General features: G+C 40.7%; 12 protein-coding genes and 3 long non-coding RNA genes across 29 annotated transcripts; 8 read left to right on the forward strand and 7 right to left on the reverse strand.

The window, feature by feature from the left end:
• Positions 1 to 3831: 3831 nt before the first annotated feature.
• On the reverse strand, positions 3832 to 11234 carry asb1 (ankyrin repeat and SOCS box containing 1). 2 transcript variants are annotated; one of them, XM_071490155.1, is made up of 5 exons: positions 10989 to 11234; positions 10012 to 10150; positions 8966 to 9268; positions 7917 to 8299; positions 3832 to 6755 (listed from the first exon to the last, which is right to left on the reverse strand). In XM_071490155.1, exons 1-5 carry the CDS (start codon positions 11089 to 11091, stop codon positions 6625 to 6627), a joined length of 1059 nt encoding a protein of 352 aa, XP_071346256.1. In that variant the 5' UTR covers positions 11092 to 11234; the 3' UTR covers positions 3832 to 6624. The 2 variants fall into 2 exon arrangements, with proteins under 2 accessions (XP_071346256.1, XP_071346331.1); XM_071490230.1 differs by having other exon boundaries at positions 6483 to 6755; positions 10857 to 10989.
• A 2092-nt stretch (positions 11235 to 13326) lies between these two features.
• traf3ip1 (TNF receptor-associated factor 3 interacting protein 1) lies at positions 13327 to 33206 on the reverse strand. Of its 5 annotated transcripts, XM_071489704.1 has the most exons (17): positions 32944 to 33206; positions 31461 to 31529; positions 28864 to 29025; positions 28142 to 28270; positions 27512 to 27955; positions 27349 to 27423; positions 27068 to 27088; positions 26836 to 26859; positions 25681 to 25756; positions 25184 to 25204; positions 24224 to 24311; positions 22507 to 22599; positions 22072 to 22207; positions 21948 to 21984; positions 21738 to 21814; positions 16198 to 16415; positions 15582 to 15982 (listed from the first exon to the last, which is right to left on the reverse strand). In XM_071489704.1, the coding sequence occupies exons 1-17, from the start codon at positions 33064 to 33066 to the stop codon at positions 15817 to 15819; spliced, it is 1959 nt and encodes a 652-aa protein (XP_071345805.1). In that variant the 5' UTR covers positions 33067 to 33206; the 3' UTR covers positions 15582 to 15816. The 5 variants fall into 5 exon arrangements, with proteins under 5 accessions (XP_071345889.1, XP_071346138.1, XP_071345805.1 ...); XM_071489788.1 differs by lacking the exon at positions 27068 to 27088 and having other exon boundaries at positions 13327 to 15982; XM_071489880.1 differs by lacking the exon at positions 25184 to 25204.
• A 2252-nt stretch (positions 33207 to 35458) lies between these two features.
• agr1 (anterior gradient 1) lies at positions 35459 to 39928 on the forward strand. 2 transcript variants are annotated; one of them, XM_071465040.1, is made up of 8 exons: positions 35459 to 35500; positions 36086 to 36193; positions 36410 to 36473; positions 37081 to 37133; positions 37718 to 37794; positions 38147 to 38210; positions 38816 to 38899; positions 39757 to 39928. In XM_071465040.1, exons 1-8 carry the CDS (start codon positions 35476 to 35478, stop codon positions 39804 to 39806), a joined length of 525 nt encoding a protein of 174 aa, XP_071321141.1. In that variant the 5' UTR covers positions 35459 to 35475; the 3' UTR covers positions 39807 to 39928. The 2 variants fall into 2 exon arrangements, with proteins under 2 accessions (XP_071321141.1, XP_071328614.1); XM_071472513.1 differs by having other exon boundaries at positions 35465 to 35500; positions 36091 to 36193.
• Positions 39929 to 49600: 9672 nt separating this feature from the next.
• Positions 49601 to 158083, reverse strand: adarb1b (adenosine deaminase RNA specific B1b). Of its 5 annotated transcripts, XM_071490626.1 has the most exons (12): positions 157762 to 158083; positions 121589 to 121655; positions 91554 to 91589; positions 68972 to 69046; positions 64938 to 65863; positions 62858 to 62972; positions 61649 to 61817; positions 61252 to 61403; positions 59971 to 60139; positions 56102 to 56283; positions 54065 to 54243; positions 49601 to 53059 (listed from the first exon to the last, which is right to left on the reverse strand). In XM_071490626.1, the coding sequence occupies exons 4-12, from the start codon at positions 68997 to 68999 to the stop codon at positions 52883 to 52885; spliced, it is 2097 nt and encodes a 698-aa protein (XP_071346727.1). In that variant the 5' UTR covers positions 69000 to 69046; positions 91554 to 91589; positions 121589 to 121655; positions 157762 to 158083; the 3' UTR covers positions 49601 to 52882. The 5 variants fall into 5 exon arrangements, with proteins under 5 accessions (XP_071346727.1, XP_071346634.1, XP_071346547.1 ...); XM_071490533.1 differs by lacking the exon at positions 157762 to 158083 and having other exon boundaries at positions 64938 to 66679; positions 121589 to 121606; XM_071490446.1 differs by lacking the exons at positions 121589 to 121655; positions 157762 to 158083 and adding an exon at positions 95098 to 95246.
• Positions 121074 to 123100, forward strand: LOC139628758 (uncharacterized). The gene is made up of 3 exons (XR_011692857.1): positions 121074 to 121183; positions 121935 to 122395; positions 122585 to 123100. It is a non-coding gene; the product is annotated as an uncharacterized lncRNA (long non-coding RNA).
• A 9514-nt stretch (positions 158084 to 167597) lies between the features above and the next one.
• Positions 167598 to 175323, reverse strand: LOC139628937 (platelet binding protein GspB-like). Its single transcript, XM_071491199.1, has 5 exons — positions 175186 to 175323; positions 171845 to 174721; positions 169545 to 171073; positions 168661 to 169435; positions 167598 to 168300 (listed from the first exon to the last, which is right to left on the reverse strand). The coding sequence occupies exons 2-5, from the start codon at positions 171860 to 171862 to the stop codon at positions 168211 to 168213; spliced, it is 2412 nt and encodes an 803-aa protein (XP_071347300.1). The 5' UTR covers positions 171863 to 174721; positions 175186 to 175323; the 3' UTR covers positions 167598 to 168210.
• On the forward strand, positions 175258 to 228605 carry slc4a3 (solute carrier family 4 member 3). Of its 3 annotated transcripts, XM_071490987.1 has the most exons (24): positions 175258 to 175391; positions 181706 to 181984; positions 182981 to 183394; positions 191517 to 191691; positions 193944 to 194194; positions 194345 to 194535; positions 196516 to 196742; positions 205976 to 206121; positions 207499 to 207679; positions 207966 to 208101; positions 213684 to 213867; positions 214653 to 214758; positions 215227 to 215411; positions 215696 to 215915; positions 216515 to 216730; positions 216818 to 216966; positions 217074 to 217268; positions 217438 to 217629; positions 217891 to 217980; positions 218078 to 218244; positions 218335 to 218588; positions 220158 to 220327; positions 221409 to 221582; positions 222803 to 228605. In XM_071490987.1, exons 3-24 carry the CDS (start codon positions 183341 to 183343, stop codon positions 222878 to 222880), a joined length of 3741 nt encoding a protein of 1246 aa, XP_071347088.1. In that variant the 5' UTR covers positions 175258 to 175391; positions 181706 to 181984; positions 182981 to 183340; the 3' UTR covers positions 222881 to 228605. The 3 variants fall into 3 exon arrangements, with proteins under 3 accessions (XP_071347088.1, XP_071347011.1, XP_071347171.1); XM_071490910.1 differs by lacking the exon at positions 181706 to 181984 and having other exon boundaries at positions 175277 to 175391; XM_071491070.1 differs by lacking the exons at positions 175258 to 175391; positions 181706 to 181984; positions 182981 to 183394; ... (2 more) ...; positions 194345 to 194535; positions 196516 to 196742 and adding an exon at positions 201363 to 201756.
• Positions 228566 to 232324, reverse strand: LOC139628990 (uncharacterized). The gene is made up of 4 exons (XR_011692892.1): positions 232121 to 232324; positions 230998 to 231043; positions 230341 to 230479; positions 228566 to 229373 (listed from the first exon to the last, which is right to left on the reverse strand). It is a non-coding gene; the product is annotated as an uncharacterized lncRNA (long non-coding RNA).
• Positions 232325 to 243921: 11597 nt separating this feature from the next.
• igfbp2b (insulin-like growth factor binding protein 2b) lies at positions 243922 to 324022 on the forward strand. 2 transcript variants are annotated; one of them, XM_071491491.1, is made up of 4 exons: positions 243922 to 244332; positions 251730 to 251881; positions 255815 to 255955; positions 323993 to 324022. In XM_071491491.1, exons 1-4 carry the CDS (start codon positions 243975 to 243977, stop codon positions 324005 to 324007), a joined length of 666 nt encoding a protein of 221 aa, XP_071347592.1. In that variant the 5' UTR covers positions 243922 to 243974; the 3' UTR covers positions 324008 to 324022. The 2 variants fall into 2 exon arrangements, with proteins under 2 accessions (XP_071347592.1, XP_071347508.1); XM_071491407.1 differs by lacking the exon at positions 323993 to 324022 and adding an exon at positions 260354 to 260806 and having other exon boundaries at positions 243925 to 244332.
• igfbp5b (insulin-like growth factor binding protein 5b) lies at positions 267835 to 282212 on the reverse strand. Its single transcript, XM_071491615.1, has 4 exons — positions 281467 to 282212; positions 272333 to 272547; positions 272028 to 272147; positions 267835 to 271252 (listed from the first exon to the last, which is right to left on the reverse strand). Exons 1-4 carry the CDS (start codon positions 281798 to 281800, stop codon positions 271121 to 271123), a joined length of 801 nt encoding a protein of 266 aa, XP_071347716.1. The 5' UTR covers positions 281801 to 282212; the 3' UTR covers positions 267835 to 271120.
• Positions 324023 to 399296: 75274 nt separating the features above from the next.
• LOC139629207 (uncharacterized) lies at positions 399297 to 413044 on the forward strand. Of its 2 annotated transcripts, XR_011692928.1 has the most exons (5): positions 399297 to 400694; positions 407759 to 407835; positions 408121 to 408232; positions 409905 to 409975; positions 410420 to 413044. It is a non-coding gene; the product is annotated as an uncharacterized lncRNA (long non-coding RNA). The 2 variants fall into 2 exon arrangements; XR_011692934.1 differs by lacking the exon at positions 409905 to 409975.
• Positions 413045 to 514473: 101429 nt separating this feature from the next.
• On the forward strand, positions 514474 to 520784 carry umps (uridine monophosphate synthetase). The gene is made up of 10 exons (XM_071491855.1): positions 514474 to 514821; positions 515292 to 515445; positions 515952 to 516076; positions 516209 to 516396; positions 516510 to 516595; positions 516744 to 516904; positions 516988 to 517105; positions 517220 to 517395; positions 518059 to 518173; positions 519172 to 520784. The coding sequence occupies exons 1-10, from the start codon at positions 514681 to 514683 to the stop codon at positions 519348 to 519350; spliced, it is 1443 nt and encodes a 480-aa protein (XP_071347956.1). The 5' UTR covers positions 514474 to 514680; the 3' UTR covers positions 519351 to 520784.
• Positions 520785 to 532309: 11525 nt separating this feature from the next.
• LOC139629360 (beta-crystallin A2-like) lies at positions 532310 to 535615 on the forward strand. Its single transcript, XM_071491962.1, has 5 exons — positions 532310 to 532448; positions 533383 to 533570; positions 534663 to 534804; positions 534945 to 535087; positions 535248 to 535615. Exons 2-5 carry the CDS (start codon positions 533413 to 533415, stop codon positions 535393 to 535395), a joined length of 591 nt encoding a protein of 196 aa, XP_071348063.1. The 5' UTR covers positions 532310 to 532448; positions 533383 to 533412; the 3' UTR covers positions 535396 to 535615.
• Positions 535616 to 539892: 4277 nt separating this feature from the next.
• fev (FEV transcription factor, ETS family member) lies at positions 539893 to 544010 on the forward strand. Its single transcript, XM_071492073.1, has 3 exons — positions 539893 to 540350; positions 541044 to 541115; positions 542408 to 544010. The coding sequence occupies exons 1-3, from the start codon at positions 540302 to 540304 to the stop codon at positions 542941 to 542943; spliced, it is 657 nt and encodes a 218-aa protein (XP_071348174.1). The 5' UTR covers positions 539893 to 540301; the 3' UTR covers positions 542944 to 544010.
• A 6760-nt stretch (positions 544011 to 550770) lies between these two features.
• Positions 550771 to 553982, reverse strand: cdk5r2b (cyclin dependent kinase 5, regulatory subunit 2b (p39)). Its single transcript, XM_071492187.1, has one exon. The coding sequence runs from the start codon at positions 553581 to 553583 to the stop codon at positions 552696 to 552698; it is 888 nt and encodes a 295-aa protein (XP_071348288.1). The 5' UTR covers positions 553584 to 553982; the 3' UTR covers positions 550771 to 552695.
• Positions 553983 to 576716: the final 22734 nt, after the last annotated feature.

Below are 576716 nucleotides of genomic sequence, written 5' to 3' on the forward strand. Positions count from 1 at the left end.
AGCACCAACTACTGGGGCTGTAAAATGACATGAAAGTGCCAAAACCTAAAATGGTTATTTTAACTCCAAAATCAAGTGGATCCCCACAGGTTCCCACATTAAAATGCTCAAATTTACAGCAAAAACAGACAGATGTTACAGCCACAAAAAACTATTTTGGTCTCGATAGCTAATTTCCCCAACTGTACTGGGAATAAGCTTGTATACCTCTCCTGTTAATTTGTTTTAGCTTCATAATTGAATGCACGGCCTCTTTGAGTGGCAGGTAGGTGCCGTCACAGTAGCTGCTTGGTGTCTAGTTGCCAGCTGTCTGCTAGGCTTCGCCTCAGCTAGTTCAAGTCACTAAACGTGACCTCTCAACCGTGTGTGTTGTGTTGCTGCTGCCTTTTAGAGGATGTTTCTGAGACCAGTAATATGGCTTGTTGTGCAGTTAATTGACTAACAATGTGAGGAAATCTGTGCTTCAGTATTTTGAGTTGAGTCACATTCTAGATTTTTTTATTGTATTTATATTCTAGCACTAATTATATTTTAGCATTAATTAGTAGGTATCGGCGTCTGCACTCACCACACCTGGCTTGTTAGCTTAGCTTGTAAACACGCTAATTAGCCAGCAAATGAATTAGCTGTGGTTTACCTTTCGAGCAAAGATGCCCAGAGGCCAAGCTGTGCTACCAATGAGCGTATGTTTGCCACAGAACTGGCAAACACACCTCACACCTCATCTTAGCACTTTTTTGGATTATCCTAGAGTCGGTCACTGCCAGGATGGCGACGGTGGCGCAGCCTCCTCTGAGCTTATGGGTGATGTCAAGCAGGCTACACCCATCTTTATGTGTGGTGCGGATCAAACTTCCATGGCAATCCAGCCAATAGTTGTCAATATGGACCAAAGCCAATCGCTGATATTAACATGCCCCTATCACGGCTAAAGCAACTTTTTTCAAATATGAAATATCTCAGCGTCATGTTGCATGTACAGCTGCTTGATTAAGTGTTGAACTAGCACATTTTTCATCATGCTCTGAACATAGCTCTGCTCATAATGAGCTGATGATGCTTCATAAAGTCTAATTAGCAGAACCTGAAGTAAAGTACTCTAACAGAGAGGAGCAAGAACAGAACCAGCCATTCATAATGGGTCTGTTTTCCACACCAGCCCACTGCTCGTTTCCGATCATCACTGCTAATGAGTGAATATGGATAATATTTGTCCCTTTAAAAATCACACTGACTGCAGACTTTTCCTCTCAGTTTCTACAGCCACATTGTTCTTGAAAGGCGGACAAGCTGTAGTACACACGTAATAACTAAACCTCACACAAATGAGAGGGAACTAATTAAGTATAAGAGCCAAGTTACAGACTGTGACAGCAATTACAGAAGCAATCACTTCACATCCTTCCTGCCCTCGCCACATTTCATGACTACCGGCTCCTTTGGAAAACAGTCAAATTAAGACTCATTAAGCCCCTCTGAGGCTTTTAATTAAAACGCACTTTTATAAGTAAAGATTTGTTCAATATTTCCAACCATATACTCCTTAATTATATCAATAAAGCTAAAGGAATTCCCTGTGAGTGTTGCACCAGAGCACTGATTGAGTAGTTTATAGAGTAAGACGGCCTTATTAGAGGAAAAGTGCTTCCGGACGTGCAGTTGAGATCCACGTGTGTTAGGTTAAAGTATGACACGAAAATGAAAAATGATCAATATTTAGAGGCTCAGTCGTCCACACCCAAGCTTTCCTGTTCTGTTGATCTGTCACGGGTTCAGATGGAAAATGCTGCTTTTCTTGGACCGCTACCCGACAAACTCAGTTTCATGTCATCTCTGTGAGTCACGATAAACTGCTTCAGGTTTGAACTCATTCTAATATGAAGCTTGCTGTGTGGCAGCAATGAGGGCTTGAACCTGATCAAGCTCCAATTACACTGGGTCAGAGCCAGAATACCTGTGTGTGTGTGTGTGTGTGTGTGTGTGGCAGTGGTAAACACAATGTGATGTAGTCATTGGAGGAAACTAAGAGTTCCGGAAAGCCTCAGGAATGAGATCATTCAAATTATAGCGCGTGGCAATTACCAACAGGCTACTCGCCAGTGCAAGTGCAGGGGAGCAGGCAGCCTGATAAAGAGGCAGACACAAAGTGATTGTGGTGGAACTACTTAACAACTTACAGGTGAGTTTTCATCCAAACAAACACAAATTTGACCCTCTCTTTTACTGAAACTGGGTTCATTTATGCTAAACAAACACCACTAACACATTCATGACGCTAATATGCACGCACACACGCACACGTACACCAAGAGAAGTTATGTGAAAACACCAGATCCATGGAAACGTCTTTAATCCTAGCTGTGGTCGCATCATAAGCAAGCTGCACAGCATTTAACATCCCCTTTGCATGCTGGTCCCCAGTTGAGGCGGAACACTGTGGTGATATTAGCAGAGGTTGTTGAGACTTTGATTGCAGTTTGTGGTGCAAATAAACTTAGGAATGAACAACACCATTCAGCTTTTCCAGGCTCTTCCGAGGAAACAAACCATTTACCATCTCTGTTTCTCTTTTGTTGCAAACGCAAGACCAAAGGAAATCGCTTTGGTGTTTAAATACTGTTAATGCTCATCATGTTTTTGAAGTTTTCAAGACAAAAGCATTCACCAATAAAATATAATTTCCTGATGTTTAGCATTTAGCCTTCAAAAGAGGACTGAGTCTGTGAAAGTGAACCTTATGCACTTTAAAAAGTGAAACATGTCTCGATCTTGTGCTATCAATTCTGTTGTTTTATCTTCCGCAGTGATATTTTACTTGGGAATAAAACTTTCTGTGAAATCTCTGTAATAAATTTATAATGAATGTATACACAACAAACACAGCAGGGAGCCTTTCTAAATAAACTATAACATAAAATAAGTTTGACTTGAAAGAGAGGCCTCTTGCAGTGGAAACTCCCCACAGGAAGATAGTGGTTTACCAAACTGTCCGATCCCTGCTTCACTCCGCACTGATGCGAAAGGGTTCATTCAGTGTTTCTGTGTGTGTTCTGTTAATGAAAGAGTTGCTTTAATGAGATCTGAAGGGATGAGGCAGTTGAGGATACACGCCGAGGTCCACAGCTGGATCCTCTGTACCAAACGGACGGGGGATAGAAAGATGGAAAGAAAGAAAGAAAAGAAAGAAAGACGGACAAAGGCAGAGATGGGAAAGAAAGACAGAAATGAAAGAGAGAGTGAGGGAAGGAGAGACACTGGAAGACAGCGAGATGTCTGCCATGCTTGAAAGGAAGACAGTGCCATCTAGAGCCCTCATGTGACAGGCATGCACACAAACATTTTACTTTCATCCACATAGGACAACAGTGTAACGCACGTCTTTACCCTGTACAGGCTCAAGATAGAGATTGCGGTTAGATGTTTTTATTTAATCAATATTTAAGTCTCAGTCAGTTGTAGGTTTTAATTCAAATAACAGCCTAAATGCTGTTTCAGAAGCTTTTCAACTTTGAAAAGAAAATCATTTTAAAACACAGCAGCAGCAGAAAATCTGTAATTCCTCCAAGGCTTTTTCTGAAAGCGTCCCAGTTCATCTTCTCAGGTCTTTGCCAGAACTTTTTTGGAGTGAGAGTCCTCATCTCCCCCTTGCTGACGTGCCCCCTGCTGCTTCCACTTGGGGTTCCCAGGCTCTGCAGCTTCCACGGGGCCCGGTTGGGTTTTCACCAAAATGTGGTTTTCTCAACCATCATGACATCTTGGCTCATTTATCAGCTTCACAGCAATAACAAATGTCCTCATCTAGAGCTTCAACACAATCCTATTTTTTATTACTTCCTCTGGAGAAAGTAAAAAAAAAAAAAAAAAAAAAATCACAAGTTCTGGGACAATAGGGAGAATCAGACAACAGCAAGGCAGCAGGCATGAGAGAGGAAGTAGGTATTTTGCCCTATCAATCAATTTAGTTATCGATTTAGTGAGCAAAGAATTATGAGGGCTTGGCAAGCAGCCATATCAGCTGGGTTACAAGATGACTGTGAAGCTACAGCTGTGCTAGTGGCTCTGTAAGGCACAGCAGTGCAACTAACAATAACATGCTAACATGCCCACAATGACAATGTTAATATGCTGATGTTCACCATGTTAATTTCGTGTGCTAGCATGCTAACATTTGCTAATTAACGCTAATCACAAAGTACAGTTGGGGCTAATGGGGCGGGGGTATCTGTATTACATGGCAAACTATCTAATCAATGCTGAGACATGCCACTATAAACCCTAAATATCAACCCTTGTGCTGTCAATGATTTTATAAAATTTTATAGACATCCATCCAGAAATTGTGGAAATATTTCAGTCTGGATTAAAGCGGTGAACCAGCTACCAACTGACCGACGTTGATGTCCCTGGAGCCAAAAACACATGAACAGAAACGTAGCTGTCACTTTGGACAGGAACTCTGGACTAGTATATAGAGTGTTTCATTCCTTCCTGTTTTTTCCCAGTTGAATGATATTGCTAAATTATGGAAATGATTATTCACATTTTATTTAATTCCTTATATTATAACTCCCTTCTCCCGAGTCTAACTGATACATCCTTGGGTCATTTACAATTAGCCCAGAATGCTTTTTGCGCGTGGGGCCACGTGACTCTGATCAGGTCAGATCAGGTTGTTGGTTGTTCCTCATTTCAGGCTTAGAACTAAAGGAGGTCTGGCTTTTAAAAAGATCTTATACCATCTTTTATGACTTGCTTTTGTCACTTGGTGATGTGGCTCTGACATAAGACATAATGTGCTCATGTTCGCTCCAGGAGATGACTGACAGAACAGGAAGCAAGGACAGTGACCTTGCTTTTGAAGAAACTTTCTGGTTTGGGAGATTTCAATTGATTAAAAAACAACCAGGGGAGAATGTTAAAGTATTAACATTTACTGTAAGGAAATAAGGTCATTTCAACATGTTGAACAGTAAAAATATATAAGAAAAAAAGCAGCTGTGCAACAGATTTGCACAATAGACAATAGGTGCAACAGACAGGGCAGCTTTCAGACTAATAAATACAAACTTGGTCTTTTCATCTTAAATTGATTTCATTCACTTTTTAACAGATTGTCATTGTTACAGAGAAAGTTTCCTTAAATGTGCTTTAACAATGTACGTTTTCTACAAAGTCTCCGTCGTAGTGTTTGATGGTAACACATACATTAACAGTTAGACCCAAAATGTAAACTTGCTACTTTTGTTTTAGTCAGGATCCAGGACTTTAAAGGTGGGGTAAGCAGAAACCCAGAGAAAAAAAAAACAAAAAAACACACTCACAACACAAGCAAGACAGCTGCAGCCATGAGCCTTTGGCTATGGTTAGCAGCAGGCTAAACTATTAGCAACATTTGACAAAGCCACCCATCGGCTGTTTACATGACAAATCTACCAGCACAACCAACCACTACAACACATTTGGACATTACAGGTAAATAAAGATGACAGCCTGCCCAGAAGTACAGCAAGTTTCCTCCATCTCTGAGATACTTCACCAATATTGACACGTCTATCTGAAGGGACGTGCACACGTGTCTGCATTTGTAGAAAAGCCAATAGGAACGCTCTCTCTCTCTGAAAAGACCTGTGATTGGCCAAAGTCCTTCGTCACAGTTTAGATTTTTCTTAAAAGGAGCTGCAGACATCTGGTTTGCCCTCAGACCTCTTGAATTACAATATGCTGAAAGGTGATTATGGAATTTTTGCCCATTGACGCCAAAAAATTACTGCCAACCCCAGTTTTAAATAAGTCCTCTAAGGCTTTATAAATAAATCTAAATTTCACATTTCATCATTTGGGTTTATCATTAGTAGTCCTGGCTGGATCAATCTTGTGGCCATTTTTTACCAAACTCAATGTTAAGGCATACGGCTAAAAAAAGATCACTACCCAACATTTGATGTAAACACAGGACGACAGTTTGCCGGTCCAGCCCTTACATTGCCAGCCTCATGTATGTGGTTAATGCATCAAAAGAAGCAGAATTAAAACACCAATAAATGATCTGCGGTGTAAACTTAAGAATTCTGGGTTGAACATTTTGCCATCCACTCTGACTGAGAGATGGTAAAAGGCTTAAAATCCAGGTTTACATAACACTGATAAATGAGCAATCCAAGGGAGCTGTGTCTGAATAATGTTCCTCTGCCTCTGAATGAGATACTTATCACATGGGGGTTTTTTTTTTAATAGCAAACTAAAATGACATTCTCACTGTGACTGTTAAGCTGAAACGTTCGACTAGACATAGGAACAGGACATAATCCTGGTGATTTGGGAATTTACAAGGCAATCAGTTAGAATATACACATAGTTTCCACAAGTCAGGACACATTAAGGGTTCTCTGATAAGTTAAGAAGCATTTCAATAAATTATTACAGTTTGACAGGAAGAGTCAGGAGGAGTCTTATATAACTGTTGACTTTAAAACGCTTGAAAAATAATATCAATAAATGTTTATTATTAGAAAATAATAAGTGGAATCACTCACTACGTTCTATCGTGGGGCTTCAGTGAGATTGAGTGAGGTTTTTTGGATTGGGTCGGATGAGCTCCGTAGAAGACGAGAAGGTGGATGGTTGTCAGTTTTGGTGAAGCAGGAAGTTCTTGATGGGTTCTGGTAGAGGTAATGAGGGTATGTGGTTTAGACGAGTTTTGCCCATCGCTCTGCGGATCCGGATGCGACACAAGTGTGTCAGCCTACGAGGGCATCCTGACAAGACAGAAAAGCAAAGGGAGGATCTCCTTAGCAGCTGCAACACAGGAACCACACAACGGGTTGGGGAAAAGTTTATTTTTCATAGTATCCCCTGGTTAACCCCGTTTGAAATTTTCCTTTGTCAGCCGTGTTGTTAGGAGTGTCAGATCCTCAGCTTTTATGGTCTCAGCTGTCAGCGAAGGGTGAGAAGTGATGACGGTGTAATTCTAACGTGCATTAAGAGGCAACGCATTAAGTTACAACTTGAGGAAACTGAGTTACTATGAAAATGTATGGATTGAAATCCTAGAACAGAATGGCAGTGCATTTGGAAAAGTCTTTGAACAGCTACTGACGATGTGGCATGAGGCCTTTTCACAGCAGACACGTCTCCCAGTCAGTCACATCAGAGTGACAGTCAGCCAGTGTTCACAAGAGCAGCTCTCTGTCCAAAATAACATGCCATCATTCACTGCCTTTTCTTTTTTAGCTTTTCAGAGTAGTTTACTCTACGATGGGCAGAATTATTCAGTGCAATCAACTGTACGGTACTTTTCACCTCTATGACAAACATTGCGTCGTTAGCAGAATCTAGGAGCTCTCGTTCCCTTTCTTTTGAATTTCTCCTGAAATTAACAAACAGACACTAAAATAAAATGATGGTAACCATTGTGCACAATACTGTATAATAAATAGGGAGTAAGTTTGGACACAGCCCATTAACCTGAAACTGAAGCAGCTACAAGCTTGTCAAAATTTCCTGAGGAAAAACAAACGTAGATGGCAGTCATTCAGTGGATAGAAGACTGTGGACGGAGCGTTTCTAGGTGTGAATGTTAAGTAGGGCGTCACTCAGACAAATTGTTTCCTCCGTGCAGTGGCAGAGGGAGACTCACTATCATCCCATCAAGGCAACTGACCCCTATGCTCATAAATTCTACTTTTATTAATTTATTTTTACAAAAAAGCTTATATATTTACTACAGTGCTTTACTGTATGGTGAAACTTTTTGTCTTATAACAGAGGAGAAGTGATGGGGTGCTTAAGAAGCAACTAACAACTACACCCTGTATTGTATTGACAATTCAAAATCTTACAGTATCTATCCTCACTGACTACTGATCTACCCTGCATATGCCCAGATTTTTTTCCCCCTATAAATTATTTTTACTCACTCTTCGCCTCTAGGAAGACCTTGAGCGCCTCGGGATCCACCTTCCTTCGGTTAGGAGCCTCCAGCTCTGACTCATCCCAGGGAACAAGAGCCGGGTTGGCCCCATGGTCCAGCAGCAGGTGGATGAAGGCCGCCTCACATCCGTGACGCAGCACCGCATCCAGCAGGCAGGAGGCCAGGCCGCGGGTCAGGGCCTCGTGGCAGACAGGCCCCGTGTAGTTGAAGTCAGGCTGCGCGCCGGCCTGGAGCAGCAGCTGGAAACAGTGGAGGTGGTGGTAGGCAGCGCTGATGTAGAGAGGACACACCACCAACGTGTTAAGGGTGCGTGCGCTTAACAGGAGCCGGGGGCCCAGCTGGTGGTCCATGTCTACATCAGCATTGAACCTGGACAGAGAGAGAGAGTCATGGATAAAGGTTTATAAATCCTTGATGGCCCCAAACATCGGTTGATGGTAGAGAAAATTTTTATTTTTACTATAAATATGTCGGCCAGATTAGAGCCAGTGTAATGTGCAAATTCTGTATGTGTCTAAATAAAAACAAGTAGGGGAAAATTGACAGTGTATGTCTTCTCAGTGTGTTCACAAAGTCACAAAGATTTTTCATGTCAAATACTCAACATCAATGTGCGCTGCTGATGTTGACTAATGGGACACTGTGACTGAAAATATTTGATACTGTGCGTTCTGGGAAAGATGAAAGAAGCATCTTTTTTAAGTCGGGAAATGACATAACTTCTCCCCGGAGCGGTGGAAAACCTTACATCACACAGCCAGCAGCAGATCAAATGCTGACCTTTACGCAATCCACTGCATACACAAAAAAATAAAAAATAAAAAATAAACAAATAAGTGAAAGGTTAAAGATGGACTGGATGGCACCACCTTTCTCAGTAAGAACTGTCACCAGTTTTTTCAGTAGCCGGACAGAAGATAAAACTAATGTGATAGAAATGAATGACATTTTATTCAGTTTGTGTTTCCATTTGTGTGTGCATGTATTGAACACAGCCACAGATCAGTCGGCCGGCACAGCCTGGTCCAGCCTCACCTGATGAGCTCCTGCAGTATGTCCAGCCTTCCCACCCGTGCAGCGTGGTACAGGGGGGTGCTGCGGTGGTGTCGGCTCCCATTGGGATCTGCCCCGGCTTCAAGGAGGATCCGGACACACTCCAGGTGCCCGTTGACCACGGCTACGTAGAGGGCTGTTTGGCCTTTGACATCAACTAGGTCCACCTCAGCTCCCTGGCCGATCAGATAGGCCACGCAGGCGGCGTGTCCTGCTGTGGCTGCGATCCGCAGGGGGGTGCAGGGCAGACAGCCACAGCACCACACAGACTTCTCATTGATACGCCTGGCACCAAGGGAGCAAAGGGAGCGGTTAATAGTTGTAACAACAGAGCCAACATATTGGCTTTGTCGCACTTGCACTTGTGAAGTTTTCTATGTATTTTAATTGAATCAAAAGAGGCTAAAATCTTTAAAATATAGCTGCTGCACGGTCAGCACAAATAAAATATTTACTAAAACTGCCTGCTAAAATAAACTGCCTTCAGCACTGCAGCTTCAGCCACATTGGAAAGGGCAGGATCAGGGCAAATCCAGTGAGAAAAAGCTATTTTACTGGAATAACAGCGCGCTGTAAACCACATAGAAGAGAGATGAACTAGTCTAACCCAGTGGTAATGGGCCGGCTGGATGTGGAGATACGGACCAAGTATAACTGCTGCATACACCGTGGCGCTGGGGTGAAATGTGTGTCGCACTGGGCTGATCCAGGCTCTGACTCCGCATCGCAGGTCCCAGTACCTCTGTGTGGATGGCAGGATGCCCGCTGACAGTGTGAGGCGCTGATACGACCTGTGTTAAGCACGTGTCTTAGGACTGTTTTGTGGTGATGGGATGTGTGAGGACATACTCCGTACAGCATGTGCGTCTCTCAAGCTGTCACTCAGCAAACAAACTGAATGAAACCTACACAGCACAGAAACCACCAACCAGGAAAAGTTGCCACTTCTGCAGTGACATGGATCACACAGTGAGGCCCCAGACGGACAAATACTTCATGGGACACTCTTCTGTGCGACCCTGCCTCACCGTCTGAAGCTGTCTTCCTGCAGCAGGTTCCTCAGCGTGTCCAAATCTCCGACGTAGGCTGCATTGTGGAGCCGCATGTCGTCCTGCTCCAGAGGTTTGTCGCAGAACTGCTCCTGAAGCCATTCCTTCAGGTTACGGCCTGGTGAGGACACAGATTTATCATCACTGTTAATGGTATTCATGACACCTGTGCTTTTTTTTTTTTTTGACAAGTCAAACGTTTGAGAAACATACTGGTGCAGAGAGGAATATTTTATCTTTAAAGAAGCTTTTCTATGTTACATTATTAATGCTTTTTTATTTAATGCCTCCAGACTGAGACTCAGCTGCCTCAGCAGAGATCCCCTAAGTGTTTTCAAGTTACAGTGTGCATAAACAAAATCGCATTAGGCCCGGATGCTGGTCGAGGATCCTGCATTTGAGTCCTATTCTCACTGCATATCGTTTTGTTATGTAACTGTGTGAGTGTCCCTGCTGGATGTGGGAAGAAACTAATTGTGGAGTGAATTTATTTCTCATGTTTCTGCTGAGCTCCTGGACCCGTCTCATGGACCACTGACAGTCCCTGGGCTACTACTGGGACCCAGAAATAGACAAGAGCTGAACACAGTAACCAAGCAGCTTCTCGTGTAGTTATTGCAAGGCTTTAGTGCTCCACTGAATTATATTTTGCAAGTGTTCTTATGATTGTGTCCAACCTTTGAAAGCCATGCATATGAACTCCTTGGTCAAATCATTCAGTTGTAACAATATAATCTGAAGAAAAATACAGATGAGGTGCAGGAGACACTGTAACCACATCGCACCTCTGGAGCTTGCATGTTAACTGGATGTACAGGCCACACCTTATTACACAGGAGCCACCACCTCTAGCTCTGGATTCCTATCTGCCGTCCTTGCACCTGGAGGAAACAAGCTCCCCCGTTGTGAGGACCGATGACTCATCGCTGGTGACAGTTCACTCACACACGGTTTACCTGCGGCAGTGGCGCTGGGCAGGTCGGAAACTGTGATGAGCGGCGGCAAATTGATACTGGGCGGGTCGTCACCGTCAGCCTGCGCCTCCGGACCGTCGGCCATGCTCCCGAAATGTCACACCGGCAACCTGAAGCTGGTGATTCGGGGAAAACCCAGCGATCCCGATCAGACGGGATGCATCAAAATAAACAAGCGTGACTGTGTTGACGGCGGCGGCCGCTCCGCTCTCCGCTACTTCCGGACTGCGCTCAGCTGCACGGATTTAAAGGGGAAGCGCCGCTTTAAGAGGCATGAGCTGAGGCATGAGCTGAGGCATTCACGGTCCTGTGGCTCCTAACGCTAATGCTAATATGACTAAATACATTAAAAAAGCATTTTCAGAAATGTATTCTTCATTAAAAGTCATATGTCATATTTTGATTAAATATTATGTTTATGACATGACTTCAGAAATACTGAGGTCATGAGTCCAAGTCCAGTATCTAAAAGGTGTTTATTATAAGTGTTCACTCTTATTTTCTGTTAGTCTGCTTTTATTTTGATGTGTCACAGTCTTGTGAATACAATTGTAATGGAGAAATACTGTAAATATATTATTTCATTATTTATTTTGTTGCCCAAAAGAAAGTCAAACAAATGCTGGTTTTTTTCTTCACTGTAGAATGGAAGTATTCCCAGGATACTACAGGATACTACAACCCTCAAAAAAAAAAACAAATAAAAACAAAGATTACCCGACTCAGTTTTCTCAATTCTAATCTTAATAGTAATAATATATAGGTGGTAAATTCTGGTAGAAAAAAACATGGAATATTGCATAATTTAGAGAAAGTTGCCGTCTAACTATCCAAAATATCAATTTTAACTCTGTGGACAATATGATAAATGTGTTTATATGTGATACTTAAATCAAGCCCATCTCCTGGGAGCTCATTTGAGACGTCTGAGTACCAAAGTGGCTCATGACTCAGAGGAAGAAGTTTGGACTCAGCTCCTACACACTGTGTTTCTGTCAAGATGCTGGTTGCATGTAGGCGGTGTGTGTGGCTGCAGAGTGTATATCTATAATGTAGTGTCCACCGTCTTTTAGCTGTTAATCTGTGGGGAGTCATTTTTTGCAGGGGGGGTAACATACACCAGAGAGGCATGCAGCCATGGCTCTGTGCGGCCTGATGACAGATGAACCACAGACACTGAGGCCCTGGTGGTGCTCTAAAAATAAAGGGACAGGTCAACATTGCCACGTGTTCCCCTTACAGACCGGCTCAGTAAACACAAGATTGTTTCATTGTGGAGCAGGAAATACACACAATACACTCCGTCTTCAATGTAGAGATCCAAGCTTAGCGAGCAGGGATTTGCGTGTGTAATTGTTAGAGGCAAAGTATTACTCATTGTAAATTTGCAGCCAGATAAAGACCTGAGAATATAATACACAGCTCAGCCCACTGACTGCAACACTCAGAACAATGACCATTTATTTAATAACAATTTAATTAAAGCCAGATTGGAGAGGTCACTCCTAACTCTGATGCGTTTTATCCACACAGCAGTAATTCATTTTCAGGATTCAAGTCACACACACACACACACACGTGTTTGGACCTGTCAGTTTGGCCTAGCATGAGGATTAGTGGTTTACTGCAGACCACAAAGGTGAAAGTCAAAGGTGGAGTCATTCATTAGCTGCATGAACTACTGTGACATTCAAAGGCCAAAAGCTACTGAGCTTTTTTAAAAGCAGAGAGGCAGTCAGGAGTGAAGTCACTTCTTCTTTGTGGAACCCCACAGTTCGAAGGTAAATGCAGATGAATAATTGGGGACTGTGCTGAAGTCCTTTTTTAATCCACCTGTTGAGACTGGGGCCAGCGTCTTTGCTGAAAGCAGGTGTCCATGCACTTCTGCAAGCTAAATCTCCAGCTTGCATCACAAATGCTCGGTCCAAATCTGGCTTAATAGCTGTTTAAAGGGGACTCCTAATACGTTTTGTGTGTGTGTTGCAGCTGTTTCGTGGCTTGCCAGAGAAACGCTGCTGCTAATGTTACTTGAGGGCCTTAAAGAAGAAATTTAAATGTTTTACTTCAGTCGTGTGGGACTGGGCTTCAAAAGAAACAAGCCTCCTTCAGAGTGTGACTTGGCCGCAGCAAAGAGCACAAGGATATTACATGAAGTTGTCAGAATCACAAACCAGGGTGATTTATCGTTCTGCTCATAACGTAACTCAAGCAATCCAGACCTCTCATTAAGTTTCCATTATGGGGCTGACCTGACTTTGAGTCTGTAACTCTCAGAGAGTCACTACTTCCAGCTGACTCTTAAAAATAAGAAGAAAAAAAAAACAAATATGTAATTTTAATGTAACCATTTATTTCACTCCACTACAAAATTATATAATTATTTGAACTATGATACAGTCTCCACATATACATAATGTACAGTTTAAAGAGAAAGTGAGGATATGATACAAGTAGTGTACAGTGAAAATAGTCCTTTCATATAACATATGAACACATAGGTTCTCACTTTTCCAGGAGTTTTGCTTTAAGGATTTTAAAATTAGATATTTTCAAAAGGTAAATGTTCTCATTTTTATTTAGTGGACTATATATAATACTGATATGAAAATGGAGTAAAATCAGACAAAAGTACATATGGACTGTTGAATGCTAATAGTGAATAGGTCATAAATGAATAAGAAAATAAATCCAGACTGTCCCTCTTTAAAGATACTAGTGTAAGCTTTTTCTGGTAACCACTAATGCCACAGATGTTGTGTCATCTATTCAATTGGTAATCCATTGATCTGATGAGGCAATGGAAGTGGAAACCCCGGTCTTAGCAGAAAATGAATATTTTGGTGGTCTATGAGAGAGAGTAGTCACAACACATTATGTATGATCACCACTTCACATCCAAAAACATGTACCTAGCTTTCATAGTTGCAATCTCTGGTAAAAAAAATATTACATTCATCACTCCAACCTAGATGTCACAGGAAGTGTTTTTTAATCTTTTTCTATAAACACTGGCAGTCTGTTTCCTTTGAGAGGTACTGTAATTCTGCAGTAGAACTAACAGAGGTAGCAACTGCATGTGTACAAGTATTATCAACAATGTAAAACGACATGTGTACGGTTACTTAAATATGGTTACTGCATTTTCATTAAGTGTGAGATAGGCCACTATGGAACGTTTGTATAACAGCATTTGTATTTGTGTTTCATTCTTTCATTCACACAACAATGAGATGTTTCCATTTTTGGAGTATTGAGGAAAACTGGGACAGTGGTTACTTTTAGTCTCACGTCTCTACAACTGCAATTATCACCCTTATATTGCTTCATATTTTCATATTTGCTACATGTGTAAAGCACATTTTCAAAGCCACAAAAGCAACTAGCAACATAATATCTTATAATTATTTTCAATTTATAAACATTTGTAAGTTCACACAAAAAGTTGCCATCAAACCAAACATTGTGTCCATCTCAAAAAGGATGTGTTTGGCAAATTCTACAATACAAATAAAGAGAGGGGACCACCACAATGGTGACTATCCTGCACGCCCACTACAGAGAGAATGGATCTATGATTTTTTGTCCCTGAAAGTAAATTCGGTTAGTGTGCCTATGGAATGTTTTATAAGACAGGTATAACAGAGAGAAGAAAGAAATCTAACACTGCTTTGCTGCCAAAAAGCTTTTTCCAGGAAATTCAAGGGTTCCTCCTCTAATCTCATCTATCTTATCAAAGTGCCACGGTGCTTCAAAAATGGAAGAGTGAATGAAATAACATGTAGGTCGACTGTGAGTGTTTGTTTTTACAAGATTGGATAAAGTTGTTGCAGGCAAAGGAAAAGGTTGCTGAAAACGAAATCTCCCTTTGTTAGGGAGGGTAGCTTGAGGGAAGTAGCTTGAAAGAAAGGTTTGGAAGAAAGAGAACAGATCATTATGACAAGTAAAAGGTCCCTGGACAAATTCAGACCAAGACACCACAGTCATGAAACGACCATATCAGTCCATTAGGCCACTTAGGAGCCTCCACCTAAATCACACCTAACTTCTCCAGGAAAGACACAGATCATTAGTTTTACCGTTTCCCCTTTTGCAACCAATTGAATGTGCAACAATTATATTTAACTATTGTTGTGTAGCTAATCCAATAGCACTACAGCGGATGCATTAAACATTATAGAAAAGAGCAAATGAACCAGAACAGAGGTCTGCTTATTATACAAACTGCCCGTCCTGTGTACAACAGTAACAAAGATTTAGTCCTCACAACTGGGAAAAATTGTGTTAGATGTACTTCACTCTTTAATTTGTAGGTAATTAAAAGAACGAGGAAACACATTTTAAATTTGGTCTAATGATTGCTGAGTGTGTGGTTAAATCAAGCATTAAACACAACTATCTAGTCAGGCTATCATGAGCTGTGCACTGGCTCATTCCACAAAGGCACCATTACTGAACAGGGGCAAGGATGGGGTTAGGTTAGAGTGCAGAGAAGGAAGATCAATATATATTATTAACTTCACCACCCACCTTTTCCATTTTATCATCCAATTATGGTAGAATAGAATCAGACCTCCAAACCATCACATTGTGCTTTTATTTAGCAACATCTGACAGATGATGTTTATTTCTCACCCTATGTCTGGGTCCATCTCCTGTTCTGAAGGGAAAACCTAAAAGTGCAGTGTTTGGTCCCAATACACATAATCTCCAAGAAAAAATGGTCTTGCCATTATTCTGATGGAGAAGCTGTTCATACCTAAGTCTTCAGTGCATTTTTAGAAGTGTTTCTCTGTGAACCTTGTTTCTCACTTCAGGTTCTGGAAGAGAAGTTGATTCCTGTCACCATCTTCTGGATCTTCTCTTCATTCTTCAGTATGTTGGACCTTACAGCACAAATCTTGTCCTGCTGGTCCTTGATCAGCTGCTCCAGCTCAGCTAGTTCTGATTTAAGAGGCTCCACTGCCCGGTCTGTCGCTCTGCATGCACACACAAAAACAAAGAAGGGATCATTACATGACCTACCTGAAAATGAGTTCAGAGACTGCCCACAGTGGCCAACAAATACAACGACAGAATGTGATATAAAGTTACTACCCTTGTATGTGAGTCATATATGCACCAACGCTGGAAATAAAATGGTCCATATTCAACAACACGTAACTAAAAGCATGTTGTGTAAGCGCCGACCCACCTCTGCTCTTGCAGCAAGGCCTGTGCGTGCTCCTTGTTCTCCCGTCGCCAGGTGTGCAGTTCAGCCTGCATGGCGTCCATGTCCTCCTGGATGTAGTCCATGATCTTACCCAGAGGCAAGGAGCTGCGGCACACTGTCTGGATGGATGAGCGCAGCCGCTCAATCTCCCTCGTCACCATGTCCTGCTCTTTCTTCCGCGCTGCTTCAGAGACCAAGTTCTGGAAGTGAAGGTGGTATGATGGCTCAGATGTTGGGGTTGAAAACAATGGTGCTGTCAACTTACAAAGCATATAACCATCAAATATAATTCTGGGAGTGGAACTCCACATTAATTTCATGACCACGCTGCGGTACAGCGGTAAGTCTTACTGGGTAAAGAAAGAAGCTAAAATGTTTTTATATAATTGTCTGACTTATCACTCAGCACTGCACAGAACAGCTGTAAGAATACACACAAACACACACAAAATCACTTGTGTGTCCCTAGAGCAAACATAATAAACCCTCTTTAGGAGTTCTACCTTTGCCAGAAACTGGAGCAGGGCTGCATTTAGTGGTTTTGGATTTCAAGGCTAAAAATGTTAGGCAGGAATTCTACCAACCTAGCTGTATATATAGAGATCAAACGTGTGGGTGAATTGTGTCGGCCAAAGTGGGGGGACTGGCTGACTGACTGGTGAAGGCTTCCAGTGTATGGTGTGCGGTTGAGGAGGGGTTTGCTGTATCCTAATTACACTCACTCTCTTGATGGAGAAAAGGAGGGGAAGGTATCAGGGAAGGACCTCCCTTGGCAGGGAGCAAACCCAAGGATGTTTGCTCAGCTGGGCTTCGCAAGGCCTCTGAGAGAGTGTGTGTGTGTCTAATGCAAAAGCACTCAGTACTGCAACCCCAAAGCCACACACACAAACACCAAGCAGAGGATCAGGCGAAGCATACAGTGGACACACACAGCCCCCACCCACACTCCTGGTCTTAAAGTCTTGTTTATTTTAGTAACAGGCTGTGGCAGTGGGGTTATTTTACTACAGTATTGAGTAACAACTACTACACTTATTCATCCTTTCAAGTTCAATTCTTGGCCCAATTTATGCCATTTGGCTCCACAGATGGGAGCACCTGCCTTCGTGAGGCAGCAGAAATCATAATTGCGACAGTGTAAACTAAGTGACAGCTTCCTCTTCAAAACACACAATCTGTCATGCAGCCCGCTCCGGTAGGTACATATAGCATTTTCCTTATCAAGCCATCTCTTAAAACAAACAGAACCGCTCAGTAATTACATTTTTAAAAGACAGCTTGACTAGACCGGACCACACTGCAGAAATGACATCAAACACCATTGTTTGCCATCATTTCTTTTCAGGAAGCAAGTACAACTTTCTGACAACCTCTCTCTTTGTTACCCGTTTGTGGTGGCTCTCAAGTGTGAGGGTTGAAATGCCTTGGCTCAGCGGTCGCCCCACAAGGTGGGTGGCTTTCCACTGGGTGCCGTGAACCCTGCAGCTAGACAAACACTCTACGGCTCATTCGGCCTGCTTGCCTGCGGTTTGCTCTACATAAGCCAGACAGGACCCATGGCTTCATTCTGTTTGCCGTCCTCTTGCTACCTTAGCCCCCCCCCCCCCGTTGGAAAATAAAAAACTTGCCGTGAAAACATGACCTCTGGTTCGTGTGCAGTCCGTCCGGATAGATATAAATCATTGCTTTATGGAGGTGTCTGTCGGGGTCTAGAAGACCTATGTGCTCCTAGTTTTCTTTTTTCTCACCCAGATCACAGAACAATATTTAGACGTGGTGACCACAGAGGAGTAGGAGGTGAGCGAGGAGGAGGGGGGGCAGGTTTTCCTATTATCTGTGACATGATGGAAGCTCCAGGCAATGGAGAAGACAGAGCCTCTGGCTGATGCTAGAAAGGGCAGGTGGACTAGTAGGTGGTTAAGGCTGGTGTTTCATACCGACACTATAATCTTGTGATATCTCTATTTTGTAAAAGCACATGAATTTATATTTTAGTCTTGTTTTCATCAGCATTGGAAGATAAAATGTTTGTTCAGTTGAATCTTTTCAATTCAACCATAAACTCAGTGCTCTTCTTCAAAAGGGGGGACAACAGAACGAGATTCTCATGGACATACTGTAGCACTGCAGGGTACACTACAATGTAAACTTCACCCAGTCAACACATGTCTAATCAGCTTAATTAGGAAATACGTGCAAAAATGTGCTTTGTGGATTATTTACATGGATTTTCTGGGGCAAGAGGAAAACACTCTTCAAAGCATCCTCTGAAATGCAAACATAGGACCTGTCAGTGGTGGAGGAACCTCTAGGGTATCATTAACTAGAAAAACAAAAGCGTGCATACTAGTTTTACAGTCGATAATGAGAAACCAGCTTCCATTAGAAGGCAACAAGCCTCACTCAGTACTGTTCATTTAGAAGCTTCTGGTTGAAACAAGAGGATGAGAGACAACTGCAACATGAAAACCTGTCATTAAAGCTGCTTCACACACAATCAAGATGAATCAATTTAAGATCAAGTTAAAGCTGCGATGGCTGAAATGTCATATGCTTACAACCACCAATCTCATATCATCACCAACTCAAATGTGAAATATAGGCTTTATCAAAGTATGTTCTATGTGGTCGTCAGTGATCTATAAGGATTGCAGAGCTCTCTGAACACTTCCCCTGGCAACTGGTGCCCATTTGGACACTGACACTCACTCAGATGGTTTTTACAGTGTGTTCCTCTGGCAGATCTGAGAGGTGAGCCAGGGAGCGAAGCTTAGGAGGAGAATTGGTTCTGGACGTTGTTTATGGGCTTCCTAGTCATTTTTCATAGACGGCCATTTAAAAGCTAGCTAGATCATAAAAATAGCTTGGAGTCAGTGAGGTGAGGAGAAAAGCTTACAGCCAATGAGGTTACAGGATGTTGTAGCAAGGTCACTGTAGCCCCTTGGGGAGACAACTGAGCTCACCATCCTGGGCTACGGGGTGAACTGACAGGAAACTTCCTAAGGGACCAATGGCTATAGTAACTAACAATCGAGAGCTATATTTAAATAAGGCGGTTTGCCATTCAAACATTCTCAGCAAGAGAAAAGGTGACTTTAAAAGGTTTAAAAGGGCTTCTGATGATAAATAAAACATTAAGGTTGTCAAGGTTGAGCTCTATAACAGATTGTGGCAGCTTCAGGTAGGTGTTCCTCATAAGCCTGCCCAAATTCCTAACAAGTCAATATGACAAATCTACAAAAGTAATATGACTAATGGAATGCCACAGGGTCATTTCCTTATGTTTCCACAAAAAACGCTGGATGTTTATGAAGACACAGAGGTCTGCAGAGAGGAGTATTTATTTTCTTGACAATTCTGCAGAGGGAATTCTGGCCCTTCTCCTCCGTGCCTCTCACTCAACAGCCCTCCATTTGTACGCCACAGGGTTTATTTATACATTACAAACCTTCATCAAGGCTAATTTGATGGGGGTAAAGAAAAGGGGGAAAAGAGTACACAAAAATTCTTATGAAAACGCAGCTGCTGCAAGGGGCAGATTCTGTCTAAATAAAAAGAGAAGTATCTTGGAATAATATACAATGCTGCCGAGGAGTCACAAGGAAGGTCATCCCCATAAATATACAGCAAAGGCTTTAGTCACACACACAGTGGCGGGACATGGCAAAATACAATCATTTGATTGTTTATGTATTCCTTTTATTTATATCAGTACAGGAATGGAGCAGTGGCATTAACAAAAGCAAAATTAATTTAGGACAAAACACAGAAATTACAATGGAAATATCATAAAGGCTGGATTTCCTGAAAACATACTGAATGAACATGATCTTGAATAATATCCTAAGCGAGTTTTTGACTTATTTAGAAACTGTGTTTTGATAAACATCAGCGGTTTGAAAAGTGAATTGCAGCAGCTGAAATTTCAAACCTGTCATACCCCATAGAATGAGGAAGCTCAATATTTACATTTTTGTCCCAGCGTGTTTTACCGTGATTACAAGAAAAAAAACGACTCCATTAAGCTGACCTCTCCACCCTTTCATGTCAGGAAGGAAGTCATTATAGTTCTTTATACAGCTGACGAGGCAAGGCCAATAATGATGGAGGGGTGGACTGAACTCGTGCTATGTGCAGACATACCTGCTCTGGGCTGCCCCTGTAGACCATACAGGATACCCTGAAATGAAGGTTTGGAACCCCTGAAAACGGAGGCGGCTGCATTAAGAAAATTAGGATAAACTCTACAAGGCTATGCTCATGTTACACAAAGAGCTCTGCTATTCTGAATGGTTTGCCTGTGTGTGTCGGTGTGTATGTTTGGCTGGACTTGCATTATCTTTTAAGGTAAATTCTTTTTAAGAGAAATGTTGAGGTGGGTAGAAATATGTAAAAACTATATTTAACACATGCATTTAAAAGGTGGATAAACGCCAGGCCTTTAAATTTCTGTCAAGCTATTTCACTTTACTGGTGGAGCAGCTACAACGTCAGGTGTGAGTTATGGGGGATGATGTCTGAGACCGCAGTTGGGAGGGGAGAGATGAGGGGCCTTTGTGCATGAGTGACACTCCAAAACAGTGCATCCATTAGAGTCAGGGTGGTCAGCTAAGAAGGGATGCAGGGAGAGAGTATGCCTCAGTGGGGAGGACCACCCAAAGCAGACAGTGTACACCACCTCACACCATAGAGTACAGACAAAACTATGAGCTTCACACCGATTCACACTCCAAATAATGATGAAAGAGCACTGCTCTCTCTGGCTAATAAATAATCTGACAGAAGGGAATGCATGAGCAATGGCAGTAATGCGTCACCTTGACAAAGCTGGTCTATCATGTCAAATATTAAGTCTGACTCAAAGAGGAGATGAGGAGGAGGGTCTTACCAGAACATATAAGCCTGTGCAATGAAGTTTTTAATGAAAGATTCAAAACACAGCAAGACTGAAAATGACTGAATGCCTGGAAAAACTGGTTGTGCAGTGGCTGTTTTCTGCAATAACTTGAGGCTACATGTAGGGAAAGTGTGTAAACAGTCTACAAGATCCCTCTAAAAGTCCATTCCCAAGATGGCAGATATTCTGAAACACAGCAGAGAGCTCTGGAATAAAAACAACATTAAGCATACCTAAAGCATTGAGCAACCCCAGAAAACACGCTCATTTTGCTCCAGACATCTTGATGTGTGTATTAGTTGTGTGTGGTCTGTTAGAGCCCATACTTGCATGTCTGGTTATCAGCCCTTCAGCTTCATTGAAGGGGAACATTTTTGTGGTTTCAAGGCAGTGCAATTACACCTCTCCACTCCATTTGTTTATATCTTGCTTTTGATAATAACCAGTGTTGCACTGGGCATGATCAAAATGCTCAGCCTGAGAAGCTAAATTTCCAGAAAGAATGGCTGGTAGAACTGATGAGGAGGTTTAACATGGACTCTTGGGTTAGTGAGCTGGAGAGAACTAGGCTGATAGCGCCCTCTAGTGGAGACGGAAGTGAAGAACTACTACTATAACTACATACCTGCTCTTTAGATTTGGGGGAGGATGGTGACAATTCATAGTCTTTCTTGGTCTCTAGGATCTTTTTCACAAGGCCACCTAAAGTGAAAGAAACAGTTAGAGGAAAAGTGAAAGATCTGTTTACTCAAACCACCTGGTGGGAGAGAAATCAGAAGGCATTATAGCAACTTTCAAAAGTTAGAGGGAACTAAGATGAAATATGACTGTGTACCGTGTTTCTCTTCACTGTCTAGTTCTTGTGGACTATCCTGTAATAGAAAAAAAAAAAGTTGATTACTATCCCTGATTAATGTTTCCCCATGGTATTTAAACAAAACACTGTTCAAGTCACTCACCACCTCCATCTCAGGAGCATCTGAGGGTGGAGGGACAGCCTCCTCCACGAGAAATTGCTCATCTTCATCTTCCTCGTCTTCAGATAGCTTCTTCCCATCCATGATGACAGGTGCTGAGGGCTTGGCACTTGACAGTCTGGAAGAAAGTCAAAGAGCTTAGAGTTATATGGTTTCTACTGTGTGGGAAACATATGTCATCTTGTGGGCACTGTTCAGATCAGATATAAGTGCTGGTTGACTGGTTAGATTTGCTCCAGTTTCTCCATTATTAGACAATTACAAACAGTGTGTCCATTTGGTTTTATGATCAATCTGTCCCACTGGCAGGAACAAGACTTGTGTTCAGACTAAGAATGTATTCACAAGGAGGAGGCGTTCATCCCTGCCAGTATATATTAGACATATGATATTAGTGAATATGTGTGGTGAAGTCACCTCTCAGCTGAGTTCACATCGGTGTAACTCTCCTGTCTCTTGACTCGTGGAGGTGCTGGGCGAGCACTGCCGGGCCGTGCTATTCGTCTGTTGCTGTTGGATGAAAGAATTGTACATATAATACTGGAAAAAAGCTGTTAAACTAACAATTTTAAAACTACATATGTTCATATTTATACAAGTCATTTTTGTTTAGCTTGACTTACTATGTTATTTCTCTTACAAGACTAATTCTCTGTTAACAGCTCTATAAAATTTTCCAAATGTCTACTTTGCGACAGCTAGGCTGAGTCATTCAGATTTTGGGATAAGAACCGCTGCTTGGAACAATAAACTTTCACAGTATTAATAAAACTGCTTTAACACAGTTGCCTGACCAATTTTAGTCAATTAGTCAGTTAAATAACAGAACAGTCCCAATTATCCAAATTAAGGCAGTTATTCAACTGTGTAATCTACTGGAATAGATCCTGAATTGGTTTCAGAAGCAAAACTACAACAATTTTAATAAATAAATAGAACTAAATGCAATGCAATAACACTCAAATTAGATCCTCTAATATTGCTTGATTGCTATAATTAGTCAAATCAAGATCGCTCTGACAGAGTCTCATCAAATGTGACTACAGTTAAAGTGTGGTGTTTTGTAAGTGAAGGATCAAAAGTAAAAAGGTAAAAGGTAACAAAACAACAAAATAGATTTTCTTGAAAATAAAAACAAAAACAAAAAAAAACAGGGTTGAAATGTTGAAATAATAATAAATAAATAAATAAATAATAAAACATGAAAGGAGAAAGTTTCCTGGAATGGATGCTTTTGACTTGTTTTTTTTATATATATTTCTTAAGTAGAGAAAATTAATTTTAGTGCAGTTCACAATGAGAGGAGAAGTATTTATTATCTATAGTATTTTGTTATGATGATCATATTCTTAAATAGAAAATCAATTATGCTTGTTCTGTAAGATGAATCCAAACTGGATACATTTAAGAGAGAAGAAATCTGTATTTCTGGATTTGAAGTTTTGAATCGTGTCACACACATAAAATATGTGTATATCAGTTGTTTCTATATTTACATGGGTCTGCCAAAATAGTGCTTTGCTTTAAATGTCACTGCAGCAAATCTGGGATGAAATTATCTCCTTTCCTTTTGTTAAGGACGGTTCAGTGTATCCTATGCTAAAGCAGATAAGAAAGGAAGCACTGAAGCTCCTTTCCTCAGCACTTAGACAACTCGACCAGCTCTGATTATGGCTGCCACTCGGATACTTCCAAGTCATTAAGCAAAAAAGCCTTTTCAACTGCAGGCCCGTCTCCTGCTACTTCTCCATCTGGCCACCAGATGCCCTCAGAGTTTCCTCCCTGTCACTTGTCTCCTATTCTCTATCACCAGACCTTTCCTGCCCACCTACACACCTCTTCCCAGTTCCCCCATTAGCTCCCCTACATATACACCAGCCATTTTCCCTAGTCATGTTCTTTGTGGACTGCTGTCTAGCCATCCTGCCAGTTATCTGTTCTGTGTTTCTGTTACCTGAAACCAGCCTGCAAGCTTTTGTTATCACCGTATGGTCTAATAAAATCACTTCACTGCACCTGCCTCTGGGTCTGCATTTGGGTCCTCCCTACCTCTCCTCTGTGCCCCAATTATGACAAACTGAACAATTGCTACTGAACTATTTGTTAAGTGAGTGACTGTGTTGACTGTACAGACCTGGGAGCCATGTCAGATGGCACTGAGGAGCCTGCAGCGTCTCCATTTTCCTGAGGGACAGGTCTCTGGGCTAAATGCGTATCTCCTTCTGTGAAAGAACAACAATGACTTATAGATAGCATTTTAGCCTGTTGTAATACAGCTCCCTGTTATGCTGTGTGCCTTAAGTATGACTCTGGTCTGCTCTTGTTTCCTGTTTTGTGCCTTGTTGTGAACCTGCTGGCTCTCTTGCTTTCATCAAGAGGGCAAACTTTGCTCTCTTTTCTCCTGGCTTTAGAATGATGTAAAGACTGACAATTGGACCCATATGTAGATTTCATAGTTCTAGACTTAACATTGAACTTTTCTGGAATTTCTATAAAACATTACAACTTTCTGAGCATTTCTGCAAATTTCCCACACAGAGCTCCTATTCTGTGGCACACCCCGCAGAGTTTGGGCTTGGTCATGAACTGTTGCAACTGTAGGCCTGTTAAGCCCACTCAGGCACTGTATCTGATATTAGCCTTTACAAATAAACTTGACTGACTTGCTCAGAATATCATTGCCTTTAATCACTGGGTGAGTCACTCACTCACTGAGTGACTGTGCTCACTTTCTGACTCAGTATGGAGCCTGAACCCAAAAGAGCATTCTGATGTTCTTTGCTGCTTTAGTCACATCAATTAATTTCATGCGTTCTGATTGCAGTACAGAGGAAGTTAACAGAGCTGTTTTAAGTTAAAAGTCATCACCAAATGTATGCGTGATTTGGTTTATTTATGAGGGCGATCAGTGTCAATTCTCTCCTTAGTTACTGCAGCTTACCACTGTAATCATCAAAATGCATATTTGATCAAGTCCATCAAGTTCACTTTCATGTTGACCCCATTTCCACAGAAAAAATCTTTTGTGAATGTTAAAAACCTTTATATGCTCTTCCTTGTGTGCAGCTGCATAAGAGAGACAGAGGACACTTACCTCCCTCACTGTCAGATTCATCTGTTGAGAGTAAAAGAGACAGGGAATTGTTGGTGTCCTTTCTAGTACATCCACCAAAATGACAGTGCTCTGTACTTATTTTCATGTGACATGCTAAGTGTAGAATATGAAAAACAGATGAATGAAGAGGCCGTGTATCTTTGTAAGATTTTAAGGAAAATTATTTTGTGGAAAACTTTTTCTCAATGTCATTTCTATGACGCTGTTATTGTCTCTGCCAAATGTTATCCTGATGAATCACTCCTACCTCCCACAAGGAACCTATTCAGTGATTTTATGAGACAAGTGGAGAGCAAACAGAAAGCAGTCGACTGTAAAATCAATTTGGATGCATTTAAAAGCCCTTCTGTTAATGACTCAAGTCGTCAGTAACATTATATGAGACATCTGTATTAACTATGTGAGATGTGTCCCATTGGTATAGGTGATTAAAATAGGTTGTTGGGGGAGAATGGGTTTCTGGGGTGGGGGGTTACCTTGACCTCCAATTTTGGGTCTCCGCCTTTGCCCTTTGGCAGATGAAGGCCGAGGTATTCTAGCTGGACTGTCCGACTGTGAGAGGAGGAGAAAAGCAGGAAAAAGACACAACTTTAGGATAATAAGCACTGAGGGACAGCACATCACTCACTAATGGTTAGGATAGTAGGAGAAGCTATGTTTGGTTCTTTATTATGCTAGCCTTCACTATTCATCATTTTCTTTAAGTTTGAGGTACACTGAGGTATGCTATAGTGCTATTAAGCACAATAAACATGCCAAATTATCTTTTAAACCCTGCTTACAAACAAAATATTCCATATGATTTCGTATGTAGAAACATTTTAGTACAATAAACAAGCAAGAGCAGTTTCCTTCTGAAAAACAAAGTGACAGAAAGCAAAGTGGCTGTTGTGCGGGACAGAATAAAGATTGGAATATTCAACATCAGAAATTTCATAAAATATGTGTAGAAGCATCATGCTAAAAAAATATGCAGTAATGGAGTTCAATGAGAGTTAGATTAGTAACATTTTGCGGCAGAACAACAAAAATTTTGTAGTATAAAATAATGCGACCCCCTTCAAAGCAGCAATAAAACACAGCTGGAATGGAGCTGTATTTTGTAATATCACTGTGCCACGTAACCAACTCCTTTCCATGGTTGAAACAGACCCGTTTTATGCTTAACTGAACACTCAAGGCTCGCTAAACACTGCCAAACGTTTCATCTTTGAAATGGCTATCCAATATCTGAACAAGTAAGTTCGTGAACTCAATTGTTTTACAGCTGACTTATGGAGCTAAAACATACAGTGTGGCCCATGTCATTAATAAGTCTGACAGCACATTGGCTAGACTTCGGTTTAGCATTGCAGAAGTGATCCAGAGTAAACAGCTACATTGCTTACACACAGGGATTTCCTTTGTGGCAGCAGGAGAGCTGTTGAATGCAAAGTGCGTATCACTTTACAGAATAAAGCCAGAAGCATGCGAGTTGCACATGAACGGCAACAGCTTCAAAGACATTCAAAACTGATAAATAAATATTGGATTGTAATTACAGTGACAGATACTCGATGCATCATTTTCTGAAATGAAAAAGTGTTATTGAACTGTTTCTGCTATGAAAACAGTGCATAGTAACTTCTTACCTGGTTTTCAACTGCTTCTGCAGGCTGCACACAGTAAAGAACAATGCATTACGCCATGTCACATTTATCAATCACACAGTTAATAAGAGCGAACAAGACCTCATGTGTTTTATACACAACAGTCCATATTAACACTAAACCAAGCAGCCAGCCACCCCAAGGCATTCTAACACTAACATGTCTGCAATACGCATGTCTAATGCTCTACTGATTGTTCTGCAGGGTTGAATACCTCTTCAGTTGAGTTTGGTTCCTTGGAAGAATAAGAGGCACAAAATTAGAAAATAAATTTGATTTTTTTAAAAACCTGTATAAAATGTCAAGTTTATTTTTTTCAAATATGTAAACACATAAAATCAGTGACTAGCTATAAAAGTCTTAATTGGCTGATTTCACATACAGGAAACTACACCATGCTGTAACTGCAGATGAGACTATCAAATGAACTTAATATAACTATAATATTAAGTGTAAATGTGAATGTAAAAAGTGTGTATAGAGGAAAGAACTTACAGCTGGCACAGGTTTGGCTGTTCTGCTGGGTTCTTCAGGGCTGGCTTTTTGCTGTGATTCCTCTGATACTCTGGCCTAAGCACAAACATACACATTAAATGTAAATATTGGCATTTGTTGCCCATGTGTATGCGTGAGATGTGTGTGGGCTTAAGAGGTATACCTTGCTATTGCCATTCTCTGCACTTCTGTTCCTCTCTTCCCCCCCTTTGTGTCGCTCTCTCTCCTTCTCTCGCTCTTTATCTCTGTCTCGTCGTTTTTCCTTGTCTCTTTCCGAGTCTCTGTGAGAATCCCTCTCTCTTGTCTTTTCTCGCTCCTTGTCCCTCTCCTTGTCTTTTTCCCTTTCTCGATCTCTCTCTCTGTCCTTCACCTTGTCCCTGTCTTTAACTCGTCCTTTGTCTCTATCCTTGTCTCGCTCCCGGTCTCTGCTCTTGTCCTTGTCACGGTCTTTGCCGTGATCCTGTTCACTGCGGTGATGCTTGTCAGAACGTTCTCTGTCCCGGTGGTGCTCTTTCTCCCCATCTCTACGTCGACTCTCCTGCTCTTTGGGCTGGTCTGGGTCTTTCTGGTCCCGGCTCCCACTGCGCTCTGTAATCCTTTTCTTGTCCTGGAATAGTTAATATCAAAACTCAGGGTGAGGACTTAATGCTAACCACAGCCACATGCATCATCTGAACATATTAGTTTTTTTAAATCAAGACTGTAGCTTGCACGGCTAATGTGGAAAATACATTTCATATCATATGTGGGACACATTTAAAATTCCACACTGAGTGAGGCTGAGGACTCTTACCTCTTTATCCGGGAGACGTTCACGTCCTTCCCTGTTCTCCTTGTCCTGGGACCTGGAGGTGCTAGCCTTGGTCTTGAGGTCCACCTTTTCTCCTGCAAGTACTCGCTTCACTGCATCATCACTGGACAGCTAGAGTTCATTTGCAGGAGAGCCATTGATTTTAATACAGCGATAAGATTACTGATGAACATTTACTGTTGTTACACTGAGTGTTTAACAAGAACTATAGCGAAACACTAAAACTGACCCAGGGAAGAAGAAAACAAAAGGGTTCAACAGTGCATCACAATCTTGACACTGCAGCATGAATTCAACAGTTGGTCAGTTCTTACACATTACGATACTATGTCTATTACAATTATAACCAGGTGGCTTCAAAACAGCAAAGTCATGTTGCATAAAATCTGAGAGGAATTCATTTAAACTGCTAACAACTGTCTGCATGACATGATATCAAAATACAGATATCCCCCAGGCACCAGCTCATCTGTTTACGCTCTATCTCCAGGGTGCAATTAAAATATTTCAGAGTTCCCCCTGGGGTGGCTAGACAGTTTTACCACAAGTACAATGTTTAAATGTGAAAACCAATACACAGAGAATCTTCCTTTTTATGCAGTGCCGTATTTGTGTGTCATTTGCATAACAGAGACAGCAATGTCAATGGATTTGAGAAACTGGAGGAACTGAATGTGAATGTTTAATCTTCCCTGAAGACAGACCTTGTTGAGGCAGCACTTGGCGATGGCCTGCAGCAGCTCGTTGGTTTTCTCAGGCTCATGGCCAGCCACAATGCGTGCTGGCTTTGCTGCCAGGGGCTCGCCACTCACCAGCATCACCACATCTATGGCTTTTTGGAGGAAGGTTATCTTAGAGTCCTTATCCTGGAAAGACAAAAGATGCAGCGATAACCAGGAGAGTGCACTATAGAGACACAAGACGGGATATGTTTGTAAAGGAACTCCAATGGGAGTTTACTTTCCAACACAATTTAGAATGATTAGACCCTTGAGATACTTATATCCTTGCAGAGTTCAACACAAGTTACTCCTAACATGCTGCAGTTCTACATAGCATGCAAAGTTGTACATAGTTGCTGAGTAACAAACTCAGTCCAATCTGTCCTCACACCCAATTTTTGACTATGATTGACCCACAATTTGTGTGCACGCTTTAACTCTGATTCCTTTCCCTTCCTGTAGGTGTAAATCTTAAAAATAATAATCTACAAATAATAATTGTCACTAAACTGTTAGAAGTGTAATGGTTAAATTTCTGAAAATGACATCCTCATCCTGAATCTTCAAGGGCCAATAAGTAACATGTTGGTTTTTGTGCAGCAGCAGAAAAGAGGGAACAGAATAACTGGCTCTATAACAAGGACTGCCTGCTGCCTGCTTACAGCTGCGCATTTAATTTAATCCTTGCATTAGGTGTGTTTTGTATATGTATTCAAAATGGGCAAGCTTCATTCGGTATTGTCAGCTACCCTGTACTGTACTGATTTTAACGCTATGTTGTGAGGCTAAAGATAGGTTCCTAACATTAATATTAAGATGAAGAACAGTCTAGTAGGCATATAATAGAACAGACACTGTTCCAGACAAATGACCCAGCAGCTAAGCAGTGCTTCTAGTCTATCAGCCTGCTGGATCTGAGAATCCTGCCAACTGTGTAACCTAAGGACTTGTAACTGGTACAACCACCTGGTCTGTAACATCTGATAATTGCCAAGCCTTTGCAGTGTTCCCTACATGAAATTTCTATTCTGTAACATGCTCCTGCACAGGGGCTTACAAGACATTTAATAAAATACATTATTGACATGAAATATTAGAGGGAATGAGTGGGAGGTAATAAATTGAAAATTTTCAGAAATTTTCAGATAATAGATAAAAACCATTGTATTATTGTAGAGGCACAACAGTGGGACCTCTAAAAATATGATGTATGTGACTGCATCTTGTGAAATCACATTAAAAAAGTAATGTATTAACAGTTTTATCCTGGTTCACCATGCTAATCCAGTTTGTAACTGAACTATTACAAGTTCTAAGAAAGAGAAATTGTACACAGAATTTAATTTTCTAGGATTCAACCCAGTTAACAGACACAAAACTTTAGTACTTTTAGTAACTTTGATTCAGGACCTATTTGGAAAATGTCACAAAAGCTGCTCTTTATCATCAGAGAAATATAACCAAAGTGGGACCACTTCTGTCTCTCAGCAACACATAGAGGCTAATGTGCGTTCCACTTCCTGCAGGCTATTGTGGTGGTCCTGTCAGATTTACCCAAAAATAATACAGCTAACTTTGATTGCCAGTTTTAATATAGAAAAAATTATTTCCTTCTTCATAAAGCGCTGCATGGTCTTGCACCAAAACACACATCAGACATATTAGCAAAAGCCTTTTTGAAGTGCATGGCAAAAACCTTTGGTGAGGCACCTTTTAGCTCTTGTGATCCAAACCACTGAAGCAATGTGCTCAAGGATCTGAAAGAGGCTTAAGTAGAGTATGTCTACATTCAGCAAATTAAATTTGTCTTTCAACATAAACTTACAACCTATCCGACTATTATCTATAACCATTTCTGCAATTGAGAATAATGTCAGTTAAGAACAATGGTTTGTGTCCAGGGCAGTAGTTTCAGTAAGAAAGTCACTTACAGAATAAAACCACATTTTTACATCTGTTAACTGTCCTATAATATCATTTTCTATAAGTATCGACAATCACTATGTTTAAGACGTCATATGATTCATACAGATTTTGGGGATGTCTCTATTCAATATATGCTCTCACTCATCAATCAACTTGTTGCACCTCCAAGAAAAGTCCTTGGATAAAGAAACTATTTCAAATAGTAAATACAGCAATAACAAATGAACTTAATTGAATTACAATTAATTGCCCTTATGTTGTAACGCCTCTGTTTTGAAAACCTTTTCTCCTCCTAGCCTATCACTTTCCAATCAAGTATTGAACTGGAGTCAGATCTCAAAGAGCAGACTTGAGTTCTCACACCTTGACAGACCTCTTAGTCATGTCCTGCCAGATCCTCTCACTCAGAGTGTTACACTGGCAGCGTTTAATATTACCTCCACACACAGACAACCTCATGCATGTCCCATGCATGGCACAGGTGATCTCCTACACAAGTAAGGCTGCTGCTTAGAACATTAATATTATTATATGCACAAGAAACCATATAAACAGAGACAAATTAATGTGGGAAGAAGACTATTAACTAAAGAATATTGATTGAGTTTTGTGTAGCAGGAGGTTAGAAAAGCAAAGAGCCAAGAAAAACTTACCTTAACATTATCTGACTTCATTTCATTCTCTCCATACAGGCCTTTCATAAAACCAGTAGTCCTAATGACCTGAAAGTGATAAGAAATAAATGTCCCATGCTTAATTATTAGATCATTTGCAATATCAACCATTCCATATACCAAATATAACACTCTGACTTTAATAATAAAGATCTGCAATATATTCTTCTATATCTGCAGTGATAATTCAATTTTTGGACAACCCAACCCTGAAGTCAAACACATTGCCAATCGGAGGAAAGGCGTCACACGTGTCGACACGCTTCCCTTTATCAAATATAAATGATCCCACAGAGAAATTTAAGACTGCCCAGTGGGTGGAGAGTGAGGATAAGATCTCACCTCTGTTTAGAAAAGTGAAACAGATTTATTCTGCTTGACATCTAATATCAAAAGATTCTGTTGTGTGAAACAGTTATAAAAAAGAAAGAAAATACGCTTGACAAAGATCAGTGTTGTGTGTAAAGCACTGGTTCCTGTGCTATTTCAATAGATACCAGTTTATATCAGAAGCACACACTATTTGTTTTCCACATATTATCAGATGAGTATATATTGGAATTATCAAATACAATACCAAAAATATTTGTTTCAGTCTTCTTTGGGAAGCAGTTGGCTATATAAACCATCTGACCCATCCAGTCACAAAGTCTAAACTGTTCCCAACATCCTAGGAATCAGAAATGTTGTAATGTATTCATCACTAAGATTAAGATCACTATATGTATCTGTAACTTTCTCATGTACATATATGCATCTTAACTTATTCTGCAAGGAGCTTTGAACACAGTCAGAATCCAGAACGGTAAACAGTAAGTAAGTTAATCAAAGCATAACGTTGCTGACCCTTATTTTACTCTCTTATCAAGCAGCCCAACTGAGATAAGCTGCTCAGGATCCGTGATCTCAATGTGACGGGTTCGAAGAGGCAGACAAATTTAGCCAACTTAGCAGTCACAATCGTTTCATCATGGTTAGCTAACCACTGTGGACAAAAATTGGTTTGTTGATCCCCGTGTGGGTTCAAGTCGTGCCTAGCAACTGGAGGACGCCGTTGACATGGCTAACTAACTAGCTAACCCACACATTAACTTAATACACAACCTAACATTGCATTGCTGATGAACGTTAGCAATTCTTTGTTAGGTTGACGATTGACCTTAATGGTTTAACTGCCTAGCCAGCCTTATCCATGCCACGACAGACAATTTGATGCCTTTTGAAAAACTGCGAGAGTAGTAACGTTTCGGCGAAGTTAATGTCAGTTCACTCTCTTGATTAGCTTAGTTCATGCTAACGTTGGTGTACTAGCTAGCTAACTGGTTCGCCTATCTGCTTTTAAAACGACAGACGCCCTGTTGGAGTTAGCTTATATTACAAATATAGGCAAAATAGACTCCCGGTGATTGTTAAACAAGCGTCAGCTTGCTAACCCAACGTAACATTAGTAGATAAGTCTCACCTCACTGAAGATGTCGTGGAGGTACCGAAACGGGGGCTTGCTTAGCAGTTTCTCCGTTAGAGGCGGTTTCTTAATCACTTTGCCCAGCGTGTCCTGGGTCTTTTTTACCACTGCCGCATTCATGACAGCAGTCGAAAGAAAAGCTAAGTTATCTAAGCACAGAAGCGACAGCAAAAACTAATCCGGAGTGAAAAAACTTGGTTGGCTCTGTCGCCTGGTTGCTATGTCAATATTCTGCAATCCCAGAGTGCATCATTACTGAACACTGCGCCTGCGCTGAGGGTTTACGGTTGCTAAGCGCTGCCTGTGTCCATAGTAACAGCTAACAATCTTCAGTGATCTGCAACAAAGCTGTGGAAGAAGATAGATAGATAGATAGATAGATAGATAGATAGATAGATAGATAGATAGATAGATAGATAGATAGATAGATAGATAGACAGATAGATAGATAGACAGACAGATAGATAGATAGATAGATAGATAGATAGATAGATAGATAGATAGATAGATAGATAGATAGATAGATAGATAGACAGATAGATAGATAGATAGATAGATAGATAGATAGACAGATAGATAGATAGATAGATAGATAGATAGATAGATAGATAGATAGACAGATAGATAGATAGATAGATAGATAGATAGATAGATAGACAGATAGATAGATAGATAGATAGATAGATAGATAGATAGACAGATAGATAGATAGATAGATAGATAGATAGATAGATAGATAGATAGATAGACAGATAGATAGATAGATAGATAGATAGATAGACAGATAGATAGATAGACAGATAGATAGACAGATAGATAGATAGATAGATAGATAGATAGATAGATAGATAGATAGACAGATAGATAGATAGATAGATAGATAGATAGATAGATAGATAGATAGACAGATAGATAGATAGATAGATAGACAGATAGATAGATAGACAGATAGATAGACAGATAGATAGATAGATAGACAGACAGATAGATAGACAGATAGATAGATAGATAGATAGATAGATAGATAGATAGACAGATAGATAGATAGACAGATAGATAGATAGATAGATAGAGAGATAGATAGATAGATAGATAGATAGACAGATAGATAGACAGATAGACAGATAGATAGACAGATAGATAGATAGATAGACAGATAGATAGATAGATAGATAGATAGATAGATAGATAGATAGACAGATAGATAGATAGATAGATAGATAGATAGATAGATAGATAGAGAGATAGATAGATAGATAGATAGATAGATAGATAGATAGATAGACAGATAGATAGATAGACAGATAGATAGATAGATAGATAGATAGACAGATAGATAGACAGATAGATAGATAGATAGATAGACAGATAGATAGACAGATAGACAGATAGATAGATAGATAGATAGATAGATAGATAGATAGATAGAGAGATAGATAGATAGACAGATAGATAGACAGATAGATAGATAGATAGATAGACAGATAGATAGACAGATAGACAGATAGATAGATAGATAGATAGATAGATAGATAGATAGATAGAGAGATAGATAGATAGATAGATAGATAGACAGATAGATAGACAGATAGATAGATAGATAGATAGACAGATAGACAGATAGATAGATAGATAGATAGATAGATAGACAGATAGACAGATAGATAGATAGATAGATAGATAGATAGATAGATAGATAGATAGACAGATAGACAGATAGATAGATAGATAGATAGATAGATAGATAGATAGACAGATAGATAGATAGATAGATAGATAGATAGACAGATAGATAGATAGATAGATAGACAGATAGACAGATAGACAGATAGATAGACAGATAGATAGATAGATAGATAGATAGATAGATAGATAGATAGATAGATAGATAGATAGATAGATAGACAGATAGATAGATAGACAGATAGATAGATAGATAGATAGAGTCATTTGACACATATCGGCTTTATATTATTTTGATGTGGCTCTCCCACAGGCAGAGTTTCTGGCACAACTATGTGCAAACTGCATGGTGAAAATAAAGCTGCTAGGTGAAAGGGTTAAAACTGAATGCCAGAGAGAAAGTGACCCCAGCAGATGGTCAGGCCTCCGCAGAGCTCTGATCTCAACATCATGGAGTCAATCTGGGATTACACGAGGAGACAGAAGACACTGTGACAGCCTAAATCCAGATTGAAGTTTTCCTGTTTACTGCACTTGGCATGAAGTTAAAATATAAATAAAAACTCCTCAAAAAGTATCCCCACTTTCATTTTAGCGCTCACAACTTCCTCCCAGTGCTGCATATTCTTCTGAACTGTGTGACCCCTTGTAGCTTTTAGCATCCGTCAGTGTGTATCACTCTATGTCTGTTGTTGTAGAGATTCCACTTTGTGTGTGTGTGTGTGTGTGTGTGTGTCTGTATTTCAGTGAGTGTTTAGCCCTCTTTATTTATAGTACACTACTTTGATATACCTGTTTGGCGAGTTCAGCTGACAAAAGAGAGGGCATACAGAAGGGTGAGTGCAGATGCTTGTTGGTTCTTGCTGTCAAGGTAAGACATCTCTTCTGCACAACATCAAGAGAAATACATGACTAATGAAATACCTTTTGTGTAAAAAACATTGTTTTAATAGCTAGTGCCTGTTTTTTATAAACTTATTTCTTCACACTGATGGATTTTAAAGTTATAGTAATGCTACACTGATTTATTTTATCAATTGTTAATAATACAATACAAAAAAAAAGAGGAGTAAAAGCTTTGCATTTTTATTTTCATGCCTAAAACACATGATTCACATGTGTGGGATGACAGCTCATAAAAATGAATATTATAACATGGTAGCAGCTGGAGCTCTTAATAATGTGCAGACTTTATATGAGGATGATGTTTCTTTCTTAACTGTGTCTTTGACATTGTTGCTGTATATATAGTCATTTGAATCCCAGCCTTGTCAAGCTTGTTCGGTGAGTCCGCATTACACAGGACCATATGAATATGAGGTATCTGTAAAGTGTGCTGTTAGCCCGCCGGGTGATCGTTGCTGTGGGTCAAAAGTCAAAAACGTCCTGCAAATGAACACCTCGCTGAATTTCAATTCTAATCTACCTGCAAACTGTCACCGCCGTTCTCTCTAAGGACAGGAAGTGATGCTTCGCTGGGTCTTGCTTGCTTTGTTCTTTGGTATCTGTGCTAGTGCCGGAGACCAGAAAAGAAAGAAAGTGAAGCCTGAGTCCCTGTCAAGAGGTGGGTGATGCTCCTGTATTCAAGCATGCACGACTGTAGTTTCCTTCTCAGGAGTCATTAGCAAACAAAATTCATGGCTGTCAGTTTGATTTTGTGTCACAACACAAACAAATAAAGTCTTGAATTTGAATTTTTCTTGAGAAGGGGACTCGGCTAATATAGTGAAACCATATAATCTGCCATATTGTTGCTGACTTCACTGTTTGTTTCCTGCAGGATGGGGAGATGGCATTAGTTGGGTCAAAAGTTATGAGGAAGGCCTGTCAAAGATGGTCAGTAGGTAAGACTGCGCTTTGACAACAGCCTTGAATATTTCTCTATCCTGTCTGGATATGAGTTTTGGCTGTGAGAACAGAAGCTAAAGTTCACTTCCTTTAATTCTTTGCTATAGCTGCACCTTGATAGCTGGAGTCTAACAGAGCAGATGACATGCATATGAATTACTATCACCCTGCACAAAGCAGAGAATTAGCACTTACAGCTACTGAAAATACTGATTTCTATAATTACTTTGATGAGATGCCTTTTATATATACTGTATGTTTATTTTGTTGTATACAATTGCAATTAGCATATATTTATATGCATTCTGTGCACTGGGATGCTGGGATATATTTTCACCCTAATTGTCCTAATTAGGCTTTAAATTTATTAAGGTAGTTTGGTGGCTCACTGGTTCAGTGAGCTCCTCTGTTGGAACATAGCTCCATTTCTGTCCCATGAAAGCAAATTATTAGTATTTTTTCAATCATTACTCTTTTAGAATCTGGCATGGCAACTTCAGTTTCTCAGGGATTATGTTATGCTGGACTGCATTCACACCCAACATTGTGCTTATTGTTCTGAGGAATGTGTTGACTTGTCTCTCTGTGGTTTTGTTCTCACAGTCAGAAGCCTTTGATGGTCATCCATCATCGAGACGACTGCCCGCACAGTCAAGGTGCTGCAGTAACTCTGATTCATTACATTTTTTTAATGGTAGAATATAAGGTTGCACATCCTGCGTTGCCCCTATGACCCAGGCTTGGGTTTGGTTTCACGGGGAACAAAACAGGTACATTCTGTAATACCTGCCAAGCAGGATATGAAATAGCTAAGAATTATATTCATAAATCACTCAGCTGGCTTCGTGGAAGTAAGCCCAATGGAAGCCTCCACCAGGATTTCTTCACACATAAACAAAAAACAAAAACTTTGACTAAAAAAGCTGAAAATCTTTCACACCCTGCATTTGAATGCCACAACATACCGATTCTTAGTCAGTTTGGTTCACAACTCAGCCAAAGTATCTGGGAAGAATTTAAATCATTTAGCTTATTATATTAACTGACAAGAAAACCAGACATGAATAGTAGGTCCCATTTATAAAACTTGCTCCTAACTCAGCCAACATCCTCTCTAATGTCAAAAAGTAAAAATCTGTAGTGCATGGTTCTGAAGTTTTCTTTAAAGGCCAGTTTTAATTCTTTCTTTTCTGTCTAATATGAAGTGTTATAATGAAACTAAACAGAATTATCTCAGCAGCACTGAAGAAGGCGTTTGTGGCTGAAAAGTCCATCCAGAAAATGGCCAAAGAAGATTTCATCATGCTCAACTTGGTGGTAATTAAAGATCTGTTATATGAAGAACCACTTTTTCACTGCAATACAATATTCAGATATAGAAATGACAGCAATCAGGGACAGAATATCAAAATCCTGACTGAGTGAATGACATCAAGGATCAATGTGATAGAACAGGTTAACTGTGCATTGTCGTATTTTTATTTATTATCTTAATTAAATGTCTTTTCTATATAAATTGATATGCGTGTTTAATTAGTTAGATTTCTTAAGGTGAATCGTGGACAATATCTGGTATAATTAAAGCCTGGAAATAATTAACCATCTGCTAAATATACACACTCTATTTGTTCTAGTAATGGAAAAACTGTTTATGTTTGTTTTTTTACAGGAAGACACTACAGACCAGCATCAGGCTCCGGATGGCTACTATGTTCCTAGAATACTCTTTGTTGGTAAATATTTACATAATAAATCATATTCTGAGCTTTTTAGTCAGTTGAAAATATTTATTATCTCTACAATCCTTTCATTTTCAACCAGACTTAAAATGGCAACTGTTACTTCCTGCTGTGTCCACTGACTGTTTTCGTTTCCTGGCACCGTTGCAGCTACTTTTTGGCTCAGGACTGGTTTGTGTATTTCTTTGGGTTGCTCAACAGTCTCACAGTCTTTTTAGCAGAAGAGGGATTCGAGCTGATGAGAGGGGAAGGAATGCGGACGACCAGACTCAGCTGTTCACTATTCGTATTGATGGCATGGGCGGTGTTAGGAAAACTAGGACTAAGATATTCTCTTTTAACTCAGTCCTGAGTAGCCACTCATTCAGCTGTAAGACGTCACCACATGATTTTTCACTGTCTTTGACACCTTTCGTCTGTTTGTCTTTCCTTTTACATTTTCTCACTTTCTCTCTTCCACTGTTTGCTCCACCACTTTGCCAGTTTCATGGTTTCACACAAGCTGTTAACGAAAGGAAGAGCTGCAACAGCAGAACAGCTCTGACAGTCAAATAATCGCTGTCCTCAGCAATCTGCGTGTGTGACATGTCTTCCTACAGATCCGACCATGACTGTGCGCGCAGACATTGCTGGAAAGTACAGCAACTACCTCTACACTTACACGCCTGGTGACATGGCACATTGTGAGTGACCATCCATTTTAATGACAGTTTTGGAGGGGATGGAGGAGGAAGGGCTGCTGCACCTGTGTGAGGACAGACTGAACACACACCGTCCTCAGTATTTTGACAGAAATGACAAACTCTGTTTATGACACGGGTCTGATGGAGAGGAGGTTAGCTAGGGACTTTTACAGGTTTGAGGTTTCAGCAGGGGGAGGTGGGTTGACAGAGCCAGAGCTGTAACCACTTTCAGAAATACTATGTATTTTTCAACATATCCATGCGTCCAATTTGAGTTTAGTTCAAGTTACAAAAAAGGAAGCAGGTGCTTTTAAGGTAAAGATGATATTAATTCACAATATAGTCACAAAATCACTGATAACAACATTGATCTGGCAACAAAGTGCCCATCTGTAATATTTATGAGCCATAAAGTCACATATGTTTGATGTTGAGTTGAAAAATCAGCCTTTTGTGTGAAAATTCAGCACTTTTTAATATTATTACAATCAGTACTGGTGTAAACAAACCTGTAACTGGAGCAGAAAACAGTATGAGCTTAGCTGTAGTTGTTGTTTTGTGTCAGTATATTCAAAGATTTTAAATTTTATTTTTATTTCAATTAAAAGATTTTTGGGCTTCAGGACAACTGCAGCTGTACTTCCAAGATATATTTGTAAAACAGCAGTCACCATTCAGTTTGGGCCAAAACCAAACAAAAAAACATCTATTCATACAATGAACATTAAGAGTATGTACAGTACGTGGAAATCTGATTTCCTGCACCTTGTGTAGCCTTCGTTTGTAAGCTTCTCAATGAAGGAAAATGGAACTGAACTGTGCTATTTATTCATATTTGTCCTTCCCTTTATCAACAGTGGCTGAAAACATGAAGAGAGCCAAAGTGCGGCTGCACGGTGAACTCTAGCATCACTCTGACATCTGATGTCTCTGCATCCTCCAGTCATGATGTGCGGCCTGCTCAGTGTCAGCACTCAAATGTTTACATGCTGTTCACAGATCAATAAAACCAAAATAAATGATCAGAAAGTGAAGCTCAGATTATCCATGATAACAGGGAAAGAATTGAATCTCGTTGGGTAATAACTGGAGAAAAGAATGAATGTTTCTGACACTAGGTGGCAGTATAATATAAATACCCAAGTTCTTATTCGTTCTATGACTTTTTCTACTGAATCCTGAAATTTGCTAAACATTATGCATGTGAAGTGGGAGATTCTTTGTGTTTAATTTTATCAATTATAAAAACTTTATCATATTTAGGGCATGAGCACAGGTAATAAATACTATGTAATTATGTACCTCACACATCCACTCCACACTATAATCTCACTTGCATTATTAAGCCTCTACAACATCTGTAGATGTATATATTACTGTATATTCCACTGTGTGTTCATCCAACACCTGTTAAGATGAGCAGCATCTCTGTTCCCCTTGTTAAATGGTCCTCGCTGACATCTGCAAAAATACCTTTTAGTAAACAACTCAGGCTGAGACAGAAGGGAACCGTGCTGCATCGCCACAAACAGCACAGATGCAGTTTTCGTCTGTCAAAGCTATGGATTAATAAGCGTGTTTTTAATTGTTACGGCTCCACTGTGAGCTTTCTTGTGCCTTCCCCCGTTTTGAAAGAAAAAGATGTGGAAAGATACATACATCAGCAGAAGTCCATGTTTTGCAAGCTTGCAACAGTTTCAACACACACTCAAAACCACCTAAGATGCATCCTGAAAACCCATTTATTTATTTTGCTTTTCTTTGAATTCAGAGAAAATCGGAAAACAGAGAAACATTTTAAATGGGTCAGTAAGTTTCATTCCTCAACATGATTTTTCCCTAACATCTACTGGAGGAACTGATCACTGAGAAATGATTAAATTATTCACATTCTGGTTGCATTTTTTCTCCTCTCGTACAGTCAGCCCTGACATCTGAGGCAATTGTGTGTCTGCTTTTCTCTCATGTTTTTTTAGTTATCTGTCTGTCAGATGGACCCGAGATGATTCTCCAGAAACTCCTGAGAGTTTCCAACTATTCCAACTATTTCCCCCCACTTTTTTATCTCAAGAAATGGGTTTCATAGGCTTACACTCCTGGGTTTATAACAAATGTGTCTTCGACTCAGAGTTTCCTATATCCTGGGCCTGACAATTCCCTATCTGGCTCACTGTGGTGTTTAAGTGCTCTGTGACAGAAATTCTGCTTCCAAAATCCTTTCCACATTTTATGCCTCCAAAACACTGTCATATGGCTTTAGGAATATGAAATATCTCATGCATTACATGACAAAAAAATAAATTATTTAACACTGGTGGAAAACTGGGGAAAAATGTATTTATAGACGGATACCAAGATAGCCTTCCTAAATAAGAGATATAACTGGTTGCTATAACGGTATATCTGCACACACATTCTCCATGGACATGCACATGTAAAACACTGCAAAAAAAATTGGGTAAAAGCAAAAATCGACACACACATTTAAACTGTGTATTTCATAAACTTGCACATTTGTTTCTCGAATACAAGGTTGCACCACACTTATGACAAATGACTTAAGAACGTCAGCATCAAACTTCAGACAGTGTTTCTTTAGAGACACACAAGGACAGTGTGACAGGAAGAGGCACTGCCTCACAAGGTCTGATGAATACAGGTTTTAGGAAAATCTCAGTGGTGATACTGACTGACATGTGGTCATTTAGAATAGTAACCCCGTTCTTCTGATTATTATTAAATCCTTTATTTAAACAGGAGGCCTCATTAAGGTTGAGATCTCATTTTCAAGAGAGACCTGTCTACAAAAATAAACATATACAGTTTATAAAGAAATATAAGTTCATGAACATTAAAAAAGACACATAATTCACAAACATACATTATACATTTTCACATTTAAGAAAAGCATGTGCAAATGTGACTGTAAATACATAAGTGTATAATATTCTTATAAAATATTCCAGTGAAATAAGAGAATGTAATTTTATTTTTTTCCATATGTATGCAGTATAGTATTCGAAACCAGTTTTTCCAAGTTCAGTGTGAACAAGAGCTACAGCTAAAGTTAAAATGTCCTGTCACCTGACTTTGCAAATATTGTATTTAAATGTAACTAGAGAGCAAAGGTAACAGGGCAGTTTTTGCATTAGAGCCTTATAAATATAACAACATACAATACCGGACCCTTCTATTTGTTAAGGTGGACTATCCCACCTTTTCAAGTGGGATGCGATGGTGAGTGTCACCTGTGATGAAGCACAATTCACTGTGACACATGGAGTTAAGAGGTTTTAAGGTGGAGGGAGAATCGTGCATATATACAATGTCACCATAATCAAGAGCAGATAGAAATGCAGATTTCACAACGCTCTTTAGAGTAGCACATGAGAAACATGATTTGCTTCTTTAGAGAAATCCAATTTTTTCTTCAGCTTGCTGGATCGGTGTTCCACATCTGGTATCCAACCACAGCCCTAAGTATTTATAACATTCAACTGTTTCAATTTCATGACCATGAAGGGTTTGGATATGGGCAGTAGGCTGGTTACTCTAAGCATACATTTAGTTTTACCAGAATTTAAAACAAGCTTAGGTTTGATGAGAGAGACCTGAAATGTGTTAAAAGCAGACTGTAGATTTGCAATGGCCAGATTATAAAAAGAGCAAGTGGCATATAAAATAGTGTCATCTGCATAAAGGTGTACATTACAGTTTGGGGGGGCAGGGATGATATTGTTTCACAGACACAACTATTATATTGAAAGCCTAGTTTGACATTTTGGGAAATTAGCTTATTTGCTTTCTCGCTGAGAGATGAGAAGATTGACAGCTCTTTCATATATGTAGATTGAGTAGAATGCAGTATACATAAGTAAATAATCTCAGAATATTTCAGCCCCCTTCACTGCGCATAGTTTTCACTATGAGGTTTTGCAACATTGTACAACATTATTCGTGTCATAGTTTTGTTGGTCTTTATCATACTGTGCCATGAGAAAGAATTCGGCCTACTGTTTTTTTGTTTGTCATAATAAAAGTAGTAAATTAGTAAATCTGCACCTGAATCTAACTTTCAAAAGTGGTCATTTAATTACCTTATAAATGGAAGTCGCACCAAAATAGACGTTATAAAAACAAAGAAGGAAGCCTTGAATCTACTGAGAAACTGCCACTGAACATGCTCTCAAACACACAAACACACACACTCAGGTTCAGAGATCTTCAGTTTGACTTTGGCAGTGGGGCCGTCTGTGACAAGGGCACTGGGCTATTAGTCCTCGTTTGCACACTGCTTGGACAATTTATCTATTCAAATAGAGCCCGCTTACTGGGAAACAGCTCCTTAATGAAGAGATGGCCAAGTAATGTGCCATAAATCTATTCTTTTATTCTTTCCCACACACTCATAAATACACACTGCCTGTATGCATACAGAGCCATTATGTACACCTACTTATAAGGGCATACTTAAACACACGGTTTTACACACACACACACACACACGCTCCTCACACACAAGGGCAGAATGATATTATAATGCGCGCTGGAGGGAAGTGAGAGCAATTTTGGCCACGTAAATCAAAAAAGGTCAAAATGCAAATGTCAGCGTTTCCTCCTTCCTTTTTAATTATTCTGTCATGTTCAAAGAGTCGTCGTCAGAAAGGAGCCGTTCTGACAAAAGGAAGGCCTGAACTCGCAGATAAGCTCAATCAGCGTCTCCTCTTGACACTTTCTTCTCCATACTTAGCCTATCTACACTCCTCTCACACACACAGCAACACTTAGCATTACCTCAAAGTAAATTACAATGTCTCCCCACGATCCTGGTGCCAAAGAGATGGTTCGGCAATTACCAGTCAACTGTGGATGTTGAGTCAATTAATTTTCAGTGTGGAGTGTCATCTTGTTAGCTGGTTTTGAAAAAAACTCAGACAGTACAAGATTAAAGTCTATTGGCTGTGATCATATATAGACGTCAGTAACTGCCGACAACTAAAAGCAACACTCGAATACATCTGTAGAGAAAGATTTAATTAAAATTAAATTAGAAACAAATAGAAAGAAAAGAAAGAAAGAACTTCCACTAACAATTAAAAAATTATTTTTGCAACATGCGATATACACTTCACATTAAACCGCTGGGACTCTTATTGCTAGTTTTCCTTCAGCCAGTAATTCCTGGGGTTAAAACATTTCTTTTACTTGTGATTATAAAATGTTTCAAAATCACAATTGATTAAAGTTTAACTGCATTTGTACTAAAGGAAAAGACGACGTATTTTCAACTGCTGAAGAATGTTTTATGTTGATATGATTGCAGGGTCCTGAGGCCTGAGGGTGTTGCAGTCTGTCCCACTGCAGCTCATTATGTCTCTCTCTCTCTCTCGCTCTCTTTCCCTTTGTGACAGGCTACATTATTTGGCATTCATTTTCCATCCATTTTTCTATTTTATTGAATCGAGAAATCTTTTATTGCCCCACTTTCAGACAAGAGCTCACACTTGCAGAGCCACTGGCCGCAACTTTCTGAGAAGTTTTCCATGACTGTACCTGTCAGGGGTGTTTCTGTGAGCAGGTCTGCAGCTCGGGTCACGTCCATGTGAACACGGGTCAGGAGATTAGGATGAGGACGTCGTGTTGCTGTTGAATTGTTCGCCATCTTCATCCAGATGAACTGCACTGATGTAGTTTGTCAATTAGACGATGTTAAAGTTCTCGCAGACTTTATGTCTCCATGTTGCCCCTCAGTGGACACACTGATCCACCTCCACCTAAAGACTCCCTCACTGGTTCGTCTTGGATTCACTGACGGTGGGTTTTATGCTATTACTAGATAAACACTCATGCACTCACACACACACACTCTCTCTCTCTCACCTACACACAAAGACTATCTCTCTCTTTCTCTCTGTCTGTCTCTCTCTCTCTCACACACACTCTCTCTTACTCTCTCTCTCACACAAACACACACAGACACACACTCTCACCGTCTCTCTCTCCCTTACACACACTCTGTCTCTCCGTCTCTCTCTCACACACACACACACACACACAGACACAGACACAAGGTCACAGAGGTACTCTAGCCAGTGAATAACAGGAGGCTGGAGCCGGCCGAGGTGGAGACTGGTCTTGCCATGTGATTCGCCACATACATCAACTCTGTTGAGCAGAAAATTGAAATGGAAATGTGGGCCTTGAAAGAGTGTGGCTTCCATTTACCCCTGGACCAAAGCTAATGATTTGTCATTTCTCTCAGGGGCACAAGCTGCTGCCCTCACACTCCCACTGCACTGGAGGGCTCAGCAGCATCTCCGTCCTCTACTGTATGTGTACACCTTTCACTCGAGTTCTCTTTCCAAGAACTGTATGTTGTTCCTGTTTAACTCGGGCTGAGTCTAGACTGATGCCCTGGTTTTGTGAATACTTCATATATTAATAAAATATGTTCAAACCGGTCTCTTAACTTTCATGAAGTGCATCACAGGGATGGACTAAATCTTATTTTGAGTACCGAGCAGCAGCAGCATTGTTGCCACATTAGATCACTTTCTGTCCTAAGTCTGATCCATTCTTCCATCACTGTGTGTTCCTTGTGTGGACTTTTGCTAATTACTATCTCACCTGACTTCCTAAAGCATTTCTGGTAGAAAACACTCACTGATACAAATGCATTTGGAGCCAAAAGAAGGAACAGGACATGAATGTTACATTACTTGCAAACAAACATGTACCTTTTGCTTAGAGTGCATGGAGAAATAAGAAATTACCTAGAAGGAAACATGAATGCTTTCAGTCCTCTCTATAAACTGGGGAAGTGGTTAGAAAAACAAACAACCAAATAATCCAGACAATTTTTTTCTACCTGTTTTTAAAAGATTTAAAAAAAAACTAAGAAAAATAAGCCTGGTAAAAAAAAATAAAAAATAATAAAAAATAGAAGAAATAATGCTGGCAGGAAAAAAAAATCACTTGCCTCTCAGGGGCTGTTTTCACAGATGTAATTTTCCTGTTAAAAACAAATAATTCCCTTTGCCTTTCAGGGCTTCCATACAGAGCTGCTGAATTAAACCAAGATTAAAAGTTACAAAACTTAAAAGTAAAGATAAGCACAGCTGGTGAAAATGTGAAAAGGGCATCGAACCGGCATTAAATAAAATAAGTAATATGGGATAAAGGCCAAGCTAATCTTAAAGATAAAGTGTGTGCTTTACCTGGGTTTAACCAGTGCAGGTAGCTGAACAGTGACCTTTAAAATCTGAATTAAAGAAAAATCAGGTTATTTAACTTCAGTTCCTGCTGACGTTTATCAGAGTAGAGCAAAGCTTTTCTTTTTTTATTTAAGAACCCCCCCCCCCCCCCCCACTCCTTATAGACTCAGGAGTGCAAGTCTCTCCTGACTGACAGAGGCAGCCAAATTTTACTCTATCTAAAGAGTGAAGTGTGGAGAATAATGTCAACACCCTCATCCATTACATTCAAAACTGCAGTGAAGTGACTGCAGTATTTGAGCGACAGATCATCATCTCATCAGAAACCGGCGCATCTGTAGGATGTCACCTGCTCAGCTTGGGTACTTGAGTCTCAGATTCTCTCTTTTTGGAGATAATGTTTCTCACATTTCAAAAGATGACTTTTAAATATTTTCCTCAGTTTTCTGAATTCACTGTCAGACCAAACCACCTGACAAAGCTGAAACAAGCTATTGAAATATTTGACACTAATACTTTACACAAAGCATATTTGATGTGCAGTATATGGCAGCTGGCTCCTAGCGGGGGAACTGTGTTCAGGACTGAAGTGCAGTGCTTGTATTCTAAAAGATGTGATAATATTAATGTGTGTGTAAACATGTACGGCTGTTAAGACTCAGCAGATGGGCTCTGAATTATTGAAGACCACAGAGTTTCTCACATGTTTTGCTCTGTTGCTGCGTTCGCCGGTCATGACAGTTTGAGTCTGCCTTTGCATGAGCTTTCATCATGTCAGCGGCTTAGTGTTTAAAGCAAAGCTTGATGTGTGATTTATTATTGATCTGATGGCAGGATCTGCTGGGATACTAAACAGACACAGACACAAACACACTTTCACTGCATTTGGAAAATATTCTCTATCGACTGGAAGCCCTCCATGGTTTCTACATCTCCTGCTCTAAACTCCAGACTTTTCTCTGAACTTAATTTATTGACTGAATTTGAAGATTTCTGAAAGGTCGGCTCTCAGTTTTCCTTACCATGATAGCTGGCTCTGTTATGATTAAAACATTAGATCATATTTAACCTTACAGATTTTCTCTCTTTTTCTGAATTGCCAAAACACTAAATTCCATTCTCTGAACCAAACGCTCAGTGGCCTGAACCCATTTATTGAATCAATTACTTTTTTGGCAAAACCATAAATAATTTTCACCTTGTTAGACACAAGTTGCATGTCTCATTTACTGTTTTTGCCAATCTCTCAACACATTTCATTCACTAAAACCTGCTGTGCACTCATGATGCATAATGGTGACCACAGGGGGCAGAGGTTAAACACAATTACAGCAGAGGTCAGAGGTCACAGCTTACACACAACTCAAAACAGGCTTGTTGCTAATGATGTGATGAAACCAATATTAACCAGTACAGAGTGAACAGGTTGTTGAAACAATGGAGGAAAATAATCTGAGTGCTAGAGGTGGAGGAGTGCATGTAAGAGGAGGAAGAGGAGGACCAAGACCAGGGACCAAGACCATGACCATGACCATGACCATGACCAAGAAGATTGTCAAACTACATTTGGTGAATGTAGTTTGTGTTTACAGTTTGAGAAAAGCATGGAAGGTTTCAAGACGTGTGTTTTAGCAATTGTGAAAAACTCTGATGAACAACTAGCGATCTTTGTATCATGAAACTGTTGGTGATCATGTCATGAGTTTTTCCTCCTTAAAGTGTGAAACAAAGTCAACTTAAAGTGATCCTTACAGGCTCTGTAAACACACACGTACACACACTCACAAAACTTGACGCCATGACTTTTCTCCTGGTGTGAGCTCAAGATTAAAACCGACAGTAAAACGCATGAGACGCTTCTGTCTGAGTAATCCAGCCTCACCTTGAGTCTGATTGACACCAAACACACTTGCAATTTGTGTCTGCTAAAATTTTCCTCTCAGCAAGCAAAGAGCTCTACTGAACACAGAGTATGACAGTTACTAGATATATATATATATATATATATATATACTCCAAACTATTGCAGGATGATCACTTGTAAATTGAATAAAAAACAAATGTTTCACCTTCAGTTACCATGACATCCATGCTGACCAGCTGAAAGCACGGCTGGTGTATGCTTGAAACTTTCAGGTATGTATAACATGAAGAGAGGAGGCCTCTGTGCAACATGCATGATTACCACATTACCTTTATGTACATCCCACACTGGCTGTGTTGTTGCTTGTTGTCTGACACCACAGGTGTTCATTGCCCCTTTAGGTTCATTCTGTTCTGTGGGTATAGCTGCATAAGGACGTCCAGAGGTGGAAAGTCAAGCACTTGAGTATTTTCATTTTATGCCACTTTACACTTATACTCTACTATGTTTTAGGGAGTATTGTACTTGTTACTGCACTACATTTCTTATAGCTTTAGTCATACTTATACATACATAGTATAGTCAGACTAAAACTTTACATACAAAACTACAATCACTGCCTCATGGTTGTACACCTCCACCCACCAGCCAAGTTACAAGAAGTCACAGTCTCCCTTTCCTCAATTACAGCGTTGAATAATGACCAGAAGCGTTTTTACAGAACATTATGATGTCACAGTGACGTTGACCTTTGACCACCAAAATCTAATCAGTTCTAAGTCCAAGAAGTCATTAACACCAAGTTTGAAGAGTTTCCCTTGAGGAGATATACATATTGTGTCCTTAAGGCCAAAGGTGAGGTCACTGTGACCTTTGTCCTTTGACCACCAAAATCAAATCAGTTTATCCTTGAGTCCAAGTGAGTGTTTGTGCCAAATTTGAAGAAATTCCTTTGAGATATTGTGTTCAGACGTATGGACAACATGAAAACATAATGCCTGTGGCTCTGGCTGTGCCCAGGGCGGAGCCATAAAAACCCTTGTCAAGTGAAATAACTGTTTTCAGGTCTAGAAATCAGATGTAATCAGAAACACAGTCTGTGAGTTCCAGACTGACAGAAACAGAATAAGTACTTTTACTATGAAGTCAAATTTTAAATGCAGGACCTTCGCCTGTAATGAAGTATTTTGATGTCATTATTTGCGCTTTTTCCACCACTGAGGAAGTCTGACCCTCCATATTGTCATAGCAACAGCTTGTTCAGAAAGGTAATGTGACTGGAGGAAGACGCGCTCATCGTGTCCCGATGGTTCTCATAAATGATTATGGTGAAAAATTCTTGTGGCCTGAAAGCATCAAGACAATGACGCAGGTCATTTCCTTTTTCCTTTATATTGGATTTAAGAAAACTTGACCACATTTTGTCCTGTGATTGGCCAGAAGTGAGCAGACACCCAGTGCATTCTTCATTCTGTGCACACAAAATGAATAAATACTTGTGGACAAAAGAGACCCAGTTGTCCCTGATTCTTTGTCCCTCTACATTCATTCCTTATATTTCAGACAGACAGAGACAGAAACACTCAGACCTTGGTAAGAAAGAATCCCAGCCATGTGCAAAAGTAAACTAAGAACTCTTTTATTCTTTTTTGTTCATTTTATATATATCTATCTTTAGCTGTTTTATTTTTTGTCTACACGAGTCCTTTAAAAGTTTGTCATCATGCTAGGTGCAGCTTCAGTGTTCGAAGTACATGCAAGGTTGTGGTTTTTGTCGGTGTAGGTTTTCACACATCGGACAACTGGAGAGAGGGAGAACAGGGGGGCGGTGGACCCAGAGCGGACACACACTGAGCGCCGCTGGAGTCATCCCAACAAAACAACAAAACAAAAAATAATAAACCCACCACAGACGCAGCTGCAGGGGGGTTAGGGTTTGGGTGGGGGAGGGAGGGGGTGGGGCACTGACCATCATTGAGGATTCACAAAGGGTTAAGCAGAAGCAGTTCAGTTCTTGCTGTGATAGTTGCCATCCGATCCATAAACGGGGACGGTTTTTCATAATGACATCATCAGTTGACATCTTTAGTGCAGGTCAAAAGAAAAACAAAACTCAAGAAGCAGGCAGTCTTTAGGGGGAAATATGTATATATATATTTATATATATATATATATATATATAATCTATATATATCTATATAAAAACCTCAGACAGCTTTGTGGAGAGAGAAGATAACAGGAGACGAGCAAAGACTGGAGGAGCAAAGGGGGAGGGAAACTTAATCAGACTCCTGTTTGTGATGGGGCGACATTAAAGGAGACATCAGAAATATTGCTTGTGACTTTGGTCTGGGTCTATTTGTCAGGGGGCGCTGGATCCCACTGTTTTACCTTCAAGTCAACTCTGGGAGATTCCCCTTTTCTTCTTCTCTAATACTGACTCATAAAACAACCGAATTTAAATGAAAAAGGTACAGATAAGACATCACACGTGTCAGCTAGTGGATGCCACTTTTAGCTCAGGCACCTTACAATGCATATTTTTTTTTTTTGTTTTTAAAACACGGGTGGCTACAACTGGGATGAAGCCTGTAATAACCCCGGCAGTGTTAGTGCCATGCTTTATGGTGCCCAGTGAGTCACACAGAACCACTAATACCTACATAGGAACATGAACATCTTCACTATCCCAACAACAGGGAAAGAGCTAAAACAGTTCTCAAGAGAATGGGATGAATTGATTGTACAGGAACAGAATTTCCCATTTTTGTTGTTCCTTATATGCACAAAACTACTATATTGCAGCAGTAATGATCGCAGGTCACACAATACACACGTGGCCACTGACAGTAACAGATGCACTAAAGAAGCCTGACAATTCAATTTCCCCCCATATTGGATTGAATACAGTTTTTGTACAAATCAAAAAGTACATTGGTCAGTGGATACTGTGTACAAAAACAAATAAATGTTGATCCCAAAAAAAAACAGTAAGATATTAAAAAAAAAAAAAAAAAAAAAAAATTGTAAGGAAATCACTGGGACAAAAACACACATGGACATCATCATCTTTGGTGAAGATTCAACAGAGTATGCTTTAAGATGCCTGAGCACACAGACTGCACGCACAAACACACACACAGACACACACACACTTTCCTACAACTCAGAATAGGAATCAACTGCAGTTACTCGGAAATTTCACTTCATTCACACGTTTAAAACATGAGGACATTTACGCGCTCAGGGTGTCGAACCAAAACACAGAGGTCTTCTGGAGCTACGCAGCTAAGGTGTTTCTGAAGTAGAAGAGAGGAGGACAAAAATGACATCACGCTGTGAGACATTTGGTTGTAACCTACTGGCAGAGTTGATCAGATACTGTGTTAGCATACAAGGTTGAGTCTGTTCACACAGGGACTGCATGGTACCTCACTGCTCCTCCAGAGAGAGAGAGAGACACGTGGAGGGATTACAACATGTTTGCATCTCAAACAATCACTACAGACTGGCATAATGTGGTGTCTAGTGAGTGTAACTTCATATACAGTACTGCATGTGGCACTACAGTACATGCCTCCTATGGATAGTTCAACTGACGGCTATCATGGATCCCTTCCACAAAGTGACATAGTTACAAGATCTGAGAGGTCTGTTTATACTATCATTATTTTCACTGCAGTATTACCCCCGCCCTCAAATGCCCAGTCTTAAGAAAAAAAAAAAAACTGTCCCTGTCCCTCCCCCCCAAAACAAACAAACAATAAGTCACAAGAAATCTAGAAAACAGAGACACAGATTCAAAGCTGCCTGTGGAGGAAGATGCTGGCATTCATTCAAAATCATTCACTGATGGATGCACGGGGCTCTCCACCACATGTTTTCTGCTCTGCAGGCCTCCCAGTTCAGTTCCCATGCAAAGCCATGGCTTAGATCAAGAAAAAAAATACAACGTGCAGCACCTCCCAAAGCTTGTCCCAAGACCCAGGCGAGGGAAGGAGTCACCGTGACCCCCCAGTGTTCAAGTATGAATAAATGAGAGTGGCGTAAAATAACTTACACAACATATGAATGAATGAATGAATGAATAAGACATGAAAACAAACAAAAGTTCACTAAGCTGCAGTGTCACCTGGCCTGTACTGTATATTCTTTCCAGTCAGTGAATCAAACAGGGCGACAATATTTTGTAACATTTTCATCTTTAATACAGGGGCTAACAACATGTAGTCTCATCTAAGCAACGGACCAAATAACACACATTTAATGTTATAACTATTTTATGTTCTCTTTCTTTTCAGTACTAGATTTACATCCCGAAGATTTTGTGCATCTTTAAATTAAAGTTTGTCATAGTTGTTAATTTTAGCAAGTATATATATATATATATATGTATATATATATATGTATATAATTTTTTTTTGTTAGGTCCATACACATTGGATTTACTTAACAAAGATCCTGTGTTTCTAGGCTACATTTCACCCTAAACTGGCTACAATCACTGATCAAGAAGATAGACAAAACTGTATGATTTCAACTTGCACATGTAAAACATGATTTCTCTGGGAAACATAAACAACTGAGTGGTGTAAAAAACATGGATTCCAGTTTTAAAACAGAAAACAAGTAGATGAAAACCACCATCCATTAAAAATCAAAATAAAAAGGAGAAGACATGGTGAGGCTGAGGTCCTCTGAGGAATGAGAATGACGAGCTATGGATGGTTTGTGAAACTACGCACGTTTATTTCCACAAGTACAAAGTGCACGTGCGTGCCGACACATGGGACAGAGGTAAGTGTCTGTGTGGGCGGGCTGTTAATAAGGGGCTCTCTTGCTTTCAGGCCTGGGTCAGGGGGGAAGGAGTGGGGGGTATAGGAATGCCTTGGTCCCTTGACTCCCTCAGGAGCTGAGGGTGAACTGGTCTTGCTCAATGGGCTTTTTGACCCACGCCCCCAGACCGGCCTTGTGGAAGGCCTTGATGAGCGCCTGCTTAGCAGAGTGGTACTCTGAGGCTGCCTGCTTGGCTTCATGGTAAGAGCTGGGCTTGAGCACCTTGATCCGCAAGATGGATGACAGCTGAAAGGGAAAGAGACAAAACGTAAGTAATGTCATCAAAACGATAAAGGCTGGTTAAAGGCAGGTTAAGCTCTGGATGGAGTAAATGTACAGTGGGATCTGTTGTTACCCACATTTCTATGATTCTTCTCTGAAAAATACAAAAACAGCCAGAGGGTGCTGAACTCCTGGGCTTATTCTCCTAGTTTTTGCTAAGCGATCACACATTATCTTTTATGTTCTCTTGTTGTGTTCCTTTTGTTTGACTTCTTGATTTTTATAGCGGTTCGGATATAATGTTGTGGTGCATTACTGCCACCAACTGAAGTGGAGCACAGATCGGGAAATGTGCAGGTGTGGAATACAAGACCAGCATGGACCCTCAGTTAAATAGGAAAGGAAATATGTGCACATCCACACGACCTGAGAAAAGTCTGCAGCTGTGCCTGGACGTAGATGCAGGAAGTATGTCCGTGCCTTAAAGTGATCGTACGGGGTATTTGATGTGGGGTTGTGTGAGGTAGTCATGCATAGTCCAAACAAAGTGAAATTTCGCTTCCTGATTCACTCAGCTGACCTGTGGAGAAGTGCACGCAGTAGGTGTGCTTGTGCGTAGGAATACGGTAGTTCAGTGGGTTGAGAAAAATGTAGTACCAAAGGAGTGTACCAGGTGTTGTTTTGACAGGAAGATAAATTACTGAAAATATTCTAAATGAAACGTACATTTCAACTGATTCTTTGATTGAAACTGTTTCGGTCAGTGTCTTTTCAAAGTGTCCAAAACAGGTTTTTCCTGCTGACCCCTTCCACAGCAGCACATCGCTCTGCTTCTGTGTCGATGCTCCAAGCTGCTTCTCTAAACCAGTGGCTTGCTGATCTGAATCTACTGCAGGTAATACACTGACTATGCATGACTACCTCACACAACCCCACTTCAAATAACCTCAACTATCACTTTAAATCTGGGTAAACTACTTTTCTGTACCGACTGAAATGCTTGATAACAACCGAGCACGATGTACTTACCTTGGAGTGCAGGCGCACCCAGCGACTGTAGAGGGCGTGCTTGCAAAGACGTGAAGCGCGGCCCATGTCATCCTTTCCTGTTGTTGCATTGATCACCTCTAGGGCCTGGTCGCCCACTGTCCAGTTCACACTGAAGTTTGGCGCCTTGCCTGGCTGCCTGGCCTCCGCATTACTTATACCTGAGATCAGAAACAGGCAGGGTCAAGGTCTGAGCAGTAAAAAAACTAAACGAAAATTACTGTATTACATGCTTTTCCTTTATCAGCACTGTTTAAGTTGCAAGAGTCTTTTCCTTAACATTATGTCAAGAGACTTAAGACACTGAAAGAAAAGAGATTGTTTAGTGATGAGATGATTATCTTCTCCTCCTTTCCTCCAGAGTTACTGTGGGAGGCCCACAGTAACTAAAGCTACTGCTCCCCCACTGCATGGACGTATTAAACAATGGATGAGGTATCCAAACATGGAGGCCTATTCCTTCACATGACAGCTACTCCCACTAGTCCAGTATATTGAAACAGCACTTTGTTTCTTTTTGCCATTTATTTTGTGTTGCTCAGTGGAGACAGTACCATCCTCCCAGGAGGACACAGCTTGCTCTCTTCCAGCACATTATGGGACACGGGCCTCTACTGTATCTCAAGCATAAATGGGAGATATATGGATGCCATAAATCCCAGTGTCTTGCTCTGTGTGTGTGTCTGTGTGCGTGTGTGTGTGTGTGTGCCTATTAAGCTCCTTGGTTCCATTTGACAGCACTTGTGGCAGAAGATGATTTAAAGGGGATGAAATCCTCAGTGCTCTAACACCACAGCCCTTCACCGCTAAAAACTTTCTAAAGCGGAAAAGGTTAATAACCCCCTACTATTATCTCCTTTACCCCTGCCACTTAGAGAGCGAGCAGAGAGGAGGAGCAGGGGGAGCTGCACATACAACCAGCCTCATGTCATCACCTCCGATCTAAACTGGATGCTCTCAGAGTTCAGGCTATCGTTAGCAGCTGTGTCCTGCTCTTAATTGTCTTTGAGGAACACAAGCTAACAGTAGTGTTACATATCAGTGAGGATCAGCTTTAGCTCCAGTCGTTTACAATACTGTGAATGGAGCCATTAAGTGTGTATTTAAACCCATTTTACAAGATTTTCCTTTTAAAACAAGGAAGTTGGAAACATTAAAAGCTACCTGTAATAGAGTTTTCAATCAACTTACTTAATCAGCTCATTAGCTTAATCAGCTCGCTAACTAGAGCTGATAAAATTCTCCAGTGCCAGCTGCCACTTCAGGAGACAAAATCAACGGTCGCTGGCTAAAAGTGAAAACCTTGCTTTCGTCTACTTCTGTCTGAAATCAAGCAGCCATTGATTCAAGTACTAAAACAAGCAAGAGTCGGGTGAATACTACTTGGAGTAAGAGTGGTGCAGAAAGAGAACTGGAATAGGGCTGACATTTTTTTCTTGAAATAATTGGAAATAAGGTGGACAAATAAGATGACTGAGGGGTTAAGATTTAAGAGTCAAAACCAAATGTGATTGGTGCAAAAGGATTTGACCAAGGTAACATTTCTTGTAACGAAATTCTAAGCAACTAGAAGAAAAACTGAATGCTATATTTAAAAATGGAAAGTCAGAAAAAAAAAAAACTGGAGCCCTGATCTATATGGCCTTTTAAAAGGTCAAGCCAATGCTGAAAATTTACACAAAATGATAAAGCTATTCAAATTCTTCAGGAACAAGGTAAATGTCAGCTCACATCAAACATGAAAAGAGCAATGACTGTCTTCCTGCTGCAGACTGACATGTGAGGAGGATAAACATGTTTACTGCCTGGGATTACTGTCCTCCTTTTTGCTATTTAGATATCTGGAGATTGATTATCAGATAATTACAAAGTGATCCCCTCAGAGCATGAAAATGTGAACACGATGATGCTTTTGCTTCAACTTCTCTTGTTCAGTTAAAGATTCAGCACCGTGCAGCAGAAAACTTCTCTTCTTTCTTCCTTGTTTCCTATCTGCTCTAGATCAAAGCGGCTTCTTACCACTGAGTAAAGGCCTGTTGAGAGTGAACTGCTGGGGCAGGTCCTCGATATCTGCGATGCGCTGGTACATGGCCCGGGAGAGGTGGTCAGCGTGGTAAAGGCTGCCGAGGATGATGCTGGAGAAGTAGATCGGCTCTGTGAAGTAGCTCATCAAAGAGCCCTGGATGCCCACCACGTTCCACCTGCAGAGGGAAAAACCACAGACTTTAGAGAAGCTTAAAAAGATTCTGTTTTAACTGGAATTCTTTGTTGATTATTCAAGATTTTTTAAATACTTTTACCCAATGAATGAACTTACATTTGGAATAAGTCTAACCTCACTCATCAAGGACACAGGCTAAGTTATTCAGAAGCTCATCAACTAGTCACCAGTCACCAAAAAAAATGTATTTGTCATGTACGTACATAGTACGACATGCAGTGAAATGCTTTGTGCAATCCTCTGACAAGTAGAATAAAAATAGAATAAAATAATTAAGAATAAAACAGAATACAATAGAATCATCAGGCAACACTAATCAAAAAGAGAAAGTCTGGTCGGAGCAGTTGTCACGGCAGCTGTCGCTCGCCGTCATCTTTACAATTTCTTTCATTTCTGATTCGTACAAGTTGAAGTAAAACCAGTATGTGGAACAATATAAAAACATGTAGGCTACTTTTGATAATAAAGTATTTTTAAAAGCAAGTACTCCAGTACTTTAACTAAAGAAAAAATTTGAACAACTTTCACTTGTACTGCAGTAATATTTGACCAGGAGCATCTACACTTTGTGTACTTTGTGTGTACTTTTCCACCTTTGATAGTCACTTAAGACCAAACCAAATACCTTGGCTCACCTCCCAGCACTTAATTCACATTCATAAACTTCAGAAAAACATCAATTACATTCAAATGAGTTACACGACGTACACCTTGATTCCATAGCAACCGCAATCAGTGAAACGCTTCATTTTCATTCGAGTTGTTATTAGAATCTGTCGACTCAAACTGGGGTTCAGAGTAAACACTGATCTGTACGGCCACATTTCTTTGCATTGGAAAGTTCAGAGACCGAATACACAAAGGAATCTGATCATGTGTTTTGTGCGTACAGGAAGAGGTCACACAAACAGCACAAGCAACATGCATGTATATGAGTATATAACCAGCTACTGCAATCTACCACACACAAACCTACAGTTGTGTACACACCAAGGTATCCACTTTCATTTTCTACACACTCCCGTGTATTTCTGTGCTGTGCCATTAGCCACCTCTCCCCAGTCATTTTCCCATTGACATGCTCTGTGAAGCATCGCCTGCCCACCTCAGTGAGGGAGGGAGAGAGAGGGAGAGGCAAGTTGCAGAATGGAGAAAGAGTAATTGAAGAAAATAAGAAAAATCAGAAGTTAAAGAGAGATGAATGACTTAAAGGATATGGTTGGTGTTATATATTATTTGCCCCTCAGTACCCTCCCCTGCCCTATATGAGGTGTTCAGCCTCAAGCCCATTAAATTGCTAAATGTAAATCTTTAAAGGATCAGTGTGTAGGATTTAGAAGGATCTATTGGCAGAGATGGAAGATAATATTCATAATTATGTTTTTATTAGTATATAATCACCTGAAACTATGAATCATTGTGTTTTAATTAGCTTAGCTTGGTGTATTAGTACATAATTACAACAACAAGATGAGATGTGGAAGAAATGACAGTGCCAGTGTTGATGGTACTGAAGGGACATGTCATCCAGTTTCCTGATGTGTTTTTAACCGCTTTTAGACAACAACAGCACACAGGAATAAATATGTGAGGCTTTGGCTCACGACTAGTAGTTAGTTGAATAGATTCACTACTGGTTTTGGTTTTTTTGTTGGATTTTGTTGATATGAAGAAAAATATTGATCATAGCTAACCTTTACCCTTTAGGGTAGGGAACAAAATCGACAAAAACAAGACACTGACAGTGATGATGAGCTCCTCTCACTCCCCCTTTCACTTCAGGCAGACTGACAGAGAGTGTGAAATTACCAAAAATGGACCCACAACAATGAGGAATATGCACGCATACTATAAGTCCCCAGGCCACACAGAGGGTCTATTGTTTCCATATGCAATATTCCGTGTGTGTGTGTGTGTGTTTGAGCAAGTGTGTGATATTGTTTGTCAAGCTGGGGGAGGGCAAAATGAAATCTGAATTCATAGCTGCGAGCAGTAAGGCACACGCTGAGCACAGTCAAACAGCTTCATAATATTTTGGGCCATGCACAAACTGCAGTAACACACAAACGCACACCTGCACATTTTTTCATCACACCAGGGCTACACATATATATCTGAAAGGACTCCGAAGGACGCACACGGTGTGTAAAAGAACCAGAGACGAACAAGCGCACACATTTTGAGTTATGTTTTCAGAGGCATTCAATTTCATTCCCGTCAAACATCTCTGTATTTCTTTGTTCTTATTTTATTCAATATCATGCACTGTGCATCTACACACATATACAGCGCACACACACGCGCTCGCAAATGTGAGAACAAGGTCACAACAATTCAGGAGTCCCACATGATCAGCTGTTAGAGGGAAAAACGACGAGAGAAAACAGGACAAACAAAGAGAAATAACCCATGTCTGTTTGCTCAATCAAACAGCTGGGAACGACGGACACGGGGCGGAGAACTGCTTGTTCTTGCTGAAGATGCGGCTGAGCATGTAATCAAAGGAAAATGAGAGGAGAGAAAACAACGTGCGAGGAGAGGACCCTGAGGGTGTGGTCAAAGTGTCCCAGTCAGTGGTGCTACAGAGCAGCCTGCAATCAGTGACACGGGAACAGAAGCAGATCAGCAACAGGTTCCTGACCTGGCTGATGGCTGTGTCATAAGAAGTCGTGAGTGAGTGAGTGAGTGAGTGAGTGAGTGAGTGAGTGCGAAGCCTTGCATAATGGTTTCTCACAGTAGAGCAGAGATGCTGCTGCTGCAGCTGCAAGAAACCTGATTCAGATTCTGAGATGCTTCACTGTAAAGGGTTAATTCTCTGATGCTCTGTATCAACTCTGAACTATAAAATGTGTCAACTTTAAAATATTTGATGTTTGAAGGTGTTGTCTGGTAAAGCCTGGCCAGAAGCCCCCCCCCCCACGACTACATGCACGTTTCTCCAACCTATTTTGCCCTCTACTGACTTGGATCCTTCCACTTGGGACAACCACACAAAATTTGAATCACTAGTAGCAGCACTGACACGCTGAAAGTGCAAAACCTCTCGCACAGTGCAAACAGCACCCACTACACAGAAGACATCTCCCTCATCAAATACACACTCAGCATTCAATCACTCTGTGCGTTCAGGCAAGGTATTGCCATCGAGAGGGAAGAAGAGAAGGAGAGGGGAAAGGGCTCGTGAGAAGAGTTATGGAGAAGTTTTATCGTTCATCACGAGGGAGGCTCAGTGTTGCCTTGAACATGGACAGAGACTAAAGACGCTATGATCTGCCTGCAAAAATGGCCCCAGGGACAGAGGATCCATCAATTCAGCTGTCCCTGACACTCCCTGAAGGAAATAGACTTGAAATGACAAAGCAAAGAAATAATGCAATTCATTGCACAATGAGTAAATAAACACATGAAAGAAGTAACATGGCTAATAATGGTTTAAGCAGGAAGTTCAGGCTTTCTGCAGTGTTCATTAAAATTATATTTAAGACTTTTTAAGACCTTTCGAATACCACAAATAATGTAATTTAATATTACATAATAACATTATATAAAAAATTTTCAAGGTCGTAGCAGTTTAAGAATGACACAAAAACAGTTCGCAATATCATTATAATATAATATAATAATAAAATATTATAAATTAGATGGAGATATTTTAGAACCTAATTACCTTGCGATCTTGTCACTGCAGGACATTGTGAGTAACCTCTCTCCTTGCAGCACCCCGTCCCAGGTCTGGATGGTGTTGCTGGACCTCACAGGGATGGTGCCTTCCCCTGACTCAATTTTGGTCCTTAGCTGGCCCCGTGCTTTCCGGTTAGGATGTCTGTCTCCTTGGTCTGAGTGAGACAGGACGGGAACAGACATAAGAGAGAGATACACATAAAAACACAAAACTTTAGTGGAGATCACTGACTGACTCCGTGTGATAAGCCAAACATGTCAGACTAACGCTGGGGGCGCACAGGATGGGATGCGTGGCGTGTGTGTCTCAGCTGCTGTCACTGATCTGCTGTGGAAAAACATGTGTGTCTGTGGCATCGCTGCTACTGCCAGCTCTATCTGTGCACATGGAGTTTGAAGGATACTTGAATGTTGGATTTCTCATCATTTTTAAGTAATTTCTGATTTATTTTTGGCAGAAAATGTAATTAAATTGCCACTATCTCCACATGCAGCCGCTAAAATGGTTAAAAAAATATATCTATATTTTTTTATGCCTGTGTCATATTCAGATCTATTTTTGCTGCAAGATGCATCACACCTGAAAAATAGGCGAGACGCCAAACTTCTAGATCATGCGACGAAGTCACTAAGCGAGAGACGTACATCTTCCACAGGCAGCGCAACCAGTGTGCCAGAGCCCTAATGGTTGGTTTATAAAACCAGTCATTAGGCAATTTATAAAACTAACACCTCCTTCTCAAAATGCTAATATTTACAAAAATCTCAACATTAGAAAACACATTACAAGAAAACAAAAAAACAGCTTCCACACAAGCATAACTTGTTATTTTTATTATGTTATCAATGTTTTCTGCTGTTTCACCAGCAGGCGCCATCTATTCAGTGACTAATTGAATGTGGCTGTTTTCTATTCAGTCTGCCATGTGTAACGGAAAACACTCTGACAAGAGTAAGAGGGAGGTTAATCAGTCAGACAGTGTGGGTGGGCTGGGCTGGTGAATGACTGATAGAGACAGAGAGAGAATGACAAAAAGCTCTAATTACCAGAGCCTTGTTTAAATGTGTCTGTTATGTGTATTTGGACATTGGAATACAATTCTAATTAAATGAAATCAAGCATAAGAGGAAAACCTACAAATTTAATTAAATAACATAAACTTGCTGAAGCTGAACCCTGAACTAAGACGAGACCACGTTAATAACATGTTGGCCAAGCAGAGGAGGAGGGATGACGCTGGTGTGAGGCTGTGCGATCGGTGCGAACCTTCCACTCCGGCCTCGTGTGGGGAGAAGATCCTGGCGTCTCCACAGGGCGAGGTGCTGATGTAGAGGTGGAACTGAACGTTGTCCTTTAACCTGTAGCCCCCCTTTTCACAGTGCATGAATATCGACTTCTGGTACTCCTCCTTGGTGTTGCTATGACGACAGACAAATGGCAATTTCAATACGTGGCTGCCAAACAGAGCTGAATGTCTATTTACTTTTTTTTTTTTTTTCCACTGTAGCTCATTTAACTGGACATAAAATTAATTAAATTAGACACAGCAGAGAGCAGTGTAAATAGATATGATTAGATTATCAATACAAGCAACACAACATAACACTACAGGCAAAACACTGTGCTGTGCTTATAGAAAAGAACTTTTACACCGTCTACTGACCTGAGGAAGAACTCCAGCTGAGTGTAGAGGTACCTGATGAGCGAGCGACGGGCGATTATCTCAGCGTGGCAGTCATTGAGCGCCAGGCCACGGTCACTCATGTACTCACCGTTGATGCATTTGGTTCCCGTGGAGACACAAATGACCTGTGCTTCCTTAACATCTGTCCCTGTTGGGTGGAAAGAGAACAAAGACGTATTAGTCAGTGGATTCAAAAACCCTCAAAGTACATGCTGTACATGTGCCTTGAGAGGTCAATCTGCAATGATTTGCAACCTGGTTGGAAAGTTGTTCCTGTAGCAAAAACACGATGACCTTAAAGTTGACAAAAGGATTGAAATATCTGACTCAGCTAGTCGCTAACTTTGTATGTCTGCTGTTTGGAGCTGAGCAGGTAGTGCACAGTGGGTTTTAGAGCCTTTTCACTGAGAACTGCTGCCTGCTGCAGCCGACAACAATGCAGGAGCCCTGAGAATGAACCCAAACAGTAAAGTTATCAGTTGAACAGCTCAACAATGAGCCGCCACTCGCTACAAAGCTCTAAAACTGAGGGGAGCTGAAGATTCGGGTTATAATTCTCAGTAGGTTCATCACTACAAATGACCCATTTTACATTGTCACACTGCTTTCTCATCAACAATTGATAGGTTGTTATAAAATTATCCTTTGCAGTCATTTTAAATAAAAGTAGAAATGCTTCACTTTAAAGATACTCATTTACAAATAAAAGCCCTGCATTAAAATGTTTCTGGACAAACAGTGCACAAGTATGAACAGCAAAATGCATTTAAAGTAAAAAAGATCTAAATACAGAACAATGGCCCCTGTTACATATTTTATTATTATATTATTTACAAAGACGCATTAATGGCTAAGTTGCATTTTAATGTCTGGTTAGTCAAGGTGAAGCTATTCTTATCTATTTTATATACTGACTACTTTTTTTAAGTGCATCTAAAATTTGCATGCAAAATTGTAAAATGTTTAATTAGTGGCATAGAAGGCTAAAGGGGTAAATTTATAAAGCATATAGAAATTTACACATCATTTGAGTAAATGCACTGGAAGGAAAACTTGCACACTGGTGCTCAGTCATGAATATTGTCATTTGCTTTCAGGGCTCGAAACCTGGAACACTCAAAAATTTACTGGCACTGCTGTATTTTCTAAGCATAAAAGCACCAGCCATCTCTTTCCCTTAAAATCTACCTGTTGTCATGACGACCCCTGCTAGGACTTTCCGTCGTGCATGGGGGGAGGTGAAGTTGTCTGTCAGCTCACTGAACTTATCCACCACCAGGCGTGAGACAGCATCAGCCAGAACCTGGAATCACATTCACACAGACAGACGAGTGCAGACACACACACACAAACGCAGCCACACAAACATGAGCCTGTGTCAGATATGTCAGCTTACAAAGCACATCTGATGTTATCCTCCCTTAGAGCCCCATGTACCTGTCACTGTGTTCACGTTCAGCTCCAAACAAGAGTCAGAGCGTTGAAACTGCAACAAGTGAAACTGGGTTGACCCCCTGAGGTATACCTAACCGTCTTTCAAGCAACGCTGTTTGAGTTTGGCATGACAGTTATAATTTACCATGTCGCTCCTGGCGGTGAATCACAAAAAGCAAAAACCAAACAAGTAAACCTAAGCAACAGCTGTGAACAAATACAAGTGTTTGTCCAAACTCTTGAGGAACCTTAACTGAACTTATCACATCTTTTCTTCTTGGACAGTCAGCTCCTCTCATTGGCTCTTTATCCATTGCTAATGTGATAGAAAATGACGACAACCAAGAGGAGAGATGACGGCTGGATGACCACTAATTAAAGAGATTAGTCCAATATTACTTCCCTGCTACTTCGGAGTCAACCACTCGTAGCCAGATCATTTGACTTTTGAATGCCAAGGTCGTCTATGGTGTAGAAATCAATGTAAATCTCTAGAGGTGCAAAAAAGAGTGACAGTAGAGATCACTTTTGCACAAAAAAACATTTAAGTCTGAATAATGTTCCTTTCAGGAATGGATAAAAGAATTTGTTTTCCTCATTGCATGCCTCTTGCATGCTCCACAAGCATTTTAAAGGATTTTCTGTTAGAACATTAATTAAAAAAAAACATCTTAAACTATAAAGCAAAAAACTAAAGTTAACACATTATTTGCAACTGCACTGGAATCTAACCATTTTTCCCCATTAGTGCCTTTCCAGATGGAAACGGGCTGTAGAAATTAAACACCAGGCGACAGCAATTAGTGGGGTCGCTATCGTTAAAATGGTATGCTTGCCGAATAAATCAGCTGACAAGTAGAAAAAAAAAAAAAAGGCTTTGAGGAGGGGACTGTGGACAGTGTGTCGTGCTGATTAGCTTTGCTGACTGTGTTATCTCTCCTCACACACCGACATGGCGCTGACAGTCACCACTACAGTGGCATCTAAAGTGACCACCAGCCTTTAGTCCTTGCGAACCTGATTTGAATGAGATGTTAATGAAAAATCTACTTGAACAGCAGAGTTTGACAGGTAGAGCAGTTTGGAGCGGACCTCCTTGCAACTCAAAGGACAGGTCTTGTTTGCATTTCCTGTTTAGCTCCATCAGAGCTTCAATGACATAAAAACAGCCATTCGATCACTTTGGAAGTGGTACTCATTAGGGAGAAGGGTGTAGTTCATCTGATAGAAGTAAGACATGGACCAGGTGCTGGTATCATGATTATCTGGAACCAATTTGTAGTGTCTTAAAATGTTATCTTCAAAGCTTCACCCACTTGCAAAACCTGTCTCAGTCTTTGTGATTTAATCTTCTGTCCCTCTTGACTCTTTTAATTTTAATTAGTGTTTCAAGTCTAGTAAATGTTCCATTGGCAGCTTTTATGAAGAAATTGATGACGGGCAATGATGTGCTTGATATGGCTCTGGATTCTTCTCAAAAGCAACAAGATAAAGACAGTGAGTAGATCTGGGATCTGCTGTTACACTTCCAGACACAAAAATCTTTGACTCTTACTCGTAGAGATAGACACAGAAGTGGCCAGAAACTGAGGTTATCTTAATGTGTCCTTTAATGACCCCTGAAATATCTTCAATAAGGGTTGCATTGTAATAACAAATTGATTAACCAAAGCATATTTAAAAATGACATTATTATTTAATACATAGCCAATAGAAATATTGCTTTGTATATTCTTAGTGTGTGTATTATAGAACAGTCCCATTTAAATAGCCTTCAAGATACCGATAGGTGTACCCCACGGACCTAAAATGTTTATGAATGGTAGTATCTTACCTGGGGTAGGTGAAGCTGCAATCCCTCTCTTGGAATGGGTTGCCGGGATGGTGTCTGGTCTAGCTGCATGTTGAAGAGAGCTGAGAGGGCGGCTTGCGCTGCCCGGGCTTTAGCCAGCTTCTTGTTGCGCCCTGAGCCTTCAAACGTCTGTGCGTCCACCGTTACTGACATCACAAAATTCTTGGCATGACTCTCCCCGCTCTCTGAGACAAAGTCATATTTGAGGCCTGGCCTCAGCTCATTGAGGATCATGACCGGGTTTTTGCCACTGGAGGGCGAATTGAATGCCGATGGAGGGGGCAATGGGGCCTGGACAAGGTTGCTGCCAGGTGGTGTGGGCAGTGGGTACTCCCCTAGTGAGTTTAAGGAGCTGCTACCATTGGAGCCAAGATAGAAGGATTCTTCAGGTGCGGCTGGTGTCTCAAAGCCGTTGAAGAGCATATCGGGAAAGTCAGCTTGGTCAGATGTGAAGTCTGTGTTCACTGTCAGTGTTCGACCCATGGCCAGGTGTGCCTCAGAGGCATTGGGGAACTGAACGAAAGAACGCAGAGCTTTCTCAGCTGCATTCAGTTTAGCCTTCTTCTTTGTTGGGCCCATGCCCTCAAACATCTGTCCATTGACCTCCACTGTCATGACAAAAACTGGTGCATGGACTGGTCCTGTCTGAGACAGCAGTTTGTACTGTAGACCCGGTTTGATTTCATTCAGCTGCATCAGCGCATTCTTGGGCAGGACTGGCCCTGGTGTTTTCTTGCGCTTCTTGGCCCGGAACTTGGAGTGTGTGTGACCATTGTTTCCCTCCTCTAGGGGGCGCTTTCGACTGCCCAGGCCGCTTCCATTGGGGAGCTGTTCAGCCACTCCCAGCCCATCTTTGCAGGACACGTTGTCCAGGTTTCGGTTTTCCTTAACGTCGGTGCTGCTCGAACCTGCGGTGCCCAGAAAGAGTAACTTACAACGCCTTCGTTGCAGGATCTTGTAAATGTAAAATTTATAGATTCCTTTATCACTCTTTGGAACTGAACCAATGATTTGTGTTCCTTTATCACAGCAAGAGAAATTGGCTTTTAATTTCATTTAACATCTTGACCTATAGTCTACTTATGTTACTGCAAATAATAGAATGTATTTATTGTTCTTAAAGAGATGGTTACGCTCTCAGAAGTGTACCTTGTCCAACATTCAAAGCACTGTCGAGATTTTTTGGTAAAATGGTTTTTAATTTTGAAATTAAACCTTTAATATATCTTCATAATTAAAGTTGTAATTATGTAAGCCTATTATTCTAATGGTCAGGAAAAAGTGGGAGAAATATATTTTCAAGTAAAACAACTACTGTACACTTTTCAGGTTGCATGGTGTTATGGGTCTCAAACACAAATGCACACAAATACGAGCACACATATCAACACTCAACAAAGACACACACACGCACACAGAGCTTTTCCTCATCCACTCTATCAATTTTTAATCTCTTGAGTGCCTACAGAGAAATTAGGTACATTTCAAGTGTTCAGTTTTAAACTGCAGGTTCTGAAATATACTGTACAAGGGGAACACATATCACTGAATCCAGTTAGCAAAGTGGATGGAATATTGGCAAAAATTTTCATTTATAACATCCTTCAGCAAAGGCTTGATAGGTTACTCCTTGCGGTACTCAGGAGAAAGAGAGGCCGCAGTGTGCATAAGTGGGATTGTAGGTTGGGTTGAGGGAGTGCAGGGGAGGAGTGCAGGGGGAGGAGCTGAGGACCAGGCAAACAGGAGAACACATCAAAGAGGCAGGAGGAGAAGACTCCACCTACTGCAGGATCCTAAAGGCTTGACTGGTGACACGCTGGGAGGTTAAAATGCTGTTTAGCCATTTTTGAAAAGAATGAGTGTCATATCTAAAATGAGGAAAATTGGAATTCAAGAACTGTTTCTAATGAGGTGCCATTCATAAGACCCTGTGCCTCTGAGATTCCCCCCATGGAGCTTGTCAGAGAACACAGTGTTTTAAGTTGCAATATGTACTGGCATGCTGTTACCATCTGCATTCTACAATCTCAAGGCAAAACACAAAAAAAGCTCTTCTTCCTATGATCAAGAACACAAAAAGCATATTGTTCAGTTTGTGAGCTCTGAAAACATGCATGTCTTTGGTGTGTGCATGCAAATTCTCTGCAAACTGGTATGGAGTCCTGCAAATAAAGGTAATGACAAGGGAAAAGGGGGGACAGTGTTACTGTGCACAACAGTAGCCAAGAAGAATTTTCTCCTATCAGAATGGTGAAATCTGTGGATTGAACACCGGATGACCTTTAGCCACCACAGATACCACAGCAATAGCTGAGTAATTTCAAAAGGGTCTTGGTCAAAAGTTAAAAAAATTGTAATTGAATTATTTTAAATTTACAGCATGTAGTACTGTAGCTCATTTTGTTTCTCTCCAACGGATATAATGAAGAGAACATTTAGCTACTGTAAATTTGAGGATTTCCATTAAATTTAATGCATGACATACTTAAATACAAAGGATTCACTCGTGATCATTACCTCTCCTTAAACAGTCATTTGTAGGGCATAGAGACCAATTAGTCAATCAGGAAAACATAAACACATAATGAAAACTCCAGCATGCTGCATAGGCAAATACAGTGAATATAATGGAACACGGGAAAATAACTGGAGCTCCCTTTCTCTGTTTCAAATCCATTTATCATGATGATATTCATCTTATAATTACTTTTTTCAGAATGATTGATATCCAGTAATACTCCGGAGCCTAAGACCAGATCTGAGGACAAAAGCCCTAGAGCAACAGCCATGACACCATGCACTGTATTATAGCAAACACATGCAGTTGTGGTCATTATCGTGACAGCAATTGTGTAATCAGCATCCATCAGTTATGCAAAGAAAAAATAAATCCCATATGTCTGAATCTTTCAGTGTTGACATTCTCTGTGGGGGTTGCATGAACCAAATAAAACAGACAAAACAACTTTATTTTTTATGTAATTTGTTTGTTGGGCTTTTGATTTGGGGTGATTCATGTGATTAAAGAGTTTCAAGAGCTGCTAAGGTTGTCACATAAAAGTTAAAAATTCTTTAATGTATTCCTCTGGTGTTCCCTTGGTATTAAAGAAACAGGCCTTGCGTGAGCTTGGACTGTGTTTTATCTTCAAATATATCTTTTGACTGCCAGTAAAAATGTGAGGAAAAGGCCGCCTGTGAAACACAACAAAGACTCTTTTGCAACTCTGGTTATCTGACTTAACACATAACAACAAGCCTCTCCTCTGAGTCAAAACACAGACTATGACACTACAATAAGAACTGTTCATTTGGATCGCGGGTTAGGGCGCTGGTGGGATGACAGCTACCTTTGAATGCGAGTTCAAAATTGTTAAGGTGAAAAGAAGCACATTCAATCATGTCTTTCTGAACCTTTTGAGGCTCACATACTGAGTTCAAACCCAAATGTCTAATTAAAGTTCAATATGCTGGAGTGGAGAGGATTTTCTAAGGAATGAAATGGAGATAGAAGGAATCTGTGATATGACCTGAAGCGTCTCAGATGTAATGATTAGTTCTTCCCTAAAAACTTTTGGTAAAATCAGCGGTGTGTATTCGTGTGTGTGTATGCACCACTTTGTGTCTTGGTTCAGGTAAGGACAAATGATAGCTTACAGCACGCTCATGGAGGGGAAACTGTATCAGAATACATTTAGCAACACAACAAACATAAACAGTATTTTTTGTCATTTTTGTATGAAGAATTAGATTTTGATTTATTTTTGTGTTGTATGACATGTTTTTATTATTATTTTTAAAAAATTGTGGGCTAGGCACTAAACTAATGCTTACAGAGTGTGGGCAAAATGTGTTCACACTGATTACACATCAGAGAAGGGCAGAGCATACGAGGAAAGACATGCGGGCAGACAAAAAGGAGGGAAACAAAAATACAGGCAGACATTTAGAAGTAGAGATCAGATATTGCGCAAACAGGAAGACAGACAGACAAATCAGTAAAATCAGAGTCGACTCACTCATATTCTCCTCCTCATCCACATCCATGGCGACGGGTTTGTTTTGACCTGAGAGCGGCCTGGCCCCCACTGCACCTGGGGATCAGAGGACACAAAGGTGTGTAAGTGATACACATGCAGACAAACACATTCCAAGACCTTGAGTTGGCTACAGTGATGATAAATTTCTTGCTTGATGCTCTGGCGCACATTCACGCCACGAAACACGCACGCATTGCACTTTGTGAGTAGCCTGTGATGTGGGCATATAAATATTCAGCGACTGAGAGATATCAAGGTGAGAGAGGAGGCCTGGGATGACAGGCCTTAATAGCAGGAGCAGTCTATTGTGACTTTAATATCCCTCCGATTAGACCTCATTTCCCACTGCCTACTGAGAGATATACAGCTAGTGACATGGCCAAGTCACTCCACTGCTGCACACACCTACACACATGACTTATCCCAAGGTGGATAGTGCGATTAAAGCTCCATTAAGCAATATTTCTCACACCAACATTGAATGAAATTATTTCCTGCAATCTGAAATGTTCGCTAACGCAGCCAATTACGCTGACAGTGAACAACCAGCTCTCAGGTTATATATGATTTTCTCTGCAACTATCAGCTGGCTCTGTTTTGCCATTTTATATGGCTGAATCCAAAGCAGCGAATGAGTGGATCACTAACTAAGCCAAATATCCAGCAGGGCATTTCTCTCCATCCTTCTTGAAACTTTGGTCAGTGGAAAGGTATAAGCCAACAATGACTGGAGGATAGTAATGTCAACTTGGTTGTCACTCTCCTGGAATGCAAGGAGATCAACAGCTTACCAGCACTGAGTTTAAAGCATGGATTTATACAGCTGTGGAAACAGTTTCTACAAACAGCTGACGTGGGGCAGCTGTGGCTCAGGAGGTAGAGTGGATCATCCACTAATTGGAAAGTCAGCAGTTCAATTCCTGGCTCTTCCAGTCCGCATGTCGAAGTGTCGAAGACACTGAACACCACTTTACCGCTGATGTAACATATGTGTGTGAATGTACGCAAGTGGTTGAAAAGTGCTGGATGTGTAGAAAAAAGCACAGTGTGGATGAGGTTTGTAGTGTAAAGAGTAGTCAATAATACCAGACTACATTCGCAATGAGAGTGAACCAAAACAATGAGCTGAAAGATGCTAAAATGCTGCATAGAGCTGAAGGGAATTGCAGATTTTGATGATAGTTCTCTGGGAGAGCTGATATGAAGTCATTTAAACTACTAGTGCAGCTATAACTTGTTTCTTATCCCTTTTTTTAAATTTGCAATCTAAAAAACTTAATCAAAAGAGTATTGCACTCCACTAACATAGTCGGACTGACAAAAACACCAGGTAACTACATTACATTACCTATAATGTAACTCGGCCGCCAACTGTACAGTTGGAGACTCTGGTCTGTTATGGTGTTAGCAGATAATGTAGCCTCTGGTTTAAGCAGGGATGAGGAGCGAGCTACAGAGGTCGAGCAAACTCGCTTGTCTCTAACTCCACACGCCCACAGTTTCTTTCAGTTTTAAACTTTTAGTCTTCAGACCCAGCTGACGCTGACTCAAGTCAGTGGAGGAGTTTCTTGCAGCTTGCAGCGAGGAAAACCGCAGCTTCTTCTGGAGCGACAAAAGGCTTTAAACATCTTCTTACACATGCAGTAGTTCACATATGCAGTATCCTTTGAGAAAAGGGCTGTACTTGGAAAAGTTACACCACTGGCTCATAGCATACTGCTAACTGCTGAATTAATAGTTCTAAGAAAGTTTCAACTGCATGACTCCCCACCAACCACTTGAGAAGTCGTAGCATGACAAAAAATATTGCTAAGAGCAGCGCAGATGAGTGCATACTGATGAAACAGACTAAGAGAGTAAGTTAGACGGGAGAGAGAGAGAGAGAGAGAGAAAGAGAGAGAGAGAGGGCAGAGAGGCAGACCACACAAAGAGAGAGAGAGGAGCAGGAGAAAGATGGCATTATGATATAGAACAGATTGTGCTGATTCTTCTCTCTCTCTACCCGCCTTCCATCAGTGCCCCCATTCCTCAGCCAGACACTTTCTTAAGCTAAACTAAATGGGCTAATTAATCTGGGCTAATGGTGGGTGACAGCAAATATGCTAGCACAATTATCACCCTATTAAAGATTCATATCCCAACCCATAATTGAAAATGAAAAGGTGGGGTGAGGGGAGGATGGGTGGGAGTAGGTCCAACAGAGTGGAAGATGAGAGTCATTTTTCTCAGGTAGCAGGATCCAGGTGCCCCCGGCCCCCACACACTCACCCAGCAACTCAGAACCACATCCACACGCAAGACTAGTTACTTATGAGCTGTTACTTCTGCAGCGCATGATTTTATGTTTCCAGACTTTAAATCATTGGGATTGGTCAACTGTAGATAACTGAATTCAAATCAATATATCTAAATATAAAACCAATCATAACCAGAACCACAAAAAACATGGCTGTGGTTCTGTTCACATACTTTTTCTATGTCTAAGTGCTTCAACACACTGAAGTTTAGCTCAGGTGAAATCAGTTGAGACCCACAGAGAAATAATGAAGTCGGTGTGTGTGTGTCCATGCTTGTGGATGTGTGTGTTTAGAGAAATCTAGGAATAAATGCCTATTCCGTCCTAAAGGGCACTGCATAGGCAAAAAAACATAGCCACTGCATTCTGCTACATAAAATGAAAGACTATACTTTTGTGTAGAGTGAGATTCAGGATCCGTATTAAAAACCATTCTATAATGTCAATGAGAGTCAATGAGGAAAAAAAAGTGTAGTCCCATTCTCCCTAACCTATGTTATAATGACCCGTGATTATTAGGACAGATCAGTGTGTTGGTTGTCGTATATGTGTGTGTTAACTATTTGTGTACCTCTTCTTTTTGACAAGGTAAGTCCAGATCAAGTTCAGATTTAGAGTAAATTAAATCCAGACGAAAACAACACAACAACAGTTGTTTGATAGGTAATAAAAGAAAATAAATTACAAGTTGCCTAAGGAAAAAACTATTGAGCCTAAAAGGCAGCAACTTTTCTTTAATGTGGACCTGATTCCCCCCAGGTATTATTTTAACATTTTCAATACGGCCATCAAAAATATTCTCATGTGTAGAAGCTGCATTATTAAAATGACTAAAATGGTAAATGATTGTGTGTATGCTACTTCTGTTGTTACAGATTAATCACTTCAACTTCTACAAGAGATTTTTTGTATATCCGTTGGTGGTAGCAAATTTGAATATGAAGGACTGACAGAAAATACTTTCTACTACTGATGTGTGACCTCAAAATATATTGTACCGTAAAACAAATCTGATTTAGAGACATCTCATGGTCTGCAGTTGGTAATAAGAAGATATATAAAATATTTAGACCATGATCCAATACCATGATCATGATCCTTTAAAGATCAGACATTTTTGGACATTAAAGCCGGTTCAGCTAACCTGGATATTTGCATGGATGAAAGACACTGGTAAAAGCAAGGCCAGATCCTTGATAGAATTTGGTATTGACCATTTTGGAACACACAAACCTGATGCAGAGGATTTAAAGTGAGTCAAAAGAATAAACAGTGAGGGCTGCGACTATCTCCCTCCACATGCATAAACGATACTGCGTCATCAAGTTGTGAGACGGCTTGGTTCCAGGTAATTTTGAGTGGACGCCAAGGGAGGCAGGGAAAAGAGAAAGATGAGAAATAAGATGAAAAACCTCAAATTCAATCTGGCATGGTGAGAGGGACTGAGGGGAAATAAGGTGGTTTTGATTTGTCTCTCATCCCTCGCTTGCGCTGTGACGGAGCGATAGAGCATCGCCACCGTGGAGGGAGCACCAGCAGAGGCCGACTGACGAGAGGAGGTGGGATGGTGGGGTGGAGCGAGGGATGGAAAGGTAAAGGTGAGGGAAGAATAGAGGATGAGAGAGATAGAAAATGCAATCCTATTTCAAGTAAAAGAGAATCATTATCTCCTCTAAAACAGAAGGCGATGGAGAGGGCTGCCCTTGGCAGGCTGTGGGGTTCAAACTGTCCAAAACAAACCTGCCTATTGAGGCTGGCGAAGGAACTCAGATTTGCCATAAAAACAATTTCAGACCACCTTCAAGCCTTAAAACCAGATACATAATTAATTAAATAAATAACCTTGCTTGCATGAAGGGCTAACCTTTAACAATTAAAAAAAAATGAAAATGTAAAAAACCTATTATGGTATGTACCACATTCGTAGCACCCTCTGCCACTGGAACCACTATGAGTTCTAAGCAAACTTTAGCAGAAAAACATTGAGCTGAAAGGTCCATTGGTACAAAGACGCAAATGCATTAGCATACTGGCCAGCATCTTCCTTTGAACTGCATCTTTTCTAAGTGCTCCTGTTTCATTCAGCCCGTCTCCAGCAAATGGTCCATGTAAACAACAACAACATGAAGATCTTTAATCACATTTTCTAAAAAAAAAAATTCTGGTGATTAATAGATTCACCATAAAGAGCTGTCCAGGGCTGATGTGAAATGGCAACTTGTTTTTTTGTTTTTTAACCTCTTCTGATACCGTGTGCCACATTAGGCAGAGGTGGCTCTTGTTTCCCGTGGGGGATATCATTCCCTGTTACCTCACGGCCAATTCACCCACAAACCCTGCGTAATCTTAGTGTTCTGTCTCTGTGGCAGAATGGGATTATTTAGGATGCTCACTGTGCTTTACTCTCGCTGTAATATCTGCTTTTTCTGGTCTCTGTGGTACCTTATCTACCTGACCTTTCACTGCAAATTGTAAGGGACAGCTTTTAAAATGCCTGGGACATGGATCTGCCTTTACCAGGAGGGCAGCTTTTACAGAGCTTACCTGAACTCTGAATAACTGAGTGTCTCTCTTCAGTCTCCTGCATTTCTTTAGACAGTGGTCTCCGCACTTAGCCTTTTTATTTGGTGGCCAGTCAGCCTGAATTTTTGAGATCAGTTCCCTCCTTGCGATGTTGGTGCATTGCCTCCTGCTACTGTCACTGGTAGAGTTTTGGCTTTCATAACATTAAATATCTTTAAGCTGTCTCTGTACAATTCAATTTTTTTTTTTACCTTTTTGTATGTTTTAATGTATAAAATGTGCTGGTAAGTGACTTGTTTCTAAACTGTGTGAAACTGTTTTTCTAGTGTCATTGTCCTCTGTGTATCTTTCTCCATGTAAATAAGTTATGACCCCTGATGTTTGCTGTAGTATTGGTGCTGGGTTAGACGTCTGTTCACTCTTTGTCCTTGACTGTGGCACATGTCCTTGACTAACATGCTTAGTGCTACTATTTTTTCCTGACTGTGGCTTTTTCCACTTTTGTTCCTGTTGTTTCTGTGAGCAGCTTCTTATTGTTTCCCACAGTTCTGACATACAATGGCTTTAAAATGACCATTGTACATTAAATTAGCAGTGGTTTATAGACTTGCATCTTCATTTCTGTTGCACCTGAGCGACATATTATACTTTGTCCACACCTTGTTTTTCCCTCCATTTTCCTTAGCTCTTGCATTGTCTGCCATTTCAAACAATTACCACTGACAAGCCTGATTTTATTTCTTGTGTACCCAGCTGATGGAACAAGTGTGAAGGGTATCACTGAGTCCTGCAACTGATTCCCAATGGGAACTGTATTATTTTCTGCATGGCTGTAAACTGCATCACCATCTTGCGTTTGGCACAAGTGGTGAAAACAAAGCTGTTTTTCTTAACAACACAACTCAGGTTTGAACTTGTCTTTAATTCCTGTATGCACAAGCTCAATGACTCAGACCACTCTGCAGTGCAAATATGTATAAAACACAACATATTTCTGTTACAGCAGGGAATACCTCCAAAAGGAACAGATGGCAACACAATTGGTATTCGTATGAATGATGACAAGGCAATTGGGCCACTGATGGAGTTCATACTGGTCCCTCAACAGGATGATAGATTCTGACTGGCCAGACTCTAAACTCAAGTTTAACTCAAGTTATACAGACACATGGGAAGGCACTTTAGCTTTGAAAGCACTTATCTCCTTCAATTTTACTCCAGTCTTTAACCTTTCACTCCTGCTATGCAGGGTCCACTGTAACTGAAAACCAGCTAGTTTTAAGAAAAGGCTGAAAGTACACTGCATGTCGGCACTGACTGATATCATTTGACAGTATCAAAAGGTACAGTTTCAAGAATGTTTGATTTGATTAAAAAGTCACAGCTTTTAAATGGAGGGAGAGACATTTAACTCAACTCATAAGTTGAACAAACTTGCATTTCTCCTTTTTTAATGGATGAAATTCATTCAGCATCTCTTACTTCCCATAATTTTTCAGTTCGCAGAAGGCATCAGTGGCATCCCCTAATGCTTAGGCCAAGTGAGGGAATCTACAACTGTCACCCAAACTGCTTTAAAGGAATATTAATAGACAAAAGCCCCCCCTCCACCCTTCAAACACAGCAGCCTGACATGCTGCTGTGTTGACAGGACCAAGACACGCGCTAAAAACTGTCCCCGCTTAGCTGCTGTCAGCAGCAGATAGAGGAAAAACATGCATCAGTGCACAGATACAGCCATGTACATACTTATCTCTGTGATATAAATGTTGCCCTCCCTGCTGCTGAAGGAAGCACAGATGAAAAGATTCCTCAATCCCAACAATCGTATTGTACCTGGAGTAATTCTTGACCGTAATGATTTTCTTACCCCTTTTTTTACCTTTATTTTTCATGGGTTCACAATTATTTTATGCACGTGTGCCAGAATATGTTATTTAATGAAATGCCTCCCCCTTATTTCAGTGAGATATGGCTGAATGTTGTATCGCCTGAATGCACAGTAATTGATGTGTCCAAGTTTAGTTAGTTTTCTCTGAAAAAGTGAAGATAAATGTGCTGCTTGCACAGGTTTTTATCATTGTCATAATGATATCTGTTACAGCGCTGCTATAATAAAAGACAAAACCTAAATGCATTAATTATTTTTTCACAGTTTCACAGTCAAACCTGAGGAAAAGAAATTTGAAAATTGTATTCACATCTTTTAAAATTCAGCATGTTATCTGGTCCTTCTGCGGTAGTTGTAGTAAAAAGTGAGCTTGCTAAATTATGCTCTCAACTTTTAGAGTTTTGGGTTGACCAAACTTTCCAATAATCCACCCACAGCTTTGCCAATTAACTTCAGCAAAGTCGAACAAAGTGAAAAGCACAGAGATTTTCTTTGAAAAATAAATGATTTTCATAATCATAATCAATAATCATTGCAGAATGAGGCCTTGTGAATGAATGACTAATGAAGATTTGAAGGAAAATCCTCTCAAAGAAAACATATTAGATACGATACAAAGCGAAATAGGGCTTTTTAAAAAATATATTTATAGTTAGACAAACAGCTAATTCTGATGTGGCACTGACCTTTACAAACCATACTTTGAATAGCAACTATGACAGAAAATACCTATGAATTACAGTGCATTCAGAAAGTGCTCAGACCCCCGCACTTCTTTCACATTTTGTTATGTTTCAGCCTCATGCTAAAATCATTTCTATTAATTGTATTTCCCTCATCAGTACTCTACACTCTACACTCAATACTCCACAATGACAAAATGAAAACAGAAGTTTAGAAACGTTTGCTAATTTATTAAAAAAGGAAAAACTGAAATATTATCTTGAAGCAAGTATTCAGACCCTTTGCTATGACACTCGATATTTACCTCAGGTTCCTCCTGTTTCTCTTGATCATCTTTGAGATGTTTCCCCAACTTCATTAGATTCACACACCTGTCTATACTGTATAAGGTCTCTGCAGCTGACAATGCACATCAGAGCAAAAACCAAGCCATGAGGAGGAAGGAACTACCTGCATAGCTCAGAGTGTCCTTGAGTGGAGCCACTAACATGCATTCTTGTCATTTTTTTTTTGTTTTTGCTGGTTTCTATTTTGTGATGAGTGGTAAACAGGAAACATGTGGAGAGAGATACAACACAGGACCCCAGATGATTCTGATCAGGCGACATGGTGTTATGGTTTTGTGGTACATGTTTCAGACCAGTGTCCCATGTTGTTTTGGTTACTGGTTGACGATGTTTGCTGTTGTTTGACAGAAGTAATTTTTATCACAAGGAAAACTGTTTAATCGTGTCAGTCCACTTCACACTATGTATGTATAACATGAGGTTGTATGAATTCTCTTGTAGAATAATTGACAACTTATTGATTACAGCTGAAAAAACCTATTAACTAGAGTTCCTGCACTGAATAAATCTACCACAACTTTTTAAGTGTACAGATTTATGTTAAAACTCTTAAAAAAGTTGAAAAAGCTACTGTATACAGTAACTTTCTCAAGTTTCTATTCGATCAATATTTAATCTCTCAAAAATAAAAGTTAACTCTTGAATTAGAAGATGCCAAGTTTCAGTCATCATCAGCATCAAATCATCCTCGGTCATTTGGAGCAGACGACTTGCATGACCACCAGTCCATTTAACCAAGCGTTGTGGTCTGACAAGCTCTCGGGGGTGGTTTTGTGGTTTGCAGTACAATGCCAGACTTGCTGGGTAATGGACCAATACAGAGGCTCTGCTGGGAGATAAAGAGGGAAAAATGGGCACAGCCCCCACACACCCACTGTCTCAAGAGTCTCTACAGCACAGCTAATTCAGAGGTCCTTGAATTCAGCTTTGGTCTGTCTAATTTATATTAGAATAAATGTCATACAATGAGAAGAAAGTGAGGTAAGTACAGAATTATTTATATATAGCACCTTTTAAAACAAAATAACTTCGTAATGGAAAGCATCAAACATGACAATAACAACACGTTCCCCAAAAAGGGATGTTAAAAAGAAGTTTCTTAAAAATGTCAACCGAGCTATATGATCTAGATTAGGTGAAGCAAAACAGTCTGCCTTCATTTTAAATTGGATATCTTTACAGTACCAATTAGCCAACTTGAGACTCAACAACAGTTCAGAGGTATACTAAGGGGTTTCACCATGTAGAACCTGATAGATAATAAATACGATTTTAATCCTAGAGAAGCCAACATTGGAGTAATGTGCTCAAAGAACCATCTGCAGAGGAGCTGCAGCTCTTTGACTCAGGCAAAGAATTACAATAATCAAGATGCGAGGACACAAATGTAATGAATTAGTTTTTCAGCACATTAAAAAAAGATAGAAAATGTCTGATCTCAAAGATATTTCTTCACTGTAAAAAGCATAAATGCACAAGACACCCAGCAGCTTGAAAAATAACTTTTTTGATGGATGATCAAAACAGCTGCTGATTAATCTTCTGTTGTTTGACCAACTGGTTAAAAAACAAATTGTTTAAACTCTAACAGAGTTACAGAATGGATGTTTAACATGAAGCCTGTTAGGTTTACAAGCTTATTCGTCTCACTATGGATAAGAAGCTTGGCTGAGTGTATGCTATGCAAAGTAAATGGACTTTCCCCAAAATTTGTCAAAACTGGGGGAAACGAACTGCAGATGCGGTGCAGTGAGGAAAGAAGAGAGAATCTGTCTTTTATTGTGTTCCAGCCTTTAATATCTGACAGCCGGTTGTTTATCATCATGGACCGCTGATGGTGAAAGAAGGGAAAGGTGGAGAAAGCAGAGGCAGAGAGTATCAATATGAATTTTTTATTTGATGGGTTTTATGGGAGATTGCATTTCAGAAGGCTGGCAGAGTCAAGGTTCATGGTGGAGTGAGAGGAGAGAGAGTGAGAGGCCAAGTCATAAAGGCGAGAGACAACGGTGAGAAGAACACACACCAACACTTTTGTTCGCATCATACAACACACTATCCTCTCAATGTGCAAAAAAACCCATATACTCAAATCCCAAATCTCCTCATCTATTTTCAGTCTCTCTTTTTTTTTTTTTTTTTTTTTTTTTTTTTTTTAAACCTTTTCACTATCAAATCCTTATTTTTCCCTCTCACACATTTACACTACCGACTCTTTCCTATTTGGCTTTTTCATTTTTTCTCCCTCTAACAATTTCACACAAATGCACACACACACACACACACACGTGCGCAAAACATCTTAGGCTGGCTTCAGGTGTGGTCATAAATCATAAGAGTGAGTGGCTATGATCCCCCCCCTCCCCCAGCACCAGCAGAGCCAGGCGGAGAGAGGGAGGGGTGTTGAGGGGGCTCATACCGGGGCTGGTGGGCCGGAGAGGAGGCTGCAGCTAAACGACTGCCCTCACTTCCTGCGTTCATCAAGGCCAGAACAAGCCACTGCTCAGCCTCTGGGCGCAACACATGGCAGACAGCCGACACCAGAGACATTAACACTTTAGGATGGACAGAAACTCAGACACTCAATAACACACACAAACACATAAGATACAAAATACACAGGGAGCTTAACACAAAATGCAAAAAGGTACAAATTTGTTCTTTAAATTTTACCCTCAGATTTAAGGTGGTGTTAAAGTCTGTTTGATTATTTGATGATTATGAAACAATACATGCTTCTATATAATGCAATTTTATTCTTATTTTATTATCTTATGGTTTTATTTCATGTTGATGCAGTGTAGTGTCTGATCTGTGGTGACTCACACAGTCACAGTAAACGTCCTCACCCTGTTTAAGGTTGTGACAGTTCATGGCACCTACATGGTGATCAGCAGTCACAGCTTTGTGAGTATTTGATCATTTAATTAAGGACAATTAAGCTGACTAAAATTTTAAAAAATGGAGGAGCCATTTTTCAGGGGTAGTTTTTGCTTCCTTATTATGTATTTATTTATTCATATATTTATTTTACCGGTTATCGTCTTTAAAAACTTTCAAGGGTACGTCTGCCCATCACCCACATCCATGCTCACACATATTTAAACTTACACAAACAGGCGCACACAAACACAAACAAACCTTCTGACCTCACGGCCCCATACAATACAATTTTTTGAAGACAAAGTTTTCTATTCATAATCCACTTCATTCATTCTGAGTACAAACATTCGTCTCTCACACCTCTAACGTCATGTGTACACCACATGTGTTGAGGTGAAAGATGAGGCCGTTACGAACACCGTCCACCTCCAAGGAAACCAGAGGTAAACATCTGCGTGTAATGGCTTTATATGGTCTGTTTTAAGCTGTGCAGTTTTGACACATGGTAAAATAAATGCCAGAAAGATTAGATAACTGTGTTGATGTCTGGCGTAAGCCTATCACAAGCTGGCTGGGTAAATCATCATTAACAACATATTTGACATCATGTGAGGTGTCCTGTTGCTCTCAGATCTCCTCATACTGTTTGGCATTCAAACCACAATGGAAAAAAGAGCTATGAATTATTTTGCAATGTATTTTTTTTTTTTTTTTTTTGAAAAAAAAACCCTGAACCCTGACATTTTTCATTTTCTGATACTGGAGTCACATTTCAGGTAGCACAAAGTATCTAACAAAACTGGTTTACACAGAGGAGGGTTTACTCTGGACTTACTCTTTTGGTCATGTAAGGATATTGATATTGAGCTGAGCTCGTTGTTTGATGTATTTCTGTATTGACTAGAGAGATTCTGTGTTAAATATGCACCTCAGGGAATTATTTATACATCTATAAAGGGTAATAAAACAAAACAGACACCAAGAAACCCATACATTTTAATAAATTAAACTGGTGTTCAATTTTCTGTGTTTTTCTTATATGGAACATGGATGGAACAACAAAAAACTGAGGGTGTGGAGTTAGATTGAGATACAGTTACTGTAAGTTGCATTGTGGGTAATGTAGGTCAATTTTTGACAAAAAATAACTTAAGAAAAAACAAAACAAACAAAAAAAAACCTATCCATTGTAAATCTGTGCAAAGCTAAGTGGGTGGATGTGGCTAACTAGCTACACTGATGGAAAACTGTGACCAAAAATAGCTGAAAACTGGCGACAAGTATGGATGAGATTGACATAACTGTATTGGTTGTTGTAAGTCGACTTATAGAAGTAATAACCTCTGTAAAATATACTTGATATTTCTCTGGTTTAAAGCTAACTGTAGTCTCGCCAGCCGCCAGCTGGATGGATCCATCGCTCGCCACTGATTGGTTAGGACAAAACAAAAGAAAAAAATCTGCAAACGTGAATGTCAGGCTGAATTAATGAAGAGAAATAAAATGGTCAATGGTCATTCTGATTATCAGGCTAACATAATGAAACAGGTACAGCCAAAGCCTGCAGTAACGTAATGTGGACAGAGATTCTTAACTGAATGATCACCGTTGAAGGCATTTTACAAAACTAATGTCACTACTTTCCAATGCCAGATGAAAAACGTGTTCTCCAAGAAGAAAAGTTGGAAAAAAGGGAAAAACCGAAGAGTTATGGTGGAGGCAAAAACCAAAACCCAGAGTTAAGAGAGAAGAAACAGATCGAACAAGATTGAGAGTCCAAAATGAGGAATCGAAGATGAGGAGGAGGAGGAGATGAAAGGGAAAAAAGAGGGGGCAAGAAAAGGGAAGGAAAGTGGACAGAGACAAATGGCCATGGGAAATGGTCGGTGCAGGAGAGCCCGCCTATGAGACAGCCCTCTCAGCAGCTCTAACACAGACTGATAGGCCCACCAGGCAGAGCGACCACTCCAATCCACTCCATCCCTGTCTGATTTTTACCTTGTTCTGAAAAAATATCACATTTCCAGCCACATCAAGCCTACCTACCAGAATGTGTATTAAACAATGTAAAGAAATCTGCCATCTTATTTGTAGTTAAATGTTTCATCTCGGTACTATTACGAATTGAGTTTCTCAGGGACTCAGTTTAAGGAATTAGAAAATCAATTACACATCTTTTTGCCCTTTGTGTTTGTTGATAGTGTTTAGGACAGAATTAAAGTACTAAACAGGTTTTTAGTTTTACTTTTTTGTTCCGTTCTGTGGCCTTCAACAACAGGAGTACAGGAAACAAACATCACTTTGTACTCTCTATTTACTCCGTCAGCTTGTCTTTACTCTGCTGACTCCACTCACTCATAATTTTGAATTATTCCTCAGGTTGTACTTTTATCCAACATGGCATCTGTTTGTATTGGCTGGAAAAGCTTGGCTTGAAATATCTGAGCTGCTAAAACTATTACATTTATGACTCCTTCTTAAAGGTGTGCATTTGATAATCCTGCATGTGACAAGAAGCTCCAGATAATATCAGTTGTTAACCATCTGTATGATCTACAGTCCTGTACAGTCAAAGCAGGATGGTAAAAAGCTCCAAAGGTGCAGGGGTTTCCCGTTAAAAGACAAACACTGAATAGATGGGTAAAGATCACAGAGGCAGCGACTAGACTTTAAAGCAAATCAGGTTTAGGACGAGCAGAAAATAAAGACAGAGGGGGATACACGGAGGAATGTGCAGATCTTTGTTAGCTGTCCATGTACACGGTTAGATAAGTGAGTGCTACTGTCGCCACCCCACAATCCCATTACTTTCCCCAATAAAGGGTTGGCAGCCCAGTGATTACCTCAAGAAAGTGAGAAAGAGGAAGAATCTTAATAGAAATGGGCTCTCTTTTTTTTTTTTTTCTTTATAAAGCCAGAACTTTCCCCATCTCTTTCCCTCTCTTTCTTTCTGTTGCCTCCTCAGGTGATGTCTCCAGGCACTGACCAGGTAATGCAGTGTAATGGAGTACACGTGTGGGCACCGGTGTCCTAATGGAGAGAGGTCGTGGCGGAAAGGGGGGAGCCTGTCGTGCTGCCTGATTGAAACTGATGGACCAAGGTAAAGGGGGGCACAGAGTACAGCCACCCAACATGGCACTCCCTGTCTCATCAGACATACACACTCTCTCTCCCACACACACACATTCACTCACTCTTTCTCTTCTACACACACTTACCTCAGAGTCCATTATTTAATTCGGCCCTTCTAATGACCAGTGAATTAGGCTGCCAGAAGCGATTTGCCTTCTGAGCCCTACTGCTAGACGTACATGCTTTTCTCCACTCTGCATATTAAGAGGCAGCCATTCAGACACTGACATCCAATGAGCCTCCTCCAATCAGGGAACTTAACCAGATGAGCTTGGACTAGAAAGGCATCTGAGAAAATGAACACTTAATAAAAATGGGATACATGTTGTAAGTTTTAGAAGTATGTTTCATCTCCCTTAGGTTCTACAAAGGACAAATATTTCACTTGATTTTTAGATAACAAACAGCCATTTAATAGATGTGCAACACAAATATGTCTATACAAATATGGTGCCTTTCAACATGCAGTAAAATTTGCACTGGCTTCACAATATAAAACGGCACTGAAATAAATGGTCCTCAGCTGGGAAATGTTTTAGACCATTGATGAAACAAATCTATAAATCTGCTGGGTATTTATGTTTGCTATAGACAATAAAAAAACGTGGGTCTAGTGTCTCAGATCGAGCAAACAAGTCCCCAGTCAGGTCTTTCTATAAGGCTTCCTATCGAAGTGTCTTGGTAACAGAATAATAACCTTCACAACATCCACAAACACCACTATTTCCCCCAGTTTGATACTAAAACGACACATAAATTTGATGCAACGAAGCAATATGCTCCTATACGGGGTCAATTCAATACGATTTGATTCAGTTGCAATGAGAATTTCATAACTGAACTTTTTTAAATAATAAAAATGCGACTGAAAGAAATCATTTATTTCCTCAATCTCTGTCTCAAATATTCAATCAGATATACCCCAAGAAAATAAAGTCCTCTGTCACAGCCATAGTGGGCAGTGAAACGCTGGAGTTTTTTCACTCAAATTCTTCTCACTAGTTCTTGTTTACCCCAGCTCCTGTTTCAGTATCACCTTTCTGAATTTAGTATTTTCAGTAACACAGTATGCAGTCGTTCATGCAAGTGCAACGGCTCCTGGTTTCAGTAACAGTTTTGCCTTTAACTGACAGAAACCAGGAACCAGCTGGAAGTAGCATTAGCTGCTAGCAGTAACTTATGCTAGCTCATCTTATGTCGATTGCTCCTCTGGGTATTGTTATTGTCAGGCACACCTTTCTATATGACTAGCAATGTGTGTAGTAGTGTCAAGCATGTTTTATGATACCACTGCATATTTTCCAGACTGACAGTGCAATGTGAAGACCTCGTGCAAATGGTAGTCCAACATTTCTTCCAGGGTGGGAACGTTGTGGACGTCTCCACACAGGTATGCAATTGTGGAATGCAATGAGCCAGGAGGAGTCGAGCAGCATACGCACAAACACATGCAGGCTGCAGGAGTAGGGGTGCACAGAGAGAGGGCCTGAGAGAACTTAGAGAGACAGATTCCAACAGCCAGATGGATTTTTTTTTTTTTTTTTTTTTTTTGTGGTTCTGATCGATCAAGCCAAATCTCTTGCATCAGTTTTCGGGATGTGTAATCTTTACACCCAGTCCTGCCTGCCAGTGTTTCTTATCATGAAAATGCACAAATTGGTGCAGGAGTGGAGACTCAAATAATGAACCTGTAAACTGAGTCTGAATCCAAGTTGCTTCATGTCACTCGGAGAGGATGCATGGCACTTCAGGGCATCTGGAAGCTAGTGATGCATCTGGTTGCCAATGAATTGGCACCTGTCAAAAGTGCAGTTGCAGCCTTGCTGATGCCAAGTGACATTAAGAAAGACTGGCCTCAGCACCAGCCTGTTTTCCACCCCATGGTACATGCATGGAAAGAAATGATTCTCCATTTGCCTCATTTTTGTGCACACTGCGCTCCACCCTGTGTCACATCTGGACAGCAACTACACAGCAACATTTTTTAGATGTCTGTTGAATCTTAAGTGTGAAAATAATGAATAAATAAACAATATAACGCAAAATAAATTAGCTTTGGGCTTGTATAAAAGGGCCGATGCAGATGGAGCGGTCAGTGCTGTTACAGTACACATCACACTGACCCCACCAAGAAACTTTCAGTTTGTGTCTCATATACACTCCAGCACTGTGCGGTGAAGACTGCCCCATCATTCTTCATAGATTCTTAGGACCAGGTATCAGGTTTAATAATAATAAAACTCCTCTGCTTTTGCTTTCTTCCATCTTTTCAAGGTTGTTGGGTGGCTGCCTCTCCTCTTTTCACTGGGAGCTGTAAAATCTATTTGACAGCTCTGATTTATGACACAGCATAGGCACTGAGCGCCTGTGGGGAAAAGAGTGTATGTTTGAGTGTGTTTGGACGTGTGTGAATGTGTGGGTGTGCGCGAGCATGGCCGGCTCACAGAGGACCACCGCTGCTGTGCTCAATGTTCAAGCATCTAACAGGGCACACTGGTAGGAAACTCAGATGTGCACACAAATATCCACGTTGCATGCACTTTACACCTGCAGCTGCGTGTGGACACACACCAGCATCAACAGAAGTAGCATTCAGGCACAATCGAGCCAAACCAGCCTAAAAACATTTAATTTCACACGCTGTTAAAGATTTTTGATTTATTTAAATTTGACAGTGCCCTAAAAACTGTGGTTCTTCCAAGTTTGGCGTAATTTTCCCAAAGGGTTAAACAGTGTTGTTTGATTTAAAACCATCTAATGCAATCAGTGTCTTAAAGGAAGCAGCTGCCTTAAGTGTGTGTATGCATGTCGTCTTTTCACTTTTGAAATTTGTCACTCTCACATTCCTCTGCTCTGTCCCCCTGTTCTCCCGCCTAGATGCTCACAGCTAACACCGTTTGTCACATTCAAGGCCAGGTTAGATGCACAAGGATCCTGCACCTCAAGGAGAGGGACGTGTGCATATGCTCTAATGTGCTCGTGTGTATGTAGTGATGGGGAGGTGGGGGGAGTTGCTGGGGTCTCAAAATAAATGCCGGAGCAAGGACATGAATGCATCCATGTAGATTTGTGTGTGCGCCAGCGGCTGTCACAATGTCAGCTGGGAGTTGAATTTCACACCTTGTGCCTTTGCCGTTGTCAGGCAGAGAGGCAGTGCTGGTGGGCAGCACAGGATGGGGAGAGGACAGGATGAGAAGCCTCCGAAAAGATGAAGAAGGTCATGACGGCTGACATAGGGAGGGAGAAAGTCTTCATACGCCCTGAGAGGCGTAATGTCAGGGGTGGGAGGTGGGGCGAGGACAGATGTACAGTCCGCGTGCTGCACTGCATGACAAAAAAGCAATAAGAGCTGTGATTGAGCTCTTTCTGTGGTGAAATAAAAAACTCTCGGGTTAAAATCAGGCGTTCCTCTGTTTTGCTGGCGAGGGCTTTCACGTAACACATTTGTTTGGGAAAATCTAATTTTCATCACCATGTCCTGTTCCATTACCTGGAAAGAAATTCTTCTCCACATATGACATGAAAGCAGCAGAATAACCAGCTGCAAGAGCAAAACATTTCCATATCCATTTGAATCTACACTGACACTGAATCAGCGCTAATGAAGTTCATTGCTGTTGTGATGAAGTGGGCCGACACAAATCCCTGCATACATCTGTAGGGCTGTGAAGTGTCTCTCCGCCAGCTAAACACACCTCAGTGGTTTGTGCAGCCTCGGTACAATGCACCCCCCCCCGCCCCACCCCCCACCCGTCAGTCTGTTTCAGTCATTAGCAGCATGCTAATCAAGGCTAATTACATTGAGACAGGCAGACACAACTCATTTCTTATCATGACAGAGTGCTGCTGTGTTTGTGGTGCCTGAAAATGTTGTGGCACCAAATGAGGCACAGCTCATAATTAACAGTTTTTTTGTTGTAAGGTAAATTATGGTGATTGCGTATTCTATTTGATTTCCATTGTTACTACTGTCAAATGGTAATCGGTTTGTCTCAGACTTTCTCACAGGCTGTAAGTCTGTTTTTTTGTGCCCACATATAGGAGCTCAGATTCTTCGAAAGGGAGGGAAAACAGCAAAACCATTAAGACAATGTATTTAGTATTATGTTATAGATATTTTCAAGTGGTAATGATCTTTTCTAAATCATTTTAAGACTAGTGTATGAATGTATTAAAAAGTGAATAGTCGAAAGAATAAATGAAGGAGAGAAAAGTGGGATAAGAGAAGGAGGGTTAGGAAGAAAGGAAGAGAAGGAGGAAAGAACGATGATGTGGGAAAGAAGGGAGGAAGGACAAAGTTATCAGAGAAGGGAAAATGTGAAAACAGAGTCTTGTTGTAGTCAAAGTCGCTTTCACTGCGATGGATTGTAGGCAGTGCAGACTCCCCCCCCTCTCTCTCCCTCTCTCTGCCCCCCTATTCAAGTTGCAAAAGCTCATTTTGGAGATTTTGCTGGCATGGCAGAAAGAGCCTCTGTTCCCCATTTTCCATATTTCATATACGGCCCATTGGAAAGCATCGTCTGCAAGTGTCATGGCTTGGCACTTTTATGAGAGATGCATTGTAGAACTTATCACTTGGAAGATATGCTTAAGTTAAGCATTTTGAAAGTTACTGTGCACTGTACGGTAATTCAAAGCAAAGCTAAATTATTATCATCTACATGGTAACTGGTTATGCCACCACTCCTACAGTATATACAGCTGAGAGTTTGCATCACAGAGTTGCAGGTTATCTGAAGCAACAATAATTCAAGTGAATACAGCGATAAAAGGAGATAAAATAGTTCAGTTGAACGTTAATATGAGATGTAAAGAGCAACAATGGCTCTATTCAGTGGCTCTGACAGTGTGACAGTGAGTCATCAAGAACAGAAAGTGAAGGAGCTAAATGAATTAAACCATCATGAATTTGATTATTTACATCTGTCACATGTGACACAGGCATCACCAGTGGAGGAACGTTACTAAGTACCTTTTCATTAATTATAATTTTAAGGTACTTGTATGTATTAAGGTACAATATTATGCTACTTTAAATTTCTATTCCAAATCCTGTGTTTTTTTGCCAGCTGTGGTTACTAGTTATTTTGCTGAATTTAGATCAGTTTACAGAATATGACTCAATACTTAACAGCATATAAAGTGGTCTTATAGTAGCTTCACCTCAGCCATTCACTACAAATCAAAACTGCTTACACTCATATCAGCCATTCCACATCAAAGTCCATTTTGCAGCCTTTTATATCTTTAATACTTAATTTGAATGTATGTGAAAAAAGAATATATAAGTATTTAAATAGTTTTACATAATTTTTTACCAGTATCTCTTTTTTTTTTACCTCCTCAGCACTCGCGGCAGAGAATACCTGCTCAGATGGTGATGATGTCCCGGGATGTTTTAGCCATTTAACTAATAGTGGTAATTGGTTTTAATGTAGGTTAAGTGGTTAATTATGAACAACGCTAGTTAAACCATTTGTCTGCTGTGAAAAAGTCTTACAAAGGAAAAGATCTTTAAACACAGACATGTTTAGATATATATGTAGAGATGGCTAAAGTCAGATCTAGGTAGCCGTGCATGTTGGAGAAATCACTGGGACGACCATGTTTGGATTTGACGTACAGCTCATCTTACAATCCATACTGCGCACACACCTTCAGGGGGAAAATCCCCTCATTCTCATTCTCCAAATAAGTTGCTTTGACATTTATTTAAAAGTCCCTTTGAGGCAATAAAACAAGGTCAAAAGTTTAGATAAATATAAATTCTGTTTAAGGCTGCAGTGTGGATTAGTGGTTATAGAGCTCCTCAAACAGGTGACCCTGGTCAACCCTATATTGACATGTTGAGTGTCCTTGTGGAAGACACTAATCTACACTTAATGGACTGTCCAGTCCAGTGGTGCGGCACTGACTCTGCCCTGGAGGGAGCGGAGCGAAGAGATTTCCTTGAGTCAGTGTCACATTATTCTGCCGATGATTGTATTAAGAAAGTATGTGACCTCATCTTCTCAGCTAGCATTAGCCGCTAACCTACCCGGCACTGTGAGGAGCTAAAGTACTAAGCAACTTATCAGGCGGCTTCCAGCGCAGGGCATTAAAGCTGACTGAGAGGGAACATTTGCCCTGCTTAGTCATCGATTCTCTCAGTATGGTGAAGAAGGGCCACTTTCATTCCCATGGTGATAAGGGAGAGTGAAAAGGCGGGAAACAGACCTGTGTAATGCTGATGGACGTAGTCAGTCTCTGACTGAGCACGGCTGGAGTGTGCGAATCGGGGGCTAGAAATGCAGCATCAGCAATGGTTGGATTTACTTGGATGAATGGACTCGCCGCGATGAGGGGAGTGGGGAGAGTTTGGTGGGTGTTGGGTGTCAAAGCAAGTGGCTGAGACATGGCTAATACTGCCAGTGAGCTGTGGCCACCTAAGTAATTACTACCTTTGCTGTTAGGCTAATCCCCAGAGCACAGCAGCAAACTCAGAGGAGAAGAGCTTAGAGCCTCTGTGGGGCACCCATCACTCGACTTCAATTACAGAGAGACACAGACTCAGAGAGAGAGAGTGTCTTATGTGAAAACCAAGTTATGACAGTCTCCACTTTATAGATAAATAATTCTGATTTATTGAATTACTGTTATATCTTAGAGTAGGGCTAAGTGGGATGCACAAATATACAATAATGTATGTTCAATCACAGTAGAGTGGGAATATCTCAGACTTCAGATCTGCACTTTTTTTTAGACATTAAGTTTCAATACTTTCATTTAGATTGAGCACTGACTGCATAATTGAGATATATGGCAAAAATATAAACAAGAGGACTGTCCATTCATATTCTCTTAATATACAACCACAAGACTCAAGTTATTTCTGTTCTCTGATGGTGTGTCCCAGTATCCTACTGGTTGAGTTCAGTAACTGTGATGTTTGATTCTGTGCAGGGACCTTTGTGAAATGTCGTCTGCATCTTTCCCTCCATGTTTCCTGTTTATCTCTACTCTCACTAACAGCTAACAGGCTGAAAAACAGAAGTTAAAAATGTTTTCTGATGGTTTTTGTGGTTTGTTTATGTCAGACTGTTTGTAAACAAAGGACTAAAACAGGTTGATACTTTCATGTATAGTTATATAATAGTCAATTTTAATCTTTTAGCTGCATTTCTTAAATTATAGGAGTGAATCCTTAAAATTAATAATTTTAATTTTAATTTTAAGAATTTTTGATAAGGAAAATAGAAAAGACTGATGACTGAAGTTAATTTCTTGTCAGATAAACTTTAAAATCAATGTTTTTTCTCTATATACTGTATAAGTCACAAAAAACCATATGAGGAAACTGCAGCTAATTTAAATTATATACTTACTAAGCACAAAATCAACCTGTTAAGAATTAAACGCATTTTAAGAATAAAGCACCAGAGAGACATCAACAGATTTCACAGCTGATCCTATTAACAACTTAAAAATAGTTTATAGCACCGAGTGCACAGCCCTCCTCCCTTACCTGTTACTAAATATTACAACGTGTACAACGAGCGAGCTCAGCATCACCCTCTGTGTATGAAGTGCTGCTGTCAAGGGTTACCTTTGCGTTCGGAGCGTTTCTTGCGCCTCCTCTTGAACCTGCGTCGGATCAGGCAGTAATAGGAGCCCAGATTCTGCACGCCGTTGGTAAGAAGGGCCATGCCTTGGTCAGCACTTGCGTTGTTGTAAAATGAACTAAACACCTCTGTGGCAGCTCTAAACTAAGCCAGACCAAATGAAACTTCAGCTGCTGGGGTCTCACTGAGAACACATGGTCTACCTGTCCCTCCCCTCTCTCTCTCACTTGTCCAGGTTGAATGCCCAACTCCACACACCTGCAGCGTTTCTTTGTTTCCACTTTAGCCCTTCCCTCATATCCAAACTCTAATTCCCTCCCTCCCTTTCCTCCTCCTCTCGCCGTCTCTCTCCTCTGTTGACTCCATGTCTGCCCTATCGATAGGCAGAGAGGGGATGCGATGGAGTAGAGTGAGAAAAAGAAGGAGGGGACTAGCAGAGGAGAGAGACTCGTGTTTTCAGATGGTTGTGTATTAACACAGAGAGCAGAATCAGGCTCTTTACCTGCCTGACAACCCCCCTCCCCCAAAGTCACTGACATCTCCAACAAGCAAAAACAACTTCACCCCCCCGCGACTTCCTCTGTCTGCTTTTCACTTCATCAGACCTTTCTGTGACTGCGACTGTGGTGAGGACATTTTTGCAGCAAAAACACATGTGTGTACACTAAACACATTTCCAAAATGCTCACTCACACGCACGCACACACGCACGCACACACACACGCACACACACACACACACACACACACACACACACGTAGACAGTATATAAAGACACATCTTAAAACCTGTTAGTATAAAAAAGTTTTACCCTGCAATGTTGCAATTTCCCAATTACCCCTCTTATTGTATGTGGAAGATTTATATCTATTCTGCTTTATTGTATCTCCCCTGTAACTAAAGTGTAAGGATGAGAAGGAACTGAGAAAGAAATACTCTGCCTCCCTCTAGTGGCTGTTGTCTATATCTACACCTGTGATGGTACCAAACCACATCTTCCACGCAGCAAATTTAAGGACACTAATGCCTGAAATGGTGCTGGTTGTTGTTGGTTTATGATATTATGATCAACTGCAACCGATGTTAGCTGTGCTGACAAACACTCTAAGAAAATTAAGCCATTATCAAGAAACTTAAATGTGGATGAAGAAAGACAGAAGAAATAATTTGAACAACAGAAGCGGAAAAAGAGAGAAAAAACACTGACCTTTGGCTCCGCTGTGACGTCTGTGATCGGAAAAACCTGAGGGAGAGAAGGACAAAATGTTCCGAGTGAGTAAAAAGCTTTTGGCTGACTGCAGGGTTACTGTCAAACAGTGACAGTTAGAGAAAATGTTTAAAAGGATGCTGTGTTTATGCTTCCAAATTATTAGCGGCAGATACAGAGGGCAAAGAAAGATACAGGTAATAGTGATTATTCAGCCGTGTTTCAACATGAGCCGGTCTTTCCCAGCCACACACTGAATGAATTCTTGCTTGCCACAGTTATTGTTTGAAGCAACAGAACGCAAATTTTTCAAGTTTAAGCGATTAAATCTGTTCATTTAGCTGGAAAATGTTTCTTATGAACTCCCTGCAATACAGCCTACTTGCTTTTTTTAAAAGGCTTTCTTGTAAGCATGGCGATTGGCAGACACACGGCCCTTGTGAAGAAATGTGTTGTGGTGTTTTATGTATGTGGGCAGTTGTTACAGAGAACATTGATATCAATCTGAACAACTTCCAAAGAATAAACAGAAGAAGAAATAAACATATTACTAAAAAGTGTTTCTTGAACATAAACAGGCCAGAGGTCGGCAAAAGTTCTAGACTTCAGTATAACCCAGACGACCCAGCTCTCCCTGAACACATAAACCAAAGTGCATTTATCTCAGATCGCTGTTCATTAACCTGACAACTTAACAACCAGTGTTTCAGGCTGCAGAGCAGAAAACCTGACCTCTAAGTCCTACAGCGTTTCCTGTTTCACCAGCCAACTTGAATTTTAGAGTATATAAATATTTACATCAAGGTTAGATTAATGGCACGCCACATGGATGCACATGTGACAGCGAGCGTTAACGGATGATGATAGAAAATATGTAGTGTTCTGTGAGTCTGCTGTATATCTCGCACATTCCCGCGCTGAGGAGCACACACAAGGTATTTTGACGGTAACTTGTTCTCCTTGTTTCTGGTGTATATGCCCATACTGATGAACAGTGTTTACACATAGTCCTTCAGTCCTTCAGTTGTAGGACAATGCATTTTAACAGGACAGTGATTCTAAACATGCAGACAACACAACCAAAGAGTTATTAATGGACCACCCAGTGTTCTTGTTGTTCTTGACAGGTCAAATCAGTCACTGGCTTAAGAACTCTGGCTACTGCAAACTCTTCTGACTTTCTACATGATTAAAAAAGGCCCAGCTTCGGATTCCATTCACTTACAACTGACCTGGGTAACAGTGTTGCAGCAGAGCCAGGATAGTATAAGGACTGATCCATTTGCATGAGTGTTCTTTGTCATTTACTAGAATAACGATTCAACTGACTTTAGAGGCACCAGTGACCTTGAACAAATGCTTTGTGCAGAGAGGGATTAAGAGGCTGCAACCTGCTGTAACACACATCGTAGTGCAAAATCTATTTTCCCCATGTAATGCCAGTATGTAATTACTGTTTGCATGTAAGTAAGATAGATACCTTCTTTTAGCAGTGTAACAAAGATGAACTTATAAATATATATATATATATATATATATATATATATATATATATATATATATATATATATATATATATATATATATATATATATGACTTTAGAGTCATATTTACTGATTCTGGCAAGTGAACCCTGCAAAATGCAAGAAGTGGCCTGAGAAATATTACTGGAAGTCCACAGAATGCCAGCTAAAAATAATAGTAAATCTACAGGCGAGTGTGAGAAAAAAATGCCTTAGAGCTCCATAGCCTCGCTGGTAGATAGAGCAGCTGGGGACAGAGATGATAGTAATGGAATAAGAGACAAGGAGGGAGGGGGTAGAAATAGAGACATAAAAGCTTGAGGAGAGTAAAGGAAATAAGAGGGGAGGATATAGAGAAAAATCCTGGAGTGGGAACTGTAAGATAAAGAATATGAGGCAAACCAGGACGGAGATGTGGAAATGAAGAGAGGGAGATAAAGTTGGATGATGTGAGGAAAAGGTAATGTCAGGTGAAGAAAAATGATCCCCAAGTAGAATCTCTAACCTCGTAGGGGTCGTTTAAGGTCAGTGAGGCTGTCTTCACTGCTGTCCAACTCCCCCACAGCTCACACTCCCACTGCTCGATATAAAATGTTGTTAAAAACCGAATTAGAGGTTTTTGGGTGGAGGTTTGCCAATTAAGCACATGAAGTTAAACTGAGCAGAAAGAGAGAGGGAGGGAGAAAGAACGCGAGACAGCAACTGTGAAATGGTCCAACGGAGAGAAAATGTTAAGAAAAAAGGCAGATGGTTAGAACAAGAAGAAGAAAAAAAAGACTCAGACAACAGATTCGAGAAATTGAAGGACACAGAAGTCAGCACAGAGATGGTGAGCCCAAATATACTCCAGATGCAAATTCATTCATGCTTCTGTTTACAAGCCAACCATAACTATGGCTGGACTGGTCTCACCACAACCGCCTTGGCTGGGTGACTGTTTTTTTGTTTTGTCTTGTTTTATGAAAGGGAGAGCAGCCACTCCACTTCCCTCAGCATTTTAATTTATAGAGACTGTGCAAAGGCTGCAGACATGGGAGAACAGAGTCGGTGCATGCTCCGCAGAGGCACATGTTGTTCCGCTGGCAGGAATCTTACCCACTACTCTCTCTCTTGGCATTTCGAACACATACTGAATGGACAAGAGGAAAGCGGCTGCGGTCATGCAGCCAATACTGTGTGGTTACCCGGACTGAATTTAAAGGCATTCCAGACTCAAATAACAACTAAACTCCTGGTGGCCTTTGCAGTGGTTTGACAGAGAAACACAACCATTGACAAAAACAACCTCTTTAACAGCTTCGCAGGGAAGAAATCCAGGCTACTGTGGCGAGCCCATCTGCCAGTTCATACATGTACTCACAGTCAACTAAAAAGCACAAAGCTCTAAAAATAGACTTAGTAGGAACAGTTTTTGAATTTTTTTTTTCAAGCCTTTTTAAAAGCCGACATCAGAATTTAAGAGCTAGTTCAAGGGATGTAGAAATTTAAGAGCTCAGTGTTACTATAGCTGATGGACTATGATTAAATCATGGTTCAGTGATAGTGGCTTTGGCAGTTTTATTGTCTTAACTTGTGAAATACACAGGAATATATTGGGACACAGTAGGGGGGGGACATGTCAAAATGGGGTCAAATCCTGCAGCATCATTAAACTGACATGGGGACAGTCTTACGTCTACACCAAGAACCTTCATCTACACCATGCTCATTAGCATTTATAAGCTCTCCTGATCAAAAATCAGGGACTACTCACGAAAAAGCCATCGAGCTAACAAGCTGGTCTGAAGCAAAGGAAAAACAAATTAACAAGCAACAAACATGTGGGGAATAAAATAAAAAAACAAACCTCAGTGTGCTCTCTTAGTTGCTGATAAAAGACATTCTTTCTTCCTGAAAGACAAAAATGTACCAGTGTTTTTTAGCTGCATGCTGAAGCAGTTATCCCCCAGTCGATGTAGAGACCCTACTAAAAAACAACCCAGACGTGTAGGTATACGCGTGTCCTGCGGTGCCTGAATACCTGAATATGAAGACAGATGAAAAATGTCCAGGCAGGAGTGGAGTTTCATTGCCTTGTGAGGAAGTCACGTTCCTAAAGCAACACTCACTGAACCTCATCTTGTGCACAGAGTTTGGCAAGAGTGTGAGAGGGAGAGGGAGAGATTGTGTGTGAGAGATTAGTAGAGACAGGAGGGGAGAGCCTTTAAGAGCTTTTGGAGCTGAGAGGCAGCGTGTATGCGTGTCTGAGTTGTGGTCATATTAGGGCTCTAATAGGTGCTCTCTGAAGACCGGGGTGGAGGGCAGTGGGTGGATGGAAAATGATACAGGAGCTTCGATTAACTTTGATAGTGGGGATTAGAAAAAGACAGCAGAGGAGTAAACAGCCATTAGAGACCGGGCTGGACCAAAAAAAAAAAAAAGAACACACTAAGTCAGAGGTTGATTATGAAAGAGAGGGATTATGAAAGAGGGAGAGAAAGCCAGTCAACTGCGCTTGATAAGAGGAGTGCGTGACTATAAACCTCGACTCCCGGTCTTCAGCCAAAATTAGGCCAATGGCTTGTAACCACTGGCCACACACACACAAACACACACAAACACAGGCTAGCCAGGGTCCTGATAAGCCATTAAACGCCACCCCTCCCTCTGACCTAGCTTTTTTTTTTACACATTTATACACACACAGGGACACACTTTTAATTAATACATCGCTTCATTAAATGTGTGTGGTTGCATAGTGACCGATTGTGTGTGCATGTGTGTGTCTATAATAAAAATTCAAGGGCAGTAGAGGCTGGATCACCATGTACCGTTTTTCTCCATCATCAACGTCTGGCAATGTTTTTGTTTTACTGACACTTATCCAGCAGAGGGCAGTAATGCTACAGGATAATTAGCACTGTGCAGCATGAACACATGGAATAGAGGATGTTTTTATCTGTTTGCACATTCAAATCAGATTTTCATTGTACAGCTGCAACGCTGAGCACGTGGTGCTGCTCTATCCTTGAACCTACAGAGGTCAAATCTCTACATGGATGGGATGTACTTTGCCTTTTCCGACACTGACAGTTGTGGTAATTTGTGTTGCACTCTCCAGTTCCCAGATGTCAACATGAAGAAGTATAAAAATAATTGAGTTTAATAGGCATAAGCCTGAGCGGAAGGTGCTCAATGTGAGAACACATCAGATCGAGCGCTCTCATGCACACAAAGATGAAAACAGGGTTTTTTAAGGACGGCTGCCAGTGCGCTAAAAAACTGTCACACTGTTCTGGCAGTTTTCTCTTTCGAATTAAGAAGCCAACAACCAGCCCACAGGCTCAAAGAAATCAACTTGTCCAGGGACATTTTTAATATTTTCTGTAAGTCTGTGCTATTTGACTGAAAAAAGATGTTTTATAGAGGGTTTTCAGCAAGGATTTTAATTAAAAGTGATATCTACTGTGGGGTTTCAGAGGCATTTGGCTGTATTTCCTGCGTGGCTTCGTGGTTTCAGACTCACATTCTGTATTTCTGACATTTCAATGAGAAGATTCAGCGATGTTGAATTGAAAAACTCTTGTTAGTCAGTGTAAGACTGCATATTTCAGGTCCTGGGTAGAATTCACAATGCAAGAGACGTCAATCCAAGCTATACATTTTGACTCCCATTTCTTAAAGTGCAGGGCTGAAAGGATTTTGTGTTGGCAACACTACTTTGGTTGCATGAGTTGCAAGGGTGGTTCAGTTTCTAGTAGTTGTGTTACTTCATTAATGCTTAAAATGATACATTTCTGCGTTTAGTATTACAGGGAGCGGTGTTCAGTCTGGGACAGAGATGCTACCAGCTTGGCTGAGCTCTCCATCAAACACAGGTGCTAGGCGTGGAAAGCCAGTGAGGAATTGTCCTTGATACTGCACTCCTGACAGCTATTGGTTGGCTAGCGCTCTGTGAAAGTGGGTGGAATCTGCAGGGGACAGTGTGAACTTTCACGTTTGTTAGAGCCTCCTGATGAAGCTCCGCTGTGGCAGGTGAGGAAGCAGCTGGTGGCTCCACATGTATCACAGGAACCACCTGGACTTGACACCCTCACCAGCAGTGAGAGTAAGCAGCGACAAAACCTGCACTGCATGGGAAATGGCCAATCAGAAAACATGAAGAAAATAAAGGAAAATATCAAAAAATGAATAAGCAAAAAGTTTCCATTAAACTATTAGCAAAGACTATCAACGGGCCATTTGCCAGACAGAGCCAAGCTTTAACGTGTTCTATGTGGCATCATAGAGCTTACACATATACATGGATATTGACATTTATATTGTGAGGGAATACACAGAAAGAAAAAAAGAAAGAATTTTCTATAAACACACCAGACCACTAAAATAATCTGGTAATTTCTAGTACCTTCCAAAACTTTATTTAAGAAACCTCACTGCTTATTTTACATCGTTTAACTGTTGCTATATTTTACTGTTTGCCGCTCTAAACAGAAGCCTGAAGCTTCTGTTCTAAATAAGTGGGCCTGTAAATAGGAATGACTTAATTCTTCCTATGGGAGTTCCCTCTGGTTCCCAAGCCTACCATCAGCTCCCACTGCTGGGTGTGGTTCCCTCCATAACCAGCCCTCCAGCTCTGCGCCTGCGACACATCCACTCCACTACTTGGGGCTTTGGGTTTTTGGCTGGTGCTTGACCAGAGGTGGTGTGTGTCTGTGTGTACGTACGGTATATGTTTGTGTGCATGTGTGCTCGACACAGGCAGGGGGAGAACAATAGGCGGCTTTGTGTTCGTCCCTCTGGCAAGATATATACCTGAGGGGCAAAGCCAAGAAGCTGTGAGAGAGGAAGGGTGGGAGAAGGGCAGCAGACTTCAAGCCACTGTAGGATTTTGTGACTGTTTATGAAGTGTTTTACTTTATTTTGCAGGGTTTAACCAACATTTCATACCAATATAAACCAAGAGCCTTACATATATGTCAAGAGTACCATAACAAAATGAATCACATCCCCACTCCAACTCCAATATTGCTCCAGTTCCCTTTGAGATCTCATTAACAACCTGAGGTGCTCCACTCAACACCAATCAAACTGAGCTATTTTGATTATGTTCCACAGTTTTCATTTTGTTCCTCGTGTCAACTCTGGCTCAGCTGAGCGGCTGCAAGCAACATTTTTACAACAATCTCGGGGAAACCCAAAAAAAAAAAAAAAAAAAAAAAAAAAAAATTTGCATGTTGTCATGGCAACACTGACAAGTCGGTTGCTCAGGTTCCAGTTGCAGGTAGGCTGCGAGGCACTAGATGTAATTTTGGAACATTCAGATCAATTTACTGAAAAAAAAGTTCTCCGTTTTCGCAGTGTGTTCAGGTGAAAAAGATGACTGGTGCTTTCAAGTAAAGTGTGATTATGACACAAAGTTGGGTCAGAAAACATTAACACAATGAAACTGTAATGCAGAACAATTCATAATGGGAAGCGTTTCCCTCCAGGGAAGCTTGCAGACATTTTAATAGTAAATTGATGCGATGAAAAACTGTGTGGCTGAGAGTATCCACACACACGTTAGTTTCTCATAATCGACAACAGAATTTTTATCCTGCCACCCGTCGTGCTGAACCATTGTACATTTCTCCTCACTTTTAATAGTCCTCACTGTCTTATTATCTGTTACAACAGAGACGTCAGCGTTTTCTCTTATGACGAATGAGCCTCTTTTCTCAACCAATTTATCTTTCTGCTCTGCTGTGCGCCCTTGTTGACGGCACAACCTACCATTTCCTGCTTTAGAGAGAACAGGGGGAGAACTTGAGGTCACAGGGAAAGAAATGAAAAGGACAAAAAAAAAAGGGGGGGGGGGGGTGTTAATTACAAAGCAAGGGCAGATGTAATGAAGAGGAGTGAGATGGGCAGTGAAACAGACTCAAAGGCCATTAAAAGACCAAAATTACAATAAGTGGAAATGCTAAAATATTTTAACTGAATAATAAACTCAATTTGAATTTCAGTCCCAACATCAGAGAGTGAAGTATCAGCCTAAGGAAGCCTGCCCTGAAACTGCTGGATCGAATATAACACACACACACACACACACGCACACTAACACACAGTTACTACAAGGTTTTACTGCACTGCAATGCGGTGTGACATTGAGGATAATGACTGCACTCACGCACACACACCCACACACCCACACACACACACACACACACACACACACATATGTGACTGCAGAAAGACACCTCTGAATACACAACCCCCCCCCTTTAAAACTGAGATCCCGCTACATTGCCGTGAAGAAGACCCCTCATTATGCCGACTCTGATTTCAGACAGAAAACAGGCGTCCCAGAATTGGAAACACAACACACAGTAACACAACAGTGTCTGCTTCTGTCCCGCCAAGCTGGGTCTGTCTTCTACACAGCGGTCGATCCACTGCCGGCTCAAAGGTGGAACAACAAGGCTCCAACAATGTTAAAAAGCTTTTCTAGGTCATTTCTCATTGGACTACGTGGAGGAACCATAGGGACGCTGTGACAGGTGAGTGTTAGGGACTGCAGCAGTTTATGGCTGGCACTTAATAATGACTATGAGTTAGCAATAACACTGTTACAACATCCCCTCCTACCTAAAGGCAACAGAAGTTATTTGACACTCTTTAAAAATAACCCATATGACCATTCACAAAACAACTTCTATGTAGTTTTTTCTGATTTGCTGAAATCTCTTATTTACACCTCCAGTAGACAGGGAGACACCTAATGAATATTCACTCTCATTTTAGCTCTGTTTTGGTCTCCACCACTTCTTGAGTTAAATGTTATGCTCTGTAGTTGCTAAATGCATCACTGTGTTCACCAGCTGGTCACTAACTTTATTTATCTGTCATTTTGTGCTGGGCAAGTGGCATATAAACATTTTTACTTAAAACAACGAGGTTGATAAAGTGGAGTTGTGGGCTAAAGACATCATGCGTTTAAGATGCTAAATTTGCTCCCTGGAGCTGAGACAAACTGCACAGTCAGGTAATTTTCTATGGCTACATCACTATAGGCCGGAGGCCACTGATGGGTGCACCACGGTCAGGATCCGGACCCAGAGGCCGTCCTATTCAGACCCGGACATGTAACCTATGAATTATTTAGAATTATTAAATTTTGAAGACGTGTTTCTATTTTAACTGGCACAGCTTTTCTAGTCTTTATGCCACTGGTCACATGACGCCACTCAGCCAGTTATTGCAACTCGAGTCAGTTGGTGAGAAACACACACACACACACACAGTGAGACAATGTCGGAGAAATAAAGGAGGAAAGTGGGATGGATTTTTGTCTAACTGGACCATCTTGAATTTTAATTGAACAGCCCTGCTGTAGGAAATCCCTTTTATATTACACTTACTGACAGTTGCTGAAAAAAACTCAGCATTCCCAATTACTGCTGTGTGGTACACCTTTCAACAACAAACAACCACATTGTCATAAAACTTTGCTGCACCAGGAAAGTTCGAGGTCAAGCCGAAAATAAGCCATAAAAACTCTCCCCCTCCTCCTTCACCTGCTCCAGTGGGACTACGCAAACAGCTCCGTGCAAAGGGTGCCCATGCAGGTGTACATCTCACTGTGTGTGTGTGTGTGTGTGTGTGTGTGTGTGTGTGTGTGTGTGTGTGTGTGTGTGTGTATCAAAGAGAGTGAAAGTGTGTGTTCCTCTCTATCTGGGTCAACCATCTGGGGAGCTGCCAAGGCCTTGGTAAAGTGGGCAGCTGGCCATCACAGCTGGCTTGCAATCACAAACACACTCACACTCTCTCACACACACACACACACACACACACACACACACACACACACACACACACACACACACACACACACAGTGGAAAGCATAGAGCCACCAGGTAACATCTGCATTGCCACCGCCCAGAGCGACCATCCAGCGCTGCCACCGGAGCTCTCATTACGTTGGAAGCCGAGAAGTGAAAGACAGGACTTTGTGTGTTAGCTTGTCTGCGTGAGGACAAAATGCGTGAGAGTTAGTCTGACTGTAATTATGGTGGAATGTGTGAATGTGTGTTTATGTATGTTTGCATACGCAGACATGTTCCTCTGACTCTGGGTTCATTCTCATTGGATAGGAATGTGGAGTTCTAGCTAATTAACCACTTCCAAGATGGAGACTAAATCCAGCGTGCACTGCTTCTCCAACCTCTCTTTTCTTCCAGCCTTCCCGTCATACAATGGCGGTTCAGGCTTTCCCACGCACTCGCCTATTCAGTGGTTACAGATAGAATTACAACGGAGGTAGAGGAGAAGTAGGCCACAACATGTTGTGCTCGCATTTGTTTGTGTGTGTGTGTGTGTGTGTGTGTGTCTGACATCCTGAGTGTTTGAGATGACTCAACATAAAAAACCAGGGTCCAGTAAAGCAGGCTGAACCTTATACCTGGTAAAATGAGAACCTTTTGTAGGGAAGCCTTTATCAGTGTGACCTGTTCCTGGAGGACCAGCAGATGCAAACGCACACTCTTGAGGGAACACGTGCTCCATTCAATTTCCGAAGGCAATGAATGGTGTTATGACTTTCTAGCCTCTTTCACGGGCCTCACCTTGTAATATAACATATGTTAGGTTGTCCTTAAAATCAATTATGAGGACAAGTGCAGCGTTTCAATGTGAGACTGGAGCAACTGACTGGAAAAGCCCGTGGCTGTAGCGCAGCCAGGTGCAGGATAAAAGCTGACCCGAATCTCAAATGGAAAAATGTATTCAAACACTCACAAGATAATCTTTTATTACAATTGTGGGCTTTATCTGGTAATCCCTGACAAGCTGGCTCTGGGAAATTTATAGTAGCTCCAAACAACTGGGAGCTGGAGTCCAGTGAAAAAATATCTTTTTTCCATCAGGTGCTGTATTTAACCACCTGCTGGACTTCATGGAAAGACTGGGTTTCATGAGAGCTGTGCCCCCCCTCCCCCTCCCCCCTCCGCCTCTCCCCCTTCCCCCCCTCCCCCTTCATTAATATTAATAAAGCCAGTAGGTTTCCAATCTACACTCTTGGGACTAAATCAAGCGAGATCTGTGTGTGCCAAAGTTACCATACAGTTTGAGTTGTGCGGTCAATTCACCAACAGGAACAGTCTCCCTCTCCGGATTATAACCACTGAGATGTCACAGAGGACGGCCTCTTTAACCCCAAACTGCTCCGATACGTCTGCTCCGTGCTGCTTAGTGGGTTATCTGATGGCTCAGTCGTGTTAATGTGAAACAGAACAAGAAAACAAACAAAAAATTCAAAGAAGTCAAGCTGAAGTTTCCCCTTTTTGCACGAGAAGCAATTAACATTCACACTCCTGGAAAAAATGATCTTGGGAAAGCAACAATACCAGAACTGTAAATAAAACAAAGTGACAGCTTCCTGATGCGTTGTTGCCGGTGTCAATGTGCCAGGCCAGAGACCGCAGAGCGGGGAAGTGAGGCATGGGCAGATGTGCCTGTGGCGCCCAAGCCTCAATCCCTCTGCCAGCCCTCCCTTCCCCCCACCCACTCACCCCACTCCCTTGCTTTCCACTCTTTGTTTTTTTTCCCCCCCTCTTTCTCCCAATCCCCTTCTCGCTGCCTGACACACGCCAACACAAACATGGTTGTTTCCTTTTAGTGCAGCGTGTGTAAGTCTTAAATGATTGAAGGCTTTGCTCCCAGCGGCCGGCAGCAGAGGACTGCAGTTGCACCGGGCACCTCTCAGGTGTGAGTGTGTGCACAGTGAAGTGCTCCGCTGATAAATGCACGTTAGAAGAAAGACAAGACTATCTACAAAGAAGATGAAGTACGCAGCCCCCTTAAAACACACATGAGCTGTAGGCAGTGAGTCAGTATCAATAAGATAGGATAGTGGAACATCTTTCTGGGATTGCCATCTGGCCACGGCTGCCTCAGGCCGGCTCTAATATGGACCAGTGAACAAAGCTGGTCTGATTTGCTCACTGGCTGCTTTTTATCTGTCTACATGTCTGTGGAAATTTCTCTTTGCTGTCTGTGTGATCGCCTGTTGCCTTGGCAATCCCAAAAATGGTGCTGTTGACAGCTGCAGTTTCCAAAAACACGGGAGGCTGCAGGGTTTCTTTTCGAGGTAAAAGCACCTTCAAACAAGGACTTCTGCAGAATCAGGGACAAAATTCACGAAGCACTAATGAATCACTGTCAGAACTTTCAGGGAGAAAAAATTTACAATATGATTTCAGTGCTGTGCCATCCTCATCTAACTATCCACATTACATCAGTAAATCAGTTGGTGGAATAATAAAACCTAATGTAACACCACTTCAACATGTCATAGTTAGTCTCTCTTCATCTAGGAGGAATATTTTTCATGAACAAAAAAGACCATTACAGGCAAAAAATAAATAAATAAAAGGTCCTTTTGCTCTCACTTTCTGTTCTCCGTTTGTTTAGTCTTTGCTCTCTGAGAAAGATTTAAAGCCATTATACTGCAGCACTGCATTTGACATCTCCTTTCACCAGGCAAAGGCCATGGTTACATAAGGGTTACTATTTTAGATTTCGGGCAGTACTGCATCCCTAATAGCCACTTTTCAAGTGCACTTTAAAAAAAAAAAACAGCTGAGAGAAAATATTCAAGTTTTATTGTCCAAATACTTTCTTTTTTTAAAAATATTTATCCCTGTTTATTTGGCCAATCAAATTTCTGTATTAACAATATCATTATATTATTATTTCTGTTATACTTTAGTCAGCATGATGTACTTCTGGCTCATGGAAACTGCCTTGCTTTTTAATTAATAACTGTTAGACATCGTCATCTGGTTTTATGTAGAGCTGCACAGTGGGCTGACGGACTAATGATTCAATGTGGTACAAACTTGCTGACTTAGGAGGGTTTCAATGTCATTTGCCCATTTGGTTGTTCAAGGTAAAACAGAGACAGAAATAGACAGAATGAGGGGGCAGATAAACAGCGGAGACAACGAGGAAGGCAGAGAGCTTATGATAGAGTGGAAATGGCACTAGGAGCAAATGTAAATGTGAAAATGAGTGCTTTCAGGATGCGGGGAGAGAGGAAGGTGAACCAGCTGAAAAACAATTCACTGCCATCGGTGCCTTTTGAATCCTTTGCTTGTTTGTTCGCAATGAAAGAAGGTAGAGGCTCATTATCACTGAACACTTAAAATCCTGACCTACAGCATCTACTGCTGTCGAGTTCAACTACCACACAAAGTGGTAATTGATATAAAAGACCCACAAAAAAAAAGGAGGGGGGAGTGAAGGCTTAAACCAGTAGAGTATTCTTGTCTGCAAACAAAGTTATGTTTACATTGATAGTTTACATTATGTGTATTCTTCAGGCCTGAAAAATGTGGTGAATCTTTTTACAGTGGTGTTTCCTTTTTTAATATTTCATACTGTGCGTTGTTTACGCCCATGTGTGTTAGGTTGCAGTTTTCTGTTTGGACTTTGTTGTCACATTTACTTACATTTCTTGGCACGGTGCCACCGCCAAATGTTAATCAGCAGCATCACATGAAACCGGCAGCAGAGGTATGTATCGCGTTAGCAGATTATGCAAACAAACACGTTGGGCCCCCACTTGTAAAAACATTGCTTCATAGCGCTATTAGTGGTAAAAAAAAAAAAAAAATAATAATAATAATCCAAAGGGTGCTTTTATTGTGAAGGCTGTGTTTCGTCTGAAAGAGAAGACGGACCCAAACATAATGGGTACAAAAACAGAGACAAGGAAACATGATGAGGTTCAATTAAGACTCTTTTGGGCAAAAATGTGTATTTAGCTGCTGTTTATCTAACATGAGCCTTAAAACAGTACTTGTTTTTTTTCCTGTGACTTTACTTTGCAATGCAAACATAGATTGTGATCAGTCAATTAATCACTGTCAACTACTGAGCTGAAACAGACAGATGGTGACTCATCTGTGTGACACAGCGCCTGCATCTTTTCCTTGAAGGTCAACGTTTCATAAAAATGTAATAATTTCTTGACGCGAGTGGGTAGGCCTGTATTGAGGCGTGGCAAACAGCATAAAACACTGCAAGAAGCCGTGACGGGAAAATCTTTCATTGTAGTGGTGAACTGCTATTTATGACAAATACTAAAATGTGAACCAAGCTTCAGAAAAGGCACGCTGCGGTACAACTTTTTGGAGCTTTCTTTGTATTAATTACAGACAAGATTGCAAATCCATTCTGTGTAGGAGGCTGCAGCAAAGACTGTGAGTGTGTTTGTGTGTGTGTTGGTTCATGGGAGAGATTTAAAATATTTGTATCTGCATAAAAGAGAGAACTGAGAGGGAAAATCTGAGGTAACGAAAATGGAACTGCCATCATGATTAAATTTTTGCTGATGTGTTTCTTGAAATGATTTCAGCCCGATCCCTGATTTTCTGAAGTGGGGGGACTGTTTAGTGTAGACAGCCAAAGAACGTTTGGAAATCTGTAAATTGCGCCTTAAAGGCTACATTAGAGTTGCAATGGAGAAGCTCGTCCTTCTGAGCAGCGTCTCTGGAGATTCGCCCCATTTGCTCCAAAATCCCTTTTGTCAGGCATGGATGCTTCACTTCAGACAGGAAACAACACATTAGAACTTCAGAGGAAAATGCAAACCTCCTGAGGTTGAGCTGCCGGGCTCACCTATGCTCGGTCTTTTGCTTCCTTCTTCTCTCTTTGGTGCAAAGTGATCAGGCCTGGCTCCTCATTTTATGTTACGATAATTCAGTTAGGATTTTCTCTAAGTAAATGATATTTGTCAAATTTCTTGTCAGTCATCATCTCACAGTTTTCATTGAGCCTATGCTTCCTCTCACTGCGCACATGCCAGCGTACCGATTCTGAAATAATAACTTAAACCCAATTTGAATGCAAGACAGAGTCACTGGTTTGACAGAACAATCTATTAGAGGAACTTTCTCCATCATTTCCGTTTAAGCACATCATTGCTTCAATTATGACTCGCTAATCAATTCAAACAGGCCCTCGCTTGGCTTTTGGTGCTCATGTGCATTTGTGAGAGTATGGTTGTGTGTGTGTGTGTGTGTGTGTGTGTGTGTGTGTGTGTGTGTGTGTGTGTGTGTGTGTATGTGGTTTGAGGGGTATTTGTGGCACAGAGCAGCGGCAGATGTGAGTGGTAATTTGGAGCCCCGTGAGATGCTCTCTGATGTGTTACAAAGCATTATGGGTAGATTTGCTGTCATTGAACTCGAGTGGACTTCAATGACACAATGTTCTGTTCTCTCCTGCCACACACACACACACACACACACACACACACACATTTCGTTTTTAGCTGGCCTTGACCTTCTGCTTCACATTTTTGCGTGATGGTCAGACTCACCTTTACTGAGGCGAAAAACAAAGCTTTGTTCCAGATGCAGGGCTGCAAATAAAGTTCTCTGAGGCTTTATTTTGAAAACAAAGTCCCTTACACAAGCTGCAGAGTTTCTGTGTAAAGCAATGTTCACTGCTTTGGTGTGCACTCAATCATTTACTTACACTCTAAATCCCAAATTCTGAATGAAAACTGACGTGGCGGCTGCACTGCATGTACATACTGTACACTGTGTCACAGGCTGGCGCTGGTGTGACAAAACGCTCGGGGCCATGTTTATATAACTAGTTTCCGAACATGATGGGTCACACTCATGCTGCAATGATGACACAATAGAAAAAGAGACACGGAAAGAGAGAAGAGGAAAAAAAAAAACAAAGTGAGGTCTAAATGCTTAAACGCTGACTAGCTGAACAAGGTATGACTTATAGCATAAATGTGCTCAGGCCAGAAGAGTGGGCATGATACGCTGTTGATATCACCACACACAAATGGTGCTTGTAATTACAATGGAGTGCGAGGAGAGCGGGGAGGCCGCAGTGGAGTTGAAATGAAATGACATAATGGGACAAACTAACATCTAAAAAAGGTGGGAAGTGGCAGAGACAAGCAGAGGCAAACAGACTGTTGGCAGCAGCATTTTTGACATGAACAGACAATGAGGTCATGCGCTGCCAAGGCTGGTTTTTGTTGTTGTGGTTCTTGTTGCTGTTCACCCAGGGCCTTTCGACGTAGCATAGCTTTAGCCTTATTGATAATGGCTTACCCCAGGATGTTTGGTAGTGCTCATTTGATACCCACTACGTCTGCTCTGATGTGTTTCCTCAACTTCTTTCTATCCGCTCCTCTATCGCCTAAACAGATATGAAGGTAATGATGTTTACTCCAAACAATATAGAGCAACGCACACACAAAAACACACCAGCTCTGAGCCGGGGGAGATACAAAATGGGGACGGGAGGGAGCGAGAAAAAAGAGAAGATGCAGTCATCCGCAGTGCTAGGAGGAGGCAGGGAAGTGATTCCCTCCACTGAGACAACTGTCCACTCCCCCGTGAAAAGATACAAGATCAACTCCTTCCTTATATATGTATTATAATGATATTTACGTCAACAGTCAACCAAGAGTGCATAATGTCATCTGACTGCTTGAAAGTGCACTAAAACATGCCAGCAAATGTCTGTCATTTTCTGCATGCAACATTCAAGGAGAAGCCATTTGTCGTTCTATCACATCAATTTTTCATATATGGACCGAGCAGTCACACGTGGGCTGGCAGTCGGCTACATCACCACATGTAGCGAAGTACAGTACATGTGTTTTGAAGTGAGCCAAAAAAACTGTAGGGGCAAAGTAGTAGGTAGTTAGGAAACTGTTCTGTACAACTTTAGGTGTTCCCTGAAGGTATCCTCTTAACCTTCATCTTTCAACCACATTTCTTGATGTAGAGGTAATATTTTATCGGTTTGTCTTGAGCCAAACTCCAAAATCAACATCAGAGTCGATCAAGGCATTTTAATGGAGCTGTAACAGCTGTAACAGCTGCATAAAGCCTGAATCATTTTGAGCTTTTGTTTATAGCGACCCATTAAGCTCCGGGTAAAATAGCTGTCAAATCTCCCCCGTAGTGCTCTGTTAGAAACCCCTGAGCATTTCTGTGATGTGCAGCACTGCTAGTGCGGAGCGACATGACCAAATAAACTGCAGGAGGCAGTTTCAATTAATGCTAACCACAGCCAGCAAAGTGAACAGAGCTGCTTTCAGTAACAAAAAAATAGCATTTACCTCTCTTTCAGGCACATTTTATAGATGCAGAATGCCTTTAAAGGGACAGTTCAGGTTATTTGACATGGGGTTGTGTGAGGTAATTATACATGGTCAGCATATTACTTGCAGCATCTTTGGATCTGCCTGCACCCAGTTTGGAGAAGTAGACACCGAGTAGCGGCACAGAAGCTAAGTGATGGGCTGGTGTAGATGGGGTCAGCAGAAAAAAATATGATCAGTTTTAGTATATGCTCTATTTTGAATATTTTGCCATCAAACAGTCCTTTCCATTTTCTCTACCGCTGAACTACCACAGTACCACGCACAAGCGCACCTACAGCGCACACTGTATGCTACAGATGTTTGAGTCAGAGCTAAGCGTAGGTGCGTTTGGCATATTGCAATTCAACAGCTGAGAAAATGTAGTTCCAAAGGAAAGGACTGTTTGATGGCAAGATAAAGGTGTGAAAATATTCAAAATAAGTGCACACTTCACTGATATTTTTCTTTTTTTAAGTAGCTAAAACATTTTTTTTTCTGCTGACCCCATCCACAGCAGCACATCGCTCAGCTTCTGTGTTGCCACTCGTCTGTTTCTCCGAACTGAGAGCACATCGATCCGAATCTACCTCAGGTAATCACACAACCTCACACAACCCCACGTCAAATTGCTTTAAATGCTGCTGTTGTCTGAAAACTGTATCTGAACTTGTATTTTTGCTCATATTGAGGATGAAGAGGGGCTGTTCAAATCCCATCAAAACCTTCATGCAACAAAACAAGACCTCCTCACCATGGACACAATGGAAAACAAAACTGGGGACCATTCAGAGCCGTTGAATACAGTTATATTTCTGTAGTGGAAGTCAATAGGTTTTTCTCAGTATCCTCATTTTTTTTTGCAGCAGCTTTAATAAATGCAGCAAACACATGGTTTTCATACACAGCTACATGTCAATATCAGCGAAAAACAATCTTGACCACAGACCTTCTGTTCATCATGAAAACAAACTGAATTTTCACATACATATTCTATTTGTTTACAGCATTTATGTGGCTGTAAATAGAAGACCTGGACGAGCAGAGGAGCCCACAACAACCCACCTCCTGCCAACATACACAAAGCTGATAATGAGTGACTCATCAGTGCTAATTCACTGTGCTAATTTTATCAGCGAACTTCACAGGTTTGAAGAAACCTTGCTCGGGCAGAATGGAAGAACAGCACGGCGCTTAACACCAACACGGTCACACTGTCAAAGAACTGCCATGTCTCATGGTCACTGATATGTCGACACCCTTTAATGTAACACACAGTACATATTTTTGCTAACACACCGCAACTGACCAATATATCTGTGTGCACGGGACGCATTATTTCCACTATGTCTATTGCTGCACCAGCAGGAATACGCCACTCCTAATACAACACTGACAAGCTTTAAAATATGACATGAGTGCGAGTGCTGAGGTTTTTATTACTGCTGAATTCACCCACTCTTCCTTCCATCCACATTAATCCTGAAATAATGAACTTTGCAATTAAAAACTTGACACATTGGTAACCGTCGTGTCCAAGCAGTATGGCTCTCACTGCAGTGCCAGCCGACCAGCTGGAGCATTTGGAAATACAGCATGTGTGTTTGTGTGTGTGTGTGTGTGGTTGTGTGTGTGCATGTGTGTAGCAGTATGTCGATTTGGCATAGCTATTCCACTTATTTCAGTTCTTATATAATGGAGATCATTCCAGAAAAATGTGACCGCGAACTTGAGCCATGACGCAGTGATGTTGAAAGGGCCCAATGCCGCAGGGAGAAAACAACATCACTACACATCCACAAATGTTATTCACTCAGCGGAGCCAATTAAATACACACACAAGCATACACTTGTAGCGGTCCAAACACAGACTGCTGAACGGCAAATGAATCTTTAAAAAAATGACTGCAGATGGATCTGTAGCACTTTTAAAAGCTTCCTTACTTGCTTCATATCTGTGATTGTTTTCATCCAAGTATTCATTTTGACTGTGGTTCAGACACTGATCGATTATTCCAGTCTATGAAGGTAAAAAAAACCTGAAGGCACATTTCCACACAGATGAGAGACTTTAGGCCATGTTCATCATTTCAGCCAGCTGTATTTCAAACAACTAGAGGACAGATTCAAAATCATTAAATAATAAAGATTCTATAGTTTCAGAAATTCGACACCTTTTAAAAGGAGTTTTCTCAATACTGTAGGTAACTGACACACTCATTTAATTGTGTCAAAACCTGGCATTCAAGCTGTATAATTAATAAAATTAAACATCATCCACAGCTGATTAATTGCACTGGAAATGTGTTTACTGACGCTACAGTCAGGGTAGTGTTTGTGTGTGAGATAAAGAGACAGTGAGAGAACGACAGTGGGGGACAGTGAATCACATGATTTGAGGCACTGTGTGTTTCAACATCACCTATGGAGAGCAATCTGCCATGGTGTTAGGCTGCGGTTTTCCCTGCCAATGTAAATCTAAGGTGCAGAAATCTGGAAGAAACATAGTATCTGCTTAAACACCTAAAACCACCACCTGAGAAGCAAAGCAAAAAAAATCTAGATTCATCAATAATAAAATATCTCCTTCCTCACGTCAGTTACACTCAGGAGGTTTGCAGACACAGCATGACTTGTTCAGGTCTGACCAGATGCTTGTGGTCGCTCATGTTGGCAAACTTTGGATAGATTTAGCCGCATAATGGACATAACTGAAGTCAGTTTATTACATGATTGTTCTTTTCTACTTGGGTTACTGTTACACTATATTATACTATTAACTATTACCCTGTGATTGTTACTTGTGGCCACAGTGGCTGTTTTTCAGCTGAAGTTACATAGTTTGACTTAAAGTCATAAAATGTGGGTAAAGGAAATCCTCCTGGCATTATTCTTCATGATCACAAACCACACACTTGCTAAAAAAATAAGTCAAAAATTCTCTTTGCTTCAGCGACATATTGGCTGGAGTGGATTCCATGAACAGATTAATGAATCAGCATTAAAGAGGATGAAGATACAGTGGCTTCAGAAAGTATTCACACTCCTTCACTTTTCCACTTTAAAATACAACAGTAATAATAATAATAACCATAAGGACTCTTGTGGCACCAGGCAATGTGGGCCTTGCTTATGAAGGCCTCTCTAACAGAGTTTCAGAAGTCCTCTGCAGAGATCTCTCTGCACAGTAGAGTGGCTACACAGAAGTCTCTTGAGAAAAAGTCATAAGACAGATGGCATAAAAGGACTCTGAGAGCATGAGGAAAATACTCTCTGATCTGATGAGACAAAAATTAAACTCTTTGGGCAGAACTCCAAACACTATGTCTGGGGAACACCGGGCACCGCTCATCACCTGGATAATACCATTCCTGTGGGGAAACATAACAAACGACACTGGTCAGAATCAAGGGAAGGATGAATGCAGCCAAATACAGAGAGGTCCTTAAAGAAAACTAAGACTGGGGCAATTGGTCACCTTTCAGAATGACAATGGCCTGATGCATATAGACAAGACGATGCTGGAGTTTCTTCAGGACAAGTCTCTGACTGTCCTTGAGTGGCCCTGCTAAAGTCTAGAGTCAAACCCCATAAAACAGACCTAAAGATGGCTGTTCACAGATGCTTCCCATCCAATGAGAGGGAGCTTGAGAAGATCTGCCATGAAGAATGGGATCAACTGCCCAAATCCAGGTGTGCAAAGCTCGTAGAGACTTACCCAAGAAGACCCGGAGCCGTATTTGTTGTCAAGGGGGCTTCTACAAAGTCCTGCACTAAGGTTGTGAATACTTCTGCAAATGTGAGACTTTTTTTGAGATGTTTTTGATTTCTATTAAATTAAAGAATTTCTAAAAATGTGTTTTCATTTTGTCATGGAGGGTTATTGAGTGTAGACCCATCAGCAAAAACGGCAATTTTATCCATCTCTGAATCTGCCTGGTTAATGCTCACTCTGTAGTAAACTAGACAAATGTACTTAGAAGCTGACTCTTCTCTGACCGACTGGAGGACTTCAAAACCAAGCAACTCCATTATTTCATCTGATTCTATTAATGTGGAAGCAGGGCATATTTGTGATTATGCTTGGTGCAACCATACTATATCTGGTTTAATATTATGTACACCACTAACACGAGCCTCAAGTTTAATTAACAGAATAACTGGAACTGCAATAGAACAAATCATGACATATTTAAGATTGCTTTGGAGATAGAAACAGTACAAACAGACTAATGGGTCAATGGCTCTTATGAAGCTGTAATAGAGAAGAGGGGATAAGGTTGGGTTTACCTCCACAGCCCTGCCACTGAGACAGCTGGAGCACCTGTGTAATAATCTATCCTAGCCCTCCTGTCCATTTACCTGCTCCTCCATTCTGCATGGCTGCCCCTGCTCCCTGACTGAAAGGTTGGCTGTGTGGTGGCAGGGGGCGCTTAGCTTATTGAAAACCTGGAGTGCACACAAACAGCTCATGCATGCACAATGTCTGATATACACTCCATCTCTATTAATATTTGAAATCCTGCAGCTCAATCTCTTATCACTCCCTCTCTCCCCTCCCTCCGGTTCTCTCAGAGCAGCTCTATACAATCCATCTTGTTTGTATTGACTGCTCCCTCAGTGAGGCAGGGGGTACTCAGTGATTCATTGAAGTGTAAAGTTAAAACCTCTGTCATCATCCATGGTTGCAAAATGCTTTCTGAAGCCCAATTTAGACGGGATTTATATTCCAGGGGTTGGTGGGTGGTAGAATATTAGCCACGCTGCTTTGTAATGATGGCAAGGGTTGGAGGTTAACCTGCAGCACGGTGTATGGGAGCAGGTGGAAAACACTGTCATTTTCTCTGCCATCACATGACCGCTCCTCCTTAGGTCAGAGACGGATAAAAAGATGCAAACAAGGTGGCCGCTTGAGAAAATGCAACTGCTGTCGTTTAGCAGCAAAGTAGGTTTGATGTGAAAATTTTCGATGGAAAGGCTCACTCCCCTCTCACAAGGAAACAACGAGCTTCAGTCCATCCAACGACCAAAATGCACACATTTGAGAAAACAGTGAAATCTGTATTTACACAATGACACAATAAACCACGTGTCAAACTCTGTCCCAAGCTACAGGTCAATCATGTACAAGAGTTTTTTTTATTATTTAAAGGTTCTGTAAATGTGATTTTAAACAATAATATAGCAGAAAACAACTCCCAATGAAAAGAAGAAGAAGAAGTAATGCAGTAGTGTGACATAATTGTGATTGGCTGAGAATGGCTACATCACCATGGAGATGCTCATGATGTTTACTTCCTGCAAACTAGCCTTTGATCAGCACATCAGACAGCAGCTGTAGTGTCAAATTTATCGACTCTAACGTCCTCTGACTCTAACAGTATTATCAAAATCTCAATCTGGCCAAAAGTAATATCCAAATCGCGGGAGCTGCAGTTTTTTTGATAAAGGTAAAATGAGTCATGACATAACATAAATGAGGTGTTGTGGTGTTACAGATTTTCCCATAATCGGACTGCTGAAACAGCCAGGTTCAAAACATTTCTATCCCTCTGCCTCTGAGTTAATCTGACGCACCTTACTCGTTTCTGTATTTTGATTTTCTTTCGTTTTATTCCCATCTTCTTAATTTGTGTTTTAAAGCTGTATTTCTCAATGAATGCTTCTACGTGTTATGTAAAGCACTTTGAACTGCCTTTGGATGCGCTCAATAAACGATCCATTGTGTAGAGCCGTATAAGTCAGATATAAAATGTAGCGGTATCCGTGCACACAGTGAGTGGTGATTGGCCTGAAACGTTGGTAACATCACATCACTGGACACTGATGAAAGCTTTGGCCAAACTGTCTGTGCGAGTTACACTCCTCTGTGTATCATTCGAGTAGACTGATGAAAGAAATAAAATTGCGGTGCCTTGAAGTCGGGTTTTCCAGCCCTTTAGCTTTGGTGTTTACACCACCCTGTTTCTTCTGATGTTCATGGCTGTTTGAACACACGTACACGCAGATTCTCTGAGGATTTTAGTGATAATGAGATGAGTGTTATTATTTTTTTTAGGCCTGAGCCAGTTTCCATGTTAAAACCAATTCAGCTTGTTCTACTGCAGTGAAACACCATTATGTACACGTAGAGGCACATAAACATGAGAATATAACGTGCACATTCACAGAGTCATACACACACACACCTCGACAAATGCACAACTATTCTTTCTTCATCATACACACACTCTCTCTCACAGCCTCCCTATATCCAGACTGCTAATTATAGCCTGCCCATTAATCAGCAACAGCTGTAATTATACTAATTCAAGTGTGTAATCTGATCAAGGTGAGGAAGATCAAATCACAGCCTTTCTCTCCTGCGAGGCTTTAAGGGGGTTTCAGTTATGGTGGAGACAGCAAAGACATTGTAAAGAAAATTGGTTTAGACCAAAACAATCTGATTTGACTCGGTACGGTGGCTGATTATTAGGGCAAAGCATGCACATGTGTAAATAAAGCTATCTGTTGACTGCAAGCCGCTGCGGCTGCTAATTCCCTTTTATTAATTCAATGATAATGATATTTTTAGAATCAAAATTAGCCTAGGAGGAATGGTCGGCCACCTACAGAACCACAGTGACAAATATGCAGTCATCTACCAATGTTTGACTGGGATTTGTGTAAATCTGTGTTTTGAGTATTTTTGGATTTACTGTACAAACTAGGGTTTCCAGTGGTTTATAAATAAACAGACTGAATTTCAGGCTGTCATCTACATTGCTTGTCTTGAGTTGGAGACCACCCCCCCCCCCAAAACATAAGAGTGTTTGTGCTGTTTCAGTGGTTGGTATAGAAGGAAAACGCAGAGAGATGGTGTTCTCTACAGAACAAAAGAACTAGTAGAAACTGCTGTACTAAGTGTGAATTTGAGTGACATGCAGTGCAAGTTTTTCCTGTCTGCTTCTCTGTTTCTTCCTCATATTTTGTGTAGGGTTTATATTAGATTTCAGGACACAGTGTCATGTTGAGCCAAACTCTAAATGCCAGACCCTTATTAATTTAGTTGTTGATTAAAAAGTCCAAACCAGACTTGATGCCAGTGTGACCGTAAACGAGCCTGACACACAGCTGACCACCTCGCTCTGTTTTATCTTGCTGAGGTAACACGATATTCCTCAGCCTCTTATGTGGTCTGTGTTTGCCGGGAAGCTGTTTGCTGTTGTGCAGCGGTCATATTTGAATTTCAGCGTAGCTCTGTGTGCACACACACCGATCTGAGTTGTGTGTGTCCGACTGAGGAGAGGCTCCAGTGTAGACCTTAAATTAATGCTTAGAATGACAGATAACTAATGCAGACATGCATGAGGGGTTTTTATTACTGTGAAGAGCACTGTACTGTTTTATCTGTCTGTCTGTTAATACTGAATGAATTGGATGGCAGATCAGATGGGCTGATCTGAGGTAGATCATCATGCCAAGCTGGTGTTAACTGGCATTCAGAGATCATTTAACCCTCATATACAAAACCTGAAGAGGAAAAAATACCAATGAAACATTTCCTTGAATTATTTTTGGTAGGCCTTGGGTCAAGTTTGTCATCCATGCTGGTAAAAAAAATGTTCAGAATAAATTGCATCACTGAGCTAAGATGACAATACACTCGTATATACTCATAATAAAAACAATAATGCACCACTGACACATCAGCATACATCAGTTTGTCTGATACTAAAGGAAACTTTTCCAAAAGATGACGCTGTACCAGTCAAAAGTTTGGACACACTTCTCCGGTGAAGTGACCGATACTGTATGTTTGAGGTTATTTAGAAACAGTGTCTCCATTATATAGTTTATCCACAGAGATCAGGCAAATTCATATTTCATCTGTAAAATGTCCCACTCAATATGTATTTGATTTCAAACAGAGGTAGAAAAAAGCAGCCTCTAACCTCTGGCCAGTGGCCGTTGATTTTGCTGAAATAGCAACTGTTGTTGACAGGTTTCATTAGCTGCAGCTTGGACACGCCGTCTCTGGCTGAGCAAGTTTAAAACAAGAACATATAAAAAGAAATATGAAATTAGATCACGTTAAAAGACTGAACAGGTTGGACTGTTTTTCACTGAATCTGTTTTCAAACAGGGCGTTTAACATTAAAAAGGCTTTGAGTAATTTGGAAATACAACACTATTTTGGAATAATGAGTTTGGCTGGGGTAAACTCACCCAGGTCCAACGGAGTAGGACGGCCATTAATGCTGTCCTGAACTCTGATACGCATCAAGCAGGACTGGCTCACATGCAGTAGAGGAATAATACAATGGATCTCCTCAACTGTGCTTTCATAACCACAAAATAATGCAAAGTAATAAGCGACTGATGTACTGTCTGGTCAGTACAACGTCAGTGTCACTGCTGTAGTAACAATTTGCAGCTTACATTAGAATATGCAGTAAAAACACTATTGCTTGTGCTTTTGCTCTAAGTTCTCCAAGTGCTTTTGCTGCAGTTGTGGTTTCGGAAAGATGATAAAAAAAAAAAAAAAAGAGACACCAGCCTCTAAACTCTTTATATAACCAGCGTGTTTCTAACTACAGCCCCACGCACATCACTTCAGCATGTGGAGGAATCCAAAGCTTAACAGGGCTGAACAAGTTAACAGTTCGTCTATGACTGGACAGTCAATTTTTGGCAGAAGGATTTAGCAAACAGTCATTTCCTTAATAATTAAAATTAAAGGGATCCTACTTAGAAATGTTAATCATGTTCTGCGTTTCTGTTTTTAAAGAAAGAATACGGCCACTTTAAGTGGCGTCCGTATGGGTCTCCCAAATCCAGCATCAGTCAGGCTCTATGGGACATTCTGCTTCATACATTAACAAAATGCCACAAGTGTATAATCATACCCACACTGACTATGTATACAACGTGTCAGCATTGAATAATAACACCTCCGATCATCACTTATTCCAGAAGTACACACAACTGATTTTACAGTGCAGATACGTAAACACAACCCTGCCATTGTAGTAATATGAAGTTTAATCACTGTTCCAGATGCACCAAGTCCCATCTGCAGTTTGCACAGTGTAAAGCAGATGTCACTGAGACAGTAAGCAGACTGACTCTGCTGGGTCGAGTCTACACTATCAGTGACAGCAGTCGCTGTTGCAGCTTCCCCTCGATGACTACATTGTTTTTGCATCTGGTCGCTGCTCCCACTTTCAGGTTCCAAGACAAATGTGGGCTTTGATACCAGATCTGTCTGTCTCCTGACTGGTCACAGGCGCAGATGGAGGGAAAACTGCGTACACGTGTACTATGATGTACTTCTGTATGACAGCGAGCAGGCATAAAGAAAATAACTGCGAGAGAAAGTGTGAAACAGATCAACAGTGTGGGTGCCGAGCGTGAAAGAGCGCAGGTACGTTCCAGATGGATTCCTTACATGTAAATACATGCTAATCAGTGTGATGTAGTGTTGTGAACCACGCTGACTGCTGGATCATACAGAGCATATGTTGTTAGAGCATCTGAAGAAAAAGACAAAACACAGAAACATAATTCTATTACAACATAACGCAGAGTTTATTCTAAGATATTTTGGAAAGCTGATGTTGATTTTCACATTAGACCAAATCCCTGAACTCGTAAAAGAGTCATAATCAGCAGCTTTCCAAAAGCAACTTTAGAGGCAAATGATTTATGAGGATTAAATATGAGAGGAGGATAGAGAAGATCAGTTCATTACAATGAACTGATCTTAAAACAGAGGCTGAATGAAGGCATTCGTATCTCTTTTAAAGGCAGTAAAACTACTGCTGTATCATCTTTAAGCTGTTCCTTTTGTCCACTTGGATTTTGGTGATCACATCAGCTTCATCTACTGGTGCAAACCTCAGCCCCAATGTAAAAACACCTCCCACTCTCTTCTAACCCTGTCGGCAGTGCTTGGACTCCTGGGAGAAAACTTCCAGAGCTGATCGATTTTATGTGCTAGCTGGACAATGGAGACCACACTTGCTTTCTGCTTGTAATTTGGGGACCTAGAAACACACGGCCGTCTGTTCCACCAGTGCCAGATGGGTCGGAGCCCCCCTGGACTGGTGTGGGCAGTGGACAGAGGTTTTCAAGCTGTGAGGTGAGAGGGAGGGAGGACGTTACGTGAAAGGTGACAGGTGCATGATTTGGTTCACTTATCCACACAGTCTGCACTTGGAGCTGTGTCAGTGGTCATGACACACAGCTCATGTTCATTTGAATTTAGCGCCCAATTCCTGCAATTTGTAAAAAAAAAAAACTGCATTCTTTCTCTGAGTAATAAATCAGTCCAATCTGAACACAAAGACATGACAGATATTTTTGGATTCAGTGAGACACACATGAAATATATGCAACTATCTCCGATGTCAAGTACAAATAAACCAAATTAAACTCAATTAGAAATCATCTAATCAAAACAAGCTCTATGGGTCAAGTGTAAACAGGAACTGCTAACAGATAAATTCAGCACTAAATTAATGGTGCCAGTTTGCCAAGAGGTAAAGAAAACAAGGGTCAAGATGCAGCCCAGAGCTGATTAACTAACTCCGTGGTTGTCTTGCCCCAAGTGTCCAACACTGGAAAACCCCTCGGTGTATAAGATAAATTGCAGGTAATCACTAACTGGCAAATGGTTGAAAAATTAAGTAGCAGACGCTGATATTATATGATACTAAAAGTGATACTATCCCTTTAATCATTTCATGGGGCTGAAACTCAATAAATGCCTCAGCAATAGAATCCAATGCAATGTGGCCCCTCACTAGTGTGGGTCAGCCCAGCAGATTATCAAAATTTCAACAAAACCTCCATACTGCAGACCAGAGGGTTGGCCAGGGCATTTTCCAGCCACAAAGAATATTCTCTCTCAGCTTTATACTTTTTTATGACACCACAACACACAATGCTATTAATTATAAGCCCCACTTGTGAGATCAAAGATCACTTTTTCTCCCATTCTTCCCATTTCATTGGTGTACTACTTAGATGCACAAAAAAATATTTGCCCTTGTCACAGATGAGATATGGCTGGCATATTTCCTGGTGGCATGAAGACTGAATAATTGGAAGCAGCCACCTTTGCAGCAACAACGAGAAAAAGTTACTAAATGAGGTGTGTTATTATTGCACACGGGTCTCATCTTCCATCACTTAGTGAAGACCTGGCACTATAATGTATCATAGCCATTGAAATATCTACAACAATGCCACCAAGACAAAATGTACTAAGGAACGTGTGATAGTGCAAAAGTGTTTATCTCAAAATGCATAAAAGCACCAGAGAAACTGTTAGAGCACTGGAGCACAACGTCTCAGTTTTCCTCACCTGAATTTTCTTGCTGGTCCTGAAATGATACTTTCGTAGAAATCTCTGCATCACAAAATTAATCTACCTTTTTACACCTTGTGTTGTCTTTCAATAATAAAAAAAAAATGAATCAAAACACTATGAGTATAAGCAACTCACTAAAATTCCACATAAAAAATAACAGCGGTGCCACAAACTTGTCAAAAGCCCATCTCGCTCCACTGCCCTGCAGCAGCACATCACAATCCGGCCGGACCAGGATCGGCCGTCTTGCCTACGCTGCACTAAATATTCATTACAATAATGGAGGTGAGGTGGAAGCAGGAGGGTGCGATGCCACAGGTTGTGTTTCCAGCCTCACAGGCTTCAGAAATGTTGCTGCCATAAACACTCACAAATGTCAGCACACACACACACACACACACAGAAAACAAGACACTGGCTAAAAATTTTTGCGTTACCAGTAATGGAAATTAACAGCAGGTTTGGCCCTCATGAAGGGCTGTTTGACAATGTAAGCAAACAAATATGTGCTAACGTTGCCAAGTGCAAAATATGAGTTGTGTGTGTTTGGGGATGATACAGAGGCTAATGCTGGCCATGCTGTCTGTAGGTTGAGAGTCTCTGCTCTTTACAGGAGTGGAGGATGAGGGAGGCCGGACGGTGGAGACAGGCAGAGCTGACAACATTGTTTCTGGGCTTTTTCTCCACCTTTAACCTTGTAGAAATAAAAAAAAAGGTCCTCCTGAAGAAAGCATGGTGCCATCACCGGAGTGCCACTGGGCACGGCCCTCACCTGCGGTGATCAGAATCCTCTCAACGTGGCCCTCCTCCTCTACCTGACAGTCCTTCCCCCGAGCACCCAGCAGGAAAATGCAGACTACTTAAGAGAAGTGCAAGGGGGGCAGTAAATGTCTCCTCTTGTCAATAACACCACCTGTGTCTGAGTTTTCCTTGACAATGAGAATCACTGCTCCATGCTACTTAAAAAGAAAAAAGATGGTAGTGTCATCTTAAACTTACATTTGGTTTTTTTATAATACATTTTAAAAAGAGTCGTCAAAACTGATGCAGCGACGGCCAAGACATCCTGACTTTTAGCCTATGATATAGGTCAAGCTCCAAAAAACACAAGATCCAACACTTCCCATAATGCCTCTTGACAGTGTCTTTTGTTCTCCTTTTGAGGGAGTACACCTTATTTTCTCCACGGCCACAGGCTGTGTTTTTACACGCTGCCTAACACTCCCAGTGATGAGTAAACCGACTGTCATCTGAGTAAGAAAGGGACATGGGGAGATACTGTATGCACAGTATGTAAATGTATTTCTATGCATTATCATTAATCATCTTAATACAACAGAGCAGGGGTTTTGAGATTCAAATGAACTGGTAGGGGGGGTAAATGGAGGAGACAGGCAGAGAGAGACAAAAAGGGATGCAGGAAGAGTCGAGGATCCCCTGATATTTGAGCTATGCTAAAAATAGCCACAGTGGAGCTGAGATATGAGTTGTACTCCTCAAAGACCTCGGAGAGCGAAGAGAGAGACGGAGAGCAAAAACTGCATATATCCACTCCACTGTGAAGCTGAACACTGGGGATGGGAAGTGAGTTGGGATCTGGCGCACGTGTAAGTTACACTACTGTTTATGAACTCTGTCTCGCAATGAACATGAGCCCTCCTCATGTCTGAATGATTGGTAATGTTACCCCTCACTGGGCCATCAGTCCCTGGAGAAACTCCAGGGTTGAAAGAGTCATGTAGTCAGCAGACTCAGGCTGAGGTACAATACTGAATTTGTCACAGATATCAGGTGTTTCTGTTGACATGACTGGATTGAGTTGATCAAAGAGGGAAAACCGGGAATGGGAGGTCCTGCTGCCAAGTGCTGTGGCACTAATGTCACCTGAAAACACCTTTTGCATGTTTGAGATCTTCATTCTCTCCTCGTGCTTATTCCTTGTTCGATCATACTCCCAAAAATAGGTCACATTGTGTATGAGTGCCAGCTAAATGTCACAGTTCTGAACTCACCGTTCCACTGAGTAATCAAAGGGGTTTATGTGCCAATCCTCTGCAGTCCTCAAACGCCACACAGCTCCTGCAGGAAAAGGAAAATCATTAATATATCTGAGATGAGGCTCTGTACATATTGTCTTAAAAATACATCGGAAATAATAACTAAATAAATATAAATATTTGAGTTGATGTTATTATTATTGATTCCTTCAAATATGCCTGTAAAAAACTGTAATTGATTAACAGGAGTCTGGTTTAGAGGGATCCTGCATTAAAACCTCTACACCCAGTCAGTACGGACACCCTGCTCTTAACTGTGGTGCTGATATCAGGCTTGACTAGTGTTACTGAATATCTGCAGGCAGCCAGTAGGACGTCACCACAGCAGAAGAAGAAACCGCTGGCCGACACCCTCCTGACCCTGCCCCAGGCAGCTTGACTCCAACCAGCACCAACCACATCAATACCACAACACAACGGCTCTTAAAACAGTGTGGCAGCGAACGGCCGAGACATCCAGAGGCGTGGGAACAGGGAACAGATGCTGCCCCATCGTCCAATCACGTTAGTGACTGCCATCCCATTGTTACAGTCACAAGGACAGAGGGATATCTCGAAAACAGAAAACGGAGGTGACACTGGCAAGGTTTAGCCTGAACAGAACCTGAGTGGCAGGCTTCTAAATAAATTAACGTCAAGTAACTTGCCTCACATTGCCCAAGTAATCTGCCCTTCAACCGTGACAAACAGAGAAAAGAGAAAAACTCACAAGTTGAGGCATCACAGGAGTTGCAGCAGTCGCACATTTAATGCTGATACCAGGTAACATACATGACCAATTGAAGATCAATAATATATATATATATATATATATATATATATATATATATATATATATATATATATATATATATATATATATATGTTGAAAGCTCAGAACAAAATGTAAAAATGGTATGATCCATCTCAACCGAATTAGATTCACTGAAAAAAAACCTTTACTTTCTTTAGTAAATGCTGCAGACCGTGGGGTATCCAGCTTGGGCATATGGTCAACTTAGTTAGAAAAAAGACTCCACTCTCCATCTACTGCAACTTCCAATGCCCTGTGGATAGCTGTGTGTGTGTGTATGTGTGTGTGTGTCTCCATCATCTGTATTCAACACATCCACCAAGGTGCTCTACGACTCTCCGAGCTGCCACGAGGATCCCTTGCACAGGAGTCACCTTCCACAAAGTTAGTTTCAATTTACATAATTTTTTCATGCAACATGTGCATGTTCCTATGAATTAATGGCTTTAGATCAGAAACAGTGACCAAAAGCATACAGCTAAACACATTCTAATAAATCATAAATTCAAACACTTCTGCTGAGTACAAGCCTAAAATCAAACACACCGTTCAATGCTCTTTATATTTACATGAGCTGTATCTGGCCCACAAGACTCAGCACTGAGATGAATGACCTTCACTGAATCCAAAATACCAATAAAGGAGGAACGTCTTTACATTTACTAACCCCATGCAGTATGTACCTGCTGTGATATGACATCATTTTCTAATCATTTCCAGCGGCTGAATGCAGGAATGTTAAGAACAACAAGAAGTCAGCAATGAAAGTGGAGCATCTGCGTACTGAATGTGCACGAGCTCTGGCTGCTTTTTTTGGTTAATATCGTGAAAGATTTGTTACATAAGTCAGCTGGGAGTTGCTATGACTCACCTTGTGTTTTTCTCACTCTCGTGTTTTGTGACCGAGTAAATGCAACAGAAGAGGAGGAGGACAGGCTACACTGGTAGTTAAGCTGCCTGGTCTCTAAAGGCACAAGTGTACACTACTGCTAATTTAGCAGAAGCGAACGCATCAATTGGAGTTTAAGAACATTCAACCACCACGACCATCTGCTCTGGGGACTGTGTCTTGCCTCCTCCACTAACTATCAAGAGCAGGAGGAAAAAAATGTAGGGGCTAATGGTGAAAGTGGAGGTTGAGGGCCGTTAGTGCACAGCCCCATAACAAAGTGAAATCTTTGAAAGCACAGCTCTGCTGAAATGCAGGGGATAATTTATATCCCAGAAATGACCCTTGCTTCCCCCCCATGAGCAGTAGCTACGAATCAGCATTTATGTGGTTCATCCTGACAGCCACTTTCACTGTGATGCTACGTCTGTTATAAAATTCACAGCAGCTGCAAATCTTATTGAAAACAGCTCCTGATTCAGGATTTTTTTTTTTGTTGTTGTTGTTTTTTTTTTTTGCACGGTATTCTTACTAACACATGCTGCAGTTCCACATGAGCAGCCAAACACGGTGGCAGATGTCAATCGTGATAAATTAAAGACAACAACTGGTAAGCAAGTTTATCTTAATGAATCAGCAACAAAACGCTTGGGCGGCTGATCTCCGAGTGAGCTTTTGCACGTCATGTAGCTTCTTACAGAAACTTGTGAAACCTGAAGACAAAACAGTTTTCAAGTGCCGACTGCTGGAAAATGGAGGCTGCCCTGAGCTAATCCAAACTTTCAACACAAGTGCAGAGTAAGGGGAAGTTCGCCTGCATTTCTGACATCAGGCTGAAAACCAAAACAGTGTTCAACGATCTGTGTCTCTTCCTCTTTCAGTAAGTTCAGGAGAGGTGAGTTTGCTGGTAAGAAAGTTGCACAGCAATATTAGTGATTAGTTAGCACGATACATCTGCATTCTCAGTTCAGACTGTGGTTATACCATTCTCCTCCACTTTTTTTTTCTGTCAGGTGCGGGAAAATGTCTCAATGAGATAAAACCTCATGAAAACATATTATTCAGTGTTGCGTTCTGACAAAAACGTTGTCAGACACAACTGATAAAAATGCCGTCCGTGTTTCACCCCTCTCCTCCAACTGTCTTTGTGACAGAACAATTGGGTGAATGAAGAATCTGTCACCCCTGAAGTATTCTCTTTATCTCATTCATATAATTCCAGCAACATTCATTTTGTTTTCCTTTCATGCGAAGTTGCAGACAATATGAACATCGAGAGATACAGTAAAGACTTGCCATTATGTCGAAATAAAATTATTTAAAAAAAAAAAAAGAAGAAAACACCAACTGATAACTGAAAGAGAAGCTGCAAGGCTGTTCAAGGTATTTCTAACTGATCAGTATTGGTTCTGTGAAGCCTCATTTATCTCTGATCTTAGGTTAATGATATCCGATTGCACTTGGGGTAGCGTAGCTATCAAAAACACCTCAGTGCCCGTCTAGAAAGCATTACTGGGAGTAAATCAATGAGTGTGCAAGTAAACAAGCAGCGGCCTTCAGTTTCAGTTACTAATGAATGGCAGTGTTAGTTAACAGGTGTAAACCCTCTCTTGCTGCCAATGACAGTTATTATTCACTTTTAAAAGGCATCTGATTGTTCTTTGTTTTGTCTCCGGTATTATCAGATTTGGTTTTTTCCAGCCTTTAAGGATCTAAATGACCGATTTTGTCTTGAAATTCTCTTTGCATATCATCGCAGGTGAACGTGAGAGGCCAGATGATGCTGTGACGGTGACGGATGACTGCAACAAACTTCAGCGCGCTTCTGCAACGTTATGCAGATGGCGTGACAGCTGACGGCTTTTTGAGCCTGGTGGCTGCCAAAAAGCCTTCACTTTTGAAAACTGAAGTCAGGGATTAGAATGGAAGTCACATAGTGGGGGGTTGTGATGGGAGGAGGGAATGACTCACTCTTGCTCGCTCCAGACGCTGCTGCAAAGGTATTGCTGGGGAATTAACATGTAGTCGGTCCAATGGCAGCGGCCAACAGCAGAACAGCTGATTTGAATGTGAAGACGGACACACCTTAGCGAGAAGCGTTGCAGGATACGATCCCGCTATCCTTTGAATTATTGCATTATTGCATGGTGATCAAAGCTGCCCTGTTAATGTCAAAATGTGACATGAGTGCAACACTGATGCAACACCGGTTTGAAATTTGATGTGCCAGGTGAGAGTTATAATGAAATACTTTCAGAAGAATCCTGAGGCCGGAGTAAACTGCAGATTAATAAGTCTCATGCATGGTTTTTAAACACATTATCTGTGTGTGTATATTCGTAGCCAACGTAGTTAACTTTCCAGTGCCTATCCCATTTCTTCATCCTTTCTGACAGTCTACCCACATCCTCTCTTTTCGCCAAGCCATCTCTTTTTCTTGCTTGCTCAAAAAAAAAAAAAAAACTTTTTTCTCCTTTGACACCTCTGTTGACAGCTTTGTGCATCTTGCCAGTGCACAAGGCAACAAAAGAAACATTTCAGCCCAACACCCACAAGGCGCTACAGTGGGTTGAATTTCAGTTGATACTTGACTAAGTACCAAAAGAAGACATAAACAATATTTAGGGCCAATAGACAAAAGTATGTCTGAACAATAAATCATATACATACTACCACTGCATATAAGGCCAATCCTGGACGCAACAGAAATCATTTGTTTGATAAGCCAGTGAAAAGGCCCTGAGAGAAGAAACAAGATATGTCTCATGTCTTGTTCCATTTAACTTGTAACTATGCAAGTCTGAAAGAAGAAATGAAAGATTCATTCATTCTTTTACAAAGGAAACTTGTAAGCAACATAATCCACAGTTGCTCTTTTCAATACACTCAGGGGACCAGTATCTTATAGCAGCTAATCTTAGCTAATGTTAGCAAGCTTCTTATATATGATAGTCACTGTGTAACTGATGTTATTGAGCATCTTCTGTACTTGTGCTATTGTTGTATTACATTTTAAGATTTCTTAAAACAAGTGGGACCACTAACTCATCTGACCACAGATCAAACAAACACCTCCTGCGCTTCACGATCTTTGGTCTAACAGCTACGGATTTAACCAGACTATTGAAGCATTGCCACAACAATAACAACAGCACAGCTCTTCTTTAAAGCTCGACTGCTCATTCTACTCACGGTGGCATACCTCCATATTTAAGGGCAGCTCTTGACATTACTACAGAAGGCTAAATGTTGGTCACTCGAGGGAAACACAGAGACTTCATAAATAATTGTCACTCTCATAAAGAGGAATTATGTCTGAGGGCCACTTTGCATAACTCGGACTGACAAGGACTACACATACTGCAGACACACAAACGCACAGACACGCCATCAGGCTGATTAACCCTCCGGCTTTAGTACACAGTATAGATTATGAGTCACAACCACTCATTAGAGGGGGAATAAACAGAGCGGCTGCACTGAAAGAGGTCACTCTCGTTTAACTGACTCCATCACATGCATTGTGACCCCGTGGTGTCACCGTGGGCAAAACTGTGTGCATATCAGTGCGTGTGTGTACATGTCTTTAACTGCTAATGGTATCGACAAAATCTATGTATTTTGCTTTCAGCCTGGGCCATAAACTTTTCTAAAAATATCTGGATATTAGCAGTCAGGCATACACTGTAGTTTTACCTCATCTTTGTTCACTGAAGCGTCTGCAGTGACTGTACACTACACTATAGGCAACAGCGAGACCTGATCTCTATCACTGTGTAATATGCCAAAATTAGTTTGGAGATGAACAAATCACATGATTTTAGGTGAAAGATTTTGTTTGTGTCGCTTTTGTTTTAGGTGCTGCTGTCAGTCTGGTTGTGTGGTGACTGCAGTGTTGACCCTGTTAAATAAAGACAAACAAGAATCTTTAACAACACCAGTTTAACAATGCACACCACCTTATTTTTGTGTGCTAGCATGCTTATATTTAATTACTAAACACAAAATACAGTTGAGGGTGACGGGAAAGTCATTAGTTTTGCAGGTATTTGGTCATAAAGCAAATTATTACACAAATTAACACTTTGACTTGGAGGCACTAGATAAACAGTTAAAAGTCAACCTCAATTTTTCAACCAAATTTCATCGCAATCAATCCAACAGTTGTCAGTGGTGTCGAGAGATAAACAAAATCAGTCGGATTCATCCTGTTTGAGCAATGGCCATTTAACAGTTTCAATCTATCCAACTGTTGAGATATTTCAGTAGATAGGTAAAAAAAAATTTGATCTGCTGTTGGCACTAGACACAAAGAGGACTGGCAGACGTATACAAGGCGACTGACTCCTTTCTGTTCAGACTGAAGACACAGACTCAAAACTGCAGGGAGCAAAGTCATCACATGCACTTACAGAGTTTACACACAGACGCAGGGGAGAAAGAGTGAGCTGTTAGCTGCCGTGCAGACTGGTAAAATGGATCTGTTTCATCTTATCCCCAGGATGGTGCTCCTGTAACTGCTGGAGCCTCCGTGTGAGACGCTTCCATCGCTGATTGTGTGTTTTTGAAACTTATGTTGGGGCTGCGCTGACTCTTGCATCCCCGAGCGTAGCGTTTCTTGTTTAACAGCACCGTGCTGGGCAGGTGACGGGTCTGTTTAAAGTGTTTGTGCTCTGACAGATGTCACAGTGTGGAAAAGTGGTGAAAACTGACGTGTTCGCCAGGGTGTTGTGTTTAACACCAATGCCAATCAGAGCCAGAACCAATACATATCCACAACTACTGCAGAGTCATTTGACCTAGTAATGAATGCCAATTGTATACTTTAACATAGCTGACAAAAACCCAATGTTAGCTGCTCTTAGCAGGTTTTTCGACCACTGTAAAAGGGGCTCGATATCGCCATCCCTAGGGCCATGCTACTAGCATGACAGGTAAAAATCAAAACAGTGAAAAATTACACTGCTTGTCTGTTTAAAATTTTTACTTTCACTTTGAAATTGGTTCAGACTCAAAGTGAAGTCTCTGTGCATGGTATACACCTGGCAAATAAAACAGATGGGTTCAGTTAGCCAACATCCTCTGTGGCCCGGAGGGTTTAGCACTCACTCTTCCTGCACTGGTACCACGTGTAAACACAGACAAATGAGGTCCTGACCTGAATAAAAAGTAAATAAGACTAATGAGGTTCAAACCTGGGCTTAATTTAATAGTGTCTGAGTAAACGGTAACATCATAATGAACAAAACAAAGATGCGCTTAAAGCAAGGTGTCAGGGAACAGTTGGAATCTTTCTATCCAAGTCCATGACTTGACAATTTAATCTTAAAATCTTGCCATTTGATGCGCTGCTAACACATCAAACACTGAGGGGCTGAAATCCCCTTATAATGGTTTTTATTTGGAGACATTTCATTCAGAGTCATCGCTTTTTCCAGATGACACAACCCTCTAGAGTGTGCATTACTCATGTCACCATGACAACCCATCAAGCTGTATTTATATTGCTATATGACAACAGTGGACTGAGGACCTCAAGCTGGACATTTGCTAGGTGTAGTTTGTGCTGAACAGGTGAGCTAACCTTAGACAGAGAGTCAGAACAGATGATATCAAGAGAGCAGACACGGGACAGGGGGAGGAGGAGGGGGTGCACCATAAGCACTGAGGGTACAGAGTCCTGTGCAGCAGACCTTCACAAATAATACTTGTGTAATGCATTCAAGCAGAAAAACTAATTAGGAGACACTTTTCTCTCCCTTCTACTTCCTTCACTTTCTCTCCTTTTAACTCGTCTGTATTTGCACAATTGTATGCAATTCCAACATCATAATGAATATGTTTCAGAATGTGCTTAAGAATATGTGCAGTATGAAAGTGTGTGCACATCTGCTGCAGTGGTGTTTTCACTTTTCTCCCATCCACATCCACTTACCTGAGGTAGGATTTGCCTTTAATGTGCTAAACTGCAAATCCACAGTAGTTACATTTATTGTCAGTGGCTGTTTAAATGCTCGACTTTGGGCGGCTGCCAAATGCCAGGAGCATCAGTTTGGATTGAACTGTTTACTAAAGTTATAGGTCAGCAAATATGTCAGGGTGGAGGTCAGAGGTTGGAGCTTTCTGTTTTTCCAACAGGGACATTCTGACAATGCCGAGTCTGAAAACAAACAACAAATAACTTATATCTTTCCATCATGCAAGTTTTCCCAGAAAGCAGATACAGATTTGGAAATTTTGGAGGAATGAAGTGAATCTAATGCAAACCACATCCTTTGAAATTACACAACCACATACCAATGCTATCATCATATCAGTCCTATACCAAACTGCATCATCCTAACCAACAATAGCAGAGCATGTTCTCTGACAGGACAGTTGGTGTAGATTAGTGGTTCTCAAAATGGGGGATAGACACTCCTGGAAAAAATAACCACCAAGTGCTCTCTGATACTTGCACGCCTATCAAGACGATCAAGGTTTGCAAGCTTTATTCAGACACAACATGTACAAGATGGGCAGATTTTTGAAAGTGAAGAGAAGAAAAACTGGTGATGGTCCTGTAATATGCACTGAATAAAAATATGTTTTTGCTCGCATCCACTTTTCATGAGTTGAAATTAAAGATCTGAGACTTTTTAACCACACAAAAAGCTTCCTTCTCTCAAATGTTGTTCACAAATGTGTTTAAATCTGTGTTAGTGTGCATTTCTCCTTTTCCGAGATAATCCTTCCACCTGACAGGTGTGGCATATCAAGATGTTGATCGGTGCCTAGGGCTGGTCACAATAAAAGGCCACTTTAAAATGTTTTGTTTTATTTTGAAAAAAGACATTTATTAGGTACTGAACTGCGTGACTTGGGCTACAGATTTGCCTCATGCAGTGCGACACATCTTGCTTTATCATTACAACTGAAGAGTTTGTGTCTTTTGTGTTTAAAAACCCTTCATGTATTGGGGAGTTCAGTGTTTCTTAACTTGAAAGCTTAATATCCATATTGTTATTGCTAATTAAATTTAATTGTTTATCTCAAAGATATGCATAATTTATTTTGTTGACCTTCAAAGAAAATACAACACTGACATATTGTTGTACTACTGTTGAAATTCTCCTTAGAGCTGAAGAGTGAGGTTATAATTCTCCATTATAGATATAAAAATACTGATTACAGCTGCTTTAAGTTCAAAATGATAAGACCTTTCTTAGATAAAGAACTCCATGTGCGATCATGGACGTGACTATGGCAAATCAAATGATTGATTATTCTGATTATGTATGTGTTCAGATATTCAAGGTCTTGAGAGGGAAATTTAATCATCTAGACACGAAAATGGGAGCTGTGTAATAGTGTTAAACATGGTGCCAACTGAACATATGGAAACCAGTAAGAGCGAGGGAGCGGGGAGCTGTGTTGTGGCCTGCCTGTAGTGACGCATGTCTGGGACACTGACTATTTTCAGTCTCCTTAACAGCTTCCTTTTACAACTCAACCCCACCCTTGCATTTCTTGCCAACCACATTGGCCACCACTTAGCGACACAGGCTTTCTCCCATACCCAGTCAACAACAGACCCTTTGTCATTACCAACAGTGATTTTCACAGGAGACAAAAGAGGAAAAAAAAAAAAAAAAAAAGAGTGTCAAGCAGGTAAAAAGGTAAAGATTATAACCTGTGCATGTAGTCCACGCGGAGGTGAAGAAGGCAATTGGTGGAAAAGAAACAAAACCAGGGATCGCCAGCAACAACTAGAAATGAGTGGATCCGGTCAGACTGATGCAGACTTAATAAGAGATTTAGGCCTGGAGATATTTTGTGTGTGTGTGTGTGTGTGTGTGTGCGTGTGTATTCATGTCCACGCTCAGACCTTGCAGAGATAATTCTCTTAAAGCAAGTGTAATGCAGCGGGTTTTCCTGAGCCATCAGCTTTTTTCCTCTTCTCTTTCTTCCTTTCTCATTCATTTGATGTGCTTCCTCCTAATCTTCCCTAGGCTGCCGACCTCACAGAGACAGAGGACACACTCAGCCATTCAACCGTAGCTACTCATTCACATAGCAGAAAAAGCTTTCCTTGTTCAGTGTGCTTAAGTGTTTGCCTCTGTCTGTCTGTCTGTCTGCATGTGTGTGTGTGTGTGTGTGTGTGTGTGTTAACAGTATAATTTGCTGCATGATATCAGAGTCACCAGCTGCAGAGGAAAGATTTTCTACATCCAATCCATTGTGGTACTGAATTACGATTCTGTAACTGAGTGCCGTACACTACTCAGCTGTATTTTTCAGTTATGTGAATAGGAACTCGGGGATTCAGCAAAGAGTGTTGATGATTCAGTAGCTTAAAGGGGAATGTCGCCCATTCATCATATGAAAATGTGTTTCCTTCAGCCCCTCTAGGAACTGCCCAGCCGGAGTCACGACTTCTCGGATGCTCCCTTTCGAGTGCAGAGCAAGATCAGTTGGAAATATGAAAGCAAACTGGGACCTCAGAGCTAAATAATTCTGAAGTTCTACTTTTTGCAAGAGAAAAAAAAAAGCTGCTACATCTCACACAGTCCTTCCAATATTCTGTTAAGCAAGTATTTCCCTGTTACACTGCATCCGCAGAGATAAACAGGCGTCTCCTGCCATCGCCATGGTAGCGTTTATTTTTAGATTGTTTACCCCAAATTTTGCATCCTTTAGTGTGTGAACTCGGAAATCTGTGAAACGGAGCCCCTTCTGCCTGAGTCTTGAGCATTTAGTCGTTCCCTCGCTGCCGCATTTTTGTTTGTTGTCACTGTTGTGATTGATGTACCATATGTGCACTCATTTTCATCCCCTACCACAAAGTGTAGCTAAAAGCAGATGGAAATTGGTGGCTGTTTGTGAAACTAAATAATCTTTTGCTAAACAGTCAACAGGAATTAAGTCATGTGGATGGAGACGAGGTCGCAGTTGATTTCATTTTGCTACGTTTATGTTTGTTTATGATGCTTAAAAAAGGGTACGTGGCAAATGTGTTTGTGACCTGACAATACTGAGTAATTCTGGCTCTTGAAATAATTCAAACAACTTGCCTGTAATTACAGTGCTCTTCAAAGTTAAGTGAAAATCAGAGCAGCGTTAAATGAAGAAACAAAACAGTCATGTAACCAAGTCTGAAGACTAGCAAGCAAAAGGTCAATCAGCAGTGCCCTTGAATCAAACACTTCACACTGATAAAGAGGAGCATCTGAGGCTAAGAGAAATAAATCTTTTGCTAAGTGGTTCTATGAAGAAAAAGTGCAGAGCTGTATGAAGGGAGCTGCTGAGAAAGAGCATGCACATGGTATGAGAATATCTCAAACCCTTCTCCTATTATAGCCAAAGGCTTTTATAAATCCCAACATGCAATGATAAAATGCATTGTTCCTCCAAGTGCTTTCAAAGTCCAGTCAGCCGTGTCTGAGATATCACTTGTGACACATGGACAAACAGTGGAGAACACCCTTGGGCCAATTGGTGTAATTGTGAAAATGCCAGGACAGAGTGGTAAAAAAATAAAATAAAAGAATCCATCATTCCCCACAGGTTTAATTAAAACATGATCAATAAGATAACGCGCCAAAAACACTAAAGCAAAGTATGACAATTTAATTAAGTGTTCAAAAATCACGACAGACTGTTGTCATGAAAAAAAAAAAAAAAAAATGCTGTGATGCGACAAGTATGGAGCCTATAAATGAAACAGTAAGTGACCAAGCCCTTGGAGGAAAAACACACCACAGTGCCAAGAACTATTTGTCATTTATGTCCAGAAACCATGATCAAGGCATGTTCCCCAGCTGTGAGGTTGTGACACAGGGACAACCATTCAATCGTAATTACAGTCCAACAATGTGTAGTGCCGTGAGTGTAAACACATACATAATAATCAAATCAATTAATATCAGTTAGTGAAATGCACTGTACAGCCTCAGCCAGGAGCCAATCATGTAGAGAACTTTAATTTGTACCTCAAAGCAACATTTCTGCTCTTAGCCCCATTAAAAGAACACAGATAACACGCCTGTGAACAGTATCAATAAAACGAAGCTATTTGGATTAGGCTGCAGGGATTCATGATCCACCTCTATAGGCGGCGCCTGGACGAATGAGATTCTCAGAGGACAAATGAAGCTACACTTGACTGTCTATTGTTTCTTGCTGAGCCATTACAAGTGGAAAGCCCAGTTAACAAGGTGGAGAACAAAACAGGAATTACAATTTGAGCTCCTGGATGGATGCCTGCAACACAAGTGCAAGTAATCCGTGCATTCGAATTAAACGTTATCATAAAGATACAGGCTAGTTTGCTACATTTGACTGCACCTCAATAGCAGAGCATGAGTGCACTTCATTTTCCTGTTTTTCAAAAAGAAAAGAAACTCAAAAAGCAGCAATGTTAAAAATGCATTACTCCGATATGTAAGGATGGGAGGATTAAAATAAATATACCTGATTTATAATTACCAATTGCCTGCTGCAGCAAAGGAAACCGCATTTGTGATTTAACATCTGGGAGAAGCAAGTGTGAACATTTCCACTCTGTTGAAGACTTTTTTTTTTTTGTACACAAAATGCAGAGAGAAACAAGCTCTGTTCAGCACTGCAGCATCAGAAAACATGCCAAACATTCACAGCATTTTTTTTTTTCCACATGACCTCATGGCTGTTCCTCAGCTGCATCCCACCTGTGTTGTTCCAACAAACTGCAACTTACAGCAAGTCTCTTTAATTGTGAAATGACTGCACCATCCAAATATGTTTATTGGTTGGTCGGCTTCAACTAATATTTCGAGCTCAGGGACAGAAAGCACACTTCCTTTTGGGGACACATTTAAAACAGTCCTATATTAGGTCTTAATTAGCAGCACTGAATGCAAATTAACTGAACTGTGGCTGTGCTTATTTCCATATTCAGCCCTAGTATTGTAAATACCACTCTGAACTGCAAATGCGGCGGCATAAATATTGCAGCAATGATGATGTATCAACCCGCCTTGTGTCTTCATGCTTGGCTGACGTGCTTTTTTTCCTAACAGCAGAAAGTGCATGGGTCTTTGGCCTGCTTATATTTATCAACACGGTCAGCAGTTGGAGCTGCTGCAGCTGCTGTGACACAGCTCATGGAGGCAAAGTGACTTAAAACCATTAGCGCCCCCGTTGCCGCAATTTGTGCCAGAAATCACACTCCCTAATCTCGTCGTGTCTAGCCACTCAATCGTGATACACAGATTTTTAGAGCCTGTGTGACTGACTGATTATTCATTATTTATTATTATCCATTATGAATTAAAATCAATAAATTAGAAGTCATAGAAAAAGATGCTCTGTATTACTCCAGAATTTACCCAAGAGTCTCCAGTATAAAGGTAATCCAGTCATAACTGTCTGTATATCCATGGATATAATACTAATATAAACTGCTAATAGCTATTTCACTTTTAATGGTGCAAACTTGCTATAAACAAATACAGGCTTAAATGCAGGGCTCCAAATGTAACAGATAAATGACTCAATGGCAACATTATATTTCCTAAAGCCCCCAAGTTATGGAAGCTGTAGTTCAAAAACCTAGAGCAGGATTATTCCTCAGAGAGGTTAAGACAAGATTAACTTATTTCATGTTGCACAATAAATATTTACTGAAAGTCAGGACAACTCAGCAGTCGCTAGCAGCTTGTGGGAGAGGACGAGGTAGGCCCTGGACCAAGGACAAAATATGGTGCTCTCGTATTATTCAGGCATATGAGACCTTCGTCCTGTCTTTACTTTCTCCATCTCGTCCTCTGGTCATTTAACCAATAAACAACCTCATGTGGCTTTTAGTGATTCGCTTAAATTTTTCTGTGTTAAAACAAACTGAACCGAAAGGAAGAAGTTATGGTTTCTGGTGATACATCAGAGAAGAATGGCATAATATTATGTTTTTCTAAACGCCCTTCACTGTAATAGCAGTGGTAACGATGCCAAATTTCAATGGAACTGTGGTTTCTGCAAAAGTTGCCTCAAGGCCACAAAGCCATGCCAACATCGTGCCTGGAGATGCTCGGCCACACCTCTCTGAGTCGGCGTAGAAGTGCTCACTGATGACAGAGGACATATAACCGTCACTGAACAATCAATCAAAAGCTCGTTTCAGAGTTTACGATGCCTACACTGAAAGGGTCATGTTGGACTGCAAGGGTGGGGGTTGCATTCGTACGGAAATGTAGAAACACAAACGCATACATGCGTGCACTCGTGTGCACACAGTTCATTGCCTGTCTAACCACAATCCAATTCATCTCTGCCACAAAGCGATCAAACATTGGCCTCATAAATCATAAAAGCTGTCATCATTGTCTCTGCTCCTGTTAGCTGCTCACAGACTACAAACAAGCGGAGGGAAAATTAATATTATAAGAGTCATTGAGCTGTGGACACGAGTCCGACCTTAGCCAGCATCACTGAGATAAATATTTCATCCTCTGTGTTCCACCAATACAGCAGAGCCTTACTCCATTCAGACGCGCGTCAGAGGTCTGGAAAATCTATGAACGTGCCAAAGGCCTAAAGTGCAAATCTGGAAGAAAAATCCATTTATTGATCAGTAACTTTCAACATTTTATAAAAATGTGATGGCAAGGGCTGATTAGTATAGATTGATAATTAATATCAAGAATTTATGTAAGAATTACTCAATGTGCCTCATTCATGACACATGATATTCATATACGATAGACCAGGTTGTGTTTCTTTGGGCCCACTTTCCAACTATTCCATAGAAAGTAGTAATTTAAAAAAGGATTTCAGCAGTAATTCATCCTTGGCCAGGTCATACAGAAGCAGAGCAGCTGCCAACGTGACCTTTTCCCTTGAAACTTTCTCCGGCTTGTCCTGGGGGATCTCCATGACCTGAGTGTTGTCATCCCTCTGTGCACTATAGCATGAGTCAACTTTCTTCTTTTTTTTTTTTTTCTGGAACACACGTGCACGCAGCACAGTCTCAATGTCAGGCACACAGAGAGGGCCGGTGAAGATACTGACAGGGCTGGTACACCCTTGAAGGATTTTTGACAGAGGTGGGAGGATTTGTCCCAGTGTACCCAACAGCCAGTCTGACTGTGGCTGTTCCTGTTCTGATGGCGTTACCAAGAACAGGGTTCAAACCAGCCAGTGTCCGTTCTAGTGTCCGCTGGGCTCGGAAACCCTGTGCAAGAGTATAAACTAATCAGTGAACTGCACGTTTCATCAGTCATTTCTTCTTTTTCTTTTAGGTGTTACAAACATGTTAAAGAGGACAAATGAGAAACAATGAGGCTCGAGGCAGAATCAACCTGTCTTACCATTTAATAATGTTACTGTAGCTGTTTGGGGGCTGTTCGTGATACACCTCCATGTTGTACTGTACTTGATGATCTATCTGTTCAAATTAATGGTCAAAGATCTGTTTTGACCTTTACTCTAAGATTCAAACCAGGCAGATGAACAGATCCTCATTTAACAGTACAGGAGATAGATGCAGCAGCTTTTGACTCAATCAGACATGTTTCCTCAGATTAAATAGTCACAAACCACAACCAAACTCCACAGCAGAATTCACCAAATGTGGATCACATTGCATCCTAGAGGAAATTGCATCTTCATGTCTGGCACTAAATCTTTATCGTCTGATGAAAATAATTACAAATCTCTGGGAGTGGTACTAAACAGTAAGGTCTGTCCTTGGCATGAAGTCACGATGTTGAACTACTGAAGCAGTGACGTATAGAAGAGATGCGAAGAACAAGATGATTAAGGCCTGCCAGAGGCGCAGGTTAGCTAGAACGCTCTGCCCTTGTCATCTATATTAGGAGTCATCCTCCATGCAAAAAGGTCTCAGATGATTCAGATGGTTCTACTCAGATGGTTCAAGGTGAGCAGTGAAGACAGGGTCAAATGAATGGCAAACGGCTCCAATTCAACTGCAGCTAAAATTTCAGATGCACTGACGTCTAGATGCAATTATTTGAATTACAGCATGTCATTCTGAAAGAAACAGCAAAGTCCTCAAGGGTGATGAATGTACTTCCAAATATTGTACAGTCCAATGACTCAACATCATATTCGATGAATGCCAAGGAATAGCACAGTAATGTCTTATTTAATGCCTGGGAAAACATTTGGTTGGGTTTGACGTTTTCCCTTAGAAAATCATTAAAATGACAAAACTGAAATGTCTTGCAAACATGGAAAAGAAAAGCACAGTTCAGAATTAACATTTACTGATAAACCATTTGCAACGCTGTAGCTGTTCCAAAATGTTTTGTAGCCAGTTCCAAAACACAGGAGGTATTTCAAAACAGACAAGAAATTCCCATCTTGCTGCACACGAAATCAGTTACAGGAAGGGTGACGGCCTTGTATGAGCTGGATCTAACATTACAAAAGCCAAATTGATGAGCTTGCAGATTTTAGTTCCCTTAATGGGTCTTCTTTATATTTTTGTTGTTTGTCTTCACCATGTCAAGCTTCCATTTTGGGCCATTACACAGCTTCATATCCATCAGGTCATTTGTCCTTATGCTTGGGCAACATCCAAAATTTTATTTCTCGTTGCAGTCCAGCTCAAATACATAATAATACAAATTACTATGTGTTTTATTAATTACTAATTAATGGTATATAATTCTATTATTACATTTCATGATATAGATTTAAAAAATTTTAAAAATTGGCATATATGAAACTGACTGTCACAGTCCTTTATCAGCTTTCAGTGCTGTGCTAACCTTATTTGGCTTTGACTTAGCTTGTAGCTGCTAATAATAAGCGTCCTCTTAAGAATCCAGACTAATCCAGTAGCACTTTATTCACATACAGCAGAAAACAACACATGGCCTCTCGGTCACATCATCAAAACTATTTTTCCACTAACTATGTTTCTCCAGTAGCGTTACTCACTGGCGGCTGAACATCTCATCACGCATCCCAACAAGTTATTAATACTGGGTTCAGGGAGGAAAAACAATCTCCTCACACAGACCCCCTATTAATTCTGCATGAGCCTCGGAAGGCTGCTCTGCTTCTTGCTTGTTTCGAACTTTGTGAAACTTCAGGCTTTTCTTTTGGTACAACTTGTCCTTGTATCTCAGGCCTTGTTTTATTTGACCTATTTTTTTTTTTTTTACAAGGACAAGGATTACACAGTGTGTATAAAGATGCAGGTGTTGGAAGATGATAAAATGGTGTAGATGGTTTGAGGAATCACTTTACAAACTCCTGATGATGCAAAGGTCAATGGCGGGAAGCAGAATGGGACTGAAAGGACTTGCTCCAGTTTTCTTTTGACATTCTAAAGACCACACAGGCGGCCTGGTTGTCAAATCCAAAAGGAGGACTGACCCAATCAATCAAGTGAAATGAAATGGTTATCCATTCCAATCACTCTATGGTTTGTTGACTCTTCTTCTCAACCTTCAATAAGCAACCATCATACACTTGAAGGTGTTTCCTTTATTTTTTTTAATGCCCTTTGCATTTAGTAAAGTGACAATCAACAAAAATTCTTGTGTAAAAAAAATCTTCAGCGTTTTTACTCTTCCTACCATAATTTCTGTCAGTGGAGGAGACAGTCTACATACGCAGTGGATGAGCTGAATATCATCTTCAGATTAGTTCCAAAGTTCTGGAGGGATTACCTGGCATCAGACCAGCCAACTCAGGACGGTCAAGCATGCAAAGAACTGTCGTTACTGAGCAGGACTGTATCCTCTGCTCACTCTGCAGATCAGGTTTCTAAATCTGACAACTCACAAACAAAATGGTACAAACCAGCGGGGGCATCAGGAACACAAGCCCATCAAAATGAATTGAAAAACAGACCCCACACCTCTTCAGAAATATGCATTATTTCTTCCCTTAAACAAACAACACAGGCTCATGAGAGAAATTTTAAATAAACTTTTAATATATGAATCTCTTGTGTGAGTTTGCTCTGAGGCCTTTGCTTTACTGCTAAGTTTTGTAACAACTACCTAATACAGACAATGATCTGTGCAACACTTTGCTCTCCACTCTTGCCACAGAATGGATGGATGGATGGATGGATGGATGGATGGATGGATGGATGGATGGATGAGCCCAATGTTCCCTCTCTTCAAAGTGGATCTCTCCAATCAGTGAATAGCAGTTAATCCAAAGCAGTGTTTGGAAACATCTCGAGTGCTCCTTTGCCTCATGCAGTATCTATGTATCAAAGCCAGCTCTGATTTACTTGCAGCCAGAGTCGCAATTTACAGATCTTAAAGCCCTGAAAGATGCTGTTGCAGTGACAACACTTGATACTCAATGGCACAAAGCGAGTCCTCAGAAAATCTCTCTTTTTCAAAAGGCAAGTGGCCTTCAAACCACTGAATGCCTGGTGCCCACTCGTACAGCTAAATTATAATCAGTGGGTTTCTGTGGGTCTAGTCAAATAGTCATCAAAATATATTTAGCAGAACATACATGGTATTCCAAAACCTTGTCACTGTGGGCAATAAAATGTCATCTGTTTGTCACAAGTACATCTTTGCCAGATTCCTTACTGATTTTTAAATTTCACTTTCTCATTTCTTTTTTAAAATCTAATTTGCATCCCTAGTTTTAAAAAGGAAGTCAGTAGCTGCAGGCACAGTTTTTGTACTGGTAAAGGGCAAAATACACACACACCAAAATCATACATGATTTTTTTAACAAGCATTTGTACTACAAATAATCTGTATCTTTTATGTTTGGTCGAGTGATGTTAACTACTTTTCCAGTGTAGCCACTGTTCTGAAATTTGTTGGATGACCCAGTAATAAAACATCTTGTCACAGTGTCACCTTGACTTCATGCCACCTGCAGTATGAGAACTATAAGGGCCTGGCTGTTAATTGGTCTGTGCTTTGGTTTATGCATGCATACTCTGTTCCTCTTGAGAAAACACCACTGAAGTCACCCTGGAAAGCTTGTTTTTAATTAACACATATAATCCGTGGATCCTCCGTCTTGATCTTCAATCAGTATTAAAAGTTGTGAAACAGAAAAACTAAAGAAAAAAAAAAAAGAGATAAGTTGTCAAAGGAAAGATGAGCAAGCGTTTGAATGAAAGCATCAGTGTGCTGTCTGTTTTTGCACACTGTCATCCCTGTACTCCTGGAATCTGAATCAAAAGCCTTTTTATAACCTTGAGAGGGGATTTTCCTCTTCTGCCATCACCTAATGGATAGTTTCAGAGTAAACAAACAAAAAAAAAAAACTATGTTACATGTATATAATGACTGTGTTAGCAGCCCATCCAAACAGACTGCTCCAACCTGAATATATTTGGGAAGTTCTCCACTTATGACACTGCACCACAACAAAGAAGAGAGGTTCGGATTAAAACTCTACAACAAAGTGGTAAAAGTTTATATGGAGACTTGATTCTATGGATGGGAGTCTATTTCTTTCTTAAGGGCCATAAGCCTTCACAAATGTAACATCTGCGCTTTTAAAACCCTTTGTTGTATCTGTATCTGTCTGGACCCGTCCAGAGTGCAGTGTCTCTGACTGAAGCAGCTTCTTGCTGTCACACACACACCCTCATTAAATAAATAGCACTTAGGCTATCTTTGACCCGAATGGATACCCAATTACTAAGGTATAACAGGAGTAAAGCTGCTGAACTGCAGAACAAAACTGGACATTTCATCTATCTAATATTTTTAATATGAAATCTATGCATATAGGAATATATATTTCAGACTTAGTAATATTGAGACAGCTTAAAATGAATTTTAAAAAATATCCAATTGTGCTCACCTAGAAAATTTTATTAGGTCATGGAGACTAATATTTCTGATGTAAAATTCTGTAATTTTAGGTTTGCAGCACTATATGTTCAAATGTTACTAGGTTACATTATTATTATTATTAGACAATGTTGGGTCAGAATTATTGTCCATGTTTGTTTTTTTTATTACCTCTTTTATGCTTCACTCTAAACAGGTCATATTTTACCTTTGTCAGCTGAGTCAATTAGCTACACAACAGCTATACTGGATGTTGCTAAGTGTACATATTTAGTAACAACTAATCAATATGTAAAAATTAGTTTTTGTGGCACCACCTGTTCTAATTTAGTGATGTGTAAATCTCTACTTAGATTATAACTTGGCTTAGTTTGAACTCACAAAAAGCCAAATATTTTATAGCCTACAAACAGATACTATTCATTACACACTGACACCTATCCAACAATCAGAGACAACATGCTTATATGTTGTAGCAATGCTAATTCATATACATTTTCCAAATTCCATAGTACTGTTGCACTGTGTTGATGTGTCAGGCGGTTACAGTGTTATCTGTGGAAGCACAGTCTGCAAGAAAGGACACTTCTTACTTAGAGCAAGCATCCATCAGGTTTTTGTAACCCATCCCTGTGGCACTCTGGCTTTACCCTTCACCTCATACTCTAATGTGGAAGATTACATAATGCCTCCGGTTTTAACTCAGACACTCTGTGGCATTAGACATATGCAGCGGCAGACCTGACAGTGTGAGAGGGAAGACTCCAGACTCGCAAGGTCACACTAGAGGACGAGGAGACAGATCGGGGAGCATAACAGAAAGAGCAGCACAAGGGCAACAGGAATAGAGACTGACTGCAAAAGACGGGGGAACTAGCTGGAGAGGGAGAATGAATCAACAAAACTGTGCTGTCAGCATCCCCGGGGCCAGCAGGGAGCATTAAGTGAGTTGACATGGGCCACTGAGTCTCCCCCTTTTCGCCTTCCTTCTCTCCTCCCTTCCATTTCTCCCTTTGTCTTTCTCTCTCATCCATATGGCAGATTCCACCTCTTCCCCTCCCCCTGCCCTGCTGCGCACTCTATTGAAATGGCCTCTCTCCCACACACAAACCCTCGCTTGCTTGCACAAGCATCCCACATCCCCTGAGCCATGTCTTATTTACGGTTCGATTATGGCCGACCACCCTCCAGGACGAGCGTCCTCCTCCGCCTCCTTTCTGCCTTGTGCCCAGATGTTGTTCAGATAATTAGGGGAAAACCTGTTCTGTCCACTGGGGTCATAACAACATCTGTAGTGAATGCAGCAAGGAAGCTGCAGCATCATCATCATCATCATCATCATCACAGCACTGGTGTCGGAGGAGGAGAGGAGAAGGATGAAGCTTGACACAGGCACGCACATCTCTTCATTTAAGACACATAGGAGTTTTTTTAAATATTTTTTAGAACAAAAATGCAGCTCAAACAGCACAAATGCCAAAGTACATACAGAAAACAAATCCCCTTGCAATACAGAAGTTAAGAGCTGAGGGTTCTGCAGTGAGTGCACACACACCTCCACAGAACAAGGTAATAAAGTGTGTGCCAATGATTGAACAGAACCCCTGGGAGGCACAACACAGCACTATCCCTGCTACAGAGGTGAGTAATGGGACTGCTACATCCTCCTTCTAAAAACCACTAGCGCTGCCTGCCTGCCTGCTGACGCATTCCACCAGAGTCTGCAACACTCTCGCTCTGCAAAGGCTCCCCTCTGTGGGATACAGAAAGCTCCTTCATATAGGCTGGTGAGTGAAGCAGCCAGCCTTAATGTGACATGCTTTTGATAAATATTATGAGGTCTATTTACTGCGGAGTGTGGGTGTTCCATCGGGCACGGGTGCTGAACAACCTTTTGACAGTATTATGTACAGTACTATGCCGAATATAGCAAGTTGAAAATTGGCAGAGCGAGGGGCACAATTTGAAATTCAAGGATTCATTTTATTGTTTACACCCATTCAAGACTAAATGACAGATCTCTGGGAAGGTCAAACACGAGTTTCTAGTAATGCAGACTTTCCCCAGACATCAGGAGCACAACTAATGATTATTTTGATTAGCAGCAATCATGACTTCATTGTTTCGGTCTGTATAAATTTGGGAAAATAGTGAAAATGTCTGTCACAATTTCCCAGAGCCATCAGTTTAAAACCAGGAAATGTCCACTTCACTTTCATAGACGACTAAGAAAACCAGCACAAATTTTGAAACTGGTACTGGTGAATTTTTGGCCTTTCCCCAAACTATTTATTGTTACACTTGATTGATTGTTTTTCCTGTCAATTGATGGAAAATAGTGAAACCTTCCCACCGTCAATTCATTGTTTTACTCAATCAAGCATCTAATATGCCAGTTATATTTAGCTATTACAAAGGAAAGCATTAAATCATCACAGCTGAATCCTGTAAGCAGGAATATTTGGCATTTTTTTGGTGAGAAAATGACTTAAAACTAATTAATAAATTAGCAAAATAGTAATTCATGCATCTCTAGAAAACAGTAAAGCTTCCTCTTGTGTGATGCATTTTTTTCATGGGCTCTCTCATCTTATGGTTTTTGATGCAAATACATAAATTATGGAAAAAAAACAAAAAACTAATGCCTGAAAAAAGGGTGACATTCAAGATTAAAATGACCCTTTGTCCATGAGAGGTGAAGAGAAGGCGTCACATAGCTGTGGATGGGAAGTGTACAGTGGCCGGCCATCAAATCCAAACAAAGAGCTTTGTGTTCAACGGGGGAAGTTGCAACAAAAAGCTACTCACAGTGCAACACAAAAAACAAAAACGCCCAAAAATTAAGTAGCACACATTCCTTTCCTTAGAATAAGTGCTTCTCACTGAAGTGTGGATGTGCAGTTTTAGTCCTGAGCTCTACGTCTTTTTAATCGACCTTCCCTGTATTTTTTCCCCCCAAACCCTTGAAGCAATAGAGGAATATTTGACCCCTGCCCATTTAAGTAAAGGTTGTTTATTTTAATAGTGTATTCGTCATTGGCAAGTGGATCAGCAAACTGCCAAAAATGTATTTTAAATGGAAGTGTACAGAGAGGCAGCCATCTGCCCTGCTGCTCCTAAACAGTGTCAGTGGATGTGTTGTTCCCGGAGTTGGGATGCCTTCTGCTGTTACACTGCCATTTAAAGGCAGTACATCATCCCAGTGCGTGTGTGTGTGTGTGTGTGCGTGCGTGTGTGTGTGTGTAAGGGGGGGGGGTCACTGTTCAGATCCTGTCTGCCTGACAGAACTCCCACTGCACCGTGTCTATTCAGGTCATCAGGTTGGGTTACGACACAGCTCAATCGTTTCACCTAATTGAAAGACAATCACCCTTGTAAATGCATTGTGTCTGCAGTAGGTACTATTTTTGGCACAATGGGCAATACACAATATTATTTGTGTATTATTTGTGTTGTTTTCATTTTACAAAATGGTATAATACATGTAATAAATGGTGAAATACCATAAATTTGGCAAACACGAACAAATAAAGGCAAGTCGCCAGCAGCAGTGGCTCACAGCACAGACTCAGACCACACTCGCTTTACTGAAAATGGCCTTTATGTTGCTGTACTTATTGAATTACTTCTGTGGAAATGAACATAATACTGACTTTATCAAGACAACAGGTTAACATGGAGGGGGACCATTGAGGTAAATAAGGGAATTTGAGAATTTACAGAATGTAATTTTTGTTTTGTGTTTTGCACAGGCTTGTCTGTCTGGATCCTTTTTTCTTCCTTTTCAAAGCAGCTTCCTTTACCTACATCAAAACTGGCACTGAAATCACCAAAGTATCTGTTTGGATTCAGGCTGGAGATTGAAGGCCCTTTTTTCTCTTACCACAAGTCTACCATTCCACAAAATGTAGACCGCTGACTATGCTTCTGTCCTGTGGGATAAGAGTGTAATTTAATATTCACTAATACTCTCCAGGAAACTCACTTAAGAAAAACAAAAGCTACGTGCAAACGTACACAAAGGTACTTGAAGGCTTAATCGCATACCACAATTCAAAGTGTTGATGGAAATGTAAGCCTCTTAAAGAAAAAAAAAAAACGCTAATGAAAAGTTCAACACCATGCAGTGAGGATTTGAAAAAGTGTAAGATTTGGAAGAGGTGCTAAAAACTCACACCTGCCTCTGGTGCAGCAGAACATCCTAATTTAGGAACATCTTTCATCAACACTCGGTCTGAGTGAGAGAGAGCGTGTTGCCTGGAGAGAAAAACTCTCAACCCAGGGAATAACAAGGAGCATGTGTGTCTGAGCGCGTGTGTGGGTACGTCCGTGGAGAGATGTCTCGTAGGCATACAGAAACTGACAGAAGGAAAAAGCCAAGGTGACACTAGGGGAGCCTCCTGACAAAGAAATAAAACACTGATGAGTCATGTGATTCACAAATAACACCAACACTGTCGGCCCAGCTGCAGAAGCACCGAGGCAGGGAAGAAAGAGGACTATCTCACTTGCAGTCTCATTTGACTGCATGTGATGAACTCTGATGCGATCCTACTACAGACACATTTGTCAGATGAGCAGTCAAAGGCTGAGAGCCAGAGATGAACTGACAACATAACAGGGACTCACCCAAAACAGCTCAACAGCAAGGCCACCCTGGGAGTCCTACACTGTAATTATCTTTATGAGGAGTCTTCTTTTATCACGTGTGGATGTGAATTCACAAGCATCACACATGATTTAAATACCTGCAAATTATGTGACTTTCAAACTGCCGTGCATTCGAAGCCCACAGTGCAGAGTGGCTCAAGACATAAAAAGACAAAACTCCTTATTCATGAGGTGTCAAATCCTTATCGACAATGGCAACCTAAATAGGATTCAGTGTATTAAATGGCTATAAATATATGAGGAGAGACATTTGGTAAGGTGAGGTGAGGCATCCTGTTTATTTGTGACTTCGGTACTGGGAGTGCGGCTTTTGCAACATTTACACCACACTGAACAAACGACAATGTGTCAGAGCAGACCTGGGCCAAAACTGTCATAACCCGGAAAAACAAAGCCACTTCTCTCACACAGACGCACGCACACTCATTCTGCAGATTGTCCAAAGGTCGAGTCAAGGCAGATAAGGAGGCACGTGCAACCAACTCACGGTTTGGGAATCTTTGGTGATTTGACAATTGTATTTTGATTCATGAGTCACGTTTTAATTCAAATATCGAACCTCAACTGTAATTGACATATTTCAGTGTGGTCAAAAGTGGTGAAGCGAAATACATTTGATCTTTCACGGTGCGATGATCATCCAGACAGGCTCGCAGGGGATGACACCTATCCAAGAATTTGGACATAAGAAAACTACAGATTCTGAACGGGGCAATATGTAACAAGATTTAATGAATAAGTGCAATGATACTAGTCATTTTTAGTGGCAGGAGATATACTAATATGTTGGAGTAGCATGTCAATCTTTGAAAAAGAAGTGGGTAAAACTAAAAATGCTTTTTGAGTTGAAGGGTCCCTTAATTGTTCTGTGAGGATTCTTATAAACATGAACCAATCAGTAATCGGCAAATGATCAGCTGACTGCAATGACATTAAAGCCAGTCATCAGGATCAGTTCTTATTGTAGAGGTCTATTACTTAGGAAGAAACCCCTCACTGTGGCTGCTATTGAAAGAAAAATACAAACATTACATTTTTTTAAGGAAAACAGACCTGACCCAATAATAATAAAATAATAATAATGGAGTAAAATGTTATGTTTTGTTATGATGGTTTGTTTCTGCAGAGAAAATGACCTGCAACTTCAGGCACGCTGTGACAGAAAACAGAGAACATTCCACTGTGACGTACACGGATTTTCCAATACTGGCAAAGAAAAACAATACTGTCATTATCTGTGGCAAATGCAGGCAGCGTGCCGGAAAAAAAATTCCTGCAACTGAAACACTTGTCTTAATTATTCCCACGATGAATGAATGCACATTAGTTTAACATCATAACCAGCCAAGCAAGATGTGTTTTGTTTCCATAAGACAGATCCCACTATTGCCTGCTATTGACTGTTGAAGTGTGATCATATGTGTAAAGCCTAAATAAAAACTTGAAGACCTCCTATGGGACCAAATCAAATCCAATTATACCAAGTACTTTATATAGAAACTCCAAAATGTTTTTACGACTGTTTCTGCAAACACATGGGCTGCGCCTCTCCTGCATCACCACAGCACTGACACAAATTGCCCAGGGGTAGAACAAATCCTGACCTGTTTTATAGAAACAAAGGGATCAAATTAAAATGTTCCTTCTGAGTGAGCAGAGTACACAAATATGCCCCCATGGGCTGGCAGCACCTGCTATGCTCTTCTCCCAGCAATCCCCCAGCAACCCCCCCCCCACCACACACACTTTACTTGAACCATGTTTAGTCCCAGTGTAGCATCTCTATCAGTTCAAAAAACACCTGACCAGACAGAGAGACTTCCTTATCCCCACAGTGTGGAGACCTGCCCTGGATGCTGTTAGAGCTTAAACCAACGTTGACATTAGCAGCTCTGTCCTGCTGTTTATTGCATTTACACTCCTGCAGCTCCAGCCTATGTATCCTGTTCCGTGAAAATATACTGTTGAAGAACATGTAAAAGTTAAACAGGAAATGGGCTTAAGTTAGACTTAAGTAACAGTTTGAGCTTACATTTTTCCTTCAAATTTATAATTCTATGATCATCAGCTTACAAGGATGGACAGCTGTGTGACGAACTTAACAACCAACATGAGCGTGATAAAACTATATTTTATGTAAAACTGTCAGGTGACCCTGCTTGAGGAGCTCGTGTGTGGCCCAAAATGTTATCGACCTGTTGTTGATGACAAATATACTGTACATGTACTGTACCTGTGAATTTCAAAGGGTTCTTGAGGGAGTCCCCTACCAGCCACAACAGAAATAGAAAAAAAATCAATGAAATCATTGACTTATCAATATCCACAAAACAGGTTTTGCTCAATTCTGAAACTTCATAACCAGCATCAGGAAGCTTGGTGCTAGAAGGGGTTGCTCTTTCACAAAGGGCATTTAGCCAGAAGGTATTGTGGTTAATTGAGGAAGTCTATCTCAGACTGCAGAGGCTCGACCTCTTCACCCTGAGTCAGTCCGGGCACAGACAAAGCCAGTCTGCTGGCTAAACCTCGGCGTCATTAACCCTTTGAGGAGAGCTCCTCAGGACAACACTCTAAAAGGCTCTTCTCTATTTTTCTTAATCTTGCGCCTCCTTTTCATTCTATATATAGCCATATCACCAAGGGCTCTGTGCAGAGCTCCATAGAATATGGAGGACAAGAAGGAAACAGAGACGGTTGATGAATATGGAAAAAGACAAGCAAGTGAAGGGGACAGCAACTTGGTTCATTCATTTATTCTGGTGCAAAATCTCCTCAGATATTAAAAAGTTTTAAAAACTATTTGTTGTTCAAGGGCAGAGGATTTATTGTCTGACTCTACCTTCTGTAAAAACACGAGGCCAAGGAGCAGAGTAGAGCCTATCAAACAAGAAAAGAGTGTTTTCACAGCTACTCCATGTGACCTGCATTATTGATGGGCTTAGCCTAATCCACTGTGAATACATGTACAGCCACATCATGACACAATACATGTTTTTCGGGGGTGATACGTACACAGTGAACTGCCATGACGTGAACCTTTGTGCGGATGTTTGTTCTTGTGCATATGCTCACAAAGCCTCTGCTGACAGACATGGCAGTCAACTCTAGTCATACCCGCCAGCAATGCGGCTTTTTCTCTAGTATGCAGGAGATCAACAGAGTTCATGTGAAGGCAGTGACAGTTACACTTCTGTCTCAAGTACAGGTATGCGCAGAAAGAACAGAGCAGGGGCATCCTCCCTGCAGAATCTCAGACACTGTATTTCAACCTAACGGTAGATGGATGAACTAATGCAATGCAAAACAACATTGTTACTCTGTGTGTAAGGTCGAAAATAAGATATGTATACATTGTATTTTAGAATTTAAGTCAGTTATTTGTTATTTTCAAACACTAACCTTAAGTTTCATGTATTTTGACTATAACCTTTTATTTTTCACTCTTAAGTTATTGGCTTCATTTATTCCAAAGTTGCTAATTTCACATTAAGCTCAACTTGGAAAGTTTTATCCACAAAATGACGGAGGGAGGATGTGATGAAGAAAACAGATATTAACTTGGGCAAACAGAGCAACAATAATCAGAGCTCTCTGTAGGACTATCTATGTTTTCATAAGTTTTCTATGTCCCTAATGAGTTCAACTAATAACCATTAAATTTGTTTTTGGTCCTGGCAACACTTGTGCTGCGTAAGGCTAACAGTATCAACCGTTCCCATGACTACTTTGCTTTTCTACCTAACAAAGCACCAATGAGAAAGCTTACACCATGGCATTTAACCCCCAGCTACTCTAGTGGAGCGGCTATGTGGCCACAAAGTTATGGTTGGAAAAGGAAGCCTGCAGTTATGAATGAGTGGATCAATTAAATATAAAGAGCAGCAGAGAGAGAGAGAGCATGAACATAAATAAACATTCTGGCCCATCTACAGCCCAAATGCTTTTTATCTAGCAGGATATAAAAAAACATAGAACGCTGGATATCCTGATGTATTCAACACACCATAGTTCGTTCATCCATTATTTCACTCACATCGCCGAAAAGCAGTGGCCCCTTTCAGTGCTGCTTTACAACAGCATTCAGTGTGAGACTCAAAAGCAGCAGCACTTGGTGTCACAAGCAGCACACATATGGTTTAAACCCAGCAGGAGCACTACTCTGCAATCCTAGAGACTCTACCACTTCCTTAGTCTGTAAAACTCTTGCTACAGAGACATATCAACCTGTTATATAGCACTTCTTCTCAATAAAATTGACTATTGTTAGCACCTAATGAAAAATTCAACACTATTGTATTATTTTTCACACATTCGTCCAGGAGTAACACCAGACTAGCCAACCTGAAACCCCACAGCAGCCTGTAGGCCAGCCTGCGCAGCATCTGCCAGTGAGTGGTCCAGTCAACTATGGCCAAGTGTATTCGTGGTGGTTGCACGGAGGCCTCGTCCTGTCCTTTCTGCTGCTGCTAACATGCGAATGTGCGCGTGCCCATTCACTGTAATGTCACATTCACGCTCTGACGCTAACCATGTCTGGCATATATGCATTGGCCCTTTCTTCTGTTTTTACTGAGAACTCTCTTAAACTGTCCTTAAACTGTCCATCTGTCCTTACATTCACATGGGACAGCATTTACACTCTAACAACAGACGCGTACCCCTCCATCCCCACTTGTGTGTGTCGCAATCTTAATGTATACAGCGTGAATAATGGTCGAAACCCACAGCTTCCTGCTTGCCACAGTTTGGTGACAGGGGTGATGGGGCAGCATTGATGTGCCCCCCCCTGAGGAAAGTGCAGAATCTCAGTCACGCAAGCTGAAGTCACGCTGCACAAACTCCCTGCCCTGCACCACCATCACACCGTTCTCCAAAATTACACTCATCACTGGGCCAAACAATCTGATAGAGGCAAATCCCCTATTTAGGTTTCTAATTCTATATCTTATATTGAAAAGTCTCAGACTGCTTTGGCAGACAGTAAGTGCCTCCTCTGTCTAGTTTGGTAATTTGATGTAACCCAGTAGAAGAGTGTGGCATGAAGAAAGAGGTCTGATTCCCATGTGATGCCAAATGCATAAAACTGGAAGGTGGAACCGGGAAATGCATTTGAACGTTTTGTTTTTTGTTTTTTAAATCTTTGCTTTTTTCCTGAAATGCAAAGTGCACTTAACATGGCATGCCTTGCAGGTCAAGAGAAACTTTAGTTGCTTTAGTACATTCTGTACTAGCAAATGGCACGACAGATAGAGAATGAGTCTTGCTACCAAATGCAAAAATGTTCTCCATGGATATCGGCTGACTCCTGCTCCTTTCCTCCTCAACAATGAACATACAGCATCTATAGTGAATAGAAAAGCAACAAAGAAGTGCTTTAGTATTTCCACCTAAACTATCCTTTCGCATTTGGAACTAGAATGAAAAAAATGTCAAACAATATCTATATCCTTAATAAAACTAAAGCTAAAGCTAAGGATTCTACAGCACCAAGCCTTGGAGAAGCTTTGCTGAAACCATCATTATATTTGTGCAATACACCATAGATAAATTTATACCCTTGACCCTTTACTTTCCAGTGGTTCAGCAGAACAGCAGAAACACAACTGCCTTACAGACTAACAATAATGTAAAAAGGAACAAGTTTGGGTGTATGATTAACATACATAGACAGATGTTTAGCATCACCTCGTTCATGCCTCACCATGGCTCTCTTTCACACTGAGCAGCAGCTCCTAGTTAGTGAAAGTAGCCTTAAGCAAATATTATCTATTACAGCTTGTTTTACAAAGACTGATTAATTGATTGAAACTGGCCACTCATGCAAAATTAAGTCAAAAATCAATTTCAGTCCTAATTTGAAGTGGGTGGGGAACAACAGCATTGCCCGATGATTTCTGACAGTCCGGGGGAAATGTGCCGCAGCAGCAAGGTCATCTGTGGTTTCAGTGTTTTGTAGCAAAGAAATTGTGAAATTGACATGACTGCATGGTACACAAACGGTTTTTAAATTGTGCTTTTTCAGGCTAAGTGGGACAAAGTGGTTTACAAACACCCACGCGCCCAGAGTCATCACTGTCACTTCAGAATTCACATAAAGGAACAAAAACAAATCAAAGTGTGATCAAAGAACAATGATGGTTACTATCAACAAAGTGTGGCTGGAATTGTTTTCACCGTGTGTGTGTGTGTGTGTGTGTGTGTGTGTGTGGTCCTGGAGACACTGTACCTGGAACTACCACTGAGGTGGTTGTGAGTACTTTGGCAGGTGTTTATCTGTGTGTGGACAGATGTTGTCGACATGATAGTGTCTCAACCATGAAAGATACAGTCAGGACCCTTTACAGGTCTGCACCCTAGATCAAAATGAGGCCGAGTTCAAAGATGGGTGTGGTTCGGCTCGTGCACTGGGTACTCATGTAATAATGTAGTAATAACTACGGAGCACTCATGGGTTGGAGCATCAGCATGTTGAAAGGCGTTTAGTTTATTTATTTTCTACCCTACTCCACTGCTGAACTATCACAGCACTGACTGGACACTCGGCTTTACAACAACTGCACACACAGAGTTTCACTGTAACTTCAAATGAACAAATTAAGAATAATAAAGTTTACACAAAAAAAAAACTTTAGTGACCTGCACAGTCCTCATTCTATTTTTGCTTTTATTCAATTATCTATAATTTAGTCATCTTATTTGTTTTGCCCATTTGTTAGTTTTCATTACTGTCAGGTTTAATTTCATACTTTTATTTTTATTTGATTTTCAGGGAGGCCACTGAAGTGTGAGGTTGTCAGGCAGATTTGCAACAGGCCATAAGAAGTTGTTTCTCATTGTTTCACAACAAACAGTGACCGTCATACTGCACGTGTTATATATCATTCAAACATTGTTTACATTTTTTTCTTTGAAATAGAAATAAACCATGTCAGATGATGATTTAATGCAGGCATCAGGCATCTTTAGTCTGATTAAGGAAGTGAGGCGAAACTTATTTTAGGAAATACAGTAGCCTATAAGATTCATGCTGTTAAAAGCGAATTTGATTCGCAGAGATTAAATAAATTGGTACATTGTCTATTGTCTGTCACCCAGTTTTCTACTGAATGTTTTATTTTTGGTGCAGGAGGTGGAAATGCAACTCTTAGTTATAGACATTTGTCTCTGAAGCATTTAAACCAAAATACTTTTCTATGACTTTACACTCATTATTTTCCACCGCGATGCAGCTGGTGTTTGTGCTCTCTCTATTATGTGGTCAACCACATTTTCTGGTCTGGCTGTAATTTGGATCCCCCTCCTCTCTTTTTGAAAATTATTTTATGCACATCGGGTTTTGGTAGGTTTTCCTCAGATCTCAGATCAGATCAAAAATTATGGACTATGAACCGTGGTAGAAGATAGTGTGTTAATGTGGGATCCCATTTCTCATAGTTGACTGAGAAATTAAGTTAACTTTAAACCAGTCTAACTTCTTTCACCTCCTCTGTGTTTCCTGGGGCAACTGCTAATATACTACTGGCTAACACTGTGATGTCTGTCATTTAGAGAGCTAAAGCCGGTTTAATCTCTAACCTGATTACATGTTATGACCGACCCCTTGCTTTTTCAAATGTAAGTGGTGCGGATTGCGTAAATCCTTTCCTCTTAATACTGACTCTAATAACAACAAGAAGACTTTTTTTCCTAATTTTGCTACTAGGCAACTCAAAACAGGAGAGACAGGAAGGTGGGGAGACATCCAAGTGTCACACAGGACTGACTGGTTGATGCAACAACATGAAATACAAGCTGATGTTTACTCTTATCGATAAATAAGTGAGAGAGAGGTGAACAGGATGCCTGCTGTGTTTCAGGAAAAGTACACAGGACAAAGGATGAATGGTAGTTAGCCAAAAATGGGATGGAAGTGGCCCCTGATAAGGAGAACAAGGGAAGTCAAGAGATGGTCCCTCGATTAAGAAATGTGTTCATTCAAATAGCTCCAAAGTGCTTTTGGACAGTTAACGATGTGAAAGAATGTTCCTGCTTGTAATGAGAACATTGTTAAATGTAGAACCATGTGTCCCCTGCAAAAGACAGCTTGTTTTCATCCACATTCCTGTTTATGGTATTACTCACGACACATTGTACAATCATTCTGAAGCTATGGGTAGTCAAATTAACTTAACTGGGTGCTACCGGCCTCATGATAAGACTAGACTGGCATCTGTTTGTGCAGCATTAACACTGCCGTGCTGAGGAAAGCAAATATATTCAGGAAGACATCCAGAGTGAAGGCAGCCAGAGCGATTCTGTTTCATCCAACCTATGCAGGCAAATATTTTGCTTGCAAACAAGTATTGGGCAGTTTAGCAGGTGCTCTTATCGCCAAGGGGACAATTTGCCCAAATCTGGTGCTTGGCAGGTGCTCGTTTGGTTTGCAAACACCACAATTCCTGACAGCGTGGCAATCATTAAAACACCAAACTGGCTTAGAGACACTAAAAAAGGAAAAGAAAAGTTCAACAAACTGTCAAACAAGGTCGATTAACAGTTTTTGAGGTCATGTTTAGGTCAGTCCCGTTTTTTTATTGCAGGTCTACATCTACTGAATGTGAGCTACAACACTTGCATCAGGGCAACGGAGTAATAGGATGTTTATCCAGCAGCTTATCACAGTGATGACCGACACTGAGCCCATGTGGTTTCCTTCAAATGTGAACCCTCATCAGCACATCATGAGGAAACGCATTGTCTTTTTATAGTGCTTTATCCCCATGATGTAGCAATGGTGTATGCATCAGGGCTCAAGCAACAACCTCCTCGGGGCAAAGAACATACAGATCTATAGCAGAAGCTGCTATCTCCACATGGGGATGTGTGAAGGTTATGGCAACGATTTTTTTTTTTTTTTTGCCTCCAGTTATGTGTCATGGGAGCATTAAAGGAGAGCAGAGTTACCTTTCCTCTGATAGCCAGCAACAATTTATTAGCATGAGTAGCAGCACTAGCACCCTGTCCTCTTCCTCTTCTTCTTCTACTACTGCTGCTGCTGCTGCTGCTGCATGGCTTCATGAACACAGAGCCAGTGCAGCATCTCAGCTGCAAGTAGCTTTCCTGAGTGGTACAATGCAGCAACACTGAGTGAACTTCCCTCACACACACACACACACACACACACACACACACACACACACACACACACACACACACACACACACACACACACACACACACACACATTTAGACACACAGTCATGGTACCCTCAGTGCCTGGTCTAAGCTGTTTTCCCCTCTTTAAACTTGTCACCTCAGCAAGTGGAACAGTGCTGCTGCAGTTATGTGGAGCGTACAGTTAGGTCCAGTGCAGCCAGCCCCTCATATTAGCTTTGATCAGTATTTGCTAAGGTTGCCTCTGACGGTGTTTTGTTTTAGCTGACTCCTGCAACCGGATTTCGCCTCAATTACTCCCTTAAACTTGGCAAATCAGCAAAATTGCTTTTCCCTGCACAGCTGCAAATAGATTCAATCATTCTGCATAATTTCTTTAAATGAAAACAAGTGTTTGTCAGCAAAATGCTTCTCCTACATTGTTGTTCTGCAAAATGAACCAACTATGCCGCATTGTTTGAGGGAAAATGTGAGTCTTTGTTACTTGTTTGAGCCAAGTATCACAGCCCACCACCCACTAAACTTTAGGAGCGGGGTACCTTCAAAGAGAAACACCACTCCGCTCAAGGGTAAATGCCGATACCATCACAAATTAGGAGGCTTTTCACGATTAGCCCACCTTAGTCCATATAAATACAGTGAACAAAATAACAGAAACACCTGCCAGTCTAATGCAATACAATTCAACCGCACCACAAACTGCAGGCATGCAGGTCATGAAGGTAGGATGTAGGTTAGATTTAGCTAGGTGTACCTAATAAACTGCCACCAGAGTGTAAGCAAAACACTGGTTGTATGATAAGATGCTTTAAAACAAGCACTTCGGGTCCTCCCTCAGACTTTTAACCCTTCAAGTTCCAGGGATCCCCTTTTTAAAAATCCATAATTCACCCCTGTACCTGGCACAACACTGCTGAAGAGACGCAGTGAAACGGGGATGTTGAAATTTAATGGTGACTTTCCAGCATAAACATCAGAATAAACACTGGGACTTTTGTAATATGTGAAAGCCTGTTAAAGCTGTGGCTAACAGGCATCTGTCTCTTAAAGGCAAACACTCTCAGCCTTGTTGTAGCTGCCACAGTGTGTGTGTTCCAGGGAATTGCTGTTTGAGAATGTGAGTGTGTGCACACATGCAGCTTGTTGCCAAAGTTCGTAGATAAATTTCATTGCCGTCAATTTATTTATTGTGCTTAACCTTAATAAGTTGAACTTGTTGGTGCAAAAATCACTTTCAAACATTTTCCCTTTTCAGGAAACACATCAAAAGCTTTTTTGGTACCGAAATTTAAGACAAAACTAAGCCTTGTTATTAAGTGTTTCATAAGAAATTTCATGCTTAACATTTGCAATTAATTTTTTTTTTGTTAAAGTATATCAATGCAACATCAGAGATACGTAGAAGAATGTTTTCAACTTCACACACTTTCTCTTTGAATGATGACAATTTAGTTCTAACCAGAACGAGACTCATAGATCAACCGATATCAGCTTATAAATATCAAATCAGAGTTGGTGTAATTGCAAGCCATAAACAACACATAATTTCAGCACACAAATGACAAAGATATGTTGGAATAGAAAAAAAAAAAGTTAAGAGCTAATGTATCAAAAATATTTGTTATGTTTCTGTTTTAAAAGAATCAGACTCTTTAAAAGTCTAAAATATTGAATATCAGTCTAATAGCTGACTACAGATGTTACAAAACCTCTGCTTGGTCCTCATCTATGTAGCTGCTCCACTGCACAAGGTGATGCATTTGCTTGCATGATAGCTAAAAAAAGTTGTTCACTCCAATAGTGACTGAACTGATCGATAATTGATTAGTGCCTTCTCGTGGTCTCTGAATAGTTTTGCTGACAGATGAGTGTTATAAAGGATTAAAACACGGCGTCATAAACAAGCCTCCAGAGAAATCTGGAAGTATAGAAAGTTCTTTATCGAGGCAAAAAGTTTAATAATTGTTTACACTGGTGGTGTATGACAATTAAAACCCCATAAATTCTACAAATGCATGATCAATACATTATTCAGCTGACTTTACCTTCACACAATACTCAAATCTGTGGCTCCATCTGTCTCAGAGGTGAGCAGTGTGTTGAAAGGCAACAGCTCAATGAAATATCTGAGAAAGATGAATTACACTGAAAAGTAACTCTGGCCATTTGTCTCACATGCGAGACGTGCAGTGTTGCCTTAGCAGCCCACTTTCAGGAGGAATATGTGAAATTTCAATCTCTGGATTCATTATTTGCAGAAATCGTATGCTCAATTACAGCAACATCATATCTCAGCTTTGATTTCAGTTTTGCTTCCCTTTAAATGAAGGAACCGGGGATTCAGATGAAGTGCTGCTGACCTTTTCTCTCCTCCTCGTCCATCAGGTCATTTGCAACCGTGTGCGTCCACAGATGAGAGCAGATTTTTTTTTTTTTTTTTTACTGCAAGACTGCATAACATGTCACTGTGCTGCAGCTGCAGCTAGCATGGCGTTAATATTACTGTATCTGTGAAGTGTACATGATGCGGTCTCTCGGGTAGACCTCGACAGGCACCACTGACAGGGTAAAGCTGAGGGAAGATGACAGCCATGAATCCCACAGTGGCTCTGCACACACACGCCGCAATTTCCCTGCGCTCACAAGTCAATATTTCTGTTTAACCAGCGATGTGATGGACGCTGTCTTTGACCGGCGAGTCCCCCGTGTCTGCGCTGTTCTTGAGGATTAGCAACCTGATATTACATAAACACAACCGGAACCCAAATCATATTAGCAACCCCGTTTATTTCATCCTCCGCAGTCCCAAAATATCACGCAAAAAAAAAACAAAAAGGCTACTCACTGTCCGTGCGGTGGCGGAGATTTGGGATTTCCGGACGCGTTGAGATCTTCTCCGCGACTTCCCTCGGAGACACAGACTGTCTGTTTTCCCCCGCGTCGTCGCTGCTGTTGGAGGAAGGCGAGCACAGGCTCGGAGCGGCTGTACGGTCGCATGTACTGCAGTGTTCACAGCAGTCTGCCGTCGGCCCCCTTCTTCTTCGCGGCGCTTTTGCCGCGGTCGGTACCGGGAGCGGTGCATTACCGCCGCCGTGTGGCGCGGAGCCGGTACAGCTCATGGTCAAGTCGGGACCATGGATGTATTTCTCCCGCCGTCGGGTCCAGCGCGTCTCCACCAGCGTCAAGCCGCCCTCAGGAAACTGGACCTCCGCTCAGGATTTTCAAAATAAAACCAAAAGGCATGCAACCGCCAAAAAGCCAAAGAAGAAGCGGTGATAATACGACACTGTGTGATTTAAGGACACCCGTTTCAAACATTTGAGGTGGTCTTAAAATCTGCTCAGCATAAAGCACTTAACACAAAGCTAACATGGATAAAAGGTGATGAGATAATGTCAACAGAGCTTTCAGTGTCACATTTAAACAGCACATACTTGTTCTAATTATTAATTCACTTGTAATGTGGTTTGAATATTTCATATATCCTTTTATTATTGCTTTACTGCTTCATAATTTAATTACTGGCAGCACATTTCTGTATTTGCTTGTGTTGTGAGTATTTGATGCACATGTCGTCGAACTGATGAAGATGTTTCTAAATATTTGCTTGTGTTTTGTCTATATGCATGTGCTTTCTTTTTTGTTTGTTTGCATGTGTTTTCTTAAGTTGCAGTGCGCTGAGCTCTCAGGGCCACCGTACTGCAAATTAATGGGCTGCCTCACTTTAATTTAGATGTTAGAGAAGTGTTTGTGGATATAATGCAGAAAGGTGTTATCAAAGAGAGACACACTAATTTGAAGAGTCTTTGCTTTGACATGATGGTCATCATAGGAGAAACATTTAACAGTATAACCAGTAATGCAGTATACCTGAAAGAGAAAGCTTTGAAGAAATATTATCCATCATGTTTGTTCCTGTGCCTCTTCTCACTGTTACTAATAACTTGTCTGACAACATCAATCATGGATCATTGCAATTATAATAATATAATTATGAATCCAGATGACCACCCAAACCTGATTTATTGTTCAATTTTCATGGCCTCTCTGAAGACTCACAACTGAACCAACAGTCATGGGTGGATTTTCACTAGATGCCACTTTTTTGGCTCCTTTTACTCAATAAAACCTTGACTATAGACTTTAATGTTTTGCATATGTTACATTGAACATATTTTACATATGAGTTTTGACAGTTTTGGGTTGTCTGTCCACTTCTGACCACAGATCTGGGAGTTAAATCTCTATAATGTAAATGACATACAACAAAAGGTCATGATCGAGCAAGACAGACAGCTGCAAACCAGAAAAATGCAGCTAACGAGAAAATGACTGTACAGAAAAAAGAAAGTGCTAATAAAATGTGTATATATTTTAAAAAACAGGGGGGGGGGGGGGGGGGGACTGTCAATGTCCAATCAGATTAAAATGTGAAATTCTACTTGTAACTTCAGGGCATTGTCACTTGTCATTTTGTCTGTGTATGAAACTGAGTTTTATATCTGTGCAACTCAGTGGAAAGTACCAGAGGTCAGATTTAAAGAATTTTAAATGTATCACAATAAGTGATAAGATGCTGAGAGACATGAGTAGGGGGTTATTCTGATTTCAGTTCACAGCAGAGGTGCAGCCAGCTGTGGGTCTCAGTGCAGACCAGCGGGGGGAGGACTGACAGGGCAAAAGTGACACAAAGATTCACTATGATGTGCAGTATTTAGTGTTTTCTCAGTTTAAACAGTGTTTCATCACCCAACAGGTTTATGAAAAAAAAGAAGTGATATGTATATGACAACATTTCAAGTGTGTGTAACAGCGGGAAACAGCAGGAAAATACCTTGTGTTTAGCCTCGTTCCTGCTGATCTTCCACTGGGACAGGGAAATGAGAAAAGCTGATGAATTTTGATTAGAAAATGAGGAATGTTTGCAACACTTGAAGCCTGCTGCATGATTTATGATACATTGATAAATTGAGATCTGCATGTTAGATTTAAAAAAAAAAAAAAAATACTAATCGAGTTCCATTAGGAAGTTACTGAATTCCCTGTGACGTTAACATGGGTCTGGAAAACCCGTATGAAAGTAAGTAGGTTGTTGCTATTTTGCCTTGTTTTCCACATCTATACCTTCAGTACAGATGTTCTTACTTTTGTGTTTTAGCTACTGACTTTAAAAAAGAAACAGAGAGCAGAAAAAAATATGATTCCCCATAATCTGAGGTCATCTCTAAAGAAAGTAAAACCACTTTAATCTGGAGAGAAACTCCACTTTCTTCTAAGTGGTAAACTAACAAGTAGAAACAAAGACTAAGAAATAAAGGTAGAACAGAGAGAACAGTGTATGTTGTTCATTTACAGTGAACATGATGTCCTCCTCTTCTCCTTGTGGCTCATGATGACAACTCAATCAGACACCAGTTACATGACCAGTTTGCCATAAACCTGCTAAGGTGAAAGCAAACTGTATGTCACTGTTGTTGTGCCGCCCCCATGTGGCCAAAAATAAAACAGGTGAATTGTTTGGAAAATACTTATGTTGTTTTCATCTGTAATTTTTGATAATAATATGACTTATAATAATCTAATTATAATTGAGTTTATGGGTATTTATTTCTAGTGTTTTGTAATCAGCAATCTGTGTTTTCATGGATGAATAAATTGAACCTTGAACCACTTTATAAAGATGTTATGTAGCTGAACACATGTTGGCAAGTCTGACCCTTTTCCCTGAACTGCAGCATTTTACCATCATGAAAACTGTACTAATAATGTGACATCTTATTTATCTTCATGGGAGAATGGAAGGTCACATGGAAGGTCAGAAGTCAGGTTTGAGTATTATGCTCAAGAAAACCTCAGTAAGACCTTTTTTTTTTTTAAATCAAAAAACAACAAAAAACAACAAAATTAAATGACTGAAACTCTGACAGTCATTTTATCCTCTGCTCTTTACTTTCAAAGATCACAGCGGCTTCAGTTCAGTTCAGTATTTACCTTTATTAGTGAGAAGAATCAGCATCACTGTTTGTTCATCAACATCACTGGTGGTCACACAGTAATCAACTCCTTCATCTGCGGCCCTGAAACTGCAAAAGCCTCCTTCAGAATAATTATGGCTCCATCTGTGCTCTTCTTGAACCAGGTGAAGTGGCTGACGGGAGGCTTGGATCTGCTGGAGCAGGTCAGGTTCACCCAGATACCTGCTGACACCAAACCTGATGGACTGACAGATGCTGAGGCGTCTTTGGAGGCATCTGGAACAAAGACGTGAGAGAGAAGAGGAGCATCAAGCCCTACATGAAATCCTTGAGAGTAAAATAACTGAATCTTCATGTGCTGACAGGATCCAACAACAGACACTGGTCTTACATGAAACTCTGACAGTCACTTTATTCTCTGCTGTCCTGACATCTCCCCCTCCATCCTCAGGAAATCTGGCAGTGCAGGTGATGCTGTATCCATCATGCGTGGACGGGGAGTAGGAGCTGAGCAGGTGTAATGTTGCTTTCAGGCAAAACGCAGAAACTGCAGCGCCGCGCTCTGAAACCCATCATTCCTATTGGCCGCGCCGTGACGAACACCAGCGCGGCCAATAGGAACGACGCATCCAGACACACAGGAAGTAAACAGGAAGAAGCCCTGAAACCCGTTGCCGTGGAAACGGAGCTCCTCCACAAGCCGCTCTCTGTATCTAAGGACACCCACGACCTCTTCTTCCTGCTCCACTTATTCCTGTTAGATGCATTCGTGTTACTGGGAACGACAGTCCCTAAACACGGCGGGAGACTCCCGCGTCGCAGCGACATGTCCCGGTAGAAGTTTGGAAAACTCCGCGTAAGTTTGCTCCGTCTCCCCCCGAACAGTGCGCTGAACCTGGGGGCAAGGTCATATAATATACAGCTAAAAATTAAACCAGTGACCACCGTCAGGTTTGGACACCACTGTTGGAGGCTTAGGGTTAAAATGCTGATTATAGTGTCTATCTTTAAACTTAACAAGACTCTGTCTAAACTTACTTCTGTAACCACATCGTATGGACGACATGAGACCGCTTTCCTCGGCATGAACGCACTGACAGGCGGTGAAACAACCGTACAGCTCCGCCGTCCACACCCGTTTATTTATGTCTCTTCTTACAACTTCCTTCACGCCTTCAATATAAAGTTCCATTACCGAAGTAGCCCCGAAACATCAAAATAAAACACCAAAAATTAATAACAAATAAACCATAAAATAAACTTGTTACTGATAAATGGCGCTTACACTGGTAAATCAACTGTTGGAAAAACTGTATTTTGAAGAAACTATAGAAAGTGATGATCCATAAACAATTCAAAAAAGCTGACATGACAGAAGTTTAGCTAATATTTTAATAAAATATATACAAAATATTGTTGTCAGTATCTCTCTTATTGAAACCCAGTGAAAATAAATAATCCCTTCATACTCAAAATCACAGGTCACCAACATATAACTCATGATTTTTATCATTATAAATAAACTTGGACAAAATAAGTTCATATTTATGGTAGTAAAACATAGAGTATAGAGCCTGTCACTGCTGAAGACAAAACAGACAGTCTAGATATTGATTGATTTGTGAATGAGAAGTGACAGAAATTATTCAAATGAATCTGAATGGAAACACAATTAGACTTGAACATTTTTTCTTTTCACAGCAGGAGAGTTTCACATCTTTCAATCTGTGACACTGAATCACACACTGTGTATTTGTGTGTGGACACTGTACATATGTTTTCGTATGCACTGGTGGTTTCCTCGGACCAGCAGTAGAGCTGGGAGGTCTCTGGACAGAGTTTCCAGCCAGCACATGTAGAGAGCATTCGACACGGTTCCCTTCCTGGCCAAAGGCACGCTCCTACACACAGAGAGAAGGAAGTCACTGTTATTAGTGACGACTTTATGTGCAAGATCAGGAAAAAACAAATCAGGATGGTAGAGAGAAAATATTGTAGAAACAATACACAATAAAAACAGCAACTCTAACTTTCTAGCTTATGAATTCACGATGGAATTACTCTGAAACCACACAGGTCAAAGGTCAATGTTAAAAAACTGACTAGTGAGTTTTCTGGAAAATATAGACACACTATATATCCAACTGTATTTTCAGGCATATTTCAGCTGTTAGTTCAGTTGGCATCATTATCACACGGTTGTTATTGTTCTCTCCTTCTGAAAACTGAGGTTCTCACATGACAATGAGTCTGGCCGTGCTGCAGTGCTCCTTCAGCAGCTCGTTCAGCCTGATCTGACAGTTGCTCTGAAAGTCACACACACAGCACGTTGACACAAACGTCTGCTTGTTTAACATGGCTCCAACACAGCAGGTGAACTAAGGCGAGCTATAGAGACTGACCTTGGCCTTTAGAGCTCCAGCTCATTGTCAGTGATCCTCCATGGCTCCTGGGCCTTCAGCCTCTCTGCAGCCTCCTGCTCCATGTCGCCTTCCTTCAGCCCGTATGGCTCCATCAGCTCCTTAAAACTCAGCTTACTGCAAAACAGATCATACATAAGTTTATTACCTCTGCAAGGGAGGTCATGTTTTCACATGTGTCTGTTTATTTGTCAATAGGATTACACAAAAAGTACACAACCGATTTGCACCAAACTTGGTGGAGGGATGGGATGTGGGTCAGGAAAGAAACCAGTAAAATATGGGACAGATCCGGATCATTTACTCATTACAGAATTTTTTTCCTCTGAAGTCTGGTGTATGTTGTCTGACACTATTTTGAAAATACATTTTAAAACTATTTTAAGCCTGTTTAAACAAAATTGTCAATTTTATGTTGGCTTTCACATACTTCTAGTGGCAGACTATACTGAATACTGTAGGGCTGCAGCTTGTACAATGATGATTCACATCCAACAATATAAACATATAAAAATGAATACAACAGGTTTGAGCATCATCGTCACTACAGAACTAACTTCTCAATCTGTCACTTACTGTGCTTCCCTTTGGTTAAATGTTTCAGATAAGGTTAATTCGGTGGGACAAACGTATCTATACATCCAGGACAAAACAATAGCATAATTGCTCTGACTGACTGTTTTAGGAACGCAGCACTCTATGGGTAGTCACCCATCAGATCCCAGGATTATCCACAGTGCACAAATGTTAACAAATGGAATATTTCCCTAATTCAAAGAAATTCCCTTATGGCATTCACAAGGCCAAAAACAAGTTTCTGTGAGGTGACCTTGACCTTTGACCAACAAAATCTAGACATTTGTGCAAAATTTTTAGAAGTTCCCTCAAGTCACCACTGTGATGTTGCGTTCACAAGGCCAAAAGTGCATTTTGTGACGTCACTGTAATGTTGACCTTCAACCAGCCATCGAGCTGGACGCCTCGGAGGCATCACACAGGGCTGCTCTCTCCAGGTGGAACATGGTCGAGTCCTGATCCCACTGCTCATCCTGCTCACAGAGACAACCTGCTTCACCATCACCAGGTGGACTGAGTCAGGTGGTGACTGAGATACTTATGTACATAAGTACAGTTGGACAACCCACTGACTGAGGCCCGGCTGTCGCTGGCGCTGAGGCTTTAAAAAAAGGAAACAAAACACTCTCAGGACTGGATCACACTGCAAGTTCCTTGGGTCAACTCTGACCTCGGAAAGACGGCTTTTAGATTTTGTGCTCCAGATTCATGGAATACTCTCCAACGCACTTTGAATATTGATTCCCTCAAAACATTGGGACAGTTCAGAAATATGCTTCTAAATCTTTTAAATCGTAACGTTTTTGAATGTAAATGTTTTATTTGAAACTGATTTGTATTCTGATAGTTTTCTTTGTTTCTGCTTTTGTAATCTTGGCATTATACTAAAGGTTGATGATGATGATGATGAAATATAAAAAGGTGTAAAATGATATCAGGTTGATGTGTACTTGTCACTTCTAATGGTGACTGCACATACAGTAAACTCAGAATAACAAATCTAAATAAATGCAGGTGAAACAACTTGTAAACATGTTTGTTTTTTCTTACTTTGCAACACTTCAAGTCACTCAACAATCACGGTGTTAACAGTTATTTGACTGATAAATCAAGGTTTAGGAGCAGGGGTGCACACTGAGCTCTCAGGAGCCAGGCTCCTCTCTGAACTGCTGGTCTATGGGGACCTCTAGTGACAGGACTGAAGTACTGTTCTGTATCTGTGGGGTCCTCAACACCCAATCAGCTATAACAAGGCAAGTACCTATCATTTAAACATGCATTTTCTTGGAGACCACTGACTCAAATATTAAAGAGTAACAACCATATCATTTGAACAGGTTTGTTCAGTGTGTGAGTTTGGGGATTTTTGCTACTAAAGTTGAGTAAATTTGCCCCCAAAATGTGGCAAATGCAGTTGATTTTCATATGATTTTTCAAAATATTAAGATTTGTGTGATTATGTAGTTTTGCTTAAGCAAAAAGTCTTTATTGTCCCTTAACAGGGAAATTGATTTGCAGCCAAGCTATACATGAACATGCATACAAGGACACACATAGCACCAACACTTATCAACAAACAGTATGACATGGTGACCACAGAAAGAGTTCCTTCATCAGGGTCAAAGTGAAAAAGTCAAATAAGCTGTGCAGGCCTGTGCAAATGTGCAATCTCAAGACAGCAATACAATACTAAATATCTGCCATTTAATAACAGAATAGCAGCGGGAAAGAAGGAAAACTTTAAGTAAACAAATGGAAAAGATGAAACTATAGAAAAGCTGTCTGTAGCAGTATATGATGGTGCAGCATGAAGACTGAGTTTTCACTGCATGTCAGAGGAAGGAAGGTGTATGAACAGAGTGAAGTAAATGACTGGTGGTCCTGAAGTGTTATTTCCCTTTGAGACACCTGTAATCACTTGACAACCAGCCTGGTGGCGCCAGACCCAAGCGTCAGGTACTGACGGAGCCAAATGAAACTTCCTGTAAGAGCACCTGGGGAGGTCTCTCACGTTAGGAAACAAGCTCGAAGCAACACCTGATCTCCACTTTTAACTGCCTCTACATCCCTCTCTCTGCTCTCATGTTTGACGGTGTAACAATATTCAGATGGTGCTGGTCTTGTTAAACTGGCAAGAAGAGGGTGGAGAGTGAACTCATCTTCATCATCAAATCAAAAGGAATTTATGGCACTAAACCTGAAAACAATAATTGACATCCGTGGGAACAGAACATGATCTTTTTTTTTTCTTCAGCAAACTGTGACTAGTTATAGGCTGTTTCATTTTATTTCCTTTTAATGATCTTTTAAGTAATTACCTTGAGATACTGTGCATCATGTACAAGCAGCTCTTAAAATGTGAAATGTTTTTGTTTTATATTTAAAGTTAGCTCGCCCTCTAGTGGAGTAAATGCATATTGCATTAACCTGCATGATTGCATTACATCGAATGTACAGATTGTCTCCCTTTTATTTAAGTACGTTCACTTTAACTTGGTTAACAATGCACATCTATTAAAATGTAGTTGGGATGGTTAAATATGTTAATCAGGAATCACATGGAGGAAAAAGAGTTGTCTGACAAAGATCAAATTATGGAGACTGAACAGAGATTGAGAGCTGTCGATACTATTTCTCTCTCCTCCTGTTACATTCTTGATTCAGCGTTGAAAAGTTTGTCTTAATGTGCAAAGTTTCCTCTTTCACTAATCCAACTGACAGTGACAGTAAACTGACACATGGCTGATGATCTGCTGCTAAAGATGTTGCCAGTTGTATCTAAGTAACTTACACATTATGTTTGAATGGATATATTTGTACAGCTGTTACATTCAGGTTTCCTTTTTCTCCGTTTTACAAGCAATGCCTCGCTTCCAAGAGATAACAAAGATGTCACTCTAAACAATATGTTATATATTTCCATTATCTTGCATCTGGGGAAACTTCATCCCACCTGCTAACTGTCAAAAAGCAATTGGAATAACAGGCTGATTTTCACAGTTAAAGACCTAATGTCTTCTGTGGACTGAATGATCCCAAATATTTAGGCAAACACAATGTTTTTTATTAATATTTCATAAACCAACAGTCAGTCAGTTACATTGTATATTGCAGTGTTATTTAACTGTCTATAAATATGAACCAGTGAATCTATATGGTCCTTGTGTACGCTGCATGGTCCTAAAGTGCTGCACATTTCCTGTCTTATATCTCCTTCTTCCTTCTCTCTCCTTTGGTCGTGTGGTACACAATTATTTGATTATTTGATTGTTTGATTATTTTGATTATTTACACTTATTGCATTAATTTCATTGACAGGGACAAATAAACCTAGATTATACTGTTATTATTATACTGCATGGTTGAAGCTAAGTCAATGACAACCTTTTCAATATCTGTTTTTCTTTAACGATTGGGAGTATCCCTGAGCTGTTCAAAGCAAATTCACTTATCCTTTCTTACCAACATCTAAATGCTGTTTTTTGACTGTTCTTCCCATGTATCTGTTGTCCAAGTATCTATGTCTTTGTCAAGCTCTCAGTGACATGTAATCATTACTAGTATTCAGAAGTCAACACAGGTGTAAAAGGCAATATTGCCTATAAAAAACACTGCCACACACAGACTCATCACTCACGTTTTTTAGTATTTTTTTATTTATTTTTTTCTCATATAAATGCATTTAGTTTTCATTTTAATGTATATAGCCTATATAGCTGTCGCGTTCTGGTGCTGTGGGAAACAAGTGGTAGATTACATTTTTTTCATGTGTCTAATCTTAAAGCAAACTGATTAAAAAATTTCAGGTCAGTTTTTAAATTTTGACATTTTATTCAACGCTCTACAAACTGTAGCTTCATTTCATCATCAAAAACGGAACTTGAAGGTCTTTCATTGTAGGTTGTTTCTTACTGTAAAACACCTTGGACATCATTATTCATCTCTGGTTCAATTTTCTAATGTTATTGTTGTATCTTTTACTCTCATGGTTCAACATTGAAAAGTCATGTTCCAGCTAATTTTTATTATGTAGGCATCCATGAAGCCAGGACCATCAGAAATCAGAGAGAAAGACACTGATTAAAAACTCTCAGTCTTCAGAATTTCTAATTGTATTAAAATTTATTAAGGTCTAATTAAAAGGTAAGATAAGGTGTGGGGGATAGAGAGAGACAGTGAGACAGAGACAGAGAGAGAGAGGGGGGAGAAGGCAGAAAAAGGGAGGGGGGTAGAGAGAGGAGAAAGAGAGGGTAGAGAGAGGGCTGAAGTAGGTGGGAGACAGGTGGGAGAGAGAGAGAGAGAGAGAAATGGAGAAGCTCTGGGTTATTCCTCGAACGAGCAGCAGCAGAGCAGCCCAATACACAGAGGTCGCTCAGTTTTCTCCGTCTTCTCCTCGTTCTTCTTCTTCTCAGTCTTTTTTAGAAATGATAAAAAAACAACACAGTACAAAAGTTAAAATAAAAAGCTACAGTTCAATAAAAATAAAACCTGAGGAGATGTCTCACAATAAAAGACAACTAGACTTGTTCTTTGCTCCAGAGGACAAAGAGGCACAAACAAGGGTTCTTCTGTTTTCAGTGAAGGAAAGGAAGGAAAAACAGCCTTTGACTTATGGCCCAGACCGCTCAGCATGAAGCCTTCATACTGTCTGTACTGGTTCTTTCTATCTAACTAACATATGTCATTTTATCTTGTCAGAAACGGTCACTTCTACTCTTGTGTTCTTTCATTATGGTCTCACTGATTATAATTTCCGTGTGAATGCATCCTTACCTTTGAAAAGATGTTGCAGACCTCATCCGTTGAGGCTTTATTCAGGGGTGGATCTTCTTTGGTGGAGGATGTTGCTGCAGGAGAACGGGATTCCTGTTTGCTCTGTTGAGAGCTGCTAGATCCATATAAACCCTGCAGTGGAACTGGATTGACCCGTCTCCTCTGTCTTGCATTAAAACACATCCACACAGGCTCAGTCTTCCAGGTGTTTCCTGCTCTTGATGGTGTCTCCTTGTCATTGTTAGTCTCTGAAGCTTTCTGTGTCATAATCCTTCTCTTGACTGCATTGCCTCGTCCTGTCAGGATGGATTTCATGGTTGAAATAGCTCCTGTCAGAGTCTTCTTAGCTGCTCTGTCCTTTGACACCTGGGAACTGGCAGGAGCAATAGCTCTCGATGACCCTTCATCCACTGAGGCTTGTATGGCCGTGGAAAGAACAGGGCTGACCACCACAAGAGCCTCAGTGGCTATGGCTTCTGTGAATTCAGGTGAAATGCTTACAGGGATATCTGCACCGATGGTGTCACAGACCGCTTGACTGAAGGAGATTTCCACACTCCTCTGGACATCACAGTTGAAAATCTTGATCAGATGCTCGGATGAAATGGGGTACCTAAGGATGCTGATGCGAGATGTGGTCGACAGCCGACCAATTGACTCCAAGACGATTTTTATGACTGAGTCCGCGATGAACTTCAGCACATCCACACACAGATCGATCAGCTTGTCCTTCACACCGCAATTGTAAATGCCCTCGCTCACTTCCCTCCATTGCCTGAAAGAGAAAGAACAGAAACATAAGGTGAAATACAAATAATGCACACAAATGTTGTAAATGTATTCAAGTTTATACGAGAGTTTCATAGGGAAAATAAATGACTTACTCGTCAGTGAGTCTCTGGAAGAACCTCCTTATTATGGTAGTCATGGTGGAAAGATTTGGCACAGACGCCTGGTCTGCTGCTGATTCATGTCTCTCCTGGCAACACACAATACGTCCATCTTCTTCTGAGGGTCCTGGTTGGAAACGTATCTCTGTGATCGGGTCATCTTTAGCCTCCACAGATCTCACCCCAAGATGCTCCGTAAATACTTTGTCATCCTGCTCTGCTTCTACCTTCACAGGGGAGCAGGTCAGGTTGGAATCAGCAGAGGTAGCAGCCTCATCCTCGTGGCTCCGTGAAACTGGTGAAATGTTTTTCACCTCGTCACTCGCCTGTGACCTGGTGGTGACTCTGGAGCGTGATCCTGTCTCAGGGATCCTTACTTCCTCTACTTGTTGGACATCTTCATCATCTTCCTTTTCTACTTTTTGTTCTCCTTCCTCTTCTGTTTTTTCTTCTCCTTTTTGTTCTTCCTTTTGTTCTTCTTTTTCTTCTTCTCCTTCCTCTTCCTCTTCTTCTCCCTTTTTACAAAAACTTTTCTTCCATGCTGTCTTTAGCCTTATGAAGAATTCTTTCTTGGCTGGTTTGTTTGTTTTGTTCACATTTGGTCCCACATGGCTGGTTGGCGTGGTGAAGGAAGATGAAGCTGATGGAGCTGTCTCCACGTTTTCCTCTGACCTAGTAGTAGTAGTAGTAGTAGTAGTAGTAGTAGTGACCAAGCTGGTGGAGGCTGGAGATGGGCTAGCCCCCACTTCCTTCTCTTTTATGTCCTCTTCTTTTTCAACTGAAATCTTCTCCTTCTTCCACACCGACTTTATCCTTTGGAAGAATCGCTTAGCAAATGGTTGCTTTGCTTTGCCAGCTGATTCTGACTGTAGTGTCCTGATAGCCTCATCAATTACCTGGGCAACGAGCATTTTGGCTGTCTCAGTGATTTCTGCAGTGGGGGAGGAAGCAGAAAAAGCTGCCTCCACGCTCTCCTCTGACCTAGTAGTAGTGGTTGTAGTAGTAGTGGCCAAGCTGGTGGAGGCTGGAGATGGACTGTCCCCCATCTCCTTCTCTATCTTGCCCTCTTCTTCTTTTTCCTCTGAACCCTTCTTGTCTTTTTCACTGTGCTTTTTGCCAAAGCGGCTCTTCCACGCCAACCTCATCCTTTTGAAGAATCGCTGGGCGAACGGTTTTCGTGCTTTGTTAGCTGACTCTGTTGACTGTAGTGACGTCACATCTTCGTCCTTGGCACAGGCAGCTGTGGCGTTTATTGCCTCTTCGTCTTCTGGACTGTCCCCACAATGCTCTGCAAAGACTCGTCGCATGGTGAAAAATTTTTCAAGGTGTTGCTGCACCTTCTGTTCAGCTGAAGTTTCACTTTTACTCTCAGACATGGCACGTTCCACTGAATGCCAGCGGCTGAATGACTGCATCAGCTCACTAACGTTCATAGCAGCCTGTCCCATGATGTCTGAAGCGAAAGTGTCCGCCATGTTGTCCATGTCCGACATTTCTTTGTCCATGGCACTTGAAGATGTCCTCTAGTGGGGAAAGACAAGCATGTAGGCACTCACAGAGCTCAATTTCAAAAATTAAAAGAATCAAATACCTAAGACTGCCTCACGTCTTATAAATGCCATTTCTGTTCACATCTGGTCTGCAGCAATAATAATAATTCATTTCTCTGGTTCCTGTGTGATCATTGTACATCATAACTTGTAAGTTTTCTTGTGCTAAAATATTATAAGTTTACTCTAGCACTACTGTTTACAGAACAGGGATATGCTTTTTTAAAATACATTTTCTAAATATATTATTTTCTTGAATTAAACAATAAAAAGAGGAACATGATTTTCTCCACATCCTTTTTTATTTTTATTTTTATTTTTTTTTTAGATATTATTGGGCTTTTGTCCCTTTATTTGATAGGACAGTGGAGACTGACAGGAAAGGGGCAGATAGAGGGGGAATGACATGCAGAAAAGAGTCGGACCGGTCAGGTGTCGAACCAGAGACTTGCCTGCTAAGACCGTTTGCTCTGTTTGCTGCCCTTTCATAACCTTTTTACCTTTAACCTCTAGCACTTCTGTTTATGGAACAAGGATATGCTTTTTGTGATTATTTTTTTAAAATACATTTTCTAAATATATTATTTTCTTGTATTAAACAACAATAATAAGAGAAAGATGGTTTTCTGAAGGTGATTATTCTGTTTTATTCAGTTCTTCATAACCTTTTTAAATTGTGCAAATGAATCTCTAAATACAAAACTAACAGCTGATCCTTCTGTAAACTGCATTTCATTTTCTTACCTGTCTGTTGTCAGACATCTTCAGATGAGCTTTGTTTACTTGCTTTGACTCTTGCACTTTTCCTGTTCTTGTTTCCTTGTTGAGCTCTCTTTCTCTTGTGATGTTTGTATTTCAGTAAAGATACTGTGTCTGGTCACTGTGGAGAATAAAACCAAACTGAAGTCTGAAATGAGAACTCTACTGTGTCTGCAGACTGCTGTCACTGTGATGACACAGCACCCTCAGTTCTAATAGAACTCTCTGAGTTCCAGTAGAATATTCATATGTTGCTTTTGTTCTTTACAACAATGTATTTATTTAAACAGTGGAGGAGCTTTTATTAGAAAACACTTTAAACAGAACTCAAAAAAAATACACATAATATACAAATAATATACTGTAAATATATAATTAATATATAACCCTACATGTAGGGCTATATATTGGTGTTGGTGTTGTTCATTGTATTTAGATTTTTTGGCAGCAAGCATTGTTTTCTAAAACTTTCATGCCAATAAAACACCTCTGAATTTGAATGTAACAGCCCTGTGTTGAAAATTACATATTGTGAGTGTTAAATTATCGTATGTTATCCACATATCAATTATTTTAAAGCAAAGTTGTTAAAGTTTATTACAACACTGCATGAGGCAAGTCAAGTTTCATCATACATTTTATGTTATTCACTTCTTTTTCCATGCATTACTAACTCTGTGGAAGAGTCTGGAAATGCACACCACATCCATCCATCCATTATCTATACCGCTTATCTGAACTGGGTCGCGGGGGCGCTGGAGCCAATCCCAGCTGACATTAGGAGAGGGCGAGGTACACCCTGGACAGGATGCCAGTCTATCACAGGGCTAACACATGGAGGTGGAGCTAATTTTACGTCCTACTGAGCAGTTTACTGTGTAACCAGGGTGAACACCGAAACTGGGCCATAGTTTCTAGTTTCTCTCAAGAAAGGCAAGAGGTGTCATTGGTAATCACTTAACATACCTGAGGTGATGGAACATCTGTAGGAACACACTATAATCTGGTAACTCATGAACAGACTTATCACCATTTGGAGACCGTGGTGTGTTGATGCTGTGTTTGATGTTTGGGCTCTGGCCTCATCACTCCACAGCAGGGAGACACTAAACCCAGCAGGGATCCTGCAGTGAAAAGCCCAACAGACAGAAATCTAGACTAATTACTGCAAAGACAGGTATATGTTTACCTGTAAATCACTCAAGCCTCACTTTGGTTACCCAGTGACTTTTCCTCCTGTGTCACGGTAACACTAAACACTGTCCTGAAGATTGGCCAAACTCGAGTGGGGCGATTATCAGGAAATTTCCTGATCCCTTTGCTGCTCTCCAGACGATGAACCCTTTAGATTTCAATGACCTCTCCCTTAGCACCACCCTCTGGATAAATGTTAACAGTTTAAAAAATCTTCAGTACATGACATGTTACAGTACATGATATATTCTGTCCCACTTTCATCTCTGTATTTACCATTGCAGCTTCTAGTGAGGCTGTGCACATTGTTAGTCTGGCTGGTGTTGAAAACTTTCCCGTTAGAAATAAACCTGAAGCATTTCATGTTTTGTATGACTTTGAATGCAGCTTTTTTTGCCTCCGGAAGGAGCCAGCAGCTCTGCTCTGTCAGCGACTAAAGTAAAAGTACTCATTATGGCCACTGTGTCATGATCTGTCCCTTTACTAATTTCCTGTTTTTCTGGAGGGTCACTTCCACCTGCATGCCATCTCACGTGTGGGTGGTCCCTGTGTGAGGGTTTAACAGGGAGGGACTCACACGCACTAACGCAACAAGGTCAGACCGGACAACCAGAGCAAAGACCAGTGAAGGTCGGATAACAACTCATAAAGGAGGGGGGGGGACTTGGTTCTCTGCTCAGAATGTCATCACTATACTATATCTTTTAAATAGTTGTTTGCTCCCATAGCATTGTTTAAAAACTTAAAAACTTAAAACTGGATGATCTTCCAGCTGTGAAACATCTGTGTTGCAGGTTTAAACACCTTTAAACATTAACAGGGTTTCCTGCCATCATTATAAAGTCTGTCATGTGACCTGTGTCAACCACTTGGCTTAAATTAATCTAAAGAACACTGCAGTAAATGTTCCCTCTGCAAGTTTGATTTAATGTTCAGATGCATTAAAGCTTGTTTTCCATGCCATGGAAGACTTTACTCTTCCTATAGAAATTCTTATGATGTTTGCTTTTTTTTCTTTTTAATAATCTTTTTAGTTATTACACTGACGTACTGTGCATCATGTACAACTCATAAATTTAGGGCACCCTCTAGTGGAGCAAACCCATATTACATATTGGCACATGCATGATTGTACAGATTTTCTTCCCCCTATTCCAGTGTGTTCACTTTATCTAATGCTTCACGACACTTGTAAAAAAAATACTTCATATAACACATATGTCTGTTTTGTGCAAAACATTCTGTTATTGGGATGGTTAAATATGTTAATCAGGAATCACATGGAGGAACAAAAGTTTGTCTGTCATAGTCTGACAAAGACAGAAATAAAAACATGGAGACTGAACAGAGACTAAGAGAGGACGATACTGTCTCTCCCTCCTCCTGTAACATTTTTGACTCAGCATCTGGAAAAGTTTGTCTGGACGTGCAAAGTCTCAAATCCAAATCCAACTGACAGTGACAGTAAACTGCCCCGTGGTTGATGATCTGCTACCGAAGATGATCCAGTGTTTATTTAGCTGCTGCATAAATGTTAATTACACATTATGTTTGAATGCATAGTGGGCACATCTTCATAAGAGGGAAACTTCTGATTGAAGGGTTTCAATGGAGATGACCAGGCATCCACAGTTGAGATGGTGACAGGGCAGCACAGTCTTCATGGTGCTGAAATAACAGCAGAGAGAGAGAAAGAGAGGGAACACTTTTACAGTTTGACAGCTTAAGCGATTGGCTAAAGTCAAGGTTGTGGCTGGATGACGACAAGAACGAGCTCGAGGAGCTTAGTGATGGTGGGAAAGAGCTTGAGACTTAGAAGGAATGGCCGAGAAGAAAGACCTCCTGACTGAACTTTCATTAAACTTCACACCAAATGATAATTGTCTCAATGCATTTGGATATAGGCAGGTGTCCTGTTCAGGTGGGACAGGAAAACAAGGACAGGGAAAGGAGCTTCACAGCATGAATGTGCAGCTGACCTGCAGAAATGACATGATGCAGCTATGCAGAAAAAAAAGAGTGTAATTAAAAAATGTAATCCTATTTTTTTTTTTTTTTTGAAGAGGGTAAACATGCATGTGGTATATTCTTAGTCACGGTGGAGGTGGTGGCTGCTGCTCCATGTATTTTACCTGCGCAGGCAGCGTGTTACTGTAGTGGAGACCTCAGATGGGCAGGTTGTATCCCGGAATCACGTGGTTGCACCGAGCATCCTTTGCAGATCCAGCAGGCTGCGTGGCGCGTCCCCACTCGCCAGCCCCACTGCCGCCGTGTGTATCTGCAGCATCTCCTGCTTCCAGTTTTCCCACCGCTTGGACTGATCTCCCCGAAATCGCAGGTAAGTTCGCGAACACGGATGTTTTGTGGACGGCAGCGAAATGATGCTGAGTCGCTCCGCATGTAGTTGATGTGCAACAAAGACATGCGTATGCCCGAGCAGGGGAAACCAATGTCCTACCTTACACAGTTGAGGTTTTTTTTTTTTTTTTTTTTTTTTTTTTGCTATGACAAATGCAACCATGTGAATCGCTGCTGGGGGGTCGGACCCTGCAGGTGCGGCGTCGCCTGCGGGTGCGGGGCTGCACTGAGCGGCTTCATTGTGTGCAGGTGGAGCGCCGCTGCTCCGGAGGCGGCGTCTTGCTGACGGGAGCGTGTTGACAGTCGGTGTTGTGCTGCAGTGTTTTCGCCTGTGCAAAAGAAAGTGGATTGTTAGCCTACAAAAATAAATAAATAAATAAAAAAAAAAGAGAAGCTGTGTGGGTCATCTGTGAAGCAGTGAGTTCAAACAGAAGCTGGAGGTGGTAAGGTCACAGAGTCATGACTCAGCAGCGACCGTCTGCGCAGCTGGCTGTGTTGATCTCAGCCTCAGTGTTTTATAAATAATTTCAGAATTGAGTGCAGGTATTGATTGCTGTACCACTTATGTCTGCGCATGAAGGAGCGGGTCCTCCAGGAGGGGCATCCCTCCAGTGATCTGAGGGGTGAAGATGACAGCAGCTTTCCAGACTTATTTCTCAAGATAAAACCTGATAACAACTGATTTAAGGGTCGGTTCAGCATCGTTATACTTAATAATGCATGTTTTAATCACTGGAGTTATTTGTCTAAGATTTCAATTCAGTGGAAGTGAATTAACTTTTTAAAATCTACAGCCATTTAGTTATGATGCTAATGACAGCATGCTAGCATACGCGCAATGACAATGCTAAATGCTGGTGTTTAGTTACTTGAAAGCTGTAATAAATTACTAACTACTACAGAAGAGTAATTAAATAACCGTATTGCACATATTTAACCCATGTAGAAAAAAAAATAAATAAGAAATTAGGTTTAAGAAGCCAGCCCCAGCAGCATGAAGCTAACGGCTAAATAAGCTAGCTGTGTGTATTCATAGCATCCAGCATGTTCAGGAGACCGGACTGATACTGATAGTGTAAAATAATTACTGAATTTCCTGTTTTATTCCTTTACGCTACTTGTAACTGAATAAAGTCATCACATTACTGTAAGGTTTCTGAGTAATGTGTCGTAATGCTAATGTAACATTAGCTAGCTAGCACCAAACACAGGGTACAGTAAGCTAACTGGAGCCTATGTGGCTGATGATAGTGCTAGATGAAAAGATAAGAGGTCACCAAATTCATCACAATTCAGAGGACGACCAGAGCTGTTGAAAAAGAAATCGTTGGGGAACCATGAATGTCTGTACAGAGTTTTATGACGGTTCTTCCAGTAGTCAAACCAAAGCGGTGCACCGACCGACTACGCTGCTCCAATGGTCAGAGTTTCAACAGGAGGCCTAAAGTCTCGACCCTGGCGTGTCCCCATTACTCTACATTGGTCTGCAGAATCTTTTTGCTTTACCGTCTTCATTTTATTTCGATTTATTTTTTAAAAAGTAGCAGTAGCTTCACAAAAGGGTTATTCAGAGTGAGGAGCAGACTTCGTTGAATGTTATTTTTCATTGCTGTGAAACTAATTAAATTCTGTTCACCTTAAATGTATTGGTGCGGAAGCAGAAATCTCTGATATTACAAAGCCTTGGCAAAAAAAACAAAAACAAAACAAAACAAGAAAAACCCCCAAAAAACAAAGAAAAAAACAAACACAAAAATTGCATGACTAATTACATATAATTACAAATTTGGCAGAACTGACTGTAGTAGAGAAGTCTGACTGATTTTCACTTGGTTTAAGCTGAAGTTTTAGATGATAAATGACAAATGTTTGGTTTGAGTCCCATCAGTCATACTCTTTAACCACCTTTATTGTCTTATTGAATGAACTGATTAAAATAGTGAGACAGAGATATTTGTTTGTACTTTGACTTCATTCTTGGAGCTTATTTTACTGAAACAATCTTTATCCTCATCACAGTGTGGAAGTTTGAGGCCCTTGTGCAAATATGAGCCACCGTTTCTCTGGGTTTGCTGCCCACTTGCCTCTAAATATAGATCTATACATCAAAAATAGCTCGCTGCTTTGTCTTGAGTGGCTTGATCTGGCCTGGAGTTGAAGGAGTGTTTCATACTGGCCGAAGATCTGTGAATGGCGACTCTGCTGGTGGGCACTGTTCAGATCACAGATTTTCTGACCAACAGAGTGTTTGTTTTTTCAGGCCTGCATGGACAGCGTTTTGTCAGCGCTGCCTGTTAGTTGTTGGTCTTCGTGGTGCTACAGACCGATATGTGTGGTTTCACAGGTTAACTGTGGTTTGCAGTGACTTGTGATGTTACACTCTCCCTCTGCACTGTAAGTGCAATTGTGTCCATGTTTGTCAGTATGTACTGTGAAACTCTGCAAGATGTCTATGCACTGGTGCCAGGACTTTTTCAGTTTTTGATCAAAATTGTGACTCAAGTTTCTCTGATACAGCTATAATTCACAGATAATACAACTGACCAATTATAAAAATGAACAACCTGTAAATCACAATCAGAGTATTTGTTTGAAATTCAGGGCAGCTGGTGAAACACTTTATGGTAAAACAGGTTTTGGGGTGTCCTCGTCAGCCAAGGTGTTTTTTCCAGTAGCTTTTTTGCGACCCCAGCCCGTTACACCCCTGAATGCTCACCATGTTCGGTGTCCACTGACTGATCGCCAGTGGAGCAACATTTTGTCAAATTCTGAAAGTTTCCGTTGCGGGACAGAGCTGCAAAAGAATGAGCTGGAATATAATAGGAATGCACGGAAAATAGAATAACACAAATTACAGATTAAAAGAAAATAGATTTTCACATTATCATTTTATATACTGCATATGGATCGTGAGGTTTATAATGCATATAATATGAATGAAAGTTCAGCTGTGAGAATACATTACCATCCCAGACAGTGACATGACTCAGTCCACTAGAAACAAGACTTCTGTTGGATTTGTTTGAACTAAAGAAACACTCAGTTTATTAGTGGGTTTACGGTGCTGTTACAGAGTGGAGGTTCTTCCCTCACAAACTATCATTTGTTTCTTTTCATCCTAAAGAACGTATAATATGATGCAAGTAAGTGAAGATGTGATCTTAAAAAATGGGAAAACATCACTCTGGATAGTTATATAAACACGTAAATTATAGAGTACTGTGAATTCTGATTTGATTGTATAAATGGCTCACAAAATAACTATTGTTCATTCACAGCTTTTACAGAGGCAATATTTTGACAGGTTAACAAAACTAAAGCTGGTTGAATGCAATGACTGCTGACAAAAGATGTAAAAAGATATTTGAAATTACATTGTGCTTGAGGAAATTATAGTTTCTTTTTTTTTCTTGTTACAGATAAATCAATAATGAAAATAATTGATAATTGCAGGCCAAAACTAATTAATTGTTTTTACTTGTGTAAAGTGCATGTACCTTACTAATATGACTGTTAAAAAGAAATCCTCAGGTGCAGTTCAAGTACATGTCCTTGAGGAAATGTACTCTAATTCTAGTGCATCATTGTACTATGTTATGTTTTTCGTGTTGTACCTCGTAGTGACTCAAGCGTCACAACTGCTGCTGGCAACGACAAATAAAATGCAAAGCTGAAACAGGTTTAATCATCGCTGACATGGTCAAGGGAGCAGATAATTTGAAAAAGGCAGCCACCTTTGGATTGTGCTTGAGGGGAAAAACTCTGAGAGCAGCTATTTATAAAGCCACTTGCTTGGTTAAGAGTGAATAAATCAAATGTCTGTCAATAGATTCATCTTTCTGGCTCTGTTTTCTTCCACACTAGTGGTGTTCAAATATGATAATTATCCGCTGATCTGCAGTATCTTTAGAGTTGTGTGTTTCTCGGCGGTTAAAACTGAGGGTTGTAAGTGCATGCCTTCTCGTACTCACATGACCGAGCATGTGGGCCAGGGTTTCATATCTGTTATGAAATACGTGGATGATTATTTTAAGGGGTGAGTGTCCTGAATCACACACATCATTTGTCGTGTAGACCAATCATTCATTTGTTTTCCTTTTTTATTTTCTTATGCATCGACATTGCTCCTCAGCTGCTCCTCTCCTCCACCACAACACTGTTAATGTCTGTCACCTTTGCATGTCAGTGTCCCCTTCACACATTCAAAGGGCGAGATATTCAGAGCTCTCTGATTACACAGTGGGTTGGGGGGGGGGTGGGGGGGTGGGGGGGTGTGACAGCCTCCTCTATGTTTGTGTGCAGTCTGCTCATTATCTATAATAAAGAGATGACCAACCAGTCTCAGTTCAGGCAGGGGATTGCTCCCACCCAAAGTAGTTGCCAGTGGCTGTACAATGCAACTTCCTGTGTAGGCTACTGTTTTAGAGCGGCGAAGAAGAATTGATTTCCAGGAAAGATGTTGTTTTATCTGAGTGTGAAACTATTAGGTTTATTAATAAATTACATGGTGTCAGATCGGTGCATAGACTTACGTACTCACTGATACCGCATATACTCATACTGCCTCATTTTAGGCTGTATCAGAACAACTCTACTCAGTGTTGTCAACTATAATTGCAAAAATTTATTTTTAACATATCGTGTGGCCCTAGAGCTGAGCATGAGCTGGGTCAACGCTGGCCCAGGTGATCACATGCTCCACTGGTGGGCAGTCAGGACGACACTGTGGCCCTTCGGGAACAGTGGAAGGTAGGGAGGAGCATGTGTCGGGGCCATTTTTTTTAATATCTAAGCAGACTAGTTACAACAAACAAATACTAGTTACTGAAAAGGGATGAGACGGTGGGAGTCGCAATGCAGGGTCATCTACATATAAAGGCTGTTTATTGAGCAGTCAATACACACATCATTTGCTTTCTAATACATGTCACCTCTTAAGATACTGTTGTAAGACTTTAAAATGCTTAATTTTAACCACAAATGAGATGTGCAGGCATGATGCAATGATGGACTGAATAATATGAGTAACACCCCTGTTTAGTCTACAGCTACAGATGCCAAAACAGCAGAACTGTTCCAGGAATTACTGCAAAAGCAGAATAATACTTGCAAAATCAAAATTATGTATTAGTTGGACGTTTACACAAAATAAAGAAAACACAGCAATGGTCAAAGCTGCTTCTTGTAAAACCTCTTCAAAGAAGAGATCTAAGTGAGGTGATGACTAAGGAGCCCCACTCTAGCTTGTTCTTGGAGTTGTACCACAGTGCAATAATGCCATATTGTGCACAGTAATTGCCTAAGTGCTCAAGAGATAACCCCCTCCCCCCAAAAAAACTCCTCTGCATACTCATCTCAACAGCATACTTTTATTTGTGCAGTGCCTTGTGCATAATGTGAGCGATGAGACAGCTGTAAACGTCTCAGAGGGAGCGAATGAGTCAGCTGAATAAAACCGAGACAGATGTAGAGCCTCTTATTGTGACAGTGGGAAAACAGCAGCTCTGAACAGAGCGGGCCATTTGGGATTTATCAGCCATAGTCAGTCATCAGTTCCCATGACTACTTAATGTCCAGAGTACGTCATATTCAAACGCTGCTCGCTCGCTAAATTCAGTCTAATATTTTTTGCTTTGCCTCCTCGTTGCACAAACTACTTCCTTCCTTTAACATGCACCTAATGGTTGGAATAACTCTTAATATACTAGTCAGTTATCACTTAACCATAAGTGATATAATGAATAGACATTCTGGAGACTCACCAAAGACTTGTGAATGGAAATTGTATCTGCTGGCTTGCCCTGCTCCAACCCTGCCCAGAATAATTACAGACCAACAATCCTTGGCGTGTTTACATGGATGAGAGGCACCTGTTTTCCTGCACGTTCAAACCAGTGTAATCAGCGGCTTCTGTTTTTGGCATCATCGCGATAATTAAGCAGTCCCATGGTGCCTTCTCTTGTTTGTTTAGATGCATATGTGTTTAGCGGCTTTCAGATTAGACTGAGAATAAAGAAGAGTTAAATAACGCCTGTAGCAGGATGTGTTAGTGTAAAATAATGTGAAGTAAAGACGTAGAATGTGATAAGAGAAAGAGCAAGTCTATTGTAAATGTGGAGTCATAGCCAGCAGAAAGTTAGCTTAGCAAAGACTGGAGACAGGGGGAAACAGCCAGTCTGGCTCTGTGTAAAGGTAGCAAAATCTGCATAGCAGCACCTATAACATCTCTCGTGTCTTGTTTGTTTAATCTGTACCAATACCATGTTGTAAAAACACGTTTTGTTGCCACCACAGTGTTCCCCGGCAGCAGGGACCCCAGGCTGTTACTGCAGACGTTCAGGCCATAAGCTGCTCTCACACACACTCGCTGCAGCCCTGAACTTTTCCAGACATTAACCAGAGGAGCTGTACGAGGGAGCGCAGTGCTACCAGCTCCCTACTATAAAGACTGTGTCACGTCTGATCGAGCCGCTGGTCGTTGCCCGGAGAAGTCACAGGGAGTGAGTGAGCGTGTTGATGACGTTTCCACCCTGCCTCCAGGCACGGCCCCCCCACCGAAACAAAGTCTGTCCAGTAGGTGTGAACACGTCTCACATGGACAAGCTCCGGTTGTGTGCTGCAAGTGTGAAAAGGCAACTCTGGACAATTCTGATGCTCTGGACATATGTGAAAACATGAAAACGTCTTTAGTCTAGCACACAATCCTTGCATAAAAAAGGGAACTGACATCTTTACACTTTTTTTTTTTTTTAAAGGATTAAACAAACAAGATTTAACATGTTAATTATTGAGCTTTAGAGGTTCTGGCAGGCAGATTTTCTCACTTTTGGAAAAAGTGAGGCCAGTCGGTCAGAGCCAAGCAAACAGGCTGCTGCCTTTACCCTCACATTTATCATACAGACATGAGAGTCCTCTTAACAACAAAGCAAATATGTGCATCTCTGTTCCTTTAAGGTGCATGTGTGTTCAGAAATGTCAGTGAACTTCACAGGTTATTTCCTAATGGCTTTTATTGTGTGTTTACATGATTGTATACTGTGGATACCAGATACCAGAAGTAGAAATCTCCAAATTGAAAAAATGATAATAATAATACAACAATAAATAGAGTAATTAAATAGAGCAGAGGTGATATGGGTGCAACCACAACATCCTCAGTCTGAGTCCATACAAACATCACACAGACATGTGGATCCTAAGAAGTAAATTTATTCATTAAATAGAAAAAAAAGCACAAATACCATCTTGTGGGTGGAAGCAGCGATGAAATACCATATCAGTGCTTGAGTATCAGTGCTTGATGAATTATATAATCCAGTCACATACTGTGGAATATATTTGCATAAATGTAAGACACTAATTCACAGTTTATTTCAGCAACATTTCTCTAATTCTGAGAAATGAATTGAAACATATTGAATTTATTTCAAACCGTGTGGGTAGGCGTGTATTTTTCAGCACACACTGATCATTCATAGTGTTTGGAGTATGTTGTATGTGTTTGGTTCCTGCCCATGTATTCCTCCTGTCAGACCAGTAATGTTGCCTCTCCTGTCCGTTCCCCTGCAGGTTATGCCATCCCAAAGGCTTCCTGGATCCCCAGCCGTGAAGGAAAAAGGCTGAGCTCCCATTTTCCCCCTCAGGTTCCTGCTGCTTTGCACCCCATCTTTCCCTCCTCTGATTATTCCCCTCTCCCAGCCTCACTAGCCCCACCCGACTCCCACACCCCCACCTGACCGCTGCCGTCCCTCTCCTCCTCCACCCCTCGGACTTTTCATCCAGTCACATCACCTCCCCAACACCAACACCATACCTAGTCTCTCCTCCTGCTTTTATTCCAGCCGCGGTAGCCGTACACTAACACTTACCCACAGTCCCCCGCCCTCTTCGGAGATCTGCTCTATTATTACTGGCTGCACGCCAGGCCCCATGGCTACAGGAGGTCATGCCCCTGAGACAGATGTGTTGATCAACCTACAGCAGGTAAGAATAACTAGGAGGTGTTTCTTAAACTTTATTTACTATGATGATAATCTGAAACATGAAGTCGTCTACACCTGTCGAGCTTTGGATAAAACCATGGTGCTTTGTGGTATAAGATATTAAAATTTACATTTCATCCCAGTTGGAACTGGCAACACGTGAAGAGGTCTTGTGCCGCTCTGATGTCAAAATTTCTCGATCTTTACTTCTAAAAACCAAGAAAAACCATCAGCTCCTCTTTTATTTAACCAAGAGCGAGTTAGTTCCATCCTGGGGAGATTCTTTTGTCTTTTGGCCAGCAGCCCTCTCAGGAGGTTAACTATCCACCCCAGTGCTTTGAATGGCCTTGTGACAAAGGCAAAAGCTTTCAGCTTGATTTGCATTGACCTCATTAGACCTGAGAGCTCTCACAAGCAACTGAGTGATTAAGAATAGTAGTGGAGTCCCTGTGGCAAGTAAGGTAACACACTCTTACAGTTGTTTTCTGTGTGTTTGTTTGCTCGATGCGGACCTGTTTATTCCATTTACATATTTTTTTTTTATAGAAGTCCACCAGACAAAAGAGGAGGATATTTACTTGTGTATTCCTGTTAAATCTACAAAAATCTGTAAACTGTTTGACATTTTTGGAAATATGCTTATTCACTCTATTTCCAGGAGTGAGATGAGACGGTATGATTGGGTGTATAGATCTAGAGCCAGGAGGTGTTTAGATTATAGCATAGAGACTGGAAATAGTGGGGGTCAGCAAAGGTAAAAGGTTCATAGCAGCACCACTAATATCTACACAATATCTTGCTTGCTTAATCCATGCAAAGACCAAAGTGTAAAGATGTTGGTCTGAAAATGCACAAAGAATAGAAAAGGTTGTGCTGTCTTGGCAACAGCAGCAAACAAGATGTACTTTTGTGACATCTGTTCTGGATTCAAACAGCAAGTCCATTTGCAATATAAATGCAAAAAAAAAAAAAAAAAAAATACAATTCAATACAATACATACTAGCAGTGATGCTGATTTTTCATTGTGGGTTATGGAGATATGACAAGTGAAGGAGGTGAAGATGGAAATATGGATGTGCAAGCATGGATTGCTGAGAAGTCAAGGAGAATTTGACCTTGCAGGAAAAAAAAATCAAGAAAACAAATCTTTGAAAGATATCTGGACAACGAGTGCGTAGCAGATTTTTGTCAGCAGACTCCGTCAGCTTGTACAATGGAGTCATGCTCAGTGAGCCAGTACAAGAGTCCCTTAGAGCTACAGTAGGTGCCTTTTTTTAGTAGGGACATTAATGCTGGCAACAAGACTGGAAGCTTGAGATTGAAAAGTGAAGTGAGAAAACAAATCTTCAAATGCTTGTCTGACTGATATCTGTGAAAAAAGTCTTTGATCCAGTGTGGACTCGGTTCTAAGCTGCAAGATCTCTGACACTCATTTCACAATTTTCACACCAATCAGCTGCCAGGCCGCTTGTTTATTATGAGCCAGTGAACGCCGCCTGTGCTTCAGGTTATCCGCTGCATTTGTAAGCTGAATTTTCATTTCTCCAGCTGGATGTGGTTTCATTTCAAAAGGAAGCATTTGGCTCTAATGTGTTTTTTAACCCTCAGGCGAATGCTGCCCTTTGAAACAGCTTGTGTACCATAAATGTCAAAAAACAAAGGATGTGTTTCAGTTCTTTCTAATGGCATTTTTTTTATTGTTGCAATAAGGTACCAAAAATGAATTCAAGTACACAATGTTTTTGAAAATTATCTTCAAAGGGACATTTACTGACAATAAAGCAAGTCAGTTTTATATTTAACACAGTTGTGCATTAAATTTGCTAATGGTGAACCAAACAAACATGTATGTCAGAGCTCATCCAAGTTCAACTCAACACGGATTTATTTCACACCTTCAAGCGAATCCACAAATTACAGAGATTCCATTAAAATGATTTGATTTAACCTTAAAATGTCGCTGGTGTGACCAGGTCTTTATCTCTGCAAGGATGCAAAGGGATAAAGTTTCCTCACACCAAGACACGAAGATTACCAGGAATGAAAAATGCATTGCAATGCGTTTAAGATTGAATTGTTCCCTCCAGTGTCTCATCACAGGCATGAGTCACATGTGTGTCTGTGGAAAATGCTCATGTCCTGCATAGCAGAGAGCTGTCTAGCTGTTATTCAAGTGAAACAGATTACTCTGTGTTCTCAGGGAAAAAAAAAGAGAAAGAAAAAGCTCTGCCAGCTAAGTAGGTGATGTGTTATTATGCGCAGTGGGGACCGTGTCATCCACAGTGTGCATAGCATATTGTGACACCAGTCTGAAGGAAATAATAGGCTGAATGCTTGGCTACATAAGTGGACCCTTTAATTTCCTACCCTCAATTACTTGTTCACTCTGCACTTAAGATACACACACACACACACGCAGCATCCAGAGAGACACAGAGTAGCTTCTTTGCACCGTTACCTCCTATAGCTTAACGATGACGCTCGTAACTATGACAGACATACTGTTTTGGTTTGATGTGATAAGTGTGTATGGAGGATATTAAACAAACTCCTCTGGTCCAGCTGAGTCTGCGGTGCCACAGAAACACCAGCAGCTGCCGCCACCTTAAAGAGACCCCCCCTTATGGGCATTGGTGGTTTTGGTCATTGCAAATGTGTCTAAGATGAAGGTGTTTTTTAATTGGAACACTACAAAGTCTTGGGTTTTGACTGTAAAATATAGTGGTCAATGGCCCACAATGCACTGCGACATAAAAGTCTCCTGTGAGGTTTCTGAGCACCAGTGGCACCATGGAGCATGATGACGGACATGTTCATGGATGATTCAGTACACATTCCTACCAGAGCTTTGAAACTATTCCACTGATCTATGATATGTGATCTCTATAGGTTGTCAACTTACCAAAGATCTTTCCTAACTTGCTTGGGTTTTATTTGTTTGCAGAATTTATTTCCAAATGTGGTGACGATCTTTTATTCATTTACTTGTGGTTTGTCATGCAGCCTGTGTTTTCAGTAGTTGCAGTGCTCAGTGTGTCGCTGGCCATCATAGCAAACCCTATAAGCTTCACAGGGCCCCCCCTGCTCACCTGGTAGAGTGTGCACCATCAAGGCTGATTCCTTCCCCTCTCTCTCCCTTTCTTCCTTAATTTCCTGTCTCTCTCTCCACTTAGGTGTCATAGCAAAGGCGAAAATGCCCAAAAGTGACTTAAAAAGAATCTGACTGCTCTTTATTGTTGCCGCCACTGTTTGATGTTGGCAGTACAGAGGAGGTAACAAATAATTCTGCTTGCACATGTAATGATTGGACCATATTTAAGGAAAACGCTTACCATTTATTTCAAAAATTCACATTCAGTAATCAGGCAAACAATTTTAAAATGATTGCTCACAAATATTTGTTGCTCAGTGAAAAGAAAAGCAAAACACTGATGGTGATATTTGTGTTAGTTGTGGTTTGTTGTTCTGGGAAATGTGCCAGCTCCTTCAATCAAAGGGACGAGGATGACGGGGGTGGGAAGCAGTTTTAAACATTGCTGAATAGCAGGAGCAGGAAGCAGCAGAAAGCTGTGTATTCTGCAGATGCAAAAACACTGAGTGCATTTTCTTTTAATCAGCCTGAATTTTAATCAGTAGGATGATCAGTAAATAATGTCTTTATGCGTGGGTTGGGTTGTGGATTATGTTGGAGGCCCGGTAGATGTCCTGTGATGCTTTGCTGATCCTCTGCAGAGTTTTCTGGTCCTTCCTGCTACAGCAGGCCTACCATACAGTACGTCAGGATACTCTCCACTGTGCACCGCTCAAAGTTCACTAGAGGGCTCCGAGAGGGAGAGTAGAGACATTGTTGTGTCTTCCTGATGACGCTGGAGGTCTCGGTGGCCTATGAGAAGTGGTCAGTGCTGTGTCTCCCAGGGAATTTAAAACTGGAGACTGTCTCCATTGCATTCCACCGCTTTATAATCTGTGATGCCCTGAATGTCTTGTCACAGGCATCAGGGATCATTATTGTTAAAACCGTCCTCAATCCTGAGATTGTAGTTGTTTTTTGCTGCTTAATGCCTCTTTTAAGATGAGCTCTTGCTAGACAACAGGCTGCAGTGTCATTAGCTCCGTAAGCAGCCTTTAACAGATTCCTGACCTTTTTATTCAGCCTGGCTTCTGGTGAGGGAACACCCAGATTTCCTTAACAGTGGCGACATTTTCTGTGTAAACGTTAATAGTACTGATGAGGTGAACTGTTCTCGGTCTGTAACAGAGCTGTTTTCAGCAAAACGTCTCCAGTCAGTGCTCTCAAAGCGGTCCTGTAGTTGGAATACTGCTGCCTCAGGCCAAACTCTACCCGCTCTGCTAGTTGGTTTAACTCTGCTAAACTGTGGCTGGTAAACTGTCTCTTTAATCCTGGTCAAGAACGACCAGAGGTTTGTCTGATTGAAATCCCCCACTACAATGAAGATTCCCTCAGGATGAAAGTTGTTGTTTGCTAATAGCTGAATGCAGTTAGCTCCCGTGCTAACCCGGCATTAGCAGGTGTTGGTCTGTAAACCGCCATCACAAAAACAATGGAGAATACCCTAGGTGCATGGAAGGGCCTGCACCAAGATCTGGTGTGTTAAGTCTGTTTATGACGGTTCTGTCTGTGCACCAAACACTGTTTACGTGCACACAAATTCTGCTTCCTGTCTTCCTGTCAGAATCAGGATGCAACAGTTCTTTGCGCATTGCTGCAGTGTGACCATCAGCCTGAGCTAGGGTTGTGCAGATGGATGTTGTTTTCTCATAAATGTATTCACTTTCTCACTAAAACCTTACTCTAAAATGAACCAAGTTCTTGTAATTGTTTACATTTTGGTTGTAATAAACTGAACCTATATAAACCCTGACCTTGATATCAGACTTAATAGCAGTAATCTTAACAGTAATCCCAACCTTTAGCACTAAACCTAATGTCTCGGACATAAATGAACCAAAATACCCTCATTCCACAGGGTTTTCCCGATCACTGATGTGAGGGCATTCGATCCTGACAAACAAGACAGACACGCACACCCCTCCTCCATATTAGTCAGCAGCTAATGAATATTTGAATACATCTTTCTGGCTCAGCAATCCATTCAATATGAAATATTCATGTTGTTGTACAAGTTTGGGCGGTTCATGAGAAAAGGTTAGACAATATGTTTTTAAGTGAAGTGCAGCTTGGCTCAGATGATCAGGCTGTGTTAATTGAAGTGTTCCCTCGTAACCAGCCACAGGGTAGTTGATTTTTCACTGTGTTTGATGTAGATATTAACCCACAGTGCAAACACTCACAGTAAACAGGCTGTGATGAGATGAGAGCCCTTATCCATCATTCATTATAACTGTATTAATATTAGGAGATGTTGGCAACACAGCTGAATGGGAATGGATTATATAAATGCTTTGTGCTTTATAGTGGCTTTATACAACATGTCAAAGGATCCACTCTGCTCATTCACTTTAAGCCAATGTCAATTACCTACGCTGCTTCTATTTATCGCTACACACTTTCAGTAGTCAGGGTTTCTACAGGTCCTTAAAAATCTAAAATTCCTATTATCAGAATTTTTGGCTTTAAAGACGACTTTAAAATTAGTCTTGCTTTTGAATGTTTTTTTTGGGAAACATTTATATTGACTACGCTGCATTAAAACTACAAAACTAAACAAACATGGACCTGATAATGCAAACTGTGCAGCCCAGTCAGACTTCATTAGAGAATTTGTCAACAAGATCTGGCTCAGGAACAGTGATGTAGTGCTTTGTGGAAGCCTGATGAAAATGACAAATTTGAAGGAGCTTTTGGTATGAAGGCGTTAGATTCACTTTGGCAGCCAGAAACACAAAGTCGCTGTAAGAAGCTCCAGTAAACACCTTCCATCACCCAATATTGTTCTTTATTCACATCAGGAGCAACACCAAAGTCCAGCCCCAGCACCAGTGTAGCCTGGTCCTGAGTAGTAGATAGTTCCACTATCCCTGTGGGGACACTCATCGATATAATGTATTCCCTAGCCCCTTACTCTAACTGTAACCCTCACAGATAACCCTAACTCTAACCTAAACCCTAAAAAAGCAGTCTGTACCCATAGGGACCTCAATTTTTGTCCCCACAGTGATACAAGTCCCCATGGGTTAGTGTGCATTCAGGTGCATTCTTATATCCCAGTGGGATACACACATACACACACACACACACACACACACACACACACACACACATATTACTCTTGCATATACACAGTTCTGTGTAGTCCTGTTCATGTTGAATGTGAACAAATTCAATTTGCAACGAATCATAGGATTTTCCTTCATATCCTTTGTACAGTTTTTTTGTCATTAAGGACATGAAATAGCCTTTAAATTACATTCATAAACATCTTTAAAAAAATGTTACATTTTGCTTGTTGAAATCTGCTTGTTCGTTTGCCCAGACTAATTTCAGATGTGAGTTAGAGCGCCGTGCTAACCCTGCCCATCACATAAAACCACACCTGAACACAGAGCAATATCATCATAAGAGGTGTTTGTTTTTAATACCAGTTGACAAAAACATTGTTTACATTTAGAAAATGTGATTATAAATTCATTTATTCATTTCTCCCTCCTCCTCCTCCTCCTGATCTTACAACACACTCACTAACTCACCACTGCTCCATATTTGAGCTGTATTCATTAAGCCACTGTCTGTGAAATGAACTGTATCTGAATTCACTGTATGTCATCTTATTTCTATTCACCTAGTGCCTCCACCACCTGGGCTGGGGTTGCCCTCCTCCTGTGTCCCTCCACCCCAACTGACTTCAAAGCCGACATGAAAGAGTTTGGAGTCATTTGCTCCAATGGAGCTTGAGCAAAAGCAAAAGCAAAAGCACGTTCAGGGGACTGTAATACCTGCCTCAGATGAGAGTATTAGTCCCTCTTGCATAACATCAGGACTATTAAATTCAGGGTCTTACACTGATGAACAGTGCTTAGCAGAGTAAGGGAAGGAGATCAGGGTTTAAGAGAGAGGCTGAAATTAATCTGAAAATTGCTTTAGTTTGCAGGAACACAGAGCACCTTAAATAATGAGCAGGGCATCTAGTGAAAACAAGGCTTTTTACTGCTCACTCAATTTGAAATTCTCCCGTTTGTATTCAGTCTGGCTTCATCTGCCTCGGCCTTGCGTAGATAGATAGCTCAGATCATTAAATGTATCCTGTCCCTTCATCCCACTGGTAATTAGGAAGTAATGGAGCCCTGGCACAGAGAAATCTGAGACCACAGAACTGTAGCCAGAGTGCTCACCGTGCCAGCACCAATGTGAGGCGGAGGAGAGCGGCCCTGTCCAGTGACTCGACCTATCAGAGGCAGCAAACGGCTCTGGCAGGACACTCCCTTCAGCCTCCGCTGTCTCCAGGGGCTGTCTCGTGCATTAGTTCTTTGCTGCTTAGCACTTTGTTGTATCGATTTGACGTCATCCCTACATGAAGTAGAAGAAATACAGACACTATGTGCCTATTCTACTGGGATGGAATCATCTTATAATACATTTTGACATTTCTCCTACACAAAAAAAAAAAAAAAGGGTTTTGACTTAAATGTGGGCAGAAACAGTAAAATGCATTGTTAGATTTGGCAGATCTCACAATATTAAGTAGTCGCATACAGTGTAGAATTGGTGTTGGGTGAGGGTTCATTCTGGATTAGCATTTTCCTTTTATTTATCATGAACCTGCTCCCTGTGACGCTGCTATTTCTGATGTCAGAGCCAAGCTGTGTTATGCTAAAGGAATGTCTGATTGGATTACCCCCTCGACTAATACATACAATACAGTCATCAGAGAGGCAAAGTTATAGTAATCATCAAGTTCCAAATTCGTGGCAGTGGTGATTGCTCTCTGCATGAACAGATGACCTTATTCACCCTAAGCCTTCAGGCCCCTCTTAGATTTCTGAATGAACTGATTGTGACAGGATTATGAATGTGTGCATATACCAACATTTTATATCCTTCCGCGTTATATCATGCAATTCATCTCTCGTATTGCCCTCACCCCACTGACTCCCTGTTTTCTGTCAAGTTGAGAGCATTTTCTTTCTGCCCGTTGTTCTCCAGGTGAAGGTGGAGGAGGAAGATGAGGAAGGATCTGTGGAGGAACAGGAGGAAGAGGAGGAGGAGGAGAAGTGGGAGAAAGCACTGTCTGTGGAGCGCTTTGGAGACATTATCAGTGACTCTGCTTCCACCAGTGGAGACAGGATGGGCCGACACTACACTGAGAAAGACTTCGAGTGTAAGCACCTAGTCAGTGTTGAATGGGGGGAGACGAAATCAATTGATATCAGGATCATGATTCTAATCTTTTATCAAGGAGGAGTCAGTGGTTTGGCGCAGTGCACTGGAGTAAGAGCCAAAATACAGAGCCTCCCTTCTTTTTATTGGATTGAAATGAATTTGAATTGCGAATCAATTCTGAATGAATTTCAAAAGAATCAAGTTGGAAAGATTCCCACCCTGAGTGCTGAACCATTTTATTATCAGAATTTAAGCTGCTCTGGAAAAGACACGCCTGAAATTTAGTGCAGTCATCTGTGGCACCCACTCAGTACCCACTCAGATATTTTTCTCCACTGCCACCGTAAGGTTCACATTTTTGGTTTTGATGTAATGTCTCCATAACTACTGGATGGTTGTTTATGTCGATGATCGTATGAATCACTTAATTATCCCTGAAGCTGTGATGGAAATTTTATGAGCTGGATGAGGGAGTTGTCAGGAGACACCCAGTGTCTGAAGCAGAAGTATTTATCGTTGCTCAATGCTCCAGGGAGATAGGCAGTAGACAATTACAAATGTTAACAGGTTAACTAGTGCAATGCCATCCCATTACTGACGCTGTCCTCTGGAAAGGGTTTATATAAATCCACCGCCTGTTACCAACTATACTCCTAAATTAAGCTATTACATATCTCTCACATACATGTGTGATGCTGTTGGATACCTAGATGTGGTCTTATGTCTTATTGAACTGAGAATCTCTCTTCACTTTTATCTTAGCATGCATACTGTCTGTCCCTGGGACTCTTGGCGCCTCTTGCTCTCCCTCAAATATTTGTATCTTCCTACACTCACTATCAGTAAAAGGCCTGCTAACCTTGGTTACTACGGCAACTGTGGATGATAGTGCTCACAAGGCTAGAGATAAACAATCCGCTGTGGTGCCCTGTGACTGACCTTGTGAGTAGACACTCACAGACTTTAAAAAAAAGAAATTCCTTCACAGAACCAACCATCAGTCCAGTGTTTTGGTTTATGCCAAAATACACAACTACACAAATATAGAACTGTGCAACGAAGGGCATTCCTATCAACCTCAGCTGCACTTTGCATTTAATTTGCTAATTAGCAAATGTCATAATCTGACATACTAGGATAAGGGCATGGCAACATGGCAAATATTATAGATGATAAACATCATGACATTAGCATTTAGCTCAACTCTTCTGTTCACATGAATCATGTGTTTATACACTGAATAAGATAATAACAGACTTCCTTCTTGTTATTTTATCATAAGGTAATCTAGTTAAATATAAATCTGTTTATACAAGTATAAAATCCGAACTTGACCTTCTCTAGCACAGTTTGACTGATCTCAGATTTAAAGCAAGGAGCCAAATGCTGTGTATGTCGAGTATATTGGTGGATTACTGTTAGAGAGATTAGCAGATTAGCAGATGTTTACTAAACAGTGTTGTTCTGCAATATTGCGTGTTAATGAAATGCGAAAGCTTTTGTTTGTGTTGTGTCTCTCAAATGTTTAACAGGGAATTAGGAGGAGAGAAAACATCTTATCTGAGAACAGCATTTTTTATTTAATGGACTCAAAAGCCTACGCTTAAGAAATCACGTTCACCGCTACTGGAAACAAAATAACATTGAAAACGACACACACACTGCTTTTTTTTCCCTTTTTCCCAGTTTCACCTGAAAACACACAACAGCTTGGCTGAAATGTGTCAAGTAGCTCAGAATAATAATTTCCCCTGACGATGCCGCTGTAATCCTGAGGGGAGCTCAGCACCTTTTGCAGTATCAATTTTGTTTCATATTAAAAGTGGCAATGGCAATTTTATTTATTAGCGATGCCAGCAGGGTGCCCCTTACAGCCTATATCAGGTACTTTCCTCTTCTCTCATACTTCATCATACTTTGCTATTGTATACAGTATTTATATAGTCAATACACATTATTTTCAACAAATTGAGCGATTCCTTTGAGCTAGTTCAGGCGGTCAACTCAAGCTGCACTGCTATACACATTCTGCACGCTCACCTAACAAACACACACACACGCATTGTTGGTCTATTTAAGCTCCGGCTGAGGCGTTTAATATATTTGCTCATCACTCCCCAATATCTCTCTGTAAACATACAGTATCTGCAGGGAGTGATGAGGTCGGAGCCCGGCTCTAACTATCAGCTGTCTGACTGGGTTTGTATTATGAAGTGTTTTTGACCTTTGACTTTAATGTTTTTAACGCAGATCACAGACACACATTTCACCATACGCACCACCCCCTGTCCACCCACCTGCCCCTGCCCCAGCGTTTACGCAAGAGGGTGCACAGCACGGAGAGAAGGCGCAAAAAGAAACGGAAGAAAAAAAAGACCTCTCTGCCCCCGTCTGACGTTACACCCACCATCCACGAGGTAGACGAGGAAGAGGCGGAGTCTGAGACAGACGCACTGGGGGTGGCTGCCACGCCCACAGATCTCCCTGATATCCAACCACAGGTAAAATAAGACTGAAGAGCCATAGGATCTCTATTGAATGCTTAGGTAACTGTTCCCACATAATAGCCGGCAGCGGTTTGGACAGTCTGCTCGGTTTAACTACATGTAAGCACATTCCACCCCTCTCACTGATCTTCCTTTTCCTCTCAGTTTAGTTTGGGGAGCCAAGAGGACTTGGAGGAACCCACTATTCCACTCACTACCTTCCACACGGAAAATGAAGAGCATCTATTGTCGAGGAGAGCTGCGCTCACTCTGATAAAGGGGGAAGCTCATAATGGGGGAATTGCTGTTCTTGGCCAGAATGAAGAGGTGGATGGAGAGGAAGTGGATTGCAACAGGTAGTTTATCACAACATCTCAGCTTGTTCTGCTTCTGCTCTGCAGTCAGCAAAGGTTTAGAATGCAAGAAGTGTTGATGCATGTGTTACACGGTTGATTAAAAATGTAATGAGGACTTTTGATGCAGCTCCAAAATGACAGACTTTAGCAAATAGCATGTATTGAACATAGCCGGATATAGCAAGTGAAATATCTGGGTCTTAAGCATTTAGCAGCGCCATTTTCAGCTAACATTTGTTAACAAAGCTAAAAGGAGAGGGAACATTGGACTTGCACTCATCAGATTGCTGGAAACATGTCTTGAGATAAATGCTAACGTTGCTACGTGTCTTCATGATGTATAAATAGGCAACTATTTGCTGAAAGGTTTGCCATAAGAACTTTTCAGGGTGACAGTGTGACAGTGTTGTGTTCACACATTATTCTGCTGCCCCCATGTGACCAACAAAATCAGGTAACACCTGTGCTTTTGGATCCCTCAACCACTTTATCAAAGCTCTAAATGGAAAATTAATCTTAAACCTGTTTTAAATGAAATGTTTTCCCAAAAACAAGCTGTAAACACAGCTCCAATATATTATAACCTTTTAAAGTTGATAAAGCTAACGAGTTAGCAACCAGTTGCCTCACAAATTTAGCAGACATGGAGCAGCATTAGCATTTGTATGGAGTTGTGTTTCTGATTAACTGATGAATTTAAGACCAATTCTCACCTTTTTTCAAACTCTTTCTTTGTCTACCCACCCACTCCTAAATATCTTTAGCGGCTAAATGCTACCAGCTAGTCCTGTGTGTCTGTCTGCTGTTTGGTTCTAGGCGGGTAGAGCACAGTAGGTTTTATTAGAGCATTTTTTCCTGAAAAGAGCTGCCTGCTGCGGCGGGAAACAAGGCTGGTTAGAGCAATGAGAGAGAAGTAAATTTGTGGGCCATAATACTAAAACAATGAGCTGGAGGATGCTAAAACTCTGTAGAACTGAGGGGAACTACATTATTTTCATCACTCTGACCGACCCGATAGTCATTTGATCCATATTGCTATATTAATATAAAAATATTTAGCAGTTTTAAAGGTTTATTTTTAGTCCGTTTATCTTTATATTAATGTTGGTCACCAGGAAGAGTTTACTGGTAATGTTGCATGAGAAGGAGGTGAGTTGCCATGGTTACCTGCAGTTTGATATGCCACATGGACCGGGTATACGATATAAGAGAGGAACACACATATACCAAAGCTGGATTAAAGATGTTTTAATTAATATTCAGAGGTTTATTTTGATCTGCTGTACCAAATATTATTTAAACACATTTAAAAAAGGAGGATAAAAGCAGCACAAAACAGAGTAGAACAGACAAGAGCACATAGTTGTTTCAGTTCTTATTACATCTGTATACTATACCTTTCAGATCTATGCGAACTTTACATTAGGAACTCAAGTGTTTCATTACAAACAGGCACAACGTCAAACAAGTAATCAATATGTACAGTTCCTAAGGCATTTATGATCCACTAATGGCCCCAGCTGACGCCCAGATATTAGAAGACCCATCTGGCCAGCAAACATGCATAACCATCACAATATGAATTATTTGGTGATGCTCTGAATTATGTATGGAGTTTGCTGCTGGGAGGTCAGGGTCTCCATGGTGATTGAGGTATTTGTCTCTGCTAATGCGTGGATGATAAAAACACGGAAACGCCATCATGCCTGTGCCATGCAGTGCTGTGTTGCTGTGAGTGGACAAGGATGACTCAGAGGCTGGGTGAGGAGATCCAGGCCTGCTACTGTGTTGTGAAGCCCTCTGTTGGTGAAATGATGGTAACACAACCAAGAGACACAACCTAAAGCAGTTTTGTTTCTCTGTTTATACCATTTTATATTTAACATTTTAAATTCCAGCTTGGTATTATTTTCTTATGCTGTATGGAGCCCATCACTGATAATCTGTTTCCTAACAATATCTCTCCTTGTTCCTCCTCAGCATTGCCCCAGGATCAGATCCCTCAAGCTCGAGCACGACCCGCGGCTGGTTCCGCAGGAAGCCCGTCCACCATCGCCTGGCTGGCGCCCAGCGCAGCAACTATGACCTGCGGGAGCGGATCTGCATCGGCAGTATGACGGCTCTGGAGACTGCAGTTTACCAGCAGGTGCCCACTGATGAGGCGGAGGCCCAGATGTTGGCCAGTGCTGATCTGGATGACATGAAAAGTAAGGAAGATACTGAATAATAAGTGTTTTCAGGTGATGTACAGTAGCAGGGTTTGGAAACCATGTTGGAAGATTTCAGCTCTTGGGTGACAAAATAAAATGTAATACTTTCAGTTTTTCACTGACAAAAAATAAAATAGAAATAAGTATTTCTAAAAAAAAGCATAATGGAAACAAGTATATTCCATATCCCTGGTTTTACAGTTTACAGGTCACGTCTAACAGAATGCAACCCCCTACTGTTGTTCTGTAAAAAGAAACATCTTGGTATAATGTGAAGACCTTGTTGATGCTGTGTCAAAGTGATGTTGATTTAAGAAGGAGGTCATTTTTGAGGTTGTTGTTATTGGTGATGTACCACTGGACTACTACTACATTATACTACATTATATTCAGAGATGTTTTTATGCCTTAGCGCCAGCAACAGCCAGAGCCAGCAGCATGTTGTTTTCAGGTTGTCTGTCAGCCTGTCCCATTCTCGTGAACATAATAATAAAGCCTTTAGAAAATGTCTTCAAATTTGGTAAAAACCTTCACCTGGACTCAAGGATTTACTGATTAGGTTTTGGTGGCTTAAGGTCAAAGGTCAGTGTGACCTCACAAAACACTTTTTAGCCATTAGACTTCACACAACAATTATGACAAAATTTCACATAAATGTTTACTATTTTATATGACTCTAGATAAACAGGGATGTGAAACTAGGGAGGCATACAAGCATTAATTCTAGTTTTAAATATGGTGTGTAAAGGAAAGGTGTTTCTAATGTGGACAAAATATTCGAAACCCCTTTCATTATGTGTCACTGTGACACCATGAGACAGTAGATGAAATGTAGAGAAAAATGGGTGAAAGTCCCTGTGTGAAACTGAGATGTTGTTTTCAGGGATTCATGGTATTTTCTCCATATTTGCAAATGTAATAAGGATTTTAATATGAATCCTGACCATCTATCAGGTATTATCTTGTTGTGTCTTATGTCCAACAAAGTGATGACATTGCTGGGGCACTTAACTGTTGCCAGTGGACTGAAAAACTGCCTTTGTATTTTTTTTCATTGCTATATCTAACTAGCACTTACTATGCACTGTTGGTGCACTTCCTTGTAGAATCTCCTTGCACTTATTAAATAGATGTGGTATTTAATACTTACACCAAGGTTTCCCACTGCACTGAAGCTTACTGATGTCCCCCACTTGTAAGTCTTTTCGATAAAAGCATCTCCCAAATGAGTAAATGTAAATGTGAATGTATTTAGAAATAAAGGCTTTGGAGCAGGATAACGGACGAAGAATTTCCTCTGTCCCTCTGAGCTTGTTTTACTCTTCACCCACACCACAACAATGTTGTGGGGGGATCTTTGTAAAGTGTGTTTTTCTAGCTTGTGTTGGGTGAGTGGGTGAGATCAAAACAGACAGTGAGAGAAGACACAACTCTGTGGATTTTTTTAAGACACTTCATCAAACCAAGGTTTAAAAAAGAATTACACACACTTTAAGTTGTGAAATATATCAATATGTCATTTTCTGTCAGATATTTTTTTTAGTTATTAATATCTTTGTAGATAAGGTCCACCACCCTCTAGTGGCAATGAGAGGTACTACTACACAGTTGTCCAATCTGCCATTAGAACACATTAGGGTTTAATGAAACAGTGGCTGTTTGGAGGGTAACCATTGAAACACTTCATTCAGCTTTCTAAATATAATTTTATGACTCATTTTCAACCCAGTAAATGGATTATTAGATATTATAATTTCAACCGGTGACCTTTGCTTTCATGCACACACACAAAGGTGTATGTCTGTAACAGTCCCCAGTTTAGTATCAGTTTCCTCAGCAGTTCCTTATAAGCCTCCATAACAGGGCAATAACTTACATTTTAATTCAGGAAATCTGAAATGTAAGTATTTGCAGTTTATTAGGCTCACTGTGTAGCGTCTGTTACATTTGACAGAGCACATATTGCATTTTGTCCTGTTAACAGAGCAAAAGACATTTGTCGTCAGTTTCAACTGTAATAATATCGAAACACTTCCTGGACAGAAATATTTCTTCAACACAGAAATCACTAAAGATAAAAAAGTTAATACAACTGACCTGGACTTGGAACAAACAAGACCGCAAACCTACTCAGTGGATCAAGGAAATCTACTTGAATTAACTACATTTAGAAAAAATGAAAAATGTATTTACCACAAAGCCTAATTTAATGTCATCACTGTTGCAACAGTAATTTTTGATAAAACATGGATGAAAAATCGTGTTATAATTCACACCTCTTACTGGAACAGTTATTGACTCCCATGCCGCTCTGGTGCTGACCGTTCACCATTCACAAGTTTTGCTCGCTGCTGCCTGCGTCTCATGAAGCTAACCCACGCAGCTCCCGGCTCCCACACACACTGTTAAAAATAAGTCTCCAACAACATAACACAAAAGATGGTGGATGGAGAAATCACAGCATCTACTCATTATTTCTGTGAGTGATTATCACATCCAATGATCATGAATAAACTGGATTTATTAGTATATGTTCAGTTGTCAGATATTGTTGTGACACTGCATCAAATGAATCAAAACAGTGTGTTAACACCCAGTGAGGTGCATTGCAGTTGAGAATGTTAATGAGGCAATTACTAGCACAATTAGGACAGGAAATATCAAGCACATTCATCACCTGTCCTCATTTCCTCTTTAAAAATCTGTCTCCACATAAATTGCCACTGTTGGCAGACTTTATCTTACCGAGTGGCTGCCTGAAGTATCATGTTTTTACAAGGTCGAGGCCACAGGATTAAATGCGGAGTTAAAATGTAAGAATGAAGAGAAAGGAAAGAGTAAAACTAGAAAGAGAAAAAGAATAAAAAGAGAGAAGAGGAGAGAGACGGGGAGTCAGAGGCTCGTGTGGCCAGAGAAAAACTCTCTATCCCAGCATCCAGGAGCATTAATTAACAGGCTGCAGTCGATTCCCCTTCAGCAGCGACCCTGCCCCTGGCCTTTCCTGCTTCACCAGAGCAGAGTAATCATTGACTGTTTAGGATCTGGAAACAGAAAACAGGGCACCCAGAGTCACTCAAAACAAGATATCGGATTTGTAGAGAGTGATCATCGACAGGCTGTGTATATCACCACTGTATGTCCCTGCTTCATCTGTGCTCTTAGTGAAAAAAGTGTTGCTTTTAGGTGTGAAGTCTGAGTGTGAATTAGTTTTTATCATGCACTGAAAATGAATTTACAAGTTTCAAATCACATAAGCAGCAATTTCAATTAGCCAGTTATTTACAGTTATAGCATGAAGTTAAAAGTGGTGAATTTTTTTGGTGCCTGAAAAGAAGTGAAACAGTCGGCCAAAACCTTTTATTAAATGTATTTACACTCATTAATTATCTCACTATATAGTAGTTTTCAGAGTCTGCAAAAGATTAGAGCGCTCCACTGTGATTGGGCAAAGATAACTGGTAGACATCACTAACTCAACAAGTCTGTGTCTGGATAGGTTGAGAGGCTGCAGTTAGTTTGGACAGGGCACTGACAGCAGCAGGGTTGAGTGATGTCGATGTCTCTAGATGAGATTACATTATGAACTTGTGCACATATCTGTTATGAGCTGTCTGGAAGCAGAGTGGTGTGATACTTCTATGTTACTGTATGGACTGAAAGAAAATTTTAAAAAATGAAAATGGCCTTATTTTCCTATAAATGCTTGTATTGTATGTATAAACACACACACACACACACACACACACATACAGACAGTGAGACATGGTGGAGCACGTTTTAGAGAGGGTCATGTTTGGCAGACCGTGGTGCACCTGTTGTGGACCAGTCAGACCGTGACACCTCAGGCGACTTTTGGTTTCCATGGAGACGCAGGGGCAGGAATGGTGCAGCTCGCTCTGATAATTAGCACCATTATATCTCACTAAGCAGAGAGCCAGAGCTGATTCCTAGGTGTTATTATTTTACTCTCTTGTTTCACTTCGGTTTAGTCCTCACCTTGGTGTGGTGTCTGTGCAGTGTACTTCATATGTGTGTGCCTTTTTTTAGCTTAATGCAATTCGGGTGGAGACGCCAACCTTTTAAACTTGACCTTTACACCGCTGCATATCATATGATTGGAAAGTGACGGTGGCGCTATGGAAACGAAAGGCATCAACTCTTCCGCTCAGATCCACTTTATGCTGGTTTCCCAACAGCCACGAGGATCGATGGGCTGTGGAGATCATTAAGAAAGGGTGGCGCTGCCACTCAGCTGACAGGCGGGTCTCACCAAGCAGACCCTCCCTTATCAATACTTGCTTTCTGAGTTGTGACTAAAGTGAATGCTTCTACCATTCATGCATCTTTCCAATCGGGGCTCCAGCAGGGGGCTTCAGCCTGAGGGTGCAGCTCCAGCTTTGGATTTTGTTTGGATTTAAGACAAAAAAAAGTTTTTGTGATGTTGACGATCTTGTGTCTGCACCTGTGATTTATATTTTTGGACTGAAAATCCGAAAATTCGCTCGATTGTTGTCATTTTTTGCTTCATATAATTTGTTATTCAGAAGTTGATGTCCCTGATCCCACCTTCTCTTTTTTTCTTGGTTGCCTGTGCACCACATAGGAGCTGGTTAGGTAGGACATACGTTCTTTTGAACAACCAATACAAAGAGCCAGGCTGGTGGACCCAGGGTGAGCAGCGGCGATCAACAGTTGGAAGCCCTGAATGAGCAGTGTGTCCACTCGGGGAGAGGAGGATAGGAGGAGGTACCAACTGTGGAGATGACAGATATTGAGGGACAGGAGAACCAGGGGCATGGGACCTCTGATAAGAAGCTGGCCACTGACCACCATGGTTCAGACCGTCGGTGCAGTTTCCAGAAAGGCTTTGGGACCCCAAAGCAGCACCAACTTGAACACCTCAGCTCAGTGGATGGGCTTGGAGATTTTGAAGAATTTGTTCTGGATTTTGATGATTATGACTTGCTTGAGTCCATCCACACTCAGCTGGGGTCACCACTTGAGCCTATCCGTAAGTTGTGTGTAGTTGTGTTACTCTAGCTGGGTAGCATTACATTTTCGTCCATTCAATCTTTCCAATCTTTCCTTTAAATCATGCACATTTGACAGTAGTCAAAGTTGTGTCAATCTGCAGAGGTTCTGATGCAATCATAAAACCATGGGAAATTCACATGGATAAGATGTTTTGATCTTGCCAGGATAATCAATGGATGGGAGTTCATGTGTTTCCATTGATTGTAGCCCACTGATAGTTTAATTAATGGCAATATGAGGCTCTTTCATGGCCACAAACAGAGCAAAGTTGTCCACAGTATTGAGCGAATTGACACGGTGCTCAACTGGTGCTGTTTCCTGCTTTCCTATTGATCCAGTGGCACCATTTGGCTTTGGGCTCAGCCACAGCTAGAGCGGAAAGACATCGCATTGACAAACAGTGTGTGGTTCTGCTATTTTTATCCCTATTTGGAAACATTAGACACATTAGTCCTGTGATGAAACTTGATTCCGGCGTATGGAAAAGAAAGGAAGGTGGGCAGTCTGCAATACCTAGAGACATTTAAGCACTAAATGATGTGGGGTTAGCACCAACTGGGTTGAAATGGGTACATCGGGCACCGAAAGTAGATCATCACTTACTCCAATCTGTTTTGGGAAATAAGAAAATCTACTGTGTATTTATTTTAAATCTATTATATAACTCTAGGGATGGCCATGTTTGTCAGTCGATCCACCAGTCATTACTGAAACATGTGGATAACTGCTGGATGGATTGCCATTTAGTAATTTGTGCTCCCCAGAGTATGAATCGTCATGACTTTGGTGACCCCCACATTTTCTCAAGGGCCACAATGAGGTTGTGATATTCTGTTTTGTATGAAATGCTACAATGAATAGACGAATGATGAATTGCCCTGAAATTTGGTAGACGTTTAAAGCCCCCAGAGAATGAATCCTAATCTCTTTGGTGAACTTTTTTTGATTATCCCATGAAGTATTGCCATATAGAGTGGATGGATTGGCACTAAATTTGGTTTAGGTACTCATGGTTCCCATGCAATACATTCTAAGTTGTTGGTGACCCCCTGACTTTCCTGTAGCGCCATCATCAGGTCATGTGAGTCCAATATTTAGGTTAATGACTTACCAGCAACAATAATGATCTTCCCAGTGTCACTTGTACTTTACTCTACTTTTTATTGCATGCTAATTAGCAAATATTTGCATGTTAACACACTAAACTAAGATGGTGAACATGGTAAACATTACTTGATAAACATGAGCATGTTAGCATGCTAATGTTAGCATTTAGATGAAACCACTGCTTTGCTTAAGTGCAGCCTGGTACAGCTGACATCATGACTGTAGGCTCTGTTTTAAAGATCTAAGCTCAAAGCCTAAAACGCAGGGAGCAAGTGCATTTAGGACACGTCCAAATCCTCTTTTAATGTCAGAAGAAAAACGTCGCAGTGCCAGGAACATGGTTCAAAAGGATTATATTTAGTCTCATAATTAATCATGGGAGTGTTTTGAGCATAACATGAAATAAACCAGAGTGTCATCTCCCATTCCCTTTTAAAGGCCGGTGTGCTATTATAATGGTGGATCAGGTAGAAAGGAAGAATGCTTCTCTGCAGAGGAAATGGATCTCTGGGCACAACGTTTTTATAACGTTTTTATTTATAACCACAAAAAACATGTTGTGCACCCATCTATAGGCACATTTTACTCTTCTAATAATGTGAGAATAATGTGTAGAATAACAGTGAAATACTGCACCACTGATATCAGATTGTTGGTCAATCGTGCAATCACTTTCTGCTGCCTCAAGATAGCAATGTGCCAACAATGTGCCTAACCACACCTCATTTTAAAACCAACAACGCCCATGGACGCTCAGATGGGCGCAAGCACTAGTTAAATAACATGTCTGATGGACATGAAAGGGACAACTACCTCTGTCTGAAACTAGCAAAGACACTGATATTATTATATAATTATTATTATAGTTGATATTTTTACAATCATTCTTAGCATTTATCAAATTTCTAAAATGCACATAGATGAGTATTATCAAAATGAGATTGTTGGTTGCACAAGGATAGTTTAGCTGACAGAATAACTATAAATTTCCTCAGAATAACTATAATCTAGGACATGTGTGCCTTATCATTGGCCAATGTGAGCAATCAAAACTGGGAATGAGGCTGCTCACATCCCATCACTGAGGGGAGCTAAAGGGTCATCCTCCGACTGACTGCATAAGAAATAATAGTCAAGGATTTATGGATGTGCCATAATGATCTATAGTCAGAAATGTCTAATGAAAAAGAAAAATGATGTTTGAATTCTAGGTTGACTTTTAAAGCCTTTTAAAGGCTGCATCTAGGATCACTGTGCAGTCCCTTTTTACATAGTTTACAGTGTATTTCTGTTTACATTTATCCAGATATGGCTTTTTACTCCCCAGTTAATGCACAATAGTTACTTTTAGCAAACAGAAGTTACTGATCTAAAAGATTTATTTGGGGTATTGTTTGATTATAACACTAAATAAAGTAAAAATGCTCACCCTTGCTCACAGTATCTAAGCCAAGGGGTGCTTTGTAAAGTGCCTTCTCAGCAAGATAAAAGGTCCTAAACCAAGTCTGACACCAGGTCAGGAAGAGGAGGAAGGGGAACAAAATTAGATCTTTTTCACCCAGAGTTATTTGCCCTGGCATTGCCCTGGCCTGTGGTGAGAAAACTCAGGTCGTCCAAACCAGCTGAAGTTCACACAAGGACAACATTTAAAGCTTTTCCCTTGGGAGACTCTACAAAATGAAATACAGCCTGATTTCATCTTGATTTCCATTTCTCTCCTCTTCCCTGAGGAAGGCATGACGCAGCAGACTGGAACACTTACTGCAGTTTATGCACACGTGCACACACACACACACACACACACACACACACATATACGCCTCACTTTAGTTACCTCTGGGTGGGTGCTTGTGTAAAAGATTAAAAAAGACAGTGTTTATTTAGTGAGAAATTACATTCAGCCGTTGGCCGGTCTGACTGGTTGGCTGAAGCTGCTCACTGAATGCAAATGTCAGTTTCTAAACTGTCCCCCAGATCTTTTCCCTGACCTTAAGTACACAAGCCCCATGCCATAACTTAACCATGTGTGCAAGTGATTTTGCATGTTACAGTGTAATAAATACAAATCATGTTCTGCCAACACTTCAGCCTCTCACATCATGATGCTTAGGGAAACATAAGAAGGTAGAGATTTCAGAATAGCAAAGAACAACAGAGATCATCATTAAATTAATGCCAAGAAAAAATGTATTGTGTTAGATCATGCATGTTTCGTCCTTGCAAGTCAGTCTTTAGACTGATGTAAGATGAGTGGCAACTAATTTGTCTGTCTGGAGAGTAGGAAAAGAATCTAAACACTCAGGTTATGCTTTGGAAGGTAGTTGATAGTAATGTAAATAGATATGATTTGTAGTTGGAAATGTCAAACTGTTTTCCTTTAACAATCATTATTTTTTTTCTTAAATTATACTTACAGTAAATGACACCAAATACTTAAACCTGACCCTTTCTGTATAAAAACACATACTGGACCTCAACATAATACATTATAATTTTGCGAAATTATAGTCATTACAAAAAATCACCCTTCACCACTCTCTAAACACATTTCCGCACAGGTGGTCAGCCTTTTACTTTGCATTTCCCACTTCCATTATTCAAATTAAATGACCACCCAGGCTTCCCCCCATTTTGCATGGCAAATTATAGACACATCCTCTCTTTAATGAAAAGGACCTGCTCATTATGTTAAATTCAATAAAATATGATTTGCAGGTCAAGGAAATTGAAAATGAAATTAGTCTTTTGAACTGACAAATGTGTGGGGGTAAAACCACCTCCTCTCTAACAGTTTCCCATGGCGCACATGGATTCTCACTCACCCATGAAGCTTTTGCCTTCTGTCACTGGATGTTCCCCTGTCAGCTGGAAACCTAAACACACATATAAATATGATTTCTGATTTTCCAGCGTTAAGCACATTTTCTGACCTGGAAAGGATGTTTGATTTGTTCTCAATCGTAAAAAAGCATTTAATTCTACTGCTTATAAAATGCTCATTGGTAGGTTGGTTTCTGAGTGACTCATCAAACTGGCCTCCTAAAATCTAGACATCATCACTTAGCAATGTTGACCCTTTTGTTATTCAGGTCACAGATTTGAGGACAATCCCGGGGTGAGACGCCACCTGGTGAAGAAGTCGTCCCGATGTCAAATGACCCGGACCAGCAACAGCTCCACACCACTATCCAGCCTGAAGAAGAAGAAGAGAGCTGCAGAGAAGAAAACTCATGAGGTTTGCAGCACAATGCTTTTCCCCACAACTGCATTAATCTGCATATTGACCACAGTATGAATACTTCAGCATGCAATGTACACAAGTTTCCATTGTAAAATATCTCTGTCTAAGGTCACTATGATGAATATGATAGCAAGCCATGTGTATTTACACATCCAGCAGACAGTGAGCAACATTACAGGATTTGCTATTGCTACATAGCCATCGCTAGCATTAACAGATGTTTACTTACCAGTCTAGAAAAAAACAACAGCTCTTTACTCACCAAGAGCTGTCTCCAGCAGTGGAAACCAACAACAGCGTGTCTATCACGTCTTTTCTTCTACTGAAGTTAGCACGGGACCCAGCTAGCCCCGCAATGCGCTGTAAGTTTCTGATAGCAACTCACTGTAGCCTCCAGTCTGCCCTGAAAATGTAGTGCTGCTCAGAGGGCTTGTTATAACCTCTTGTATTGTAAAGGAAACGATGGCCAAAGCTCTTGGCAAGCAGAAATCATCACCACCCACCTTTGGCAGCAGAGGACGCTCAGGAACAGACCCTTTAACATTTACTTGTAGTCATGTCTCAGATTTAAGTCCTGTATTCACTCTCCTTGTAGCTCTGCTTTGGTCTTCACCAACTCCTGAGGGGAAGAATCCGAGTCTTTAACTGCTACTAGCTAGCAGCTATGTCTGTCAACCATCTGGTGCTCGGATGTTTTTTTTTTTTTTACTGAGAACAGCTCCCTACTGCTGCTGGAGACAAAGTTAACGAGAACAGAGTAAAGTAAAGCCATGGCCCATAAAACCAAAACAATGATCTGATATAGGCTAAAGCACCTCTTAAGAGGAACTGTAGCACTGGGTGAGAACTCTGCATGTTTTCCACCACAAATGACTCCTGTCACATTACACATACAGCAGTCATTTGATTCAGTGTTAAACGTAACTCCAAGTCTGAGCTTAACCACATTCCTCTTCAGTGACTTAATGGCGAGTCACCGGACCAGAAGAAGCTATAAAATTGCTCGCCTCAGTTTAACTGCAACAATGGCACAAAAGCACAAATCATATCAGAATCATTTTGTGTTGCTCTGACTCTGAGAACACTTCTTTGTTGAAATGTAACAGAATGTTCCTCCAAACCATGTGGTTATCCTAAGTCAGGCCTCATAAACATGTGTTGGTTTGGATTGGATTAGCTGTCACTGATTATTATCATTATTTTCTCCCATAGGAATAATATGTTTAGTTTAAAACAGTAAAAGAGAAAAAGGAAAACAAGTCCATTAAAAGAACTGGGGGATGTTAACAATACTTAGATGGTAAACTTAATATTTGACAACTACATATGAAATGTAAAACCATGTACTTTTGTACCCTGCTTCACCATCAGTTGTTTGTGGAGCTGAACGAGCTGATTGTGGAGAAGGACCATGAGATGCGTTGGAAGGAGCGCGCTCGCTGGATCAAGTTTGAAGAGGATGTGGAGGAGGAGACGGAGCGCTGGGGCAAACCTCATGTGGCCTCACTCTCTTTCCGCAGCTTGCTGGAGCTTCGTCGCACCATCACACACGGTAAAAAGCTCCTGCGTGCATACAGCAATGCAGATGCTCACAGTACCAGCCTCATGGTTTATTTCCATGTGCAGCTTACATAGAATCCACAAGAATAAACATGACATGTAAAAAGAACCAAACTCATCTAGTTTGACAACAGTGTATTTTTGGCTAAAGTTTCTCAAATGCAAATATGTAGGCTTGAAAATTTTTGTCCACATAAATATTCCTCCTGGGAATCTGAAATATGTTTTAGACAAACGAGTCTTAGCAACCATCGTCTTCCTGTACCCTCCTTCCCTAGGAGCCATACTTCTGGACCTGGAGCAGAACTCTTTGCCTGGCATCGCTCACCTGGTGGTGGAGACGATGATCATCTCTGATCAGATCAGAGCTGAGGACAGACCCAGCGTTCTGAGGGCTCTGCTTCTCAAACACAGGTCAGTGATCAGTCTGAGACTGACTGAAATATTTATATGACATTTAACATGATACTCTCTCCTCAAAGAGAACTTATTTATCCTGAAACCCCAGGAGAAGGTGGAGGATTCAAAAAACAAATCTGTAATATTTTTGACTTGTCACAATTGAAAACACAAGCCCCTTTTGCACTGTTAGAACTGTAACCAAATCTTTTGCAGTACCTGCTGTCTTATCGAGTTTTTTTTTTTGGTAATATAATTATATTGTTGTATTTTATGTTTCAGAAATATGCAATGCTGCCACTAAAGTTTTGTCAGCAAAGCAATGAAATGACTCATCAGCAGGGCAGACTGTGAGAAAAATGTCAACATTATGAAGAAGATCACTTGGGATCTACTCCAGACATATAATTGCATAAATACAAAATCTTGGACAACACTGATGCAGATTTACTGTATTGTAAAATGTTTTCTGGGACTACAATGAAATAGTGTGAGTGTGTTTAAGAGCTCACACTGAGCCAGTCTTTCTGTGAAAGAAATTTAGCACAATTGATATGCAGCATTACATTTGATTGAATACTAACACTGGCAACAGGCTTTCTGCTGTTTGACAAAAATCCTGATTTATAGTAGAAACATTCACTTAAATTCTGATAATATAAATTTGATTAAGTACAAATTTATTTATTGATCTTAAGTACTAATTTAATGAAAATACCACGGTTTTGCCTTTTAGCAATGCTGACTCACAGTTGGCTGATTAGTACGTGCTTCTATTGTACATGTCTTTTTTTTAAGTTTTGATCTTTAAGCCTAAACAAACGCTCCTGCTTGCAGTTTAGGTTGTGGTATTAGTTACCAAGGTAACACCAACCATCTCTGTGAGACCTAAAAGGCAGGATTAATCCCAAAGTTACCTGACTAACCCCTGACTCCTGTGTCATGTGACAGGTCCCGAAAACACTTTTATCATAGCTTTAGTTGTTTTTCTAAGTATTAACAGAGCTGTCAGTGTATGGTTGTATGGATGCAGCTGTGTTTACATGTTGATCATGGATTGTAAGTATGGCAGCATGAGAAGTCAAACCCCAGCACGCTTCCTCCTCCTCATTAATCATTATTCTGTAGTGGAGGCTGTTAGAAAAAAGCCTAACTCAGGGGAACTGAGCAGGGAATTTCCAAAAAGTGACATTTAACAAGACTTGGCTCATCATTTGGTGTACTTGCCTGGGGCCAGCTAAATTACAAATGTCAAGACTGTACTGTAGCTGCCCTGGGTCTTAAAGCCCAGGCCTTCAGATTCAAAGTCCGAAGCTGCGTTGTGTGAGCCGTCCTGACCCTTTGATCTCTGCCTTGAAATCATTGTCTGTTTCATACACAAAAGAGTAGGTGTTTTAGTCTGACGCTTATTACTGAGAATGAAACGGACACTATTTGAGTCTTTCCAAAAAAATATATATGAACTTTCAAGCTTGAAACCAAAATTTCTTTAAAGAAAATGTTTGCTTTTTATAAGTCCAGGCTCATTTCATGTCTAAATTTTTTGGTTTCAGATGAGACAGATGTACAATTTGGGATTTGAGATAATGGGACACTAAAAATCAAGTTTACTTCTTGTCTAAAGGGGGTTTGTAGTGCTTTGTGTGTTCTGCCTGAGCTGGACCAGTTAGCCATGGTTGATGCTGTTGGAAATATTTGGGTGTGATGTTTTTAAACCAGCGGATGAGGAAGTTGCAGAGGGGGTAGACCATGGGATACAGCAACCTCAGAGACATGAAACCTCTCAATCGATCATATATATACATCAGATCCTGTGTACTGTTATATACACTTCAAATAAATAGCATGTGGATGTAAAACATGTGACATGTCATCTCCTCGCTATTTTCAGCTCTCTGAGATGGTTCTCACTTATTGATTGGGACTTGTATTGACACACCAGCTAAACTGACCTAACACATGGCCAATGGAACAGTGCGCTACACACAGAGCAGTATAGATTTTTCAGAGTTACATAATGAAAAAACAAGTTAACTAAATGCCGGCTGTCAGACTGAATTACCAGGGGAGAGCCAAGCCATGCCTGTTAAAAAAAAACAAAGAATCACTTATTCTCCTGTCAATATTCTGTTTCACTTCAGGGATCGTATCGCCAGGCCAGAGTTTGCTCAGTTGGCATGTATTTACATATGTTCAGATTTCCATTTTTTGAGAACCTCAGTGACTTCTCATCCACGTGAACAAATACAGTTTCTTATCTTTTATTGTGCAATAAGACCAAAAGCTCCAGAACAGGACCTTGTAGTGAGATTTTTTTTCCTGTCAACTGCTATTTTCAAAGTAAAAGTACATTTTCACTCACAGTTATTTTATTTTTATTCAAGAATACTTTTATCCTTATATGTCTGTGTGCAGCCAGTGGTCCAGCATTGTCACCTCTGTGAGAGCAGAATGGTCCAGCAGTAACAGTAATCTTGCATGGGCAATGCTGTAATTCAATATTATTTGTAGTGACTAACTCCTACACTTTAACCGCTATTGGCTGCTCGCTGTCGTCTAATTGTTTAGACGTGTTTCCTGAATAATGATATCCAGGCAGGGTTCCCACGCGTCCTGGAAAACCTGGTAAACAGTTGACCACTTTTCCAGTCTTGCAAAAAACATGGAAAATGGAAGAGAGAGAGAGAGAGAGAGAGAGAGAGAGAGAGAGAGCACAGTGAGTCTGGCGACTGGAGCAGAGAGTTATTTAGTTAGTTAGCCGTGTAGCTGTGGCCGTAGTAGTGCAAAGAATGTGCACTTTAGGCTGTTTGTCAGTAAATAAATGCTACAATTCCTCAAGACCAAACTTCCCGCCACTTGTTTTTAGCTGTTGAATAAAAGGACTAGCATGTTTGGTTCAGTTGCTGAAGTTGACGTCCTTGCTAGCTTGTTTTGCCCGTAGCTAAATGTTTAAGGTTTGTGATTCAACTCTGGTGGAGAAAAGGTTTCAAATATGTATTGGTTCATTGCTGAGAGTTGGATAATAATAAATGGGAAGCTGGGGTGAATACAATGAATGGGAGCCCAACTGCATTTCAAACCCAATGCTGCGTTGTTCCAGTAAAATTGAGATTATTTCATAGATTAGTATAACCTAGTAAAGACTCCACTTATTTTAAATCAGACTTCCACAGATAGGAACATATTGGTGTATGATGTGATTCCTGTCTGTAATATGAGCTAGATCATCACTGGCAATGTCCGGAAAAAATCCTGGAAAACGATCTCTAGAAAAGAGCGGGAACCCTGTGTCCAGTCCTTGACCAATTCTTTGTATCATGAAGCAGTTATTTTCATGGAAGAAGTTTTCTATACAAAGTTAAACAATGAGCCAGAAACTGTTGGCTCCTTGTGCCTTAAATTTGCCTCGGTTTTACCATACACCTCCTAGCGCTCCGAGGAATATCACACGAATATGGCAGTGGTTCCAGATTTCCTGTTTTACTAAAACCTCACGTGCGTGAGATGGATCTTGCATATATACTCACAAAGCGACACAACAGATGCACACAAGATAAGCTCTCCAGCTTCTTAGCAGCAGGACATTGTGCAACCATTCCATCTTTCACAGCCTTTCCACATAAATTCCCAGCATTTCACTGGCTGCGTCCACAAGGAAAAAAACACTGTTATTAGAGTCATCACCAGTCTGAGATATCAGATTTATTAAGTGGAAAGAAACACAGCGAGGTGCTGCTAAGATTTAGCTCATCGCTTACTCAGACCAGTTTAAAGATCCTCTGGAAACGTCTCGTGCACAATTCACTTCAGTGTGACACCTCGTTCTTTTGTCGTGTTGTGCTGTCGTGTCCAATCTGGGCGCCGTCTTATTGGACCTTGTGGGCCTAATGAGTGAGGTGATGTCACCAGTGGACTGTGGAGAGATGTAATGAAGCTGTGTTAAAAACTTGGCTTGCATGACGCACTAAATAATTCTCTTTCAGAGAGAGAAAGCATGCGTACCCTGACATAAACCAAAGCACTGATAGTGATGCTGCACAGATTAGTCTGTGGCTGTTTTATTGATGCTTTGATGAAAATATCACATTTGGAAAAGCGACTGTGTCAACTCAGATTTTCTCGTAAGAGCTTCTTAATTAGCTTGACCTGAAAAACGGTTTAGATTCGGAAGGATTTTGCTAATGACTTTTGTAGATTTATGAGCTGCATTGCTGCTGCATGAAGTAGAGCTCTTTCAACATGTCGAATGAAAAAGGTGGATTATGTGAACAAGAATCACAGCTGTGCCGGGTATTTCCAGAATCCAAATTATCCTTCAGTTCTTTCAAAAACAGGACTGAGTTATCCACTTTTTTTTTCAAAGCGAAAACAGCACCAACATCATTGTGTTATAATCATCATTATCATCATCTTCAAGCTGGAGCGATGACTGATAACTGTTATTTCTCCAGTTTATGATATTTTTGATGAAAAACACAAGAGCTGAATAAAAGCAGCTCTTACGGCTGACAGGATAATCTTAATAGCAACTAAACCAACTCCATGAAAACTGAGGAGCAAACTCCATTCATAGATGAAGGCAGTGATTTGTGAGTGAAATCTCAGAAAAAAGCTAGTTAGTGTACTTTAAGTTAGAAAGACTTTGTCAGACATAGACTGTATAGATAGCAACATTGGTTGGTCCACTGAAATATTTCATCATCATCCAGTTATAGAATGCATTACCATGACAGTTCATGCAATCTCCGCTGACTGACTTTTAATTTAGAACCATCAGCACTGAATTTAGTTCAGACCTTAACAATCCCCAGAAGATGTCTCCTAAAACTTTAATGACTCAGTGATGCCTTGACGTTTTCTTTAGTGCCTCCTGTTGACATGGGATCAAAATGAAATATCTGGACAATTACTGGGTGTTGAGGTTTGGTGCAAGCATTCCTGTCCCCCTTAGGATGAACTGTAATCCCATATCTTGTAAAGGTCCCGTATTTAAAACTTTCCTGGTGTTTTATTTGAACCGTGGTATCCATAAAAGATATATTTGTGGTTTTAAGATGGAAAACCCATCTCAGTGCAGTTTTACATCTCCTGCCTCAGGTTCCTCTCTGGAGCTCTAGCAACAACAGGTTGTTTTCTGTCCGATTGTGCAGCGTTTCCTCCACATTTGTCTTGTAGCTCAGTGACAGAATGGCTGCACGGTGTTGTGTTTTTAATAAAGTTAAAACAACAAAAACAAAGGTTGGATGGTGGGTCCATGTGAGCTGTGTTGGGGGCATCCTGAGGGTTGTGACTGTTGTGGCTGTTTTTTTGTGACATCACAAAGTTACAGAAGTCCTTACAGCTCGTTTTAAGGCACAGTTTCTGAATACATGCTGTGAACATTTCTCTGTGGACTGAGCTCTTTGATACTTTCACAGTATTAATATAGAAACTAGACCTGCTTTTCAATCAAACAAGACATGGAAATCTCCCTGTCTACAAGTGAGCTTATTAGCATGCTGACATTAGCATTTAGCTCGAAGCACAGCTGTGCCTACATCCTTACAAGTTGCTAGCATGGCTGTAGACTTACTCTTTTTCTTCTTTTTTTTTCACAGTCATCCGAGTGATTTAAAACCTCGTTTCCACCGCCACCACTCATCCAGCAGTCTTCACGGCAGCTTCAATCACAACCACGTCCATGACACCAGTCTGCCACTAGTGGCTGAAGAGCACGATGAACACCAGGATAACAAAGGGCCGGTATACGACCCTAAACAAGACGTGTTTGTCAGCCTGTTTGTAAGTTCCCCTGTTTTGTTTTGTTTTTTTGTCCTTATTCCTCACGCTTCCTTCAGTATTTTGTGTCATTCTGAGAGACAGGTCGCAGAGATCTTAGAGGTAAGATATGGATGATGATAGACTGAGATGTAGTTGAAACACTGCAGGCTGACAGCACAGTGAATACAGTTTACCTAAGCCAAAGTAAGTGATTAACTAGTTTTGACAAGAACCCACTTGGATAATTGAACTCAGCTATCTAAATGGATGGAGATAAAAGCAGCACTGCGCTGTCTTGTTCTAGTTTATGGTTTGCATTAAGTTCTAAGAGTCAGCAGTAAGCATAGATTTAAACATGATTACACTAAAGTCCTGATGTGAGGCCTGTGGCTCTCGCATTGTTCTTTGAAACACCCCTCCATGAGGTCAGAAGTCGCGTAGGTAGTTCTTGAAGTCTGAGAGAGCGAACCTCCCTGGGCCACATGTGTTGAATTATGTTTTTAGTCAGCTTACAGGTGTTTCCAGTTAATGCTTCTTGATGCATTAGCTGTGAAACCTTAATGTTCCCCATGGCTTATAATGTTGGCAAAGTTAAAACAGCCTATCAAAAAAATTCTCCTCAGACATAAAGAACCAGTTGTGCAGTTGTGTGGTTTAAAATGAATTGCATTAGTAAAGTATTGTTCGTGCATATGTCGCTATCCCCACAATAATTCCACATTATTGGTCCCATGTTACATTATGGTGTCACATCACGTTGGTCAGAGCAGTAATGTGGATAATCTTTGTACTGGTCTTCCTCCAAGAAATCTCTCCACCCTCTGCCTCCTGAGAGCCATCCAGCTGCAGCCCGCTCCATGAAACTGCTCGCCAAGATTCCCAAAGATGCTGAAGCTGTCATCGTTTTAGTTGGTAAGCTCTGGGAGTTTTGACAAAGTAGATTAGTTAGAGGAATTAGGGGTTTTTTTTCTTATAAATGCTAAGAAATGAATCTGGTTGTTGTAAATGCTCTAATAGTTTGGGCCTCAAAAAGTTCAGTTACGTCAGAATAATACCATAATTGTTTCATACTCACAACTATGGTACTACTTCTTTGTATTCTGAGCTTTTGCCTCCGCTGCAGTTTAACACTGCCGTTAATGTAAAGTCAACACTTCTGCAGCTGCTTTGCTGGGCCTCCTGAGGACATGGAAAACTCTTAACTGTAAAGCTGCAGGACGTCTTGATGTGGCACTAAAAGCAAATTAGCACAACCGCACTATTTATTCCTGTTGTGATATTTGAGACTAAACAGATGATGAATGCACTATTAGCTTGAGTGCAATCACAGATTCTGTTCCTAATGTGGAGCTGTTTTGTTTTTTTTTCTTTTCCTGTCAGGCTGTGTTGAGTTTCTGGAGCAGCCAGCCATGGCCTTTGTCAGGCTGAACGAGGCCGCGCTTCTGGAGTCGGTGCTGGAGGTCCCCGTCCCTGTTCGCTTTATTTTCGTCCTGCTCGGTCCCAGTCAGTCCAACATTGACTATCATGAGATTGGACGTTCCTTCTCCACTCTCATGTCTGACAAGGTAGCTACAACAATTTCTGCTTTTCAGACAGAGGAGACAAGGCAAAAAATATCAAGTTACATGCAAATGGGATACTAATTATCCCCCCCAAAGTAACAGACTAAATAGATATTTGGATATTGTAGTGTTTATTAAAAAATTAAATGATTCCTGTCCACAGATTTTTATGTTGTGAATCCCAAACCCTCGGTTAGGGTTTGGGTTTATTGGCCCAAACCTCTGGCCACATGTATCTTGAATTTCTTTATTTTCTGGTGCTGTCATCCAGTTGTATTTTGTTGTAGAACTTCCACGAGGTGGCCTACTTTGCTGACGACAGACAGGACCTCCTCAACGGTATCAATGAGTTCTTGGACTGCAGCATCGTCATTCCACCCTCAGACGTGGCGGGCAAAGACCTCCTGAAGACAGTGGCTGACTTCCAGAAGCAGATGCTACGCAAGAGGAAGGAAAGGGAGCTCAAAAAGCACCAGTCCTCAACTGGACTGGTGCCGGACAACAAAGGTGCTCAGTCAAGTCTCTAAAAAAAAGGAGATCTCAAGTTTGAGGGAGGCACTTTAAACATTAATCCAGCAATTTACCTTTTTAGTAGATTTACAGCTTCGCTGAACATCAGCAAACATAACACTGATGCAAGAGGGAATGGATAAGTTAGAGCTTCAATGATTAGTAGATGAAAAAATTAGTCAACCAGAAAAAAATTAATTGCCAACTATTTTGATAATTGCTATGAATCAAACCGGTTTTCAGTCAAACATGCCAAACGTTTGGTAGTTCCAGGTTCTCAAATGTGAGAATGTCTGTTTTCTTGGTCTTACACATGTTTCCAGATGTGGACTAACACACATTTCCCGCTTATGGGAGAATTTGAGGCAGCAGGATGGTGTATGGATGAGGAGGAATAAGATCTATCGGCTTTAAATACACGCAATACTTGTTAGTTTTGGTCTTTGCATAGGATTCGTTGAAAATATAGATTGTGCCTATAATGTTAACCGTTGACTTGTTTATTTTATCGATGTAGCATTATTACTGTTGTTTTTATTATAAGTATGATGAGTGTTAGTTTCTTTATGTAATGGAGCCTGTAACGAATCTCCTAGAGGTGAGTCCAGAGGAGGAGGAGGAGGGAGACCAGGAGGTGGACCCGTTAAAGCGCTCAGGGATCCCATTTGGAGGCCTGATCCACGACATCCGCCGCCGCTACCCACACTACGTCAGTGACTTAAAAGATGCCATGGACATGCAGTGCATCGCTGCCGTCATCTTCATCTACTTTGCAGCACTGTCGCCTACTATAACCTTCGGAGGCCTGCTGGGTAACCTGAAACTATAAACAGCTTCAGGAAAATTTGATCCCATGTCATTTTAACCTTGTGTTCTGAAGATGTTTTTTCTGCATACAGGAGAGAAAACAGAGGGGATGATGGGAGTGACTGAGCTCATCGTTTCGACTGCGACTCTTGGAGTTATATTTTCACTGCTTGCTGGTCAGCCTCTTCTCATCATTGGCTTCTCAGGACCCTTGCTGGTGTTTGAAGAAGCCTACTACAAGGTACTTTACCTTTTAAAGTGCAGAGATGTAATTAATGTATTTTAGCACGCACCCACTTACTCCATACTCTGTGCACTGTGTAACTAATGTTGAGTCTTTTCACTCAGTTCTGTCAGGCTCACGACTTTGAGTACATGACTGGTCGGGTGTGGATCGGTTTCTGGCTCATCTTCATCGTCCTGGTGATTGTGGCAGCAGAGGGCAGCTTCCTCGTCCGCTTCATCTCACCCTTTACCCAGGAGATTTTTGCTTTCCTCATCTCCCTTATCTTCATCTATGAGACTTTCTCCAAGCTCATCAAGGTAAAAAAAAAAAGCAAGACCCTTTTATTTATGTATGCATCCCCATTAGAAGACACCAGAATATTTTCTACTCCAATTGATGCAGATTGCATGAACAGTGTTTGTGAAAGGAAAAAACCATTACAGTCAGTCACTGGAGGATAAATATAGGCTGTTGTCTCGTCTCCAGGTGTTTAAGGAACATCCACTGATGGCAATGTACCCAAGTGATTCCACCCCAGCTACTGAGCTTCAAGAGGATGAGGGCCCCGTCTTCAACCAGCCCAACACTGCTCTGCTCTCTCTGGTTCTTATGATGGGCACTTTCTTCGTGGCTTTCTTCCTCAGGAAGTTCAGAAACAGTCGATTTTTAGGTGGCAAGGTAAAGTTTTAAAAACCTTAACTTAATCTGTGAATGTCAGAAGAACTTGGATATATCGTTTTGCATAGTTTGAATCAATAATATTGATGCTCCCATCAGTGCGTGTTTCCCTTCAAACTAAATATGAAGATGACTCTTTTCTTAGGCTTGTTTGTAGTAAATCTCCGGGGCGTGGTTAAGCTTTTTATAAATTATGTGTAATCCGACGTGTGCTGAGCAATGACTTGATTTAATTTATGTTTGGTTCCTCAATGTCCGCAGGCCAGAAGAATCATTGGTGACTTTGGCATCCCTATCTCAATTCTGGTTTCAGTGTTGGTGGACTACTCCATAACTGACACTTACACACAGGTACCTGCACTGTCAGTCACTTCGGTCACAGCAACAGTTGGTTTGTATTTTTTTTTACAGCTGTAACGCATCAATGCCTTTTCTCATCTGCTTTTAGAAACTCAATGTGCCGTCGGGCTTTTCAGTCACGTCCCCTGAGAAGAGAGGGTGGTTCATCAGTCCCTTTGGTGATAAGCAGCCCTTTCCAGCGTGGATGATGGGAGCAAGTATCGTACCTGCGCTTCTTGTCTTCATCCTCATCTTTATGGAAACTCAGATCACTTCGTATGTACACTGTGATTATCTACTGTAGTGGTGCTCTATGTGAAATTTCCACCTTTTAAACATTTCCTTGTTGTTCCTCTAATCTCTCAGATTGATAGTCAGTAAGAAGGAGCGACGGCTGGTTAAAGGCTCAGGTTTCCACCTGGATCTGCTGCTCATCGTCATCCTGGGTGCCATCTGCCCCCTTTTCGGCCTGCCGTGGCTCACCGCGGCCACTGTGCGCTCTGTCACTCATGTCAACGCACTCACAGTCATGAGCAAGGCCACGGCACCTGGTGAAAAGCCCATGATCCAGGAGGTGAAAGAGCAGAGGCTGACCGGGCTTCTTGTGGCTGTGCTTGTTGGTAAGAGGGAACGGGAGGGTAGTAACGGTGGGGTGTACAATCCTAGCGTAGCAACTGTAGCTAGGTGTGCAGGCCTGTCTCACTTCCTTTAGATGCTGAAAAGGTGCATGAGGTGGTAGTAATGAGTCTGTCCTGCTCTTTACTGGCTCTGGGGAAGATAACATGTCAGGAACTGCAGTCAAAGTTATGTTAGCATTACATTTGCCAAACCAGTCCTTATTCACGATGCATTTTCTCTTGTAAAAGTAAAGCATAGTGTTTGAAATAACTAATCTTAAAGCATAAATCTAATAACTGTGTTGCCTGTTTTTCTGTAGTTATCCAAAGTTTATGTTAGAATTCAAACCATTTTATTACATTTTTATCTACGGTACTATACACATAGCTTTAGCCTCAATCTTTGAACTCAAAACCATGAACTCGAGACCCTTTTACATGATTCTTATTTCTAAACAAATCATCTGGTTACATCAGCCAACTAGCAAAGTGTTAACATTAGCATTACCTTAAGCAAGCTACAGCTGATAAACTCAATGACAGTAGATTTCAGCCAAATCTACATTTAGTGCAGAGAAATGAGAAGCCTACCTCTGTTTAGTTATGTGTGAAGCTGCACAGATACTGTTTCCACAATTGCTGCAATTACTTAAGTGAGATTTTAATCTCGATGAGACCGTCTGATTAAATAAAGATTACATAAATAAAATGAAAATAGAACGCTTGACAGGCAAAGCAGCAATAACCAGGGGGACTGTGGCTTACTGGTTGGTGTAGAATTAATCAAGAAAAGCTTTAAATACCACAAAACATATCTTAAAAGTATTTCTCTCATTAAAATTAACAATAGATAAATCACATCAACGCACTAACAGACATGGTGCATCTGAAACGAGCTGAAGAAGAATTGCAACCATTTCCACAACAGTTGTTCTCCTTCGTTTTGAGGCCTCAGGGATTATAATTTTCTACAGCATTAATTACAGTGGTGGAATTTCCAGGCAAGTGATTGTTACGAGCGGCAAACGTGAGCTAGAAGGCACAGAGTGGCACTTCTGCAGCTCCTGCATGTCCACACATTCATGAAGTATGAATCAGCCCATGCAGCAGCTTAAAATGATTTCACATTCAGTCTAAAAACTGTCTGCAAAGTGAGCCAAAGCCATCGGTTTTGTTCATTTCAAAATGCAACATCAGACATGGCAACTTTGTTTTCATCCGCTGGCTGGTTTTGTACTAGTTTTCCAGCAGAGTATCTTGTTTCAGTTAAGGTAGAGTTAGGTCAAAGCCGTCTGAAGTATAGTTTGATCTAGTTTGGGTATACAACCTCGGTGAGTCATGATTGTTCAGCTTTTGTTTAATTGAAATGCTGGATGAGGAATAAGACTCTTGGATTAGTCCAACCAAAGCATCTGAACAGTGAGTATGTTTCAAATAAACAGCACTGACAGTGTGTTTGTCATGAGGGCTGTTCCCTTGTTGAATGAATAATTTTCTCCACAGCTGCACATTAGTGTCCATGTGAGTGTTTCAACCACAGTAATATCATCTGAAAACCTCTCCGCCCATCAGGTATGTCCATAGTGATGACAGATGTGCTCCGCCTCATCCCTCTGGCCGTGCTCTTTGGTATCTTCCTGTACATGGGGGTCACCTCTCTGACTGGCATCCAGCTGTATGAACGCATCACTCTCATGGTCACGCCTGCCAAGCATCACCCTGACCACATCTACGTCACCAAGGTAACACAAGCAGCGATGAATGTTTACATGCCCTCGTCTTGTGTTATTAGTGGTGAGGTGGAGAAGCAAAACCCAGCAAAGCGGTCACTGCAGCCGAGTCCAGGCAGCCAGAAACCAAAGGGGGTTCACCCTGAAGTTTGAGTTAACTCAGTCAGTGCAGAAATAACAGTGGCTCTCGTGTTGAGGAGATAAAGTCATGATACAACAGGACATAACAGACACCTGAATAATGGCTCATATAAGACAATAACATTTACATGCACATTAGTATTTTGATTTTGAGTCCTGGTCTTAGTTCCCTGATCATTCACATCTTTTTATGCATGATATGTGAACATTATCCAGGTTTCTACAGCAAGTCTCCACCACATCCAGCAAATCTGTCATTTGTGGATAAAGTGTTACACTGGAAAATAACAGTTTAGTTTCTGGCTGCTTGGTCACCGCTGCATTCATCATTCCAATCTGTAGATCCTCATTACATCCTCATGTTTTCAAAAGTATGATTGTTTTACTGACTAACTGCTATCAAACACAGCAAAGAATAGACATAAACCCGGATAAGGTGTTTGCATACTTTGGTATGCCCATTTGTATTGGAAAACTCCAGCTAGCATATTTGTGTTTCTCAAAACTGGAACAAAGGCTAATCCATCTTTCTGAAACCAGGATATTGTGTTAACATGCACAAACAATTACCAAGATACCTCAAAGTCATTACCATGATCATAATCAGGATACTAGTGTCAAATGTAAACCCAGAGATGTAGAGGAAGGATGGTGAAATTAAGCTGAGGTTAGGGGTAAAAAAAAAAGTAATTATGATGATGATAATAATAAATATTTCCTTAAAAAAAGACAAAAAAATTCAGTTTCTCATATTTATACAAAAGACTAGATGCATATTTTACCACTAGATGGAGCCAAAAACATGTAAGATTTTCATGAACCAGCCGAGCGATTTCGGAACGAGTGTGTGTGATGTGTCTTTGAGTGTCTATGTGTGTACGCCTGTGTGTCTGCAATGTGGTCTATGGTCTTATGGTTTTCTGCCCATTAACCACTATGTGTGTTGCTTCAGGTGAAGACATGGCGTATGAACATGTTCACCATCATTCAGCTGGCGTGCATCGTGGCTCTGTGGGTAGTGAAGTCCACTGAGGCCTCCCTGGCGTTCCCCTTCGTCCTCATCATGACGGTGCCGCTGCGCCGCCTCATCCTCTCCAGGATCTTTGAGGAGCGTGAGCTCCAGGCGGTGAGTTGGGCAGCAGAGGCTTTCCAGGAATGTTTGAATCGGTGCCACAATCATCTGATCTGAGACTTATTTTACAGCAGATTTAACATGAGATGGATGTTGGTATGTTTTTATATCTGTCTAAAACTAACATTTCTTAAAGAAATGCTACAAATGAGCTTCACACTTGACAGTCCTGATGATTTTCTCCTCTGTGATCATGGACAGCTTTCTCGTCCAAATATTTTCAAATGATATGCAAATATTTCTTTTTCCTCTGTGTTCTAACCAGAAAACGATTCACAGTCTATTGTGAGGCCGGGCTTCATGTTTTCTTGGTTTGATCTCCTAAACCCATATGTGTCATCACTGTCAGATTAAAACCTTCTATTTCCAAAATATAAACCTCTTCAGCAGCTAAGATAAACAGCTTTGTTCTTAACTTGACCACCATTTCTGTTGTGTTTATTCGGAGGTCTCATGATCCCAAGGCGCCGTAGAATGGCCTTAACCACCTTAAAATCAAGTCGAACATGAAAAAGTTTTACTTGAAAACGTCCATGTTTTCAGATCCCTCAACCCTCAGAGCTCCAGTCCTGTATAAACAAGTTTACTCACACTTTTTACAAACAAAGAAGAGAAAACATTAAGTCATATACACTGACAGGTAACTCATTGATTGGACACAGGTCTGATGATGTCATTCTGTGCCATCAGCTCTCTCTCTCTCTCTCGCTCACTCTATATATATATATATATATATATATATATATATATATATATATATATACACACACATATATATTTATGATAAATATAAAAAAATACTGTGGGTTTTTTATGGATTAAACAAATGAGGTATCAGGTGCTTGTGTGTTTCCCACAGTCTTTATTCTAAGCTAAGGTGGCTTCTTACTTGTCAGTAGTATCTTGTCAGGTAACTCTTAGCAAGAAAGCAAATAAGTGCATTTCTCTAAATGTTGAGCTTTTCCTTTCCTTTCATTTTTATCAGATTTAACAGTAGTTTAACTGTTGAATTCCTGGTTACATAACATATCAAATGTTATTACAGTTTTGATCTCATATGTTTAGTCCACACCGGATTTCTGCTGACAGCTCAGAAACCAGTCAAAAGCCCCCGACCTGGTTTGAACAGAACCAAACAGGTTGGGTGTTTCCTCATTGTGACCTGAGCAAACTTTGAATGAATCTTGACTGAAGGTAGTTTTGTCTTTTTACAGCTGGACTGTGACGAAGATTCTCCCAACTTTGATGAGGATGGACGAGATGAGTACAACGAGATCCACATGCTTGTGTAGATTTAAATTGGACCCAGCCACCAGGACTTCTCCATCCTCCAGCTCCGAACAATCAGAGCAAGCCTCTTTGGAAACCTCAGCCGTGACAGAGCGAGAGAGGAGCTACCATGAAGGTGTTTGTAAAATATACAAAAGCTATAGCTGGATAATAACTTCTTAGCATTGTTTATTCCAGTTTTTTTTTAAAAGAGCACACCTTATGTTAGATCTCTGTGGTAGTAGTGGTGTTGTGTTAACCTCCCCAAAGATGTTCTGTCACAGGCCAGCAAATAGCTCTGAGCACCCAACCTGAAGTGGAAGATGCAAAGCTAGCAGAACACCTACTTAACACAAACACTTAACCCAACTTTTTATCCTTATCTATCCCTTTAATTACTCTGCAGGTTCTGGGCATAAGTGCAATGATGATGGTGACCTCTGTGCTACAGCAGGCTGAATGATTTAGGCTAAATTTGGCAGTGAAAGTGGGAAATAGGGTCAATTTCCTTTCATTTCATTCCATTCAGGAAGTGGACTTTAATCAAACATGTATTATTGTATTAAGGTGAATTGACCCTAAATCTCATAGCCCTGAAAGAATTCCACTGCCTTCTTAGTTTAGCAGCCCTTTTTTCCCCTTTATACTACTAATGTTGCTGATAGGTTACAGTGAAGTGCAAGCAAAGAGTTAAGTGGTGCTTTTGCTTTCTGTACAGACTTTTAGTAATGAGCACTTTGACTGGACGAAAGTTTGCTTTTGTCACTGCCAGCCGAGCTCCCTGGCACGAAGTCTCCCCCTGAAACCAACATCTCTGCAGAGATTTTCCAAACCTCTGTTACTGTACTTTGTTAGGTGTTTAATGCCCAACGTACCAGTCCACTGACCTTATTATTGTGACCTTGGACGTATAACTAAATAGCTAACATGGTCTCAACCTTATTTTTCTACTTTGTTCCATTTATTATGTGTCCTTTGGACTTAATGCCACACCAGATTCTCAGAAACATTTAGACTCTATTTAGCTTAAACTGCTCTAAGAGTTAGCATGAAGTAAAAAAAAAATATATTGTATAGGTTGACACACTGAAACAGAAAATGTGTAATTATTCATCCATTCTTTCATCCTCTCTGCAAGATTTCCACAGCCTGGTGCATTTTTAACAGATGTCATGAATAATATAATAACACACTTGACTGGGAAAGCATAGAAACTAAGCAAACACTCAAGTACTAGAAATGCTGGGGAACAGTTGAGCGTTGGCAGGATGTATGAATGATGCATTGTACAGTAAAACTGTGAGCCTGGAATTATAATGCACCATCCGTATTTTGAAATACCAAGAGATTTAGTTTTCACCTCTTATATTGTGAGGCCATTACAGAATTCAAACACTTTTCAGAAACCTTACTTCTGCCACACAGAAACACATTTTTGTAAGAGCTGCTGTACATAAAAATGGCACAAAATTTCACAAGACACTTGATTATTCTGTAACATGTAAGTCGCGCACAGAATTGCGTGCAGTTCCTACATAAGTATAAGAAATAGATGTGGTTTCTGGTTGTGTGTCTGAACGTCCGTTCGTCCATCCCTTTCTCGTGAACACGATATATCAGTAACACCTAGAGCGAACTTCTTCAAATTTGGCACAAATGTCCGCTTGGTCTCAACGATGAACTAATGAGAATTTGGTGGTCAAACGTCAAGCTCACTGTGACCGCACAAAATATGTCTCTGACCATAACTCACAAATTCACACACTAATGACACAATTTAAGTCACATTTTATATCCAAATGGTCAAAGGTCTAGCATGCTACTATTCAATGCTGTAACTCAGGAAGAGGAGATTGTGACCATATTTCCTGCAACCTGGCTAGTTGGCAGAGGCATACATACAAATTCTAGTTTGCTATGTCCTGACAACAGATATGACATTCCCGACGCTCAAATTACTTGATCTTTGGGGGGCATACAGTGAATGTAGTCAGATTTAAGCCTGAGGTTTGGGAATCAACAAGAAGAGGCCAAAATGAAAGATTAAGTGGATGTTACTTGGATGTGCCGTGTCAGCACTTCCAAACGTGGTGATAATAAAGTTTGACTCAGAAATAAATCTGAAAGATGTTAGATAGAAAGGATTAACCAATATAGAAGGGAAGAAAGCTTCTGCACACTGTCACTCCTCCTAAGAAAATCAATATTTAATCAATAAATAACACTGTCAGAGGTGTGTGCAGACCTTTTGTGCATGTCAACCTCTGCACTGCATGTACAGCAACATAAGTGTAAGCAGGGATCAGCAGAGAGACACTGTGGCAACTGAAGAGGTTTCTGTGAATAGTTAGAGAGAAAAAAACTCATCACGTTTTGTCGTGTTCACCACATGATTTTGTTGCTGCGGGTATACAACTAACTTAAAAAAACATTTCAAAAGTGCTTAAAAATGAAGCACAGACTGTGGTATTTAAAAGTAAAAAAAAAAATACTTCTAAGGGTCAGCAGTATATAAGGATTTATGTATGCCAACTACAAGATTTAGTATATTTCATTTCACATAACCATGTCCTACATTCCAAGCCATGCAAGAATTTTGTCTCAGGGGAAACTGACCTTCGATCTGTAAATATTGCTTCCCAGCCTTTAGTTTGTTGTCTTTTTGTGTACATAAAAGCGGTCAAGGCAATCCAACACTTTCAATGTGAAAATATACGCCATACAGTCCAGGCTTTTGTGTTATACAATAGAGAAAAGGAGGTCACTGGGAGAGAATAATGTGTTTACTCCAGTGAAGTGACATGGACTTTTAACTGTAAATTAATCTTTTTTTTTTTTTTTTTCCTCCGTCGTTCTCTTTTGGCCTCCACTTGAAGCTTAACTTTGATGTGAAGCATACACCTGCTGGAGTCTGCATTTCATTCTGCAGCTCAAAAAGTTAATGAGTTATTGAATCTGCTTTACATGAGCAGTCCATGGCAGTTTCATTTAAAATTGGCCGTGTTGTTAATGGACCTTTTTAGCCATGTGTTTATGTTTCAGGGTTCAAAAAGAGAAGAATGGTTAAGTGAGGGCTAAGATAAAATTTCTCCATCATATTTGGCCTCACTGTGTTCATGACATGACTGAATGTAAATGTTTGGCTGCCTGTGTTTTCAGGTGCGTGATTTCACTTTATGGAAGTTTTATGGAATTTATTTGTTTAGACTTGAAGATGCTTTTAGCTAAACATGAAGGATTATCTGTAGATGGATTTGAGTCTCTTAGCCAAGATTTTAAATACTGAGGTTTAGCACATCACACCCCCACAAATGTTATGTAAAATGCTCTATTATTAGTGTTTAATTCATTGAGCTGTTTTGTTAATTTTTATTTTTCATTAAAAACAATCTTGTATCCCTACATGATTGTTTAAAAGCTGTTTTTAAACAGGAATTAAATTCAAATTTAGTCAAATTTAAAAGATTTAGGAACATGACCTCTGCGTCCTAGATAGTAGCTAGCAGTAAGGCTCCTCTGCTCTTTGTCTTCTGTGTCACACATCCTGTGTTTTGACAGGTTATATTCCTTTCATGTAAACTCCAACAGTAAGCAGAGCAGTCCCTTGAACTTAACCTGGGATATCATTTGGTTATAAGATTTTAATTATGAACCTAATAGCCTTTAATCAAAAACAAAGGTCTGACATTCTCAACACCTAAGATTTTGCTGAATTTGCTCTAAAAAATAAAAACAGCATTTAAACAGGGTTTTACTTTAAACTATTTTTTTCCCCCGTAAGTATCTATTTATACTCTTGATTACTAGCTTGATTAAAGCTTGATTTTGTTTTGTGTCCAATCAACAGTTTTTTCATGAATTAACTTCCATGTTGCACAGGCATATGGTACATTTATTTAACAGTTCCAAGATCAATGTTAGGAGCAACAAAGATATGATGGACAAAAACATTTTGATCTGATAAGGATCAAAATATTGAAATAAAGCTTATTTAAAGACAGGTTAGAAAATATTGAGAAGTCTTTTTCTTTTTTTCTTTTTTTTTTCGTAGTTTATACTAAATTAGCCCATAAACATCTTAAATAAGTCTTGAATTTTTAGCCAGGGGACTTGTGGATAGGCATCTGCTATCTAAATCCAGTGGAGCTATGTATTTGCTGGTTGGTTGACCCACTGTGGTAAAGAACTCACAGGGGTCTATGGCCTTTGTTGTTAGAGAATACAAGTCTGCGAAGCCTGTTCAACAAATCCACGTGTTCTTGTTATGACAAGAACTGGTGTGTCTGAGTAGGCCATAGCCCAGACTGAACCGGCAAGCATATACTTAGCAAAACATCCTTTCAGTATTTAGACAAGTGAAAAATGGAATCGTGGGTATTATTTAAGATAATAAAAGGTGTGGCGCTGCCACTCGGTCCTGTCTGGGCGCTAGATGTTGAAACATGCAAGATGAAAAGAAAAATAATTTTTTTGACCTTCAAAATGTTCTGCCTTGTCAGTGTTCTGAGTTCCCCACATTTCATCACCTTACACCACCTCAGTAGCAGGGCAGACCACCCACCCAAATCTAAGGCTCTGTTATTTTTGAGCCTCTTTTCATTCAACATTGTTGGTTGGAGTAAAGGCGTCTGGGTACCTGAGAGTTCTAGCATATGGAATAGCGTATTAGGTTCAGCCGTTTTTTTAAATATAAATCAGATACGTGTGAAATTAAATCACCTATTATAAGGAAGGTTGTTCATGCTGATATTCCCAAAATCAACAGAATTATAGGTATAACTCCAGGAATGCCATTAAAATTTCTTTAACTGCACTTCATACCAAAGGGTTAGTTCCTTAGTGGGATTATTTTCCTAAATTTGGTTTTCATTGACATATATTGTTAGTGAGCTCCCTTGCTGTAAACAAAGTACTATCCGCATAAATGTTATATATTTAATTCAGTAAATTTATTTATTTTTTGGTGACAGAACCATGACGACACCACCTGGATAGTATTGTTTTTTTTTGTTTTTTTTGTTTTGATATCCATACCACTCATCTAAAGCTATGGTTTCCATAAAATATCAATATTTATCTCAAAACACTGTTAAAGCTGCAATAAGTATTCAACATCTAGAGCACGGATGGCAACTCTTCAACAAACTTGCAGCAACAAGCCTTGATATACTATTTCACGTGGTCAAGGAATACTGATTAATTTATTAGCAATTAATTTCCTAGTTCCACATCCAGCAGAGACATGGTCATCCCATTGGATTTGAGTATTTTTGTACAATATGCCTTTGGTGTAGTCTACCAGCTCTGAAGAAAAATGGTGCATTTCTCTTTGGACTGCTAGATGGTGAATTCTCTTCAATGCCCTTGTTTACGTCGGCTCCCTGTCACGCTGGGCACATAGAGCTGCAGATTTAGGTGCTGATTCTCAGTGAGATCAGCAGCACTAGCATCCATTTCACATTATAGTCATTAGATTCAATGTTAAAACATTGCTTAATGGAGCTTTACATTGTTTTGATGACACACAGATGGTCTTCATGAGGTCTACACAACAATCATTTGACGTATTAATCTGATGATTTTATGAAATGCAGTATGTTTGCATTTATAACACAGACTGACACTTGGAACATGTGGATACTTGAATAGCAGGCCCATCCTGCTATTGGTGTAAAGAGGTTTTCAAACAACTGTAAAATGTTATTTTTTTGTCTGAAATAAATATTTATTATGTGTTTCAAATACAAACAGAATCCGTCTCTTTTCTCAGCGTAACAATGTAAAATACAATACAAATGTTTTAGGTAGCCTATAAGACCCACTTCTTTAAAGTTAGTGTGAAATGTGAGGTTTTATTTTTGTCTACTGTAAGTGCCAGATGGGTGGGGTTAACTATAAAATACAAAAAAGAAAAGTTCAGATATTCACAGACAGTCAAGTATGATTTTCCATGTCTACAACGTAAATACCTCACCCACCCGCCACAGAGAGATATAGAGAATTTGACATTTGAGGAGAAAACATTGCTACAACATCAATAAATGGCTTGACAGTTGCCTTAGAAGGAATATCTGTCAGTCATATTGCACCTTTGATATTAAACAATGTCATGTTTTAGTATAAAAATGAAAAGATTTTATAGTAGAAAATATTACCTATGAATGGACACTTTGACGATAATATTAATGGAGTATTATATGTTGGTCTGTTTTTTAATATGTGTGTCTGTGTGCATTTAGCTATTAAAGGAAAATACATCAGAGCCCCAAAGTGCCAGGCATCAGTGTGTCCCAGGTGGTGAGATATGTACATAAAAGAGGCATGAAGAGTGTGACAATGATACCAGGTGTTATGAACATGACAAGAGTGGTGAGTGGGGGGTCGTGGACCTGTCCACAGAGCCAGAAGTACATCTGATGGACATCCAGGAAGACCCTGTCTACCAGAAACCTGTGACCTTTACACGAAGTCGAATTTGCCAAGTTGTCCACGCAAAGCTTCAGTTTGTTGTAAATGCTGCAGAGGTAGAGAGAAAGTCAAAGGATAATGTCAAATGCCTCTTCAACCAGAGGATTTACAGGATTTGGCTTTGATTTTGACTAAACTTGATGACAAATAACATTTTCCCATTCATTTGAAAAACCGAAAAGGCCATCATGGCCCTTTGAAGCTGTGCAACGTGGCTTTGCATTACCAAGAAAAGGTAACTGAGATATTTAAGGTACTTAAGGATAATGTAAACTGACATGAGCCAAAATAATGTACTGATGGTGGTTCTGAGCGTTTTATGGATGGAACAATCACCCACTGATATTTAGGAGGCGGCTTACGTTTCACTGTTAAGTTTTGATTTGTCATGCCTTTTGGGTGGGGAGGCGACCATAGCCTCACTAAACCAGCATAAATCTCACAGGCAGTTGTCACTACGAGATTTTAGTATGGAAAACATCCAATGAGGTTCAATTGAGCCTGACAGCTGGAAGCCTGATCAACAAGCAGGGCTCCTTGTGATGATGGACGCTCCACCCTAACACGCCATTTGAGCTCTATGAGAGAGCAGCCTCAGAGCATGTTAACAGTAAAATATGGATTATCACAGCCAAAATTAAAGTCTACTGTAGGTAGCATGGCAAGAGCGAAAGTCTCCACAAACAACTGCTGTCTGGAAATATGAGCCCAGGACTAATTAGCTGTAACTGTGACCTGCACCAAATGCAGCCAGGAAACAGGAAAGTATCTGACTTTCCCATTAAGGTCATATATCTTCGCTGTAAAGTTCATAAAAACTGTCTAACATGCCACTTTACTTACCTGTTCTGAGTTTTCACTCTCTTGGCTCAAAAATGTTGAGCTGGGGAACAACTGCTTGTCTCCTCAACGACAACTAATTAGAGTCTGATATTAGTTCACATATAGGCCTAACTCTACTCCAGGAAAGATAACCACATCAGCTAAGTGGTAACAAAAATAAATGAAAACTTACGGTATTACAGTAGGCCATGGGCACCTATCCTGGTAGCCACTAGTCTCCATGCTGCTGTTGAACTTTGACAGGCAGTTATCAACATTACTGTCAAACATATGGTGGTCACATGGAGGAACAACAGATTTTGCAGCCATTCCTGGAGAAAACAACACTCAACATAAGAGAGAGCTGACAGTCCTGAACATTTTCAAGACTGACTAATATCATAAACACGGGCATGGTTGCTTAATGTCTGTTAAGATGAGTATAAACAAAGTAATCCTCAAAAAATAACACTTCCGTTAAAAACTATACCAGATGGTTTTGAGGTTAATATATTTCAGCAACGACTGGATGAGACTCAGTCCATAGCAAATGGCTAAATCTGAAAACATACTTAAGTGAGAAAATGACAGATGCCTACATTAGCATTTTATCCTTTTTGCTCCTCTGAAGGTCAGCAAATAACAAAAGCCAACATCTGGTCAGTAGCGGGAAAGACAGAGCCTGGTTACTCTGCTGAGCCTCAGTTAAACTGCTCATGTTCTCCGCTGAATGAGCGAGGGACAGTCATTTGACAATGGGTTTTAAATGCTACCTGTTAACCCAGCAAACACCAGCTGATCTTGCTGATCTTCAGTACATAAACCAAGCTGTGTCAGTATTACAGCTTACCTGTCCAGGTGAAGACAAGTGCCAGCAAGCATGCAGTCAGCACCATCTGTTAACAAAAACAATCACTGCGAAAATTAATCAATGAGGAAGGACAACACTTGTCCTACATACTACAAGATATTCAAATACATGAATTCAGCAATAAATCAGTTCATTTTTTATCAGTGAGTCACAGCATATGATTTTTGACACAGTTATGTGTACCAGGCATTTTGGACCAACAAGCATGGATGCAAATCTTTACATGTATGTGTACTGTACAAAGTGCAGTGGGGTCCAGATTCTAGTGAAACAGTGAACCCTACTGTATGTTTTCACTAATGAAGATGAATTGGTGGTAATGTCAGAGATACAACAAGTTCCCTGCTTCCTCTGTAAACAACTTAATCCTCTAAAATGTTTGTTGTCTCAATTCAGAATATCTCAAATCAGGAAAAATCATTTTCCCACACTTGAGAGATAATGTGCAAGACGGGAGCATGATTAAAAGTCTAACCAAATTACAGTGGAAATCCTTGATATACCAACAGTTTCTTGCTGTAGAGCTGGTGACCCATGATCAAACTGCAGGAGATGCCTTCGTACTCGTACTAGAGCTGCCACTCCTTAAATTTAAAATTTGACCCTTACATTTACCAACCTCTATTTCTTCCCAAGTCCAGCCTCACATTTTGAAAATAATAACAAAAATAACAAGAATGAGCGCCGTATGAAACAGACGTGACGGCCATCTGCTTCCTGGACATTCCCACAAATTAATACATTTATCTCGTGGGAGGTAGACACTGAAAACAGATGTTAACAGGGAATGCCATGAGAAGAGGATTTGTTTTTTCCTTTGCTTTAATGTGCATTCATGTAACATCTGTACTCATATGGCACAAATATACTATATGATGTGTATTCCTATTATTCCTTACTTGTCAAGTTAGTTACAGGTCCATATGGAAGGTTTGAGATTTTATCAAACTGTGTGAAATAAAAGGGTTTAATGTCTATCACATCATTTATATGAATAACACAGAAGAATAAGATAATGAACTCAGTACATTTATCATTTATGTAACGCAGGTATAAAATGTTAAAACCTTAAACTGATAAATAAAGAAAAAATTCTCCATACCTTATCTTTTTTTTTTTTCGTGCTGCTATTTATTCCCTTTTAAAATCCCTTGTTAAAAGCCCAAGTGGAACCTGTGCTGAAGATGCTTCAAATCATTCATGTACCAGCCAACTAACATGTGCACAACTGCATGGTCACAAAAAGCTTCTGTGTTCATCTGCTCCAGTTTCTTATCAGTGCACCTCGGAGCTAATTTGATTGTGCAACAGCAAAAGACAGCCTGCTTCCTTTCCCACACTGAGCCTGGCTGTTCCCATGATACCCGAAGACTTGTTTCAGGCACACCCCCAAGAGACCCTTGAATTACGAGGCCTCAGTGTTAGCAAGCCTGCATGGTGGTATCTCAAAACTAAAATAGATGTCAGAGTTTTTTTTGTTTTTTTGATGGTGAGGAGTGAATCTTATTCCTATTTAGGATCAGAGGAGTGGACCATAATCTGCTAACCCAGAATGCACTCAGAAAAAGGTGGAGTAATACCTTGAACATGTTGACGAGCTGTTATTACAGAGCCAGCATACACACAAACAGAAAGACAAACATTCACAACCAGAGGCATTTTATAGTTTCCAGATCACATGAGCCTCATGTCTGAGCTTGAGCCAGAGCTCCTGGACGAAACACACAGAAACCTGCAGGTTCCCATCCATGCCCAGCACTTTCACTGCTGGCTGGACCTGCACGTATTCAGATATGAACATGAAAACATACAAAGACATTTTTGTGTACTTGCATTTTTATGAAGATAGCTTTTAATTATCTCATTTCACAAAGCCCTTAGTTAAACTAAGCTTGACCATAATTAAGTTAGAAATCAGCTGTGTTTGCTAATTGCAGCTGGAGTGAAACCAAATTGGTGACACAAGTTTTATCCCCCAGTGAGACACAAGATACTAAAGTTAAGAAAGTCACCCACTTATAAATATGAATCCAAACACTTTCACTTGGTGTTGTATGTCAGTTCTAACAGGAGAGTTCATCTACCAGTCCTCAAACATTTTGATGCACCTAACAGACAGTGAGTCAATGACAATTTCCACTGGTGAACTACAGGGTGTCAAAGGCACCTAGAAAACACGTTCAAGCTAAAATGACATAAGCGAAATGATTACTGGCAGTTACCAAATCTGACGTCTGTTCACACAAAAATAATCAATAATCCTAATAATTTAAAGCAGCAGTAATTCATTTTGTGGCCACTTGGGGGCAGCAGAACAAGCTGCAAACAAAAACACTGGCATATTATCGTCTTAAAATTGTTGTAATAGTGAACGTGTTACACATCCAGCAGGTACGGAGCAACACGAGCTTTCATTTGAAGTTGTATTTTTGTTTACGCATGACAAATGTAAGTCCAATATTCACTCTTATCTTTGCTCTTTTTTAGTCTCCAGCAACTCCTGAGAGAACTTTCGGGCTCCACTATGTGCACCAGTTAGTCACTAACTTTGTCTGTCTGCTGTTTGTTGCTGGGCAGGCTCCAGAGATAGCCAAAAGGGAAAGCCAAAAACCAAAACAATGCTAAGAAGATACTAAACGACCCCATAAAATGAAGGGGAACTACATATTCGGCTGATGATTCTCTGAGGTTTGAAGTGCTCTTTCTTTCTTCGTGGGACTTTCCTGTGTGGAGAGCAGATGTTACAGCATCTTCAGTAGAGTGGTTGGAGTGGCGAGCTAAATATAGGGGGTCAAGTGTGATGGGGATTCTCTGCAGGACCAGCCTCTCGAAGCACTTCTTGATGATCAGTGAGAGTGCTGTGGGGCGCATTGGGGTGTCGGTGGTCGACTTGAAAAATACGGGGATGGCTGCTTGGGCCAGAGAGATGTTCACAGTGTCTGTGAGGACCATTGCCAGCTGTCCAGTACAGGATTTGATGACATAACCTGGGATTTTGTCTGTTTTTGCTGCTGGGGCAGAGATGGCCTTTCACATTACACCCAGTAATTTGGTTACATAACAATATTGATTAGTGCAGCTTTAACCAAACTAGATCAACAAAAACTTTTAGCTGTGTGGCTAGCTTTGTTTGTACCATGTATAAGCAAGTTACAGGCAATAGTTTAACAGGAAGTGAACTTTTCAGCTACTAAAAGTTGAAACATACTGTAACTGTAGCACCACTTAAATTACCACTGGATACTGGATCAAATTCAATCCTAGCTCTACATGTACAGTCACTGTTTAGAAAAAAAAAAAAAAAAAGAAGAAGAAGACTGGACAGACTGTACAGTTTCTTGCTGCAGGGCTGTTTGGTGTTCTCTGGAGTAATTACACGATAATCTGCTTCGACAGATCTGGTACTGAGCCTGCTTCCCCAAGCACATATAACAAAAAAATTGTATTAAACTGTGTGGCCTAAAAGCAGATTAATGATCTTTTCTCTCACTCTCTTGGAGTCTTTCTTTCAGGACTGTGCAGACAAATACAGCACAGGACAACCATCACTGTAACACTCCACCGATCTGAGTGGCCAGACAGAAAACTAAAGGACTCAGACTGTGAGAAACAGTATTCTCTGGTCTGATGAAACCAAGGTTGACCTGTTTGACCTCATTTCTAAGCATAATGTGTGACGTTTGGAAGTTTTTTTTCAATCTCCACGCAGGATCTCTGGCACTCAGCCAGAGTGACCGTCAGGTTCACTTCTTCCATTTAAGAATTATGGAGACCTCTGTGCTCTTGGGAACATTCAATGAGCCAGAATGTTTTTTCTTTTTTTTTAATTTTTTTTTTTTTTGTAGCCGTGTGCAGATCTGTGTGACAGAATCCTGTCTCTGAGCTCTGAAGGCAGTTCCTTGTCTTCCCATGGCTTGGTTTTTGCTCTGATCTGCATTTTCAGTTGTGAGGCCTTCTCCTTTCCAAATCATGTGTCATTCAATTCAATTCAAATTTTTTTTGTATAGTGACAAATCATAACAAACATAATCCCAAGGCTCTTTACAAGGCAAGGTCAAGACCATACAATATTATAGTGGGGGGTAGAGGGGAGGAAAAACTCCCTTTTAACAGGAAGAAACCTCCAACAGACCCGGCGAAGCAAAGAGTCTGAATACTGTGCTCTGTCATTATGAGGTATTTGGTGTAGATTCATGGGGGAAAAGAAGGGGTCTGAATACTTTCTGTACTGTGCACACACTCCTTTGTATATGTGTAACTGTATCTTGTCATGGATAACCTTCAGTGCAGTTTGTGGTTAATGATAGAACAATGATGTTTTTAACTCTACATATTTTATAATAATTTACTAACCTTACAAACTCAAAGGTCTTTTAACAGTCACACGGGTGAAGTCAAACTGTGTGTTTTTGTTTTGTAGAACAAAATAAATAAAAGCAAGATGAACCTTTTTTTGTGCTAATCCTGCTGTTTCATTATGAATCATTGAGCTTTTTTTTTTTTTTCCTACACTCTCACAGCATTTAGTGCTGGATATCAGAATCCTCCCAAATATAGGCCTTCTTTTCACTTCTCTCCTTTGAATTATACGCATGACTGAGGAAAATGACTGACTGTGGAAAATGTGACCACCTGTCTGTGGTATTCCATTTGTCTCGACTAAATGACTCTCTGAAAGATGGATCTTTCAGGAGCCCAGTTAAAACATCTCTCAGCGCAGCACTATCAGGTCCTTCCACTTAAGTGTAAAATTAAATGTTCCAGTGTCGCTCAGCTATTGCCCATTCATTCGGAGTTGCTAAGAAACACGTACACATAATATAATCATAATGCGTTTGTGAGCAGAGAAATGTTGAGGAGTGGTCATAAGAAAACAATTCCATCTCTCCAAACCAAAGGCATAATAGTGTAAGCGGCAGAGCAAACAAAGCGCATGGTGGATAGACAGTTTGGTAAATGCTACGTGCCTGTGAAAGGTAACGCACGTGCTGTTTGGACAGCGTCTCCCATTTATAGCAATGGAAAATATTTTCTCAGACAGGAACAAGGGTAGAAAGAAGACGCCGTGTGCTGTAAACTTGACATTTGCCTTAGAAAGGAGGACATAATTCCTCACTTTGAAAAGCTTTAAAAAAAAACAAAAACTGAACTTCACTCTTGTCCAGACATTTGTTACATGTTTACCCACCAGCCTTGTATAAATTTGTAAGGTTGTGGAATTACCCTGTTTTGAAAGTTAGATGACAGGTGATATGAAAATTCAGACAATAAGCTACAGTCTGGAGAGGATATGATCATGTAGACAGTAGGGGTAGATAAGAAAGAGAGATATACCACAGTTTAGTTATTTAATTAATTCATTTTCAAGATTTAGAGTTGTTGGTTGATATATTTTTGAAGTTGACCTACCATCTGATAGGTGAGAAATTGTACTCCTGGATCCAGCTCCATACTGAGACCACACACATGACAGTGGCATTTTCCAAAATGTCAAACTATTTCTCCAGAAAAGCTAAATGTATCTTTCGAAATGAGAAGCAGGGAGGTGATATAGCTATAAATGAAGAGACTGTGGAGGAGGAAGTTTGCGATCAGACATTAATGCAGAGAATGTCTTACTAGCCTTTTGGGGCCTGAGAATAAAATGTCTTGTCATATGCCAGTTGTTCAGTGGAACAAGTGTGTTTCCTCACCATGCAGCTGCATATGTGGGTGGGAAGGAAATTGCAAGTGCCTTTAAATGTCAGTGGGTTGGAATTGGGTTGGAATCCAAATTGGATTTTGGGCCAGAAAGTCGGAAATTTTGTCACCATGCAAATTGTGTCAAAGTAATTTCATGCATTGCTGTCTGCCATAAAGCCTTTTTGACACTACCAATGCAGACATCAAACAAAGAAATCTTCAAATTGTATAGACAGTGGTTTAAAGGTTTTAAGTTAACTCTTCTCTTTTAGGCTTTGCATTCAGAGAGTTCAGTTTCATTTGTCAGGACCTAATGTCATGAATTTGAACCTCAGACTTTAGTCTTGTTTAGGAGTCAGTTGCTCCAAAAACAGCAAAACTTACCATTCAGAAACTCCTTTCCCCATTGGTCCTGCAGCAAACCCCCCCCCCCCCCCCCCCCCCCCAGTCCAGAAACCCTATGCAAGTGGCAGAATCAGGCAGAGAGAATAGATGGCCCTGACAGACATTACTTCATACTCCCAGACCAGCTAAGTTGGAGCATGTTATACATGCTACCCTGACATCACGCTGAGGCTGCACTGCAGTACTGGAAACAGTAGTGTGCATCCTGGGGTCAGTCAAAGATGAGGAACTATCTTCCTCGTGTAATTTGCGAGAAGTTTCCCGTTAGTGCACAGTCTCCAAGGGTTGCAACACACGCTTCATCCTATGACTGTGTGTTGTTCCATCATTACATCATACGTCGCTATGTAACCATCATTCATGCTCTTGTGCTCTTCATTAGTACCGACAATAAAATCCTATAATACTGACTTTTCTATCTCACTTAACAGAGCAAAGCTAAGTATTAAATATCAATATCACTTGTAATCATGATACATTTGCCTGCAAATTTCTTGAGGCACAGATAGAAAAAGAAAATCCATGTCCTTCTCTAGCAATGTGCCCACAACATCACATGTGTGTGTACTCCTATTATTAATATTTTTCATTTTCTGGCTTTCTCTACCATGCAAGTTTGCTTCACTTTATCAAACCTGACACTGTGCTAGCTGATTTCTGTTTGGTGGGTGTGTATTTTGAATCAACCACTCACTAACAAGTGCCGCACCTGTCTTGCCAATGCAACTGTCAGACTGGTAAGTGAATCTACAGATGGACTTGTCTCGTCAACCTATAATTCCAAGGTCAAGAATGATCTTTCATACTGATTTAAATCAATTTAGTTTAGGCCTTAAATTTGCATATACGGTGCTTATTCCTGAATGGTAAATTTGATTAAACGCACAGTATGTAACATTTGCCGCTAGGGGTCTCTCAATCAAAATAATAATAGAAGATGGCATCGGGTGATGTCATGAAATAGCGTGGGATCATGGGAGTTGTTGTCTTCACCACCACTACCGGAAGCTTCTTAGTGGTTCAGGAGGTTTTTACCTGGAGCTGAATTATCTACAGAGGTCTCCCCCTCACCAAAATTAACAGACCCGGTGATTATAACTGTTAAGAGCACTAAAAGCAGTTTCAGATTTAAAGTTAGTGTTTCGCTGACGCTGTACAGCAGACACAGGACATCAGGGAAGAGTTAGGAGCTATAACTGCTAATGTAACTAACTAATTGCTAATTTATGAACCAGACATCCCGGGGTTTTTTACTGGCATCCGAATTATCCACAGCGGCGCCCTCCTCTCCAACATAAACGGATCAGGGGGTTAAAATCGATAGAAACACCAAGTAAAGCGGTGGCACTTTAAAAATCCATGATTTTCCAGCACTGTACGGCAGACACATGACATCAGGGAAGGGTTAGGAGCTTAAACTTCTAAGCTAACTAACTAACTGCAAATTTATGAACCAGGTGTTCCAGAGTTTTTTTTTTTTTTACCGGCAGCCGAATTATCCGCAGAGGCGTCCTCCTCTCCAAAACAAACACACAAGGGGAAATATTCAGATGCTACATCATTGTGATGATCAAAGCCCTAAAAGACCTGCATCATAACTTGTAATTTGCTTATGAAGACCATAGTCTTGACTTGGACTTAAAACCAGCATGACCTATTGTCAAGGATTGGTATCTAATATCTACCATACTCCAGCCACTACAACAACCAGGGAAGATGCGCTGAAGGTGCATGTTTCACTGCTGCAGGGTAAGTTCACACAAAGTTTCACTCCTTCACATTAACCACGTTTACAAATCTGGACTTGTACATTAAAATAAAAGTGTGTCTATGTATTACTGAACCTTGAGATTTTTTTATGTCTTCCAACAGAGAAAACCATATTTCACATCACTGACAATATTTATGAGGACAAAAGAAAGTCAGCCACAAATCAAATCACAAATTACATTAAATCAAATGACATTATTTACAGCCTGTTTCTCTCTCCATGTTGCGGTCCTGTCAAAGCTGCAGATGGGACTCACACTGCAGATGAGGTTGATAAAGTGGTGGAGTTGAAAGAAGGAGGAGCAGCCTGTTCTTTTAACAAAAATCAGTCAGTAACTGACCAATAGCTGTTTGTTTTGTTTGTATTTTTGCTGCCTTTGCTTCTTAAGGGATTTTTTTAACATATTCTTAAGCTTTTGCTGTCAAACACCGTCATCCTGGAGGAAGACACTTGCTCTATCACATTACTAACACCAACAAACATCTGTCGCCGTTTGTAACTTCACATGAATCCATCATATCAAAGCGACAGTAGAACTAATGAGAGACAGTGAGCATTAGTTTGTGATTGTGCAGTTTCTGATGCTGATGTGTGTTGTGACATGTGTTTATGTGTCAGGTTTCCAAACCCAGCCCAGATGTGTTACATGAACATCTAGCTCACGATGAACATCAGCTGCCAGGAGGAGGTGTGGACTGCAACCCGGCCTGAGGCTGAAATGATCAGGTACAGCAGCCAAAGACACAGACATACTCACACACGCTACAGCACACACACACACACACACACACACACACACACACACACACACACACACACATATACACACGCACACACTGTTCTGGAGAACAAACTGAAATAACAGCACTAGCTGCATCTACACCCTCTGCAAAGGATTCATGAACACAGTCCAGGCCCCTCTCTTTGTTCTAGGAGGCCCCTCTCTGTCCAGGGTCCTGAGTTTCAGGAGACAGCTGCTGTGATGGCTCTTGTTGTGTCACATCCTCCTGGTTTCTTCTCTGTGCACCAAAACCTCTGTGTCTCTGTCCTCACATCTACCCTGGATCAGATCAGGAGTTTGTTCCTTCTGCTCCTCCAGTTGCTGCCAACGCTTCCTGAACGATAAAAGTCATTTACAACATGCTTGTACATTTTACAGGGTCTGTGATGTCATTCTTTCATGATTAAATGCAGATATTCACTAAGTTATACTTGCTCTGTCTTGTTAAGCTGATCTGTTACAGTACGTCTGTTATGTCACTCAGATGTGAAATTCATCTGGTCCACTTTATGCCTTTGTCGTGACCTCTGCAGCTGCATTGTTGCGTGTATTGTGCACGTTTACATACAATAGAAAACATTTCTGTTAAAGTAATAAAACCACAGCAGCCAAAGACAAATGCATTAAGGTTTCAAAGATGTTTGTCACAACTGTTAGATGTAAAATTAAAGGAAGAACATTGTTTAAACAAAGTGAAAAGTTTTTGGAAATTTTTCAATTCAGCAATGTTCAGTGATGTGTCTGATCTTATATTAGAATAAGAATAAAATAAATACACAGTAGAAAGCATAATAAGACCATTTTATTTTGGAAGGAAAAATAATGTCTGACACACTTTAAACTATGAATTAAATAACCACTTGTAATGTGAAGGGAGTTGTCTGTACTCTTGCATAGGTGTTTGGAGGTAGGTGTGAGTAGGTGTTGTCACTTCTAAAAAAAAAAAAATCTGGATAATACAAATATGTTTGTTTTTTCTTCATTATTCATTTTAATTTGGACAGAGGGCTTTAATGCCCACATTAGATGAACATGGCACCCACCCAAACCTTAGACCCTCAATCAGAACAAGGAAAAACTCCCTATGGGAAGAAACCTTGGGAGGGCCTACTCAAAGAGGGATCCACCTCTGGGATGGTCAGCTGGTGGGGGCCAAGAGTAGACTGGTGGTGAGATGATGGTGATGATAGTAGTCTGTGTACACCCCCAGTATGGTTTCTATACCAAGACCTACAGTATATATATAGAGAGAGAGAGCATGGTAGAGCTTTTTATAAAGAGAGATATAGAGCTTGGTATAGAACAGATCTTGGTATATACAGAGAGAGACATAGAGCATGGCATAACTCTATATCTCTCTCTACATGGTATAGCTCTATATCTATGTAGAGGAGTAGTTAAAGTCTTTGACAGTTATTGTCAAGACTTACTGGTACATCTCCTCATCTAATTTCTCATCTTCTCCTCTTTCTGAATACTTCAGGACATGCTTCCTTCTGTTCTGTAACTGTAGCACCTTCATCTTCTTCTTCCTCATATCTTTTCCTGGATACTTCAGGAAGTGGGTCCACCTCTTTTTCTTCTTCTTCTTCCAACAATATATTGTTGTCGTTGACATCGCCGTCAAGGGAGCTGTCCGAGTTGCTGTCTGCAAATTCATCCCACCACCTGAACCTCATGCTTCTTTCATCCTCGTCATCTTCTTCTCGAGATCGACATCTGGATCCTCCAAGGAGTGGGTCTTCTTGTTCAACAGGCAGGCTGATTCCCACATTATCCTGAGCATTGGGAATAACATTGTCAACATTATCATTGTTGATCACATCATTGATATTGTCAACAGCAATGTTACCGTCAATGTGACCCAGCTGCTCAGCACCAGCTGGATCTGCCCTCTGAAGAGGGTCTACGATTAAAAATCCCAGGTGCCCGGGAAAATACCAGTGTGTATTAAATCCATCTCCTTGTCCATCCATCATGACACAAAGAAGCAAATAGTTGTGTACGGGTGTTTAGACACTGCAGTTTCTGCGGTGTGATATATCAGGTTGTGATCTTGGTGATCAGCTGTTTTCAGTTTGTCTGTTCTGAGTGTGAAGTGAAAATTCTTCATTCTTACTGTACTTGTGATGTCACAAAAAAAAAAAAGATTCTTTGTGATGTAATTTCCTTTGAAGCGAATCAAAACGAATTATTTAAAATTCAAATAATAACAAACCCAATCAATCAAATTCTAGAAAACTCTCTCCTGGCATAGTTAAGGGTTCTGTAAATGAGCCTTTGAACAATATTATAGCAGTAAACAACTATTTGTGTGTATTGCAATCTGAGTTTCTTCTCAGTTTCTGTTCTCTGTTTTGGTAGCTGGTTTGGGAACAATCCGATCACACCATTGTAAGATGTCACATCAAAAAAATCTCCAGATATGACCCAGATTCTTGCAAAAACCTAAAAAGGATATCTCTGGATTTTAGGGGGTTCTAGCGCAGTGCAGGGTTTCATATGTCACAAACCTAAAACAACAATCCTGTAATCATGTTCCTTTACTCACCAAGAGCTGTCTCCAGTGATGAAAAGCAACCCTCTTCTTTAGCTTCTATTTCTATCACTTCTCTTCTCCTATTGAAGTTAGCATACTAACCAGCTATGCACAGCCCGTCTCGTCCTTTTCCGATACTGAGTCACTGTAGTGTCCAGTAAGTAGTAATGCTGCTCTGAGGACGTATTATAACCCTTTGTCTTGTAAACACAATGATGACTGAAGTTCTTAACAAGACTGGTAAGTAAACAGCTGTTAATGCTAATGTTGGCAATGTAGCAAAAGCAAAACTTACAAATAGCTTCTTTAGAAATGTGCAGTTTCTTATTGCTTACAAACAAAACTTTAAATTCTAAATGAGTATAACACATTTTTACTTGTTTGCCTAATGTGCCCCTGTGACTTTGAGTTTGTTCCCATTTCTGCCCCCCCATGTAAAATCTTCTAGACCTGCCCCAGTTAGGCTATATGCTAATTAAAGAGTTGTTTCCTTAATTGACTCAGAACAACTGTAGCCTACTGCAATTTAGACCTCATTTGCATCATTTATTTGACAACCATTTTTCATGGAAGAGCGAGGAAATATCTAGCTAGGTGGGTAGATAGATGACAACCACTTTTTCTTCTTGCCTACAAAGCTGATTGCTCCATTTTTTTCCTCAGTCAGCAGAAACGGCTGTCAATGAACATAACATCAGACGTTTCTGAATTTGCCTGCTGAATAAATGAGACATGTGGATGGGAATTCAGAGGTCTGTCATAAGGCTATTGCTCTACAAAGCAGTATACGACACTTTAAACAACAGCCAACTTCTGTGATCCCTTTGTACACATTTGCATGTTCTGTTATTTTGCAGCTACAACAGTCAGGGGTTTTGCCGGTTAGAAAATGTTATTTATCTATAGTCTTTGAAAATGTTTCTATTCTGGAATGAATGACGAAGTCAAAAAAACACCAAGGTGAACTGAAAAAAAAGAAAAAAAAAAATAAAGCTGGGGAAAGAAACACCACAATGAGGTCAGCCATACGTCACTACTGTCCTAGCTTCACAGGGTGTAAGTCAACAGTCTCTTGTTTGGAACTGCGGTACAGCCAGGCTGTAATCACTTGGGTTTTCCAGGAGCATTTGGTAACACAAAACATTATGTTGACTACCACCACTAGGCAAAATAATTGGGCTACGTAGAAATGGAGAGAAATGTTTGCCCCCTGGCCTCACCTTTAACTGAGTGCCAACTGACATGCAACAAATGAAGGGGCCACATCACAGACACTCAGCACTGACTTTAATATTCCCAAGGAAAGATCAGGTTTTCTATGATTGGCTTTGAGTTTAACTTTCTTTTATGAGGGAGTGTGAATGGTGCTGACTCAGTTTTATTTGTATTTGTCATTTAAGCTTGGCACTGAAATTAACTTAACAAAAAAAAAAATAAACAAACACCTTTCTGTCCCTTAATCTTGGCATATAGAAATATAGGAATTGAAAGCATATGTGGGTGTAATAAATCTAAATATTAAACCCTTCAACATGCATTATTTTTATTCGCAACGCACAAATAAACCAAAGCAAAATCAATCATTCCAGGGGGTATAGTTTGATGGAAAGAGTAATGGGGTTCTCCAGTTTCTGAGCAAGTAATATGAGAGCAGATAGGACCCTGTCAGTGGCATCGGCATGTTTACCCACACACAGTTGACTTTCAGGTTCATACTGTTATCATCCAAGGGTCATTTTGGATTTCAGTAGTCACTAATAGACCTATCAGTTGGTAGAATGGTCATACATTTTACATACGGGTGGCTGTTTGCATACTTCGCTTTGCCTGGATTCTTACTAGGGGAATTAGCTTTCCGATGCCCAAGTTGCACTGCAGAGCGTTTAGCTGCGTGCCCCAAAGTCACAACAGTATGTGCAGAAATAGTGAGGGAACCTGGCTGCGGTTGCTGTCCAATGTGTGCCAGGCTGGAGGGGGAGCTTTGCGGGGTCTACACGCCGAGGTGCTCCAGTGGCCTGAGGTGCTACCCCAGCACAGAGGCAGAATTGCCTTTGCAGCAGCTCATCCAGGGTTTAGGTCGATGCGGACAAAAAGTGGAATTAGACACGACAAGTCTGGACCACCAGGCAACAAATGGTAAGTTCTTTGAGAAAAACTACTGAAAAATGGATCAAATTACTATGTGTCGTGTAAAAGGTGTTAAAAAAACAAGAAAATTATTTCCAGCAGCAGCGGGCAGTTATTTTCAAACCACAGCAACAACAAAAACACTAATACAGAAAACACCAATACAGTCATACACGCAGTGTGGGCACCTAGCAAGTAGCCGATGAAGTTAGGTTAGCATAGCATCCAACAGACCAGATAAGGACCCAGATATTTCCCTCAGACGTTGGTGGTGACCAAAACATAGCTAAAATGACAGTGAACATTGGACTAACATTAAGCCAGAAACACAACTCCAGATGAATGCTAACATTGCTCCGTATCTACTGGATATATAAAAGACAACTGTTTCCTAACACCTTTGCAACATGTTTGTAGATGCTCTGTTTTCAGCTTCTTGTGCAGCCCCATAGTGGGACAGTAAAACTAATTAAGACAGCTTTAAGTGTGTAGTTGTTTTAATAAGTTGTAATGCTTATTAAAAGGCCCTTAACTAACATGATTGTATTCTTTAAAATGAAAGGACGCAGCGCTGACACTATTCCTTTCACTCTTTCTCGTGTTATTCGATCAACAGTAGCAGTTATAGATCAACCGACTATCACTAAATATGTACTCACATGGTGCCAGGAATAAAACGTTCTCACAGTCAGGGTCATAATGCAAGTAGGCCTTCACTGTTGCAGCTATTCAAAGGATCCTTTGCCTTAAAGTTAAATTATATGCAGTCAATAATTATAATAATAATTTTTAAAAAAGCTAGAAAATCTTCTGAGAAAACATAGGTTTGGTCATAAGATTCTGTAAAGCATCTAACAATCTTGGCTGTCTTGAAGACATTGCCACTCCTTTCAATTAGATTGTAAATCTGTAACCTTAATGAATGGATGAACACTGAAAGTCATTACTAGAGGCGTTACTTTATGGATCATGATACAGTTTTTTTCAATAACAGTGCTATCACAGCATAAAAGTGATACAGTACCACAGTATATGTGGAGGGCCTGTGTAAACTTGTTTTGTAGATTGTAAGATTGGTCCTCTGCCAGGTGCTTGCATACTGTAATTAAATACATACTCTTCCAGTATTCATAAGGGAACACATTAATTAATATTTCTACAAGTGCTCCAGCATCACTCAGCCAGCTAGTTTTGACCTGTGATCATACCTGGGCACGACATTCAAACGATTACCTCAAAAATAAAGAAGTTTCACGGAAAGCTTCACACTGAGTCAAAACAATATTTGCACTGCACGACTCTTTACGTCAGAAAAAACCACATCAACATCAAACGCATTCAGTCACAGTAACTACCCAAAAATAATAACCCAGAAATCCAGTGGGGACATAGAAACGTTAGGCATTGTTGTTGTTAAGGATAAAAGGTCGGTATTGATTCCTGAACATGAACGTTGACATATGCAATGTGTTTGGCAGGCCCATATCTGTGAGTGCAAACAAGCAGTATCCCTGCGTTGAACCCGTAACATGTCTCTAACCCACATATCCTCAAAGCTGTCCTGTTGAGAGCGTCTTATTTTGATGTAGGATTTTGCTTATGGTATTTGAGAAAGAAAATTAAAAACATACAAATCAATTGAATACTGGAACGTGCAGGAATGTGCAGTAGATATGGCAGATGTCCCCCCCCCCCCCACTTCTTCATTTGGATTAAGTAACTATGAACTCAGAGGTTATGGTGGGAGAGGCTGGTAAAAAAAAAAAAAAATCCCAATATAATTCACATTAACTTCAGCTAAGTATGTTGGACTTGTAGGAAAAGGAAGGAAAAGCTGACAATGAGCATCAGTTGTCCTCAGTTCGCTGTGTAATACTCAGTTATTCAAGCATGAGTAACTGCTGGCTGTCAGACGTTAACATCTGTCTCCTTTGTACCTATTAAACGACACTTTTTAGGGTTGTTTCCTGCAGTTGGTTGAATCAGAATCAGAATCAGAATCATTTTTATTGCCAAGTATGTTTCCACATACAAGGAATTTGTTCTGGTGATTGGTGCAATTGGAGGTTCACAGTTTTAGTTTCAGCCTGTATGTGGGAATCAGGTGGACCATGACATGGTCAGAGTGGCCCAGTGCAGCCCGGGGGACGGCGTGATAAGCACCACTGATTGTGGTGTAACAGTGGTCCAGAGTGTTCCCCTCTCTGGTCGGGCAATTAACAAACTGTCTGTATTTGGGCAGTTCGTGGTTGAGGTTACCTTTGTTAAAGTCACTGAGTTTACATTAGCACTCCTATATAACCACACTGCTGTTCTTATTGAAGAGAGCAGACACTTGGTGTGAGTCTGCATAAAGATGGCAATATTCTCACAGACTGAAGTAAGCAGCCTGAATAAACAGTCCAGAGTTCAAATAAACCAACCCAGCTTTGTCCTCTAGGAGGACACTTCATCTCCTTTTACAATTTTTACATCATTCGCTTTCATGCTGCTGTTGTCATCACTGTAGCATTTACCACCTCTGCTCCTGCTCCACCTCCCCTAGAGTATGCAGCAAGTCAACAGCAACACTGATGTTTTAAATCCATAGTTCAGATTCTTCCTAACTGAAAGGCCCGTAATATTAGAAGTGGCACATCATCTTAAGTATTTCCACTTCAGCTATTAGAGTCGACTTGCACATGCTCTCCCAGTCACGATCCACAAAGGTTTCAGTCTGGTGATGAGTGTGAGCTTGAGCCACCGGGTGAATTAAAACGTTTCTCTTCCATTGAACCCTGCAAAAGAAAATGAAGCGACTGTCTCTAATGAGGTACTAAGTCCATGGCAGGTGTGGGGCATCTGTCAATGGCACGGATGCATCAATCTACAACAATATTTGTATTAGCCATTCACATTTCAACATGTGTACTGTATTTATGCAAGGAAGAAATGCTGAACAACACACACGCTTTGTTCAGCAACTGAAAGCTGAAACCCAGTACTTCTATTTCACAGCATTATTTTCAGTCCACTATCAGCAGCAGTTTGAGCATGAAATCACTCATGGTTGTGAGGGGGAGAGGTGCTCTGGAGACCTAAACTATCACAGTGGTTAGGGTTTCTTCAAATTTAGCTACCACTTGAAAAAAAGATGTTGTTCTGTATATAAACAAATAAATGATTTACATTTACATATTAGGGTAAATCCACTGTTGGTAGAGCAGGGGAAATAGAATTGCACTTGTAGCTGTTTGAATAACAGGCCTGTTTCACAGCACCTTGAGCTGTCATAGTCGGAAAAGCACAAGTGTTATTAATGGCATTAATGATGTACCCGTTCTATTCAAGTGTCCCAGTAAGCCATGAATGAGCTAACATGAACAATACCAGGACCCTGAAACTCAAGCAGCTAAATCAAATATCAGTCACTATTAATTTCATAACGGATGTGTAATTTTCCTACTGTGATGTGTCAAAATGTTTTTCATGAAAAATACTGCTGCAGTTAAAGTGTGACAAATTTAAACTGGTAATAAAAAACATTTTGAAGCCAAACTTAAGATAAAAATATCAAGCTCAGTGAGCCTAGCTTTATTCAAATTATTGTGATGATGTTGACCATGTAATGTTACCATTGAATTGAGGACTGAGAGCTGTTTTACAGTGTACATGTTCAAGGTGCACAGTCCAAAGCCACTGTGGCACAAATCTGTCTCTCTGCATGTAGCCTTTAGGTCTCAGCCCAGTCTATCAAGGAACTACATATTAGACTATTCTGGATGTCACAGTTTAAATTCAGTGTCTTTATTCAGTTCTGATACAGGAAGTGGCGTGTCCTTTGTGTAGTGAGGCAGAAGGTGAGGGTGTGGAGGTCAGAGTGGTGGACCTGCATGTAGCAAGTCAGGAAGCTGCAGCCTGTGTCCGGTCACAGGACGGAATTTAACATTTGCCTTTATTAACTGTAGCTACAGTCTCTCCCGAGCCTTAACCCTATATACAGTAGCTGTCATTTAGTGTAAGAACTAAGAATTTTTTAAACCTCCTGAATGAAGTCATCAATTTTGGAGAATCGTCTGATATTCATATTCTTGCCTTGTGATAGGGTTTTTACAACCACAAGCTACACTATGGCCTTTGTTCAAGTCAATCTCACCACTAGGTGACTATGCAAGGCCATGTGCGTATTCTTTGCTATTTAAACTATGCAGACCACAACTGCCTTCCCCAGCAATTAGGATACCATTCTCCTGTATAATCCTCTTTTTTGCACATTAGCTGTTTATCTCTCTCATTCCCATTTTCTTCCTGTTGTCGGTTGTCTAAAACCAGCCTTGTTGCCCTGCAGGTGATCCTCTGCTGAGACTTGCTCTCTCTTCTTTATTTGCTCTCTAAGGTCTTTAATTACTCAATGTAGATGTGAGTGTGCATGGTGTGTGTGCGCTGCACATCCTCAGGAGAAGGTGAAGCCGTACGAGATCACGTTGAGTGGAAGTTGCATGCTGGTGCCTGCAATTCTGAGAAGTCTCCCTCTGAAATGTAAATGGGACACCTCGCCTCATTCATACTAATCCGAAAACAGTTTATGTTGGAAAGTGATATGTTGCGTAAGCCAGAATTTACTATCACAACAGGCGAAGTACATTATCCAAGTACAGTTGTACTTGTTCACAACCTCCAGTTTTACTACACCATGAAATTTTTGAGTCTGTGTTAATGCATCAGCAATAATATTATTTCTGTACTAAAAATAAATGAATAAAACCTGAATTTGTGTCAGTGATGAAAAGCATGCATATAGTAAAAGTCAGTCACCTTGACCTCAGAATACACTTACTGTCTTTTAAGTCTGAAAAACACTGCAGTGGTGCCAATTGGCAACAGTTGTCCCTTTAAACTACAAAGGCAACTTCATTTGGTTCAGATGACACACACACAGCAACATCAAGAGTTTAAAGAAATAGCTAACCGTAAAAGGTTTTGAAGGGATCTCTGGCCAGACAAAATCTTCTTCATTATTCAGTTGCTTTCTGTACAGTTGCCAGCAGTGAAGTGTTTGAAGTGGTCGAGGCCTCGGGAAAAGCCGTTTACACTCACAATGTTTTGAAGTACTGTAAGGCCACTCTCTCGGCCACGTTGAAGTGTTTGAGACACAGCTCCAGTGTATACGATAACAGGGCAAATACATTAATGCTACGCAACCCTGGAAAGACATTACTCATTCTGTGCCATGAGAGCACTGTGAAAGCATTGCTCAAAGGCAATAGTAAAAGCCAACACTCCCAACAGCTTGAGACAGGTAGTTTCTATGGCACTGAGGACATAATCAACAACACAGTATTTAGATGACAGCTGTTGGCTGATGAGGTGTTTTTTTTTCTCCGTGGAACATGGTGTCATAAGTTTTTCTAAGTGTCTATAGAAAACATGGTCTCAAACACCACTATAGAAAACCTTTACAACCCCTCAGCTTGACAACAATACAGGACTCCTCCATTCGCCACTACCTGATACATATTAGTGTTTACTATATTCAGCCCTTCTGGAGGGAAAGGATATCTCATCAGGTTTCCTAGTGTTTCAAAATGTTTTCATATATTGTATAAGACTGGGTGACATGCTTATATAACTGTTATGTTAAAGTGTTACTGTGTTCGGACTGTTGTGTTCAGTTAAGGCAGAAAATGTAATACAGTTGTCAGTGAATGTGTGTTTTGCTTAGAGGCTGTTGAGCCTGTCAGTCATCACAGCTACCTGTGACAGTGATTTGTGTGAGATAACATACCTAAGATTGGCAGAGAGGGAGGGGGGGCAGGTTGTTGTTGTTTTTGCTAGTTTGGGAAGCGAGAGCTAGTCTACAGCAGGAGTTGTTGAAGTCAACTGGCAGCGCTGAGATTACGCTGTGAAACCAGTGAGGTTTGTTGTTTTGGGGTGGGCTATTCCTACACGCAGGCGCACCTACGGCACAGGTCAGCTGTGTGAATCACTTTGTTTTTACCAAAGATAAATCACTGAAAATATTCTAAATGAAGCTTGCATCTAAACGGATATTGGATTGTTTCAGTGGGCGTCTTTTAAAAGTCTCTAAAACACATTTTTTCCTGCTGGCCACGTGCACATTGCACTACTAGTGTGTGGCAGCACACTGATCTGAATCAGCTGCAGGTAATACACCTGTGTAGTTGCAGTGCAGAAGCCACCCTGACTCAGTCTGAACAACTGGCAGAGTGGGAACCAAAACCTTGTGCGCACAGACACATATGAACACGCACAGAAACTTCTCAGGCGGTGTCCTAACGTGTACGGGGCTCTGAAGATTCACAGGGGGGTCTTTCCCTCTCAGGCATGATTTACAATCTCTGACTCCTGCTCCAGTTTTGGCAGTGCAAATTACACACCCACACACACACACATAGAGCCTCTGGCAGGTAGGTTAGATTCCCCCCCAACAAAAATCATTACTCAGCATGAAAAACCTTCATCACAAGGGCTTTCTCACGAGTCTGGACTCACCTCCAGTGACTAGCAGCCAAGCTCAGCTCTTTAATTCAGTCACTGCCTTTTTGTCTACTGTTTAAAAGTGTAAGACCAGGATCAGGACTGTGACAGCTTTGTTGATAAATGTCTGCACAGTGTTAAGGCCTTTGTATTTCACCATTGCAATCATCACTGGCACAGTGTGCATCTCGGTTTCTGATTCATTTGCATCAGAGTTGGTTTCTCTTCTGAATTAGCTTGTTAGCTTGTTGTCTGTGTTTTTGTGTCTCCTGTCTCCTACAAATGCTGAACATGCTTTGGCATAAAAAGCAGCAGGAAACACACTGAGTGACCCCACTGCTCAGAGGGGATCAGCCAAACTGCGTCATGAGCCCAGTGTTGTAAACCTGAATGGGCTGGATGAAGCACTTTGCCATTTCACGGAAAAGATCTTAGCAGGTCTGTTTGCACTGTCGCCATAGTAATTACAGCCATTGCAACGCCTTACTGTCCAGCATAGAATTAGTCACATGAGGTATGGGGGACACAGGATGCCTCGAGGACACAGAGAGACTTTGTCTTCTAATTCCAGCATTAAGACCTGTTATTAGAAAAATGTTTCAGCTTGTGATTAAAGAATAGATAAATGTAGATTATGTTTTGGAAAGTGGCAGAGATGGTGAGGCAGTTTTTTTTTTCTGTGTGTGTAACATCTGCCAGTTGTATACATCGCTAAAAGAAGGATACAGATTACTTTCATGCTCAAAAAGCAGACTCAGAAGAATTTCTAAGAACCTACAAGTATTGAATGTTACACTGGGATTAAAACCAGAAATGTTGAATTAGCTTTGAAAAGCTTTCTTTGGACCCAAGCATGAAGTCTGCTTCCAAGAAGGCCCAGGCAGATGTTTTGTATGACTGAGTTTTCTGTGTGTGTTTATTTGCTGCAGAGGTGCATGGGACTGAGAATCCACTCACCAAGAGACCCACCATAGATGCTTGGTTTTGGCAGGAGTCGGCCAGGAAGCAGCACTTGAACGAGCGCAAAACCAAGATGAGGACAAATCAACTGGAGGACCCACGAGTCCCGAAAGTGCCTCAGGTCAGGACTGAACCTTTTAGCCATAATATATCTACAAGTGACAATTCAGGATCAGTTTCCTCACAACTTATTACATATTGTAACTAAAAGATAAAAGAGAAAAATGCATTATCTCACTCATCCAGATTGATCCACTGGGTCTGTATGCAGCACAGTCTTCTGTGTTGCGGCAGTGGACTCTGCAAGTTATTATAAATCTTAAAAGCAAAAACACAGTGTCGTATTCTCCCCAGCTCTTAAAATAATGACTATTTCCTCAGCCAAACAAAAGCTTAGTGCCGTGTAATGTTGTGTGAACCCAGGGCCCTAGAAATTGTTGATTGTTTCTTCCCCCGCAGCAGCGTTCCAGCTTTTATTTCCTGTGCACTTCAGTTTCACAGAACATGACAAAGTGCTCAGTCTGCCTGTCAAGAGCAAGCAGTGACAAAAGTACAACAATGTGCAGTGTGAGCGACAGTGTCTGGTACATTGGTGCCCCCCTCTGGGCACTCTGTCACTCAAACAAGCATACGCACATGCACCGACACAGACGCGCGGACACACCCTTTTTATAAATGGAGACTCAGCCTAACCTTAATCATACCCGCTGACTGCACATCCCCAACTCTGACCCTAACTCGACCCTCACTTTAAGCAAGGACCACATTTTAACCCTATAGTTGCTCCAATAATTAGGAAAAGAAATGTTCAGTTGTATTTTTTAAATTTATTTTAATAATATTATTATTATTTATTTTATTTTTATTATATAAATATATATTTCATATAGCCTATTTATATTGTGTCGCTAAGTCAACAGAACATAAGGTGAAAGGCAGTAGTTTTCCAGTGCTCTGTCTCTCTCTCTGTTGCTCTGAACAAGTGTAAACCAAAATCTGACTTGACTTTTCCGACCGCTCAGTAACAGTGGAGAAATATTATCACTGATGACCACTGTCAAAGGCAAACTCAATGTAGAAAGACACAGGGCTGGCAGGAGCAGTGTGGACACACACTGCAGCCGCCACAGTCCAGCAAGGTAGCACACAGGTGAGGTGATGGACGAGGTCAACTCATATTGTTGACTGTTCACGGTTCAGGACCGAGGCCACCGGGAAATGTCCCGGTTCTCCCGATGTACACAGATATACACAGTATATCTTCTAGAGCTAATGCAGGCCTGTTTGAAGATCTTTAATTTTAGACTGACGTTAGATTAATTGTGATGTCTTTCAAGAATTCAAATTCAAAGACACTTTATTGACACGAAAGTTTCCAAAACAATATTGCCGAAGCATCGAAATATAATTCAGCCAAACACACAAACAGAAATAAATAACAACAAAGAAACACAATGACTGATATTCATATATATATTAATTAAATGTTTACAGTACCTCATGTGCATATGTGGGTGCGTGTGTGTCTCTGTGTGTGTGTCTAGGTCACTTACTCCTCATCAGTTGTGGCATGCAGAATATTGACATGTGTATTTAGTTTCTAATTATGTAGAAATCTAGAAGGAATATGTGCAGCTTTCAGACAGAGGTGTGTTAGCTTCAGTAATTACACATAATGAGCATCTTCCTGATGAAAAGTGCGTATTGTTTTGCTCTCCACTGTGGAATGTGCGTTGGCAGTTTATGCAATCTATACAGCAGATTATGACCCCCAGTCTCCCATTATCTAACACTCACCCAGCATTTCACAGTCTCAAAAGCAGCTTCACAAAAATAAAAACAGTTCCTGGAAAATCCGTAATGGGGGTGGAGTAGAAACACAGATATTCTGTTTCATGCAAATGAGTGTGGCCCCCGGGGCGCTACGCAGAGGAGGCCCATATACATCTCAACACGGCAAAACAATGAAATGCATTTGCTCATTTTCTCCCTCACTTAACTCACTGAGTTTCAGCAAAACAAAACAAAATAAAACAAAAAATTCACAAAACAATTGTCAAGATCATTAGAAGCAACAAAAGAGAGAATGCAGCGAAAGGAGTCGTGCAGCTGGGCAGGGGGAGGGATTTCAGACGGCTGGTGTCAAGCATGGATGCACTTCGTTGTGGGTGGCCGTGTGAGGTCAAATACTGTACACAAAATGCATACCTCGCTGTCAGGGCTGGGGTCATGTCAGGTTTGTAACCCAAATGCCTCAAATATATACACATCTTTTCAGACGGTTAAAAGCCTCTTTTGCGCCACACTGATGTTATTGTTTTCATGCGAACGCCCCATAACTCCACTTGTTTCAACGGCCACCTATTTGGCCTCATTATTAATATATAAGCTATATGAATGGAAATCAAGTTCAGTCAAAGCATTTTATTTTCTTTGCTGATGGAGACAAAATATTACCTTATAATCATGGTAATAGAGGGAAGATTTTTAAAGTATGGGATTGAAGCAGAAAATGTTAAAGGGGAACACCACCAGTTTTACAAATCAAAATTTGTGATGTCACTTGAGTCAGTGCTGCTTAATGCTACAAGTATGAAAATGAAAAATATCTGGGGTGTCCAGATAGAAAGAAGTGAACTCACAGACTTTTGTTGCCCCTTCCTCTTCTCTGTTTAAAGTTATGATATAAAACTTTTTCATGTTAAAATGACTAAAAACAACTGGACCTATATTATTATATATATTTTTTGTGCTCACATTATCCCACATGTTTCCAGCAATCTTCAAACACAGAGAGACATGTGATTTTAATCATGGTAAGGGTTCATTTGGTCGCCTGTCAGTGATGTCATATCCCCTATGCCAGGGGTCGGCAAGAAAGTTTGGCATTAGATGGCGGCCAGAAGATAATCAAAGGCTATTTAAAGAAACTGATTGATAAATATGCAACTGGAACTTGCTTAGTTACTGTTCACAAGTGTGCTATACTATACCGTATATTATACATTTAAATGATTTACTGAACTGTTATTTTTTCATATCACACATCGTATGTCTGATATAGCAGAACATCGCTCTGCTCGTGAGCCCTGTTCCTTGCTGTGACCACCTCACACAACTCCACGTCACATAACCACAACTATCACTTTAACTCTTTAAATGTACATAGACGCAGTGCAGTTGTGTGGCATTCCAATACCTTGACCCTATCCTATAATATACAGGAGCAAGGAGGCAGGTGAAACTGGAGGTGCATGTGTGGAGCTGTGGATTTATGTGTGTGTTTATTGTGAGAGACAGACGGAGACGAGGAGTCAGAGACTGTCAGAGAGAGTGTGAAAGAGAGAGAGAGAGAGAGAGAGAGAGAGAGAGAGAGAGAGAAAGAGAGAGAGAGAGAGAAAGGCTACTTTTCATCCATATGTTCAGATGTCTGATAAGGTTTGTGGCAGACTGCGCCTCCTCCTGCCCTTCTCTCTCATCCTCAGCCAACTAATCATAAGACCGGACCCCTTTGATCCCACTGGCAGCCTGATACACTCTGTGTGTGTGTGTGTGTGTGTGTGTGTTACAGTAAAGTGTGCATGTGTGCATTTTACTCCTGGATACATGGAAAGTGTGTGTGTGCAGGAATAATGTGCAAAATATTTCTGTGTGTGTGTGTGTGTGTGTGTGTGTGTGGCCATGGCCACCTGCTGAGTTAAGCAGTCTAGCCACTCATGTTCCACTCCACCAGACTCACATCAATAATATTGGCTGAACTTTCTGCTTGCCTAACTGCACCTCATAAAAAAGTTAGCTATAAACGTGCGTATTTGTGACATTTTTACAAGACACACAGAAGTATTTTATTTCGCCATTCTTTTTCTTGGACAGAGCATTCTTGGCCTCGAACTGAAGTCTAACTTATCCTTACTGTATTTCTTGTATCCTCCTCTTTTCATCTAAATGGCTTTACATTCTTGCTCTCTCTGATTGTTGCTGAGTAGCCTTTGTTGTCATTAGCGTGAAGTATTAGCATTTGTAGGAATAACTGTCTCCCTCCTCGTCCTTTCAGAGTGTCTGTCAGCAGGAGTTGGACGGGGTCTTGGATGAGATCTCCAAAATGACCTCTGAGGATAACAGAGGCCCACTGGAGAACCTGTATGGGCTCAAATTTCCAAACTGTGACAGACATGGATTGTACAACCTCAAACAGGTGAGCCATGGACAGAGCACTTACTTAATGCAAACACAAACTCTGTCGAGTTAACTGTTAAGAATCAACAGACCCCACTGACTAGAAGGTAAAAATAAAGGGATGCAAAATCCCCCAAGACCTATCAAACAAGACTGGAAAATATTTAAACGAATGAAAACATCTAAAATCTAGTAAATAACAAACAATTTATGACTTGTAGGAGAAAGTTTTACAAGTGGAGAGGTTTACAAGAATGGCTTGATATCAAAACCCACCTTGAGGCCATTGGTGGAAAGGAGGAAATAAATCCAGGAAGATGTTGAAAAAGCCATCTGGAATTATTCCCACATCATTTCAACCACTCCACCTTCTCACTATCAGTGTATCTCAGTGCTCTGACATTATGTATGACATGTTTACAGTGAGTATCCACAGGGTTGTTACGGCCTGCATGATGTAATCAAACCTTTGGAATTACATGTATTTATGTATAGTTCTCATAAAATATGGTCAGATCTTCATCTAAGCTGGAATAATGAACAAACACAACAAACACAGAAGTATGCGAACCCCTCGGCTAATGGCTCCAATGAAAGATAACTGGAGTCAGAAGTTAATGAACCTGGGGTCTTACTACAGCTACAGAATCATCTCATCAAGTGTTTAGATATTCATCAATCCACAGCTCCACAAATCATGGAGCGTGGTGTCCATGGCAGGACACTGTGGACGAGGCTGCTGCTATCAAAAACAGACATCACTATAATCTGCCAAAGAACAGCTTGACTCTGCACAACACTACTCGGAAAATGTTTTGTAGGCTATTGAAACTAAGGTTGAATTGTTCGGGAAGAACATCCAGCATTATGCATGGTGTAAAAAGGTCTCTGCATGAAAACATCATCCCAACAATGAAGTGTGGAGAAGGGAGCATCATGATGTGGGACTCTGCTGGAAGCGTCTCATTTAGCCGACACTTTTATCCAAAGCCACTTACAAGTGAGGGACAACACTAAAGTGCAGTAGGAATCCAGTTATTAGAGCTGAACAATATGCAAACAAAAAAACAAAAAAAAAAACAACAACAAAAAACTGCAATTATTTTGACAGATAATGTGACTGTGATATGAGTCTTGATTGTAGCGGTAAAGGTAATTTTTACATTTCATTTTCACTGAAAGAAAAAATATATAAAATTGATGATAATCTGATTTTTGCTGGGGTCTGTATCAAACAAGAATGTTTCCTTCCATTTACAGAATATGATTTGCACGCCGAGGCATCTCTGTAGCACCACAATGCTTCATTTATGGTCTGCTGTGACACATTTTACCTTTCTCAAAAAATAGCTCCTGCAATTTGGATATTGTACTTGGCCATATTGCGATCTCAATAATATTTCAATTAACTGTGCAGCCCTACCAGTTATTAAATCCAAGGGTTCAGTTACTTTTCTCACCAGCGCTGTGAATGTTGAATGGCTGTGTGAATTAGATGAAGATCAGATCACATTTTATGACCAATAGATGCAAAAAAACAGGTAATTTCCATAGGCTCCACATGCTTTTCTCCTACTACTATTTGTGTATCTACTCCGCCTTGATTTCAAGCACATCTTGTGCAGACAGGCATTGTTCAGACCCACAGCACTTTACTTCCCAGAGTTTCCAGAGACGTCTAACTACAGTATGTTAGGCAGCATTTTAGGAAAATCTCTATAAAATGACGCAAATCTTCAAAAAAATCTTGAGCAAGAGAGTGGTGCTTAACTGAATGTCGGTACCTGATCATGGAAAAATTGGACACATGCTGAAATTCCATGATCCAGTTCAGATGATAGATAATTCATATCACATCCCCTGTAAAGTAATTTTTCACATTTTAAAAAATAAACTTAACAATGAATCACACAGCAGAAAACGGCTGCTCCCTGTGGATGGAAGCAAATGTCCCAGTGCTGGCCACACCCCAATCAGTGATGTCACAGCAGGTGTTTTCCATCCCCTGTTAAAGACGAAACACCTGCTGTGACATCACTCATTAGGATTTGGCCAGTGTTGTTACACGTTTGAAAGCTTCAGCCCCCAGAGAGCGGTGCAGCAGCAGTTTTCTGCTCGGTGGAGTTCACTGGTGACTTACCGTTTCATGAGGAACTGTAACTCCAGAGCACGCAGAGACTCGAGTGGTTGCAGATGTCATCAGGTTTCAAGTTGCTCTGGTAGCTGTTGAAGGTAGAATTAGCATGAGCGGTGACTCTGACGAAGAAAAAGGTTTTTGTTGTGAGCAGTGAGGATTATTGTGCAGTGCTGGGTAGTGCCACTGATTTTCTGAGTGGATTCAGTTCTGATTCACAAGGTCCTGATTCAGTGTTGATCATTTCAGTTACAACACCAGTTTTGCTTGGATATGGATGAGATCCTCAGAACTAATGCTGTAAATTGCACCTGTAAACCGGGTGCACTGTTAAAATATTAATGTTTACATTACACATGCAAAGAGGTCAAATCTCCAGCAACAGTTGCAGGAAACAGAGGAACTTTATTAGACCGACGCGTTCCGGCTTGTTGCCTTTGTCCCCATTCACAAGCCGAAACGCGTCGGTCTAATCAAGTTCTTCTGTTTCCTGCAAGTGTTGCTGGAGTTTTAGCCTCTTTGGACTTTTCTCTCTCTTGGAAGTAGGTGAAGTTGTGCTGGAAACCTTATTTTGTCTCTACAACCATACATCTGCCTTCAGTGGAGCCGTGGAGTCTCCCATGTTTTTGTCTCTCACCTGACCAGATCTCGTTACACACAAACACACACACACACACACACTACACACATGCAGGGGAGACTGTAAAAGGCACATATTTAAATTATGAGTGTGAGGTGAGCTGTGGCTCAGGTTGTAGGGAAGGGTCGTTCACTAATCGGAAGGCCAGTGGTTCGGTTCCTGGCTCCTCAAGTTTGCATTTTGAAGTGTCCCTGGAGTGTGAATGTGCGTGTTTGGTAGACAATAAAGGTCTGTATGTGTAGGACAAAGCGCTGTGTGAATGTGGCTTTGAGTCCTATATAAATGCAGCCCATTTAAGTCCTTCACCTTTTTCTTTTTCATGTCCCGACCTCTCTCGGAGTTTGTCTCACACACTCACAGACATACATATCATTTGCTGTAACTCTGCTTTGGATTTCCCCCTCTTCTTCTTTCTTTCACAGTCTGACTCACAAACACATGCGTGCGCACACAGACACAGACACTAATTCTCTTGTATCACCCTGGCAAAATCGCCCTGGCAAAAAAATATAACCTCCCCCTCCCTCCCACCTGCTACCACTCTCCACACACAACTACAGCCCCCCCATCCTGTTTTTTTTATTTTATTTTATTTTTTAAATAAACTTACACACACACACTCCTCTGCCTCAGCCTTAGCAGTCTGCCCATGGACAGACACACACACACACACACACAAAAGCGTGGAGAGATGTTGTCATTATGAATGAGGCAACAAGCTTCTGAGCTCAAGGTTACAAGGCAATAAAAGTGTTTGGCGAACTTCATGGGAAGACTTTTGTTAAGCTGAGGAACGAACTGTGCTTCCGACCGGGGGCTTGAATTTGAATTCTGCTCATCCATAGAAATCAGACAGAGGAGGACAAACAAGGTCACATATCCAGTGTTGTCTTACGAGGATAGTAGAGCAGAAAAGAAGATTTGAATAGGCGCCACAGTTTCCCTAAAGCAGGGCTCTCAACCACTCGGCCAATTTTCATCACTGGTCACAAACAACAGCATTGTTTCGGACCAGAGTCCTCGGTTCCCAGGGAGGAACACTGTACCTCCTCAACACTCGGCTCCCTTTTGGAGTTGTCCCTCCTTGTCGCGCGGTAATTACTGTAACTGTCACTTTTTTTGTTCTTTTTCATCGAAGGAAGAAAATGGAAAGTCTTTTCTTTACCCCCGGCTCCTTGTTCTTTTTGCCATCCCCTGCTCGGGCCGGCCCGCGTGCGCGGCGCAAACTGTGTCCACTTCAATTACGACCTCATTTCTGAGTGGAGGGGAGGGCTCTGTGGGGGGGCTGGTCTGCTGGCAAGCCTGTGTGTGTGTGTGTGTGTCTGCGAGAGTGTCTGTGATGGCATGTGTGGCTGTGGATGGGTTGTGGGTAGGGGGCATGACCTGAGGATGGGCTGTTATTGGGTGACTGTTGTCCCACCCGAACCATCGCCCTCACTCTCATCCAATGGCCCCCCGCCATCAGGAGATCCACAAGTACACACACACGCACACACACACACACTCACATCTCGAGCCACCGTACGCTATGCTTCATTAGTGCACCCCCCCTCCCCGCTTCCCACTGTGCATCCTTACCCCTCCCTCGTTTTTCCAGTGTTTTCCAACTTGTCTAGTTTGTGTGTTTCTTCTCCTCTTTCCAGTGCAACATGTCCACCCACGGCCAGCGGGGCGAGTGCTGGTGTGTTAACCCCTTAACCGGGGTCCAGATACCAGAGACGCCTAAAGTCAGAGGGGATCCCAACTGCAACCAGTTTCAAGAGGAGCTCAGAGCAATGCCCACCGCAGCAACGTCCCGCTAACACTGTTGATCAGACATCGTGAGGGGTCAGGTTTTCTTCAAAATTCAGAATCTGAGAGGATTTTTTTTCTATTAATAGAGTTATTCTATCAACATGTAAAAAAAATGTAAAGACCAAGTTGATCTCACAATCCCTACCCACCTCCCTACTTTGTCTGTGGGACTCGGACCCAAGCCCATTTACTCCTACCAAAGATGTAAATTTTTAAAAGGGAGGAACAAATGTATAGTTTGTCCTGAAAGGGTTGGCGACTGGAGCTTTCAGCAAAAGTTAATAAAACTGAAATAAATAGTGCATTTGTTGCTGACTGTTTTTACTGGCTTTATTATGCAGCTGTGTGTTGAGGGCTTTGAACATTTGAATCCTCGCATTCACACAGTGTTACCAGATCCCCTCAGTCAGGGGATAGTCATGCCAGATTTGTTGCTGCGCTAACGATGGAGCAGGGCTGCCACTGATCACAGTGGGACAGACAAGCCTCTGCTGTTCCTGAGCTGAGCTGAGGCTCTTGTAGGTGCTCATTACAATCTTTTGACGTGTCAAATAAATGTATAGACAACCTACAACTGATTTCAGTGGCAACACTTGGTGTTTTCATGATACTTTGCAAGGAGATAATTAAAAGTTTTATGACACTCACATTTTCACTGATTATATCTTGTAATATTTCTTGTTGATGCAACAAGTTTGCTTCCAACATTCGTGTCTGAAGTGGCTTGTTCTTTTCAATTTATGACATTTCACAGTAAAAGTGTCATGTTAATTTGACAGTAAATGTAAAATCTGAAACTATCCAAGTTGTTTCTATGAATCCACACCCACTAGTTTGGAAAGGGAGCTGTTGTTGTTGTTTGTCAGCAGTTTTAGTTTATCAACACTTGTGAATTCCAAATAAGTGTCACTGAAGAAAAAATACACTGAGAGTAATAACATTGGAAACTGCTGGGTGTGCAGACATGCATGTGTGTGCAAGTTCCCATAATGTAAATCATTAAAATGAAGGTGAAAACATGTATTAAGGTTTGGTTGTGGTTGGGCTAAAGTTAGGTTTAGGTTTAAGTTAGGGGGTGAGGGCTAGGCAGGCAGTGCTTATGGTTATGTTCCAGTAAATGTCCAGGAAATTAATATATGTCAATGTAATGTCCTCTGAAGTTGAGATACGATTCTCTCTCTCTCTCTCTCTCACTCTCTCTGCGTGTGTGTGTGTGTGTGTGTGTGTGTGTGTGTACCCATGTGTTGCCGGGGTTACTAATGAAGTGTTGACAAGAGGAGGGATTAGGATGGGGGGCTGACATTGACAAATGTGATGCTAAGTGGGTAAAGGTGTCTATGAATAAACCATCCCAAGTACACAAATACACACACACACACACACACACACACACACATACTTCAACTCACATACACGTATTTTTGCTGTAAATGGTCTAAAGAGAAATAACCAACAGAAAGTTGTAACAGAGGGATGTAGTTGTGCATGTATTGATTCTGAATGCCCTTGAGGAAACAGATTATTGGGAACAGTGTGATGAAGTGTAACTTTGTGCAGTCCTGTCTCACTTGTACAGCCTGTGCTGGAACTATTTTCCATCCACAAGCTGAAATCAATCCACTGTTATTGTCTCTTCGGCAGCCGAGCAATTTCTCATCATGGATGACATCGAACTTCTTTATGATATTTCAAAAATGTAGAGCATTGAGTCCAATCTGTAATCGACTGCAGCACAAAATAATTTGATTATTCAGCAGATGTAAAAGTTTTGTTATATAATTTTATTCCTCTTACAATTATGGAAGAATTTGAAATGGCTGTGACATATAACTAGGAACAATAGTTTGACATGTCAACAGCTCTTACAGACCCGCTCATATGTGTCCATATGATGTTTTTTTATACAATACAAGACTTATCATGAGTGAAATAATCAGTTAACACCATAAGTGCGCAACTCCATCTTGGAATTGCAGTGAACCAATGACAGTCTCATAATACAGCTTCAGACAGCCAGGGATTCATATGTAACATAACTAAGGAACCAATCCCATCAACTTGCGAAGACAGGGTCGGACAAAATAAACCTGAAACCTTGTCAGTACAGAGAACAAGAGTTTGCATTGGCACAACCACTAACACTGTGTCAGCTTCTGCCAGTTGCAAGCTAACAGACAGCAAAAACAAATGAAAAATGCTAAGTACGCTAAATGTTCTAATACGTATGCTAGTTGCTGGTGTTGGTGCGCTACAAACTCCTCATCTGGGTCTGACTGAGGCTCAAACATACGACTGAGTCTCTCCAATGTTTCCTCTAACGCTAACCATCTTGATATGCACTGCTCCTTTACAGTTCACCAAAACCTTGTCAGTACAGAGAGCAAGAGTTTACATTAGCACAGCCAAAAACACTGTGTGAGCCACTGCCAGTTACTAGCTAACAAATTAGCCAACCAATTAACTAGTAATTAGTGCACAACAAACTTCTCAAAAACTACTGTGTCTGCGTCTGACTGAGGTTGAAACATGTGGCTGAGTCTCTCTGATGTTTCCTCCATCAACCATCTCAATACTCTCTGCTGTTTCACCTGCCAGCCCAGCACAAACAGGTCGGCCTGATCCAGATTTTTCAGTGAGGAAGGAAGAGCAGATTCACTTATAGCCCCTCCCCCCCTTTTGTGAAACCCAGTGATCTAAAGTGATTGCAGATATTTTTTAAAGAGTTCTGCATCATCATGATTTGATAAAACCTTATACAGCCCACAACCAATAACATACTTATTGGTTCCTCCTGGTATTTAAATGGAGACACAGTGGAAGAAAATTTGACTGTGGCGAACAATTACATTTATCTGATTTTGTAACTCTATAATAAAAACCATATTCTCATGCTCTGTGAATGCACATTCACTTGCAATGCTTTTTTCTGAATGAATGAAATGTGGCATTGATAAATATTATAAATATATACATATTGGAGTCCCTGGGAGGTGGTTGGAGTGGATGGCAATGCGACTGCCACTCCACAGATCACATCCAGAGATGTGGTTTGGTTTAGACGACAAAATGTTAAGGTTAGAGAAACACTGTGGTTTCAGATACATGTAAATATGAATGAATTCACTTTTTCCGTATTAAACCAGACCAAAATCTTTCCCTGTGCTGTGCTTTTGTAAGTGTCTATACATAACCGAGTATGTTTCATAATGCTGTAGTCACTACAAGTGGATATTTTACTGAAGGATCAGATATTTCGGCAGAAAACAAACAAGTTGTCTGTGAACATTTTACTGATACGTTCAGTATTAACGTATTTGCAAAATTTTGCCAAATATGTAAATTAACATATCCTCATAATGTTAATAAAACATGATAAACAGACACAGTTATGTTTCCTACAAAATGTATTCGCTGTTGCAAGGTATTTGTAAATGAACCAAATTTTCCAAAAATCTTTTCCATCAAAAATCACTTCCCATCCTTAACAGCGATGAAGTGACAGTTTCTAAGGCAACTGCACTGTAAAAGTGGCAGGGCAAAATCTGGAGTCATTGTTTTGTGCATTTTAGTTCAGCTCAAGCTAACATGTAGAATGAGAAAAGGATTCATCAACTATGTGAGTTCTTGATCCACATGAAATTAATTAGTAACTAGTGTTGGTAACTGATTAAACTTTGAGTCAATTTCAAGCAAAAAATTAATTTCTTTAGGTTTTAAACTACTGGCTGAACAAAACAATTAACATTAAAGTCATCTTCTCAGTTCTAATGTTTTTTTTCACAATATTCTGTCATTTTATCACAAAGTTCCCTTGTTGTGTTTACTAGGATATGTCTTAGTGGTCACATGAAGGCTTGTTGCTAGGAGACAACACAGCCAGTCAGAAGATGCCAACTTCACACACAGTGTAATACAGAAGATATTAGTATTGGTAGATGCTGTGTTGACTGATTGAGATGTCTTATAATATACAGTCATGATCAAGTTTTTATATGTTATGCAGCCTGACTGTTTTCTGTGCGAGGCTGAAATTGCAAACACTTGCAAAAGTCCCCAACAAAAGTCACCACTGATTTGTGATCAGAGCGTCTCAAGCCTTGGGTGTAAAGAGAGACGTCTTTATAGTTGTGGCCAGAAGTGGATCATATGAGACCGCTCCTGCCTGGCTTTGGCCTTGTAATCTAATATACAAGCCAGTGTGCCAGTTAGCTGAGCAACGGTCCAAGGGTGCAATTAATCATGCTGTGCAAAATATGAATGCTGTTACAGCCACAGCTATACAACATTGTTCAGTTTTTGTGACACATTGTTTTTTTTTTTTTTATTTTGTCTTATTAACGGCTGATTTTTGGCAGAGTTTGCTTTAAAAGTTTGGCAGGGTTACACACACGGATCCTGGGCGTCCTTGGGTTGTTCAGCATATTTAATGGTAGTTTGAAGCCTTTCCATGAAAACAAATCAAAACAAGTGTCTTTTGTTTTGGGGTTTAATAGATCAGGCACAATGGGCTGAGGAGGGAAGTTTAGCAGTGGGAATAGTAGTAGGGGTGAGTATCTGTGCTTGCGTGATTGTGTTTGTGTGTACGTGTATGTGCAAGTGTGTTTTTGTGTATTTTTGTGCTTCCGCCCTACTTTCAGACCACTATTTCTTTTGTTAGCATTCAACAGCTTCCCTTGATATGTTGATGGTAGGTCTGTGTCTAAGACTCGCGGAAGCTGAACTTGTTGAATGTTAACAAAATAATTGTTGTTTTATCTTTGTTAAAATGACAAGGTTCTCCAGTGTTAGCAGGAAGTACAACAGTAGACATTTATCCTTGAATATGGACCAAAAAAAAAAGCCAATTACTATGTTTCACCATTGTAGAAAGACTTAAACAAAAAAAAAAAACCCTCAATGCAAAAATGCATAGTAACAGATGGCACATGGTCAGATTGTAACAGGGGGATATGTACAGATGTAGTTATATGCAAAAGGGGCACAAATAGATAAATACAGTGCACAAGGTAATATCTTTAAACCAGAGACTGATTTGAACATTTATTTTACAGGAAAATTCCAGGTTATTACAATTTGGACTTTACTCTCATTGTTCTGGCCACTGGCCAATACATCATAGCACTGTACCCACCAGTCATTGCATGGATCTCAGAGTGCTGTGAGAATATATAGCTAATAATCCATCATTTGAAAGGAAATCCTGGAGTGTGTACAACTACAGCAAGAATGGTAGCTCAAAGTTAATCCAGGAAGTTGGTCTGTAATCTGTGATGGGAATTTAGGTTGTGGTTTTACCATTTGCCTTCATTTTCTCCTCCAAAAAACTGGCCTAACCTGGGGTTTGTTTACAGTATATCTGACCATTTGTGTGTCTAGTCCAGTCTGAACTATTTTTAATGATGTAGCTGCGTTCTGAGATGACTGCAATTAGTCTGATGAGTACAAATTTAACAGAACCGATCGGCAGAGCTACAAGCTAGAAAAGAAATGGCAGAAATGGCATAACAAGAGCATTATAATGGTGCCTTAAAATACTCCCTTTATGGCCTGAAGGATGTAAAATAGTAATCCCAGTTAGTTTACTTAACTTGCAGTTGTGATTCTCACAGTCACATCCGATCCACGCTGAAGTACCCTCCATTTCGGATTACGGGTCTAAGTCCATCTTTGATGAAAGGGCTTGGATGAAAACTAGCAGACACTTGTCTGCTGTCTTCCACCACCGGCATTGGAGGATTCCCCTTTAAGTCAAGTGATTTACTCCCAACTGCTGTAAATTCTTTCAAATCTCCTTTCATCTCCATCCCAGTGATGAAAAGAGCCACCATTTACCTCTTTGAGAGAAAGCATTATACCAGAGCACAAGCAGTGATTTGCAAAGATCTCAATTATACACTGTAAACATCTGCATGCCATTTGTAAGCTTATGTCTTTAAATGCCCCATCATGATTTCCAAAAGTCACATTTAATGATATGAGCCACGGGCAAATCGATGCACAAGCAAGTGAGAGCGTCTCCAGAGATACTGCCTGTGATTTTACAGCACCGATTAATTTGTTTCATTACATCACTGTACACAGAGACATGCAGAGAAGAAGAGAATCTAACCTTTCTGCAGAGCATTGAGGTCTGAGCTTCACAGAAATGCTCTGCACAGCAGTTTGACTGGGTTTGGGGATGGGGTGAGGTGCGTGAGCTGACGTTAGATGAAGCCATCCAATGTTGTTGGGCTAATTATGTAATAAAAGGAGCATAAATGCTTTGAAGTCCTAAGTGCATTTGTCAGTTTCTTTGAAGGCAAATAGTAATTGTCATGTTCACTGCCTCACAAATCAAATCTCGTACACATGTTCCCTCCTCCCTGAAGTCAAAGTCTGCGCTGTCGCTGCCACATGCACACACACACACACACACACACACACTGAGACATACCACAACCTTTACGGCAGCCTTGATCTGCCATACAGGAACTGCTGGGCCCTCCACCCTTTCATGCCCTGCTTCAGTCACCCACATCTGGAATTGGTCAAAGTCCTAAGGTCCCCAGGGAAAGATTTTGGTGCCCCCCCCAAAAAAAAGAAAACTCCCATTCTGTCTCTTCCTGGAATCCACAAGGGAATAAAAATGACCAGACACCCCTCTGTGCGGATGCATGCAGAGCAAATGGCTAATCAAAAACTGGTATCATTGACATTGATTTTTAACCTTTACTTAACCAGGTGGTCCTGGGTGTTTTCCCCTTTGACTTATAGCTAATTCAGTTGATTTTATCATATTCTGTCCACACTTTGTGTGTGTGTGTGTGTATATGTGTGTATTTAGCACTTACGTTTAGCTGTATGTTAATGTGGGTGTCTCACTGGAGTCATTCTGCCTTGAAGTGGTAATAAATGTAGGTTTTCCATAACATGTTGAAGCTTCCTCCAGGCTACAAATCCCTACTTCCCAGTCATTTGAATAGGGAGCTGGTTCCTATAGATGATACCCCCCCACCCCACCCCCACCCCCCCGAAGTTCAAACTCATGTTAAATGACTTCCTTGTTCCTGTGCAATCTTTTTGACTATGGTGTTGAAAACCAGGTGACTTGCCCTCAGGGCAGGCTTTATAAAGTCACATCCTGCATGCTGCATGAGATCCTGTGGGCTGCCCCGAGCGTCTAAGACTTATGTCTAAGAGGTTTATCAGCTCATGCCTCGGAGATTAGTTGGTGTTTACTATCAGGATGATTCCACTTCAAACCGCACATTTCAAGCCAATTTAGCGGCCACTTACTTCTCTCAAAGAAAAAAAAAAAACACCGCTAGAAAGGAAAACCTCACCAGGATGATTTAAATGAATACATAACTTTATTTAAATAAATGCTTTGTCATAACAAAAAAAGACAAAGGTTAAAAGAGTACATAAATTACAAGTTGAATAAATATTACACAGTGATATTCACTTTAATAATTTGAGATTTTTTGTCTTTTTTATTTATTTTTTTATTTGTCTTATGTAGTTCCAAATACTGACCATTTTATTTCCCACTATCCTCCTGCCACCGATGGGTCTATTTCACAAGCCAGTGAACACCAAATTATGAAAACCAATCGTGTTGTCTGATTACAACCAAAAAGTGTTATGTATTCAGAAAAAAGCTGTACTGTAATTACTGGACTACTGAAGTATGACATGTGATTATGGATTTAAACCAAGCAGGAGAGGAGAAACCTGAGGAAGTCACTACTCGCAACCAGGTGCGAGAGACGGGGAACTGCTGACGCAAGAAAGAGGAGACTTTTTTTTTTTCCTTTTTTTAAATCCTGAACCTCCAAACAATCCAAAACAAATACCTGGAACATTTAAGTAATCTCGCCCATGATTGATCTGGACGTAAAATGGTCCCAGATATCAGATACTTCAGAGAGTTTGATTCTCTACTCCTGGTTGCAGTGTTACACTCCCCAGATTTCGATGACTCTGAGTCCTGATAACTGTCTTGCTAATTGTATCTAATGTCATGCAGTTGGTGACCCCGTATCGGGGAAGTGGCTAGGCCCTGATTATGACCACTGCCCGTGGTGCTCGCTCTTCCTCTTCCTCTGTCTCTTTTCCTCTCGCTCGGCTCTTGTCTCTGTGCAGTAGGCCATGAGAACATCTCTAGCTGTGTGTTACTTTTCAAGCTATTTTTTTCCCTAAAAGATGTTTCAGTATCGGAGGTCCCAGGCATGGGCTGCACAGCCCCTGTCAACAAATATTACCTCAAAGCACCACCTTTACAAGTTAAGCACAAGATAACACAACATTTAGCTTTTGTGGCTGTTTTTTTTTAATTATTATTATTTGTTCCACTAACTTCATGATACCACATCTTAGGACGTCGTTGTGTGTCAATATCAATAGTGAGTAACTGAAATAAGTGCAAGCTGCTTTTTTTTTTTTTCGAAAGTGGTAGTGGGGATTTGGTGTTGGAAGAGGGGCTAAGGAGCCTTGATAATATATTCACAACCGGAAACCATTTAGGATGCACATATCATTTCCCTTTTGTTGCAGCAAAGGAAATGGTTCATTTACCTCCAAACATCCTTTGGCTTCCCCTCTCTGGCAATCATATACATTGGCATTCACATGAAAAAAGCGAGAATCCTAGCTTATTGGTTGTCAAAGAAAGAGGGAGGTCGAACTGGCTGCGGATACGCAGCGATTCCTCGCACGTCATTCTTGTCCAGAATTGCCCCGAGGTACAGGCAGAGATTACAAATATATTTGCAATGCATTTGCTGACACCATTTACAGGACCTACCCCATTCATTGTCCTTCTCTTGATCAGAACTAAACCTAAACCTCTTTGTTGTTGTATCAAGTATCAGCCCTGGCGGGGGGGCAGTCTGAGAAAGCAAATTGCCCCATATGATATCCATGTCACTTTCACGTCACTATTTAATGTATTTGCATGTAGGAAGGCACTGTGATTTGCACACAGAGAGAACAACTCTACTTAAATGACCCTGTTGTAACCTGTAACATTTTCATCATGCTCCCCTTAAACGTAGGTAGATAACCTTTGCATGGGTGCATGTACACAGAAGGGCTGCAGAGGGTTAGCTTCTTTGACTGCCCCGTAGTCAAATGACTTGGGGGTCATTCTCCTCACAGGCTACAAGGACTCTATTCAAATTCTTTACAGGCTAAAAATCTTTTTTTTTCCAAGCACAATTACATTGTTGTCATACTTTGTCTCTACAGGAAAAACAACATTCAATAACTATATTTAAAAGTAATGTAATACACCATGGTTACACTGTAGTAGCAGTACTGAGGGGAAACCACTTGATAAAGGAACATGGCTCAAAAGTGGGTGGTCTTTACTTCACTGAAGGCAAAGAAAAACAGCACAAACAAAACCATACAAAACTACACTTCACACAACTGAATCAGAGAAGCAACCGGCCTGACTGGCAAGTTCGATAACGCGCCGAACTCGAAATGGTCGAGGTCAAACTTGAGTCCCGTCACTGTAACGGGAAAATCTTTTTTTTTTCGCCAGCAGATTCAGCGCTCTCTCTAAGCTTTGTGTCGCCCTGCATGGCATTGTCTGTTCAAAATAGGCACAGTTGGCATATCAGGCTAGCTACATTGTCGAAGAGCCACTTACGTAGGTTCATCTGTGACGATCTGCTCGCTCTTTTGTTTACGAATGCTCCGTGTCTGTCCCGAGACGTACTTTACAAGAAAAAGAAGGCCAGCCCCAAGACCACTTCAAGCGATAGCAATACTTGTTGTGACAAAAATCAAAACAAAAGAGAAAGAAATTCTGACATTCTTTTTTTTTGTAATAGGCTCACTCCATCATACACCAACATAGGCTGATACATACCACGCACTCGCACTGTATACATACATACGCACATTCATGCATGCATCGTTTTGTGAAGTTACACATATCTAAGCAGGTTCCCCTATTCATAAGTGCTCTGACAGAACCACATACCCAGATAGAGTCAACTGTTACAGCAAATCTCTATCACTTGTTTCTTTTTTTTTCTTTTGGAAAACAAGACAAAAAAATTACTCAACAGCCAATCGTCAGTTCCACAGTAGCATCATGTTCCACAGCCTAAAAACTGATCAATCAATGTGCCTGATGCTTTTTTTTTTTGCTTTTTCCTCAAAATGATTTTATGTTAATTTTACATCATACAAAGTGTTGTATTGAAACCCCCAGCTTCTATAAAAATATATCCATTGTGTGCATATATTTTCATGGATTTGCAATCAGGGGACCCGGCCTCTACAAGGGGTCCTGTGAGCAATAAGTCAAGGGATCTGTTTAATCTTCTAGGACTTTTCCCCTCATTCGAAGACAAGTGCTTGGTCAACAACAGAAAAGAAAAGAAAAAAAAAATTACAGGTGTCTTTTGTTTAGCCTGTTCTTTCATTTGATTTTTTTCTTCCTTTTTTTGTTCAATTTGGAAAAAAAAACAACAAAATAAAAAAAAAAAAATTTTTTAATCTTGAAGTGAACGGAGGGCGGAGCATACAGGTGTGATTCAGAGAGGAGGCATGGGCCCTGGGTCACGTGGTGGTTAGGGGGTGGGGGGGTGGTGGGGGTTCGAGGGTGGTCCTCCCCCTTTTCACTCGTTGTTGCTGCTCTCCAGGTCTTTACACTGAATGTCCCCTCCGCTGTAGTCTGTGCCGGGGAGCTGGATGCCGTACTTGTCCACGCACCAGCAGATGCCTCGTTTGCGGCCGCGAGATGGTTTACACTGTGGGCCAGAACACAGGTGGACGGGTTACTAAAGGTGGCGCTCACCACAGAGAATGGCACCGCAAAGTTCACCTTCACCTTGGTCGTATCAGATAAAGTACTTCTGATTACAATGATTCCAGTGACATTAACTGATTTTGCTGAAAAAACTTTTGTTTTATCGTTTTTTTTTTTGTGCTGTTTTCAACACTGGTATGACTGAGTCTTATTATAGGTACCATACATGCAATGTACTTTAGAGGGCTCTCAGCTCTATTAAAGGTCCCATATTTCACACTTGATATAAGATATATTTGTAGCTTTTAAGAACCAAAAACCATCTCAATGTAGTTTTACGTCTCCTCTCTCAGGCTTCTCTCTGGAGCTCTAGTAACAACAGGTCGGTGAGCCAATCAGAAGAGATTCCCGGAGCCTCTCTTCTGATTGGCTGACTGTTTTCTGAGTGATTGAATAAAAACATAGCAGATTTCAGATAAACACTCAGAGAAACCAAATCCTGCAAGGTTGGATGGTGGGTCCAGGTGGGCTGGGCTTGGGGCATGGCTGAGAACAGTGACTGCTTTGTTGTGACATCACAAAGTTACAGAAGTCCTGACAGCTCGTTTTAAGGCTCAGTCTGTGAATACAGGCTGTGTGCATTTCTCGGTGGACTGAGGCTTTGATACTTTCACAGTATTAATACAGAACCTAGACCTGCTGGACATCTAACTTTATACATTATGGGACTTTTAATGCAAAATTTAGGTGTAAAGACCTTTCTGAGACAAACTCACCTGCTTGCGCTTGAAGAATCCTTTTCTGTCGCAGTTGGGGAGGTACAAAGACAGAGCCATTACACGAGAAGTGTCCTTCATCCCCTGAATGATCCCATCCAGTTTTCTTCTGCATGGACCCTTTGGAGTGAGACAGCACAGGGTTACAATCAAGCAGCACAGTCATTAGAGGCCATTCTCCACTCAGGAAGTGGTTACAAGGGAGCAGCTGTCTGTCACAGTGTCAGAAATGTCCAAATTGTGCACATGGTTGTGTTAAAACGTGATACAGGCTCAAATGGATCACATTAACATTGAATACTTACAAATTCAGGCTCATGCTTGTCGATGGGCAGAGGGGAATAGTCCATAGGAGAGCCCATGTAGCGCTGCTTGCCCAGCTTCCTCTTTTGCTCCTTGCGCAGCGCATGGACTTTTTTACTGTTCACAATGTCTTTAGGAAGGAGCGGCACTTTGGCTGGCTGCAACTCCTCTGTAATCTCTGTGGTCATGGTGTCCTCATGTTCTCGAGACTCACGATCTGCACCGAATCAATGAAAGATGGTCAGTTTATGTCACATTTTTACACCTATAACAAAGATGCAGCCCGAGAGCTTTCATCATATAAAACGTAATGTGAGAAAGTGCTGGCACTGGCTGTCTATGTGATGTCATGGGAGTATGTTTAAATAGCACGCCACTTTCAGACACACAGAGTTGTGAGTCATGTCTACACATATTCAGCTTTTTCTATATCATTTACCACAGTTTAGGTCAGAGTTAGGAGTTAGGAGTGAGTTCTTTCACCGTATGTGTAGTTATGGTGAAAATTGTTTTCTCTTTACACATCCAGCAGACATTAGCATTCCTTTGTAGTTGTATTTTATAATGTAACTCAAATGTTCACTATCTTTCTAGTTCTATTTTGGTCTCCATCAACTGACACTCACTGATCCATTATCTCCAGTAGCTAGTGTCTATTTCTGTCTGACCCTTGGTTCTGGCATATTGTACAATATATTGTGATTATCAGAGCATTTTCACCGAGAACAGCTGCCTTCCACATCTAGAAACGACACTGACGAAAGACGTGTGACTGAAACCAAACAATGAAGTTGCAGCTGTAAAAGCAAAACAAGGAACTAAATGCTGCATGGAGCTGAAAGGAATCGCAAAGTTTTTGATAGTTCCACCCTTTATACATGACTCATAGCCACATGATCAATTGTTAATATAAAAATACTGACAACTGCAGTGTTGAAAGAAATTTCATGATCTCACCTCCTGCATTTTATGACAGTATATAGTAGTTGTTTCTTGTTGCACTACTTTTCAGATCTAACTATGTTTGTTTATTTAATCTCCAGGGTTATTTCATACAAAACTGGTCTTAACATTTTATTTGAACCAGAATGTAAGATTCAGGAATGTAAAACATCTCCACAACATCTAAAACCAGTCATTATAGACCCATAATCAAGCATTAAGATAAACCAGTGAAACTATAACTGAAAAAAAGTCATTGTAATGCTTACTATTATATGTTTATTTCCCCTATGCATACAGCGACAGTATAGCTTATTAGTCCCTCCAACATAAGTACAACACCAGGTGTTTTCCCGGGGTTTGTGCCACCAAATGTTGCTTAACATTTGTTGACAGAAGAGGGGAGGCCTGAGCTGAGATCAACAGCTGATGAACTCCTTCAGCTACAATACAACTCTAACTAAACTCATCCATCACTATGTTCCATCCCCCAAAGTCTCTACTTACAGCAGCTATTGAGAATTACTCAAACATCCATCATCATGTGAGATGAATTACAGCTGATCTGCATCCATGGGAACATGAAGGACACCAGATATCTACAAACACCTCCTCCAGTGTCTTTTAAAAGAGCCTAAGTATATCAAAGATACATGTGGGTCGTAAGAATCACTCAGAAGCACAGCTACACAGATACAGATCAGCTCATATTTGTGAGTATACAGATCTCTCCAACTTGGGAAGACTGCATCACATGTCGGGTGGTCACCTCCAGTGTGCCTGGAAAATCTGCTAACACACTATCTGGACTGCTGAACTGCAACAGGGACTGAGACATCTGAGTGTAGCAACTTTATGGCGACGTGTCCCACATTAAACTGATTCAAATGTCAAGCTAAGGAAAATCCAGTTGCTCTGTGGACTCGTATAAATACTTGTACATTTCTGTCACGTTTTATGCACTTTTTATGCACCTAAGACGTAATTTCAGCTCCCCCAGGGGGCACTACAGTCTCAGAGATCTGAAAGTCTCTGTTGATAGGATATTCACAGGTTGAGGTCCATTATCCTTAACCTTGCCCCCACCCCCTCCTATCTTTGGGGCTCAGCCTCTTAAGCCTGAACCCCCAGCCAGAGGTTCTTTGAGGCCACAGAAAGAAGCCCTCTGCCCGCCCCCCCACCCTTGGCTTAGCTGTACCATAAGTACAGAGTTATTGTGGGGACTTTGCCAGGCCCCAACTGGCTGAAGCGATGGTGCCAGTGGATGACCCTGGTTATATTTATCTGACAAGGAAACCCGCCGTGGTGCACAGGGCCAGACGCACTGAACCAGAGAGGAATGTTGGCTGCGGACTATAGGCCAACTGCTGCTGAAAGGCAACTCAACCTCCATACTTGTGTACTTGTATAGGGAATATGTCGGAAAATGTGATTCAACAAGTGACTTTGCTGACTGGCTCGTTAGCGCACAGCCACCGCGGAGAAGAGGCACTGAGACGTAACAAGGACAACGAGCTCCGAGAAACTGATGTTCAAAGAACCTGACACAGCATGAGCGTCTGGAGTTTCTGGGAGGGGAGGAGGGAGATGGGCGGGGGTGGGGGTGGGGGGGGGGGGGGGGGGGGGGGGGGGGGGGGGGGGGGGGGGGGGGGGTCAGAAGGGGCAGGGTGATTACCAGAATTGGGTCTTTGGCTTCTGTGCTGCACTGCCATCTCTTTGAAATTAATCTCACAACTCATGACTTGGCAGGCCTTGGTTTGTGTTTAGATATGTCCTTGTGTCTCCCCACTCAGACTACGAGGCTATTACTTGCTATAAATAAACACGTCAAACAAGCATTCCTATGTATGCCATGCATGTGACCACTGTGGAAAAACCACTCTTTATTTGTGTTGTACAGTCTAATAATTTCTCAGGGCACTTGATTAAAATGCCACATATTTGGCAGTGAAATATGCCGTTGAAGAAAAAAAAAAACAGACTGTGTTTTTTTAATATGCATTCTTGTTTCATGTGTAACCTAATTTGAGCATATAACTGGCCAGACTAAGAAAGGTCTGAGCCACGGCACATCAATTATGCTCACTTTGAGAAAATATGTGCGATATTAGAAATGTCATTTAAAAATTCATATAACGTTTGTAAAAGACAATGTTGTCTGACTTCTTTTCTCCTCTGCTCAAAAAAAAAAAAAAAAAAGAAAAAGAAAAAAAATCACTAAATTCATCTCTTCTGAAGTGGGCTCTTCAGTGCAGCCACAAAAACTCAGTTTTTCCATGCTCAGGGTACCCAGCTTGTAAAGGAGGCTTAGAGGGGTCTGTGTTTAACTCCTGAAACTCAGCCAAGATGCTGGAGTGGAGCCAAGTGAGCCAAGTCATGTGCAGCTCTTCCATTCAGCTGAGCCCAAAGCTGTGCCGCTATCTCTCTCCCCCTTGCTCCAGCTAAAGATTTCATTAGGACGAGAGGAGCAGAGAAGCCAAAGGAGGTGCACCTGATACTTCTCTGTTTAAAAATTAACATCTGCACACAATTATGCTTCATGAATATCCCAAGTTTCTTACAGGCGGCAGTCCAAGCATGAAAGATAAGTTACGCCGTCTTTGGATTTTTCTCTCCTCTGGCTCTTTAAGACTGTAATAATACCATTTAGATAGCAAAAAAAAAAAACAGACTGGACAATAGATTCTCCCACCTTTCATTGGATTTCCCAGCATTACACCACGTTTGTTTCATCTTGCCTTTGATTAAGTCAGTGTCTGTGCAGCATCTGAAATTACATCTTTACAAGAAGTAAGAGAGTGGTGAATAGTGATGCTGTTTAATCTCAACAGGGGGTATGACAAGATAATTGTGGGGATAAATGAGCCTGAGGGCCTGTGTCATATAAAGCACAACGTCAGTAAACCATCCCTCAGCCTCAGACTGCCTCAGCTACTTAATATTTGAAAGAAGGCCATGGCCTGATAACCCTGCAGTTTCTAGAGCAGAAAGGGAGGTGTGAACAACCCAGTGGAGTTCTGTATGTCCCTGAGGGTGTGTGTGTGTTTGTTTTTGTGTGTGTGTGTGTGTGTGTCTGCAGTGGCATTAAACTTGATGGTCCTGATGACCAAGAGAAATGGGTCAGAGTGGCTTTTCAAAACTATGACAAAGTTACCACTGTTGGAGAGAATTTGCAGATAAAGTGACAGGGTCCGTAGCACATTTTCGCCAAAATAAAAGCACAGCTGGCCAGCAGCACCTTTGTGAGGTGATTGTGGTTTTGATCCAAAGAGCCAGAAAGTTACATCCTCTGCACATGACTTCACAGCAGTGCAAAAAATCCGGTTACATGACAGTGATGACTGAGCAAGGCTCCTTTCCAAAGCAGTAATAAAATATGGACTTTATCAAATGTTCTGTCCATGATTTTGTTTGACCACAAGAATAAAGGAATTATGTTTTGACCCTTATGTCCTGTTATTTCAGTGGAATTTCTGTTCTTCACCACTGTGCATGTTCTCAATCAGCCACTGAATATGCAGGAAATAACATGGTATTGTGCACACAGAATATGTTCATTGCAATCAAAAAGTTTCCTGCTTTTCTGAATGCGCAGTATAAATAGCAGCAAGAACAATTCAAGGATTATAAATCACAAAACAGGGACTTATGAGAGGATGCACAATCCTTCCAAGTGGGAAATGCTCCTATAGGTAAGCAAACTTTCTGACCCCTTTACATCTCCCACAGTGTAAATAAACGCAAGCGGACATGTGAAAAGCACATTATCGGAGCGGGATGCACGGCACTTCTACTGTACATTCCTAATTTTGGTCTGAGGTCTCATCCCACATCTGAGTTTTGGTTTGTAACAAGCCGCACGGATGGACGCAACCTCTTTTTGGGTCACCATCACCACAACACAATTGCTGGGTGTGACGATGTTCTGACTCCCCAGCAGCAGAAGCAACTATTTTGGCGAGAGAGGAGCGTTACTATACAAGCAGCATTAAAAGAAACATCACAGTGGGTGTAAAAGTAGCTTCAAGGTTCATTTGCGATTCGCACTTTTTTTAGTTTTTTTTTGGGATCTGAGTGTATGATGGTGTAACATGAAGCACATTCAAAATGAGCAACTTATTCTTTTTACCTCAAAAGTGCAAAACTAAGAATCAACAATACCACAGTTTCAATAGTCATGACGCATTTAGGGGGAAGAGCTATTCAATGCAAAGGATGAGCTTACTAGCTGAAACTGCGCAACAATAAGTTCACTTGTCTCACATTCAGTGTTTCAGAGGAGTCACCGGAGCCGCCATTGTTTCTCAACTCCTCAGAAACTTAAGAGGACTATTTTTTTTTTCTTTTTTCTTTTTTGTCCTGCCGGTGATCGGACTTTTCAGAAACTCCTCGGTGGAGACAAAGATTCCTCGCCTTCGTCGCACCATGCTGGCGTGTAACCAGGTGTTAGTGGTGAGATCACAGCAGCACACAGGTCATGTCTGAACACGTGACATCATTCTAAAGCCCAGCATGTGGCCATCCCTGCCTATTTTGAATCGCATGCCTGCAGTGCAGAGAGACGACAGTGAGTGTTGATTTCTTTCACAGCTGCTGCTGCCACCAGCAGGATAGGTGTCAGTGACCAATAAGAAGTACAGATATCTCTCCAAAGTTTTATAGGGAGAGATCAGGCAAGTGTGCCAAAGACCAAAACCAGCTTTACATCGACAGTCTCAGTGTCATATCTAAGAAACAGCATCTCCACCTTTTTTCCCGGTGTCACATTTTCCATGAATTGTCTGCTTTTTTTTTTTTTTTTTGTGATATCTTGACAAAATGACCTTTCCAATAATTCTCCCCAGCACCTGCAACAGATCAGTTGCAGCATGCTAAGCTTTCACTGCGCTGTCTCAGATGTTCAAGGTGAGACGGATGGAAAGCCACATGCAGTCTTTCCTTTCACATGAGCCCATCATGAAGCTGTCAGGCAGCTGGGACCACACGTGACCAGAGCTATATCCAATGTGGCATGTCTGTATGAGCACGCAACGTCCACAGCAGACGGACTAATGACAACCAGCCACCATACTCTCTCTCTCTCTCTCTCTCTCTCGTGCATGTACGGTCAGAGAGAAGAATCAGCGTTTTTTTAGCGCTTGCTTCGGTTCCTCAGCTACGACCCAATAACCGGCTGTGTCAGTGATGATGTGGACATGGAAAAAGCAGATGGTGATTCTCAAAGTTGAAGTGCTTTCTGAAAGTATGTGATGACAAGCGATTCTGTACGCTGCTTAGAAATGCGAAGGTAACTGTGTTAGCATCCATACATGCATGATGTTGTATGGCAAACATTAGGGATCAGAGGCCTGCACTTGTTTGACTGTAAATATTAATGACAAATACATGTGAAAAACCACTGAGGTAACTCAGAACCTTTCTGGCAACAGGTTAAAGCTGCATCTAAAGAGCCAAGAAGAAATGAAAAATTTTCAAGTTGTCGGTAAATGCAGCAGGTTTCCTGGTGCTATGCAAATAAGGGGCATAGCGTTTCTGGAGTATTCTGGATTTGGAGCCACTCCCTAATCATCTTTTGTTTCTTGGCACAGAGCAATCTGTTCAAACATAAGGCCCCTTTCAGGAGCTTGAAGGACGAGGGGGCCTGCTGCCATGAAGTCATATCAGTTGGCAAGCTTTCCAAGGTCTGCTTCACTCGTGGGGGGGGGGGGGCTAACAAAAATCTGCGCACATACCACCTCCTGTGCCTTACAATCCATGCAACTCCTGGGATCACAGTGCAAGCAAAACATGAATTAATGCACTGCTGGGACATGAACCCAGAAGCAGAGTGATGGGCCAGGATTCTTTTTCTTACATGAGCAGCGGAGGGACGGAGGGAGGGGGTGCTGTAGGATAGCAAAGATTCCTCTCCCCCATTGTTTAGCTGCCCCAGTCAATATTTAGTAGGCTGCAGCTCTCATGGCCTCCTGAGTGTGGCGGACACTTGAGCTCCTCCTCCTCCTCCTCCTCCTCCTCCCTGTGTTTGCCTTGCTCAGCTGGTACAGCACACAGACAGCTGCAACCCCACACCACAGGAAACCAGAAGCTCACCTCAACAGTTCCCATCGGCGGAGCTGTTTGACAGAAGGCCCTTCAGAGGAAAGAGAGAGCCGGAGGCATTCTGCTGAATCACTGCGCTGTGACTGAGCGCCCATGCAGTGAATGCAGCGCCAGAGGCAGAAAAAGATGCTCTGATTACCTCTGTGGGCCAACAAAGAAGTTAGGTTCCGTGTGTGTGAGTGTGTGTGTCTGTGTTTGTGAGTGTGTGTGTGTGTGTGTGTGTGTGTGCAAAGCCAGAGTGAGACAAAACTGCCTGAGGTGTCATCACTCACAACAATGCACACCCAGTCACCCACACAACCCCGCCCAAGTATACATGAAAGTAAACACACATGCTCTCACACACACACACACACACACACACACACACACACACACACAGACACACACACAGCCTACCTTTACAACGTCTCCGCTGGCCATCAATGCTTTGCAAAGACTTCTGGTTTATTGTGTATTTTCACACTCCAGACCACGTTCTGGTCTAGTGTCATCAGGAGGAGAGGTGAGGGCTGCTCGCTGGCCACAAACAGCCTAATGATTCTGTCAACAGCCAAAATGAGCCCAGTGGTAGCCTATTTTATAGAATGAGGCATGTGGCCAAAACCTTTGTGGTTACCACCTACTTATCTAGTTGTTGACAAGCTGCTAAAACTCTGAGTGACAGTGGACCTCTCTGCTACACCAAGAAATGTCTTTAATCATTCAAGGCTACTGGCTGGGCTCTCCCTCTGTCAGACTGTCTGTCTCCCTGCCTCTCTTTCTGCCTCTTCTCTCTCTGAGGCTCTCTCACGCACAGGCTACAGATTTAGTGGTAATCTGACTCTAAACACCACCCTAGGGGTAGCCCGAAGACCTCAAATCTATCTGGATTCTGCTTTAACAGGAACCAGAGTGTGCGCGCCCCTCATACTCTGTGGGTACACTGCGCGTTTTCCTTCAGGCTGGACTGAGTCCGCCAGTGGTTCAGGTGCGAGTTGGAAATGAAGGACATGAGACCGGCGTGGGGATGGAAACTCGCGGCGTTGGACAGACACTTGTTAAAGTGCTGGATATTAAAGGCGGCAATTTGCCGAATAAGCTCCACTTTAGTGGTTTCCACACTTCCCCTCCCAATATTCCTCACATAAAGACGCTGTGCTTTTGCACACAGACCCCTTTAGATAAACTTTTTGTCTCGCTGGAGAAATGTTTTTTTTTTTGTTTGTTTTGTTTTTGCAAAGATCAACAGCAGAGACGGAGACAGTTCTTAAAGGAAATGCGTTTAAACATTGAAATGTAGCCGAAATATTATTAAAGCCAGGGGGCTGTCTGGATCCTTGCCAGCCACTCTTGGGTCTAGCTAAACCGAAGTTGGACAGCCACTGTCCCGCTCTGCAGGATCAGCTCAGCCGGGATCACACCATGTGCGCTTCTCGCAGCGGAGCGTCGAGCCCGCAACAGATTATCCAGCACCTGGCACACAACCAGTTTTTTTTTTGTTGTTTTTTTTATGTTCACTCCGTCTTATTACTGTAAAGACTCCTAACTACGGTGACAGTACAGCTGGATGCTGAGCCTGCGGCCATCAAGGTGCATTCGCTTTACATCTCCACAAAGACCCGGGGAGAAGAGCAGGAATAAGCTGCTGCAGTCAGTTTAATCAAGGCAGTGGATAAAAGTTAATCAGATGGCACCTCAAACCATCTGTCAAACACACGCTCTGTCAGAGAGCACCGGTGCCGGTCACTCAGGATTCACAACAGTGGGTCTCTGGTGAGGGGAGGGAACCAGATACGGCCCCAGATTGTAGGAGAAGAAGGAGGAAAATAAACAAAAACGTGAATTTCATTCACTAAAAAAAGTGTTGGATCTATCGTGAAAAGACACTCTGTCTAGTTCCACTACACATTGCAAATGCACACACACACACACACACACACACACACACACACACACACACACACGGTGGTTCCACGCATGGGACAAGATGTTATTAAACACAGATCCGGAGGAGAGAGAGGAGACTCTGCTGTCCTGCTAGTCTAAACGGGACTCTCTCAGACCTGGTCCCCAGCATGCATTCAGCCTGGCAGCCAGCCGCGGCGGGTCTTACCTATGGGCGGGTGGGCAGGTTTGTATCCTTTCTCGTTGGTGCACACTCCCCTGCCGTGGAGAAGGGCGTGCAGGGGTTTCTCCTCCCCGCTCCTCGGCAGGCAGCGCAGGCCCTGGGTGCACGTCCCGGTGTAAACGCCGCACGCCTGCCCCTCAGACAGGGCACACGTTAGGCAGCAGCCGCAGCCCGGCTCCTTGACCAGCTGGCATCCGACCGGGACCGGAGGGCACATGGACATCGCCTTCTCGTCACAAGGCTCGCACGGCACGTATGAGCCCAAGCAGCCGGACAGCCCCAAGATAAATGTCACCAAGAGGCAAAAACTCAGAATCATTGTTGGTCTTCTCTTCAGTTATAGCATAAACCTCAAATGCGAAGAGGAGGGGGAGGAAAAAAAAGTAGACTGGTCTAATGAACACAATGCCTCAGTCAGATAATCCGATTTTTACAGCTAAAGCCAAGAGTCTTTATCCAGGAGTGTTGCTATCTATTAAAAAAAAAAAAAAAAAAAAAAAAAAAATGAATTACGGGCTTTTAGCTGTGCACCCTGCAAAAAGAGTTCAAATGACCAATTTCAGATATGTGTGCTATTTTTTTTTTTCCCGAGGTACTGTCCTCTGCAGGCGCAAAGCAATTCTTTGCACAAAATCTCAACTTCTCTCCCCCCTTCAGCTTGGACTCCAATACTTTCTCCACCAGAGGTTTCCTGAGCAGACTGATCAACTTGAGAGCTGCCTTGCCTTTTTAAAAACAGCCGAGCCCAAACCCCTAACTATGAATACGCTAAACAGCAGGGAAGGGAGGCGCACTTGTTCCACGGCTTGGCAGGCGGCCAAACATTTTTTTCAGCAGCAGCAGCAGCAGCAGCAGCGGGAGGAGGAGGAGGAGGAGGAGGAGGAGGATCGCTCTTTCACCCTGAATGCCGAACTGATGCCGAGGTACAAGAGGCAACAGCAGGAAAAAAAAAAGTAACCCTCATCGAAGCATTTCAGCAGAGCGGCTGCAGGGCTTCACTGGATGGAGACCCGGAGCTGTAAAACATCCTTTAAGTGCAAAAAAAAAAAAATGTCCCAATCAACAAGTCATCCACATTCATGTTGAGCCCTAAGATCCCAGCTCTGTGTCTAATAATCTGCCTCTTTTTTTTTTTTTTTTTTTTTTTTTTAACAATGGGTGAGATAATTCCCCTGGAGAGTGATATAAATAAATTTATGAAGATTTGATTTACAAATGTAATTCAAGACCAATGCGCCGAATTAAACCGAAGATATAGTTTGAATTACAGATTCCCGGATTTTATTCGGCTCTCAAGGAAAAATCATTTTCTTACATCATGATTCTTCCCTGGCCATAAAAGATTAATCATCGGTAACCCCCCCGCCCCCACTCCCTGCCTCCCCCAACTTGAGTCAGAAATGCCTCATTCTCACAGGTTTAGACGGAATAACCTCAGTGAGGGAGAAGCAGTGAGGAGCTGTGCTGCTTTGCATTCATGGTCGGAAGAGAAAGAAAAATTAAAAAATAAAATAAAAGCCTGTCAAAGCACTGACCATCAGTTCGCTGAAACACTGGCTGGGGCAGGGGCAGGGGCAGGGATTCATTTCAGCTGCACTGATACCTGCTCCGGTCCATGGGTCACCTTCAGAGCATGCACCTGTTGCTTCCATTGGACACCATTTATGTTACACATGGAGCCAGAGGGGGGGTCAACCTACACGCCCCTTCCCTCGCTCTCTCTGTCACATAGACACACACACACGAGGGAAAAGAGAAAGTCATGTGCAGAGATGAAAAAGAGGAAAAAGCGGGGAGAGATGTCACGAACACAGAGAGATTTGAGGCAGCGGGTTGACAACTTAAGTGCAACTGGGCTCTATGATTTTATAGCCTGCGCGCAGAATAAAGCCTGATTGCTTCAGCGTGTGCCTCCTTTCTCCTGCACCACATAGGCTGTGTACGCTCAACCAGCCCAGTAAAGACTGCTCTTTCCATCTCTGCAGGTTTTAAAGCGGATTTTTTTTTTCTCTCTTTCTTCCTGCAGAAACAGTCAGGAACCTGTATCCGCTGTCCTGATTACATCCACTCACTGCTTAGTAAAAGTCCCTTTCCAAACGTGGCTTTGGTTTTTTTTGGGGTTTTTTTTTTTTAATCTAAGTGGGGACTCGCAGAGAAGTGACGCTGGTTTAGCAGTTGACCACTAGAAGGCGCTGTTAACAATGATAAACTGTGGAGGAGCTCATCCTCCTGTCCTCTGCATGTACCTTAGAAATCAGAGAACTGACCACATTAATGACACATAACTGCAAACAGTGGCTGTAGTATAGTACTTGATTCTGTACAGCAGACTGTATTCAGCTGCTGGATGAGTGGACATGAGTCTAAAGATAGAGCTGCTGAAGCATTTATTTCATACTGAAAATGTTCCCAATGGAATCAGTGACTTGATAATTACATAATCTCACTTATATGAAATCAAATTCACATGGGCATTTATAATTTCCCTAGGAATCGCTCTCAAAAATGTGATTCACCACAACATTAGTATGGCACATGTTTAGTGTTTCCTTTACTGCAATTCAGCCATGATTGTTTAAAACGTGGTTTACAGGGGATGTTGGAGGCTTCCATAACCACTGTTTACATATCTGGACTGTCCCCCCCCCCCTCATGGCTTTTTCCTCTGGTTTCCCTTACATGCCTCCATGCATGCTATCACTTCCCATCTTTTGCATTCAACCGTAAACATCTGGAACGGACTGAAATTTTTGTCAGAGTTTGACACACAGGGACAAATTTTAACAAAAAAATAAATAAATAAAGAGGTCACACATTAATCCAGCAGCCACAGAAACTGTACGGAGCGAACTGTGAGAGCTAAATGTCTCACCAGCCTGCTCCGTAGCAAGGGGCTCTTGCAGTGCTCCCTCCAAAACCCTGCAAGAGCAAAGTAAGACATAAATCTGAGCTACTTTGGCCAAACCCGAGCAGCAATAATGAATGGGATTAAGACAGTAAAGCAGCAGGAATTAATGATGCATCCGCCAAATCTCATCTGGGCATGAGAGAATGAATGAAGAGACAGGATGACAAATTATAAGGGGCATACACTCCAGTAAAGGACATACAATATTGTACATGTTATGAAGGGGCACTGTGTTCTTGTTCTTTTTTTCTCAATGTAAATCACGTTTCCCCAAAGATCTGTCTATTCATCAATCCATCTGTCTCACCCTCCTTCTATTCATCATCACTCAGACTTAAAGGAGCAATAAGGAAGTTTTATGCTGGACCAAAGTGCAAACTCTTAAGGACTGAGTGATTTCTTTGTGTGGTAGCATCATTTGAATGCCAGAAGACTCATCACCTGGCACTGCAATTTTCCACATTACATCTATGATTCTTAACTACTGGCAATGTCAACTGCTCAGCAGTGTAAATGGGGTCCAAGTGAGTGTCACCAGGACTATAAAGCATCTCCGCAATATAGAGGCTTAAAGCTCAGCTCCAACTCCAAAAACCACGTGCTGAGCAGCATGAGTTACATTACTGTATTGCTGCTTGATCTCAGCTATAATCATGGGGGGAATGAGACTGATACAGAAGTTGTTGTTTTTTTTTAATTAAAATTTATTTTAATGAATTCTACTATTGTTGTTGCAGTTCCACAAACAGACGTCAGTAAAGGTAACAAACTCATGGAAAGCCTGAAAGTCCTGAGTTTGTTGCCATCTAGTGGTTGAATTGTTTCCAAATGTGATACAAAAATGATGTAGTGTTGCACCATGGTGCAGTGTGACATCACTGGTGGGAGTAGCTGCAAGCGCAGGAACCTTAAATCAAAAATGGGCCTGTGCAACAAAGATTTAGTTCATTTTCTTAGAACCTCGCCTTCCTGCTAACACTTGAACAGCTTACCTACATATTGTATGATTCTGTCTAATCCAACCTTTAGACCATGTAAAAATGTAGCATGATCAATGAGATAATCATTATACTTTACCTTTTTTTGGTCAAGTATCATTTGACCAAAAAAAGTTAACATTTTTGCTGCACAAGACATTTCGCATTTTGTAAATATCCATTAGTTTCAACCGCAGCAGCAGATAGAGCTTTGATGGACAACTGTGCAAAACTGAAGTACTTAAGTTTCAAGTTTTAAAACTTAAGTTTTAAGTTTTAAAATGTAAGTAAAAATACTCTGTTACAAGTAAAAGTCCTGTTTAAAAATGTTACTTTAGTAAAAGTATGTTAGTATTACAAATAAAATATACTTTAAGTATCAAAAGTAAAAGTAGCCAGAGCAGAAAATGCACTCTGTCATTGATATTATTAGATATGCATTTATGTGTAAACTGCAAATGTAGTTTAAGTTTTTTGTTGGTTGAGTTGGAGTTAATTTGACATACTGTCAGGAGAATTGTAGTTAAACAGAAGTATAGTGGCATAAAATGGATGCAATTGTGTAAAATACAAGTACTTCAAATTTGTAATAAAGTACAGTATTTGGATAAATGGACCTAGACACATACCACGACTGGCAAGTCTCAACTGTCTCAAACTTTTGTCTCCTGCATGACATTTGGATCTTACTCCACAGGTCTATTCCTGACCCCATTGTCCACAACTTTACTTTGTCCCTTAAAGGTCACACTACATCCTGCAATGGTACTGAATATCACTACTGGGCATTAATCATGACCTGCACAATTGTCCAATAGGACCATAATTGTGAGGATAGTGGGCTGTTAGTTTGTAATAACATGGCTTGTTTAAAAGTTACTTTTGACTGGTTGATGAATACATCCTGAGAGTTCAGCAGCCAAGAGGTTCAGCCATGTTTTTTTTATGCCATTCTGGGAAATCAACGGCTTCAGCTTCTCCCAGAAGAATGTTATTCATTGGTTAATGCAACAAACTGATCATAGAGTCATGGACAGTTTTCCAATACTCACCAAATGCAAAACATTTGGTCGCTGGATTTGTGGATGCAGACTTTTGAGCAGTCTGGGTGTAAGACACAGATGTTTCAGAGCAGTGTGTGATCAACACTATCTGCTTTATATTTAACTGAAAACCAACAGGCCTGGTTTGCACATTGCTTACTACTGATTTTATTATGACAGCATTATCTGCCAGCCACACTGAGCTCTCATAGTGTGTGTTCTCAGAGAACAGACTTTGTGTACATGTGGGGCGTACAGTGCTTAGTCTATGCATATGTAAGGTATGTGTTTAATTGCTTGTTTGTGATTATGAGTGAATGTGTGCGTGTGTGTGTGTTTGTGTTGTCAGGTGTATTTGTGTTGTATGTCCTTGCTTTCCCCATAGATGGAAAATAACGAATGCCAGAGAACACAGCTTGTAATATTTCTTGTTCCACTTTGTCAAGTCGTCACTTTACGTATACACAAGAGGAGTGCGTGATACACAAACACTCTTGGGCACACAAACAGTCCCATTTCCAAGGACATACAGAAAGGTGTTGTTGTGTATATCTGTTGAGACCAGACAGCACGGCTCCAGGGATAAACCTGTTTGCGGTCTGCATTGTGTCATTTAAACTGCAGAATAAAACGAATAAGCTGCTGTGGAGTCAGTAATGTCTATAAAAGTGGGAGAAAGACATGAGGACATGCAAATGTGAGTGTGCATGATACAAAGCAAGACAGAAGGAAAGGAAAGAAGGGATTTGACCAACACGCTGGGCACACAAAGAGCTGCGATTTACAGAAATAATGGAAGAGCGTGGTTTTATTCTTTGTGAAAGCAGCAGATCTTTGTGCTGCAAGGAGCTCCTAAACCCAAAATCATTTCATTTGTCTGGGTTTCACTGGAGACCTTTAATATGTTATTATGGTATAAATGCTGTTTCAGAGTCTTTTGTTTGTGGTCAAGAGTAAAAATATTGACTTTTTGGTGCATTAATATGGTCAAATTTTAATGAAGTGTATTGAATATCAGTGCAAAAATACGAGCTATTGATAGCTCCAATACAAAGACACTGATATCAGTATCAGCCTTGAAACATTTGAAATCCCCACTACCAAACTAAATCTCATTTTGTAAATGACTGGAAAGAAAGGTTGGTGGTTTCAGCTGTTTTTGTGCGTTGGCTCACTGAAAGCAACTCTCAACTCATTTCTGAAATAAATAAATAAATCTCATAAATGTGGTTTATTTTCTAAAACACCAGGTCATTTGGAAGCAAAGCTTTTAACTCGCTAAATGCCAAGAAGCCTTCAGCTCTTTCCTCGCTTGGACTGCATCATGACAATGTTGCTATGGTGGCCTTGTCAACAGCGCGGTGAAATTTGCGGCAATGAGCGCCCTGTGGGTTTCCATTAACGTCGGATTGCTTCAGTGTGACCATGAGAAGACCTGCATGATCTTGTAATGCAAGACGGTGCAAAAGCTTACCTGAGCTCTGTGATGGAAACTGCAGATTGAGATAAGCTGGCTGTTAAGTGTAAAAACCTTACACAAGTGGCAGTCTTTTTATAGTCTATTAATGTATGGTTGGCCTAAAGCATTTCCAAAACAAAGCCCAGTCGAACATGTGCATGAAGCCAGAGAGAGGCTGAGAGGAGGGGCATGCGGGCACCGTGGGATGGTTTTGCTTTGTGGCCTGGTCCCCGGCCAAACCTTTAGCTTGAAATGGCTAACGCTGGGTTTTGTTAAAAGGTTATGTATTTGCGGTTTCTCCTCCCTGCTGTTTTCACTTCTCCAACCCTAAAGATGATCCACTTTAAGCTACATTTCTCTCTGCCTCCTGCATATTCGACTATCTCACCCCTCAAGCTTGTAATTGACAGGCCACCTTACGCAATCAGCCTGACAAAAGAGCTTTCTGTTTGTGAGTACGTGTGTGCATGGAGGCGCCAGGCCAGGTCAGAAGTGACTTACAAATATACTGACAAATATTTGAATTTTAACATCAAGTACGCCTCAAGTATTCTTTAAACACTTTCAAACAATGTCTTCAATTTGTCAGTTTAGGTATTTAGCTAATGCTGTCATCCAGAACGTCCTACACTAAGATCAACATTATAATCCTTTGCTATAAATTAAACTGAATTCCTGTGCTGTCAGCAGTTCATGAAAGCATGGAAAACAGCTACGCACTAAAGAAGTTTGTGCTGCTGTGCTGAAATAAAGAGCTAAGAAAAAAAAAAATCTAAACTGACTGGACATAACTTATAGTAACTTCTAGCTAAGTTTTATTAGAATAGCTATAGGAAAATGTCATGGTGGAAGCTAAATTTAAGCAGTCAGTTGCATTTATACATTTATATAAAAATAAGAAGTCAGTCTAATGAATGCAATAAAATAAACAGTCTAGGGAAAAAGAAAATATTCTCAAGCAAATTAGGTTCCTGTCAGTCCCTTTTGGTGCCAAAGCTCCTGCCTATTACTTTTATCAAAGCAGTGCCAACATGCCCCTGTCAGTGCCAGATGCTGCAACAGCTCCAGGCAAAAAGACTGATACCGGGCAGCTCTGGTGCCAACCTTTGAGTGTGAATGGCATTTTGGACAGTAAGAGACAATCTGGCACAGGCTGAACCTAACCAAGCTCAGTGCCAGAGCTCTGCTGGAGAGCAGATCAAACACATTAGCATGCTAGCATGATACACCAGGCCCTGTGTGTGTGTGTGTGTGTGTGTGTGTGTGTGCGAAGGTGAGTTAGAGTCAGGCGCAGGGAGACAGAAAAAAATTAAATATAAATGATATGGAACAGCATTTTATACAAAACAAGACTAAGAGTCGTTGTTATACTTCAGGACAGCAGTGCTTTGAACTACATGCTAACACTAGCATAGCAACATGCTCCTAATTACAGGCTTGCAACAACATGGTAATATTTAGCAGGTTTAGCCTATTATGTTCACCAAATTAGTTTAGCATGTGTGCATGCTAACATTTGTCTGAAGCTGATGGTGAGGGTTGCCACATTCTATGTGAAGAAATAGGGACCCCCCTTTATCCCCCAAACTTTGATGCCATCCATCCACTGTTGAGATACTTCAGTCTGGACCTAAGTGGTGGACTGGCCGACAGGCAGACCAACATCACTAATCACACTCCCACGCCACTAGCATAGCTAAAACTGCTTATTTAAAGTTGTGTTTTGTGTCCATTACACAGCAGCTTTCCAAATGACAACAAGGCGTTTTGGACAAGCAATTATATATAAACAAGAATTTGGATTAAACCTCATGTCGTGTTGCTGCAAACATTGCTGCAGACCACAAACTTATTTGACTCATTTTCCTGTTTTGTTGAGGGAACAGCAATCTGTTTTATGGAGCGTCACTGAGCAAAGGCCTGAGTGTTATTTTTGTATTTTCTGACATCATTCATAGCTGTTACCATAACATTTTACTTGCCAGTTTAATTGTTGAGATATAGGGATACAATGACATCACTAGAGAGACAATGGGGGAAATTTGACCCTTTAACATGCACTTTGCTCCTTTTATTTGCCCTTAAGTAGCCATTAAGTTGGAAAATACTGATACTCTGTCTCAGCTCATTTAAACTTTTCACTGAAGATGTTATTTACATTGTTGGAAATACTCTGACAGACCCCAGTTGTTTTTTTTTTTCTTTCTTATGACTGTACTGTTCCATCAAATGAAAAATATTCATGATGTCTTCTGCATCAATTTATTCACATTTGAACACAAATTCAGCCTGACATATTTGATATCTTTGCAAACTTTAGGATTTCCACTAGAATTTAAAATAAAGGTTTGTGGGTTTGGCTGCATTGGCAAGAGTTTGTAATGATTGACCCAGCAGCAGGTCAGTGGGTTTAAGAGGTTACAACTGCCCAGTTTTATCTAAACCACTTATTGGCAGGCAAAAACAGAGGTGAATATATAACTGTAATGTCTTGTATCACTGTGTGCTCACCACCATTTCAAGTGTTATTCAATCGGCCAAAGTAGAGTCAGGTACTAGCTGTGCAAAATGCAACAGTGCGGTTAATAATTTTTACATTCGGTATCCTTGGCTTGTTGGAGGAGTGGTTAGACCTGGGAGCTGTAGGCCAGATGCAACTTCAATGAAGCAGCACAAAAACAAGAGAGAAAGGGCTTTGAGGGATGGTGACCATCTGGACTGTCTTACCTGTAAGCAAGAGTAGGACTATCTTAATAATATCGACTTTTACAACATGTTATACATCCATTATTAGCTATTTCTCACAACACTAAATATATTTTTCTATCACGCACGCACATTCACACACTGATGATAGATCATTTAGGGTTCAGTATCTTGCCCAAGGACACTTTGAAATGTGAAGTGGAGGAGCCAGGAATTGAACCACTGACCTTCTGCTCTACCTCCTGAACCACAGCTGTCTGATTTGAGCTTTTGTAAAAATCCAACACTTTCTTCTGTTTTTTGAAGACAGTCAGTTCACACAGGTTTACAGAGTTTACTGACAAATCAACCTCAGACCCACGTTTTACAAGCCAAGTGAGTGAAACCCAAATCATCTCTCAGTCATTTAGAAAACAGCAGTCCACATGTGTTAAGCCACAATAGTTACACACTGGTATGTTTGTGATTTAAAATACACGATCATCAGCTGTGTTTTAATTATTATAGATCTGTGCACGGCTCACAGACGATATGAAATGGATGAGTGCTTGCTGCATGTTCTCAGTCACTGCTGTTGGCAAAAATGGATGCCAGCCTGAAGCAAGATGCGTTCACTGAGCACTACACATCCATTGTGCTTTGGTTTCAATCTGTGACTGAATATTGAGAAGTTTCACCTTCTCAGTTGTCAGGGATCTCAAGTTATTTTGGCCCTGATTCCAGTCCGAATCTTTTAATACTGAATACCTGCCAATATCAAGTCCAATCTGATACTTATGTTTAGCCAAATGTTGATTAAATATGTATTTGACACTTTGAAATAACAGCTGTAGCTCTCAAAATCTGGCAAGCCTTTTTCACAGGATCCAAATCCTGGAGGTCAAAATTGTTTTTGTTCATGATCTTAAATCATCGATATGATATAAATCAAAGTGTAACTGGAGAATGCTACTTGTGATCCAGTAGCGAGAAGATGTCTCACTCACAGTTTTACAGTGGTGTTACAGAGTGAAGCCTCTTCTCTTTAGAAATTATCTGAGCTGATGTGACCTGTTGCCAGACTAAAAATGTTTACTTGTTGAATGGTGGCGAGTTCAGCTTTAAATTTCACTCCTTTACTCACCAAGAGCCGTCTCCACAGCAATGTTAAATCTTATCTCTATCATGTCTTTTCATCTACTGAAATGAGCATGCTAACCAGCTACCCCCTAGCCATCTCATACCGTTCTGATAGTAACTCCTTCAATCTTCCCTGAAAACCTAGTGCTGCTCAGAGAATATATTATAAACCAGTGGTGCCGCAATCCTGTACACACTGTGCGTACATTTTTAAAAATGATTTTATTTGTATATTTAGCTAAATGTGGGAATCCGATGCCTGCTTAATGTGACTTTTTCAAACATTTCTGGAGATTTCAAAATGCTGATACTCACTCTTTCATAAGTATGAATGGTAACAAAAAAGCACTACTGTTGTGTACTACTGTTTTACAATGAGTATTAGAGAAGAAAGCAGATGACTTGCACCAAAGGGCCTTGAGTCGGACTCGAACCCGAATCGCTGTGGTCTTGTCAAGTGACAATCACCACCACCTACTCCTGATAAGAAACCATGTTTCAGAGAAAACTCACAAACAGCCCCTTTAAGGAGAGCAGAGCGACAACACTGGCATGCTGAGCTGGACAAAACACAATAGAATACAGTAACAAAAGCACTGGATTCAGATTGGATTTATTTGAGCAGATATGCCTGGACTGGCCCTGATACCGACCCTCACACTGTTCTCAAATCCTCTCCAGTGCTTTTGCCATATTTGAAAGCGCACAAGAAGCATCAGTCTCTGAAGGATCGTTGCTGTCCCCTGAACCTGTAGTCTGTTATTTCTTATAGCCTTCAGTCTCAAAAATCATCCATAAACCTGTGTTACAATGACCATATTGTTGGGAGGAGTTTTCGAAATTATCAGGTGCTTCCCATCACCCATCAGTGGTGTCATTGCTGCAGGGTATTGTCATTCTTGTCAGCGAACCTCTGCCAAATGCAACGATGGGACATGTTTTTGCACTAGTGCTGCACAGACTACAGCGTGTCAGCCGAGTGCTGTTTTGCAGAGGCTCGAATGAAAAAAAAAAAAAAAAATTGGCTGAGCTGCAAATCAGAAATTACACCCCAATTGTTGGTGTAAGGGTATTTAGCAAACTGCAGACATAAAACTTTGCCTCTGGATGTGAGTTTTCCAGCTTTCAGATTAGAGAGTGGGTTTGAATTTTGATTTGGTCAAGGCTCTGGTTGTGACTGCAATGCTACAGAGAATCCCAAACGGGCCTGAGTGGACACAGAGGCTTTTGCAGAGTATGTAATTACATAGTAAATTATTCAGTGGGTCCAAACCAAAACATAAAGGCATTCATTTTCAAAACCAGCTTACAAGGAAGCCTCTGGCAGCGCAGAGCCACACTGTTTAAAAAAAAAAGGAGACCTTCGACATATGCTGGAACCATGTACCTGGAAGTGGTTTATTGTTTTTGTAAAGAAGGATGAAGTTTTGCATTTCTTTTTTTTTTTTCATGTGGCGTCAGTAAAATATTGTCAATAAATATGAACTGAACACGTCATACCTGCTGGAGAGACCAGTGAATTGTATCTTGGCTGTAAGTATTAAAAAAGAGTGTGTAAAATAACAAGATACACACCATAAAAGTGACAACAGAAACTTGGTGATGACAGAAAAAGAGAGAGAGAAGGAAGGAGATATATTGAATGAGTCTGATGGGTTTGGCCATGGCTTTGATTTAGTATAAGCATATCCAACTGGTGTGTTTGTACAGGCAGAAAGTATCCAATGGATCCTGTGTCTTAAAAACTTAATACAAAGCACAACTGACTTCTGTGAAGAGTTGAGCATTCCTCCTTAAGCGGAACATCCTCTTCCTCATGTCATAATTAAGGCACGATGGAGGTTTTCGAGGCACAGCGCCGAAATATGATACATGAGTTAGGGTTTTGTTCAGACAGCGAAAGTCAGCGAAATAAGCTCATCATAACACGTCTGAGACTTCAGGGTCTGTGGTTATGCTTTTGACCTTTGAGATGACCTCTGCTGCTTGATTCCATTTTTCTTCCCTGCAATTTTTTTCTTAGGCTTGTGGATTTCTTTTATTGGTATGAATGGTGATGATGAGGAGTGGAGAGTGAAAAGATAGTTCAGGTTTAAATAGGGACCTTAATGTGCTTGTTTCATCCTGAGAGTGAGGAGAGAAGATTGATAAGGACTGAGCTGGAATTATATGGTTAGCTTAGCTTAGCATAAGGCAGGAAGACTGGAGGAAACAGCTAGCCTGCCTCAATCCAAAGTAAAAAAAAAAAAAAAAAAATCAGTACCTCTGAAACTCACTCATCAACATGTTGTGTAAACCTGTCAAATCGTTGTATTATGCAGAATGTCCCGGACATGTGTCTTGATGAACAACAGCCATTTGCAGTGAGTGTGTGCTCCTTCACTGTCATGGTGAGGTTGCCAAGTTTGGTACCATCAAAAACAAAGTATCTTCTGTTCCCTCAGGCAGGGTTGCTGCTTCATTTCAAATAAAGCTTTTTTCCAGTTTTCATTCTAGTAACTTACTGGCTGTGTGAAAGAGTGTATTAACTTCCTTGCAACCATTTCAGGTGAATGAATGAGGGCATGTTCCTTATTGTCACAACTCTGCTTTAAATACCAGAGTTTCTGTTTATCGAGACTTGAGGTTATGTTGCGTACAATTATGTACAAGTTGTTCTTTACAAACTGAGATCCCTCTTGTGAGGCAAGGTTCACACCAGCATTTGTTTCTTGTGCACAGCAAACTCAAAATGTTTAGTGTATTTTACAAGTCAGAGTTGCTGTAAATCACACCTTCAGTCTGGTTTCATTGGTTGGACTCCATCTTCGCTAGCTCCTGACTCTAATTAGCTTTCAATGATGTTATTAGCCGAGGGGTTCACATTCTTTTTCCAACCTACACTGTGAATGTTTGAATGATGTTTTCAATATGGACAAAAACAGTACAGTCGTTTCGTGTAATTAGTCAAGATAGATTGTGTTTGTTCATTGTTTTAACTAGAAAGGGATCTGACTATGTTTTAAGACATTTTTATACATAAATGAAGGTAATTCCATACAGTTCACTCACTTTTTCTTGCCACTTTAGCAGTTGCCTAAGTTTTGCTGTTTGTTTGTTGTGCATAAACAGGCTGGTCTACATTTCTTTCATGAGCTGAGAGCAAGTCTCACTCTACCCACGGCAATATATGTTGTCACGCTCTCATTACCTTTATATGATTGAATTGAGTATTTCTGTGATCTTTGACTAGGTCAGATTCATCAAGAAAGTTTGAATATTTGCCCTTGAACGATAACATCTCTCAGATATATCAAAATGTGTGACAGACACAAACCTGCTTTCGGTTTGGAGCAGTCGTGGAAGAAGTTTTGCAATTGCTGCATAGCCAGCATTAGCATTGACAGCTGTTTACTTACCAGTCTACAAGAAATAATGAAAGTTGAATGAAATAATGGAAAGCAACGCCAATGTTAACTCCTGCCTCTATCTCCTCTTTCCTTCTTCTGAATTCAGCATGCTAACCAGCTAGTTAACCAACCAGATAGCAGCTCACTGTGGCCTCCAATCTTCCCCAAAGATGTAGCGCTGCTCAGAAGGCATATTATAACATCTTGTTTTATAAAAACAGCGATGGCTCAAGCACTAGTCATTACCACCTGCTCTCGGCAAGAAACCATGTTTGGTTGCAGAGAAAGCGTACAGATAGTCCCTTTAAGTAAAAACACAGTACTGGAGCTGCAATGTAAAACTATTCCATTATAAGTAAACATCCTGCATTCAAATGTGCAGTTTAGTAAATACCAGTGAATACCAGTCAGCTAAATGCATTTAAAGTATCAAAAGTAAATGTACTTGGTCTATGTGACTGATAAATTATAATTTATTATGTTATTATGTTGTTAACATGAATGCAACAGTGCACAAGCAGCATTTTACTATTGTAGCTGGTGCAGCTAGTCTAAACTACCTTATATACAGTTTGGTAGTTTAGTTTAGTGGTTCCCAGCCCTGGGGTCAGAACGCTCCAAAGGGTCACACAATAAATCTGAAAGGTTGTGAGATGATCATTGAAAGAAGAAAGAAGAAAAACAAACTTCTGCTGCACAAATTTGTATTCACCTCAAAAAAAAAAGTATTTATCTATTTTTGGCTTTTAGAGAAATATTGAGCCTCAAACAGTTATTTAAATGAAACAGTGTGAGAACTTTAAAGGTTGCAAATGTCTCTTTAGTGACACTGCTAAAATGTCAATCAACATCTGAAATGTCATGCAAATCTTAAATTGAAAACTAACTAGTAACTTGTGGAGCTGTCAGATAAATGCTGTGGAGTAGAAAGTTCAAAGAAAAAGATAAAAAGAAAAGTACATGTACCAAAAATTGAAAAAAGAATATATAAAGCAGGTTGAAAAGGCCCCAGCTTTCATTCCTGGTGAAACATACTGTATCAGTCCCCCCTTGATCTTTGTGCACCTTAATAATTATTCTTTCACGTGTTTCCACTCAGAGAAAAAGAGAGAGAGAGGAGGGGAGAGGGGAAAAAGATCTGGCCTCATATGTTAAAATTTATGCAGTGTCCTCTGATGTTCTTATCACGCATTTATGTGCTTTGTTACACAGAACCTTGTGGCAATCCTGGTTTTAAAAGCACTTCATAAATTACAACATTGACTGGACCAGACATCTTTCCCTTCGTACTCGCTTGCCATGTGAACGGCTGGAGATAAACTTGAGTAGGTGCAATCAGTCCAACAAATAAAGTGGCTCCATCTGGTTTTGTTAGGGCTCTGGTGTTGACATTATTAAGTCAGAAAAACCTCCAGTGTGGTGGGGCTATTTTGGACTGTCCACAGTGCATCTGCTCTACTTCAGCTTTAAACCGGCGCAATAGATTTGTCAGAAGACACCAACACATTTCTCATACGTCATCTCGCAGTCCCTAATTAGTGGTAAATATAATTCCACCTTAATGATTGCATGTGAGGATGGAAGTTTTCTTTTCTCAGCCAAAAAACCATAAAAATTACAACTGGAGACAATAAATTACTATAGTTTTAATAGTTTGGAAGCCACAGAATGAAAATGAAAAATGATTTGCCATGGTCAAATCCTTGAGTAGGTCCATTGTGAAATGATGCACAAATCTACATGTGTCTGTGTTTTCAGGACAGTGCTTGTAGAGCTCAAATGATCCCCAGACTTTCTAGTTGTCAGAGGTCAGCAAAGAAACAAGTCATTGATTGGTGCTTGGAGCTGATAAAGTATTTATCCACAAATATTTACTTAAGAGTAGAACTACAGCATGTCTATGGTAATTGTAAATCAAAATAATGACCAAGAAGTCCATAGCTGAAATTTGTCTCCTTACAACCCTCATCATGGGCCCCAGGCTTGCTTGATTGGGTCCCCTAATTACCTAGAAGCCTCAAGGGGTTTGTTATCCCAGCAGAGTCCCAGTCGCCACACGTCACAGCCGTGGCAGGAGCTGGACTGAGGGGGTGGGGGTCAGGGGGTCTTCATCAACATGTGGGCCTGCTTTCAACATGTGAGTGCTGACCCATGCATTGTATCACACTGCACTCATTTAAGAGGTCAAGACTTGTGGAACCTGGTGCCTTTTGCCCAACTCAACCTTTGACCTGGGGAGGACACTTGCTCCGTTTTAATCCCCAACAATAGGACCCATTCAGAGCAGGGCAACCTGTAGAACATCTGTTTCTGAGGTTTGGAGCAGACCATAGATCAGCAGTAAGGGAGGGAGTTGGCAGTAGGTGCTGCTTTATCAGAAACATTTATCTTTTCCTTCAAGGGCTGGTAGAAAAAAAGACCAGAGGACTTTGAGGTGCAAAATATTCAAAATGTTTCTGCTGAAGTGTGATCCATATCCAACGCTGTGCACACACACTATTTATTCAAAATCCTGTCTTTACAGTGTGAATGGTTCATAATTAAATGGCAAAATATGATCCTGAAACTCTATACATCTGCATACATGCCATCTTATGTTGTTGTTATCAAGTTGTGCTGCTTGTACTTGTATGTGTATTTAAGATGTGCACATAATTTAATGAATATACAGCAATGTTTTAACTATTTTCAATAAAGATTGTCAAAAAAGGAGAGAATATCTGAGAACTTTTATCTATTGAGTAATTTTAGAGAGCTAAGCAGTACAGTGTGTATATGTGTGCGGTTGGGAGGTGCCCTCTAACCGCCGTGTTTGCATCTCAATCCTGATATCTTACTCATCTGTGACATAGAGCTCTATTGTTTCCAAAAACCATAAAAAACACCACTGAGCCACACAGTTGCACTGGGTGACATGTTCCTTAATTACCATGAACACAGTATAGTTTATTTTGTCTCAGTCCCACACCTGCTGCTGTAAATACTCACTCTGGCAGAACAAATATGTATCCATTCATGACTGAAAATAGTCCCAAACAAATTGACCACTAATTCTGAAATGAAATGTCTCAGAAATTTTTGCTAAGAACTGCAGTGATCAGCTGTTTAGGGAAACTATTTAGCCTTTTTTAAATGAAACTATACATTTGTATGGGAAAGGAAGTGTAGTTCCAGCTTCTGTGTTCAGTAATTGGAGAATGCCATCACGTCACATCTCAACCATGGAAAACTTAATCAAATCATGTAAACATAACACTGTCAGTGTCTCCAATTTATTCATCATCATAGCAACATGTAAATGTTTTCTCTTATAAGGACATCCATACTTATCTCATTATGAGGAGAAACATTTGTTTTTATAATGAGATAAGTTGGTATGTGTTAATAACAGGAAAAGTATGTGTTGCTCACATGCAAGCATTTTGTGATAATGAGAAAAAGATTTTGTTATGACAAGAAAATTTTCTTGTTAGAATGAAAAACTGAGTGTTTTTTCTCATAGTGGCAGCAGCACACTTCTGTACAAATGTGACGTGAGCAGCACAAATCTTGATCAAATATTTCTTAATGACACAATGAAGCTGTGATGACACGATGGCAAGAGACACTATGCTATGTTAGCAATAACGCAGCCATAATAATAATGTAATAATCTGGTAGGTTTTGTTTTGGTTTGTCTGTACAAAATGTAATTCCACAGTTTTCAATATGTAACGTCCATATTCACTCTTTTTAAACATCCACCTGTTTTTTCAGCCAACTTGCACAAATTTCTATGTGCAACTGAAAAAGCTTATAACAGAAGAAGTTTAAGGCAAGATGCAAGAAAGACAGTACCTAATAGCAGTGCTGTCGCCAACTAATGAATTTTAATTTTTTAAACTCAGGTACACTCTTTTTCTTCACCCAGGCCTCCTGGAGTGCAATCTGAACAGATCTCTGCAGGGAGACCTCCAGTTTGTAGCCAGTGAGCTAAGAAAAACAAGCATACCTGCTGTCAGGCAGCCTTAAGGAGGAAAAATGGATGAAATGCAGAGAGAAGTTCTGCGAATTAAGTCACTTGATAGTCTGCAATGGACTTTTCATGACCACTTTTCATACCAAAGAATACTTTTATGAATAACACAGATTTTTGTAATCTGTGGACCCTTATGGACTAAAGGAATATAAACAATCATCGAATGAACAGAAATAGAAACAGACCTCCTCAAAGGTAAGGAGTCACTGCTTTGGTGGTTTTGCTGGTTTATGATGCTGGTAGACATTAATCAATTAGACTGGACCCAAATGCAGATAGACGAAAGGGGGTTAGGTGGAAAAATATGTTTAATAACAGAAAAGAAACTCATAAAACCAGGCAGGTCAAAAACAGGCAGGAACAAAAACAGAAGCACTAGGAAACTCAACAGGAACAAAGCGGGAGCTAAAAAAAAAGAAAATCCAAACACTGGGAGCATGAAATACCAGGGAATGTAGACAGGGACAAAATATCAGCAAAACAAGAGCAAGAGACACAGGAGAATGACACAGGGAAAACAGAACAGACAAAATGACAAAGAACAAGGCAAAAACAGAGACTAGAAGTACAAAGAATAAAAGGCAAGGGCAATAGAACACAGGTGTAACACATTAGGGTGGGGCAGACAATTAACAAGGAGGGAAACAGGAGAAAGACAAGAAGTAAATGAACTTGAGACACACAAATGAAGATCCTTCAAAGTAAAACAGGAAATAGAGCAAAAGTCTAAACCAAGTCCAAAAGTGATCACACATAATGTGTCCATCACTGCAAACCATGACAGAGTTTGGAGACTCTAACCAATCTAATCAGGTGTAACTTGTCAATATTCACAAAAGTTTAACAATTTACATCTCGATAAAAATCAAGACCCGGTTACAAACCAGGCCCCGATGGGGTATAAACTGTCCAAATGCACATGTGGATCCCTATAAGCATGTCTGCTAATTGGACAGTTAATTTATCATGATTTAAAACTACTTGCTCTTTAAGTGTTTATGAGTAAATATTTACCTTCTCCCTCAGTAAAATACTCTTGTGACTTCATTCATTTTCATTTGCTTTTCAAAATCAGTTGCTGCTCTTTTTCTGCTAAATGGAGATGGACCTGCTAAAAAAAAACCACAACTGGAAGACACCGTTAGCATTGTGAGGACTCAGGAGTTTGTTGTGCAACAAAAGTGGTGACTAGATGATGAAATCACAAGAGTTAGTGTAGTTATTTCTTATGTTGTTTGTTAGCTTGTAACTGGCAGTGGCTGACACAGTGTTATTGGCTGTGCTAATTCAAACTCTCGCTCTCTGTACTGACAAGGTTTTGGGTTTTTTTAGCCCCCATCCTAGCATGAGGTGTTGACTCATTATTTTGCTCATGATATGTTTTGTATTATATTAAAAACGCCACATGGACATGTTAACAAGATTAAATATTGATTTTCATCAAAGGGGGTCTTTAAGTCTTTTGGGCTGAACCTGTATATCTTTCTGAATGAGAGGATTTACTATGGCGTCATCCTGTGAGCCTGGACTGAGCTGCTCAGAAACAAAAACTACCTCAGGAGCTCCTTGCCAAGTCTGAAAATTCCAGCTCTCTGGGAGAGTGCCCAAAAACATCTGGTAAAAGTGTTAAATAATAGTGGTAAACTGAGACAAGCTCTGTGATATCCGAGTTTATACTTCTAGTCTTTACATTTCACTTCAACATACAGTGTAATATACTGCTGTCAATGTTTTATGTTAGTGTCTTTAACATCTATTCTATTTAGCGTTTAACAGCATATCAAGGTGCAGGTACAGGCCTGCCTGCCATTATTTATCTCTTGCAATGGCATTTTCATTGGTTCAGTTAATGTGATGTATTTACCAGTGACCAATGACCACCTAAACACAAACATATGCTAAATGCTGTCATACGATGTTTTTCCAACTTTATGAGTCGACAAAGACTGCCCTGAATGCACCATTAAACTATTGTTCTGTTCTTGGATTACTGAGATCTGCAAAATATACGGCAGCTATGTCGTGCAAAGTCACGTTATTCTTTGCTGTGTATTTAAGAAGTGACATTTATGAAATTGCGCTTAATGCAATATTCAAATTAAGTTTTATTATATTTTATATGATCCAGATGTTTCTATGTGCTATGCTTAAGTAAATGCAGAGCCCTAGTCTACAAATCTTAGGTCTTGTCATAATATTTTATGAGATATTGACACCAATTTGGCAGGTGATTCCACAGAGCTGTGGTGTGTATGAAAGTAGTCACAAATTGTTCCACTCACATGCACCAAACACATATCATGATATGTAAAAGGTAACAGTAGTTGATCTGTTTTCTTTAATTTCAAAAATGTATACATCAGAGAGGCCCAAGAAGGCTGCTGCAGATACATGTTTTCTCCCAGCAGCAGCAGCAGTAGTACTATGCAGATTCTGTGCCATGCAGATCCAGTTACACATGTGAATCACTATCTGCTCCTCTCGTGACAGGCTGCTAGCACCTCAGGCGCTGCAGTGTTGGCAAGCCACAACAAGACATGATGAGCCACTCTAACAAAAAGTGCTGACATGCTTACTTCTCTGTGCCTTCATCAGTCAAGACAAAACAGCCTTTTTCTACAAGTTACTTTGTGGTGGTTTTAATTTTTGTTAGTTCTGGATTTTTTTTTAGAAAGATTTCCTCTTTTCTTCTCAGTTATGGATGAGGACTTGGCTTCTTCACTGATGAAAGGGACAGGAAAAATAGGAATATAAATATTTCTACCCAGAAATTTAAGTAGAAAAAACATTAAACCAGTTTTACTTTGTCTCTTTCCGTGCATTCAGGACCATGTGGCAAAACAAGCCACATGGAACCTAATTAAATGTCATAAGGGATTTTAAGCATGGAGTTTCTTGGCAAACTTAATATTCATATTCACTTGTATTGACATGTTTCCATTAGTTTCATTAAGTGTTTTTCAGTAGTTAATTGAAAAAACATTGCACTTTATGGGGTCAATAAATAAAACAGCTCAAACCAATCATAAAGAATGGCTTAGATAAAGTGTATTTATTTGACAACTTCTCTTGGACAAACATGTCCCACATACTGCATTAATAAAAGGGGGCAATTAAAATCTGTGCATGTACAGTATGCGTGTGAGAGACTGTGCATTTGTAGTGTGCGATTTGTTTGTGTGTGTGAAAGCCGGCATGAGGTAATATCAGTATCATATGCCTGCTAAGCATAAGCATATTCCACTGCCTTTGCTATGGGCGTCTGTATAGTAAGATGTTCCATGTGTTGGGAGTTTCATAGAGCATTTCATCAAGTGAAATAATGCACAGGTACTCTGAGGTAATGACATAATGATGCTAATCTGATTAGCTGTAATAATAGCATCGAGGGGGGAGCTGTATCGTGATGACATGCTAATGATACTTGCAGAGATTGCCTCATGAATAATCTCACTGGTTTTCCCCCTTGATGAAATCGAGTTTTGATAAATAATAATTCCAAAATGCGTATGAAGGGAGGAGTGTGTGGTTTATTTCTCTTTCCTTTCTAACAGTAACCAAAACCTTCATGGTTTTCTGGATATACTCAACATTCTTGCTCTTGGATGATGTGATGTACGCAGTAAAACTTTCTCAAGGCTGATCCAAATTCTCCTAATTTAATTTGTTTAAAAAAATCTAAATGTATTCACAGAGGCGATACTGCTTTCCAACAACATGCTGCTTTACTCACAATCATATAGTTATATGCATTCACACCTGGGAGTCACGCAGTAAAACAGCAGTGCATGAAAATGTTTAACACTTAGCAGTTGTGATGCTGCATCTGGAGGTTCAAGACTTTCAACAAACCACACCAGAGGTTATTAAAGAGGGAAGTGTACTATTCATTACTATGTGGTCCTCTGCCTTTTCAACGTTCCTATATTGTTCCCTTATTTCTCCCCATATGGCTGGGGCCACCAGTGTTTGTCATCTAACCTGACATAATCTGATATATCTCTATTTGGTAGACAGCTTCCATTTTGATACGGGTTCAACCAAGGACTAAGGATTATTGTCAGATGGAAACCCTGTGATGGAAAGCTTTAATCTTCCAAATTAACATCATGGTAACATCTCAGAAAAGTGAATGGACAGTATACATGTATGGCTATAACAGCATCACATCCAGAGACTGTGGCTTCCAAGACAACCCAAAGGTTCTCACTTGACTCAGTGGTCAGTTTCCTGACTTCCACGTTTTTGGACTTCTCTGTCCACTAAACTGGTAGAAGCTTGACCATATTATCATGCAAACCACTGGGGACTAAATAGTGACTCGTAGTTTTCTGATGTTGCCTATTTGCCACCCCATCCAAATAGGAGTCTCAGATTTTTGTTTGACATATACGTTAACATGGTTATTTGAGTAACTGAGAAATCATGAAGGTGTTTATGAACCTTGTCATTCCATTCATTCAAGTTTCTATAGTTTATCTGGGTCTGGGTTGTGGTGATAGCAAGAGAACAACATAATCCAGGTGCCCAATGCCTTAGCTACTTCCTCCAGCTTCTATTGCATGGATCCCAAAGTATTCCCAGGCCAGATGGATAATACCTCAAGCATGCTGTGGGCCTACCCCAGGGTCCCCTTACAGCTGAGCATGCTTGAAATAACTCCACAGAGAAGCATCCTGGGGGCCTCCAAACCAGAAATCTAAACCACCTCACTCCATTCAGTGCGAATCAGCAGCATTTCTACTGTAAGGTCCCTCTGTATGTCCAAGCAGCTCTTCCTGGTGTCCCTTGGGACATAGGCGCCACAACCACAGGTGCTTCCGGGCCTGAGCACCCACAGAAAATGCTGAGCCCCTATGTGCAGTAGCTTGCAGTTGGGGACACATTTTTTCTGATTTGATAACAAACTCCAGGTTGGTGATAGGATGGATCAGCTGGCTGTTTTGCTGTCAGACCCCTGGCCCTAACTGTAAACACCAATCACAGAGCGCCCCTCTGATTGATCCAATCTAGCACATGTCACACTCCACATGACCCAGCACACTCTGCACATGCACGGCATACTCTTATCCTTGCACTTTATGTTGTGTATCGTTAAACTTTTCATCGCCAGTCCCTCTGGGTGTGTATATGTCTTGGTCATGTTAATTTCCTACTGTGCTGAAATGCGTGCATTTGACTTTTCTAAATCCATATAGCAACAAGTCATGTATGCTGTGGTTTTTGCAGAAGGTTTATATTGGGGGTGGGGGGTGGGGTAGGGTGGGACATTCAACTGTTTAACTGGCAGAAACATAAATTGGCACCTATGCCTGGGGGTAAGGCCTAACACCCTACAAAGGGAAACCCATTTCGACTGCTTGTATCCACAGTCTCATTCTGACCATTGGTGAGGGTTGACAGACACTGGTCAAGCGCTTCCCTTTCATGCTCAGCTCAGTCCTCACCACAACAATCCAGTACTACTACAAAGGGCTCAGGTACTTGAACTCCTTCACACAAGGAACAGAAACTAGGTCATATTGCAAAGGGGGGAATTCAGTTCTCTGGGGTATTCTCAGTGCCATGACCTCAGAAGTGACTTGGGAAAACTGCCTAAGACTGTGGTCAGACTCATGGACTCAAACACTGGAGGTATGACGGGCTGCCGTTATTGTAAATTGAACCTCCAAATACAAGAAATATGAAAGAACCTTTTGGAATGACCTGACTTGCAGTCATAAAATGTGATCTGATCTTCATCTAAGTCACAAATGTAGACAAACTCTGTGTGTCTGAAATAACACAATTATAATCCTTTGTGTCTTTATTGAACACACCTATTAAACAGTCACACTGCTGGTGGAAAAAGTGAGTGAAACCTTGGATTTGATAACTGGTCGGACCTCTTTTGACACCAATAACTTCGAACCAGCTCTTCCAGTAGCTGCAAATCAGACCTGCGCAATGTTCAGCAGGAATTTGGACCATTCTTCCTACAGCTCAGTCATATTCCTAGGATGTGCAGTGTGAGCAACTTTCTTCAGGTCATTCCACAGCATCTATACTGGGTTTAGGTCTGACCTCTGACTGGGCCAACAGATAGATTTTCTTTGTTTGAAGACATTCTGTAGTAGATTTAGCTTGATGTCTGAAGTCATTGTCCTGCTGTGCATCTACTTGCTTCTACTGAACTTCAGCAGGTGGACAGCCATCATGACATTATCCTGTAAGAGATATTGATAAACTTGTAAATTCATTTTCCCCTTGATGATGTTGAGATGTCCAGGTTCAGAGGCAGCAGAGCCCCAAATCATGATGCTCCCTCCTCCCTGCTTCACTGTTGGGATGATATTTTCATGTTGGTATGCAGTGCCCTTTTCACAACACACAAACAGCTGCATGTTCTTCATTAATAATTCAACCTATAGTTTCATCAGTCCACAAAACATTTTCCCAGTAACCTTGTGGAGAGTCAAGCTGCTCTTTGGCAAAACTCAAGGGCACAGTTTTGTCTTTTTGGAGAGCAGCGGCTTCTTCCATGGTGTCATGCCATGGTCACCATGCTCCATGCAACCATGCAACCATGATTTGCATAAGGTCAACTCATGAAGAGAGATGTTAAATAGCTCTAATTATTCCTTTAACTGTTACTCTGAGGCTCTTTCTTACACTTTTCCAACCTACACTGTGAATGTTTGAATGATGTATTCAGCATGGAGAAGAACAACACAATGATTTGTGTTATTAGTTAAAAAGGATGAGTGAGTGTTTGTTCATGATTGTAATTTGGGTGAAGTTCTGAATCTGTTTGAGAACAAAGTTAAACATAAATGGAGGTGTTTGCTTTTTCTTGCCTCTGTAACATCATGCTGCTGCCCAACGTGATTCAAGACTCAAAAGTCAACCTGCAGAAGTGAAGACATGTTCACCTTTATGCAAATATCCCCTGACTCATGGGGGCGACAACACAGAAACAACAATTTCTGCTTGTTCTGAATCCCTTGAGAAACAAAAACTTGGCTGTTTTCAACTTAAACTCAACTATGTACATAAGAGTACCTCAAACAAAATGGAAACTCAAGTCAGCAGCTTCCCCAATGCTGCATGATATAACTAGTGTGCAGGATTTGAACAAAAAGATGTTGAAACACATAGCCCAGGAAATGAACGTTTTTGTGTGTGCTATTGTAGCTGCAACTGGAGAAATGAAGCATTGAATCAGAGCTGAATATAGATTGCTTGGTTAATACTAAACATTCCTGCAAGTCTCATCTGCAAGACGGCGCCCGTCAGATAATGTGATGTGTGAGGGGGAGGGAAGTCATTGTATAGTGGCTAGATTAATAGAGCATCATCGGCTGAAGGTGGAGATGCAATTCTGAGGTCACAAACTCTTGGAACTCTTACTGCCCCTGCTGCACCTCGACAATAGACTTTTTTCTAGTATGCACAGAGGTTATCTAAGACAAGTTTTAAAAAGGTTTTTCTTTCCTCAACAATCGTGATTTGATCAAGACTGGACTGGACAAATTCAAATAAAAAACCACGTGGAGTCATAGTTTGAAGCACATCTCATATGATTGGATGGACAGATAATGTGCATCCTCCTCTCTTTTCTAGTAAAGTGTAAGGAACAGGCTAAAACATGCTCTGGATACAATCTTTTTTCTGTGTTGTTAGGATAGTGTGATTGAGTCACGAGGATAAGCCAACACATCGGTGAAAACACTGGCCCTTTCTGCTTCTCTGCTTTTCAGTTAAGGGAAAGGACAGGGAGGAATGGGATGGTTGGTGGCAGTAAGGTTGATAGTAGGGGGGATGCGGGGGCCAGTGTGAAAGGGAACAGCTGGGGATGGATGGTAATCTCAATCTGATAATGCTCACGTACCGTGCAACTGAGCGTAGAAAGGTAAAACATGATGCCACAGACCCCACTCCCTTTTTTCCGTATCTGGTTTTCATTGCCTTCCCTCACGCTGTATGCTTCACTGACATCCAGAGCACAGTCATACACTAACACAGCCAGAGTAGAAAATCATGTTTATTGTCAAGTTTATTGGTAAAACAGACAAGCCAGTGAAGATCTTGTGCTGCAGATTTGGGAGAAAAAAGGTCATTATCAGTAGCAGAACCTGAGGTTGAATACAGTACTTTGGTTCTTTTTCTGTCTCTTGCTCTTTCTGTCTCTTTCTCCTGGTCAGACATTCCAGGATTGTATTTCTGCGTCTGAGGACAAATGTGTCTGTGAAAACCAGCCTTTCATTGTGTGACACTAAATGTCACAATCATGCCACAATAGGAGAGAACATGATACACATTGTATTCAGAGAGTGGGAAGACAATGTTACAAAATACAAGACAAAGGTTTTCTTTTTCTTCCTGTTTTTTTCTTTCCCTTGTTACAGTTATGTTTTGCCAGACGTGTCAGATTTATGAAAATGGATTCAGGACAATACAGTTGGTCCTACTGAAGCATAATAGAAATCAGAATGCAGTGTATAGTTTGCAATCCCTCACTGGCTTCCCACCCACAAAAACTGATGTGTTTGATGGAGCAAAACTAGAGGCAGTGCAGCTGAGTTTTGAACTCCATTGCCTGTGGTGATGGTTAATTGTAATAGGAGATCTTTTTGAACAGAGATAGCACCTGTGTAACACTGGCTCCCAACAGAGCAGAGCAGTATGGGTTGTTTGTAGCCTTAATGTGCTTAGGCTAACAAGTGTCTTGAAGTCTGTTTATAGCTTGTTTTTTAGAGTTAGTCTGCCCTAAAAGTGTTTGTTAGTCCAGTTGAACTTGCAGGAGTTTCTGTAGGCTTGTTTAGCAGTGTTTGCTGTCATGGAGGAAAAAATTCATGATGAGCGAAAAAGTCCAAATCATCTCCTGACGCCTTTTACTGCAAGAACAGACCGTGGACTGTATCATTGTCAAGCTGCCAAAAATCACTACTGTCGTAGATGATAAGAAGCACAAAAAAACAAAAAGATACTGATACTAACTGCCAAACAAATTCATTTTGATTATTTCCAAGAGCCTGACAGGAAAGTCTGAAACATGCTCATGTTATACATTTAAGTTATTTCATGTTTCACTTATACAAGAGAAAAGGCTTCAAGGTTGAGAACTGTCTTCCTTAGATTAGAAATTATGTTATATTTCCATCAGTATTTTGCCAAAAACAGGTGATGGAAAGCATGGGGGTGTCATATTATAATCAGGTGTCTTATATTCAGGCCAGTACAGTAGTTTTGATATTATTTTTGATGGGGATTCAGTTAAATTATGATTTTCATTAAATCTAAAACACTGATGCAAGAAGAAACAGGAAAGAATCTGAACAAACGTTTCAATGCAGGTTTTTGGCTGCTAAACACCATTAAGCCAATAATGTTTTTGGCCGCTTTCAAACCTTATCTCATTCAGATTACCAAAATACAATACAACAGTCATTCACATTTAGTGTACAACTACATTACTGCATCAGAAACTGATAAAGTGTGATTTATCCTAAAGATGTGCATCAGGTCATTGTATGCTCCACGAGCAAAAAGTTGAAAAGACACCACCTGAAAATATTTGTTTTTTTTTCTTTTTCAAATAAGACACCTGTGGAATACATATGAATGTTGTTGAAATGTGTAAGGTGAAAAGATGTCTTTTTCAGTCCATGTTTTCATAGGCACATCACATAAAACTTGGGGTTGGACAAATCCTATAACTTTCAAACTGCCTGACTTCTGAAAACAAAACACTGACCAAAAGCTTGAAACACTGTTCAGACACTACTGTGCCCACATTAGATCCTTTATTGGGGAGTATGCGCAAGAAAATTCTAGTTTATGTGACACATATAACGATCTGTACAACGATCTGTGAAAACTTCTCAGAAGGACCAAACACAACAAATAAGCACAAAGTACTGAAAACCCATAAAAGTAAACCACCTCTGTATTCTTTTGAACAATTTTGTTTTTAACAATTAGCTCTTTGATGTGTAATATTTTCAACTGTATTCAAATTCATTCTCAAACATCAGGTTTAAGTCTATGACTATTTAAAGGGTAGAATTCTCCTGTGCAAAAGTACTAACTACTCTTCGCACCCACGGTTGTTTTGTGTCTCCTGACCGTTCAGGGACACATTGTTTTGAGTCAGACACAGTGACACAGCAAAGAAAACAGAGCATCATGGTCCAAGGCCTTGCTGTCCCACTAACCTTAAACGACAAGACTGTTGCTATTCTAGACTTTTGTTATTGTCAATAAATTCCATGGAGAGACACAAAACCATGTTTAGACAACTCAAAACAAATATGTGTTAGTCTGTCTCTCAGTGCTTTCTCACTTCCCGACTTTATCTGTGGAACCCAGCCCCAAGGCTATTGGCTCCTATTGAAGATATTAAACTTTAAAAACTGGTCACAAATATTTATATAACTACAATTAAAACAATAAAAAAAGACTGGGAGCTGTGCTCATTTGCTCAGCTTGTTTCTCTGATAACTTAAGATCCCGACTAAAATCCTTCACCTTTTTGAAATATATAGTTAAAACGACAATCTGTAAAAGACATTTAGCCATTTAGACATTTAGCATTTGAGACATTTAATGTGGAAAAGTTTAGAAAAAGGCTCTGTAATTCCTAAAATATCTGGGAACGGCAGATTTTACCAATCATTTCTCAAACTGTAGTAATATTGTAAACAGTGCAGCTCACTGATGTGTTTTGAGGAGGTTTTGGACAACAATGGAGCTCTATGGTACAGAGGATGAAGACATTTGAAGACAATACTTGGGGATCAGTGTGATCAATTCATTGTTAGTTTTGGTCTTTTAAAGGGATTTGTTGACAATAAGAAACAACAGAACAACACTACACCTACCTATAAAAAGCAGCTGCAAGAGAGAAAAACATTTCAAACTGATTACCTCTGTCCACTCTTTCTGATTATTATACAAGCTTGCTACTATCCGAAGCTCTGGCAATAGAAACCTTCTGGGTAGAGTTTACAAAGCATCACTGTATGTTTACAATAAGTGCTTTTGGAATATGGTTCGTGAATGAGTTAACAAGGCAGACATGAATGATGAAACTGCTTCTTGTAAGTGACAGATGAGTGGTTTCTGAATCAGAGAAAGAGAGTTCAAAACTCTGAAGATGGTTACAGTTTCTGGGCTCTGGGTTGAAGGAACGCAGAGAAATCAGTGCTGTCAACTAATTCTACCATGATCTCAGGGCCTACTCACTTTACAACAACAGTTCCTCTAATGGCTCTATTGTTTATGACTCAAACACTTTTGTTCCTACTGACGGATGCAGGATTCTCTTGGTTCAGGGAGAAGTTACACCTCAATGAGGTTAGAAGCCTGATACTCCCTATGGGTATGATGACGAGCAGAGACACCGTATGGGAGATGAAGACGGGGGGAGGCAAGAGAGGAAACATCATGATGGATTTAGTCAGACAGGGATGGACATTTGGACAATGTAGAGTCAAAGTAGCGTGGCGATAAGGCCCTGTCTTTGACGGTGCCAAGCAGATGACAGCACTGACACCCTTGAACCACTGTTAGTCATTAGAACTAGTCATGGAAACACTGAGTGGAAATATCTACTACAACATTCCCTGAAAAGTGCTCACCCACCATAGCTTAAGAGAAAAAGCTGTGTTTTTCTTTATCACGGTAAATGAAGCTGACTGCTCCTCAGTATTGTTTTAGGAGAGCACGCGTCTGCGTCCCGCCGAAGCGGGGCGAGAAACCATGTTGTCTTTCCTTGAAGTCAAGTTGGGCGTTCTCACATCTCATCCCTGGGGTAAAACTGCTTCAAAGAAATATGACCAAGGCCCATCGTTGCCCTGTAGGCATTTATCAAACGTGTTTTACTTCATTCTGCAGCAATCAAATTTCACAAAAAACAAGAGTATATAATAACTGTAAGAGGAATAAATCCTGGCACTTAACAAAAGAAGGCCTGTCACACCATGTAATTTTAGCCATTACTTCTTAACTGCTGGCAGGCACTTGAAATAGTTATATTGTCTGTGCAGGTCTGTGTTTAAACTCATGCAGATTGGGCTGTGCACAAGCATAAATATGAAAATGTGTGAGTGGATTTGATGAGAATCACAGTGCGCTTGTTTAAATCAAGTGAGCTCGCTGAGGGTGCTCACTTTGATCGTGGTAGTGAGACTTCTCTGTGGCAAACATCTGGTCACAAGCCTATTTTGTAGAAATTTCAGACTCACTGTTCCAGTCAGTCTGAGGGATAGTCTCTGTGCAGTTATATGTGAAGGCTATAATGGTGCCAGTGTATTTTTGCAACTTAAGTCAAGCCAAACATGTTAAACACATGCACATTCTACATGATAGTAGTATTAGTTTAGAGAATTTATATGTGGGCTGCAACCAGCTCTGTATGAGCTCCAAATCTATACTGAAAATGTAAATCTTTAAAAATAGATCACAAATATATAGTTTTATTTAAAAGAAATCTCAGTCATTCCTTAAAACTGATGGGCACTGTACTTTTTTAGCCAAAGTTGCTCAAACAGGAGTAAATAGTCAATTGATTTGGAACTATTTTCAGCTGCGGATGAAAACAAATTTGATGCTCTTGTAGCAGAATGGTGTATGTGAGTCCTCCAACCTAAACAACCATATAGGTAATTTTTCTCAACCCTCTGATATGACCCATAGGAGTGTCTCTTGAAATAGCACCCCTACAGCAGAAGACATACCGGACCTTGGTTGTCGTGGTTACAACACTAAACACGCAGTCTGAGAGTGGCGTACCTATCTTTGTCACCATGTTACTATAATAATGGTCATGGCTTGGTTAGGTTTAGGAAAAGAGGGTAACCTGAGGTAATATAAGTACTTCCTCAACATAAGATCTTTGTTGTCATGGTTACAATAATAACACCGTGGTTAACTTTGTTGAGTGGTCATGGATAATAGAGACATCATAAACTGTTACTTTCACATGGGAATCAAACACCGCTCTCCTCATATTCCTTTGTTTTGTTGACCCATCCATCCACCCCAACCTCCTCCTGATGTGGACTTTGTTGCTCTGAACTACGTCACTGCACTTCTCCCTTCGCTCCTGTCACAATTACTATGGCTTTTAGATGTCAGCTGACAAAAAAACATAACTACGGGTCAGAATCGGGTCAGAATTTATATGTAGGCTGCAGGCTGCAAGTGTGTGTATGACCAAGTCATTCCTTCATATTTGAGGGCACTGCCTATACATACTGCAAGTCCTTGAAGTCCTTGAAAAGAAACCAGAAAGGCATGGGTATGTGTCATTTGAATAACAAGCAATAAATAAGATTTAGAGCTGACATCTTGGAGTGTGAATTAGTCTTGGCTGTGTCCTGATTTCCTGGCTTGCTGTGTGCACTACGATGCATTGTGCATACCAGACTGAAAGTAAATCAAGTGATGAGGAGCAAAGATAAACAGGTGGAGACAGGATCATCATTATCAAGCAATGACGAAGGTTCGGGTGTGCTTGGGAGGGTATCATTGTGATGAGCACAAATGCTAATGCAGACCTAATGTGAAGTGTCAGCTTTTGTTAAAAAAGAAAAAAAAAACGAGCTGCCAACGCCTGAATTCCTTGAACCTAAATGACGCCTTGAAGGACAAGAAAAAGCCACAGTGATTCATAGGTTTACAGTTCTGGGGATGTGATTCAAAAAGCTATTGTTTGACATTTATGCTCACTACACTGCCAATGGAGGCTAACACGGCAACTGGCAAACACCATGGCTACAGTTTGGTCATTGCGGCAACGTCATAGCGTTACAAAAGACTAATGAACACAATGAGGCCTGGTCGTAAAAAGTTGCTGATGATTTGTAAATGGTAAAGAGAGAGCGCTGCACTGAGCTAGTTAACCAGCCCACACACAGACTTCCAAAAGGTCTCTCAGATTCAACAATACCTGGCTGTTATTATGTTGGACTGATGGTGAGGCAACGTGGAACCAGCCTGCAAGAATTAACAAGCTCTCACCGAGGGAGGAGGTGGAGGACACAAAGCTCAGGGACAGCAGGGGAGCGACAAAGTCAAATATTCTGCCTATCATCCATCACTGTTAACCAGGGACCATGTCAAGACTCATTGGCCTCTGAAGGCTGTTAAGGTTTGTTCCCCATTAGACTTCAGTGATGTGTTGTCACAGTTAAAAGTCTGAATTGCTTTGTGGTGAGGACATGGCTATGCAGGCCTTCTGATCCACCCTTCTGTGTTAATATAAAGCTACCCACTCATTTGGAATTAGACTTAGACACACATGGAAAGCCTTTGAACATTGCCAGCTCAAGAAAAGCATGAAAAAGTTCCTTGAATTCCTAAAATGAGACATCTGTGTATGGCACAAACCAACCAGGAAACAGTTGTTGCCACCATTACTTTTAAATGCCCATTAACACAAGGTGAACCTGAATCAAAGGTTCTGCTTTATTGAACAACTCTTTATTAAAGAAATGGTGTATGATTTCCTGATAAACATTAGTTATGCAAGATATGGTTTTTTTTAATCTTGTTTTCAAGTCCACACATTAATACTGAGGTCAAATGTTCCACGGAAGTGTTTACCTTTGAAAAAGACAATTTATTTTCATCTCTTGAGTTGCTGGGTTGTTTTCCCTTTTCCCCAGCTGTTCATGTAACACAACGCTGTCATAACAAAAACTACAGATGTGGCTCAGTTTATTGTGGCTTTTTTTTTTTTTTCTCTAGAAATGAAGAACCCTAACGATATTTCCCAGACTGCTTGTAAAATGTAATCTGTGTAGCATCACTCTCCAATGATTTTTCCAGTTTTTGCATATGTGTCAACCTGTCAGTTTTAGAGCCCAGGCCACTTCCTTCCATAGGTGTCACAAGACTGATCTCTGGTTTTTGTGTGTTGAGTCACTGGACATAACATCAATGAGGGAGAGGACACGCTCATAAAACTTTTACTAGAAACAGACTGCAGCATTAGGCATTTTGTCTGTTTTTGCTACTCCCTCCCATCCATCACCGGATCCCTCAGAAAGGCCTGCTGGAAGTGACAGGACACGAACACAGCAACTGACAGATTACTGGCAGCAGATAACAACACTGGATTTCTGGTCTGTAAAGGCAAAATCCTACAAAGATGAGAAATGAGAGTAAATTGAAGTAAATGAGACAGTAAATCGATCTTTTCCAATCTCTATAAAACCAAAGAAAGATTCCACATAAAAAAAAAAAAAACTGGAACAGTACAAAAAACAACTGTAACAGAAATTTATTGCCCCATTAAATATATGATCTCTCTGCTGGAGGCACCATTGTGTCAGTGTTCACACAGATGTTTAGTGGAGTTACTAACATTCAGACATATAGTAGAAACGGTGTCATGAGTACAGTGCCTTTGTGGCTAAATGTATGAAAGATTAAGGTGTACAGATTCACCCATGTTGTTAAATGTGGCCTGAGTTTCCTTCTTAAAGGAGCTATTTGTAAGTTTTGCCATTGCTACATAGGCGATACTGACATTAACAGCTGTTTACTTGACCAGTCTGGAATAAGTGTTGTTAGCTCAGCATCAACCTTCGTTCCTTTTCTCAGTAACAGCTGTCTCCAGTGGTGAAGGCTACGCTAATCTTAACTCTTGTCTCTATCATGTCTGTTTTTTGACTGCAGCTACCATGCTAACCAGCTAGCACTGGTCCATCTTGGCACCTGAAGGCCCTTACTGTAGCATGTCAGTTGGTGATGTGCTTTAGTACCATATTCCAAACAAAGTTACAGCTACAAATTAGCCCACCAAAAAATAATTGCCGCAGAGCAAAACTGAGGCTTTGGGCTGAGCTTGTGTCAGGACCCTGCCGTGGATGGTTAATTTAGCCTTTGACTTTAAACTGTGAATTTCTATGAGACTCAACAAAACCCTGAAATATTCTGGTGCACTCATGACCTAAAACTGAGATGATTGGACGCACACTTGCTCACTTTCCTGCCAAGAGTTAGATGAGAAGATTGATACCACGCTCGTACCTGTATGGTAAATATAAAGCCTGCTAACCTAGCTTAGCATCAAAACTGGAGACAGATACAAGATACAGATACAAAACAGATATTTTGAAGGTGATGAAATCTTCCTACTAGGAGCTCACCAAGGAGGCTTTTGTTACATTTGGAAAGGGTCAGAATAACTATTTCCCCTTGGTTATGCTAAGCTAAGCTAACAGTCTGAAGACTGCAGTCCCACAATGAATGAATAGCTTTAGGTGTATCAACAGTATAGAGATTTCCCAAAATCTCAACTACTGTTTAAAATCACAAGACTGCAGAAACAAAGACATTAACAGTATTGTGTGTGAATTCTTTTGAATATTTATTTAGTCTTTGTAGTTATTGTTTGAAAATGATAGTCCTGCCCACTGTATCTGGTCTGTACAGAATTTATTTGTAGTGTCTTGTAAGGTCATGCAGGCTAGGCATACAGTATTTTCATGATACCACACACCTCTATACTTTTCTTTATGTGGAACGATGTTGATGATCATTTATCCATCTACAGAATCTTGCCTATAGAGATACAAACTGCTGTGTACTGTACTTTGCTCTAGTAGTGTAGTCTACTGGGCCACCTGGGATATGTATTAGAGTGCTGCAAAGTTAGATTTGTTTTTTTCATATTGTTCACATTAGGGAGGTATTGTGTGTGAGTGTGTGTGTGTGTGCGCCAGGACAGTTCAAAATGGATGCTGTTTTTATGATGTCTTTGGCAAAATCAGCAGCAATTACTTATCTGGACGAGTCACATTTAACAGGCTTTCAGCCCTCCCTTCTCTCCCTTCTCTCTCTTCTCTGCCTTGTAAAACACGTCCTATACTTTTCAGAATACCATGCAGTTTTGCTGGCATGAATGAGTTACTTCCTTTTGCCTGTTATATAATGATGTCATCTTCATAAACAGTGTTGCTTGTCGGAGGTTTGGAGGTCTTATAAAGAAGAGATGACAAAAACTTTGACTAAAAGAGACCACCATCAGAGTGTATTATATAATGCCGCTCTCCCATTAGAGATATTTTTCTGTTGGTTAATTAGAGTCATGAAGCTCAAGACTCAGGAAAATGCAGAAAAAAATAATAGTTCTGACAAGCTACATTATGTGAACCTCATTGTGACTTGTATCAACTGGGCTATATATCTGTACTGGCCTAATAATCAGACTGAATTGTCTTTTTGTTTCACTTTAAGTTAGCCAGTTTCTGTTTGAGAAATTGGAGGGGTGTTTGATTTTGTTTTACTCTGACATTGTCCCACTGTCACTGCCACTGTGGTAGCAGTTGCTAGGAAGAGTTGACTCACAACAACTTACAACAACTTGTATGTCACTGTCAGTCACATTTGTTGCCCACGTTCTGGCTTTTTGTCTGGCACTATTGTTTATGGATATGGCTGGGTAGCTATCTATGTAGGAATCTTCTATAGATCCATCCTGATTGTTAATGCAACCTCACTGAAGCTCTGATTTGTCAGTTGTTTCTCCAGCCAGGAAAACAGCTGCCAGTGTGTGAACAAAGTGGCAGTTGGCAGTGATTTAGAGGTATGCAACTTGGCTAACCTGTGTCTGCCAGGTATGCATTATACATCTGGGGACCATGTTCCAAGATGGCCCCTAACCAATAAAAGTGGCCCAACAGGTGCATGCACTAAAAAAGGTTTATAAATTATAAGGCATGAAAGTAATAATACAAACAGTAATTTTGGCACAGTGGGCAACACATGACCTGCAATTCCACCTGGGGCCACTGAACTGAAATTATCTCATAGCCAAGCAGTGCTGCGGAGGGCTTGGCATCCACAACCATCAATGCTGAGATGCTCAACACTTTGGTACACGTAAGGAACATCCAAGCTGAAGAAACAGTTCCAGTCCTTCAAACTAAAAACACTGAGTACTTTAAGCTTCTTTGCCTAGTTGACAGATGGAAACTTTCTTATCCTTATTATGAATTTGCTGAGAGCTGAATGAGGACAAGGCCTTTGTGATTGCTTGTTCTAATATCTTGAGTGTTTTCCTCCCAAACCTGATTTGTGATGTTGCAGGAAACCCTTCTCTGGCAGAATATGCACAGGGGGAAGGTATTTGTTTTTGTTGAAATCAGAATTTGCCAAGACCACAGTGCACCTTGTCTATGGTCCTCTTGTGAGCTCTCAGCTACATTGTATGAGCATCATTATTTGACAGGTCATGAAATATTGCCAAGTTGCTAAAATATTTTCCCGAGAAGGAGCCCAATGCTGCTCTTGAGAAGCACCTGCTACTTGCACATCTATTTCACTTGGTCTCCAGGAGCACAGTATTTATAGTGTGATAGATTTGGGTGTAGATATGAGTCCCTGCTGGAGGAGGCAGCAGTGAAAATAGGCCTTGGAATCCACATACATTCGTTTCCACATGAACCTTTTATCAAGGATGTCAGAAGATTACATGGAGGAGGCAAGGTCATGAAATTTTAGTGCAAACACACGAAGAGAGGACTTATATGCTCACTTACACACTCATCAGAGACACAGAATACTACTACACATATTGCAAGGCTGGCGTTGTACAAGCAGACAGTTAAATCGCTGTCTCGTTTGCTGAAGTGCAAGGGAGTATTTGTAATATTTATTGAGCTGAACTCCAGATATGAATGTGGTTTGTCAGACAAAATAAAAGGCCCTTGAACAGTTGAAGTCAACCAGTTCAAGCTGTTGGGGGTTAGTTTATGTGCACACTCTACTTGAAAAATGACCAGGCAAACCTCAACAATAATCCAAAGTGGTCAAATCAAGTTAAAAAAAAAGCAAACATGCAGAACACATCATTCACAGCTTTTTAGTACTCAGTTAAGCACACAATATTTACAGATGGTTGCATGGATTTTGCTCTGACCCTTTAGTGACTGTACTATACCAGGAATCAGACTTTGTGTGTAGACAGACACACATGGATTCTTCCAAGAAGTTGTCATTTGGAGGTTCAAATTGGTTTGAAAAACAAATACAACAGAAATACATATTGTGTTACGTGCAGTTTTTCTTATAAGAAATGGAATAAGTAGAAAAGACTCCGATTGTTATTTCGTCAGTGGTCTTCAAGGGGATTTCTACTGGTGCCTCAGAGTTGAAGATAATGGCTAAGTTCAACCTTCAGTTGCCTGTTTTGATTTAGGTCGATCAGTAGCATGGCTGTCTATCATGCAGTGGTTTGATGAGCTCTGGTTTACCAGGAAAAGCATTTTATAGCATTGGTGCTGAGCCCAGTTCTGCCATTTTCATTGTTTTGTGTTGTGAGATGGTACAAACTAAAAATGTGGTTCTGCTCTTACTGTAAATGCCATTTTTTCCCCCCGCTACTCTGCATTGGTGTTTTCTTTATTCCAAGTATAAATCCTGTTGAGTCTTTGAGCCTTAATAAAATTCATATATATATGTAGAGTTATATAAAAAATCACCCCCTGTCCAGTTGTCATGAAGCAGGAGTTAAAAACCATTTTTTGTACCAGGCGGTAAACATGTTCATTTCTGCTGTAAAATTTGGGCATTTTAACTGGGAATCTATGAGGACTGACTCACTTTTGGTGGTCATATGAGTAACTGCAGGTTTGGCTCTGAGTTGGCTTCATTTTTCAGCCTCAGAGGTTGATACTCGGGTCCAAATGTAGCGAGGCCTATGTGTCTGCTGGTTAATTATGTAAATAAGCCTTTTTTTTTTAAAAGCTTTGTAGCATGATAATACTGTATGACAATGTAATGCTGCTTTAAACATGTGTAATGGTAATGAAAAATGCAGATGTTTTATCTAGTGGCCTGGTAGGTAGGCAGATATAAACTTCCTTGCACTAATGTTTTTTTTCCAACCACAGCTTGAACATCTTAAAAAGCCAAAATGAAATGTTGGCTTTCTTGAACTCCATAATATTTCTCAAATCGTGGCCACAGTCTAGGACTCATCTTATTTTTAAGTGGCAGATCTGTTTACAGTGTCTTTTTACCCACATATCCAAAAGTTGGCCTGATTCCTGCTGCAACACTGTTCACTTCAGTAAACAGTAAGCACGGTCCTCTGCTGGAAAGTGCAGCTGAGAAAGTGGTTCTGGTGATAGAAAGCGAAGAGGAAATGTAGAGAAAAAGCAGTCAGATTAATCAAATTTGAAGAACGTGTGAGTGTTTGCTGTTTAAATGCTGTTTAACACCTGTATTTTTCTATTGTAAATGACGTAATGCAACTTTCAACCATTTTAATATTCAGAGTACCTGATAAATAAGCTTTTAACATAAAAAATAATGCACTCCCCCATCTTATCACAGTCACACATCAGTTACTAGGTTTCTGGTTCTCAAAAGGCATTGAGTCATCATTGTAGAAAATGATAATCACATTTTTTTCTCCTCATGGCTTCAAGATGCTTTATGGAAACTTTTTTCTTAGATAAAATCCTCCACCAAAGATCTGAGGAACATGGCCCACTTGGTTCAAACAGCCATGAAATTGCAGGAGAGCCAGATAAGACCTGATTAGACTTGTCAGGTTTGCTGCTCACCAGCACGTTCAGCAGCACCACCTGCATCTTCTAACTCTCCAACTGTCTCAGCACTCAGCCCCCTCCCTGGGAAATGCTGAATGTGCACTTTCTCTCCCCACATCTGTGACCTCTTGTGCCTCGGTGACTGCTGTCTGCTCCTTCTATCTCCCCCCCACACACACACACACACATACACAAACACACACACACTAAAATACAAACATGCACACACATGCAGGCACACACTTCTTTCAACATTGGCTTTTTCCCCAGTCTGTGTCTCACACACAAACACAGATGCACACTTCTCTCCTCAACCTCAAAACTTGTTCTGCCCTGCCCCCACTCTACCACTCTGCGGTCTCAACTTTAACCTGTTACATATGAGTCTCAGGGGCTGTGTCCCAGCTCAGGAGCCATTTGCCAAATGCAGCGGCAGGAGCCTGAAAGTCAAGTCGTTCCTGCCGGGAATTATACATGACAATCATTTGTTAATGAAGTTAGATTTGAAAGTAAAGTTCATCATCTGCCATGTGTTAAGCTTCAGTTTCAAATTTATGTGCTTTCTTATGTGTTTGGTCAGGCGCAGCATACATGCAATTACAATTCCAGAAGTCCCCTCCCTTGTTTGGAAGAGGTTCATAGTCACACAGTGTTTTCCACAACAGAGATTAATCCAGGAATATAAATCCTTAAATATACTGTAGTATATCAAATAAATGGTTATAAATAGCACCCAAATGCAAACAAATGCAGATGTTTCAACCATGAAGCAATGTGGTTTGACTTGGCTCTTTTAAATAGGGTGCTGTTGCACTTCCTGGCATGAAAAAGTTCCACATTAATTGGGGGTAAGTCAGATCCCTAATATTAAATCTTAATTTCCTAAAATTCTTCTTGATTAGTTTCCTTTTGATAGCAATTTGATGTGTACTGCATTATATCTTCACTCTCTTAACATATGCAGTATACATTATTGCAGCAATTCTGCACTCACATATTAATGTATCTAATAAAAGTAAAGTAACCTAAAACCTAAAAAAAAAAAAAAGTAAGGAAAGAAATACAATCAAAAACTTTGGCCCGTAACTGCTGTCCATGAGCCAAAGGTCAAGTCTTGGATATTGGTAGTTGAAGGAACCACTGATGACACACAACATGCAACTGCACAACCCAGTACATCCCCAGTCAAAGTTAGCATTTCTATATCCTCTAAATAGCTTGCCAGGCTCAGCTATACCTCCTGAATTTCCCTCAGCATTAATTAAGTATTTATCTATCCATCAAGTCTAGTCATGTCAAACAATGGAGTCCTGTCACAGTTTGCTGGACCCTGCTAGCCAGGGTCAATTTCCCTACACAGAAAGTGTACTTCTACTGAAGTTAGCATGCTAACCAGTTGCTAACCAATGCTAGCCCATCCCGTCACTTTCCGTTACCAACTCCCTGTAGCTTCCAGTCTGCCCTGAAGATATACTGATGCTTAGAGGACATATTATAACCTCTTGCATTGAAAAGACAACGATGGCCGAAGCTCCTGCTCCTGGCAAGAAACTACATTTGGCGGCAGAGGAAACTTATAAATAGCCCCTTTAAACAGCAAGTCTATCACGAAGCTCACTACAATCATGTTTACCAGACACAGAACAACACAGGTATCCTGTTGGCATCGTCATTCTCTCCACTTGTCAAACAAAAGTACAATTTTTACTGTCTTTTTTATCACCTGGTTTGGTTTGCTAACTCGTACAAAAATGGCTTCCTGTGTTTTTGACTTCATTCACCACAGCTGTCATAACGTGTTTACTTTAGAGGCTGAATGCTGAATTCTGCAGCTCTGTGCACAGAGCTGGTGACCGCTTTGTGGCTTACAATTAGAAGTGGTCATAACTGTGAAAGAATAACAATCCTACTCTTGTGACATTATTTTCCAAAACACAGACAGCAAGAATTTAATTTCATTAAATACAGCCTACTACGTGGCCACCACACATATCTGTATCTACCAGCATCTCTTGCATTGTGGAGGTTTTTAAACTTATCTAGTTAAAATGTTGCAACGTCGCGTTGCTGATAATCTTAATGGATCCCATGAATGAGATTATCTTGAATGACCACAGTATCAACAATTACATCAGTTTGTGCAAGCATGCTACTGTTCTCTGTGGTGCATAACCCACACAACACACAAAAGGATTTGATTAGAAACAGTGAAACTTAATAAAAAGAGCCCCCTGGTGTATAAAGTAGCCTATAATCTTTTAAAAAAGAGGGAAATGGAGGCCTGAACACTGATGTTATCTTCCTCGTCTGGCTGCTTATGTAAAACACGTCTCTCGGATCTCAGTCAAAGCCACCGTGGACTGTTTAAAATAACTGAATAATATGAATAATAAATATTATTAGAGGGTGAATATTGCTGATATCTGGTTGTTCATTCCTCAATTTCATTTAGCGCCACAGCTTTATGGCTGTACTGTATTTGTTTCAGTGAAGTAGTAAACATAATGTGGATGTCTACATATAAAATGCGCATTAGGAATTTGACTGAGGTCTTGTTAACAGCTATTGGAGTCATGCATGAAAAGTAAATTGTGTAATTTAAGCTGCATCGGAACATGTGGCATGTGATGAATGACGTCACGTATCAGGCTCAGACTCCTCACACGGTACCCTCTGCAGGTTGAAAGTTAATTTCACAGGACAGTGTTATCTCATTAGCTACTTCTTGCTACACTAACAGTGAAACACACAAAGCTCTGCCCAACTGGATTCCACACACGGCTTAAAACTAATCCCGCAACAGCAGATATCCTGATTTCTCCTGATTTTGCTCTTCCTCTGGTAAAACCTGCAAGTTCCCTGAAGTGAGAAACCAGAAGTCAGTAGATCTCTGTGTGCCTGTTGGCTGTTTAGTAAAATTGTGCATTTGCACAAAGCATCTCACTCAGGTGTGAATATAAATTCGGCCTCAGACTAGTTATATGCCTTTGATTCGATCCCGTTTGTGCCAGTATGGTGAAACAGGTGGCTGTCCAATAAGGAATAATAATATTAATTTCTGCAGTTTTTACATTTATCAGCGGTTGCCTAAACAAAACTAAGTGATTGTTCTTTCAGCTCTTGTAGCAACCATCTTTCTATTGGAACATGAATAGTAATATAGTGAAGAAATAATCTAAAAACAGAAGGAAACTCCATTGGTTTCAAAAGAAAAGACATTTGGGGAAAATAAATTGATGTGCTTTTACAACCTGCTGGCCAGCCCCTCTCTGTTGAAGACCCAAAGGAAAATCTGAGAGGTGCCATTCTCTGTTCCAGACTGATATTGTTTGCGAACTGCATGTACCCCTGCTAGAGCTTCCCCTCATCCAGGGGCAGCACAATGCCACATAGCAGGGCAAAGCCCCAGAAAATGATGTCATCCACTCTGAACCTAATCCATGACCAGGATGTTGAAGGCTCTTCGCCTCCTCCTTCCTTTGCAGCAGAATGAGACAAACAAGAGGCATCACTGAAACCAACTCAAAGAAAAGGAGAGATTAAGATTTCTTCCAAACAAGATGAACTTAAATGAACTGCTCTGAGAATCCCTGACTCAAACAAGGGTACTTCCAGGGACAAGTAAGGACTGCATTCCTGAGGATTCATATGGTATTAAGGGGTGGACAACCTGACAGGAATAGATGGGTTAGGGGCTTCCTCCTCTCACTCTCTCTCTTGCTCCTGTTCTCCTACTCAAGAATTATTGCTTTAAGACAGACAATGTATCACCACTAAGAGAGATAGATTTGGTTTTAATGTCCTAACACAAACAGATGTAACCTCCTTACAGGGACTTTTTTTCTCTATAAGACCAGTGGCGTAAGATCAGTTGTGTCTTTGGTAAATTCTCTGTTAACTCCGTAATATGTTACTTTACAATTTAAGTTTATTATTCAAAATATGATGTGGAAAAAGTGGAAACGTGCATGAGTGAAGTGCTGTTCACATTTATACAGAGAGGGCTGATATGTCTGTATGTGTGTACCTGTGCATTTGAATGTGTGTGTTGTTTATGTGTGTGATTATAATCTGACCATGTTGTGTGCACCAAGATAGAGTAGGGGCATGTTCCTAAAAGATAAATATGGGCAAATATGTATGGGTTTGTGTTGTTTTTACATGTTTGTGTATACGTGGGTGCCTTCTTGTGTGTGCTGAAGTTGTGGGCTGTGTCATTATCAGTGTGTTTTGGTCTCCCTCCATGGATTACAGGAAGACACAAACAACGTGAAGTCCTATATCATTTGGGTAAACTGTCCTCTGACATTGTTTTTTTTTTTTTTTTGTTTTTTTTTTTACAGGAACTCCACATCTAAGGAGGACAAATGTGATGTAAGGCAACAGGTGTGGGAGGCGAAAAATAACAGAAAACAGGAAAGCAGACTTGTATAATGACATAAATAATAATAAAGTCAGTAGTAGGATGGTGACTGAATTGTGTTATTGTTATTATTAAATTTCATTACTCGGAAAAACTAATGACCTTAGAACAAACTTAAATAAATATTTCTGCTAATAAATCAGGAAAAGGGTTCTAGAGAGAAAACTTATATCTCTAAATTATTAAACATTAGATTGCGTTTATAGAAATAATCAGATCATTAATGAGGAGTTTAAATTGTTTTGTGAGGACCCGATGCATCAGAAATAAAAGAGCACGACCTTCTCTCCTTTCTTAAATCACTTCATTTGAAATGCTTATCACTGGTGCTAAAACAAGAACTCAGTAAGGACCAGGAATCTTTGACCAGGAAACATTGACTTTCCAATGCACGCTTACTTGATTGCTGATGATTTATTACTCTATTTAAGTAATCCCAACACTTTGATCCCATATGTACTGGTTCAGAAATGAATGTAGAAAAACTTCAGACAACCCAAAACAATTTCAAGTACAAACAAGGAAAATTAAATACCTTACTTGCTTTATTAGTGCAGATAAATTACAACTGTATGACAACAGTTTTCCCAACAACATTTGGAGAAGTTTTCATATAATATAAACCATAAACCATCAGTACTTTCATTTAAGGAACTTTGACACCAGCTCCTCATATTGATATTCAAAATGTGATTCCCTTATACACGCTTCTTGGTTATGTGGGAAAATTTGTTTGACTTGGGAGAACATAGATAAATTTCAAAAACATGAATGAAATACAACTTGAGTATTGATTGGATACTGTCAGAAGAATTTACAGAGCTGTGTAGATAGAATGGAGCTACAAACCCACCCAGAATTCAGAAACTGAAGGAAACCTTCAAACAGAAACCCTGCTTCACTCTCTTGTGATGTTTGTGTGTGTGTGTGTGTGTGTGTGTGTGTGTGTGTGTGTGTGTATGATAAGTACATGTTTGTGTGGTTGAGAATGCAATATTGCCTGTGATCACAACTGTATGTGATTGCAAGTTACTTGGATGAGCTACACAAATTTGACTTCTAAGTAAAAAGCGATTATGTAACGTGTTGAAATATTGAATGTGTTGTACTCAGACCATTACTCACTCAAATTAAAAAGAGAGAACTGCATTCCATTTGCTCACACAAACAGAGTCATACCACCAAGTCACCTAACTCAGTGTTTGTTCAAACAATACAAGCTTATTGCTCACAAAGCAGTCTCTTCATCATGCTGCCATTGGACAGAGTACACAGCAGTATTTCATGTGCTGATGAGGTGGTGTGAGTACTTCCCAGGGGGCAATACAAGTACAAGTATTGTGAATGAAAACGTGAAGTCGTAGTGTCAACGTGGCATTACAGGAAAATGTTACAGCACTGTTGATAGATTAGGGATAGGGTCTGACGTGAGTCTAATAAATAATGAGTCCTATGCTTTGTATTTACTAATCAGCTAATGCTAGCATGCTAACATGCTGCAACACAGTTAACATTATATTGGCTTAACATCAGCATGTTGGCATGCTAGTGACTACAATCACCTTACATCATTAACTGCTGGTCTGACCCTGACCTGAACCGGAACCCATACCCACTGCTCGATTCCTTCCTCACAGCACACTTGTCACACTAATGTTAATTTCAGATGCTTTGTAAGCAGTGATGGGTTATTGTCCAGCAGTTTCCTGCCTCACAGTGAGAGGGCTATGAATACAGGAAGGTGAGACTAAGATAACAAAGCTATTAGGGATGATTAATGGTGGGGTGCGTGTGTGTGTGTGTGTGTGTGTGTGTGTGTGTGGTGAAACAGGCAGAGGACCCTCTGTGATTCTGCACCTCATTTGTGAATCTGTCACTGGTCTAGAAGCTCTTTCTTAACAATTCTTCAGTAAATGTGAGGTATGTCTCGCAGCTCTCTTCACTAGAGTTATCATTTTCTGCATGACAGACTCCAAAACATTTTTATTAGATGCCTTGGTGCACTGACATCTACTTATAGAGTGTATGACATCTACTTATAGGACATGTTTACCCACATTCTCTTCTTGGAAGTACTTCCAGTCTGAGTCTACATTTGAGGCTGCGCTGTCTCAATGTGTTTGTGTGTGTTTGTGTGTGTGTTTGTGCATGTAAAGAGAGAACGTACGTAAATTAGAGATTATGCACAAGTTTTGTGGGGTTGTGGGGTTAACCTCTGATTAATTGCACAGCTCTAGTCGGTTGCGGTGAGGGCACGCTACTGTAATTTTGCAGCTGCTTGATTTCAGCATATGATACATGCAGTCCAATTGGCCTTCTGACCGCATACCAAAGCGCTTAAAATAGTGCTCATTTCTTAGGGCTCTTTGCTGTCAACAAAACAATATAGGGAGATATTAATCATGTGTTTTTCTCTCATTTGGAAGCACGGACTAATAATAAAGACGAACTCTCTGCCCTGGAGGTTGTGAATGTTTTGCTTTTTGTCTCCTATTGTGTCTTTAGAAAAAATGCATGTTAAGACTTGCTTTTAATCTTATTTTAAAGATGGGCTAAAGAGTGTGTGTGTGTGTTTGTATGTCTGGGAGTGAGTGGAAAGAAATATTTACTAATGGCACGACAACGTATCTGACTCAGTAAGCAATCCTAAGTCAACACGAGGTCTTGTGGATTTACCCTCAGTCATTTCTCTTGCTTCCAACTGTCAGTATCTCTGCCAAAACACTGCCTCTCCCCGTTAGTCAATCTGCACAAGAGGTATCTCTCTGTAAGGAGTAAGGCATTAGTCCCAAGAATGTATTTTCTCACCTAGATTAAACACACACACACATACAAATATCACTGCTGCGTAGCTGCAGCTGTGTGGCTTTGCCCAGAGTCAGGCTTGTTTGCTCTGATGCAAAGTGCTTTTAATCACCTGCAGATTGTACAGAGTTGGATCTAGCATGGGAGAACATAAAGCACAACAGATGGAGTTGTCTGTTCACCGGAGCGTGATAATAGACAGATATGGAGGAGTGTCGCAAGCCTGACTGACTGACCTGAATTTGTTGCCTAATGACCATGGCGTTCTGACAGTAGCGCTACGGTAAAAATGTCAGCTTTCATATCACCTCATAAATCAACATGCAGGTTCCACTCCAACATTTTTCCTTCAGAGCCACATAACGTCCGTCCAGCCCGAGGCAGCCCGCACAAGCTTGTATTGCAACCTGAAGAATGGAAACTTCAGCAAAGAAGCACCTTTTAAAACGAGGATGAAATGCGATGCAAAACTGTCTCCTAACTCTGAACTTCATCCAGAGCGAGGATGTGATGAAGAGTGGCTTTGTGAGACTCATTTAAAGTGACCATAGAGGAGTGTTGTTTTGGTACCGTGCTCCTGGACTTCCTCAGAGCGCGTTTGACATAAGAGATAATTAAAAGTGATCTGGTGGGCAGGGAGCCAGTGCAGGCATGGAGACAGGCTGTCAGGAGGATGGAGAGCGGCCAGGGATCCCGACCCGCCACACGGCAGTGGCTCCGTGACGTGGCGAGGGCACTCCTTGCTGTGAGGTGCAGTGAAATGGAAACCTCATGCTGGTCTCTCTCTTCGCTCTATCTCTGTAATTCATCTAAATCTTCCACACATAAACACACACAGTCACACTGAGACAAATGTAGATGCTCACACACATCCACACCTGGATTAAATCATCTTCCCTCATGTGTGCCTCTACTGGCTTGAGGCATGCAGTCTGGACAGTGAAGATGGAACAGGTGTTGAAAAGCTATAACGATGCAAAATGGCTTTTTACAGATAGAAACGTTTTTAGAATGAAGTAAAACTAAATTTAGTGTCATTTACTTTTGTTTCTTATCAATTCTGCATTTTGATCTTGATTTGGATTTTAGATATTTTAATTCAATTGAAAGTAAAATATACCTTTATTTCAGCAAATTTAGGCAGCCAAAAGTGAAAGGCATGTTGTTTACCTTTTTGACTTGATCAGATCTCAAATGTATGTCACTTTGGATTAAAGTGTTTCCACAATGAATAAAGACAACTGGAAAGAGGGTAAAAACAAAATGCTGCACACGTGTTTTACTTGTGTGCTAGTTGTATAATATCCTGTGTGGCTCCATAAGGACCTTTCCATAAGCTCTCAAATTTATACAAAAAAGTAAAAGTGCCAGACTAAATTACTGAACTACTTTCGAACCAATGTCTGTAGAAGCACTAGTGGACAGGTGGGAACTACCAGGAACCATGGATGTGCTAAAAACTGCAGCTCTTTAAAAGACCACTTGAGGCTGACTCCAAGAGTGAGTGAATCCCCATAGACTCTCATGTTAAAATAAAATTTACAGCAGAAATAAACATGTTTACAGCCTGGTACAACAAACGTTTTTCATCTCTACTGCTAATTTCCTCCTCTATGCCAACTGTAGAGGGGTGACTCATTATATAACTCACCTGTTTACATTTTATTGAGACTTAAAGCTAATCTTAATTGAGGGCGTGCTGCTTTGAGTGACAGGTTGGTGAGTGTATGCTCGCCACAAAGTACAAAGTCTCCGCTTCACACAAGCCCCACCTCTTTGCCCATTTTTGGATTAGCCGGGAGTTAAGGGTGGAGTCAGGCACTGCCAAGATGGCAGCAGTGGAGCAGCCCACTCACCAGCAGAAACCTATGGGTGATGTCACAGAGGCTACATCCATCTTTCTATACAGTTTAAGGCGGGAACAGAAGAGCTTTTTCCAAAGCAAGTGATGTATCTGTTTGCTAACCTGACAGTTCAAAAATGTACATGTAACAAGAGGAATTAAGAGCCTGGTTTTACCACAGGTCTTCCTGGAAATTGACTTTTGTCTGACAAGGCTGATATTAAAAATATTTTTGCATTGCACAGTATAAGAATAGTATTGTGTAGAGTGAAATGGGCTCTGTCCTGAGGATTTTAGGTTTCATTTTATTTTCCCGTTGTGACACTTGAATACCCCATAGCATTTAGAGGTCACAGGTGAAGGAATTGATTTCACGGTATCTCATGTGATGGTAACAACCATTTAGAGATCAGTGCATCTGAAAAGAGGCTGTGTCACAGCTTGTCTTCAGTAAGACATCATGGATCTGTTTGACAAATTCATCAGGGGGGGACGGGGAAGGAGCAAGGCTCTGTTTAGCAACGGCCTCCCTCTACTCTTATTCCCATTTCGGTATTCCCCTGTGGAGATTCCTGCCACCCAGAGCTCGATACACAACAGTAAATTAGATTGCCCCTCACATCTGAAAAAGTACCAGAGTGTGCCGAATGGTAGTGGCATGCAAAGTGAGTCCAAAGCAGTGCCTGAACTTTTGAACCTGTCACCTCGCCTTTCTTTCCTGCAAGTGCATGTGAACTCTGACTGCCTTTGTGCTACAAGCTGAAGATGGAATCAGGGAAGTTGGACTTTGTGTGAACTTTTCTCATTAACCTAATTCCCCCCCTTAAAAGACACGCGCGCACTCTTACAGTACATTTTACTACCTCCTTACCCAACACACAACATGCAACTAATCCCAAATGGAATATATTATATTTGAATTAGTAATTAATGCACTGGGATTACTTAATTTGTCTGCATTAATTAATTAATTAATTTCTTTGAATTAATCTCTCAAGGAGGGGCACAATGTCAGCAGTTTGCTGGCACCTGTGTTTTAATCCAATTCCCTGATGAATATCAGTAAAATATCACATTTATTTCCTGAGTCTTTATTGACACTCTCTTCCATATTTTCAGAGTTTCAGCATAAAGCATAAAATATTGTTTTTATGTCTCCATGGTGGTGACAGCCAGGGCTGGAGGTTTTATATTTTCAGGTTGTCCAACCATTTGCCCGTCCCATTCTCATAAAAGTGATGTCACAGAAATGCTTTGAGGGATTTCTTTTTAAATTTGGCACAAATGTCCACTTGGACATCACTGACTGTATATGAAAATAGATGTCTACTCTAGGTCTGAAAAGTGAAGCCAATGTGGAAGTGCCTTAAATCTGCATTCTATCTAATGACCATCAGGGGGCAACTCCACTGGTTGAAAAAAGATGTCCGATTGTATTGATATCTATGGGAAAATGGCAGTACTTCTCACTTGATTTATCACCTCAGTGCTTTCTATGCTGAAGATTGGCAGACCTGCTCACGTCTTTTTGCCTGGTTTTCTTGCCAACCTGTTGCAGAGCACTGTCCCGCCCCCTGACTTGGCCTATTGCTTGTCCCAGCCTGCTTTTGTCTGAGTAAAAGTGAACTGTTTTGAACTTTTATCTGGTGTCTGAAGACGTGCAATTGAGTCCCACCTGTCTTGAGCAATGACATCACAATACTGCTATGAAAACATTTTAATTAAGTTGCATGACTGGACTGTTACTTCAAGCAAGAAAGATAATTTCTTAGAAACAACAAAGTATGTGTTTAAGCTAAAATGTAGACTGAGAATAACAATGAAAATCTCACAAAAAGCCATCAAACTGACTCAGCAGCAAAACCTCTGACTGAACTAAACTGAGTTAGTGTGTGTTTTACTGTTGAAGAGGAAGATTGTGCCATTATTTTCATTTATTTATTATTTTTTTTACAATGCTTTAAAACTGTTATTAAAAATCATTATACAAATTCACTGGTAACTTTCTCACACACACAGACATCCAGTATATAATTCCAGTGCTTCACAAAGTGCAAGCAAGCAAAATTTTATTTATACAGCACATTTCATTTCAAGTGGTGGCGCAATGTGCTGCACGAAACATGAGCTACCACAGAAGTTACAGCCACAGAAACTTTGTGGATAATGTAAAAATAAAACATTAGATACAAGTAAGCACAATTAAAACAAACAAAAATAAATAATGGAATTGAGACCAATAGTTCACCAATAAATATAATAAGATGCAAGTTAAAACCAATAAAAGGAGTTAAATTAAAATAAGATAATAATTAAGACCAGAAAACCAGACTACAGAGCGGCGCAGCTCAGAATAAATGTTTAGTTTTAAAAGACGACAGTGTAGGAGCACAGCTAATGTGTTTGGTAACATGTTCCAGCAGCTTGGAGCATAAAAGCAAAAGAAACAATAATGTGAATGCAAAGAAGTTAACAGCATGTACAGTGTGTTGACATATGCAGCAGATATATGCATTTCAATGACTCCTTTGTTAGCCAGAAATAGAGCTGGGCTAAGGAGCATTGTGGAGGGGTAAACAGAGAGATGTGGGGTTGGGGGTTGTGGAACAGTTAAACTACTGAGCTTGGGTTTCAAATCTTGTCTGAACACCTGGGTCTGCGTATTGCTCAGTGGAAGCAGCTGGGGAAATTTTTGGCATGGAGTCCAAAACCTGGCTCTTACTTGGCTGTGCTCTCCTGCCTGCTCCCATCCTCCCCTCCATAGTCCTTTTCAGCTGGTGGAAACTGAGAGGTCTCCTAGAGACCCAGAAGCCTCAATAAATAGTCTCAAATGCCCTCGCATGCAGAGTGGGGGATGTCTCAATTAAGCATTTGTGTTGCACTAGTTGCCTTGTGCAGTGTGTTGCTCAGATAGTTATTGCATTTGTCAAGACCAAGAGGGTAAATATAACCATTGAGAAAGGTTATCAGAATTTGTTATTGTGCATATTACCCCCCTTAATTACAGAAAAGCATTGCTGTAATATATTGAAAAGTCAGGTCTGTCCTGAAAGAGAAAATATTTCAAAAGCAACATTTAAATCCAATATTTCCACAGACTGCAGAGCAGAGTGGTGTGGCCCAGCTTGAGGCTTACATTATATCATTCTGGGCAGAATCCAGTGCTGGATAACAGGTAGAAAATAACACCTAATGCTATGTGTTAGCATTATTTCACAGAGTGACATAACAAAACATAACATAACATAACACATGGGGCTAAAGAACAGGTAACATCCAGGCTTGTTCAGACAGAATAGATTTTTTTCCTTACTACATTTATGTGAATTTGGTTGCAGGACAATACCAACAGTTGATATATCAGCTGTGCAGATGTTAGCTGAACTCAGATAGGAGCATACACAGTGTGAGCCTGTGCATATGTTTAAGTGGAAGCTCAGAGACTGACTGACCTCAGAATTTACCAGGAAATTCAGCTTTCATCTGTATTCATTCATCAAACAGCTTTAAAGTGAACTTTTCAAAGTACTGGATGAATCACCAGAGGAAATGTGCATCTGTGTCCACTTGTGTCTTTCAGTGTGCAGTCATTCTGCCCCTAGAATTTGTTTGTGTACAACCTAGATAAACAAACAACAAATAAAAATCTTACTTTACATTATATACCGAGAAAATGACATTCGGGTTCCCTCAATCTCTTTGGTGGATCATAAACCAATTAGGGCTATTTGCCGGGCACAGGAGAACCAGGGCCAGAGAGAGGGGGGAAGGGATTTCCATCAAACCACCTCACAAATTGGTCTCCAGTGAGGGACTAGGATTAAGTTCCCAGTCCCAAACAGTTGCAGCCAGTAGTGACTGGGTTGCCTGGGTTGGACAGATGGGATAATAGGGCGGGTCAGACGAAGCAGGACCAGCTCAGTGTGCTGCTGCTGCTGAAGCCATCTGGAAAAGTGGAACGGGACTCCAAGGCCTGACGATGAGGTGAAGAAAAGTGCTTTCCCCTCTGGGCCTGCTGGGCTGAGCAGTGATTTGTACCACAGCAAATAGGAGCTTGGTGAGAGGAGCTGCTCTTTCTTTCCAAGCAGTTGTCCTGAGATTCCTTCAGCGTTTGCCATTCCGCCTTGCCTCTTTCTTCACTCTGCACCATCTATCCCCCTTATTCCCTTTCTCTCTTGCAGCCTCTGGCTCGCTCTCTGAGGTGCCTTCACTCTGCTTTTCTTGACTGCTCCTTCCTCTTTGTTTGTCTCCAAGAGACTTTCCTTTCAGCTGCCAAACTAAATGCACCGACAGTGGGAGAAATCAAATTCTTCTCTCAAAAAGGCTCATCGTTTTCCTTTTTCATGTGCTCTGAATCACAGTTCAGAGGTTTTAGAACACACATAGGTTAGAGTATGCTTTTCGACCTCACATAACAATTTCCCAAATGTGAAGTTTGGATTTGTTTGTGCTTCCATGCAACTCAACAGTTATGCTTGCTCCACTTTGGACAGTCTCATCTACTGTGTGGGAGACGGTCGTGAATGGTTCCCATAGAAAAGCTTAGTGGAGCAGCTGTCTGCTGCCCTTTATCAGAGGTGGGGAAGTTAACAAGGCGTACATTTGCCAAAACAACCAGTCTACATCCTTGAAGTCTTTTCTCTGTCCAAGGAAGTTTTCTGCTGCTGTGTCTGTGTGCTGCACACTGCTGCCTCCCACCAATAGTCACATGAGCCCATTCCACACTGTAAAACAAACTCTGACGAGACTGACACCAGGGTAAGACTTATGCTTATTAAATGTGCAACAGGAGTTCTCAAAGTGATGATACAGTAAAATGCTTTGATAAAAATGTGCAAAACCAATTTCATCCGAAGGAGAAAGAGAGTGTAACCTGACAAAACATTTACTGTAGCATGGTATGATAATGGAGAAGACCCTCAACAGTGGGCATGTTAATGCTCACAAGCTAGCGAGTTGCTTGCTCACTAGTAGGCATAACGTCAATAAGCAGCCTGCACCATAATATTGTTGTGCCAAGGCCTCCATTAAATCTGGAGACCAGGGACAAAGACAGATCTAAAAGGAGATCAGATCAGATCTAGATAGAGTGACTGCTGTGCTTTTTTTTTTTTTTTTGTTAGTTTTTTCTGCAAAATGCTGAATTTCATCATCATTTGCTTTAGGCTGAACTTTATACATTTTTTGTGCTGCTCTTTTCTCACATTGCTGGTCAGTCCCACACCACAGAGGAATCCCTCTGACTGTGTTACAGCTGTGATTTGTGTGTGTGTGATGTAGTATCTGATAGAAAAGCACTAACAGGGTGTAAAATGTTTTGTTATGTAAACCTGTAGATTGAATTACACTCATCTCGGGGGACTTTGACATGGGAACAGCTGATTGGTTTAGATGTCAGTGTTGATCATGTTGATACATTTCATGTATTTTGATATGTTACAGTGATAAGAAGGTTTCCTGCTGTAACTGGACACCTACATTTAGTTACACTGCAGACTCTCATTCATTTAGTATAAGATCTCAAATGAGTCATGTAATAACTTTGCATGGTTTACAGTGATGGACACTGTGAGATGAGTGGGGGCTGCCACATATAACTGGACACTGTGAATATTTAAAGGACCCTTGTTTAACTACTGACAAGAGAAACAAGTTATACATGACAGTATTAGCAAATACACAAATCAATTTGTGCAGCTTCAACTGTACAATATTACTTTAAAATACAAAATAAGCAGACTTCAATAGTTAAAATGAGTGACCTGAGATGGGTGACACCAGTAATACCCATTTACCTCACGTCCAATGACATGAGTAGGAGGAGAATGGTGCGTGTGTGCGTGTCTGGGGGCATGGAGCTGTCTTTTTGGGAACAAAATGTACTGTACTTGATTTGGCCTGATATAAAGCACTTAAAGGCTTTTTCATGGTTAGAGGCGCTTTAAGAGTCCAATATCCCTTTTTCAAATGCTATAGTCCAGCAAAGCTTCAGCTTGTTGCGGTTGTCTTCAGCTGTTTGGGGGCCATAATGTGAGAGCTCTGGGCTCCTATCAGCCTCCTTTTGTCTCGTCCCACAGAGAGGCTCCTGTTGATGACTTATTTTGGAAACCAGAAGCACGGGCCTCTCAGCACTCAGTACAAGATGGCGAGTGACAGGGCCTGGCTGGCTGGGGCTTAAGTGTGTGAAAATCATGAGCCTGATAACAGTTTTTGGGAGCTCATCCAAAAAAAAGTCTGTTATTGTGACAGTTTTTTTTGTGTTTTTTTTTTACTTGAATTGTTTTGTTTTTCTCAGTGGAACATGCTGTTGTCATGCTCAGCAGGGGATTTCCGATGATAAAACACGGTGTACTGTTCGGTGCAACCAATCACTAAGCTTCCTTTTATAAAGTTGTAACTGTTGATGATGTGCTATTGTGTTCCTGTATTAGTCTCACTTGGCTGCCTTCAGTTTGAGGTATTGCTCATTGTCATTGTTGCTGAAAGGCTGCCTGTGTGTGTCGCACGATGGGAAATGCTAATGTGTTACCAGCTGTGTTTAAAAACTTAACAAATGCAATGCTACAGTAAGCTAATATGCAAAATAAAAGCAGATTATGTGTCTGGCTAAAGACACATAACAGTAACAGTAATGACTAATTTATCGAATCATTTTCAGAAGTGAAGTCATAGTTTTTAATACTTACTATAAACAGACAAAAACAATTAAATGTACCTAACATATTAGTATTGCTAGTCTAACATGCTATGCCACATTAGTGGCTTTGTAAAAGCATTATTTGTTCTTATTTGGTTTGTGGTTTTGGTGCCACTTGAATGGAATGGGAACAGATCATTATATTCACAGTAGACAGTAAGAAATGCATCGCTAATTATCCATTTCTTGCCAACAAAGTTTCGATTCCCTACTTTTAAATCCATTCGAATCCCTCCAAAGACCCCTCCGCTGCATAATACTTTCATGATGTAAGACTGGCAATCCTGGCACAGGCTTTGTTTTAATCAGAAATTTCTGACTCCCTCTAATTAAGCTGGAGCGGGAACAGAGGTTTGTGTTACTAAAGTGCTGTGCAAACTCTGCCAGTTTCAGTGCTGTGATCCTCGCAATATCCTTTCAATAGTTCATTAATCTAGCTGGGGAGCATTACAAGAGATTTGATCGTTTTGGCTAGAGACGCTCCTAATTAGGTCTGTTTGTGAAACTTTGATACTAACTCAAATTGAAGTACACCTAAGTCTCAACTTTGGCTCGTCTAACTCAAAGGCCCAAATGGGGACATTTGTTTCTGAGTTTGTTGCAGTGATTGAAAGCAGGATCGGTTCAGGCCCAGGCACTTTTTCTATTATGAAAAAGACTACATTTACATTACATTTACTCATTTGGCAGACGCTTTTTATCCAAAGTGGCTCTTGAGTGAAGGACATCAGTAAGCTCCAGTGCAGTAAGAAACCTTGGTGTAAGTATTAAATACTACATCTAATTAATAAGGGCAAGGAAACTGTATAAGGAAGTGCACTAAAAGTGCATAGTAAGTGCTGGTTAGACATGTTAATGCTTTAGAAAAGGAGGTGTTCTTGGAAGAGATGAGTTTTCAAGAGATTGTTGAAGGTAGAGAAGGACGCCCCTGCTCTGAATTTGGTAGCTCGTTCCACCAAACATAAACTGTTGTGGTGTTCTACGCAAACCATATTTTGAGTAACTCTCAATAGCCTGTGTCTTTAAAGGATAGGTTCAAGTCTGTTTCATAATAATCCTCTCATGCCCAAATGTCCATCAAGAGAGTTATTATTCAAAGTAATCATCCTGAGGTGAACCTCTTCTAATGTTACCACACTGTAGGAGCTGATTCATATGTTCTATGCTACTTAAACAGGTACGAACACGTCCATGTATACATACACCAAACATTCAACAATTAAGTACAGGACAAAATCCACAATCTTCGTTCCACGCAAGGATACTGAAGCTAATATGAGGCTTCCTCCATACTGCTTTGCTGAACCACAGCTGGGTAATATTTCTTGGTACTGTTTTATTATTATCCTTTTTACCTCTGTTTTTATGCTTCTTTCATTTCCAGTTAAGCACATTGAATGACCTCCGTGTATGACAATGTGCTATACAAATAAATTTGTCTTCCTTGCCTAGTTGCATTGAAGTTTGTTGCTGGAAAAAAAAACATCCGTCATGTGATAAAATATGTTTCCCCTACTGATTGTGTTTCCCTTTACCTTAATGCAACCTCAGCCCAGTCACCTTTGCTTTGATTAACCTTAAAATAACCTAAGACCTCAGAGAAACCTAAACACACAGGGAAGCATTATTCAAAGAGGAAACCAGCAATAAAGTCTCATAGTGAAATTAAGATGAACAGTTAAATGCTTTTTATCTTATCACTTAATCACATAGAATTTTAAATCTAATTATGATATTTTTTTTCCCCAAAAAACCTTGATTCAGAGTAAATTTGTTTTGCACAAATGTTTGACAATGTTTGACAATGTATGACAATATTACACACTGGGTGCATCAAGGTAAACGGAAGAGGTCAGAAAGAGATGACAGTCAAACAACAACCAAATGAAAACTGTGGGAAACGTGATGTTTTATTTTGCTTTACTCATATCCCACTTGCATCAATGACAGACTATATAATGTCACTTTAGAGCAGGGGAGTCAAGATAAGTGCCGAAAATCTATAAAGTGCAACATAATCTTCATGTAAGTGCTCTACTAAACAGTACACTGGAGAAAATTGTGACATCCTTCCACAGGTTTATGTTTAGTGTCACTAAATCTCTCAGCAGATGCGTTTTCAAAGAAGCACAAAGAAGAGGTCCAGTCCATCTCAGGGATTCATTTAATTGTCTTATCACCCTGGATACGGCTTTAATCAACCGATGTTCCGCTCCTCGTTCTGATGCATCCATCTGCCAGAGAAAAGTCAAACCAATTGGTATGTGACTCTTTGGAGACTTGTTCGTTTTATGTTTTAACGGGAAGGAACCATGTTGTTGTCAGGATACTTCAGTTTCTGCAAAAGCCATTCACAGGGTCCACATAGCAGCTATCCCCTGCAACCCTTGAAAATACATTGTGGAAAGGGAAATCCATATTGTAATGCCAGACTAATAGCTTGTTATGATTAGCTAACCAATTATCCACACAAACAGCCAGTGACTCTTTTACGTGTGTTCGTGCCACTGGGGTCTCAAACTTAGCACAGGCTGCTTCCTCTGCTTCTATAGCAACCAGTAAGCAAAGCTATCTCTTGTTTCAGGGCTCCATTGTTTTGCTTCCCATTTTAATGGAGGGACCTTGTGTGCCCAGTTTTATATGTTTTAAAATAACACGTTGAACGCCAGGCGAATTGTGGAGCTATGAAGTGTAAAGTTGAAGGTATTTCATTAAGCCCTCTGCATTGTTTAAAGGTTCAACTGCAAACCACAACAGTGTACTACAAATACCACCAGTGTGCATGTGATACATCCAACAATTTACCTTCCTTAATTGAATCATATGTCATGATCTCAGACACATTTGTGTCCTGAAGCTGTTTGACGCCCTGAAAAGTTAGAAAGTTAGTTCCTCTGCCCAGCTGGAAAGTTGGGATGGAAACCACCTGTGTTTGTCTGACATTCCTCTTGCTCAACGATCCAATGAGCGCTCGGTTTGTGACCTGATTACCTCGCGTTGTAAAGGATTATCTTGTCTGTTTATGAAATTATGAAATTGTTAAACAGCTTCACACCACTCATTTTTCCAGTGATGTAAGCATCTCCCTCTTCTCTGCTCATCAAATTTCCTCCAGCTTCCTGCCCCCAAGTGCAAGAGCAGATCTGCTGCACATATGTATGCTTGGACGCATGTAACTCATGTGTACTGGGTAATTAGCAAGGAAGTTCTCTTTAGTAAATGACTGATTGTTTATTTGAAGTTGTCAAACATCATATAAAGCCAACATTAGGTTTGGAAACCCCATTGTTGGAAATATCATTTCATTACAAGTGGAGTAAGAATAAACTGTAATGTCTGTGATTTTATGGTAAGTTAATAAATGGTATATAAGGTAGAACAAACTCTTGCAATAATAATAATAATAATAATATAAAGAAGCAATGTAAAGTTCCAAGAGGAAAAAAAGGTGAATAAAATTGAAAAACAGAGACTAGAGACAATGTTGCAATGGGATCACACCAGCTGCAATGACCATCAACATGTTGATGTTCTGACCCATGAGTACTCAAAAGTCATTATTATTACACCAGTATGCAGTACTCATGGGTTGGGCCACGCCCAGTTTGTCCTCCATTACGATCTCAGCTACACACCTGTAAAGTTTCACGACTACATCTTGCACAGTTGCGGCGCTATTATGGTGACACACTCTGTCCACAGACATATAAACACCTGCCAAAGTACTCAGAACCTCCTCTGGGGTAGTTCCCACTACCGTAGGTGTCTCCAGGACCACATTCTCCCATGATGACACACACACAGAGACTCACAAGGTGAAAACAATAGCAGCCTCGCTGTCGCAGCTGGTAACGACTATCAATAAAATGCCTCATAGAAAGTCTTAGTCCTAAATTGAGATTTATAACATTCACCTGGATTTCATATCGTTTGAGCGCAGAGTAACTGAAAGACCTTGCTCTGAGGACCTCCAGGGCCTAATGGACTTATTAAGGATCAGCAATTCGCAGATAAAAGGTGGAGCCAAGTTGTGTAAAGCCTCTTGGGTAAGGAGAAGGATTTTAAGCTCACTTCTAAGTTTTGAATGGAGGCCAGGGCAGTGAAGCCAGGACAGGAGTAAGACAGGATCGCTGTGGATTCTCATCAGTGGACTTCTTGTGGAAATTTGGATGAGATGGGATGCAGCTTTTTCACTCTGCAAGAATACAGAATCTCAAGAGGTGCATTTGTTAGCAGCATAGCTCTGTGGATGGTAATGGTGGGCGGTTGTTGCTCCTTTTTGGTTCAGACTGAGGTATCTTAGCAACTGTTGGATGGTTTGTCTACTGTCCAGGATTGCCAGTAGACATCTATAGGATTTTTTACATAGTACAACTGGGGAAGAGGAAGAAGAACTCCTTGTTTGTTAATGACATGAAAATTCAAGAAAAGAATGTGCAACCCCTTAACAAGAATAGGATTATAGATGGGGAATAGGGTACATACATAGTGTTTACTACTCTAGTGCACGCTCAGTTGGTGCACTTGTAGTATGGGCAGTCTGCATTGTCACAAATTTCTGGCTGCATGCAGACATCCACACAGAAACCATGAATTGGCCTGTAGTCTTGTTATTTCTTTACTGCATGCAAATAAAATTCCCTTTATGGTCATAAAAAGGAAAACTGAGCATTCCGAATGCTGGTGAATGTATTGTGCCGTCATGTAGAGATGTTAGTTCCAACGTTGCTATAAAAACCATTGAAAAAGTGATTTCTTTTTTAGTCTAGTACACTAACAGTGCTAACTCTTAATTTCAATTCAATTCAATTTTATTTGTATAGCGCCAAATCATAATATACATTATCTCAAGGCACTTTACAGGGTAAGGTCAAGACCTTACTTTGTTACAGAGAAAAACCCAACAGTTCCCACAAAGAGCAAGCACTTGGCGACAGGGGGGGCAGTATTATAGTTCACTAGTTCATCCAGTGCACTGTACACAGTGTTGAACTGAGGAGGCATACATACAATGCAGCCTGGTCTTGTGCTGCTACACTATGCTGGGTCCGCAGGTGGAAGATATCACTGAAAGTAGCTTTAAATGCTAAACAGATCTCAAGGACAGAAGGTCTTCAGTTAATCACTGTTTGTTTACATTACCAGTTCCATGTACAAACAGAGAGAATCACGTTGCCATCACAGATGGCAGGAAATACAGCCAGCTGATTAGTTTTCAAGGTAATAAGCTGGGTGAGTAATTGTACCGTTATGTTGTTTGTATAATGGTTCAAACAAAACTAAGACTTGGTGTAATTAACCACAGGATGAAGTGGTTTCTAATTGAGTCTACCACCCTTTCTTGTTTAACATTTTATCTTTTTTGATGCCTTGTTTACAGTCACCATTTATGGCCATTGTTAGCTGATGTAACAAGGGTATTCTGAAAGCTACAATGAAGGGAGGAGAAATTTTATATACAGCATTTTACAGCTGCAGCACTTTTTAGACTCTACAATGATGAGCTTTTACAGCTTCTTGAACAATTCTCAGCAGAGGTCATAACCTTTGACCTTCAGTGACATACCATTACAGATAACAGCTTAATTTGACTGATATCCTAGTTTAATGAACAGTGATAGACAGACGGCAGTAGCAGACAAACTGAACCTTTCTGTCCAGTCAAACAAAGAGAACCAAACAATCAGAGTCTAACTCAAGTGACTCGGGTTCAAACTCCTAAGGCATTCCCAAAATAAACTAAAGTAATCGAGTGGGTTTGGTTCTCAATCTAGCAAGTGAATGACGTGAAATGAGAAGCAGCAGGTGCTATTTCCTGCAGGGAAACAAAGAAGCAAGGCCTTTGTTGCACCCTGTCTGATGGCCATCGGCACAACAAGGCAGCTGGAAAGATTTCAAAGGGACTGCATTAGAGCCCTGCTGGTTTCGTGTTCTCCCATCATCCTTTGTGACTGTTCTGCAGAGATTGTTGAGGCTGCTTCACTGAACTGCTGTTTCCCATCTATGCGAGTTATATAGAACATTCATTAATACTTTACTAAGTATCTAATGTTTGAAGTAGCTGTCATGATTATTTTAAAATTCAGAAAAAGACAAACTATAATATGACAGATATTTAGCCATTATTTACAACTGCTGACAGCTTCCCCCAGGCTACAGTCCAGTATCCACTAGACTGTCAGTAAAATATTATTTTCTCGGTGTGAATATATTTTTTTTGTCTGTTTTTCTGGATTAAACTTTTATTGACATCTCTTTTCTGAGTGCTCTCTTCATAGGCCAACAAAAAACATTTGATAGAGTTGATTTAAAAAAATGTACTTAACAAACTCCAGCATATAGTTCGGCAGGATGTCCTACTCAACTGCTTCCATTCTCACCTTACAGATAGAACACAGACTGTTGTTACTGACGATGCTCCCTAATAGGTAATAGGGTTCCACAGGGGTTTATCATTGGTCCACTGCTATTTACATTACACATAAATGACCTCCTTTCACATATTCAGCACTTCAACATACATTTTTGGCAGACAACATGATTTTGTATACCCTGGGCCCCTGCCCCCACCTAGACTCTTCTCTTCTTAATCACAGAAATGCAGGAAACAAGTACATGGTTTTCTCCTCCTTCCACCACTGACTCCGATTGCTCCCCCTCATTAAATCTTTAAATGGTGCCACATCACTCTTGTTGAGTCACACAAATACTAAGGAATTCATATTCAGCATTTGACAACATTGGATCAAGCTTGATTTCCTGTATAGGCTTAAAGTCTTTCTGTCGTTTTCAAACTGTGAAGCTATTGTGCCGTCATATATTCTGTGGAGTTTCATTACTTCATCAGTCATTTTTTTCACAATGCTATACACTTTTATACTCATCATTGTTCTCTGTATCATGATATTGCATCTCTTAACATTTGAATCTTATAACGACCACACAGGATCCAGTAACTACTTAACCTTAGATTTCCTGTATGTCCCCACTAATCTCATGTTTCAGGTACTTTGCACCTTTTAAAATGAATGAACTACAACCTGCCCTCAAGTATAGAGCACTTAATATAATTTTGGTATTTAAAAACTTAATTATGACTTAATGATTTATGACTCTTCTAATTGTTTTCATTCGTAGTTGGGTTATTTCTGTCTATTTTCTTGCTCTCAGGTCTCTCTTGAAAAAGAAGTTTCATTCTCATTGCGACTGCCTCGTTAAATGAAGAAAAATGTCTCAGACAGTACTGCTGGGGATATATCCCAGTGTTAAAGTGCATTAAAAGGTTGGGGTGTAGCTAAAAAGACAACACACATAGCCGATGTAGCTTGTGTTGTAAACACAATCAGCCCATGTTTGTGATGCTGGTAGATATTTGATAGTGAAGACCTCTGCTCACCATGGTCACCACTCTCTGTCACAGTGAGTGACACAACAGAAAATGGTGATTGCATGACTGTACTCTCTGTAACATGGACATAACTTCAGTTATATACTGTTTGTGTGTAGCCCACCAATATGTATGATAAGGTTATCACAGTTATGAGAACTATCAATGGGTGATCCTGACACGTCGCTGTTTTGGTACCAAGATTCAAAGTTGTGCTTGTGGTCTGTGTACAGGAGAATGTAAGATGGACCTGGCTGTAACTCATCTGTCCTCTGAAAGATTAACAACCTCTGATGGTAACCTGGTGAGGAAATGTGCTACACGCTGCAGCTCTATGTCCCCCTCAGGACTTAGGTGTTGAGCAGGCTCGCCATCATTTGTATTGTAAAGTAGCTCAACATCTGTGGTGTTTCCAGTGTCTTGTAACAGGCTTTTGTGCGTCTTCTTCATTCTCCAGATATTTTCTTTACCTCAGGGCCTCTCTGACTGAACAGCTGAGAAGCAAAAGCAGTCTTCATCACCACTCCCTTACCAGCTACCTGCTCACATTGTCACCTGTACCCCTGCCCTGCCCTGGTGAACAGGCGAGATAAGTGAACTCGCTGCTAGAAGAAGAATAAGGAAATGGTTTTCTGCTCGAGCACCGAGGGTGCACGCTTGGAAAGCTGATGCTTGACACCCTCTTTCTGTTTCAAGCACACATCAGTGAGGCATGAATGAACAAATCCAGTTCAGACCTTTTTAGAAAGGGATAACGCTTTTAGACATCTGATCTGTTTTCCCAGCTCTTGACGTAGATACTTGAACTTGGGTTCGCCTAATATTGGTGAGATGACAGTTTAAGCAGATACCACATTCATTTATGGATGGCTGCACTTTGTGATTACCGGGGGGAGCATTGGGAGGACTAGGTAGGACAGTTATTTTCAGACCCATAAAGTCTGGAGTGCAGGTCTGTGGAATAATCCACCACCCCAAAGGCCTCGCTACCTCCAGCGCACTAACAGCCCTGTCTCCAGCCTTAAAAATAGCTGGACGCTGGAACTCTCATTATAACCATCCATCCCTGCAGTGGAAAACATCTGACAGAGGGAGGGAAAATAAAGTTTGTTTATAAACGAGGCACACGTGCCCTGCCAATATTTTTTAGTGAATGATTTCAGCATTTTACATGGCCAAATAGTGATAAGTGCAGGATGCTGAAGAACGCAACTGGAAAATGAAAAAGGATGTGAATTTGAAAGAGTCCTTTTCGTTTTTTTCAGTTGTAATAAATATATATTTGACTACTTGAAATGTTATCAGCGATGAAGAGGAGCTGGCATCCATTTACATAATTAGTTTACAAACTGTATTCAAATATGCCTGGTCTGATGAGTGAACAATAAATAGTTAAATGTGTAATAGACGACCTTTTTCCTTCAGGCAGCAGAGTGTGTTGTTGACATGACAAATAGATCACAGCAGATCAGCCTCTACACTAAGCCGCTGGGAGCTGTTATAATCGGCTCAACGTTAGAGGGTCAAAAAAATAAAAAGACGGAAAAAAAGTGTGAGAGAAAGATGGAACCCATACTGGGAGCTGGTACGAATATATATGAGGAGGGGGGCAGGGGGGTTGTTGAGAGGTGGCCCTGGGCTGAATTCAGCTAAATTCACACCAGCTGTTGTGATGTCAGTAGGCAGTGTTGTCGAATATTCCGGCTCAGAAGCTGACTTGTGTGTAAATCTGTGTATTCAGGTGCGTTATGTGAAGTCATCCCAAGCAAAGCGGCCAAGCTCGGGGGTCCGCTGGGACTCCCAGGCCAAGACCTTTCTTCTCCTACCATCCCCCCGTTTGCCCATCATTTCTCTTGCTGTCTGAGCCTCTCCAACACTTTGTGTGAGATGTTGTTCCTCCCACAGGTCAAACTCTTTCATTCTTGACTTTTTGTCACTCTCCCACACTCCCCCTCCTCTTGTCTGTCAATACAGGGGATTTGTTTCCAGCTCTAATTGTCCCCTCTCTTCTGGCAGCGCAGTAAAATGAAGACATGATACCTCTTGCTGCTGCCTTCATACACTATTTCTTAAAGTATTATACCAACAACATCAGTGTGGCAAAGTGTAAATGTACAGAAAATCTTTATCAATTACATTCTTGTACAGTCTCAAGAACTTGTGATTGATGCGATTTGCTTAGAGCCTTGTTTTTGCTTGACGCAGCATCTGCAGCATTTCTTCTACAGGGTGTTGCTGCCTGCACTTGTGTACCTATTTTTGCAAGTAGGTGTTCATTGCGCAACGTTTTCCATCAAGGTTCAAGATAGAGAAACAGAGAGTCAGGCCATGGGAAAATACAGATACACATACATGTCCAGGATTATTTAAGGCAGAAAAGAACGGCCCCAAACAGCAAAAGAGCTCAAAAAAACAAAAGCTCTTTTTGGGGGAGATCACTTTGTTAGCTTTACTGTAACAAAATGTAAAGTCAACTGCAACTGTCTTTTCTAATTTCTAATGTAAGAAAGAAAAATGTTTAATTCTTCTCTTAATGTCTAATTTCATTCACAACCTTGGGTGAAGGTGTTTTTGTACCGTACATACTGCAGAAACTGACTGTTTTTTATATGCGTGGTCTGGACAGACAGGCCATCTTCTCGTGTTGCTTCCATCTCATTATTTCAATCAGGAGAGACTAATAAGGGGAACAAAAGAGAATGAGACATTTGAATTGTGAATTTGAATTTATTGTGAAGGGAAGGAAGGAATAGACTTTGGCACTTAGACCCTAGCAGGAAGTGGATCACCATGGAAAACAGTCGGTGAAGATGCAATGCACACTTGTTGCTCACACAGCATCCAATGCTGCGTTGCATCAGCATAAACAGAAAATGTGTGGTATCAACAAAATTCGGTGAGTCACTGCAAATAGGATTTAAGTCCAGCCTCTGTTTGGCGTCACAACATTTTACCAAATCCATATTCTTCACATAATAATGTGTGAAGAATAATAAGCTAATATTCTCTCTGTTTCTCTTTATAATGTAATTTTACTATTGTTACTTCTGACTCTATGTATAGTATGTCTGTACATCCTGAAGGATTCATCCTCAAGGGCTCCTTTCTTCCTCTCTCTCCCTGTTAAAGTGATTTTTGAGGACAGGATTTCCTCATCTGATCTGGACCGAGGGTCTGCAGACAGAGGGGGTCAAATGCTGTGCAGATTCTAAAACCAATTTATGATTAGGCAACATTTACTCGAAAACTGACTGAAATTTTAAAGGATTCTTGGCAGTGCTTTTTCTAAAATATTCACAAATTAACATACCTATTTAACTTGAAGGATATCAGTAACATATGAAAGCCTTAAAAAAAAAAACCAAACAAACAAACAAAAAAAAAAAACAGAGATAAACATAACAGTCAAAAGCACTGACCCCCCCCGCTCTGATTCTTGTGGTTAGACATACCAGCAATGTGAAGAGAACAGGGTTTCATAGTGTATTTTCATGGCTGATACAGATGCTTAGTCTGTCAGTTTATTGCATAAGTAGACCTGTCCATACAGCTCCACACAGTAGGTGTCCTAGCTGAACCGTGGTACAATGATTTTCTTGGTCTTCTTCACCTTCTTTTAATCTAAAAAGCAGATGCAGACACAGTGCATTTGGCTCACAAAAGTGTCCAGAGCTTTCTTTGATGGAGGAAACCGTGCGTGATGTTGATAGGGGTGTGCTGCGAGACTGTCCCTTTGCCGCCCACACTGGGAAACTGCTGAAATCACAAAGGCAAATCTCCAGTTAATTTAGTCATAGGACGGGAGCAGGAAGTGATTGTGCAAACGGGATGTTTACATTATTAAAAGTTTGTTACTTTAACCTTGTGAATTGAGGTGCAGAAGTCTCACATGAGCAGAATAGGTGTGTGTATGTGTGTGGGTGTGTGTGTGCGTGTACAGGGGTGGAGGGGTGAGGGGCATGCAAAGGTTGTGCACCACTGTAACAGATGAAAAGAAAATACCTCAGAGTATTGGGTTACAGTAAATCTAATTAGAGGATTACTGTTGTGATAAGGATTGGAAAGCTTGTTTAGCTGTTCGTATTCTGGTTTGACTTCAATTACACCCTGGGTTGGTCTTGATGTAATGCATATAATTATCTTGTAATTATACCTTTTGAGGATGTTTAGTAATGCAATATGCCACTCTGAAACTGCAAGCTAAGGCCACAGTGTGAGAGGGAGCTCGATGAGTGCCAAAACAAAATGGTAATTTCAAGATGCAATCTGCAGCTGTGCTACAAAGGCTGCTGCTTCTATTACAGCTAATGGAAAGTGGACTGTAACTTGTAACTGGTTAGTAACTAAGCTAGGCTGAAGTGAAATCGAAATCCAGTTTTCCTAAGAAGTCTTTGGTGTTGACTTCTGTGCTTACTTGTTCAAAACTGCAGTTACCAAAAAGGAAGAAATGTATGTTTTATTTAATAATCTGCCCTCACATTGCTGTTGTTCATGGAGTGTTTTACTTTATTTGTTTGTTTGTTCTGTCCCATTTGTGAAATGAGTCTTCCAACTAGATTTACACTAAAATTTACATCTGAAAATATATATGACACTTTTTCACTTTTTGATTCTTTTAGCAATATTTAAAAAAAAAGAAACTGACTAAGGCCGGGCAGTATTGTCACAAACTTTTACCTCTATTACGATTAATGAACAATTACACAAAACAAAATGGTGGTATTACCTTTGGTCTCTATCTAGCTGGTTAGCGTGCTCACTTCAGTAGAAGAAAATATGTGGTAGAAACAGGAGTTATGATTGGCGTTCCTTTCAACCACAGGAGACAGCTCTTGGCAAGTAAAGGCATGAAGTTTGATGCTGAACTCACAGCGTTTCTTCTTGACTGGTAAGTAAACAGCTGTTAATGCTAATGTTAGCTATACAGCAATAGCAAAACTTGGCACGGTCAGTCCTCCCATACTTTGAACATTGTAAAGTAATCCTAAATCACTATTGGCTGATTAGTGAGAGTTCATGCTGTTAAGAAAATAGTAGGATTTAAATTTCAACTTTAAGTTATTCTTAATATTTTGTATTAAGTTCTCTTATCATCTGTGCATCACAGGATTGCAGTGTTTTCATCACAAATGAAAACACTGCAGGATCCTTGAATGCTCATGTTCACGTTCAAATGTTCAAATCCATACTATGGTTTTTAGAAACAATGATGTCATTCAGCGATTACACTGCGTTCATCATTTTCCTTATTTTGATAAGACTCAAAGGTCACCCAGGGATGTCCTGTGTTAGCAGAGATGTGTTTGGATACACTCACTCGGCCCATCCTGTGACGTATTTTCTGAATCGGTCTCTTGTGGAGACAGGATGACAGAGAAACCATATTATTCCTGTTCCTTATGACTCAAGTCCAGCTGAGATCAGGATCAGATTTGCTGTCCTGCTACACAGAAACTCACAGGGATGGTAGGAAATAAAGAAGTTTGATTCCAACAGAACCCTGTGGTCCTAGCGCAGTCATCTGCTGGTTGTCGTTTAGAGTTAAATACTGGGAAAAGAGATATTAGTTTTTCCTGGAAATCTCCTCCCTAAAGAGAGAAAAAAACATACCTGCAGGAACCCAGATTTTTTAGCATGTGTGTACTTGTGTCTATGCATTTGTGTTGTGAAGCTATTATGCTGTATGCACCAATACAAACACACCTTCTCCCCAGATAGCAAAATGAAAATCCTGGCCCAACATATACCTGGGTCCTCAGCCCATGTCTGGCCTATATCCTTCCACATCTGGGCAGATTCCAGCTGTTATCCTCCTGTATTGGCTGACAGCCGCAATGTTTTCTGTGTCTGCACCAGAAATGGTCCAGATGTGGAAGTACCATCTAAGTCTACATTTGGGGCACCAACTGGGCACATACTGGGCCAGAAGAACCTATGTAACACTGTCAAGACAAAATCTGTACACGAGTGACTGAGCAGGTCATATCAGTTTCTTACCTCAAATCAGAGTTCAAAGGCATTCAACAGGTGGAACATCAAGTGAGGACGGTCACCCTCATGTTACAACTAAACATCCAACAACAAAGCTCCCATCCTTCAAACTACAGAAACAATACACCGTCAGTGTTTCCAGATTGGACCATTTTCCACCTTATTTGGTTACCTTTTATTTAGGCAGGTCATGTTTTGGGTGTGTTGTGATAATGTCAGTATTTCAGCTCAGTGATCTTGGCCCAGCATGCAGTGACTGATAACCAACAAACCCAAATATTATGTCAGTTTATTACTGAAACTTCAGGTTATTAGGTTACTAGGCTTGGCCACACACCTGCTTATTCAAGTGACTTAAGTGAGTTAATGTAGTGTCATTATTGTAACCCTGCTTTTGCATTTGCTTAATAATAATGATAAAACAGCAAGAAGACTGATTATTGCTCTTCACACACATACCTCCTAAACGTTTTTTATAAACTGGGCTACAGTGATTGGACAGTTCATTTGGCTCAAGCTAAGCAATTGCATCACTATTTACACACACATAGTTCAAACCTCTGCAATCAATCCCATCATCGTTCATACAGTGGTAAATTCAGTGGGTTTCAACATTACATTGAGTTCAGTAGATGTGAACCTATATAAGATAAATAATACTGGTTAGCATATTGGTAAAACAGTTATCACATTTGGATTGTTTATATTTTCAGCATTTTGCCTTTATCTGACAGTCTAGGACAGAGAAAGACGGGTGTAACAAGGGTCCCCTCGTTGGGAATCAAACCACACACTGCAGGTATGTGGTATGCACCTTAACCCTTCAGCCACTGGACAACAGCTTCAATAAGCTGTTAACAAGGAAGCAATTTACTAAGTGTCAAGGCTGAGCTGACAACAATGCTCTCAAGCTCCACTGCTACAAGCTACTGATTCAAAGAGTGATAATGATGATTCATTCACATCTGTTCAGTGTTGAAGAATCATGTGTGTATGTACTGAACAGCTGTAGTCAGAGCTGTGCGCTCAAACCCTACTCTCTGCTAAGCTCCCATAAAACATGCCATGACAGATAAGAGGATATTGGGGAAAACAGAGGATCAAACTCTTCTGTATGGTTAGCGACATGTTTCACTGTGAAAAGACTGTACTTGAAAAGTTGGTGTTCTACAAAAAATAAATTGTGCCACTCAACATGAAACATGAAGAATAAATTCAGAAACACAGAAAATTGGAATACATATAATTTTTTAGCAATTAAGAGTTTCAAAATCACAGGGAAAATCTTCACTACCAGTTATGACATTTGTTGTGCTTAATATAACACTGAGAGTTGAAAACCACTGCATGGAAGCTTATGTGAAAGCCCCAGATGCACGATGTGATACTAGTACACCAGTGGTGTAATCATAATCCCAAAAACTGACAGAGTCATTAATGTTTACAGCGCCTCATGCTGGCCCTGTCATTCTTTGGCTTCACAGGACCATTTACTATATGATCAAGTAAAGGGATAAGAGGTCACGCTCACCCCCAAGAGGCATATCTGTATACATGCCTGGCGAGCTTTGCGGTGTGGAAACCTCGCCGCCAACGAGGCTCCTTGGCACAACCTCTGCATTCTTTTCTTGACCATCACCCTTGGATTCCTCAGGGGCACTGCCCTTAAACAGTGTACCGCTCTCCATCTTGCCAGTTTACTGACTTAAATTCCTGCATGGTTTCCACCCTCCGCCCTATGGTCAGAAGCAACAACCTATTGCCAGTCCTTGACTCTTCCCAGTGGTTATGAGGTACTTTATCCACACTGGCACTGCAGCCAGCAATGCCAGCGTCCATGTTACTGCTGGTGTTATATTACCATTGTCTCCAGACAGCGCCTTTAAACATTAGCAGAGCCCTTTTTTTTATTGGGTGTGTTGAGTTACGAGTGATGTAGCAGTGAGATGGAGCAACTGTGCTGGTGTAAGTATTAGCTCACACAAAGGATGAAACTTTGTACTGCTTGCACACTCTTATCAGACCAAGCCATCTTTTTTCTTTCTTTTTTCTTTTTTTTGGACTTGAAAAAAAGTTTTCTGTTCAAGGCTACAAAAACAAAACCAGCTGATGTGGTGCCAAAGAAAATTCTTGCATGTCACTAATTGTCAAAAAAAGCTGGCTGGTGGACATGTCTATTTAATACGGACAGTATCCAAAACAAACACTGCCACTGCTGACATGGAGATATGTGCTGTCTGCACTGAAGTGCCAACCTGACAAATACCCCAACCCTCCCCTGCTTTAGAACACCAAGCTTAAGTTTCTGTCTCAGCTCTTTTAATGCACAGTTCAGTCCTCATGTCCAAATGTATTTTTCATTGCCTATGTTAATGTAATAAACAACCCCCCCCCCCCCCCCCCCCCCCATCCAGACCTTTTCACCCAGTCTCTCTGGCTCCTTTCATAGGTGCATTTCAACTCAGATTTATTTATTTGTTTATTTGGCATTTACACTTTATTGAGCAGTCAATAGTGAAAAGGCAGACAGGAAACAAGCAAAGAGCTGGAAATGACATGCAACACAGATCCTCAGCAGGAAATGAACCAAGGATGTTGCAAATATGCATTGCAATCATTCAGTTACTGGGTGCACCAAAAGAGATTTAATGCACTTTCATTTACATTCAGCCACATATACACATCTCCACTGGGCAGATCTCAAATCCGAATGCAGTCCATCGGTGTCGACCTTTCCAGAGTCCAGAGTCCAGAGGTTCGCAGTAATGCACCTGAAGCTCAGTTGGTAACTGCTAACAATAACAGTAACTAGGTTAGTGTTAGCCATCAACTGTAAATAAAGATGGATGTAGCCTCCATGACGTCACCCACAGGTTTCTGAAGAGCGGTTTTGAAGCTCAGAGTGGGCTGCTCCGCCGTTGCCTTCTTGGCAGTGCCTGACTCCGCCTTACTCCCGTCTAATTGAGAAATGGACAAAGAGGTGGGACATGTGTGGAGCCGAGACTTTAAATGCCGGTTTGTGGAAAGCACACACTCACCAACCTGTCACTCATAGCAGCACGTCAATTATGCATATCTTTAAGCCTAAGCGAGTGAATTATATAAAAATTAATTCAGTTGTCATGAAGGGTGAAATTAGCTATAGAGACCAAAACCACCAAGATGTAAACATGTTTATTTCAGCTGTAAAGTTGGGCAATTTAACATGGGAGTCTATGGGGACTGACTCACTTTTGGATGGTCAACCGGGGTCAAGTGGCCATTTGAGGAATTGCAGATTTTGGCACTTTATTTTCCAACCCTGGAGGTTGCTGCTAGGTGTTAGCTAGCTAAAAGCTAACACAGATGCTTGGATCATGTGTTTTCTGTTTTTATAAACTATGAGCGAGACAAAAGTATCATCTTCACAGGCTCTCATTCACACAACAGTGCTCTCTCGCCCATTCAGATTGACTGATTAGGGATCAGATAAAAACTACACCTGCACACTTCACCCTCTGTATGTTTGTATGTGTTGAAATTGCTGCAGCTCCATTTCCTTGAGGCTTTAATGAGACGAGAAGAGTGACAGATAATTTCAGTGAAACTTTAGCTGCTATTGTCACAGGGGACACGTGTGGTAGCAGCTATTTCCACTACTGATGTAGTTACACTTGAGAGTGGTAAATATTTTTGCGCTTGGAGAGCCAGATGCACCTTTTCAACATTTGGCAGGAATGCATCTCATGAGCTGGTCTGAGTTCAATCCATCTTGTAGCTGTGGTCATTACATCTGTCTATGCCTCCCTCTGTACTGTAAATAATTTGGGCTGTTGGTCTTACCAATTATTGAAAAGGTAAATAAAAATGAGTTTATGTCTGTCCTGTTATTTAACTCCCCTGAACAATCACAAAAATTTGGATGACAACAACATCATCTCACAGTGATCTCACTTCAAGTCTAGGCAGTTTTGTCATACTCCAGTTGAGTCTTGGAGAGTCAAAGCCAGCATGAACAGAGAGATGACAGTCCAGATCTGTGTTGACCCGTGCACGCCGGTGGACCACCCGCCAACACGGAGACGTTCAACATGACGTGACAGACGCTGTCTCAACCCTCCGCCAAGCACCACATCAGGGATTTGAGGCGAGGTGCGACACCCATGCTGTCATCCACATCTGCCAGTTGCTTCCAACATCTCATTAATGTGTTAAGTGTCAGTGATATGAAAATAGTGATCGCCTAAAGTAAAATGAAGCTGCACTGCTAACATGCATTTGCTCTTATACGAGACAGGCAGGGGCATGCATTTTTAATATTCACAGCCTCCAAGACTCCGATGTGAGTTCCAAAAAAATTAAAGAAAAAAAGAGAGCAGGCAGGAGCCACATAACAATGCCTCCAGCTTATTAGGAGATGGTGTCAGCATGCAGACAGCTCAGACCCTGTTTTTTTTTTATCTGTCAAAATCTCCATCTCAAGGTAAGTGGAGGTTGGAGGGATTCTACTGTCTCGTTTCTGTTAAGCACTTTACTCACTCAGCGTCATGTCTTCCTTCTTTCTACTCTCAGCTGTTGAGATGTGTTTCAGAGTGGAAACCAAAACAAAACCAGCGGCACACGATGAGGCTGATACACAAAACTGTAGTTCCCATGGTAACTCATGTATAATAATATATATCAGAAGCTGGTGCTGCTGACATTACTCCACCTTGAGTGCCATTTGAATGGCATACACCTAAATATTTACCGTTGCCCTGTCACCCTGAAGCCACCGCACCCGATACTCTCCGCAAAAATGGATGGTTGTGAATGGATAAAAAAATAGCTATGCCTACGCATTATTCTACAGCTTCATTACATGCTGCAACCTGCTAGAAATATGCACAAAGCAAACACATTTCAGTATATTTTTGGCGTAAATATTCCACAATCGGAGCAACCGATGCAGTCATCTCAGAGAGAGGCAAAATGTAAAGATGACAAATCCTTTCTCCTCATTTCTTCTGTTGGGGGGAAAAAAAAGTCACAGCAAATAAACCACAGTAAAAGACTTGACGAAATGTTATAGGCAGCCACAGAGAGAGGGAGAGAGAAAAACACCTATTACTCAGAGGCAGTGACTTTGCACTTCATTCAAGAACTTACATGTGTTACCAAGTGTTTACGAGTCCCAGTGAGTGGCCTTGTGGGATGTGGGAGTGGAGGACAAGGGCACAACAAAAGGGAGCAGTCTGCTTTAATAGGTGTGTGCTGGGAGAGAGCGACAAGTTACAAGTCTAAGACGGGCCAATGTGTCGTGTTGAAAAGTGAACTGGCAGCATCAATGAGCCAGACCAGTGATTATTGTGTAAAAAAAAAAAAGCATCAAACTTAGATCCTGGAGAAGTTTCCCGCCTGCAGAGGTTTGCTCTCTGCAGCTGTTTGATTAAACCAGGTGGATGCTGTGAGTTCAGTATTTTCTATTGACGATGGTAGTTCAATTCTGTGAGCAAGGCCCTTCCTGCCCAGTGACTCTGTCTGGCTGGACGGCCAACTCTAGAAAAGTCAAGGATCCAAACTTCTTCCATCTCACAATTATTGAGGCCACTGTGCTCCAGAGAAAAGTCATAACTTTAGACATAGTTTTATTCATTTGTCTTGATCAGTGCAACACAATGTTATCACAGAAGTCTACAGAGAGGTCCTTGGACTTGGCGTACTTTTTGTGCTGACATGCAGTCATTATTAGGGATTAATGAAGGTAGACTGATGTGCAAAAATAGCAGTTTTATCCATTTACTATCAAGTCAACATGATAACTAAGGTAAAGTATAGGGATATAAACACTTTGTAAAGCCATTTTTTTCAAATGTACATTTTATTACACAAATTTTCATCTATCATCTGACAGCTGCTAATCTTTTGCACTGATAATTAAACCAGGTTTTATGTCCGGAAACAGGGGTGCCTGGAATAACTACTCTAACTTCACAAATACTTTTTAACATCTCACAGCATCATGTTGAGAAAACAAAACAGTCAACAGAAACAAATTAACAAGCAGCAATTAGTCGTAGTACGTGGCGTTCTGGATTCAATATGACCAATATGTACTGTATTTCTTTAATTAAGGTCCTAGCATTATGTTTAGGATTCCTTTCTCGTGACACAATTGAGTTTTCAAACGAGTATCTAATGAAAGAGTTATTACATTTCCATTATCATTATCGTCATTATAATAACAAGCTAATGATCGGGTCTCGTGAGTTTACCTCTGACTCTCACACTCACAGACACACCTACACAGACACAGACCCATGGGCAATCTGTGGAAACATGCCCCCGACTATCTCGATCTCATGTGTGAACAGAGGTTTGGCTCCCCTCTGTTTGGGCTTGTATCACACGAAGTCCCAAAGAGAAATGGTTCGAACATGACCTCATCAGGCAGAACAAAAGACGGAGTGAAGCGGAGGAGAGAAAGAGAGGGGCTGGGAGGAGCAGGGCTGCCTCGAGGGAGCCAGGGCTAAAGCCTCTGCCGATGTTTTAGAGATTAGTATTTGGGAAGTAAATACGTCTAATTGGGAGGGGAAGGGAGGGAGGGAGGAAGGAAGGAAGGAAGGGAGGTGAGTGGGTGGGTGGGAGGGAAATTCACAGTGGAAGGAAGGTAGCAATAGCAATATAAAGAGATGGTAAAATTAAAGCGGGTCAAGCTAAGCTTCAGCTGAGGATTAGTTGGTGATTAGTTAGCTTCATCTCTCTCTCTCTCTCTCTCTCTCACTCACACACACACACACACACATTTGGTAGCACAAATACCACCTCAAATAACTGACTGCATAGCCAAGCGTAGCCATGGCACACATAGCTCTTTTCTCGGTCCAGATGAAGTGGACTGTTTTTTGCACAATAATGCTGTGCAGCTATTTTAGTGTAGCAGCACAGCTGGAGCTGCAGGTCTTGAGATGTCAATGGGCACAGAAACAGCTGGAAATTTGCAGAGAATCACCATATTCACACACAATTACTGTAATGTAAATAAGTTAAATTCAGATAGCAACGTCATACACCTTCTGAATCTTTGTGGTGGCTCTCTGAACCTCTAGAACCAGTCCTCTTCTTGTGCACAACTGTATTTGGTAAGTACAAAGTGACTAATGTGCCTGGCTGAAAGTAAATGATTAATCATTCAAGTTTACCCATTCCTTTTACATAGTATGATCCAAGAATTAAAACAACAGGTGTGGTTGTTATTGATCCATGAAACTAGGGATCTCAAACACTGGATTAAAGGAGGTATTTGTAAGTTTTTCTATTGCTACATAGCTGACGTTGTGTACTTACCGGTGTAGGTGAAACATTCAGTGTTCAGCCTCAAACTTCATTCCTTTACTCATCAAGAGCTTTCTCCAGTGGTGGAAAGCATCGCTAGTGTCAACTCTTGTCTCTATCACAACTTTTCTTCTTCGGAAGTTAGCACACTAACCTTCTAGCCCCGGTCCGTCTCGTCACTTTCCAATAGCGACTCACTGTAGCCTGTGCTATAAACGCAATCAAGGTCGAAGCTCTTGTGAAGAGACAATCACCACCACCTGCTCCCAGAAAGAGGCAAGTTCTTTGGTAAAATGACATTTCTCACTACACTGTTATTCTATTATTCTGGACAGGCTAAAAATAGACACCTACATTTCCTTGCTGCCTTAATACTGTGTGTTAACTGAATTTTGTTTAATTAGTTCAAGATTGTCATTTTAGTTGTGAAAGTGCAAAACCGACCAAGTTAAGTGCACTTGAGATAAATTCAATAAACTTAAGATATTTAGTGGAATAAACAAATGTTCAGCCACACTGACAATGTCACAGTGAGATTTGCTTTCCTCAGTTTGAAGAGTCAGCTCCTGTTTGAGACGAAGCAGTTGTGTCTGTTGGAGCCACTTTCTACCAGAGTTAGTCTAAAGACAACGTGTGGCTTCTCCCATCAACTTTTTTTCTTTATGAAGAATTGTAAGCGTATGGACTGAATTCAATACTTAAGAACACATTTTGGGTCTTTCAACATTGTGGAACTTGATCAAGCATCAGATTATGTGTTGGTCATATCATGCCCTTGACCAAAAGTCCATCACAATGTCAAGCGTGTTACAGGATGTGTGCAGACACTCTAAACCTCTGCAATTAGCAGGCTAGTGCCCTGCCACCCCTGACAGTTACTGCACTCACCTGCTTGTTGAGCAGTGGAGCAATGAGGACATCCGGTCATGGGCTGAACTCAGAGATGTGCTGAGGGCACCATAACTGCAGATACTGCATTGCTCTCATAGAAAATGGTCCACTGCAACTCTCAAATCCTCAATATTTAATTCCTTCATTTGCATACTATCTGTAATGGTTGTCAGTACTTGGTTAATTGCACCAATGGTAGCGCCCCTCACCAAGCGTTGGGCAGCAGCTTAAAATGCTCCAACGTGTCTGTCCTTCCCCAAACAGACAGGTTTGGCTGGAGAATCCAATGTGGAATGGCTTAAGTATCCACAGTCCATGAGACTTGAGTTTCCAGACCTCCTCACACTTAATCCGAGCTCCATGCTGTCTCAAGGACGTGGTCTTACTTAAAATACAGCCGAGGAGTGCTTAAACAATAATGCTGGGGTCACTGAAAGAGAGGTCATACAAGGTCATACGTCTATTTTTGTGTCTCCTTCCAGCAGTTGATACGTTTACATAACACATATAGCGTGAAAAACTTTGGTAATTATTTGTGGTAATTGACATATAAAGTGGATAAAAAATTTATCTTGGCAGTCATCGTGTAAGCATTAACTGACATGGCTCATGTGTTTGTTTTGATTACACTTTCCAGATGTTGTGGTTTCTGTCGCTGCACTGCACCGGATAGCTGAGCTGTTGATATTGAAACTAAAACCTATTAAGGTTCTCATTTACGGGCCAGAAAAGAAACGGTGTGCCCTGTTTCCCATATGGGTTTGGAAACAGTGATGTTTTTTTTTGTTTGTTTTTAATGATCCAGTGTTTAGAGAAAAACATCTGTCTATTTTACAGGACAGTAATACACATTTTTACAAAAGAGATTTTTTTAAACCCAATACCCTTTGTCCAGATTTATAAATCTTGACTTGTGGACATTAATATCACATTTACGCAAACCAGAATTAAACCTTTTTAGTTGGATACACCTGCATCTTTAAAAATAGTAACCTCCTGGATCCATCTCTAAAGCTTTCCTCTTTTTTCACTTTCATTTAAGTCCTTTTTGCCTCTGACTGGTTAGTTTAATGACATGTGACCCAGAGACAAGACGTGTTGAGGTTGTGAGGTGGATGAATTGTGGAGAAAAGTAAAGGTGCTGCTCAAGTCAATCCATGTGTTTCTTTTATCAATAGTGATCCAAACCACCACATATAGAGCCCTCACTTTACACAATCAATGCAAACTTTTACATCGATTACGATTAATGAATGATTACTTCTGTCTCTCTCTTTTTTGAGCCATGTGCTCTTCATATTTGGCCATGTGATGCGCTCCAAGTGATTAAATAGACTCGTGTTGTTAGCTTTGGTCATTGAAATTACTTTTTCTGCCGTGTCTGCATCTGACTTCTCTTTGATTGGTGTCTTCTTCAGTGAAGCTAAAATGTGTCTAAACAACATACAAGGCGTTCTTAATAGGCAGAAACTGCTCGGGTTGAGGCTCAGTGTTTGTGCTTGTGTCGTCCATATTGCCAGCTTTGCTTTGAGAGAACGTGGAGTAATGTTAGTTGGACAGGGCGAATGCATGTGTAATAACCGAATTAAGCAACATGAGTGAGGTCAAGTTGGTCAGAGGTTCTAAATGTCAGTTTTGAAACTTTTTCAGGTAATTGCCCAGCCCTGATCGATGATGTTGAAGCCATGGAGACCGTATTTTGGCAACCAATTTCCACTACATTTTTCCATGGCGAACAGCAGATCCTGCCCAGTTTGTAAAATACAGTGGAAAAGCAAAGTAAAACCAATCTCCTCTGGCCTCAAAAGGTTCAAGTTATGGGAAACTCCAAGTTAAAAGTCATGAGGTTCCCACTGCAGTTATTGTAAATTGTGTTGTCAATGCTAAGAGTATCAGTATTTATCATGCATCGATGCGCGGTAGTGACGGCAACAGATCAGTGTGGAAATCCCCGAACACGCTGTGCACTTTGTCTTGTTTACACTTAAATTTGCCCAAACTGGACCTTCTGTCAGACGATTTAAAAAAGCTTTTGTTTTGCCTTAATTATGTTGTTTCAGGACAAAGAACAATGTCTGTGTTCACTGTCGCTTGAGTAATGCTGACCACTGCGGTCAACAGTTTTTCAGACAATAGTGGAGTTCATTGACCTCCGAGATATAAACTGTGTCTGGCATCAGATAGATGAGTTGGACTGTGCAGAGAGAGAGAAGTGCTGCATTATCCTTAACACAGAGTTTAAACAGTATGCACAGACACACTGATAGCGTGCACACATGTACACTGAAACTCCACATTGTGGCCTTCACTCTCATCCATCTTCTAGCATGTTCATGTGCATGAGTCTTTGCTGACCTGCAGGGCCTGTTGCACTCTTCTCATTTCTGTTTTAGTGATCCTGAGTGGTGAAATGCTAACCTATAATATAATATACATTTTGAATAAAACTCTTAAATTCATTATACTTGGATGTTTTATGAAAAGAAAACATATGGCCTGAATATGACTCTAGGTGATACGTTTTATAACTTGTTTGAACTCATGTTAGGGTTATTATGTGCTAACTAAGACTTGGTATCTTCCAGGCTTTCATCAGGATATTTGAGAGCATTGAGAGTTTCAGCAGATAAAAGGCTAAAGTAACTTTGGTCGTGGGAATAAAACTGGAAGGACGAGGAAGGAAAATTAAGGGAATAATAAACAACAGGGTTTGTATTTTTAGTTGGCGATCTTCAGTTTCTCTGGCTGACATTAAAACCACCCCTGAAAGATTTTATCAGCTGTTATTAATGAAATAATTTGTAATAGAAATAGTACATGTGTCAAAGACTGAGGAGCCTAGAAAAAGACCATCTGCTATATTTCTGATCATTGAAGACGGAAACCACTGTGTGTTTTTGCCAAACATTAAAACAATGTCTGGTTTGCCTTTTTCCTGGAGAACAATCTAGTTGCCATCAATTATTAGAAAAAAATATAAACTGATTTTGATCTACTTCATGCACTAGTAGTTTACTTTTAAATGTAATTTTGTAACACTTACAAGGGCTAAAATGGTATAATATTTACTTAATATAATATCTACTTTATAAAATACTTTAAATCTAAACATATTGACAGTGAACTTGTAGGTTCACAGGTTGTGTCCTCTGTTTACTGTTATGGGATATATGGGAAATTCAAAAATGCACATTCACAAATGTAAATGCAAAAGTATACTACATGTAGCTAAATAACTTAATTGTGTGAAATAACCAATTCAAATATGATTTTCTATACTTACATTACTTGTACTTTTTTATATTCTTCTGTAGCCTACTCATAGTGCTCTGTGTGTATTCACCCTGAACTGTAATAGGGCATCCTGGTCAAGACTATTAGGTTTGGTTCACCCTGGTGAAACCAAATAATTTGTATCTATGTCAGTTTTCCATTTTGGAAGTTAGTTAGTTATTTTGTAATATGATCAAAAGGTCCAGAACAGAAAACTAAATGGACCTCGTGGTTTTGTCATTGTTGTTTCCAAGGTCACAGTGAACTTTCAGTCTCAGTTTTGAAGCAAGGAGAAAATTCTTAAAGCACTCAGAGAAATGGAAATTTGAACTGCTTGACAACTGGGCACACTCCAACTGCTGAGGAAAATCATGTGATTTGATAGAAAGCTCAACAATGGCTACTAATGTGGTGAAATTGTTTTGTCAAATGCTGTTTAGAAGGTCAAAAATGACCTTTAAATCTCAACTTCATTGCACTGTATTTATCCTTGAGGTGGGAGTGTGAATCTAGGGGCTCGTTGCTCACTGTTGCTGTTTTTACAGCATTGTCAAACATTTGGAGTACATATTTCGACATGACACGACCATGGAAACCAACATGATGTGTAATGGTCACTGGTACACAGGCCCGTGCCAGGAGCTTGTAAATGCACAATGAAACTGCTGATGGACCCAACCTTCCTTCCAAAGCAGCAAATTAGAGATGACGGGGCCTCGGGATTCTTCCAACCACATTTCATAAAGAGTTGCCACATTTCATCTGGCAACTCGTGGGCCCGTTGTCCTAAAGCAAGTGATGTGCTGTGTCAAATGTTGGCGCGCTGTCTTCCAACCCATGGTGAAGACTTCCTGATTACATTTTTATTTTAAAAGTATAATTTAATTGATTTCTGGTAAAGAAATCTCAAGTAAAAAATACCTTTTTGCTTGTGGCACCTAACTGTCAGTGTGAAACAATTCTCAGTTTACTTTACTTGCTTATTTATAACTGAATTGCAGTGAAGGTTTTACTACGTTAGGTCAACTGGATTCAGGCCAAAGGCACCATACTGTGTCTTACTATACTGTTTAGTACTGATCCGAATACTATTTCAGTGTACTTGAGCTCCCCTTAACTCCTGCACTCAAGACATTGGAAGGAATGAGAAAATGACACCTAGGAAAACATTCCATAAGGGGACCCTGCTCATGCTCGGGCTGGCGTCCCCGGCATTCCCTGCATGTCCGATGAAGCCGTACGAGCGTATTAGCATTCTACTGACATGGGAAGGTAATGGGACACGAGGGAATGCCTGTGGAGTTGCAACCAGAGCTGGTAAACATTTATTTCCAGGCATGCTGCTGCTAGAGAAGGGCCAACATATATTACTCTGGAGCCTCACTGAGGCACTTGTGGCACAAGACACTGACAGGTTGTGACACTTTTTGTGTCCACCTAAAGGGAACAGAGTCAAGAAATGCCTTTTATATTTAAACTTTTCTTGAAGAAATAGTTTGGTATATTAGAAAATGTGTTTATTTGCTTGCTAAGACTGACCAGAAGGGAGGATTGATACCACTCTATTACCATATCTCTGTTGGTTGGTTGGCAACCTCATAGTGACAGCAAGACTCCACGAAGTCCAGCCAAGAAACAGTTCAGCACATACCCCCGTGAAACAACTTTGGTTTGTGTCCAGATGAAAAAAATAAAATAAAATAAGATGTGTTAAAGAAAAAGCTCATTCAAATTCTGAGAAATCTGATACCACCTTAATGTCTGTACAGTAAATATAAGGCCTTGACCAGCAGCCAGTTCGTTTAGCTTAGCACAGAGACTGGAAACAGGAGGAACCAGTTCAAATCTGCCTACCAGCTAATATTAATATAGCTGTGTCCCAGTTCTTCGTAGCAATCATAGGCCGCAAAACCCAAACCAAAATGATCCAACAGAGAGTTTTCGTCTTGCATCACCAGCTGCCCCCCTTACCGCTGCAGCTGCTGTTGCATAGAAACCTTGACAACAAGGAATCTTTTTTCACAAAAACTTGAGGTTTTAAGGCCCTTGATTTTAACAGCTGTACTGTTAGCTGTTGAAGTGAGCTGACTCAAATGCTCACTTACTTAAGAGCGTAACCCTTGTGCTCTCTTTCAGTGTTGTTTGCTTTTGTTACTGGCGAGCAATGAATCTTGGGAAAGGTTTCATAAAAGATCCACCCATTGGATCCTTTGTTAACCAGGAAAAGAGGGCTGCATTTCTTCGCCACATTTGAAGGAGCCTTCAAAATTGGACAGTGTAGTCATGTTGCTGTCAAGCGTCTTGACACGCAGCCTCCGAAAGATATGGCTCCTGAACTGGGACACAGCTGCTAAGTTTTATTTATTTTATTTTTTTTGATAGTGACACTGCATGTTAATTAACACAAGTATAAAATACACAATGTAAACATGCTGTAGCAAAAAAAATGCTTAAGTGCAACCAGGCTAGCTGTTTCCCTCTGTTCCCCGTGTTCATGCTACGCTAAGCTAACTATCTGCCGGCGTTAGCTTCATATTAAGCATACAGGCATGAGAATGTAAGTATCAACCATCTCATCTAACTCTTGGCAGGAAAGTGAATAAGCAGCTTCCCCAAAACTTTTGAACTATTCCTTTAAGAATAAAAACCTTGAATTTAAAAAGTGCAGTTAAATAACTTTGCTTTCAGAACAGTGTTTTGATAATGTATAATATAATCTTAACACTGCCTTTTGCCTGATTACGTCAGCAGCAGACACAGAAGGAGCCACTATCTGCTATGGAATGAAAATGGTGAAAAAGGTGTAGAAGAGTTGTGTGGATATTTTATTATTTATATATGTATATTTAATTCTTTGAATGAAGAAAAATTCCTGCACAACTATTTTTTTGTCGTTTAGATATTGACCCAAATTAGGGTTTCAGGTTTCTTTATATAAGTGTAAGCTAACAGAGCGGGATTTTATTTATTTTGACATATTTATGTGCATTGGCACAGAAAAAATACCATGCATGTATATTTATGTACACTGATTAGGTTCAACTAGGTGCTCCCAGTTCATGGCTCAGCCCCCCAGTATGTGCCTAATTTTATGTGCAGTAAATGCATCACATTTTCCTTTAACATTTGGACCCCAGTGGAATAACATTTAATAGCATAAGAAGAGATGCACTCCAAAATTCCTGTGTGGTGAAGTTTGAGAGACAGCTTGTGCTTGAACCTCAGACAGCTTTTGAGTCCAACGCGGAGGGGCCGTGATCTAGGGGGCCCCGCGTGTGACAGCTTTCTCATCAATCATTCCCGCATATTCTTTAAGTAAACTTTTGACTCATAATCTTCCTGGCCCACTGTTGCTATCTCTTTGTGCTGAAACATGTTTGTTTTGCTCTTTGTAGGCACTTCGTCATGCCTGGTTATGAAGTTACAAACCCACCAATGATGGAGGGCAGCACTGGCTTTACTCAGCTGTTCTATTGTTCTTCTGAGGGGAAAGGTTTAAGTGGGAGGGCCCTGCCTTTAGTTTCAGGTACCTCACAGCAATGGAAACTAACTCAACCATAGACGTCTGAAGAATGTACAACCCAACACATGTGGCTACTACAGCTGGGGTCAATTTTAAATGTCTTAACAACATAAAAAGACATTTTGACCTTCGATTCCCACCCAATAACATCTCTGCAAGAAATGAAATCAATGGGACATTTTTCCCTCCACTGATGACCTCATGCCTCAGAGATGTCTGACGTCATTATGGGAGCTCTCGCTTTTTAGACAGAGAAATCCCCACAGGTTTCTGATCAGGACTTGCCAGGTTTCGATAAAGGAGGTTCCATCCCCACCCCGAGTCTCCATAGAGACTGAGCTGACTAATAAAAATAGCTTGCTAGCTCTGTTTAGCCAGAGTGGGAGGTTTCTGTACTGTATTTTCCCTCTCTCCATCTCATCCTCAGTCTCTGTATTTGAGCGAAGATGACTTCTTTTTCTCTTCTGTTGAAGCAGAATGTGGACATGGACATTTTGTTGCAAAGATTTCCTTAGAAGCCTATAAATGATTTGTCTCCATCCACCTTTGCCTGTTTGTGTTTATGTATGGTACTGTACTCTGTGTGTGTGCATGTGTGCTTTTCATGAGGGATGGGAATCTGGTGGTTAGACAAAGGTCTCCAGGAAGCAGAGAAATCAAAGCCACATGGGCGCTTTCAGTGTCTGTCTATACTTTCAAAGTGAATGGGAATGGGCCATAAACATCAGGATGGGCCCATAAATGTCAGGTTGAGGAGACAAATAATAGGTGGCAGGTGAAGTTCATGGAGGTACGATGATGCTTTTCTTCTTGTAAAACGTTTAAAAAAGGACAGATGTATAGGGGCGGCTTCCCATTTTTAGCCTGTTTCCTTTCTTATCACTCACTAAAATATTTTATGGTGACACATGGATGTCCCTTATATCATGCTCCATATAGCAGCCTCTACACAGAGAGATGGATGTAAATATAATAGCTTTACAGAGGCACGTAAAAAAAGAAAAAAAAAGTTTCCAGTTTCTGATTCATGAGCTGAGTTTGTGCAAAGACTGTCCTCAAATGTGTTCAAATATATGAAAATATGATGAATCATTTATGACTTCCTACCCATCCCACCCTAACATTTCATGAACAGCCAAAGCTCACAATTGGTCGATACTATATCCACATCATGTCACGGCTTCACAGGGTCCCCTGATGTTCTTTACAGAAGAGAAATTATGAGCATTGAGGACAACAGAGAAAGTGCAACAGGTTCCCATTGGATTTGACTGACTACATTGAACTTATTGTACTTATAGCCTTCAGTTTACTAAACTTCTGGACATAAACTTCTTTTTTGTCGGGGAGAACATGCAAACTCCGTACAGAAAGGCCCCAGGCCCAGGGTTCGAACCCAGAACCTTCTGTGAGGCGACAGTGCTAACCACTGCACCACCCCTGCTAAAAGTTATGAGCTAAAATTAAGGATTTGTGCATTCAAACTGGCCCAGAGTTACAGTATTGTTTATGTTGATTGCATAGTGAATGGTTGAGATAAAACACAAAACCATATGCAATGATGTAACACCAACAGTGTCACCTTTTTGATAAATGTATCCCTTGTCAGTTGATGATGTTGTGATGACAATAAATACTGGTGATGATGATCTCAAACTCCCTGGAGCTTTTGTTCCAGATAGCATGGTAAACCTGGCTCAGACTGGCAGAACTATGTACTATAGCTTATTACAGTTTATTATGTCAGCATTTTCTCATAACAACTATCTCATAGCAACAAAATAAAATAATGAAAAGAGATTTAATATGACCGTTGGTGAAACTTGATGATGGATCATCAAGTTGAAAGATGAATGTTTGATTTAACAAGAAACTATTTCACACTAACAGGTGGAGACATTTGTCTAAGAATGAGTCCAGGACTTGTATTTATCAAGTATCTCAGAATCACCATGGAAAAACGACTCCCTCTTTCCCTCATTGACTATCTACTGTAATAAGAGTTCACTCAGTAAGAAGCAGAGAGTTGAGATTTTGGACACTTAAGAATTCTCATTATTTTGTCATCACTAGCAGAGTTGCGTACAGCAGGGATTTTTAAACATTGTACCGTGGGACTGTAGCAGAAAGTAGTGTACATGCTATGGACAATACTATTTTTTTTCCATTGTGAAATTATATAAATGTCACACACAGGATATACAGTAAATGCAATGATTTAAATGATTTAAAGTCAAACTAAACTTTGTTAAAAAAAAAAAAAAAGTGCTCTCTCAATCCTTCTCTGACTTGGGTTCAGCTTGATGTTTAATTTGGATAGAAGAGAATCACTTGTACTCTTGTTATTTTTGTATCTGTGTCTTTAATTGAGTTTAATAATGACATCATGAGTAGTTCATCCAGGCACACTGTGCTGAGTACATTTGTGTATAGTGCCCTAATTCACTTAAAACAACAGGCCCTTTTCACAGCAGACATTTTGACTTGTAGTGGTAAGGAGCAGGTAATAACATTAATGTTGACTCTGATCTATTCAGTTGTCCCAGTCAGCCATGACAGTGTGACAGTGAGTCAGCATGCATAATACCAGGACCCTGAAACTGGAGCAGCTAAATGGAATTCAGCTGTCATTCAGTTTCTTATTTACACCTGTGCTGTTCCTCACGTGTTGAAATGACTCATGGAATTTAGCTGATAGAGGAGCAAATGGTTTTCTTAATCTGGGAAGCTGTCGTTAGTCAGCTCATAAATACATGTAACCTAGTAGGAACCAAAATGGGGCAAAACAAATGTTTTTTGCGTTTACAACACAACAGGTGCTGCGCTGCATCTGTCTCCCTGCCTTGTCCTCACTGCCCTCTCTGCTCATCACCATTACACCATCCGTCCTTTATGAAGCAAAAGGGTTGGATCATCTCTTTTGTCCTATTAGTGGAGATCAATGAATGAAACTCGGAGTGGATAGGGTGTTGACATCAGGTTTCAGTCTAAGAACAAAGAAAAGGTTTGAACCATGAGTCCTGGCAGGAGAGGATGAGCATGTGGGTGACAGGATGACGAGTTAGCGTGAAGTGGGTGAGTGCAACTGACTCAATATAAATAAACTTTGCAATAGGTGTTGCCATGTTTTTAGCACAGTAGGTAGGTTAACAAGATACTTTGCAGAAGTTCCATTAATAGGTGGATATATGTTTATACCCATACTCAAATACATATATTGAATTTCCACATATGAAAAAACAAATATATATGTAAAAAATATATATGAAACCTATTACAAATTTGACAAATTGGCATATATATCTAGCCCATACAAATATGTATGGTTATCTATGTATGTTTATATTGTAAACATATGTTACATAAATATGTTTACATCCCAAAGCCTGTCAATATATGTTGATATTATATACAGGAGGGTCCAAAGGACAGAGACCACTTCACAAGAATGGGAAGGCAACATGTTATATGTAAACATACAAATTTTACCATGGGTAATTTCTGTATGTTATATCTTCATATATATTCAGAGGATGTATATATGTGATCATAATATATCCCCTTATAGGTGACACATATGGAAACATCCCTCTGGATATAGGGACATATATATCTTATATTACATTTCTGTATGGGTGGAGCTAAAATGGATCCATGCTGTCATACTGACATACACTGAAATCCAGTGTCATTAATGTTCACTACACATGTGCATCATTTGCACATGAAGTTTAATCCCCTACTACAGTATGAAACTTGGGCTCTTCTGTGACTTACAGTAGTCACACTCAGGCCAGATTTGATTAAACTTGACTGTTCAGGGAAAACAAAATGAAATAGCAGAGGTGTTAAAATTGGATTTTGACACCCTCACAACATTAGGTATTAATGTGGGTTTTTGGGGTCCTTGGAGGTCTAAGGCCCTGGAGTAGTTTCTGGTCTTAAAGTTAATAATCCACCTTCGGTCACAACACTGGGGCTATTTAGTTGACTGGATATTTCCACATATTGAAGGCAGCTGATGAGCCAATTTCTGTCAGTGCTTTATGTAATGCATGACCCTGACCCTGCGACACAGCCACCAGATCTGACTTCCTGCAAGAAACTGCAATATTTTTCTGGCAAACTCAAATGACTCAGCTCATATTTGCATCTGATCCACAACGTCATTAAGTAATGGAATACTCCAGCAAATTAACAGTGCCTGATATTGTTCTATTTCTCTACAAAGCTGTGCCAGAAAAACAATTTTGACTAGAATCCAATCAGTCATTCAAAGTGCACGAGCCAAGAACCTGTCCACGCTGGAACAACAGTCTTTCTTAGGGAGTGCAGGACTTTGTCATACTGTTTATATGCTGCATCTCTGGCTCGCTAAGTCAGGTTTTCAGCACACGCCACGTGTGTTAGCTTGTAGACCAAACATTTTGTTTTGCAAATGGAGAAATGTAGATTTTGTTTGGTTGAGTTTTGAGTGCAATTCTGTGACTTGCACATTAAGTGTTGTGCTTTATCTTTGTCATTAAGGCATTTAACATTCAACGACATGTTGATTCTGCAGTGCTTTATTTGGGATATCTAGATGAATTAGTGTGCAACACAGAGAAGGTAAACTAGCTCTCTGTCTTAAAGGAAAAGTGTGGATGTGCTCATGCAATTGAAAGCATAGCTGAAATGCAGAATTCCTCACGCTCATCATTCTATACTAGGCAACTGCACAGCAAGGTACATTAACCATACAGTAGAGTGAGTCAACCATTTTTCCAGACCAACAAGAGAGCATGTGACACATTTAGCAGAATGCGATGAACAGATAAACCACAGGAATCTTTTCACCCAGTGTCCGACATGTCTACCTGCCAATGGGGATAAAACTGTTGTACATTTTGTTTAAGTTTCTTGCTAAACATCCTGAAAACTACCATTCACATACTCTTTCATCCGCTGGCAGGAGAGGACAATAGTGGTCAAGCAGAGAATTTCAAATAAACCAACTCTTCCCTTGTGAAATCTACTTTGAGGCATACAGTAAGCCACAAGTGTCGTCACCTGCAAAGCAGAACCTGAGTGTTATTTTAGTCTCCTTACTCGTGACCTACAAGAGCTATTTATAGAATACAAAGGAAGAATTCTAAGTATGAGGAGCCAGTGACAAATCAGGAAGAAGACACTGTCAGTTAAGCATCAAAAGATAAACTTCTGGTTTGCACGTCTGGCTTTCAGAAGGTAGTAACCTATTTTCATAATGAGAGCAGTCGTCTAAAAACAACAAAGAAAAACCTGCTTTTGCTACATAGCCAGCATTAGCATTAGTAGCTGTTTACTTGTCAGTCTAGAAGAAAAGTTTCTTTCCTTTACTTGCCAAGGGCTGTCTTCAGAAGTGGAAAGCAGCCGTGATGTTAACTCTTGTCTCTATCATATCTCCTACAGACATTAGCATGCTAACCAGCTAGCTGCAGTCCACCTGCTCACCTTCCAACCAATAGCGACTCACTGCAGCCTCCAGTCTGCCCTGAAGATGTAGCGCTGATCAGAGGACGTATTATAACCTCGCTACCACGTAACCACGTTCAGCTGCAGAGAAAACTTCAATGTTGGGCTTATAGCTAAACAATGGTGACATTACGAGACTACGTGTTAACTTCAGACTGAAAGTAAATTCAATTTTCACTCTTATTTGCACATTTTTGACTGCTGGACTGCATTCTGTGCTTATTCACCCATTAACAGCCACTGCAACAACACTAGCTCCAGCAACATGTACCAACCTTGTGTGTATGGGATACATGGACAGCTCCAACATTGACTGATCTCAGAACTCAACAGGAACTACTCAATAAAACACACAAAAATTAAATTAAAAAGCAGGTTTAAAAGGTTTTCCAAGTCAGCTCCAGCTCTTTCAGTAGCTTAGCAGTACATTGAGGGGCAATGAGAAATATCAAACTCAAAGCTCCTGCTCTCTGGATTTGTATTCAAAGGTCTATTTTGTCCACACCTCTGTTGGCTAACAAAGTGTGCGCACACAAGATCCAAGATTACGTTAATCATGCAAATTGTATTCCCTTTCTGTTGTGCACTGTGTTAATTTACCCCAAACAGCCAGTGTCTTTGTGTGTTTTTGTCCAGTTCAGACTCTCTTTTCATTTTCCACCAGTTTCTCTCACTTTTCCTCTCTCTCAAGTTGGCGTAAAGCCTCAAGATACAGCTGCTTGACCTGGAAGCAAAATCAAAAATAATACTTCAAAATTAAAGAAACTTCAAACATATATTCTGCTTGTCTTTGGTTTAGGGTGAAGTCATCTTGCATATTTTGAACAACTTTTCTTTTGCATGCACACAACTTGATGCAATTAAGTGATATGGTATGCACCTGTTTTGAGAGGACATACAATGCATGTGCTATTTTCTGTTTGTGGGAATTTGTAGAGTGAGTCAGGAACTCTGCCCCAGACAGGATAAATGTCTTCTCAGCCTTCAGGAAGCTGGTAATTCTTTATACTGTAGCTACACTGAGTCACCATTTTACCACAAGCATGGGTGGAATATTTTAGTTAATCTCATCTGGGATTAAGGTTCTTCGCATCCTCTCTGTGTGTTTGTGTGAAACCAGGAAAATGAAATCAGGTAATTACAGATAATGCAAAAGCCTCTTATTTCCCTTCTAGAGCTTAAAACATGTGTCATTCTGAGGTCAGATTCATGCTGTAAATCTCAGTGATGTGACAGTAAGAGAGCTCTGGTTTGCATCACTCATGAGAGCAGTTGGGGTCATTCTGTGGACTATTGATGGTGTCCAGATCTCCACTTGAACTTGCAGTGTGAATAGATGACATACCAACAAAAGAAAAAAGCTTTTCCTCATGTGGTCCTCCCATCTCTTTTCTCTTTTTGCTGCCAAAGCCAAAGCTGACATAAATTACAATATATGACACATTTAAATAACAATTTTTGCTAAATAATATCATTTTATTCATTTCGCAGAGACTTAGTTTATGTTTGTCTGCAATAGATAGAGCAGATAGAAAAGTTCACAGTTTGTTACACCAACATCATATACATGTGGTCATTTTGTAAATATTTGGAATCATGAAGAACAATTGTGAAAAATCAATCCCTCCCTACAGAGTAACACAATGCTGTCATCTGAAAATGACATTTCTAATTTGACCTCCTATGAAAATGTACTTTTTTTCCTAATTTTTCTTTCGGTGTTTACACTGCAGTGTATTAGGTTTTGATATGATATAACATAATATGACTGAATCAATCGTGTGTCTGTGAAAGCCATCCCGAATTTTCCTCTTTGAAACTGATGCTACACACTGTTAAACTGAGACAAACACTCATCCACCAGTGCCTTCCCTGTAGTGTGTATTGTACTGCTCTGCGTGGGAGAAAACGAAATGAAAACCAGAGAAGTGATGATCAGTGTCACACTAGGGTCCAAAGCGTTCTTGCCAGTCAGCACATCACTGAGGTTGTGTGTGGCTGATGAGGGCACTCCTTTTTCTGTCAAGTTGGCACATCATCTGTTGCAGAACGAGGTCTTTGCCAGCTTGTCACTGGGGATCCTGCTTGGAAGCTTACAGTCATTTTGCATTCTTTTTGTAATATTCACAATTGTACTACAGTATACACGTGTTTTCACTCACAAATAAACACACACAGAGATCAACACTCAGTCATCAGGGCTACCAGGAGGTCTAGCTGATTACCCAAAGGGCAACATTTGTCAAACTAACTGCCATTACTGCACGGAACTGTTTTTTTTTCTTCTGTTTTTTCTGACAATGACACGAAAATGTTACCTTCTGGGACACTCGGTTTGATGGGCAAAAGTAGAAGATTTCAATTTCTGATCGTAAAAACTTAAACATTTGAGTTTGTCGTATTGCTCTTGAGCATGTAATTGAATGACCAACTGCTTGTGTGAAACGTTTCACCACAAGACTCTGGTAATACTGGAGTGTGAATACCATAGCCCGGCTCTGTGAAACGTACCTCCACTTTGCTGTCCATTCACTTCATCAGCTTCAGGTGTATTGCTGCTTAAAGAGCAAATACCAGGACTATTCCCATATTTTTTTCAGCACCTGTACGCAATGTTTCTGTTGAATTTGAAGGAGCCTTTGAAATGGGACAGCCTAGGAGCCTAGCCGAGGATGCAGCCCCTGAACTGGGACACAGCTATTTTGACTTGTGATAGTAGGAAAAGCACAGGTGTTACTATTAGCATTAACAGTCACTCAGTGAACCAGCACACAATAACTGATATGTTGAAATGTCTTCTATTAGAAACGTCAGTTATCTTACTGTTGGCTATTACTGCATACTTCAGATTTGAAGGCGACAAATAAACTCTGTGACTGATTTTTAAATGTTTTGATTCACAGTTTCATCCACAGACTTGTGACAAAACATCTGTGTTTTCAGGAGGAGAGTTTTCTAATTAGTGTCAGTTTTAGGAGTTGTTGTTCAGCACGTCTGACTGGATTTCACACAGCATGTCAAACATCTCTCTGTGACGGTGTTGACAGAAAGATGCTCCATTGTTTTTGTTGGCTTGAGAAGTTTCTAGGCCTCAACTGTTTGACAGTTTCAGTTTGCTGGAGAAAGCTCAGACAGTACAGGTGGTATTCTGTTTTGTCTGTATTTGTTAGAAACTTTGTCGATTGAGAAGAAGTTAATGTACAGCTGGTATCACCGGGCTTAGAGCGAGCAGCAGAGCCTCAAGAAGTTTGTGATCAGTCACTCCACCGGTCACCAGTTGGTCCGATTTATGTCTATGAGTCTGTGCTGACTAACGAGCCAATAGTAGACCTAAGAGCAAAGGCTGGAGCTGACTGACTTGATCATCACTCCAAAAAAACGATGTGAAAGGATTAGGTTCACATCACCATAAAAAAGATCTGTCAATATGTACAATACAGACTCAGCTGCTCAGCTGCCACTTATAAAGGTACACCCAGCTAAAACTAATGCAGTCTAATACAACAGTCCTCCAATAAATGCTCCTTCATTAAGGTTATCTGTTTGGTGTTCACCTTCATTATCACTGTGGAGAATGTAGTTTGCAGTGCTGTTTTAATGCATTACATTATACTGGGAGGTGTTTCTGTTATTTAGCCTACCCTCATTGATATAAATGTGGTAGAGATAATATCACCTTTGAGTAAAAAGCAATAAAATCCAATAGCATCACAAATTACAGCCTTCAAGATGACAAGATTGAATCAACTTCCCTGTAAAACAGTTTGAGCACAAACTGAATATTATAACCTTTAAGATAAGAGGTTTTATTGCAGGACGTTTGTATTAGACTGCATTAGTTTTCACTATGTGTTCCTAATATACTGCCAACCCAGTGTTTCTATGTGCACAGTGTATATAGGTGACACCTGTGCCATCAGCATGTTAATAAAGCACACTCTATTTGATGAATGAAAACTGAAAACTGAAAGAAATGTAGATTTTTTTTTCATGTGACACTCATGGTAATGAGAGGCTTTACATACAGTACATACAGTACATTTTGGATTTCAATACCCTGCAGGAAAAGCCTCTGAACAACATTTGAGTACCATCGTGTCCTCTCAGGGGTGCCATGCTGTGTCATTGTGGGATTATAATTGCAGCTGTAGCTCCTGCTGATGCTGTGTCATTGTTACCACATGATGGACACAATGCTGCAATGCTTTGGCATCAGAATAAAGCAGCCCCCCCTCACCATCCCTTCACCCCCTTCTCCCCAAGCCCCCTCAGAGTCCAATTCCTGGCCTATGTGCAATCATTCTGATGCAGACCCCCTGGGTGTGTGAATCCTTTGGCAAGTGCCCATTTAGGGGCAGAAGGGGGCGAGGACATGGCCGCAACCAGTGGGAACACCTGCAGTTCTGGGATGAGCATGTGGTGCGCTCTGCCAGGGGCCATTTCAGGGCACTCTGAGGGAGACTGGCACAGAGCCAAAGGAAGTTTTATAAGGGGAACTGGCACGATATCAAGGCAAAAGCACCAAAAGTAAGAGTACGAGGAAGTAACCATGGTGCAGAGAATTGGTCCCATTTTTAGGCTGGTAATAGTCACAGTGGAGGGTCGTCTCAGGTCAGTCAGTGATAAAATGAGCTTGTGGCTGAAAGACAAAACAGTCATCCTGAGGCTGTAGTACTGCTTTTAACTCAGTAGAGCATACACTCCTACTACAGACTACAATATGTATATAACAGGATTTAGACAGACAAAACATAGTTCTTCAAGCTCTCAATATTTAAAATAATATAGAGATGCACGCACTGGCTGGTGATTGACATAATGAGTGTTAATGAAGTACTTGTGGTTTTTAATGAACTTGTACCTTATATTTGTTTGAAAGCTTGGAACTTTCAGCCTCTGCAGTAAAAAAAAAATCATGTCACCTTGGGATGATAAAGTTTGCAAGCTTACTTATTATATCACTGATGTGTGTGTGTGTGTGTGTGTGTGTGCATGTGTGTGTTTGTGGACAAGCGCATGAGACACAAGGTTGTCCACGTTCCTCCTTGTCCAGGCATATCAAAGGCAGGTGCCAACCCTTGTGTTCCTGCCAGCCTGATGCTGTGCCAGATTCCAAAGGTTAACAAGATTCTGCACTCTGCAACCAGCCACAGACAATAGTGCCATTCTTCTCTTTGCACATACCTTCTATGGTTCTCCTTTCCAGAACCTCCTTGTTGTGCCGCACAAAACCAGGCTTGTGTGACTTGAACCCAGGAACGTGCTGCGGAAAGATGATCGTGACATTTATGTGTAATAACACTTTTCACTGAATAAGGAGGGAAATTCTTCTTCTGGATTAATTTGAAAGTGGTATTGTTTAAAATGCAACATTTTCAACAGTTTTTCTAGTCCTTTAAATAGATGTATATAAATACTTGCTGCAAGCAAATATATAATCACTCAGCTATTATATGAAGCTGAGTGGATGTGTTTGTTTTAGAAGTGCAAACACTGTTATATCTACATCTTTTGGATAAGGTGCAGCGACCAATGTTTTGACTTCAAGCAAAGGTTTACTTGCGCATTATGTCCAAATGTTGTACCTCAATAAAAAGCTTCAACTTTTACCTGTGCTCTGAACTTCTTCACTCCAGATCCTGTCTCAGTTGTCCTGTCTGCAGAGGCACCAATTATTCTTTAGGTTAGGGCTAGAGAGCTGTTTGGTCTGCATTCAGTGTCAAAATGGTTTTTGGTTCAACATGCTATTTCCACATTACAAGTGAAAATGCCTGTAAGATGCCAGGGATTTAATGACTTTCAAAGTGTATGATAAAACCTAAACATCTAAATTAACCTCCCCAAAGTTGCCTACAAACAGTCATTAGTTTTGCAAACTGCTGCCTTTCATGAAAATATTTAAAGTTGCATTAAAGGGGCTACTTTTAGGTTTTCTCTGCTGCCAAGCATGGTTTCCTGCCAGGAGCAGGTGGTGGCGGTGATTGTTGCTTGACAAGAGCTTCAGCCTCGTGTTTACGAGACAAGAGGATATAACACAGCGTCTGAGCAGTGCTACGTCTTCAGGGCAGACTGGAGGCTGCAGTGAGTCGCTATCGCAAGCTCGCTGGTTAGATAGAGACAAGAGGTAACACCTCTAGAAACAGCTCTTGTTGAGTAAAGGAATGTTTGATGCTGAACTCACAACTTTTCTTTTAGATCGCTAAGTGAACAGCTATTAATGCTAATGGTGGCTATGTAGCAATAGCAAAACTCTTGTAATTCATCTGCAGCAAGCCCTAACTTATTGACACAAACAGTTTTGATTCACGCTACTGTCCTCCCAGCAAATGGAAGAGAAGAGGTACGCTCTCATTTAATGACGGATAAAAAGTAAAGATGAGATATAACTACAGCCAGAGTCACATAAGATATTTAACAAAAGTTAACGTAACCCACTCTTCACCACTACCACATTTGTGCACCAGTGTGTCTGTGTCTCCATCTTATTTATAATTCATTCTGCTATGAAGTCATAGTCTATAAGTGGGGGAATATCTGTCAGCCTGAGTTAGACTGCACTCAGACGATCTGTAAAATATTTTTCTGTCTACTGGGCGATAAGGAGACTAGAAGGAGGCATCTAGTGTCAAGCTGCAGAGCTTGAAAATATCTAAAGCCATTTAGCTACCACTTGAAAAGAATGTTCTAACAATTAATTTGGTTATTCTCATGTGTACAACAGCTCAAAAGAAAAAATAAAACTACACCGCAAATGGGTTATTACCAAAAAAAGTACACAGCGTAGGTTATAAATGTATTTATATGAGACATGCATGGCCCAGCCTTTCTCCTCACTGAAAACCACTGTGTTCCATAACAGCCATAAACACCTAGCTGCTTTGCTGACATGAACTATGGCACTTTGGACTTGAGCTGTCTGAACATGTACGCGTGCACACAAATACAGCACATGTACGCACAAACACAGAACGGGCTGCCTTACTGTTGGGATTGAGTTTCACAAGTGTTCTGTGTGGAAGGCCTGCAGAGATTTGCAGCCAAGGCCACGGATGCAGCAGTGCAGTTTCATCGCCTCCTCATTTTGACCATTTTAACATTCAGCTACTAGAGCCAAACAGCTTGACAGTAAACTTGCATCCATCCACCCATGTCCCCAGATTCTTCTATAAAACGTGTCTTGAGGAAAAGCAGAGATGTGGAGGAAAGCCATGTCTAGAGAAAATGGTTGGGGTTTATACACCAATAGACAATATGAAAATACGGATCTGCAGCACTGGAGCCGTTTGATTGTACAGTCAGTGGTTGCTCATTTTGCCTTCAAAACTACACGGATAAGACAAGGCGTTGAAATTCCTGTCCATGCTGACTTGACAAACCCATACAGGTTCTGCACACCACTCATCCAAGCTGCAAACCTAAATTCCTGAAAACATCTTCTGTGACACAACACATGACCCTGAAAGAGCAGAGTGTGACCATGAGGGGATGCACCTGGTCAGCAACAATGCTGAGGTACACGCTGGCATTCGAAGTATGTTCAGTTGATATGTGCATCAGGAACCACACATTACACCACAAGCAATCTCAAGCTTGTTAACAGAAATGCGTGCGAAACAGAAATCAGTGCACAACACTGTGTTTTCAGCTGCACCACTGAAGTGTACCTATTTCTAAGATACAGGAACCACGACAGTTGAAACACATTCAAACTCGGATCATTGGCTTTGAACAAGTCAATCGGACATTTACATCCTCCTCAGGTTTTTAATGTAAAGGCTGGTCCACACAAAAAGTGTTTTTAATATATGTCTGTTCATCTCATGGACAAATCTTTGAATATTTATGAATGTAAATAACTCTTCAACACCAGGTCTGCATACTTCCTCGTGTATCTTAAATATAATGAGTAAATTCTTTGGATGAGCCGTGTGTTTGCACAGTATTAACAAACACTACAAAGGAAGTGGCAACTGTAGATCAGCTATTGCTATTAGCTTGAATTCATTCATTTTTTAATTATGTTGTGCTTTTATCATACAAATTACCACAGTGGAAAGTCAATAAAAAAATGGTACAATAATTTTCATGAGTATGGCAATTGCAGAGGCAGGTGTAAATGTATGGATTTATGGTCGCTATTTTCATTTCTTTAACTTTATTTAAAACATAAAGTTTGGCCCTAATGTTCACACACTTGAGTTGAAAAGACACAAGTTACTCATTAAGCTTTAATAAAGCTTTCAGGCTTTACCTCATAGAACTTGATACCTGACTATAATGGCTGAAAATTACAATTCAACAAGATTTGGAGACATCTATATCAGAATGTTTCAATTCATGGACACACAAGTAGGGTGAAGATTGTGCATTCTTTGTGTGCCTGGCTCATTGTTTGATAGAAACTGTTGGCTTAGGTTTCAAGTGGTATTAGTGGGTGGCTATTGCAAAGCCCAGGACAAGTTGAAAAGCTTAGCTCTTAGGAAATGTCACTCACTCAGACATGAAGTCAGAGTCGAACCAATGAACTCGCAGCAATTCATCATCTGAAGCGTTTCTGTTACACCGCTCGTGTATTTACTTCATGGTCTGCAGTGAAAGAGAATGGACTCTTGTTCTGCACTGCCAAGGTGTGTGTCAGAGAGGGTCCAGCACAGGTAGGTACCCCCAGCTTCTCTGACGTGGTGCATTTCAGAAGGATTAGGGAAATGTCAAACAATGTAAAACTATACCTACAGACAACCATCAGCACAAGGGAAAGAAAAGAAAAAATGTCATTTTAGATTGTAGGATAGATCACATCGCCCTGTTCTGTAGTGCTCAATCAGACATGATCCCCTGGATGTGTATACACTGTATCTGGATCACTGGATTCTGGATCTGCATTCCAAATGGTGAATCTGAGAACAAGGGAATTCCTGTCTTAGAAAAGGGAATTCAATTATTAAATACAGACATATAATAATAACATTTATAAATATAATTAAACAGTCATTTTAATGTATTACTTACTGACAAACCCTTCACATTTACCTGGTGTTGACTGCTTATTTCACTTTCATATAAAACACATAAAACACATCATAAGTCAACAAGGTTAAAAACTTGATTTTCATTGGAGGGGTCTTGAATGTTTACACTGTTAAAGTGCCACTGTACTTAATTAAAGGATCCAAACTAATTTCCACCATTTCACAGTACAGCACCATTTAACGACCTTAAAAGTCTTTACTGCAGACTGAGGAGAAGCTAGCTGGCACCACACAGGCCAGTGGTGGTTCTAGTGGTTTAATGAGTGGTAAACAACGTTTTACTTATTAACACTCACAGTGTTACTGCATATTACTGACAAGCTAATTCATACCAGCCCAGTTAGAGAAATTCTGCACTTTCTAGGATGGAAAATGACACATTAGTGGAAAGTTTTTTTGTCTTTTTTGTTTTTTTTCTGGATGAACAAAGGCCCTTGTGAGCCACAATTTTTTAAGTTTGAAAGTGACCATATGGTCATCTACAATTAGCCACAGATGTACATGTCATAACTTGGATTGTTTGAACCTCATAAATATTGAAGTTATAACCTGAAGATGATCAGCCGTATAACTTCATTTTCCCACTGAGGGTGAAATCACATATTGAAACAGGTGTCAAAATATTGCCTGAGTCGTATCACCTACAGCGTTCATTAAATAAATTCCAGACTGACCCACTTGGCACAACTTTGTAGTGTTAGCTATTGCACCAAAGAGGCAGTTTACACTGTGGCAGTTAAAATATGGAAAGCAATTACTGAATGTTTATATCTGGGTTTATATATACTGTATCTCTGATTTATTTATCTCTCATGCAGGAAGACGGATCACCCTTTCCTCAGCCATATTTTGCCTTGACATACTGTTCAGTACCTGTAGGACGTTAGACATTTGGCTGTTAAGAGTTTCTGTCTTTTCCCATGACAGTGTGGTGTGTACACATTTATTTAAAGTATGAGAAAGCTGTACTTCCAGGATTTGTGGGGAACTCCCTCCTTGGCTATATTGGGGTGTGTGTGCATTTACAGACATACCAAAGCATTGGGGCATTTAATCCTGTCTACCCATTCAAATACATATTGCTGTATGCCAAGTCAGTCTTAGACAAGTCAGTTTTAATGGGTTGAGTGGAATGTGTCCACTGATGATCTTAGGCTATCTGTTACTGAGTGAGTAGACACCGGTTTCTTACACACACGCACGCAAACACAAACATTCCCACACAGTTGGCTCTAAATCCAGCTTGAAACACACAGATGCTGGAAACATGCACGCACCCTGATATACTGTCCTTGTAATGCCCTGCAGCCTCGGTGTGGCAGAGGTGAACCTATGATCCTCATAAAAATAATGAAGATTAATCGCATTTTGTCCTGAAACCTGAGAGAGTCCTTAGCAACAGTTTTGCCCTGTCTAACTCGCAATAAACAATTAATTTGCAATGTTCCAGTGCTAGACTTTCATCCGGCAAGATTTTTTTTTACAATGAGACATCTTAAATAGGAGTGGCTGTAAGCCGGCAAGCAAGCAATTAACAGACATCAGTTCACTATATAACAGTTTACAACATTGATTGCGATTTTCTACAGCTCCATTCATGCTGCTTCTAATCACCTGCCTCACTAAACCACTGTGCAAAGTGTTCTGTCTTGATCCAGTTATAATTAGCTTTAAATTTTATTCTGAGCTTTAAAAATATATATATATATCTATATAGAGGTCCAGATCTTGGTGACTTCTTCATTGGCTAGGGGTGTCAAATTGGTTGCACCACTGACCACACCCAATACTGATGTCGTAGTACGCTGACATACCGTGGAGTACACCTTTACATCACTGCAGTGAGGTCACTTTACTTATTCCTTACTTCTTGTCAGAATTTGACACATGTGGTCTTATAACAAGAGTTTTTTGATTCAATCATTTTGTCTCATTCTGGTGTGGAGAGCCACAGGCCCAAAAAACAAATTATCATGAGAAAGCCTGTGTGGGCTTTTTTTCTATATGTGCCCAGTGAACTTTCATATGACTGAATGCGGTGCCATCTTTGAACACAGGACTCAGTTCTGCTTTATACATTTCTATTCAGTATTTCACCAAAATCCATCCAATATTTGTCAAGACAGACCAACTGGCACCGACATCAGAGCCCTACATGTGATAAAAAGTTCAAGTAATGGAAAAACGATATGCAAAGTGGGTCACGCCAAGTTTGTCATCCCTTGTGCCACACAAATATACAGTGTATACATATATACAGAATATACTGTATATATATTTATACATGGCTTTGATTAGGGCCCAGTGTGACACCACACATGGCGCTGATCTGATCGGGAGTATGCTGTTGGCTGCAGTTGCATGTTGGATGCCTCACAACCCCCAGCCTGCCAAATCTCTGGGTTTCAATTCTACAAACAGCCGACTTGGGGGATTTGTTTCCCCAGTAATTGTTATGTGCGATCATTGCTGGGATCTCCCCTGCTTTTTGCCATGCCCAAGTGACCATTGTTGTAGTGTTGTTCCCAAGCTGTAATCACAGGCAGATGGCTGCAGGCCTTGCTGCTTGAACTTGATGGGGCTTTCCCCATAGAAATAAATGAGGTCTGCTCATGGAGGGAGGTGTGATGTAAGGTGTTTTAGTAAGAAGGATGCTTATTTCTGAGTTCTTAGAAACCCAAATGTTGGATTTGATACTTTGCCACTTGGCTATGAATACATTCTTAGGAGGCTGGTCAGTCTTCCATGTTTTATGTTGAGTTCAAAATTTTCAAAAACTATAACATTTTTATCTATATAGTTTGAATATGTACAGAAAGATGACAAAAAATCAAAGGTGGCCTGTGGAGTCACTGTTGCATCATGTGTATGTATGTGCTAAATGCATTTCCTTCCTCATAAAACATTTTCAAGCAAAAGGCAATTTTGCAACATTTTCAATCCTGCATTATTTAGATCCATATGTATTCTCCTGTCCTGCCTTTGCTGGTGCATTTGTTTGTTTCTAGTCAGTAGAACAGCATGACTATAGTTGACCAGTGGAATCTCACCTCATTGGGTCAGTGTGGGCCCCTGTGTACGTGACCGTGGTCCAAAACGCACTGAGAAATCTCAACCCACTCATCATTGCTCCATAACTCCACTACTATTCAAAAACTCCACAGGGTACATTAAAAATGAGACGCAGCATCATGAAGAGCTATCAGCCAGGCACTATGCTGTATTCTCAACATGTCATGTCAGCTGTTTGCATTCCTAGTACTCTTTTGCCCACTGTCCTGTGTTCACCACAGACTCCAAACTGACTGTTCCACTCCTGCAGCTGGTCCCACACTCGTGTTTGTTAGCCATAAAGCAGGTCGGGTTAAGTTTGAACTGTCAAAACAATAAAACGCAATCAAACTTTGTGGCTTGTAACAACGTATGGCACATTGCATGGTGTGGATTATCACTCAAGCAGAGCTGGAGTTGCTCAAACACTCATCGAACCACCCAATTCATAGAAGTACACTAAAAATGTCCCACAGGCCTGAAGGGAAATGAGTGGATTTTATCCCATGCTCGTAAATTAAACTCAGACTGAATGCAAAAATGCCACGTTTGTTTGCTTACACAGCAACCACATGTGGGATGTTTTGATGGCCCAATCAAAATGTTTTTTCATGATATCTGTGTTGGCAATATGTTTGTGGAGGGATTCCAGCAAACACGCACAAAAAAAAAAAAAAACAACATATTTGGAAGGCATCAGCAATTTCCCTGAAAATTATTATGATCTGCCTGAGGAAAAACATACAAATTGCCAACTCATTGAACTCTTTCCCCATGAAAGTTTCAAAACATACTCACAGTGCTCTCACTGTTTTCTTACTCATCTCCTATTACAAATGCACGGTTCTTTTCTTCTCTTGGTCCTTTATTTGATTTTTAAGACATTATGAAATTAAGTTACATCAAGAAATAATTAGACTATATTATTAGACGGTGATTTGTGACTAATAATTCAAGTTTAGGTGAGCGTTTTTCTTCTAAAATTACCCATATCTGAGCTCCTTATCTGCCTGGTTATTCCTCAGTGCTGTGTAATATGCTCTAAACTGTTGGTGAAGCTCTTCCAGCTCTCTCTATCATTTCTGGACAGGCAAACAGACAAAGTGCCAAAAGCTTAAGGCCAACGAGCGGCTAAAGGGAAGAGTGCACTAAAGTGCCTAAAATGAAGCCATGTGAAGTCAGGTGTGGGAATCCCTCCCAGTATGAAGCAAAGCGAGAGCAGCGACAGGAGGAGGGGTGGAGGCTGTGACATTCCATGAAAGGTGAAGTCAGAGTTACACAAGGATTCGTGGACAAGGGGGGGAGGCGAGAGAAAAACAGGGAAGAGAACACAGAAAGCATCAAAAGCTATTAAACCGCTGAATTATTATTATTTTTCTAGAGGAGCAATAAAAGGTATTCAACATTCCCACTGTGAATCAGAGTATCTGATTCCTGGAAAAGTCCTGCAACCCACACATCCATTTGGCCACAAGACACCTCTGTGTTACTTTCTCCGTTTCACCTCCAAGAAAAAAAAGAACACTTGATATTATTTGTCTAATGAGCTATGACTCAGTTTGAAAATGTAAATGTGAAACCCATTTACACCCTAAAAGTCTTTTATTGCTGTCAACCCCCCTTCTGTATTTGCCCCTCCCCTCACACTGTGCTCATTTGTACAAGAGAGAAGAAAGATGAGGACGAAGTCATGTGAAAATGAAATGCTTCACGATGAGGCCATGATCCCTACACATGGCCAAGCGGTGGAATTACTGCTGGGTGCTGTTCCTGTGTACAAGAGCAGTGGGGTTTCGTTTGATTTAGGATTGGGAACATAGCACAGTGTGGTACACACATAAGCTTGCAAGCAGCATGGAAAGTGTTGCAGGTTGTAGGACTTAGATCCTACAACACAATTTTTTTTCTCCAGGATCCCATGTATCTTAACACCTTTGATCTAGAGGGTGATCTATAGCAACTATTGAGCATTAAGTATTAACTTTTGAGTATATTCAGCTTGCAAACTGTTTGACTAGTGTAAGCTGGGGCATGTGTATAAGCAGCCCACTTATTACACTTAACTTATCGTCTGTGACTGTGGCGTGGTCAGGGATGTTAACTGCTTGTTAAAGACCCCTTTCACCCACACAGATGATTCTTATCAATTAGATCTCTTCTCAGTCATGTGTGGGCATCCCAGCACACCACCAACCACCATTCTCCTCTTCATTTGTAGTACCTCTTTGGACAGGAGGAATTACACCTTCATTATTCTGATTAGTGTGTTTTTTTAAATTTCTCAAACCGCTGTGTCCTTTAACACTCAAATGAAATAAGGCTGGGACAATGCACTTTGCAATTTCAGTCTTGACGGAGAGTTAGTGTTACTCTTGATTGTTGAGAGGAGAAAAAGTGCTAGAGAAAATTATTCTTTTTTTTATAGTGTGATAATCATCATCAATCATCATCATACCATACCATATTATATAAAGAAGTCAATGTTTCATTCTGCTTTCAAGAAAAAAAATGTCATATTCCCCCTTCTTGTCCTCTCTCACACACTCTCTCCATGACTTTTCCTCTATTCCTCTCACTTTCTGGACCATAAATTTTTCTCTTTCTCTAAGTGGATCCTGGGCGTGTGTCCCAACCCCACTGCCTTTCTCCCAGGGTATTTATGAAGTCTTTGTACTTGTTTATCACACCATGACACGGCCTCCTTGACAGAGCAAATCAGTCCTTTATATTAATGTAATTTCAATGTGATATACTGCGGCCAGCCATTTCTGTGTCTAAACAGACTGTATGACCTCCACTGGGAGAAAGAAGGAATTTATATCGAAGCACCTCTCATCAGCTGCTTTTAGACACGGACCAGCTAACTTCATCTGTCCGTTAAAGTAGTGGCTATTTGGCAATCAAACATAGGTCTCCATTACATCAATGTTCTGCAATTGTTCTATTGTGTTCTACTGTGCTGCAATGCTCATGGGATATTTGGCACCTGATGCACCAGGTGCACAAAGCCCCCATTCCTTCTCACTAAGATGGAAACACAGCTGGAATGATAGTTGCAATACAAAATTCTGCTTAAACGCCGCTCACACAATGTTCAAAGTTGTGACGCTCATTTAATTCATACTTACTGTATATTTGTGTTATGTATCTCATTTTTATCTGTTTCATATGCTAGATATATGAATGCAGCATTAATTTTTTTTAGGCACTTGAGAACAGCAGGCACAAACTGTGAATGAAACAGTGACATATCAGATTGTAATGTTGTTATGGCTGATGTACTGGCAAACAGTTGCCTATTTCAGACACGGAGCTATATTATCATTCATTTGGACTCATGTTTGTGGCCACCTGACATGTGTATGTTCAACATTCAGGTCACTTTTAGCTCTGTTTTGGACTCCTTTGTGGAATATCTGGCTCTTTACCTGCTAAATGCTCCACTGTGTTCACCAGCTAGTTGTTAACTTTGGTGGTCTACAGTTTGGTGTTGAGCACATAATCATTTATCACGTTTATCAGAGCTTTTTGGGGGGAGCAGCTGTAGCTGGAAATGTTGATGAGAGCAATGAGAGTGAAAGCTATCGGTACATAGCTAACGTTAGCATTCACAGGTGTTTACTTACCAGTCAAGAAGTAACGTTGCGAGTTCAGCATCAAACCTCATTCGTTTACTCGCCAAGAGCTGTCTCCTGCCATGAAAAGCAACGCTCTCAGTGCTATCACTTCTTTTCTTGTGCTGAAGTTAGCGTGCTAAGCAGCTAACCCCAGCCTGGTCTGTCTCGTCACTTAGCGATACCGAGTCTGTAGTTTGCCCTGAAGAAGTAGTGCTGCTCAGAGGGCGTATCATAACCTCATGTCTTGTAAACGCAATGATGGCTGAAACTCTTGCCAAGACTGGTAAGTAAACAGCTTTTAATGCTATAACTAAGTAGCTATAGCGAAACTTAAAAATAGTTCCTTTAATAGTGTGCTAGATTACTGCAGCTTTAGGGTTATGGACTTTGTATGCCACAGTCTTAACATTTATACCAAATATAATGAATTAGATTTTTGAAGGGATGGTTAAATGTTATGTAATCTTATTTTTTTAAATTCACATTTCAATCCAGAAAAATAGACAATGCCTGAGGTGGACCTTAGACACAATAAAAAAAGTTGTTGTGCTTATTTGTCAAGAGTACACACTCGAATCAAATTAAGACAATAAATCAGTTTTGCTATACCACAAAGGTGAGAGAAGCATCAAACAATGTCATAAGTCAGTTCTCAGAATTGTTATTTTTGTCTTGAAACTCTTCATCACATGCTCAGGTATGTATTTGTTCAAGCCGACAGGTGAATAACAACCTATGGTTCACTGCATGTTCTCTCTCTGTTTCTCGTACTGTTTTTTTTTTCTTTCTTTTTTTACCACCATGGTACCTCCTTTTACATAATGCAAAGCACTCCGGTGTCAGCCAAGGCCATCCTCTGTGTCTAAGGTGAGGCAATGTCAGCAGAGTGCAAAGGCATTAGTTCATGAGTTTATCAAACCAAAAGTATTTGCTCCGTGGATGAGGACATTCACCGAGGGTTGTCTCAGAATCTCTCACATTTCAGATTCAAAGAAGTATTTGCTCCACTTTAAAAGTTGAATAATGGCTCTGATCTAAAGTCATGTTAGTCTGTGTGCAACATAACAGCAAGCAGACATTAGGATAATTATGCTGAGCTGGCGTTTTGGCAGGCCATCCGCTATCTGTTCTGGATTGCGTTTATAAAGGAGAGGGGTGGGAGGGGGGTCAGGCGTCAGCCACTGTGTAAGTCTGGGTTTACACTGAGAACGGCACAGTGGAAAATGTCTCTCGCTGTGTTCAACATCTTCAGCATGCAGATTCCAGTCTTCTGTCTGTCCACCCCTGCACAGTGCAATTAAAGCTTTGTTGGGAAGACTACTTCATACAAACATCCCAAAATACACTGAGTCTTACAATGTTACACTCAATTTCTAAAAACTAGTTATATTGGCTCAAATCAAAAATGAATTGCCCTGAAGTTTCTCCATGAAGCCTCAAAGCTAAACACTGGCTTAGAAAAGTCAATATTTACAGCATCTGAGGCCTTTATTTCAACAGGCTGGGCACTGCGGGGCCAAGACTCGACTCCTCGCATTATCTGGAGCCTGTTTCTGTATTGTTTAGCTCTCGAGTATTGTACTGCTCTCAACCCTTGAACCCAGGTCACATGCATGCAGGCATCTTCTATTTGCCTCGTTTGACAAATGCTGATCAAGATGAGAGATTGTCACCTAGCAACCACAGTCAACAGAGGCCAGTATCCGAAGAGCAGAGTGTGACTGCCAGAAGTGGCTTTTTACATTTGCCATTTACACTCGCACAATTTCCATCCAATAGCTTTGTATGTAATATGTTAGCTGTGTTATCATTGGCTCTGGGCACAAGAGCCCCTGATGACAAATATAGTTGCACAATCAGATTGTAACAGGATGGATATAAAGTGTGTCCAAGTAAAGCATGCAAACTTGGAATCTGCTTACAGTCGACTGTGGCACTGGGGAGATTTTTCCGATACGTCAGTGTGATTTCTGTCAGGGGATTTAACCATCTTAAAAGCCAATTAGAGAAGCTGGCGGTTTTATTTTCAATGAATCCAAATCTTTCAGTTTCATCAAAGTTTCCCATATGCTTGCTCAGCATTAGTAACAGATGTCACTAACTGAGAGCGCAGAGAGCCTGATGATGTGACCAGGGGCAGATGTAGCATGTTACAACTTCCTGAATATAATGACCTCGGCTTAAATGTCATTATCTTAACTCTCTGTGGCATTTCGCTCTCATCGGTTTACAATATGAGCGCAGAGCATTTTACCTTGCACTGGCCTTTTAACAGTGAGAGGGTGACAAGATTTTATTACCATTATGTGAAACTGAGGCTTTCAGTAGTCATACTCTGTTTCATCAAGCAATGTTTATTGCCAGAAACGCGAAAAGGAGAATCATTTGCCAGAGGTAAAACCAATTGCACGCCTGTCAACTTAAAGGATAAGGATAGTTTTATTCCATATTTTTCCTGCTTCCAACAAATTCCATCAAAAGACCAAAACCAACAATGTGTTAGCCTGGCTCTTTCCAACTCTCAAAGCTTGTCTGCGGCCGTAAACCCATCCGTTCCTATGAAAGATATAAATCTTTAAGAACATATAACAAATATTTAATTTCATTTTAAAAAAGGCTGCGTAATTTCCTTTGACAGCGGAGTATTGTAGTAATATTTTACCAAATGTTACTCAAACGGAAGTAAATAGTTCATTTAGAAAAAGAATAGGAACAGGAGTGCTTCTGGTGTCCCCCAGAGCCACTGGTGTGTCAGAAGGAAAAATTTAAAAAATATGCCAAACTACTGAGTAGTGATTCCACGCCCCTTTTTTAAGTGAACCTGTTTTTGCACAATCACAAGGGACACAATCCTGAATATACTGGACAACATGGAGACCTACAACCCATAATGTATCTCAACATGAAAGACACTTGCAACCACCTAATATTTGCTATATAAAATGAGACAGGGTCAAGTCCTTCATGTAGGCCTGGGTGACTTGTGGCTTTGAGGCTGCAGATCCAGGAGACCGGTATGTTTTTTGACTCTGTCACCACCTCTGATGTCCAAACCTACGGCCTCTGTGCCTGTAACTCTCGAAGTTGAGTCACTGCCACGCTGTGCTGCCAGAATAAGCCTGACCATAGGATACACAGGATTCCCAATGTAAAAAACTCCCCTGTACCTCAGTCTTCTTTTAGTTTGGTCTGTATATTGACAGCTGTAATGGCACCAAGTCTTTAGACAACATGGTGGAATTTACAAAACCCATAACTGGAACAGCTGCCCTGTGAAGAACATAATTGAAAACCTTGCTTTTACCATACTGTTAATACTCATTTATTCTGTTTTCAGTCTGAGGTCATTGATAAAAGAAACAACATTGCTCGGTGTATATTTTTTGAGTCTGGGCTTCCTAAAATATTTCATATAAACAAACACGTAAATAGATAAATTCCAGCACTGTACTGCAACAACAGGCTCTGTATGTGCAGTTCAATCTTTACGTTTTTACAAATGGTGGGGTCATGTGTTATAATTGCGTTTAACATTTTTGTCAGGTTTTCTTGTATGTATGTGTGTGTTTAGCCTCCTATTAAATAATTAAATGACAAAGATCAGTGAAAGGCAAATGTACCGTCAACAAAAACGGATTATGTCTCCATAGTAACTCTTAATAATTGGATTGGCACCGTGTTAGTCTGTGTTTTTTAATGGGAAATTCTCATGTAGGCGTAATGGATGTTTGTTTTCTTTTACCATTATCAAGAAATCTGCGGTATCACCTTGTTCTGCCACACTTCAGTTTCATTTCCTCCTTCTTTTTTTCCTCCACAGATTGTCTGATGTCTAGTGCCACAGATGCCTTTTGTTTCACACTTGTCTTCCCTCCCCTAGAATCTGTATCTGCAAGGCAGGGTACATCCAGTCAGTCCTCTGCACTGCCTTGTGTAATATTTGCCTCCCTGTGGATATAGAAATGCTCTACCTCATGAGAAAAGGAAAGCTTTACACATGGAGTTCTTTGTTTAAACATGTTCAATGTGCAATTATGCTGGATCATTTGTTCTTGTTACGTGGGTGGTATGTAGGTGTGCTGTTAAGCTAATTATAGATGTGGGTGCTCACAGGTAGGGGGCATGACAGGGTCTCTTGGCATGGGGGTCTGAGATGAAAAACAGTCAGATGAAGGGTGTACGTATGAGCGTTTTGCATATGTTCATGTGAGAGGTGGGTTTTGTTGTAATGCTGCAGAGAGTATACGCAATTGCTGAGACTTGGAGAATCCAGTTCCAGTCTGTCTCTCCTATGTCCTAATTTCCCAATCTGTCATCGCTCTACCTCATTCCAGCTCTTGCCTTTCTTTCTCAGCAGTCTCTGTCTCCACTGGCCTTTTGGCCTGGTGTGTCTGTCACGTACAGAGGGAGCGACTATGAGGCCAAGAGGCTCCATCCTCAGGGATCTTAAAATTTTCTCAGCCTGACAAAGGCTGGTGGTGTCAGAAAGTACTGTGCTATTCAGTTTCTGTGTCACCCATGCCTTTGTAAGGATACTGTTATGAAGAAGACATTAAACAAAGGCCACATCACAGCTTGGCTGGTTATACAGGGTGGGGTAAAGTGTAGGTCAGGCCTACAAGAGGATCTGAGCTAGTCACTGGCACTGACAAAACTACAGCAAAGTTTTTACAGTAAAACACATCTGGTTAGCAGTGAGCTCCTCAAATTTGCAGCTTGGTTGTTTGGTTTCTTACACTGTGTTATGTTTTAAGAATAACTGGTTAAGTTAATGCAGGGTTAAGGTTATCGATGTAAATTATGATCATAGATAAGAATACATTTTTTTTTTTTAAACTGTGATAGCCAAGCTTGGTGTGCAGCAGCCTCCATCATAGTCCTTAACTCAGGTTTGTAACTATCCAGTCCCTCTTGGAAATCTAAGTTATTGAACAGGTTAGACCAGTGTCCAGTTCACATATTGTCTTATAGATCTAACCAATAGCACCTCCCTGTTTATCCCAAACACAAATCAAACTTAAATGAATAGTTCAACATTTCATTTTTGCTGGGAGATAGATCGGAATCTGTTATCTTAGGTCAGCATAAAAACTGGACACTAAAGGAAACAGCTACTCTGACTCTGTCCAGAGGTAACAAAAGCTGTCTATTAGCATCTCTGACTAGGTACAATAACTGAAGAGTAAAAACAAAAGGTTTTGGTTTAATGAGGGCTATTTCTTGGCCAGACGCAGTGACTCTGAGCTTTAGAAGTGCTGGTAGGCAGATTTTGTTAGCTTTGGTTACAGCCAAGCTAGCTGCTTCCCTTTTGTGCCAAGCTAAGCTTAGCTCAGAATCTAAATATACTTACAGGTTAGGGTCCAGTGGAACTACAGATTACATTCACATTACACATAGTCATTTGAGTCATTGTTTGTATAAAAATTAATGCTAAGTGCAGCTTTAAATTAAGGGGTTGTTTTCAAAAGTTACCTCCTGCTGAAACTATTTTAACGAGAACTTGCAAACGTGCCTTTAGCTTTGCTCAGTCGGATTATTGATTTAAAAAGTTGTTTTTCTAACAAACCAAAGTATCTTTGTTGCAGTAGGCATCATTCAACGACTCCAAACTTGCTCTCTACAGTGAAAATATCACACACAGCAGCTCCCTCCTCTCTATTCTCAAACCATCACTCATTACGATCCCGTTACCAACTACAACACTAGCGTCAGCTTTGCGCCACTCTCGCTGCCGTGGTGGCGTTTAACGGCAAACCACGGACACGGTTCAGTGAGAGGAAACGACGACCACACCATCTGCTGTGCCTGCAGTAAAATGCTAGGCAGCGTATTTAATTGCATGTCTGTCTACTTCTTGACAGTGTCTTTATATGTCTGTAATAATAGGCTATTTGTTATCATTAGGTATGTGGATGATGTGGAATGTTCGCCGTTAAATGGGACCAGAAACATTGTGAATGGCAAAAGCCTCGACTAGAGCCTGATTGTGTTTCGTTAAAGCTCTGCTGTAGACTCACGGGTAGTTTTCTCTACACAATAATACTTTGTACATACATTTGTTTCATTTTTCAAGTGAATGGGAAAGTGGTCTCAGACTTTTGGACCCCAGAATCTTTGCAGACTGTATTTTTCCACCAGAGATCATTATGTTTTCATCTCATCTATTTTTCTGACTCCAGACTTCATCAAATTAAAAAAAAAAAAAAAAAAAAGATGAATAATTTTAAACTATGCATTACAGCTGAAAAGTGCTGTCATCTTTAATTACCAGTGTGCACCATGTGTATCTGCAGCCAGTGTGTGCTACTGGTAACCAAGACAGACATGGATACAGCTTGTGGAAAAAGACACACAGTGATGTGAGAGGTAATTCATCACATGAAAGCAGGTAAAGTTTCCTGAGATGTATTTCTATATGGACAGAACAGGTGGGACTCTGCACTTAACATGTGCTGATGCTGTAATGGTTTAATCCTGAACACAGCTACAAATCACCAGCACTAACATCATTCCTGACGTCATTCTGAAATGAATTTAGTAACTCTAAGTGGTGACATTTCCTCTCAGCAAGTTCTTTTCAGACCTGGATAAAATAGCTGCTGCACATCACTCTTAGCATTTAGTTTACTTTGCAAAGACGAGAAAATCATTAAGGCTCATATAGTAAATGTGAGTTATCAGATTCATACAAATGACTTATATTCACTCACAGACAAAATGTTTCACAATGTTCTCAGTAAGTTTGTAAGATGTTAGAACATGCTTATTTAAGTTTTTGACACAACTATCAAATTTGATGATTTCTAACACTGATATTCTCTGCAACATGTGATGTGAGTAAATGCCAATGCCAAAAATGTGAATGGTCATTCATGACCTGTTTTTCAATTATTTAAGTAGTCAAAAAGTGTCAAAAAATGTTGACTATAGCAACTTTATTATTTGAGTACATCCTTTGTTGAGTTTAATGTCATAACATTTTGAACATCTTAAAAAACTGGAAAGGGGTCTTTTTCTGAAACCCAGCACACTGTTGTCATAAATCACTGTTGAAAGCTTGAGAGGGGCAGAAATGTTGGATGTAAATAATGTTGGCTTGATAATTATACAGTTTGGAACTTGCTGACTGACACAGTCATTATCTTATGGTTTTGCATGTTACTTAACTACTTTCATGCTTGTCACACCTTTTCACGTTGACGACCAAAATTCAACTCAACCGAATCAGTTTAAAAATCAATTACTGAATTACTGTCACAGTGTTTTCAAGTTCAAGAAAACTCACTGGCGCACTGCAGAGATGTTGGTCATGATTTAGAATGAAAGAATGCAGTCAATAATTACAAACAGCGTGAGCAACATGACAGCTCCCTTTTTGTTGTATCATTCTGTTACTGTCAGGAGCACATCATCAGGTGAGGCAAACATGACTTATGCTTGGGGCCCCCAAGGGAAAAAAGCACCCCCAGTGGCCCCTCATATTAGCTCATTTTGTTATGACAAATATATATTTGCACTGACGAGCCTTTGATGGACTTCAATGGGCTTCTTTGCCTGGGGCCCCCAGAATGTAGGATCATCACTGGTTACAGTCTGTATGAGTTGAGATTACCTTTGCTACAGGCAAAGGGAAGACTGGCTAATGATTTGTCATGACACATCAAAATAGCTGGCAGGCAGCACTGATCTTGACCTGAATTTTTTCAACCTTGAAGGTAACTGACATGTTGTCAATAGCAACCCTTTGATGTCTGCATTAAAACAAACAGCATGTAGAATTCATAGATAAAACATGGCCTCTCCTACAGCTTCATAGTTTCAGAAAAAAATAATTTTAATCCTATTTAAAAAAAGATTTACATATTTATCATATTAATAGAGATAGTCCAGTTAGTATGTAAAACCTCCATTAAAACCTTTGAATCTGGGGTTTAATCTTTGATTTCTGTCACACAAACATTTCTGTAACTTCTGCAACCAAAAGACTTATGACAATCTATGGTCATGGATGGTCTGGAGTTAGAAAGGCATTAGTTTACCAGACCTGCTCCTCATCTCTGCTTGAAGCTAGTGGTTTGCGGCTACATTGGCCTCTGCTGGGATAACACACCCAAATCTCAGTCCAGCCTGTCAGCAGTTAAGTTGCATTGTGGATAACGTAGGTGCTGAAAAGTAAGACAGATGCATAGAATAAATATATATGTATATATATATATATATATATATATATATATATATATATATATATATATATTGTTCTGCTTCAGTTCAGCATCTTTTTTATCCTTTCTTCAAACAGTGATGCATCCCTAATGGTAAATTGATGAAGAAAGCTTTTAACCTTTTTATAAAATGAAAATTATATTTAGGAACAACTGAGCTTGAGTTAGCGAAGTTGGAAAGAACTGAAAGATGAATTCATGTATTCTGGGTTTTGGACTTTTCCTGGGATTTGCAGACAGTAGATGATACCAGTCTCACGCCTTAAAGTCAATATGTGTAGAATTTAAATTTCAGATGTTGGCAGTGTGGCAGGAAGCAACTCACTCTGTTGTCCAACCCCGCAAACTCCCATCCCCCTGTTTTCCCCATTACGAAGATTTAATGTTTTTCCTTTTATTAACTTTGCCAGTTGGCTCATTGTATTCCTGCATCAGGTGCTGGATGTCCATTTTCTGGTCAGTAAGTCACCTCCTCAGCTGAACTTAAGACATGAAGACAGCTGCTTCATGGTTACATCTCTGGGAACAGCCAGTGGTTGAGTTGCTTCAGTGTATGTGTTGTTATAAGGCTGCTTTGACGAGGCACCTGAAAAAGATTCCTCATTCTTTTATTCAAACAGTATCGACAATTAAGACAGTCAGGGAAGGAGAGAGCAACGTCTGTGTTTACAACTGTGTCTATGGTATCTCCTCAGCAGTTATGCGCCCGTTGGCAGACAGAGGAGGCAGGGCATGACAGAGAAGAATAAGTGGGGGTGGATTGGACATCACTCATCAACCACAGGTATTTCTATTAATATCCTCCAATGGTGTCGTCCTCAGTCGAGAGCAGAAGAACAGTGGAGACATGTCAGTCATTGTTTGGTCTGTCTTCCAGTGGGTTTCGGGGAATGCAGTGCACGAAGTGCACCTGGAGGCAAAACACAGATTTGTCTGACACTGTTTAGCTCAAGTAAAATTATCCACTCTGAACTGTGTGTGTTCTGGCTTGGATACACAGCTCTCGGTGAACACTTTACCGTAACTTCAACCAAGCAAACCAATCTCAACTAAACATGACTCCTGGAGGCTGTTGAGGTGAGGATTAAGAGCTCTCACTTGACACTTGTGAACTTTTATGTAACTGGAATGTACAATTATGATAGTTATTAGTTTTAAAAACAGGCTAAAGAGATATCAAGTACACAAAGAAATCACTGTTGACACATAAATTAAAGTCTGGTACACTAAGAAGTTGTTGTCAGACTGAGATGTAAACAGGATGCTCTACAGTTGACTGGAATATAAACCAAATGCTGGCAAAAAAGTATAAGTTACTATAGTGGTGTAGAATTTAGGAATAAATCTTTTTTCATATAAAAGATTTTTTTTTTCATTTAATATTTAAGGTCACATACCATGTGTTTTCTGATGATGATTTCAGAAACTGAGCCTTAAAATTAGCTGTCAGGACTTCAGTAAACTTGTGATGTCACAACAAAGCAGTCACTCCTCTCAGCAATGCCCCAAGCCCAGTCTGCCCAGACCCACCATCCTACCTTGTGAGATTTGGTTTCTCTGAGTGTTTACCTGAAATCTGCTATATTTTTATTTGATCACACAGAAAGTCAGCCAATCAGAAGAGAGGCTCAGAGCCACTCTTAATTTTGATAAAACAACAGTTTTTTAATTCAAGAAAATATGTTAAACCTGACATAAGTATTTCTGTTGAGCTGACATGATGTTATTACTGCATGCAGCAGCAGCAACAGGGATTTTGTCAAATTCAGTCATTTCAGTGGTTTGAGGCAGACAAACATTGTTTTTGAAAGTTGTAACGTTCATACACTCTGATGAATGATAAACAAATGGGAGACTCTGTTGCAGTTGAATACAATGAAACAGTCTTCAGTGTGTAAATACACAGGCAGAAATAATGACCATCCTGAGAGCAGATTTTGAGGAGAATTCCAAACCAATAATTATATCTCAGATCTGCTATTCAACTCTTGCAGAAATAATCATTTGTTTAAAATATCTTTGAATTCAAAATAAAAAGCTCTAGTCTGTTTGTCACCTTCTGAAGGAAGAAAGAAAAATTACGATGATTCAAATTCCATCTGTAGACACATGGCCTTGTTAAATTGATGTTAGGTAATGACAGACTTAACACTGCAATGACAGCGACCGCCCCGGGGCCTGTGAGGTTCACGAGCCCCGATCACAGAAATGTTTGGAAGGTTGTTGGATGATGGATGTGTCGTGAGCTAAGTATCAACAACCTTTGCTAATTTACATACTTTGGCTGCTACAGTGTATTTAGTGTCGCTGAAGTTGTACACAGTCAATTATAACAAGAACAAATGTTAATGGCCTGCAGGTGTGAGAAGCTCAGTTTGATCTTCGGGAAACATGGAAATGCATTAAAAAAGAAATCACAGATATATAAACATCACCATAACTGAGATTTATGGTTGAGACCATGGTGAGGTCTTCTCCTTAAACCTGTATCGTCAGGTTTGAGGAACTATGCCTCTACACTCTTACTGTATGGCTACAATATTCACACAGTCTCCTTCATTACTGTAACTGGACCCTTTAATTATGTGGTATGTTAAGTGAGTCCAGGTGCCATCAAATTCCTCTCCAACAGACAAGACCAATGTACAAACGTAAGTCTGCTGCTCTCATTTTACCGTTAACTGAATATCTTTTTATGTTGGTTGGACAGATATCGCTCTGGACCATTTTCTGACGTTTTTAAACCAAAGAATTATCTGTTTAATGAGTTACTTTTCTCCATCTTAGTTCACTATGACCATAACTTCCATACTTGAAAGGTTAAAACAATTAAAGTCTGTCCATGATTGTCATGAATAAATAATAAGGTTGTCTCATCCCATCGTTAGCAGTGATGACTCATTAAATCTGTTCATGTGCCTCAGCTGATTATGTAACAGCACAACAGGTGTATTTCACCTGTTCTAACCATATGAGCTAAGTGCAAATCTCTTTAATCCCATATTCCACTGCACTGTTTGGTTACGATATCATCCCAATGTAGATGAGAACTGTACTATGCAAAAAAAACAAAAAAAACACACTGTGCACCAAAGAGCCATGACAGAAAATGCCCACAGCTCTGCCATCTGTCATTACTGGAGGAGCCATGAGTCCAAACCAACGTTTCTAAAGCTGAGCCTGACCTAGAGGAACAGGATATAGCCCCTTCAGCTGGGCTCCAACCCGTGATGTAAATACATTTTTAAAAGTTGTGCTTCTTTGATGCGACTCAGTTAGATTCAGCGAGGTGTGATGTGAGAAGTCTAGCTTTAACAGGTGGTAATCGTATCCTTCATAAACCTGGGCTTCAACCAAGACTCCTCACAGTTGTACGGAAAGAGAAGGAAGAGGAGGGAGTGCTGTACTTGTATGGAGTAAATGTGTGTGTGTGAGTCTGAGAGAGATAGAGGGGTGAAGGAAAAGAGAAGGGAAGAGTTAATATACGTTGGGTATGGCCCAAATCACTACACAGCTATAGTTTCAGTGCGCCTCAGGCTGTTACTTGGCTGAATCTATATTGTTAGAGCTGTCACTCACAGAGAGACCGTGCATGCCAAGAAGCAAAAGCCAGGCCTTCTAAATAGAGATGGATGTTTTCTTGGCGTGCGTCCCAACAGAGGCTTTACACTAGTGTATTCTCTCTCACCTGGGGACAGAAAAGGATTATGTCAGTGCCAAACCGGCTTTACGTGATGTGTTTGGAAAATACTGCGAAAAACAGATACCAGGTATCTATCAGAGGTGTTTCAGTAAAGGGAGCTGGATGTCAGCTGCATCATAATAATGAGCCCATCATATTGTTCAAAGATGATCTTCATCTTGGTATTTTATGAGGTATTATAAATATATTCTTCCTAAATGTAAAGGCATTTGTAAAAAAAAAAAAAAAAAAAAAAAAAAAACTTTGTCTACTTATCAAAATCACTTTAGACAAAAATGTAAATAATGATTATGAAGGTGAAATAATAATAAAGTTCTTTCAAGGTCCCATATTTTACACTTTTCTGGTGTTTTATTTGAAGTGTTGATATCCTTAAGAAGATATATTTTTGATTTTAAGTACCAAAACCTTCTCAATGTAGTTTTCTCTCTGGAGCTAACAACAGATCAGTGAGCCAATCAGAAAAGAGGCTCTGAGCCTTTCTGATTGGCTAACTACTTTCTGAGTGATTGGAAAAAAATTATAGCACATTTTAGGTAAACACTCAGAGAAACCAAATCCTGCAAGGTTGGATGGTGGGTCCAGGTGCGCTGGGCTTGGGATGGCTGAGAGCGGTAACTGCTTTGTTGTGACATCACAAAGTTACAGAAGTCCTGATGTCTCGTTTTAAGGCTCAGTTTCTGATTACAAGCATTTCTCTGTGGACTGAGGCTTTGATACTTTCATAGTATTAATAGAGAACCTAGACCTGCTTTACACTCAGAATTATAATTACTGCCTTGTGGTTGTATTACATTACATTACATTCCTGTTTATCCAGATATAAAATTAAAATTATATCATTTGTGTGAAGTCCAGAGTAAGGACTAAAAAGTGTTTTATGAGGTCACACTGACCTTGACCTTTGACCTTTGGCCACCAAAACCTAATCAGTTTGTCCTTGAGATCCATCAAAGCTTTACTGAGATATCGTGTACATGAAATGGCACAGACGGACAGACAACCTGAAAACAGTATGCCTCTGGCCCTGTCTGTCACCGGCGCGGAGGCACAAAAAGACATGGACGTCTTCACATGACTAGAGTTCGGAACTGGAGACCCTGAAAATATGCACTTAGGCCTACTGAAACTAAAAAAACAACCAATGGTGATAATTATTTTGATAAAATCACTCTTACAGAAAGCTCTCAATTTCTTGAAACCTCACTTACAGATGTTTTGACATGCATAAGCTCTACCCAAGAGTTTCGTGAAATATTCGCCCCACTCTGCCATGAAAGCACTACATTACAACTTGTTAATGCCTGTCTCATATTGACAGCCACACTCTCGCTCCCTCCCTGTCTTTGTCTTTCTCTGTGTTTCACTCCCGCCTGCAAAACATGAAAGGCGCATGCTGCAGGTGCTGTTTGACAAGTGCAACTAGTCGGAGCCATTCGGCCCTCAATGTGTTTTTACAGGATCACAAATCTCCCCTAAGCTCTCTGCATGTGTGTGTCTGTTTAAGTCAGTGTGCAGCCATGGGTGTACGTGTGTGCGCTCACATGCATGCGTGACTAATGCGGACTGTTCACTGACTCTCAAATGAAAAGTTATTGAGTTTGATCAGCAGATCAGCAGTTTCTAATCCAGGTGTCACAGGGTTCATAAGGGGAGAAACATCACAGATAATCTGTCACATTCAACTTGATAATGATTTTAACTATGTTTTTCATTGCATTTTACATGTGTATTGACAAGGCTTTTATTGGTGGGCACACTGAATCCACCGTGGCTAACATGAGGTCAGTAGAGTATGCTTGGATAGATGGTGTTTGTGCATGATGCAGCACATTTCCAGTTGCAACCAGCAGTGATATTGTTTGAAATGTACACTGCTGCATTCCTTACACAGGGTTAAATTTTTAGAGAAGAGCATGCAACTGTAACATCATGTGATATCTATGTGGGATAATCTACTGTGCTACTACTCTAGACTGGCCATGAATGTTTATACTGATGCTGCAGTCTGCATAGTATATGCATTAAAGGTGCCAGATATTGTGTAAAGTGAGATTTCCATGTCTTTTTTGATTATAAAGCAGGTCTAGGTTCAATATTAATACTATGAAAGTATCAAAACGCTCAGTCTATGGAGAAATGCACACAGCCCGTATTCAGAAACTGAGATTTAAAACAAGGCGTCAGGACTTCTGTAATGTTGTGATGTCACAACAAAGCAGTCAGTCCGCTCAGCTATGCCCCAAGCCCAGTCTACCCAGACCCACCATCCTACCTCATGAGATTTGGTTTACCTGAAATCTGCTATATTTTTATTTGATCACTCAGAAAGTCAGCCAATCAGAGGAGAGGCTCAGAGCCTCTCCTCTGATTGGCTCACTGACCTGTTGTTATTTGAGCTCCAGAGAGAAGCCTGAGAGAGGAAATGTAAAACTACACTGAGATGGTTTTTGGTTCTTAAAACCACAAATACATCTTCTTATGGATAACAACAATTCAAATAAAACACTGGAAAAGTGTAAAATATGGGACCTTTAATATACTATATACACTGGCTTGAGAGAGGGCTAGCTAGGAGACAATAGTCAACCACATGATCCTCTTGTATTAGCTTGTGTTTTTTCAGCTGGACAACTGCAGTGAAACTTAACCTCAATGCACCTGGAACCCTTCAACAATTCAAAGATCCCCAGAGTGCAACCATTCTGCCCTATATACATTGTGATGTTAGGCTGGATTTTCTTTTTTTAACAAAACACCAGCACTGGCCATGAGTTTAAAGTCACTTACTTGTGTTGAACTGAATGTAGAGAGGAATAGTTGAGACTCTGCCAATGAGAATGTTTCCCCTGCGTCCCCTGATCTGAAATATTCCCACATTTGATAATTAACATTTCTCCAGAGTTGCTCTGATTTACATGAATGTTGTGTGTGGGTCACGTCTCTCATTCCCTGCTACTGTAGATATCATCAACTATAAACACAACATCTGCGAAACAGATCCACTTGGAAACACTCTCGTCATAGTTTTATTTATATTGTTTAATATTATTTCAGTACTGTTTCCATGACCAGTGAGAAAGCCATCTCATAAGGTATCTGATAGAGCGGGAAAATAAATAAATCCTGATGTATGAATAAAGAGCTCAGTCAATGATCTTAATTCATGATATGAAGAATAGATCTTTCTCAGTAGGATTATATTGAGAAAGCAAAGATTGACCCAAGTTCAAACTCACACTGGGCCTGAGAGGATGCAGTTCTGTATGGTCAGTTTGCAACTAATCTAACATCTCGCTCTACAGTGCTCAGCAGCTTTCATTTATGTGTATTTATTCATTTTTTAACTTTGAAGTTACCAAAGGGGCACGGTGTGAGACTTCTGACTTGTAAAACATCCGACACAGGTGTAACTGATAACATTAGGAAAAGGCTGCATTCCCTTCAGGTGTGCCTGAGCGAGGACCCTGGTCCATCATTAACATTAACCTGCTTGATTAGATACACCTGTGCTTCTCATGCTACAACAAGTCAAAATGTGAAAAAGACCCACTCGAAAGAAAACTATAATATTAAGTGCACAAAAAAAAAAATTGATAAAATTTAATAATAGTGGCCAGCCCCAGTTTCTTTTTTTTTTTTTTTTTGGAAGTTTGTTTTGGGCATTTTTTATGCCATTATTTGACTGGACAGTAAGGCGAGACTGGAGTCAGGAAGAGAGCAGGGGAATGGCATGCAGCAAGGAGCCCGACCGGTCAGGAGGGGAACAGGGGACTCACTGATCAGAGCATCGGTGTACCTGTGGTATGTGCCCTACCCACTCAGCTATTGGCAGCTACTAGGTCACCCCCAGCCTCAGCTTTTTAATCTCATATCTGCGTGAACTGTTCCTCTCTAGAGGCCGCTCCAACATGAAACTTTCAATATCCACCTTTAATTATAAATCTACAGCAACACTAGGTAACCACTGTTAAAGGTTTTGCAGCCATGATGTGATGATGAGATTTGGCATGGATGTGAAAATTCAGCAGTGGTGACAAACCTGAATTCCCTTTTTTAAAAGATTATAATTGATTATTTTATTAGGATCCACCTTAACTAATGCAGAGCATCTGCTTTTCTTCCTGGCATGACATGAAAACAGATAAGACACAGATGAAAAGAGAACTTGTTTCTGTTCACCTTGAAGAGCTGTAACATTTTTCAGGAAGCTTGAAAGACGGGAGACACTGACCTCATTACTCCATTCAACATAAAGAGAATATTTTCATATTAAGACTAAATGACATTTTCTAAGTTGGGTAATATGGTGATCAAGCATATGGCTCGTATGAACATGATCCCTCTTCATGTGTTATTCTGCCTCTGTAATTGAAATGACAAGCTTAATGAGCTGCTGAACTGGTGTCAATTTGTCTTCCTCCCTCAAGCCATAACTGCTGGTATAACGTGTTGTTGCTCAATGTAGGGAATGTTGTAACCAAAAACAAAACTGTCTACAGACTAAACCAAAAGTATTTGTGTTGTGAAGGCATGGTAGACATATAGAAACATGAGCAAAATGCAAGAATGCTGGGAAATAACAGCGATGAGGATCCAAAACGGCATTTTCAAGTCAGCACAAGACTCATATTCCATAAATTTTACTAGAGTGCAAACTTCTGGCAGCTTTTACCTTTCAGCTCCCATGATGCACTGTCACCGCGGGTACAAGAGGATCATGCAGTTGACACCAAGCTGACACATCATAATTAATTTGTGCACTCTCATTATGCAGAATGATTGAATGGTTTACACCCACACACAGCAGCAGCATCCACATAATAAATCAAAGATGGAAATGATTCATTTGAAGGAAAAAAGCAAGGTTCAGGAATGTAATATGTCATATGTAAAGATTAGAGGTTCAACTAAAAGATTTATTTCTCTTTGGTAGAACATGCATTAAGAACTGCTACACAAAGTTTTAATGCTGTAAAAGAAAGACAAAATAATTTGCGCTCATCGGTGTCCCGAGGTGTCCTCATGTTTCTATTGTCTCATTTATAGAAGGTAGGCTACATTACAGGGACACCTCTCAATGTAATGCTATACAGCTCAACGACACCACACACTACACCCTCCAAAATGATCAGACAGTTGAATGAACAACTCTCTCTAACAATTAGTAACATTGAAATTGCAGAAATGTTGTATTAAACTGCACCAGTATACACATATAGACCTGTTATATGTTATTGTCATATGTTTTCCCCTCCCCTTTCCCCTTTTTTAAAATGTAACGCAGTAACATTTATTCCGAATACATTTTAACTGACTGACTTTGTACTTGTATCCGAGCACATTATTACACAAGTAATTTTACTTTAACTAAATTAGTGACAGTACTTGTACTTGAGTACAGTTTCCCAGTACTCTTTCCACCCGCCATGGACCAAGATTATTTCTAATATGGAGCTCACACACTGTCTTCATGGAGACTGTTATAGTTTCTTTGCTGATAGAGGTAACAAACTGGATGGAAACACTGGCACTGGCATCAGTTTTTTTTTTCTTTTTTTAATTTGGTGCTTCATTACACTTTGTCCTTGTGTTCATTTGTCATTTTGACACTGTAGCCTACTTTCACCTACTGAAAACCAAAGACAATTCCTTTTTTTTATTTTTGCTATGTTGAGAAGCAATAAAAGAATATCCTGTGAAGAGCAGAAATAGGAAACTGGCCTGTCAGTCTGAGAGTTATAAGATTTAAGGGACTATCTTCTGCAAAACTCATGACTGGGATTCTGTGTATGCACAAAGACAGATTTATGTATACAGATTCTTTTCATCAGATTTATAAAGCTGTGCAAATGCCTGGTTCTGCTTTATAAATATCATCATGTCATTATGGAACTGGGCACACATGCATGAGCTTAATTTCCACTCCCACAGTGAGCCATAAATAGATGTAGACACACCATTAATCAGCATTTGTGTGTCAGTATTTCCACCATTCATTAGATTTGGAAGTGAAAGGACCAGGCGAGTGGAATTTTACTAATTGTACCATATCACCAAGGTTTTCCCACAGTGCCAGAGCAGTTGTCATTATGAATGATCATTACCCATGGGTATGGATATTCATAGCACCTAAATCATTAATTCATTGCATGTGCCTGATATCTCAGTCATCATTATTACACATATCATCATTATCTATGACACTCACAACTGTATTCTGTGTAACAAAGTTGGTTGGTTCTCTATGGTGCAGATAAATATTTGAGCCTTTTCATCCATAAAGCCCTTATTGGACATTCGCCACCCCATACAACAGCTATGCTAGACTGGACCACAGGACCCTACAGAACTCGCTGTACTAACTGCCTTATGCTTCTAGTCCTACGGGTTTACTCTGAACTTGGAAAATCTGCCTTTAGTTTTTATGCACCAAACATATGGAATTATCTACAACTCACTCTCAACATGGACATGCTCACAATCCCTGGGTGATTCAAGATGAAGATCTCAAACCACCTCACTTCAGTGTGCAAATGCTTCCACTGAGTACCGTCCTCTTGAATTTTAACTGTGTGTATTTCTACAGTATGTATGTCGACAGCAAATGAGGGAAACCTCAATGATCTTCAAGGATCAAATAAATCTTACATAAATCAGTTATAGTGCTTATAGTTAAACAGACCGTACAAGGTCCATCACAAAAACAACTGACATGAAAAGATTAAAGTGCCACAGGAATGAGTCCTAAAGCCTGGAAATTAGTTAGCATTTTAGCACCTCCGGTTCCCTCGTCTCAAAGCCTTTTGGTTTTTTGAGTAGTTTTTTGGTCAGATTGCTGAAATAAGAAGAATATGAAGATATTTTCATGTTTTACTCTACAACATAAAATACTGTAAATACCCCACTCATGATTTCTTTAGGCTTTTATGCCTCAAGTGGCTAAATGAGACTACAGTGGTTGTCTGGGACATCACGTCAAACCAAACTACCCACCAGTCCACCTCTACAGCCTTGTTGTGTTTATACTTGTGCCTTTGCAAACTATTACTAACTTTGTAAGAGGAAATGCTTTTGTACAAGAGGTAAGAGCTAAACAGAACAAGTTGAAAGTTTAGTAGTGGTGGCGTTGAAGTCGTGTGACCGTGCTGTCATTAGCTTTAGCTTTTTACTTCTGGTGATTGTATTTAGGGTTCAAAATTCATAAAGTGGTGTTCATTTGTGAAGATTATCCTCTTAAGTATCACAAACTTTTGTTGTTGATTTTCTGCTGTAATCCAAAAACCAATGTAAAAATCCCATGGACTTTTTGTCGAGGGAACCAGGGTGACACTAACATCCGAGTCTACAAAAAGACGTCATCCCTGTAGCACTCTGTATTAACAGGAGCATGAAATGATTACTCCGTGTGCATAACGAGAATAATAAAATTGATCACACATCAGTAATTAATCAAAATTAAGCTTCTAATCATTTGTGGCTGCCTGTACAAAACCACCTGTATGCATGGTGGAAGTATGTGAGGTGTGCACATCCTCGACACACATTCTTCTTTTATAAATACTAGTTTATAATGGGACAATGGCCCCAGGTTTGAGTATCAAATTTCACAAGGGCTGTAGGGAAGAAAGGGAGAAATCTACCACAGAGATAGAGCTACTAAATCCTCAACCAACTGCTTTATACTTTGAGAGGACAAACTGTTGTTATAGTGACAACACTCATTATTATTGTTCTCTTGAAACTACACGTATAACATGTGTTGGTGACTTTGGGAAATGTTATTTGATAAGTTAAGCAGAAGTATTCCTTCTGAGAAAAGTGAATACAAATGGGTTCATTATTGCACTTGCAGTGCAAAACATTTCCAGGAATAGACACCAGAGGCTTATTGTATATGACAGTGAAGTGAGAGTAACTTTCCTATAAGCACTCCCATAGGGCCGGCGTCAGACTAAATGTATTTCAAAGCTATTGCTGCCCTCTTGGGAACACACAGGGTGCTGTGTGCTCCTTAGTTAATCCATTATTCTTTGTCAAGCCCATTTACCTCAGTTTGTCATCTGAGATAATATCTGTTGAGAGATGGGTTTTGAGGGGCAGGGGGATGGAGTTGCATCAGTCACCCTACCACCACCATCACCACCACCCTTCTCCATAATGACAGGTGCACAGTTGACCTTTCTCTGTACAATTTAGGATCAGATTGCGCCGTTCCAGCCTGCCGTATCTTTACACTACGCGTGTAACCCTGTTAAACATTTCTGTCGTGTTCATGGCAATCCAGGTTTTGCATTACACCAACTGCAGCAGATATACAATGGTATCCTTTACTTGGAGATTAGGAAGCGGTTTTAGCGATTTACCTCAAGCTCATTTTATTCATACAACACAAGGCAGTCCTTTCTGTGCAACATAGCAAAGAATGACTGTGGTTCACCATGATTAGGTGACTTGATCTTTGTACTGTGGACAAATTGTAAACTTACAGTAAGGACTCTGTATTTCTAATTCTAATTGGATGTTGCTCTTTCTTCAAAATATCTATTTAAAAACACAGTATTTCCTAAAATTAGAAGTAAAAATCACAAACTAAACTCTGCCAATATGAGCTCACTAAAGATATCCTACAACCATGTATTAATAGCTTCCATTGCCCGTCCTCTCTAGGACTTTATGGCTGTTTATTCTTAACTATTTAGAAAAGTGGCGTGCGGCAACAGCCAAGCACTGCCATTTAATTAGGAGCCCATTTCATGGCCGTCTGACATGCTGATAAAACCCTCCAAACAAATAGCCAGAGTGTCTCCAGGAGCCTGGCTGTGTAATTGAGGGTTTTTTTTTAAATGCAACCCCACTTGGCAAAGGCACACAAAGTCAGTCTCTCTCTCTCTCTCTCTCTCTCTCTCTCACACACACACACACACACACACACACACATAAACACACACACACACACAAGAGTAGAGACTACCCCATCTACCTTTGAGTTAACATCCGTTTTGCTAGAGTCTACAGGATCAAATCGAGGAAACTGAACATCCAGCTGATTCAATTTGGAGAACATTTGTTTCAAGCTTCTGTTTTTCTCATCAAAGGTTCTTACACCGTGTTTGTGGAAGAAACTCAATCTCCAAATGTCCTGTGACGTGGGGATTATATTAACCAAGGTTTTCTTTTCAGTGGTAAAGTCATGATGTTAACCAATGTGACTCTCAAGGATTTCTGCCTTGACCTTAGTCATTTGTTGGATACTGTTTTACTGCCTGTCATAAAACTGATCTGCCATTGATTTGCATTGGAATATTGCTGAAACTCGATAAGAATCAACAAGAAAAGCAGTTAAGTTTTTGTGTCAGTAATTTCACAGAACATCTGTCCTGCCTAAGGTCAACAGTATGAATCTTTTTTAGGGTTCATACCGAGTAATAAAAAGAAATGTGAATCTTTGCGATTGAAACATCCACAGACTTATAAATACTCGATTTACAGCACTGTGACTACTGTCCCCCTCCTTCAGACTCCAGCTTGATTGATTCACCAAAGATGGCTGGTGAATGGCAGCTAATGAAAGTGGCAAAGTGGCAAAGTGGCATTGATTTATCTCAGATGCTACTGATATTTCCTTAGGATCCAAACTTTTACATTTAAGAACAAACAAAAAAATCTATTTTACATGTAAGACTAGAATTCCCACCGTGGTTGTATGCCTCCACCAACTAGCCAAGTTGCAAGAAATATCACAATCTCCCCTTCCTGAGTTACAGCCAGAGGTGTTTTTGCAAAACATTATGATGTCACAGTGAAATTGACCTTTGACCATTTGGATATAAAATGTCAACACTTCATTTTATCCTCATAGAAACTGTAGCTAAATTGTCTCATAATTAATGTATACATTTGTGAGGTATGGCCACTACAACCTTTGACCTTTGACCACCAAATTCTAATCAGTTGATGCTTGAATGTCAAATTTGAAGTAATTCGCTCACAACGTTACTGAGATATTGCTTTGACGGTTTGGGACGACCCAAAAAACATAATGCCTCAGGCCCTGGCTGTCGCTGGCACAGGGGCCAAAACAAACAAACAAACAAACAAACAAACAAACAAAAAATTAAAAGCTAGCCCATTTCTAAAAACAACATAGCTATTATGTGTGTATGTGCTGGGCCTTTAAGTGTTTTTAAGTTTCTTCTTACTTTCTTATAATTATAAGAAACCTTCTCATTATTCATGAAAAACAATCATTTACAGTGAGAATCTTATAAATGATGACTCTAGCATGACTTTGTCTGACCACTTCAGACTAGAAAAGGTTGTGATCTAAAGATTTGACATCTTTTTGTCTATTTTTCACATGACTCATGCGTCTTGCAGCAAAAATAGACAGAAAAGACCTGTTAACAGTCACATACCATATACAGCTATATTACACAAAACTGACACCTTCCACAGTAATATCTATGTCTAGGCTGAATCTGAACCATTTTAGCAGCTGCACGTGAAGACAGTCACATTTTAGAGGCATTTTCTGTGTGTGGACCAGTCCTTCAGTACGAGTTTAAAAACTAACAAAAAGTGAAACTGAATAATATAATTTGAAGACGGCAGTTTCAGACAATTTAAAAAAAAAAAAAAAAAAAAAAATCAGCACCCAAAGAACTCAAAACAAATGAGACTCCAAACCCCTTAATAAGGTGAAATATAATACAATAATACATTCAACCGAAGTGGCTTCAGTGATGTTCACCTAGACATGTGAACAATGATACGTGATATCTTGTAAAAACACATACATGAGAGCGTTGTGTGTATCACGTTCTTTGTGTAACTTTTTTTTTTTTTTTACATATTTGTTTCTGCAGACCAACGTCCTCAGAAGCAGCAAAGAGAGAGGATATCAGAAGATCAAAGTAAAGCAGAGAGAAAGAAGGCCAGGATGGTAATAGCTACAGTAGACCTAGTAAAAAATAGTAAGATCGAAAGAAAGAGGGACTGCACTCCTGAATCAGAGGTATCGTGTTCAGCCCAGTCTTGACAGAGACTCCTCTCTAAGTTGAATAGGCCCATTGTTTGGACAAGGCCTCCATGACACAGGCCATTTCATTACAGAATGAGCCCAGGCACAGGGAGTAGATGGTGGTTGCAATGTAACCCCCCCCCCCCCACACACACTCTTACACCCCCTCCTCTCTCCTGTCAAAGAGCTCTATTCTCTCTCCCTCAGGGCTACCTGCATGAGTAGGAAGACAGCCATAGGGGCGACGCACTCTCAAAAACAAACAGGCACCCTCGATCACAGCCGCAGACAGAGGGAATCTGTCTTCCAGTGAAAAAACGTAGGTAACTTAATAGTCTCTGATGTAATATGCCATGTCTCTCCTGTGACTGAGGAACATGTCACAGTGTCACAGCTTCTTTGTCTTCATCTTTCTTTTCCACTCATGCACAAACATAAGTGCACTTAGAAACATTTAAACATTTGAATTGCAACCTGTGAAAGTGGCAGCCTGAAATGACTGTATTAATCTTCATACAACACTCACATGGTATACAGTACATACACCGGAAGAGTTATTGGTCGCTGGCCAATAACCATCAATGATTCAAATCACAGCAACGCAGGTTAACAGTACGGCAGGCTGCAAACTTTCACAAACACAAACTTGTCTTAAAATTACATAATCACAAAATTAATTTGAATGAAAACAGAACAGAACGACACAAAGCAGCGGGACTTGCTTGTGATGGCAGCTCTGACGTCCTCAGCTCCAGTGCTGATGATTAACAAAGCAAAGTCACTCAAGTCAATTTTTTATTTATGTGGTGCTAAATCACAAAAGAAGGCACTTTCCAAATAGAGGAGGTCTTGACCTTCTCATTATAGTATTTTTACAGAGACCCGAAAATTCCCAACAATAGCAAGCCCTTGGCAAAGTCAGCTAAACCACTTCCGAGTCTTGCCAGGAACACACTGGTTGCATGATATGTGCGTGGCGGTTGCGGGACATTTTGGTTTTCATTTCGGTGGCCATGTTAACGGTCTACAGCGGACACATTGTCTGCGTGACACATCACATGATCTACAGATCTAGATATTAGGCTCCTGTTTTCAGACAGAGCTGACAGTTGCAGCGACGCAGCAGACATGCAGCTGTTGCAAACACACACACACACACACCTTTTTTTTTTTTTTGAAGCCTGAGTGCAATCACCAGAAGTAAAAAGCAAATGGTAGGTGTTAAAAACTAACAACACCACAGTTGCATGACTTCAGCCATATCACTACTTAACGTGCTTACCTCCTCTACAAAAGCCTTTCCTCTTGTAAAGTTAGTTATAGTTTGCAAGAGCACGTGTTTAAAACACAAGGTTGTAGAGGCGTGTTTGTAGAAGTAACAACTGGGATATTTGCTAATGTATTTTATGTTGTAGAATAAAATGTGAAAATGTCTTGAGCTAACCACAGACCTTATTTCAGGCATCTAACCAAAAACTCATATAAAACCGACTGAATTTGGGACAAAGTGCTGGGTTTTAGGGCTCATTCCCGCAGCACTCTATTTTGCGTGAACATGTGGATTAATATAGCAGCGACACTGGTGTGACAGTGTCTCAAGAAACTGGAAGACATGATCTGTGGTCATTGTTTTGCCCAAAAATGCATTCCTAAGTTCAACTGAAGCTAAAATGAAGCCATATCAGTCTGCGTGAGTCAAATCAAGAGGGTATCTTCTTAAGCTATGGTCTGCTAAGTGCAAAATTCACTTTCTGTCTTTCCACAGTCAGTGTGTCCTCGCCGTGCTGCAGCGGCAGGATACATCCTGGTAGTCACATGTGGGTTCATTGCTGGGACACAACACTGGCAATAACCTTGACACACATGACAGCCAGTACACAGACACACATTTGACTGACCAGCTACTTATATTAGTTTTGGCTGAACTACAGAATGCATTTTATATGAAACCAAGACTGTGGATCATATCCACTGTATTTCTTACAATGTAGCTGTGGTACTTCATGGCCAGCATGAACAGAGGGAAGGATTACAGCAACCAACAACTCTTTAAATATGGCATGTGAGTATTGTATAAAGAAAAATCCAGCCATATCTTTTAAGCCCTGTTGATTGATTAATGGGACTTTTAAGTCACAGTTGTTCTAAACCTATTAATACCAGAGAAAACCTTTGCTCACACCATGAGCTGATAACACCTACTTTTCACTGTAATGAGCAGTTTGGGTTATTAATGACAAACATACTATGCTCCTGCTGGGCTCCTTGGCTGTTTTTTCCCCACTAAGTGCTGCTGCTGTGGAGGTTTTCAGTTACAGCACTGTGGTCGTTGACACAGGGGTCCACAAACTCTGTTTCCTTGGCGTTAAGTTGTAGCTATGAGGTTCCAGCCTCCAGCTCTCACTCACAATTAAAGCTTTATCTCCCAGTTTTGAAGAAGCAGCTCTAGTCTAGGTTTGTCTACCCCTCCTCTAACTTTCTCTTTCTTTCTCTTTTTCACTCTCAGCTTCTCTCCTGCTCGTCCCCTCCCTTCCCTATGCGGTCTCTCCGACCTCCCAGTGAACTTGTGTGGCTACTCAGAGCTGGGCCTGTGTTATTGGAAACACCCCACCAATACTCCTATTAGCCACGATGCAAAGATGATAGGTTGTGCTTTGTTTGAATATCCATTTCCAGTCACAGGTCATGATTGGTGAGAGCAGCCTGAGATGATAGGTTTGCTCTGTGATACTGCCAAAAACGACAAAAAAAAGAAAGAAAAGGAGGAAGGGAGAGGGAATAGATGAAGAGGGGCAAACAAGGGGAGACAGTGAACAAAACAGGGATAGTGCCTTGCACAAAATTTGAATCTATATGATAACGAAAGAGGGATGGCTTGATTTAAAAACAAAACGAAAAGAAAACTAATGCAGAAAGTGTCAAGTAAGTTGAAACTGAAATGAAAATTTGGATGGATTAAAAGTGGGAACCAGAGAGTCAGTAGCAGAGAGAAAAAAAGAAAATTAGGATACTATACATTTTCATTTTTCATTTTTCAACCAGAGAAGCAAGTGTGAACGTGGGAGGAAAGACCAAGAGGTATTTTACAGGTAATAAAGCAACAAGGTGCAGCCACATAAAATTTGGTAGCTCACCTTGTTGTTGTTCATTTGCTTGTATTTAAGGCTCGTGACAAAAACACAGATGAAAAAAGGGAAAGCAAAGATGCCAAATCAAATTTAATCCAGTTTTTCGCATGTATATAAGCCATTAGGGCAGCGATCCAGTTTTTACAGACATCACCTACAAAGTAAAGGTGATAGTGGAAAAACAGTGAATGTTGTTTTTAGGCTGGACCAGATGGAGGAGTGGAAATGTGGCCAGGTTGACGGCACAACCCAATGAGCATCGGGGTCTTGCTGAACTGCTGCGCCAACCTGTTTCCATGGCGATGTTTATCAGAAAAATGGCCTGGTTACCTCAGGTTCAAGAACTGTAAGTGAAAGTGTGACACTGTGTCCTCCCTTATCAGACAAGAATGAAACAAGTGTAAGACAACTCAATTCCTCTTCTGCATTTCTCAGATGAATGTTTGGAAAACACCATGAACCATCCAGAAACCAGACATTGATAGTGAAAGTGGTCACATGTGTCACTTTTCAAGCATTCACCTGTTCATTCATCGGTGTGGTTTTACTTCATTTTCTGTATAATGAGTAAATATCCACTCACTACCAAATCTCCAAAATTAAGCTCAAAGCTCCAACTTCAGACTTCACTCGGCCTAAAGTATGCAGGTGGACAGGAGGGATAGCAATGCTCGTTGTTCCTGCCAGCTGAGGAATGAGAATGATGTGTTATGAAGTACAATGTGTACTGTCAGACTGTCTTTGTTTCCAACAGAGGATTTATTCCAATATGGGTGTCACATGTGAATAAGAAAGTGAGAACAGAGAGAAGAGCCTGGAAGCTGAAATATAGACACTAAAACCTGATATTTTGTACTTTTGTTTGAAATGTTTTTCCTATTACACTCCATTGTGGCTGCACTGGAAATGCCTCGACATGAAATCATGTCATTTAGGAATACAAACTGTATTACAAATGCCTTGCAGTACAGTTTTAAGTGTTTGAGTGTGTTTTTCACTTCATGAATCGAGGGTCTGGGCCCTTGTGGATGTCATTTGGGGCGCCCTTGATACGAAACATTTTGCGAAGCCAAAGCGTACGTAATTTGGTGAGTACTTGCATGTGTGCAAGTGCCAGACAACATGACGGAAACTATATACAGTTTGTTTGGAGAACCTCAGTTACAACTAAAGGTCTAGCAATGACATTATCACACTTCCTTTGAGCTGCAGGGGCCAAAGGTAAAAGCAAGGTTTGCAGGCGAGTTTGAAAGAAGGTAAAGACAGTGAAGGGGCAACACATAAGGCATCTCTCAATAGCTTTGAAATTACAAAGGGTCTCGGTCATGTATCACTAAGATAAGGACCACACACAGTATCAGATGAGGGGTGAATAGCTCATACCACCATGTGCAAGAGGCAGCCAGCCAATCGCGCCCTGAAACATATGAGCCACACTGTTTGATCAGGGGACCGTAGCCAATCGGGATGAATGATGCAGAACTGGATGGAGAGTGAACATGTACATTCATCTGTGTGAACAGTACCTTTGTGTTAAGGACTTCAAATCACATTAATTAGCCAAAAACATTATACAAGCTAAAGGCTTTACTAAAGACAGTATATGTTTATCAGATGTGCTTGAACTGGACCTCATCCGTAACACCAAATAGTGGAGAAATGCACAAGTTAAAATTTAGAAGAACATCCTTGCAAGTACAATTCAAACCAGATCTGGTGAGTTCTGCAGAGAAAAAAAGGGGTTCTGTCACTGGAATGTGAGATTGGTGGGCCGAGGCAACAACAATGACGTGATGTACTTTATCCACGGGTCATTTACTTTGATTCCCCCCTGAGTCACCGAGGATACAATATGAGTAAGCTCATTTTGGGAACCAGAGGCATACATCACAGTTCGAGCAGTGAGGCATTATGCTTGATGCGTCATGTTGCATGTCATTGAATTTCTTTTGGAAAACCCATCCCACACCCTTTGCCAGGATTTGTGTGTGAACTTTAAAATTTCAGGGTATTTTTCACCTCTCGGCCTATGAAGTCCCGTATATCATGTTTGACAGCTAAATAACTGAAACCAAAAGTAGTTCATTAGATAATCATTGCGGGGTTTCTTAAGATGGAATTTTTTTTTTTTTTTAATGAGTAAAATCTGCAGATGGAAGGTGAATTACCATGAAGTGCATGTGAGGAGAGCACTTAACCTGCGGTTGCTCCAGCTTTGCCTGAGCATGTGTTTAAGAAAATACTTGATATTCAGGCGGTAGTCACACCTGCCCAGTACATCAAAACATACAAGCTACTGCCAATGAATTATACTGTGATCTTCTAGCACAGCTGAATATGTTTTGGAACTAAAGGGTGCAAGGGGAGATTTTCCAATAACACGTAATTCAGGATAAAAACAACTATTCAGCATATTTCACATTTCCGTCCCTCCTTTGGGTTTCACTGTTTTATTCTGACCATAACATATCTTGGGGTATTTTAGATTAAATTAAAGCTTTGAAACCCTAACGAACGAGTTATTAGATTACCCAAAAGAGAATGAGTAACAGTAGAGGAGTTCATAAGTATCAGGCATTGACTTGCACAGGAACATGAAGGCAATCCAATTGTTCTGCTTCAGATGCAGTCATTTTCTCCCCATGTTCTGAGAGCCCTCACATGCATGTCATGGAGCACAGATTTGGATTAGTGTATTACAAGAATGTCAATCAGAAAATGAGCAAAGGTCTGTCTGAGGTGCTTCTCATAGATACTGTATTTCCATATTGCAATAGAACATCACCCGTTGAACTGCACCGCAGTGCACACACCATGAAGTGATTACTCAAGATTCACCTGTTGCTAGTTAAAACAGAGAGCACAGCTGAAACCAGAATTCTTTCAAAGTTGTCTCACTCTGTTTTGACTCCTGGTTGCCAGGGTGGGTCTCCATCTTATCGTTCGGTTCCTACAGCGGCTGTCATTCCCTGCGGCTGCCCCAACATCAGTGCTGAATATTCCTTGGTGGAGACCTGTTGCTGAGCTAATCAGGTGGCTTAGGCTGTGTTTGATAGGATTTTGTTGGGGCTGAGATGAGGGCAAGGATAAATCATGACACTAAATCTTTCAAATGCAAGTCCCCGCAGAGCGCCTGGCTGTAAGACTGGGGGAGCATTTTCGGAGCCACTCCAGGAAATTCCGTATGCACAATTTGTCTTTGTAACAGGAGAGCTGGCACGGCCCTCGGCTTAAGGATGTCATGACCGGACCAACTTAGCACGCAGCAGAAGTGCTTATTACGCATTGTATACTCATTCCTGACACAGGGGAGCCTGGCGTGGCTCACATCCTGGTGATCAGACTCAAGCTTTTTCTCACCACAACAGTTTGTAAGAGACCTGGTGAATTTCCACGAACCTCAGCATGAACTCTACCACTTAACCATGAGAGACTCCTCATTTTGGGAGAGGCTAGAGTCTGATAAACATTGGGGAAGAAAGAAAGAGGAAAAAAAAAAGAACGACAGGAAAATGGAAAACAGGGCTGGCACTTCCAGCAGGTTTATTTGAGGCCGTGACAGTGAGCTCTTGGAAAAGGGATGGCGTCTAAAGCCGGGTCCACAGATGGGCGGAGGGTACACAAAAGGGGTCGTGACAAGTAGACATGGCATTTCAAAGCCCCCTCGCTTCTTCTTTGGAGTCTGGGAGATAAAGGAAGGAAAAATCGGATTATTTTACTCCCCGGATCCCTGAACTCAGTGGGGCAGAGTGAAGACAGTGCCTGGGAACAATTTGTCCAGCCATTATCTCAATCCATTAAGGATGAGAACTGCAGGCCACGCTCCGGGTCCGATGTTCCATCGAGGAGATGAAAAGAGGATTTCTAAAGTGCTTTATTTCCAGATTATCATCTCTTTTTCTCTCTTTCTGTATTTTACTTGCTGATAGAATATCTCAGCTGCATAGAAAAACACTCATTATTGACCTTAGATCAAGATTTAACCCATGTTCTACCTGCCTCCACCTGTGATGTGTCTGCAAACACTTTTAGTGTCAGTTCCACACAATGAAAAAAGCATCAAATCACAATGAACTCATAGGTTTTTAACTTTGCTGTTTGTAATTCAGTATGTAACAAGCATACTGTAAAGACAAGATTATTTTCCAGAAAGCTCAGTGATGTGGATCTTCTGAAATGAAACATGACATCGCAATAAATGCAAAAGAAACCATATTATATTCTTGATCTTTGATTAAAAAAAGGTTTTGAGCTTCATGATACTTGAACTTATTTTAACCTTAAGGTCTTTTGGTTTAAAACCATTTTTGGCCTTTGTTGTGTTTCTGCGAAGTTTTACTTCACACAGAGATGTACAGTACTTAGAGGATACCACAGAAAGTCACAGCAGAGTAGCTGTAAAAGAAATGCAGAGTAGCTGTTTAACTGGGGTTTGGTGTTCCACCAAGTCAAAGTGATGGTTGAAACACACAAACAAAAGCCTGAATGTGGTTCTTAACTTCGTTGTTTGACACTTTCTGTCTTGGCTCTTGCTGGGAATCAAGCTGTGCTAAGCCTTCATCACTTCATCGTGGCTTTGTAGCATCTCAGCAGTCTCCCGGACAATATGGCGATGACTGAGGAGGAAACTCACAGGCAGTGGTGCTGGGTTTCATCAAAGGACAAATCCTGAACTTGAAACTACACTCATGCATTGTTACCTCTGCCAAGAAGGTCATATTTTTGGCTGTTTGTCTGTTTATTTGTCTGTTAACAGTGGGGTATCTCAGTAGGGCTAGCTGCTCAGCAAGGCTATGTTTAGACATAGTGCTTTGAGCTAAATGCTAACATGCTCAATGTTAGCATACTGCCAACCCTAGAAGCACATCTCTATTATGGTTAAAAAAAACACAATAAAGGATTAATTACAATTTGATGCAGGTATCATCACCATGTAGCCATTTATGAAGCACCTTTACATTTCTGCATGTGGCTCCTTGGTCCAACATTTTTTTATTTTTTTATTATTATCATAGACCATGTCTATTTTTGCAAATGCAGATTAGGCAAAATCTAAACATTTTTGCAAAACCCTTTTTCACCTCCCCTCCTTTCAGTTTTACTCCATCTTCACCAATTTGAGAACTACTGAATTTGAACAGCTCACCAAAATATTCAGGTGTTTTAAAAATTATACATTATACTCTACAACTGGTTGCCAAATCCTTGTAGGCAAGGTCTATTATATAAATATATTTGTAAGTTACCATAGTTCTTTCTGGTATTACGCAGCAGTAAAGCTAATCAACCCAGCTAAGGTTGGTGGTATGTCACCTGCAGGGGATGCTACAGCAGTACAATGAATATAAATGTGGTTTGTAGTTTATTAAGAAAAGCATGGTTAGCTTGCAAGGTGGTATGGTCCACTATTATGGTAGGACCAAGAGTTTCCAACAGCTAACAGTATGAAAGCTGTGTGAATAGTACTTTTCCTACTCTTAGCCAAACAATACACAGAACAGGTATTGGCAAAAGGCCTCCGCTTCAAAAAAAGTACGAACACACAGAGATTTTCAAATTTCTATCTACCATATGCACTTCTCAATGAGAAACAGGAGTCTGGAAGGTCCCAAAAGATCTGTTCTGGTGGAACTGACGAATGGAAATCTCATCCCAGAACAACACAACCCACCTGCAATGCCAAACTATCCTACAGAGAGAGCCAATGGATGTGATTACATTTATAGAGTCAAATTCAGCTCCACTTCCTCTCTCAGGATAGGAGTCAGTGCCTTTGCAGCACTGGAAGGGCCATTTTAGTCCAACTTGGCAACAGAAGGCCATGACTTTGATGTGTTGAAAGTCAACTTGACCTGTGTTTACGGCTTAATAAATCTAGGATGGAAAGCTGTGGAAAAGACAGACTGACGTAGCAAGAGAATGGATAGACATCTTCCCCCTGATGTGGGCCACAGCAAAGCATGTGCTTTATATTATACAGTATGAATGCAGTGAGAATAAAATGTACTTCACCATCAACACACATCAGAGATGAGCTGTAGCTCCAAAGAAGCCAACTAAAACCGATAGCTGATGGAAATAAGGACACACTCATTTGTAGTTTACGAAAATGCAGACCACATAACACTGGACCACCACTTGGTAATATGAGTTTGACAGACCCAAAGCATGGGTAAGCTCTATGAAATCCACACTACAAGAGGTTATATTTACAGAGTATGGTGTTTGAGAGTGTTGGCCTGTGTCTGAAGACATTAAATGTCTGGTTTGTGATGTCATTGGCGCTGAAGTGAGCTTATGACTTCTAAAGCCACCTTTGATCTGTAATTTATGTGTTTAGCACAATTAGTCTTATGTTGCATGGAGGGAAAAACATCTCATGAAATATTTGTAGTCAGCCTGGGTAGAACTGATTTAAGGCGTGTGGAACTGGGTCTTGTGACTGGTCATTTCTACATCAGACAACATCATGAGTCATTTCTGCTCTCCAGGAAACGCTCTGTGTTTAATACTCAGTGCTGTCAGTAATGACTGTACTTCTCTTTACTCAAAATAAGAGTGTTTTCAATATTCCCGGCCAATTCCTTTATAAGTCTTGTATATTTGACCAAGGCCCTGAAAGGAATTTGAGTATCAAGTGTTTGCTTTAAAAGTCTCTGATATATAAATACAATACCGCTTATTCAAGCGCTCTGCTGGCCTGATAACCGCAAACCATGATCATGCAAAATCAAAGGATTACTTTAGCTGTTGGCTTAAGAAAAGTCCATGAAAAGATATACAGGCAGAAAACCCTTTAGAACCCAATAGTCACTTTCCTGAATCCAAGTATAACCCACTTTTTAAAGATGTGGTGCTCTATAAAAACGAACCCTGCATTTATTTTAGTTGTATTTAATGATATGTAAAATAATACATTTCTAACTCAATAAACAACCAAAAAATTACCCCCCAAAAAAACAAAAAATCACTGTGATCTGTAATAGCAATTTAATTTGCCGTTTTATTCTCAGTGTTATATGGATGGTAATGAGATTATTTTATGAAACAGTGGAGCCTAGCTTTATTTAACCCATGTGGATGTCAGGTCAGAAGAACGTCCAAGCTTTTTGGTGGCAACAGGGGCCACTTTGAAGAGGGCTGCAAAAAAAATGCATGCCTGAAATCCGAGATAAGGTTGAAATAAACATTTGTGTTACCTATTTCTGACATTTAATTGTGTATCATGCAGTTTGAAATCCTAGAAATTGCTAAACAATACACATTCCCCTCAATGGCTGGTTTTTGACCTCACTGCCACAGTACTGATGATAAGTATATTCTCAATTATTATCAACTAAGATTTAATCTGTTTACTGTCTTCAGCTTGTTTTGACCATCAAAACATATCAATATACTTAAGCCGATGACTTCCAAAATAACCCTCTGTGTTTCTGATATTCAGATGGGTATTTGTAAGTTTTCTCTGCCGCTGAACATGGTTTCTTGCTAGGAGCGAGTGGTGGTGATTCTACAAATAGGTCTTTTATATGACATATCAGTTACAACCAATGAGAAAAAATCCTCAGTATTTGTCTTATGGGGATTTCTTGCCCACCATTAAAACTGAAGAAGTCATTGATGAGCATTGAAACATCCTCATCTTCACAGAGATCAGTGCCCCTTTAAGGTGGGCTTTTTAATGATGATAACGTCATGGTGATGCACAGCCTGGAGGTGTGGACATATGTGAGCACCAGGCAGGGAACAGGAGGTGCTATCAGTTGCACTATGGGTACTGTGGGATCTAGTGTTTTTGGAGCTTTGAAAATCAAAATACAGTATCTCTGCCTCTGCTGCATCAGTTCTTTTGTAGTGTGTCCCTCAGTTTTATTGGAGAACTGCCACATGTCATATATGTTGACATTATTACAGGTGGCTGTAAACATGTCTCCCTTCCATACTGCCTATATGAAGAAATACATTATAAGAAAGACAGACAAATGAACTGTTTAATTTTAAACCCCAAAATTATGTGGAAATATGTATTTCTTTTAATTTGATTGTCCATTATATAGGAACGATGCAGAAACAGTGTGGATATATGCACACACTTACACACACACACAAACACACACACACACACACTCACACTCCTTATTGCAGCCAATTCTTCATCACACCAAGCCAGGCAGGGAGAGGAGCCAGCTTGGGTCGGTTTCTGCTCCCTGCAACGTGGGCCGGGTGTCACTCACTGACATATCCTGCAAAATGTTTCCACAATACAAGGAGATCCAAAAGATTCTTTTTTTTAATAATTCTATTGCATTTGTTTATGAAAAAAAGCATTGCATTAAAATTCATAACATTGCATGACTGAAGGAGCATTTGCAAGACCTTCCATGTACAGTAGTGAAAGTGACAGCTTTTTACCTCTGCTCCAGGTTGCAGGCAAGGCTCACACGGTTCTGCTGAGCTTCACCATCAGGACTCATGCACTTACTTAGCATGTCTGTGACAGTTGTTTAGAAAACATTAAAAATAATATTCACTGATGCCTCATGACAGCTGCTTGATTCACGGCCATTTCCCTCAACTTGCATCTGTCATCCAATCTTTTACAGTGCTTTCTTGGAAAAGGTACCATGGGATTTCTGGATTCAAGAACTGACCTCGTGGGGAACATTTGGCACAATCAATCTTGTTATTAATTAATCATAATATTTTCTCTGGTCACCACAGATGGAAGCCCTTACTTGGGGCTGGAACATCTATTATCAAATGACGATAGCAGCATTGACCTATTGGAGTGCATACTGTACACGTGTGCAGTTTTTGCTTGTGTGTGTATGTGCGTGCATCTTTTAGGTTTATTCATCACAGATTTCAGAACAAATGAATCACTCATGAAACCTTTTTTTTTTTTTTAAAAGACTTATGTGGTAGTGATGTGAATTATTTGACATTTCATCGCAACAAGTTCAAGAAAGAAACAGCAGAGGGTGAAACCATTAATGTGTTTGGAAGGGCCTTAAAGCACTCTGCTCAAACTGTGACATGTTAATCGATTCTCTTTACAAAAGAAATTGAGGTCACTAATTTAAGCTATTGGATCACTCAAATTCAGTAACACAGCTTGATTGCTATCAGTTTCATGTCGGCTATTTTTACCTCCAAAACTCTGTTAAACATTTGTGGACAATGAGGATTTCTGTCTATAGACAGAAAATTATGAACATATATATATATATATATATATACACATATATATATAGACATATATATAGTATAGCTACTTTTATAGTGCAATAAATCCCTTTTTAGAGTTGATTTAGTTTCTTGCTGTTAAAACTTGTTCAATCATCTAGAATATGACTCATCTGACAGATACATGGCATAAGGCTCAGCTTTGTGCTGGTAAGGATATATTTTCCTGGGGAGCAGTGACAGAGCAGATCAGGTCAATAGTGCACAGATACTCCCAAGGTTTATGCTATTGTTTCCGAAACTAATGGTCCCAACCCAAACTGGGTCAAGGACCCTTTATGGGTGGGTCTCGATGTAATATCCTGATTTACGTTTTTTTATATCACGGGTCAAAATACTCAAAAAGTTCCCCCTGGCACTGGTTCTTTGGTTTTTCCACATGTTTTCCTCTTTGTGTGAATTGTGGGCCTATTAATCTTCATCAAAATCCCTCCATGCATCCCCGGTAAAGTGAACAACAGTGGTCTGCTGTCAGTTTGAGTAATATTCAGGCTCTCTACGACAAAGTATCATGTTTTTTGTAAAAATTTTGAAAAATAAATAAAAATTCTAAGTCATGTCAAAACATAAATATAAAGGAAAATATTTTTTAGCACTGCCTGCTGTGTGTTTAAGTGTTAGTTTAGACAGAGCACTGAAGTCATGCTTGCAGTAGCTGATGGGTATCAGCAGTTTCATTAATGCTTCCCAATCACCGGCTCATTCTTCAGCTGTGTGGGTACCAGCTGACTAGTAACATCTAATCAGATTCATGCAGGTGTACATACTTATCACTATTACTCTTGTCAATGCCATGTGCATGCCAGCACTGCGAGCAACAGTGCACTTCATAGCCCAAGCCTCCTCCTTCTGGGCTATTGTTTTCCTATTGTTGAAGTTAAAGTGTTTTTGATGTTTCAGCCTCTCTTGATCATAAGCTAATGTGGAATTTGATGGTAGTCACTTTATGCATCTATGAACCTGGGATATGTTTTCTTTTATGCTATGTTCAACACGATGGGTGGTGGAGGCGCCTGCAAAAAGGAGACCTCTGTAAAACCATACAAATCCTTTATGTGCTTGTCTGTTTATGAATCCTGCAAGCTGGAAAAGATATTCCACCACAGTTTTGTTTTTTTTTTTGTTTTTTTATGATTTCAAACCCACATGTGGCAGTGGTTAAGTAATTGTTTCCAACAAAATTGATGTGTGTAATGATGCGTGGACAACACTGAAGGCATATCTCCAGTAAGTTTCTCCTTCCTTAATGTCAACCATTCGATTAACTTGACTGAGAGAGAGAGACAAAGAGGTAAAACTGTCCCATATGAGAGAGATAGAGGTGATAGGCTGAGTCCACAGGAGCAGAGGGACCGGCTGGTGAAACTTGTGGTTTCAAGTTCAGAGCATACACAAATACAAAGCATGGTTATACTGCTTCTATAAAAATAGAATACAAATGACAACATTTTTAGTTCTTTAAATTTGAAAAATTACGTAATAAAATGCTTTTTCATTCAATAGGCAGGTATTGAGCACTGTGTTCTGACAGAGTATACAAAATCAATGGAAATACATGATTAGAAGCAAGTTTCCCGAAGGAGCACAATCCCATGCAAACACAGAACCCCAACAGTTAGCGAGCTAGCTTGCTACATAACTATGCACCAGATATTCATAATTATCTCTGTCACAAACAAAAACCAGAGCATCTGCATCACATATGAGGCAAAATACATTAAAATACATGTGATCTTACAAGATGTGCAATTTTAATTCATCCTCTATCAATTATGTACGTTTTAATTTGTTTCTACAGAGCAGTCTTTTTTCTGTTTCTGTCAGGGATTTTTAATAACAATTTTTGAAATCCCAATTAGGCAGAGGAGGAGATGAGACATCAGAGGAATATTATGTTCATCAAGCACTCTCAACAGGTGATAAAGTCACATTAGCGAGCAGCTAACTTTCACGTCGAACCTGTTGTGTTACCGAGAGGACTTCTTCTGCAGCACTACAAGCAATGCATGATGGTCTTGTTGGATCGATGTAGTGTACAGCTTGTGTACACGTCATTATGGTCAACAGTACAATTTTAATACACTACATAGTGGCTAAAAGATGGCAAATTGGCGCTGTCTGGGTTGTCTTCACATTGACCAGCTGCAGAAAAAAGTTCTGCTCTTTAAGACTCAGCCATGTTTGACAGTATTAATAGTCAGAAAGACAAACATCACAACACACTCCCATTCACGCCTACCCAACTTTAAGTCACCTGATCTGCATGTCTTTGGATTCTGGGATGCAAGATGAGTAAACTCTGCACAGCCAGCTGGTGAACACAGCGACAGTGCTAACCTGAGCCAGTGTGCCACCACATATACTATAACCATGGAGTTTATATTTTTATTTTCATTTGATACTGGTATCTCCTTTGTTATTTTAAGGTTACAAACCTGAAGAGAAACAAGATATCTTTGACACGCAGTGTTTAGCAGGAAAAAAAAAAGTACTGCTGTACAAGCCCAGCACTACTCGCCCTTACTATGTGAGTAACTGTTCAAACAGAGGATGGTTGTTGCTTTCTTTACACTTTGGCCTTGGTGCAAAATGGGTGTAAAAGGTCAAAACAGTTTCTCCTCCAGATGCTGTAATTATTTAGAAAATTCCTTTTGAATTCACTCATCATTCACAGCTTTAGACAAATAAAGACCTGAATGCAAATCTTCCTTCAGCCTTTCCGTTTAAGGAAATATTAACACAAACACTCTTAAGACTCATGTAAGAGAGGTCAGCTTGGGTAGTATTTCTTAATGGTTTGTTTCCCTACAACCTGCCAAAAACAACCCCAGAATGCTGTATTTATAGTAAATTGCAATAATAATTTGTTTCTACTGTGCCAACAGAACATATTCCATCTTGGTCCATGTTGCCTTTGAAGCACCAGTGAAACCAATCATATTCCTCTCACTATTTCTCACATCCTATCTCCTCCATTCATTGACTGAAAATAGCCTCTGAATCACTCCATGGCAGCCACATTTATGTTTACACTTTGCCTTCTTCCGTACTGGAATATTGTACCACATTTCACACCAAGTGCTAAAAAATGTTCCGATAAAATCAACAAGAGAAACCAGGATATGGAATTTGAACGATCTGGAGGGCACTTGCTCAAGTACATGTTGTGTTTTATTTCAACAAGAAGGGCTAAAGATAACTTTCTGTACTAAAACCTGCCTGAAAAAGAGAGAGGGAGAAAAAAAACTTGAATGGCATAATGTGTGGTTTTCTTGTGATAGTTTCTAAGAAAGGACCAGGAATCAGAACAAAGATCTGCTCAGTCAACCATTTCCAAATTTAAACTGATTCTGTCCATCCATGGTTTGGAGAAAGAAATCCATGTCTTTATCACAACTTGACTGTTGTAATTTGACTATTGTTATTCTTTGTATTTAGGCCTTCCCCAGCCATCATTATCTCACTTACAGTTGGTCCAGAAGGCAGCCACAAGGATGCAGCCACTAGTCTTAGCCTCTCTTCATTCGCTCTCTATTCAGTTTAGAATTCATGTTGAGACCCACATTATGTCACAGATCTTATCCTTTGGCACTTAGCTCCTAGATCTTATGGATCTGAAAGCCTGATCTATCCTGTATGCCCAATGATCATGACTGAAAAAAGGTGTGAGAGCCTTTGAAGTTGCTGCTCCAAAATTATAAAACCTCTAACCTCTATCTCTATTTTTAAATCTCAGTTAAAGACACATTTTTATTCGCTGGCCTTTTTTGGCTCTCTAACCTTTTAGTTGCACTTAGATAAAATTTTATTGTCAAGTTAAATGAATTGGTGCTGCTCCTCTCCACCTCAATGAACACATTCAGTCCAGTGAGCCACAGCCACATGACAGCACATACACCGAGGCATATAACAACCAACACCCCTCAAGGAAGAGACGTTTAAGTTTGTCCGGAAAGTCTGAAGATTTTTCACTTGTCAGTTTTTCGAAAATATGTTGCTGAAAGTGTTTTAAAAGTCGTTAAATCTAGTGAGATTAATTTGCAATGCTGGTTCTGCCCTGTCAGGCTGGTTCACTGTTGGTCAGTGGCATGAATTTAAGTCTCCAGTTTTTGTGGTTTTGAAGCCATTGGTTGTTGTAATTTCAAAGTTCTGGTGTGACCAGAAAAATTAAGCCACAAGTATTCTGCCTTTCTTTCTGCTAAAACACGGTAATAAAAGCCTGTATAAAGAAAATTATGTTGAAACTAATGTGAAATGAGGAAAGGGATGAAGTTTGATGCTGAACTCTCAACTTTTCTTCTAGACTGGTAAGTAAACAGCTGTTAATGCTAACGTTAGCTATGTAGCAATAGCAAAACTTACTAATAGCTACATTTACCACAAAAAAAGAAAAAAAAAAGATTAAAGCTACTGAATTCTGGCTGATTCTGGCCGCAGTTTCATAAAAGTGTCTTATGTTTCCTCTCAACTCACTGACAAACATTAGCCGTTGTTTGGCACCTTTATAAATGAATGACAGTCTTTCCTCCTTCGGCAACTGTCTTTCCAGCGCTCTTGAGCAAGGCATGGACCTCACACTCTGATCGAGCTCCAGCACTGTGGTCACGCTGCATAGTTCCCAGATGTGCTCTGCATGTGTCAGTGTGTAATCCTCTCTTCCTCTGCAGTGACTAACTCCTGTTGGAGCTGTAATTACGAACTTCCTCTGAATTCATATCCAGTCGAATAAGGTTTAAGATTTCTTTCCTTCACTCTCTTACAAACACTGTAGGAATAACACGGGCAAACATCTTGCATGAGAAATGTCTGAATGTTTTGGCAGTGTGTGTTTCCTTCCAGTACTTAACCTTAAATGTTACACAACCCACTTAAGTCTTCACCGCTTTGCAAGCAGGCATAGCTTTGTTGAAGTGAATTTGCAATGTTTTTGTGTTGGGCAGGAACAAGCCCAACTTTTAGTATACGTAGGTGACAGTATTAGTACTTTAATTGTTATTGTTTGGCCATGGGTGTGTGTGTGTGTGCTTGTTGAACTGTGTATCTTCCTTCAGGGTTTACTATGTCAGAACCTATAAATTTAGGCTCCACTGCCTCAATTAGTCAGTTTTCTGGCTCAGAGCTTGTCAATTAAACACATGACCACATCCTAATTGAGCTTGTAGTTCAAAATGTTCTGGTCTGATAAAAGAGATGCTGAGTACTGCGTCTGTTTTCAAAGGATGCAGATTCTGGAGGAGTTTAACAAGGTGCTGCAAACATAAAAGCCTTTTTTTTTTTCTTTTGGTATAATTTCAACAAGAGCTTAAAAAAACAACAGCGCTTCCAGACAGCACTGTGCGGCACAGGCATGTTTTTAATGAGAAAGGCCTTTTAAACTAGCAGCTTTTTTTCACAAGTTTTTATAAGCAATGACAGTGTCATTAGGTTGCGTAACAGATACTTGTCAAGTCTCTGCAGTTTAATTAAAACTGCACAGGGACAGGTTTACTTGGGAAAGTACACGTCTTGAAAAGAAAAATGTGTGGATCAGCTTGCAGCAGCTGGAGGTCAAATGTTGATTTGCCACAGTTTCTGTTTACAGAAACAGAAACTAAAAAAAGTTACAAACTAACAAATACACGACATTGTCAGATTTGTACATTCACTACATGTCTGTGTTGAAGCATCAGGGGTCATTGAGTGCATGAAATCACAAGCAACATATGTGTGATTAGAAAAATGTGTGTTATTGCAACACAAGGAGAAATTATTTTGGCAAAAGGGGCACTATTATTGAAGAGTTTCAGCCCTGAGATTAATGTAATCAGTATTGTCATCATTTGCACAACAGCTGTAATTACATTTCATTACTTTACATCAGCACTGAATGGAACATGTTTAAAAAACATATAAACATATAAACAATATTATAAGGTTAGCGTAAGGAATGGCCATCAGCACATTAAAATAAAGCATGATTTGTTCAATGATCAGCAACTGCCAGAGTCAGAGGTTTTCTGCTACGCCAACTTATATAGACAGGTTGATGCAGTCTAGAAGTAACCATCGACTCCTTGTTCAGCCAGACCCTACAGTATTTATATCTAAATGCACACACAACTGGCAGACAGACCGTATACAAGCTCATTTAGTAAACACAATCAAACACTAAGTCTTTCTCTCTGCTCCATGTGGATGTTCAGGATTACAAACAAAACAGGACACTGCGATCTATGAACGAGCTACCTGCATGCATGTGTGCATTTCGACCAATAACAAAATATTGACATTGACTCAGTTTAGTGAAAAATCAACTACAGACCCAGTTTTTTCAGAAGACAAGTGAACCAGTGAACATCAGATCAACCCCCAGCCTGTAACACTGAAAAACAGCAGTCCAGATGTGTTCATTGACAAAAGCAGAAAAACAGTGGTTTATATGTAGATGAGAAATTCTGTGTAACACACACAATGGACACAAAGCATAGTTTTCAGAAAAAAGAGCATTGTAGTATTTATTCAGATCAGTGGTATATGGATATACACATTCACTCTGCTCAAATGCCACAAATTCCTGGAGGCATGCACAAGTCTTCCCCTCATACGTTTTGTTTTGTTTTTTGAGCAACAGTAACGTTACGTGATCAGTGTCATGTGTGTGTTGAAATGACACTGAGTAATTAGCTAATTGAAAAAGTATTTCCTCACCCCCCCCCCGGCTAAGCTGCTGTTGACACCTGAGTCTGTACTACAGGGAACATTCTCAAGAGTCCCCGTCTTCTCTCTGTCTAGACGGCTGTAATAACCCAAAAGTAATCACACCTAGAAAAGTCTTGTGTGTCAGTGTGTCGGTGTTTATTAACAGAATGCCACTTATTTGAATGGCAGGGGTGTGAGAGCACGTATATACTGTACCTTGTAAAAACACCAGGAACAGAGAGGTCACGGTGTCACAGCAGTATGTTTATGTAGTTCAGCCTGTTTTTTGAATTTGTCTGGGTCTGTAATTAGGACAAGGGCGAATCTTTAAAATCTGGAAGTGTAACTCAGCTGCATGCTTTTCACTTTTGTTGTCGAGTAGTTTCATCTGGGAAAAAACAGGTCGTCGAGATTAGCGGCTGCTAAGTTTTATACTGGGACCCAACAGTTTAGACTGCATAAACGGCAGCTAATAGTCATAAATCTTGGGTGGATCTTGTTTATTTTTTTCTTTCTTATAGATTATAGGAACATTTGCCAAAGAAGGTGGAAACGGAATGACTTCAGAAATTACGTAAATGTGAAATTCCCCCTTACAAATTGCTGAAATGACTCTGAACAGCTTGACATCAACATCTCATGGCAAGAATCACGAAAAACTTTAAACAGCATGGAGATGGGAGGAATTCTTCATGGCAACACAAGTTGGGCAAATATGACATCATAAAGCTAATTTGGGTACTGTGTGTTCTGGTTTGGTCTGCCCCCCTGCTGGGATGGAGGAACCAGGGTTATGTTGTCCAGATGGGGAATAACAGCCCACACCTGGGCCTTGGCCCACACCCCAAACACAATTCCAGCATGGCCCCAAAGCCAGATTCAGCTCAGCATCCACTGTCCTATCCTGGCTGTGGTCTGTTCCAAGTCTGCCAACACACAATTAACCAGACTAACCAGAATCTTACACCAGTGAACACCATCTCTCAGCCTCAGCACCGTGCTTGAAGCAGTGTTTGCTTCTGCTTATTCATGCTAATATATCACACACTCAAGGATGGAGAGAACACAGTAAAAGTGACAGTAAAAGAAAATAACAGACAGTGACAACACCTCACAAAACCTTCATCAGTTCCAGCAACCGATTGATTCAACTTGTTAGCACTGAAACACTTTAACAAACAATATGAAGATATTGATCTGGTTTCCTCTCAGCCAACATCCATCTGTCTGTCTGCTGCCAACCAATATGTTGCGTTCAGAGAAAACACCAAATTTGCACGACATTATTTGGACAATTTGAACTCAATCTGCTCAGCTAATGTAGCACATGAGCATTTCTGTCAGAAAGGCTTTCTGGCAGAAGGTACTGTAAAGACTGACAAAGTCCACGTCTCAGCAGGTCATTGTGGTGGATGAATGGCTCAAACACAGGACTTGGGAGTCTCAATTCGAGCCCTCCTTTACTCCTCTGTCAACTTATTATGTTCAGTTTATTTCTTTATTTTTATTTTCAGTTTTTATTCCCAGTTTGGTTTAGGCACTGGTAGTACTTAGCTAGGTTTTATTATTAGCTTTTATTTTGTGTGCCCCATTGGTACCATTCTAGTCCACGGTTTTCCATTCTTGTGTTATTCTTGCTCAACTGTAACTCATATGACATAAAAAATGTATTGATCAATTATATTTTAGTCTACCAACATTTTGCAGGAAAAGGGAAGAAAGACTTAAAATCATGGATTGTCTCAAATGTGTGTCTATCGTGTCAGAAAATTCAGATCTTCACAAGAACACATCTTTACTCAGTGTCAACCCTTGACCTGACAGTTACAGCAGAGATGACAGGTAGATGAATACTAGGTTAGTAATCTGACCTTGCCAGAATACATTTTCTTCACTTCACATTAATTAAAAACAGAGGTAAACATTAGGCAAAACAGAAAATGTCAGAGAAAATCAACAAACTTTCAATACAGTAAGATCTGAGTGAAAGGCAGTTACAGAATAAAGGTAGAGGCTTAATGCTGGAAATTAATCTCCAGGATCTTTATATTTACCTTGTTCTCACAGAAACTTCTGTCATGTGGCATATTATTGGTCTCCCCCTCTGCCCTCCAACTTTATTTATGATCCATTAACTTAGCCAGAATAATCAGCTGTTAATCAGTGTTACAGGTAGATTTATTGACCTCGGTGCAGCTGTTTGCTTTTTTTTGTTGTTCTTTCTGTGGTGAGTGTGACTAAACATATTTGTATTAATATTGCCATGCCATTAGTAATTTTCCTCTTAGAATCATCCAGCAAACTGAAAGACTGTTTGCTGTCAGTGGATTTATGGTAAGTTATGTGTTTATGTTCTCATGTTCATTTATGTGTATTGCTCAAGTCCACTTAAGCCGTGAACTATGTCAGGGTGAGTGCAGCACTGTTGTGGAGCTGTGAAGTTCAAAGAGTGTTTTTTAATTCATCCTTTCTCCCCATTTTTACACATCCCCTTCCTTTTGAAATCGCTCTGCCTCCACACCAGCTCTCCAACTCAAACAAGTCAGCACAGATAGTTTGGCTCTTCTCCTGAAACCGGAGAGTGGGTACTCTGGTTGGACAGGGAGAACAAACAGTTCACATGTGACTTCTTGAAGGCAAACGTTTCAGCACTCAGGTTTTTGAGGGGTATTCGGAGACAAGCACAGGTTTCCAATTGGAGGATTTAGGTATGTCACTATAACAGAGCGTGCACAGTGAGATGGTGCTGAGTGTCACAAAGTCCTGTCTCGTATTCAGTCTCATGACTGTGGAAACATGCAGCGAGGGAGTAGAGCAGAAAAAACTCATGGGTTGAGCTGCTTGTTTCTTTCTTTCTTTTTTGAATACCTGTTATTGTTGAGTATTAATTTGTCTTGCACATTAAAGGAGCTATTTGAGAGTGTTGCTATTGCTACATAGCTAACATTAGCATTAAAAGCTGTTTTATTTCACCAGTGTAGAAGAAATGCTGTAAGTTCAGTGTCAGCTTCATTCTTTTACTCACCAGGAGCTGTCTCCAGCAACGCCAGTTCCAACTCTTGTCTCTATCACATCTTTTCTTCCACTAAAGTTAGCATGCTAACCAGCTAGCCATGGTCAGTCTCGTCACTTTCAGATAGCGACTTAGTGTAGCCTCCAATCTGGCTCGAATGTGCTGCTCAGAGGGCGTATTATAACCTCTTGTCTTGTAAATGCAATGACGACTGGAGATTTTGTCAAGCGAACAATCACCACCACCGGCTCCACCACCAAGAAACCATGTTCAGCGGCAGCGAAAACTTACAAATGGCTTACAAACGTACAAATACCTCTTCGCTTTGCTTCATTCTCATCTTTGTGTGTCCAGAAGAAACACAGGAAAGATTACCGGGTGCTTTCACTTGCCTGGAAACATCCACCTCTGTTATTTCTACAGTAAGCTGCTCCAAAAGTGAATACATCTCAACCTCCTCGTTACGGTATATTAAGTTTGATAATGCATAATTGTAGATATGTGCATCAGAGTGCAGTTAGTGCAAGAAGCTGTGATGTAGTTTTGTTTGGGGTAGCTTCTGTGGCTGCAGTGGTTTGGCACTTTGTAGGAGAACCATACTTGGTGAAGGGGAATTTATCAAACCAACAATACAGCACACATTCAACCCAGTGAAACAGTTCTGCTTTCATCTGTGTGGGTTTTCTCTCACTGCTGCTGTGCTGAGTCAGCTCCCTGATCATCTGCAGACCAGTGAAACCAGTGACCCAGCTGGCCTCCCTTGTATCATGGAAATAAAATGCAGTGTAAAAAGGTACACTCACCCAGCCACCCTCACACACACACACACACACACACACTATTGTGAAACTTTTTTGGCCTTACACGAAACAGCTACAACAAGTCATTACCAAGTGTGTTCACTTACATGTGCTCGTAAACAAAGAAATGGAACACAACAGTTTTGGCCACAGTCTGTGTCGGAGTATTTTTGTTGGAGAAGCGTGTGTTTGCTGGATAAATGAGGAAGAACAATATTGCATGCATTACAGTGCACAAAAACCAAACAATGGTTACTTTGTATGCAGCAGGGAAGTTGAAGTAGTGGTTATACCCATTATAGGTCTAGCTAAGCTATGCACTTTCACCAACCATAACCACAACAAATCATATATTATTACGTTAGAAAAATAGGATCAGTTTACTCAAATACCTGCTATTACTGATGATCCTGATTTGAATCTGAGAGCCAACAGCGATGGAAGCTGAACGCCTGCAGCACATTTCACTGTGATCCACTGTTTCATTTGGGCTAGTACTCATGGGCACAGAGCACTTTTACTGCCTGTGTAACTTTATGTACACTTTATAGTTGTGATAGATAAGTATCCCGACAATATACTCATGGAGATAAAGTTGAAAAGTATATATTAAGAACTTAATTTCAGGGAAAATGTGCATTTAGTCTTTTATCTATAAACAAATTGCATTACATCTATGTCAGTTTTGCTACTTAGGCAATGTTAGCATTAACCTTTACTCACAAAGCGCTGTCTTCAACAACGCCAACTTTTGTTGACTCCTTGTTTTTACATATAGCCCCTTTAATCAGTTTGATGCTATTGGTAGAAAAATAAAATCAGTGTATAAAGTGTAAGGTCCAAATATATTGGAAAAATTGTTTCATTTATATTACAATGTGCAGAGATTGTTTAAGATTGGTTTTTGAAATATAAAACTCCAAGAACTGGTGCATCTATGCAGATAAACACCTAAGGAGATTTGTAGATCAGTTGATCAGATTACCAGAAAACTAATTAGCAATAATTTAAATAACTAATTAACTGCTTGAATAATATTTTAAGCTCCAGCTTCCAAACATGAATATGTTCTGCTTTTCTTTGTCTTCTATGTAAGTACACTAAATATCTTTGATTGTGGGACTGTTGCATGACAGAATATATCTGCATAAAATTCTGACAATAATATATGAGATGTGGGGATATTATCTCTGCATCAGTTTGAACTGATGTATAATTTCTGAGACATTTTTAAAGCGTGTGTCTTCTCAAAAGGCAGACAAAAGCATATCTGTTCACATTAGAGCCAGAAACTGTGGAGGATAAATAGAACACCCTCCCTGCTCTGTACTTTAAACCTGCCAATGAATCATAAAGTTGTGCTGTGTTGATAAGCAGAAGCCACAAGGTCTACCCACAGACACACACACACAGACACACACACAGCCTCTGTGTGATGTGCAGCAGTAGATCTGGAACCAACTGTCCTGTCAGCAGGGCGTGTGATGGGTTACACACCTAGCCAAGTTATCCACCGTTCCCCCAGAGAAGTTTGAAGGGAGTGCTCTTTTGTCTGTAACACTGTTGGATGCACTTGCGGTGCACCCAGCCCTCTAACACAGCAGCACAGCTGGAGGAGACCACAGCTCCTGCAGGGAAGAGGAGAACTGTGTGTGCTTCAACTTTGAACTTTCTGGCTGGATTCAGGGAAGCTGCTACTTCCCCTCTGAGCTGCAGAGGTAATACTAGGACCCAACAACACTATACATTACCTCTCGCCCCACACTTAATCCATGCGTTCTTTTGAGTGAGGGCCAAATTATTTAGCTTGATATGGTGACAGGGAGGGGAAACAAAGTGAGGGGCGCGCCCAGTCAGGGATTCTGGACATGCCAGTTAGCAGTGGGGTGATATTTGACATTGGAAAAATCCTGAGTGTAATTTGTCAAAGCTGACATGACCAATAGGCCCAATGTAAAACCGTGAAACCTTTAAGCCTTTGGCAAAACAGAGTAACTCCCATTGAGACTAAATTCTTTCCCAAAACCGGTATTAGTCCAAATCAGCTTGGAAAACTTGAGTGGGAAAATAGAATGAGTAATGTCTCCTCTCAAAGAGAACATGAAAGGAAGAATGTTCAAAAATCTAATTTTGTCCACCTTATACACTTAACTACACTTATACACTTACTCCCCCAGCACTTAAAACAACTCAATAAGTTACACCTATTAGGCTTCTGCAGAATCAGGATCATACATATATATATATATATATATATATAAATGAAACTGAGCCTTAAAACGAGCCGTCAGGACTTCTGTAACTCTGTGATGTCACAACAAAGCAGTCACTACTCTCAGCAATGCCCCAAGCCCCGCCCACCTGGACCCACAATCCAACCTTCTACGATTTGGTTTCTCTGAGTGTTTACCTGAAATCTATTTTCACTTAGAAAACAGTCCGCCAATCAGAAGAAAGGCTCAGATCCTCTCTTCTCACCAACCTGTTGTTACTACAGCACCAGAGGGAAGCCTGAGAGAGGACATTCGCATATTTCCAAAATTTTCTTGTTCTAATAATAATAAAATGAATTGCTCACACGCTAAGTTGGTAACTAAGTGCCAGTGTGTTTCAGTTTACTTACATACTGACGGTTACTTTGTTCCCAGGCCCATTACAGTGTTCACATGGACAGCGGAGAGCATGTTCTCACAGACAGAACGTGAGCAAGTGTGTAAATGACGTACCCCTGTAGCAAGTCTTTCAAACATGTGCCAAGATCAATTTCCATCAAAGATCCACAGGGAGCAGAATCCCACCATCTCCTGGAGACGAGTCAAGTGTATGTTGGAGGGAAAACTACTAAGCAGCAAATGTTTTATCCACAACAGTAGACATCACACAGCCTCTGTGTCAAGTTTACAGAAAGGTTCTCAAGGTCTTTTCACCCCGAGGGCAACGAAAAGTGAAGGTTTCTTTGTTTCACGATCCAAAGCACACAATTAAAAGTTTGAAATTTGTGTTACAAAACTTTGGCTACTATTCTGGCATTGAGAATCAAGACTGACTGTCCTTTACTAAAAACACATATTTAGTAAATGAGTCATTGGTTAATAAATTCATTTTTTACAACCTTACTTTACTGGTTTTGGCCATCATTTTTATGATTTGTGATGGTTCTATTTGTTTTCATTTTCAAATATATGGTTTAACCGGACTGTCCTCTGCTGTAAATCTGTGTGTGGTGGCACTGCTACATCGTCTGGTGGATAAAATGTTATTATAACTGATGGGAATGATTCCCGTCACGTGAGCTTTAAATACATGAGCAAACACATTTAGGTTTTTGATCTTTTTTAGGCTCTTCTTTTAATCATCTGAGACATGCATCTGCGCAAATGCTTACTCATGCTCACTTTATGGCCTCAGTCCAGAAAACAAAACAATTGGATGGAATTGTTCCGTGGGTGAATGGCAAAGTTGGACATTTGACAATAGCCGTAGGAGCTCTGTGGAAGCCTGATAGTGGGTGGTGGCTCTGTTTCCTCTTCTTCCTTTGCTCATCTACATCCTCTCCCACCGTGAGGTAAGAAGCAAGTCAGCAAGCCTCGGCTGTGTGGTTCAGCTGGTGATATAACTGAAAACATGAAGCGCAACAGAGGCATTCAACAGAGTGTGATAGAATGGCTGTCCTACAATTTCCTTTACTTGCTACCATTAGTAGTGTCTTTTAAAGGAGCTACTTGTAAGTTTTGCTAATACTTCATAGCCAACGTTAAAATTAACAGCTGTTTACTTACCAGCCTAAAAGAAAAGTTGTGAGTTCAGCATCAAACTTCATTCCTTTACTCACCAAGAGCTGCCTATAGAGGTGGAAAGCAATGCCAATGACTCTTGTCTCTATCATGTCTTTTCTTCTACTGTAGTTAGCATGCTGACCAGTTAGCCCAGGCCTGTCTGGTCACTTTGTAATAGTGGCTCACTGTAGCCTCCAATGCCCTGAAGACATAGCGCTGCTCAGAGGGTGGATTATAACCTCTTGTATTATAAGGACAACAATAGCTGTAGGTTTCAAAAACATGTTTTCATTCTTACTTAATTAATCTTAAACTTTACTTGTGAGATATGTTGAGTTGTTTGCCTGCCCTAACTTGAAATAATGGTGGAAGTGTACAATTTGGATTGATTCATGTTGTCTCTCTTCACATCCTGGCAATGGCAACAGTAAGGAGGCCCATTCAGTCCTGGCCCCTTGAATCCATGTGCTAACCCACAGTGCTTCAGGGGGTCCATTTAAGAAGTCAAAATTTTATTGCTATATGAACCACTGGCTGTCAGTAATGTTTTTTGTCACCACTCATCACAGTAGAAGAATGGCACAAGACAGCAAGAACAGTGCCATGTTTCACCATGCACCGGCTTGGCACCATTATCATTCAACTAGATTAAATTGCAACTGTTTTTTCAGCTGCAAGACACAGTAGACATTTTCTTCTAGACAGCAAGCAAAATCTTCATTATTATGCTTTATTCTCCTCTAACATTGTGTCCAGGATAGAGGAAAGTTCCCAAGATTAATAAATCAGAAATTAAGTACTTTCACTCCATATAGCCCACGCTACAGTGCAAGCTTTCACTTGGGAAATGGATTGTGGTTTCGGGCATTAGCGCTGTCATATATTTCGTCTAGACCCAGATGAACTGGCATATTAAAAAAATGAAATCTGAAATCCTAAACCTCGTGGAGGGTTACTGCTGGTAGATGACAGTGTTCAAAACTGTGGTGTGTTTGCTTTAGAAACACAAGGACCCAGATGTTGTCATCATTACCACCACCTTCAGTTAAGTTAAAAAGAATGGTTTGACATTTACAATACACGTATTTGCTGTTTGCCAATAGTTAGATGAATATTGATACCATTCCCATGTCTACTTAAAATATTTTTTTCAAATCATCCACATAGTTAAACATTTGGTCAGAACCAGGCTAGCTGTTTTCCCCTGCTTCTAGACTTTATGCTAACTTTAGCCAACTTTTAGCATACTACAAGCATACAAAGCTAATTGAAGCTAATGCACAATAATTGGGATCTGAATAAACAAAAATCCTCTTGGCTGGATAGATCTGTGCACAGATGAGAATAGTATCAGTCTTTAAGCAACCTTCATCAAACTTTCAACAAGAAAGTGAGTATGAATAATGTTTAACTATTTATTTAAAGCATATATCATTGTAAAATACATACGGTTTTCTACAATTTTTTAAATGATTTGTTTGAAATTACTTTCTTTCTCTATAATATACTTTGTAGGATAGCGGTTTTAAAGCACAGTATAGTGTATGTTGTACAGTACTTGTTTGTTGTTGTTGTTGTTTTTACCAGTATTTTCCAGCCAGTATATGTTTACATTGCCTTTAAGCTAGGTTCAATTGTGGTGTCAGCTGTGATTGTGCTAAATCCACTAACTCCTTAACATGATCCTGAAAATTGTTGAGGTCTAGGATTAGAAGTTATGGAAGGAAAATGTTTTTTGACTGATCCACCAAATCATTTATTAATAATAATAATAATAATAATAATAATAATAATAATAATAATAATAATAATAATAATAATAGTATATTTTTTAAGTATATTACAACAAAATGAAACATTAAAAAACATTTTACATAAAAAAAAAAAAAACTCTTTTGATGAACTCTGGAAACTGTGGAGCTTCCTACATGTTTCCCCTACTTTCAGTTCAGTCCTGAATCGTTATCATTAAAATAAAAAGTGTTCTGAGAATGTGTTATTTGGCGTCCGTATTGTTCAGAGTCAGCCGCCAACACTTTGAGATTTACGAGTGGGCCGTGAGTTGGAAAAGGTTGGTCTAAACCTCCCTGTAGTTCACTGATTGGTCACGGAACACTCAATATTATTCATTCAGGGTTGTAAAATATAGTTTTGTTTTTATTTTGAGTTTTCTTTTATTTTGTAATGTTTTCTAGAACCTCAGTTTGTTGCATTCCACCAACAGCTTGTAAATTTTGAAGAAATGTACAATAAGTTAAAATGTGAGACCTTTCACTTCACATTGAGGACCTCAGATTAGTTTCTAAGCCATTTACTGCAAACCAGAATATTCCTTTTTCATTAGCCTCATCTTGAACCTTTATGGCAATAAACTTGATTGACTAACGTGTTGCAAGCCAAGCCCATTTATTACAATCTTAACTGAGAAGGATTAAAAGTAAGCGGTGTAGGTTACTTCAAATAACTGCAGCGTGTCCACAGGAATTGAATTACAAAACCCCTTCTCACCTTGTCTGGTAACATGAGACCCAAACCTTAGATTGAGAAATGTGGAGCTGGCACAAACAGATAATCTCCCTCCTCAAAGTTACCACAAACCACATGCTGCCTCCTCTCAGAAACACATGCTCCCTTACTTTACTTTTAGCCAGATGAACATTTATTCCCACCTCTGCATCTGCTGAACAAGATGAGCAATTACTCAAACCCCATTAATGTGGGAGCAGAGACATTTACAAGCATGACATGGATGAGGAGATGGAGACCTAATCTCAGCTCAAGTGAGGCTTAGTCATTCAACCCCTCATTGCCCTTATTTTCTGTCAGCTGCTAAAATAAAATGATCGGTTCATATTGTGTTTCCCCACAGTCTAATGTGAGACTGGTATCTCTCTTAACCGTGAGTAATCTTAGCTCTAAATTGTTCATTTGGTGGGAGGCCTTAGGGATTGAGAGTTCGTCCTTGGGTCAAACTGTGGCCTCTTATGAATTTCTCCCTCGTTAAGGCCTTGCCTTCCTTGTCACCCATCCTGGCCTTTCTTAGTAAAGTGATCCTATCTCATGTTTCTTGAGCAAAGCACAACTCAAGCTGTACATGTATATATATATATATATATATATATCATAAAAGTGTGGAACTCCTGTCAGTATCAGTGTTTCAGTGCCTCCAGCATATTTGAACTTGAACGCTTCTTCTTCATTTCACTTTTAGCTCTCTCTGCAGATGTGTAAATATGAGACAGGTGGATGATGGGTGAATAAAGCCATCTCTGATTATTTCATGAGATGTGGTGATACCACTTTGACTGTTGGCCAGAGCATGAGGGGTTTTAGGCCAGCCTTTAAACTGATGACCGTGTGATTGGAACATAAAATAGAGTTTTGTGGGATTTTCAGCTTATCCACACATTTTCCTAAATATCTACTGAGTCTGACTAGCATGACTAACAAAGGAAATTATACCATTTGCATGGAAGATGATTTTTATTTTAAAAGGATTGTTGGCTGGTGATCAGTCAGGGAATTGAAGGTCTCTGGATCTCTGAAAACAAACCCTATTCATTTGTTCTCCTTTAACACAAGCCCTATACACTTGCACATGCCTCTAACATCTCTGTTGGATGAGTAAATGCTGCACTTCACCAGTCAGGGGTAATAGCAAGTAAAAGCATCAGTCTGGAGAATTGATTCTTGGATAACTTTGTCTCCCTCCGAAAACCAATGTTCATCTGAAAGCAGCAGCAAAGCCACCCAGAAGACAGTACTGCCATCCAAGCCTCTCACCCCACAGCACCATGCTGACATGCATCTGAGATGCACTTATGTGGGTATGCAGGCATTGCTCTGTCTTCCATTACTCGCATAGGTTCTGTTCTCCTATCAGTAACCACAGAAATTGTGCATATTATTACTTTCCACAATCAATCAAAAGCAAAGTTAGACTCCATTTATGTGTTGCAGCCATTTGGGGATCAGGGATTTTCCACTCCTGGCTGGTTAAGCTAATTAGCTATTTATTTATTCACATCAAGCCTAGGATTTCTAACAGCACTATTATGTTCCTGTGAATTCAACACAAGATAAACCTGAACTTCTGGGAAGGTAGAGATGGAGTGGCCGCAATATTTAATTTCCTGTCAAACATCTGTGTTTTTAGATTACTCTCAGTGTTTGCTTAGCATCGTTCTTCACAGACAATAAGAAACAAATAGAGCAGTAGCCAAAAAGACAAGTCCAAGAAAGAGAAAACATTTATGCAACTTCTGAGGGATTATCAATTGGTGGTAACCATCTATTCTCTCACTCCAGCTCAGTTCCTCTTCAAATGTTGCATTGTGACTTTGTGTTGGATTTGGTTTGGATGTTATGCTGTCCTGGCTGTGTTTTGATGTACCGGATCCTGCTGTGAGCTGCCTTCATGTTTCTTGAACCTCACACTGTTGTCTTTCTCAGGTTTTATAAGTTAAAGCGTCATGGGAAAACCCACTGACCCTCCTTTCATCTTTCCTCTTAGCATTTCCTCTCATACGTTTTATTATTACACCTTGTAGAAACATTTCCCACCCTTCCTTCCTCCAACTACCTCATCCTTATCGACCTTATCTTTATTATTGTTTCCTGCTCCATCTTTAGTGCCCCTTTTCTGAGTCATTCTTTGCTTTATCTCCCTCACATGTATGTAGAAAAATGCACATTATTATTATTATTATTATTTTTTTTTTCGGGGGGGGGGGGGTTGTACTGAATTCTTAACCTGTGAGTCATTCTTCTCACTAAGGGATGATGTCATCCCCAAATGTTACCTGGGTCGAGGCATTCATCTGAGGCAGACACCGTGATAAAACACTAAGCAGTGTTAGGACTGTCTTTAAAATTGCATAGCCCTACTTTTGCCCCCCCATTCCCATCTTTTCTGCCATCTCTCTCACTTTCTTTCTCTCTCCCACGGTTAATGGCCTTGCTTTGTTCATTCAGTCAGCAGCATGCTATACGCTCCAAGGCCAGATGGTCTGATTTAGGTGGTGTGCTGAAGGGACAGAGAGAATATGAATATTTCACTCCTGTGCATATACAGGCATGTATGTGCGCCAGCATGCATGTGAGTCTGTGTGTGGGTTGAGAAAGAGGAGCAGCAGACGCAAGCGATTGCTTCATAGACAAAGCCTGTTCCTCTTAGAATGACACGCTATACCCAGCTATGAGAATTCATTTTCACAGAGAGTCGGCTCACTGCTGGGTCAAAGTTCATTTCACACAGCTAGCTGGTATATGGGCCATGCATGAGTTCCTTAACAGCAGCTGTGTTTACATCCAGATTAGATTGATACAGGAAAACAGGCTGCAGTCCTGACACTGTGTCTTCTTCCCCTCTCGCTCTTTCATCTCACCCCTATGCTGCATGTTCCAGAACAACACCTTGGCTTGAAAGGTTTAACCCTTCAAGCACCTTGACTTCACTGAAAGGATGACAGGAAGTGTTGCTGTGCTATCTGTGTTTGTCCTGTGGCTCCTTTGCCGCCATTGCTTTAAAAACACTCAGCGTGTGTGCACATTACTCAGAGATGCTACAGTTTATTTGAGTGAGATTGATGGACAGATCTGGTAGTGCCAGAATATTTTTTGTCTGATAACCCAATTGACACAATCAACCACAAATTTCAAATAAGATTGAAGCATGCAGACATTATACAGTACAATCAACAGAACTCTTAGTGAAGCCTTTGATACTGTAGATCATGACATCCATCTGACATGTCTCCAACAGTGGGTTGGTACTAAGCGTACAGCACTAAACTGATTTTAAATCTTACCTCAAACATGGGACATTCTCAGTGGCTATAGGGCAGATTCCCTCTTCCTCTGGCTGTGTCACCTGTGGTGTCCCTCAGGAATCCATCCTGGAGCCATTCCTATTCAGCCTGTACATGCTCCCTCTTGGAAACATTCAGATGTATAATACATTCTGTCACATCTATGCTGATGATTCACGGCTTTACCTCCCACTAAAATTTAGGCATTCCCCACACCCTCCCCAAGATTGTTTTTCGAGGACATTAAAAGCTGGATGGCAAATAACTTCCTTTATCTAAATGGTAACAAAACTGAAATAATTATCTTTGGTCCCTCTAAGACCTAAAGCCATCCCCCTAGTGAGCTAGACCAGTTTTATACTAAGACATTCAGCGAGGGCTATCCTAAAAAACTTTTCACCACTCTTCACAAGATTTGTTAGGCAGCAGAAGATAATGCTGATGGCCTTCATCATCCTGTAGTTTAGATTTTTGTCAAAAACTTCCTCATTTTTTATGAACACTTGACCAGTTTTATTATTATTAATGCAAAGCTTTGTGTTGCACCACTTACAGACAGACAAATGCAAAGCCACAAAAGATTGAATCTTAAACAAAAAGATTGTCGAAGGATGCAGAAAAAAAGAGGTAGGGATTCTCAAAATGATTAAAAAAACTCCCAAAAGTGTTCTTTGACTTGACTATTAATGTTACAGTTCCCTTTCCTCTTGGAAAACTTTAAAGCCATTGAGGGGAAAGTGATGAATGTCCTCATAACCGCAGTGAATTTCAGAGCTGAGCAGAGGAAGCGCAATCAAACCGAGGCAGCTCAGAAAGCCACGGAGAGGTGAGAGCGCTGCCCTTAGTCTGACAACCAAAAGAAGTGTCATTAAAAACACTCACTATGTTATGGTTAAGAACTTGAAAGCATAGCCAGTGCACTGTGTTTATCATGCACTGCAGAGGTCATGGGGAACACACTGAGCCTCAGACCGGTCTCAAACAAGCAGGAACCATGGAGGAAAAACGTTTTGAGGATGGCAGAAGTAATTAGCTTCGTAAGGCTACTTGGAGTTCAGGCGTTTTATATTACCAATTCACCCAGGCAATGAATGAGGAACACCATTACTCCCTTTCAAATAAAGTTCACCCCTAGTGTCATTGACGCTCATAAAAGGCATGCATGACTCATTTACAATTAGAAAAAAACGGACGGTTTCAAAATGGGACAGATTGTCTGCACGTCCGTGAGCAGAGCCCAAGTCTCTGACACCAATTTATTAACTCCAGAAAACACTTATTACACCCAAAAGGCCAATGTTTCATATGGAGGGGTCCTCACCCTTCAAATGTCTGACCTCACATAATTATCCCACAACAAGGCAATAAAGGACATCTGCAATGATACAATGTGAATTTTGTAAAGCACAACATAAAGGGATATTGTGTGTACTAAGGGGCCTGTCAGAGGGGGTTTGGAAAAAAAACAAAACAAAAAAAAAAAAAAAAACCCAAAAACCACTGAAATTCTCAAATTTACTTCTTCATTTGTCATTTTCTCTTCCTGTCATGTCACTTAGAGCCTTCACGCTATCTTGCCTCCCCCCTCTCCTCCTTCCCACTTCAACTGCTTCAGCTCCATTTCCTCACAACCACCCCGAGCCTCTGCAGCCCCTCCCCCCGATCCCCTCCACCCTGTGGCTTTTAATTTTCCAGCTGTTGGTAATCATGCAGGTGCCTGATTGGCTGACAAGCCCAGCTGCTGGCCGATGGGAAGGCCTGTGAATGTACAGCTGTGGGAAGGAAGATGGACTGTAGTCAAAAGGAAAAGGTGACAATCACACACACCCTCCCACGCACCCCCAACACTCACACAGCCAAGATTCCAGTTGGAAGGAAGGGATTAAAAAGACCAACTTCCCCATCCCTCCCTCCACCCCACCTCCTGTTAATCATCACCATTATCATCATCATCAATATTATTTTGCTAAAGTTCTTGCGGGACAGAGCAGGCTTGTCAAAAACTGGAGTAGGGAGGGAATGGGACTTAGCTCAGCTACCATTAAACATGTGATGTCATGTTCTAGGCACAGCGCTTTGGTGACTTGTGTGTAGTGATTGTGTATATGTCCACATGTTTGTCTGCATCCTTTGTACATGTGCGCCTGACCTTGTGTACTAGATCTGAGCAGAGTTAAAGGATCTCAGCAGCCCTTAAAAGGCCTCTGTGGTCCAGCACTGTCAGTCCATAGGTGGGCTCTATAATTCTTCTGACTTCACTGCTTCATGTCTCTCTATAGCCTAAGAACAAATAGTCAAGCTTGTGGGAGGGCCCCCTGTGGTTTTCTTACCCAGTAAATTCCATTACATGGAACACACATTGTTCCATAATATGGCTTCAACACAGTCTCATAAATTGCAGATTGCAAGTTGTGGACAAGGAAGTCTACTCCCCCACCATGATGAACTACACGACAATAGAACATACTGGACTATGTAGCAACAGCATGAATTGGACACATAAACATTACCAGTTCATTCAAGTTAATCAACATTTACATGCAGTTAAAGCTCTGCAAATCAATATCTCCTGAATGAAATGTAATGTGTCCAGACGTCCCCATTTGTCAGGGAATGTCCCGGTTTCAAGCTGGATGTCCTGTGTCCTGACAAATATCTGTAAAACAATAAAATGCCCTAGTTTTTACCACAATTAAAAAATAATTATAATATCATACTATAATTATACTTGATTTCAAAACTTATATGGACGTTTATCATATCCTGTCCCACTCATTGTTACCTTACCCAGTATAAACAATGCATAGTGCATCTGAATACAACAGATTTTGGTCTATATGTGTGTCAATCAATCATTGTGTTGTTGTCAAGGCTGTTGCTAGCCTGTGAGTCATAGGCAAGCATCATAGGGTATGTCACTGGCGTGTCTTTCTGACAGAACCTGTCAATATGCTAACGGTTAACCATCATGCCGATGAGACAGTCGGTCTCAGTGCTCCAGGAGGCTTATTCCTTCCTTCCATAGATACAGAGCAGCAAAAATGCAGTGTGGATGGCATCCATGATTTTGAAAGGTAGGTGTGCTAAGCGCTGAAAGAATCGTTCCCCATCCTGATGAAAACACTTATGCCGTGTGCAAGAGCGTGTACGTGTGTGGTTTGAGGGCTTGAAAACATGGTCACCCCAGTGTAATGTGTATTGGGCCATGAGGATATGATCCCAGAGAGAATTAAAACCCAATCCAGAAACTGCTCAACATTTTAGAATTTATTAGCTGAAAGTTTTGGAAACTCCATTTTCAGCCACTAAACCAGCTGTGATAAATCAACTGTTAGCAACCTGCCAGGCAACAAACAGCAGACAGTCAGTACCTTGCTGGTCAAAGCTCTTGCACAGGGATATTCAATTAAAATTAAAATTCAAAGAGGTCAGACAAGAGATCAACAAAATTCAAGGAAAATAAGGGTTGTAGCAAGTACATAACAATGAACTTTTGAAAGAATAATAGAAATAGAAAAAAAATAATGAAAAGTGTAGCTTCAGTTTCTCAATGTCATATCTTAAGAGTCTTAACCATTTTTGTAATAAACAATCGCAACACATCTTAACAACTGAACCATTTTAACACATTTTCTCTTTCTATATCCTATAACTACAGAATTGTTGGATCTACCTGGTCTTGTTGACCTCCATTTCTGCTAGATGTTTGATTGAATAATTGTTATTTATGATAACTAGGACAACAGATGATAATGTGTTATCATACATTTATTTAGCAACAATTGATCTGCAGTGGAACAAGCTGTGAACACAACATTGGTATATTAAGTTGTTGCTCAGTTACTATACATCCACAGAGCACATTTTTCACTACATGACGAAGGTTAATCCAACATTGACTCACCTTTTAGCCCTGTTTTGGTCTCCACCCACTACAGAAAGAATATCTGTCTCTGTATTTGCTAACTGCTCTGCTCTGTTTTCTAGCTATAGTCAGTATGTTGTGTGGGCAGCGAGTGTACAGTGGGTTGTAGCTGCCTCCCTCAGGCTGGAACTGGGGTTAATGAGAGCAGAGACTGAGCCAAAACAGAAAGACGTTGTGGGCTGTGCAATTTTATTTGTCAGTACAGGACGATCCCAGTCAGGATTATCACCCACTAAACCCTAAACGTTTTGTGTGTGTGTGTGTGTGTGGTCACAATTTACCCTGTGAACTCAACAGCAGTAAGCAGCATGCAAGTATTTATTTCATTTTATGAACAATTTTATTTGAATGATTTTATAAGTTAATATCTCATTATTAAGAAAACCTGTTTTCCATGGTGTCTTCTAATTTTATGTACATATGGATGTTGATGATGCTTTTAAAGCTTCACCTACTCTGCATACTACTGCATTTCCTGCGTAACCCTTCAGATTTGCTCTCAGTCACTTGTTTCCAGACTATACAGTTAGAATTAAAATGTCAACTACATTACAGTGTGTAATAAACTATGTGTTTATATGCTGCTCATACAAGCTTCTTTGTATTCACACTGACTCTTTCTGGATGAAGCCGGTCAAAGCAGAAAATATGAAACGAGGATGTGGTGTTGTAGATTTTTTTTTTGTGCTTACAATAAAAATTTGTCTGGACAGTTTCTTTTTAAATCAGAGCTGATATTCGGTTTTTGAAACTGCCCATGTCTCCAACGTTTCGTGCAGGACTGTAAACTTTGTGCATTACAGGGAGAATGGTTAGCTTTTTACCATGAAACTCAATGAGCGGCAGAGTTCGACCAGAACATCACATGGTGCTGGTCGAGTGCGACATCCTCACTCTCACTGACAGCCACTTTGTTGTCTCAATGTTTTGCTCGTTTGAGACACAGAGAGATCTGTGCATGGTGATGGAGTATGTAGGAGGTAAGGAGGACACTTTGTGTTGGGTTTGTTCTGCACATTAATAGTTTATGAAGTACCTTATTAAACTTACTGTCCCCTATATTCTGTGGACTATTCACCCCTTGTAGACATCTGGCACACACTGAGAAGACCTAAACATAACATCTGACTCTGTCCTAATGGCTGCCTCTGACCTTGCAGCTACCGTCCCACCCTCTCTCAACACTGTCATGGTTTGCCCTGATGGACACTTTAGGTTTGTACACTTTTGAGCTTTGTTAGATTCTTTGTTTGGACTTGTGCTTCATTTCCTGTTTTATTTTGAAATCATTTCCCTTGTGTGTGTCAAGTTCAAGTTACTTCCTGTTTTTGTCCTGTTTGCTTCCCTGTTGATTGTTACCCCGCCCTAATGTGTTTCACCTGTGTTCTATTACCCTTGCTTCCCTCGTGTCTATTTAGTTTGTGTGCTCGCTGTTGTCATCGGTGTCAGTTTATCTGTTCAGTTTTGCCCTGTTTGTGCTTGTGTTCCCCTGGTGTCATTTTCCGATTGTGTTCTAGAGAAGTTTCTGTTTGTAGTGTTCTTGTGTTTGCTTGGATTTACTGGATTGTTTTTTTTTTCCCGCCTGGGTTGCGTAAGTTTTTTACTGTGATAAAAATCGTCTTCCTCTCTGTTTGTCTGCTTTCTTCCTAACCGTGGCAAACACTACAGCTGTCTTCCGGTGGACATGGCATGGCTGTATGTTGCTGAGACTGCCACGGCTGTGGAGTACATCCACAACTACAGCATCCTGCACAGAGCCCTCCAATCCAGCAAGTGAGTCCTCAACCTGTAACATCAAGACAATATTTAACACATTGTATTTCTAGTGTCAGGCATCATATAACAGACTGTTTGTTACTCTCCTTTGTTACTGTTGCTCTGTCTACCATGCTTTCTGCTCTTGCACTGTGCATATGTAGATTTTAATGCCGACAGTGGCAGATTTATATTCATCCAATACTTTTTGATACAGCTTCCTTCCTTTGTAGTCTGCTGATTAGCTCCACAGGCCACATCAAGCTGATGGATTTTGAGTTTACTGACACTTAGATTTGTCTCTTTTCTGTTATTGACATATCGCATTCACAAGGCCAAAACTGTGTTTTGTGAGGTCACCACAACCTTGACCTTTGACACTTGACCACCGGTTCATCCTTGAGTCCAACAGACTGTTTTTTTGCCATCAAGGCGCTACTGAGATATCTTGTCCATGAGAATGGGATGGACGAATGTATGTACATCCATAACCTGAAAACAATATGCCTCCAACTCTGTCTGTCGCTGGTGTGGAGGCATAAAAACAGGTTTAGCCTGTCGTAGGTCCTTTCACTCAGAGGGGACAGTGCATGTTAAGTAGTTCACTGATTGAATGTACACAGTGAACATGAGCACTGAGAGACAGTTGCTGAATCTCTCAACCCCGCCCATCTCATGTCTTGAGGTTGAAGTAGTTAGGGGTACCAAATATTTTATTTGATTATTATATATTATGATTTCTAGGTGACATGAAAATATACCTGCTGTACATAATGGTGTAGGACTTTGCTAAAGCAGCTTTCAGTTTGCAAACATTATCTTTGTCCAACTAAATCCTCAGCTCACTGGCTTATCCTTAGCTGCTTTGTCCATCTCTATCCTGCACCCTCCTTGAATTCATGGCCAGCAGCTTCTCAATCAGCACATTCTTTTCTTCATGAAGAGCCTTTCAGCGCTCAGGTGGTAAGGATGGACGGTGCCAACATATACCACCTCCAGAGGCAGAGAGACACAGAGTCCAGTGTTTAGAAACATTATTTAATATTTCACTTACACCCAGGTCTGTAATGCAGAGTTCACGAAAGAGTAACATTCCTGGCCCAGGGACGCTTCAGCTGAGTAGAACTTTGTTAATTCAATTTTAGACCGCCACATTACGCCATATGCTGACAGATGAACCCACCAATGTCTGGATCTCCTACCAACTCATCATAACTTCCATATGATCTAGGGACATCGAGCATTTTGGCAAATTCTTCCATGTACTGCAACAGCAGCTATCTGAGGATGAAAACACTGTTTTGTTGAGGTAACTATGTACAATTTTTTTTGTGTTGATTGGATATTCACCAAAATTTTAATATCACTGAAAATATGAGAAATCTGTCGATGAAATGGACAAACAACCATAATTTAACAACTTAATAAAATAAGCACATAAAGATAACTGGACTTATTACCTCACACATCTCTGTCCTCCCTGCCCTGTAATGCTAATAAAGTTACAGGGGGTGTGGTGTCTAAATTAAGATGTTGCAACCTAACAAGTTTTAATTGCAGTTGTGGGAAGTGGATGTGGGGAGCACTGAACGGCTGAACTCTCTCGAGACAGAAGTTATTTATTAGGGCAGACATCATCTCACAAGTATAATATATTGTTCCGTGTGCGCTTGGACAAAAAACAGTTGCACACATTCACACGGTCTGATGTATGTGGGAGTAAATGCTTTGCTCAACGACACCTCAAGGCTGTTAATGAAGGAGGGGCAAACTGATTATTATGAGTGTAGTGTCAAAGTTGGCAACAGTTGGTGACACCTCTAGGTCCTAAGTTGTCAGACAGCTGTGTGATTTCATACATGCATGTATGTTTTTATGTTAAGGTTATTAATTTTCAATATTGTCACAGTTGAGGTCAAACAATGTCTTGGTGATATGTTGGTAGTGAGATCCAGTATTGTAACAAATGTTAGGCTGATGAATTACCGAATCACTGTGGTGCATCAGCGTGTGTTTGAAATTAGAGCTTTTGCTGTTCATATAGCATGCATTAATGTATCACTCCAGGAACACACTGCCTGCGGTGCGTGTGAGTGGCGATTGCGTGTCTGCTCCGTCGCTGCTACTGCCAGCTCTCTTTCTACAGAGCTTGCCTCGGATAACGGCCATCTGCAGGCTACTGGAATGTTGGATTTCTTTTCATCATCAATACATTTCTGATTTCTGGTTTAAAAAAAATATGCTATTTGTACTTTTTCATGTTTGTCATATTCAGGTTCATCCTAGACATTGAAAGGTGTCATTTGTGTGTAATGTTGCTAGTATAATTTCAATATGACATCAGCAGGTCTTTTCGCTGTGTATAATTGCTGGGAACTGCACACGTCACACATGGAAAAATAGGAGAGGCGGTGAATCTGTACACGACACATGCAGGCAGTGTTTCCACTTTAACCCGTTAACATGGGCACTGAAACAAAAGCCAAGACGTTCTGCAGCCGCCTCACACGCACCATGCAGCCAGTGTGTTTTTATCAGTCAGTCCTGCAGGTAGTAGATCAGAAGGAAGAGAGGCAGGGACTCAGATGAGGTCTAGACTCCTAACAGTATTATTATTATTATTTTATTATTATTATTATTAGAGTAAATGTAGACATGTTTTGTATTACAGAGGTTTCCCTGGTGTACTAAGGTTTATTAAACAGTCAATCATACATAGTTTTAAAAATGTGCATGAATGCTATTATGCATATGGAATGTATAAAATGAGTGTGTTGGCTTCTATATCCATAAATTAAGGCTCTAGATAACATGAAATTGCAGTAGGAAGTCTATCATATCTTCAGCTTCCAGTGGGGGGCCCTGCCCACCAATGTCAAAATGAAACATATGCCCTCGTTATCAACTGCATGAAGTCACATAACAAAAACTCAATTATGCGATTCTGAATTCTCTCAATGAAGAATAACCATGACCATCACCTCAAGCCAAAGTCTGATTGCGAATTGTTCAGAACCATTTCCTCCAGTCATAAATCCAGTCTGTTTGCAGATGTTAACTTTCCAAAACATAACTCATGAACCAAGGGGGAATTAGATAAGTCTTGTAGGGAGAGTTTTGTGTTTTGGCTATGAAGCACACAAATGTGTTTTTAACAACCTTATAACAGCTTCTTAGCTGCGGGACCTTTCTCTGCCATCACTGTGGTTGTCCCATGACCTGAGATTTGTCCAGTGGAGCATGCACAGGTTTGATTTAAAACTTAGACATTTGTCATTTGTAGGGTGGTAATGTATAAATGCAGTCACCCTTGAGTTGCACCTCTCATTATTAAACTTAATATTAACCCAATAAGTCTATAAACACTTGAAATACTGAAGTCAAAGACAATTCCTTGCGCTGTGGGTGGACCTGGTTGGCAGGACTGTAATGGGCAGTGTTGTACAAAACTCCAAGTCTTTAAAACCCTTAAGGTAAACTTAGCTTCAAGAGCGAAAGCGCCGATGATTATCGTGCACTTGTGTAATGCCATCTGACATCTTGAATGTCTTTTAATAAAATATTAAACATTTTATGAATGCAACTGACAGACACTAAGTGAATATAAAGAGAAGGGGATGTAAAGACCGGCCACCACACCCTTGGCAGATGTTGACAGAGTATATGGACTGTCTACAGTACGGGTGTGTCTTTCCTATTACAGCCTATTGATCAGTTGTGTTTTCCCAGACTTCATTCATAGTAAAATTGGAAGCAGCTGCACCATCTGCCTCCTCTGTTAGCAAACCTCTGCAATGATTGTGTGTACAGGACATGTTTTTGGAGTTAGTGTGAACGTCTCAACCACATTACCTACCAAGAATAGGACAGATGTTGGAGCATAGAACAGATGTCATCATTTTCCCAACTGTATTCCACTCACTGTCAAGATGACCAATGAATAAATAAATAATTGTAAATTGTGAGTGAGTAGAGACATAATCTTTTTAAATCCGACTTCCGACCTTTGTTTCTTTCATAACATTGTGGGACCTAGTTTGACACAGTGTTTTGACCTCTAACTCAAAAAGTAGCAGTCTGATGCTAATATTGCCAAATAAGATCAACATCCGTTTCTCCGCCGAGCAACCTCACTTGGTGTTTTCTCCTCTGGAGTTGAGCCTGGCAGTTTCTGCTAGCAGAGTTCGGCCTGAGTGGTTGACAGCGTCAGGTTGCAGTGGCATTGTCCGAGCTTGGCAGGCTTAAGAAAACAGACATCCACCTCCTGCTGTGGCCCGCAGTTTCGGGGTGCCACAACACTGCTTAGTGGTTGTGAGCTCAAGCTCATCACATGCGTCACTCCTCTTGGTCTTCTCCCCTTCTCGTGGAGCTGGCCTCCCCTCACAGAACCCATCAGAGATAACTCTCTGCTTTGTAATGATAGTTTTACTTCCTTGGCATCTTAAATCAGCTATGCATGGATTATTCATTGTGGATAAATCCCTGAGACGTCAAAACTTGTAGGCAAACTGAATATCAGGAAAACTTTGCTTTTTGATCTCTAGATCTGTGTCAAGGCTTCCAGGGAGTATTGGAGTATCTCATGACTGGCAGTAAGACTGTAAAGATTAATACCAAATGTAGATACAGGCTGAACATTGAGGCCTCTAAACTAATCTGGTTTTAGATTAAAATAAATATTTTAAGTGCACTGGGTACCATTTCATGGTATTAGAAAATATGAGAGCAAAGTTTTAACATTCATCTTCTTTTTAAGGGGCTCTAACATGCTCTCTTTTCGTATCTGTTTCTTGTCATGTAGTCCAGTTTTATTGCATGTTATCATCCGTCGCTGGCAAAATGATTAAAGCAGATAAAGTCTGGATGATCAAAGGCAGAGAAGAGTATACTTTACTGACCATGCTGCAAAATAAAATTATGTGCTTTTGATATAAGACAAAACACAGTGGAAGACATATTATACTACAGACCTTTGATGGTTCAGTGCTAGTATGACAATGTATGTAAACGTTCTTTTTGTCGCAGTCCACTCACATTTGATGTGTGATTGTATTACTCTCTTTTTTTTGTTCAGTCTATGACTCACCGCACTGAGCTCAGGACAGAAATGTTTCCTCCTGTTTTTCTTTGTTTGTTTTTTAACACTCCACATTTCGAAAGGCTGAGGTTCATCGCCCGCTCGGGGACATCGTCCACTCAACACGTCTCGTAATAAGAGGACACGCTGTCTTCATAGCTACAGGAAGGAAAACTGGCATAACCGGAGACTTCAACCAGCTGTGAAGTGATTAAACTGAAGGACACTTTTATAAGAAGTGATTCAACCGAAAATGGCTTTTTTTCCATGGTCGGCGCAGTAAGAGGCTGAAGTTCTTCTGTCTGGATTATAAAGTGCCATTTTGTTCAGTAAGGTGGCATTTAGAAAAAAAAAATCCACAAACCACCACACTGACAAAGTTGCACAAGTAGAGGGGTCATAGACATCAGTGAAAGCCTCACAGTGAAGCCAAATCACAAGAGAAGAGAAGAGAGGGAAGCCGGCCTGGGCTGACCTCTGACCTATCAGGAAACAGTTTGAGAGTTACTCCCCTTAAACAACTTTAGAGGATCTGATTTAATTGGCCACATCTCTACCTGCACAATATACATTAATCTTAATACACGAGACCAAGGGCTCTATTTTAACAGTCTAAACATGTCTAAATACAATTAGAGATTTGTGGTGTTCCTATGTAATTATTGCTATTTTATTTCCCATTCCCTTTAAAAGCCTGGCGTGCTTGCACCATGGCAGATTGTTATTATAATGGTGCAGTGTTAGTACAGAGTTAGATTAGATTTGTGGCGAGTTGATTACATATTGTGACTGACCAATTAACCCAGGCATGACACAGGCACGCAGATGCTCTGTGCACCCTGAGGGGCAAGGAAGGGCTGAGTGTGTTGTGCACAGCTCTACAGAGGAGTAACAGCACAAATCACAACGTCAGAGTTTAGTTTAGGTGATGAATGGGAAACACTGTGGTACACTGTTCTTGTGCATAACAGGCGGAGTGTATGTGTGTCCACCTATGTATCTTACTTAAAATACAAGTGAAATATTGCATCACTGACTGAAGACCAGGTTTTTGCCGGTAATCGCTGTCCACTGCTTCAAGATAGCAAAGTGGCCTCATTTTAAGACTAACATGCCTATGAGCGCTTAGATGGGCAAGAGTGTATTTGCTATTTAAACAACGTGGGTGCTGGGAAAATGACAACAGCAAATGACAACAGTCCAAAACTAGCAAAGATACTTGTGTTGCACTTTACGGTGCTTTTCTCTGGGTGTAAGATAGGAGCCCCAGGAGTCTACAGCCATCTTAGTGGCTCTGTGAGGATATGATGGTTATTGTAAATAAAAATAAACTGAGATAGATATTTTGTTTTTAACTGTTGGTGACTCTAGATGAAAAAACTGGGCCTCTGTCCAAACTGTGAAGATTAGTTGGCCACACGTACCTGGGCCACAAGGGTTCATATGACTTGCATTTTATTATACCCAGATTCATAAACATATACAGCCTTAGGTGTGTTATTATTTCATCAGATGCTCTCCAAGTGTAGTGCAGAGCAGACTGTAGCCTGAATGTAAAATATGGAACTGATTTTCTCTTACATATGCATGTCTAACACACACTTTTCCCAACATGCTAAAATAGGTTGTTTCATTTACTTATGAAGCTTTTTAGGCCTTAACCAAAAGTGAATGTAATGATAGTGGAGGCAACAGTTAAAACAGACATGATGACTGACACTAATGATGCTTTTGATTGATACCTGTATGATCTTCAGAAGTTAATTATCAACTGGAGATGGGGCTATATGTAATGGTGATATTTCAGGGGGAAATACAGTCTTCATGAGTATTTTTGTTCAACCCCTTTTTTCCAATGTCTTCTAGTTTTCTTATCTCTAAAAATCTCCTAGCTCAGTAGAAACCCAATCCACGTTTATTTTACCCTGAGTATTAGGGAGTGATTGTTTGTACCCTTGCGTGCTGGATGCTCTGTGGGTTTCTCAGAAGCAGACTGTGAGAGCAGGAACAGATGCCAAGTTCAAATCTCGCCAAGGAGAAAGTCATAAATTATCGTCCATGCGATGTTGAAGCGGCTCCATGCCGATTTCTATTCCAATACATTGTGGTTTCATTGCTTATCTATTCGTTGCCTGTGGCAAACATTTTCCCAATAATATTTACATCAGTCACGCTCTGGCGTGTGGGTCTTTTTCCTCGGTCCTTCTTGTAAATGCTGTGTTTGGATTAGGGGCGAATCCAGTGATGAACTGGTCACTTCCTTGTTGTGTAGCTCCCATGCACCTTTTAACAAGGTAAGAAATCTTAAGATCCTAAGGTAGATATAGAGACTGGTACCAAAATTAGAGTGGTTGGAAATTGTGTAGACCACATGTAAACTGTGCCCGATATAAAGTCATTATTAGTTTGCTTTGCCAGGTTCAACAAAGGGGGAAGTGTGTGTAACCATATAATCACAATGTTAATGGTATCCACGTTAAACATTACAAACAGCAATATCAGTTGTGGTCGATGTAAGTACATTATTTTCTCAGTGCAGATCTGTCTGAAGCTCAGGGGAAAATGTAAGCCACATAGCTAACATTGTTGGAAATATAGAGTAATGTTGTTGTACTGTACTTCCATGGGTGTTCACCACTCTGACAGGCAAATACCAAGTCTTACTTTAAAGACATACAGCCCAAAAGTCAACTACACGGAGGAATTGTTTTTACAGGCCATTTTCTTTTCAACTGGGGAAAGTTTGTTTAGGCACCAGTGTCTCAATTAGGTACTATGTTTTGATAAGGTGTGGCTCCAGTAATGTCCTTACTTCAACCTTATCCTATTTCAAATGATTACATGTTTCCAGCATAGAATGGAGCGATAGTGCACCTACCTCTTTCCCTAAACTGACTATCTTGCCTGTAGGAATGTTATACTGAGTTATACCTTGGCTCCCAGGTCTTTTAAGACTCCCATGCAATAACAGTGGACTTCTTAACTTCTCATGTGCCTCAAAAGTAAAAAGCACTTTAATATTGGTTTAGTTACCAATCTAAATATGTCACTGAATAGAGAGAGTGTGGCATGATGGGTAAGAAGGGCATGGCGAGTGTAGTCTACATGAACGGTACACACTTGGCAGAGTCCACAAAGAGCGCAATTAGCGGGATCAATGAAGCTGCCTGTTTGGTGGATGTAATATAATCTGGAGGTTCTTTTAAAAAAGGCCCAAGCCCTTATGATTGACTGTAGACTAGGTTCAGGAGAAATGCTAGGGATTTGGCCAGTCAAAACATCACTCTGTGATTATAGAGAAAGGCAAAAAGAGAGAGGAGAAAATGAGGGTGGATATATATTGTGCAGTATAGCATGAGCAATAGATGGCTTTCCCTTGACAGAGAGCCCCACTTAAACTCAAAAGTGATGTCCTTTGAGATTTGAAACCTATCCAAGGGATTCATGCTAAAGGGCACTGAAAAAAAAGTCAATGTAGAATGAGACATATTGTTATGCATAACTGCTTGTGACAATCACATATGTATATGTGTGAATTTATGAGATGTAAAATGATGTTTTGTGTGATAGATTTACACTTTTTTGCCAGGGCTATCCCTTAAAATCTTGGTCAGCTTTAGGACACTGCATAATGTCAAAAGCATGTTTTCCTGGGGAGTATTTCTCCCACTGAAATGTTTCCATTGCTGTCAAACTTGGAAAAGGTTGTCTGGTTTGAGGCCAGACTGACAACAAGCTTTGAAAAATGAAGCAACCCTCACTTTTCTTCACAAATTTCCAAGTAGCTGTGAGACATTGTTTCACTTGAGACTATAGAGGTAAGAGGTAACAGCAATGTTGGGGATTTATTTAGGATTGCCAAGTTTCAAGTCAAGCCCATTTTTAGCTATAGCATCCTGGTTGTTCCGCTGCAGAGCTAAATAAGTTACGGCAATTAGCTCAGCCAATTGAAAGCTTGTTTTATCAATGGAAAAAGTCATTTTTCAAAACATGGACTGTAATTCTGCGTGTGATAGGTAAGCCCTCCCAGAAATTGGGATGCCAACTGCTAAGGCCAAATGGCATTGAGGTAAGATTTTATCTGAGTTTAAGAGGTGTCTGATATTTTTCCTTCCAGGTTCAAATCCCAAACTGGAAAACAAAAGGTCCACTTCCAGTCAACAGTTCAGGGTAGGGGAGACCACGATTTGACTCTTTACAAATATCAAGCAAAAACAATTTGAGCATTCTTGTAACACACCTCTTTAAAACTCATGCTTGATATCCAGTATAATTCTATCACACCCTTGAAGGAGGCCAAGTTCACTTTTCCACTGTGGCTTGACAAAAAGTTTTTTCCACAGATACACTGATGCACTCTTTAAAGAAAAAAAAAATTACTTCTGTAGCATGTTTTTGCAATCAGAATTTCATATAAATGGAAAAAAAAACCCAACAAACATTGTAAAACAAAGTATGAGATTCTGCGGTTACTGGTATATAATATCCCATTTACAGTTTGTTTCCAACCAACCAATAATAAAATAGCTGATTTCAGTCCTAGTGTTGTTATTTGACGACAGTGCACATAATGCTTATAGGGGATATTTGTAAGTTTTCTCGGCCACCCAGGATGGTTTCTTGTCTGGAGTGGGGTGGTGATTGTTTCTTGACAAGAGCTTTGGCCATTGTTCTGTTTACGAGACAAAAAGTTATAATACGCCCTCTGAGCAGTGCTACATCTTCAGGGCAGATTGGAAGGTACAGTGGGTCACTATCGTAAAGTGACGAGGCTGGCTGGGGCTAGTTGGTTAGCGTGCTAACTTCAGTAGAAGAAAAGTTGTGAGAATGAAGAGTTAATATTGGCGTTGCTTTGCACTGCTGGAGACAGCTCTTGGCGAGAAAAGGAAAAGTTTTATGCTGAACTAGCAACATTGTTTTTCTAGACTTTGCAAAACTTGCAAATAACTCCTTTTAACAGTGGTAACGATTGAAAGCGTAGGTCAACATTTTGAGTGATAAAGATATTTGTTTGGTTACTGAGAGTGAGATGAGAACATTGTTATCACTTTCGTGCATGTGTGTTAAGTACAGAGCTGGAGCCAGAGGACAATTAGCCTAGCTTAGCATAAAGACTAGAAGCAGAAGGAACCAGCTAACTTGCTGTTTTTCACATTTCTGTTTGTTTATGGATGAAACAAAGCAGATAAAAGGTGGTTATTTGTCAGCAACAGATGCTGGTATGTGTTTAGAGAAAGCTTCATGTCACCCTTAGGGCAGAAAATACTGTAATCATATTTCCCAAAATGTTGAACTACTCCTTTAAGTCTGACTTAAAAGAGACTTACTGAAAAGTTAGGGCTAGTTAAAAACAATGAGCTACTTTTGTTGCCCAAAATGAGATCACAAAACTAAGCCCACAGAGGGAGAGTAAGACCAGTGAGACCAATGATGTATGACTTTAATAAATTTGTTGCAGACATTCTGAAATTAGAGGTTCAAATATAACCCGTACATGATTATCTAATGTTCTCTGTCCAGGGTGATATTTTGTTTTACATCATATTTAGATTATATGATAAATTGGATATTTTGAACAGTATTATTCACTAATATGTGCCCCTCCACAGACTACACTCCTCTGACAGAATGAACTGGAAACTCTCCACAGAGCCTTTATGTTCCACTTTTTCCAGGTGAAATCCTTGTCTAGATAGTCTCTCTTAAAATCCCTTTCCAGACACTTTATTAATGATACTATAAAAATGATAGATGGTCTCCTTATAAAAACATCACATTCCTACTCATTCCTGTTAGGGCTGGATTTTTAGCCATTTATTCGTGGTGTATTTCCTGTAATATCTGTATCATCAACCAAGCTTTGAGAAATGAGTGATGTGAGGGATGGATTTACAGTATAGCTGGCCAATTTGTCAAAGGTCTATCTGGTTTTAGGTTTGAGTGTCTTTTAATTGCTGGTGGTTGAAGTCTGGGCTATTAAGCTGGACTTAAGAATTACGTTTTGTTTTGTTTTTTTTTTTTGTTTGCTTGATGTATGGCTGCTGTCATACTTTTGCAATCTCTAGTAGGATAATATAAACCAGGTGAAGAGAGCAGAGTTTTGAGAGAAAGAGGGAGTTTATTGCCCATAAATCAATCTCACCATCATAATTTTAGAGCCTTTAAGCTGAGACTGCTTGTGCTAAAATATGTACACGCCTTATATTGTGTTAGGGGAAATTCAGTATCCTATACCACATTCAAAGATGCTATTGACACGCAATCTGTGTATGGATATATTGTCTGGATAACACCATCTGATCATGGGCCTTTGTATACACCTGGTATTAAAGTGTGTTTTTTAATCTTGATTCAGCCCATATTGTGAGCACATCTCGCTCATAAATTAAACAGGCAATTTCAAGAAATGGCTATGGTGCATCTCAGGAATCCTCATGCAAAGGGAGTGTCACATGATAAGGTTATCAAACTTATCAATAGGATACTTTTCAGTAGGCTTGCTAATCATTGGAAGTGGAAAAGCCAGCATTTGTAGTAGCTTTTCAAAAAACAATCCCTTATAGTAGTTCCATGAGACTTCCTTCAAGAATATGGCTAAATTGCACACATTACACCAAAGTGAGATCTGATCACATTGTGAATTACATCACATCCAGTTCGGCTGAGCCTTCCACATTCTGATTGTAATGAATCCTGAGATGGGCACGTAGTTGCTAACAAAGCATCCAAAAATGTTGAGTCTCTAGATTACAGCCAATAAAACACTTCAGTGGTTGTAAAATTGTAAAAAGAGACTACTTTTCCAACTGAATGGGATGTTAATTTTTTTCTGTTTGACAATCCCATCTATAGGTCCGCTAATAGCTTTTAGTGGAGGTGTGTGTCTCATGGCTTTATCGTCAACTCTGACAAAGTTTTCTTTCTTTAAGATCTGGGAACCTTTCTTAGTCTGCATGAGCGCTGAGAGGGTACAAAAAGTGGTTTCTGCATAGAGGGATCTAGCCTGAAATAGGGGATGTGGGAACCACCGCAGTGTATTTTATTGATAGAACTGTGGAACCTACACTAACTGAGCCCCTTATTAGGAACATCATATAATACTGGGTAGGACCTCCCTTTGCTCTCAAACAGCCTTAGTTCATCATGTCGTGGATTCCACAAGATGTTGAAAACACTGCTTTGAGATTCTGCTCCATGTTGCATCACATCATTTCTCCAGATTTGTCAGCTGCACATTCATGCTGCCAATCTCCCCTCTGACCACATCCCAGAGGTGTAATACTGGATTCAGATGTTGGTGACTGGGGAGGCCACTGAAGTTCACTGAAGTCACTGTCATGCTCATGAAACCAGTTTGAAACAGCTGGAAGTAACCATTAGAAGATGGTGAACTGGCCGTAAAGGTATGAACATGGTCAGCAACAGTACTCAGGCTGAAAGAGTGAAACAATGATTGAATGGTTTTAAGGGGCCTAAAGAAGAAAGAGATCCCCCACACCATCACACCGCCACCAGCCTGGACTGGGTTGGGTCCATAGATTCATGCAGGTGATGCCAAATTCTACCATCTGCTGCCTCAGCAGAAATCAGGCATCAGACCAGACTATGTTTTCCCAGTCTTCATCTGACCAGTGTTGGAGAGCCTGTGTCCACTGAAGCCTCAGGTTTCTGTTCTTGGTGACAGTAGAGGAACCTGACATGTCATTTCCTGTTGTGTCCCATCCATGGATGTTTTGTTCATCCTGAGGAACCTTCTCTGCTCACCGCAGTTGTAAAAAGTGGTTATCTTAGTTACTGTAGCCTTTCTGTCAGCGACAACCACTCTGTCCACTCTTATCTGACCATCAAGATCTGTTCACAGAACTGCTGCTAGTTTCAGAAACACTTAAACCAGCCTGTCTGGTGCCAACAATTCTGCCACAGTCAGTGTCACTGAGATATAACTGTATGATTTATACCACACTGCTGTAACATGATTATCTGAGTGGATAATTGCATGACTAAGCAGCAGTATAGGTGTTCCTAATAAAGAGCTCAGTGAGTGTATATATATACACAGTGTATGTGTTTATATATGTCATATCCATTTTAGTTTTATTTTTGTCTCTTTTTCTTGATTTTAGTCATTAAATTCTGCCAAATTCAATTAAGAAAAAAGACAATTATTTTGCAGTTTTCCATCAGAGCAAATGCACTTTTGTGACTCTTATACTCACTGTCAATAAAAACTATTTAGCACAAGCCAATGAATGTTTTCAAAGATATTGTGCAGTGACAGTGCGTGACACACTGTCTTTAATGTCATCAGTGTTATTAATGCCAATAACGTCCCCTCACAACTGTGGTTGATCCTCATTACTCTGTCACACTGATCTTTGTTGCCTTGTCACACTCAGCAGATTGAACACAACTCATGACATTTTCCCCCACTGCATATTTCATGTAATGAGAAGAGGAGACTCTGATCTGGGTGTCGTCTGTGTAAACAAACTGTGCATGGGAGTAGCTTGTTAGCACTCCCCACTCCCCAGCACTGCTGATGTAAGCAGAGCTACTTTCCAAATTTTCCAGGCTCCCTGCTTGCATCTGTTTAGCCTTCAATGTGACCACATGATAGCAAGTCAATATTATTCAATATTCTACATAATGACTGTAATTTCAGAGTAATGATAATATGCAGTCTGAAAGAGATTTGATTCTTGCTTGGAATTTCTCCTGTCCTTGAAGCTTTAAATTATCTGCAAATCAATAACCTTGTCCTGCCATATTCACAAATAATCTACCGGTACAACAAATTGTGCTGTCCGATTGTTTTAGCTGTACTCACTATTTAGAATGAGTTCTAAGAAGGTAACAGCATTTTTTCCAAGACTGCCATTTATTATTCAACCCTTCTCAGAATGTTTCTACACACTCATGGGTGGATAGATTTAATGGTCAAGGACACCTTGACAGATGCAACCAGTCAACACATTAAATGAGAAGGCAACATTTGACTTATCACACCTGGGATTGCTGGGTATATGGGTGTGGAAAAGCATCTAGGTGTATGTACGTGTCTCTTCTGATACTGTCATGAACGATTTATGGAATGTGTGGGAGGGTGCTGGTTTAAAGGTTTAAGATAGACTGCTGTTAATTTTATGCAGAATGTGGGGGAGCACAGAGTTCATGGATTAGGAGAATTTAGGGAGTTGGTGATGACAGCAGGGAAGCAGGAAGTGTTATGACTGGTGGAACAGGAGGAGTAGGGCAACAAGGGCAGGGTGATGTTTGAAGAAAGTCTGAGGAATATAAGATGCACTAGTTGTTGAAGGCAGTGAAACCTTCCCTCATCTGTGTGCAAGTCTTTGTTTGTCAGGACCGGTACATTGATTTGATAATTTATTACAGTACTGTAATTCACTTTTTCAGTAAGGAGCATTGTAAGGTATAATTTGGATTTCTGTTGCTACAGCACAGTTACTAATCCAACTAACACCCCACAACATGTTTGTTGACTTACCAGGAGTTAGAGGTTTGATACAAATTTGGTCTCTCTGTGTTCACTTTACAGACTGAGCCTGGTCCAGTACATGTCCCAGTTAGTGCTGGAAATGTGCTACTCCTAATTACTACAATGCTGCAGGTTCTTAGGAGTCAGGCTAACATTGCACTCTGTAAACCCCACCAAAAATCATCTGGTTCTGCTCAGAGCTGGAAGGTGCATGAACAATGCAGCAAGTTATTTGTTGCGTTATTTCTTATTTGTTGTTTTACATACCCACCATTAGCATTAACAACTGTCAAGAGCCTCAGCAATCATTGTGTTTACAATACAAGAGGTTATAATATGTCCTCTGAGCAGCACTGTACAATACAGTGACTTGGTATCAGAAAGTTATGGGATGGGTCGACAGGGCTACCTAGTTAGCATGTTAACTTCAGTGGGGAAAAAAAAAAACAAGCGATAGAAATATAAACAAAATGAGCTAACACTGCTTTCAACCACAGACGGTTCTTGGTGAGTAAAGAGATGAGGTTTGATGATGAACTTGGAACATTTCTTGACTGATAAGTAAACAGCTGTCAGTGCTAATGTTGGCTATGCAGCAATAGCAAAACTTAAAAATAGCTCCTTTAACTGTTGGTCAGTTTATACCTGCAGGCACATTTTAATGTCCCATTTTCTATTTCTACACAAGACTAGGTCAAAGCCTAGTATAGGGCTGGACAACGTATGGTCAGTGTAATTGAGTTGGAGACTGTTGTGGAACTGCCATAAAAAGTTGCAAAAGGGGTCTAGGACAAAGTGTTACTTTGCTAGAACGAAGACTGGAAACTGAAAGAAACATCTATCCTGGCCCTGTCTAAATTTACCAAAATCCGCTTACCAGCAGTTTGAAAGTTTATTAACAAATCATATCTTGTATATCTTTGTATATCTTGTTTAATCTGTATGAAAACCAAAGGATAAAACATCCTGTTGTCCTTTTATAGAGTCTTATGTTTCTTTGCAAGCCACAGTGATTTCAAAGGAAATCACTCCAGCAGACCTTGAAGAGGGCCAGGCTAGCTTGTATTTACCATGCAGACACGAGAATGATATCAACTGTCCACCAAAAAGCAAATCAGCATATTTCTGTGATTTCTATTCCTTACAAGTACTGTATTTAACAGACAGGCACTTGCTACATATCAATGTTCAGATATGAGAGTTGTATCATCTAACTATTGGCAAGAAAGCAAATATATATATTTTCCATAATGCTGAGGTAGTTAGTCAATAAACCTTTGAAAAAGCAACTTTATCACTGCCACAGTTGTCATAGTTCTCCCCTGCCCCTCTCATAACAACTTTCTCATCTATTTTTGCCGCTCTGTTTCACTACTATTCCACTCGCTCCTTGTTTTATCCTCTGAAAAACCAATCTTTCATCCTCCATTTGCTTTCCCAATTTTTCTCTCAGCCTTCCCACCTCACTTTCCTTTTCTTTTTCAGTTCCAATTCGTTAAACATCTTTGGCGCTACAGGAACTTACTTTTCCATTACTGTACAATTAATCACATCAGTCAGTCTTTCTCCCCAACAACATGTGGACACCCCTGACCCCTCCCCTCCCATTATAATTAGTCATGTTTGACAGTTGTTATCTTGGAAAACGGCTGTAACGGCAAGTGCCACACATACTGAAAAGTACATGAAAGGGAGAGGAAAATTGAACGACTACCATCTGAACGCACACGCTGAATTACACCGACGCTGTGACCTGTCCTGGGTGCAGAGTCCGTGAAAGTTTTGAGCCCTTGTGAAAACAGGGCAGAGCAGATGAGGGAGCAGCTCAGCAGTTGGTCAGATTTTGCAAGACTTTGGATCAGTTGGTGTAGTGAACACTTAAAACAAATGAAACGCCTGTGAGTCATCCTGGCCCTTGCATAGTTAATGGTGCAAAGAACACTGGCTATTTGAAACTGTTCTTGTGAGTGAGCATGTGTGGCTGTGTATATTTGAGTGAGTTTGTGTTTGTCTGTGATTTTAAGCCAAATGTTGTAACACTGAAATTAAATACCAGTCAAATTAATTTTGCCCGAGACTCTGTTGAAGTATCCCACTTGGTCTCTGGACCCTAGCTTGGACATCACAGGTGTGGTGCAACAAGTGGAGCTCCTTTAAGAGCAGAGTGATAACAGGCAAGAATGCTTTTCAGTGGCATTGGGTCAATTACTTGATCTGACCTGATCTTAAAAAAAGGTCAGACTTCAATAAGTTACTTCAGTTAGTTACAGAGAGGCTTTGACTGAAATCTGAGGTCCTTGTGGAATGCGGCAGCCCTATTCAGACTGGAGGCGGACCATATGCTATACTGTGCGTCATTGTAGGCTAGCATGTCACATTTATAATGCAAACACTTCCTTGGGCACACATGCAAAATGCATGGTGATGGGAACAATGAGCAAAGACTGTAGGAAGGACACGTTGTTTTGTTGGGGTGCTGTTAAAGCCACTAAAAGGCAAGCACTGAGGAATAGTTACACAATAATTGGCACTTCTTGGGTGTCTAACCTTTGCGTAAGAAGTTGATGAGCTCAAATAGAAATTCAGTCCCCTGAATGCCACAAGACAACTGCCATTCATGATGTCAGCCAGCCTCATAAATGTCTTGAACTGCAGCGATTCTGCAGGGGTGGGAGGGGCGGATAGCTCACCTGGCTAAGAGTGTACCATCAAGGCTGAGTCCTTACTGCAGTGGCCTGAGTTCCTATCCAGCCTGGGTCCTTTGCTCCATGTCACCCTCTGCCCTCCCTGTATTTCTACACTGCCCCTATCAACACACACACACACATCCACACTGCAAAGGTGCATGAGTATACATTTTTATATTTTGTGTATATATACATATTCATTTCTTTGATTTTCTCTGTTTTATTTGTTTTTAATGTATCGCACTCGTTGCATTATTTTGAGCCATTGCAACAAATCTCTGATGTGCACTGTATGGTATAGTCTGAATGACAATAAAAAATCTATCTATATCTATATATATATATATATATATATATATATATATTTCTGTCTATCTATAAAGGCTGAAAAAAGAGAATTTCCATGGCTGTTTTTCATGCCATTTTTTTCCCTTTTGTTCAAATTACATTACATACTTGGGGGGAAAAAAAATTCAACAATTTTTTATTTTACTATTTTATTTTCCAGAGACCCTTGTCCTTTTTCCGCTATGCTTGGCTTGTACACTCTCAGACATGTATAGGAACATGAGCAAACCTCCACTGAGCAGAGAACATATAGTTCATGTGCAGGATAAGGACCGTCTTGTTATGTGCTGGGTAAAACCTGAGCCAGACGGGTGCGGTGTTTCCATAATACTGCCGCATTTTCACTGAAGGCGACTGCGTAGCGAGGCCACCCATGTTGTGCCGTGCCGAGGCTTGTGCAGTACAGTAAACATGGCAGAGGCCTTTTGGACCAGCTTCTCGAGCCCCTGGCCAAGCTGTCTGTAGTGGATGCCAACCAGAACTAACTGAAAAAGAGGCAAAGTTGTCCTATAAGTTAGCATTGCCAGTGTATTCCAAAGGCTTGCCCAAGTGGATGAAATATTCACAGCACTGGCAATGAAGATGAAAGCAACTGCAGACACGTTATTAATTTGTCACTTTGTCCGGAGGAAACCTTCTTTTTATTCTAAATCATGAGTTTTCCTTAAGACATCCCAAAATGAGATTGTGATGGATTTTTCTAATAACGAAAAATTACTATGGTCAGTACAGCTCCAGATCTCTCAAGAATAATAACAGTGATGAAATACACTGGTGATTCTCAGTCAGTACAGAAATTATTGAATCAAGTCTGACAGACTTATTTTAGCCCAATTATAACCAAAACCTCTTTTAATTAAAAAATACAAACAAACAAAAGAAAGTTCACTTGACCATGGAGGAATTTACCTGCACTAACTCTGGATAAAGAGCTAGTGCACATTAATTGTACAGGGTTGTGGACCCCTGCTATCGTGGGTTCTCACTGGCCATCTTTGCTGTTGTCACTGCCACCCAGTCAGCGTGGGAAACCACACAAGTAATTTCCTGCTTTTGTAAACAGTCCACTGGGAGCTTGATATTACATTGCACAATCATAAATATATTGGTCACTGGTCACTTATTCACAATAATACATTTACTAGAGGGTTAAGGAAGAAAGTCTTATTTATTTTTGTGTTTTTTGTGGGTTTTTTTTGTGTGTCTTACATGTTTTTTGTGGAACAGACCACTACACTGATTTTACTGTTATTGGTTGAGATGGATGTAATTTTAACTGTTTTATATCACGCTAAAACTGATGAGGGGGCGAATTATTTTGGCAATATTTGGTGATATGAATGCAGACTGCAACTTATGACCATTTTCCTTACATATTAATATGAATACTATTTTCTTGATTAATCAATTAATCATTTGGTCTATATAAAATGTGAAACTTGGCCCTCACATTTTTCAAAATTGTTCAGTTTACAGTGATATGAAACAGAGAAAAGCTGGAACTAGAGAACATTTGGTGTTTTTGCTTAAAAAGATAATTAAATTATTAACTTAGAAAATAATGCCTAATTAATTTAACTAACTTATTTGAGTGACTGATAATAAGAATGACCATTTTGATCCCAGCTGTAGATTGCATGCAAAAAATAAAATAAAAAAACAACATAAAAAACCTAGTCCACTCTCTGTGCTTGAACTCTGCAGTGCATTCCACAAACTCAATAAGCTCTGTTCTGTGACAAGTAGTGGTGACATGGTTTCTTGATTAACTACAGTCTGGAAAGTTTTCCTGTGCAGCACATTTTGTGTAATACTTGCATGTGAGAAAGCCATAACAGCTTCCTACCGCTTTATATTGTTTTTTGACACTATTCTTTTGCTGCCCATTTTAATTATAAATCCAAGTCATGCATAACATACATCAGAGTCCAGAATCAAGAGCAGACTTCTCATTATTTAGTGGACTTGTTTTTTCACAGCCATCAGCTCATCCATAACTAATTTCCTTCCAATATATATATATATATATTTTTTGTGGGCTAATTTATTGGATTTGAATTCTCAACCAGAAACACTATGAAGGCACGATTTAGTCATGGGGATTAAGTTTACTAAAACAGTGACCTTTTAACACAGGGTTATATGACTGAAGTCTTTAAAGGGGAAATTTACAGAAGAGGAGATATTATACACACAACTTTTTTTTCCAAATGATTGATGCAGATGAATGAATGAAATACTGTATGTTGGTGCTTAGATTTGATAAGCTCATCCTGCCCTACTACACTTTGATTAACATTTAGTCAGCCTGGATCAGTATAAGTGATCTACAGAATCAAACCCTCTTTACTTTAGCTTGCAAACAAAGCCCACACTTCAGTTGTTGTGGCAAAACTTGATGTGGGTTTTGCTCAGGTCTGTTCTCATTTTTGGAGCTGCACATGACATGACTGACAGTTCTCTCCTCCTCACAGACCTCAATAAAAACTCCTATGAACACCGGCTGTGTTTTACAACTGTTGCTGTTCAGGGGGAGTTGTTGGGTTTGTCCTGAGGTGTCTACTGAAATCTGTTTCTAACAGTAAGAAAAGCAGAAATACGCTTCACTTTCCTTTGTTACTACAATATCAGGTTTTAATATCTTACAACATTTAAAAAGTTTTGAGAACTGGCAAACTGCTCACACTTTGTTGGTCTTTTGTGGTTACAGGGCTTGTTGTTTGATTATTTAAGGCTTGTATACTTTGGTGTAAAGAAACACATAATCCTGTCTGATAAATCTACCACATTTGAATCATTGAAAGTGTGATGTGATTTTAATCAGATATTTTCTCCTTTATATCTTGAGAATATTAGACCTTATATCTCATATTTGGCTGTTAGATGACTTCAGTAGTAGAAATAAATTAATATGTAGATTGTTTTCTCAATTGATTTATAAATTCTTTTGTCTATTTAATATCAGAAAACACTTAAAAACAAGGTGAAGGTGACATCATCAAATGTTTTATTTTCCAAATCCAATTCAGTGATCAATGCTAAGGCAAAGAAGAGAAGCAAATCTTGTTTGGAGTTATCACTTAAGAAAATGAATGAAATGATTAATTTGATTAATTGTTACACAACTAATCACTGCACTTCCAGTCTGCGCCATTATAATCATTACCTGCTTTATGCCTGAGAACAATGTGAAAATTATTTGTCTTTCAGGGACAGTCTAAAAAAAAATGACCTCATGTAGTGTTTGTCTGTTGTGAGTCATGCTTTTTATTCTTTTAAGGCAGTTTCACTCTGCCATTTTAGGCACATTGTGGAGGTGTATTACTTTTCTTCAACCCGCCTTTGGACCAACACCCAGTTTTCTGTACCAGAGTAACTTTTCTAAAAGCTCCATGATGCGTTTTCAAAAACTTTTCCATCACTTCCTTGTGTTTTTCTCCATTTGCTTTTGCTTTTGTTTCAAGTTTCACTGTGTTGTCCCATTGCAGATTCATTCAGGCTTGAATTACAGCTAGATTTTTCCATCAGATAACATGAGTTCACATCATGATGTATGTGTGCTGCTCTTGTCAGCTATACACATAGCTTGGCTTGGAAACTTGTGTATGTGGTGCCGCTGTAATAGGAGTTGCATGGTTGACTTGTCGTGTCAAAAGAAGCACAGATCACTCATCCACAGCCATGCCCAGTGATGGGAGATCCAGTACAGTTTTTTTCCCCAGCTAATACACAGTGATTTGTAATGTAGTTTTTTGTTTAGTTTTGAGTTTAATCACTTAAATACCAAGAAATAATGTGAGTGTGTTACATACTTTTATACTACTACTTAATACATCTTTAAGTACCGTAATGCTCAGCCGCTGTCAAACAAGTGAGATTTCCAAGTCTTTTCTGATTATAAAGCAGGTCTAGGTTCTGTATTAATGCTGTTAAATCAAAGAGCTCAGTTCACAGAGAAATGCTCACAGCCTGTATTCAGAAACTGAGCCTTCAGTGCTTTTGTAACTTTGTGATGTCACAACGAAACAGTCACCACCCCCAATGTGGCTCGCCCGGACCCATCATCCAACCTTTTTTTTTTTGTTATTTATGTTTTAACTTGATTAACAACACAACACCAAACAGCCATTCTATCACAAAAAACAATATGAGAAAACAATGTGGAGAAAATGCTGCACAATCAGACACAAACAGCCCTGTTGTTGCTAGACCCTCAGAGAGAAGCCTGAGAGGTGAGGTAAAACTACACTGAGATGGGGTTTCGTACTTAAAACCACAAATATATCTCCCTATGGCTATCACAATTTCAAATATAATACCAGGAAAGTGTGAAATATGAGACCTCTAAAACATCCAAGTATAGATATCAGCCTCAGTTAAAAAGCATCAGGGTGGAGCAGATTGTCTGGGTGTAGATCATGCAAGTACAACACCATCATCAGAATGGTACAGACAGCATTCATCACATTCCTCAACACATGCCACAGACGTAAGGCCGGCACGCCTGAAATGCAGCGGAGCTGAACCTGGTGCAGCCAAAACCAGGGAAGTCAGAGCCGACTGTGGACACTGACAGTGAAAGCTTTGAGGTGAGAAATACTGTTAAATGAATAGGATTCTTACCATTTCCTCGTCTGCTGCTCCGCACCACCCAAAGTGTGTAAACAGGGCTGATGAATATCTGTGTTGCTGGATGCACTAGCACACATTTCAGCAGCAGATTAAACTTCATATGGCAGTATGGAATACACTCACATTAAAATGTCCGGTTCTGTAGAAGCTCCAGATTGGTGTTGCAGCACTGAGGGGAAGATATACTGCATGTAGCATTTGAAAAAGCAGAACCAATTCACATCTTTGCTTATTGTGATACTGTAAAGCAGACCCCATGTATTTTGGTGCATGTTTGACTTTACTGTGACTCCTTGTAGCCTTTATCCCCTGGTACTGTCATTAGCATTGCTGTGTGCTTTACATGCAGTTGGGACTTTGAACTAATTTATGTGTACAGCTTGTGTTTGATGTTTTCCAGATGTTTGTTATTCTTAGTCATGAGCCTAATGTGAGCATTGTTCGGCAAATTAGCCAAAATTAGCAGAGCTGGTTTTCTGTAACTGTATCATGTCTTAAACAGTCTATATTTATATTACATGCGCAGTCACCACTGAGTCTATAATTCGTAGTCACTATTCATGGTGTTTCAGGTATAAAAGAGAGCTATGACATTGTGAACTATCAAGACAAAAATCTGAAATTCTGCAGCTTTACAAATCTCAGTTCCTCATCTTAACAGAGTTTGTCAGTACGGGACATTCCCAGGAATTTTAAATAGATATCTAACCTAAAACAAAAAACAAGAATAGCAGCACTGTAAAAACACGGATCGGGATTTTCTGCCATCATGGACGGGGATCAGACATGCGGTCTGTGAAAGAAAACAACAAAGAGAATGTGGCATGTGCAGAAACCTCCAGCTCCAAGATCTGTTCTTGAGGAACTGGACAGAAAATCTTCACTAGTGGCTTGGAGTGAACATGTGCGTCTTTCATATTTCATTTCTGACATTTTGTCTCTCTCTTCCTGTTCCTGTCTACCACTGGGGCAAAACACCAGCAGGAGAGGGATTGTGTTTGATTGTGGTGGACCAAAACCCAGACTACTGACCAATACGTGTTTTGAATCAAGACTCCAAGGATCAGATTTAAAGTGATGGAGTGGAGAATGGAAGTAGGCAGAGCCCTGTGGGTTGGCAGCCATAAAGAGTTGTGAAAGATTGTAGCCAGAGGACAGCCAACTGGATGGCATCTGTGGTCAGCAAGGCACTGCTTGTATTTCCTTGGATCAAAGGTAGCCAGTTCTCTAAGTCTGTTTAGAGTATGTCTGCTAAAGTTTGAACTTGGCAACTTTTACCTGGAATAATAACACATTTGAGTTGTAATGCACCTTTCATACAAAAATGCAGCTTTGATTCTTTTCTCTCTCTCTCTCTCTCTCTCTCTTTCTCTATTTCTGAACCACAAAAAAAATTACATATTGAGACAGTTTTTGTTATGTGTTTCCTTATGGGTCAAAAGCTATTTTGAATAGATGAAAACATGATGGACTATAGAAATAGTTTGGGTCCTTAATCCACTTGTGACATGTGGGCAAGAAATATCTATATCAGCTTCTATCTGTGATTGTTTTTTTCTACGTTAAGATATTTTTGTTCCTAAATATGTATCATATCTATCATCAGTGTGCACCACATGGCCTGCCTTTAATGAGAAACTGATGTCTCATTAGCCTCCAAGTTCCAAGGCTCCATTTTAATTTGATTTGCAAAGAAAACAAATCTATTTCCCAATCATAGAGATGAATAATATACAGTTATGTTTCACTGTATCATGAAGTGTTAAACATTAGCTACATGCATATTCCTGTGGGCCTAACTGGACGCATATCGTACAATTACCAAATCTATAATATATATGTGCAGTTTGGGGAGTAGTAGATGTAAAGAAGTGGGAATCATATGATCCTGATCATTTCCATTACTTGCTTCATTCAGAGAATTTCTGCTGTTGTGAAAATGTAAATGTCTAATTCTCGACTGGAATTTATGTTTGTTATTTGCCAAAATGATGTGATGTTTTAAAACATGCAAAAACAAAAAACAAAAAAAACAGGCACAGTGCTTTTATAATAACTCGTTCACCTTATGTTCTCATTACTAACCAGCTAGAACTGGCCAGGGCTGGACTGTGTTGTCACTTTCTCATACAGAGTAGCCTCCAATCTGACCTGAGGACATCGCGCTGCTCAGAGGGCGTAGTGCAACCTCGTCTTGGCTGAAGCTCTTGGCAAGACTGGTAAATAAACAGCTGTTAATGCTAATACTGGCTATGTAGCAACAGGAAAACAACAGGAAAAGTTGCATTTCTTGCAGGGAGCAGCTGGTGATGACTGTTGTTTGACAATATTTTCGGCCATGTTGCATTTACAAGACAAGAGGTTATCATACTCCCTCTGAGCAGCGCTATGTCTTTAGGGCACACTGGAGATTGCAGAGTGATGAGACAGGCCATGGCTAGCTGGTGGGCGTGCTAACTTGAGCAGAAATAAAGATGTGATAGAAACAAAAGTTAACATTGACGTTGGTTTGCACCACTGGAGACAGCTGCAGGTGAGTCAGGGAAAGAAGTTTGATGCTGAACTCGCAACGTTTCTTCTAGACTGGTAAGTAAACAACTGTTAATGCTTTCTAACTTATCCTTGTTATCAGGTTTTAATTCAGATTTTAATGATTTGGTTGGTAGTTTAACTTAGCTGGCCTGTCTGCAGCTCAGAATGGCTTCCCGAACACTGGGCACATGTTTTTTCCCAGCTGGCATGGCGGTCCGAGTCTTGGTTGTATTATTGTAAGTGTGCTGCTCATGACAGCAGAGAGCCAGCCAGCTTTGCCCGGGCTTTTTGACAACACCTGGCTCGTATTTAACTGGCCTATAAATAGATTCCCCTCCAAATGCAAACCACCTGGATGGGGTCAAACCACTGTCACGCGCATCCATTTCAGTGCACGCTAGAAAAGACAATGGGAGATGTGACAATTATGGTATAAAGAACATTACGTAGTTGACATGTATCCACCAGAGCCTTGGCCCGGTTGATGACTGTTAAAACCTTGTGGTCTGTGAAGACTGAGCACACACATGCAGGCTTTTTGATGTCTACTCCTCCACCGCTCACTAATGTAAGTTAAGTAAAAAATAACTGCATTTACTCTGAGTGAATTTTAATCGACTTGTAATGGTTTTACTCCGTAGTCCTGCATAACTGATGGGTTTGGGTGGCCTCACTTACACATGAAATGTCTGTGTTTGGTTTTCACTAATTGCTTTCGCATGACTTGGTCACAGGTGTCAGGCAGAAACTTTTGGTAAATGTTTGGCACGGTCGAGTAAGCAAAGTTTCAGGGCCTACCTGGAATAGTTCAGGCTTTAAATAGCAGCAGGGCGTTACCCATTTCCTCTGCCGGCTCACTTGATGCAAACACACATGAACTGATGAATTACAAGTTGACTGGAAATTATGAAGACTTAGAGAAAATAAGAGCAATTTTGTAGTAATTGCCATCAAAGCTGTTAGGTCTTCCAGTGCAAAGGCTCTTGCGTGTTGGGAGAGTGAGTGCGGTGGGAGGCAGGTATTTTTAGTATCAAACTCCTCTGTTCCAGTGGCATGGCACTCAAGCACAACATACCTTCTGTGTTGTGCTTTCCTCCTTAAGACAAGTACTTTCCCTTCTATGTTTTGTGTGTTGGGCAGGCTGCCAAGGCTTTGGCTTCACAAAGGGTCACTGAGCAGGAGCTTTTAATAGAACTGCCTTTTGCTGACTCAAAAAAGAGCATCAAATCCACTGTCTGTGGAGTCTGGTGCCACTTTTATTCCTCATTTCAACATGAGCTAGTATTTATGACAACACCACAAAGTGCACTTTTTAGTTGTTGTTTTTTTTTTTTTTAAAGGAATTCTTAAATATGGGACTAGTCTAATATACATATAATAAATGGCACTAACTCTGTTTTGTTTCTGTCATTGGACACTTGCACAGCATCTTGGAGAAGTTGCCTCAGTTCTTCTGTGGATTTAGGCTGTCTCAGTGTCTTAATCCCAGACTGACTCCATGATGCTGAGATCAGGACTCTGTGGGGGCCAGACCATCTGTTTCAGGACTCCTTTTTCTACTTGTGTCTGAAGATAGTTCTTTATGACACTGGCTATAAGTTTGGGTTCATTGTCCTGCTGTAGAATGAATTTGCAGGCAACTCTTTGATGGATGAGAAACCAACCCCACAACCTGAGGCGTCTTTTTTACCAGATAACAGCATTACAAATATTCTTGATAAACTGGGTGTGAGCACCTGTTATTATAGCTGGGTATACATTCTTATTAAGAAGTGGACATGGAAGCAGATAATACTTTTGCAAACTTTATAGAGGCACTTTAGGGAGGTACAGTGTACATGTGTGGTATCTGCAGAGTCAAACAACCATGTATGGTTTTCATAAATACTTGAATACTTCCTTAATGTACTCTGCTATCACATTAATAGTTCTGACAGCATCACACTTTTGAAAAATAGAGAGTGACTGACTACAGTTTCCTTCTCCAATATAAAGTGAAAACAGTGATGGTGGCTTTTTACATATTTTGGGGATCTAGAGTGTAGGATTACTGGATTTTTCTCAGGGAAAAGGAAAATAACTTCTTTTGTAATGAAAATTACAGAATGGGACCAGGATCAGTTTATATGTTAATAGAGTGAAATTACACATAATTGACTAACTCAGAAAAAGTGGATTTAGTGTTAAGTTAGTCTTTAAAGCAGCATTACTTTTTGAATCTTCCCAGCAAGACTTAAATGTGTTATGCTTCAAGCCAGTGACTTTCTTTTCCCAAGGCTACTTAAAGGTTAACCCCCCCCCAAAAAAAAAACATAGACATAAGCAAACATGTGCGCAGTCCATAAATACATCCAATCCACGGCATCAGACCTCTCTCTGTTAGACGCACTATTGTCATGACAACCAGGAGACAACAGGAGCTGTCAGTCTGCAGATTAACATGCCCACTGAAAGCAGTCATGTCACTGCACTATTTACTCTTCCTCGATGTGCACAGAGGAGCTGACACACACGCACGCAGCAGCAGCAGCAGCAGCAGACACAATTGTACACAAGCACAAATCCAACTCATGTCTTTGCTGTGCTCCACAGATGCTTGAGATAATCCACCGACATAATCCACCTTCAACACACGTGTACACTCTAAGATAATATACATCAGTCTGGAGAAAACAGTCAGCAGACACTCCCACACCCACACAAATCACTGTGTTGCTGATGAATAATTTGCACTGTGCTTTCTCTGCGCCCTCAAACTCTGTCTCTGTTTCTTTAGAGATAAATGAAATGAGAGAGAAATATCCTGAATTGTGTAAAGAGGCTGAATTGTTTATTAAATACAATCCATACAGAGCTCTCACTACTTGTAAGTATACAAAACCGTACATTTTTGTTAAGTGTCAGGGAACAACACAGAATGTGTGGAGAGCACACTGGATTTTACTTTAATCCTCCTCATGTGTTAGAAAAGGGTTTACACCTTTTGTGTTACGGGTCAAATTTGACCCATGTTTGAATTCATAAAAAAAAACTGAAAAAAACGCAAATTATGATCCAGTCAACTGTTTTATCTGTTTAAGTAACTTATTATACAACCATAAATATAATATAAATATACTTTCTTTGATATTTTATGTACTTTATGACCCCATTTAATGTAAAAATCGTTTTTAGTTAAATGACTGTGAGTCAAAGTCTTGCTTTTTATTCTGTTTGACTGGCAGAAGTATTCAGACACCAAGAGAAGATATGATTATTTCACTTTTTTTTTTTTTTTACATGGGCCTTTACTCAGACTAATGCATTCCCAGTGTCATTGCAAGCACCCTCTTTTAAGGATTATCCCTTTGGCCCACCAATCACACAGTGATTAATGCACTTCCTCCACCTTGCGGGACCATCCACAGCCAAAATGAGTGCACTTCTTGGAAAAGACTGTGGCAGCGTCAACCATCTGTCAGGCAGTTCCGTGGAAGCATGCTATGACAGAGCTCTGTGTGCGCTTGATACAAGTACTTACAAGTGTATTTAAGCATGTGTGTGTGTCTGTGTACATGTGGATGGCTGTTACACTTGAAAGAAATGGGACATTGTCCTAGTTTCACTCTGATTGGTTGAAACAAGTGAGGCATTGAGCTCACTGAGTATAAAAACTGACACTTCTGAGAGGACACAAAGTTCTAGTCAGGAGTTGCTTCTCATTTAAATCAAACTTGATCTTACATTAATACAAATACTTATATGAAATGTTTTTTTTGTTACAATTTTATAAAACATTCCTGAGGTTAACTATGCAGGCATACATCACCAAACATCTCCACATGTTGATTTTTAATGATTTTAACAGCCCTACCAACCTCCAGTCTTAAAGGTCAGAGTTTATGAAGGTAATGCAACTAACAGAATTTTTAAAATGACATTATACAGAGTTTTATTAATGTGATCTGTTTTCAACTCCACCTGTGTGATTTTATCATACTCATCATCTTCATTTACATCAGTGTGATGATGTGGCAGTAAAAGCATCATAGCATTCATAAGAGTATCTGTTTGGTACCATCAATCAGCAAAAAGAATCAGCGTGCTAAATCAGAGAGATGAGGCGGATTATTATCGGGTGTGGGATTTTCAGCCGCAGGCTTTACAAAACATCAAGCATTTCTTGGAATACTTAATGAAACTTGCCCCTCTCGAAACTTCACCTTCTACAGTGCCAGAAGGCAGACCTAATGGGCCTTGGACTGCCTCCAGAGGGGGAGGATGTATCTTTATGACCGTTGCATAGCACCTCTTTCATGTCTATGATTAACATGATCATTTTAAAAGATGGCAGGAGCCGTTTTCTTGCTTCCCCTGAATTGGACTTGAAATATGCTCCAGTAATATCTGGTTATAATCTGGACTTTCAGATCCAGTGAACCATGTAAGAACTGTACATAACCCACATGTTTCATATGTTCAGTCATCATATATGTACAGCTGAAGAATGACAGAAGATGAATCAACAACAATTTTGATGGTTTATTAATCAGTTGAGGCATGAAAAGGCTAAATATGTGACTGTTTGTCAAATTGCATTACCTTGGGTTCTGTTATATACACGGCCCTATCTACATCTTCCTTGGACTGAGTGTTTTCGGTTTAGGTCAGTCCAACTCATGGTCTACTTAAAGACATCAAAAATGTTGGCTAATCAGCTATCCATTGTGATATTCCAGCTTTTGTCATGGATGTAGTCTTTTAGCTTGCAATCAGACAGAGAAAGCAAAAAAGTACACAATTTGGTTTGGTGATCATTTAAAAGTTCCAATCATCGTTTTATAAAATTTAGATTTTTATAAATAAATTACATCTTTTCACCAAAATTGTACTGTTTTGCAAATGTTGTTGCTGGTTTAGATGTAAGCATTGCATTCCAGCAATATATGCAAACTGCACTCCAGCAGACTTAAGCTAGACTTCTGTACTTCCTTCTATCTCTTATAAGCTTCTCTTCATATCTATCATGAAAGTCGTAGTGGAATTGTTTTTACAAATGCAGACCAGCAGGGTCATTTGTACTCTGAAGAGCTCAGACAACACTCGGGCAGGGTCTACAAACAGACCTCTCCCCTCTTAGAGAATTGAGGGATGGAAGAGCAGAGGTACGCTGGAAGGAATGTTCCCTGCGTACACGTTTCTTCCTACAGTGGAGAGGTAACATAGGAGAAAGGAATGAATGTTAGCTTCTGACCATGAACCGTGGCCCCTGACTCTCAATGCTTCACTGCGATAGCGTGCACAAAGAATTTATGCATAAACGAGTTAGAGACAGGGCGGGGCGGGCAGAACATGAATAAAGTGACAGACATATGACCTGCGAACGGCTGTGGAGCCGTTTGTACAGCCTCGCCTTTTATTGGTTTCAGTTTAAACCCAATCTTTCAATCTACACACTAGTCTCATTTAGTCCAGCTCATGCTAGGTGTGGCACAGTGGCAGGCGAAAGGAAACCAAAACCAAATGGGGCTCAGGCTTGGCCCCTTAGCTGAAGCCGCCGTTGGTCCCTCCAGGAGCTGGCTGCTGTCTAGTGGCTGCCCAGGAAGAAAGGAGTGTAAATCAGGCTACATAGGCGTGGTCCACCACACAGCTCACCACTGCACAGCCAGCCACATTGTAGATTGGCAGAGGGACAGTCAGCAGACACAAGCCCCATATCCTAACGTGCAGTGAGGGGTTCACAGGAGGTTGGAAAGGCCAGCTGTGTGTGTTACTGTTTCTGAGGCCATTTGCTCTTAATGAAGAAAGACACCTCTGGCAAAACAGATCAAGTAAGAGGTGGACAAGGAGGGGAAGGGGCAGCAGCAACACAAGGGCACAGCAAGTGCACTGTGCCAGTACCATTGGAGGTTTGGAGCGCTAAGAAAACAAGCCCCATAACCAAACTTCATGTGGCGAGCAGTGAACATGCAGTCTGGGAAGAGGCGGAGGGGGAGGAGGAGGAGGCGACTCAGTGCCTTGCCAGGCCTGAGATTTAAACCAGAGCTCTTGAGTTTGTTGACTTTCTCGTAAGAAGGCAAAAGCCGTGCCAACTCCATTTTAATTCACATGGCTACTTTGCATGAGAGATGGTGAAAGCATACATTTTAGTACTTTGTAAATGAGCCATTTGTTTTAATTTCACAGTTAGTGTGCATGTGTGGTTTTTGCTCTTGAATGTGTCAACCTGTCTGTCTGCAGAGAAATTAAAATATCTTCTTTGTGTGAGTAATACAGCACAAATACCAGAGTCATGACATTCAACAATATACAGTACCTACTTCTTCTTCTGAGTGATACAATATGTTTGACTGACTGGTACCACATGAAGTTGTCAATTGCACTGACCTCCTGAGTGGTTGATACCTTTAAACCAAGTTTAGTTAAAGGTTCCATATTTTACACTGTAGAGGCTCTGAGCTTCTCTTCTGATTGGCTGGCAGATTTCAGGTGAGAAATCAAATCCTGCAAGGGTGGATGGTGGGTCCAGGTTGGCTGAGCTCAGGGCATGGCTGAGAGCGGTGACTGCTTTGTTGTGACATCACAAAGTTACGGAAGTCCTGATGACTCATTTTAATTTATTAGTTTCTGAATACAGGCTGCGTGCATTTCTCTGTGGACTGAGCACTTTGATACTTTCACAGTATTAATATAGAACCTAGAACTGCTTTATACACAGTTTAACAGCAACTCACATACAGATCTAGTAGTAAGACAAAGACATGAGCATCCAAAAAAGACATGGAAATCTCACTATATACAATATGGGGTCTTTAAAACAGTTCTGATGTACTGTCATCTGTCTTTCCAGTCTTACCTCTTTAAGAACTCCTGTGGAGTGCAGAGGTAAAGAGATCAAAGATAACCAGTTGCTACATGTTGAATGCATCCTACAATATAAACATGCATGAGGCCTGGTGATTAGGAAGTGCACCGGCCACGTCAAACATGCTCGTGCACACACAAGAGTTCACAGATGCCACGCAGCAATGTTTGTATTTTGACTGACATTATTAAAAAGGTTAAACATGTCAGTTTAGATGAGTTCGCCCAGTTTAATGGCATATCACTTACAGACCTAGTCTCTAGCCAAAGGCAAAATCAAATAACACAAAGACACTAGTAGTATTATCGCTTGAACATTAAAAATAAAATCCCCTCCTCTCTCCTCTGTACTAACATGTTTCCCCACATGTTTAGTGGTTTAATGCTATTTGGGATTTTATTCATGGATAACAGCAATTCTCCCCTTGTCCTAGTTTAGATATAGTGACGAACAACAGCCAAGTTTACTGATGGAACAAAGAGCGTGGGACGGGTTCATTCAAGGAGACTTTTCTCACAATCAAACTGGTTGATTTCAGGAATTGTTGGTGGCTCCTCTCAGATTCTCCAAGTTTTGTGTGTTTTTAAACCAAGTTTCATTTATCACTTCCTGTAAGCAAGAGATTGCTGTTGCCAAACTTTGACATTTGGCTTGAAATGCTCAACACCACAGCCAAAAGCAATGGATCATTACACGGACCTGATTAATAAAGCATTTTATCTATCTGTCTATCTGTCTATTTGTCTATCTGTCTGTCTATCTGTCTGTCTATCTGTCTATCTGTCTGTCTGTCTGTCTGTGAGTGATAGTTCGGGTTATATGATGTGGGGTTGTGTGAGGTACAACAAACAAACACGTTTTTGCAGATGTCCCCATCCACAGCAGCACATCGCTCAGCTTCAGGCCGAGTCAGCTGATCTGACTCTTCTGGTAATACACTGACTTTAGACTTTAGTGCAAGTACCTTGCATGACCCCACGTCAAATAATCTGAACTGTCATTTTAAGAGGAAGCTGCAAAGTCAGTCACTGTAGAGACCTGCATTTCCAGTAGACATACCCAAACAGACAGATGCCTTAAAATGGAAAGCAGCAGTTGCACTAAAGCTGGAATGTTTACAAAAGTATCTTCATGACCACAAATCACTGGTGTATATACACACAGGCCACAACCAGACCCACATGCAGCAGTGGAGGAACATGGGAGCATCATATGGTTCTGATGCAAGAAGCCAAAGACAACTGGATGACATCAGTGGGGTCTACCACAAAGCACAGTGATACGGCGAGTTTGTGAAAATTCAGAATCACTGCAGACTGCTGTATCTCTGTGGACTGAGCTGAGGTCAAAGTGTCTGGGAGATTTTAATCCATTTAACAGTAAAGAGAAGACAAATAGTCTATTTTTTTTTCAATTGAATATAGCAGAACAGATCCTAACTCAGTGTGTGGGAATCAAAACATCTGCAAAGAAGATACACAACACATAAACAACAAGATAACATATGAAGATACATTTAAGTAGCTTATAAGCAGGGGGGGGGGGCAAGCTCAACCATGACTGCACTTCCTCTCCAGCTCATATGAGCCTCCTCAACTCTACTCTAATGTTGAATTAGTAAAAACAGCTGTTACTTATTTTGCTTATTTAATTTCTTTTTCTTGGATTTCAGTTACACTACTACACTGACCCTTGCTCTCTTCTCTTGGCTCCTTGTGACAACAGCAATAACTGACTGTCTAAAGCACTGAATATTCATCGAATATCTGGTTAACCTGATTCATATTATTCAGACAGTGATATAAGAAATGATTATGTTCTTGGCTTCAGTTGCTCAGTTGGTGAGATTTAATTAGAGAAGCTGTAACTGTCACATGAGCATGTATGGCCAATGATGTCTATCCAGTGGTCAGATTGTCTCAAGTTTCAGTCTATATTTTTTCATGTGGTGTCATACAGCTGCCCTTGGTGTCTTGAATAGGCAAGGTTGCATAGTTGATGTTATCTCCACTGTCACTTGTGTGTGAGTCGGGCAGCTGCTTTTCATTCAAGTCAGCGAACAGATAGATGTCATCTATTATCAGATCAGCACAACTTAAAACCCAGAAATTAGTGAATTAGCGTTTTAGCACTTCCAGGTCCCTGTTCCCAAAGATTATGGATTCTTCGAATGGGTGTTGGTTAGATGGCTGTGGTTAATGCAAGCTCAAGACATGTTTTTAAGCTTTTATGTCATGTAAAAATGTTGATTGCTAACAAGTGTCCAAATGAGACTACAGAGGTTGTCGGGGACGTTAAACATCATGACGCCAAACATGAAAACCCATCTACTCAACAGTCCATCTTTACAGCCTTGTTGTGTTCATAGTCACGCTTTTGCAAACTCTTACTAACTCTGTAAGACCAAAGGCTTTTGTAGAAGATGTAAGAGCTAAATCAAACTAGAAGTTGGAAGTTTAGTGGTGGTGACGTTGAAGTCATGTGACTGTGGTTTAGTTCATTTAAAGCCTAGCGTCAGCTTTTTACTTCTGGTGATTGTATTTAGGTCTCGAAAATCAAAAAAAGGGGTGTTCATTTGTGAAGCTTATCCAGCTGACCAAGACATGTAAGTATTATAAACTTTTGTGTGTTACTTGTTTTCTGCAATAACCCAAAGTCAACTGAAAAATCCCATTCAAGCCTATAGAGAATTTTAGGAAGTGCCCTCTGCTGGACTCCAAGGTGAACTGCTTCAAACAATCAGTGGCCCTTATAAAGTGTAAATTTTGAATTGGAAGACAACTTATTGAATTTGTATATTGAATTTTTTCCCACGACTGAACAAAAGTTAGACTTTCTAATAGAAATTGGAAACTGGATCATCTCAACCTTTCAGCTTGATCTGATGACTGTCGACACCCTGCATTAAGATACAGATGGCTTGAATAAGTGTGTGATGGTATACTTGGTAGGTTTTCGAGAAGAGTTGATTTAAAACATTTCCATGCAGGAAACCAACAAAGACAGGACAAGATATTGTAATATTTACTGTCACTGGCAGTGGGTGTTTCCAAGTCATTAAGGTGATAATGCTGAGATCACCTCTTATGAAACACAGATCAATAAATCTCCCTCAAACTCTGCATGTGCTTTGATTTTTCATTTATTCTTCCCATTCCACATGTGAAATCGTGGGATGGGTGACTCAGTGAAATATTTTAAGCATTAGCATTTAAAACAAGGCTCGCTGTGTTCCTGTAACCATGCAAAACATCTGTGTGAAAAGTGCAAAACTTTAGGTAATAAAACTTAATAGAATAAAATGAATGTGTCTCAGCATTTTGCACAGACCAACAATTTTATAATCTAATCAATTTCTCATTAGGATGTGGGTCTAGTATTGTTTTCTGTGCCAGAAAGTCAACACCCCTGTTACAGTTTCCGCATGGAGCTAAATTAATTTCTCTTTTTCTGCCATTTACCAACAAAGGGGGCTTAAGCAGGCCCCATTTCAATTGCCTTTCGGTTATTGTGAATGTTTTGTCCGAAAGTTATTAAAATCTGAGGACTGTCTACTTTAATTTCAAGATTTTACTTCTTTTTAATAGCTCTCACAATTCAGAGACTTAGGGTTTATAGAGATAGATTATAGATCCAAAATATTAGTTTTAGGTTGACATGCAGTGCACACACAGTATACAGAGAGGCCTTTAATAGCTTTTCAGTTATGGCAAAGATTAGCTGTTGTTCTCATTACTCAGGAGGAAACAAAACAAGACCTTGGCCTCGTGGCTTTCGGTGAAGTGTTTACGTCTTATGTGTAATGACAAATTTATTGGAGATCAGCACTGACATTATTGGACTCATTCTGGACACAAGCTGAGAGACTATCCCATTGATGTCAACCTTGAGATGGGCTCTCTGAGACCATCTCTTCCCCAAACCCAGACATGGTCTGCTGGCAGGCTGCTTGTTAACCAGAGCTGGACTCTCCTTAGATCATGACTGCATGACTCCAGCAGAGAAGCATCATGTCGGGCCAACTTTCTGTCAGCAGCTTTAATGTTACACTGCCTGTCTGAGGCCCCTCTTTGGCTTCACCTTAAAACCTGATGGGAAAGTAGGGGGGCTTCTCCAGACCTCCCTGCACAACACTCTGCATGTTCCCATTGTGTTCTTCCTTCTTAGGCTTCTATAGAGGGGTACTTGTCACTCCTTGGGTGTTATGTGTCCATCCACATGTCTCTGCTGAGTACAACTACGGCTAGACCTGAGGAATGTTCAGTCTCTGGCAAATTTTTGTAGACTTAAGAGAAACGTGAGTGGAAAGACACTCAAAGCCACAAACTGCAACGTATTCAGCGTTAGAAGATGGAGCCTAGTAGATAAGGCTTGTGTAAATATTGTCAGAGAATATTTAGATTGTCATGTTGAATGAAGGTACCAGCATACAGTGAGCTTCAGTGTTAGCGTAAGTCTGAAGGAGGCTGAGCATAAAGGCCCTGCACAAAGCCTGTATGGTTTCAAGACTTTGTTCTGTGTCAGTGACATGATTGTTCAAAGTCGCTCAGCTTGCCAAAACATGTATTACACTTGCTGAAGTGAACACTTGAAGCATTTTTCTTTCCTAGAAATATTACACATGCTCTTGCACGTGCATGATCAGGTAAAACTCCTGACCTACTTTTGAAAGGTGTCCCAACCTGGTGCGCAGCCTGGAGCAGGGCTAGGAAAGAGATCAAAACGTAACCGAAACCAACATAATGTCTCTTTAATGTCTCGTATCATGTTTGATAAATTAATTCCTTCATACAGACTGTCACTTTCCCTTTAAATTCCTGAATATTATATATTTTGACGAGAAGATAAGTAAACACAATCCCTGCAGAAAACAGAGATTCTCAAAAACTGAAAAGGGGCATCTGCAACAGGACAGAGATCCGCCCGAAAATCCACCAGAAACACGAGCTGTGGCTTTTAGACCGGCCCTCACAGGCCTGGGGTTGCCAGGGCTGAAGTAAGGGATGTGTGCTTAGGTGGCAACCCTAAGCATGGGTTACGGGACAAATTGCGTCTCATACTGATTAAATTTAGGGCGTTATAATATGTTATACATATTTTCATTAAGGGTGATTTTTTTTTTCTTTTTCCTAATATTAATTTTTTTGTATTTTTGCTTAAAAAATTACTGAAACTAACGAATGCCAGTATTCATTTTCTGTTGATTGAGTAATGGATGATGAGGATGGATGATTCTTATGTCTTATGTCTATGGGAGGAGATCCCTCTCCACACATAGCAAACTCATGAACAAGCAAACATGGTGTCTTTATGACACAAACGTTACAAACTCATCATCTCACGAGACGATCATTGGCTGTAGGTTTTTGTCCAGTTTGACCTGCCATGAAAAGCTAAATACTTTTCCTCATCACATCATAGGAATCAAACATGTTTGTGTTTCCAACTGTGCAAAAGAGCAACCATTATCAGTCCAGTCGTTCTCAATCAAATGTTGGCTCTGGCTCTGAGGCTGGATGAGGATGAAGAGGGTGTGTGTCTGGGCAGTGCTGGTGTTCAGCCCTCCATGGCCAGTTTACAATAGAAGCTTCACTTTTTCCAAAGTTAAGAAAAGTCAAAACTCTTGAATTTCAGAGGTGACATCAGGTTGTGTTTTCTAGCTAGCTGCAGCTAAAGAGGAAATACATAACTTGAGCTGCATGAGGGCAAACAATGAAACAATCATTAAGAGACTGATTAGTTGAACCTGTTGACTGTCTGCCTGCAGGTGTTTTCTTTATCCAAATGGGTCTTATTTTCCATTATTGCAACTCCTGGAATGGAAAAAGTATCATAATTTCCATAAAATCTCTCCTTCTGTTTCCTGTCTTTTTCAATATGTCTTGCATGAAGTCACTGCAGATTTTACATGCTGATAACATCCAGGTTTTCTGAGTTGTAGCTTTGAAGCAGAGCTGGTCGCAGTCAGGAATATCAGTTGCGCATTTCTATGTCTTTGAGCATAGAAAAATATTTTGAAGATTAAGTGGTATTTCCCTCTAAGGCGGTCAGTGCTTTATTCTCCGGGCAGATCTTATCTCCATTACGTTTGCACTGGGCTCATTGTTGTGTTTGTCTGACCACTGCATGACCACACTGGAACAAGATCTACGCTGACCAAAGCTGCCATACACACAGATGTAATTATGGTCATTTGCATGCAGATCAGATCTTATCTCATGACCTTACTCAGATTTCAGTGCACAAACTGTTGGAGGTATATAAAAAAAAAACAAAAACAAAAACAAAAACACTCCTGTTGATTGGTCCATAACTAAATTTGAAAATGCATTTCCAGTGTTTTCATAACACAAGTCTGAAACTGGAAAACATCCCCTGGCAACAAAAAAATTAAACATTTCAAAAACATTAACATCAGTCCTTACTGTATTTGTTGTGACTGAAGTGTATTATTTCACAATAAAGTTTCCACATTTAAAAAAAAAAAAAAAAAAAAAAGTTAATGATGCAAGATAAAGAAAATGAGTCTTAATGTGGTTATTTTTCAGGATAGACTGAGGTTTTGGAAATATTGTCTCAAGCCTTTATTTTCTTGCAAACAGTATACTCACACAGCTACTACTACTATAGCAGGAAAGTTACAGTATTTCATAACCTGGGTCTCGTTGTAGTTTTGACTAATGTACCCCTCGTACACAATCTGTAATGACAGTGGTGTCACAAAACACGCAGTGTTTTTGTGTGTAACACTGTGGTCTGAAAACAGCCTGGAATACAATTCTTCCTTTAGAGCACCATTTTTTTTTCAATGTCTTCAATGTTTTCATCCATGTTTCTACTTCTTCCTTGCCTTTGTTGGCACATTGTTATGCAGCTTTATGTGTTACCATTGCTGACTGTTAATCAGCTCAGTAGTGTGCGTACACATGTGTTTTCTTGTGCGTGATACAAAGAGACCCACCTGTAAACACTTTGCTCAATTGAGCCTTTAGTGGTGAAACACGACTAGGTCAAAGCCTAGTATGTGGCTGGACCACCTATGGTCTAATCCTGATTTTTAGAACTATGATATTTTAACTCTAGAAAGGACAGGAAAAAATACAAAATACAGCCCTCCTCCTGCAACTCTACCCAACCCTCCCACCAGACAAGCATGGGCTCAATACACACGCAACACAAGCAATAATGCTGCAGCCGTGAGCCTTGGGCTACAGTTAGCAGAAGGTGTTAGCAACATTCACATGCATTTGCATTTGTAGACCTGTGATTAACCCTACTACTTCTCTAAATCCTGAAAATAGAACCAAGAGGAGGTGCAGACAGCTATTTTGCTCCCAGAGAACTTGAATTACCATATTATATTTAAATACATTTAATTACAATACAACAATATGCAGGTGAAAGGTGAATATGAAAATTTTGCCAAATGACACCAAAAGAAAATACTGCCTACCCCTGCTGTAATGATAACATAGTCATGTTAATGTTTGCTGTAAATGACATTGAGAAATTTGAACATTAAACAAGTTATATAGCTATGTGCGATCATGTGCTTCAAAATGGAAAATAAGGCGCGCGGGGGGGGGGGTGATTGAGTGCAGCTGTGAAGGAAAAATTTGTTCCTTACTGGTGCTAATTTGAAAAGGCTTTACACTTCTATTTTACGCAGAAAGCAGACTTGCAGGCTCGACCACTCTCCACTGCACAGACAGAGCTTACTGTGTACCTGCTTGGTCAATGAGAACAAGCCAAGACCTTTCCCCACTGTATGGTCGCCATGTCATCATCTACAAGAGTGGAGCCTCTGAGGGTTATAATGCTTATCATTCATTCTGTTTCATACAGGCTCCACCTTCCGACAGTTTCTATAGGTTTAGCGAGCCAAAGCCAGACAGCTACCCCCTGCCACGAACCTAACACAACATAAAGAATGTGTTCTGGTCACATGCAAGCGGGCCACCATTCCAGACGACTTGCAGCACTGTTCGAACATGGCCTGGTTGACCTCACATAAGAGGCTGGCATCAACACTTCACTGCATCCGACCACATCAACGCAATCAGGGGGCAACCAAAAACACTGCTGCTGGACACATGCAAAGATGAAAGAGCCTGTTAGATCCCTGTGGTGCAAACACCAGCCACTGGAAAAAGTATTCATGTGTGAGTATGGTTTTGTTTTTTTTTAAGTCATCAGTCTTGCATGTTTTAAAAAGGCAGAAACACAAAACCACAACAAAGCAGATCGGAATCTTTTTTTTCACTTTGTTGTCCAATTAATTTCACCGTATTATCTGATGCCTGTGTTTTCCAAACAGTTGTCTGGGCTCATCTTCCGGTTTGAAGCATCATCCCAAACCTCTGGCTTCATCTGGGAATTAATGCGTTTCAACTGCTGTAGTTCATTTAGTCTTTTTCCTCTGCATTTCCTTTCATATGCTCAGTGGGTCCTTGGACCTCACCCAGCACAGGAAGCTGAACTTCTTATGTCCACCTTTCATGTGATTCCAGGCAACAGGGAAAGAACAGGACACACACACACACACACACAAAGGGACAGACAGACAGAGAAAGAGAGAGAGAAGCAATAGGGACATACTGTATACTGTACAGTGAAACAGATTCCAGGGATAGATTTCACTGTCTGACCTCTACAGCTGTGAACAAAGTTGCCTCTTGACTGTCTTGGTGCTGTGTTGGTCATGGCTGCGACTTTAACACTGTCCTCAGTGTTGTATGTTATGACCAGATGTCAAGAGACAAGAATGTTTTTGTCAATGCCGTGTGTCCATACAATAGATAAAGTCATTCTGAGGGTTTGGTTTGATAAAAAAAAAATGGAACTATTGAGAAAAAGTCAAAAGAGAAAGTCAAGCCAGTTTTATTTATATATAGCGCCAAAACATAACAGACGTTATCTCAGGTCTAGACTGGACCAGGTTCTGCCTGGACTGGTTGGGTTCAGAGAGAGTGGGTTATTCTGACCCCCTACACTAACATGGCTCTCTGACACGAAAACAGGATCTGAATTCTGAATTTATCTTTCCTTCCATTTTGTCTCCTTGCTCCTCTCTATTCCCTCATGTGCTTTCTACACCACTCAATCACATTCCCTTCCCATTGCCTTTCACCAGCACTTCAGCTCTGTAATGACAATCCCAGATGTGGCTTAATAAATTCTCTGTGGCCTGAAGATTGAACCCTAGCTTCATTAGTTCACTGGAGATCCATGTTTCAAGGCACCAACAGATGAGTCTGCTCTTTCTGAGAGACGTTTTTACTCTTTGGGAACAGAGCATGCAGGAGGCTCGGGAGCTGGAAGAGAGCATCCTCTTCGTACACTGGTATGTTTCGCATTAGGGACAAATCATATTTCATGTCTTTTTATCAAGAAGATGGTCGGGACGGAGTACGGGCTGCATGGAGCTGGTGAGACCACAAGCTAAAAATACATTTATGTGCCACGATCGAGGCTGCAGTAGTACGCCCATTGCGTCAACATCAGCAGCATCAGCAGGCCTAAAAGGACACAGTGTGTGTTTACATGGTCATGTGTTATATAAGCCTGATGAGTGGCAGACCTGGAATAAGGAAGCATGTGACTGTAGCTTGAGCTGTAAGACAGACAGGCACAGGCCCACTCTGTGTGCTGTCTATCAATTTATTACAGCATTTCATAGGAGGTATTGGAGGGAGGATGTGTCTATCACTGTCTAGTTTCATTTTACCATACGTACACCTCAGTGGCAGAGAGAACCAGGCCTTTATTTCTAGTTTCCCTTGTTCCTAAATTAATGCAAACTCAAAACGTCCTCTGAGTTTACCCTTTGTCCTGATAAATTCACAATAGTTTCCATCTCTGCTACCATGAAACAACTTTGACTAGAATTTTCACATTAATAGTCTCGCAGCCTTCCTTTCATGGGTAGCCTTTTAATGTGAAAGCTAGAATTATTGTGTATCCAAAATCATATAAAATAGTAACCATTTGTGTGAAATGTTGTCACAATTGCTGTGTGAAGTCTTTAGTTATGACTAAAAAGTGTTTTGTCCAGTAACACTGGCCTTGACCTTTGAACTTTAACCACCAAACTCTAATCAGTTCATCCTTGAGTCCCAGTGGACATTTGCACCAAGGGATGCCCCTGAGAAGTTCCAAAGATACACCGTGACCTTTGACCTTTAACCACCAAAATCTAATCTAATGTTTCTACCAAATCTGAAGAAATTCCCTGAAGGCGTTATTGAAAGATTGTGTTCACAAGGCTAAAACTCTGCTGCTGCTCTGCACTGCTAACATACTTCACTGATAACTGTGATGTCATTTGAAAAACCACCACACATGTAGGTTAAAGACAAAAATTGTGCTGTGATTTTGGCTATATGTATTTAGAGCCTCAATAATGTCTATGTCAGCTGCTGCCAGCTGATCATTTGAATGAAAGGAAAGGTGTGCCTGTGGAGGGAAACCCTGACCTGCAAATCTAGATGTCTTTGAAGATTCTCAGTCATCCAGGTCCAAGTTATCCAAGAACAGTTGAATCGAGGGCAACTGGGCTTGAATGTAGATACTACGACTATGTTTCACCTCTCATCCAAGAGGCTTCTTCATGTCTCACTGACTGATGAGGAGACTCGGGTATTTAGCCTTTGTGGGGTCATTGTAAAGGCATTTGATGTCACTTGGTTCGTTCATGGTCCTGGTTGTTGTAACAACAGTAGCTGGAGTCACATGAGGCCAAGTGTGAACGGCTGTCAAATCTCCTGGGGAGGGATGAAAGAACAGCGTCGTAGGTGGGGGATAAGTGGTGTCATACACCTTCTCCCCTCTGTTGAGGGATGGTTTCTCTGACACAGATGGTATCCTTTACTCATCTTTCAAACCATCTGTCCTCCCCATCTAAAGTATGTACATGGTTGTCATTGAAGGATCGTCCCTTACCTTTCAGGTGGAGGTTAACTGCTTAGGTGGCCCTCCTTTAATGGACTCTCTGTTTGCTGAGATTGCTTTTCTGAGTGTGATCTTTTGGATGGACCAGTTTTTGTCTTAGGGCTGTGGTGCTTGTTGAAGAGCCTCCTGAGTTCCTCAGATGCTCCTGACACATATGGAATGATGATGATGTTGCATTTATTCTTTTCCTCACCACCTGCAGTGTCAATTTTCTTCTTGGATCCAGTAAATCTAGCAACTAAGGCACTTAGTTAGCAATACTGCCTGTAAACTGTCCCTGATGACATAATAGAAACTGTTCATACGAGTGAGGAAACTCTAACACTGGGCTGGCCAACCAATCAAGCTTTTGTAGGTAATGGGAAAAGCTACAATTCATTCAACTGCATTCAGACCCAGGTCAAGTGTCTGCAGTAGGTCAGGTATTTATCCCCTTCCCCTTTTCCTGCTGTAACATCTGTCAGAGCACAGACACTGTAAACACACCTATCACCTGTCCAGCACAGTGTGGTTAAACCAGGAGCCCCGAAATAAGTTTTAAAAACACACAATCACCAAGCAACAACCTGCAGATGTGATAGACCCGTTTTATCAGTTTGCACAGTGGCCAGCAGCTCACTCTTTCTCCACTGCGTCTGTGCTCTAAGTGCATGTGATGACATTGCTCATTGCAGATGTGTGTGTGTCCTTAGTCCAAACAAAAAGGCAAACTCCACTGGCAGTGGAAAAGGGGTCAAACAGCTTTTATTAGCAGGTTTACCCATGTTTAAAAAACCTGCCTATACTCGCTAATTTTGGTGGAAATAGGGTATAAGCCAACAACATTAGGGCTGGCACACAGGAAACTCAAAAGAGATTCAGTTTGCAATTATATAACACACAGACAGACAGAAAATCATCACCTTGTTTTGAAATTGAATGTTTTTTCTGCACTTCTGCTTTATTCAATATAGACAGTAGAGAGTGACAGGAAGGGCAGGGGAGAGAGAGGGGTGCTGACAAGTTTAATTACTAGCTAATAAAATGAAATTGTCACCTATTAATGCTCTGTCAGTGGACTAATCAATTAACTACATTCTTTCAGCTTTTAACAAAAGAAAAAAACTTGCACATCTACGAGACAAAGACTCATCATGCTGTGAAGTCATCCTTATGGTCACTTGATGGTCCAACATTCACTGTTTCCCTGGTCTTTGCTTTTGTCTAATTAGCTTGTCGGTCACATTTAAATAGTTAGATGTTTGACTGCTCACTAGCTAAAACCTTTGTACGGCTGACATGCACTTTATTAACAGATGCTGCAAATATTTCATCAGTTTGATATATATAAAGAGGGTTGTATTTTGTGTAAATGTGGTGAATTTGTAAAGGATCTGTGGTTTTTAAATTCTCCTCTTCCATCACCTCCGGCTCCTCTCCCTCTTGGCTGTGAAGTACAAGAACACATCCATCTTTCTGTCTCCCTCCTGGATGCCATCTCTTTAACACCTCTTTAACACCACTTGTGACTTATTTCACCTCCGGCTCTGTCCCAGTTTTTGAATACCACCTCCTGCCTGGCCCATTGCTTGATGGCCTGCTAGCTTGAGTCCAAACTTCGTCCACATTTACAGTACAACAGTGGAGTACAGACATCCGTCAGGTTTACCCTGTGGCATAAAAACTGAACAGTAAGGAAGTGTAATAATCTCTGACAGGGCGGGATTCATCCTGCATTGAGTTGTGTGTTTGAGCTTGACCTATTCTTATAGTGACCAGTTTTAATGTGGAAATAAAATAAACCATCCATGGAAGCCTCTCAACTTACTTGTGCAGCATAATCAATTTCTCCGCTGACGACATGCTCTAGAGACAGGTTGTTTAATTCAAAAAGATTTGGCCAAGGATTCTGCCCTAAAATCACTGGAATGAGTCCCAAAACCCTCAAATTAGTTAGCATTTTAAGACCTCCGGTTCCCCTGTTCCGAAGTTTTTTGAATGGGTTTTTCCTTAGATGATTCCTGAAATAAGGTCATGCTCAAGACATTTTCACATTGTATTCTACATAATAAAATACTTCAGTAAATAGCCCAGTTGTGATTTTTGCAACTTTGCAGTTTGCACATTTCCCAACTGTGGGACTAATAAAGGCTACCGTAATCTTAATTTTAATCCTAATCTGAATTTAGCAATTACATGTCTTAAAAATGTTGGTATCTAACAAGTGGCTAAATGTGACTACAGAGGTTGTTGGGGACAGTAAACATCATCATGCCAACACAAAAACCGATCTACTCAGCAGTCTGCTTTGACAGCCTGGTTGTGTTTATACCTGAGCTCTTGCACACTATCACTCACTTTGTAAGAGGAAAGTTGGAAGTTTAGTGGCGGTGATGTTGAAGTCATGTGACCGTGGTGAAGTAACATTAGCTTTTTACTTCTGGCAGACATATTTAGGCTTCAGAAATCATAAAAGTGGTGTTCATTTGTGAAGATTATCATGCTGAACAAAATGTATGAATATCATAATTGTTCATCACAGATCTTAATTTCCGCTGTAATCCAAAAGCCAATGTAAAAACCTTGATGCGTGTGTGTATGTGTGTGTATGTGTTGGGGTGAGTGTGGCTTTAGCTGGGTTTGGGATTGGTAAGTGTAAGATGGCAAAAGATTCTACCAGTACATGTACTTGTGTGTGTGTGTGTGTGTGTGTGTGTCTTATGTTGCCACACCACAGACAGACCTCTGCTTGACAGGAGGTGTGTGTCTTATCAATTCAAATCAGCTCATGCTCGTCCTCAGTCACCATTAAACATGCATAAGAGCCTAAATGTGCGTTTGACAGCCAATCACACAGTTTTCATTACCACGTGTATGAGGGCATGTTGAGTAAAACTATGATCTCAAAGCTGAATGTGTGCAATCCACACAATTACACAATGGGATCACAATTCACAGAGAAGGTTCAAAAATGTGTTTTGTGTAATAAATTGCACCATTGTTTGGTATCCCCCAGTTACTTGAGAACCAACACAGTGGAATTCTTTCAGCTGCTCGGTGCCCTTTCTACCATTATTTCATATGTGCAGTAAAGTATGTCTTCAACTTCGCCTCCTGGGTATATTTCTTCTTCACTAGAGGGGTGTTTCTCTTTTTTGAATTTCGACATTGCTGACAAGACAAAGTTGCAAACCTAAACAAGTAGAAATGATAACTCAATTTCGCACAGCAACATCATTCCTCTAAGGTTGGTTTCACCTGTTTATAAAGCTGCCAGAGGCTGCAGCCATGCATGTAGTTACAATAGTTTGCACTTAACATAAATAAAAGGGGGCTTTGTGTGGGAGACTTTCAAGGTGGGGTTCAAATATCGAATGATCAAATACTGTACCTGCCCTCAATCTACGAATCTGGATGCAGTTCAATGTGTGTCCCTGCGTATGCACACGCATGGAGAGACATGTGCATGCCTGCATATATGTGTGTCTTCTTGTCCGCCTGTTTGTTCAAACACAAACTCTGACACCCTCTTAAGTAGAAATCAGTGTTTACATGTGGGCGTGTGTTTGTGTATGGCACATACACCAAAATGACTAAAAGAAAAAGAGGGGGTGGGGAATAAAAAATGTTCCCATGGAAGTGCTGTGAGCTCCATGATGCCCTCAATTTGTTTGGTCGCTCCTGTCAAGCTAATGAGGTGAGTGAGTGAGGGCGGCCTGGTGGAGGCAGAGGTCAGCCAAGAGCCAGTGCTGCCTGCCAGGCTGCTGTGCTGTGAGGCTGAAGCCCAGCGGGCCCGACTGCAACTCTGGTCGCAGCACAGCCCCCCTGGCAAAGCTTGGCACACAGCACACCCATCTGCCACACATGAGCACATATACACACACAGCCTAGCGGAGGCAGATTTACACTCATGTATGTGTGGGCCACTTGTCCGAGTAAGAAGCATGTATATTGACACGTACTGTAAATCTTTAAGGCTTGAAGGAACGCACGTACACACACACTGTTTAATGTTTGGAGAGATTTCCTTCTAGCCCCCACAAGACCGCCATGAGGGCGGACTGCCCCCACCAGCTGCCAGTAGAGCACTCAGAATGGATGCTTCAGTGCATGCATCAATATGAGCAATTCTTTTAATTATGGGTGTTGTGCGACTGATGCCGCTGTATTTCCTGGACGCAGTTCCAGCTATTGGGTCATTCTCGCAGACTGAAACCCAATCTGTTTACAATTTCCTGCAAGTTCCTGCAGAAGTTAAAATCTATTTTTCAACCTTTTTTTCCTTGTATGTGGTATATAGCATGCTACTTTGGTTTATTTTCCAGAATCATTCAGTGGTTAATAGGGATATGTAGTTGTACAAATTGGGGGCCGCCACTGTTCGAGCCACATGTTATGCTCAGATGCTTCAGAGTATAAATGTCAGATTAAATTCCATAGTGTGAATATCATGTCTTCTCTGCATATCTGTCCCAGGAAACTGCATCCTCTGGACGACAGTGTATTTCAGCAAGAAAGGTTACTTTTGAATGATTATATACTAATCTGTAATTACCTGATTAGTGATTAACTGCAAAAAATTGCAGGTAATATGTAATTTGCAATATTATTGATATCCTCTAGTGTTCTGGATAAAACATAGCCTCAAATTCCTTGTGTCCCGACACTGAATTCCTCTGCAGCTTTCAAAATTGCAGCTCTGAGCTGAAAATTAGTCACCACACCTGCTGGATGTTGCAGCTGTGGCTGTGTGTCTGAGTCCACAGAAATGGAGAAAGGTCAAAGGTTGTCACCTTTCCCCCTCGGCATCTCCTCAACAGCACCCCATACCCCCCAACCCTGAAACCCTCAGGGTAGTGTAGCAGCACCGGTGTCACACACGTATGTGTCAACACACTGACACACACACAGCTGAGGGTGATTTTACGCAGGGGTCAAGGTCAGGGAGCAGATGGGGCTTTCTGTCATGACCTCGTGTGGACAACAGGAACTTAATTAGCCCTGTGCTGGCTCCACCCTCTCTAACTCAGACTGGACTTCAACCAGTTACAGCCACCCACCTCTGCAGTGATTCATTAGGATCATAGCCCAGTGATTTCTCATGCAGACAAAACATAATCCACGCAAACAATTTCCCTGTTTGCAGAGGACTTTAAGGATAACACATGGATTTTTTTTTTTTTTTTTTTGTAAACAAACACAGTTATGTTTACATTCACTGTTGTTCTCACCAAAAACCACTGTGTGAATCCTAAACATTTTAAATGCAATTCCTTCCCCAAAAAACATTCCCACTATTCCAGTCACCGGTGGAATAAAATCAGCAGGACTGTGTATCACATCACCCACATCCTCTATACCCAGTGCTCCATAGTAGTGCTAGTGGGCAGAAACTTTTATGTGATCATAGCATTTTTCACTTCATTTTAAGGACATATGTTTTTATATGCCAATCCAGGTAGAAACTAAGTGCAGTCTATAGATTGGTCTCAGTATCCCTAGGTTGGCCAAAATTAGCAGGTATAAGCAGAAGAAGGGACTTGGTCAACCACTCTGGCCTAGTGGCTTGGTATTCTGCACTTATAGAAAACCATATAATATTGCATTAGCTGTGGAGCTCTATTTCCAAAGTGTGCATCAATATTTACACACAGAGGGGTTTATTTTTGTCCAGACAATTTATCACATTTACTGTCAATGTGTAAATTGCTGGGCTGTCCTGCGATATAGTCTCTCAGCGGTTTCACCTTCTCACCCTGTGTGCCTTGTGTGGATCCCTCTTGTCACGTATTTATTCTCAAACCAGTTACAGTAGAAGACACTGTGCAGACACCCTTAATTCACAGTCTATTGTGTGTTTTTGTTTGGAGGCTGACTTAGTTTTGAAGAATGTCATTTGGGAAAGACATTAGTTTACTATTGACTGCAATGTTAACTTAAATCTTGAAAGTTTGTGTCAGTTTTGGATAGTGCAGTGCAGTATATAGCTGTGCAGCTCCAGAATACCATGGGTCATTCAATACTCCATACTAAGGTTTTGTCTGAGGATTTTAGGGCAAAATCTCAGGATTTTTGAGCGAGGAGAAAGAGGAGAGAGAAACACAGAGACATAGAGCTTGTTAATTTAATGAAACACTCAGAGGATCAGTTGTTTTACTGCGGTGGGAGCCAGAAGCCGAGCCAGCAAGTGGTTTGGGTTCATGTCAGGGTCTCCTCTCTCACGGCGTAAGTGCAAACGTGACAATGACGCCAGCTTCCACTGTGAGTGGCAAGCTCCTTCCTCATCTGGCTTATGATAGGAATTGTCAAAGGAACAGGTGTCACAAGCATCTATTGGACCTTATATTACACCACGTGATGGAGTGTCTTATGTAACAGAGCAAATATTTCTGAATGAAAGTTCTAATCATTATCACTTCATTTTAATCTGAAGTCACTGCATGAATTGAAGCAACATGTCTTTGAGCAGTGAGCTCAGACTTTGAGCTCAGATGTTGGACCACTGCTTCACGTTGCCTTTTGAGTGTTGATGTGAATCTGTGACACAGGACCTGGCTGATTCTGGGAAGTCATTAGAGAACTTGTGATTTGTTGGCTTCAGTTTAATTCAAAGTTTGAAGACTGTCTTTTTAAACTAACCTTCATCCAGATGTGGCCCAAACTGATACAACTAGAGTGTAATCACATTTCATGTCACAGTCATCCCTGTGCATGCAACGTTGTTGCGAGGAGAGATCTGGACATTACTCACAGGCGGTGACAGACATAGACAGACACATGCACTGGCACGCAACAAACGCGGGAAGTACACTGTGAAAGAGGGAAGAAGGAAGAACTCAATAGCAGTGACTGTTTACAGTTGCCACGATTACAGCTCTCCCCTTCCACATGGACACACACATCCCAACAGTCCCACCAGGCAAATGCATCTGCCAGCGAAGATCCGGCCTGAGTGAGAGAACACTTTCCCAGAGATATCAGTGACGTACATGTGTGAGCAACCACGCTCACAAGCATGGACAGACACACACACACACACACACACAAACTGATGTCGTGTCAGTCACCGTTGGTTGTTTGCATTTCTTGCGGGATTGCCTGTTTATGTAAGCAGTCCATCCTCAGGGAGCCAACAGTGGTCCAGTGAGCCATGGACTCCCAGAAGACTGGTTGTGCTGCCCCTGTTCTATAGCATCAAGGTTTCAGGACGTCCAAGACATAAATAACTACATGTAACATTATTATGTGCGTGTGTATTTTTAGTATACTGTATGCCCAAGCAAATGTGTTCAGTCTTTTTGTGCATGGATTATAAGACCCAGACATCACCTTCTTTCCTGTCAAGTCACAAAGTTCTCCAGATCTGGACTTAAACAGTATCAGTAGCCTGCCCCCTTCGTGGCATGGCCTGACACGGAAAGAAGGGGGGGGGGGCACTGTGAGATTTGGACTATAGGGAAGGGGTTTGATATGTTTGAAGGCATGATGGACAGATTGGAGGGAGGGGTAGACAGGATAGATAGGGAGGTAGGGTTGGAAACAAGTTCATAGTCTGGTTGTGGACTGGGCGGTGATCAGAGTCTAGACGCTTTGTAGGCAAGATGAGGGGTTCAGTGTTTGCTTTGAAGCTTTGAAACCAATACGCCTGTCTCGTGTTCCTCCACTTTTCACTACTTTTTGTATTTTCCTCTCCTCGTCCCTGACTGTAATCGAGGAACCTGGATCATAGCCCGCTAGATCTGCCTTAAAACTTTTGGGCATTTTGGCATCAACACTATAAACTTCTAGTCTTGTTTTATTAGAAACTGTACAGTTGTATGGCTTGGTAAAATCTTTTGGAAACTATTAATCATGTGCTAATCACATGTCTTTGAAACTTCTGACTGATGTGTACAGCTAAAACATATGCAATTTGTACCCGTCTGAAAGGTGTTCTTTTACAGTGCAGACCACTTTATTTGAGTAATCCAATTTAGCATGTGCTTTAACTGAAGAAAAGGCCATTACAGAAAATAAATTACAAAACTCATTGTGGACGAGAACAAATAAGGCAGTCAGAAAATTTACTGCGATTTCATCTTTATTCCTGGAATATGTTTACTGAGACTATATCACACATGCACTGCTGGAAACTGTGTGGTTCATCTGACACATCCTGCTGTAGGCCACTGAGCAGCCAGGACTATGAACACAAACAGCTTTCTCAGATGCATTACATCACAGCTACTAGCCATTGTGGGATAATAGCTGCAGCTTTGAGCTCTTTTTCTGTGATGTATCTGTGATATGATGCAGGCCTTTGCCTGCCACCTCAAACTTGTGTTACACAAACATGCTTTTTGACATTTGTCATTTTTAGCTGTGTCAGACTACAGATGCAAAATAGCTGTCAAGCTGTAACACTGATGTTGTTAACATGATCACAGAGTGCTCAGTGATCACAAGATTGATCACTGAGCACTCTGCCATATAGATAAATAAATATACTATAATCTATAAACTAATATGGCTATCTACCATGGCTGATAGGTGTGGGTGCATTCTATGCTGCTGTTTCAAGGAAAAATCCTTGATCAGCATTTTGCAAGTCATTACTTTTTACCTGCATTGAGCAAAAACGTAATTCTCTCCTTAAAACTACTCACACAAGCCCATAGCTTCCATTTTTATTAGCCCCACACAGCAAATTGTTGAAATACATATACTTCAACAAAACTAAGGCTTTACAGACATGCTAGCAGCTCTGTGAGGCTCTGCTTTGCCACAGTAGTGCTTTGTGCTAAATGCTACTGTTAGCATGCTAGCATGGTGACAATGATAATGCTAACATGCTAGAATGCTATTATACCTAAGTAGCTATAATATGTCTATCATGTTTACATCTTACTTTATATTATTAGCATGTTAGCATATACTAATTGGCTCCAAGTAGAGCTAGATTAAATGTTAGGCAGAGGATCACCAGTCAGTAATCCACTGAGAACCATGAATCCACCAAATTTTTAGCCAATCCACGCAGTAGATGTTACAATATCTCACAGGATAAATTAAAGCTCTGTCCTGCTGGTGGCACTAGAGGAAAGGCTAAGTGATCACCAAACCCAAGATTCATATTGTGGGGACCATGAATAGGCTATGTGTCCCAAATTTCATCACAATCCATATCAGTGACCTACTTTGCCATCCCTAGAGGCACACTGCTAGCATGGCTTAAAATAAGTGCCTTAAGTAATCCTGCAGAGTCACAAGGTTACACAGATGTCTGAAGTTGTCACAGATCTTTACAGACAAATGTGTTTGTCCATTCACAGAAGCAACATTTCTTGGTGCAGTTTCTAAACAATGAATTCAGCAAAAATATTTGTGAAGCACCTAAAACAAGTTAAAACACACCTCCAATAAATCAAAGAGGTCAAAGCTCTTGGGGGTTAAAGGGCAAAGATTAATCATGGTACCACACCGACCAGGTTCATCATTCCTTCCTTGAGCCCTGTGTTTACTTTGGTCGGTCCCCCCTCCATGGCTTAACAACGCACTTCTCCAGGGCAGGTGCGAGGGGGTGCTGAGTAAGCCGAATGTAGATTCTTGGGGGTTGGTCTGGGATGACTACTGAATCCCTCCATCCTGGCTTCTTGACCTGCAATCAAAGCCCTGACTTTGGGAGAGTGGGGTGGGAGGTGGGGGGTGGGTGGTTGGTGGATGCCACATGGCCACATGCTACTCATCCACCTGCATACTGACAGGCAGACAGGCCGTGTCACAACAATCCCAAACTCCCCTGTGCCCCAGCCTAACCTTAGCCAACCCCCTCCCCAACCCAGCTAACCCATGGTGACCCCTGCAGCCATCTGTTACAGATCCCTGGGATGTGTTGATTGGCCAGGGGGAGTGGGGTGGGGGTGGGGCTGGGCTAAGGATGGGAACTGAAGAGCTTTGGGGGAATTTGTCCACAAAGTAAGGTGGGGTGACAAAGTGACACGTTGCACTGATTGTCAGTAAAACGTCATTTTTAACACCTGCCCACTAAAGTATGTTAGCATGCACAAAGGTTTCAGGCTGTCTATGTATCTGGAGGTATTACAGTGGGTAGTTTTGTTAGTTGCACACACCATACACTCACAACAGCTTGGGATGGAGCTGGTTCATGTTACAGTGTCACGTCCATCATTGGAGCCATCCGAGCTGCCATAAAATCCATCAAGAGGAGAAGGACGACATTCTACTCTCCCTTAAATACAAAGAAGCAGTGATGATGAAATGATCTTTTCCAACAAAAGTTTACATTTGTTTTGTTGTGCAAATTTATTTTGTGTTAAAATCTATTATGAGACCTTTAAAATGTACAGTCTTGTTCTGTAGGGGTAACAAAGCCTGTAACAGTCATTTTTTCGGTCATTGTACTTGTGTGAGTATTTCTAAAAATCAATAATTTAATTTTTTGTAATACAAGTATTGTACTTTGCTAGCAAAAAAAAAAAAAAAAATTCACATGAAAATGTCATAATAAGAAATTTGAGAATGGAATAAAAGAAAGGTGTCGAATCATCAGCTGCAGAGGCGAGGAAGCTGCTGGTGTGTGGTGTTGTCCTCTGGAGGACAGGACATCCATGTCCAGAGCAGTGTCGCCAATCTAACGGCGTGTCTACACAAGAGATTGTTTCAGCTGCATTTTTCACTTGCACAGATAAATCTTTTATTTTAATCAATCCAATTGTCTAGGTTCGCAGTTTTATGCACGCAGCCACCGTGATTGTGCACTGGGCTCTGAACGATTCCAGAATGCGGATCACCTACAACTTAACGCTGTGCGTGAACGCCTCCGGTCTAGATACACAGTGCACTGGAGCTTCTGCTCTGCTAACGTGCTGCTCACGGCACGCCTTCTGTGTAGGCTGACACTCAGCACTCAGCTGACACTCTAACAGGTGCATGTCATAAATGTAAATGTTCACTGGCAGAGTAGCGGGATCTGATTGCAATTGAGCTTGGAAGTTTGTGACTAGGACGAAAAATTCACAAAAATGTAATTAAATTAGGTTGACATGATTATTGGGGATATGTTAGCATTATTGCAAAAAAGGAAAAAAAAAAAATTTCTTGCCATGGCTGCTCATGCAGGTATAGTGCTGTCTTGTGGACCAAATATTTCAGTGCTTTTTGGCAGAGTGAGTATGATGGACTACCCAGGATAAAACGAGAAAGTGCTGCATCTTTGTTTTCATTGAAACATGGCTACTTGTATGTGATGCACTTGATATACCCACCCTTTCCAGCCATGCTCATGTTACTAAATTAGTGTGTTTTACCACATTCCACTGAAAATTGTGGCACACATTCTTCCTTGTGATTGGACATTCACCAAGTGGGATAAAACAAGGTATATTAAGTACTGGCTTTAGGATTTGTGCTCCAGAGTCATCTATCAGGGAGTGAGTCATGCTCTCTCTGGATACCTGGCTTCACTAATCTTAACAATGACAGTCCAGGAAAAAGCTGGATCTGTTGCCTCTGGGTTTGAGTCCAGCTATTAGCTTGGTCTCAATGAAAATGTTGGAAAATAGACAAATGCGAAAACCAGCAGCAAAATTTCACTACAAAGCCTGATTGTCTTATTGCAACGACTGTGAAACATCACAAATGTTTGTGTAAATGGATTCTCTTGGACCCAGGAAATTACAAAAATGTGCAAGTGAAATGTGACCCACAAAGCTGCTTTGCAAATGTATGAAATTAGGGTCCTAAAACTAATTTTAAAAAAGCTGTTCATACAGGAGCAAGGTAATTTGCCCCAAACACAGAAGCAAACATCCATCCCGTTAACACTGTCTTGTCAAAGCCTCTTAGCTAACAAAAAGCTGCACATTTTTCATGCCACCTGTTGAGATTTAGTGAATGAGCAGCTACGAAACAGATGTGTTTGTTCCGTCATGCAACTGACTTTCCCTCTGCTGGAGATATCAGGTGGCTTTCTTCCCCCCACCAAATTCTGTCCTCATTTGGACAGAGGGGGCCAGTCTGTCGCTCCCAACCCAATAATCTGAGGCACTGCTAAGGCTGACCTTTGACCTGTCTCACCTAGGCTGTTTTTATTGGCACGTGCTTGACATATACCCAGTGACCAGGGAGGGAAAGGGGATAATTGACTCTAACGATATGCAGTCACCTGCAGTGTCAGGTAACGCTTTAACCAGTATTGCATACAGTACTCAGATAAAGTCATCATATTTGGTTAAGTCTCTAACCGACAGCAGACACTTGGTACCTACCCTCTGTGGCGATGCTCTGCCAGGCCTGCACTGCAGTTAGCTTGAGCCGAACAAAGGGAAATTTCTGGTAACTCTAAAGATGAATCATTTACATGTGGTTTCCTCTTTGCTGGCTTGGTAATGTTAGCTCCTGGGTTTTGTTCAGGTTCAGGTGAGATCCCTGCAGCTTCACTATGAGGAAAGGGCTTCTACATGTAATCACTGGGGCTAAGCTAGCTGTTGATGGTCAGTAAAACCTTAGATAGGGTACTTCTTATGTTACAATTACATTTTCTACACAGGTTGGAATTGTTTAAAGGCACCTTTGACAGGGCTGGGCTGATTAATGAAAGTAATGTAACAATTTATATAACTATTTATGTACTGAAAACCAAACCTAAGATCTAAAATAAAAGAAAAGGCTAAGTAGAGCAGAGATGTTGATAATTCATGGTTTCAAGGTGAATTCTTTTTTAGGTTTTTCACTCTGAGCAAACCCTTTAAATTTGCAGTCATTTGGTTCATATAAAAATCATGATCAGTGGCGCTTTAAAAATCAGTCTCATGATCCTCCATACCTCCTTCATTCTCCAAGAAATAGCTTTCATCAAAGCCATTGCATCCCTAACAGACAGTGGGACTACATTATTACTATTGAGTGATGTGTGTGAGTAAAATCACCTTTGTAACTTATGGAGGGGAGACAGAAACATCAGTTGCCAGATTCAGAAAGATCCAGGCCAGTCATGTATTAGTGCTTTTGAAATAACATCCTGAAGGTAGTATTTTTAGTTAAAGCCTTTGAGTCAGGGACATGAGGTGGGCAGCCCAGGAGGGCCTTTACTGTCCAGATGGTGACAGCACTCTGATGGTTTTGCCTTTGAGGCGCCAAGACGGAAACATTTGGAATAGGAGTGAGTCACATGTACCGGTCACAGGATGGACAGTCATTCATGACTCCAGAAAACACTCACATACATATACAGTTTGTGTGTGTGCATGTGAACACATACTGGTGCACACACACACACAAACACACACAGACACAGGATACACACTGTATTTATATCACACATTTGTTAGTTCCTTACATACACCAGTGGGTTGTAGGAGCAAACAAAAAAGTTGTACTTAAAACATTTAACCTTGTAAAATACAAATTGCAAACACAAATGTTTCTCTCGTGCATTTTTATCTCTTTTTATGTGCTAATAGTTAATGGAAAAACCTGCAGCTTGAATATCAGTGATTGAAACCTTGCCAGATCCAGTGGTATCTAACAGTTTGCTTTTTATTGGCAAAGGGAATCTGCTTTGGACCATTGACTATTTTAATGTACTTATTTTTTAATATACTGTATTATATCAGAGTAGGACGAAGACAGTGCAGTATATACATTTGCTTTCAGCTCTAAAGATTTACACTCCATCTGGCACAGTGTAAACTGACTTCTCTGTGTATCTAATTGGAGGCAGGAGGCCTGACACTTTTTCGTGCTCCAAATGGTGACATGTTTCCATGTGTGACAATAGGCAACAGGCTGTAGCAAGAAACGCGACACCTGTTGCTCTGGTCTGATTACCGCGCTCTGCCAACCAGACATAATATTGATTTTCAGATTTTCCCTCCTGGTAAGTGAGTAAGTTGGTAAACTTAATTTCTATGGCGCTTTATAAAACAGCTTTTATGAAGGACAAAATAAAAGAGGTAAAAAGATGAAAATAGACAGATAAGAGTTTTTTTTTTTTTAAATCATGAACCCCTATCATGTGTAAATGCCTTTGAAATCAAGTGTGCATTAATTAGCCTGTCCAATGACAGAGTCATGGAGAAACCTTTAGTTCAAAGCCTTGATCTTCATTTCCCAAGGAGGAGATGAAATTTTTAATTTGAAAAAAGGCTAAATACAATACAAAAAGTGTTGCAGGGTGGATTTCGAAACTGGAGATGACAGTTTACATCCTGTCCCCTATCAACATTCAATACTGGTTTCTTTTAACCATGAAGGTGATCTTTGGCTAACATGGAGAAAGAGGTTGGAGGTTGTCGGAGAAAATGCAAGAGAAGACCTTAAGCAGGCAACCATATTATCCAGAACCCAAGAGAAGTCTGCCTCAACAAGTCCTCTTATTTCATTACCCTCCAAAACAACAACAAATGAAGCTTTGATGACCTGACACCACTGTGGTTCATATATAGTTAGATCTGAGTGATTTAAACTACTCAGTTGTGGTTATGGAAAGCTCATTCATATAGTTTGGTTAAGTAATATCAATCTTTACATGGCATAATGATACTGAGAAGAATGGCGTTAGGTAGGGTTAGACTTCAGACTAAGCTGGCAGCAAATGGACTGGTTCCAGTAAGAGACAAAACAGGTTTGGCAAGATTGGTTTGGGTGTGGCGCTAATTAGTCCACAGGCGTACAGCAAGTGTCTGTCCAAGGAGCCAAGCTCAGAAGTCTGAACATAAAAAAGGTGTCAAAATCAGCCACAGGCGAAAATTGTGCATAGAAGCAAACAGATTAAGAGGATTATCTCTGTCATCCACCCTCTCTGCCCCCAAATAGACCATCTAATTCCCCCCATCTTGTCATCTGGACCCCCTGTGGAGAGCAAATTACCATTTTCCAGAGTCACAACTCTATTCCATGCTGTAAGGAAGATGAAAAGATTGTAATCCTCCTCTCAGGAAGCATTACACATGACTTCCAGTGGTGTTGTTACATTTTCCCATGAACTAAAAGTTGGACTTTCTTGGTTTTAAAAGTACATTTAGTGAATCCTGAAGAAAGACACTGTTTGATGCAGATGTTACTGTGAAAGACAAATTCCAACGGCGGCAGAAATATTTAATGTCCTTTGCAGTAGTTTGCCCGTTTAAAATGCATGATGGCCTCTCTATATTTGACATACTCAACAGCAATAAGCAATAAGTACCTTTACACAAAGAACCTAGACCCAGCTCAACACTAGTCAGAGAAATTGATCAAACACCTAAGATTTAAATACAGAGGAAACACAACATTCAATTCATTCAACTTTTAAGTAAAGGCATAGATGAGATAAACACATCTTAAGTACAGTCAAATGTCAACTAATTTGGACAAATGTTGGTGAATTTATGGCAGACAGCCTCACTGGTTTGGTGTTGTCTGAAAAGGAAACACTGGCATCAAGTGGCCAGACATATTATTACAGGTGCACACAGTCAAAACCACTTCAATGAAATTACTGCACTCTGTTGAGGCTGTAGGATACAAGCAGCCCTCTGATCATTTGATTCAAAACTGCTGTTTCACACCTCTCTTCATCCTCACTACAGCTTTTAAGACAAGAGATGTGGTTTCTCCTGAAGAAATGATAAATAATATGTATAAATAAAATGTTGATGTAACTGTCTAACTCCTCACTTACGTAGCAAATTCTGCTGGTTTCTTGTGCAGGCCTTGATGGAATTCACAACTATGATAATCTGCCACATCATTTACAGACTTGGCAAACAAGGCCTATAAGAAAATCTGCAACCAGTGTGTTTTCCATTACTTCCTCTAATAACACTATTTCCCCATTTACCTCATCTAATCAAGTATCTCCACTGCAACATAAATGCTATTATTTCCTTGCAGTCCAATGTTAAATTCGGCCATAGTTTCCAGTACAGTATTTTTAGTTCCATTTTTCCATGGGAACTATGCCAGGATGCTGTTCTGTAACGTCAAGCTGGCAAATAATTGGTGTGATACAGATGAGTTACTTTAGTGTGTCATGTAAATTCATTGCGCGAGCGGCTCTAGGGATGGTAATTTTGGTCTGTCCGTTGCATCAGTCTCGACATAAAATATTCAACAATGGGAAGGTATTTCCATGACATGTTGCTGAGACATTTATAGTCCCCCAGAAAACGAGACCTACTGACTGTGGTGATCCGCTGACTTTTCCTTTTGCACTTGAACTTGTGCACTTGGGGTTGACATTTTTGTTTGTTTTTGTTTTTTTGTTTTTTTATTAAACCTCTTCAGTATTCAACCATATATTGAACCCACAAAAGATATTCAAACACAGAGACATCTTTGTTTTTTAATGAACTGTCTTAACAGCAATTGGATTGATTGTCATTAAGTTTGGTGCAAACATTCACATCGCCCCCAGAATGAGTTGTAATAACTTTTCATCAAGTGTTATTTAGCAAAAGTAAGCATGCTAATTCATGAAACTGAGATGGTGAATATAGTAAACATTACTTGATTAAGATTAGCATTTTAGCATTGTCAATGTGCTGTTATCCATGAGATGAACATATGGTGTCCCAGTCCAATTCACTGTCATACTACATATCACAGTGGAACTTTGTATCATTTATGCCCTGTCAGTCCTAACCCCACTGGTCTGAACAGATGCCAACATATGGTTGCATCTCTGCTGTGGACTGGGATCAGAATAACTACCGCACTCCCTTTGCCGATGGCCCGCCTTGATGACAGGATCGCATTTTAATTTTGACCCCTTAAGAGTGTAGTGGCATGCAAATGTAAATGAATGGACTGAGGGCGCTGTTTGCTTATTGTATTTGAATATTGTCTCTGTATTTTTTTCTTTAACAACCTATCCTGTTGGAAATGGGGTCACATGTCTACTGGCCTGAAGAGCACACGTGAGCTGACTGGGCAGCTCACACAGGTGCCTTGAGTTTCTTTGTCCTGAGCTCATTCTCTGTTTTCCCTTCAGTTGAGCTGGTTCCTTCTATCATTTCACCTTTATTCCTGTGTGTTGAGTGAGTAGTTTATTTCATTATATTCTCTCAAGTCATGTTTATTTTATTGTTCAGCAGAACATCTCCATTATATATTGATTATATATTTACAGTCAGAATGTACTGATGTGGTGATTTTGATTTAGAATTGTTTGTTGCTTTATTCAAGATGATATGATGGAATTTGACCTGTATGTGCACTTTCTTTCATTTGTGGAAATATAACCACTCAAACCTGACTGACTGCAAGCAAAAGATTAACTACATTGAAATGGAACCTGTCGACTGCTGCTCCTGCTTTGCTCATATTCATTAAGTCCAGTTTAATCCTAGAACACATACATGAGTGAAAAATTACAATGCTATCATGGAATTACATTTTCATTTATGTTTACATGAACATTTTAATAAAGTCCCAAGTAGGCTTCTATATTTACTTGTGTTTATAATTTAGGCTTTTATTTGTCTGATGTTTTGAGGATGAAAAACTATTATAATCATGGACTGTGCATTAAAAGGAGAATCCAACCCCTTTTTAAGAATTCACATTTCTTCTTCCTGTGCCTCAGAACAGTTTGGTTAATACTTGTGAACATGCAGCACTGTTTAATTGTTTCATAATGATCAGCAAACTGAGTCTTAACTTGTCTTGTGAAATTCTGAATCCATCTGTTGCTGCAAGCACAGGACGGTAGTTTTGTGTGTTGAATATATTCTGGATCTCCCTACAGGTCCACCTTGTGATGGTGCGGTATCATGAAGCGGGTCATTTCTGAGAGAAGGATGAGCAGTGGGATCAGGACTCGATCATGTTCCACCTCGAGAATGCAGCCCCTGCGTGGGGAGCTGGACGCTTTTGTTGCTGTGGGACAGTGGTGTCTGCAGCTGCCTCATCACATACTGCCTGACATGGAGCTGGAGGTACCATGCACTGTATATTTTGCATTTTATTCCTCAGCTGCACTATTACCTCATGCATTCTGATATTTTTGTGTTGTTGGCAGGATAATGCAGGAAACAGGATGAAAGGTTTCAAGTGTCTTCTGCTGGCTGCCGAGGCTGGCAACAGATCTTCTATGATTATTGTGTCCAGAGCCTTTGAAACGGGAGCCAAACTGTCAGCTGACAGGTCAGTGAAGGTTGTTTTATGTAGACAATGTGTTTGAGTTAAAATGATGATGAGTCCTGGTCCAATAGTCATGATAATACTGCCCCCTGGTGGGGGTTTTAGGACAGGTTAAATTTGAAGCTGAAGCATTTTTAGTGTTTCTGTTTTTGTTTAATGTAGATTTGTGAAATGTTGCTTTTCACCTTTAAATTAACCAGAGAGTGATTTGGTGGTATGACAGTGCATTGAACATTACAGGCTATGATGAGGGGAGAGAGTTCGATGGAGGATGATGCTGGCCAGGGAGGCAGAGATGTACCAAGTGGGAGGCTATGACCTCGCTGCAGACCCACAGAGAGCAGGTTCAACTCCACGCTGCCTTAACAGACCTCACTATGCTGAATATAGAGCATACTGCACAGACAACAGACTTTCACTGGTGGTACAGTATTATCTCTCCCTCCATCCTCTCATATCCTCCCTCCCTCCCCGCAGGTGATGTGTTTACAGTAGCAGCAGAAGTCACCGTGGTGGCCTGGAAAGGCAGGTTGGCTAACCAGTATTACATGAAAGCTGAAGAGGCCCGGGCGCTGATGGAGGAGCAATTCCGGATACACACTTGCATGTTGAAAACACTACAGGAGTTCATGTGTCTGACTGAGAGCCAGGCTAATTTTTACACATTCAGGATGGGCAGCCAGCAGAGGCAAGTGGCCTTTTCCAGCATTTAGGATTCTACATCAATCTCCAAGGAGCGACAACCCAAGACTCAATCTGGCCTGGGTTTCAGTGGTGTCAGTAAGTAATCTCCAGGATGAGACTAGACAGGTAAGAACAGTCACACAAAATGGTGATGAGCTAAAGTTAACATTACATAATAAGCTAATGCTATTTTTTGTAGGACCATAGCAGTCCATTGATCCACTGTCAGCATTGTACTCACTTCCAGACCACAAACACTATCTGAAGACCAGTGAGTAAAGGTTTATCTCCTGAGTAGTGCAATGTAATAACTAATGTAAGATAACATTTTTGAACTATTTCATTATTTTTTTTTTTTACAACAGTTATATAATCTCTCATACATAATACTGATATAAATCTTGTAAAAACTGAGAGAAGTTTGTGTTGATTATCCTTGAAGGCTTTAGTGTTACAAGTGCAACTTTTTACTCTTATTATGTAATTGAATTAATGTAACCTAATGACATCACAATAATATTGTAATACCAATCAGTAGTCATTTAGCATTAACAAGCAGTGTTTGATTCACTGAGTGATTTGAACTCCACCTGCAGGTGGATCACCGACTTCCTGTCTGACAGGAGGCAGCACGTGAAGCTAGGAAAGCACGTGTCTGACTCCCAGACCATCAGCACTGGATCCCCACAAGGCTGCGTTCTTTCTCCTCTGCTCTTCTCCCTGTACACCAACACCTGCACCTCCAGCCATCAGTCTGTCAAGCTCCTGAAGTTTGCAGACGACACCACTCTCATTGGACTCATCTCTGATGGCGATGAGTCTGCCTACAGGTGGGAGACTGAGCGTCTGGTGACCTGGTGCAGGCAGAACAACCTAGAGCTAAACGCTCTGAAGACAGTGGAAATGATAGTGGACTTCAGGAAGAGCCCAGCCCCACCCACCCCCATCACCCTGTGTGACTCCCCCGTGGCTACCGTGGAGCATTTTCGCTTCTTGGGAACCACCATCACACAGGATCTCAAATGGGAGCTAAACATCAGCTCCCTCATCAAAAAAGCTCAGCAGAGGATGTATTTCCTGAGGCAATTGAAGAAGTTCAACCTGCCAAGGACTATGATGGTGAACTTCTACACCTCCATCATTGAGTCCATCCTCACCTCCTCCATCACCATCTGGTACGCTGCTGCCACGGAGAGGGACAATAACAGACTGCAGCGTATCATCCACTCTGCTGAGAAGGTGATTGGCTGCAATCTTCCGTCCCTCCAGGACCTGTACGCCTCAAGGGCTCTGAGGCGTGCAGGGAAGATTGTAGCTGACTCCTCCCACCCTGGACACAAACTCTTTGAGACACTCCCCTCTGGCAGGAGGCTGCGGTCCTTCAGGACCAAAACCTCTCGCCACAAAAATAGCTTCTTCCCATCTGCTATTAGCCTCATCAACAAGGCTAGAGAGCCCCACTGTTGCTGATCAATTGCACCAATCACCAGAAAAAATTCCTTGTATGTGAAAACATACTTGGCAATAAAACTGATTCTGATTCTGAAACTGATTCTGATTCTGATATACATTGCCCACTCTCCCACTGTTTGCATGTACTTTGGAGCAGTCCATTATGTTCCGACATGGATCATACTTATTTACAGTACACACACACACAGCTTGCTGTTCAGTTTGACTGGTTTGTTGTTAAAGTCAATAAAACACAAGTCATGTTTGTAGTAAATAAAATTCTTCTACAACCATGTCTGTCACCAGAGGCCTGTTTTAGCAACCTGGCATACTGAGACAGGTTATCGTAAGTTGCCACAAATTACACTAGAAATCTTCTTTCGGCACATCACTGCTCAAAAGGCCAGGGGAGTTATTCATCTACTGTTTCTACTGATGTTCTGTAACCCATACATGGAGCACTACTGCAGATATATTCTATTATTTACTTATTATCTATTTATATTATATATTCTGTTCATCACGTTTCAATTTGCAAAACACAAACTGCTGCACTCTGAAATGAAACTAAAAACAAAGGATCTTTAAGGATCTTAATCTGACCTGCTGAGGATAATGCCATCAGCTTCACTTTTCTAAAATGAAATTATGCTAAACATTGAAACATGTAAGAAAACCCAGGGAAATAAATCTTAAACATAGGAGAAGATATGTTGAAAAACACAGTGGCTGATGCTGAGTGGTCAGTTAGAGAGACAGTGGGCAAATTTAGGTCCTACAAAATGAAAATACACATGTAAAATGATCCAGCAGTTAAATGTTGGTTGGATTATTGTTATGAATCTGATAATAAGGTTATTTTTCTCACCCTGATGTTCACACAGTGAAAAGGGAGCAGGATCAGGAGGATTCCCCTTTACAGTGTGTGTTTGTGTGTAGGAGGGAGGGAAACATTTTAACAGTGACCATGCTGGACACTTTCTTCCCGCCTTTTGTTTCCCCCCACTCCTTAAATATATTTTCTTCTTCTATGATGGAGGCTACAGTATCTGTCTTTTTCAGTTACAGAAAGTATATTTACTCTTGTACTATACTTAGGTACAAATTTGAGGTACTTCACTTGAGTACTTCCATTTCCTGCTTTTATATACTTCCATAGTAAGTGCTTACTTTAAAGATGAAGATGACCAGTATATACTGAAAACATATACATTATGATACATACAAAGATTAGACAAAAAACTAATAATATTCCAAGTACAAGTAAAGTCTTTCATTCAAAAAAACCTTAGAAATATAATGAACAAAATGTACTGACAGTGTGAGCAGTAAATGTCACTCTGCAGTAAAAGGATATTTTATTTAGCTGGATTGTCAATACTGACGCACCAGTGTTTCGGGTGGAGCTGGTTCAACTACCTTAGAAACAAGTAGATAGTGTTGTCGTGCTCTGCCCCTCTGGGTAATTTACCTGCCTGGATTGTATTATTTCCCTTTTATTTTGAAATTTCTCCCCTTGTGTGTATCTGTCCTGTTCCCTGAAGAAACCTTGACCCTCAGGTTTTTGTAGCTGGAGTTTGGTTTTGTTGAGTTTGGTTCACCAGAGTCTGGATTTTATGAGCGTTTGGCTTCCTGTTTGAACTTGTGTTTTTTTACCAGCCTGTTTTTGCTTATGTATTTAATTTTTTTAGGTTTTCTTTTCAGGATGTTTTCACTTATTAAACTATCTTCACCACACCTTCCTGCCTTTGTGTGCGTCTGCTTTTAGGTCCTGAAATCCTTAAACTGTGATAAATTTAATCCAGTGTTTCCCGAACTAGGGATTGGGCCCCTCCAAAGGGTCTGAGGGGTCACGAGAAATATGAGGATATTGATTATTAAGGTAATTCACAGTATGTACAGTTGTGGCCAAAAGTTTTGAGAATGACACAAATATTAATTTTCACAAAGTCTGCTGCTTCAGTTTTTATAATGGCAATTTGCATACACTCCAGAATGTTATGAGGAGTGATCAGCTCAACTGCAATTAATTGCAAAGTCCCTCTTTGCCTTGAAAATGAACTTTATCCCCAAAAAAACATTTCCACTGCATTTCAGCCCTGCCACAAAAGGGCCAGCTAACATCATTTCAATGATTCCTCCGTTAACACAGGTGTGGGTGTTGATGAGGACAAGGCTGGAGATCAATCTGTCATGACTGAGTTAGAATAACAGACTGGACACTTTAAAAGGAGGATGGTGCTTGACATCATTGTTCCTCTTCTGTTAACCATGGTTACCTGCAAGGAAACATGTGCAGTCATCATTGCATTGCACAAAAAGGGCCTAACAGGAAAGTTTATAGCAGCTAGTTAGATTGCACCTCAGTCAACCATCTATCGGATTATCAAGAACTTCAAGGAGAGAGGTTCATTTGTTGCCAAACAGGCTCCAGGGCGCCCAAGAAAGTCCAGCAAGCGCCAGGGCCGTCTCCTAAAGTTGTTTCAGCTGTGGGATCGGGCCACCACCATTGCAGAGCTTGCTCAGGAATGGCAGCAGGCAGGTGTGATTGCATCTGCACGCACAGTGAGGCGAAGACTTCTGGAGGAAGGCCTGGTGTCAAGAAGGGCAGCAAAGAAGCCACTTCTCTCCAGAAAAAACATCAGGGACAGACTGATATTCTGAAAAAGGTACAGGGATTGGACTGCTGAGGACTGGGGTAAAGTCATTTTCACTGATGAATCCCCTTTCCGATTGTTTGGGGCATCTGGAAAAAAGCTTGTTCAGAGAAGACTAGGTGAGCACTACCATCAGTCCTGTCTCATGCCAACAGTAAAGCATCCTGAGACCATTCATGTGTCGGGTTGCTTTTCAGTCAAGGGAGTGGGCTCTCTCACAATCTTGCCTAAAAACACAGCCATGAATAAAGAATGGTACCAGAACGTCCTCCGAGAGCAACTTCTCCCAACCATCCAAGACCAGTTTGGTGATGAACAATGCCTTTTCCAGCATGATGGAGCACCTTGCCATCAAGCAAAAGTAATAACTAAATGGCTCGGGGAACAAAACATAAAGATTTTGGGTCCATGACCAGGAAACTCCCCAGATCTTAATCCCATTGAGAACTTGTGGTCAATCCTCAAGAGGCGGGTGGACAAACAAAAACCCACAAATTCTGACAAACTCCAAGCATTGATTATGCAAGAATGGACTGCCATCAGTTAGGAATTGGTCCAGAAGTTGATTGACAGCATGCCAGGGAGAATTGCAGAGGTCTTGAAAAAGAAGGGTCAACACTGCAAATATTGACTTGTTGCATGAACTCAGTGTAATTGTCAATAAAAGCTTTTGATACTTATGAAATGCTTGTAATTATATTTCAGTATACCATAGAAACATCTGACACAAACACCTAAAAACCCTGAAGCAGCAGACCCTGTGAAAATGTAATATTTGTGTCATTCTCAAAACTTTTGGCCACGACTGTAGACAGTGTTAGATACACATTACTATAAGGACAAACTCCAAAAAGTAGTGTATAGTGTAAGGCACTGCTCACTAACAAAAATGCAGAAACAACTGTGAAAAGGAATTAAAAGGAGTAAAAAAGGAGTAGGTAAACAATTTGTTCTCTCACCCATTGTAACCGTACTGTCGATTAAAAGTAAAAATCATTTCTTCTGGTGAAGCAGAGAAAAAAAAGGAAACTGAACAAATCAAAGGAGTAGGATTATAAAGTGGTGGATATTGCATTTTGTTTGGTGCAAATAAATAAAAAAAGTTTTCAAGAAGCTTGAATCTGCTGGATTGCAGCCTTTACAGTCTTTAGACTTTGCGCTGTCTCATTGAAGAACCTCCCTCTGATCCATTATTTTCTCCCTGCATCCTGATGAAGGCATCAAAATTTATATCATGCAAAAAATCACAAATGTGCATCAAAGTTTAAGACATATCACTGCCTCTTCCTAAAAAGGCACCATTCATAAAGGGTTTAGAAGCTGTAATTAATGCTTGAGTCCTTTGTTAATGTTTTATCAATCAGTTAATAGTTTATGTAGTTTATGAAGATTATAATTATGACTAGAGCTGTAAATGTGAAGTGTTGATGCTAAGAGTTGTTTATTACTTTATTACATTTTTAAGTTCCCATTCTGTTGTTTGCATGAAGACTCTCTTTGATCAGTGTACTCTGAATAAGATGTTTTGGCAATGACATGGCTGTGTTTCTATTCAGTGATAATGCACTGAATGTCGGTGAACCATTCATCATCAGATTAACAATTAAAAATGTCAATTTAAGTTAAAACACAAAAGGGGTTAGCTAGCAGTATTAGCCTGAGCCTCCTTCAAAATAAAGAAAAGCCTCTGCAGCAAACTGAAAATAGCAGCTGTGGTCGTCCTGGATTTCAGTGGTGTCCAGTTTACAATTTGAACCTCATCTGACACCTTGCACCAATCAAGACTTCATTGTTTGCTCATAAAGTCTGAGTGTGAAGTGAACACAACACAACTGCCAACATTTCAATCTCAAGTGAGTAACTAGTCCAGCTCACCAAGGAGATGAGATGTTCAACAGGATAAACATGATTTGAGGGAATATAATGAAATAAACTACTCACTCTACACACTCAGGAACAAAGGTGGAAAGATGGAGGGAAGCAGCTCAACTGAAGGCCAATCAGAGAATGAGCTCAGGACACAGAACTAAGAAAACTCAAGACGCCTGTTCGAGCTGCCCAGTCAGCACACCTGTCCTGCTCAGGCCGGCAGTCATGTGACCCCACATCCCACAGTACACACCATTTCATTAAAAAGAAAATGCAGCAATCCAATTAGCATTTTCATTTTCACACACTCATGTGGGCGCCCTATGACCATATAAAATGAAAATTGAAAAGTGGCAATATTCAAATACAAAATGTACATTTACAAGTCACTACACTCTGTAGGGGTCAAAATGAAAGTTCAGTCAGTCAGTCACCTCATCAGCGAGGACGTCACTTCCTCGTCTCTCGTCACTTTGTCTGGGGCAGTGGCAGCAGCTTGTTTTACCCGTCTGTGTCTTATATCAATACAACTCAATGGAAATTACCAGACATATGATTTAAAGAATTTAAATGTGTCACAACAAGTGATTCGAAGCTGAGAGACAGGAGTCTGGTCGTTATTCTGATCCCAGGTCACAGCAGAGATTCAACCAGCTGTGGGCCTGAGTCTGCTCCCTCTGCAGCTCCACCTGGATCCCTCACCTCAATGCACTCTTCTTCTCAGTCAGCTAGCTCTCTAGATCTTGGATTCATTTCAGATATAAAGCCTGTAAAATGATATGAGGTTGATGAGTGTTTGATCACTTCCAGTGGTGATGGCACACACAGTAAACTCAGAACAACAAACCTGAATAAATGCAGGTGAAAGACCTTGTAAATGTTTGTTGTCTCCACTGTGCAGCACTGAGAGTCACTCAGCAACAGTTTGACCGATAAATCAAAGTTTAGGAGGATGTGCACACAATGAACGCGCTCGTGAACGCGCAGCGCCAGATCGAGAACGTTATTCTCTCGTTCTCATCGCCCAAAGGCATGATGGGAGAGACACTACTGCGCAGTCTCTATGGGCCGCATAACCCGGAAGTAACCCGGAAGCCAGAAACTTTTTCGGCGTATGCGCCAGGCGAGCAACTTGTATTGAACTGAACGGGCGCCATTTTTAGATCCGTCATCCAGTTCTTATAATACATCCATGGTCGTATGTAAATTAAGTATTCTGCGCCATTGAGGTTACGTCACATACGTATCGTTTATGAGCGGGAGACACGCTGGAGATAGCTCCTGTGGTTACTGAATATACGAGAGGATGGAAATCGACAGTATAATCCTGAAACTCCACGATGTTAACGCCGTGAAGTTTGGAGATTACAAGCTGAAGAGCGGCATGATGACACCTATTTATATCGACCTAAGGGTGCTTGTGTCGTATCCAGCGCTCATGAATCAGGTAAAAAAGCCCGACTGACTTCACAGCAGCTTTAAATAACGTGGGTTATACCGTGAAACATCCTGCGGCTACACTGTTCAAAAGCTAAACGTTATCATTTGCGTGGAAATGTAAGTTTTCCGCATTGGCCTTGCACACGTGGTTATTTAGTCTTGTCCTTAGCCCACACCCACGGATCCCGTCACTGGGCAGTCTCTGAGCTGCTCAGGGTTAAGTTTCAGACAGCTACCGGCGGAGCAGTTTCCAGCTATACCCACTAACACCCGTTTTTATTGAGATTAAACATTATCAGGGACATAAGGTGCGTTGACCCTCAAAAGCATGGTGGGAAACTGACCACCTTCCTGCAGTGTAGTTGTAGGTGCATTGTGTGTTTACATGTCCTGTTACACTGCTGCTTAAAAAAATAAAAAATAAAAAAATAAAAACATGTTTGCAGCTACAAAACTTATGTATTGTTTTATTTTCAGGTGTCAAGTCTCATCTACCAGCGAGTGCAACAAGAGAAGCTACAGTTTGACTCGGTGTGTGGGGTTCCATACACAGCCCTGCCCCTGGCCACAATTATTTGCTCTAGGAATGAACTGCCCATGCTCATCAGGAGAAAGGAGGCCAAGGACTATGGTGGGTGATGAGAGGGAAACACAGTCAGGCTGGTCATACGTAGTGTTCAAGAGGTCAGACCTTGCATTTGTCAGTAAAGCCTTAGAAAGCATTTGTTAGGATGGAAAGGAGTTAAAATTGTCCTGTTTTGTAACACTTGATCTTTAATCTGGGTGGTGATTGCAAGCAGCAAGACGACATGACAATATACATATGACATGTGCAGATGAAACAGCTAATGCACTGCTCTGTGGGTTGAAATGCTCATTTATGGCACAGTCTATTGGTGATGGTATAGCATGTGTTTGACAATTTGAGACAATCACTCAGGTCTTGCAAGTGGAGTTTCTCACTCTTCGCTGAAGCAGTCTGTCCGTACACAGATGCTTGAAGCAAACATCCGAATCAGGTTTTTCAGAAATCTTTTCTCCACTTGGAGTTTAGTTTGCAAAAGCATCAATAAGTGACAAAGTTTCTAAGTTTGTTTAGAACAGGGACTGATAAGCTTCCTTATGTAACCCTGCTAGGAACCAAGCGTCTGGTGGAGGGGTCGTTTCGTGAGGGAGATCTATGTCTGATCATTGAGGACACAGTGACTAGCGGCAGCAGCATCCTGGAGACTGCTGAAGTGCTCTACAAAGAGGGACTGAAGGTTCAGCGTCAGATAATATTACAATCATCTTCTGTTAAACAGCAGCAGCATACAAGAGTCATTTCAAAATAATAATGGTCCCAGAGATTGTAAATTTTTTTTTTTTATGAAATATTTGTTTCTTTGGGAAAGGTGACGGATGCCATTGTACTAATGGACAGACAGCAAGGTGGGTTGGAAATGTTGCGTTCTCAGGGAATCAAGCTCCATCCCATCATCTCCATGTCCAAGCTGCTCCAAGTGCTGCTGGACGCCAAACGCATCGACGCCCAAACTGAACAGAAAGTCCGCAAGTTCATACGATACAACAACACTTTTAGGTACAGTTTTGTAGCTTTTGGCACGTACAGTTAGAGTATTAGAGTGTGTGTTTTTAACGCACATCTTCCCTGTGGTGCCTCCAAAGTAACATTTGCAACTCACCCCTTTTTAGCCCTAAGGAGGATGTTCCTCCCATCAAGAAGCCATGTGTGGATACGAAGCTGGAGCTGAGCTATGCAGACAGAGCCAAACTTCCAAGTATGTTCTCTTGCAACTTAGTCGAATGCCCTACCTGTATGGCAAGCTAAAAATAATTGACAATATGTCTTTGCAAAGATACACCGACTTGAAAATGTTACTCTACTGAATTAATCTCCTCATCTGTTCTTCTTCCTGTTGTCCGTAGACATTCACGCTCTGGCATCAAAGCTGCTGCAGATCATGGAGGAAAAGCGTTCTAACCTCTGTTTGTCTGCTGATGTGACCAGCAGCGAGGAGCTTCTCCAGTTGGCAGACTCTCTAGGTCCCAAGATCTGCCTGCTGAAGACACATGTAGACATCCTCAGGGTAGATGTGCAACCAGTCCATATGTTACAAGGAGAACTTTGTTGATACAAATAAACTGATCTTATTGTCATGTCTGTGAACAGGACTACACAGTCACCTTCAGCCAGAAACTGCAGGCTTTGGCCGAGAAACACAACTTCCTCATCTTTGAAGATCGCAAATTTGCTGACATTGGGAACACAGTTACACATCAGTATCAAGGTGGGAAGTCTTTACTTATTTTAGTTTTTTTGACATGTTTATTCAATTTTTTTAAAAACTGCACATCTTCAACTGTATCTTAATATTTAAAGTAACCATGTATCTGTTCTCCAGGTGGTTTGTACCAGATCTCATCTTGGTCCCACATAGTGAATGCTCATGCAGTACCGGGGCCCGGGGTGGTGAAGGGCCTGAGTGCTATAGGAAAGGATCTGGGCCGAGGCTGTTTGCTCATTGCACAGATGAGCTCCCAGGGGTCGTTGGCTACTGGTGATTACACAAAGGCTGTGGTACGGATGACTCTCCTTGGGCCTTTTGCTCAGGCTACGTCCACACAAACAAGTTTTTGTTTTAAAATGGCGTTTTAGAACATGAACAACCTCCATCCAGAGATTCAGCAGTGTTTTGAGCTCCGCATCGCAAATAATCTCTGTCCATACTACCACACCTAAAAGTATGCTGGGCATGCACTTGCTGGTGTAAACAGAAAGCAGATTGTCTACTGTGTAGTTGGTTAGTTGCAGAAAATAATATGAATGAGGAACAGCAAAGGCAGCATGTCATAAATGCAGAATTTAACTGTACAACAGCTGCTAGCAAAGACGGCAAGGACAGTAACACTTGTAATTCATTATCCATGGCATATTGACCACTGATAGTTGAGGCTGTTAAGACCCAACCAGGGAGCGAACGTGGGCGTCTGCACCATCAGTTACAAAATTCTCAGTTTCTGCCGGTCCAGACTGCAACACAACCCAGGAGTTTTCAAACTCAAATGAGGCCAGCTGCTTTTCCAAAAGTCTCCGTTTTAGGAGTTTGAGAACTCTGTGGTTGCCACATGAACGTAGCAAAGGGGGTTCTTAAACTTTTTTGTTTGTGTGGATGTAGCCTAAGTTTGCTCAAATGCCTTGTCTCAGTTTACAGCTGCTTATCTCCGTTTTCTGTCCTTACAGCTGAAGATGGCAGAGGAGCAGTCAGACTTTGTGATCGGCTTTATCTGTGGTTCTAAGATCACCAAGAGGCCAGAGTTCATCCACATGACCCCCGGGGTTCAGATGCAGGCTGGAGGTAAAGTTGGTGCTTTTTGATCAGACCTTCAAATGTAATTGGTTTTAGTTTTTGCTTGAATTTCATGCAATTCACACATGCAATGAAATTGTGTATTTATACAGCAACACTCAACCATACACACGTAAATACATATGTGTGCGCTCCAACTTTTCTGTTATTAATCTGTGACGCTTTGTGTTGTGTTGTACTTCCTGTTGGGGTCCAACTGGAGGAAATACAACAATACAACACAGTTGAACGATATGCAGTGTAATCTAGTGACACTTTTTAAATTGATTTGAAATGAGATATTCACTATCATGGTGTGTCTAAATAGAAACAGTGTCTGACAGAGCAGATGCACTTTAATTTGAGTCAGTCCAGTTGTTTACACAGGCCACATAATGGCTCATGCTTTACATGTGTAACTACAGTGATTGTGTCTTGGGCTCTGAGTGTTTCCAAACCTACAATTTAAACTCTGACCTAAAAGGTTCTTCAGGATGTTCACGTGCTTGTTGAGTAAGAGACAAAAATATTCTTAACTGATGGAAAAAGGAACTAAGGAAATATTTATAGTGGAAGAGTCACCTCAGTCAATGTGAGTTTTTTTGTGAGCAAGTCCGTGTGTTGTTTATCTTGCACAGGACGCAGATGTGTGTTGGAAAATCAGAACTTTAACCCCATTATCATCTTTTCATTTCAAATCCAGTGTGCTAGAGTACAGAGCCAGCACAGGTCTGCAGAGTGTCTCTGTCCAAATGCAACATGCTGATGTAAATGTTTTTTATTTAGCTGATTTCTCTCTCAAAAAATGTACCAATGGCGAGGTGACTTTTCAGTCTTTGCTGTCTTTTGGTGTCGTGTCTCATCTTCAACACAGGGTGGTGCTATGGTACAAGAAATGACATGTGGCTCTGGTTTTTAAGTAGGCTGACATTCCCCAACAACCTCCCTGTGTCTCCACCTCTCCTCAGCCATGACTCCCATCTCTCTGTGTCTCTCTCCCTTTACAGGTGATGTGTTGGGCCAGCAGTACACCACCCCAGAGGAGGTTATCTACAACAAAGGCTCTGATGTCATTATTGTGGGACGGGGTGTGTTGGGGGCCCCTGATAGGCTGAAAGCTGCTGAGTCGTACAGAAAGTCAGGCTGGGATGCTTACCTAAAGAGACTAGGCCAGGGTGGCCAATAAGAGCTCAGGAGTAGCATCTGCATCATTACTTCAAATTTCAAATTTAAACTGTAAATGTAATAATTACTGCTGCAGATGAACTGGAAGTGTTTAATTTTACATTCTCGTGGAACTGCAGTGTGCACATAATTGTAGACATGTGCATCTTTACACCACACAGCCAAATCAAAAGGCCCACCTGTTCCTGCCTAAGCACATAGTTTATTAACATCTGCAAGGGATAACAGTCAGGAGTGAGGAAGCAGACAGGTGTCTGTTGAACATGTGTAAATGTGTTATTTCTAATTCTGTCCTATGAACAAGCTGCTTTGAATTTATTCTTCAGATTCCTTCCTATTCATGAGCTGATCTGACATCTGACCCCCCTGAACTTCTAACCAGGTGTAAAATTCAGTTTGAAGATAAAGTGTGGGCTACCTGCAATAACTAGTTTTATTTAAATCTGGTCTGCTAAAATATCTTAATATCGATCGAGATGTCGTTCCGTCGACAAAGACAGCCACTTCAAGTCGAGGTGAAGCCTTTCTTTGTCACTAACCCACAGATTTGTCATACAAATAAGAGAGGGAGTGGTTAATACTGTTTAATGACTTTTCACAAGATCACAGGCATTACTAGTCACTGTAAAACTGCCCCTTTGACTCCTCAAAAATCCCTGTCACTCTCCAGCTTCACAAAGTATCAGTATTATTAAACGGCTTGATCAGTCATAGTTAAGTAATGAATAATAGGGTTTCAAATAACTGGTGGTGGTGTTGTTTCATTTTGAAAAGGATAAGACTGTTTATATTATTTAATATATAGGTCATCTACAAAGTGATGATTGATTACAATGCCCTAAACAGAACAGTTTACTCGTTATGATTTCAGTCTTTTTCAGCACCTGTAGATATTAGCTGCGTGATCAGTGTAACTTGCCTGATTATTGTAAATTACAAAATGAGGGAATGCTGGTTGGAGGAAGATTAATCATCAGAACTGTCAAAATTAAATTCCAATGCCGTCCATGTTTTCTTAATTTAAAATAATCAGTTGAGGCGGTAATTTTTCTAGAGATATAAATTCAGTTATAATGTCACACAGAAGTTGTTACCCGTTGTTTATCTTCTCTCTATCCAGGAAGAGACTTGATAAACAAGTTTTTATTTACTGAGAAATCTGCATTCAGCTTGAGACCTCCCATTAAAAGCATACAAATGCAATTTTGTAAACAGTGTCCTGCAGCTGTAACAGTTGTGCAGACACTACTAAAACCTTCATACAGTGAATGGGCTTCATGGTTTTCTTGCCGGTAACTTCCTTCTTGATTTAATGGATAAATGCATAGTTCCTTCTCTTACACTGACCTTGCTTGGGTTTTCCTTCCATGTGGTTTCCTTAAAACAAATGCAGTGTCTTTACTTGAATAAAGCTTCCATTAGCATGAAAAAGTAAGTGAACCGTTGGGAATTTTGTTCATTTGTGTATCTGCCCTAAAATGTGGTCAGATCTTCGTTTAAGTAACAATTATGAACACAAACAGTATATTTCAACTAATAAAACACAAACTGTATTTCTCTGCATGCTTAGTACGTCATTCAAACATTCAGAGTGAAAGTTGGAAGAAGTATCTGAGCCCTTCAGCTAATAACATCAATAAAAGCTAACAGGAGTCAGGAGCTAACAAACCTGAAGTCTAGTCAATAAAACCAGGCTGGAGCTGTGGGCTAGAGCTACTCAAACACGTTGAATTTACTATTCACAAGAATCATTTGCCGATGTGAACCAGGCCTCACAGAGGAGATCTCAGAAGAATGGTTAGCATAAAGCTGAAAGGAGTACGATGGATTTCAAAGAGTTTTAGTTACTCATCAGTCCACAGTCAGACCAGCTGTTTAAAACTGGAGTGGATCTGTTCAGTGACTGTTCTCCCTAGGAGTGGGCTTCCAGCTAAGACGACCCCGAAGGCTCGATGCAGAATGATCAGTAATGTCACAAAGAAACTCAGAGTAAAAATAATCATCGGAGCTGGTTAACATCTCTGTTCATGACTCTACTAAACAGAAATCATTGTGCATGGTGTCTGTGGCAGGACACCATGGAGGAAGCTGCTGCTCTTCAAAACAACACCACAGTCATGGCAGAAGTTTGCCAAAGAGCAGCTGGACACTCCACAACACTTCTGGGAAAAAGTTTGATGGACTGATGAAACTACAGTTGAATTGTCTTAGAAGAACATGCAACACTGTGTGTGGTGTAAAAAAGGGAACTCGATCCCAACAGTGAAGCAGGGTAGAGGGACCTGGCCGGCTCGACATCATCGAGGATTTCCCCCCTCAGCACGGTGTGTAACAGGATAATGTCAGGGTGGCAATGACCCTAAACATCACAACAACAATGATTTCAAACAAAGAAAATCCAGCTGTCGGAGAGGCCCATTCAGAGCCCAGACCTTAATCCAGCAGATCCGCTCACAGCAGACATCCGAAGAATATGCTGAGAATATGCCTGAATTAAGCAGTGCTATAGGAAGACTGGTCCAGAATCCATGCTGAACATCAGCGGCTACTAAAGAGCTAGTTTGGGATGACTCCTGCCAAAGGAGGTTTGAACACCACACTCACTTTTCCTACCAGCACTGTGAATGTTGAAGCAGAAAACCAGGACATTTCAAAAGCTTCACATACTTTTTCTGGCAGCTCTATATGTTGAAGAGACATTGTTTCATGTTTCATGTTCAATAATATATAGCTACTGTACATGTTTAATGTAATAATGTACTATAATTGTTATGAGATATGATTTGTCATGTCTCTTTTTCCTACTGTGAATTGTTTCTTTTTACACTTAAATTTAATATTGATATTCAAATCCCGGTAATCAATTTACAGTCAAGTGTTGTAGTCTACAGATACAGAATATATTTAAATATTATATGAAAACAATTTTCATTAGCTGACATTTGAACATACTGTATGAGCTGGATTAACCAGGATTATCTCCAATACTGTGCTATGTAGCAAGGTCCTACTGTTTCAGAACAACAATGTAATAGTTTGTGAATATGGTTGGAAAAAAAACAATGAATATGTAATTAATGTAACATTTTCTCGACACACCATGAAAAAAAAAGCTGTTGTTGGAAACACCTTTCCCCCTTGGTTTAAGGCAGTAGTTTTAGTTGGTATTTTAGTTGATATTATCTTACTTTACCCAAAGTGTAAGTTGAAAGCTCTGGTTGTGGACTTATTTATCCCCATGTGACTCCATAAAACATTTGAAAGGGACTTGGAACCAAATCCCACTTTGAAGCAATCACATAAAATTATCAAATATTTGCACAAATACTGTCTATTTCAGTCTTAATGTTCAGAAAACCTTCAGTCTACGTAGTTTGTCATGATGTTAAGATTTTTCAGAACAGCCTGAAGAGCTAGAGCTGAGCAATATGGTTGAACTAAATATTACAACATTCACACGGAAAGGTTGTTGGTTTTGATTTCTATCTCATGAAATATGACAAAAGTGCAAATTTGCATGTAATCAAAATAATCTATGATCACTCTGCACACTTTGGATGGCTTATCATTATTATTATTTATAAAACATGGTAAAAACAATTTACAAAATAATCAATAACTCTATAAAATCACTGATCTTTATATAGATTTGATATGGGTTTGCAAAAAATAAATTTTAATTCAGTTGACCAACATTTCATATTCTGTCTCACAATCTATTCATTTTCTCTTTCAAACTTTCCCTTATGTTTTCTGAACTGTGCCTCCGGATCAAAGCAGCAGCGGTGCAGCTATACAGACTTTCAGTCACGCATCCAAAACTGGATCCTACACTTCCCATAATGCAACTCAACGTGTGCTCTGTCATTAGACCTCCCCTCCCCGTTACAAGCTTCCCTCTTTCAAACTCCGTGCTCCCGGTTTTTAGTGCAGGTTTCTGTCGGTCTCATTTCAAACAGCTCTGATAACAGCATCAGTTACTTCCCCAGACTTGACAAAGTTCCTGCACAGCTGTTGAGCTGAGTGGTACTGACCCCGACTGGTAAAATGACCTTTTGTGCGTCGCATTGGAGGAGTGACCCTTTAATTTCAAGTCTGCCAACAACTAGGTCCCTAACCCTAAACCAACCACCGCCAAAACCAATTTGCTTTAATAGCTGGAAAAACAGCACACAGGATCTAACACCAATCCACAAACTGTCACCTGATCAGGTCAGGTCTCGATCCTCTGATTTCCTTATTGGGGAAATACGTTTATAGCCTATAGACTAGATCCGTTTTCCCCGGGTGTGGAGGCGGACTTTCCCCGCAGTAACAGATCTAATCAAAACCACTGACATTTTCCGTCCACGGCACTGAAGGGGTTCCAGCCCCCCCCCCCCCCAAAGTTGCTGGGCAAGGTGAGCCACCCTGCAGCTGAAAGTCATTTGCAAGGTATATGATATGGAAATGATGCCCAAGCAGGCGCTGCATAGGACAAATTGAGCAGGTCGGCAGGTAGCTACGTTACAATGAGCCTTTTTACAGGCGCAAAGGTCAGACTCGTTGCCTGGCACAGAGGCGGAGGAGGGAGGGAGGGAGGGAGGGCGCTTTGGATGGAGGAGAGGGGTTGGTAAGAATAATTCAAATCGTGTGTGTGTGTGTGTGTGTGTGTGTCTGCCTCCCCAACACACACACACACACACACCCTTCCCCCTTTATGTCAATATTGGATCAGAGCAACGCACCGTGCGACAGGTGTCTGTGCGCGCCCTGAGGATCCTCTCTCCCGTTTTCATCCAGTCGGAGGGGTGGGGATAGAGAGAGAGAGAGAGAGAGAGAGGGAGAGGGAGAGGGAGAGGGAGACCATGTAGAGGTATAAAAGGTGTACACCTGTCACAAACAGCACACATTCAGTGCGCGTAAAAGGTGAGCCAAAGCTGATCCAGGTTGTGCATGTTGACCTTTATTTCTCTGCCTCTTCTGAAGGTAGGCTAAAGGCTTTTCTCTCACCTTTTTTTTTTTTTTTTAAATTTCATTCTTACAACACTTTACCTCAAGCTTTGGTCGTCTAACTTTTCCAATTCTCCCTCAGAAAGGTTGCCTGACCACAGAGAAGCCAGCTGTTACGCGCTCAGCTCACCTCTCCCTGGACCACTGTCTCCTGTGATGGTGTTTGTGACTTTTTTCATGTCCGTATTTGCTTCACGTTGAGCCTCACGTACAATACCTGAAGATGAAGTTTTGTTCGTTCGGCTCGCGTTACGCAGGTACGGGTTGGCAACTGGAAAAAGCACAAAGTTTTTTTTATTTTTAATTTTTTTTTTTTTTTTATTATAGAAGATCACTGTCAAGCCATAATTCATACAAATGATTGAAAATTGTTTTAAGAGGTTTGCTCTCACTAGTTTAAAGTTTTAATCCAGGGAGCCAAATAGGTAAGGCCAGATAGTGAGACAAATTCTTGTAATGAAAAACAATATTGATCTAAGATCTCCAGAGATGTATTACTAAGCAGTGACAGTCAGGACCATCGCTCCATCAAAGACTTCTCAATAACAACATAGTTTCAGTAACTGAAGCACCAGGTGTAGAGACTTTACCTTATTTGCATACAGGTGGCAACAGGCAGTGCTCTAAAGAAAGCAAAGGCAGCCATGAACCAACATGTTGCTTGACTTGTGGAGTTACAACCATTTATCCCAGGGTAAACAGAAATAATGGAGACCTCATGGAAAAGTAAAAGCTGGACTCATTTGAGTAGATTCTTGTTGAATGTGTGTGCGCTTCTGCTGAGCGAAGTAAGTAAAGCTCACAGCGGGTGATGTTATCAAGGCAGGAAGTTCCAGCTTAAATCGATCAGGCATTTTTCTTGTTCTTGCTGAAAAGGTGGAATAGGTAAAAATGAGACTATGAGGACCAGCCTCACTTCAATCCGTATGTTCATGTAAAATCTGCTGGGTGTAAACCCGTCTGTTCAGGTCCCCACTGATAAACCTGTAACTGATGCTGGGAAAGTGTCTGAGCGGCGGTCCACCACTGTTTAGTTTTCAGTCAGTGGTTGCACCCTTTGCTCATGTGCTTGTTTAAATTACCCCTGGACAACATCATATCTTTCGTACTGAAAGGTTGACATTTACAATGATAGGGGCGATAATCTCTGCGTCTTCCCCGTGGAGCTTTTTTTGATAATCATTATCCCGTTGACACATTCATGATGACAGCGTGTATTTTCCACTGGGGGCCTGTTCATTACTGCCCATCTCCTACGTCACAAACTGAGGCTGCAGGCAAGCACCATGGAGCAGAGAGATGGGCTTAATGGGAGGTTATGTTAATCATTAACTAAACATTAACCACACACAGCAGACATCTGATATGGGCCATCTGTCATGTAGAATTCAGCCATTGCACTTTTACCATTCATGCTTTTTGATTGATTCTAATGTTAAAGATAATAGATGCCTTTTATATTTTAGTGTCTGATTTAAATGTGCCTTTTTTTTTCCTTTTTTTTATCCAGCTCACAATAAATTGATGATTACAGTGCAAGCATACTATTCTACTTTACTAAACAACTGAATAACTAACTAAATAAATTACTAAATAATTACCCCTTTTGAATTTCTAATTTCAAACTTATTTATCCAAAAATGGTGTTGAGGCTGTGCCCTAACATGACAATGACATCCAGCATAACAAAGTACCAAAACACAGAAAATGCATCATATATTGTATCAATTTAATCAATTTAAATGAGAAACTGAAATTTTCAGCACAGATTTGGTTCATTTAAAGTCCTTAGAAGTTGAAATGTTGCCTTATATTTGATTTGCATATGCACCATCCATGACATAAGAGTAAGATACAACTGTGCTCAATTTTCTCTGCTTGAAAATGACAAACACATTATACAATTAAAAGTAATTCTGAGTGGTGCCTCTGTGGCATTTAGATCTATGATTTGAAATCTGAATATGTTGTCCCACAGTATGGCATTTCCACCTTCTCTAGTGAGCTCATTAATGCTCAAGATGAAATTTGAACTTTATGTAAAATGTGCTGGTCCTTTATGCAGAAAATTGCCTTCACCTTCCCAACACTCTTTATGATCTCCGGTAGGTACAAAGCCAGTCCTACATGTCATTATTTACCTGAGAGCCTATTTGCCTCTGCTTGAAGCTCTAGTCAATATTTGTTTAAAGCTAGGGGAAGGGAAAACTCACACTCCTCAGTATCCTGGTTACCTTGCCCCGATTTAAACTGACTGTCCCGACTGGTCCTGCTGCTGGTACACCCTTCCTACCAGCTCCAGTAGCACCATTAGCTTCCAGGTGATTTGTTTAGGATTCAATGTGGAGGCTTAGCCACCTGCTTTTTTCTGTATCGGTGAAAGAAGTCTGAACGGTGTCACATGAGGAAGTTTGGCTCCAGTGCAGCAAACAGTTTGAACCATTGAATCATATTTGAAACACTATGGAGCAGGTGGGAAGTATTCAAGTGAGTGCCAGGTTGCATCACAGTAATAGTCAACACTTTTCAACGCAACATGAGAACTGACAAAGCCTCAAGGACACAAAAGCATCTCCAGTCAAACCTGCACTGCAGGAACACTTGTGTATCGCAGTGCTTACAATGGTGATTCTGTACATGACAAATTCTGTCCTTCCCTGCAGACACTAAGCAGTTTATTATATTGCTACTCCCAATACCTGATAAGACAGGAATCAAGGAATTTGTAAACCAGGCATCCATAATATACCTTTATAGATTTGTCTAAATGAGTTTTCTCTTGACTTACCTGGAAACCAACTCATTGCAAACATAAGTCTTTCTTTACCTGTCTGAAGCATTGGTCAGCTATATATGAGCGGAGCAAGCAAATGGTATTAACATAGAGAATAGTAAACTGTTGATTGTGGAAAAGTTGCATGACAAAAAATGTGATATTTTTAGCATGTATAATGCACCAGAGCACTAAAACTCTTTATGTAATACACTATTTACTTACAGTAATCTTGTCATTCTGTTTCAGCATATAATAATTCTGCTGCTACTGTATATCTACAGGAGTGATCCTTCCTCTTTTGCATTTTGAGTTAGCTTTTCAATCAATTCAAACTGGAATGACAAAGCTGCTGAATGTATAAAACACCATTATACATATACACACACACACACACATATATATATATGAACCCCTCTAATGCAAATTCATGATTGTGTGCTATGTAATTACAAAAGGGAAACCCTAGCACTTGCCTTCTCCTATTTCAAGGCTCATGCTGCCCCAGCTGTGACCCTATGAACTCTGCAGGGCCATACTGTCATACTATCAGCACCACTGTTTTTATCTGTACAGCAGGGACATGATTACATTTGTGGTGCCTGCCAAACTCTTTGCTGTAAATGGTGGAGCAAGTGTTTCCCAGAGGGTGTGTGTGTGTGTCCTTATGTCTGTGCTGCCTGTGGGCTGTGTGCTGTTTCCTCTGACAGTTACTGATAATGAAGAGTCATGCAAATGCCCGAGGCCTGCTCCCACTCCTGGTTGGCTACTCTGTCCCTTTGTCTGACTCTCTGATGGCAGAGTGAATGTTCCCGGATGAACATGATGATAACATTTCAGATCTCAGAAAAGGTTGCCCTATCCGTTGTATGTTGTGTTTTTTGAGCAAAGATACCTTTGGGTTAATACCCTCTCTCTCTCTTTGTTTCCTGAAGGCAAATCCAGCTGCTTGTGTGTCAGCGCAGAGATCAGCAGGGACAAACGGAGGTGGTACGAGCAGATGTCCCGCTCGCATCATCCTTACCTGGATTAGTCACCATGGTAACCTTCCACCTGAAGGAGGGCATTTATTCAGTGCAATCTGTGTGTTAGTGTGTATGTATGTTAGCATGCAGTAGTGTGTGTGTGTGTGTGTGTGTGTGTGCGCGCGCTTGCATGCAAACACGTTTGTGTGAGAGTGAGTGTGCAGGTGCATTCACTGACTATTCAAATAGTTCAGACTCACACTGACCCAGAAAACAAGATCTCCCTCAGCAGCGTTAACACACTTCCTGCACTGCAACCTTCACCTATCTGAGTACAAAATATTGATTTATAATATTACCATATTTTACATCATTATTTGCATTAAGAAATAAAGATGAGGGTTATGTTCTTTTATACATTTTTCTGCATATTAAATGAACTCTTTTATATCATCAATGCACCCAGTACCTTATAGTTTATCTATTTATTTGATAGGGGCAATGCAATTTAACATAGTTCCAAAATGGAGTATGAAACTAGTATGTTTCACAAAGAGTGTAAAACTATTGCTAATTCTCGACTCCTGTCCCTAGTTGGGCTTTAATTCGATTAAAAAAGTCAATCTTCACTATCATAAAACCGCAATATACTACAGATGTACAAGTAGAGTGAAATACTACACTGAAATTCATTGATTGTGATGTAAAGTCTAAGAGGAGACAACAACAATAGCAAAAACCAGCACAAAACAGACAATAGAAGTGATAATAATATACAATTAACAGATGCACAGTCTCAAAAGAGACAACAATAGCACCACAAGCAGACAAATAGTCAAACAAAAACAACTAACAACAGATACAATTACCTAGACATGGGTACAGCTCTGGTTTGCTTTTAGTCAGTACTTTACCTTTATCATAAAGGAATTTATATCTGGAGTTATTTTGATTTCAGTTGGTAATGTATTTCTAACACAACAAATCTGAAAAGAGACTTTCTGTATGTGCCAATGCAGAGCTTTTCAAAGATATGGAAGTCATCCAATGATAGAACAAGCAAACTGCATTTCATTATGATTATATTAAAGTGTTGAAGCTATATTTTCAAAAATTGTCAATGGTAGTAAATAGACAATAACAGTTTCTACAGTAAAACATAAACCAAAAAAAACCAAAAAACATTCAGTAGCATGTGTGGAAATTATTAAATGATGGAGCAAGTTTAAGGGATGAAGAAGATGAGGACTCAGTACTCTGCACACCAGAGCTTCTCCAAAAAATCCTGATAGAACAATATGCTGGACCTAGTCCTGTCAGATCTAATGTTCTGTTACCATTACACAATCATGCAGCACAATAATCAGGTAATTCCTCCCAGTATATAGCTGTCTGAGCCATTAGCAAGTCACCATCCCTAATATTTTGCATTTAACTGCCTGAGGCAAATGTTTGTCCTGCACCAAACATAAACCAGTCTGGAAGCAGGAAAAGAAAAAAAGATGAATCAAGGTGGATCATGAGTTGAAAGTCTGATCTATAATAAATGATAAAAGACAAAAGCAAAGTTTGACAAACTTTACCCTTGTGTTAGCTGATCCTGCACACACACAGACACACACACCGACGGTGAGTTTACAGTATTTACATATTTAACTTTCACCAACACTTGAGTTTTACACTTTCTTTGTCATCCTGGCGATGTATCAAGTTGTCCATTAACCCCTGAAGACGGTGAAGTGGCAGTTATGATAGTTCACTATTATGGATTCATCTCAGGTGTGACATCAGCTGTTGGTTTCTGTCTCTAACTGTGAAAAAAATTGAATTTAAACGGTGTAAAAGTGTACAAATTAGCTGCTGCAGCTCATTGGACAAACTAATGACGACTGACTTCTGATGCCTGAGTAGAGGTAGAAGATCATGTTGCTGTCACCTCCAGTTCCGAAAGCTAACAGTAGGACTCGATGGTCACACAGAAGATGGAGAAACGGCAGAGGTATCATACGACCAGTGAGAGGAAATTAATGGGGTTTTTTTTTTTGGTTTTTTTTATACAGCCAGATAGTGAGTCAAAGTAGAACTGTAGCAGCTTTGTACTGGACCACACTGTCCCTTGCCCATGCAAATGCCTGTATTTAACAGGGAAATAAGTCCTGCAGTGTGTGTGAGTGACTGTGTGTGTACATGATATGGTCAGGATCCACAGCTTCTTACCAGACCTGCTGAAAGCAGATGAAAATCCTTCTTCATACAGCCGCCCACAAAGATACACTCACTCACACTCTCACACACACTCTCACACACACACACACACACACACACACACACACACGGAACATGTACACACATTGATACGCACACACCCAACACACAGCATCTGTCCATATAAGCCTGTTGTTTCACCTGCCCATCACCTGCTCTGGGGGTAAGCAGAGTGACACACACATGCAAAGAGAAAGACAATGAATGGGTTAACAGAGGACAATGAGAAGGCTGTTCATACAAGTAAACAGCCCACACATGCCCTCAGGTGGAACCCCACCCCACCCGCTCACACATACAGGCACACACACACACACACACGGGCTTCATACATACAGACAGAGCCAAACTATCATGCTTTACTAACTAAAATGATTTTTAGGGGCCTCGATGTAAAATCCACCTTGTCACTGCTGTGATGTGAAGTCAGAGCGACAGGCTGATGACTGAATGTTTTAATCACTTGTATGTGAGGGCAGGCCTGTCTGATGAGCCTCTAACACCTTGAGTGCAATAAATATCTTCGCCACTAGATGTCACCAATGATGAAGGAAAATATATGACTAAAATAAAGCGTTTCTCGCTTGACAGACACAGTGGATATTGGTGAAACGCTGATGTACCGAAGAAGAATCACATAACAGGCAAGATGAAATAATAGAAGAGACAGAAATAAGAGAGTGAGAATATAACAACTCTTACTCGGAAAGTCTCATTTTTAAATCACCGATGAGATCCAGAACTAACAGTTTGATGATAGTGTTCAGTTCACAAAGGAGGTGCAGTGTTTTCTCATCATATATATGAGTGACTTATATAATTTATTTGTCATAGAAATTAAAATGATCACAAAGACAAATAAACAATGCTATTAACAGAAAGTAAATAAGCACACAAAAGAACAATATTACACATGAGTATGAGCGGTGCTTCATTCAGTCAGTTTACTCTTTTACAGCCCTTGTTTGCCAACAACAATAAGATTCAAAACACAATGTTGGAGCCTAATGTGGCTCCCATAATTACCGGTCTGTTCATTTAGTGACCAACACTGTGCATCGTGAATATCATCTGTGTTGTGTGAAGCTATATTTGTAAATACATCTATAATATACCTAGAATTTATATGATCAAAATCTTGCATTGGAAATTGCAAACTGGACTTAAGCAGAAATGACTGAAACATCCTTTTGTCATAAAAGATAAAACCTAAGGATTCATACGGTCTCTGTGATGTCTTCCATAACATACATACACACATTAAAAATGTTACTCACTCCTCATAAGTCGCCTGATTGTTATTGCTGAAAACTGATTATTTCTTGCTTCTTACAATAAGATACTTTTCTTTTTGACATTTTGACATTTATAATTTACTACCAGACCAATGATGGGCAATAATACTCCCACCTACGTATATGAGTCCTGTGACGTTGTGTAGTATACCATTTATTTGGGGGATGATGCTCCTCATTTCCATAACCAGAACTACATGTATGAAAACCAGAGATGTGGGTTTATAAAGGTGTAAAGACCAGGTTTCCAAATTGGTCCTAGTCAGAAAGTACTACTACCACTGCAGCTTTTAATTCATCCTTCATCCTGTTGACTCTTTCCAGATCAATCACTGGAAAAGAAGGATATAAGGATGCCCTCTAGATGACATGTCCTATATTACTCACTGTGTGGGAAGCCTTGGGCCCTTTTCCCACCTCCAGTTTAGGATCCAGTTTACCTACACCAGAGGGAGAGAGAGAGAGAGGGGATCAGCTCCGAGAATGTGTCTATTATCCTGCCACACCAATCAAACTGTTGTGTCAGTGCGTTACCATTGTATAGTCCTGGGTCAGGTTGCCACTGAGCATGGCTGCCATATTGATGACTAAGTCAGTTTGGGGCTCTGAGGACAATGGTGCTCTGGAGCCTCCACAAAGCGCGAGGCTAATGCTCCCCTTTCAGCCGGCCCGTTCAGCTGCTGAGTGTGCAAGGCTGCTGGGCAAATGGAGTGGCGGAGGTCCAGGGGGGCCCGGCCCTATAAAAACGCAGGCGAGGGTCTCTTCCCCGACATTGATTATACTGGATCTGTCCCACCTCAGTACCGTCTGTAAGTATATCAACACACTACCTCAGACTCAGCTAAGAAACTGCAACCAGGGGACAGCTCTGTACTGGGGTGGAGCCTGACAGCCGCCAGGATGCTGCTCAAAATTGAGTTTTTCATAGACAGACTGCTATGGATGCACTTTAAATCAGGCTTGATTTGCTACGAGTAAACGCATGGAAGCCACCTCATACTTGTGCTTTTAGGGTAAACTGGTTTGTACCACAGCAGCCATTTTTACAGGGGAAGCTGGCAAGATGATGCCTTTCTGGTGTGCTTGTTTTGGCCTGTAAACATCATGCAAACATTTTTTACTTAAATATTGAAGATTTTTAACTGAGGATAGTTACAACATCTTGTTAGTAATGAAAAATTCTGAAAGTAAGAGACTTCTGGTTCTACTGGATTTTAAGTTATCGTTGTCGCTTACAGATACTGTATGTGCTTTGCTGTTGTGGCATTTGCTTTCTGTAGACCTGTTACAGTTCAGTTACAGGGTCCAATTTAGAGGCAGGTTGCTCTTGATAGAATCTCCTCCACTGAAACAGAGACAAATCTGTACTGTGGAGAAATGGAAAAATGATGAATGAGTGCAGTTTTTCACCTCTAGCAACGCCTTTGGTGACAGACCTTGACAGAAATATCTTTCTAGAGTAAAGGTACAATAATATACCACACCAGTGCAGCTAATCTGCATAAATACATACATGTGGTTGTAAGATCAAACACTAGCATCAGCTTGTTGGGTTAAAAGTCTGATTTCTTGTGTCTGTTTTAACTAGGATGAGGGGACACAGGCAGTTTTCTCTCAAAAATATTTGTTATTATTTGACTTTGCTTTGCATTTTTGACACCACACCTACCCCGGACATGCAGGTCTTGCCATTTCCATCCATCTAACATCAAACTTTTTTTTTAAACCCTCTACATTCTTCAGAGAGTAACCCCCAAGGGAGAAGCAGCAGCCATGAACACTCAACAGATGGAGCAGATGGGCCAGTTCAAGATCACAGTCTGGGAGGAGGAGAACTTCCAGGGAAAGCGCTGTGAGTTCATGCTGGAGTGCCAGAACATCATGGAGAGGGGCTTCAACAAGATCCGCTCCATCAAGGTTGAGAACGGACCGTAAGTCGACATTGTTGCTCCTTCTGCTTTCTTTTACCCTCTCCATCTATTCTCCATGTACCATGGAAATGACTTCACTTTCATCTCTTGATCGGATTCTGGATTTTTGTGTGGATCATGATCAGGGAATTTGCCCATTTGTGTTGCTTCCTCAGTATGAGATTCATTTTACCATCTTTGCAGATATCAAAGTTTATGATCAGGACAGGTTTGAGAGAATCTGATAGAATCTGGTTAGATTTTACTCTTGCATGTTTAAATAAAACCCCATAAAGGTTTTTTATATTTATCTTTAAGAAGAATGTCCTAACCTCATAAATAATATTAGAGTAATATTGACAGTTAGTTTAATTTTTACAGTATGTTGGTCCTTTAGTCCTCCTCATATATTTTATCAAACCCACATTGCTGCTTAAAAAACGGGATAACTAAGAGGCATACAACAGCATTTAATAAAACTGCATCATTTATCTTGCAATCCTTATTTTATCTGCTTGGAAAAGTCTGATTAAAGTGCACACGACTCAAACACCGACTCTAATCAGGAAGAAAAAGCAAAATAACAAAAAACATAAATTACAGCCTACAGCATTATTACGTTGCCAGTTGGCATGTGTCGTTTGTGTGTGTATGTGCATGCATCCAAGTGTGACCCCGTTGTGATATGAGTTGGCTGTGTGCAGCTGCTGGCTGGGAGCCAGAGTGTCTGACTGACTGACGATCAGATAAAAAGCCCTGGGTGCAGCAGCGGCAGCAGCAGCGGCAGCAGCAGTGGAAGCAGGAGCAGCAGTATCTAATGTTTGCTTTGTGCTCCCAGCGACAAAAGAAGCTGCATGCTGATTTCACTCGAGGCCATTCTGTGGGCGTTGGGCTCTACAGTTTAACGAAAATGAGAATTTCAGTATTGTTGCACTAAAACTACTTTGGATTTAGTTGTTCAGTATGAGTTTATGTGTGCATCGGAGCGCTTCTTTTCTTTTGGTTTAAATTTCTTTCTTTTCTTACTTATTTCCTCTCTGGCATTTTACTGTCTTACTTTCTCTTGGCACACTTAACCTCAACATTTCTATCCCCCCCGTCTCTGTCCTCCAGTTGGGTGGGTTATGAGTACCCAGAGTTCCAGGGACAGCAGTTCATCCTGGAGAAGGGAGACTACCCTCGCTACGAGGCCTGGAGTGGAAACAGCAGCTACAGAACCGAGCACATGCTTTCCTTCAGACCCATCAAGTGCGCCGTAAGTTCCCTCATGATATTGTTGTGCCCTGCACCCTCCATATAATTACATCTAAATATGTATATCAGTTACCACACCAACACCCTGCCATGTAGCAGTGTCATCACGGCTGTGCTCTGTCTACGTCTCCTCCTCTGCAGAACCACAGTGACAGCAAGGTGACCATATACGAGTGTGAGGACTTCCAGGGCCGTAAGTTTGAGATGTGCGATGACTACCCCTCCCTACAGGCCATGGGCTGGTGCAGCAAGGAGGTGCCCTCTATCAAAGTCAACTCAGGAGCGTAAGTTATACACCTTCCTCCTTGTTTAGTGGTCTCTGTCTCCGTCTCCTGTCACCTTCACCAACACAGTCATTATTTACTGAAATCAATCAAATATATGACTGTTGTAATGACTCAACCTCCCACCCCTCCCTCTCTCTCTCTCTCTCTCTCTCTGCAGCTGGGTTGCCTACCAGTTCCCTGGTTACCGTGGCTACCAGTACATCCTGGAGAGAGACAGACACCAAGGCGAGTACAGAAACTACAATGAGTACAGCACCCAGGCTCACACCAACCAGGTGCAGTCCCTTCGTAGGATCCAGCACTAAGCCTTCAATCTGCCTGCCTGACCTGACCTGAAAAAAAAACTCTCCCTGAACCCCTTCCTCATCTTGAACCCCTGGACAGACCGCTGTCACAGAACAGTAGATGGACAAACCCTTTCTATCACTCTGTGGCTCTGCATGTATGGATATCTAAGTACCTTCTTCTACTACCATGCTAAAGCATGTTCTTGAAATAGGAAATAAAGGCTTTTCTTCAAAACTAGAGTTTGTCGGTATTCCTTTTTCTTTTCTTCCTCTTCTTTTTTTTTTTTTTTTTTTTTTAACAATGAGGTTTATCAACCCAATTAAATAAATAAAAACCAAAAGGTGAGAGAAACTGGCTGCAATTACTGGCTATATTGAACTGTCAAATCAGTTTGTACCTTTGGTTATGATGGTAAGTCATACTACAGACGAAGCACTGCAAAGTCAAAGCCCGTATTCTCTTTAACTGCTACTAATCAGAAAGAGGCTTCGCTTTGTATTAATTTAAAGGAAATATCCAGCCCTCCAGTGAACATACATGAAAAGATCTGATTCTGTTAAACTTTAGGATGTGTAATATTGTTCTTGTCAGACTGTATTCTTATTTCCAATAAACAAGAGCACGAGATCATATTTGTTTCTATTATTTGTTCCTCCGTTCCAGGCAGGATTCACCTAAATGGTCAATATGAATCTGTATGAAAAGCAACAGACAGCCTGTGTTTGAAACTATGCGATTTACATTACTGACCTGAAGTCCTCAACACAGACGTATACATCTGAGTGTGACTGATTTGATCATTTTTAAAAACAGAAGCCATTCAAACTGTTCTCTTGCTCTTGCTTGGTTTGTCTCTCTGATGTAATAAACATCGAGTATCGCCTTAACAACCAACACAACACCAGGCACAGAGGTAGAATGGTTTGACTGGAAATACCTCAGTGGGCTGACACAGGTGCAGGAACTCCAGCTGCAGCTGACCTTATTTAACCTATTTCGTTATTCTTGGAGCACTTTCAAAGAGGCCAGCGGAGGAGGACCTCAGAGACAAAATGTCATCCATGTAATGTTTTTGCTTATTTATGTAAAGTAGGGTTATATGCTCTGTCTGAGGTCCTCAACCCTGTTTGCTTGTCAGATGGCCCACAACCACCAACCTGAACAATTTATATCCCCAGGCCTTACACTGTATATGCTGCACTACACTGGACTGGCCTGTGAAAAACTTTTCCAAGATACCAACTTTCCATGAGTTATGTGCATTTCTCAAATAATTCAACTTGCTTTTACATTTCTTTTTTATTCAATATAAAATGCACAAGACTTTTTAAATTGATTAAATTGTTTAAATTGATTCTCTAGTTTATCTGGAATAAACAAAAATCAAACTCACCAAATTTGGTTTTATTGGACAGCGACTTTATGTTTAGTACATTACTACTATTATGCAGGACACTGATTAGTTCAACCCAGATGAATGCCATAGATCCTAACTCCTCTGTGTTCCTCTTATAATATCTTTACAAATCACAAAGGTGGAGAGGCAGAGGGAATACAGAGAAGCAGAGTAGTCAGGTAAAGAGATTTCAGCTGCAACTACCCAGTGAGACCCTCAGTAGTTTGAACTGTGTAAATGAACCATGCAGATGCTGACAAAAAAACCCAGATTTACAAATTTAAAAACTTGGCACTTAACAACAGTAGTTCATATGAAAAGTCTAGCAGCTTAGCGTTTGTTTGTTTATTCCAATGTGATTCCATCATGTTTATCTTCCAGCTACATGCCGGGATCCTGGACTCTGTTTACCTCCACACACACTCCTCCTGTCGGTCCAGGACGTGGGATTCCGTGTTACACACCCACAAACCTGCACTGGCTCACAGTCCCACACCCAAAAAAACAGGATCTCTTAATAAATGTGTAACTATGCACACACACCTTTCTCAAATATACATTTCTCTGCAGGCTGATTAAAGAGGCTGCACTCTGGCTTGCAGAGGAGTGACACTTAAGAGTTGTAGTAAGTTGCGAGCTGGGGAACGTTGGCTACAGGTCAGATCTCCAAGGTAAGTTTAAGACTTTACAGGAGAATTTTACAATAACTCTTTTTAAAACACTGTTGTTAGGATTGATTACTGTGTTGATATGAATGACAGGAGACTTTAATAAATTCTAATGTGTTTAAAATATGAAATGATATAATTAGACTTGAATGTTTACATCTTTCAAAGCCTTACATTTCTTTAATTTATTAAATATTTAATAACGAGAAGCTTGCATTACACACTCTTTAAATATGGCCTACGTTTATGGATATATGTGAGACTAACATGCTTTCAGGGGGCAAAAGTCACCAGTAGATTCTGACTTAACTGTTTTTGATATAAATTCTGAACTGTAGCCCAGGTTAGTAAGTAGAAAGGATAACAGAGTTTTATGGAAATCAAACCAAACCAGTGCTTTTCTGGAAACATACATTTCTTTTTTCTTTCTGTTAGTGGATTTCTGGGCTCATGCTGATCGCTGACTGGAGGTTGCCAGGATTTATCTGCTTCTCCATCAGTGGATACAGTCTAGCTTTCGAGGCTTGTTTTAAGTTGCCTGCGACTTGTACTTGGACACAGGCAGCTAAAGCAAGTCTGGGACGCCAGAGACACACCTACAAGTCCAGCCCTGAGGACGCACTGCCACGTGAAGAGTGGAAAATCCAGCTTTTAGTCCAGGAAGTAGGGATATGGGAAATATTGTGTTTTCTAGTGGATCTGCATTTACCAGTTACACAAGATTTTGTCCTCTTCGACTGAGAGGAAAAATCTAATAGGACAATCAAAATGTCAACATGGTCTGATGTAATCTGCTTTTACAAAGCCTGATTTTGTGAAATTGGTGGTGCTAAATTGCCCGTAGGTGTGTGAGTGAGTGTGTGTGTGGTTGTTTGTCTCTATGTGTCAGCCCTGCGATAGATTGGCGACCTGTCAAGGAAGTACCCCGCCCTCGTCCAGTGTCAGCTGGGATGGGCTCCAGCTGATACTGGGAATTATTTGTACAATATACATCCTATAACTGACTATCTAGTTAAAAAAAACAAAGTAGCTTGGCATATTAATATATAACTGAGCTCAGTTACCTGTACTGCACTTTTTTCTACAGTCATTTTTGCACATTTGAGCTCAATCAGGTGACACCTGACGGAGGACACACCTGAGCAGATGATGAATCATGAGCAGAACATTTACTTTCAGTTCGGTCAATGCAGACAGATGCAAGTCCGATTTGAGTTTAAGGGTACAGTTAAGATTTTGAGATTTTCTGTTCAGCAATGTTGTAATTTCATTTCAAGGTATTCACATTTCTGGTTTAAAATTATTTTAATTTTGTGTTAGTGAATTTTTTTTCACCTTTTCCAAGGGTTAAGATATGAAAGTGCACTGTATTTAGATTCCATAATGCAGAGCTGCATGCACCATGTTTTTTTTTTTTTTTTTCTTTAATCCTGAGTAGTAGGCCTGTGTCTCTTCATGTCATGACAAATCTATTGCATTTTACAGGTGCATTTGTCAGGTCTGTCTGTTTATTCTCTTCCTGGGTCTTTTTGAAATCATTTTATTGGCTTTTTTCTTTTTAATTGATTTAATGACTTTCAATGGACGTGGATAAGGAAACTTGGGGCAAGACAGAAGTGTGATGTGCAACAAATGTTACGGTATTAAACCGGGATGCACACATCTTAATATACTAAGCCACCAGAACAACTCCTCTTTTTAGCTATTAGCCTTTATCATCCAGGGTTTTTGACACACTCATAAACTACACAAATTTCACCTTTAACTTTATATTTGTTGTTTTAATGACTTGAAGGTGTTTCACTGGTAATTTCAGTTTTCACAATAAAAGCCACTGAAATGTGACAATAGGCCTGATTGATCAAGAGCTTGTGCTGAAATCATGTGATATTGATTAATTCATTAAAAAAAAAAAACGTTTACATGAAATATAACCACAGTGTTGTGCTGTATCATCAGCCAGTGTTATCCACATTGTTTACACCTGAATAAAACGTTTGAAATGTTCTGCATATCTGTGTGAATGACAGAAACTGATCGACATGCCTGAGGACAACATGTCATCTGTTGCCCTAAAATTACCAGAATGTAACTAGTTTTAATGATAATACTGATCACAAATGCTGGGTTGACCACATAATGTTGTAACATGTCATAGAAGGAGACAGATACTGTGTGATCAGTCCAAAGCAGACTCAATAATGCTGCGTCCACTGGCTTGACACAGTCCATTGCTTCCAAAAATTAGAAGAAGAAAAATATGAGTGGATATGATGAAGTCAGTGAGCATCAGAAGCTATGGTTTTAAAGTTACAACCTCATTACCCTCAGATTGAGGCTATATAACCTTAAACCCACAAACAGAAGGTTCAGGGGATGAAATGTTCTTGTTTTCTCATGTGCGCTGAAGCGTGCTTTTCAAGGTAAATGTTCTTTTCCCAACATGAAATAGGTCTTTGTTGTTTGCCCAGAGGTAAAGAGGCGGAAAAGTGAGGAGGATCTGAACTGGTTTCCATGTCAAACACTTCAATTCACCATAGAAACTCAGATCTTAACGTGGAAACTTTATTAAACTGTGATGGTGGATTGATAAGGGCCGAATTTCTATCGGCCTCTTTTTATTGTGGGCACCAGGCGGGCTGACAGAGGTAAATTGCTCTTTTAATTAAAGCAATGCACCAGGGGAAATTGCTGTCTGAATATTGTCTCAGAGATGGGGGCCAGTGACAGTTGCCTGGAAACTTCAATCTGTCCACCCGCATTTATTCCAGATCACAGTTATGAGATAAAGTTTAATAAAAATCGTTTCCTCCGCCACCAACGAAATGAAATCCAACCCTTTCTGAACAAGTGAACACAATGAGACAGGACTGCGGAGGAAACCTCATGTTCAACATGTATCTCTCAGGTTCGTCATTTTGTCCTGTAAAGACTTATAGAAACGGCCTGTTATGGTTTTGTAATTTTTTTGGAGATTCTGCTGGCTGTCGGTGTCCTGAGGCGGTGATGCTCCGTCTCCAGAGCAGAGCATTGTTGAGCCTTTTCAATCTGAAAGCCCGTCTGCTCTTTTGTCGGAAATCGGAAATCCTTCTTCCTGGACGCGTTTCCTGGCTCCTGGCTGAGGAGCCCGAGAAGGCGACGCGCTCCACGCATTAGACCGCGACCGGACCGGGACGCGACAGGATTTTCATCCCTTTTAACTTCTGCTGCTGTTCTGCGATGTTTAACATCTCATCATCAATTTTACAGCAACTTTTATAGCAACATTTTTTTTTTTTTTTTTTTTTTTTGGACAGCTGTCCTCCACTGAGAGACCCCCCCCCCTAAAAACAGATTTAAAGAAATTGCTCTTTAAGGTGTATCTTATTTCATCATCATTCACTGTTATGCATTTCTAGAAAATTCTGGACACAAGTGGATTTTTTTTTTTCTTGCCCCAGCAAAGCAGTTGTTATAGTTGTATTTGTGGAGCAGGCGATGTGAAATAGAGAACAGGCCTGCAGCTGTTCCAGGAAGCATCTTGTAATAATTTATAAACAGGGTGGACAGGCAGCTGATGATGATGATGATGATGATGAGAATGTGTCTGTTTTGGTTTCAGATCCAACAGAAAACCTGTTGAAAGAAAGCAAAGGAACATCATGGGGTCCAATTAATACCGGAGTGCAAAAAGGTAAGAGAGTGAACTCCAGCGGCTCTGTCATTACCGCAGTGCGTTTCACAGGTATTTCGCATCCATCAGCTGATTTAGGTATGAAAAAATATTCAACATAATATCTGAAAATATCAACAATAAAATGATACAAAATAAATAATAAAATAGCTGTTAGTTTGTCATATTTTTAACAATGTAAGAAAAGCGTTTGGCCATAATGACGAAACTGACATGAAAATAAAAATGAGAGGAATCAATAACGTTTATTAAGCTATATTAGGACTAAAAAAGGCAACAGTTATAAAAGCGGGATTTAATTGTGCTGAAGGCTCCTTTCATTGGATTTGTTTGTTTGTTTGCTTTGTTTTTTTGCAGCTTTAACCGGAGTGAAATTAATAAAGAAAAAAGAAAAAAGGAAAAGAAAAAACATATTTTAGTTTCTGAATTCATAATCTCAGTTTGCAGCCACATCGTGTTTGCTGGTCACAGAGTAAAAAAAAAAAAAAAAATCAATCAATAAATCAATAGATCTATGATCATAGCTAGAGGAAAATGTCAATTATATTCTAACAGATTTAAATACCGCAGAGTCCATCCGTCACAGCTCGTTGTGGCTGATTGGATTACAGTGTGTTAACAGAGCCGATGCTGATGCCTCTCAGAGCCGGGAGCACCGTTCATGACGTTTTATAAAATATAGGTTAGTATGAAAAATATTTTACTATGTTTCAAATGTAAACCACTGCTGCTTTACGCCTCATAAAGCTATTTGGAAAAGGTGGTGCGAATGAATCATTTGAAGAACACCATGATGTCCACAAACGGAAGATATGCTTTTAAAAATATGCTGTCCAAGAAAGAAAATAATAATTTGCTCAGGATTCATTCAAACATGACATTTTCGAAATGACAGAAAGCAGGTATGGCTATTTAAAATGTGAACTGCAGGCTGTGGTTTTTAATTCAAAGCATAGCCTGTAAACTACAATGTCTCTGTGTAATGTTGCCTATTTTTTCGATTAGTCTGTAACTTGCCTTGAAACAAACAAATATATATATATTTATATAAATTTGCTGCGAAAATATCAAGTGATAAAAGGCAAAATGTTAAATCCCCCAAAATGTTCGTTCGTAGACACTGACACCGAAAATCACTGGGATCATTTCCTTTTATCCACAGCGGCTTATGACATCACCACAGCTTCAGATCTCAGGGGCTATCATGTGCTTTCACGGGATGAGATTTGTATTTTTCTTATCTTGATTTGCACTTAACGATCCGTTCATATTAACCCTGTATCTCCACCCAGGCAGTGGGCAGATTCAGCTCTGGCAGTTCCTGCTGGAGCTCCTCTCTGACAGCACCAACATGTCGTGCATCGCCTGGGAGGGAACCAACGGCGAGTTCAAGCTCATCGACCCGGACGAGGTGGCCCGGCGCTGGGGGGAGCGCAAAAGCAAACCCAACATGAACTACGACAAGCTGAGCCGGGCGCTGCGCTACTACTACGACAAAAACATCATGACCAAAGTCCACGGCAAGAGATATGCTTATAAGTTTGATTTCCACGGCTTGGCGCAGGTGTGCCAGCCGTCCACCACGGAGCAGGCCATCTACAAGTTTCAGGGTAACTTCTCCCCGCTTCCCTTCTCCGGGATTTCCAAACTGAACCTTGTGGCCCCCGGCGTGGGGCCGTCGGGTTTCTCCTACTGGCCTGGCTCTCCTTCGGCGGCTCTGTATCACAGCCACAACCTCCAGCCTCCCTTTAGCACCGTATCTCCGTCCCACATCAGCTGTGTCAACAACATCAACAGCCTGAGTAACATCAACAACCATTACAACTGACTTTTAATGCCTCTTTTAGACAGACTGGGAGAATATCAACACCACATGTGATACGGCAATGAAGGAGAGGACAGAGAGGCCGGGTTTGGTAGTTTGCAGGTGAAAACATGGTCCAGCCTGAAAGTGTTTTGATTTGGCTAAAAATTAACGTTGTAAAAAAATAGTTTCCACAGCGCGCAGCTGTTTGTAAAGGTGTGATTATGGCCTTCAGCCACAGATGACGCTGAAACGACAGGTGTATGTAGGCAAGAGGTCTAAAACAGTTTAAACCTACAGGCCAACAGGCTTTTCACAAGCAAATCATTCAGTCTGTTGAAAAGAGGACCACTCATCAAATTACGCACACAGGTTTAACTTTTACGCGCAGGACTTCAATAATTATATCAGTTAATATATAAACAGCCCAAATGTGGGCAAATTTCCTAACTCCAGCCACAATCTGTGAAATTCTAACGGAGACCTGTTTTCCAAATGAACAAATTACAGAATATAATTGAAAAGAATGAAGGATGAAACTGCTTTATAACGATCAGTTCTCATCCCTCGCTCTTTCTCTCTCCTTCCTCCTGGAGTTCTGGGTTTGTTTTCACACACAGATGAGTGTGTTTGCACCAACCTGGGAGCAAATATCCAGCCATTACTGGACTATTGGCGCCATCTCCTGGTATCATGAAACATCCACCTATAGCGTCATCCACCTAACACATCATTTCCAGTCACCTTGACTATATTCTATTGTTTCTCTGCTCCAGAAATCACCGCGGTCTTCATGAAAATGCTCATTTAAAGAAAATCCGACTCACTTGCAATAAAAAGTAAAACTACGTCAAAGGTGTAGAGTTGTTGTTTGTGTGACATAGGCTCTGACGTGAATAGTGACAGAAACTGTGAATCTTTGACCGACTCTGTAAATACTGTAGGGTACAGACAGGCTCAGGCTGCTGCTGCTTTTTAGTGATTCTGAAGTGAATAACAGTGCATTCATTCACAAATGCTCATACTGTAGCTAAACCACCTGTACCAGTGGAAAACAAATGAAGTGAATAAAACAGACTGTTATGATCAAACCTCTTTGTCATTGCTTTTTTTTTTTTTTGTCAACACCAGGATGTGTTGTTGTCCTGCCTCTGGATGAAGCGGTGTCTCAAAATGTGTATTTTTCATTTTCATTCATGATACAGTCTTCACACAATAATGATGTAAAGCGAAGCCACCTCATTTCATGAAGGTGTACGTGGCCTAACAGAGAGTCTTGGTGACTCATTCTATTTGTTGATACAGAAAAAAGGATAAAGTCAGCCAACTACCCGTGTAGAATTTCACAGATTTAATATGACATCTAAACTGACTTCCAGATGCCACACAGATGTGATCTAGGGCTGATGAAAAGGATATTTACTGATTTTGCTGTAGCATTCACGTGGAAAGTAAAAAGTTACAACTGGACGCAGTTAATGTGACAAAATCAAGAATAAATTCTCATTTAATGTTGGCCACATGTGTACTTTGATATTTCAGAATAGCTGCCTAAAAGTCTATAAAGATATTGTTTTCACTTCCAAATGACTGTAGCAGCACTTCACCAATACAACTGGCTCATTAAAGCAAGAAATCAGTAACAAGTGGCAACTTCATATTCGCTCATCACATGGTAGTTTCATCAGGGGTCATTACCTGTGTTGTATATTACACTTTTTATCCATTAGTTTAGTGAAGCTGAAGCTGATGTAGCATAGAGCTGTGCCGTATCGTGGCACTAATCTCTTCATCCACACGGAGGCGCCATAACTCTTCCACCATCACAACACTGCTTACATAACCAGGTGATAACAGAGCTGGTCTAATATAGAATATAGAGGCAGCTGCAAATAGCAGATTACCCCCAAAACTCATTTTATGACAAAGCAGGTCTACAGAGATTTAAACCGGTCCGGACTGAACATTATCAGTCAATGGAGCGGACATGGGGGTTATTACACATAAAGCAAAGATCCAGAAACAGGAAATGTGTGTGTGTCTGTGTGTGTGTGTGTGTGTGTGTGTGTGTGTGTGTGTGTGTGTTTGTGTGTGTGAGAGAGACAGAGAGAGACAGAGAGGAAGAGAGAGGGTCACCCATTTACAACAACAGTGTTAGTGTGTGTGTCCTGCATATCAATGGGAAAGACATGCAGTCTCTGTTGACAACTGAGTCTCTCTCTCTCACACACACACACATACAGAGAGAAAGAGAGAGAGAGTGAGAGAGAGAGAGAGAGAGAGAGAGAGAGCAAAAGAGAGAGGTGTGTATCCTGATGTGTTGTTCACGTCCTGTACACTACGTACCTGTTATAATAAAAACAGTGGAAGCTCCACAGGGATCGAGTCACTTCCACATCATAACAATCATCACTGCCTTCTCTGGCTGCTACTCTTCCACTAATCTCCTGTGCCTGTTGTTGCTGCTAAGCAGCACTCATCCTCTCTCTTCTTCTTGCATAACAAACTAGGTGGGTGTTTTCCCTGCAAGCCACAGGATTAACAGCGTGAACGTAGAAGACTGAGGAGCGAGAAGAAAACATGAGAGGGAGGAGGAAGAGGAGGAGGAGAGGGAAATAAGAGGAGAATATCTTTGCACTTATTTTACTCAGCAGCACTTATGAGATGAAACTTCTGTATAAGTTATAAAAAAGAAAAAAATATGTTGTGTCAGTGGCAATTCACTGATTTCAGGTGTTTGTACCGGCCTTTTTGTTTGGATGTAATCATACAGAGACAGTCTGTCCTCAGGACTTTAAGGACCACACTGAGGTTTTATATGCTGCAACCTATTTTTTTCTAAAGTAAGTCACATATTTGGACATTTCTCAGTGTGTTTTTTGTACCTTCTTGGCGTCCAGTGATTTCAGTTGATGACAGCATGGTGTAAAAATCACCTCAAGCACATTCAAAACTGTGTAAAGTAATGCATCACAGTGAACTAGGTGATGGTGGGCAGCTCCGACACCTGAGAGCTGAGAGGCTGTTGCACTGTGTTGCATTCACAGTGTCCGACAGTGTGAAATGATATTGTATGGAAAAAAGGGTTACAGTTACTGCAAGCAGCTTTTCTAAAAATCACTTTTTTTAAAAAATTGTATTTGTTGAAATGGTATTACATTCTGACAGGTGTTCATGAGTCACATATTCTGTGAAAGAAAATTAGGTCCCTCTGTCCCCACAGTGCACATTATTATAGTTAGGACACAGGGTAAGGCAGTCAGTGGGCTTTGTGTGGCTTTGTGTGAAGTGTTGCAGTCACTGAGTCATTCCTCCAGCTGGAGAGTGGAGAGTGGTAATCAAGGCTCAGCTAAATTAGAACATTACACCTACATGGTGCTGAAATAGACCTGAGAATAAGAGGCAGAGAGAAAGAGACGTGGGGGCAGGAGAGAGACTCAGAGAGCTAAGACGAGAGGCAACAGGGAAGAATAATTTACTCCAGCGTATTTTCCCCTTTTTTTTTCAGGGACAGCCACGTGTCTGGACATGGACCTAGATTCTGTCAGCTAAAAAAACGATCATCAGGGTAATAATCAAACTCTCATATTCATCCTCCATGTGTGATATGAAAAAGTTCAATACACTACAACTGTTGAGGCAAAAACCTCAGAGGACACACTGTTTCCTTGTCAAGACATTGTGACTTCACCATTACTGTCAAAGTGCTGTTATTTTGAGGGGTTTTAGTCATTGTTTAACACTGCACCAATGAGTAAAATTAAATCTAAACCTAAAGAGGCCAAAATCAAGCTTCTGCAGGAAATGTGGTATTTAATCTTTGAAATATAGTAAGTGAGAGTCAGCTTGTATCGAGTAAAAAGCAAGAATCACCTCACCTCCCTACTATGACTATTATGAAAGAAATAATTCGGTGCAATATGAGGTAGATTTTAATAAGTGTCCCAAATTTTGGCAAATATTGAAGCTTGAAGACAGCTCTTTGAAATGTTAATGTGTCCATTTAGATAATGGTCTGGGATGGGAAGAACCTCCTCACTTCGAAATCCAGGGTCGGATTTTGTCCGTTACATAAAACTAAATGGATGAATAATCATGCAGATTCATGCGGCGTGAAATGATTCACCGGCAGATAAAGAAGAGAAAATGACAATGAACACTGTGTAGGTGTGTGGTGAATGAAGGAATTAGTGTACTGCTCTGGATTTGTTACATAATGTATAACACCTTGGATTTAAATATAAAAAGTGTCGTAAATATGACGGCATATGGAGCATATGACTCTTCAAGAGCTTAACAGGGAGGTGAATGAAGTTTCCCAGCTAAACCGACTTCATCCCTCTGCGTAAAAACTGCCTCTCACTGCAACTTGACGCTGGAGTAATCTAGTTAAAGAGATTAGCAGGGAAGTTATGTAGCAAGAGGGCAGCAAAATAGACATAATCCCTATAGGGTGTTTCCTCAGTTGGCCCAGATTTGGTCTTTTTTCCATTTGGATGAAGTTGACAAATATCAGGTCAAAGAAAATCCCTTCTCCAAGAGAGAGGGAGAGTGAGAAAACGGGGACTGAATAATACTGGTAAAGATTTTCTGATGACCTTGATTAAGTTATAAGTCAGTTTTTTTTTTCATTTTTTCCATTGCCTGAGAATGTCACCAGAGATGGAAGTATTCAGGTTCCTTACTTGAGTGAAATTACCAATAAAGTAATGTAAAAAAAAAAAAAAATCTAATATGCGTAAAAGTTCTGCAATAATAAAAAGTACAGATGATATCAGCTAAATATCCTTAAAGTATTAAGTACTGGCTCTGCAGTAAAGTGTCCTCTTTGACTGACATATTGTTATATATGATACACTGATGCATCACTGCATAAACATCAGTTTACTGTTGCTGCTAGTTGAGGCGCTGCTGGTTTTAACTATAGGGTTTTGTAGTTTAGGCCAGTGGTTCATAGCCCAGGGGTCAGCCCCCTCCGAAGGGTCACAAGATAAATCTGAGGACACATAAGATGATTAATGGGACAGGAACAAGAAAAAAATGTGCTCCTCAGATCTTTGTTTATTTTTGAGACTTTTCTCTAATCCTTGCTTTTTTTGTGCAAGACAGTTTTGACCTGTTTGAGTCCGAATCTGTTATTTAACTGAAACCATGCAACAAGTTTGAAGAGGAAATCTTTCTGCGACTGCTTTGTGAGGGGTCACAGAACAAAAATATTGAACATTTTATTCTTTTTCACAATTTAATTATATGTTTTTTATATAATATCTTAGCTGGAAAAGTAACTCACCATTAAATGACTAAAGCAACAATCTGAACTGCAAAAAAAGTCACAACCAGTAGAGACCAACAAAAGCCTGAACTGTGGCATTATGCAGCCTTGATGGACTTGAGTTACTTCACTGTATTATGTAATAGAAAATAAAATATACTGAAAAAAAATAATGATTTCTATTTTCCTTTTTTTTATGTATTCTGGTGATGTGTTTGTGTTTGTTAACATCTGTTTTCAGAAACTAGGTGATCCTATCCTGGATCTAGGAAACCTGAAGATGATGTAATGCCGGTACCATTCCTCTCCTCTGTCATTACGATGAGAAGATGGGGAAGATAAAAACCCTCAGAGTGGTGACCACAGCAGAGGTAGCAGCGAGTGGCTGGATGTGGACACATGCCTGCACTGACACACGTCCACAAACACAGTGTGCATGTCTTCTATTGATCACCGCGGTGTGTATGTGTTGTGCAGTTGTTAAGCCCACGCTCAGCCGCACACAGCTCACTTTGTCCAGCTCTCATTCACTTTACTTACCCGTTACTATAGAGACACAGCGGAGAAGAATGCAGAAAGCAGGCTAGCAGATAGATATGCGAGAGACCTGGTTTGAATCTTAATAACGAAGAGAAGGCTGACAACACTGCACTCGGAGGCTGTTACATAACACTGCTGCAGGATTCGGCCATGAAGTCAAGCTGTAAGGGCTCAGGGTAAAAGAAAAACTAACAAGAGAACCATTTTCAGCGTCAGGATAGGATGTTTTCCACTGATGTCCTCACCTGTGCGACCTCACACATCTCGTCAGTTCACATGGAAGTTGAAGCTGTGGATGTCATGTGTTTAAAAACAAATGGCAGTGACTACAGCTGGGAAAACAGATAAAGTGTATATAGATATAATTTACTGTTTATGCCACTAGAAATCAAATGACAATACAGTATGTCATGTTTAATAGAAGCAATGCTAGAAGTATGCAACAATTTGAAATATTGGAAATTAATTTGCAGTTCAAATAGACTCTAAGGAGTTTAGTTAAGAGCAGTGTTAATACGTAACGGGGCTGCAGTTTCCGATGCCTAGTTCAGACAGGTCAGAATGATGAAATGAATAGTGGATTGATCCTATTTTTCTTTAACATCAGACTTGATGGTATTTGACGGCAGTAAATGAAATAAATGGAAACATGTCTGTATGCCCCCTCTCTGTCCCTCTTTCTGCTCATTTGTCTCATTTTGTTTTATTTCTCTGTGTCCCTGTTCCACTTTCTTTCCAATCTCACTACCTCTACCTACTTCTCAAAGTGTTTCACTCCTGTTCCCTTTCTGTCATCATTTTTTTTTTCAATTTTGTCTGCTTTCCTCCATTTTTGCTCTTAAAATAGATGCTGTATGTCCCTATGTCCCTATAAAACCGACACACAGACAGAGAGAGAGGGAGGGAGACAGAGAGAGAGAGAGGGAGGGAGGGAGGGAGTCAGAGACAGTTCTGAGACTGCAGCAGATTCTAACCAATCACATGAAGGAACTCTCCAGCCCATGTGGCTTATTCATAAAACCAGGAGTAAACCCTTCTCAATCCAGCTCCATTCTCTCATACAGTAAATCATCAACATACACCTGCTCTGTACCGGGGAAGCTTCTGAAACCTCATAATCTGTTTTTTTTTTTTTTTTTCCAATGCAACTCAAGTATGGCATCATTTTATCGACATAAACATTACATTTATTTTTTGCATATCCCTGGAAATCATTGTCAGACAGGTAGCACGTGAGACCAGTTGAGCAGAGGAGCGCAGGCAGATTCCTCCTTCAGCTGTGAGGTTTTTACACTTGACTTTCTTACTGTTTAGTTGTCTGTGTTCCCATTTCAGTACATGGCCCCGATCGGAATACCCAGGACGCACAGATAGGACACCAGAAATATCCTTTATATGTGCCAGCATGCTTCACTGTCCACAGTGTACACCACACTTAATTCAACTGCAATACATTCTAGGATGTAACGTGGCTGTTTTTACAGGTTGGCCATTTGCTTATGATCTGTGTTAGTATATAAAGATTTGTCTCAGGAAACTTTCTGATCTGTGCTATAAACAAGTGAACACTGCAGCTCTAAATTGTGCGAGATATTTGTCGTTTTTTTGTTGGTTTGTTTTTCAGTCCAACACCCACCCTATTTCTGACTTGGACATGAGCGTCCACCTCCAGTTTTGTAAGGGCCTCCTTAAAGTTTCCGATGTAAAAATAACCCCTACCTGATGAGTTTTAATTTCTTTGCAACCAGTGAAATCTCATGAGTTTCAGTCTCATGGCAACCTCATGGCAAGCATGTTCGTCATGGATTTATTTCAGTTGCATAACCGTGTCTCAAGGGCTCCCTTCAAAACAAGGATTAGTGGGTGGTATGAGTGGATAAGAGGCTGTCCATATTAATTACTGCTTCAGCAAACTGCACTGGTACAAACGTGGGCCACAAGCATGCGCGCTCGCACATCAAGCTACACACAATGGTGGACACACACATAAACATAGAGACAAAGTGTTCGATGATCAGAACAATGCGGGAGACCAGAGATCCTACATAAGTTTGGATTTATTTCAACATGGTCACCATAAACAATTACTGTATTGACCTTTTATTAACATGTATAGAGAGTGAATGCAACTGTGGTGCAACACCACAGGCAACACACACATCTAAATATTACTTTCCATAGTTCACATATAGGAAAAAAATGAACTATACCAAAGATCTAATTCACAGATGATCATCCTAGAGTGAGACTTGGTAACAGTAACTGCACACTTAATGGCAAACACTCCAGCGCCTGAAAGGAAACACCGGCACATGACCACTGTGCTACACCACTGTGCAAAACATCGAAGGTTTGTTCACAGCTGTGCAAAAAATAGCAGCATTATATTCCACTTTCCAAACAATGAGTTCACAACATTACATCACAACAATCACTTAGACTGACCCTAATACTTAAAAGTAACTGTCACTTTTGCCCTATAGGTTTGGTTTCAGCGTTGGAGTCAAATCACTTTTAGCTTATAGAAACTGCAATGACACACATGTGCAAATAATCGTTTGAGGAAACATCCCTACTGAATTGATTTGAACTGAAAATGAATTGAATTCAGCGAACTGAGGCTCACAGCACATTAAAAAAAAAAATCATTTTGAAGAACAGGGCAAAAACACCATTTGACCATTAAGCTCTGTTTGCTTTTGCAATGCTTGATCTACATCATATGCAGTGACCTTCCAAACAGGCAGAGGAAAAATAGAGGAAAGCGCAGATTTAACATGTGGGATATGTACACGTAAACCATTTCGTTTCAGGCCAAGAGAATTTCAAAGTTGGCACGTGTGAGATTAAAAAAAAAATCTCTTGAAAAACTGTACATTCAGTCCATTCAGTCTCTAGTTGACCTCTGCAATATGTTGCAAAGCAATACACAACAGAGGCCTCGGGTTGAAAACATTGCTGTATGGCCGTCTATCGGCCCACCTAGTGCAATTTATCACATTCTAGAGGAAAAATTCTCCCTTTGCGAATTTCCCCTTATGTTCAACTTGAACCAATGGCCCACTTGCTGGTAGAGTACCACAGCTTCACATTGGTAGGCAAAAACAAGTTGTTCTAATTCAAAGCAGGTTGTCCATGTGAGAAATTTTGTTGTTTTGTTTTTTTTTTCCATAAGAGGAGATGAAAATTCCAACCAGGTATTAAAATAGCCATACACAGGCCATAGCATGGTGTGTTTCTGCAGGAGGGACATCAAGGTTTGCAGATGGAAACAAGCTTTTAAACCACATTGCCCACTGAAAAATATGTACAGTTACACAGTTACAGGTAGTGTGTTTTATCCCCTTAAAGAAACATGCTCCTGCTATCTGTTGCATGTCTAACAACTTACCTATCAGCCGGCAGAGACTTTAAAAAGCACAATATACTATATACCTCTGCTTACAAGGCTTAGGCTTAAGTGCTGAAACTATACTGGGCTGACTCTGGTCCACTTAAGCCACACTTGGCTCTGTTGTGGAAAAGTGATCCAAGTAGCAGGTGGGGGGCGGGGGAGTAATGGCTGCACAGGTCAGCACCTCGGACAGCTCCGCCTCCTGACTCCTCGCAAACACAAGATCTATCCCGGTCCTGCCTGGAACCTCACCTCACCTCACCTCACTGCTAATCATGAATGAAACGGGGGGGTCACTTGCAGTGTGATTTATACCACAAAGTTAATCCCTGCGTCACTCAAGGGACAAGACAAAATAGGACAATATACCAATGGCATGCATTTATGAAATCTCCTACACTGTAGCCTAAACACCACACTGAAGTTGTTGATCATGAGAGATATTCAGCCCGCAGGTGGGAAGCCTTCAACGTTTGCCCTTTCGCTCAAAACCACCCGTCGTGTGATTTTGCACAAATAAAAACACATTCATCTCAAGAATAAAACACCAGTGTCTTGTTCGCTTCCATGTCAGCGATCCAGGTTTGACTCGCTGGTGTCTCGCTGGTTTTTGAGATCCTGGAAGACCTCGGTGAAAAAGTGCGGGTCTGCGTTCAGCTGCAGCATTTTGGCACTCATCCTGTCGATGATCCGGAGCGAGGTCTCCCAGAAAACGTCCTTGTTCGACTCGATCATGAACGGCTTGAGCGGGTAGGAGATCTCGTTGCCCATGTAGGAGTAGGAGAGGTAGAGGCAAGTCTGAAAGGTGCCCTGCAGCTCGGCCGGGCTGTCGATGCTGTCCGCTATCGTGTCTTCGCACAGCAGGTACACGAACACCACGTTAGCCGGCGTGATGAAGCCTTGGTCCTGCCAGCCCTGGAGCAAAAGAGTCCGGTCGATGTTTCGGAACCAGAGGATCACCTCTCCGCTGTTCAGCTCTTTCAGTTTGTAGCACCTGCGGCACATGAAGTCCCCCAAACAGCGCAGCAGCTCCCCCGTCGAAGCCTGGATCACTATCCGCCTCGGCGACACCAGAGACAGGCTGCTGGGTTGCTTCTGGACCGTGGAGAGCCTCCCGTTTTGGACGACAGCCTCGTTGTTCTGCGTGGGCACCGTGGGCACCGGGACCGGGATGGGCGCTTTGGGCTTCTTCTCTTCGGTTTGGTGCGTTTTCCTGGTGTTCTCGCTGTTGAGCTGAGCCACCTGGCTGGCCGGGAGCTCACGGCTGGGCGGCGGGTTCGGGGTCACTTTCTTGGCGCTCTTCTTGGCCGAACTGGCCACCAGCTTCTTCCAGGAGAGAGACACGAACATCGAGTGCCGCTTCAGGCTCTTGTCGTTTTTGAGTCCGTCTCCCGCGACTTCGGCGTCCATAATAGTTGCCTTCTTCGACGCGGGAGAGATAGAGAGCACGGTTCCCATGTCTGCAGAGGAGAGAGCCGCGGTGGTGTGGATGCTGCTGCTGACTTCAACGCGGGATCTTCTGCAGGGTGAGAGGCGGCGGAGAACAGTCACGACAACGATTGAAACTCCATTTACGCGTCCGTCCCCTCCGTGTTGTGCGCGCCCCGGCGGTGCTGAGAGAAGCTGTTGTCCGACAGATGCTCAGTCAGCGCCTCGGAGGACGCTGCGACACGGTCCACGGGCTGTAGGGCTAAACGGAGATAAGTCGCCCCTGCGTAATTCATGGGCTTAAAGGAACCAGCAAGAACAGAGCCCCTGACTGACAGCCGAGCCAGCCAATGGAAAAGTCGATCAATGATCCAATCACTAGGGGTGTTGTTTTTAGGTCGAAGTTTCCATTAATAGCCTATTTACAGGTAACAGGCACTTGAGAGGTTCAGGTGCTATTTTTCCACACTAGTCCAGTTACTTTGAAAAATCAGTGCTATCTTCATTTTGCCTCCAATCATAAGAATGGTGTGATGTACTGGGCGTACTCACTGACCTCCTTATCATCAGCCTATAGGAAATATAACTACATGCTGTTTTGCTCCTGGCAGCCATTGATCAAACTGAATTGTTCCCGCTGCTCCTTTTGTTCACATAGTGATTTATTGGACTGGAAACAGAGCAGTCACATATTATTCAAACCCCAAAACAGCTCAAAAGCACAAACACGTTAGAGAGAGAGAAAAAAAAAAAAAAACACCAAAACTGATTTCAAAACGTCTGAAACCACATGAACACTTCATTCTTCCCCCAGTAGTTCATACAAGAATGTTCCCTGAAGAGCTGCTGGAAAGAAGTCTGTACGGAGTGTTTGTGCCAACGCTGGGTGAACTAAATGTAAAATGTCTTCCAGAAGTTGAGCGATGTGTAGTAGGCCTATGCCTGATGCCAGGAAGTTTCAGTAATGTTTCAAAGACAGAACATCCCCTGCACTTGTTTTACTTGAAATACACAGACCGGTTGCCCATTGCAATCTTTGACTTCTCTTGGTTTTTAAAATGTTAATATATTGCTGTTTGATCATTGGATGGGTCACAAAACAATGTGTTTTCAGATCAGCTGCGTTATTTTCTGCCTAAATGCTTGCACACTTAATGCCTCTTTTGGCCAGGGAAACTTTTATTATTATTATTCTTTTTCAAGCCACATCAAAGTATTTTGATCTACTTTCCAGCAGTAGTGATTCAGCATTGTTGGACACATTAAGGAGTGTATAGCATGTTTCAGGACACTTCACTGGTGATCCAATTACCTGAAGTAGAACTGGCACCCCTTCACGAAGTTACATGACTAGCTACTGTCTGAGCCTTCCACTCAACATGAAATGGAAACAGATAGAAATAGCACTGAAAGTCTAACACTATGGAGTCTTAAAATTGGCTTTTGCCACTCTGCTGCTTGTAATGGTCCATAGACTCAACAGTAGGATACTCCACTTTGAGTGTTATTCATGAAGTGAAGATCTGAAGTAGATGAAAAGGGGAGATGTCCATTACCATTTTATGGCCTTTCTTTTTTTTTCCCAGTGTATGTGGAATTTGACTGAGTTCCTGGTATTCTCCACTTGTATTTGATCTCATGTCAGTTTGGATATTGGATAGTGATCAACTGTGAAGCCAGTGTGAATGTGTTGAGTACAGCACAATACAGCCAACACCCAGCAATTGATCCACAAAGCCTTGTTAAAAGGTAAGAAGAGATCCAAAAAACTGTTCAGTTTTCTTTGATAAAACCACAATATTTGCAAAATGCAAACGCATTATCTGGTACAATATGTCTAGGTCTAGGGCTTTTACTGGTTGGACTAATGTAGAAGAGGTTGGAGGTGATGGTCGGTCACATGCCTTGGAAATTTTTATTTTTCATTCTATATTTTGAGTAAAACCAGATAAAAATATGTAAAGTAATTTGCATATTTTTGCACATTTTTAACCCCCCCCCCCAAATCACTGTCATCATCTTCACAAATCACCATCAGCACTGTAAACAACCAGCAGCATAATTATCATCAGTTATCAGCTTTGCACATCAATAAAATGTCTGATACACCTGTTGAACCCAAAATAACTTTATCAAGATAAAAGACCGGAGTAAGAAGGTAATTTGAGCCAAACTTCCTCAACTTCCTCAAATTCAGACGACAGACAGCACTGTCCCAGAACTGCAGAGTGTTCCCCATTTCACACCAACACTTTTGATCATGCCAACGTTTGATCCAACACATCATAAATCAGATGACGATCAAAAGAAATCCTTTCATCACGAATCAAACAAAATGCAACAGGATGTAACAGGAATAATCTCAATGTATTAGGCATAAAGGATGAAGCTTTTCTGGCTCTATTACATGTCATTATAGCAAAGAAAAAAGATGTCTAAAAATCACAGGGCTGGGTGATGAGAGGGGTTAGAGGGAGAGAACAAGTTTTGTCGTTTTTCTGTAATTCTTTGTGCTTTACTTTTATATACATTTCATTAACCACACAGTATGTTACTTCTGTCGCTGGGGACTTCTCAATAAAAACACTAACGTCATGGAAGTTGTTGTCTTCACTGCCATTACCGGAAGCTTCTCCCGGTTTGGATTTCTTCAGTGTCAGCGGTTCAGGAGGTTTTTACCTGGATCTGAATTATCTACAGAGGTCTCCTCTCCAAAATAAACAGACCCGGTGGTTATAACCGATAAAAGCACCGAAAACAGTTTCACATTGAAAGTTAGTGTTTCGCCGACGTTGTGTGGCGGACGCAGGACATCAGGGAAAGGTTGTGGTCTTAGACTGCTAATCTAACTAACTAACAGCTAATTTATGAGCCACACGTTCAGGAGGTTTTTGCCAGCAGCCGAATTATCCACAGAGGTGTCCTCCTCTCCAGAACAAACAGACCAGTGGATTAAAACCGGTACAAACACCAAATAAATCAGCGTCACTTTAAAAATCAGTGATTCGCGGGAGCTGTACGGCGAACACGACTTCATGGAATGGCTGGAAACTGAGACTCCTTACCTTGTTTCTTTGATAACTCATGAACCAGACGTTCGGGATGTTCCCGGCCGGGATTGCATGTCAGTCCCCTTCTTTCTCGCACTCTTTACTGGTTTTTACCGGCAGCCGATCAGCAGATGTGCCCCCCTCTCCATAACAAACGGACCAGGGGGTTAAAAGAAACAAGATCCAGACGTCCAACGACTGAAATCCTTCATCCAGTGTCAAAAGTGTACGTTAAAATGTGGCGCACTGCAGGATAAAAGTCTGTCTTGAGCTTCTGGCAACGCTTTTTAAAGACATATTTACTGAAAAACATTCAGGGGGAACCACAACGCTGACGTATCTGCATATGGGATATGACATCATTGACAGGTGACCAAATGAAACGGAGCTTTACTGTGATTAAAATCCCCATTTCTGTGGTTTTAAAATTGCTAGAAACATTTGGGATAATGTGAGAACATAACTCATAAATATATAACATAGGTCTAGTCATTTGTAAACATTTGAATGGAAAACATACATATTATGAATTTGAAATTATATAATTTTGCAAATGCAAAGTTAAGTAATTAATTAATTATACAGTATATGTCTTGAGTATGAAATATACTGTATTGCAGTGGCCAAATAAATAAATAAATAAATTAGAAAAAAATAGTTAAAGCAACTTGAAATTATAATTTTATTAATGGTTTGTGCCACTAGGTGGCAGCAGCTGTAAATGTAACACTGGCACATAAGCATTCATTTGAAGTTAAGGTTCTGACCTGACAAATCTAAGCTACTTTTAGCTCTGTGTTGGTCTCTACCAACTCCTGGATCTTTATGCTCTGCTGTTATCAGCAGCTATTCATTCATGTTTTCTGTCTACAGGAGAAATGAACATGAGATCAATGTTTGTGGGCTGGAAAACCAGAATAATGATACAACATGGATTAATTAGCTCTATGGAGCAAAGGGGGAACAGCACAGTTGGGTGATACTCCAAACTAACATTAAAACACACCATTATGTGTGAAATCTTTGCAAAAGTAGCCATGTAATTTTATCATCCAAGGCAAAAGACTAAATCAAAAACAATGTACAATTTGTTCATTAAGTGCAATTTGCTGCTAAGAGTAAAGACCATTTTCATTTTTATACAGTGATTGTGAGGAACCGTTACCTAATAAAGATATGAAAATAGGTGTAATGATATAGCAACCAATAGCAAGCTCACTAATTGATGAAGTTGTTATTTAAGAAGTCCAGTTGCAGCACTTTTTTGCTGAGGTCTAGGTTACAGAGGAGGAGTGAGAAAAGCATGGGAATGAGAGGTAGGAGAAGGGTTTGTCATGCAGTGACAGAAAAGGAAGAGGCTGTGGAAGGAAGACAAGAATATGGGTTTAAATTTATTACATAGGCTATGCAGACAAGGAGGGAGGCAGAAATAGGTTTGAAGACAGATGTACAGATAGATAATATTTTATTCATTTTTTGGGGGATTTGTGATGTAGTAGCCACCATTTCACACAAATAAAATCAGATATGATACTTATATGTCTAAGTAATGTGTCGAATCTAAAATGACCTACGAAAGTTACAAAATACCAAGCACGACATATATGGTATGTTGCCTTGCTTATCAATGGCTGCCTGGGCTGAAAGGAAAAAGAGCAAAATATCATAAAAATTTTCAGCCTCTGTTTGCAAATGCTGATTTTTGCAGGATGATTCTGCTGGGAGATTCATTCAGAAGTTTCTGTCTCTATCTTTCCTGGGGTTAGGTTGCCTCCTGGTGGTGTTTCAGTGCAACTGTAGCAGCTGCAACAACTTGCATTGTCCTCTGCATTATCCATATTCCATTCCATGTGTTTTAACCTGATCTGACCAAAGTGCATTCATTCTCAAATCTCTGCACAATCTCCCAATGTGTCACAAACATCGTTAGATCCCTAAATTAAAAATGCTGTACCAGCATAAGATGATAATGGCATGTTTTAACTCCTCATTGAGTTTGAAATAATCGCTTATTTTTTTAAATATCTTGTCTATCTCGGGCAATTTTGTGAAGACCTTTGGGTTTAAAATGTGTATTTTATGTGTGTTTTGGTTTCCTGAGCAGAGTCAGAAAAAATGCAATTTTCAGAGACCATTTATTTATCTATTTATTTTTCTTTCCAGAAAAAAATCAAATGTCACATATGTAAAGAGAACCAGACCCTGTCCGTGTTCTCAGATAAACATGTTGAAAAGTGCCTTGAGATTTTCAAAGGTGGTTTTAGAAAACTTGATTAAAAATTATATTTTGAAATGCAACACATGCAATACTGTCAGTCAAATCCAACCCTATAAATTAGAAAAAGCAAACAACAAACAACAAACACTGTCAATCTGTAAATTTGGGGCGGACAGGTAAAGAGTTGACCACTGGAGAGCAGTCACATCCAGTCGACTGCAAATCAACCCCGACTGTCTGGACATATTTGTCCTGAAGGCCTTTCTGGTGACATTTTCCGTCAGCAGGCGTCTTCGCCACCTCATCCTAACATTTAATTAGTTTTAGTGAAACTTTGGGATGACATATCAGGCAGAGTGACTGAAGAGAGGAGGAGTGAAGGTTTCTGAGACTAATATTAGCTTTAGTGACAGAATTCTCCCGTCAACTAACTGAGGCTCTGCCAACAGGACAGTGGGAGTGAGCAGGGAGACAGAGGGTGGTGGAGGAAGCTCGCAGCACTGACAGGAGAAGGAGACTGCAACACTTTAAAACTGGCCTGTATTTTAACGTTAGCTTACACAAATATGTAACACATACAAGTTTGACAAAAATAAAATTTGTCAGTCTAATTACACCTATTTTGAAGCCAATGCTTATTTAGTTTGCAATAACTAACTCACTATATTAGTTTTTATCACCTGGAGTTTTATACATACACATAATATAAAGATAAATATCAGCTTTGTGACATAAAAAGAAAACATGGTGATTCAATAAAAATGTCTTTGTGGCCTCTATGTGAAGAAGATGAATAAAAATAATGTAAACAGTCTAAACAATCTGTCTTTTGAGAGCTTTCAGAGGGGGAACTTCTCTCTCTCTCTCTCTCTCTCTCTCTCCATTTCTCTCTCTCTCTCTCTCTCTCTCTCTCTCTGTCTCTCTCTCTCTCTCTCTGTGTGTTGTGTACATCAAACGGTAGTAAAGGGATCGGGTGTCTTGTCTTATCGAAGACATGTCTGTCAAAGCCTGTGGGAGGGATTAGCACGGCTGACACAGGCAGGTGAAGACAAAATACAATCTAGAGAGAGCAGAGTGAGGGAGAGGAAGGTGGGATCATACAAGCACACGCACAGACACACACACACACACACACACACACACACACACACACATACATACAAACAGGTGGGTCACTGTGAATGTCACAGACTTGTAAAAGAGCTGCCTCTCTCCTTGTCTGCAGCTGCATGGCTATGGAGTTGCTGATAATGTCTTGCTCGCACACACACACACACACACACCCACACAGACAGACACACACACACACACACACACACTTGTCAGATATTCACATATTTTCCCATCCATGACAAAGCAGGATTGTTAACACCACTGAATGGGGCAGTTCATATATTGTAAAGAGTCATCCTCCCATTCAGAAATATGCAGCTATTCTGTACAGGAAGCTGCTTTTAGTGAGTCTCTCTTTCATAAACATACATTTAATCCTGAGAAGATACAATGTGTGTGTCTACATCCTGCCCGCGATGCTGAGTTATGTGACTGAAATTTGCTGCATCTCCATGTCATCAAAATTTTAAAGCGGAAAGTAACTAAGTAGGTTTCTGCTTCTCTTCCACTACATTTTGAAAGACTTCTTTTCACTCTGCAGTTTCTGGGTTCTTTGCAGATAAAGATAAACATGATGATTTTGTAAAATGTAGTGCATTGTTACTGATGAGACTATTGTGTACAGTGTATTACAAAGTTAAAATTAGCTTCATCTATGATAGACACGTTTATTCTGCAGTAAATGCTAAATGCTAAACAGTAATGCATCAATAGCAATAACCATAATGATAACTAATTCAATTCTGCAATATGAATCTATATTACTTTTGATACTTATATTTTACTCTCTGATATATTTTTTGTACTTTTGCTTAAATTTAAAGTAAAATGTAAATTAAAGTAGATTTTTGAATATGTTTGAATATTTTACAGTAATATACTCGTGTTTTATGTGGATGATGTGAAAACTCGTGTGGCCTCATCTGCTCGGCTGATACTTGGTTTTGCTCTGACAAGCAGGAGGTGATTGTGAACGGCTCTGCTTTGAAAAGACTTTCACTTTCAGTGTCAACAAAGGACAAATGCAGCCCAACAAACCATGACAAGCTGATAAATGTTTCTCAATAAAACACAGTATTAAGGCGAGCACCTCCAACCATTCTGGATGTTTTATGATACTATTACAGTTGGATACAGCAACAATCTGTCCATTAAAACAACATTATGGATACAAGCTTTGAAGCAATATCTGACAATGCTGATGTGGGCACCCTGCTCAGGCACATGTAACCTGCAACAGCACAAAGGCAGCATCTGGCATTAAACAACCCCACCTGCCACTTCCTATTGAATTATGTAACAAAAGACAAAAACAATGATATCAAAACAAGGCTTTAGCGCTGTACCAATTCAATCAAACACAGCCAGGTGATCAAAGGCTATGATCTCTCTCTCCCTCTCTCTTTCACACACACACACACACATTTACGGGTGGATGTAGCTCTTTCCTCTCATTTAAAACCAGCCTGCAGTCCTGTCCTGTACTGTCGTGGCTCACTGCTATAATTACAACAAGGGATGATAAGCATTCAAATGCTTTGATGTGCTTATCTGGGGCGGCCAAAAGGCGGATGAGGACATGCACACGGTCAAGGCTCAATTTCTCAAGCATTCTCAAGCATGGTGTAAACCCACAGACTTGGTTTTAAATTGTAGCCATCTTTTAGCTTCAGTAGTGTTAAACAAACACAAAGAAACAAAGAATATTTTGCAAAAACGTAGAAATATACAGTGAAAATGAAGAGTGTGGATGTAAACAAAAAAATTAATAATAATCATAATCATAATGAACAAAAAATTGATTGTGTATATGTCATTTTAAATCCTTCATGAAGTGCAGATGCTGTGTTACTTACAAGTACAGATGAGGTGACACTACCGTCCATACCCACCAGGCTGCGCCCTTGTCTGGATGTTAAGCAATATTTTTTTATTAGGATAATCAGCATTGTGAGTGTTTCTATAGATGTGTGTGTGTGTGCGTACCTGTGCACTCAAGCATGTGTGCATGGATGGATGTACATTAATAGACAGGGGTTATTTTAAATGCCCTGTCCTATCTAGACAAAGCACAAACATCAAAATAGGGCCCAAGTACTATTGATAAAACCAAGACAGGCACACAACTGCACTCCTTCACTTTTAAACAACCCCTGTCTCTGATGGCATGCTGTCGAGTCCTACCAATCCCTCTTTGTTCTTCCAAAATAAACCCTTCTTGCTTCTCATCTTATCCTCTCCTGTGTGGAAGAGCCTGTCACAAAACATAAGGAAGTGAAAATAACACCACCAACAACTGGAAGTGATTTGCAGATCTTTAAATAAATGTATCCCTCTGGTATCATCCATCCAAATACCATTTGCTAGTAATGAGCATTACATATGCCAATCGATTAACATTTTGAGAGTGGTGCTACACATCTTGTCTTAAAGACTGCTGATAATGCTTTCCTTTTGCTTATGAAGCTAAATTAGACCCAAAACAAGATAAACCTTGTTCCGCCCACGCCCAAATTTCCCTTTGGCTGAATGGTACAGTATAGATGTTGAGGTTCACACGCAGGTTCAAGTCCAATCTGTTTCTCAGTTGGAAAGGACTGGAGCGCTGTTTACACAGTAGGGAGATTCCAGCTCCATAGGAACAGAGAGCGGAGCCTTTGATGCTCAATAGGAGCTACTGAAAAAGAACAAGAGGAGGACAGAGAGAGAATATGGTAGGGGAGAGACAGAGATTAAAGTGATGATGACCTTCATGGAGTAGCCTCAGATTGCGCCTTTTGGATAGATCACAAAATATGGGTAACAGATGTTTTATGTTTTTGTCTGTGGGCTTGTCATGCCCACAGGGCAGAGCCACTGTGATCTCTCCTGGTTTCTGTGGAATTTTTGTGTAAATTTTATATCAAACACATCAAAACACAGTATTTTGCACTCTATGTATTCATGTAAATGCCGCTGACTTGCATTTCATTGAGCGTCACAGATTTATTAAGGGCTCACCACACAAAGTAACATGTTTGCAAAGTTGCAGGTGCGAGTTCAGCTCACAAACCATTCACTTGTCAGAGACAAAGAAAATACTCTAAATATCTATTGTAAGTGCAACAAAACTCAACTGCTGAGCGAGCTTCAATGCAAATAGACCCTATCAGCCCCCCTCTTGCCTCTGGCTGTTGTATTTTCTCTGAGCCAGAGATCAGGGAGAGCTCCAAAGTTCTGCGGCTGCTGGCCAGCTGGCTGATACATTTCTATCAACTGGTGGCTATCTGACTTCCCCTCCCTCCCACATCCTCCTCCTCCATCTTTCTCTTCATCCTGCTGTTCCACTAGCACAAAATCGCACAAAGGGATACACACGCACACACACACACATACACACGCACACACACACACATAGACAAATACTGCGCGCCTTTCAATTTGAATTATAAGGGAACCCCCCCCCCCCCAGCCCAACCTAAGTAATAATGTAACATTATTTTGAAAAGCATCACCCTTGGGCTCTACAACCTTTTCTTTCCACAAATATCATTGAGTAACCTGTTGTGATGGGGATCGATTGAGGAGCAATGCATGGTTTTCAACAGAAAGTATGCATGAATGAATACAAATCGTGACATCTTGTGTTACAGGTTGGTTTTTTTTTAAGATTACATTTGTTTTTGATTTGAGAGAGAGAGATAAAGTGCACATGAACTCAAGACAATCTGTAAGACCAAGTCGTTGGAGAGAACGTGATAGCATAAAGTAAAGTATGGGTCAGGAGGCTCCATAACTCATGACTCTTGGAGACCCCAGGACAGACACGAGATCCAGAACATACTCAAATGACACCATCTCCCAGACGTCCAGGGAACACTGGGGATTTTTCAGGAAGAGTTGAAGATTTTTGGCTGAAAGATTTGAACAAACTATAGAAATGTCCAGTAACTGGTACCTGGGTTACTTATGAGATAAGATAGCCCTACATAAGGTGGGACAGGTGGTAGAGGTAAGTCTGACTAAGTATAATTAGAAATAAAACCTGTAAAATGTCAATTATAGTTTTGCAAAAAGCCATTTCTCTGTCCATATCAATCCATATACAAACTAGTGACTAGTAAAGTAAAAACCAAGATAACGTTGCTTCGTAAAGGTGTTGTCCACTTTTGAGCCTCCATGACAGCTTCGTTGCTTCCTTGTCAAAGACTCAGACAAGTCTCTGAACTCTACTGGAAGGATGAACAACACTCGACCAAAAGAAATCCCCTCATTTGGTGTTTGGCTGATTTTGGTGTAGAGCACATTATATAATACATTATTCCCAAATCTCCCATGGGTGTTCAGTTGGGTTGCGATCTGGAGACTGTGAAGGCAATGTTGATCAAGTCTTGTTGAGGCACTGAGGTTTTCAAGCCAAATGTGTTGAAAGTGTTTTCTTGGGGCATGTAGAAACCCCACTATACACACTGTCATGAAACAAGAAAGTACAAGAAAGGCGCCGTTTCAGCAAAGCTAACATATTACTAACTTTCATGCTTTGCTAACCATTCAGTGAGCCCTTTATAGAGGCATCTGCGTTTGTTATAACTGCACTCATTTATTCAGCTTTTTCCTTTAAATTGTCACCCATCCGTATGTTAGATAGTATCCTCGTCTTGCCCAACAACAGAGGGCAGCATTGCATCTTTGTGGCCCCTTCTCTTTCCCCCCGCTCTTAAAGCTGGAACACATGACATCAACCCCCGTATTCTCCCTTGTGAATTACCGGAGTCCTCACCCAGGGGTAAGGAGTCATCCAAGGAAAACAAACCAAAGCAACCAAAAGGCTCTATTACTGGAATGTGGGTTTGTTACACCCACAGTGATCTGCCATCTCTTCAACAGGTGCTGCAAATATGTGGAGGGCAGTTTTCGTTCGTTTGATTGTACTCATGAAGTTTTTGAATGTAGCTTTGTAGATATTTATTTTAATTGGCTGTCACAATATGTATGAACATCGGAGGAAAAAAGTGAAAGCTTAAACAGAAAAATTTAAACCAGAATAACAAGTCTTGAAGCACCTATATGCTCAAGTATCTGGCCTGCTGAAAAGTCCTAAATGCCTTCCAGCTCCTGTGCAGCAGGGGAGCAAACAGACAAGCCCACCCCCCAACACCCAGCAACAATTTTATTATTCCTATCAGATATCAAAGACTTCACAACGATGAGAACAAATTACATCTGACAAAAGCTACATTCAACAAACTGTAGCTGAAAATCTTTCGTTCCAGTCATGTTTGATTTGTTGTTTTTGTGCAGCAGCATCACATATCACACGGTAGGCAGCAACACAGCCTAGCTTAGCAGACAGATCACACGGCTACTGCTAATGTGGACCTTGTTATTGCAAGGGCACCCAGAGGAGCATTTTAGCCCTACAGTGGGCCTCCCTCGCTGGGCCGCTATCGTCCCACATCAGCCCTGGGCTCCTTGATGTGGTTTGGGAGGACATGACGGGGCCGAGCGGGGCCCAAAGTGATCAGTCGCACAGTAACATCTGAAACCCATTTCCCCACAATTAAAGAGAGAGAGAAACTATCAGGACCAAACATCGCTCGTTTCCACGACATCCAGTCAAACATTTGCATGTGTGTGTGTGTGTGTGTGTGTGTGTGTGTGTGTGTGTGTGTGTGAGCTGTACCTCCCCACCACAATCACTCACAGACACACATACACACTCCTTTCCCACCCTAAACAGTGACAGAGCATTTCCAAATGTGTTTACTTAGAAGGAAAACCACTTGCCACCAAAAATGAGAAATATCAAGACTGATAAAGATATTCAAATAAATAGGGAGAAATATATATAAAGCCTGGAACTGAAAAGCAAGGAAAGAGATGATAGATGGAGGAGTCAGAAAGGAGGGCGTCGCCAGACGGTGTCAGGTTAGTTTTTCTTTACACACCTGTGCTGCTAGTGTCATATACAAACTGTTGGCACCACAGAGAGAAAACATGAGAACTCACTCAGAGTACGTCAGTTAGACGGTGCCCTGTCTCTCCAGTGTGTGTGTGTGTGTGTGTGTGTGTGTGTGTGTGTGTGTGTGTGTGTGTGTGTGTGTGCATTAGCAGGCTATGCGTGTTGAGTTGCTCCGTCTGGTTGCTCATTGGACATCAAACACAATAAAGCAGCGAGTGGAATGGAGCTGATTGCTATCTCCAAATGTAATCAAACCAATTCAAACCACTAAAACACAGGCACATACTCCCTCACTGCTCCCCCCTCTCTCTCTCTCTCACACACACACACACACACACACTCACACTCACACACACAGACAGACACACATGTCCACACATCTTCTCCTACTCCAAACCCAGAGTAAAGGACGCAGTCTTCCACTCCTTTCTCAGTGCCTCCTCCCTGGTTCAGATCATTGGTCATGATGTGCTCTCCATGTCCTTGGCCCAGGATGTACGGCACAGTCACCGAGTGCTGCTCTTTACTGTGGTATCAGTGGTCGGCCATTTTACAAACATCCTCCAAGAGAACCTGTCAGTGAAGTCCCTATCCAGTCGAGCCAAGAACTGCCGCTTCCCATGACCCTCAGCTTTCATGGGTTAGGTTGACCTGCAGTGAACCCGAAGATGACCTTTTGGAACAGCTCAAGGTTTTTGATCAGTTTGTCTGTTATGAATGAGGCATGGATATGATAATATCAGGCCATGTAAAAGGCTACTTATCATGCTCTTTGGGTTTTTTAGGTTAAGCTGCCTTGCGCTCTCTGATCATCTTTGGCTCGGTGGCTTTCCATAATGACCTTGGTTCTCTGTGAGCGTGTATGTGGACAAGAAAGGTGGATACAGAGAGGGAGAGACAGCAGCAGGCAGAGGCTGTATGTGTGAGACACAGAAACAGAGAAGAGCTTTGGGATACTTTACAGTGCCTGATCAGTGAAATGTGGATGATATGTGACACCAAGCAGGGAATAAATATCATTTTGTGGTCAGAGACAAGCTGCCAAAGATCATTCTTGGTTCATGGACCTTGGACCTTGGATGTTATGGGTTTGTTGTCAGTTTTCTCATAACAAAAAAATATCAATGAGAACATCAGGCCTTGTCAAATCTTCTTTAGCTCTCTTTTTGAGTAGTTGTGTTTTGTTGGCTCTGAAATACTTGTGACAGAACAATCTGTTACAGTAGCAAATGAGAGTCATTCCTATGATCCCAGGGTCCTATGTTCCCCAGTTGTGCTCTCTCAAGGTCCTATGTTACCCAGCTCTATATGAGCACATAATGGGAACCTGAAAAGGATGTCATGGCTGTTGTAGGAACTTTCCTATTCCACAGCACTACTGTATGGTTCCCAATATAACAGGCCTACACTTAAGGGAACTTATCAAATGCTTTGGGGTCATGGTATCACCGGAGGTCATAGCTTAATGCTTCCTTACATAGGGTTAGGGGCGGGGTTAAGGTTAGGGTAGGACACAAGGAACATGGAGCACAGGGACCATAGGACCCTCGGTACATAGGACTATGAGATCTTAGGATCCTGGGAACTTTGGACCCTGGGAACATAGACACACTCCCTAGCAAATGAACCAATGAAATGTGAGGAGGTTAAGTGGACAAAAACAAAGACTGACAGAGAAGAAAGTGAAGGCAGAGACACTGAGATAAAGCCAGAGGGAGACAGAGACAAACCAGAGCTAGAGTTGAAGAAGCAGAGACAATTTAGAGAGCACTGAGATAAAACCTTGAGAGAGGGGGAGACAGCACAGACTGAGAGACAAGAGTCTAACGGAGGCAGCGCCAAATCATTATTGTTTGATTCCTCGCTAAGACAAGCATGTCCTAAGTATCCAGGAGTGAGCGGTACTTTCGCTGGCCTTTCTCTGAAAACACCATCACAGGGAGAGGCATTCCTTAACCCTTCACCTTTTGTAACTTGGCAACAACCAGCTATCATCTCCCATTGCCTTCCTCAAGAGACGGGAGGGGAGCTGACGAGCATGACATCAATTTGTGGCTGGGGAAAATCAAAGCTCTGAAAACTGCAAATCCAAACTAATCTGTTATGGGTTTGGATTATGAGGTTTGCTTGAACTGCTCAATGTATACAGGCCTGACGTTTGAGGGATGATTAAGATACCGTATGACCAGGAATACTGCTTAAAGGATTCAGTATCACACATGTGCTTACAGCTTGCTCAAACAAATCAAAATGCTCTAAAAACACACACACAAAAGCTTTAAAGGAATAGTTTGACATTTTCAGAAATACACTTCTTGACTTTCTTGCTGAGAGCTAAATGAAAAGATAGATTCTAAAGTCTGTATGTTAAATAGGCAGCTACAGCCAGTTAGCTTAGCTTAGCACAACGACTGGAAGAAGAGGGAAACAACTAGCCTTGTTCTGTCAAAGATTAGCAAAATTCACCGGCACTCACTAGTTAACACTTTATATCTTGTTTGTTTAATTTGTGCAACAACATGAAGTTTAGTTTTTACATTTTGGTTAGCTTGTGTCTTTATACTAAGCTATCCTACACCTGTTGGCTGTAGCTTTCTAATTCCTCTACAGACAAAGATCAGTGTCAAGCTTCTCATCCATCTGTTGGGAACAAAGCAAATAAGTGTATTTCCAAAAATGTAGTCATAAGTATTTGTACTGATTGCAAAAGAAATGCCAAACTTAGCTTGATCTAGCGAGTGAAATGCAGTAGTAAGATAGTAAGGTAAGGTAAGGTAATAAGGTTGACTGCCACCCAACAGCTATAAATGAATATTGTGTTTTAGTTTATGTGCAAATGTTACATTATTTTGTATACCTGTGTTGTTTTTGATTCAGCTTCAATTTTTTATCAAAATGTCTACAGTCAGTGAGTCACTTATTAATGTGTAAAGTTATTTATTTGCGCTAGTAATGTCATTCTTCCATGGCATTGTTATTCTCAGTACAGGTTATTGTTTTTGCACTGATGTTGTTTTTCATGCCATTGTTATTTTTTTTATTAATAAGCACAATTTGCCTTGCACGGGTTGTGTGTTTTTTCATGTCTACTCTGTGTGCCTTTTAAATTTCCCCCCTGGCAGCAAATAAAGTTTCTTGAATTGAATTGAACTGAGATCAGATATGAATCAGTTTGTTGGAGCCGTAGATTCATTTGTGCATGGTGTTCCACCTTTGGTGTTAACCTCTGCAGAGGGCCCCCTTTACAAAGTCATATGAAACAGATTTACCTGGCCGGAGCAGGCAGCAGAGAAATGTAGAAAGAGGAACAGAATGAACAAGACAGAGCAGTGAAGAAGAGAGCAGGAGGGAAAGAGAGAGAGAGAGAGAGAGAGAGAGAGAGAGAAAGGGTGAGAGAAGATCCTCTGAGGGCAGCAGCTCTGGTTTCATCCAACCACTGATGCTGACTGGCAGCCATGTCAAAAGCTAAGAAGTCAAACGATGCTGATTCTCAAGTTCATCTTTAGGGCACGTCAAAGTAAAGCTTATTATACGTGATTTTGGAGGGCCAGGAATGTGCAAACACACTAATTCACATACACAAACACACATATGGAGGCACACACACACACACACACACACACACACAAACACAAGCACGCATGCGCACTTAAATTTGCAGTCATGCAAAAATACGTATGTCTTTCTTCTTGTGCTTGTGATATATGTATGCATGTAAAGATGCATGGACACACACTGGAATTTATCACAACATCTTGAGCAGTAAAAACTTTCAGGGTTATTATCCACACATGCTGAAGAGTGGATTAAATATAATTACTGCAAAGACATCTTCATCTGGAGATTACCTCTGTGATGTAGAGTGAAAAAGTCAGGCGCAGACCTTTGTCAGGACACGGGGCTCATAGATTACTGATCATAACACAGGAGGGATAATCACATGTCCTTTTTTTTGTATGTGAGGTCCTGTATGACTATTACAGATCAGATCAACATCTTTGTAACCTTGGTTTCATCTTTCCTTTGTAAGGTTTTCTTCAACAGCTGAACACTGTGGTCAGTAAAAAACCAAGTTATTCTCCATCCTCAGCAAAACTGTTTTCTGCTTTGTACTCTGTAAATATCCATATTCAGCCACTGACAAAATAAGAGGCTAAATGTTTGATTGGTGTCTCTAGATGGAAACCATCATCTCAAACCACTTATAAATTGAATAATTGAATGATTCAGTTTGATTGTTTTGTCTGAGTGGCAACATGTGCATACACAACAACAATTAAACAGTAAAACTGAATTCCTGAATGTGACATTTTGTACGCTCCACCCTCAAACAGTTTAATTTAATTATTTTTCCTTAACAAATGTTTGAAATTCAAATTCTGACTTTGTTTAGACTTGATCGGTGCCTAACAGGGCCCAAGGCACAGCTCATTTAATTTCATGCCTCCATTAAGCTGTTCACAGCCTAAGCATAATAATTTAATGGAATGCTTAGAAAAATTTAAATTATATAATTAGTCTAAAAATCCCTCCTTTTTCAGCATTTTTAAATAATGTAAAAATATTTTGTTGTTAGATGTTTTCAGCATTGCTATATGTAGCCTATTTTCTTCAGTTACAATAATTATTGCTAGTTGTACATCTATCTGCATTTAGTTCTATATGCACGGCTGTATTCGTTCTTTCTGTCTTGTCTTTGCACCAAAATACTACAGGACACACAGTATATGTACTGCAGACATTCAAAAGAGAAACAGCACACACACACACACACACAAGGATGGCAAATCAAGATAGAATAAATCACCAACCTTAGATGCCTTTTACTTAGGACATGCTGTGTCGTGCTGAGATCATTTTTCATCATGACTTTAATGTGAATTGCTTGAGCGTCAGCGCTGCTTCTAAGGCAACTAGACGGTAAGGTAAGGAGAAAAGGTAAGCTGGAGGAAAAAGACTGACAGCCAACATGTTTCATTCTATTTTCCAGTGGCATTAAACTCAACATTTACCAAATTCTTGTGCGAGACAAAAAAGTTTTCATGAAGCCATAAAAATGCTCCATTGTGTTTTATAACATTGCACTCCATTTTATGTTCATTTTTCCTCTGGTGGGATGTACACCGCTGACATTACATCATTGACAGAGACAGCCAGTTCTGCTCTCAATAGCACAGAAAGCTCAAACATACAATTTGAGTAATCACAGTTTCACTGCTGCCACACTGGTGTTACACTCTCTCATAAGGCAATGGGAGAGGATGTTCAGTGCCCTTTTGCCACAGTTGGTCCCAGTGCCTAACTATGGTAATGGTTGTTGCCTGGGCATGTCTTGACCTATCCCAGTCCTCACCAGTCGAAGTGTCATGCTTCTCAATGACCTGTAGAGGGAGCAGTGCCCTATGCTCTCGCCCCATCTCCTCTGCACAGCTGGCGGCAACACCTGCTCTCCAGATGTCCTCTTCCGCAAGAGAGCTTGACTTTCAAACTTTGTGGTGTTTTTTTTTTTTCAGTAAGCATCTCTCTCTCTTTCTCTCTCTCCCTCTCTCTCACTATCTTAAAAAAGTGCCCCCACAAATGCAGCCTTCTCCGTGAGCCCTCCTCGCCTTTCTCCTCTCACCTCTTTACCTTCTGTCTCTCTCAACCCTTCTTTTCCATGTCATGATTGTTTACACAAATCTTTATTATGCCCACGCTGGAAGCGAAGGTGAAGTGAATGAACTGAAACATCACCTGGTGACAGAGTGCAAGAGACACAAGGGAACTTCTTCACATCACTCCAATACGCCACTACCACCCGTATGCCCTCTCTATGCTCAATATAGGCCCTTAAACCGACAATGATGAAGCATTTAATTTTAATGCCACTTCAGCACCTGCGGCTCAATAGTTTAATTAGTATATTTTTCTTTGGGAATGAAAAGAAGGAGGGAGTTGCCACACGCAAATGTTTTATGAGTCACATAATGATTCAGAGAGAAAATTGGTCTAAACTTGAACAATGGATAAAGTGCTGCACGTGGGTTATATCATGCTGGCAAAATGTAATTATGAATTTTAACAGCAGTCAGTGAAGTGCCCTGTGATTCTAGGCTGTTGGAGTGTAAATCCTTCGCCCTCATTGCAATTACCCCCGGTGCGTGTTTGTAGTAAATCTGCACACATACGGCCCTGCCTTTGGAGACACAGTCACTAATCCCCGAGAAAAGACAGGGAGGGAAGGGAAAGCAGGACAGCAAGGAAAGGAAAGGGAGAGAGACCTAAACAAGGGACAAGAGAGTTGTAGCTAATGTTGGAAAACTCTGCAATACTTTCTCTAGAACCCCTTCAGAAAAAATGCGTTATCATATTTTAACATACAGAAGAACAATAAATAAAAAAAATTAATTAGTGAAAGTGTTTCAATAGATGTTGATGCTTCGGTGTGTCTCTGTTTTTGCTGTATGTTTGGATTTCACCAGATTCTTAGATATTAAACACAAATAATGCAGAGCAAGATTATATTGATTTTTTTATTTTTTTTTTCATTTACACCACCACAAAATGGCACACATATAAAGGAAAGCAGAAATGGCCAAAGGGGAAGGCCAGGTCTTTAATATTTGTCAGGAGAGGGAAGCCACAGGGAGGGTGTTTCCCTCTGGCCCAGGGGCCGCTGCTCTGGTGACCGCTGCCTGCCTGCCGGGGCCGCCTGTTAGCAACAATGTTTGATCCCGAGAGCCCGAGATCCCTGGAAAAGCTGAACTCTATTTGCCTGGGTTGGTTGACTTCTGGAAGCAGAACAGTCAAGTCAGCAGCGGATTGGCCCCAATTCTGTGCAGCTGCTTGGAGAGCAAACACCACGAGAACCGCTCAAGGAACCGCTTGGGGAACCGCCACAGTACCGCGTGGAGAACCTCGACATGTGTCATAGCCACAATTTACAGAGTTGTGTGTTGTGAAACAGATATATGATACCACGACACTTAACAAAGTTATTTTGGAAATGGTATATAAGTCCTACCAGCTCTGAGTTTGGCTGAAGCAGTGTGGAGTTTCTCATTAAAGCGTGCGCTCTGCTTTCGTTCACATGCAGTTGCTGTGATTCCAATTTATTTTCTGCACGTCACACTGTCATGCCTCTAGGTCTTTCCAAACAGTGTGTACCCAGACGCGCATGGGACTGCTCTGTGCTCGTCTCCCACGGTGTAAAGCGCGTTGTTGTAGCACACACATGGATGCCATTGCTCACTGAAGAGCAGGACCAGGTCAAAATGATGAACTGAGAGTCATGTTTTACCAAGTTACATTCTGATTCTGACTGTTATTTGGTTTTTATTCAGGATGGATGACTAATGCTGCCCAGTATCAGTCAGACCCACTGGTCCGTGGTGACAAACACCAGCTCCTTCTCCAAAAATGTTAAATCTCTATTAGTTATTAAAACATTTCTTCTCTATTTCTGTGGTTTGAGAATGTATTTACATATATACTGTTACAAGTGTTGCATGTGAGTGTCACACTTGTATATTTCTGTTCCTTCATGTTACATTTATCAAGTGAGTTTGTGTGTGTGTGCGCGTTCATGTAATTTTCTGAATCTGAAACTTTAAAGAAAAAGGAAACAAGTCAATCTAATAATACAGACAGAAAGCAGACGTCCTGGGATCTCATACCCACCTCTGCCACAATGAACACAAGCTGTACTTGAGTCATGCTGTTGCTACACAAGAAAAAAACAACACAACTAAACAAAAGACAGGCAAAACAATGGAATGAATTATAAAGATTACAGAAACGAAAATCAAATCAGAAGTGTTGCGAGACGTGCTGAATCCTTGCAGGACCCAGACGAGCTGCTGCTGCTGAGCATATGTCCTCAGACACAAGTAGAGTGATGAGACATATGCAAAACAAAATGCTTATAATAAATGCACGAGGCAAAATCCATATGCACACAGGGAAAGAGAGATATATTCCCAGAAGGATTGATAGTGATGGCGGTGTACCATTCAGGGTTAGCGGGGCAGCTGTTCCGACTATCTGGAGCAAATATTCCCAAGCCATCGTCATGACACACAAATACATAATGATCGGTATGGCCACATCAGCCCATCAGAAAACCTACTGTACACACACACACAGATGCACATGTGCGCACACACACACACACACACACACACACACACACGTACAGAGACGGTTCCCAGACTTTCCTGGTGATGCGTGGAGCCTCGTGCCCCCATTACCATGTGTTGAAGTAGTGCAGAGGCAACCACATCAGGGTCTTTTGCCCCACCCTGCTCACCCACAGCATCCAAACACAAACACACGTACACACTTGCCGTGGTGAGCCTTTTGTTACACAAAAGTAACCCAAATGATCGCAAATATGCAAGTACAACACACATGTACCATATGTACACTTTTCCTATATATATGCAAATGCATTCACAGACCACAAACACACAGGCACACACACACACACACACACACACACACACACCCACACACACACAAACAGACGTTGCTCAGCCTGACCATACACATATGGAACCATGCAGGGGTTCAAACCAATAATGTTTTTTTAACTAAGATTTTTTCCTGGTTGAATCTGGTTGATGTTACTGTGGTTTGGGTTGGTTTTAGAAATTTCTGGAAATTTAAAAAAAAAACGCCATGGGAAAGGAATGCAGCTAGTATTGGAATCATCATCAAAGGCAAGAATTAAGTACCATTTTTCAAATGTTTACTGAATGTTGTTTTGTATATCCTGCAGCTGTTGGTGCTACTGTACATTTCTTGACTCAGTGACAAGCTCTGTAATGCAGGACTCTCCACCGTTTTTAACTCTGTTTCTAATTTTCCTCAAGACCCCAGTGTGATCGTCCTGCTTTTAACTTCTCTCTTAGTCTAACTAACCATATTTATTACAGACCCACAGAGTGTGATTTATCCTAAAGAGCTGCCAGGGTCTGCTGACCCGGTATTAAATGATTATCTCTAACAACAGGTAGATACTTGTATATAAATGTTGCTGTGGCAGCTACCTATTTTAATTTAAATTTATTTTTTAATAAGCTACACCTGATTTCATGTTTTCCTATTTGAAAATTTGTATTCTAATACTCCTTGGACCAACATTTCTTTAAAATTTCAAAGTTTTCATTTAGTTTCTAAACTGGAGTTTGAGCATCTTTCTTAATGTCCTTGTTAACTCAGAATTATCACTTATTTAGATATAGAAGGGCATAATTATTCTGTATCATGTTGAGCTTCTGCAGATGTTTCAAACACCTCAAACTCAAACTTCTCATGCCCTGAACTCATTTTATGAAGAGTGATGGTGACCCTCTTTGACCCCGCAGAGGACCTGCAGGGGTCACACCTATTAGAGTGGTTATAAACTCTTTCTGGTTTTCTTTCTGTCTGTAATTAAGCAATAAATTACCTGCTGATTGTGGCAAGGTGTTAATGGTGGCTTTGCGTTGCTTGCCTTGGGGAAGACATAGATGTTGACAGTGGTATTCATGCGCCTTGTGAAATTATTATATATATATTTATAATCTTTAAATATGTAGTAGTTTGCTTATGTGTGTGAAATAAGACTAATTTGCACAGATGTTTTATTTATTTTTTATTTAATTAAAATCCTTAGGACATAATCATAATTTTTTTAATATATTCCTAAAATAAATATAATATTGTGATTATGACATCTCTGCGTTATTACACAACGTGTAGTGCAGAGTGCAGGATAAAAAGGGGAGACAGACGGAAAAATTATGAGCTAAACTGAAATCCACAACTGAAAGAACAAGTAAAAAGTAGTTATTGATTGTTTGTACTTACTGCACTGAATGCATTGCATGTTTTGCACGTTTTTACAGACACATACATTTTCTAATTTCTAATTATGTGTTTGTGTTGTATATAGTTGTGATTGTTAAATTGTAATTGTTACATTTCCTAAATATATTAAGGTATCTGTTGGCTGGAGCAAAGCCACAATACACTGATGGTGCTAGATGTCAGGCTAGTGTGGAGTGAAGTAACCGTTGACTTAATGGAAATATTGACCAAGTTGTCAACGTCTCACCCCTCAGTCTGGACCTCTTGTCCGCTCGATAAAACATTCCCATGATACAACATGTGCACACACACACACAGCCATGATCGCATTTTCATCAGCGTCTCTGTCTTGTATGGTTGCTATGGCTATGAATGGCCCTGATTTCAACCGTAACCAACCCTCGCTCACATCCAAGACCAAAAAACTTCATGATAACCAGTAACTGTATATTTCAGAGACAGTCAGCTTTGTTCTTCTTTCCAGTGCGGTGATTTAAAGTTCAAAATAACACGACAAAATGAGAAAAGATGGAAATTACGCTAGATGGTTGGCTCACGGTTGGTATGTTTTACTCCAACTTAGTGCAAAATTTCTTTCTCAATAGAAGGCCTAAATGGGGTGCTATGATTCTCTTACTCCTACAGTGTCAAAATAATTTGTAAAAAGAGCACTGGATATGAAACAGAAGGTATCATGATTGTGTTCCCCTTGTGCAGGATTGTTTCTGCATTAAAGATGTGATTAACCACTAAGGGTTAGTCCACCACTGTGCCTTACTTTTCCTTTTTTGGTAACGTTTCCATATACTGTATTTCTTTTGTGATCGATGAGACTATATCTTTCACTTTTTGTGCACTGACCACATTGTTTGCAGGTGATTTGTAAGGAAGTTGTAGTTGTAATGAGAGGTTTTAATTTTCAGGGGTGAAACGTAATTGATCCATGTTCAACTATGATTAAAAGGACGTAGAGGAGCAATGTTGGTCATGAGGATACCCCGACGTAGGAG

This window comes from Trachinotus anak, unplaced genomic scaffold (genome assembly GCF_046630095.1).
Source record: "Trachinotus anak isolate AG129_WGS33_773 ecotype Australia unplaced genomic scaffold, CSIRO_AGI_Tana_v1 ptg000001l, whole genome shotgun sequence".
In the NCBI taxonomy this organism is placed as follows: Eukaryota; Metazoa; Chordata; class Actinopteri; order Carangiformes; family Carangidae; genus Trachinotus; species Trachinotus anak.

Excerpts from the sequence above, each read along its gene's own strand:
- traf3ip1 (XM_071489704.1), bottom strand. The coding sequence starts at position 33,066 with ATGAATGCGGCAGTGGTAAAAAAGACCCAGGACACGCTGGGCAAAGTG. Across the intron at positions 25,757-26,835 it reads CAGAAGCAGTTGAAAACCAG|TCGGACAGTCCAGCTAGAAT; the intron begins GTAAGAAGTTAC and ends CTCCTCTCACAG. Across the intron at positions 21,815-21,947 it reads AGACAGTGAAGAGAAACACG|GTGGCCTTGTGAAAAAGATC; the intron begins GTACACAGTCAT and ends CTTTCACTTTAG.
- umps (XM_071491855.1), top strand. The coding sequence starts at position 514,681 with ATGGAAATCGACAGTATAATCCTGAAACTCCACGATGTTAACGCCGTG. Across the intron at positions 515,446-515,951 it reads AAAGGAGGCCAAGGACTATG|GAACCAAGCGTCTGGTGGAG; the intron begins GTGGGTGATGAG and ends TAACCCTGCTAG. Across the intron at positions 516,397-516,509 it reads CGATACAACAACACTTTTAG|CCCTAAGGAGGATGTTCCTC; the intron begins GTACAGTTTTGT and ends ACCCCTTTTTAG.
- LOC139628937 (XM_071491199.1), bottom strand. Across the intron at positions 169,436-169,544 it reads TTCCAGAGACTCACTGACGA|GCAATGGAGGGAAGTGAGCG; the intron begins GTAAGTCATTTA and ends TTTCTCTTTCAG. Across the intron at positions 168,301-168,660 it reads TCTGCAACATCTTTTCAAAG|ACTGAGAAGAAGAAGAACGA; the intron begins GTAAGGATGCAT and ends TTTCTAAAAAAG.
- slc4a3 (XM_071490987.1), top strand. The coding sequence starts at position 183,341 with ATGGCTACAGGAGGTCATGCCCCTGAGACAGATGTGTTGATCAACCTA. Across the intron at positions 215,916-216,514 it reads ACTGGTGCCGGACAACAAAG|AGGTGAGTCCAGAGGAGGAG; the intron begins GTGCTCAGTCAA and ends CGAATCTCCTAG. Across the intron at positions 216,967-217,073 it reads TTGAAGAAGCCTACTACAAG|TTCTGTCAGGCTCACGACTT; the intron begins GTACTTTACCTT and ends CTTTTCACTCAG.
- agr1 (XM_071465040.1), top strand. The coding sequence starts at position 35,476 with ATGCTTGTTGGTTCTTGCTGTCAAG. Across the intron at positions 36,194-36,409 it reads GCCTGAGTCCCTGTCAAGAG|GATGGGGAGATGGCATTAGT; the intron begins GTGGGTGATGCT and ends TGTTTCCTGCAG. Across the intron at positions 38,211-38,815 it reads TCCTAGAATACTCTTTGTTG|ATCCGACCATGACTGTGCGC; the intron begins GTAAATATTTAC and ends GTCTTCCTACAG.
- igfbp2b (XM_071491407.1), top strand. The coding sequence starts at position 243,975 with ATGGTCATACATTTTACATACGGGTGGCTGTTTGCATACTTCGCTTTG. Across the intron at positions 244,333-251,729 it reads GGACCACCAGGCAACAAATG|AGGTGCATGGGACTGAGAAT; the intron begins GTAAGTTCTTTG and ends TATTTGCTGCAG. Across the intron at positions 255,956-260,353 it reads GATTGTACAACCTCAAACAG|TGCAACATGTCCACCCACGG; the intron begins GTGAGCCATGGA and ends TCCTCTTTCCAG.
- igfbp5b (XM_071491615.1), bottom strand. The coding sequence starts at position 281,800 with ATGATTCTGAGTTTTTGCCTCTTGGTGACATTTATCTTGGGGCTGTCC. Across the intron at positions 272,148-272,332 it reads ACAAGCATGAGCCTGAATTT|GGTCCATGCAGAAGAAAACT; the intron begins GTAAGTATTCAA and ends CTCACTCCAAAG. Across the intron at positions 271,253-272,027 it reads GATTCTTCAAGCGCAAGCAG|TGTAAACCATCTCGCGGCCG; the intron begins GTGAGTTTGTCT and ends TCTGGCCCACAG.
- cdk5r2b (XM_071492187.1), bottom strand. The coding sequence starts at position 553,583 with ATGGGAACCGTGCTCTCTATCTCTCCCGCGTCGAAGAAGGCAACTATT.
- asb1 (XM_071490155.1), bottom strand. The coding sequence starts at position 11,091 with ATGGCCGACGGTCCGGAGGCGCAGGCTGACGGTGACGACCCGCCCAGT. Across the intron at positions 10,151-10,988 it reads GCCCAGCGCCACTGCCGCAG|GCCGTAACCTGAAGGAATGG; the intron begins GTAAACCGTGTG and ends TGTCCTCACCAG. Across the intron at positions 9,269-10,011 it reads CAGGAAGACAGCTTCAGACG|GCGTATCAATGAGAAGTCTG; the intron begins GTGAGGCAGGGT and ends CCTTGGTGCCAG.
- LOC139629360 (XM_071491962.1), top strand. The coding sequence starts at position 533,413 with ATGAACACTCAACAGATGGAGCAGATGGGCCAGTTCAAGATCACAGTC. Across the intron at positions 534,805-534,944 it reads TCAGACCCATCAAGTGCGCC|AACCACAGTGACAGCAAGGT; the intron begins GTAAGTTCCCTC and ends CCTCCTCTGCAG. Across the intron at positions 535,088-535,247 it reads ATCAAAGTCAACTCAGGAGC|CTGGGTTGCCTACCAGTTCC; the intron begins GTAAGTTATACA and ends CTCTCTCTGCAG.
- adarb1b (XM_071490353.1), bottom strand. The coding sequence starts at position 90,430 with ATGGCCCTTCTTACCAACGGCGTGCAGAATCTGGGCTCCTATTACTGC. Across the intron at positions 62,973-64,937 it reads TGCAGCTTCACCTACCCCAG|GTTCTGGCTGATGCTGTCTC; the intron begins GTAAGATACTAC and ends ATGTGATTCCAG. Across the intron at positions 53,060-54,064 it reads GGGTGCGCCTGCACTCCAAG|CTGTCATCCATCTTGCGGAT; the intron begins GTAAGTACATCG and ends TTTCCCTTTCAG.
- fev (XM_071492073.1), top strand. The coding sequence starts at position 540,302 with ATGAGACAGGACTGCGGAGGAAACCTCATGTTCAACATGTATCTCTCA. Across the intron at positions 540,351-541,043 it reads GTTCAACATGTATCTCTCAG|ATCCAACAGAAAACCTGTTG; the intron begins GTTCGTCATTTT and ends TTTTGGTTTCAG. Across the intron at positions 541,116-542,407 it reads TAATACCGGAGTGCAAAAAG|GCAGTGGGCAGATTCAGCTC; the intron begins GTAAGAGAGTGA and ends ATCTCCACCCAG.